Genomic DNA, 576,716 nt, shown 5'->3' on the forward strand with positions numbered 1-576,716 from the left:
GAAGGTTAAGTCCATGTCATAATTTCTGGTCTACAATTCTGTACATTGCCTCTTTTGTATTTAGAAGTAATTGCAGAGTTTAATGTTGACCAGAATAGGTCCATTCCAGTCAATTTTTGCTCTGCTTTTTGTCCATTATTCCACTCTCGCCCTGTTTCAAATCACCACCTATACCAAAATCTTGCTATAATGATGGTATCTTTATACTAATTTTCTCCATTTCTTTCTCATTTGGAATAAATTTTTCTTTCACTGAGTAAGTGCTCCAGAAATGTCTCAGACATTGTGGTCACGTCTTTGCCCAGAAACAGCCATCTGAGTACTGAAGAAGAAAGCTGTTTGCCTGGGGAGGTGAAAGACTTCTTGTCTCAAACTGAAACCGGAAATGCAAGTAGTCAATTCACTTGAAAATCCCAGTTGCAAGTGAGGGCTGTGAGAGTATTATTCAGATAGTTAACACATTGTTGAATTTGTGTAAATGGGAATGATGAGGTGGTCTCACATAAAGTTGCTAATCTCCAAGTGGAGGCTGGAATTCTTCTCATCTCTAGACTACAATGATCAGTTCCCCTGGAGGAAATGGTAACTCTATTGCATTATGCTTCAGCAGAGCTCCCTCCCACCTCAAACTCCCTCCTCTTCCAACTCACCAGGAATTTCCCAAGACAGATTTGTCAATCCATGTCTGCACGGCAGTTATTTATTTGTGAGTGGGGCACACATTCCTTCACACAGGTACATGAAGGTGGTTTGCACTGGATGATTAAAAATGGATATAAGGAATATCCAAAAGAGGAAGCAAAGACTGAAGAATAACTGACTTCTGAACCGACGTAGACCCATAAAAGATCATTTTGCTTTCATTTTTGGTAGCTGCTGGAATAATGTATAAATAAGAAAAATGTTGGTTGAAGCAGATTTTAAATAGGACACCAAATATACAAAAATAATTGTGTTAAAACACTTCCGTGCCTAACAGCTGGGCCCCAGGAAGTTCAGAACTACTGGATCTGGGAAGAAAGGTTCATGGTGTGTGTGTGTGTGTGTGTGTATTTCATTTTAGAAGTAAAATTAAAATGTCATTTTCTCAGAGGCCAACCAATTTAATCATCTATACTGATGTATCTATACCAGATTTTTATCCCACCATTCCTCAAAGGAGCTCATGATAATAGGCATGGTTCTCTACTCCTGCATTTTATCTTCATAACCACACTGTGAGTTAAGTTATACAGAGGGGAAGAAATACTGTCCCAAAGTCACTCAGTGAGGTTCATGGCTAAGTGGAAATTTGAAACCCAACCTACTCAGCCCTAGTCTAACACTGTTAATCTGACTTGAGTCTCAGCGAGAAAAGCAAATGGTAAGTAAATAATGTAAGTAACTGCTTTACCATACTAGCTGTTACACTGATAGATTCCAGTAGGGGTGTGCACCCCCCAAAAATTTGGGTTTCCTGTTTCCTGCTACTTGAGAAATGTGTATTAACTGCATGGAATGATGGTGATTCCGGATGAAAATCTCCAACACAGAGCTCATTAAAGCCAATGCCAGGTCTACAGAGACCACAGAATATGCACCTGTTTTTACTGTTGCAATGAAAAGTACAGCACAGAGTCATTGAGAAATCTTCCAGGAGGGATTCCAAGCTGCATTTTGAATGTTAGATTGGTTACAAGATACAAACCAAATATTTCCTGCAATTGTTTGTAAGGGACTTAACATAGAAATAAATGTGCTTAGCCTAATAGCTCAATAGAAAAGTGCAGAACCCTGGTATGCCCCATAACATATGCCTCAATTCTGAACCTTTGCACATTAAATATATTTGCTATAATTAATTTATTAGTGCATTCATGGTGGCCTTCCTAACAAATGTGCAGACATCAGAGCAGAAAGCAGGAAATAAATAAAAGTGGCACTTGGGCAAACACTCAATATTGTCATTTGTTTTTTCCCACTAGCAGCATTAGAAAGCGAAGGTTGTGTACATTTTTTTTCTTTTTTTTAAACCCTAATCCGTTCAGTCAGCAGTGTCGAGAGTAAAAGCTTCTTCTTCGGCTTGGTGTTGATGCTTGGTTGAATCTTAAAGCTTCATGGTTTTTTGACACTGCATTGAATCTGAAGCTTTGATGTCTGAGGCTGCTGCCTTCACAGAGTAAATCACATTTTAAAGTTTATCAGTATAGTGAGTGCTGTATTCTTTTACACACACACACACACAGAGTATCTTACCTTCCTACTGTTTTTTTATGAGCACCCTTGGCAGTTTTCTCAGTATTAAATGTTTCTTCCACTTGCATATCTGCCACTGAACCCTTGGCATCTCCTACCAGAAAACAGGAAAGTTTAGATGCCTGATTTTTGAGAGAGTACAAAAAAGGAGGAGCAGGCAGGAAGGAGTAGAGAAGGTTCATTGTTAGAAGAAAACAGAGCTCTTGTGTGTCTGCTTCTTCTGGTTCCTACTGGCAGAGATTGATGATTTCTACAATTCCATACATTTTTGCTGAGTATAGCACTGCTGTGGTCAGAATTTCAATATAACCTGTCTTTGGTCACAGACTGCTAGTCATTCAAGCAGCAGTCAGAAGGATCTTCATCAATGAGTGCAATGACCTAGGATGCACTCTGGAAATCTTGTTGTCTGGTGGTCAAAATGTCTTGTGCTTAGAGAATTTCTCCAGGCATTCACTGTTATGAAAATTTGCCTATTCATTCATTTCCCTCAGTGATTGCCAGCTCCTGCTCCCTATTTTATAACTTTCACCCCCCCCAATCTTATTCTCCTTCTATGTTACTTCTACAACTGGCGTAAAGATGCCTACCCTGGAAGCATTTTGGAGAGCATTTTTGTATATTGCCTCAAATCTATTATATTTTTATAGTCAATTGTGGGAGTTCTCTTCTGTAATCCTGTTCAATAACTTCCTAAATTCATGAAGAGCTCAAGGTATCCTTTGAATCCAGAGTGGCATCCCTTCTGATGACAGATCCACTAAAGTGTATTCTGCTTCACTTTTTCAGTGACTCGTGGGATGTCCAGTAGGTTAAGAAATACCAGGCCTCCAATGTTTCTCATTCATTCATTCATTCATTCATTCATTCATTCATTCATTCATTCATTCATTCATTCATTCATTCATTCATTCATTCATTCATTCGACTTCTTTACCTAGGGTTGCCAGGGGTCCCAGGGGCACAAGCAGGGGTGTAGGAGGTTGGGGAACAGGGGACAGTGGGGCACTTACTTGCTGTGCATACATGTGCTCATTCCTGCACTCCCTCTCCACAGGGGAATCCTGGTGCGCGCTGACTGAAAACTGCCCCTTTGAAGGCAGTTTTCATTTTGAGCGTGCACACTCATGCCGCAGCAACTTTTAAAAAATCTGCACAGCCAGTCTGATCCCCAATGGCCAATCAGAAGCACTGCTGGGTAAAATCCCCACCCACTTTCTAAAAACACTTGATGGGAACCAGGAAAGGTGTCAGCGAACATTGAGGACCTCTGTGCTAGGATATTCACAAAGCATCTGTTGCCTTCCATAGGAGGGGGGCTGGATGGATGAATGGAGCGTGATTTGATTGGGCAGTAGCTGTACCCTAGAGGGCACAGTGAACTGCAGTTTTTAGTCAGTGTGCTGAGAGAATGTGTTCATTCTGGTCAAAACAGGAAAACTGCGGAGCCTGAGAGTGTCTGTGTCAGTGTGTTTCTGAGATAAAATATTTATTCTAGTTAAGTTAGGCAAACTGTGTGGACTGAGACAGTTTGTGTCTGTATGTTTCTAAGAGAAAGTTATCCAACCAGGAAATTCCCATTAAGTCCATCTTTGTGAATCTCAGAGAAAGGATTCTGGCTAAAGCATACAAACTGTGTAGAAGCCTGAGAGCCTAATTTTTTCTATGTCAGGCAAAATGTGTGTGATTCTGGGTCAGTCTGTGTATTTCTGAGAGAGTTTATTCTACCTATGTCAGGAAAGCTGTGTGGAAAGGTCTGAGTGAATCTATGGCTGTGTGAATGAGATGAGAGTTTAGCCTGCTAGATGTGTGTGTGGAAAACTGGACTGTGTGACTGTGACTGAATTTGCCTTTAGGAAGAGATAATTATTGTGAAACTACCAAGCTTAAAAACTATTTTAAATCAATACTATTGTGAAAACTCTGCAACCATCTTGCTTATGTACTTATAAATAAATTCTACTCCTATAAATAAATTCTAAGAAAAAAAGATCATTTATTAACCTCACAACCAACCTGATATGCTGCTGGTTCACTACCATCTATAACAAGCCTTCCTAAAATGCCAGTTAAACAGAAGGGATCTAGGGTCAAAGCCTTTGGTGGCAGAAAAAACCTTTTGGGAAGCAGCAATATAATAAGTAACAAACTGGGCAAAATGCCACAAGTGGCATTAGCACTGGAATTCATTCCCAAAGGGAAGGTGTTCTTGGAGTATTAGCTCAGGTAAAGGAGAGAACACCTGAAGCTCTGCATGAGTAGAAATAAAAGGAGTGTTGACTGTAACCAGAGCCCTTCTGAGGTAAAGGTTTCTGGAAATGTGAGAATTAAAGGTCCAAAGGCAAAAATTTAAAAAGATTTTAAAACAAATAAAAACAAGCAGCAAATTATTACGATCAGCAACACAGCAGACATTTTTCTTTGATTCTACTGATTTCCCAGACAGTGGCCCAAGGAAGAAAGCTACCAGCTAGTGCAAGCCAGACGCAGGATGCATCCGAGCTGTGATTTTGGTTTGCTCCTTCTCTCCTTCCTTTGTGTGCAGGGGGCCCTTTTTTGCCTTTGCATGTAGGATGGCTGGGAACACCTTGTTCAGAGACCCATGGAATTGGGCCCCTTGGTCCAATTCTCTTGAAACTTGCAGGTTCTTTAGTAGACAAGCAACCCTAGCTCAGCTCAATTTTTGTGTCATTTGTAGGGTTACCAGGTTCCCTCACCCTCCAGGCGGGAGGCTGGAGGCCTGGAACTCATCTTTTTAAATGTATTCTGCATGTGCACTCCCAAGCAGATTGATAATGTCACTTCCAGGAAGTGAGGTCATCGCACAGGGCTTCATGCTGCCCCTGGGAGCACTCCTGTGCTCTGCAGCCGGCCAATTTCAGGCCATTTGGGGCCAAATTCAGCACATTTGGGGCCAAAATTGGCCCACCGTGAAGTGCAGGAGTAGTCCAGGGCCCTCCCAGCAGTGCTCCTGCACTCTGCATCAGGCCAATCAGGCCCATTTGGGTCTGAAGTCAGCGAGCTGCAGAGTAAGGGAGTGCTTCTGTGGCAGTGCAACGGGTCCTGGAGCGCTCCCGCACTTCACAGAGGGCCAATTTTGGCCCCAAACAGGACCAATTCAGCTGCTGCAGAGCGCAGGAGTGCTGCTGGGAGGACCCCGGAGCACTCCTTAAACACAACGGGCTTTGTTGCTAGTTGAAAATAATGGTCCAGGAACTCCAGAACCTGAAAACTACATCGATGAATCCCAAACTGATAATGTTATACCCCAAAATCAGCAATCATGCTAAAAATTCCCTTCCTGAATCCCAGATATGAAATTATAACAACAATTTTGTGGAAGTTGCACTCCCTTTTCTTGCTGAGGGCCTTTTTGTTCTTGTTACCCTGACAAGACACCAGAGTAATACCAAAAAGCATTGCTCCAATATGGCTTCCTAATGATACCATATGTATGATGCAAATTTATGTTTTCTCCTTATTTATCCCTCCCTCCACTTTCTTCACCTCACTTTGTCTACAGTTTTAAGTTCTAAGCTCCCTAGGGCAGGGACCTTAATTTCCTGTTTTCTATAAGTGTCATGTATGTTGATAACATTGTATAAAATAACATTATGTGCCTTGTTTGGGTTTTAAAAAGCAGAACATGATGCTCATCACAGAGGGAAGCATGATCACAACCAGGACCATATGGACAGGCTCTAGTGCCATTTGGTAAGTGGGTCAAACTCTTTACTCCCATTTGGAAAAAACACACATCACTGTATGAACCTTCATCTTCATGACCTCTGAATAGGATGGCAATTCAGACACTTCATTACTGAGAAATATTTGGAAGGATGGGTTGCAGTCTTCTTCCAACAGTAAGTTTGAGGGATATGCAAATTTGAGCAATTTCACTAGTCATGAAAATGCTATTGATTGCCTCAGAATTCTTCAGAAGCCTGGCTTGTTGAAAAACCTCCACATTTGCTTTAAATATAGTCTTCAGCAAAATCAATTGACAGATTTGAGAGGTTCAAGAAGACTGCCATGAAAAGCGTTGCTAATCTTATGGAATCTACGTTAGCTACAATTGAAAATTTTCAGATGTTTCGCTGGAGCCCCCTTTCCCATTTTGATCAGATTCTTGGGGTCAGTTCATATACTATGTTTACTGTGTGGAGGTTTTCTGAAACACACATTATGACAATGGATCCATGTGGGGAGGCATAATATTTTAAGGAGACATAATATTTGAAGGTTGTGTTGTAAATATTGGAAAGTGCCTCTGATCCCAAACAATTACTAATGCTAATATGGAGATTCTCTTGACAATTGATGTAATCCACATTATGAGCAGCACATTAGTATTACCAACTCTGTATGTACCATCTCAAGAATCATTCAGCTTCTGGACAGTGTCTACAACAGTGGTACTCAGCCCACTAGACAGTAATGACTTTTATGATCCTGCCACCTGCCTTTGTTGTTATAGGACAAATTCCTTACTCATATTCTTTGGGTGGGAAACCAATTATCACCGGCTAAAAGTCAACAGAATTTTATGCCAAGATTCAACCTCCACACTCCTTCAATATGAGCTCAAAATAGGGAATAAAATCTCAGAGCAGCATGCTCTTGAAGTTCTGTATTCAGATTTTTTCCTTTTCCTGTTGTACATTCTGCTAGTGGGTTTAGGTCTACTCTGCACTGAATGCACTGAATGCAATTGCTGGCAAGCTGTGCTGATGGTGATGGCGACAGGGACTGGGGTAAGTGGGATTCATTCATAAAAAACCTGCAAGCTCTAATTCAGTATATGTGGGCAGTGATTATTTAGTCAAGAGGTGAAAGAATGCTTCTTTCCCACCACTGAAGAAGTTTCTATGAATTTCTAGGATGGAATTTACAGACTTGTGGTCTGAGTTCTAATAAGCGTAGGTTCAGATTAAGTCTTGTTTGAACAATAGGTGGACAGGCCATTATAACCCTGGGGAATTTCCTGGTGATCAATGTCCTGCCCCACCTCCCAACATGGGCCAGACCAGCTCAGGGTAAGAGAATTGTGCCAGCATGGAAAAGGAGACTCCAGGCCCAAGAAAGGCAGCTTCCAGCAGATGCAAGTCTTGTCCAGCTCAGGGAAGGTAGCTCCAAGCCTGAATGAGCAGGATGTGGCTTGGGGAAAGTAGCTCCATGCTGGCACTTCTTGTCTGGCCTGGGGAAGGCAGGTCCCAGTTTGGGAGTGCCAGGGCCCATCAGAATTGTGATGTGGTTGGCTTCTTCTCCTCCTTCCTTTCTTCCCTCCTTTTTGGGGACAGGGCTCTTTTCCAGGGCTGTTCCATGTTAGTCTGCCCCTGTTTAGAGCCCATTTTTCATACAAACTTTCAATATCTTCAGTACAGTATCTTTGTGTAGGAGTGCCATAGACAAGTCATCCAAATCTGGGCAATCTAATCTGCATATTATGCAATTAAATACATTAATTGTTGAGTACTAGATATTTTGCATATTCTGTTAACTACCATGAAAAGTAACAGAAAACATATCCTTTGCTCATGCCAATAGTTGTTCTTGTGGGAATACAGTAAACCTTGTCTGAAAGATAGAAAAGGGAAGCAAAGCACTGTGCCCTCTGATCTTTGGATTTGTTGCTCTAGTAATATATGGCTCTTCATTTGTTCAATTAATGTACAAGCAGAAGTTTCTGTTTGTTTTTCTCCCACAATTTGAACTCTTATTCTTACACATGTGTGTGTGCGCGTGCGCACCTATCTTGTAGCATTTAGTCTTAGTAGAAATTGAAAGTTCTCATAGTCAGTTCAAGAAAGATTTGGGCTGCTGTTCTGTGCACACCCTCCTCCTATTGATTTCATAGAGACTTTCATTGATTTCCATGAAACTTACTGTCAAAGTGAAAATAGCACTGTAGCCTTAAAGTCTCAACCTAATTTACTCAGGCATATATCCTATTCATTTAAAAATGGGGAGAGAGCAAGAACACTTCTTCCCAAGAAATGTACATAGAATTACTTCCCTAAATATCTTGAATAGTTCTGACCAATACTGAGCCTAAGAACAAATATTGGAAAGTGCCTAAGAACAAATTAAAAAGATTACAATACTCAAGATGAATATATCAGTTCATAACCTCAGCCAGTTAGCTGAACTGTTACAGATTCCTTGCCAACCACTACAAGTTTGCAGAACCTGGATATGGTTTTATTGACATGCACATTCAAAGCATATACTGAAGAGATCAGTAGATCAGAACACCACCAAGTTATAAGAATACTCTTTCTCCAGAGCATACAACTAAAAGGAAAAGAGTCTGACTGTACAGAAACTTTAGTCTCAATCTCAGACTTCTTGTGAGCATTCAGAGAGGTACAAAATCCTGGCTTTAAAAAGAGAGAGCTGAGTCAAGTCAGTAACTTTTATTCAGGAATGCTGAGGGATGTATCTTGTTTGACAGCCATTATATCTTGTGAGCTGAGCCTCACATCTCACCCCTCCTCCAGCCATGCTCCTGCCAACTGACCAGAATGTCAGGTGCTCAGGATCATCTGTCATACCCCCAGCAGTTGAAACTGATGCTGTTGAGATGGTTCTGTTATTTGAACCTGGGGTGGGAAAATGAGAATGGGAGGTGTTTTTTCCTGTTGTAATCTCTCCTGAGCCTGGGAGTCTGCTTGACCTTGAGCAGTCCAGCGTGTTTTCCTGTCTGCAGTATTAGAGGACTGTTAGGAGAAAGGGCGGGGGGGGGGGAACTCTCTTGAGAGTTGCCTGGCATCCTTACAGATTGCTACGACTGGCCTTTCTTAATCCTCAGACACTAACAGTGCAATCCTAAGAAGAGTTACTCCAGTCTAAGGCCATTGAAATCAATGAGCTTAGACTGGTGTAACTCTGCTTAGGATTGCACTGTAACTCACCATAGACTCCTCTCTAGAGATCGGCACGAACCACAAAAAAACCAAACCATGAGGTTCATGGTTCATGGGTTTTCACAAACCAGGAACCATGAACTGGCATGAACTGGGGCAAGTTTACAAACCAGTTTGTGGTTCGTGGGGTTTAAATGCCCCTTTCCAGCTGCTTAGCAGCAGCAGAGAAAGGGGCATTTGCCTTTTCCTGCCTTTCAAGTGGTAGGGCCCTTTAAACTGCCCAAGTGCAAGTGGCAGTATTCTTAAGAGAATGGGGCCACACCTTCCCTGATGAAGCCAGCAGGGTGAGCTACTTGGGCTTCTGGTTTGGTGGGACAAGCGGCCAAATGGTATATAACTCTCTATACAGCCCAAGCCCTGGAGCTTCAGTGTGTGAGAGTCTTCATGCACACAACGTGGGTGCAGTATGAAGATCCCCTTGATGGGGAGAGAGCAAGAACTAAACTGAAGTGCATGTGGCAGGGGAAGCGCCCGGTGCGCAAGTTTGCAGCCGAGTTCAGAGCGTGTGCTGCCAAAGTTCAAGAATGGACTCAATTGGTGAAGGTGTTTTTCTGTGCCGGCTTGAATCCAGACTTAGTGGCCAAAACCATGGTGCAAGATGACCCACATACCCTGCTGGGGTGGATACAACTGGTGTATGAGATTGAAAACTGAGAGGAGGTTGTAAAGCTACTTTGCTTGTAACACCAAGCCAGCCAACAGTGGGGAGCCACCGAGCGAGGAAGAAGAGACAAACCTTGTATGAGAGGACCAATCCTGTCAGGCAAGATGGAGAGGAGGAATCAAGGTTTGTGCCTAAAGTGTGGTGGGGTGGGTCACTTTGCCGTGTAATGCCAGGGGTTGAGAAGAAGTCCCCCCGAGAGAAAGACAGGCCCCCGGAGCAGCCTGGCCAGGAGGCCAAGGCAGGGAGGAGCAGCAACCCCAGCTCGCCAGAGATGTGGCGGAGCAGTATCCCAAGCATGTGAGAAAGCAGTGGCAGCCAGGATGAGAGAAGCAGTTGAGAGGTATCTCCTTCCAGCAGTGAGGAGGAAGAGCCAGCGGGAAACTGTGCAGACCTGCTGTGACAGGCACCCGCCAACAGGTCAAATTCAAATTTATTATACAGTCAAAGATCAGCTTAGAAAAACATACTACAAAATTACAGAGTTAAAATTATTAGTAAAAATAGCACAAAATTAAAATAGTTAATTAAAACTGTAATATAAAAGGGTGGTATTTACATAAACCCCGATAATGAGAACATTTGATGGATTTTATAAGCTGTTGCACAAAATTTTGCGACTGAGGTTGTAGTTGTCAGATTTCCGTCTTCTAGAAGTAGCCTAGCATATTCCAAGCTCGTTCTTCCAGGTATGCTATTGATCAAAGGAGTAATGAGCTTGATGCGAGCATCTTGATAGAAGGGACAACATAGAAGAACGTGATCTACAATCTCAATTTCTCCTTCATTGCAGGGGCAAAGCCTTTTCTCATAGGGAATTCTGTTAAACTGCCCATCTTAAACACAGTGCAGAGGGGAGTGCAGCACACCTTGCAAGTGTAAAGGCCCTCCTGTGACTATGCACCTCCAAGAGGGACAGATAGGCAGCCGGCTTGACTATATATCAGGTCAAAGAAGAGCAGATGCCAAGCATGGTGAGAAAAAAGGGGACCTTATTGTTCATCCCCATTACAATAATACACCCTAGAAAGGGGACATATATTAGAGTGAGAGCTCTGGTGTACAGCAGTACACCAGAAAAATTCCACCTTCATCAATTCAGTGAAGGGGGTGTTTCTTGTCGTCCTGGAGTTTATAAGCATATTTAGCCTTCTCCAATGTTTGCTTCACTACATCCCACTAAAACACAATAACACAATTTTAGCCCACGAGTCTTTCAAATCACCCCCCTCCTTTACGTCTGGGTTTGTGCCTAGCATTGGCAGAGGCTTTCCTTCAAAACCTTGAGTCACTTGGAAGGGTGTTTTCCCTGTGGAGCTGTGTAGGCTATTATTGAAGCAGTATTCTGCATAAGGCAAGAACGCCACCCAGTCCCCTTGTTGATCATTGATATAACATCTCAGGAAGTGTTCCAGTATCTGATTAGTACATTCCGTTTGTCCATCCATCTCTGGATGATAACTGGAGCTTAACTCCTGCTCGATTTGTTACCTTCATGAGCTTCCACCAAAAGTTGGCAATGAACTGACCCCCCCCCAGGTCAGTTTGGGAAAGAGTGTAAACATACCACATTCTGCATGAATAGGTTGGCTAGGTTTTTTTGCTGTGAGGAGTTTGGAGCAGGGGATGAAATGTGCTTGTTTGGAGAATAAATCAACCACTACTAAAATGACAGTTTTTCCCTTAGCGGGAAGGTACAATTTGCTCTATCGATATCAGCCTCCATCCTCCTCCTTCTCCAGAGAATCTTGCAAACCCTCCTCCCCATCCTTTTCCTGTTCTGTTTTGACTGTCTCCAGCCAGAAGTTCGATGAGGAAGTGAGGAGTTTTTGTGCTTGTTTGTGCATTAGCATTGCTGCTCCCAACTGTGTGGGTGTGAAGATACAATCTCCTCTTTCTGACTTTTGTGTGGTGATGGAGCTAGGGTCTGTAGCCAAATGGTTTAAAGCTGCAGGTCAAAGGCATATCCGGCCCTCAGAAAGGCAGGTCAAAGGTCATCCAGCCCTCAGAAGGTCTCCTCATGAGCAAAGCATCCCTCTGTCCCTTCAGCAATGTCTCCTCATAAGCAAGCAAGCAAGCCTCTCTGCCCCATGCCCCAGTGAAATAGCCCTCCTCCTCCTAGCCAATTTATAGCCACTTTTCTGTAACAAATATGCCTAGGGTGTATTGCACCCTCCCCATTTGCAAAGCAGGTGATCAGCCTATTGGAGGAGGGACAAGGCTTCTGTCCCTTCCAGGCCCTGTCTGTATATCAGTTAGTATACACAAAGTGTTTGCCTCTATACCCCATCACAGGCAAGCTGACTGTCACCAGAAGGAACAAAGCCTCTATTTTCCCTCCCCATCTACGTTTGCTTTTTGTCAGCTTCGTTAGGACAGATGTTCTGCCTATCACCTGGTGATGGCAGGGAAAAAACTGGGTCCCTACCTCTCTCTCCCCCAGTCTGCAACCTGGCCTGCCTGCATGCCTGCCAGAAGGTAAAAGCAGCTATATCTCTAGGAGGTATAGCCCCAAATATAAAAATAGTTCATGCAACAGGAAAAAGTTGAAGAGCCATTTGCCATGCATCATAGGACCAGATGTTCTGGTTACTGAGATACATTTCATTAATTTGGAATCAAAGAAAAAGTAAAATGATTGGCTCAGAAGAACAGCACTACTTGCTTAAATATCACTGAAATGGAAAAGTAACATACCAAGCCAAATGCCTAGAGATAAGAATTAATTATTTTCACGATCAAATTAAAAGGAACATGTCAAAAGCATCCTATGGGAAGAAACACATTTAAAAATGAAATTTTGTTGAGATATTCACTCTTCTAGGAAAATGTTCCACATGGCATTTTTTAAAAACACTGTATTGAAATTCTTTTGGTGCTTCTCCACCCTCACCCCCACCTCCGGCCATATTTTTTTACTCCCGTTTGTTCTTTCTGCTCATTTGGTTTCATCTCTTGTTGTATAAAATGTGGCATGAGTGCATGTCTGAGTGTATAGAAGGTGTATAACAAGATATAATTGTGAAGAAAAAGTTGATAACTAGGAGAAAGGGAAGGTTGGGGAGTTAAATGGGGACAAAATGCATAGAAAATATTTACGTTTTTTGTTGTTTGAAATATGTAGTAAATATAAAAACACAGAATGGTTCATGGGATGTTGTTGTGAGTAATAATTTATATTCATGGGGGGGACGGGGGAGGACTTAACATGGAAGAAACTTGCCTTGAGTGAGGCTGGCAAAGTAATTGATAGGAACTGTTAAAGTGGACCAGAGGTATACCAATCACATAAAATTTCCAAAATCAGTCTATTAAAACTGGCTGGCAATGTACTTTTCTTGCTGAAAACCTAATCTGACCTTCATGGACATGATTTTTCATACAAGTTATGGAAGAAACTATCATCTTCCTTACAGCTTTTATGGGAACAGTCGTCATATAGTTTGAAAAACGATGTGTATCCTCCCTTAAATCATCTTCTCTTTGGTAACATATGTCATTTTAGAGTGACAAAGAAAAAGAGACATTTGAGACTGATGATGGGGCAAGGGGACAACGCAAAGATAATGGATGAGCTACATCTCTTAATTTTTAATGCTTAACTTAGAACTGGTAATGAAGTCTGACTGTTGCACTAATGATGTGTGTTCTTCTGTCGGAATTTAGATCTAATTTAACATGTCTAGAAGTGCACCCCAAAAGCTGGAATTTCAGAATTAAGCTTAATTTAGAAAAGGCACTATTAGCTTATCTGCAAGGCAATAGCTTCTTTGGAACCAACATTAATGTTACACCGTGATTATTTCTTTTAGGTGCTTTGCTTTCCACTTAGCTGCATTTAATTTCATTCACTGTTTTGTTAAACAGTTCTCTTGGATAGCTTTTTCCAGCCAGCTTTAGACTGATTTATTATTTACTGTACTGATAGTCTTTCTCACTGTACCTCAAAGCAAATTACAAAGTTAGAATAAACAGTAGAAGAGAGAAAAGATATGACATAAACAATGCAACAACTAGATAACAAAATTCAAAACTGATGCAGTACACAGGCTAATGCAGCAAGCCGGGCTGGAGTAAATGTTCAGGGTGGTGTTTTCATATAGCGAATAGGTTATGGTTGCTGTATTCATCTGATTATGTACAGCGGGTAGCAGCCCCTTCTGATCATTTTATTTATTTATTTATTTTATTTCAAATTTGTATTCCGCCCTCCCTGTGAGCGGGCTCAGGGTGGATAACAACATATTAAAAATACAATTAAAATACAATTAAAAATTCATGTTAATTAAAAATTATGTATTAACTATACTTTGCTGTGAGAGAAACTTTCCTTTTAAGCGGTCTTGCAGGCAGGGCTGTGTAAGCCTCTTCCATACTGAAGCCACATAAAGAAAACCAACCATTCCTCTCACCTTGTTCTTAATTGATAGTGCAGTCCAAATGTGGAATCCAGACCTTTTCTCACTTCCAACCCATTGTATGTGGACCATAAGGGAAAGTTTAGCCAGTTCCAGCTGTATCATCCCTTGGCAAAGTGGATGTTTGCTTACTGACCCCATATTATAAATTTATCCTGGGGCACTGCAAAAATCCCATAAACTGTATTTTGAGGTGATTGGTTAAAGTCCGTCAAGGTTGAATTCAGTGTGACAGTAGCATATCTGACTATTTCACACCGGGCTACTCTGGGTGGTTCTTGGCACACAACAGGTAAATTTCCCCCCTACAGCTGATGCCCAGTGATGTGGCCATGGGGATAAGCCCTCATTATGCTGCAAGAAGGAATACTGGGGAAATTATTGGGTGCTGTTGTTGCTTTAGCACTGGGATCTTCTCCAAGCAACAGCACAATTCCTAACATTGATTGATCCTCTGTGTTTCAGCTGCTGATGAGATTGCGATAATGAGCATTAGTTCTTAGTATGTTGTCTCCACCATTTCACAGATAATTAATGTATATTGAGAACCACAGTTACCATCCTTCCCACTTCCCCTTTCCTTCATTTCAGTATTGGCCATTTTTGTCTATGTTCTCTTGCTTGCCTTTGGATCATTTGGTGATTATAAGTAAGAGTATTTCCATTTTATGTCATAGCTACATATTTAACTTTAAAAAGAGCATTGGATGATTAACCTTATCCGATAATTCTGATTGTCTATATTTCTAAAGACCTTTGTAAAGCATGGAATTTTGCACACAATACATTACCTACTACTCTGCTGATTAGGAAAGTAACATCTCATCGAGATTTCAGCTTCAGGATTTAACTTACCTCTATGCTTAACTAGTTATTGTGACATCAAAGCCCACAGGCAATAAACTACTTGATCAAATGTATGTAATTGTCTTACAGTGCAATCCTAAACAGAGTTATTCCAGTCTAAGCCTATTGAAATAAATGGGCTTAGACTAAAGTAACTCTGCTTAGGATTGCACTTTAGTTTAGCAATCTTTAGGTGACTGTTGGATAATTTGCACAGATGATTTATTTAACCAGAAATAATGTGTTCAGTGGATCCTTCCATTTTTTATATCGTATCATTTTCTTTTGTGAGAATGGAATGCACAAAATTATTTTTCTACTACATTCCATCCTATGCATCCTTTGATAATCTAATGATTCCACCAAATTTCCAGCAAGTTTCATGGTTTATTTGTTTAAAATAAACTTATTGTTGTGGAAATGAGTGAACAAATAATTATTAAACAAAAATGAAGGATGTAGTAGGCCAAGTGAACTTCATAGTTCTCACAGTATTGCCCACGATTAATAAAATACAACAAAATATTCTAAGAGGATCCATTAAGGCATCCATTGCATGATCTCATATATACTACATGGAAGTTTCAGATAACTATTCAGTAATCTGAACTGTGTATGCCCTTAGAGAAAAAATGTGTTGAGATCTTGAGAGATAAAAGCAAAGAAGTAGGTTAATATCTATTATCTCAAAGTGTGATTGAGTCAGGCCAAAATGACCAGTAATTGATTTTGGTAACCTAATCTCTCTTTCCATTTCCTTTCCTACAGCTAAACTCTTGGGTAATATGAATGTTGCTTAGTCAGGTAGTAATATTACTGTAGATATCTTGCTTCTATTTTATGTTATACAATATTTCCTCATACATTCTACTGATCCGGGTGTTGGCAATGTGTTGGTTTTAGCTTAATGTGGTAGTAGAGCCATGTTTGCTCCACTTCAGTCTTCAGATCATTTGATCCTGGGTTCTTAAATAGTCCTAGTTTTAAAGAATTGCCAGAGTTAGATACAGCAAAACAGCCTCTTTCTTAATAGTGATGAAAATACTAATATGTCACATGAATGGAATTCCTAGCTCAGATTGTACATTTGGAGGATCATGGGATGACCTGTGGGAATCCCTTTAGTGAGCATCAAGACCATAGTCTGGCAAGGATTAAATGGAGGCATCATTTGTAACACCTCCACTGAAATACTGGATATATTACCCAGGTAGTGGCCCTTGTTCTTACCAATGATATTTCAATGTAACTTTGGCCAGGCTGTTGTCAGACAGGCAAGCCAGCCATACCTGCTATACCTGTGAAGGGGGATGGGTAGTAGTGTAGTTGTTTTTTTGCTTCACTGCTACGCTTTGTTTGGGTTGAGAGGTGTTATCAGTGCAGCTGGGGCTGGGAACCAACTGACCTTGAGAAACTCGGCTATGCATCTCTTCTAGGACTTTCACACTTCGCAGCTCCACACCAACTGCAACTGACTGTCGTTTGAACTGGAGGGGGGGGGAGAGACTGGGGGTATAACCTTTCTGGGAAGGCTTTGCTTTGGCATTCCAGGCAATTACTATGTACAGTATACTTCTAGGGAGCAATCTCTAATAAAGACCTTTAACTCATACAGCTGGGAGAGTCTAAGAGAATCCCCTAGCCAGGCCTGACAGCTGTGACCTTGGCTGTTGCATTTGTTCCATTTAGCATCAAATATAGAGTGCTAAACACAAGAACTGTTGTATAAACAGGTGAATTAACATCATTCAAAAAGCACACAATTTAGAATCAGGACAAAACCCAAAGCATGGTTCTTCTCATATGTTCAAAGCATGGTCCTTCTCATATATCCTATATCTAGAAATAGAGATTTTAGGAAAGAGGAGCCACATCATATGAAGGTTGCTTCAGTCCAAATCTTGAGAGTGGTCAGCGATAAAACACCCTGAATATTGCTTCAGGAGTAAAAATAATCAGGCTTTCTACTCACCATATTTCTGGATACTGTGTCATGGTAAGACAGATGAAGTGATCTTCTACCAAGACAGACTGTTGGTCTGTCAAAATCAGTGCTATCACTCAAACTGAAAATAACTCCAAGATCCCAGGTAGAGTCTTTCATATCACCTACTGCCTAATCCTTTTTTTAAAAAATGGAGATGCTGATGGTTGAAATTGGGACCTTGTGCATGCAAAAAAGATGCTCTACCACTAATCCATGATCCTACCCCCAAACAAAAATGAATATGTCATAAGATAACAATTTAGACTTTGGTGTTTTGTTTCCTATAATAAGAAAGATGCCCTAGTTCTTTATTCAAAATCTGTTCTTCATTAGTTCTCTGTCTCTTGTTGCTAGCAAGTTTGATTCTATTGGCTCCCAAAACTCTATTTGCTTAGCAATCTTGTAGACAGTCGTTATGCAAAACTCTTCCTTTCTTTCCTTGTCAGCGCAATTAACCATTTAGATTACCATTATTCTTTAAGGTGTTCTAAAAGTCTTACAGGTTCATGGATAAAACTGCTGAGTGAGGCAACATAGTTGTTAGCGTGAAACTGGAAGTCTTGCACTTTCTTTGTCTTCATCCAGAGAAATGGCAGTAGTATTGATCCTTACTCAGCACCAGGGAGCCCGAGTATGCCTTCCAAGTCCTGATCAAAAGCAGTTCTGTAGCTGAAATTCCAGGATGTTTCATGCATAGGAGTGCATTTTCTTCTCCTGTGATCTAAACGAAAAGCCTATAACATTATGAATGTATGTGTTGTCGAGTCACAACTGAGTTATGACAACCCAGCAAGAAGCTGTCAAGGCAAGTGAGAAGCAGAGGTGGTTTGCCAGTGCCTTCCTCTGCAGAGCATCCTCAGTCTTCCTTGGTGGTTTTCCATCTGACTGGGGCCAACCCTGCTTAACCTTCTGAGGTCTGATGAGATAGTGCTATACCATGCCACCTCCCATCCTCGATAACATTACACAGTCATAAAATAAACACAAGTGGAGGCTTTTTTTCCTGGTAGGAGTGGAACTGAAGATGGAGGCAGCTGTGTACGGTTTAACCCTCCCAAATGATGAATCAATTACAAACCATTTTAGGGGCCAGGACTTTATGAAATGGGGTTATAGAAAAAGGGGTGCAAACATACTCATATAAAATTATCCCATTCAAATACAGCATTATGATATTGATTGCTTTTCTCATTTCACAGCTTTGTCAATTGTTAACACATTGAGGGAAATGTGGTCACAATTATCTTTACAAAAGTCTCCCATGAACAGGAAGATGGACAAATGTACATTTGAACTGTTCTATAGGAACAATCGGAAACCCTTTCTTCGGCAAGGAATGAACCCAGCTGTTCCTCTGATATCTATTTATTTACCATGTTATTCTTTTTGAGTATTCTTTCACATTTGTATGCCTACATTGAAGAGTGATAATTCTTTCATTTGGGGAGGAATCCACAGCAATTAGGATATTTTGCACTATTTTGCAAGAATATTTTTGCAAAAACTTCTCAGGAATTAAATGATATTCTAGGCTACCGAAACCTTTTGCTACTAAGTATAGGGAATTGGCTTTTCAACCTTGAGAAAGTGATTTAGGTTTCTTATTTCTGATGACATGGAAGAAAACCAACAGCGAGTGTCCCTTGTATTTCATACATTTTTTTATAAACCTGATCCCAATTTTCTAAAATCCATGCAATTTTGGTTTTATCCAATCTGAAAAACTTGTACTAACATAGTTTCAGGCTGTGTTGGTCTGCAGTAGAACAGCAGGATATGAGTCTAGTGGCACCTTAGAAGGGAGCTTTTACTCTCAAAAGTTTATGATCTAAATATTTTGTTGGTCCATAAGGAGCAACTGGTCTCAAATTCTGCTATTGTACTAATATGATTCTGAGAAAAACTGCATTTTGCAAGATTTATGAATAGGGGGTCTACTCTAAATTCTCCCACCTTGCAATACTCTTTTCTCAACGAACAGTAGGTGGTTAAGCTTCACACAAGCTCATTTTAACTACCAAATGCTGAGCAATCAGGTCATACTGACTTCATGTTCTCATCTACATATATTGTACATATTTGTAGGATATATTTCTTTTTGAAACTTGTATCTATATTCAGAGATTAAATATAAATAGCCAAGATGATTTTTCACCTCAATCACAATCACATTTTGAATAATTATTTTAAAGTGTTTTTTTCCTTTGATTCTTTCTAACACTACTACCCCAGGCATTTTGACTATGGCATTCAGCCTTCTGTGATTTTGGCACTCAGGTAATCCATGAATAAATCATTAAGATGGTGATTTTCCACCCAAAACACCCATCACTCACCCCACCCCCACCCAGAAAAGTGGTATAAGTTGGTACAAAAGGTTATGTGGTTTAACCATTGTTAAACCTATTTGAGGTTTAACAATAGAAAGGTGAACTATTTGGTTGAAAGGCTTTGTGGAATAGTCCCTAGTTTCATAAATGGAAGATTCAGAAATAAAAAAAGAAGCAGTCCAGCTCTACTTTTCATTCTCAAGCCTCTTTTCCTTCAGGGGCTCTTAAAATTCATGTTCACAGCTGAGCTAAATCTCTTCAACAGATCCTCCCACAGGATTTTCTGTACCGAGTTTTGTCCCTCATTTTTGAAGAGATCTTTGCTTCGGGGTAGTTGTTTTCACACATTAGCGTACCTCAGTATGTTGTCAGATGGTGTTTTCAACATGCACCTAATTACATCTAGCTAGTGAAGCATGGCCCATCAAGTCTACATCTCAGTTTATTGTCAAGCTTAAAAATGTTACAAGTAGAATAAACATAGGTGTGAAATCCTTTCCCCATTATGGGGGAGCCAATCTGATAGTGTGATGAAAGGAGAAATTATTAGAAGCTGGCTGTGCCGTACTCGTTGTGAAAACCTGGTAGCCCAAATATGAAGTAGTAGAACAGAAGGCTAATCAAAACTGAATTCAATTTATTGTATCAAAAGACAAGGTTCAAGAAGCCAAAAAGGTTATACCCACATATCATCTGAGAGAAGAGCTTAATTACAGAGAAGCAGAACAGAGCCAAGTCTTAATCGGTAGATTCCATTTCAATTATGAGAAGCAAGTTTTGTGTAAAGGCTAGAATGTATGGAGCAAATCATGCAGCTAGAGACTAAGTATCAGGATGTGCAATACTGAGTGCTAAGAACTTAAGGGCAAGGCCATAAGGATTTTGCAATAAGGCGTACAAACCCCCCCAAGAAATCTGGTGGGGTGGAGGTTTTATAGTATTCTATTGGTAGTCAGACAACACCCTCTCACAGCTGACCAGAGTTTTGCTTACCAGCCTTAGCCAGGAATGCTGGATGTGAAGAATGAAAGGGTTCCTGGTTTATACTCAGTTCAATTACTCAAATTGTTGTTCAGTTGTGTTAAGGCTATACCATGTGCAAATTATTTATATCAACAATAACTGAATATCAGATAGAATGTATACGCCAGATTAGAAAAGATACCATCAAATCTAAGAAGATGCCATCATGGTTAACAATCAGTCAAGGAAGCGATTCATAGTGAACAGTTCCCTTTCAAAAGTCTTGATCAGATGAGATGAATGAGGAGTAGCATAGGTTTTGGTGGAACAAACATAAATTGACAGTATTGTGAGCAGTAGAATACTTGAATCACAAGTGGCTAAAAACATTTAAGACGACCAACAAAATTCTCTAAATACGTCATAAGTGGGCAACTGGCCAAAGAGGTGTTGGGTCAGATTACAAAGGAGTGAAAGAATTGCTAAAGGAAGATAGGGAAACTGCAGATATGGAATGAATTGTTTTGTTAGTTTTTCCTATTAAAAATGTGTGGTAGTTCCCCATACTGGAACTGTAATTATTCAAGGAAGATGTGGGGTAAAAGTGAAATGGGCAAATTGCTTAGTTACTGGTTAAGTGATGAGAAGCAGAGAGTAAGAGTAAATGGACAGTTGTCACAGTGGATGGAGGTAAGCATAGGTTCAAGGAGCAATCTTGAGCTAGAGCTATTTAATTTGTTCATAAATCTGGAATCTGGACAGGCCAAGTTTGTGAATAATGTCTCTCTCCAAGCTGGGAGAGTAGGAAACTATGTGTCAAATGATTCAAATATAGAGTGATGTACAGAAGGGCTTTTCAAATACAGTGACAAGGTCTGAAGTAGCTACAACCAGGAAAGAGAAATTAGAATAAAGGGAAAGGTCTTGGCCCTCCAGGGGCATTTCTGTCTCTCTTCCAAACATTGTTATTCCACTCTTCCCTTCAATGAGGTCAAAGTAGAGTATATGGTTTTCCTTTCCTTATTTTAGCCTCTAAACCCTGTGAGGTAGGTGAGAGGGAAGTGGCAGGAGGGGGGGGGGAGAAATAGATTGGCCAAAGAGGATGAAGAAAGATTTGTGACATGTGAGGAGTTGAACCCTGATCTCTCCAATCTTATTCTGACACTTTGCCCATTGCACTATACTAGTTCCTTGGTGTGTGAAACAGGATGCTGCTGATCTGATGGTATGTTGGGCTCCTCTTATGATTCTGATCTAAGGTCTAACATCTTGATATGTACAGTAGGCAACCTTGAAAAGAATTTTGATTATGCTTCCATGTGTGCATGCCTCAGAACTGGTTTTAAAGGCAGAAGCAGCTCCTATAATTCCAATATCCGAGGGAGCTCAGGAGTCAGACTAGTCTGCAACTCATTTCTTCACTTTCTTTTGTGGACTGCTTTATGTCTAGGCTGTAAATATAGAACAACTTAGCAGTAACATAAAGGCTTAGTTCAAACATGGTTTAATTAAACCATGATTAGCACAAAAATAGACAGGAGTCTTGAAACATCTTAAATATCAGCTACATTTTATTTTGGTGCATGCTTTGCTTTGTTTGAAGGTGACACAAGACTCCTATTTATTTTATGGCTTCAACCAGGGCCAGGGCTTTTTCTGCCCTGGCCCCGGCCCGGTGGAACGCTCTCCCGCTGGAGATCCGGGCCCTGCGGGACCTGTTACAGTTTCGCAGGGCCTGTAAAATGGAGATGTTCCACCGGGCCTTTGGCTGAGTGCCAGCAGGTGTCCTCCTTCTTCCATCTAACACCACCACTTCTTCTGGGGCTGCCCTCGGCCATTTGCTATGCCCATATACGGACTCCCAATATTTGTTTAAATAGCTTGTTCCTGAACTATTTTAATGACTTTTTAAAAATTATTGATTTTGTTTTTGTGACTTTTAATGTATTTTTTAAATGTTGTTAGCCACCCTGAGCCCATCTGTGGGGAGGGTATAAATCAAATAAATAAATAAAACAGACTAACACAGTTATCCCTTTGGAGATTACCAAATCATCTGAATGCAGAGAACTCTGCCAATTATGATAGGTTAGTGCCTGTCAAACCAGGATATAGTCTGAAGTTGATCTGTTGAGACTTTGATGTACAAACACGAACAGTCCTGGCTTTTCTCCATCCCTGCCTCACAATGCAGATGGGGACATCAGCCAATTCTTGGTTGGGGGGAAAGAACTTGATTTCACAAACTAACCATAGTTATGATAAGCCATGTTTTTGCATTATGTCTGAATGGAACCCATGTCAATCATACAGCACTAGATGATTAACGGCTGGTATGGGACCTGAAATTCTCAATACATTCAAAAGGATCAATACATTCAAAAGAACTTGCTCTAACCATTCTAGTGTGAAAAGCCTCTTTGGTCTCTGATATCCAGCCAAATTTTCTCATTAATGAATTTAAAGAGAAATAGTGGAGCAGAACTGAAATTGACAATGGAAGTATTCAGGATGGAACTAATTCAAGCTGCCTCCTAGTGCCAGTCTTGCAGCCAACTGGGCCATTGACTCTTCTTGAATATTCACATGAAGCAGTTATGAGCACTCTGTTGATGTTCAGTTAAAATTGGTGAATTTTAGATGCAATTAAACTGAAATTACTTCGGTGAGATCCACACTTGTGCTTTTTCAGTTATAATAACTCCCTTGGCGCATATTAGTTTTTCAAAGTAAAAAGTTGTTTCCCTTATGCTTAAACCTCACATCTTTTTAAAGCCGAGATGTGCCAGGACGTTGATGAAATGCCAAATACACAACCTTTCAAGGTCTTCTAAAGACTCTGGAAAATAAAGAATTATGATTATTACTGGTTGCAAATATTAGAAACCAAGACATTGTCAAAATACAAGATATTAATTTTGGCTTAGTCTGCTAATCATTCATATGCTGGTGACATAACATTTAAGTAGTATTTTTACAGGGTTACTAGCTGAAGTTTATTTTGGGTAGACTGCCCATCTTTAAACCGCTGGGTTTGAGTCCAGTGGTACATCCTGCTATTCTACCAACACAGCTACCTACCTGAAACTGTTAAATCACCGTTAATATTCAGCTTTTGTCTGAGACTTATTTGCTGTAAGTTTCCTTTTAAAATGAAACACTTGAAACAAGACCCCGTGAGAATCTCTGGAAGCATAATTTGTAACAAAACATGGGACATACTATTTGTGTGGAGCCAATGGCATTTGTGGTATTCATGAGAACTGGCACATTTAAGTGGGGGCTATGTATAAGCATACATCTTGACTCTTTGCCTGCCTTCTTTTAGTCCTGTTGTTTCTGGATCATAGCCTGCCTTGATTTTGCCTTTTTGTTATTGCTGCTTTACCACTCATCCAAGAGTATTTGTGTTCCCTCTTGTTTGGTGCAGCTAGTATTATTGTAAAGCAGGTTTAAGATGTGTCTTTAAGTAAGCAGGTTTACATTGTGTGAGACCCAATTTAGAAGGTTTTGTGTGTGTTTTAAAATTTTGTGCACATCAAGAACTTACATAGCTAGAAGTTTTTTTGTGTGCAGCATGTTAGCTTTTTGTTGGCACAATGAAGTGGCACAGTGTGCCAACATGCCACCTGTACTTGTACTCTAAGTGGTCCCAACCAGAGACATTACTGTGTGATTCTTTTGGACAGTAGATCTGGCCTACAACTGGATTCAGCAACTATCAGTTACACTGCATTTTTCTTAACTGTAGGAGAGGTTTCTGTTGGAAAGAGTTAATATTGTTTCATACTGAATTCTACCAACATAAGATGGTCTGCAGAATGATAATAAACTTTATAGATTTTTCCAGCTTCTTTCAAGAACTTTTGAATCGCCTATATTGCTGTGATAATGAAGCTACTGGTATTTGGCATTTGCTTTTCCAGGCTCAAAAGAAACACATCTGAAGTCTCACAGCATCCTTCCCAAAAGTAATGCAGGCAGTATACATACAATCCTCAATGCTATGCAATCCCTGTATTACACAAGTACAGGAATATCATGAGAGGTATAAAGAAGCATCAGATATAATTTTTAGGGATTGCTGCTCGTGAAGTATACGATTGTGCATCCCAAAATTCTCAAGCTGAAAATATATATGAAAATTGCTATTTTGAGCTGTTATTATAATTTCCAGAACAGCAAACATAAATCCAGGATTCTTCGGTATTTCAAAATCCCTCTCCTCAAAATATATGTTGTTTTTTCATGTTTGGGTGCTTATTATCATCCTCAAAAGCAGGCATCTTGTTTTTCTTTGATTATCCTGATTTCCCAGGCAACACCATTCTCTTTTCAAAATGGGTGCTTGCAAGGATTCAGGAGCGCTCCCAGCCTATCACCTTTGGCGACAAGCCCCAGAGAAGGCATGTTAAGGCCCTCACTTGCTGCTCTGAGCATGATGACATTTATAGAGGAATGAGAAACCCCACCCCCCAGGAACTCCTTAATAGTAGTAATTAAGTAGTAGTAATTAAGATTCCCCTACAGTGCATGCCTAGCATGAAGACAGGTCTCATAGCAATTGGATGATTGATTCATCACATGCAATCACACACACTTTATTTTTTTGAAAAATTTAAACTATTTTCAAAGATTGCAGTGATGAGGAAGCAGGGGGGTTTTTTTTGCCAAGGAGGCTTCCATATTTGTGAAAGGAGACAATGGATTGCAATAGGAAGGACGGCAAATGCAGAATTTTCAGTGGAAAAGTTAAAATAAAGAACTCAGTCACTGTAAGACTACATAAAGACACCAGACTACAGCAAGGAATTTTTTAAAACACCAGCAGCCAGTATTTATCTTCTGGGCCCCTGCCTTTCCATCCCACCTCCCCAAGGAAACAGTTGAGACAAGTGTATCAAAAGGCAACACCTTTAGAGGAATCTGTAAAATTGAACCCTTCATCCATTCTGCTTGAAAGTCAGGGATTTTTAAGATTAGAGAGAGGACTATGTTCTGTGCAAATTTGGTCCCATTATCAATAAAGAACAGCTGCACTGAACACTCAAAATGGTCATGAAATTCTGGAACCTGAAAAAATCTATGGACTATGCTTCTATTGATACAGCCCAAAACCGCAATTGCCTTTTTAGCTATCATATCACACTGCTGACTCATGTTCACTGTATGGTCTTCTAAGACACCTAGATCCTTTTCGCACATACTACTGCCAAGACAAGTCTCCTCCATCCTATAATTATGCATTTGATTTTTCCTTCTTAAACGCAGAACTTTGCATTTATCTGTTGAAATTCATTTTATTTGTTTTAGCCCAGTTTTCCAGCCTGTCAAGATCACTCTGTATCCTTACTCTGTCTTTGCTACCCCTCCTAATGTAGTATCATCTGCAAATTTAATAAGCATTCCCTCTATCCCTTCATCCAAATCATTTATAAAAATGTTGGAACAGAATAAGTCCCAGGACTGATCCCTGAGGAACTCCACGTGTCACTCTTCTCCAAGATGATGAGGAGCCATTAACTAGCACTCTTTGGGTGTGATCTGTCAACCAGTCAAAAGACATAATTTCAGCAGGTAGGTCAAACATTTTAGGTACATTTTTTTTCTTCTTCCAAATTATCAAAATGCAAATTCTCCAACATGCACAGCCATCTTACTGCCTTCAAATATAGTAGTGAATCCATCTGGACTCAATTATATTCTCTTCCACCATTTGTGCTGTCCAGATCATTTGGCTACTGTGCATCAATAACTGCATGTGCAATGGTGCTAATAAAATGTGGGCTGCTAATCAGACATAGCACCAACATTGGTATAAATATAAATGGGCGTGAAGCTAAAATGGAATGAATTAGGTTTTCTTAATTCACATTGTTAAATATTCCAGTTTAACTCACCAGAATATCAAATTTGTAAATGCTAGTGCTAAATAGATGCAAGCATGGCAGTTGTATGTCAAATAATCAATTAAATGAAGATTCATCTAAGGCAGAGCAATGTTTATGGGGTTCGTTATCTGATGAATATGGAAAAAGAAAACCCAAGAAGAATCCATGCCATAGATGCAGATATTACATTTGGCAATCATTATTACTTTGTTGCTTCTGTATTATTTCTGTGGAGAAAGGCCATGATGCATTTTTAACCAGGTTGTTCTCTTGCAACTGCAACAGAAATAAAGTCTTAGAACAGTTGTAGATTTAAACAGTTGGCTTTGTAACCAGACTTCTTGGAATAATTTCACATGGAACACTGCAAAAAAAATCATAAAATACCAGAGATGCAGTAGATCCAGACATTAAAAAAATAGACCCATGTTTTGTTTTTATTGCCTATAAAAATGGTAGAATTGGATACTTCCATTCTGCACCTGTAACAAGTTAATTATTTTCTGGCTTTATTTAATCAACACTAGGCAAAATTTACATTGAGGAGGAAGCCATCCATACCTTGAGTGTCATAATTACTGTTTAGCAATTTCACACTAACAAAAATTTATTAAAACTTCATGACTCATTAATAGTAAGAGATCATAATCACTTAATAGAAAAGGAAACTGAGTTAATGTTAGAAATTCTGATTAATTATTTTGACCTTAAGACATGAAGTCAAACAAAATTAATAGCTCTGGATGGCTCTGGATAATGTAGACTATGTCTGAATAAAGACAATAGGACACAGATTAGAACTGAGCTGCATAGAAGAACTTTGCATGCCTTCCAGCCAGGCATTTTTTTACATTTTTAGAAATCATTTCATTGATACATTTTGTGTGAGCACAACAATAGTTAATTTATGGAAAATGCTATCCGAAAGGGAAAAGACATAATTTTAGTTAAATAAGCATGTAAGATGGTTTGGAAAAACCATCTCTGATGGAATGCACTTTAAACAAGGTTTCCTAAGAGAGCTGGAAGGGAAGGAGTTAACAATTGCCTGGAATGAGAGCTTGATTGACAGGCTGCTCCCTCTATTCTCTGATTGGCCAGTCATGACCAGTCTTCTGGATGAGAGTTGGTTGCTGACAGGTTTTTGAATAAGAGTGTGCGTGAGAGTCTGACAGGGAAGGTCAGACAGGTTCTCCTCTGGAGTGTGGGAAAAGAAATCTTTCCTCCCAACTGTAACATCATTGTCTTGAGAAGGAATTCTAATTAGGAATTCAAAGTATAAAAGCCAGCATAAGCTGAAACCCGTATACACAGCCATGATAGAACTGGGGCAGGGGGATGTTTTTGGCAAAGAGTGATTGGGTAGTAAAGAGAGACTCTCATTCAAGCCAAGTGAAGAAGGATTAATTCTTCTTAGGAGATTCCTGCCCAGTATCTACAGATGATTTGGCTCTGAGGAGGACCCCAGGTCTGTTGTAAAGGGAAAACAGTTCAGAACAAACATCTGGAAACCTGTGTTGTAAAAAGGGACCTTTGTGAAGAAATGCTGTTGCTGTTATCAGAGTATTAAAAAAACCCTCTCGTTAAGGATTAAGATCATAGAAACTAAGGTTCAAGAAAACTATTTTGCCTGTAACTTAAACAGTATTCTGTTCTACCAACAAATTTTACCTCAGCTCTTTCATTCCTTGAATGCCCTTATTCCATCCCTGCCTGTTCATTAAAGTTGTTGTTTCTTTGGAATGTTATACAGTCTCCAGTACCATTTTCAACACAGAGGAAGAGGACTCCTGCTTTTCCCACATGAAGTTTTTCGGCTGGGCTAAAAAGTCAAAAATATTAGGTGGGACACTAAAGAACATTAAAATCACAAACAGAGACACGCTACTTGGGGCTGCTCAGCCAAAGCAGGCAGACCTGGATTTTGGCAGGAAAATCTGCCTCAGAGTGAGGGAGTGAAGTGGGGGGGGGGGGTGTATCATACCATCAACACCATGTTAGATGTTAGAGAGAAGCACAGTATACGAATCTTTGGAGTGGTGGCACTTGCATTTGGTAGACAGCTATTCCCATCAATCAACAGAATGAGTGCGAGAATGGGCAATACTGTGTTTAGTAGCAGTTCCAAAACTGACAACGGTTCCAATGCCAGAAGTTGGTGTTTGACCAAATATTTTATTTGAACAAGTTATGTTTTGGATCATATAAATGCCCTTGAGAAAGTAAAACTGTGAAATGGTCGGGAGGGTCTGCGTGCCCTTACTTCTGTGACGATCAAACCTAGACAAAGAAAGAACATATAACAGCATTACTGGACTATCATTGAATCCCAGTGGACTCACCTGTTTGATTTCCATCGCTGATTTCTACTTCATTAAGGTTTGCATCCCAGCTTACCTACAAGAAAGATTTTCCCTATGATGGAGCTATTGTCTTGTGGCCATGAACTTTGAGAAAATGAATATATTTATTGTATTTAATGAATGTTGCGTTTAATCATTGTATTTATTGTATTTATTGCTGAGGTATTTATAGATATGTATAGATAGATAGATAGAGAGCACTTTATTCTTGGAATATAGGATTGGGTATTCTTGATTTGCACTTGACACTTTATAACCTTGGTATTGTTTATAAAAATTTCTGTAAAAATTCATATATTTGATACAGTGATTGTTGATAGATTTTGTTTATGAGACATTGGAAGTTTGTATTTTGCTATACTGGTGATTAGGGGTGTGCACCTGAAAAAAGATTTGGGTTTCCCACTTCAGATTTACCCGAAGTGAGAAAACAATTCGGAATAACCCAACAATTTGGAATAACCTCCCTCTCCCATCTGGTGAAGAAAGCGGCAGGGCATTTGAAAGCCACTATTTCCATGCCACTTGCAAGCAGCACAAAAAGGATGGCTTTAAGTTTCAAACTTAAAAGTTTCAAACTTAAAGCTACCCTTTCAAACTTTCCACCCCACCGCTTTTTCCCCCTGATGGGAGGGGGAGGAGGGGGGTGGGAAGTTTGAAAGCAAGCAGCACTTTTCTTGGTGTTTGCAATGCAAACAGCTATAAAAGTGCTGCAGGTGTGGCTGCTACCGCTTTGCCTGAAACTTCCCGAAGTGATACAAATTGCTTCGAAAAGCTTTGCTTTGGGATTCCCAAATCAGCTCAGTGATGTTGGGGCTGATTTGGGAATCCTGAATCTTTCCAAATCGGGCCCAATTCATCTTAAAAACCCAAATTGGAAACCCGAAGCACACATCCCCACTGGTGATACCTTCAGCTGAGGGGTTTCCCCTTACTTACCCGGCTCAGACATACTCGGAAACACCTCTTTAGCTTTATAACATTTAAATAATAGCCAAAAATGTCTTCACCCACTGGCAGAAGACACAATAGAGTGAGACAGACCTAGAATGCCCTTTCTTGGATTGCTAACTGTCCAGCTTCTAATGGTGGGAGCACCCAAAGCAGGGCCACCAAAGATGACTGGACTGAATGAGTAGGCTCAGATGGGAGAAGGTGGTCCTTCAGGTAAGCTGGCCCCAAGGGCTTGAAAGATCAATACCAGCACCTGTCATGATAATAAAGTAAACAATGAGATGAGGCAGCTAGCAGTGACTGATCTGTGTCATCAGTAGTAAGAGAGTGATGATGACAGGTAGCCATCATGTGACACCAGCCAGGTGATGTACTTCTCTGTAAATGTCAAGGACACCTGGGCTGGCACAGTGAGTCAGCACTGTGTGGGGATAGGCTACTAAGTAATATATAAGGATGCAGAGTCTTATATTGTAAAGAGCTCCAGCTCTGTGGGTTGCTGGCGGAGCACTTTGTCAGCCAACGTAATATAACTGTAATGTATCCACCTGTAAATTGTATAATACACCATTTGTACTAAAGCTTGGTTCTTCTCTTGAACCTGCCACTGACGCCTGTGTAGCATAATCAGACCGCGACAGCACCTTGAATTGGGTCCAGAAGCAAATTGGAAGCCAGTGCAGATGGTACAAGACTGGAGTGATATGGTCTCTATGACCAACTCCAGTCAGCATTCTGGCTGCAGTATTCTGTACCAACTGTAGCTTCAGGACAGTCTTCAAAAGCAGCCGTACACAGAATACATTGCAGTAATAATAACTATGCTTATAAACTGCTTTTCTAGACAGATTAGTGCCCCCTTCAGAGAGAACAAAGTCAGTGTATTATTAATTCCACAATACAACTAGGGCTGAGAGGAATGGCTTACCCAAGGCCACCTACTGAGCTCACAGCAGTAGTGGGATGTAAACCAGCAGAGTGCTGATTGGCAGCCCAACCACTTAACCACTGTTACCAGGGCATGCACCACAGTGGCAAAATCATTCCCACCAAGGAAGGGTCATGGCTGGCTCACCAGCCCAAGCTAGTGAAATGTATCCCTGGTCACTGCTGCTGTGTATTGAGAGGACACCTAGGTCCAGCAGCACCCAGAAACTATGAACCTCCCCCTTCTGGGGAACTGTAACCCCATCCAGAACAGAACTGTAACCCCATCCTAATTCCTAGGTCAAACCTCCCCCCACCAGTAGCACCTCTGTTTGATTGGTATTAAGCTTCAGTGATGTGGTGATTTTATATTTATTCCAGCTGTTTACCTAATTTATTAATTACTGTTAAACAGTTTTATGTACCTTTTTATTTGCTGCTCATTTTAATATGGCTAGGTTATTTTTAATACTGATACTGATTTTAATTGTTGTTTTATTATATTGTTATTAAATTATTTCTTTTGTTTGGAATTGTGTGGGATTATTGTTCCTTTCTAAGATGCTTCAGGAATATCTGAGATAAAATATTTTAAATTAATAGATTTGCAAGCATCTTTCTACACTTTCTCAATGAAGTGCGATGTACAATATGATAGAATAAGCAGTTGATAGAATAAAAACTTATTCCTTCCTATTTCTGTATTGTATGAGAGCAGCAAAGAAACTAGGGGCAAATGGCTAGTGCCATTCTGTTCACATAACCATATCCATCTGACATACACCACTTGTTCTGTATGTGAGGGATGTTCTACCCAGTTGTGCTGTGCCAGTTGCTGTGCTTCACTTTAAAGGCCAACCCCATCAATTGCTATATCTTAGGCCATGAGCAGAAATCAGATGCAACACAAAAGGAATTATAAGTTTCTCAATAGCATTATATTTCTAGATAGCTTGCATAGTTTTACTTATCCCAGCAGTAAATCATTAAGAAAAAAACATGAGGCAAAGCCAGATTACTTCTTTATTTTGATTTTAAAAAAGACACGTTTATTTGGTGGGGTTTTCTTCTTTCAGATATGTACATTTTTGTTGTGTGCGAGCATTATGCCAACAGGAAAAGGAAAAACAAACAAACATCACAAGATCACTTCCAAAATCTGGACAGTTCAAAGAACAGTATCCTTAGTTCAAGTCTAAGTCAATGGGAACAGTCGATAGTAGTGTTTGTTTCTTAACAACAACATACTGGCAGAATGACTGAGAAGACCTGACACATCATAAACTGCAGGAGAGGGGAGGGAGAAAAAATACAGAAATCTCTAGGACAACATACTTATCATTTACATAAGTTAGCAACATTACTATTTGAGATAACACCCTCCAAATGGAAATCTAGGTTAGACAAACTGTCTTTTAAAAAATGGAAGGAAGATGTCCTCAAATTATAGAACCCATTCACAGTGTGTAAATATTCTGACTTTCAAACATTATAATTTATTCCCCACCCACATATAATCCCTGTAATGTTTTAATAGAATATAAAATAATTTAATTCAAACTTTGCATTCTATTTCCTGTCTGCTTTAGTTCTTGACAACTTGCATTATACAAAAATAACACAAACTTCAACACTTTTTGTGTAAAAGAAACATTCACACAGTTTTTTCCTAGCGTGAGCAGGATTAATCACAGTTAATATTTTCAATATTACATGAAGAGACATATAGCATTATAGAAATCCCATTAAATAAAGCCAGGGCACCCTTATTTCTCAATAGTATGGCCTCTAGCCATTTTGGCTAAGCTTGTTGCTGATGGCAATGTACTAGATGTGGCAAAGAGGAGACCTTGGAGGCACGGAAATCACTGGAGTAAAATCTCAGTCTAACTAGAGAATAGCACCGATTTGCAATTAAGTCCCTTGCTTTGTAGAAATAGTTTACCAATACGGAATTTTTTAAAAAATGAAGCAGAACAAAATGTTGTGCCACTGAGGAACAAAAACCTGTCAAATTAATAAACAGTCTGAATTCTTACCACCAACAATAGCCTACTCACTTCTGCCCTCTCTTCAAACATAGAAATCAGTAACTTCAGTAGAATACAAGAAATTTTGGTTGAGAAATTAGGACTTCATTATTCTATATAAGCTTGGATGGGTTAAAGGAAATACAAACACACACTGTGCAGTCTGCTTCAGTCTGGAGAGAAAATTTAACACAAACACAACCCCTCCCCCACCCCCTTTCTCTTACTTTGACTTTATTGCCATATTTTGCATCCATTTGACTTATTTGGATTTATGTGTGCAGCCTTTAAATATTTTAATAATCTCTATAGTGAACAGTTTGCTATTGATTGATTGATTAGATTTTTAGCCCGCCCTCCCCGCAAGCAGGCTCAGGGTGGGTTACAATCATAAATAAATTACAATAAATAAAACCAATAAAATACATCTCAGTATCAACATGGATTTCAATATTCCAGATGGTGCACTCTTCCCCCTGTCCCTGCCCACCATACACAAGGGAAGAAAAGGGTGGAGGTGTGGGTTGGTGAAACTCTTAACTCCTCAAGCATGGGGAGGCAGATGGACCATATGCTCCCCCCCCACTGGCAGGTATTGGGCTACATATAGACATAAAGCACATAAAAGTGCAGGCTATTCAAAATAATTCATAAGCCTTCATCTTGGTGCTCATTGCTCACGGCATCTTGTGGTCTGAATTTCATGGGATAATTATTTTATTTATTTATTTATGTCATTTATAGTCCACCTTTCTCACTGAGAGTCAAGGTGGATTACACAGTATGACATTAGTACAATCAGTATCAAGTACATTTCAATACAGTATCAAGGACATTTCATAAACAATACCATAGGGTATTGCTGCTATAGTCATCTAGTCTTGAGAGAAGGTAAATTAGGAAGACTGAGCTTCACGACCTTTGGACTCTATGAATAGGTGGCATAGAAATATTCTACATAAGTACATATGATCCAACCTTTGCTATGCCACAGATCGAGACACGGATCTATTTTATATGAACAATCAGGACTAAATTACTGCTTTATTTGATTCTGGTTCTGAAAATGTGTGTATTAGTCCACAAGCTTTATATATTTAATTTTTAATTAGCTCTAGATGCTCCACTGGAAATTTATTCTCCCTCTCTCATATTCTCTTTTGCATGCACAAACCATGACCAGAATGGCAATCCATGCACAGAAGCCTGTTTCCATATCTTGCCCATTTGGGGCAACTTTTTACTTGCATTTCCTTTCAACACTTCAACTACCAAGTCACAGTGTTTAAAACATACAATAGTTTTGATGATTTGCATGAGAGCTGATTGTTAAAAGGGACTACTTCAGAAAAAAACCTGAGTAACACAGATACACTATACACAGATACTTTGGGATTTTGGCCAGAAGGTATATTTTGATAAGATGTAAAGTCTTGGTTTACTTTAAAATACCATAGAAATACAGAATGCAAAGCTCATCTCATCATAATAGTTCAATTCTAAACTGAACTTCTGACCTCTTGGTGTCAATGGGAGGTACCTGCAATTAAACAGGTTCAAAATTAGTGCTACCTTAGGTTGATATCTAGCATTTTGCAGAAATGGCTCATTTAGTGTCTGTCATCTGTTCAAAATATATTCTCCTTTGTCATATATTCCCATCAAACAAAATAATATGTTTTGTGAACTTACAAAACATGGGATCTCAATGTATAGCTTTCAGAAGGGACTGAAAGAAGAAGGATTCATATAATTATTCCTATGAAGCAATCATTCAGAAGCTTGTTTCTCATTAAAAGCAATAAAGGAATTGGTAAACCATACACAGATTAGGAAGGTAACCAGCACTTTATGTAACACGTTTGATAGATTTAGGGTAGCCAGATCCAAGTTGCAAAATTCCTGGAGGTTTGGGGATGGAACCAGGGGTGGATGGGGTTTGGAAAGGGGAGGGACCTCAGCTGCGTATAATGCCATAGAGTTATCCTCCAAAGCAGCCATTTTCTCTAGAGGAACTGACCTCTGTAGCCTACAGATCCGTTGTAATTCTGGGAGGTCTCCAGCCATCACCTGGAGGCTGGCAACCTTAGATTGATTCCTTTTTTTTTGCAGTATATTTGTAACAAATCATATTTTGACCACAGTATGACACTGGCTGATATAAAGGGAGACAAGTAGACATGGTCATGATCTGAATTATGATTTAAAAAAAAACCCGATTTTGGCGTTTGCGCCATCGTGACTCAGCTAATTGGTTCCGTCCACGGCAACCTATCCAGCAGTTGGGGGTTTGCTTGTTCGGGACTTGATCGGATATATCGGTTTCTGTTCGGAATTGCAGACACTCTTGCGCCAGTAATTTATTCCCGGGACAACGGAGCCAGGGGAATGAGCTGTGTTTGCCCTCCTTCTGTCGCCCTCGAAACACGAATGGAAGCCCAGCTTTCCTTGATTAGCAGGCTTCCTTCCAACCACGGAGCAGCAACCCAGGGGAGGGAGGGGGAAGGGGGTGTTCTGAAGCCATGGGCACAAAGGAAAGGTAGCGTGGGAGGCTGGGAGGCCACCCGCGCCATTCATCTTTCCCCAGGACAAGGGGCGTGTGGGCAAGCCGGCCGCCCCTTGTCCTGGGGAAAGGCAAAAGGCAGTGCGGGGGGCTGGGAGGCTGCCTGCGCCGTTCGTCTTTCCCCAGGACAAGGGGCGCGTGGGCAAGCCAGCTGCCCCTTGTCCTGGGGAAAGGCAAAAGGCAGTGCGGGTGGCTGGGAGGCTGCCCGCGCCGTTCGTCTTTCCCCAGGAAAAGGGGCGTGTGGGCAAGCCGGCTGCCCCTTGTCCTGGGGAAAGGCAAAAGGCAGTGCGGGAGGCTGGGAGGCCTCCTGCGCCGTTCGTCTTTCCCCAGGACAAGGGGCGTGCGGGCAAGCCAGCCGCCCCTTGTCCTGGGGAAAGGCAAAAGGCAGCGCGGGAGGCTGGGAGGCCGCCTGCGCCGTTTGCCTTTCCCCAGGACAAGGAGTGCGCGGGCAAGCCGGCCGCCCCTTGTCTTGCGGGGCAGGTGAACAGCGTGGGCAGCCGCCGAGCCACTCGTGCTGCTGCCAGCTCCGCAATGCACCGAGACAGCTGGCTTGCTGCGTGGGCGGGGGGGGGCGACCCAGGAGCGCGCGCACATGTGCAAGAGCCTGACCACAGTTGCCCTGGGCGCTGGCAACCGTAGATCTGGCCCTGGGAATGTCGGGGGAGGTGGCTCGTTGCCGGGTTAAAAACTCCCCCCCTCTACTCTAAGTGTGTGTGTGTGTGTGTGTGTGTGTGTGTGTGTGTGTGTGTGTGTGTGAATGTCCCCTCCCTCCCTGAAGGGAGGCGGCTCATTGCCACCTCCCCCTGCCTGCTGGGCCTGGCGGCCGCTGCCACCGACCACCGTTCTTATATCGCTGGAAACAGCGGGGTGCCCTCCCGCTTTGGCCTTCCGGATTCTGGATTGGAAATGGGACTTGATCGGTTAGAATCGGTGGCCTGGGTTCGGCAGCGGCCCGGATCCACGAACGGCTTAATTGGTATTTTTGGGGGGATCGTGTCCATCTCTAGAGACAAGACTGTGTAAACGTGCATTTGCTTGCAGCCATTTTCTTTGCAGCTCTCCTTAAAAACTGGGATATAGTATGCCAGCACATTTCTCACAAATCATGTTAACCTACCACATCACCTTCTGTACCTTTAGTTTATTGGATCTTCTCAAGATCAAATACAGCTTGGCCTTGTGAATTAGTGTATTCCCTCTACTATTAGTAACAGCAGTCAGCATATTGCAGACCACTAGCATTTCATAAAGTGATAGGCTCATTGGAAGAAAGGTAGATTGACCTCATACTCTGTTGAGACCAGTTTTAAGAAAACCAATCACATGTTAAATATATGACACTATTTCCTACCAAGCTACAGAAAATTAGGAAACAGCTGTGTGGGGAGATGAAATGCAGGTATTTGGGAAGTTTAAGAACAAGCAAAATTGAATGAGGGAAAAAAATAAAATAAAACCTCATTCTGCCTGGCGTCAGACTTGGCTGCTGTATCTAGTCAGTAATTAACTCCAAGTGGCTGCATGACAAAATTCAGCTATTGGCACCTGGCAGAGCAAAAAGAGACAGAAGTTGCAGCTGCTCGAGTCAAATGGACTGAGAGATCTTTAGGGAGGAAGGATGCGGCCAAACAGGAATCATGACTGGAAAATGATCCCTGATCCTTTTTGCCCCTTTCATTAAAGTTCTTTTGACTTTTAGTTAGCAGTAGTTTAGTCTGAGACAAATACAGAAAGCACACAATAATGACAATCAGATTTTGTTATGCAAGGCTGTAAATTTTGACATATAATAAATCCACAAAGACGATTTCTATTATATACTTGTCCACAAGAGGCAAAGATAAACGAATAATTTAGGATAAATAGGGTATGTTTTAATTTAAGAAGTGAATATTCAAATATTCAGTCACTCTAGGGCTGTTTGTGCCCTGGAGATCCCACAAACTCACTGCTTGAAGCGTCTTCCTAGCACGATCTCCCGGCACGGTCCCCTTTAATGGCCCGATGATGTCAGAAAGAGGGCCATTAAATGGGATTGTGCCAGGAAATCGCACTAGGCAGACGCTTTTATGTCGTGAGTTTCGCACGATCTTCTGGGTGCGTGGCCGTGAAAACGGCCCAGTCTGACAGATACACTGGAAACACAGGCTGCAAATATGTGTGTAAGCATATTAATTCTGTGCTGAATTAATTTATAAGGAATACTATTTCTTACTTAGGAAGCAAACTTGTGTACCCAGTGATCTGTTTGCTCAGTATTCAATTTGTGAGTTTTTTAGTATAAAACACACAGCAAGTAAAGTACTGAGGGTATTCAGTATTAAAGTTATAAGAAATATTTCAGACCTCCAAAAGAGACACTAATCAAGAGCTTTAACCTCTCTTTCTCAAGCAATCATTGTTAAATATCTTGAGAATGTATTTTACAGGTCCTGTAGTTCCATGTGAACAGATCCCCCCCAAACAAAACCAAAATTATGGCAGCCACCCAGAAGATATCTCATTTCTCCAACCTGTCCATTTTGTTTTCAATTGATTTACCATTTGCTGTCCTTTCAATTCATCCTTTTCTGTCTGCCTACTCCTACAGTTAATAAGACACATCATATCTATCCTATAGCTAACTGTTCTTGGCAATACGGAAAACCCAAAGGGTCAATGAAGCATGGTATGGAGGAATCCAAGCCAGACATTTCAAAGATCAGAGAATATTTCAGCAAACCATACGACATTCTGCCTGTTTCCCTCATGTTTTCTTGCTAAAGTCAACCTACTTATGCCCCATATAAAGTGTTAGGGCAGTAAGCAAAAGATGTAGAAGACCTATGAGAACTATGGGAAAAGTAGCATATATTAAATTATCTGGAAGCAGCATGCTGCATTGGACAATCACTTTTCAAAGTACAATCTGAAGTGGATAGAGCCAAGTTCAGACAGTCCTGAAGACCACAATTACTGGAACTCTAGTCCAAGTGTAGTAATAGAGAGATATTCAGCTATCTTGTGTCTCATAATCCCTAACTCTGAGCTTAGGCAATAGCCAATAGAAATACACAGACAAATTGTAAAAGGCTAGGCATCTTGTTTCCAGGACAGTAAAACCGATCATGGGACCTTGGCTTGCAGGGGTTTTGATTAAGATGTTGATTGCTGCTTAAAGAGAAGAAAATACATAGAAGGAAAAATGCCAGTCTTGAGACAGGAAATGTAATAAAGGAGACAAAACTAAAATGACCTTCCAAAGTCAGAATCTGAATGGTCACTAATTGAAATGTCAAAGGAGAAAGTGAACTCGTAAGTGAAAGCAAATATTTAAAGATGAGAAATCCTTCACAGTGAACTGGATTAATTTTCTGCCAAGTTCATCAAAAGCAAATCTATCTAAGGTGATGTTGTAGAAAGTGGAAGGTTAGCATACATTGTCTGGAAACAGAAAAATATATAATGTAAGAGATCATGTAATGACTGCTGATAACCTTAGCCTCTAGGTATTCTAGGTATTTAAGATAGTTTGCCAGTATCTTTTATTCAAAGCTTTTGAATGCAAATAGCTGGATAGAGTGAGAGGAAATAAAAAAGGGAAAATGTATATTTTTAAGTTTTTCAATAATGCTGAACTACTTGCATTCAATCGCAGTTGAAGGAAAATACTAAATGTCAGCTTAATCTCTTTCATGTTATATTTTTACTTACTTAAGATCTGATGGTCCAAGAGCACTGATATACCTACTCATTCAAGGCACTTGAGCTCCCCAAACTATTTCAATGGAGGGAGTCAATCCATATGTGCATTACTCTGCAAACAGGACTTGTCAATTGCTTGCTTAAAATTGTAGTAGCACACATAGCACTCCAGATCAGGACAAAGGGGCAATTTCTAAAGGAGATGTTCAGAATATCAGATGCATTAATAATGCATATTTTATCTCTTTAAAAGGGGAACACAAAACCCATTGCCAAGATGATCCTCAACAAGCTACCTACACTAAACTGTCACTAACAAGGCCCTATACTAACAATCCACAAAAAAAAAAGCTTTCATGACACTAATGGTAGCTAGTCACCAGTGTAATCTTCTTAACTCTCATACAACATCAATGAATTGCCTACAGAAGCAATTGTTTCTTTTTTTTCTTCATTAGCCTCATTTTTTCAAATTTTCATTTTGGACCTCAAGCTTCTCGTCAGAAGCTAAGCAGAGTTAGCCTTGCTTAGTAATTGGATGGAAGCCCTCTAACAAAGACCAGGGTTGCAGAGGCAGGTTAATAGTAAATCACCTCTGTTAGTCTCTTGCCATGAAAACCCAACAGGGGTTGCCATTAAGTCAGATATGACTTGATGGCACTCTCCACCACCTCCAGGTGAGTATTTTTGAACATTTCCCAACTCTCCTGCTCCCACCTCCATCTAAGAACCATTCATTATGAGAGAAGAAAATCACAAATTGCAAAAAAATACAAGATAGAGTGAAATGTTTCAAAATAAGGATGCATTCTCTCCTCTTTTTCTCACAATTTATGAATATTTTTCTATTAATTTCTTCATCACTTCATTAGGAAGAACCCAGTCCACATCTTCAGTGAAACCAGCAGAAATTCACTTTAACAATTCTGGCTGACACAGGCTGGAAACATCTATATTGGGTCGATGCTCACTAGAGATGGTCACGAAACAAACCATGGAACGAATTCTGTATGGAATGGCCAGTTCGTTTGCATCGAAACACGCGTTCACATCAGAATCTCTATTCTGTCTTTCTGGCATAGGACAAAATAAAAGCAATTGATATGTATCATCTGCAGTACTGAGTACCTGTTAATTTTTGGGCCACAACAGTCTTCCATGCCTGTCCTAACCAGGCCCCGGTGAAATCAGGGAGCATGGCGCTTTCAAGTCTGGAAGATACTTTTAAAACCCCTGATACATGAAGTAGTTGGGCTTTGCTTGAGATGGAGACTCAGTGGGCAGACAATTAGGCTGTTAATGATAGGACGTTTTGGAGGTCGTTAAATCATAGGGTCACCATGAGTCAAAAGTGACTTGACATTAGGAAAGGAAGGACAGATAGCTTTCAATGCTTGAATCTCCTTCCTTTTACTTGGCTATTTTCATTCCCAGTTTTACATCACCCACCCTCCTCTATCCTCTGGATTCATGTGCCCTCCACTTTCCCCCATTTGGCAATTATTCTGACCAGCACATATAAAGCACAATTCAACTTACCAGACAACAAAACAGTCCCAAGTCTACTTAGCTCAAAATACCTATGCAAATATTATTTCAAAGGTGAAGAAATATTTGTCTTCCTTCAACTACTTATGGTATCTCACCCAAGTGCCCATCATCCTCTTCTGCTTTCCTCAAGAAATAACACTCCACTTTGACACTGCGAATGGTCCACTGAAACTAACGAATGAACAACAGTGACTAGACTAGATTGACCCAGGGTTATAAATATCAACCCCCATCTCTTTCTGTACCACACTTCTACTAATAAACCACTAATCAAAACAAAGTCAGTTTATGGATATGCCCTTCAACCTAAGACAAACATTTTGGCATGTTTGAATATTTATAATCTTGAAGTATATTCCACAAACTTCTTAAACAGACCTAATTTCAAGTAACTATGCTAATCTGAAATGATGGACAACTGTTTTGTGGCCCATACCAACAATGTCGTTTTATTAGAAGCATGCATTGGCATTGTAGAAAAACAATGCCATGGGTTTGAATGCTATACAGGGGAAGCTTGTCTCGTCTGTGCAATTTTTTCTTGCTTTGCTGTGGGTCTAATTTAAATATTATGCCAGCAGGACAAACTAACCGATGTGATGTAGCATGCTCTCAGCATCTCATTAGTCTGGGCCACTATAATTCAATCCTGCTATGCATGCAACATTAACATGCCAGTGCAATGCCTACTAGGGCTATGGTTTTCTGGTGTGTTAACCTTGTTCAGATAGTGGCTGAGAGCCAGTTTTAAAAAGATGCTGGGTAACTACTTCTAGCTCTCCAGCATTGTGCTTAAATTTGTTGTGTGGCCTCAGGTATAGGCTGAGGGCTGTAAGAATCTAAAATTAGCCTGAGGAATGGTTCCAAAGGACTCCAAGAAAACTGATTATGATCAAAGATTAAGACAATAAATCTACTTCATAAACCAAGCAATGAATTTAAGTGCAATTTACTTAATATTAAAACCAATTTGCATGAGTTTTAATTTTTTCATGTCAGAATCTTATGTTTGATGAAAGAAAATCTTTTGTTGAATAGCTAAGCCAGCCACATGAAAATGAATTGTTTCTCTATGGTCAAATCCACATTACTCATTCTAAGTCGCATGTTCCCCGCATTCCCCACGCAATCCCGAGTGCCGGTCACATTACCTCATTAAACACACGCATTTCATTCGCATTTCTCCCGAATATGTGGTCACAGGTTTTCAACGGGAGTTTCATGGTGGCCGTGAATGGGCCAATGCGCAATTTACGCGTTTTTTTTTAAAACCACCCCCCTTCCTGTCTCTCCGGCTGTTCCGAGAGTTCCTATTGGCTGATTCAACTTGCAAGTGCTCCGTAGTCTGCAAAAGACTGTTTTTGACTTCATAGCATTGGATTTATTGATTATGCTGTTTCTGAATCAAATCTGGTAGTTTGAAAAATCATTTTGGGGTGAATCCATCCTCAGAACGGACTCGCAAAACTACCTTTTTAACTGTTTTTTATTTTTTTAATTTTATATTACTGTAATATCGAAATTACGAAATATTGAAATAATGACACTCCAAGGAAGTGAAACTTCAGTAAAATTCAGGCACTGAACTGTCCTACATAGGAAATGCCCACGAAAGCTTCCCACATGCTTCCAAATTTCCAAAAAAGAAACAGGAGAGAGCCATCAGTGCTGTCAGTGGGGGAAAGAGAGGCATCATTATCTTCAATGATGTTTCTTTATAAGGCAAGATCGAAATAACGGAAAAGTGCACTCAAAAAAATTTTAAAAAATGGGCGGGATAAAAAGGTCCCGCCCAAAAAAGCGGTTTTCGAGCGGCCGTGTGACCGGAGGGACGCGCGAGAAAGACAGATTGGAAGCAGGAATGTGAACGAAGAGGAAAAAATCACGGATTGGAGGCAAACGGAAGATATCCGATAAACATGCGGGTAATGGGTGAATGTGGATTCGACCTATATTTCAGCCAAATCCTGACCATTAATTACAGGGCAAAACTGTGCAAAAGCTCACCTTAAGGCTGAATAGTTATGCCTTGGGAAACTGTGCAGCCTTTGAGCTAGCCGACATGATACATCTCAGAGAAGCTGCTAAACCTGAACTTTGGGCAGCTCAAGCACAGTTCCTTTTTTTCTCAAAGCTTATTACCTTCTCTGGACCCTGTAGACTAATTCAGGGACTGCAGAAAGACCTCAAAAGCCAACTCTGGAAACTTTTTTCACTTGAGTTTCAGGTGGGAAGCCGTGTTGGTCTGTAACAGAAGAGTAAGATTCAGGTTCAGTAACACCTTAGAGACCAACTAGATTTCCAGGTTATGAGCTTTCAAGAGTCAAAGCTCAAAAGCTCACACCCTGGAAATCTAGTTGGTCTCTAAGGTGCTACTGGACTCGAAACTTAACTCTTCTGAAAACTGAGGTACTTTTTGACAATGAAAAAGTAGAAGACTATTTTGGTTGAACTCCCAAACACAGCATCTTCAGATATCTTCTTTTAAACACAATTTATTGGACTAGTTAAAGGACTACACAATTTTCCAGGATTGAGAAAAAGTGGTCTTTGGTACTTGGCACAGCTCTGACTAGGATTAGTTTCCAGAACATAAAACAGAAAAACACTTGTCTGACTGACCCATGAAAGCTCCCTGCCCCCAACTGTGTTAAAGCTTTAATTATTCCATGTAAGCCTATGGAACCACAGGTAAGGCTTGAAGCCAGAAGGTCCTAAAAGAAGAAGATGAGGGTAGGGGTAGGATTACAGATGGAATATGAAAGAATGTTACCTATACTTTAGCATAGTCTGGTCTGGAAGCTTCCCAAAGTTTGGTCAGAGAAACTCAGAGACTACATAGCATCTTACTTCCAAGACTCAATAGTTTCTTTGAGCTCAGTCCTGAGTCTGAGTTCTTTGGAGGCTTAAAAGTTAAACTAGCCTCTGCAGGCTTTCAAACACTTCCTTTTTTGTGTCTTGGGCTTGGACGAAAACCATGAATGGAATTTGACAAGGAAACCTAAAGCACACCAAAAAGCAAGAATGAAAGTTAAAAGGAGACTTAAAAACCTGTCTTTGCTCACCTTTAGTTAGCATTAGATGAAGCAGATACATATCTGGGCCGCAGGCAATGTTCAGAGGTGCCTACAATCTTAAGTGACTCAGCAGAGTGTATTTTATTGCTAACAGACATATACACTGAACGAGTTCACAAAATTAAATGTTATCTTGTTTGCCTGGCACTCAATACATGCAATTAGTGGTTGGAAATTGGTTAAAAAAACAAAATACCCAAAAGACAATTTGCTTATTTTAGCGCTGTAACTAATGACTGTGTTGACAAGGTCACCATGCTAAATTGACATTGTCCATGCCATAGTCTACTCATAAAAAAATCTATCTGCACTTATTCAGAGATGTTGGCAAAAATCAAATTAAATGTCAAGCCCATAATTTTTTGTTCTGGTCTGTTTAATAAGCGATTTGTTTTCAGATTAGGAATTCTGTATGCCTTAATACATATAGGAAGAACAAAGCATTATTTTCCCCCTGGATTTGGCATTCTGGATTATACTGTTCCAGTAACAGTAACTGGTGAAAAAAGTACAGACACATTGGCCAGAGTCAAAGTTCCAGAGAGTACTGGAGATAGGCTGCATACTTGATACAGCATGTAAGGATCTACCACACCAAAGACAGAATTAGCACCTTCATCTCTGACAGAGTTATGATACTCCTACCCCAACAGTTAAAATATACCCAGAGGCAGAAGATCTGGCATTTCTTCCTCACCGGTACTGTTTTTGTGCATGTAGACTCTAGTCCAGAAAGGTGATCCAAGTATACAAACCTCCCTCTGCATGCAGATCACTCTGACTGGATGGGAGGTAGGGTAGATATGTATATATTTCAAAAAATGATTAAGGCCATAGGAATAAAAGGGGTGAATATGTGAAATAATGTAAAGGTTTCATCAAAGAAGAAAAGTTTAGCAATTATAATATGTTTAGATTTGGTTTGCAAATATTTTTGAGGAACATCAGGCTCCTTAATAGACTACATGTTTAATTCTTCTGGTTGTTAAAGGATCTAGTTTTCATCTTCAGATATTCCCCAATTATTTATTAGCTCCTCTAAAAGAAAACCATATGCATTGAACCCATGAGGGACATGACTAGTAATGGCATTCTCTATGGGTCATTTCACACATTACATACCATGAACTCTGAATCTGCAGTATACTCTCAACAAGGAGCCACAACTAATCAGATTCTTGATGAGTGTCTTCAAACCCTTAACTGATATATTTAGGGAAACTCTGCTTTTTGTTTGTGTTCAGTCCTCTGTCACTCAAATTGAATTTGTGAAGTGGTAAATTTTGTTGCCAAAACAAGTTTGAAATGTTTTTGGGAAAGCTTTCCCCCCAGTTTCTTATCACTGAAGGAAAAGTTGTTTAATGTACTGATTATATTGGAACCGGAATTATCTCAGAGCACTTACAAGAAGCAGGCCTGCAAGATAGACATAAAACTATATCTATGGGAAAAATGTATTTTACGTTGCTTGATAAACAGAGAAAACGTGGTGCATTTTAAGAGCGTCTTGCAAGTGAGAACTACCTTATTATTGTCAAAGCAGAAAAACATTCTATGTTATCTCAGAGTTTCACCCATTTGCGTGAAGCAACATGTGTAAGTCAGAATTCTCGCAGTGCAACTAGAATCCCAAGTGACCAATCAATCCACAACGTAACAATATGCTAGCAGAAGGCAAAACTGAATAATCCCAAAGGATATATGGTTCAGAATTGCATTGTAAATAAAAGATCTGAAAGTTCAACTGCCTGAGCATGTTGTGCATTTTTTTAAACGACAAACTAAATTTACAATTAAGAATTCTTGTCTTGTGCATCTGTCTCCTACTTTCAGTAAAATCAAAAGCAGATCACTGTTGATCATGTAGCCTCTACTGCATTACTTTAACTGTCACCAAGTCACCAGAGTTCAATATAAAGACAGTCCGTAGGCCAAGTGCTGCCGATCTGATGACATGTGAAGGTTTAAAACGTCCTTTTTATATAATGGACAAAATCAACAATGATCCCTTGTAGACAGTCAATGTCAATGAGTGAAAATCAAAATGACTTGAATCATGTACAAGGGCACTATAGCAAGTAAAAACCTTTAAACTGTACAAGTCTCTGATCCTTCGAATTCTTCCTTATGGCAGAGCTCCCAGGAGCTCCAAGCTAACTACTAATGAGAGTTTTAAAAATGAAACCTGATAGTTTGCCCTGTAACTGTTAGTGCCATGTAATTTAAAAGAAGATATTCAGTGATAGGTTGTCATGGGTCTACTACTGTAGAAGATCAGATGTAACTCTAAATATGTTGTAGTGACACTGCATAAATCGGCTTTCATTGCCAGATACAGGTTCATTCTGTGCAAGGCTAATGACACACATTTGTCCTGGCTATTGGTTGCTGATTCATTATGAAAACCTAATGCTATATGTCTGCTACATAAAGCTCCACTGAAATAGCTATTCTGTCATGGTGGATAGTCTTTTAAAATGGTTAGTAAGTGAGTCACCCCAATCCCCTCATTATCCCATATTTAACTGTGCTCCTTTTTTTACTTGTTGTGTGGACAGGACATAGCTTTTCACTGTATTTTGTATGTAGAAAGTGGTGGTTGCTTGCTTCTTGCTAGCACAATAGTGCCAATTCATTTGCTCCTCTGTACCTCGATCAGAGGCTCTAACCATGCAGTACTCCATAAACACATTCATGTGGGTGAAATGATGACTGCTAGTACAACTGTACAGATAGGTGTTACTTCTCAGGAATTCCCATGAACATGTCAGGTAAAAAATGATGAGCTTCCGTGTCCTCATGAATTGCAAGTTGGAAAGGAGGCTCAATAGTTTAGTCACTCCTGGTTAGATCCCTATTCTTCCACAAGGCTTCTGCCATAAGTGCATTCCACATGAAGGGTCTGATTCTCTGGACTGTTTCCTAGTGGGATATTTGGGGCAGGAATTGAGAGAGTTTCTAGAAAATTTAAAAACACGTATACTAAATTTGTGTGGTCTCTAGCAGAGTCTCTCAGCATGAGATGACACAAAAATTATTTCAGTCTATTTCAATATCTCTTTTAAGTCTCTAATGGCTCTGTTCAGAGGATGAACCGTTTTCCAAAAGTATATCAAATGTTTGGGAAATGTGCAAAAATCAGCAGATTGGGAATTCCTCCTTCAGTACAGCATGTACACCTCTATATGGAACAACACACACACCTTGACTGGGAACCATGGATGCAGACTAGTACTTCTATGAACACAGCAGCATGTTGCAGACTTTGCTGTGCTTATGAGTTCCCTGTATTGGGGGCAAGAATGAAAAGTACATGAAGCTACACACCATACCCCTTTCAAAGAAGTAAACGTAATCAGATACTGATGTTTCTTTAGAGTAATTAAGATTCAGGTCATTTTTATTCAATGAACAATAAAATAACTAAACTCTATAATTACAATAAAGACCTATAATTGTATAGGCGAAACCCTTCAGCAAAAACAATTTCTGGTGTTTTTTTAAATATATCCTCAGAAAGATAAAAGTTTAGATTACAGAAACTTTCACAATGATAGTTTCTTATTAATATACGATTGTTTTTTAACCTCTTGTCAAGGCTATATGATTATAATCAGAAAAATAAAAGCAGCATTAGAAAGTTTAATATCACTCTCTAGGTCTGCAGAAATTCTGGAGAAAATATGTGTATTACACTGGTATATGATTTATAATGGTTTCTCAGCAAAGAGCTGCAAAACGTCTTACATATATAAATGTGGAAGAGTATGCTAAAACATTGGTAGCCATCTATGAAACATGAAGAAGTTCCATAAAATTCACTCTCCAGGAAGACATTCACCAAGTGACAACACCTTGCTGATTTGTTCCTTCAAAATCTGTTAAATTTGAAAAAAAGAAATATCCCAAAAAACATCCACCAGGAAGTTACCCATGCTAGTCCTGCCCTTGTCTGTTCTGGGGCTTCCAGCATGCCGCAAGAGCGCTGCTCCTGCCGCATGCTGGAGGCCTCCAGAAACAATTGGCAGCAGCACTGAAGTCCAAGAAGATCCAAGGCTCTGCCATATGTACATCTCATGCATTTCTGAAACAGATCCCAAATACATCAGAAAACAGCAGGATCTGCTCTGGAAAGTGTGACTCCAGTCCAGATTCTCGTAGGGGAGGACATCTGTCTCAGTTCTACTCTACAAGAACTTGGGATATAGAAGCAGTATCATTGAACTTGCACAGATTCTACTCACTTCATTGGAGGCTGCACAGGAGAACTTCCTAGTGGACTGAGCCCCAGATGAGAGAAATCAGATCCTAACAAATGTGGCCGCTCTTCTGGGGTAGAATTAAAATACCAGAAGGGAAAAAAATCAAGCTTCTGAGATTTACAAACAAACTGGAATTCCATCTCTTTAAAACAGTGTATCCAACAGTCTTCTGGGTTTGGAAAATAGCACGGCATCATCAAGTGTTTCACAAAGCCCCTAAATATCGTAAGAAGCTTTCTTTAAAAGGAATAAAATCATGACAATAATCCAGATTTTTTTTTTTTTAGCACAGGTTTCCATTTAGCTTCTAGCACTGGAACTTTAGAGAAACAACAGAGAACAGGGAACAGATCATTTTTTTCTTTTTGCTTTGTACAGGTCCTTTTGTTAAAGTAGCTACAAGGTTCCTGCTGAACGTGGGGAGAAGCAGAAGGAGAGTGCAGTTGCCAGCAGCATGAGAAGCGTGCTTGACCTGATGTTGATACAAAGAGCAGATGAATTCTCAGAAGAAATATGACTGGTGGAGCTTCCTGCCATGCTCTCTTTCCCCATTGCATTCTGCAAGACACAATTACTTCTTTTGGTCACCATTAGCACTCTTATTAGCACATCCTAGTATATGCTAGATGCATAAGGTCTCCCTACATTCAGCCACCCCAACAAGCTGCTATCAAACTCAGATTATCATATACTTGTGAAGCATCTTTGCTCCTTCTGCCTTCCTCCTTCTCTTGCACATAGAACTTGATTCAAAATTTCCTGGTTTGAAAAAGCCTTAATTCATTGTCATATCTGTAAGCAGACACTTCAGTAAACTGGCATTTGGTTACTCCCCACTGAAGTTTAACCAAAGTTTAGAATCCTGGCTTGTGGGCAAAAAACAAAATCTGACATGCCATGGCATTTAGATACCATGGTAAATTGGAGCGTGATCAAACAAGGAATTTTTGGAAACAACCTCCATGTATAAAAAAGGGAAAGGAGGTGAGAGGAGCATAATCAAGCAAGACAACATTTTGTTTTTGTGCCTGATCTCAGTTTAATTACAGGTTGCAATGTAGTTACAGTACCTGGACAGAGTGAAGTGCTTAAAATATCTTGGTATTACCATAAAACTTTTTGGGGTAATATACTTTAAGAGACATCATCAAAATAAATAAATAATCATTTTTAAATATTTTTTTTAAAAAAACTCACTATAAACAAGAAAATGTCCTCATTACTCAGTTGAAATAAAGTTTCAAACAAATTATGGTGAAAATTCATTTAAAAATTATGGCAAGACTACTTAGAAAACCAGTCCTGTAGAGCCTAAAAAATTGCTGATACCGATTATGCTTTGTATGGAAACTACTGTTCTTCTACAAACCAAAAGCTTCTGAATTCTGGTATCAGACTTATCAAATGGGCTTCATCAATAAGGTCAGTATGAGAAGTTGGATAGATTTTAGTATGTCAAACAGAGATAGTTTCCACACTACTAGTAGGAGGTACAGAAATGGTATTTTGAATTTTTGTTTGTGTTTAGGAGGATAGCCTAAATGTTGCTGTTGATGTTCTGAATCAATGTCCATCCAGCAATGGGCTGGATGAAGGTGAGCAACCTGAAACTTAATCCTGACAAGACAATGGTTCTCTGGTTTTGTAGAAAAGCAGACCAGGGTCTTGAGATCGCTACCATTTTTGGATGGGGTTACACTCCACTTGAAAAGTCAGGCTCACAGCCTGGGAGTGCTGCTTTACACAATGGTCACCTTAGAAAGTCAGGAGGTTCAGTGGTTCGGAGTGCTTTTGTCCAACTTTGGCTGGTGCATCAGCTGCACCTGTTCCTGGTTCAATCAGATCTAGCCACAATGATCCACACTTTAGTTACATCTTGACTGGACTATTGCAATGCACTCTACTTGGGGTTACCCTTGAAGAGTGTTTGTAAGCTACAGCCAGTGCAAAATGCTCTAGATAGAGTGCTGGTTTGGATCAGCTACTGGGAACCCTGATATTGCAGGAGTTACCTAGCTGTTTTATCCTGTAAAGCCTTATATGGCTTGGGACCAGGGTATCTGAAGGACTGTCTTTTCACATATGTTCCTACCTGACAGTTAAGATCATGGGTGGGGGCTCTCCTGATTGTCCCCTCAACAAAAGAAGGTATACAAGGTAGGTAAGTATACAAGGGAGGGCCTTTTCAATGGCAGCCCCACAATTAGGGAACAACCTCCCCAGGGAGATGTACTTGGCTGCCTCAATTTTAATCTTCAGGGGGCAGCTGAAGAGAGTTTTATTTAGAACTGCATTTTATTAGTTTGCTATTTATTGATAGTTTTAGATTGTTATTTTAGATCGAGGTTGTTAAATTGAGGTTTTATGTCTCGTAAACTGCCTTGGGGAGGGAAAGTGGCATGGTATTGCCCGATCTCAGAAGATAAGCATGGGCAACCACCAAGGAGGACTCTGCAGAAGAAGGCAATGGAGAACCACCTCCGCTTCTAATTTGCTGGTATCTGCATAAGTTGGTTGCAATTTGATGGGGTGCGTGCGTGCACACACACAGACTTAGTCTTGAGTGCCAGAGAGTAGAAAGACAACTAATAACTGTTTTAAATAATAAAAAAGGAAATATTTTTCTGTTACATGTGTGTGTGTATGTTGATAATCTGTCTTCTGTTTCCAGCAAAGATAAAGAGCCAAAGTGGGCAAGTTTTGACGATTTCTACTCTGAGGTAGAGATGGGCACGAACGGCCCAATCTGCTGTTCGTGAACAAGTTGTTCGTGAGGCCTCATTCTAAATGAACAGGCGGTCGTTGCAAGCCGCGTTTGTTGCTGTTCATTGCTGTCTGTCAAGCCAGACAGTCTGGCACCTGCAATCAATTCCCTTGGCAACTTAGGCAGGGATTGTCTGAACTCTGTCTGAACTCCTGTTGTTGCCCTGGAACCCCCAATCTAAGCCCAATTTAGCTTGATAGGCAGGTCTTCCTTTCAAGTGTGGAGCTCCAAATTTGTTACAAGGGAGCAAAGACCAGGGGGGAGGGGGGCTCCCAGCTCTGACTTTGCAGACAGTGGAGAGACAGTTGCTGTTGGCATTTTGATAGAGTGCATTGGAGCTTGAATTTTCTTTGTGCGTGGTGGGATAGGGATCTACCCCTTCAAGTTCCAGGGCTGCTGCCAGGCTCTGTGCCAAGCTATTATTTATTATTGGTACCTTTCCTGCTGCCTGCTCTGGTAAGGTTTCTGGGAGTGGTGAGGTAGGGATCTGCCCCTTCAAGTTCCAGGGCTGCTGCCAAGGCTCTGGGGCCAAGCTGTTATTTATTATTGGTACCTTTCCTGGTGCCCGCCCAGGTCAGGTTTCTGGGAGTAGTGCAGTAGGGATCTTGACTTGGATGATGGCTGAAGGAGAGCCTGCTGGCCCCCACGAACAGCCAACCACGAACATGTTTGTGAACAGGGCCATGTTCGTGGTTGTTTGAGAGTCCCTGTTCATGGATGGCAATGAACAACGAACATCATGTTCATTTTTTTCTGTTCGTGCCCATCTCTACTCTGAGGATGCCTCTTATGTGCCAGCTGAGGTTGCAACTATCTATGCTGATTTTGATAATAAATTCAGCTTTGATACCCTCAGGAACCTGCCTGAGGTAGCTTTCAAAATAAAATAAAACATAAGCTACCTGCCTGAGGTAGCTTTCAAAATAATAAAAACATAAAACATTAAATTTCATTAATTAAAATCCAGCATTAAAATCCAAGCCAGAGCCTCACAACAGATCAGTGAGCAACTTTAAATGACTCTGTTGAAAGACTAAAAAACACTATAAAGATGAAGTTAAAGGATGAACCCCTTAATTAAAAGCTTGGGTAAACAAACATTTAGGACCGGTGCCTAGAAGAGAGTAACGTAGCAGCCAGGTGAAAATCAAGGTAGAGGGTGTTATATGGGAAAGGTGCCATTACTGAAAACTCTATCACTGGTTGCCACCTGCCTCACTTCTGAAGGTGGGAGCATGGAGAGAAAATGACTTAATTTCTACTTAAGGTGATAGCTGTATGAGCAGTACTAGACAGAGAGAGATAGAGAGAACAGGGCTCATGAAGCAGATCTTAACTGCCTAGCTGGACCGTATGGGAGGAGGCAGTCCATCAAATACCATGGCCCCAAGCCATTCACAGCTTTAAAGGTAAGAACTAGCACCTTCTTAAGTTGTGCCCAGAAATAAAACCACCAGCCCATGTAAATCTGTCAGTAGTAGAGTGATACAATTCCTGTATCCTGCCCCTGACAGTAGCTTTGCTGCTCCATTTTGAATCAGTTGAAATTGGACCAATTGTGTACCACCTGCTCAAACACCATAACAAAAATAGGAGTCTCAGCCACCAGCCAGTAGTTATTTAAACTAGGGATGCCTTCTTCAGGAGAGGGTTCACAACCATCTTTTTCAAGGCTGTCAGAACTACACCCTCCTGAAAAGAAGCATTTATTACCTCCTGGACCCACTTGACCAACCCAGCCCAGCTTCATACCACAGCCATGATGGGGAAGGGTCAGGTCTAGAAATGGCGGGCCTCATATTTCTAAGCAGCTCATTCTCTTCATCAGGCCTTATCAACTGAAAGCAGCCCATACAACTAGAACTAGAATGCACTCCAATAGCATCAGGAAATGGAACTACACGAACTGTGGGATCTAAGTCACAGAGAATGAAAGAGATTTTATCTGCAAAATGCATCACAAAAGCATCACAGAGGCTCTGTATGAGGTAAGAGCCCCCTCACAACTCAGAAAAGCTCAATTGGATGGCACTGCAATGGTGGTGATGAAGTAAACTCACTTCACTGTGATCACCACCATAGACCAGGCATGATAAAGCTCTCTCACATGTGTTCACTCACAATTAACTTTGTATTTTCCTCCACTTGGGCTCAAACTCTCTGCCCAACCATTTCATTGTTACTCTAAACTTAGGAGCATTTCAGCTCTACAGGAAAGAATAGAGTGCTTTGGAGTGATTGTGTACTGTCTACATAGTGGCATGCACTATGTAGTATAAGAGACAGAAGCTTTGATCAGTTTTATTCTTAGCATGGTTTAAACATGTCCTTTCATTTATCTCAGATCCAAATATTGTCAGCCATAAAATCTGACCTGCTATGTTTAAGGGTCCTACTGAGAACCATGTGATCACATGTTCTTGCAGATTATCGGCTAATTACATGACATAGGTCATAGGTAATTATCATGTGACCTACAAAATCAACTTTTTGCTACATGGATGAAAGTGAATAAATATTCTTGGTATGGTTTGACACTCTCAGGTCACAATGTACATAGTAATATACAGATAAAACTCTGACTTTAAAGAATATATTTGCATTGGAAGCAATTTTTTTAGGTAGCAGCATTGCTTCAAGCCACAATTTGGAGACTTCTCTTCAGCCTATTTTCATATAAACTTTCAGAAACACAAAGGTGTCCAAATCAGCACTAGGGGTGTGCGCTTCAGGTATGCCTGATTCAGAAAGCTTTGGTATTTCTGAATCAAAGCTTCCTGAAGCATTCGTAATGCTTCAGGAAGCTTCAGGAGGCCCGGGGGTTAAGTTTAAAGAGCCCTATCGCAAGTGGCAGGGCCCTTTAAACTTTTCCATTCCCCACTCTTATCTTCCCACTCCCACTTACCTGGCACTGGCTGGAGGAGGAGTCCCTCCCGCCTCCCTGCTGGCCTCCGGTGGCAGCTGTTCCTCTCTCTGCCAGCCAGCTGGTCCAGCCGTGGCTGTGCAGTGATGGCGGCAGGGAAGGCCCTCTCTGCCAGCCAGCCATGCCGGCAGCAGTTGTGCAGCAGTGGCAGAGGAGGCTTTCTCTGCCGGCCAGTTGGCCAGCGCAGCGTTGGCGGCTGGAGCCTGACCCGGTAAGTAGGGTGGGGTGATGGGGTTAAAGGGTGCGGTGGGAGTGTAAGAGTGGGGGTGGGCCTCCCCCCTCCCCTTCACTTCAGTATGCTTTGAATCTTTACGGAGCATACCGAAGCAACTTAGAAACCCAAATCCGAAGCAGCATGCTACTTCGTATTTCGGGGTTTTTTTCTGAAACTTTTTTTCTGAAACCCGAATATTTTTCAGGTGCACACCCCTAAGCAGCACATAGAAATCTGCACCTCAAGGTGAATCATATATACCACCAGAGCCCATACATACAGATTCAAATACCCTAGCGGTTCAATTCACCCAAATAATTTGCAGTTCACACACATTATTTCCTTATCCACTAGTTTTGTCATATTTTTCATACACTGTAATTACTTCTCCTTATGCCACTCACACCATTCCCCTTGCAGACAAGAGGAATGCTCTACTGTGACTCTGAGGCAGCAGCGACAGTTGCTGTATTGGTCAGAGTACCTGTGCTTCAGCTGGTTCCTCTTAAAGCCAATCCCAGTGAAGCCCACCAAGTCAGAGGAACTTACTGCACCTCAGGACGTCTCCATTTTAACTTTGAGCCTATTTGGGCAGTGTCAGCACTAAGTCTGCAGCCTTGCAAATCTGTACAAGTTTGTATGACAGATGTAGGATTTAATCTCCTTTGCCAGTCCCCAAGGTCTACAGAATCTGGTTAGTCTGAACTGGATAACCAACCTAAGTAAATTTACAGTTAAAAGTTCAAAATAATATATGTCCTATACAGAATTATTGTAAACTCTTACCCCAGACATACAGAGTTCCGGTGCTACAGATTCATTGAAGTTCTGGTTTGGTAACTGTGAAAAGATGAACACATTACTACATACATATATTTTCCCCATAATATTTAAAACAGCATTGTTATATTGATCTTAGAGAACAAGAAACACAATGTATCTTCCAAACACTCACTTGGAATAACTTCAATGATGTATACACTATGCTAGAAAAAATAGGTTTTATTTATTACTGTCTAAACAGACATCTGCTTTAACTTCTTCAGCCTATCCAATAAAATTGTAGGTAGTTTTGTCAAAGACTCCAACTGGCAGTTTCTCTCAGTTATTGAGCTCAGTTAGCATATCGGACAATATTTCATGGTTCTGTACAAACTCATTAGATTTTTGCAGGTTCTAAAACTTCTAACTTAGAAACATTAAATACCAACAAAGATGAGACTCTATGCATGGTGTATCCCTGCTTAAGGATTGTATGAACATTTTGTTTGAACGTGAAATCAGAGGTAGACAGGAAGCTAATACTGATGACCTTTTGGCCCCTTCTGGTCTATCTCTCTAGTCTTAAGGTCTTTTTCATCCTCAGAAAGCAGGACCCATCATGCACCAGCCCACATCTATGCCATGTAACAGCTCTTTTACAGATTAACTTTACCATCAGTACCACATAAAATCAGTATGTGCAGGCTTTAAAAAACCTGTCTTCTAGGCAAAGAAGACTATTTTCAAGACAAGATGCATAGTGGCTTGCTCCAAAGAACACTATGCTACTTACAACACCACCATTTCAAATCACCATCTGGCCTTCTGTCAAGTACATCGCAACCTTGATAAACAGGATCTTCTCTGTCTCCTGCCTTTTCTGGGTCTGCAGTCATACTGAGGTAGTATTCATGCCTTGATTAACTAACACCTTGATTTCCTTCACCAACTTAGTTAAACAACTGCTACTACATTCCTTGTAAGACTAAACATGTTCTGTGCATAGCGAAATAGATACTTCGAGTTGAAAAATAAACTGTACATGGAAAATCCTCTTCAAGTACTTTTTTCAGGCTGAGACACAAAGCACATTGTGATAGTGATCTCAGCAAAAATAGTAAACACAATAACTTCTATAATTATTCAAAGGAAATGAAGATGCATTCTTACTTTTTTACTTCTGTAAAGCAAAAATTTTAGAGAAAAAAATTAGCATCAAGACTGAGCTGTTACATGCCAAGTTTCAAATTGGAAGAGTACATTTTACTGCTGAGTTATAAACCTGTAAAAAGGGGATATAATGGGAAAGCTGGCATAGGCTGATGTACTGCAATATAGCACTATATCACTAAATCACAGTAATGGAAAATACATATATAGAACTCTGTGGAAAAAAGCATGATATCCAGTAATTATATCCTAAGGGACAAATCTCTTTTTGCCCCAGTTACCCAGGGTTCTGGACAGAGAAACTAGTGTAATTCTATGACAAGGAAGAATAAAGCCTCATACAAGTGCTCGTGTACTCACCAAATGCACTAATAGATTCATTAATTGCTTGGTTCAAATGTAACACAATGAATGGATTCAGCTCATTAACGATTATTCAAATTCTGGTTAGCCTTGACAAATGTTGGTTTCGTTGCAGTCATTCTTTCCCCCCTCTCCCTGTCAAAGACCCAGCTGGTAGCCTATCTGGCACTGTAGTGAAATTAGCACTGGGGGTAAACCAAGATTAAGCCAGGATACCTGTCTTTGTGTGTGTTATATGCTGTCAAGTTACCGCCAACCTATCGTGAGTGACCTTATGAATGAAAGCCTTCCAAATGTTTTATCTCCCAAAACAAAATAGTTGAATATTTGGTACTGTCTTAAACTGAGTTAGAATATTCAGTAGTCTTGTTTCTACAACATAGCAATGAATTTCATGGTGGACCTGAATGTGATAACTTTCTCCACAATAAAGTTTGAAGATTAAAATACACATTCAACAACTTCTGTCCAGAATCAAAATTTCAAAACAAAACAACAAGACCTTCTTAGTACAGGGACGTTTTCTAGTATGAAACATATCCTTCTCATGAAGTTTAAAACAAAGGGACCAAATTTTAATTTCTGGTACATGAATGATTAAAAACCCAAAGACTTTGTGAGCTTTTTTTCATAATGGGTTTTATATTAAGAAAGAAAAAAATTACTTCTGAATATAGAACAGTCATGATTTATACATGTCTATGGTGGTTAATGGATAATTAGTTCAGGATGATAAAACAAAATCAAACAATGTATAGTCGAAGGCAAAACCCACAACAACCAAAATCAAACAACTGAATCATAATTCTTTTAAAACCAACCTTACTTATCAATTTGTTATATTATGGAAACAAAGCAGTAGCTTTGCTTATGTAATCTATGCCGTCTATTCTGTCTGTAGCTATTTCCCACAGGACTAAAATACTGTATTCACTGGCAAAAGCTGTGTACAAAGTTTTGGAAAACATAAGAGCAAGAAAAGCAAAACCAAGTAATTCCCAGCTCTGGGTGGGAATCTTAATCCATCAGTTGTGCATGTTAGTCTGTATGTTTATAGTCTTAATTTGGTCAACAGAGTTTCAGATTTCAACACAAACACCAAGAGCCTGGCAAGGAAACATTTTGAACACAGCAGGAACTTAAGGACAGGACGGAGTTCAAGAAAGTTAAGCTGAAACAAGAGTGTTTCTTGCCTCTGCAGGAATCTCCACAGTGAGCCTTCCGTCCCAGTGGACCCAACAGAACAACTTTTTCTTCTCACTTGGTTACCACACATTTTTTTCCTGGCATAGTGGGAAGAGTTCACCTGTTGATTTCTGTCTGACATGCAGGCATTAAAGTCATCAGGTCTCTGTCCATTAAAAACATGGACATCCTTTTTTCTGTGATGTGCTCAACATTTTATTGCTATCTCTCAAGTAGGCTGACTGTGCTGGACCTCTGGCTGTTAATGCTATTTGAATGTCATTGCTCTGTATGTGTCCCATTTCAAGAGAGTGTTTATTTTTTAAAATTTAATTTACTTAGAAAATTTCTGTGCTGCCTCTGGAAGGAACCTGCCCATGGCAGCTTACAAAATGAAACATAATAAAAACATAAAACACCATAAGTAGGGCTGCCAACCCCCAGGTGGGGCCTAGCGTTCTTCTGGAATTACATCTGATCCCCAGACTACAGAGATCAGTTCCCTAGGATAAAATGGCTGCTTTGGAGGGTGGACTCTATGGCACTATATCCCACTGAAGTCCCTCCCCTCCCCAAACCCTGCTGTCCCCAGGTTGCACCCCCAAATCTCCAGGAATTTCCTTATTTAGAGTGGGGAATTAATTTATTAATATTAAAACCCAGCATTAAAAACTTCAGTTGAATATAAAACATAAAGAGGCTTAAAATGAGTTTCATGCAGTTAGGCTAAAAGCAGCCTATACAATAAAACCTGGGTACAAAGTAACGTTTTGGCATACCACCTAAAAGAAAGCAACATAAGTGTCAGGCAGGCCTCAAGGAGAATGGCATTCCACAGGCAAGGTACCACTGCTGAAAAAGCCGTCTCTGGTCACCATCTGCCCCACTTCTGAAGGTTTGGGCATGGAGTACAGGGCTTATAAGGGCCTGGTGAGAGGAGGGGGTCCTTCAAATACCTTGGGCTCAACCATTTAGAACTTTAAAAGCTCTGAATTGTATAAACCCCCTTTCCCAAAGTATAAATAAAAGTAAAATCACAAAGATCAACCAACAACAGCTAACCAATAGGACAAAACAACGAGTCTAAAACTGAGTTCAAAGTTGACCAAATTCAGACAGACTCTGTCTCAATCAAGCTGTCTTGTAGCTGGTCCTGAAAAGAGAGAGTGCTGCTTACTTCAAATGGCAGCCTGTCTCAAGAGTGCTGGAACTGTCATAGGAAATGCCCTCGAATGGGCTGCTGCCCATCTCTCCTCCTTTTATGCAGCTGCTGGGAAGAGCACAAAAGAGGTTGCAGGAAAAGACTCCAGACTTATAGGTACCTGGCTGGAGCCATGCATGACTCCTGGTCTCAGAAGACATGGCAGACAACGGAGCAGAAGATTAAGCCCTGTATCAGGAATGCTCCCATTGTACTAAGTTAACTTTTCTGGAGTAACTTTTCTCAATAGTCCATCTTAGATTATGTTCTTCCCCTCTGTTATTGGATACCCTCCCCTGAATGTTTGGCTCTAGAAAGTCAAAAGCAATCATTCTCTGGCTAGCAAAATCCTTGAAATATTCATAGTTAATAATGCTGCCTATTCCTTTTGTTTGTTTCCAGACTTGATTATAGAGATTTACTATGCAACCAGCCTGTTTTCTTAACAGCAGGACATAAACAATAAACAGCAAAATGCATTTGACTGTAAAAATGCAATCATTTTAACTCTTTTGCTTTTACTAAACACCAGCTGCATCTATCACACTTGTCAATAGTGTTTTCTTATTAACCCAGTGATCCAACAATGTGCTGCAATATAAATTACTTTCAACTGGGAAAACAAGCAAAGTGCATTCAGAAGCAGAGCCTACTAAAATAAGGATTCAATTTGGCATAAAGCAATCATGAATTCTGGACCACTGAAGTCTATGTGCAATGTTATTTAAGCTGCAAAAGAGATAAGCATTGGAACCTTTCACTGCACAGCACCTTGAGTTATTTGCTGAATCAGCTGTTTGGAAAAGCTACAGGAGGAGCATGAAAATGATCTGTTGCCAATTTAAGATTGTAATTCTATGCAGATTTACTTGGGAGTAAATCCCATGGAAATTAGAATTTCTTTACCATAAACATTTACAGAATGGTTTTGTAAATCCTCTATATACTGACACAACAACCCTAAGAATGTTTAATGTTGAATACCTAACAAGTGTTTATACAGAAGTAAGCATAATTTATTTCCGTGGGATCTTCTGTGGGAGAGGGGACCATAGTTCAGTGGCAGAGCATCTCTGATTGAATCCCTGGCATTTTCCAGTAAAACATTCTAAGGTATCAAAGGGTGCTCCATCAACGTTCTCGACTGCAATTTCCCCCCTAAATTGTGATCAGGACCTTGGAGCATTTATGTATGAGCATTTATTGGAGTTGATGTTTCACACAGAAGGCAAAAGCTTTTGCTTGTAAGCAGATTCCTTCTCACATGGCTTAAAACTGAATACTGCAAGTCAGGAAGACCTCTTGTTTTGTCTTTGTACTCAAGGTGGATAAGCACCCTCTCAGGAAGGCACCAGACAAGTCCATGTTTATATTACAGTTTGGCCCACCCAGCCAGCAGTGTAGCTGCTTAAGGCTGGGGGCTGCCTTTTGCCTCCCCGCAGGAAGAAGAGCTGACAGACAACTTCTCAGCCAATCGGGGATTAAGGAGGGGGCAGAGCCAAGAGCCTTATAAGGTACTCCGCTCCTGCTCCCCTCCAGTTGCCTTAAGCGGAGGTCCAGGGTGACCCCAGGGCCTGACCTGTACCGCTAGTTAGGCCCTTGCTGTGTATATATGTTCAATTATATGTTGTTGCCAAATAAATATGACCCATTAGTTCCCAACACTTGTGTCTGTCTCTTCTTTCCATCTGGGGTGGCAATTTACCATCTTATCAATCAGGCCTGTTATGGTGCCATGTCTCCTGAAGAATTTGATTCTGAAGAATTGTTTGTATCAGTGCCTTCTTACACTGATTTCCCCATCTCTATTCTTTATTGATAATCTTTGTAATAAAATATCAATTTAAAAATTGTTTTGTTATGACCTACATCAACATTTGAGAACATGCTAACTACATATGGAGAACACCTTTTTCTGAATATGTATATCATTTTATTGGATGTATAACTTAAACCTTGTAATAGTTTTCTTATAACGTGGCAAAAATATATTGCTAGTGATTTAGATGATAAAGATATATAGTTACATATGAAACCACCTTTAAAATTCCTTTCTTATAGGAAAAAGCTGATAAAAATTATCTGTCCATGGAACCTAACACCTTTTGAGCTAGCAAAGATGTGCGGAACTGGACGCAGAAATCCTGGTTTTATGAGGTAGAGAAGGCAAACTTTTTCCTGATGGGTGCATATGTAAACGGACAGCAGATTATTGGAAACAAGTGGTAGAAATTACATCAGTTGCATTGTGGACAGAATTTCAGGTAGGTAGCTATGCTGGTCTGCAGTAGAACAGCAAGATTAAAGAAGAAGAAGATTTTCAGGGAATAAGCTTTTGAGAGTCAAAGCTCCCTTCGTCAGACTGTTTTTTGTTGCTTTTTGGCAAAAAAATGAAAAGTAAACTTAAAAGATGGTTTTGGCTGAACTCTAGAAGTGTATTGACATACAGAGTTCTTCTGCATATCCATTTTCAACACAGAATAATGTGGGTGTTTTCCTCTTAATTAAAAAAAGAGAATGAGAAAAAATGAGTACTATGAGAAATAGATGAATTGCACAACAAAATATGCACCATACAAACCATTTAATGGGAAATAAACACTGCAATTTTAGAGTTACTCCAGTCTAATTCCATTGATTTCAATGGGCTTAGACTGGAGTAATTCTTCAGAGGATTGCACTGACACTGTCCCAGCTGCCGATTGAACTGGCCATGCCCCATCATCCAGCTGTATATAGAGGTCTTTTAGTTCAATGACTTACAGTGCAATCTTAAGGAGAGTTACTCCAATCTAACCCCATTGAAGTCAATGAGCTTAGACTGGAGAAACTCTCCTTAGGATTGCACTGTTAGACTATGTATCCTGCAGTTTCTAAATACATGCTCAAAGCTACATTTTTAAGAATCCTTGATTACTCAAACAAGAGATATCCACTTTGTTCTGGTTTATCAGTATATAATTGCTTCTCTCTGCCCAGTAGAGAAACATCTTTGTATTCTTACTAATATTTACCTTTATTTAAATATTCTTACCAAAATTTAAAAGTTGATCCTGTGTTTGGTAAATATTACTTGATTACCTTTCATGGAATCTGAAATTAACATTATTTGCTATCTCTTCAGGGGCAGACAAAATAGAAAGAAGGTTCAACTTCTACAAAGAAAGGTTTGTTATGAAGATACTTTAAAAGAAGCCGATGAAATCATGGTACTAATAAAAAAATTCAAAAATTTAATCATATATTGTATTGTGAATTGAATCATGATTAAGCTAACATATTTATTTATTTAGATATTAATTTATAATCCACCTATCTCACTGAGATGCAAGGCAGCATTCACAGTGCAGGTGAAAACAATCAGCAGCTAGGAAAATCAGCAGCTAGGAAAACAATGTATCAGCACCAAAATACAATATGATCAACAGTTAGGGCATTGAATGAAAATAGATATAATTGTGTATGGTAGCAGAAAATTTGAAAACAAGCATAAAGCTGAACACAGAGATGAAACCCTTCTGAAACAAAGTGCAATTAATAAACATGACATCTTTAGCAAAATGGAACTATGGCTGAATCCATAATTACCGGCATAGCGCTAAACAGTCGGAATGACAGTGTCTTCCTGGCGCTTTTTCTGATGTCATCGCGCCATGAGAGCAGCTTCGTGGCACAATGACGTCGTAAAATGCACCAGGAAGATGCTATCATTCCGACTATTTAGCACTATGCTGGTAAGTGTGGATTCAGACTATCTAGCAGAAACATATCTACATTAGCAGACAGTACCCAATAGTATAGTCTATAGTCCCTGTCCCCTACCAAGGTATCTCTTTGACTTATTTCTTATGACACAACCCTATAAGCCCTCCTGATAATTCAGTTTTGCATAGTCTGCAGAAAGCCAAGAGAATGGGGCCATTCAAAAAGGTGTGGGCTACCACAGAGAAAGCACATGTGCAGCTGTTGATTTTGCTAAACTGCAGAAGGTCCTGTTCAGATGTGTGAAGGCGCCATGGTGGGAGACAGGCAGTTGTACAGATATGGAGGACAAGACCATGAAGGGCCTTAACTATCTGTGATAGTCATCATGACCTTGAATTGAGCCCAGTAACCAATGGGTAGCCAATGGAGTGACTGCAGAATAGGAGTAATATGCACAGGGTTTTTTGGGGGGGGAAGAGGTGGTGAAACAATCTATTACCACATGTACGCACGCAAAGCACATGTGCACTCCCAGAAATACGTGATGACATTACTTCTGGAAGTGACATCCCTCCCAAAAGTGATGCTGCTTCCCAGAACCCAGCACAATGCATTACAACAAGATAAATGTTAGTAAGCTTTGAAAATTACACTATTATGAGAAAGGGGTTTTTCCTTTCTATATCCTCTACAAAAAGTGAAATCTTCCATTCCCTTTCTCAAACATTTCATTTCTCTGAAATCGTATTTTAAAATATACCAGAAGGAAGGGGCCTCTAGAAATCCAAAACCCATCTCACAAATCTAAATTCTAACAGATTTCCTCTACCAGCGTAGAAAAAAAAATCCAAAATTCTTTCTCAAAATTCCACAGGGTCTGAAATTCCTAAATACTGAATTTTCAAATTTTCAGGAAGGGTTTTGCTTTACTGGAGCAATTCAAAAGAACTCAATTTTAGCTGCATTAGATTTATCCTTAGTTTAAAATGGCTTTTTTTTGTTGTTGCCTGCCAACTCTATCTTACCAATGGCTAAGCTGTTGTGACATTGTGAAATGCTCATAAATATTTCAGTGTCCCAGACGAACAATATTAAAAAAACTGCCTTAACACCCATATGTCCGCTGCAATTTCAGTGATGTTAATCAGCTGAGGGTGGGGAGAACCATTTGAGTTACAGCTATTAAGACATAAGAACACCTATATGCTGATGAATATATTGATGAAAGCCTTCTGTGACCTGGACACAGCTATCCATTCCTAGTATAAAACTGGAATAACCATAACTGATATTTTAACTAATACAAATAACCATAACTGATATATTTAACTAACACAGAACCAATCTACATTCAAAAGCTGTGGGAACCATAACAATGTCATCTTGAATCAACAAAAGAATGAAAGCAACACACACACACAGCCCCACCACCCCCATGAAAAGAAAGTAGAATGAACTCAAAGCAGCACACACACACACACAGCCCCACCCCCGAAGGAAAATAAAACAGAATGAACTCAAAGCAGCACACACACACACACAGCTCCCACCCCCATGAAAGCAGAATGAACTCAATGCAGCACACACACACACAGCCCCACCTCCCCTGAAAAGAAAGTGGAATGAACTCAAAGCAGTACACATACACACGCAGCCACACCCACCCACCCACTACAATGAAAATAAAACAGAATGAACTCAAAGCAGCACACACATACACAGAAACCTCTGAATGAAATGAAAGCATAATGAACTCAAAGCAGCTAAGCCTCTTCTGCAGAGCCTGCGCCAGGCCCCAGCTCTCTCTCTCTCTCCTTGTCTCTCATTCGCAGGAGTGAAAAGAAAGCAGAATGAACTCAAAGCCGCCTAGCCTCCTCTACAGAGCCCGTACCAGGTCTGAGCTGCGCCTGCTTGCTCTCTCTCTCTCAGAGAGAGAGAGAGAGAGAGAGAGAGAGAGAGAGAGAGAGAGAGAGAGAGAAAGAGAGAGAGAGAGAGAGAGAGAGAGAGGAATGAAAAGAAAGCTGAATGAACTCAAAGCAGCTTAATCTCCTCTGCAGAGCCCATGGGGCCAAAGGAAGAAGGAATCATGTGGGCAGATTCCAAAGCTGCCGGAATGCCGTTCCGGGGTGTTCCCCCTCAAAAAAAGGCCTGAATATGCATGTTCTGTCTTGCTCCTGAGAGTGAGCTGCATAATTCTGCACCAGCTGGAGTCTCTGAGTTGACTTTGAGGGTAGATCTATGTGTAATGCATTATAGTAGTCTAGTTCTGATGTTACTATGGCATGAATTCAAGTGGCCAGATCAGCTGTGTCAAGATAGAGGGCCATTTTCCAGGCTAGTCTGAGTTGGGAGAAGGCCTTTTTTGAAACTGCATTTACTTCATTATCTAGCTGCAGTGCTGGGTCCAGTATAACTGAGTCATCCAGGGTCAACTGTAGCCCATCAAAGGTCAGAAGCACAATGTCCTTCAAGATCTCTGCTTTTCCAACCAGCATCACTTCTGCCTTGTCTAAGTTCAATTTCAATTTGTTTGCTTTCAGCTATTTGATAAGAAGTCTCAAGCAGCTACTCAGTACCTCTACAGCATCACTTGGAGATTTGGATAGCTAGAAAACCTGGATATCATATGCATGCCGATGGCATTCAATTCCATAGCTATGAATTATTTCTCCTAAAGGTCTTACATAGAAGCTGAATAATGCGGGATATATGACTGTGCCTTGTGGAACCTGCAAGATAATTCCCATGCTGAGGATAGTTGGTCTCTAATAATCACTCTCTGAATCTGTTTCACCAATAGCATAAGCAAGTTTGGTACAGAACAACAGAATCTAAATGAACAGATTTCTCTGGTCTACAGATACATACTTCAGAGGAAGTCTCATTGAGTAAATTATTTCTAAGTAAATATGTATAGAATTGGGTTCCTGGCTGTAATCCTAAACACATTTATTTAGAAGTAACCATTATAATTAAGTGGGATCTTCTTTTTTTCAAGCATGATCCATTTATACTATTCCTGTCTACTAGATTATTCTATGCATGTCAACTTTATACACCCTACATATGTTCAGTTATCTGAAGAAAGGAGCTTTGTCTCCTGAAAGCTTATACTCTGAAAATCTTTTTGGTTTTTAAGGCCCCACTGGACTCAAATTCTGCTGTCTACACATTCAGAGAATCTGGTAAGTTTCCAAACATACTATATATGTACATACTTTCTGATCACTGTTCTCTAGACATGGGTATGAACCAGAAAATTCTGAACCATGCAGTTCATGGTTCATTGCGTTTCACAAACAACAAACGTTCATGAACTTGCCTTGGTTTGCAAACTGGTTCGTTTGGTTCGTGAAAATGTCACTTCTGGGTCAGCAGAAGGTCTGCAAAGAGCCCATCTTCCTGTTGCCTAGGAAACTGATTGATCAGTGCCAGGCTGTCTGCAGTGATGAACCAAAATATGAACCAAACAAACCAGGCTAAAATTCATCCCGGTTCGTGAGACTGGAGCTCCCATGAACCAGCCCAGTTCGTATTTCAGTTCATGCCTGCCTCTACTGTTCTCTATTTCCTAGCATCATTGTGAATTTCTATACTTTCTGTCCTGTTGCATAAATTCCTATTGCAATCTTGTTTCTTCCATCAGTTCCTGTTTACTTCTAACCCCAAACCACTATCTGAAATTTTCCACTTACGGTTTCCAATTCTGCATTAATCTTTGCACTGATGTTGCAATTCTCCACTTTAGACTGTCAAGAGGTACATTAACTTATTGTGCAAAGGCAGCTTATGGGTGGCTACAATGTATCAAACAGATTCAAGACGATTCCTCTCCTGTTTCTCTATCTATGTTGGCTCTATGTCCAACACAGTTGGCTGATGCAAAGGGTGAATTCCAAGCCATTCATTTTTTCTTCTAGAGCATGTTGTGGTCAGTGTTCTAAAATACAGAGTGCTCCTTTCCCTCTTGGCAGCTCAGCATTACTGCACAGAAATGGTCAAAGATTGATTTATCCATTTAAAACATGTGAACTGATATAACCCATTACACTCATCAGTTAAGGGTTAGTGTCATTTTTAGCCACTTACTCATTTGATTCAAATGAAGTTATGCCTCCTATTTTTAGTGGATATTATGCCATGCCACAGTATGACCTTTTCTTAAAATGGATTTGCCTCCAGCTAACATTTTTGCATAAAGGAGGACAAAGAAGAAAACAGAACAGTAAATGCAGTTGTGGAATCCCTTTTACAGCTGATTGGGGTTTTTTATTCCAAACAAAACCAAATAGCCACACTGCCATAAATCCAGTTCTTTGGGGCTTTATTATTTCAGCTACCTCCTTCCAAAGGAGCGCGGAGACACTTAGAAGTAACTGCAGGCTTAGATTTGTTTCTGACTACAGACTTACAGCATTTCTGTAGATGTGTTCATTCACAAGTACAGAGATTCAACAGAAATAGACACACAGTAGGAAGACTATAAGAACCCTGGCTGAATCAGACTAGTGGTTCCAGAAGCATTAGCCCTGCACAGCCACCTCTAAAAGGCTCCCCAAGGTTGCTTCAGACTTCTTAGTTCCTGTAGTAGTTCCCACCCTAGGTAATCTGAAGCCCTTTGGAGGAGCACCTCAAAGACAACAAGTTTATGAAGGTTTTCTAGGAATGCTCTAAGAAAAAAGTCCAGGTGGATTTTCAACTCCCAATCTCCTGCCGCTGTTTCATTCTTCTAAACCTCTTCAAATCATCTGCTTCTTCTACTGCTCTTGTCTCTCATATCCTCTTATTTTGCAGCTCTTCTCCTGCATTAATTTACCCTTTTGTTTCCCTTTGGTTCCTTTTGTCCACCACTCTTAAATAGAGGTGGGCATGAAGAGCAATACGAACAAAAAAAAGCCATGAACAGCCTGATCAGCTGTTCATGAGCAAGCTGTTCATGAGGCCCCATTCCCGATGAACATATGTTCGTTCCAAGCCCTGTTCGTGGCGTTCATCAGCCGTTCGTCAAGCCAGACAGTCTGGCGCCTTTCAATCAATTCTCTTGGCAACAGTAGGCATGGACTTTCTGAACTCTGTCTAAACTCCTGTTGCCCTGGAAACCCCAATCTAAGCCCAGGAGCACTTCACCCCCGACTCAGCTGCTTGTCAGGTGTTTCCCTGACAACTTTCAGACCGATTGGACTTTGTTATGGCCCCCCAAAGCAGGTCCCCCTATCCTCCCATAAGAAAGCGATGGAGCAGCATATTGTTAGCATGCAGCTGCTCATCTTCTTCATTATTTCCTATGGGGAAAAAATGAAGAAGCAGGCTTCCTTTGCCAGGGGTGGCATTTTGCATGCAAAATGCCCCCTTACCCTCAGGGGCCCTTCTCCCACACTTCCTCCCACTCCCCACCAAGGCTCAGCCTGCTCCCACTTGGGGGGGGCCATTTCATGGCCTCCCCAAGTAGGTGCTCTGCTCTCATCTCTACCACTGACAGCTGGGGGAGGCTTGTCTTGCCAGGGGTGGCATTTTGCATGCAAAATGCCCCCCAGCCCTCAGGGGCCCTTCTCCCACCCCTCCTCCCACCCCCCACCAAAGCTCAGACTGCTCCCACTTGGGGGGGGCATTTCATGGCCTCCCCAAGTAGGTCCTCTCAGCCCCTAAAGTCCACCCCTTACAGCCCCACACAAACCCAATTCCCCCCCCAGCTGCCACACACAGACCCAAATCCCCACATTAGCCCCTCACAGACCCAAATCCACCCCCACCTGCCCCACACCCATAACCCCAGGAACAGGCTGGCAAAGGCCAGCCCTCTCCCTTTGTTCCCTATGCTGGGAACTTCTAAACTCTCTTTCCCTGGGCAATTCTGCACAGCCCAGGGGTGCCACAATGGTGGGCACACTTCTGAGTGCCAGCTGGTCCCTGTGAAAGAGCACCTGAACCACAGACACCCTCCCTCAAATTCCCCCACCACCTACAGAGATGGCTGGCCAGCCAGCCCCATTGTTCCCTATGATGGGAACCAACTGCACAACAAAGAATAAAACATGAACTACACAAAATAAAGTTTTTTAAAAATTATTTTCTCCCTTTCAAAGTACAAGTAGGCAAAGCATTATGACACATTACACCAGCAGTCCCCCACACAGAAAAATTAACACAACTCACTTAACATCAGAGAATAACAAAACACGATTCCTGTCAAAAACACTTTATTTCTTGAACAGCTTTAGGTTACACAGCAGGGGGGCACACCAAAGGGCATGGAAGCAGTATCTTACACAAAAATAACACAACTCACTTAACATCAGAGAATCACAAAAGCACAATTCCTTTCAAAAACACTTTATTTCTTGAACAGCTTTAGGATACACAGCAGGGGAGCACACCAAAGGGCATGATAGAAGTGTACTACACAAAATAATACAACCCACTTCACCGTTTTTGACAGCAGTTGTGTTTGTGTGATTCTCTGATGTGAAGTGAGTTGTGTTATTTTTATGTAGTACACTGCTTTCATGCCCTGTTGTGCCTTCCTACTGTGTAACCTAAAGCAGTTAAGGAAATAAAGTGCTTTTGACAGCAATATTTTGGGGTGATTCTCTGATGTGAAGTGAGTTGTGTTATTTTTGTGTAAGATACTGCTGCCATGCCCTTTGGTGCGCCCCCCTGCTGTGTATCCTAAAGCTGTTCAAGAAATAAAGTGTTTTTGACAGGAATTGTGCTTTTGTGATTCTCTGATGTTAAGTGAGTTGTGTTATTTTTGTGTAAGATGCTGCTGCCACCCCTGGCAAAGGAAGCTTGCTTCTTCATTTTTTCCCCATAGGAAATAATGAAGAAGATGAGCAGCAGCATGCTAACAATATGCTGCTCCTTCGCTTTCTTATGGGAGGATAGGGGGACCTGCTTTGGGGGGCCATAACATGGCCCCCCAAAGTCCAATCGGTCTGAAACTTGGGGGGTTGTTAGAGAGGGGTTAGAGGAAGGTCCCCACCAATTTTGGGCTGATTCGGTGGGAAAATGCCTCCCCCAGACGTCCGGGAAGACGGAGGCATTTTCCCATTGAAAAAGCCGAAAGCCGAAAGAAAGCCGAAACAAAGCCGAAAGCCGAAACGGCTGGCCGTTTCGGCTTTCGGCTTATTCGAAAGAGATTCTTCTTTCGGCTTTCGGCTTTAGCCGAAATTTTTTGGCTTGCACACCCCTAGTCTGGAGTCCTGTGGAATAGGGCCATTGAGTCGAATGTGGAGTTTGGAGCAGCAGAAAACTTGGAGCTGGTACACAGGGCTGACACCTAATGGACTGGTTGATCCAGCATTACATCTCTCTCAAGCTGTATTTAGGCTGAGGGCTAATCAGGTTCAGCTGCATTTGCCTGCAGCTGTTCGAGCTCAGGAGGCTGTGCTGGGCTATGGCCAGGATCTTGTGAGAAAGGGCTTTGTTCTGAATCTACTTCTGCCATGGCCTTTTGCCTCTGATGTTTTTGTTGGTGGGGAGAGGTTGCTGGGGGGCCATGGGCCTAGGTTTTGTGTCTTGCCTGATGGGGGGCCTTATACCAACCTCTGAGGCAGGTGGCAAGGACTTGCTTCCAGGCTCTGGCAGGGTGGTCTCTAGTGCTGCTGGGGCATGGTCGACCAGTGTCCAAGCTCCCTCCCCGACCCTGCTGGTCCTCCTGGATCCCTGGCCCCTCAGGCTCCTCCTCTGAGCCCTCCAGGTCAGAGTCATTGGGCTGGTCAGAGGGGGCCATGACAGGTATATATTTGGATCAGGTATACCAACCATATTCTAGTTTTTCTGCCTTTGTTATTGGCACAGGGTCTCACGCCTTTACTACAGTGATGATTTACTGAGGTTATGATCTAATACATAAAGTGCAAGGAAAAAATTCCTTGCTATACCAGTTTTCTTTGATGTCTTTAGAAAAACTACATGAAAAATTTAGGACATTTCACAAAAGTTAACTGCATATATAAGCCTTCATTTTAAATCTAAGATATCCAAAGAAATATTGTTTAAGTCTGTGTATCTCGGTAGGATGGTCTATAACCAATTAATTGGAAAGTTTACCTCTCTCAATCCAAATCTACGTTTCTTAACATTTTTGGTTAAGAAATATACCTCCACCTAGACTTGAAAATATAGTGATTTTCCTACTTTAAAAATCAATATAATTTATGATTAATGCCCACCTACTTTCTTGAAAAAGTCTAATATTTCATCCCTAAGCAAAAAATACTGGGCAATTTCCCCAACATTCTATGCCAGAAGAATGATTTTATACCCCAAATGCTCTTCTCCCATTTCTGAGCATCACTTCTCTGAACATACTTTACAGGAAAAGAGGCTGCTCTGTATTCATTTCCATGAGAAGACTTGTGCAATTTTTGTAGATCATACAGTGAGTCTTGAATATTTCAGACTTTTAAAATAAAAATGTTAAAGATTTACTTCCATCAACAGTGTACCTGTGCAAACTCATCACTGCTTGCAGTAAAAAAATGCAACAAAATAAGCAATCTGTGGACAATGGCTTGATTCTGAATGCCTGTTCAGTTTAACCCAACATAAATCGCACAGGGTTTAAGTCCAGTGACACCTTAGAGACTAACAAGAATTTCAGGTCTCTAAAGAAGGGAGCTCTGACTTGCAAAATCTTACACCCTAAAAATCTTGGTCTCTAAGGTGCTACTTAGGGGTGTGCAAGCCAAAAATTTTCGGCTAAAGCCGAAAGCAGAAAGCTGAAAGAGGATTCTCTTTCATATAAGCCGAAAGCCGAAACGGCCAGCCGTTTCGGCTTTTGGCTTTCGGCTTACTTTCGGCTTTTTCAATGGGAAAATGCCTCCGGCGTCTTCCCGGACGTCTGGGGGAGGCATTTTCCCACCAAATCAGCTCAAAATTGGTGGGGACCTTCCTCTAACTCCTCTCTACAAACCCCCCAAGTTTATTTCTTGAACAGCTTTAGGATACACAGCAGGGGAGCACACCAAAGGGCATGACAGAAGTGTACTACACAAAATAATACAACCCACTTCACCGTTTTTGACAGCAGTTGTGTTTGTGTGATTCTCTGATGTTAAGTGAGTTGTGTTATTTTTGTGTAAGATAGTGCTGCCATGCCCTTTGGTGTTCCCCCCTGCTGTGTAACCTAAAGCTGTTCAAGAAATAAAGTGTTTTTGACAGGAATCGTGCTTTGTGATTCTCTGATGTTAAGTGAGTTGTGTTATTTTTCTGTGTGGGGGACTGCTGGTGTAATGTGTCATTATGCTTTGCCTACTTGTACTTTGGAAGGGAGAAAATAATTTTTAAAAAACTTTATTTTGTGTTGTTCTTGTTTTATTCTTTGTTGTGCAGTTGGTTCCCATCATAGGGAACAATGGGGCTGGCTGGCCAGCCATCTCTGTAGGTGGTGGGGGAATTTGAGGGAGGGTGTCTGTGGTTCAGGTGCTCTTTCACAGGGACCAGCTGGCACTCAGAAGTGTGCCCACCATTGTGGCACCCCTGGGCTGTGCAGAATTGCCCAGGGAAAGAGAGTTTAGAAGTTTCCAGCATAGGGAACAAAGGGAGAGGGCTGGCCTTTGCCAGCCTGTTCCTGGGGTTATGGGTGTGGGGCTGCTGGGGGTGGATTTGGGTCTGTGAGGGGCTAATGTAGGGATTTGGGTCTGTGTGTGGCAGCTGGGGGGGAATTGGGTTTGTGTGGGGCTGTAGGGGGTGGACTTTGGGGGCTGAGAGCACCTACTTGGGGAGGCCATGAAATGCCCCCCCAAGTGGGAGCAGTCTGAGCCTTGGTGGGGGTGGGAGGAAGGGTGGGAGAAGGGCCCCAGAGGGCTGGGGGCATTTTGCATGCAAAATGCCACCCCTGGCAAGACAAGCCTCCCCCAGCTGTCAGTGGTAGAGAAAAGAGCACCTACTTGGGGAGGCCATGAAATGGCCCCCCCAAGTGGGAGCAGGCTGAGCCTTGGTGGGGGGTGGGAGGAAGGGTGGGAGAAGGGCCCCTGAGGGTAAGGGGGCATTTTGCATGCAAAATGCCACCCCTGGCAAAGGAAACCTGCTTCTTCATTTTTCCCCATAGGAAATAATGAAGAAGATGAGCAGCAGCATGCTAACAATATGCTGCTCCTTCGCTTTCTTATGGGAGGATAGGGGGACCTGCTTTGGGGGGCCATAACATGGCCCCCCAAAGTCCAATCGGTCTGAAACTTGGGGGGTTTGTAGAGAGGGGTTAGAGGAAGGTCTCCACCAATTTAGGGCTGATTTGGTGGGAAAATGCCTCCCCCAGACGTCCGGGAAGACGCCGGAGGCATTTTCCCATTGAAAAAGCCTAAAGCCGAAACGTTTCGGCTTTTTTTCTTTCGGCTAGCCGAAACGTTTCGGCTTAGCCTGAAACATTTCGGCTAACCTGAAAGAAGCCGAAACACTTTTGTTTTGGCTTTCTTTCGGCTTTCAGAAAGCCGAAATGCACATCCCTAGTGCTACTAGATTCAAATCCTTCTGTTCTACTGCAGACCAACATGGCTATCCATCTAAAACTATAAATCACATAGTTATTTGACAAAATGGAGCTTTTTCACAACATGGATTACATTTCTGCCCCCCACGCCCAAATGCCCAGGATGGACGAAACTACTGACAGAATGGGAAGAGGGGAGAGATACTTCTTCAAAATCCATAATTCATTATATTTTGAGTTTGAAAACACAAGCTGTCTGCTGAGTCCCTCTAGAAGAAATGCACATATTACATGTATACATGACAGTCTAATGCTACCTACTTCACAGGTGATTATGAGAACAAAATGGAGGAATAACAATATATGCCAATATATGCTTCTTAAGATGAAAACAAGTAATAAATATAAAGCGCCCTTCTAATGACCCGGCACATTTAGTCTAGAATAGTACCAATGCATTTTATTTTGATTGGCAGGAGTTTCCCAAGACCTTGCAGCAAAAGTTCAGTTACCAATGATCATTTTGATATGGACATGCTGGGAATGAACTTTATGAATGCAAAGAATATACTCTGCCACTGAGTTACCTCATTTGGAGTCCATTTGAGCATTTAAAATATGCCTATAAGGGAGACAATGAAAATGTTTCTATAACACTTTTAAAGTGCAAGATGTTTTATAATGTTATACTCTACAGTATTTCAAGGGCCTTACATAGAGTGGTGTAAAATGTCTTCCTTGGAAATTAGAATGAATTGAAGACCAGTCTATTTGAAGTCTGTATTGAGGCCCCAGGAGAGTGGGATGGTTTGAAACAATTCACTGATTACTACACTAGATGAAATATATAGGATTTTATTGGTTAAAAGAGAAATAAAATAAACAACACTGCAAGCTCCCATTGATTTTGAAGTCAAGGGACTAAAACGGGTGACAGTTCTTTGTGTTCTAGGAACTAAATAACAGATTGCTGTGTGTGTGTGTGTGTGCGTGTGTGGAGAATAGTCTAAAGGTAAAGCTAAGATCTATTATTCAGGCGAGGCAACTGATTAGAACACACAGGAATAAAAGGTCAGTGGGGGATAAAATAAATGTGATTCATTTCCAGTCTTTGATTGTAAACGTACACTGAATATTACAGGTAAAATAAAAAGACAGGTTAAAAGCAGGATAAAAAACTTATTTATTTTCAGAGCTTTAGTCGTACTAATGCCTTTTATTAAGAACATATGTTAAACACTTTAGTTAAATAGCTATGTTTGACTTACTTTCTTATAAACTAGATTTGACTGCTGTAAAGATTTAGGCATACTGTGGAGGGGAGCAGTAAGATGCTGCTCTTCTACATGAGCTGCCTTCCTAGGTTGTGATGAAGTAATGAATGCCTATGAGTCTTTCATCGCATACTATGGGCAATGTGCGGCTGGGGCCCCGTTGAATGATACTCAGACACAGCATGGTTGGAAGAAACGACCGTAACTTTATTGATTACAATCCTTGGAGCATTGGCAAGGCATATGGGCAGCAGATCCACAGCATTGAAAGGCTCCATGCTGTTTGATGAGTTGATCTCCAGTAAGCCTGCTGGCCACTGTGGGATGGCAAGTGATGTTCCACCACCACCAGCTTTTGGACGGCCCTTGCCACTCTTTTGGCAGGCAGAAGAGCCGTAGCTGTTCTTTCTACACTGCTCACCCTGGTGGATCTGGCCCAGTGCCTCAAAAAACACCACAAGAGGAAGGCCAAAGGCCTGACTCCCGCCACAGCTCCAACAGCTGTAGCTAAGTTGGAGTCCCATTCCCCCCAGGTGGTCCCTGGCTCTGATACCCCAGAGGAAGGCAACCCTCCCCCAGGGACCCTGGTCAATCTGGTTGCTGTAGGGAAAAAATTCCTTCCTGGCCCCCTGTCAGGCGACCGGCCCCCTGGCCACGGGAATCTTGGCCATGACCACCCGGGGGCACTGCAGTCCCCTCCATCGCCCATTGCATCTTGCCAGCTGGAACACCATTGGGGACTGCCATATCTGTAACTAGAATTAAGAAGCATTAGTTCCTTCTTCACTTCACATGTGCCCCAAGTAAGCCTTTGATGCTCACCATCTGATAGACTGGATGTTGGCCGCTAGCCCCCCAGCTTCTGCTGCACTGGTAACTGCCCCCGGTGCCAGAAGAATGGGACCTAAACATTCTCAAGGGCGAGGGGGACTTGGCTACCTCCAAGCTTACCTGGACCCAGCTGTGTCTTGCAATCTGGTGAGGGATGCCCCATCAGCTCACCCTAAATGGGGACCCGGGGACTGAGGGTGGATGGCCATGATGGTTCTATTGCTAGAATTGGGTAAGGGAGCCCCCTGGCCACTCCGTGAAGGCATATCACCGCCCCTTGCTCCCGCTGATCAGTCTAGGTTGCCCGGCCCTTGCCTGGAGGTTGTTCCTGCCCCTCCCTGGACTGACTACCATTGCCAGTGCATGCCCCGATGTGTCCTCTGCCAAGGCCGCCATGCACTCCCCAGAAAGTCCCAGAGATGACAGTGAAAGCTGCCCTGTACAACTCAGCTTCAAACAACCACTGGTGGATACTGTGAAGGCATTCCCGGATGTCCTGCGATCTGTCACCTGTTTTCCTACTGGACTGGCTACATGTGGGGGTCCTACCCACCACCGCTCATCTGGTCAGAAAGTTGTTAGATGGGTCCTGTGACCTCACCCCTTTTTTTAGAAGATGGCTGCCAGGTGGATCGGCATGGTCTCTGCAGCATGCCCCACTGCCCAGCATCCTAGTTCTGCTCCTTCCACCACCTCCATCATCTCATGCCCAGACCTCCCTGCCAGGAAAGCCAGGAAAGCAGAGACTGCCACCGACTGCACTCCCAGGTGGCTGGTGCCAGTAGGTTCAAGACTCCTTTTCCTGGTGTTCACAAGGCTATTCTTACCCTGCTTCATGACATGCTGCCAATCTCAAGTCACTGTGCATCCACCCACTTGGCTCCACCCCGGGCCTCTGCCCTTCTCAGTGCATGAGAACTGCCTGCTCACGACCCAACCACCATGTGGTTGCCCCCCCCCCCACATAGTGCCTCTGGTCTGCAACCTGCCATGCATGAAGCACTGTCGCCACCTGGCAGGAATAACAGCTGCAGGGTCCAGCTGTTAGCCCAGCAGATGCAACCCCAGAGGCATGGCCATCAATCCCCATCTGCCCTGGCACTGAAGGCCCCATGGGCTACCACCATATGCAGCCATGGAACTTCCCCTGCCCCCCAAACAGTAAATTCCCCCAGAAACACCTGGCAACCATCCATCCTGGTGCTTACCAGCCCCCCACGTGGGTGCTCTCATGCTGGATCCTACATGGCAGCATCCGTGTCAAGCTTGGTCTGAGCGTGGTGTTCTGAAAACCTGGACTGGAGCCTTCCTCATGACACCCAGCGGCATCCCCAGACACATTCATGTTCACCTAATGATAGTTGGCGGACAGCCGGCTTCTATGAAGGCTGAGGTGCCACAACATGCCCACCTGGGTCCAGCCACCGCTGCCCCAGAAGGGTGTAGCTCCCCCAGCACCCTCCTTCAAGATCACCTTTCCTGGCAACAAGGCAGGGGGTGCTGCACACTCGACCTGTGCCCCTTCTTGACTGGGAATCCTGTCCCCTGGTACCATAAGGTATCCAACCATCTCTGGTACTGGCATATATGAGCATGGGCTTCGGTGCCCATCTGGGTAATGATGCTCCTTGTTCCTTCCAAACCGGGTAATAGCTGGTTTTGCATCCTGGACATGTGAATCATCCTGCTGTCATTCTGGATTCCAGACGATCCAAGCCAGTGCCAGCTGCTCCTTCTGGTAACCACTCTCCATGTTCACCAGTGGAAGGCTTCCCCGTAACACTTCCCTAGACCTTCATAACTGAAAGTGCCAGAGGTTGAACCAGTGAGCTGCCTTGTTGCCCACCCGTGGTTTCCAACTGCACCTTGGCCCCTTCTTATGAAAACTGTTTGCCCTCTGGGGCATGTTGTACACGACAATTTACAGGCTGTTGCCTGGGCAACCCTGCTGTACTGCCTGGTCATGTTGAGTCATAGGGACTGCCTGACATGTGCGGGATCTGGCAAATAGTGGATTCTAGCACTGCCAGTCTTATGGAGCCCCCAGCCCTGTGAGCATCCTGATGAAGGATGGGTAGAAGTGAAGCATGGGACTCCCTCCGCTTCCCCTGTGTCAAATCGAACCATGTAACCCAGCCCTCTTCCACATGTAGTCACCGCCTCCTTAGTTCAGGATCAGATGAAAGTATGGTCGCATTTTGTGCTGCCGACCTCTCATGCCGCTCCAACCCTGGGAGTCACCCAATGCAAAGCTGGATCTCCCCTGGACCTGGCTCCATTCAGCGATGTAGGTCAATGCCCCGCGTCCACTGGATCAAGAGGAAGTCATGATTTTTAGTGCTGCCAGCTTCATAGTGCCCTATCCCTGAGGGTATCCTGCCGCCAAGCTAGGTTATAGCTGGTCGTTGGGACTGCCTCCTTACCCCAACATCAAGCAGGCCGGCAGGACATCACCCCTCTGTGTCCCTATGAGTAGACATGGGCACAATCTGAATTACGATTTCAAAAAAAACCCGATTTTGGCGTTTGCGCCATCATGACTCAGCTAATCGGTTCCGTCCACGGCAACCGATCCAGCAGTTGGGGTTTGCTTGTTCGGGACTTGATCGGATGTATCGGTTTCTGTTCGGAATTGCAGACACTCTTGCGCCAGTAATTTAACATAGCCAGGGGAATGAGCTGTGTTTGCCCTCCTTCTGTCGCCCTCGAAACACGAATGGAAGCCCAGCTTTCCTTGATTAGCAGGCTTCCCTCCAACCACAGAGCAGCAACCCAGGGGAGGGAGGGGGAAGGGGGTGTTCTGAAGCCATGGGTACAAAGGAAAGGCAAAAGGCAGTGCGGGTGGCTGGGAGGCCGCCCGCGCCGTTCATCTTTCCCCAGGACAAGGGGCGTGCGGGCAAGCCAGCCGCTCCTTGTCCTGGGGAAAGGCAAAAGGCAGTGCGGGTGGCTGGAAGGCTGCCTGCGCCGTTCGTCTTTCCCCAGGACAAGGGGCGTGTGGGCAAGCCGGCCATCCCTTGTCCTGGGGAAAGGCAAAAGGCAGCGCGGGAGGCTGGGAAGCCACCCACGCCGTTCGTCTTTCCCCAGGACAAGGGGTGCATGGGCAAGCCAGCCACCCCTTGTCCTGGGGAAAGGCAAAAGGCAGTGCGGGTGGCTGGGAGGCTGCCCGTGCCGTTTGTCTTTCCCCAGGACAAGGGGCGTGCGGGCAAGCCGGCCCACCCCTTGTCTTGCAGGGCAGGTGAACAGCGCAGGCAGCAGCTGAGCCACTCGCGCTGCCGCCAGCTCCGCAACGCACCGGGACAGCCGGCTTGCTGCGTGGGCGGGGGGGGGGGGCGGCGACCCAGGAGCGCGCGCGCGCAAGAGCCTGACTACGGTTGCCCTGGGCGCTGGCAACCGTAGATCTGGCCCTGGGGATGTCCCCTCCCTGAGGGGAGGCGGCTCATTGCTGGGTTAAAAACTCCCCCCTACTCTTAAGTGTGTGTGTGTGTGTGTGTGTGTGTGTGTGTGTGTGTGTGTGTGTGAATGTCCCCTCCCTCCCTGAAGGGAGGTGGCTCATTGCTGCCTCCCCCTGCCCGCCAGGCCTGGCGGCTGCTGCCACCAACCACCGTTCCTATATCGCTGGAAACAGTGGGGCGCCCTCCCGCTTTGGCCTTCCTAATTCCGGATCGGACATGGGACTTGATCGGTTAGAATTGGCGGCCTGGGTTCGGCAGCGGCCCAGATCCACGAACGGCTTAATCGGTATTTTTTTTTGGGATCGTGCCCATCTCCACCTATGAGTCTTTCATTATTATGCTTTAAACACTCACAGGTTCCTCCACATCTTTATCATTTCTTATAGTGGCAAGGAAACCATGCTCACATTACTATTCTTTTTTTTAATGAAAGACATTTCATTATGAAAGATGTTTTATACTTAATACTTAGGGCTTTGAACCTTTCAAAAATATTTCTGGGGAAAAAATCTAGGATATTGTTATAGTAAAAAATTCACTTTTAAACATGCAGCATGGGACATGTGATAACTAGACAAGGAACAACTATCCATTTTATAGGAGCTGTAAAGAGTCCAATTGGCGTGCTACTCCCATAGAATGCAAGACAAAAATCCTCTAAGGGTGTTTTGTGTATGTATGTGGGGCAAGAATGTCTTCTTTTGGTAGTCATGTATTAATCTTTTGAACTTGTTCGCTGCTACAGCAAATATATTTTGACATAACTGAATGCAGCCTTTTATTCTAGATAATGAAGTCTTGGAAATACAATTATCTATCCTCTGAGTAAGAATGAGAGAACCTTCAAACTTTCAAACTTGACTAGAAAACAAGAAAGGAAGATGCTTTATTGTTCCTAGTCCTGTACCTGTTTGACATTGGGGAGATACATGATATTGTTCTGACTCCTGACATGACATTCATCTTCCCATAGGGGAAGAGGCAAAAGTCCTCATTTTAGATAGTAGAAAATATGAGATTTTTAGTCATGGTACTGGGTCAGCACTGAGGCCCTGGCTGCTATCATCATCACATTCTACTGCCATAATAAAAATTCTCTGCTTGGTAAGCAGGACATTATTTCATTCTGCCTTAAAGGAAGGCAGCCCTCCACTCCTGCTTGTCTCCTTCAGTGCTGCATAAGTGTCAGAATACAGTACATTTACCAATGCTGGAGCAAAGCACCAGATCAGAGTGTTAACAGTGAGCTGAGCCACTAGGTCTACATAAATGCCAGCTTTATCCCCCCTCCCCTGCCAAATCTGACAGCAGTTTTTTAAGGCTGTTAAACAATTCTTCAACTACCACCACGTAAAAACAGCACAGCATCTCTGTGCCTTCTTCACAATCCTGTAAGGGCATAGCGTCTAACTGAAATTTTGAACAAGCAATCAAGTAATCTACAAAGAGCAAGAAATGAAAGACCAAATCAGAATTTTCTTTTCCAACCTTTACAAAGAAGAAGCAATAAAAGAAGAAGAGATGGAGAAATATCTGCAAGAGACACCAATTAAAGTGTTTACAACCAACCACAGAAATATCTTAAACCAACCAATAACAACACAAGAAATTCTGCAATCAAAAAATTGAAGGCCGCAAAGGCACTATACCTGAATGGATTCACGGCAACCTATTATAAATGTTTTGAGGATATATTAGCTATCCCTTTGCAAAAAGTGATGAAGGAAGATAGAAGATATGAAGATTTTACCATGGACATGGCAAGAAGCAAATGTAACTTTGATACATAAAGAGGGAAACGACCCATTAATACCACAATCATACAGACCCATCTCCCTACTGAATGTAGACTATAAGATATTTATGACAATATTGGCTGAAAGACTAAGAAGATGCATTTCAGAAGTTATTCATGAAGACCAAACAGGATTTGTCCCAAAGAGGTATATGAAGGATAATATCAGATATGTCCTCAATACAACTGAATACATAAGAAGGAAAAGTGAAAAAAACTGCATTTATGTTCTTATATGCTGAAAAAGCGTTCGATAATGTGTCCTGGAAGTTACTTATGAAAGCACTCCAAAGAATGAATTGTGGGATGTAATTCCTGAATTGGATTCAAAGTATCTACAGCAACCAACAAGTGGCAATCTTAGTAAATGACTCATTTATGAAAAAAATTGAGATAACAAAAGGAACACATCAGGGATGTCCAATATTCACCACTACTGTTTATCATCGCATTGGAGATCTTGAGAGTGAGAATTAGGCAAGACGAAAGAAGCACTGGAATAAAGGAGGGGAAAGAGACATATAAAATGGAAAGCTATGCAGATGATGTTGTCATATCAATGACAGACCTGTATAATTCCCTGATTTATGTAATGGAATAAATATCAAGATTTGGACAATATTCTGGATACAAGTTGAATAGAAAAAACAAAAAAAGATAATGGTTGTTGTGGGTTTTCCGGGCTGTATTGCCGTGGTCTTGGCATTGTAGTTCCTGACGTTTCTCCACCAGCTGTGGCTGGCATCTTCAGAGGTGTAGCACCAAAAGACAGAGATCTCTCAGTGTCACTGTGACACTGAGAGATCTCTGTCTTTTGGTGTGGCATATGCTAATAAGTTATGCTAATAACTCATTAGCATATGCCACACCCCTTGCCATCACCAGAATTGTGTCATTAGCATAACTGATTTGCATATGCCACACCCCCTGACATCACCTATTCTGGCTGTCTTGGACCCAATCCTAGCCATTCAGGGCTGAAATTGGGCCCCAAATGGCAAAAAGGGGCTGAAAATGGCTGAAAGGGGCCCCCAAATGGTCAGGATTGGGCCACAGCTGAGTGGGAGAGTGATCCACCACCCATCAGAGGCCGATCCAGGCCGTTTCGGCCCCAATCCAGGCTGAAACAGGCCCCAAATGGCTGATAGTCAGGTGGGCGGGGCCACCTGACATGTGACCTCTTTGGGGAACTGCCGGAACTGCTTTCCTGTGCGTTCCCCCTCAAAATGAGCCCCGAGTATAAGTAACCATGGAGAGGGAAGGAAATTTATTACACAACTAAGTTTTATCAGGTTAACTCAATTTTACATGTAGTGCATGTTTAAGTTGCAATTTAACTTCAAAGGTACTACTTGTATAAATTAGTATAAGTCTCAACTGAATTTCAACTACTGCCTATTATGCACTTGCTATTGTCCTATCTTTCCTTTTAAATAAAAAACTTCTTTTAAAATATAAATAAATGAATGAATACAACAGTGAAATTTGAGAAAGAGAGAGAGAGAGAGAGTACACCAAGGAAAAAGGAAAACTAGAGATCAGAAAAGAAACTGATGGTTAAGAAGAGGCAGAGGCAATGTAAGTATTTCTAGAAAGAGAGATTAAGGGACTAAGCAACAACAGATTAAGGGACTAAGAAACCATCTCTTATACAGAGGAAAGTAAAATTCATACATATTATTGTTTCTTGAGTGTGCAATTTTCTCCATGACAAGTGTTGAAGAAAATGAAAGCATAAGAGTTCTTCAGTAGGGAAGTCTTTCTCTACGATATAGAAAAGTAAGAGCTATAAAGGCAGATGACTGTTAGTTGAAAAAATATTTCAGGAGGGCAATCTTCACACAGACTTTCATAATACCCGATACTGTTGAATCTTAGTAGCATGAATGACAGAGTTGCTGTGCTGAATATAGACGTTAGAATGCACTTGTCTGGAAGGATTACAGTCTAAAGCAATTTTTTAAATGCAACCATGTGGTACAGTCCCCTCCCAACTCCAGCCTGGTATTTTTCTTCAGGTGCAAATTTTCTGCATGCAGAAAGACATTTACATCTTCATATGAATTCTAAAGTGACAGTTATACAGAGGGTCTTTCCTCTCCCCCCAGTATTTGGCTCTTGATGTGACTGGCAAGACGAAGGGGATTGGAGAAGACAGGGCTTGTAAAGAAACAAGGATGGCTGGGCAATGTAAAGTAGCAAAAGACAGTGCAGGAATATTCTAGAAAAAATTGTGGTAAGAGTTAGCACAATGTGCTATGAGTGGGAGTCTATTTCATGCAATAAGGGACAAGATTTGAAGGCAGGACTTCAAGATGAAAGACATGAAGCCAACAGAATACAATTCTGAATACAGATGGAAAAGCAGGCTTGGAGTTTATCAATGAAAAGGGTGGTGGCTGAAATTGTAAGTAAGCAACTATTTATCATCTAGAATAATGAATGATAATAAATGAAGGTTCTGACCTGTTGCATATTACTGAAACCTGGATGAGCTGGGAGGATTGCGGGAATGCTGTCAATGAAGTTTATCTGGATTTCAGTAAAGCTTTTAACAAGGTTCCTGATGTTTGGATGGGTAAACTGGAGGACTCCAGGATGTTAGATGGATAGGGAGCTGGCTGGACAACAGCATCCAAAGAGTAGTTCTCAATGCCATCATGTCTGATTGGAGAGTGGTGACCAGTGGAGTGCGACAGGGCTAGGCCCAGTGCTTTTTGATATTTTTATAAAGGATCTGGATAAGGGTGTGAAGAGATTACTCATTAAATCTGCAGATGACACGAAACTATGAGGAGTAGTGAACACCCTTGAGGACAGGGTGGAATTCAACAAGATCTGAACAGACTGGAAAAGTGGTCAGATTTGAATAAGATGCGATTTAACATGGATAGGTACTGGGATCTCCACCTGATTAACACGAATGAAAAGTATGGATACTGGATGAGGGATACACTTCTGGGTAGCAGTATGAGTGAACAAGATCTTGGGATACAGGTGGATGGGACTAAATATGAGCAGTCAGTGTGATGCAGCAGCAAAAAAGGTGTATTTTAATCTTGGGGTATATCAACAAAGGCATAGCATCCAAATCACAGGATGTCATTGTCCTATATATACCATGTTAGTCAGGCTCCACTTGGAATATTGTGTGCACTTCAGGAGGCCTCATTTCAAAAAATACGTGTACAAATTGGAACAGGTGCAGAGAAGAGCAACCAGGATGATTAGGGGCATGGAGACTAATCCCTATGAGCAAAAACGGAGGGACTTGGGAATGTTCAGTTTGAAGAAGAGGAGGTTGAGGGGAAGTGTGTTTTCTCTCTTTAAGTATTTAAAAGGCTGTCACTTAGGGGAGGGAAGGGAGCTGTTCCTGTGGACAACTGAGGACAGGACTTGAAACAATGGGTTTAAACTACAGGAGGGAAGGTGCTAGTTGGACATCAGGAAAAACTTCTTCACATTCAGAGTAATTCAACATTGGAATCAGTTGCCTAGCGATGAGATGGGTTCCCCCTCATTAGCAGAATTTGAGCAACTGGATGAATACTTGTTGAGGATACTTTAGGCTGTTCCTGCAGGGGGTTGGACTAGATGGTCTGTAAGACCCAACTCTATGATTCTATGAACTTCAACCATTCATGCTGAGACAGCATTATAGTAGTCTAACCTGGTGGTGACTAAGGCATGGGTCACCATGACCATATCTCAATTTTCAGTGGAAGACTACAGTTGACAAATCAGCTGAAATTGACAAAAGATATTGTGTACATCGGATGAAAGTTGACTGCGGATCTAAAAGCACCCTGGTTGCTCTTAAAGAGGAATTAAAATACCATCCAGAGCAAGCTTAATCCCAGCTCTTCAATCAGCATTATCAGTACTTCAGTCTTATCTGGATTGAATTTCAGTTTATTTGTTCTCATCCAGTCCGGTACTGCCTTTAGAAACTGGTTAAGAACATCGACTGTCTTATCTGAATAAAAACAAAAGGACAGAGAGAGTTCCATACAGTCTGTGGATTAATGATATTTAAGTCTATAACAATGAGTGAGCTCTCCTAGTGGCTCCATGTAGATAAATGAGCTTCCCTCTCCAACACTGTCCCCATGGCACCAAATGATATGTTTCCTGGTTTCACTTCTTCCCCAAGCATCTCTTCCCCAGTTCAAAGAAGCAGTTCTGACTTTTCTCTGCTCTTTTGTAGCAGGACTTCAGAAGAACCCATGGGGCAGAAACTTCAATTAGTACTGACAACTATTGATTTCAGGCAACAAATTGTGCTATAACTAAAGAATTTCACTGCAGCCTGTGCATTGCCAAGCTCAATTTAAAGTACATATTTAACTTTAAAGACTTAAATGGTTGAAACCAGTCTACCTTAAAGACCACCTGCTCCCTTATAGCTATGCCCAAGATCATCTTTCTCAAGCTCTTATTCTTGTCCCTCTGATTTCAGAAGTGAAGTGGGTGGCCAAGAATTACAGGACTCTCTGATGTGTCTTACTTATGGAGTGTCTTCTTGTTATTCCATTTGGTGCCACATTTTACTTTCCGATGACAGGCTAAAACTTTCTTATTCTCTGAGGCACTTTAAGCTATGATTTAAAAAAAAGACTTCTTAAAAATGCAAACCACACACCATCCACATGAATTTTGGCTTTATTATGCTTCTGTAAAAGTAATGACTGTAACTTTTACACATCTTTTATACAACTTTAAGGTTGACAATGAAGAAATGGAAATTGTTCACAATTTTCTATTCCTTGGCTTAATCATCAACCAAAAGGGAAGACAGCAACTAAGAAATCAGAAGAAGACTGAGACTTAGGCCATTTCCACACAGCCAGTCGTTCCCCCCCCCCTTTGCCCACTTTTTTTTGTTTTGCTGAGTCGCTCCAAAAACTCAGCCTCCACACACACTCCTCAAAAGCACTTACCTTGCGCCTTAAGGTCACAGGACAACCTCCACAGTTCTTAGAAAAAGCCATTTGGGAGGGGAGGTTGGCCACTTTTGTCATCATTGCTGACCTCCCTTTCCCTTTTTTTGCTCTGCACAAGCACAATTGCATGCTGAGAGCTTCAGGGGAGGAGCTGGGCAGTGATCGGACGATTCCTCAGAGAACTTTAATCATTCACATGCCCAAGAACGCAGAAGAAGTGCTTTGTCAGCCCGCAGCAAAAGAAAAGACCAGGGAAAGTGCGCTCCCAGAAAAGGCGCTGAAAAAATGGAAACCAAGCTGCCTGCAAACATTTTGCAAATGGACATGTTTGGAACCCTGCGGAAAAGCCACCAGCATCCTGTGAGTGGGCCATTCCTATAAGGACGTGTGGAAATGGTCTTAGAAGAGCAGCCCTGAAGGAACTAGAAAAGATCCTTAAGTATAAGGATGCGTTACTGGGGACCAAGATCACAATAATACACATACTATAGTATTCCCCATATGGATTGACTTTTAAATGGATATGACTTTCATATGGATATGCAAGTTTGACAGTGAAGAAAGCTGATAGGAAGAAAATCAATTCATATGAAATGAAGTATTGGAGGAAAATTTTATGGATACCATGCATGGTCAAAAAGACAAAGAAGTGGGTTCTACTTCAAATCAAGCCTGAATTTTCTTTAGAAGCTAAAATAACAAAACTGAGGCTATTCTACTTTGGTCACATGATGAGAAGACAAGACTCACTGGAAAAGACAGTAATGCTAGGAAAAGCTGAAGACAGTAGGAAAAGAGGAAGACCCAGCATGAGATGGATTGACTCAATAAAGGAAGCCATGGCCTTCAGATTGGAAGACCTGAGCAAGACTGTCAATGGTAGGATATTTTGGATGGAATCCATTTACAGAGTTGCCATAAGTTAGAAATGACTTGATGGCACATAAAACACAGATCAGGCCTGTTAGCTGGTTGCACCTTCTGATCTGGACATTTTTTACCCTAACCTCAGATTTCCAGGCACTAGTTATACCATATTTTGATGAAGAGAAAAAGCATTTTTACATGCCCAAAGGCAGTAACAATTTGTATTATTTTTTTCCAATAATAATGACTGAAATGTTTCTAACTAGGAATACATCACTATAGTCTTGAAATCATATCTCTGTATGATTTTAAATCAAGCTCCTTGCAAGCCACATGATTTGAAATTCATGGAAACTAATTCCTATGAAATGATATTTATGGAGTCAAAAACATAAAAATACAGGCAATGTTAGGCAAGAACTGGACCCCAAGGTTTTAAAAACACATACATGCATGCACACCCACACAGGAGGGGGGGATGAACTCTCTATTCCTTATATTAAAAGAATAAATCATTCCCAAGATGTCACTTCTTTAAAACTTTTCCATGAAGGACATTTCTGTGCTGGAATCATTGTCACCATATATCTCAAAGACAGACATTTCAACCTGATAATATACTCAGTATCAATTTTAAAGAATTGTCTGTTCCCACAGGGGAACAAAACAATATGGATCGCTAATCAGCTGGTTAAACATGGGCATGAATGTCTGTTACTTTAATTCAGTACAGATTATAAACTTCACAGTACTATTGAAATGAGAGATGTATAAATTATGTTCTCTTCCTCTATTTTTCCTTGAGGTTGCTTTGTCCTGAGTTCCACTCCTGAAGTCAATTCCACTGTAACTAGAAATGCTTCCAAAATTCATTCTAGAATTGGAACTTTCTGTTTCTTTGGTTCATTTTATTTTCTCTCTGCCTTTTCCCACATTACAGATATATGCACACATTCATGAAACAGTGGGTATGGGGAAAGAGCTATCTTCAAGTGCTTCTACATTTGAATGCATCATGATTATTTTCTGAAGGGTATTTTAGTGATGTACACATGCACTCCTGCACATTGGTAAAAACCACAAAAAAGGAATCTTATAAAACTATATATACAGCCACATGAGAATTGGGGGGGGGGGGGTATATAATACAAATACACATTCAGACACCATCCCAAAAGCATATGGACAATATCATCAAACTGATTTTATGAAATGTTTCAATGTGCAACTCTATCTTAGTAATATGTGGGGGGAGAGAGACACTAAAGGAATTGCTGAAGGAATGGCATGCACAGTCCTTGGTACAAAAGCTGGAAATAATAATAGCAAAAACAGTTAATAATAATAGCAACAACAGCAATGGGGCTCTAATCTGGAGAACCAGGTTTGATTCCCCACTCCTCCACTTGAAACCAGCTGACTGACCTTGGGTCAGTCACAGCTTCTAGCTCTCTCAGCCCCACCCACCTCACAGGGTGTTTGTTGTTGTGGGGATAATAATAGCATACTTTGTAAACCACTCTGAATGGGTGTTGTTGTCCTTAAGGGCAGTATATAAATCAAATGTTGTTGTTATTATTATTATAACAACAACAATCAGAAGAATTGAGGATTTCTAATGCATCAGTTCTGTTATAGAAATAAGACCAGTTAATTTAGAATGTCAAAATCCAAGCAGCAGTATAGTTAAGAATAACTGAGGGCATACCTAACTGAAGAGAACCTACTTCAAATAAGGTGTTTTGGATTGGAGAGGTAACTTAAGAGTATAAACTATTCACAACTCCCATTCTGTTTACTTAAGATAATCTCTCTCATAGACATCAGAGCATTATGATTTGCATGTCAGGAGAGATACAGCTTTACACTGTGTAAGAAGTAGGCAACAGTCTAGGGTTGCCAGGACCCTTTAGTCCCCCAGTGGGGGACTGGGAACCTGGCACTCACCCTCTGCAGCAATTGGCATCCCTTCTTGCATGTGCTCCTGACGTGCGTGATGACATCACTTCCGGGAACTGATGTCATCACGAGGATCAAAGAGCTGCCCGGTGTGTGCTCCTGCACTCGCCAAAGGGCTGAATTGCCCCCCAGGCCTGTTGCGAGGCATGGGGGCATGCTGCGGCAGGGCGCAGAGGCGCACTGCACCACCTGGGGGTGTGCTGTGTTGCCCAGGGGCATGCTGTGCTGCCAGGGGGGTGCCCCAGGGGGCACACCCCCTGTTGGCCAGGTAAGTGGGGTCAGGGGGGAGGAGGTGGGAACAGAGGATCCCCCACCCCGGGTGGGAGATTGGTAGCCCTACAACAGTCACCTGTGTGGAAAAGCTTCTTTGCATTTTTTCTTGGCCAGCCGAGTCTTTTAATGTGAACGAATTCAACTGCTTATAAATATCAGACCTGATGTGACAACAGATTAATAAATACTTCAAGACTGGAGAGTATTGACTTCTACATCAGCAGTAATGTAACAAAGCATGATGTTTCAGTGGCATTTATTTGTTTTAGTTGGTTTTAACAGTGCTGTTATAAAGCATAATTTTAATACACTTTTGGCTTGAGCCATTTTCCTGGCTTAAAAAAACCTGTTTGTGAAGGATACTTATTAACTATAAATTATGCTCAGTATTTACATTACTCAAAGTATGCTAGAGAGCTTGCAATTATAAAGAGACAACCCAGTTTTGTTACAAGTATAGTTATGCATGTTCTCAACTGAACGTGTCAGTAGGAATAGCTCTTGATTTATAAGATAAGAATTACCCTCAAAATGGTGCTGTCAATTTTGTAAAAGGTAAAAATGTTCTTACCTGGCAAAGAGTATAACATTTCTACACAAAAATACTTAATCTCCCCCATGCAAAAATAGTGTGTTTGTGGGAGTTTTCCTGTTTCTACTGCCACATGTGCACACAATACCTCCATGTGGAGCAGCTGAAATGGGGAAATGTCTCCCCTCTGCACTATTTTTGCATGGGGAAAAAAGCTTGGGAGAAAAGCAGGAGATCTCTCTCTCCCAGTGGTAGCTTTCCGATCCCATTTGCACTAGAGGTGTGCGCTTCGGATAATTACCCAAATCGGACCCAATCCGTAAAGATTAGGGATATCCAAATCAGGGCCAGCATGCTGGCCCTGATTCGGAAATCCCTAATCAAAGCTTTCCGAAGCATTTGGAAAGCTTCAGGGATGAGTTTAAAGGGCCCCACCGCTGCCCTTTAAACATCATCCCACTCCCACCCCCAGCCCCTCACCGCCATCCCCAGCCCCCCACCCTCACCTACCTTGTCGGCAGCAGCAGTGGCTCCAGCTCCTCTGCTGCCGCACTGCCGCCGCGCCGCTTGAGCCTGCGGGGCGGTGGAGAAGGCCGGAGCTGCTGCTGCCTCCAGCCCTTCCTGCCCCTCAATTGGCCGCGGCGCGCCAGTGGCCATTTGAGGGGCAGGAAGGGCTGGAGGAGTTGGAGAAAGTCCTTCTTGCCCCTCAAATGGCTGCTGCGGTGCCACAGTGCCACAGGCAATTGAGGGGCAGGAAGGGCTGGAGGCGGCGGCAGCGGCTCTGGCCTCCCCCACCACCCCGCAGGCTCAGGCGGCAGTGCAGCGGCAGAGGAGCCAAACCGGCTGGCTCCAGGCCGTCGCAGCCTCGTGCTGGTCACAACCTCGTGCCGCCACCCAGCTGTCAAAGACCCTTCCACCAGGTAACTGGGTGGGGGGCAGAGGGGTTTTCCCTGGGGGAGTGGAGGGGTTGACTCAGGGGGGTGGGGGTGGGGGTGGGGGAGTTTCCTCCCCTCACTTCAGTATGCTCCGAATATTTATGGAGCATACCGAAGCGAGTAAAATACCTTAATTCCGAAGCGGCTTGCCAATTCGGAATTAAGGTATTTCCGGATTTAAGGTATTTCTGAAAGCCAAAGCGACCGGGCCCTGCACACCCCTACTTTGCACTTTCCTTTTTTAATAGAAGCCATTTCTTGTAGCGTTTGCTCCTTGCGTGATTGAAAGGAGCACATGTTGGCTTTGTGGCAAACGCGTAAAAGAAGTAATATGTAGAGTGACTCTGAATTGCACTTGAGTAAAGCCTGCTATATGCAATGAGCCACTTGTAGTGTTCAAACACTGTCAATAGTATTGCCTCCATGCTTCCACTGTCTTGTGCCAATGTGTGTGTATGTGTGTGTGTGTGTGTGTGTGTGTGTGTGTGTGAGAGAGAGAGAGAGAGAGAGAAATCTGTGTGGTAGCAAGACATAATTGCACACGAATGGCTCTCTGTATGGTAGGGCTGTGACATTGCTGCAAATTAAAGCAGCTTTCTTGAGGCAGCTGTTCTGTGTGAAGTAGTATTAGGAGCAAGAAGTGTCAGGACTTATCTTAACCTGATGAAGGACCTTATGCATATGGCATAAATGAACATGTTCCATTGCTCCTGCATAGGCACCGTCATGCACTTAGCTATTCTGACATTATTCCCATGGGAGAAACCTTTGTAGTAAAACAGTGAAGCAAGGCTGTATCAAATGATACTTCTCCTTCTAGTAGGAATAATATGCAAAGTACTTCCTGGGAATAGCAACTATAACAGTAAAATATCTGTGCTCTTTAGAAGCGCTCAGTAGCTTTTGGCAAAATGCTATTTTTATAAGTCATTAAACTGGTTTCTAGGAAGCTCACATTCATTTTCAAATGAACAATTATTAAACTATAAAACAAAACTGCATGATTCTTAAAGGCATAATCTCAGGTTTTACAGTTAACTATAAAATGGTATGCTATTATAATATAAGAAAGATGCTCAGGCTATTAGAATCTCTCTCTTTTTAAAAAAAGAACGGTAAAATCTTTATTATTGATGAAATAATTCTACTTTTTTGCAGCCAGTAACACATGCAGGCAAATTTTATTGGTATGTGTGTGTGTGAGGATGAACAGTACTCTTATAAGATACCCAAATGTAGATGGTGCATGATATATGCAAAAGAGAGAAACTTGTATTTTAACTGTAGTTTTCTAGTACAAAAGAGAGAAACTGGATTTATATTTTAACTGCAGTTTTCTAGTACAATTCTTGTGGGGCTATAATATATAAAATATACATAATGTCTCTGTCAAGAAGAGTGAGATGCGGAGACCACAGACTTACCTGGGGTCCTGTTTGCTGCCGGTGGCTGGGGGAGCACGGGGCCCGGGCCGGCCGCCATGTTCGAGGGCTCGCCCAGCATGCCATGGGTGGGCCCTTGTCCAATCAGTTTAAACCCCGGCCGCCCAATCAGGAGCGGCCCGGGTAGGAGATGGGGGGGCGGGGCCTGGCTGGCCACAGGTTCCCCTCTGGTCTGGCAGTAGGGTATTTAACCCGCTGCCGTCCCCACTCCCCCGCACTTCGGCGCGGCGCGGCTCGCAGACAGAGGGAGGAAGAAGAGCCGAAGGCAGAAGAGGTGTCCAGAGGTGGCCGGCGTTGAGGAGCAGTGGTGCGGAGGGACGCTGATGGCCGAAGAAGCCCGGGTCGAGGCTGCGTGGAGCTGGGCGCTGCAAGGGGCGTGAGCTGAGCCCCTCTTGCATCGGCGTAGCTACCCGGCGGCGCGCCTTCAACGACTCGGCGGAAGACGACGGCTGTGGGCCTGCGAGCATGGGGCTTAGCTGAACCCCGCGCTCCAGAAATAGGAGAGAGAGAGGCCGCATGCCTCCCGGCTGCCAGCGTTGCCTTCCTCTCTGAAGGAAGGGGGGGCTAGCCAATGGCCCCGGGAGCCATGGCCTGATCAAAGTGGGCCGCAGTGGGCGGTGTGGGCTCTTCTGGGAGGGGGAAGGCTCCCGGCAGGGGGGGGCACCAGCGGCTGCCAACAAAGGGGCAGGCAAGGCAACAAGAGGGGCTAAAAAATCTGCGCAGAGTGCTGCGTCCCTCAGCATGCCTCCTTCTCGGCCTTCATCCTCTGGGGTGGGGGGGGCTGGAGGGAGGCGGACACCTGCCCACCGCCAGGGCGGGAGAGCTGGGCTTCTCCAGCTGCCTCATGCCTTGCACACAGCCACAGGCACTAGGAGGAAGGCGCAGAAGCCGACTTCAGCAACAGGCCGGGGGAGGGCAAAGGGAGGCGCCGGGCAAGCTGCAGAGGGCACCAACCCCAGCACTCTGCAAAGCATCACCCGGGCCCTGGAGCTTCTCACAGCCTGAGTGGAGCACCTTGGGAACTCTGGGCCTGGGGCGGTTCAACGTGCCCCGGAGCCCGTCGAGGTCCCTCAGCAGAGAACTCGCAGGTCGTCCAGGGGAGGCAAGGGGGGGCCTTTGTTGTGAATACAACCAGGGGAAATACCAGCGGTCAAAATGTCGGTTCGAGCATAATTGTGATGTTTGCGGGGGCCCGCACTCTCGCCCAGCCTGTCCCTGGGGCGCGGCCACAGTGCAGCCCTTTCGAGGGAGCCAGTCCTCCAATACCAATTCCCGCAGGGACGGGGGATCGGCCCAATCCACCTCCCAAGCATCAAGCAATGGAAATTAGTTTGGCGCAGGGGTTCCTGGGCATGGCGCACACGCCGGTCAGGACCCAGGCCCTCTTGCCCCTCCTGGCACGCTACCCAAACAGGGAGGCTGCCAAGTACTTGTGGGCGGGTTTCACGGCGGGCTTCTGTATCCCGTTCACCGGTCCTCGTCTGGCCACCAGCTTGGGCAACTTAAAATCGGCCAGGGAACTCCCAGGGTGGTGGCGGCAAAAATTGCAAAGGAGATGGCGGCGGGCTGGGTCGCGGGACCGTTCCCCTTCCCCCCCTTCCTAACCTTAGAGTCTCCCCATTGGGGGTCGTTCCCAAGAAGACCCTGGGGGAATACAGGTTGATACACCATCTCTCGTATCCCAAAGGCTCCTTGGTTAACGAGGCAATCCCCCCGGAGTTATGCTCGGTCAAGTATGCCTCCTTCGACCATGCGGTACGCCTAATCCAGTCCTGTGGCCCGGGGGCCCTTATGGCAAAATGCGACAGTCAGCTTTCCGGCTGCTGCCTGTCCACCTGCAGGATCAGTGCCTGCTTGGGTTCAAGTTTCAGGACCAGTGGTATGTCAACAAAGCTATGCCCATGGGGTGCGCAGTAGCTTGTGCGGCTTTTGAAGCCTTCAGCACTTTTCTCGAGTGGGCCGCTAAGGACCGCATGGGATCCCCGTTAATTACGCATTATCTAGATGACTTCCTGATAATGACCCCGCCCGACATGGCTTGCTGCGCGGCCTGCCTTGGCGCCTTTCAAGCGCTGACGGATGAGCTGGGGGTGCCATTGGCACCGGGAAAAACGGAGGGTCCTGCCCCCCGCATCATGTTCCTGGGCATCGAGCTTGATTCTATTGCAGGGTTGTCCCGGCTTCCTGCCGATAAGCTTGCCCGCCTACAGGAGCTCATTTCTGGGGTTCTGTTGCGCGAAAAGTGCACCCTGCAGGAATTACTGTCAATCATTGGTCACCTGAATTTTGTCTGCAGCGTTGTGTCCCCCGGGCGGGCCTTCTGCGCTCGGCTTGCCTGGGCCTGTCGGGGGGTGTCCGCCCCCCATCATCGCATCCGCTTCACCAAGGGCATCAAGGCGGACCTCCGGGTTTGGCTCAGTTTCCTGGGGGGGTTCAATGGGGTCTCCCTTTGGCAGGCCCCTCTGTGTCCAGGGTCTGGCCTGCAGGTTCATTCAGACACCTCGGGCAGTTTGGGTTTCGGGGTGTACTTCAGGGGACGTTGGTGCGCACAGCGCTGGCCCCCCTCTTGGGAGGGGTTGGGGATCCTCAGGGACCTCACATTTCTGGAGATGTTTCCTATCCTGGTGGCGGTCTCCATCTGGGGGGAGCTCTTGCGGGATAAAAGGGTCACCTTTTGGTGCGACAACGAGGCGACCGTGAAGGTAATCAACAGGCAGTCCTCTCGCTCTGAGCGGGTTATGCGGCTCGTCCGGCATTTTGTGCTAAGCTGTCTGGTTTCTAACATCACTTTCTTGGCCCGACATGTAGCAGGTATAGATAACGGCCTGGCAGACGCGTTGTCTCGCTTCCAGATGGAGAGGTTCTTCGCACTGGCGCCAGAGGCTCTTCGCACCCCCGACCCATTCCCGGAGGAACTTTGGCGGATTGGCGTGACTCCATAATGCAGGAGGTATTAGCTCGGTGGCGCCGTCTACGCTCCAAGCCTACACAGCGGCGGTGGCTAGATTCTCAGCCTTCGCACAGGGGTTGGGGGCATGAGCGACTTGGCCGGCCTCGTAGGAATTGGTGCTCCACTATTTGGACCACCTGCGGGGCCTCGGGCGGGCCCCCAGGACCATTAAAGGGGACATGGCTGCCATATCATTTTTTAGCAAGGCCGCTGGCTTTCCGGATCCGTGCGATTGCTTCATCGCCCACCGGGCCGTGGAAGGCTGGGCTCGCTTGGCCCCCTCCTCCCCTGACCGGAGGCGGCCCATCACGTTGGCCATTCTTGGGGGTATCTTGCGGCAGGTTCCTGATCTCTGTTGGTCCTCCTTCGAGGCCCTGCTGTTCCGGACGGCCTTTACTCTGGCCTTCTTTGGGGCTTTCAGGGTCAGTGAGCTGGTGGCCGGTTCCCGCCAGGATCAGTCTGGCCGGGCCCTGGAGATCGGTGACGTCTTCTGGTCCCCCCGCAGGGTTTCCCTCAGGGTGCGCCGCTCCAAGACAGACCAGCGGGGCAGGGGCCACACCATCTCCTTGAATGCATTCGGAGATCAGCTCTTGTGCCCGGTGCGGGCAGTGGGGGCTTACCTGGACATCCGGCCACCCCAGCAGGGGCCGTTCTTGATTCACAGGGATGGCTCCCCCCTTACCCGTTTCCAGCTGGTGGCCGTCCTGCGATCCAGCTTGCAGGCGGCCGGGCTCCCCCCGGCGGAGTTCGGCACGCACACTTTCCACATTGGGGCAGCCACAGTGGCACATGGTGTGGGCCTTCCCAGCCCCGCCATTCAGGCCATCGGCCACTGGCGGTCTCAGGCTTTCCGCTCGTACATCCGGCTGGCTGGCGGGACGTCTCTTTAATCCCAGGTATCTATACGTTTTTTCCTTGCAGGGCCTATAAAGATCATCCGGATCTGCGGGCACAGCGTCATGCACTGGGCCGGAAAATACGCGGAGTCATCGGGCTGGGGGTGACACCTGGGTCTGGAGGATCGCTTGCAGATTCGCTGGCTGGGCGTGCGGGGAATGCTCTGGGAGGCCTTGGTCCCAATGCTTCATCAGCAGGCCCGCTGGGAGAGAACACCAGATGCTATCGTGATCCAGCTGGGGGAGAATGACCTGGGCAAGCGTGAGGGCCCCGATTTGAAGCGCTCCATGTGTGCAGACCTGGACTTCCTGCGGGGACTGTTTCCTCAGACTACATTCCTCTGATCGGACTTGCTTCAGAGGCAGGTTTGGCGGGGGGCCCGTTGCCTCAAGAAAGTCGATGGGATCAGACAGAGACTCGCTCACACCATGGGCCGGCACATCTTGGAGAACCGGGGTGTTTTGATCACGCACTGGGACATTTCCTACCGTCTGGCCCCCCTTTTCCGCGCGGACGGGGTTCACCTTTCAAGTTGGGGGCAGGACATTTGGCTGCAGGGCCTGAGGGACAGCCTGCTGGAATGGCTTCAGCTTTAGGAGTGTTGGCGGAGAGCCTCGGTGGGCTCTTGTGGCGGTTGGCATTGGATCAGATCCTATTTTGGGGGTGTCAGGGCCTAAGGCTCAGGCTCCCCATGGAGGGGATTCCCATAAGGAATCTTGGAAGTGAGGCATGGTGGGGCATGCCCAGCTCAGGGGCTGCCAGGGCTCCTCACTTCCAGGTGGCAGGGGAGTCACCAAAGGGTGTACACCGGGTGGTCTCCCCCTTAATGCCACTCCTCGGTCCCCCCCTCAGCTGGCGGCTGGGGGGGGCTGGGGTCCATCAGCTGACAGGCGGGTCAGCTGATGCTATTTTGGGGGATCTGATCCTCATGCGGCGCCAATACTCCTCAATGATGTTAATAAAGTTGTGGCCTGTTTTCATCCCAATTCCTGGTGTGGTGTCAGTTATTTCCAGGCCCACGGGGCTCTCCCATCTCGGCCATAGGCAGCAAATAGGTGTGCAAGACCCAATGAAATAATTGTAAAAGCCAAGATAAGTTATATATTGAAAGCACAGTAATTACTGGTCTCAGAGAGTCAGATTCACTCTTGGTGTACGTATGGTAACAAGACTACCATGAAAACAGGTGGTTCAAAGATAGTTTATAGCACTATAGCCCCAGTGAATATAATAAGAACATACTGGAGGAGGAGTTCATTGAATTTATTTTAATGTCACAGCTTAATTAACATAGAACAAAGGTGATTGTATGATTTAATATATATTTTTAAAAAGCACTAATTTAATAAGTGATATACAAACCACTGTGGCTTCCCCTTCTTTGAGCAGGAGCAAGTGCAAGGTATCTGGAAACTGTTTCATTTGAAGCAGAGAGAAATAAAAGTCTTTTGTTGTACTGTAATTATGGGTTGGATCCTGCCTAAAATTTCTGCATGTGTGGGGAGAGGTAACACTTCCACTTTTTTAAAGACACCTTTTTGCCATATATGGCTTCATTGACTTGGGTTATCCACACAGTTATGCTCAAACAGGCAGTTATCCATCAGCTAATTAAAAAGCCATCTCTAGGCAAAGCTGATGTGGCCAATTATTGTCCAGTCTAAACTGCCCTTTCTAGGCAAAGTGATTGAGACAGCAGTAGCTGACCAACTCTAGATCTTCTTGGAAAACTCTAGGGCTCTAGACCCTTTCCTGTCTGGATTCAGACCAGGGCATGGGACAGAGACAGCACTAGGAGCATTAGTGGATGAATTCCGTCTAAATATAGACAAAGGCCACGACTCCTTATTGCTCCTCCTGGATCTGTCTGCAGCCTTTGACACAGTAGACCATGCCATCCTGTTGAGGTGTTTAGAAACAGAAGTGGGCATCAAAGGATGTGCCTTGGACTGGTTTAAATTGTTTCTCATGGAATGGACTCAAAGGCTTGCCGTCGGAGATCAGCTATCTCCAGAATGGGAATTATTTTGTGGGGTCCCGCAGGGCACAATCTTATCTCCAATGTTATTCAATCTCTACATAAAACCTTTAGGAGAACTCATTCACAGCTATGGAGTTGGATGTCATCAATATGCAGATGATACCCAACTCTGTATCTTGCTATCCAAGTCACCACAGGATGCAGTAGAAATCTTAGATCGCTGCCTGACAGCTGTAGTAAGATGGCTGAAAAATAACAAATTAAAATTGAACCCAGACAAGACTGAAGTGATGCCTGTCGGGAAGTCAGAGTTCTTGAAAAGCATTGTACTCCCCACCTTCGATGGAGTTCGTTTGACCCTTGTAGACTCGGTTAAGAGCTTACTGGATCCAGCACTACTACTAGAAAAACAAGTTAAGGCAACTGCAAAAAACGTTTACTACAATCTCACTCTAGCCTGGAAAATGGCTTCTTATCTCGACATGGCCGACCTGGCCACCTGGATCCATGCTATGGTAACATCAAAACTTGACTATTGTAATGCATTATACATTGGTCTTCCATCTACGTTAACTAGGAGGCTCCAATTGGTGCAAAATGCTGTGGCTCGAGTATTATCAGGAGCGAGCAGGAGCTTGAACATCACTCCCATCCTACAGCCACTCCATTGGCTACCTATCAGTTACCATGCTCAGTTGAAGTTAATGGTTATTACATACAAAGCCCTTCACGGCCTTGAACCAGCATACCTACGGGACTGCCTCCCTCCCTATGTCCCTCCATGGCAGCTTCACTCATCTGAACAGGGTCTCTTGCAGGTGCCAGCCTGTACATAGGCGAAATCAACAGCAGCCCATACAGCTTTCTCTGTGGTGGCCCCTACCCTATGGAACGGCCTGCCTGAGGAAGTCAGAAGAGCCCCCCCCTTCCTGGCTTTCCGCAAACAATGCAAAACTGAACTATTCAAAAAGGCCTTTTTTTCTCAGCTAAGAGGGTGGTATTGTAGGAAAGGGATCCCAGATGTTTCACTAATGAGTTAGAAACCATAGATTTCACCATTATGTTGCCTTACATATTATCTGTTACTTTAAATATGTACTTCTATATCCTACCTGTGCTTTATGTTGTTCAGTGTAAGTCCTAGAATTGATTATGTTCTGTTTCAGCAATTTCTCAACCCCATTCTGGATCCTTGCTAATACTGTATCTTTGTAAACTCATCTTCTTTTGCCCCATGACATTGTTTATGGAAATGTTCTTGAAACTGTATGGAAATGCCTGCCCTTGTCCTTGCCACTAATTGTACTAATCTCACACTAGGTAATCCGCCTTGAGTCTCAGTGAGAAAGGTGGAATATAGATAACAAAATAAATAACAAAATAAATAAAATAGACTTGGTTGTAGTTTTCCTGACTTGAGGTATGCATTCTACGTATCTGGGCCTCAATTAGTGTAGTTTTAAATAGCTTCCAGGCATCCTGGAGGGATATGACTCGCTTAAATCTCTTTTTAAATTTCTTTCTGACTAGTCCCCCCTTTTTTCAAAGTTCCCTCTTTTGAAATCAAATGTGCTTTTTTAAAAAAAAAACTGAAGGCAACTTTCCATTTACATGCATGCTGAACTTAATAAAACTGTGGTTATTGTTCCCTGCTGCTGCTGCTGCAACATCTACATTTCACACGAGGTCTGAACCAAGTCTCCTCTGTAGCTGGCTACATGACCAGCTGCTCCAACACACAGTCATTTATGATGTCTAGAAATCTTGTTTCTACAGCACATGACTTGAGCACACATTTGCCCAATCAATGTGAGGGTAGTTGAAGCCCCTCAGTATTACAATATTTTCCACTTTAGTCTGTTCCCTTATTTCCCTTTCCATCTGTCCCAATATTTTAATCCCAGGTGATATCTTACCTCCACTTTTAATGAACTCTTAAAAGGACCCCATATGCCCACCCACAGCATCTCTGTGGGGGACTTTATTCTCCTAATGTTTTCTAGCTTATTTGACTCCATGTCCTCTTTGACTTACAGAGTAAGACTGCCTCCAACACAGGCTTCCCTGTCTTGTCAATAAGAGTTTATGGCTGTTTTCACACATTTTACTGGCTCCGGTATGTCGCACAAAGCTCCTGCAAGGACAGCGTCTTCCTAGTGCGATTTCGCGCAAGAACTGGGAAATCGCGCCAGGAAGACGCTGTCCTTGCAGGAGCTTTGCACAATGTACTGGGGCTGGTAAGACGTGTGAAAAAGGCCTATATCTAGGGATGTGTTGTGTTCCCTTGATCTTCCCCATTCCACCAGATTTCTAAAATACCCACTATATTAAATTATTATTTAGCACCAAGTACTCCGTCATGGCTTGGAAGGTCTTGGGAATTGTATAGCAGTGCACTGTAAATCAGGTACTTTGCTCCAGCAGAAGAAGCTTTGCCCTGTTGAAGGAAGATTCCTTATCTGGTAGAAGGGAGACATTGGATTCAAACCACTGAATTTTATGAATCCTAACAGTGCAATCCTAGGCGGAGTTACTTCAGTCTAAGCCCACTGATTTCACTCTAAGTACTTCAACTTGATCAGAGGTTGACCTCCAAGAAATACCCAGAGCGGTCAGCCTGGCTATTACAATATCAGTGCTTAATTGCCAAGAAGGTCAGGGCGTACTAACTGAGATCTTATGGCATACAGGAAGAAGCCAGGTATGAATATCAGGGAATGTAATCTGCCATTCCTGCTCTATGCTTTTATACCATTATCCTCAGCATCTGGCAGTAACTGCAAACATCAAAAATAAGGGAAAGTGTACATTAATGATATTGTACGCAGAAGAAGGCTCTACTGAAGCCCCTCTAGAAATGCTGCCCCAGTAACGAGGACTAGTACTGCTGTCACTGTGATTAGCAGCTGGGAATGAGATTTTGTTTCCCCCAGGAAGTACTTGGGCAGGCTGTCCTTGAAGGCTCTTTGCCACCTGTCTGCTAAAAAATAAATTACATCATTCTATGATTTTTTTTTTTTACTGTGAGGTAACATTCAGAACAAAGAAAGCCTCCCCCCTCCCCCCCAAACCTTCTGTAGGTGAAACAATCATGCGGTTAAGAAAAGTTAAATGATCACTTGCATTTTAAGGGAAAGCAGCAATAAGCATTCTGAGCAACACTAGTGCCAGCCTGCTGCCTGCATTATGTCAGATAATCCTGGAAATTCAGAGGATAAGAGGAAATCTTCTCTAGTTTAAGCATTTAGCCAATTTTCTAAATGTTTTTAATATAATTTATTCTAAAAGAGTAATAGCTGCTTTTCATTCCCAAGACATCTGCTGCAATGAGATGAGTCTTTTCTGAATGATAGCAAAGTCAGGAATAAACCTTGCAAACAAATTTTTTCCTAAGGATTTGGGTCTGTGTTGATCTTCTTTAGGATAGCAGGCAGAAACAAAAGGAGTTTCCAGGAAACTTTGTTACCCTAGCCATGTTGGCGCTGCATTCCCATGTGCATCTCCTGTCACAGCTGAGATGACACTTTAATGGCCCAACTACTGTGGGCCAAGGATTGAGAGCATTAGTGTTTCACATGGAATTGGTCCCCAGTCACTTGGGTGAGTAACATTACATTAAATGGAAGCTGCTCATGGAAGGGTGGCTCATATGGCAAGGGTGGCTTTAGCAGGTTTCCAGGTTAGAACAATAAATGGGGTATCAACTGTACTTGTACATCATGTATAAATTTGGCCACTAGGAAAATATCCTTTTATCAGTCAGGGTGAGACCAGTCAAAGCTGACTGCCAAGGGAGGCCAACAGAGCCATTACCTTGCAACACTCCTCTATGGTTCTCCGTGAGCACGGCCCTTACACCTCCCCGCCCTTCTCACAACCAGCACTGAAATCCACACGCTAAAGCTGACGGGGCCAGTATGTGATTGACTTGTCCTCCCTTGATCATCGCAAATTCAGCAGTACAGATGTATGCCGTTCACGCTGCCTTTTACTTCAAACCATACACAGGATTTGTCCTCTTGTTCCCTCCTCAACAAAACACCCACCACTTTTGCTGCATTTTCTATTTACGCTCACCCACTAACCAATTACAAATCCATGAAACATCATCCCTGCTGCGGCCTGAACCTTGGAATTCGATGCCAAAGCTTTTAAGCTGAACCTCTGACTAAATCCTACACATCACTTATTAATAACAATATTAATAAACACTCTGCTTTAATACAGCTGCTTATGATCTGCAAATGCTGGGCACAGTGCTGAACACCTGCAATTTTCACCAAGGCTCATGACGGGAACCCAGTGCTAAGTGCTCTGCTGCATGCTGTGCACGGTGCTTAAGCCCCTGTCTTCGAGACTAATCCTTCCTCTGCCCTCCATTTTTAGCACGTACTCTTCGGAAGGAAGTAAAGACAATCTGCGCTGATTTGTACTATGCACCGAATGACTATGCCAGGCACTTGATGCCAGAAAGGAACTATGTACAGCTACAATTAATTACACACTTTAATTAATTGCGATAAACACTGAATATTTCCCACCATTATGTCACAGTATACTTGCCATACACATGTAGTTAGATGACTCGTGGTTATGCAAACATTTTCTTCAGATGACTACTGTGCATGCTACATTAGGAAACGGGGAAGTATTCTGTCAGTGAGTTCTGTTCTGGCTCAGGTAGCACAGTTGTAAAACAGAACACACTGAAGGCTCAACCCCTTCCCAGCTCAGCTGTCTCCTGTGTTAAATGGGTGTTGTGGCCGCCAGGATTCTCTCCAGGCAGACCAGACTGAATCCTGCTCTTCTTCTGGCTCATCAGCCATAACAGCTGGGCTCAGGGCTTCACACAGGCAGAGGGGGGTAGCAAGACTTGGAGCCTAGCTGGCTTTTGCAGCTTCCTCTGTTTGTAAAGAGAACAGCCGAGGCTTCATGATGCTCTCACGCAGCTCTCTCAAGCCCCCACCTCGCCCCCCCCCCCAGCGACACCTGCTTATGTAGACATCTGGGCATTTGACCTCCTGAGGAGGTTGGGCAGCTTGGTTTTCACTGCTATTCAGGCACATCTGCTGCTGTTTTCACTGAAGCACAGGCATGCCTACAAGCCAAAGTGCAGCCTGCTAAACCAAGGAAAAGAACTAGCTAAAGGAAAAAAGGATGTTTTCAGTTAGGACTGGAATACTGATGTGATTCTGAGGGATATGAGTTTGGATCCAGCCTGGTCCTCAAGTATGTGTATTCTGGGTACAGAAATGTGGATGAGGAAAGGGGCCTATATCTGCAACATTTGTATTTTTAAATATACGAGATGAGATACATAGTACATTCTGAGAATGAATTCATAAGTTAATATATGCACTTGAGCATGACCACAAACCAAATTCTGTCTTCAAAAAGTAAGCATTAAGACATCTTACATGACAAAGAGTTTGAATTTTCTTTTCAGAACAAAACATGTCAATTCAAACTTCTAAGTTAGTGAAGGCAACCTCTCTCTCCTTTGACAGCAAGATTTGGAACAAACTTGGGTAAATGATTACTTTTGTGCCCATTCCTTGTTTTCAATGATAGATATGGGGCTTAGAGGGCTCATATCCCCACAAATCCTTTCCCTTGCCCGCAAGACCCCTCATGTACCCCCCCTTCCCTTTCTCCAAAAAGTATATGGCAGCCGTAAATCCTTGCAAAGAGGAGCCTCGCTGAGAGGTCGTCATGATGAAACCACTGGCACTGGCACTTGTTCAAGGATCTATGGAAAACTGTATTTCCCACAGATCATTGTGTCCAGGAGACTGCTGTGGCAGAACTGAGGATCTAATACAAGTTCTGCAAGGAGGTCACTCTCTTGCTGCCTTTGCAGCAAAAATAAAGCAAAAAACTCAGTTCAAAATTCCATTCTTTCAAATTCCAGAGAATTATATATAAATTATTTTTTTTAATTGCAAGAACTGTAAGATTGTTCCAGTGTTTATAATTTCCTGGAACGGTCATGTTTCACTTGAAACAGCATAATCATAAGGGGAGGGGCTGAAAGTGCTCAGGGAGCCGAATGGTCCCAACATCAACATATCTGGCACTTATGTAAATCCAAGGTACGCTGGCACCACTCCCCAGCCACCTCTCTGCCAGGCAGTGGAGGATCTAGAGTGTAAACCCCTGCACCAGCTTTGCAGTGGGTAGGCCATATTGTCAGGTGGGAATTACCTGGTGGAAAGTTATGCCAAGAAGGAAAGGTGCCATTGAGTGAGAAAAGTCAACCCCCTTTCCCCCATGCAAGGCCCTGCCCAAATGGTCCAGAGAAGCACAGGATTCCAACTAAAGCCGCGACCAATCCTCTTGTGCCTCAGTGGCCAAGCCCCCTCCCATGAACCCAAATGTCCCCCCACCCTACATAAATCCCAGTCAGGGCACCCATGAACTTGGTAAATAGGGGGTGCATGGCACAAGGTCTGCCTGAGAGCAGACCTTTCCTTGATGTGGGAAATTACAGTGTGAGGCACCTTGGTGGTGGGGAGAGCACAGAGTGGGGACTCTGCGAAATCTGGTGAGCACTTTGCACTCACAGCCTGGGGGGAGAGCTAAGTCTGACAAACATCTCCCATTCTAAAACTCTCACAGGTGTTCTGTCTCCTGAGTCTTGGCTTGAAGAAAAAAAGGAGACAGTGACTGGTATGAAGGACCTGGGGAGCTGCCTCGCTCGTCCACAGCTGGATGAGCCCTCCAGGCACCATGGCCCATGAAGGTGGATGCTCCCAGGGAAGCATATTTCAAAGATCTGCCTCAGACCAGGGTCGGGTGGGAGAGACAGAGGATGCTTGCAGCCTGTAACAGAGCTATGCACAGATTCCCTTGAGTGCCCCCCTGGCAGAGGACAGGGCACAACCGTGGGTCAGGGTGCCTGGGCACTGGATCTCTGTATTCCCCTGACTAACAACCCTTGCATTCATTTCCTTGCAGGATCAGAGCTCCAAAGCAACAGCAGGAGCAAAGCAAACTGACACAGTCAGAGTGCTTCCTGGCTGGATGGGTAAGAGGCATTTGGATGACTGTAGCCTCTGTTTCAATGGGGTCCTATCCTGCTATGGGGCCATGGACCCTCCTGAGGTGCAGCAGATTTGGCCTTGCCATTGTTGCACATCTCTGTTTCCCTTCAAGCAGGTGGCAATCCAACTGGTAGACACAAGACCATGGCTGTTATAGTCACTGGTAATCCTCTGAGACTCCACTTCCAGCCAGCCTCCAGGAACGTTCTCCCTCAGGCAGCCGTTTGTCCTGCGAGTCTGCCTTGCTTGTGAGCAAACAGCACAAGGCATGCTTCAACCTGCCTCTGAAAGGCTCCTGGGAGCTGGGTGCGCAAGCGGAGTTGCCACACCAGATGAAGGGAGTTGGCAACCTGTGTTTCCCTTCGCATCTGGCAGTTCAATAAAGTCTATGTTGTACCACAACTCTCTCCATGTCTGTTTATTTGTGTGTGGATGACAGTAGTTCAAGGCCCCTCCCTGCCCCACCTCCTCCCCTCCATCTGTCACTTCCCTGAGGGGTTGCCCCTTCACACATCCCAGAGGATGGCCTTTGGCTCAGGGCTGGTAATGATGGGGTGGCTTCTAAAGGGTTTCCAGGGGCCACTGGACCTCTGTTTTGTTCTGCTGTACAACAGAGCAGTGGCCCTGTGGCACCTTGGAGGCTGAAGCCACACTTAGCTTCCTACCCTCCCTCTTCCCCCTCAGATATACTGCAGGGAGCAGGGTGGGATTTGGAGGCTTCTCCATGTGTGTCTGTCCTGGGAAAGGGGGCTCTAAGGGGGTCCTACACTCTCCCACCACATTGCTGGCATCTGATGAGCCATGCAGATGATTAACACATGGGGGGAATTTGAGGTCAATGTGAGGATGTCACTGCCATGGACTTGCGGACTCGTGTGTTTGGTAAAACAATGGACCTCTGGGGCTCCTCACTGGCTAGGGTCTTGTGAGCAAAGGGGTAGGCACCCTCTCTGTGTGTTCCCCCCAGGATGAGGAGGGGCCTGCCAAGCAAAGTGCCTCTGTTGGGGTGCTGTTGTTGAGGGGTGTTTGCACCTTGTCCGCTGGCTCTCTGAGGAGGAGAGGAGAAGCACTGAGAGGTGATGGCCATATTTGTGGCCAGAGATTGGCTCCATCTTTGCCTGCCACTCATAGAACTATCAGTGACATCTGTCATGTGATTTGTGGGTGCTGCCAGAGTTTCTACGGAAACTTGAGCGCTTGCTCTGCTGCCTATGCCTGGCTGGGCTTGACAATTGGCGTATCTCCCTCCTGAAAGTCCTTTGGGAGCGAATGAACACTGACAAGGTTACACAGGCATCCTTGCTCCTCCACCACAGTGCTGCTTATTATTGCTTTGTTTCTCATAAGACCACTTTCAGAAAGACTGAAAAATGAATGCATCAACATCAGCTTAGCCTGTATTATTCTTGCTGGTAATATGATGGCCAATTAATTCTGACATGGCAGTTTGGCAGGCTACCTAATGCCCTGTACTTTACTACCTCAGGAGGTTAGTGCTTGGCCATTTCTATGACATTTTATATTAATCAATCAAATTCTTTCTATAGCTTTATTGTACAAGAAAAATATAGTATTTCTTCCAAGCACTGTAGGCCCACTAGATCTCCTCTATACATCTGGGGTTTATATTATAAAGTCCAGGTATTTTAGGGAAAAAATTAAGGCTGCAGGTGCAGAAACACAAATGATACCTGATGCTGCTATTCTGGCAGATGTTCTTCCTCTAATGCAGCACCGAATTCTCTTGTACTATGATGGGGAGAATGCCCCCTATCTGGCATTCTGGGTGGACTCCCTTAAGCGCCATTCAGAATGTATTTGATTAAAACAAGTTATTTTACAAATCTCTGGAAAACAGCTCAATTCACTGCCTCCTCCCAGCACCCCGGGCAACCCAAGAGTCCTGAAACATATCCAGCAATAGTGACCCCAGAGGCCATGTGGGAGGTCTATCAAAAAAGGTCTCCATTCCCTCTTGGTTCCTTTAGCACTGAAAAAGTCCCATTTCATGTGCCGGCAATCCCAGGGCATGCAGTTCTCCAGAGTGGCTGACTGCTCAGCAAGGATGGAAACTACATTTCCATGAGCTCATTGTACACAGGATACTGTACAGTGCAGGCCTAAAACCAGGTTTTCTATGATGGGGAAGGGCCTAACTAAAACTGTTGGCAGGAACATAAGTGAACAAAACCCTAAATTTTAGACCAATATGTGTAAAGTTACTTAATTTAATAAACTGGATTGTGATGTATTCTCAAATACTCACTGAGGCCCTAGATTTAGGGTAACCAGTGAATGATACACAATGGGGGGAGGGGGGATATCTGCCCAGTATAGTATTACACAATGAAACAATCTGCATTAATAATCTTTTTAAAAGACCATAAATAGCACTGTGTTATATCAAAAAGCGCTCCATCATTCATATCCTTATCCAAACTTCTTGTACCTCAATAAAGAGAAAACATGTGTTCCTCCTCCATTATTATAATATTGCAACCTGTTATTGATTGAAGTATTTTAAAATTATGAGTGACTAGCTTAATACAATCTTTGGATGTATCACTTCAACAATATATTGAAAGTAGGATGGAGCATATAAATATAAGCCTGCCTGGCTCATCTGCAAGCACATCAAGCAGGGGCGTTGACAGACAATTCCTTTCCCTTTCTTTGCACTTTTTACAGCTGTCAGACTGCAGTAGCCCCGACACTTCCTTACCTTCAGATTGGCACATGCTGGTAAATCGTTGGTAGGTATTTCATTGTTTGTGTTCTCTGATGCCTGCACTTTAGCTCTGTAAGCTATCGTAGTTACAGCTGTGGTGGTTTGAACAGGTAGTAATGGCTGCCACACATTCACATCTGTACCATTGCCAAAGGCCTGGATTGCATTTCCTACAGGAAAGAATTACAGACCAAATTGTGCATATTAGCCACTAGCACAGACTAGTTGAAAATTAACAAACAGAGGCAAACTCCAGCTCAGCAAGGGAAGAGGAAACCCTACTAGTCTGAGTGTTTGGACCACAGATTCATCTGTATTTACATACACTCTCTGATGTTTTCCCTGGTTATCCAAGGGTTTGAATTCAGAACTTGCGGCTGCATTCTTTCTATGCTAACTTTTAGCCATATAAACTGTATGATTAGGGCCCAAGGGCTGCAGACATTTCAAAAGTCATAATTCTGAGATATATTACCAATGGATTGTCTGATAAGCCTAGTGGTAAGCAACATATTTATGTATTTATCAGTTGTATTTTAAAATAAAATAAGTAAATAGAAGGTAGTTTTTCTTTTAAAAAATTCTTTTCCTTTCCCCTTCTAGTCTTCAAACAAAATCTACATAATTAGGTAGGAGATGCATGCATAAACTAGAAGTTTCGAATGTAAAAGTTGAAAGGCTTAGCACAGTTTTTCATGGGATTAAATACTGTGTTTATGGCAACAGTAAATTGGTTGGCTTTTGAAAAAACAAATGAATAGAAAACCAGTTTTTAATCAGGTCTTGGGGGAACTCAGCATGGATTTAGGGATTTCTTATTTCAAACTCATTGTATAAGAAATCAAGCCATTTCACTGGGGACCTAACCATGGAAGTTATTAATAGATCCTTTCAATTGCATCCACAACGTACTATAAATTATATCACTTTTACTTATCTTGGAAAGATACATTTTAGTGTGATTTTAAAAAAAATTCTGTCAAATGTAGGAAACGATTTATAGACTTCACAAATGGGCAAGCTGATGTGAGAAGTAAAGTAAATCTTTATGGATTTTCATGGCTTGTAGCATGCTATGGGGGGGGGGAAGAGGGCAGAGCTAATAGTCCCCATGAATGAGATAACCTGGCACCCCATTGTTGAGAATACAATTGCACAAATTCTATGAGACAGTGTACAAAGTACAAATAACTCAGCGCATATTTAGAAGAATCACGAAGTACAGCCTTGTTGCAAACAAAGATGTGGAAAAACTTAAGTAAAAAAGGAACAACAAAAGAGCACTTACTGACACATAGAAGACTAGCATGTCAAGGACAATGCTAAGCTACAATCCTATGTTAATGTTCTTTGGCAGGAAGTTTATGGCTTCATTGAGTTGATCATGCAACCCCCTACCTACATTCAGAAGAGGTACTTTTACAGTACCATGATATGCATCTGAATGGACAGCTTGGCTTTTAGCTGCATTGGAATAGGCCAAGACACTTTTAAAATCAATCATATAAAATGGTGCATGACCTGATCCCAAGAGCCACTGTAGTAGCCAAGAAGGGTGAAAGGTTAGATGCAAGAAGTGCTGCACCAATGGAATGCTACCATTTGTTGTTCGGACTCTTCAACAAAAATCCAAATCCCTTCTAAACATATACACACTAATAGCCAAACTCTTATCAGATTGGCAATACATTGCGTGCATTGTAAACCATTAGTATTTTTATTTAAAACAAAGGTTTACAGAAGTCAATCCATTAACAAAAAAGATAATGGAACATTTATCCCTTTTCAGTGAAATGCTATTAAAGCAGGACACCTTTAATTTCTTCATGAAGAAAAGGTCTCTCTGCCAGGGTGAGTATAATTTTTCTTCACAGTGTCCTCTAATGTCATTGCTTTATCTTCATTAACATTTTTACTCCAACAGCAAAAGGGAAGGCAATGAAACTGGGGTGTCTCTTACAACAAAGCATGTAATGGTAATGGCCACATTTTTAAATTAGCACTTTAGCAAATTATTAAAACAATTAAGAATGTAGATAAGCAGCAACTAGTCAAAAGTACTATTAGCCCTCCAGAAAGTCTGCCCTGTTGATTCTTTTTAAGAATCATATTTTAAAGTGAACTCATGTTGAATGTTCATGAAGCACTCTTTACATCTGAAATGTGTGTTGGGATAAGATGAGGGAACCCTGGGTTCAAATCCTCATTGGCCATGAAGTTTACTGGGGGCCTGATTAGCCAAACACAAGCTGATAAAACACAAGCTGGGCTGGGGGGAAACCCAACCCAACTCACATTTAACACGTGATCCAATACTTACCTTTAAAACTGTTGTGTCTGAGGGCTGCAACTCTAGAGCATGTGTGGAGATAGGAGGAGAGTTAACATTCCGCCTGGCACACTCTGACAAGAACAAAAGGCCTGTGAAGGGCAAGCTATTTGTCTTGCTGCCATTTCCAATATGTGAACAAACAGTCCTCCCCTATGGCCATTTTCTGCTTGTGAAAGCACACCAGATGGAACGAGGGAATGATGAGGCTCCTCCTGCCTCTGCGTGCACTCGGGAACCGATCTCCCCCTTCCATTTTAAAGTTTAATGTATTGTCTAATCAGACCCTGAGTGATCTTGGGCCTGCCATACATTCTTAGGTTGGTAAACTTGCTGTTAGGATAAAATGTAAGGGACTTGTCAACCTGAGGGAAGCAACCTGAGGAAAAAAAAACTTTAAAGTTTTTATTTATAGCAAAGTGTCTCTATATAAGCCACACTTTTAAGAGATGTTAATCGATGTAATATTGTACTCACTAAGGCATACATTGTCCTGGAAGAAATTCAGAAATTTCATGCATTCTTCTAAGTCATTGCCACTGTTGTTACAGTTGCACCATGGAGCAACACTGAGACTGTTGGAGTTTATATAATTTGGCGTCATCACTGTGCCTACAAATAAAAGCATAAACACCATTCTTTATCATCATGATTTTTCCAATTACCTACAATTTTCTTGAAAACTCAAAGGAAAAGAGTAAATTTTATCCTGTATGTGAGAGAAACAGAACTGGTTTAAGATGTAAGTAACACACGTCGGCATTTAAGATATTAACACTTTACAGTCATATGATTAGGGGTGGTTATAATTTGGAGGATTGGGGCAGGGGCAGATTTTTACCATGACTGCTGATGAGTTCAGGATTAAAATCTGGGTGATTTTTCAGGTTCTAGAGTTTCAGGACTATTTTTTTTTCAGTGGGGAATGTATTTGAGAGTTTGGGGCAGCATTTCATAAAGATAATGGTACCAAATGTGCACAGAACATAATCCTCCCTCTAATCTATTGACTCTTTTTGAGCAGATTGAACAATGGGGATCAATTTTACAGACCCCCCCCCCAAAAAAACAGGTGCTGCTCACTGCAGGCACGCTTCTATTAATTCCAAGGACAGTGGATGGCCACTGTCTGCATTCATTTCATTTTCTTATTGTTACAATGACTGGCAGACAATGATAATATGTTTTACCTTTCTGCTGAAAACTGATTGCCATTCTCTCTTGTTGTGGACTGTTGTTTGTTTCCTTTCCCAAAGAGATGAAGGAAACCTCCCCATCCCATCCCATCCGGCAGCTCTACCATTATAGGCTATGGGGGACTTTTTCAGGAGGGATGGAGTGGCTGTTTTTCAACCAAATATCACCAAAATTGCAGAGGAGCTAGGGCTGCCTGTCCAATAAGACTCTCCAAGTTTCAAGCAAATTCAACCACACAGTTCATTTTTTTCTGGTTCATGCCCATCTCTATTTGGGACCCTCATACCTAAAGGGCCATCTCTCCTTGTATGAAATTTTGTGGCAGCTGGTTAGCCCAACAAATTCAATCATCTGTCCTGACCAACATATCAGTAAAACCAGCCACACTGTGCTCTCTCTCTCTCTCTCTCTCTCTCTCTCATTCACTCACTCACAATGAAATCCTAAGCAGAGTTACATCAGTTTAAGCCCATTGATTTTACTGGAGTAACTCTGCTTAGGGTTTCACTGTCACTCACTCACTCTCACACACACATTGTGGCATCTTCCACATTCTAGAGCAGCCTCCGTCATGAAAACACCCTCCATTGTAGATTTTTAGAAAATGGTGCAAGGCTGAAATTTTTAAGAAAGACTTTGAAGAAAAATGAATTATTATGGTCCTGACACAGCCCTCTTCTTATGGTACCCTCTCTTAGGAAATCTGCACAGCTGCCTAGTGGTTAAGTGGCTGGGCGATGAATCAGCACTCTGCTCATTCGAATTCCTCTACTGGCATGAGCTCCACAGAGGGCCTTGGGTAAGCTACTCCTCTCAGCCCCAGCTCCCCAGATGTATTGTGGGGATAATAAGAACAGTGACTTATTCATCACTCTGAGTGGGGAATTAACCTGTCTAGAAGGGCAGTATATAAGCACAGTTATTATTATTATACTATTATTATTAACAGCTTAAGTCACACTTTCTCCATGGTAGGTCCAGTACTCTGGAACAGATGATTATAGTGGGTTCAAATGACATCTTCACTGGCTACAGGAAGACCTGAAAGACAGTTCTATTTCAGATAGTGTTTGGAGGAGGGTGTTTTCAATCTCTGTTTTTAATTTGTGCATTGGTCTTATTTTGTTAATGAACATTTATGTTCTGCATCCTTGCAACTTGTTGTTCAGCTGTTAGCTGCCTTGAGTCTAAAGAAATAAGACAAGATATAAATAAATAATGCTCTTTTTATTTTCTTTTTCTTCTCAATATTGTATATTTCAATGTATTTTATTGTCTACGAACCATGAAAACAATTCCATGGTTCGTAGAGAGCCACATTTACAATTAAATGTAAAGGTAGTCCCCTGTGCAAGCACCGAGTCATTACTGACCCATGTGGGGACGGCGCATCACGACATTTTCTTGACAGACTTTTCGTTACGGGGTGGTTTGCCATTGCCTTCCCCAGTCATCTACACTTTACCCCCAGGAAACTGGGTACTCATTTTACCGACCTTGGAAGAATGGAGGGCTGAGTCAACCTTGAGGCAGTTACAGTTATCTTCAACCAAAAGAATCATATAACTACTGCATACCATAATGTGGAGAAGGGGAGAAGTTGTTGGAGAGGATTGACTCTTTACTTCAATCCCCACAATGAGGCCCACAGCTCATGAAAGCTAGCAGCCTACTCATTCTTCAGTCCCTTCAGCAGCATCTATTTCAAGGAGAAAACAATCTGCCTACTGCCAGCCCTGCCAGGCTATGGTCTGGATCAATTTCCTGGGACGTGGGGCAGATGCCACATTGGGGAATGTTGCTCTGATGATCCCCAGATGGCATGTTAAAGAGGCACATGTTGCTCCTGAGCCACTAAGTATCACTGTTTTTCCTTTTAAACTGCTTTGGAGGATGGTGAAAGAGAAATATTTTAAATAACTAAAACAAATAAATTTTGAGAAACTATACATCTATTTTCAGGTTGAAGTTTGCCAGTTCAATAGAAAAATCTAATCAAGAAGTCCATAAATGGAAATCAACAGGGCGATGAATAGGCGTTAATGTGAGTCTTTGCTTAGCAAAAATCCAGAATAAACTAATTGATCTTTTGTCACCTGGAAGTAGTTTATCAGTGGTTTTGGAAAGAGTTTCTGCTATTCCCAAAAATGCAACTGGCTAGAAGAGCATTTGGCTTTCTCTCTTGGTGTATATCCCTGCTACATACTTGGAAAACATTATGGCAAGTAGAAGTTTTCACAATTTTCATTTAAAAGACTTTCTGGTGTGAATCACAGAAGTGAATGTGTATCACCATGGATCTATGCCAGACTTTGAAGATTGCCAAAAATGAAGTCAATGTTTAGTAACAGAAAATGCAGCTATTTATTAATAGATCAGTTCTATGACCAGTATCTGTCTTTATTGCATTAGCAAATAAGACATAGCAGCATTACAATAATTCCTTCAAGATAAAATCAGAAATTTTCCTCATATTTTCATAGAAGAAATTAAAATACATAGTAATTATTTAAAATCTCTTAAAATAAAACTACCTTACAATCTTATGGCTAATGACCTAGAGTAGAGCAATTAGTGTGCAGGTCAACCATGCTTACATTAGCACACCTCATCATCATCTTTATTTTTATGATGGTGTCAACTAATTTTGCCATTTGGAAAGTAATGAATTTGCCTTTAAGAATACTAATTTATCCTGATATGGTCTTCCTGGGAAGTGAGATATTATGGTCCTCAAAAATCAGTTGAACTCAAGAGTCAAATATCAAGACACTGGAATGTGACTTGGGACAAATCCTCAATGTACCTATAGTCACAGCAGCAGTGGTGTGACTCACTGAAGATTTTTTTAATACACATAATTCATTAAATCGCTAAAGTAGGCTGAAGAGTCAGGGGAGAAGGAAGTAACTGCCTGTAAGGGAGAGTTGTTCACAAGGTGCCTATTAATCCAGCATCAGTTTAAGCATGCTGGCCTAACAGTCTTTGTTTTATTAAAAGTTTGGCTATATGGAAGCCAAGGGTCCTTAAGTATTCTTCTGAGAATCCAAAGCTTAAGTATTCTTCTAAGAATCCAAGGCTAGCCACTAATCTCAATACAAAACCACACCATGGGTTAGTCTCTGTCTCTCCATATGTCAGAGTTAAAAGGCCTGGAGATGCACAAAAGATGATTTTCAGCCAATTACAGGCTGCATTATAAACTAAAGTTGATATTGAGGGCAGAGATAGTTCTACTCTGACCATAGTTGATGATGTTGAAGGAGGAGCACCAACAGTAGGTAGCAAATTTGTTTTGAGCAACTTCTAAAGACTAGAGATTTCCAGAGCCCCAAATCGCTGCTCCATATAGAAGCTGGAGCTGTAATTTCATTTTAAAAATTTCCACAGTTGGAGAAATCAGGCAAGAACCTCTCTTCATATAAAATGTAAGGCTACCATGGACAGGGTTTTTTGAGATTATGCTTAGTATGGGCTGTCCAAGATCCCTGGCAGGAGCTTATCAACAATGTTACCCAATGAAACACAGAAGTATTAACAGCAGCTGTAGAAAATAAACAAGGTTAGCTGCAAATGGACAAAATTATCAATTATTAGCTGGAAAGCACACAGAAGATATTTCAAATACTGAGTAACAACTCCTGTGATAATTGCCCAATGTCTGTAGAAGACTGATAAATCTTTAATAAGAGAGTTTTGGATTAATGAAATGCAGGTGGGGAAAATGTAGTCAAATGGCACCTATCTCCAGCTTAACACAGCCCAAAAGGATAAACCGAACTGATGTATTTATGATGGAGTCTTTTTTAAAAAAAATTAAAAAGATTTTGAGTGGAGTATTTAGTGACCTGAGCACCACATGAACAACGCAATCTAGGACAAAGAAAAATGTGCCCCACCCCCCAATTGTTAAAACAAACATAAGCAAACTAGCTAGATGTTTTGATGTTTCAACCATGGAAGATTTGTTTAAGAAATACAAATGGAAATAATACTATTAGAGAAACAAAATACTGAGTTGGTACCTAAAAGGAAATTCTTTATAAGGATTGATGAAACAAAAAGGTATTGGGAGAAAATGGGGCAGTTACTGAAGTAAGAGACTGGCCCTAAGTTACGATTGGAAAGCATAAGATATAGCCATCTTAATGCTGCTAAGCAGGTCTTAGGCTGGTCAGTACTCTGGTAGAAAATCTCCTGGGAACAGTACATAGGCTGCCCTGAGTTCCGTAAGGAAGGAAAGGTGGACGAAGTGAGCAGAATTTAATAAACAATTTTTGTGAACACCCAAAAGGGAAAAGATGGGAGGGATGTCAAAGTGCCAGTTTACATAACCACACAAAGTGGCTGTCCATATCAACTGCAGAGCATATGGCAAACATGATGCATTGAATTGTCCTTTGCAAGCTCAAAAGCAATTTGGCACACATCTGCTCAGCTGACATCAGTAAGGTTTGCACTGATGCATTAAATTGAAGGATGTGCTTGTGATGGACTGTTCAGATAGCTCATGTGCCAGATACACAGCGAAATTCGGGATATAAGAACAAAGTCTCCAGCTGCTTGCTGAATAATTGGTAGGAATAGGACTAGGAGCGCTAAAGAGAGAGAGCATGGGGTGAAAGTAACACTGCACTCATGTGTTTCTTTTGGCAGCAAAACTTTTATTCTAGCTAACATACAAGGAATCCCTTGCTTCAATCATTCCACTCCTCACATTGTCAGAAAATCATCACCAGCCATTCTGATTTCTAAGCTCACCACAAGGAAGAAAGAGACACCAGATGTGAGGAGTTATTCAAAAGGGGAAAGGATTTCTAATTATTTACTTCTCATGAAACAGTAGACAATTAAAATTCAAATTATTTGCTTCCATGCATGCATGTAGTGGCATAATTCATTACAGGTGAAATTCAGATCCTTTAAAATCAATGAAATTTTTGTCACTGACTTCAATAACATGTAGATTATGTCCAAGAGTTATTAAACAGGGGTAGTGGAGTGTACTTTATTCATCTTATATACTTTTTTTGTGGGGAGAGGGGACAGGACGAAAGAGTACGTAGCAATGGGGGAATGTGATTGTGCATAAAAACAGATAAAAGCATTTTATATTTTCTAAACAGCAATGCATCAAAGCTAGGGTATAAATATGGAAAAGCTGTCAAGCATTGGCTAGAATTACTGAGTATGGGGAAGGTAAGATAGAATAGATTTACCAATACAGCATCTCCAAGTACATAACATAAAATGATGAAGAGTTAGGAAAATGTCAACTTGGGGGCACATGTGAAGCCAAGCAGTTTAGATAGAGCCCCTTGACTTTGAATTGTTCTTTTTGCTGGCATCTTGGACCATAGCAACATCTCACACAGAGACATTTCTGAGTTGTCGAGCAACCAGTGTATTTCAAGATGTTTCCTAGAATTTTCTGTACATTTTCTTTCAGTTTTTGTTTGTTTGTGTGTAAATTTGGCATCATTGTAAAATAAAAATTGCCACAAAAATGCAACACAAAATTGACTCAGAATACTATTTTACCAATTATGATTCAGTATCTGACCGTTATTAATACATGCAATGTGAACATGGTATTTGTTTCATACATTTCAAAGGACAATTTCCATTACTGCTCTTAATATGATTTTCCCAGTACTTATCTTGTAAACATATTCTTGTGGTTTCTCCTAAATTTATTTTATAAATTATAAATTTTATAAATTATAAATTTATTTTATATTCTGCCTTTCTGAGATCTATGTCCTCAGCACCCCAGAAAGTTAGCCACACAGGTTGCAGTTAATACCTTTCGTGCAAAAAGAGAGAGAAAAATGTATATGATGATTTTAAAGAAACCTGATCAAGGCTGCTCAAAAATAAAAATACAATGACATCATAAAAAGTAGAAAAACTGGCACTCAAAAGAGAGTAAATTGTCTCATCTATGCAGGCAAAGGCCCAGAGAATTTTAACTGGTGTGGGGGGGGGGGGCTTTGAGGGTGGGAAAGGATCTTCAAGTACTATAGACCTGAGCCATTTAGGGACTTACCAGTAAGAACAAGCACTGTGTTGAGAAATATAAGGGCAGCTAGCATTGCTGTTCTGGCACAGGGATGTACAGTCTCTGCATCTATACCCTGACAATAGCCTGGCTGACATATTTTGGACAAAATGAAGTTGTCAGACAATTTCAAAGGCAACCTGATATAAAGCACATTATAGTCAACTTTGTTTTCTTGGAATGGCCGTGGCTGGAGCATCAGCCAAAGGACATGCCAGGTGGAATATGCCACTGTGAAGACCTGAACATCTAACCATAGAATGCACTAAAGCCATGCTCTTTTAGGGGGAGTCCAATCTACTCCAGGAAAGGCTGACTCCTCAAGCAGTAAATGTTACCTTAAGGTTACTTTACTACATAAAAAGTGGTTATGAGAATCAGTCATCAGACTGACTAAACATCTAGGTTCTATATTCTCAAAGACATCCAAATGTTTTGGCACCTATGCAGAAGCCTGAAGAACATTTCTGCACTGTGACACTACACATATTGGACTTCATGTCTGAAAGTCACTTGTTATGTGCACGTTAGCTCAACTGCATGGAGTCTCCACAACAGTGGTGCTCATTTTTGGTGCCGGCAACACATGCAGACTCCACATACAATTATGGTTGTGGACACAAAGGCCAGTAATTTTGACTGCACATACTGCATGGAGCAGGACCATGAAGTTGTATATTTGGCAGCTTCTACAGAGGGAATGTAATTTTAAATTCACCCCCAATAGCGGCCAGATTACTGATGGCAAAAGAGCATGCGTGGAAGAGAAAGAACCTCCTGTCAGTTTACAATGCAGCTATACAGTGACTATCTGTCCTTATGAATTCTGAGTTTAATCTCAGTTTGACCAAGAGTTTAGTGTTCCAAAAACTGAAAGCCTGATTTTGGAAGACTGCATGAATTTTTTTGGAGTAACTGCAGTAAGCAAGGCATGAACTTATTACACTCGTCAGTTTCCATCCTCTTGTCCGTGTCTTGGGGCTGCTTGCAAAAGAAGAAGAATGTGTATTTTTCCTCCAAAGTCAGATCTCCACTTGATTTTGCTTCCTTAGGGACCCATTCCCTTGATTTTGATGCCAGAGAGTGTTTTTGCAGTCTTTCTTCTAGCATTTGCGCAGTATCTTTGCCCGTGGAAACATAAAAGTACCTCTCTGCAGGAACTGGGTTATCCTTAAGGTTAAATTGCATAATGGCTCCAATAAAATTCTCAGCAAAAGTCACTATGTCTAGCACTACTTGCCCACAGCTGTTATTCTGAGTTATCCATTAGTACCAAAGTTATTTCTTGCCAGCAGCTAGCATCTATATATCATTTGATTGGATCTGATGTCTAAAAGACTCTGTTCTTTGTCCAAGATTCAACTTCTTTTATCTGCAGTTTAGTCCTCCTTTTGCATTTCCCCCCACAAAAAAATTATTCACGGCATTCTTCCAAGTCATCATACTTTCCCACTCATCGTATTTATATGCCATTCTCATGTTAATGGACTTTGCTACAGCCAAACTACACATTATGTTGTCGATCTAAATTGGCAATTACCACTGATTCCCTCTCCTTGCTGCAGACCCCCTCATGTCATTCATCAGGAGCAGTATTTTGGGTAGATCAGTGTGCTGCAGTGTACGTGGGGCAGCAGAAAAGTTCCATTGTGCCATGGTAAAAATTAGTCTCGATCAAACCCTATGTTTCCCTGTTCTCAGCTCAGGAAAACCGTGCGGGCAGAGGCAGGAGCCCCTCCTCCCCCACATCACGGTTCCAAGCCTGATCAGGCCCAGTAATGTGTAGTTAGGGCCTAAGAGATCTTTGATAAGGAGTGTGAAGAAAATGGCTTTTCTTTTTTGCAACTTTGTTCATTCTTGGTTTGAGATAAGAAAGACTTAGTTTCCAGAGTTTATTAGTATGTAGTTACCTTGCAGCTTAAAGATTGCTTGTGGGGGGAGGGTTCATTTAGGGCTTAGTACTAACTAACAGAGCATATTTTTTGCACCTGTGAGAGGGAGGTGGCCCTTAACTGTAGTAAGGTTTCATTTCTTCCCTGCTCAGGTGTTCCCTGTTAGCAACAGTTACATCTTTTTTGGGGAGTCTGATCGGCTGAACAAGCCTGAGCCAATTAAGACTCTTATTTGTAAAGTTAGTTTGCTAGTTATAAGAGAGAGGGGTGTGGTGCTGCAACCTTCTTTGGCAGAAGACTGCCTGGACAGGGGTTGATTTCTTTTGAAAAAGAGAGCCTGGTGCAACTTGAATTTTTGTCTGATTGAATGACCAACTGCCTGGATTATCGGTAACTGAAACTGTTTAGTTAGAACTATTTGCTAAGGATTTGTTGTTTTTCTTCACAGTCTGCTTTTTTCTAATATCTTTTGCACCTAAAAAATAATTATATTTGTTTTATTTTGGTGTGGTCTTTGCCTTCTTGACCTCTGAAGCCTAAACAGTGTCTTGACCAGAGACCACCTACCAGATAATCATTTAGTGAAAACCCTTCTTGCAGGTAGGCTTTTTTGTTAATTCCCTGAGAGCCGGAAGATTGTCCTTTTATTCCTGGGCTGTTGAGATAGATAAAAGGATTGCGGGCAACTACCACAGCTTGTAATTTGTGACTGTTTGTTTGTATCAAGGTGCTGCTAGCCCTGGAATGAGGATGAGAGTGCTTTGATAAGGAGGTGTTGCCATTCATGCCATAGAAATGAAAGGAAAGCATTGCCTCAGGTAATATCATGTAACTGATAATCTTTTGTTGGAAAAGGAATATGAAGCTTTTGAGTTACAAGGCGCTGGATATTAACTTACATAGAGAAAGAGGACACACTAAGCCTATGCATACTAAAACAGTGCACCTCACACTGAAAAATTCTCCATCTAGAAACATCAAACTCAAAAACTACCAGAATCACTCATAAAAAAATCTGCTCTATTAATGTGTATCAACTTAGCACATTTCTAAGCAAGAGTATTCTTTGTTATTGCTTCTTCCAGGTGTATTTCATTGGAAAATATTTGTTTAACAGCTACAGGACTTGAGCTGTGGTTTTCACACTTACCATCAGAAATGTTTCATGACAGGTATAATCTCTACACTTGAAACAAATCTAATATGGTAGCCTTTGAGTTGTTTGTGCGCATGCAAACAGACACACTCCTACTGTCTGGCTGCTGTGTACATAATATTCACGTCCCTAAAATGTGCTCTTCCACTCAGATATATCAGTGTAATACCACAGTATAGTTTCATTCTCTGAAGTATTTGATAGAAAATTAAACAGAGGTAGCAGAGAGAAAAAATGTTAATTATGAAGAGGATCTAAAACAATAAGTTTGCCTTCATCAGTCATGATGGACATCTCAGAAACCATTTAATACGTACATAGTAGAATCATCAGAGACAGGGTGGCTGAAATCAGATTAGGAGATTAATGGATTACCCTTACTTTAATTTATCGAGTATCTAAGTGCTTTCTCTAGAATCAGAAGGAGTTATTTTCATACCACAGTGCAAATTTACCTGAATGAGTTGTGGGATAGGCAAACCCTTTCTGTAAACAGAGGTTCAGATAAACAAATACAACATTTGCAATACATTTTTATCTTCATGAGGGGCAGAGGGAAAGCATGGTGTCAAAAGCTGCCTTCATGTGGTAGAGAATGATACCTGTTCCACTGGCCATATGTTCACCAAATTAATTATTCCCATCACATTAGGAGTTTCTGCACCTGCTGCTGATGCCCACCTGATTATGTACAAAGTTATCTTATAGTTTAACATGATACTGATCCTTATACTGAGTCAACATACTGATCTACCAAATCAGTATTGTCTACTCGGATGGGCAGTAGCTCTCTAGGATCCCAGGGGAGAGGGCTTTCACATCACCACTGGGAGATGCTGAGGGTCAAACCTGGGACTTCTGCATATAAAGCAGATGCTCTACCATCGAGCCATAGACCTACTCCACCCTTACTTTAAAGATTAAATTAGAATTAAAGGTTTAGGATTCCAACTGACTGTAGCTCAAAAGAAAAGGGAAAAAACTTTTGGAGCTGAACAGCATGCTGATTCTCTAGGCATTGTATTTATTTTACTTTATTTATTTATTTTAAACATTTTAATGTCACCTTTCCAGCCAACTTGGGATCCCCAGGGCAGTGAATAATCAATACATTAAAACTACATACAAATACCCATGCACAGAGAGAGCGAATGAATGAATAAATGAATTAAAAACAACAATTATTGAAGCATATAAATAGAAAGGAAAAAATGGCCAGTGAAATTTGACCCACAAATATTCATTTCACATTGTCCATAAAATCTTCTCTTCTTCAGTTTTGTTTGTGTGTGTACTCTTAGGCAGCACTTCAAACACATCAAGAAAAAAAAAAGAAAGAAAAAGATCGCAAGAAAAACCTTACCAATAAGCCCCGAGTAAGCGAGGAGGCAGTCAGCATAGTTTTCCTTCAGACAGCTACTAATAGACCGTGACTCAGGCTGGCAGTTTGTGAAAAAATCTGCAAGGCGAGATCTGTAACGCGGTAAGAAAAAAAAATCGTATTTTTAAAAATCAAACCTTCAGGCAGTTCTACTCTTTTGCGCTCTTCTCCCTTTTTGTCAATATTTAATTCTATTTTACACACATACATTGTACACATTTAAACGGTTAAGAAGGCTTTTTTAAAAAACAAACAAACAAACAAATAGTGATTATCTCTATGCTGCATAGAAAGTGTTATGGTTAAAAAGGCAATTTTTTAAAAAAGAAAAGAAAAAAACATTGCTCTAGAAAATACACATTTTATACATGTCACGCTTAGAATGCTCCCACTAAGGAAAGACAACAGGTATGTTCATCATCAAAGAATTATGTTAGACAGATTCTTTAATCAGAGCTAAGAATTTGCATGAAAGAAACTTCTGTCCAAACAAGTAGGTTAATTGATCATACGGCAAACATCCGACAGCCTCATTGCAAAGTGATTTGCAGTTAATAGCTACACTGGCATCCTATATGTGGCCAGGTAGTGCCACAAATAGGCTAGGTATATATATTGGGAGTAAATGACTTTGAACAGTGTGGGATTTATTGTGTAAAAATATCCTTTAGACCAGTCTGTAAGAATTGCAGCTTTAAATTTATCATTGCAAAGCAAGTTTTAGCCCTCAAAGGCTGTGAAGATAAGAATGATGTGGAATATGATTATCAAGGGATGTGGCGTTCACAGCTCCTTAATCTCCCAATGGTCAGTATACATAGAATTATACAAAGTAAGCAAATATATGCAAACATGCATAATTTACAAAATCTACACTGGGTAAAAACATTCAGCTTCCATAGCAAACAATTGTTATCTCAGTGCTCAGTTTAGAGTGCACAGCATATGCAGCTATAGTTCTGGCAAATCCTATGACATCCTGTGTTCATGGGATTACACAGTTAAGCAAATGGCTGACAGTATGTAAACTAAAGGAGAATGCTGCACTGGGCAGAACAATGGCCATTTCCACATGGCTTACCTTTTGCTGGAACGCAGCGTCTTCCGCCCCCCCACCCCCACGGCATATTGTAGCAATAGAGTGTCTACAAAATTGTGAATCAGGAACCCAGAATTCTGTTAGCAGCTCTCTAGATGAATAGCATTGCAGCTCAGTTAGTGTAGCTGTGAAGTGTTAAGACAAACATCTGCTGAACTTTGCACACCATATCAAGATTTGTAAGTAAAATACATACACATGCACATGCTGGCCAATACCTTGATACTTACTTATACATTTAGAGTTCTGTCATTTCATCAAGTACATGAACCAGTTTGATGTAATTTTAATATGATGATGAATTTATGATTATTGGTGGGAACTGGGAGAGTTCAGAATAAAAATCCCCATATGTCAAATTGAGCTGAACCTCTTAGAATTCAGGTGTACTTAGCAATGGAATCTACCCTTGTCCCTACCGCTACCTAGCATTCCTGACAACTCCCTCTCCTGCCAAGACCACGGCAATACAGCCCGGAAAACCCACAACAACCATCGTTCTCCGGCCGTGAAAGCCTTCGACAATACATCGAACACCTCTATGGGGAGGAAACTTTCCAACAGACCCGGAGATTGGAAACACTTCGGAACAAGAAAGCACATCTACTCTGTTCTTTAACCTTTCTCCTACGCTGCAGGGACACAAGAACCATTCGTGACACTGAGAGATCTCTGTCTTTTGGTGCTACACCTCTGAAGATGCCAGCCACAGCTGCTGGCGAAACGTCAGGAACTACAATGCCAAGACCACGGCAATACAGCCTGGAAAACCCACAACAACCATCGTTCTCCGGCCGTGAAAGCCTTCGACAATACAACTCCCTCTCCTGTTTACAATCAGCGAAATGTATCTTTAATAAAGAGGAGGAGGTCACAAGTGGCAAAGTTAGATACAGGAGAGGCTTTCTTAGACTTTTCCTTAACTGGAAACAATGACATTCATTTCTGTCAAGAAGAATCAATTGATATATCTAAATCTCAACATAGGTTGAATCCACACTTACCGGCATAGCGCTAAACAGTTGGAATGATAGCGTCTTCCTGGTGCGTTTTATGACATCATCACGCCACGATGCCGCTCTCATGGCGCAATGACGTCATAAAATGCGCCAGGAAGACGCTATCATTCCGACTGTTTAGCGCTATACCAGTAAGTTTGGATTCAGCCATAGTTCCATCTGTGGATACCTAAAGCAGTGGATCATGACCATATATAGAGAAAAGAGATTTCTCTACAATTTGGGGGGACCCCCTACGTAGGCATAAAAAATCTAAAAACAGGAGGAATGGGGATAGGGTGGGGAAAATCAGGGAAGTGTTGTCTGTAGAGGTACAGATAACATTAAGGAAACAGCTCTTTGGAAGATGCAGTAGGTAGAGGCAATGGTTGACAAAAGAGGGGAAAAACCTAGATTAGCAGGAAAGCAAGCAGGGCTGGAAGAAAGGAGCTGGATTGCTGGTGTTGCTTCTGCTGCTGCCCGATAGAAATGAAGCTGGATAGCCGAAAAGGCAGCAGCAGTGTCCAGAAGCAGCACAGCTTTCTCCATCCTTCAACAGCAGGGCCGGATCTAGTGTTGCCCACGCCCAGGGCAACCCAAGTCCGGGATTCCCCCGTGCGTATCCATAGCGTGTGTATGCTCCCGGCACTGTGTGATGACGTCACTTCCGTGACATCATCACGCAGGGCCTGAAGGCATGCTGCCTGCGTGGCAAGCTGGCCGCCCCCCAGTGCACCGTGTACCACGGAGCTGGTGGCAGTGGCAGCAGCGCGGGCGGCTGAGCGGGCGGCTGGGAAGCTGCCTGTGCTATTCGTCTGCCCCGCTGACAGGGTGGCCAGCTTGCTGTGTGCTCCCTGTCCGGCACGCGTGGCAAGCCAGCCGCCCCGTTAGTGGGGCAGGCGAATGGTGCAGGCGTCTTCTCAGCTGGCCACTCAGCCACCCGCGCTGCTGCCGCCGCCGCCAGCTCCAGTGCATTCATGGAGGCTGGCAGCTGTGCCCGGCGCTCCCTCTTCGGCAGTGGCGGGGGCAGGCTATCCCCCCTTCCCCCTGTCGATCCGGCACTGTTCAACAGCTATGGATCCTGTCAAGGAGAAAAGGAAAACAAGCAGTGGGGTGTGGGAGGAGATAGCCCTCCTGCTTTTTGCCTGTTTTGCCAGTGCAAGCCCTTGCACAGGATAGAAGAGGAATAAGAAGCAATGGCTGAGAAAACAGGAGTTTCTTCCCTACCTGCTGCCCCAGCTTCTGTCAGAGACAGGAGGTGGGCAAGAGGAGGAAGGAATGAAGAAGAGAAGGAGCAAATGAAGGAGGCAGCCATGATTTTTTTGCAGGCTCTGCTTTATATCTAATTCTCAACATGACCAAAGCTGTGGATACTTAAATCCAGAAACTGGAGTTACAAACATACCAGATAGATCTTTCTATACACTTTGAGCAAAGCCCCAGGTTACCAGAAAAATATGAAATCTTTTAAAAAATACATATGAGAATTAACCCCCCCCCCCCAATGAATATAAGCAGGGCCCGTAGCTTTAAGAAATTAATTAATTAAGAAATTAAGCTTTAAGAAATTAATGCCCTCAGGATCAACCAAAACAGCATTGCCTATTGAACATTTGGTTTCTGTCAGGGAGGGGGTGTGGCCCTTTACAGGGCTGTTTTGGCCTTTCAGGAAGGATTCATTAGAGCCAGGCCTGGCAGTAACCATTGGTGATGATTTAATACCACATGTGTTTCATGACTCATCCAGGAACTGGCTACTTGCTACTATCCAACAGCAGCTGTCACATGAAAGTCAGTGTGGTAGAATGATTAAAGTTTCAGACTAGGATCTGGGAGACCCACGTTTGAATTCCAGTTCTTCCACGGTACTTACTGAGTGGCCAGTCACACATTCTCAGCCAAACTTACCTCACAGGGTTGTTGTGAGGATAAAAGGAATGAGGTAACCTGCTTTGGTTTCCCACTGGGGAGAAAGGTGGGGTATAAATGAATAAATAAATCTGTATATATAAAGACAAGTATCCTGACTTGACTCATCAACGCCCAGTCCAAACTCCTAGACCTAGAAACATGAAATTTGGGGAGAACATTCCTTTTGTGATGTAAATGCCCACTAAGAAGGGATTTTAATAAATCTGCCCCCTAAAGGGGTAAAATGTGTTTTCCCAAAGTGATACAGCTTTCCTGTGTGGCTAGCAGGCTGCTGCCTGCTTGCACCCCCACCGACAGCCTGGCCACTCTTCCCTGATTGGGCCAGCCTTTCGAGGTCATTTGCACATGTGGTCTTATTGGTTCTCACTCCCCACATTCTAAACAGTCTGTAGTTGCTGTTGGGAGTCATTGAATGTGTCCTGAGGTAAAATGCACCTCCCAGTCTTCCCCTCAAAGTTCACTACGGTTGCCAATCTCCCTGTGGGGCCTGGCTTAACTGTGTGGCTGGTAGGCTCCTGTCTGTTTGCACCTCCCTCTCTCTGATTGGCCAGCTGTGGAACTCTGTGTTCTGAGGTAAAAATCAGGTCAAGGAAACTGCAGACAGTTGAAGAAAGGTGGTACAAGATTCCTGAATAGGGATTTTATATAAATGTCAGAATGGTAACTGAGTTTTTAAATGTTCATGGACAGATGGTGCACAAAGCTCAGGTACTATGCTATTATACTACAAAACCAACTTTAAAAAAATTCCACAAACCAAAATATGTTACATGCCCATAAGTATTATAACTGGATTTAAAGTAGTTAAATACTGTAGCGAAGTACCGATATCAAGCTAGTAATAAATATTGATGAAGACAGGGTCAGATAAGGCAGGTTGGCTGGTGAGTGGGAAGAAAAGAAGGAAGCAGGAAAAGGGGAGAGGCTATGGGGACTTGTAGGGAAGAGAAAGGAAATAATGGGAGGTCCCCATGCAAGACTGTGCAGGTTCCGTGTTTGTAGAATTCTATTCCTCTCTTCCCCTCCTAGGCAGGCAAAATTCTTACTTCTCAACAATACACATGTGGACCATTTTAAGTTACAGTGAGGCTCAGCAAGGCTTCTCTTGCATCTGTGCCTACTAGTAATGATCACCTTTGTAAAGTGTTGGTGGTGGTGGTAAGAGAGTGGGGTGGGCACTATTGGAGGGATGCATATACCTATTCTGCTTTATAAAAAGGAACTTCTGTTGCAAACATTTGAAGGCTCGGGCATTGTTGTTTTCTTCTCTGAGTGTTCACAAAACACAAATGTAATTCAAGGAGACTATGATGTAGTCACTGCTGCTGTTGCCGCTGCCAAGGGAGCTTCTTCCATCAAGGGCTGGGCTTTCCATCTGCCCGACCCCACCCCTTGCTGCTCCAGCCTACAAAGGTTGTTGTAGCCAGAGGTCTGCCTGCACTGCTGCTGTTGCCACTGCCAAGGGAGCTTCTTCCATCAAGGGCTGGGCTTTCCATCTGCCCGGCCCCGCCCCTTGCTGCTCCAGCCTACAAAGGTTGTTGTAGCCAGAGGTCTACCTGCACTGCTGCTGTTGCCGCTGCCAAGGGAGCTTCTTCCATCAAGGGCTGGGCTTTCCATCTGCCCGGCCCTGCCCCTTGCTGCTCCAGCCTATAAGGCTGCTGCTAGGGGACTGCTCGCCTTGTTACTGTTTATTGTTTTTATACCATGTGTGTTAGTTATTGTAGTCTATGTTGTTAATTTGGTAGGGTATTGGGGTTTTATGCATGTTTGATAGTTTAGTCTGTGATAGTTGGTGGGTTGTTTGATTTTGCGAGGGTTGTGGGTTAGCACTATGATCAGTGGTGAGGAGGCCAGCTTGGGGTTGGGGATCCCAGTGATCCGGGGACGTGGGAGGTATGGTGGTGGGAGCAGATTATGGAAGGGAAGGGCCTTGAGACATGGTAGGGCTCGGTGCCCTTCCAATCTGCATCCCATCCCAAGATATACTTGTTGTGGGGCTAGGATATTAAACCACTCTCTGACACTAGTGCTGTGCAATGCCAGGTCCATAAATAATAAGACCAAAACGCTGCAAGATTATCTTGCAGCATTGAACGTGGACCTGGCTTGCGTGACCGAGACATGGGTGAGGGAGGGCGAGATGGTCGCTTTGAAAGAACTAGCCCCCCCCCCAGGTTATACGGTCCTCCACCAGTCCCGGGGGGGAGGAGTGGCTTTGCTCATTCAGGAATCTTTCTCCTTCAGACCACTCCCACCCCAAAAATTACTGGCATTGATTGTGTGGGCCTAGCGTTGGACGCCGAGGAGAGGTTGGCAATATACGTGGTGTACCAACCGCCTACTGCACCTGCATCTTCCCTGTCTGGTCTGTTGGAGGTGGTGGCCAGCTGGGCCTTGGAATTCCCGAAACTTTTGGTTCTTGGGGATTTCAACATCCATGCTGACGACGATGCCTCCACACAGGCCATTGACCTGGTGTCCTCCATGGCGGCCCTAGGACTCTCCCAGTTTGTTTCGGCTCCCACGCATCAAGCAGGTCACACGCTGGATTTGATTTTGGGAGCAGGGATGATGGTGGTCCTGGATGCCTATGATGCAGTGCCATGGTCAGATCACTTTGTTCTGAAGGCTCGTCTGAGTATGCCGTTCCTTTCCCGGGTGGGCGGTGAGCAGATTTACACCGCCCGCGGAGACTTATGGATCCAATTGGTTTCCAGGCGGCTCTGCAGGATCCGATGCCCCCTGGCAATACGTTAGATGAGCTGGTGGATGAATGGCATGGCTGACTTTCCGAAGCCATCGATGTTATTGCCCCCTGCCGTCCTCTCCGAGCCCGCAAACGGGTAGCTCCTTGGTTCACTGAGGAGCTTCGCCAGATGAAGCGGTCTCTGAGACGACTACAGCAAGTGTGGAGGCGGGGGTGCGATGAAGAGGCAAGAACATCTTATAGGACGTTTATGAAAGCCTATAAGGTGGCAGTGAAAGCAGCAAAGAGGTATTTCTTTGCTACTTCCATTGCGTCCACTAGCTCACGCCCAGCTCAATTATTTCGAACAGTTCGGTCCTTGGTCTCCCTCTCGCAGGGAGACCTCCAAATTCTTAATTCAACTATTGGCTGCGAGGCTTTTGCGAGCTATTTTGCGGGCAAAATCCTGTCCCTTCGATGTGGCCTGTCGCCCACTGTTGATACAGTAAGGGAACTGGAGACCCCTTGGCCGTCTTCTGGGTCCGTATTAGATCATTTCAGGCTGCTCTCCCGGGACGATGTTGACAGGATCCTGCAGGGGATGAGGCCAACCACCTGTCCTCTGGACCCCTGCCCATCCTGGCTGGTGAAGGCCAGCTCGGAGGGGCTACGGGACCATTTGGAGGCCATTAACATCTCCCTGAGCTCTGGGGTTTTTCCAGGAGCGTTAAAGGAGGCGGTAGTGCGGCCCCTCCTGAAAAAACCATCTTTGGACCCCACCGACCCGTCCAGTTACCGCCCAGTGTCGAACCTCCTGTTCCTGGGCAAGGTGATTGAGTGGGCGGTGGCAGTACAACTGCAGGAATTCCTGAATGATGCTGTAGTCCTGGACCCATTCCAGTTAGGTGTGTGCAAGCCAAACTTTTTCGGCTTTCTTGTTTCGGCTTTACCTGAAACAAGAATCTATTTCGGATAATGCCGAAAGCCGAAACGGCTAGCCGTTTCGGCTTTCGGCTTTGTTTTGGCTTTCGGCTTTTTTCAATGGGAAAATGCCTCAGTCTTCCCGGACACCTGGGGGAGGCATTTTCCCACCGAATCAGCCCATTATTGGTGGGGACCTTCCTCTAACCCCTCTCTAAGAACCCCCCAAGTTTCAGACCGATTGGACTTTGGGGGGCCATGTTATGGCCCCCCAAACCAGTTCCCCTATCCTCGCCTAAGTAAGGGAAAAGTGAGCGTCTTTTTAGCTTGCTGCTGCTAATCTTCTTCATTATTTCCTATGGGAAAAAATGAAGAGGCAGGCTTCCTTTGCCAGGGGTGGCATTTTGCATGCAAAATGCCCCCCAACCCTCTGGGGCCCTTCTCCCACCTCTACTCCCACCCCCCCCCCACCAAGGTTCAGCCTGCTCCCACTTGGGGGGGCCATTTCATGGCCTCCCCAAGTAGGTGCTCTTTTCTCCACCAATTCCACCTGGGGGAGGCTTGTCTTGCCAGGGGTGGCATTTTACATGCAAAATGCCCCCCAACCCTCTGGGGCCCTTCTCCCACCCTTCCTCCCACCCCCCACCAAGGCTCAGCCTGCTCCCACTTGGGGGGCCATTTCATGGCCATTTCATGGCCTCCCTATTTCATGGTCATTTCATGGCCTCCCCAAGTAGGTGCTCTCAGCCCCCAAAGTCCACCCCCTACAGCCCCACACAAACCCAATCCCCCCCCCCAGCTGCCACACACAGGCCCAAATCCCAACATTAGCCCCTCACAGACCCAAATCCACCCCCACCTGCCCTACACCCATAACCCCAGGAACAGGCTGGCAAAGGCCAGCCCTCTCTCTTTGTTCCCTATGCTGGGAACTTCTAAACTCTCTTTCCCTGGGCAATTCTGCACAGCCCAGGGGTGCCACAATGGTGGGCACACTTCTGAGTGCCAGCTGGTCCCTGTGAAAGAGCACCTGAACCACAGACACCCTCCCTCAAATTCCCCCACCACCTACAGAGATGGCTGGCCAGCCAGCCCCATTGTTCCCTATGATGGGAACCAACTGCACAACAAAGAATAAAACACGAACAACACAAAATAAAGTTTTTTAAAAATTATTTTCTCCCTTTCAAAGTACAAGTAGGCAAAGCATTATGACACATTACACCAGCAGTCCCCCACACAGAAAAATAACACAACTCACTTAACATCAGAGAATCACAAAAGCACAATTCCTGTCAAAAACACTTTATTTCTTGAACAGCTTTAGGTTACACAGCAGGGGGGAACACCAAAGGGCATGGCAGCAGTATCTTACACAAAAATAACACAACTCACTTAACATCAGAGAATCACAAAAGCACAATTCCTTTCAAAAACACTTTTATTTCTTGAACAGCTTTAGGTTACACAGTAGGAGGGCACAACAGGGCATGATAGCAATGTACTATACAAAATAATACAACCCACTTCACCGTTTTTGACAGCAATTGTGTTTGGGTGATTCTCTGATGTGAAGTGAGTTGTGTTATTTTTGTGTAGTACACTGCTTTCATGCCCTGTTGTGCCTTCCTACTGTGTAACCTAAAACAGTTAAAGAAATAAAGTGCTTTTGAGAGCAATTTTTTGGGGTGATTCTTTAATGTGAAGTGAGTTGTGTTATTTTTGTGTAAGATACTGCTGCCATGGGGGGTTGTTAGAGAGGGGTTAGAGGAAGGTCCCCACCAATTTTGGGATGATTCAGTGGGAAAATGCCTCCCTCGGGCATCCGGGAAGACGGAGGCATTTTCCCATTGAAAAAAGCCGAAACAACCCGAAAAACCCGAAACGTTTCGGGTTATTTTGTTTCTGATAACCCGAAACGTTTCGGCTTTCCCCGAAACGTTTTGGAGAACCCGAAAAAACCCGAAAGACATTTCTTTCGGCTTTCTTTCGGCATTCAGAAAACCGAAATGCACATCCCTAATTCCAGTCTGGCTTCCATTCTGGCCATGGGACGGAGACGGCCTTGGTTGCCCTCACAGATGACCTTCGCAGGCATCTGGATCGAGGCGGGTCAGTGCTGCTTGTGTTACTCGATCTCACAGCAGCGTTTGACACGGTTGACTATGATTTGTTGGCCAGCCACCTTGCTGACGTGGGGATTAGGGGGACAGCCTTACAGTGGCTGGTCTGCTTTCTCCAGGGTCGGGGACAGGGGGTGGCGCTTGGGGGGAGATCTATCGCCCCATCACCCTTTGGTGTGTAGGGTTCCCCAAGGGGCAATACTCTCCCCGATGTTATTTAACATCTACATGTGCCCCCTCACCCAGTTGGTGTGGAGGTTTGGGCTGGGCTGTCATCAATACGCGGATGACACCCAGCTTTTTCTGTTGATGGACGGCCGGCCAGACATGGCCCCAGACAATCTGGCCAGAGCTCTGGAGGCTGTGACGGCATGGTTGAAACAGAGCAGGCTGAAATTGAACCCAGTGAAGACGGAGGTCCTGCAGCTGGGATGGGGGCTGCCAGATGTTCGGATCCAGCTCCCTGCCCTGGATGGGACACCACTGGCAACTTTGCCAGTGGTGAAGTGTCTGGGCGTGCTCCTGGATGCCTCCCTATTGATAGAAGCCCAGGTCACGGCGGTTGCCAAGCCTGCATTTTTCCATCTTCGTCAGATCAGGCAACTTGCTCCCTACCTGACGCCCCAGGACCTGGTTACAGTGATCCATGCAACCGTCACCTCCAAGCTAGATTACTGTAACTCACTCTACGCTGGGCTACCCCTGGGCCTGATCCGGAAACTACAAGTGGTCCAGAATGCGGCAGCGCGGGTCCTGACTGATATATCTTACCAGTCACATATCACACCTGTCCTGCACCAGCTGCACTGGCTTCCGGTTGAATTCTGAATCAGGTTCAAGGTGTTGGTTCTTACCTTTAAAATCCTGAGTGGGTTGGGACCGGCATATCTTCAGGACCGCCTCTCCCTGTACGTTCCCCGGAGACCACTTCGATCAGCGGATAAATGTTTACTGGTGATCCCCGGCCCTAAGGAAGCCCGCCTCGCTTCAACCAGGGCCAGGGCCTTTTCAGTCCTGGCCCCAGCCTGGTGGAACACTCTGTCAATGGAGACCCGGGCCCAGCGGGACATATTATCGTTCCACTGGCCTGTAAAACAGAGCTGTTCCGCCAGGCGTTTGGTGGTTGAAGGGGGCGGTGCCATGTCGGCCTCCCACCTTTGGGGTGGGGGAGGGTTCTCCCCACCATTGCACTTGGTTAATTTGTTTCATTATTGTTTTGTATATTGATTTTAGTATTGTTGTTTTTTGTTTTTATTGCTTTTAAACTGTTCACCGCCCAGAGCCCCTGGGATGGGCGGTATATAAATTGAAATATAAATAAATAAATAAATGTATGTATGTATGTATGTATGTATGTATGTATGTATGTATGTATGTATGTATGTATGTATGTATGTATGTATGTATGTATGTATGTATGTATGCACGGCACTGTTGGATCAAACAAAGTCAGTCTGACCACTGGCCTATGTAATTCAATACTGTTAACTCTGATTAGCAGAGTCCTTTCAGAGTCTTAAGCAGTCTTAAATATCAACCATCCTGCTACCCGAGATCCATGTCCTAGAGTGACTTTAGTTATGCAAAGCACAAACTCTGCCAGTCAGCTAACAGAAAGTTTCCATAAAATGTGATCTCTCTCAACTCAACTCCCTTAAGCACTTAAGTAAAATAATGAACATGGCACTCCTCATTAATCATTCTCTTTGTATTGTTATTCACCATTATTTTAATTATCAACAACAACAACAACAACAACAACATTCGATTTATATACCACCTTTCAAGACAATTTAATGCCCACTCAGAGCGGTTTACAAAGTATGTTGTTATTATCCACACAACTAAACACCCTGTGAGGTGGGGGGGGGGCTGAGAGAGCTCCAGAGAGCTGTGACTAGCCCAAGGTCACCCAGCTGGCTTCAAGTGGAAGAGTGGGGAATCAAACCCAGCTCTCCAGATTAGAGTCCCGCGCTCTTAACCACTACACCAAACTGGCTCCAAATTATATAGATCTCTGAGTATGGGACCATGGTTATTTTCTCTCCATACCAATATGCACCATAGTTTAACTTCTGAACGTAAATTTACCTTACATGAAATACATGAAATAAGATTAACATTATAACCTTTTGTATAGACTTCCTTTTTTTTTTTTAATAAATTTTTTATTTTTCATAGCTACAAAACACTACACAAAACTATCACAAGGAAAGGGGAGAGGGAAGGGACAAAGGGGGGGTGGAAAAAGAAAAGGGGGGGAATGAACTACAAACACTAAACACTACACTTCAATGTTTCCCTTCATACTGTCATAATACAAAAATAGCTCCATAAAATAATGATGGAGTGGTTAATCATACAGAGAATAAACATTTCAAATTCTGGTTAAACTTTCCTCCCCCTTCTAGGTCCCGGACGCAATTCTCTCTGTGCAACTGCTGTTGCGATGCTCTCCTCCCCCCCCCCTCCGGCTCCTCCTTTTCTTCGTTCTTGGTGCAGCAGAGTTCTGGGTTTTTATTCTCAAAATCCTTTAGTTGATCTTCTGATAATATCTTATAGGCCTGATCTTTATATCTGAACCATATTCCTTCCGGGAATAACCATTTGTACTTTATTCCATGGTCCCTCAGAAGTGCTACAAACTTTTTATATTTAAAACGCCGTTTCCGGACTAGAAATGGAACGTCCTTCAAAATCTTGACTTTCAAACCCATAAAGTCCAAATCCGCATTGTATGAGTTATATAGGATGGTGTCCCGAATCTTTTTAGATGAAAAGTCAATAATGATCTCACGAGGCAACTGTCGCTTTGTTGCATATTTTGAAGAAGCCTGACGGACCTCCAAAATGGCGCTTTTAACCTCTTCTTTAGTCGTCCTCGCGGGTGTCGCCAGTAGTTCCGAGACCAAATCCCACAGATCCTCATTTTCCTCCTCTTTCACGTTTTGGAGACGCAAAATTGTCTGCGTTCGTTCCACCTGTAGCCCGATCAGCTGGTTCTCCACCAACTTCAGGTCCTTTTTTGTAGCCTTCACAAGTGACGCACTTTCCAGAGCAGACTTTTCTGCCCCCCCCCCCCGCTGCTGCCTTAATGGTTTTCACCTCGCTTTCAATTAAGCCCACCCTTTGATCAGTTTCGTTCAGCTTGTCAACAAAGGGTTTTATAGCTTCCACCACCGCCCTGCGTACCAACTCTTCGAGCGACTCCCCCTTCTGCAAGGTAGCCGAGATTGACTTACCGAGAGCGGGACTTTGCCTCTTTGCTGCCATTGGGGGGGGGGCGCCAACAAAATTCTGGAACTCAACGAAGGGGAAGAGCGAGTCTTCTTCAGATCAACCTCTCCTTCACAAACGCTTGTAGAACAGAAGGGATTCGCTTGTTTATAGGCTTCCGCCTGTTTCTTTTACTTGCCGTTTCTCGTTGCCCGGCGGCACTCGAGGCGCCGCGCACATCTGCCGGCCTCCATAGGGACAAACGGGCAATTCCCCCCCCCCGCATTGATTTCGGGGAGTTCTTCCCGCCGCGTCCCGGACCCTGGCTCCCTCCCTGGGAGTCCTGGGGGCTAATCCTTGCGGGTCAGCCGCCCGGTCAGGGTGCCCGGTCGTTTCCTCCCGGACCAGCCGAGAGGAGCGTCCGGCATGGCTGAGAAAACGAAACCGAATCCACCTTTTGTATAGACTTCCCAAAACATAGTAGGAAGTATAGGTTCACAACCCAGTACAAAATATATAACTACTGTAGAGTTCCATTTCTTTAACTGGACTGAGTAAGAAAATTCATTCATGAACTGTGCCCTTTTCGTGGGCTATTGTGAAGAATTCTGATCCCTTCTTTCAACTACCACTTTAATGTAGTTTTCCTGTTGATATATTTTACTATTAAAAATAAAAAAAGGAATCTGTAGATTCTTGCAACTTTTTAAAAAGGTAAAACCTCTGGAGACTAATTTTATTTGTTGTTATAATTTTATCTATCCTTGCAGAGAAAATTAATGTTCTTTATTGAGTGGATTGGAAGTAGAAATGGATAAGCAAGTCTGCAAAAGTTCAAAGCCTTAGCTTATCATAATGCATACACAGTTCTATTATCCTTCCTGGAAGGGAAAACTGTTCAACAAGAAGTCTCCATAGCAAGGTCATCCACCTAAGCCAACCAATGTAGACTGATTAATTTATATAATTAATTTTTTCTCTTGGGACTGTATGAAACCAAATATTAAAAAGTGAACTGGTACAACATAAATCAAGGCAGAGATGGAAAGATACATGGAAATTATGATTTCTATTCTGATGCTCCTATGGTGATCCTCTGGAAGGGTAAACAAGGATGGCTTAAAAGAATCTCACCATCTGAATTTCTCTTGATTCTGCGTTTCCAAATCATATGGTTTTCTTTGTAGAATAACATCAATTAAATACTCATACAATTAATTAATTCAAAACATTGTTTTATCTTTTCTCTACCTTTGTTAGGATGTTAGAGCTTTGGTCAGGCATGCTATAATATAAACAATATAGTATATGGCATGTATTGTACAAATTTAAACCGCTGAGAAATGCCTCATGTCCTAAAACACGTTTCGTTTACATGTATTTTATGATATAAATAACATACCTGGTCAATTGAAAGATGTCTGTAAATGTGTGACATCCCTATGTGTGTAAATATAACTTAAAAAAATACTAGGTCAAGGTACTTTGGTATGTAATCTAAGTGAATTGATTTTTAATGCAGTTTTTAATATTTGGAACTTGATTAGAGATTTTGTAATTTAATATATTTTTAGCTTTTTTGATATTGATATTGATTATTTCACATCAAAACTCATGAAGCTGTTCTGGAAATCATTTTATAACTTTTCCATGTTCAATTGAAAGCAAAGCAGAATAGAACATGGGACAGAGCAAAACAACTGAAAATTAAAGGAAATGCACAGAGTAATAGGAAAACAGATTTTAACTATACATAGTACTTCAAGCTTTTCTCCTTGCCTCTAGGGTATGAGGGATCACTACAGAGATAAAATATTGGATAATAGGATCTACAGTCTGTAGGGATATTTTAATGAGGTTAAAGGTAAAGGTAGTTCCCTGTGCAAGCACCGAGTCATTACTGACCCATAGGGGGATGTTGCATCACGACGTTTTCTTGGCAGACTTTTGTTATGGGGTGGTTTGCCATTACCTTCCCCAGTCATCTACATTTTACCCCCAGGAAACTGGGCACTCATTTTACTGACTTTGGAAGGATGGAATGCTGAGTCAATCTTAACAAATTTCTACCCAAATTTTGGAGGCACTAGTTCCATTAGGTTGCCAGGTCCCCTTAGCCTGGCACCTTGAGAGGGGAGCTTGCAGATACCATGGGTGACCTCATGAACGTTCAAAGCACAAGCATGCCCCTGGCGGGTGCCAGGACATCACTTCTGGAAGTGACATCATTGCGCCTGGCAGAGAGCATGCTCTCATGCTTCACAGAGGCCAATCTGAGCCCCTGTGAAGCGCAGGAGCATGCCCACCACTGGGTGCGATGTCACATCCAGAAGTGACATTGTTATGCCTGTCAGGAGCTTGCCCGCTACATGCTGGCCCAGGAGGTTTTTTGCCTGCAGGGGGCAGAGGCTGGGAGTGGAGGATCCCCTGCCCCCTCTGAGGAAATGGCAACCCTAAATTCCATGACCATGTTTCCAGGGCAGTAGATGCCCTGGAAATCCTCTAGTGTTCCATTTTTTTAAAAAAAACAGCAATACTCATACACAATTTGCTACAGCTTTTCCTCAGTCTTCTAACTTCCCTATGAACAATAAACAGGACCTGGTCTATACTGTACTAAAAATACTGTACAAAATGGCCACTGCTTATAAACAATGTTGCTTATACATGGGAACCATTAAGTTGGATCCAGTGATCTGTCAGAGAATGCTGCCATGGTCCATTCTCCTTTCCCTTGCAGTCCCATCTGACTTAGGGAAAGTTATTTCCTTGGGTTATGGGATCCAGACAGAGTAACAGCCATGCCGGTCAGGTGCTGAAGTGTGAAAAGAGAAGGAGATGAGGGGGAAGGGATGAAATTGCCATTCCCTCAGTGGTGCTGCTGAGCCCACAGATGCACTAAATCCAACCCAGCTTATTTTCTGATCAAAATATCTTAGCACATCTTTTTTTTTTTTGAAAATTTTTTTATTGGGTTAGAATCCATTATTTTTACATTACATTCAATTTTCCCCAAATTTTTCATTCCTAACCCCCTCCCTTTCCCCCCCTTTTGTTGACTTCCAACAGCTTTCCCACCCTTTGTCCCTTTTCCCTTACTTCTGTTAAATTCCTCTATCTAAAACAGATATACACTCTCTATTATATTAAGCAGTACATCCTTAACTACCTTTCTCGTTATATACCCAAACTGTAAGTCTTTGTTTCCATCTTAGATAAACAATTTATCCCATTTTCCAGTTTCAAATATTTCTATATATCATGAACCATAAAAATCTTACATTCAAATCAAACAATTTGACTTATTCTCTATATATTCCTCATTCTATCTTTTTATGGTAGTTCTATATAGCACATCACATAGTCAATCAATTTGACTCTTCTGTACGTTCAGTTTGGTGCATATAAATCTTATCAAAGAAAGAAAATATTTTTAGTTATTCACTCCTTATATTTAAACCTTATCATTAATTATTTTCTATCAATATTCTCTCTATTAACCTATATATATCTATTTATATATCAATCTGTTAACTGCTTATTAATTCACATTTATCTCTTCCTCCCTCGGTAAAGTCACCCCCCTCTATTATACTTTTGTTATACTTCAGTAGTTCTCAAACTGCCACAGTTTTCCTCCCACCTCCCATTTCTTCTCCAGATATTGTTTCAGCTTCTCCCAGTCTGTGTTAAACTGCCCTGAGTCCAGATTTCTCAGTTTTCTTGTCATCTTATCCATTTCTGCCATGTACAGCAATTTGTAGATCCAATCTTCAATAGTTGGCACTTCTTGTACTTTCCATTTTTGCGCATACAAAAGTCTGGCTGCTGCTGTCATATAAAATATCAACGTCCTGTATTGGGCTGGAATTCCCAAGTTCAGTAGCAGGAGTTCTGGGTTCTTATTAATTTGAAATTGTAAAATTTCACTCATTTCTCTTATTATTTCCCCCCAGTACTGCCTAGCTACCTCACACGACCACCACATGTGATAGAGGGAGCCCTCATGCTTCTTACATTTCCAGCATTTATTAGAAGTATTCAAATTCCCTAGCGCAATCTTCTTTGGTGTCATGTACCAACGGTAAATCATTTTGTAAATGTTCTCTTTAATATTAGTACATGTCGTTATCTTCATTGTAGTTTTCCACAAGTATTCCCATGCCTCCATTGTTATTTCTTTATTAAAGTTTATAGCCCATTTCACCATTTGTGTTTTAACTATCTCATCCTCGGTATACCATTTCAACAGTACTTGGTATACCTTGGATATTCTTTTCTTGTCCTCTTTAAGAAGGGTCTGCTCTAGTTCCGAATTCTCTATTCGTATACCTCCCTTTACAGAGTCCGAGTTATACAAGTCTCTAATCTGTCTGTACTGGAACCAGTTGTAGTTAGGTGATAGTTCCTCTTGCGTCTTTATTCTAAGTTTAGATGCTTCAGTTTTAGTTATTTCTTTGTATGTTAAACATTGTTGTTCATTATCAACAGCTCTCGGGTCTATCACCTCATACGGAACCACCCACAATGGAGTTCCTTCTTGTAGATAAATTCTGTACTTCTTCCAGATTGTATATAAACTTCTCCGTACAAAATGATGCAGGAACATCGAGTTGACCTTTACTTTGTCATGCCATAGATATGCGTGCCATCCAAATATTTTTTTATATCCCTCTAGGGCTAGTAGTTTCTTGTTCTTTAATGTCATCCATTCTTTCAACCAAACTAGGCAGATTGCATCATGATAAAGTCTCAGATTGGGCAGTTGCATTCCGCCTCTTTCCTTTGCATCTTGTAAAACTTTCACTTTCACTCGAGGCTTCTTGCCTGCCCAAACAAAATCTGATATTTTCCTCTGCCATTTTTCAAATTGTTTAGAGTCTCTGATGATTGGTATTGTCTGTAGCAAAAACATTACTCTTGGTAACACATTCATCTTAACTGCTGCAATCCTACCCAACCATGACAAATTCAATCTGTTCCATTTAATCAAGTCTCTCTCTATCTGAGTCCATAGTTTTTCATAATTGTTTTTGAACAAATCTATATTCTTTGCAGTTAATTCGACTCCCAAATATTTCACTTTGCTTGTTACTTCACAGTCCGTTGTTTCCATTAATAGTTGTTGTTTCTGCTTGGTCATGTTTTTGCATAGTATCTTCGACTTCTTTTTGTTAATATAAAAACCTGCCAAGTCTCCAAACTCCTTAATCTTATCTATCACTCTTGGCATATTCTCCAGTGGGTCCTCTACAATTAACATTATGTCGTCCGCAAATGCTCTGACCTTATATGAATAGTCCTTTATTTTAATTCCCCGAATTTCCTCATCTTGACGTATTTGTATCATCAGAACCTCCAACACTAAAATGAACAACAATGGAGATAACGGGCAACCTTGTCTTGTTCCTTTGCTTATCGTCAATTTCTTAGTCAATTCATCATTCACCACAATTGCTGCAGTCTGGTCTCTGTAGATTTCCTTAATTGCTCTGATGAATCTTTCTCCCAGTTGTAGCTTTTCCATAGTGGCAAACATAAAGTCCCAGTTTAAATTGTCAAACGCTTTTTCAGCATCTACAAAGAAGAAGCCAACCTCTTTGTCACAACGCTTATCGTAGTATTCAATAGCATTGATCACTGTCCTTAGATTGTCTCTTATTTGTCTGTCTGGCAAGAAGCCTGCTTGTTCCTCCTCTATAACTTCCGAGAGCCACCCCTTCAATCTCTCCGCCAATATCTTCGCAAAAATTTTATAGTCATTGTTAAGTAGCGATATGGGTCTGTAATTTTTCACGTTAGTCAGGTCTTGACCCTCTTTTGGGATCAATGATATGTTCACTTCACTCCAAGTAGCTGGAATCCTTTGATCCCTTAAAATTCCATTTATCACCTCTTTTAGGAATGGTGCCAGTTCATTAGCCATTACCTTATAAAATTTAGCCGTAAGTCCATCTGGCCCTGGCGCCTTTCCTAGATTTGCAGATTGTATTGCCTTACTTATTTCCTCGTCAGTTACTTCACTGTTCAGCTTGTTTCTCCAAGCTTCCGAAATTTCTGGAAGTTTGATCTTCTCCAAATATGACGCTATTGATTCTTTATTCACTTCTTTCTTATTATACAACTTAGCGTAAAATTTATAAAAGGCTCTACTAATGGTAGTCTGCTCCAAATACGTTTTGTTATCTTCACAAATTTTATTTATTATTTTCTTTTCCCTTTTCTTCTTCAATTGCCATGCCAGGTACTTCCCAGGTTTATTAGCGCCCTCAAACGCTTTTTGATTCAGTCTTTTAAGATTCCATTCCAATTCTTTATTACTCATTGCTGTTAGCTGTTCTTGAAGTATTTTAATTTCCTGGTATATTTTCTTTTTCCCTGGTCTCTTTTTTAGCTGTGTTTCTTTGGCTTTTATTTTCTCCTCAATCTCTTGTCTTTTCTCCTCTTTCTTCTTTCTTGCTCTACCATTTAAATCCATTAGTATGCCCCTTACAACCGCCTTGTAAGCATCCCAAACTTTATTGGTTGGTACTTCTTTATTCACGTTGTATTGTATAAAAAACTTTGTCTCTCTTCTCAATATTTCCATATTCTCATTTTCCTGTAACAAGTCCTCATTTATTCTCCATGCTTTCCTTTTTCTCCTTTTTCCTAGTTTCCACATAATTGGATTATGATCTGAGCCTACCATCGGCATTATTTCCACCTCTTTAGTCCATAACGCTAAGTCTTTTGAGGCCCAGATCATATCAATTCTTGATAATGTAGAATGCCTTGCAGAATAAAAAGTAAACTGTCTGCTTTTAGGATATTCTCTCCTCCATACATCTTCAAGAGTCTCTTGTTGAATCAACTCAAAAAAAAGCTTTGGTAAAAGTACTTTTTTCTTTTGTGCCGTTGTAGTTTTTTTATCTAGTTCCAAGTCTGTCACTCCATTGAAGTCTCCAGCAAGAATTATCTGGTCATATACAAAATCATCTAAATGCTTCCTCAAATCCTCAAAGAAGCTTTCTTTTGCACCATTAGGTGCATAGAGTCCGACTACCAACACTTTCTTTAAATTCCAAATACATTCCACTGCTACAAATCTAGCTTCCACATCTCTCATAACAAATTTTGGCTGTAGCTCCTCTTTTAGGTACAGCACCACTCCTCTTTTTTTCTTATTAGAGGCCGCTACAAATTCTTTGCCCAGTTTTCCAGATTTTAAATATTTTACATCCTGTTTTCTAATATGGGTCTCTTGCAAACACACAATGTCACATTTTTGTTTTAGTAGCCAGTGAAAAATGTTTTTCCTCTTATTCGGTGAGTTTAGTCCATTTACATTCCAAGATAATACTTTACACTCCATACTCATGGTCTTGTTGGTAAGTCTTTTTCATTGTCCTTAATAAATCGCTCCATCTCTCGTTCAGATCTGATGCGTTTTTTGGCCCCTCCAAACTCAAAGGACACTCCTTCCGGTAACTCCCATCTGTACCTGATTTTCATGTCCTTCAAAATCTGAATTAGCACTTTATATTTTTTCCGGTCTAATAACACTGATCTGGGCAATTCCTTCATTATGATAATCGTCTTGCCATCAATCTCCAATGGATCTTGAAACTGTTTTGTCACAATCATCTCTTTCATATTTCGTGTTGTAAACTGCACAATCACATCTCTTGGTAATTTCCTCTGGGTTGCAATTCTCGAGTTCACACGGTATGCCACATCTAGGATAGCCACAATTTCCTCCTCCTCCTTCCCCAGGTATTCAGCCAACACCTCAGTCATCTGTTCTTGCGCTGACTTTCCATCCACTTCTGGCAAACCACGAAAACGTAGCTGCTTCTCCATATGTTTAGTTTCTGCAACTGACATTCTCCCTTTCACCAATCTCATCTCTGTTTGTTGCGTGTCTATTAAATTCTCCATCGCGTCTTCTACTGTTTTAACTCTCTGCTGCGTTCCTTGTAATTCACTTCGTATCGTTTCCATGCCTTTTTTCAGTTATCGAAGGCCCATACTGCATTGGAATTGGATGGTCTAGCTGTTTGGCTTCTACAAACTAACAGGGCAAACTCCTTTGAAGCCAACTGATACACACACTAAAAGGAGATGTTTACATATACTAGCAAAGGAATGTTTTGATTGCTCCCTCCCCCTTCCTCCCCCTAATTGCCTCTTCTCTCTCCTCCTCTTCTGTATTTGACCAGTCTCTGTATCAGGCATCTGACGAAGATAACTTGATTCTCGAAAGCTTATGTTACAATAAAATTGGTTAGTCTTAAAGGTGCTACTGGACTCTTTTTGATTAAAATCATAGGATGGCTTATAGGAATTTCTTCTCATTTGTTCTGCCCTATCCAAAAACACTGAAGATATAAAGAGAGATTCTCAGAGATTTGCAAATTTCTTGGGGAGCTACATGGCAACCTCATCTCTCATCATGTTTTTGTTTTTATTTCAGGATTGCCAGATCTCCTGTGATGGCAGGAGACTTCCCACCAGCAACCCTCCCTTCCCACTGCCACTACTATGGGAGGCGGGCAAAAAAGATAAAAATTGCCAGCATCTTGTGCAGTTTGACATCACTTCCAGGGAAACCCCAGAAGTGGCACCACATTAGTTTATCAATTAATTAATTAATTAACCACCTTTCCTCCAAAGGTGCTCAAGGTGGCTTATTTTGTAAAATACCAAAAAACAGCAGTTAAAAAGTGTCAAAACACAGTTAAAGGGGGGGGGCGTGGTGAGGGCACCTTCGGGGCCAGATGCGTGCTGAGAGAGCTCTGTTCTTCCCGACTCCTAAACCTTCATTAACAGCATACAGCGAAATAAGATCTACAAAAAAATATGCATAAGCATCACAAAAGAAGAGGAAAAACAACTCCAAAGTGGCAAGGAACCTACAGACGTTTTTTTTCGACGGTTAAAGAGACGGTGCTAGCAGATGGCAGCGGGGAGAAACATCCAAAATGGCGGACGATCTTTTTAACGACGCCACAGAAAAGGTAAATCAAGACGAAATAGCTTTAAACCCGCAGCTAGCAAAACTGAGTCAGGACATTATTTTGCATATGACTAATTTAATCAATCCGCTGTCTAAACAGCTTGCCGAAATAAAGCTTGACTTGCAAACTGTTAACCTAAAAGCCGAGAAAGCTTTAGACTCTAGTTTGCAGTCTCAGAAGGAGGTAATTGTTATGCAAAAAGCAACTGAAATTCAACAGGACAGGATTCTTAGGCTCGAGGTCGCAGCCAAGAAAAACTGCCTTAAGCTAAGGGGACTTAATATATCAAGTACCCATAATGAAGATCTCACAATGCTCCTTTCCAAGTGGCTTGCAAAATATTTTAAGTTGGAAAATGAAACAGCCCCGCTCATAACTAATGCTTACCAAGTCGGCAGAGTATTACAAGCTAAAAATAAAATGACTCCAAAAGACGTCATTATTGAAATACCAAATCAAAGCATAAGAAGGAAAATATTGGAAGAAGCAAGATTAAAAGTATCAATTCCATATGAAGGCATGCCAATCTACGTATTTGAGGATCTCCCAAAAGAAGCTCTTGCTAAAAGAAAAGAATTAAAGCCTATAACTGAAGTGCTACGAAAGACCAATACTCCCTATAAATGGCTAAACTACACTAAGCTTCTGGTGATATATCATGGAAAACGTTACGTTGCTACAGACACAGACACAGGAATGAACCTTTTAAATTCTATTGAGCTGGAAATTCCTATGGAAAGAGAAATGAATAAATCCAATCAGAAAAGGAAACCAGTTGACCTGCTTTCACCACAGAAAGGAAGCAAGATTCCTATCAGACATTTGATGTTCCCCTTTATGTTTGCAAGAATTTTAGGAAGAAATTTAAGCATGCTTTTATATATATATGCAGTTCGTTGTAATACCCATTGAATGGAGGACTTCCGGTTTGGGATCCATGGAGGTCTGAAGCAGCTCCATTTGCGGAGCTGACCGGACTGCCGTTTTAAGCGGCCGGCGGGGTGAAAATAGCCCGCGGCCGACTGCTCTCAGGCGGAGAGCAGGCAAAGAACGCTCGAGACCCTAGGGTGAGTTAGATCTCGGACGAGGGGGGGCTCTACACAACGGGTCCCCTCCCGATCCTTGAGGTCCCACCCTGCGACGGGTCGGCTACAATCTCTGCGGCAGTTCTGGGGCCAATTCGGCTGGCATAAGACCTACATACCCAAGCTTCGATTGGGGGAAGAAGTGGAGAGGAGAAGTTAAAATCGAAACAGCGATTACAACCCGAGAAAAGTGAAGGAGAAGGTAAAGATCACTATCTTCTGATACGGGACAGATTGATAAAAGCAGAGAGGAAAAAAAGTAGATTTTTAAACTGCAACAGACTAGTGAAAAGGAGGGGAAGATTCGGCAAGAGTTGTATTTGAAAAGAGACTAAGTTTAAAGAAGTTATTAAAGAAATCGGACTATTGTTTTGAATACTTGCGGTTATGGAGCTGTGAGAAAAAGACACCATCGCGAGATCTGCTGTGGGAAGTTGGGAGACAGGAAGTGCGTAACAACAATAGAGTGGCTGGAGAGAAGCGGCCCTTGCTGGAGGGCAGGAAGAAGGGAATTGCCATCTTTGAAAGGGGAAGGGTCGCGGCTTCAGCGGAAAAGGAAGTAGGCCATCTTGGATTACAAAATCATAGAGAGACCATAGAGAAAAGACGCCCGACATTTTGGACTCTTTAAAAACTATTTTATGCAAGAAGACCGGGACATTTGAAATAAAAAAGGTATTAAATTTAACGCCACGGAGTTAAGGAAGAGAGCGGACTCGTGGGAGCGAGCTAAAGCAAGCCCCACGATGTCGAAAAAAGAGTGGCAATCGGCAATAGAAAACCTGGATAAAAAACTTTTAGAGGTGATTAAAGAATTCAAAGATATGAAATTGGAGCTGATTAAAGAGGTTAAACAGACAGTAAAATCGGAGCTGTCAGAAGTAAAATCGGAGCTGTCAGAAGTGAAGAAAGGTATGGAAACAATACAAAATGAATTACAAGGAATGCAGCAGAGAGTTAAAACAGTAGAAGGAGCGATGGAGAATTTAGCAGACACGCAACAAACAGAGATGAGACTGATGAGGGGAAGAATGGCGGTTGCGGAAAGTAGACACATGGAGAAGCAGCTAAGATTTCGCGGTCTGCCGGAGATGGAAGGAAAGACAGCGCAAGAACAGATGACGGAGGGGTTAGCTGAATACCTGGGGAAGGAGGAGGAGGAAGTTGTGGCTATCCTTGATGTGGCATATCGCGTAAACTCGAGAATTGCAACCCAGAGAAAAGTACCAAGAGATGTGATTGTGCAATTTACAACACGAAACATGAAAGAGAAGATTGTGACTAAACAGTTTCAAGACCCATTGGAGATCGATGGCAAGACAATTATCATAATGAAGGAATTACCCAGATCAGTGTTACTAGATCGGAAAAAATATAAAGCGCTAATCCAGATGTTGAAGGACATGAAAATCAGGTACAGATGGGAGCTTCCTGAAGGTTTGTCCTTTGAATTTGGAGGTGCCAAAAAGCGCATTAGATCTGAGCGGGAGATGGAGCGATTTATAAGGGACAATGAAAAAGACTTACCAACAAGACTATGAGTATGGAGTGTAAAGTTATATCTTGGAATGTAAATGGACTAAATTCACCGAACAAGAGAAAAAATATCTTCCACTGGCTATTAAAACAAAAATGTGATATTGTTTGTTTGCAAGAGACCCATATTCGAAAGCAGGATGTAAAATATTTAAAATTGGGAAAATTGGGCAAGGAATTTGTAGCGGCCTCAAGTAAGAAAAAAAGAGGAGTGGTGGTGTATATAAAAGAGGAGCTACAGCCAAAATTTGTAATGAAAGATGTGGAAGCCAGATTTATAGCAGTGGAATGTACTTGGAACTTAAAGAGAGTGTTGGTAGTCGGAGTTTATGCACCTAACGGTGCAAAAGAAAGCTTCTTTGAGGATTTGAGGAAGCAATTAGACGATCTTTCATATGACCAGATAATTCTTGCTGGAGACTTCAATGGAGTGACGGACTTGGAATTAGATAAAAAGACAATAACGGCACAAAAGAAAAGAGGACTATTACCAAAGCTCTTTTTTGAGTTGACTCAACAGGAGACTCTTGAAGATGTATGGAGAAGAGAATATCCCAAAACCAGACAGTTTACTTTTTATTCTGCAAGGCACTCTACATTATCAAGAATTGATATGATCTGGGCCTCAAAAGACTTAGCGTTATGGACTAAGGAGGTAGAAATAATGCCGATGGTAGGCTCAGATCACAACCCAATTATGTGGAAATTAGGGAAAAGGAGAAAAAGGAAAGCATGGAGAATAAATGAGGACTTGCTACAGGAAGGAGAGAATATGGAGATACTGAGAAGAGAGACAAAGTTCTTCATACAATACAACGTGAATAAAGAAGTACCAACTGGTAAAGTTTGGGATGCTTATAAGGCGGTTATAAGGGGCATACTAATGGACTTAAATGGTAGAGCAAGAAAGAAGAAAGAGGAGAAAAGACAAGAGATTGAGGAGAAAATAAAAGCCAAAGAAACACAGTTAAAAAAGAGACCAGGGAAAAAGAAATTATATCAGGAAATTAAAATACTTCAAGAACAGCTAACAGCAATGAGTAACAAAGAATTGGAGTGGAACCTTAAAAGATTGAACCAGAAAGCGTTTGAAGGTGCAAATAAACCTGGGAAGTACCTGGCATGGCAATTGAAGAAGAGAAGGGAAAAGAAAATAATAAATAAAATTTGTGAAGACAACAAAACGTATTTGGAACAGACCACCATCAGTAGAGCCTTTTTTAAATTCTACGCTAAGCTGTACAATAAGAAAGAAGTAAATAAAGAATCAATAGCGTTATATTTGGAGAAAACGAAACTTCCAGAAATCTCGGAAGTTTGGAGAAATAAATTGAACAGTGATGTAACGGACGAGAAAATAAGTAAAGCAATACAATCTGCAAATTTAGGAAAGGCGCCAGGGCCAGATGGACTTACGGCTAAATTTTATAAGACAATGGCCAACGAACTGGCACCATTCCTAAAAGAGGTGATCAATGGAGTTCTAAGGGATCAAAGGATTCCAGATACTTGGAGTGAAGCGAATATATCATTGATCCCAAAAGAGGGCCAAGACTTGACTAATGTGAAAAATTACAGACCTATATCGTTACTTAACAATGACTATAAAATTTTTGCGAAGATATTGGCGGAAAGACTGAAGGGGTGGCTCTCGGAAGTTATAGAGGAGGAACAAGCAGGCTTTTTGCCAGACAGACAAATAAGAGACAATCTAAGGACAGTGATTAATGCTATTGAATATTATGACAAGCGTTGTGACAAAGAGGTTGGTTTCTTCTTTGTTGACGCTGAAAAGGCGTTTGACAATTTAAACTGGGACTTTATGTTTGCCACTATGGAAAAGCTACAATTGGGAGAAAGATTCATCAGAGCAATTAAGGAAATTTACAGAGACCAGACTGCAGCAATTGTGGTGAACGATGAAGCGACCAAGAAATTGACTATAAGTAAAGGAACAAGACAAGGTTGCCCGTTGTCTCCACTGTTGTTCATTTTAGTATTGGAGATCCTGATGATACAAATACGACAAGACGAAGAAATTCGAGGAATAAAAATAAAGGACTATTCATACAAGGTCAGAGCATTTGCAGATGATATAATGTTAATTGTAGAGGACCCATTGGAGAACATGCCAAAAGTGATAGATAAGATTAAGGAGTTCGGAGACCTGGCAGGTTTTTATATTAATAAAAAGAAGTCAAAGATATTATGCAAAAATATGACTAAGCAGAAACAACAATTGTTAACGGAAATAACGGACTGTGAAGTAACAAGTAAGGTGAAATATTTGGGAATTGAACTGACTGCAAAGAATATAGACTTATTTAAAAATAATTATGAAAAACTATGGATTCAGATAGAGAGAGACTTGATTAAATGGAATAGGTTGAATCTGTCATGGTTGGGTAGGATTGCAGCAGTTAAGATGAATGTGTTACCAAGAGTAATGTTTTTGCTACAGACAATACCAATCATCAGAGACTCTAAACAATTCGAAAAATGGCAGAGGAAGATATCAGATTTTGTATGGGCAGGCAAGAAGCCTCGAGTGAAAATGAAAGTTCTACAAGACGCAAAAGAAAGAGGCGGAATGCAACTGCCCAATCTGAGACTTTACCATGATGCAATCTGCCTAGTGTGGTTGAAAGAGTGGATGACGTTAAAGAACAAGAAATTACTAGCCCTAGAGGGATACAAAAAAATATTTGGATGGCATGCATACCTATGGCATGATAAAGTAAAGGTGAACTCGATGTTCCTGCATCATTATATACGGAGAAGTTTATATACAATCTGGAAGAAGTACAGAACTTATCTACAAGAAGGAACCCCTTTGTGGGTAGTTCCATATGAGGTGATAGATCCGAGAGCTGTTGATAATGAGCAACAATGTTTAACTTACAAAGAAATTACTAGAACTGAAGCATCTAAACTCAGAATAAAGACGCAGGAGGAACTATCACCTTACTATGACTGGTTCCAGTACAGACAGATTAGAGATTTATACAACTCGGACTCTGTAAAGGGAGGTATACGAATAGAGAATTCGGAACTAGAGCAGACCCTTCTTGAAGAGGACAAGAAAAGAATATCTAAGGTATACCAAGTACTGTTGAAATGGTATACTGAGGATGAGATAGTTAAAACACAAATGGTGAAATGGGCTATAAATTTTAATAAAGAAATAACAATGGAGGCATGGGAATACTTGTGGAAGACTACAATGAAGACAACGACATGTACGAGCATTAAAGAGAACATTTACAAAATGATTTATCATTGGTACATGACACCAAAGAAGATTGCGCTAGGGAATTTGAACACTTCTAATAAATGCTGGAAATGCAGGAAGCATGAGGGCTCTCTCTATCATATGTGGTGGTCGTGTGAGGTAGCTAGGCAGTACTGGGGGGAAATAATAAGAGAAATTCTGCGCGCCTATTAAGGCCAGGAAGGCAGGGCCAGCGCGCCTATTAAGGCCAGGAAGGCGGTGGCCGCAGGCGCGGGGTGCCGGAGGGAGCGCCAGAGGAGTGGGAGCAGGTGGGAGCGCGCGCCACAAAGCACCAGCCTCCTATCTCTCCCACCCCGTGCTGCTGCTGCCACCAGCACAAGCCCCCGGCCAGGCGCAGCCACCACGGGCAGGCATCTGCGACGGCGCAGGCAACCAAGCGGGAGAGCTCGGAGGCTGCCCGCCGCAGAAATCAGGCCGGTGGCGGCACGCGCACTCCCATGATGACGTCACGCGTGACGTCATCACGCAGGCCGGTGCGCGCGCACGTGCTCGTGCGCGCGCGGGGGGCGCCCAGCTGGCTGGCTGCGAGTGTGGCAGACCCTTGCGCCACCCCTGCCAACAGTCTAACCACAGCATTCTGCACTAGCTGCAGCTTCTGAACCATCTTCAAGGGTAGCTCCAAACTGATAGTGTTGCAATAGTCCAGTCAAGTCCATGGATCACTGTGGCTAGAACCAGGAATGAATGCAGCTGATACACCAGCCATAGCTGGGAAAATGCACTCAGAGCCACCATAGCCACCTGGTTTTCTATGGTGTCAAGCTGTAGTCCTAAGCTGCAAGCCTGACTTTTCAGAGAGAGTGAAACCCCATCCAAGACAGGGGAGATCTCACATCACTGGCCAGATTTTCTATTAACCTAGAGAACCTCTGTCTTGTCAGGATTACATTCCACCTTGTCCAGCCCATTACTGACTCCAATCACCAGTTAAGAACATCAACAGGATCCTTGGAATTAGATGGAAAAGGGGCAGAAAATACATGGTTAAGCCTGTATTTGTACTGTTGCAAAAGAATTAATGAGTCACCAGCTTGCTCCCACGGCTAAATGTAGTCATTCATGTGATCCACTGTAGATGCATTACCTTTCTCAGGTACCATCAGTTAAGACTTGCATACTGATCAAAGAGTGTTTTTAAACATAACAAAGATTTGTATCTATGCTACATACTGAACTAGCTAGATTTGCATGTGTGCAAAGATTCCTTGAGTTAATTCCAGCTTACTAAGTAATGGAGCTTAAAAGTGTTTGATTGAAAGAAGAGCAGTGATGAGGATAATATCTGACTAGCATAACAGTAAAAAGGCAATTTCCAGTAAGAAAAGCAAAGCAACAGTCATAAATGTTCTTCTTTTAATTTATGAGAGATGCTTGCAAATGCTGCCAAGATTACCCATTTCTGATTCCCTTGACAAGGATGTCAAGGGTGTGAAGTCAAGCCACTGGGGCGTCTGCGATAATTAGTCAAATATGCTCCAGTGTCTAGACATCATTTTACAGGGACAGCACATTTGTATATGAGGAATGTTGCATCAAAACTGTAAAGAAAGAACAGCAGACGTTTGAGGATAGAAGATTTACATGTGTACAGTCATTCAATCGCAAAATTTTGAAAAGCCAAGAAAAAAAATATTTGAGAGAACATAAAACCATAGTATAACCTGTAAAAAAAACCTGACTAGTATAGCCAAGAGTATTCATGGAAGATATTCCAGACTACAACATTTCTCCTAGAATCAGCCAAACCAGTCACACTGCACTGCGCCACAAGCAGAATGAAGATGGAAGAAGGATCGCAGATTTTGATGCCTTCTCTAAATCAAGAAAAATAATACATTGTGTTATATTCTACAGAATCTCCCCTGCTTTAATATATGAATAGATGGGGCTTCAAGGCTGTTATATCTCATACTCAGCTTCTATATAGTACAGGATTACTTCTAGGTACTTTTTCAGCATTTTTGCATATGACTCAAAATATATTTTGTGATGCAGCAAGGAGAAAAAAGCACTTTGAGTTGTATTGGCAAAGTTCCTGAATCTCCCATTGAACTGGTGGTGAACAGGATGACTTAGATGAAGATATCAATTAATTGAAATAAGGTTTATATATCAAAAAGCCAAGATTTGGCTAATGGGAATCCCAAACAGGAGGTTCCAACCAAAGACAATTGATATTGACCATGGATTTGCCTCGTGGACAGAAGGCTAACATGGGGAAATAAGCTGGCAAGAGATCTCGGTAGATGGAAATAGTTGAACAATGGTCAAAATTATGTAGAGCCTTCTAGATAGTCCAGAGAATGGAGCTGATGGTTCATTTCAACTCAGATGGACTGGACAAACCTTTATCAATACATAATTTGGGAAGTAACCCCCTGGGGAAAGTTTATTTAATTGCCTCATCCTAGGAAGGCTTTAAGCCGAACTACAAGTGACAGTAGCCATGGGTGTATCCTGCAGCTACCAAGTGTTTGTAGCTCTTTTAAATTTGCTGTAAGGCACCGATTCAGAGAGTGTGCACTGTGTGGTGGCCTCAGGAACTCATTTCTTTCCCTCCATACCTTTTCAAGGTGCCAAAACAGCAATAGGGGGCTGTTTTGGCATCTGAATAAGTATGGGGGGGGGAAGACAAGAGTTTCTTCGGCTGCTGATCCATGTGCTCTGGTTCAGGACTTATGGCCCGTCACTTGTAGTTTGGCCTAGAGACTTTTGCCTCTCCTTTCTACCTTTTATTGACCAGTTCTATTTTCTATCTGTCCTGCTGCTTTTAACCCCCCCCCCCCTTTTTGAAGAAGTGTGAAGAGTAATCACTAAACCTTCCCAGGCTGAATGTTCCAAACAAAGGGAAAACAGGACAACTAATATACTTATCTGTTACTTTTTTTGCTGGAAATTGATGACGTTATTAACTGTAACTTTTTGTTGAGCAGGGCTAGCATTTTAGCAGAGGATTATTGAATTTTAAGAAATTTTGTTATGTTGAAGGGTTCAGCAGCAGAGAAATTACTAAATTAGCCATTGTGTTGCAAATATTCATTCATGTGTGACACAGAATCTATTAACCATATCACGTATCTTAATATAGTAATAGCTGAGAACATGGGTCTTTCCAAGTGAGTATTTCCAAGTGTGTTTCACTGCAATGGTTAAATGATCCACTGAAATTTATCCATGTTTTAGAGTCTTAGAAAAGAAGTATCGAAATGGATAATAAGGATTTGTTGACATCTGGATTTATGGATTAAAAAACATGAACACTAGAAAAAAGAGGGGGTTTGTGACTAACTTAGAATAAGTGGGACTCTAGAAATGATATATACTTGTTGCGGAGAAAATCGGAACTCAACTTGTAGTGTAATTTAGGGTTTTTTTTCCTTTTCCGCTTGATTTTATAGATATATGTATTGTTAGTGTGTTATGTTTAGAATGGTGCTTTTTCTTATTCTCTGTGTTTATTGTTTATTATGTTATGGTGTATAGTTTAAATAAAGAAAATTCAAACTAAAAAACTATCAACAACTGTATAAAGTACCACTATTTATGTGAAAAAAGTGGTTTTTCCAGGGTTGGAAAGCCCCTCTCCATGTTCTTACCTCCTTCCCTGCGAGCAGCCCAGGCAGAAGGACAGACAGTGGAAGCAGCCACTGAAGAGGCCCCTGGAGATTCTCCAGCAGCACAGACCACCACAGCACCACAGGAAGAGCAGCCCAGCGAGGACAGATTGGCAGGAGGCAGGCAGACAGCTCTGTGCCACAGTGCACCTAGAACTCCACAGTGCCAGGAAAGGAGCAGCCCGATGAGGGGAGACGGGCAGGAAGCAGGCAGTCAGTGGCAGATGGCTCCATGCTGCAATGTGCCCAAACCAGGAGAATTGTAGCCTGATGAAGGGAGATGGGCAAGAGGCAGGCAGCTGGTGACAAAAACAGATGGTCCCACAGTGTGGCAGGATTGGCAGTGGCCCTGATGAGCTTCTGAGAGGCCAGCTCCACGTGTGTGCGTGTGTGTGTGGGGGGGGGGGAGCCAGCCACACCACTGGACGGCTGGAAGGGGCAATGGTACCTCTGACTGGGAAGGTGAGGCAGGACGCACACCTGTGGCTGCCGCATGGGCTGGTGCAGGGCCTGGAAGGGACTGACTAGGCCTGCCCTGCATCAGGGTTTTAACAGATCAGAAAGGGGAGGAGTCAGGGAGAAAGTCCCAGAGCCCAGGGATAGCCCCCCCCCCATAGGATCAGTCGACCAGGGGTATTGATGGAGGTGGGTAAGGGCAGAACCATTCCAAGGGTGTATCCTTTAAATTGAGGCTCCCACAGGAACCCAGGGAGGAGACAGACAGCCCTGGCTCCATGTTGCAAGGAGCAGGGCTTGAGCAAGGGAGAGGGTGCTGTAACCCAGCCTACCCCATACTCTGACCCCTTTGAGCCAAATCCTCACAGGTTTGTGATAGGGTAACTGTGAAAGATGAAGAAACCTCCTCTCAATCCAGGCTTGCTTAGCATCAGTTTAGTGTCCCAGATTAGGAGTGTGCACAGGAAAAAAAATTGGTTGATTCAGTTCAGTAATATCAAACTGGGAAAAAAATTGAATTTGGGGGATCCTGAATTCATTCTCCTGTTCAGTTCGGTAATACAAAACAAATTTGGTAAAATTCAGCCATTGTTTACTATGGGAAACTCAATTCGGAAATTTCTGGTGGCCTGCAGAGGTCATTTTTTGACCAAACCACCAAATTTGCAGTAGACTTACTCCTAACTGTCCTCTAATGACCCTCTAACTGTCCTCTAATGACCCTCCAGGTTTCATGAAGATTGGACCACAGGTGGCCATTTTATGCCCCCCCAAAGAAGGTGCCCCCAATCACCTCCAATCTCCATTATCCCCTACAACTACCCTATCTTAAAAACACTTTTCCACAACTCTCTCAGGATACTCAAAAAGTACACCAAAATACCACTAGGTTAAGTTAACAAACTGAACCAAGTAACCCAACAAACACCCCCCACCAGAAAAAGAACAACCAACAACAATTGAACACCAGACCAAATCAAAATTCTATGCCAACAGAACAAAAACACCAGCAAAAAACACCAACCAAACTTGTGTAAAGAAAACTCAACAATAGGGGAAAACAGCCCCCCCCCCAAAGAACAAGTGAATTTAATAAAATTAACAGCAATTATACAACTCCAAACAAATTACTCCGCCCCCCGAAGAACAAGCAGCAAAATGATCAGCCCCTTTCTACACAAAAGCACAACTAAAGCCCCCACACTCACAGCAAAAAAGCAGTTTTTAAAATGCAAACTAAAAAACCCTTCCCCTCCCAGGTAAAATTTGATAATTTTTACTGAATACAGAACTCGACTTGCACATTCCTACTCCAGACTGAGGCCCTCATTTGGAGGGATCAGGTTTATGGCATCTTCAAGTACAGGTGATGTACTTTGAAAGGGATGTATCTTGCTCCTGCGTGGCTGGCCATGCATAATATAAAAGGAGTATTTTACTAATGAGTAGAAAATTTGAGGAGCAATGCCAATCCATCAAAAAAGAAGGAAGGCATTTTTTATCATTTTAAGATCGTTTTATAAAACCACTTCATCTGCTTCAATACCCTACAATTATGGCTACTTCTGATACATCAGCTTAACTAAAATCTTAGGAAAATATTTTCTACTTGCCTATTCTGCAGAGTGGAGTGTCTCTATTTTGAATGTGATTAATTTCTATATAAGTCTGAATATTAGAAAGAGAGAATTCCAGAAGGTATATTCAAAGATTGACTTTATTACCCCCTTGCCCTGTTGGTGCGGAGCTTTGGACTGGGATGTCATCAATATGTAGAAGGCACCCAGTTACATCTGATGATGGACAGCCGGCCCGACTCAGCCCCATTTGTCCTGGAGAGTGCTTTTGAAGCCGTGACTGGATGGTTGAAGTGGACCTCAATGGGGCGCCACTTGTGCCAGTTCTGAGGGTTAAGAGCTTGGGAGTGATTCCGGCCCGACTCAGCCCCAGATGTCCTGGGAGCGGACCCTCAATGGGGTGCCACTTGCACCAGTTCCGAGGGTTAAGAGCTTGGGAGTGATTCTGGATGCCTCCCTGAAAATGGAGGCGCAGGTCGCAGCGGTTGCCAGGTCATCTTGTTTCCATCTACGGCAGACCAGGCAACTTGTCTCTTACCTTTCGACCTGCAACTTAACTGCAGTGATCCAGGCAATGGTCATCTCTAGACTGGATTACTGTAATTCACTGTATGTGGGGCTGTCTTTGAGCCTGACCCGGAGATTATAGCTGGTCCAAAATGCAGCTGTACGTGTTATTGCAAGAGTGCCAAGTGGGACTCATATAACACCTGTACTATGTCAGCTGCATTGGTTTCCAATGAAGTACTGGATCAGATTCAAGGTTCTGGTGTTAACCTTCAAAGCTCTATGCAGACTAGGTTCAGAATATCTGTGGGACCACCTCTCCCTATATATTCCCTGGATGATGCTCTGATCAGGAGAGAAACAGCTGTTGGTGGTCCCTGGTCCCACCTAGCCTCAACCAGAGCCAGGGCTTTCTCCGTCTTGGCTCTGACCTGGTGGAACTCTCTGTCTATGGAGACCAGGGCCTGGCCAGATTTGTTATCCTTTTACTGGGCCTGTAAGACAGAGATGTTCTGCCAGGTGTATGGTTGAGGCTGGGCCAGGCCTTCGCTGGTCTGGTAGGGAAGGAAGAGAATGATCTGAGCCCTCCCAATTAGGTCGTCCATCATCCTGTTACCAAATTGTTTGAATTTAAATGTTTTAAATTGTTTTTATGGAAATGTAATACTTATTGTGCCTTTTAAATGATGTGATCTCCCCTGAGCCCACTTGCGAGGAGGGCGGAAAAAAAATCTAAAAGAATAAATAAAATAAATAAATTTATTCAGCATTGTTTTCAGGCTGCTTTCCAAGAAAGAAGTTTAATTGCATTCTCTCTTCACCACATCAGATCCATCATAAGGTTGTATATTTGGCACAGTGAGACAAAAGAACTTTTCAAGTATGTAATCCAATGACTGTGAAGCATTAGCATCCTAAGTACTACAAGACCAGGTATTAGTCTACAAAGTCAGCAATGAACCCAAAGAAAAACTAGCAACCTCAACCTCAAAAGTAAGTTTAAATTAACATAATTTACAGCCGGCAGCATAAAAAATCTTTTCAAAGCACTGACCTTTATGTGAAACAAAACAATTTTCAAAAATATTGTGCAAATAATGACAGTATAATTTAATAAAGCACGAGAATGGTGATTTTCTGGTGCTATGACAAAACCCAGATTGTCCCTTTCTACTTTAAAAAAAAATTACCTCAGACCATATTTTCTAGAAGGTGGCGTGTGAAAACATCTGGAAAGCATTCCACAGGAAATAACCTTATATTAAATATGTTTTGTGGGAATCTGCTTCCTTATCTTGACTTTAAATGTGTATAATATAATTCTGGTTTTCCAGATGAAAACATGGATCTGAGAAGCCTCTAATTTGATCGTTGTCTTATTTTAATCATTTAATGTAACTGTTCTGAGAGCTCTGCTCTAAAATAATCTAGATATTTTCTCTCTCTCTCTCTCTCTCTCTCTCACTCACTCACACACACACACATGCAGATGACTTGGTGTTGTGAGTCAGAAAGAACATACTCCTTCCACTGTCTCACTCAAGGATTAGCAAATTCCTTTTTAGAAAAATGTTTAAGACAGACTAGAAGTCATGAACTCTTGGAAGAAACCCAGTAACTTAATACTAGATGTCTCCAATATGCTTACAGGTGCAGACTAATGGGGGGAAATGCTTTGCACATGCTCAGAAACATATTTTTTCGTTAATTTTTTAAAAAATGGATTATCCGTAAAGAAAAATCTGGATTCTGGAGATATATAGCTCAGTGATGCCTCACCAAGTTAACCATTTGTTCTAACTTGCCCAGAAAGGTTCTCTTACATTCCAATGCAATGTTCTTATATGTGAATTATTACTAGTCTTGCTAGTAAATGATTCCTAAATCTGTTGACACTGTACTGTTATTATCAATGTATCTAATTCTCACAGCCAAACTTGACGAGACGCCAGACACGAAAATGGCATGTGTCAGTTTCCTGCAAGTTTTGATGGTTTGACTTCCTGCAAGTTTTGTAGAGGCATCATGTCTGACTGCCACTGCTGGCCCTGGCACGCCATGCAGGTCTTGGTGGGGTGGAGAATGGAGCAGTGGGTCAGCCCACCAGACAGCAGTTGCGGAAGGCTGGCTCCTCCTCAGCAGCGACAACCAAATTCCACTCCCCATCACTGGAGAAGAAGCCCAGAAGGAACAGCCATGGCTCCCCCCTTTCCCACCCACCCACCTCGCTCACTCATCCAGCACCCAGATTGCTGCTTCTAGCAACAGAGTGGACAAGTGAAGATGGTGGCAGGCAGAGTGCATGGGAGGGAGCCAGACAGCCAGTCCACATGTTGCTCCGTAGCTGGGGAGCTCCTTGGTGTAGGTGAGGCAAGGCCCTGAAGCCCTCACCCCTCTGCTTGAAGGAAGGCAGAAGACGGCAGGCACAGGCATGTTTTTGCAGAGAGGTCCCCTGAAGATACCTTTAGTACCTCGATAGAGCTCGTGCCGTGCCTGCCTCACCCACCCCATGCTCACATTGTCCAGCTCTAGTGCCCTCCCAGAAGGGCGCTCTCCCAGCCCAAACTAGGAGGGGGACCATGCAGAGCTGCTGCATCTTCCTGGATGTGGGGATTTGGTGTGGCTCTGGGTGCCCTTCTTCCGCTGGGGCCAGCAGTGGCAGTAAGACGAGATGCCTGACTACGCTTCCATCAAAACTTGCATGAAACTGACATGTATCATTTTTGTGTCTGGCGTCTTGTCTAGTTTGGCAGTCAATCTGGCCCATATGTGGATACTTAAATCCAGAGACTGGAGCCAGATCATTCTATCAATGTGAGACAAGTCTTAGCTTTGCCTAAAAATCTGATATTGAAATAAAACCTGAGTGTTTTCTGCATGCATGCTTACACAGGCTTTCTGGATATTCATTCCACGTGGATTGGATCCACTTTGAGCCTCTCTAATTCCGCATTTGAGAAGGTCGAACAAAATTGGTGACTATTTTTTCTGTCTAGAAAAATGCCCTGTTTCTGCTGTGGGCTTTCTGGAGAACATGTCAGTTTCATCAGTTGATTGGCTGAGGAAACTTACAAGTTTTTTTTGTTTTTCTTAAGGCACCAACTTTACAATGTTGCTGTTTTTTAAAAAAATTAAAAATGCCAAAAAAGAATGGACTAAAAAGTACAGGAAGCACAGACGGAAACTTTAAAATATCAAGAGGGACTCAGGGCTCTCTTTTATGTTAGACATATTGCAGCCCTTTCCCCATCAGTTGGAAGGTTTGGTTTTTTAGACACCAATGTCGCAACATTGCTGTTTTAATTTTTTTTGCTTAAAAATGAAAAAAACTATGTTGGTTGCTGTTCAATCATTAGGGTGCAGGGAGACAAAGGAAAGGGTGAAAGGCAGGGCCAGGCCACACACCAAAGAAAGCATTCTTCACTTAAAAAAAAAAAAGTAGTTTCACTTGCTGAGGAAAGAACATAGGGATGTGTGTGCAGGGAGAAAAGCCACAGGAAAGCTGGGGAGGTGGGGTGGGGGGGAGAGCGATTCCACAGCAGATGAGCCTTTGTCCGTGCAGAACACAAAAAAGTCTAGGAATGCAAAAAAAATGGTTGTTGGGGGTTTTCCGGGCTGTATTGCCGTGGTCTTGGCATTGTAGTTCCTGACGTTTCGCCAGCAGCTGTGGCTGGCATCTTCAGAGGTGTAGCACCAAAAGACAGAGATCTCTCAGTGTCTGTCTTTTGGTGCTACACCTCTGAAGATGCCAGCCACAGCTGCTGGCGAAACGTCAGGAACTACAATGCCAAGACCACGGCAATACAGCCCGGAAAACCCCCAACAACCATCGTTCTCCGGCCGTGAAAGCCTTCGACAATACATCAATGCAAAAAAAGTCTTGGAGACTCAACTGGGGTATTTTGACTGGGTGTGCAGAACTCTGGAGAGAAATTAAGGCAGTATCGGGCCAGAACCAATGAGAAAGCCATACATAGAAAAGACCAAGATCAAGGGGTTAAACCCAGCAAAATAATAGAAGCAGTGCCTGTACTTTTTAGAAAGATCTTAGCAGCCATTGGGGAGGTTGGTAGGCAATCACAACAATATTGCCAGCCTTCTGACCTTGGTTTCTGTCTGTAAAAGGCATGAGGCAGGGCCCTTTCCAGAGTTATGTTGGCCTTCCAGTCCCCCTCCCCCCCTTCTCCTCTCCCTCCTGCCCTGGAAGGAGAACATATCAAGGCCAGGCCCAACAGCAACCTGCTACCATAAAATTTGTGCAACTCACCCAGGAGACTACTAGACATTTTGGTACCACACAACTTGCTTGAGCACAGTGGCAGCCTTCATACAACTTGCATTACTTTGCTGGTCCTGGCAGTGGCCACCATACAACTCACCTGAGCAACTTGCTCCTGCATGACTTTTGCAACTTGGCCAGATTTTTCCCAAGGAGAGACTATCAGGGAGACAGAAGGAGGGAAAGTTGAGAGCCAGTGTACTGTAGTGGATAGACTGTCAGACTATGATTTGGGAGAGCCAGTTTCATACCCCATGGAATCTTGGTGCGTGACCATGGGCCAGTCATTCTCTCTAAACCTAATCTACCCAACAAGGTTGCTGTGAGGATAAAATGGATGAGGAGAGGATGATGTAAGCCATTTTGGGTCCCCTTTGGGAGAAAGGTGGGGTATAAATAAAGTAAAAAAATAATAAAACTGATGACTAGGGAACAGATAAAAGAAAGATTGGTTGGTGAGTGAAAAGGACAGAGGGAATCAAGGAAAGGGGAGAGGATATGAGTGCTACTGGGTGGAGAGAAAGAGGAAATAGTGTGAGGAGGGGGATACAGGAGGAAATGAGGTTTCCCCCACATGTCACTGAAGGTTCTCCATTTGTTATATCTAATTTGCAAAATGGCTCTATCTGCAGATCCTTAAATCCACAGAACAGACATGTACAGAGAAAACATATTTCTACCAACTTGGGGGACACCTCCCTCCCCGCCCCCAGGTTTGCAGAAAAGTCCAAAAAGTTAAAAATAATGAAGAGGAGGTTTAAATACTCTCCTAACAGAGAAATGTGTCTGCATTTGTGCAGACAGTGAGCCTCCACCAATCATTCTCATTCACTCTTGTGGTGGGCCTATGTGGAAGATGCAGGGGGCGGGACAGCTGTCGCCACTGAGCCATGAGCTATGCAGGCAGAGGTGGTGGCCCTACATGTTGGTGGGCGATGGGAAGAGGAGAGTGGGAGCAATCACAACTGCCCCCATTACATGAACCAGGCAGGTGGAGGAAGCAGCATCGCAGACGGGAGGGATTAGCCTGTAACTGGATGACCCAGTGGTGAGGAAAGGGGAAGCAGGAACAGACTAGAGGATATGGAGGCTATCAGGGGGAAGGAAAGTGTGGAGAGGATATGGAGAAATGAGGCATTCCATTTATTTGCATTCATATTAATACGGCTTTCAAATTTTCTGTATAGAACCACTAATAAGATACTGGGTTAGATCCAATTAGCTTTTTCACTTGATCTTGTCTTGCCCAATTCTTCTCCATAGTTCATCCTTTATCCTGCATGACTGTTGTTCGTTTATGTCCCATGATCTGCAGCACAGCCTCTCCGGGTCCCATGATCTGCAGCACAGCCTCTCCGGGGTTCAAAGGGGACCCCGTCTTCCCTTTTTCATCTGTGGAAAAGCTGGTTGGATCTAGCACTTAGATTTTTACATTTTCATCATCACCTCAGACATTAAATTTAGAAGCAAAATAGTAAAGAGTCCAGTAGCACCTTCAAGACTAAATTTATTGTAGCATATGCTTTTTAGAACCACACACCTCTGACAAAGAGGACTGTGGTTCTCGAAAGCTTATGCTACAATAAAGTTGGTTAGTGCTACTGGACTCTCTACTATTTTGCGACTACAGACTAACATGGCTAACTCCTCCAAATTTAGATGGACGCTAAAGTTCCCTTTACCAATGGCTGTGCTGCTTTTGCTGTTTCAGTTCACAAAAGAACTTGCCAGGAAGTGTTTTGAATGTAGATGCTCATTCAAAACTTTTTCCTGTGAAAATTCTTTTGGACATTATAGGAGCAGTATAACAACCAGAAGTGTGACTCACCTGTGCATCCAGGTGGCTTTGGGTGCTTTCATATCAGAAGCTGCTCTCAGGCTTTGTGCTCTGTACATTGCCAACACTGTCCACTGGAGGCACTCGTCTTAAAACCCATGTATGGGTTAGCAATCATTGGTCACTGGACAACTATTTACTGAGGATGAAACCCTGGTTATGTTGATATGAGTGACAAGGATCTCATTGACTGCAAGTAGTTCAACGTAATATTTCAGCTGAGAGTTTGCAACTGGCTTTGCTGCATATTAAAACAACATTAGTAGCAGCCGTCCCAAGCACCAATGTGGGATCTGTTTCAAAATATATAGCAAAAAGAGAGTGTTGATATAATGTTGTGAGAGGCTTGTCATATTTTTTATTTATGTTAAAACATGATAACTGCTTCTAAAGTACCTTCATTTTCAGAGGGCCATCTGTGAAAAACATTGTACCATCTTCAGACTTATGAAGGAAACTTGGCAAGGCAGGGGCCTGGCAACCACAGAAATGTTACTGTCATAAATGTGGTGTGCCTTGTGGTCTGAACTGAAAATGGAGGCTGACATTTCATTATGACTGATTAAAAATGGTAGGATGATGAATGGGATGGCTTCAAACTTAGCCAGCTTTTAAATTTGAAGAAAAGTAGACATGGGTAATAGCTGGCCAATGTAATAAGAGACAAGGTGTAATTCATGCATGTTTTATACAAATATATGCATCTGAAGGGTTCGCAGTCTGCAGCCTGAACAAGCATATGCTGAGCTGATATATAAGAACATAAGGTGACTTCTTGATGGTCAGACTCAAATTCAGGAAATCTATACTAAACATGCACCTTGAAACTTTCTTCATGTCACTTATTTTAAAGCCTTGGTGAATCAAAGAGAATCTGCATGGCAAAGCTACTTCCCACACACTGAGAGCGATCCTAAGCAGGTCTGCTCAAAATCCTACTCAAGTCTGCTCAATGGTGCTTACTCCCAGGATTGCACTGTATTTTAACCTAAGAACAGGATTGTTCTTAGGGCTGAACTGTAATTGACCTTCCACTTCAAAAATCTGGAAAAATGATGATGATAACAACAACATTTGATTTATATACCACCCTTCAGGACAACACCCACTCAGAGTGGTTTACAAAGTATGTTATTATTATCCCTACAACAACAATCACCCTGTGAGGTGGGTGGGGTTGAGAGAGCTCTGGAAGAGCTGTGACTGATCCACGGTTACACAGCTGACTTCAAGTGGAGGAGTGGGGAATCAAATCTGGTTCTCCAGATGAGAGTGCCACTGTTCTTAACCACTACATCAAACTGAATTAGCTTTTTTATAGTGGGCACGGATATATAGTTGAATTTACAACCAAATGCAAATTAATATTGAGATACTTAACATCCCCGCTTATAGACACATGCATCTCATTCTTTTGCTAAGAAGCATAACATCATATTCTATTTTTACTTCCACTGCCTGGATTTTCACTGAGCTGTTATGATATATAAACTGCCAAAAGAAATATTCTCATATGGTGCTCTAATGCAGACTGATATAAATAACCTTTAGAAAACTCAGCACAGTGTAATGGAGGAATTAGCTGACATTCTTTCCTTAACATTGCCTGCAGAAGGGCAACACAATAAACAGGAAGCCAAATCCACCATGGTATCAGTTTATGAAAGTTAGCAATGCCAGTGGGGGTTACATCAGAGATTAATTTGACAGCACACTTGCATTCATGTTAACATTCAGAACCGGAGAACTTGGTTCTGTCTAGAGACGTCTAAACCCCAATTATTTCCATGAATGTTGTCACCTTGTTGAAAATTGATTGCACGTTCGAAACACTTATCCACTGTGTGCAGAAATATTTTTTTACTTTGGGGTTTAGGAGAGAGGAAGTCAATTGCTCCCAAGCATCACTTAGGTATTAACTTTCAAAGCTTTGGGAATGCTGATGGACATTCTGGCCATGGAAAATTAAATGGCCAGCTTACACAGCTGAATCAAAAAGAGTCCAGTAGCACCTTTAAGACTAACCAATTTTATTGCAGCATAAGCTTTCGAGAATCAAGTTCTCTTCGTCAGATGCATGATACAGAGACTGGTCAAATACAGCTGGAATCTGACACCTAGAAGTTGATACAGACGCTTGGGGGTGTGAAGAGGCTAGATTGTATCATTCTGGAGATTTCAGGAAAAGTTTGTTGGACCAACAAGGGAGAGAAAAACAGAGATCCCTTATGGAGGGACTAAGGTCCTTTTTTGCAAGTCCATTTTGGGTGATTCCACGTGGAGGTTCTCACACTTGAGCTCCATCTTGATGTCCACCATTTCCATGTAGAGGAGACAAATGGCTGGCTGCCTGGATAAATATTCCAAGGTAAAGGGAAGCTTCTAGCAGGGTATAAATAAAAGACTCAGCCTTAGAACAAGATCATCTAGTGCATATACGAGTGAGGTAAAGGGGAATGAAGTGTCTATACCATTTATTTAATTATTTACACCTACCTACCTACCTACCTACATATATACTTGCCTTTGTCTCCAATGGGGACTGAAAGCAGCTTACGTCTTTCTCCCCTTCTCCATTTTATCCTCACAACAACCCTGTGAGATAGGTTTGGCTGAGAGTGTGTGACTAGTCCAGGGTCACCCACCAAGCATCCATGGCAGAATGAGGATTCAAATGCAGGTATCCCAGACCCTAGTCCATCACTCTGACCACTATACCACATTATCTGTCATCTTTTGTATTCCTTGCTCAATCTATTGCTGTGCAGAGAATATATGTGTGGACTTTTTACTTATAGTCAATTCTTCACTATTTCAAATACTGGTTGTTGTTCTCTGTACCACCTAGACCTCCACTGTTCGAACATGTTATTCAAAATGGGCTCCAGGGGAAGGGAGATGGTCAGTTGCTAAATTACTTTCCCTGGGAATGCACAAGTGCAGTGAGCCGTCCCTGCAGTAACCAGATCTTGAGTAGCCCAGACACCTCAAATAAATAAACATATAGAGAAGTAGAAAGTTCCCTGAAATAATTAAACAGTGTCTGTGTGTAGGAGGGGCAGCAGTAGAACTTACAAGGACAAACTCTGATGCTTCCTGGTGCTTTGAGGGAAAATGGCAAGCTCTTGCTTATATGCTGTTGCAGAAGTAACTGACCTTATACAGTCTTATTTATTTAATTTATACATCACCTTTCTACCCAATAAGGACCCCAAAGCACTTTCATCATTCTCCTCTTCTGAATTTTTCCCTGACAACCATCCTGTGAAGTAAATTACACTGAGAGTTTGTGACTGGCCCATGGTCACCCAGCAAGTTTCCATGGCTGAGTGGGGATATGAACCTTGGTCTCCCAAATCCTAGTCTGACTCTTTACCCACTATACCACACTGGCTCCCCCTTTCCCCACCATATTTCACCCCTTTTTAATTTTTTAATTTCAATTAATAAACTCAAACACATAAGACACAAGCTACAGTCATACAATCATCTAAATCATACCTCCACAATCATCCACTACTACAGTCATCAATAATTATCTAGATCACAAATAAAACCTAAACTCATAATCTAAATCATATAAGAACCCCATATGAATAAACTACTATCATTTATTTCATATTGTCATCAATTAAATCATATATCTATATAGAAGTTGTTTATATATGTTCTTAATTTTTCACTTCTATTTAAATATCTTTCTGTCTTCACATCAAATTATTCTTAATTTTCAGTTACATAATCAAAAATAATTTCCATTTTTCTTGAAACTTTGAAATTGTCCTATTGTGTATATAAGATGTTAGTTTTGCCATTGACACATATTTATATAGCATACTCTTCCATTCCATCAGATCTAGACATCTTTCTGCCTTCCATTTTGCTGCAAATACTACTCGTGCTGCTGTCATCATGTGCTTAAATAGTTCACTATGCATTTTGTAATATTATTTGGTAAAATATTTAATAACATATTTTGGGATTCATCACAAACTTTTGCATTTCTTCATGTACTTCTATCCCATATTTTCTTGCTTTCTTGCATGTCCACCACATGTGATAAAATGTTGCATCGGTGTTCTGATATTTTCACCACTTTCCAATATAGCTTTTGCAATGTTTTTGGGAGTAATATACCATCTGTAGAACTCCCTTAAGATTTGACTTTCTGTAAATTTAATTTCTTTGGTCCATGGATTTTCCCAATAGCTCATGCATATATTTTCTCCAGACTTTTGTATCTGATTCTGTATCGTATTGCAATAATATTTTATATATTTTTCCTAATAACTGTTTTGAATCTCCAATTATTAATTGTTCAAAACCTGTTTTTCTCTTACTCAGCCTCCTTCTTTGACTATTTGTTCTTTGAATTTAGGCACCATTTGATAATACAACCACGGAATGTTTTTCTTTCATCTTGTATTTCTTTACTGTTTTTATTTTCCCTTGTTTATCCATCATATATTCATAATTTATATAATCAATTTTATTTCTTATACTAATGTCACAATAGGCAGCAATTGGAGATATCAATTTTGAAATTAGCAGGCTTATTCTATTTCTGCACTGAAACCACATTCTTAATAGTCCATCCCTCAAATATGAGTGCCATCTTGTTTTTGAATAGTTTTTAATGATTTCTTAATCCATAAATAGTTATGGATTCCTTTTTTAATATCAATTGTCTGCAATCTGATGTTTCTTCTATTTGGATTTATGATCCAATCTGATATCTAAGCTACTGCAGCTACTTGGTGATACAGTTGGATATTTGGTACGGTTAAAACTCTTTTTTTCCATTTTGTAATATTTTAAACCTTATTCTTTATTTCTTCTCGTTCCATACAAAATTATCATTTTCTGCCATTTTTAGGTCTTTTTATCTATAGGGATTGGTAACATTTGAAACAGAAAGTTCAACTTTGGTAATATATTCGTTTTGACAGCAGAGATTCTTCCTAATCACAAAATTTTCAATCTTTCTCATCTTTGCAAATCTTCAATAATACTTGTCCAAACTTATTGGTAGTTATCTTTATATAAATTATCATTTTGCCCAGTTACATAAATACCCAAATATGTTAGTTTTTTAAAATGATAGTGCGTTCTGTTATTTTTCCTATCTCTTCTTGTTCTGTTTTGGTTGCCATTAACAACATTATCATAGTCTTCATTTTATTCAGTTTGTATCTGGAATAAATTCCAAATCTAATTATTTGTTCGATTATATATTTCAAAGAAATGATTCATTTTATTCCAGATATAACACCATCCATGTAGCTTTCATCTTATACTCTTCATTGTCTTCTTTTGTTCAAGCAGGTGTCTAATTTTTATAGCCAATATTTCTACTGACAAAATAAATAATAGTGGTGTTACAGGACAACCCTGTTGAGTTTCTTTTACTATTTCAATTTTCTTCATTAGGGACCCATTTACTAAAATTCTAGCTTACTGGTCTTTATAGATACTTTGCATCCAATTTAAAAAAATTGGTTCCACAGTTCATATTTTGTAATACTTTCATTAAAAATTATCAAGACACATTATCAAAAGCTTTCTCTACATCCAAAAACATAAATACCGTCTTTTCTTCTTGAATACTCAATTGCATTCAGCAGATATCTGATATTATCTCTCATATATCTCTTTGGAACAAATTCTGTTTGATCTTCATGAATTAAGTCTGGAATACATTTTCTTAATCTCTCAGTCATTATTGCTTTAAAAAAATTTACAATTCATATTTAATAATGAGATTGGTCTATATGATTGTAGTAATAATGGATCATTCCCTTCCTTATATATTAAAGTTATATTCGCTTCTTGCCAAGTTAGTGGCATATGCTTTCTCTCTTGTATTTCATTTATTGCTCTCTGTAAGGGTATTGCTAATATATTTTCATATTTCACCCCTTGATACGCCTTAGGCTCTAAGTAACATGCATAAGTAACATGGAAGCTGTAAGAACTGATCCTATTCACATTTATTTGTGAGTAAATCTTGTTGAAATCAATGAGTGCTACTGCTGAATAAACATGCACTGGATCAGGAGAAAAAGCTGCTATCATATGCATGATTAACTGGATTTAAGTCCTACTGAGCCCTGACCTGGATAGCCCAGGCAGACCCAATCTCGTTGGATCTCAAAGCTAAACAGGGTTGGCCTTGGTTAATTGGATGGGAAACCTTCAAAGAAGATCACGGTTGCAGTGGCAGACAATGGCAAATCGCCATCAAGGTTGCCATAAGTCAGTTATAACTTGACTGCACTCTCCATCACCCCCAAGTCCTATTAAACATCATCTATATGATGAAATTGAGAGATCAGGCAGGTTTTCTTCTCTCTTTGCAAATCTGTTCTTCCTCTTTCATGGGCAGCAACTGCACCAGAAGGCCTCCCACCTGGGCTGCAGTGATGGTCCCCCTGCCAGAAGAGGCCCTTAGCCAATGAAGTTAAGGAAGATAAAACGGATATGCGTAATAGACCTGAGAGGTACCTTGTCACTCTTATTCTGCTCAAATTCAAGCTAATTGAATCTGTAAAATCTGTTAAACTGATGAAAGTGGAGGCTGTGCAAGAATAAAGAAGGGGCCAGTATTTTACAAGCAAAGGCTTGTACCTCTATTCATCTGGTTTCTTCATTCACTTCGCCTCCACCACTCCTCTCCATAGGCTCACAAATATTAAAGGAGGAGGCATTGTGACACCCTTGCACACAGTTGTTCTTCAGCTGCACAGCCAATACGGTAGCAGCTAGCTTTAGAAGAAAAAAGGCAGTGGAACAGCTCCAACAGTGGAGAGAAAAATAAGCAATGATTGCTGGGAAGGGATGATTCACTGCAAAGGAAAGCATTAAAGATACATGGATCCTATAGCAATACATTCACCAGCCAGAACCTGGTATCTAGTTTTATGAAAATGGTGCATACAAAATACATGAGAAGTGAACACCAGCCTTCTAGGACACCATCTGCAGCAAATAAATCTTGAACAAGGATTTATGAATAGCATTACTATCCTCACGAATCACACGAGGAAGAGAGTCAAATTTCCATGCAGCCTCTCCTCCAAAAATTCTCTGTGATGTATTTGAATAGAGAACCACTTGCCTCTAGACTTTAGTGATGTGATGACTGGGACTCAGCCATGTTTTACACCATAACGCTTGGCCTACTCTATGGCTAGAGACTACAAATGACAGACTCTCCCTGAAATTAGAGCAGTCATGCTTGAAGTGTTTAAGCAGCAGCCACATAGGAAATGATGATCAGATTCTATACTTGTTTACACAGGTATGGGAACCCAACCATGATAAGAAATACACAGTTACTCAGAATCCCGTATTACTCCTGGGTTATAACCTTAAGACTACAGGCTATTGAGTATTTGCAGCAATGAATGCTGAACTCCATTCTGCTCTGCATCACAAAGATAATGATCAGAGTTCTATTCTCAATGAAAAGGTAGCATGTAATTAACCAGCATCTCTATTTTGCTTTCAGCTTGTTTCTGCAACGTCTGTTTAATCACTTCATGTAAATAAATTAGAGATTGCAATGAGCTAAATTGTTGATCTCAAGATAAACCCAGAGGTCGCTTTTGCTTTCAAAGATACTATTTCTTGATTGCCATGTGTTTCTCAGAAAGGGTAAAACTTTAGTGAGCCAATAATGTCACTAAAGAATAACTTTGTACCAATGTTTCTTCTGAAGAAGAAGCCACTGGACAGCAAGTTGCCCAAAGTGGGGTTCAAAATTACCCTACTACCCTGTGATTTTAGCAAGACTTTACTGAGACCAAGGAAAACGAGCTGGGTATAAGATAACAATGACAAAAGTTATATGATAAAAATCAGAACCTAAGTGAACAAAGACTCATGATAGCGTTTTTTTAAAAAAATTATTTGTTTACAAACCAGTGTTGCCTAAGCGGTCACCGTATATTCTGGCCTTTAAGAAACTTCTTGAATGTGAAAAATGCTGCTCTGAAATTTTCAGAACGATTTGATAAAGGCCCTATTGTCTGAGTCCTAAAGCATGAAGCTGAGCTAAGCAAGGAAATGTTAAAAGGAAAGAGCAATAGGAAAGTATGGATGGTTACATTTTATTTTATTTTATTGTCCTTCTTGCTTGATGCTTCCCTCTATTTAGAAAGAGCTCCATCACACCACACTGCCAAGCTTTTCATCTTCATGACCTTCTCTAACAGAATACTAGCAAAGTTAAGCAACTGAACCATCAGTGAAGGACTTTTTCAAATGTTGATATATAAATTCCAAAGCTTTAGACTTTTCCTTTCTAAAGACATTTCAGGGAAGAATCTTCCCTGTATTTGTCAATATACAGGCATGCACATAATAACAAAACTCCTAAATATTGTTTTGTTAAAACATTTGATTATTACAAATGATAACACAATGGCTTTTTTTTCATTAAAATGTGTTTTTCCTAGAAAATGTGGAGTTTGTTAGTAAAGGTTGCTCTTCAGTGATTTTGCAAAGCAAAGATAGGTGTGCATTAATGCAGTAATTGTCAATTCAAATTGCCCGTGCACTTTTAAGCCATTAACATATTTTCTTTATCCTAATTGTTCTTCTCTTTACCATCAACTACAAAAGTAGACATCTTTGTATCCTGCTACACGTCCAGAAAATGGTGCGTTCTGTGCTGCAGGGACCATCCCTACATGATCCAGCAGGGGGTGGAAAATGGATAGTAAAGTGTGTGGCAAAAGAAAATACTGGTTAAAATGGGCAAAGTGTGCTCTGAGAAGGTGGGGTTAAGGGCTCCAATAGCATGACATAGTTGGTTCAGTTCTCTGGCACACTACTTGGACTTTAAGAAGCATCCTTGAATACTACTAGAAAGCCCACATGGTGCAGTGGTTAGACTAGGAAGATCTGCGTCTCACCCAGCCACGAAACTCAAGAAGTAACTATGCATCAGTCACACTCTCTCAGTGTAACCCACCTTGGAATGTTGCTGTGAACATAATACAGAGGAAGGAAAACAAGGTACTTGGACCCAACTCCTTGGAGTAAGGGATAACGATATAATTGACTTACAGACTACTTTTCCTTGGGATATAGCTGCACCATGTGGTTTACACAGCTCACATCCATGTTATAAGGATATCTGGCTATGGACACCATACGACTTATCCTCTACATTAGAATCATTACATTACACTACATTAGAAACATCTGTGCAAGCCTTACTTATAAATAGGAGCTTGCCACCTACTTGAATAACTCTGGCATTACTGGAAGAATGTTCTGTGCCTCGCTAAACTTGTCAAACTGATTAACTGTACCCTATAGGTATTTTTTCCCACAAGTCAACGTGCTAGATTCCACCGCTATTTCAGTAGTGGAATAAGAGAAACACTCTGAACATCTGCCCTCATGTGCTACACATTAAAACCAGAGAACTTAGCAAATCACTAAGATCAAACGTTGGTACATGAAAGAAAATATCCTTTTGCCCTGATCCTGCATTTTTGCACACTATAAATGCTCCAATATCTTGAAATTGTGATGATCTGAAATATAGGTAATGAAAGAGCTGCACACATGAAAGCTCACATTTTCAATAAGGAACCAACAGTACACATTTGTAGATTTATTCATAAACTGTGGCATAAAATATAATGGGCTCTGTATTGAATAAATAATATATATTTTTAAAAAGTTTCAAAATATACATGAACATTATAGCTGGCATAAGCCATAGCATGCTTCAACAATTTCCTCTCTGATATAAACTATTAATCATTTATATTGCACTTATAACGTTCAAACGCCTTTAAAGTCTCGGTACTGTTTGTCCTTGCATGTTATGTGGTAGGTTACTCTCATCTGCAATTTGATTACAGGGAACTCTTTAGGATTAGGTTGATGAGTCCTTTCAGGACTTGAACTCAGGATTAAAACTAACACTCAACCTACTAGGTTACATTAGATAAATATGTTATTTTAAATATTCCTTTGCTTTGTTTGTCCATGTGCATTCTACATAATAGGCTATCTGCATAAATCACAGACAAGGCCAGCCCTGGGCTTTTGGTGTCACAGGCCACCCAGCCTGCTGTAGACCTGCTGGCCAGCTCAGGTGCACTCCAAGCCACCAGCCAACACATTGACCTCACTGCTGGCCAACCTGGCCCCCCCCCCCCGGCTGGCCAGCCTGGAATTGCCCTTGTCCCACCAGCCAGCCTGGGTGCACATGGTCCAAGCTCAGAGAAGGAGAGAGTGAAGCCCAGTAATGATGGAGCTGGTGGCCTCCTGCTCTTCCTCCCTCCTTCATGAGGGTGGAGCAGGGGAAGGCAAGTGAGGCCAGCTGCTGTGCCCACCATGAAGCTGGACAGAGTAGCAGAGCCCAGCACTGTAGAGCTGGTGGCTGCCTGCTCTTCCTCCCTCTCTTCTTCACAGGGGCAGGGTGCAGAAAGACAAGCAAAGACCTGCAAAGTGACTTGGGTGGCAACACTGGGGTTGAAGATATGGCTTGGGACTGCTACTTGCCACTGGCAAGCTTCTGTGAGTATCTCTGGCCTCTGGTGCCCTACAATTGCATAGGTCTGCACACATCCCTAGGCAGCAGATTCCACTGCTCAATTACTCTCAATGTGAAGAAGGTTTCCTAACGGTTTTCCCCTGATCATCCTGGTTGCTCTCCTCTGCACCTGTTCCAATTTGTCCACATCTTTTTTGAAGTAAGGCCTCCAGAACTGCACACAATCTGTTAATGCTGCCATGGCAACATGGTAATCCTGCTTCAACAAATTTGAAATGTCTGGGTTCAGATAAAATCCAAACTGAAATTTTCCAGAATTGTCAAATACACAGGAGATCTGTGAAGCCCATCTAACTTGTAGTAGAATTGTAGAGAACATCTAAAGGACCCTACAAAATTAGAGGGATTAAAGAACAAAGACTTTTTCATGTTAACAAGTATCTGAAGGCCCCCAGATTAAACTGGGGTGTTGAGTGTGGAAAAGGACATGATAAAGAACTAAATCACCTGGGCTAAGTTATTTGTGGGGCTGTTGGGGGATGAGTGAATTGCTGTTGTTTGCTGCTGGTTGCTGTTGCTTTTGGTTACAAGCCCCGCCCCCTACTGTCCTGGGGCTCTGCTGGGCCAGGCAGGAAGTGACCTTTTGAAACAAAAGGCTCTTCCTCACCAGAGGCAGAGTTAAATCACCTGGGCTGAAGCAAGAGCACATGGTGGTGAGCTGCTGCTAGAAGATAAGGGTTTTTTGTCTTTCTGCCTTTTGCCTTTCCTAGCTACTGTGTGAGAAGCTGAGGGTGAGTGGGCTCTGTGTAGCTTGCTAGAGAGTGGTTCTGGTTAGGTTCTGTGTGGGGCTGTTGGGGCTGAGTGAATTGCTGTTGTTTGTTGCTGGTTGCTGTTGCTCTTGGTTACAAGCCCCACCCCCTACTGTCCTGGGGCTCTGCTGGGCTAGGCAGGAAGTGACCTTTTGAAAGGCTTTTGGCCTGTGGCTCTTAGCCTGGGGATCTGCCTAAGGTACCCGAAACTCTGCTGAGAGTACTCTGGGTATATATTTGGAAGGCAATCATGTCTACTGAAGCCCCCTTCACAGTTACCTGCATGGAGTGTGCCTGTTTGTTTTCCTCCCAGAAGAGAAGACGGAGTTCACTTGCCAGAAGTGTAAGCTGGTCAGACTTTTGGAAGAAAAGATTCAGAGCCTGGAGGAGCGGATTACCACCCTTCAGGAAATCAAGGAAGGGAAGGATTTTGTTGACAAGAACCTGGGAGCTCTGCACAGCCAAGAAAAGGAAAGTCAAGGAGAAGAAGAAAGAGTCAATCTCCCTTGTGAGCCTCCTCTCAGATCTACGGTACAAACCCAAAGACGTCAACGGAGAAGACTGTCATGGCCCAGTCTGAGAATGAGGTCTCCTCTGGAGGAGAGGAGCCTCGTGTAGCCAGCCAGGACTCCTCAGGAGAAGAGGAGCCCTGTGTAGCCAGCCCTAGCCGTGATTCAGCAGAAGCCAGCGATCAGGAGCAACAGCTGCTGGCTGATCAGAGCTTGCAGCCAGCAGCTGAAACACCAGCACCCTCTAGCTCCAATACCACAGGGGAAGCTCAGCCAGGGACTTCTACAGGTGCAGCACAGCCAAGAGCCTCCACCCCCCCAGGTTCACCCACGTCCAAGGAACGCCGCAGGCAGCGCCAGAAACTGGAACTGCAGGAGAGACAGTGCAGTGCTCGCCTCTTGAGCCAACGCCAGCTGCTGGAGAGTGACAATGAGTAGTGTCAGGATGGAGCCCCAGCAGCTGGCTGAAAACCACGCCTGGCTATAAGAGCCAGTCTGGAGGAACTGCCGGGCGTGGAAGCAACGTGTCTATTGCCTGCAACCACTCTGTGTTCTGTGAACCTTGCCTGTGCCTGCTTTTGGGCCTGACGCTATTGGTGACTGACCTCGGACTGTGCCTGACCTCGCTCTTGGAGTCTGGACTCACTCCTGGCTTTATCTCATGCTCTGACCACTGGTTTGACTTGGCTTTCCCTCTTGGAACTCCCCTTTGACATTGGCCTTAAGGTTTGGACTTGAACCACCCTGCTTGGGCTAGCCCAGCCCATGACAGATTGCTTCCACCAAAACTCCCTGGCATGGACGTGGCAACACCCACCCCAGGGAGCCTGGCAATGCTGCAGGACCAGGTACTGCAATTAACCCATGCACTGATGACTTTGCAGCAGCAGATTGCTACTCTCCTTGCCGTCCCTGCTGCACCTCTGCCTGCAAAATGCTCAGTGAAGCCTCCTGACAGTTTTGAGGGCAATGTGGAGGAATTCCCAGCATTTCTTGCTCAGTGCCAGCTACATATTGCACTCCGGGCCAGAGACTTTTCCACGGATAAAGTGAAAGTTGGCTTCATCCTCAGCCTGTTAAAGGGGCAGGCAGCAAGATGGGCCGCACCCTTGTTACTGGCCAAAGTCCCTCTGCTGGGGGATTTTCCAAGCTTTGTGGCTCACATTACCGCCGCCTTTGCAAACCCCCTGAAAGCTGTCAAAGCAAACCAGGGAATTCGCACCCTCACTCAGGGAGACGGGACTGTGGCCCAATATACCACTGAATTCCAGCTACTGGCTCAGGACTTGGACTGGAATGAAGCAGCCTTAGTTGACCAGTACCTGGAAGGACTATCTGATGCAGTATTGGATGGCCTGATCCGAATGACCAGGAGGACTGCAAGCGCTCATTCTCATATGCCTCTGAATCGATGGATGACTGGAGAGCCGGCGGCAAGCACGTGGGCTAAGCCAGCCACCCTCGCCCCAGACCTCGCCTGAGAGGACAGCTGAACCCGCACCGTTGAATGTGCCTTCTACCCGCCTGCCTCCAGAGGAAAAGGCGAGGCGTCACGCCCACAACCTCTGCTGGTACTGTGGTGGGGTGCGCCATTTTGCTGATGGTTGCCCTGCCAAAAGAAGGACCCGAGCTATAGGGCAGGAGCAGACTCCCACTAAACAACTTGTGGGTACGGCCACTGCTTCTGGTGTTCCTCCTGAACCCTTCCTGGTGCCAGTAAAGCTGTGCCTGCCTGATAGTCAATGGCTATTTGTGTACACCATGATAGACTTAGGGGCATCCCGCTGCTTCATGGACGCCAAGTTTGCCGCACAGCACCGAATTCCCTTGCGGGCAAAGAAGACCCCCACCGTAGTTGAGGCCATTGATGGGCAGCCGCTGCGTTCTGAGCCAGTGGTCGAGGAGACCCAGGACCTCCTCTTGCAGATTCAGCGTCACCGTGAGCGGCTCTACTTTGACGTAGTAGGCATCCCTCAATTCCCACTGGTCTTGGGACTTTCCTGGCTTTGCCACCATGACCCGGTTATTCGGAGGGGCCGGTTGGACCTCCGCTTCCGGGACCCGTGCCCACATGAAAATCAATGCCTGGATCCCATTGCAGCCGCTGCACAGGAGGCCTCTGTGCTGCCGGAGGAATACGCAGATTTTGGAGATGTGTTTGAGGAAAAAGGAGCAGACCAACTCCCCCCTCATCAACCGTACGATTGCGCCATTGACTTGATTCTTGGAGCCCCTCTGCCAGTGGGATGCCTGTACTCGTTATCAAAGCCCGAGTTGGCTGCACTCTCACCACCAATCTGAGGCGAGGGTTCATCCGGCCCTCTACCTCGCCCACCTCTGCCCCAGTCCTCTTCGTTAAAAAGAAAAATGGGGAACTCCGGCTGTGTAATGATTACCGGGCCCTGAACAAAATCTCCATCCGAGACCGGTATCCGCTGCCCCTGATCTCTGACCTCTTGGAGCAAGTCAAGGGAGCCCAGATCTACACCAAGCTGGATCTTCGGGGAGCCTACAACCTAGTGCGCATCTGGGAAGGCGATGAATGGAAAACCGTCTTCAGTACCAGATACGGGCAATACGAGTATCTGGTAATCCCCTTTGGCCTGACTAATGCACCAGCTGTTTTCCAGAGACTGATGAATGACATCTTTCGAGATATCCTGGATCAGTTTGTCATTGTTTATCTGGATGACATATTCATTTATTCACGTGACGCGTCGCAACATACTCGGCACGTGCGCACAGTGCTGCAAAGACTCCGGCAGCATGGCCTGTTCGCCAAACTGGAAAAGTGTGTGTTCCACCGGCCTACCGTGGAATTCCTTGGCCATGTGCTATCACCCCACGGAATCCAAATGGACCCAGCTAAAGTAGAGGCTGTACAGACTTGGCAAGCCCCTCGTTCTCGGAAGGATGTGCAGCGATTTCTGGGGTTTGCCAATTACTACCGGCAATTCATCCCCCAGTTTGCGTCCATAGCCGTCCCTCTCTCTCGACTTCTCCGGCCTCGAGAACCTTTCCTTTGGACACCGGAAGCCAGCGAGGCATTCCTGACCCTGAAGACACGCTTCGTCACGCAACCAGTCCTACAATACCCAGATCCCCAGCTACCCTTCCTAGTCGAAGCAGATGCCTCCAGCACCGCCATCGGAGCGGTGCTCTCACAACGTGCAAAGCCCTCCAGCACTCCACAGCCTTGTGCCTACTACTCTCGCCAGCTGACCCCCGCAGAAAGGAACTACACCATCTGGGAGCGGTAGCTGCTGGCAATAAAGGCAGCCTTCGAGGTTCGGCGGCATCATCTGGAGGGGACTCGGTACCCAGTCCAAGTGCTCACCGACCACCGGAACCTCGAACATCTCCAAACTGCCCGCCGTCTCAACCAGAGACAGATTTGCTGGTCATTGTTCTTCTCCCGTTTTGATTTCAGGATCACCTATGTTCCCAGCTCCTAGAATAAGAAGGTCAATGCTCTGTCCCGGAAGCCAGAGTACAACTCATCCCCCAACCTGGAACAACCTCCAATGACCATCCTGGCTCCAGAAACTTTCGCTGCCACGCAACTCCCTCTGGGGCTGGTGGAGGAGATACAGACTCAACAGTTACTGGACCCAGTTGCCCAGAAATACCTTCAGAACATCCATGGGTCTTCCCAGCTGAAGGCAAATGGATTTGCAGAGGAAGAGGGACTACTGACCCACCGAGGCCGGATTTATGTACCCCCAGGCTCACTACGAACAAAAGTACTGCAGCTGGTCCATGATTCCAGACCCGCCGGGCACTTCGGCCGCCACAAGACAACCCATCTCTTGACCCATGACTTCTGGTGGCCCTGGGTGCAATCGGATGTGGCCCGGTATGTGGCAGCCTGTGAAACGTGTAGACGGGCCAAAGACTTCCCTGGCAAACCTTCTGGTCTCCTGCATCCACTCCCCACACCCACTGGGCCATGGAGGACTATTTCCATGGATTTCATTACAGACCTGCCCTGCTCCAAAGGCCACACCTGCATCCTAGTGGTGGTGGACTTGTTCACAAAGATGGCCTACTTCATTCCCTGTTCTGGACCCCCCACCGCTCAGGAAACTGCACACCTCTACCTTCAGCACGTCTTTTGACTCAACGGGCATCGGGATCATATAATTTCTGATCGGGGAGTTCAATTCACCTCTCGGTTCTGGCAGGCCCTGCGCTCCCTTCTTGGCACCCAAGTTCACTTATCCTCAGCACACCACCCCCAATCTGACGGCCAGACAGAGCGCACCAATGCGACCCTGGAGCAGTATCTGAGATGCTATACAAACCATCAACAGGATGACTGGCTAGCCCTACTGCCTTTGGCCGAGTTCACATATAATAATGCAGTGCACTCCTCCACCAGCAGACCCCCTTCATGGCAAACTATGGCCACCACCCTCATTTCTTCCCTAGCACGGCACCCTTGTTGGGAATCCCAGCCGCTGAAGATTGCCTCCAGGAACTCCAATCCATGCATGAGCTGGGAAACTACAGGCTGGTCAGTCTGACTTCTGTTGCTGAGAAGATATTCAAGTAGATGTTTTTTTAAAAAAGTTTTTTATTTTTTTTTAATTACTAACAATACAAGGGAAAGGAGGGGGGCAGAGGGAAGGAAAGAAAAAAAAACACGTAACAACACTACAGATAATGCTTTCCCTTCATACTGCCATTGTTTAAAATTAAAACTTTATAAAATACTGTTAGATTGGTAGACCTTGCAAAATATAGATTATAATCAAAATTAAGTCTTCCTCCCCCCCCCCTGGGCCTCGGACGCAGTTCTCTCTGAACAGCTGCAGTCGTCGCGCTCGTTCCTTCCTCCCCTCCCCCTTCAGACTTGGAACCCTTCTCTTCTTGCTGCAAATCCTGCTGGAACTCTGGATGCTGACCCTCAAAGTCCCTTAGTTGATCTTCTGATGTTATCTTGTAAGCGTAATCTTTGTAATTAAACCAGATACCTTCCGGAAATAACCATTTGAACTTTATTTCACGTTTCCTCAAAAGAGCCACAAACCCTTTGTATTTAAATCTTCTTTTCCGAGCTAAAAATGGAACATCCTTCTTATTTTTTTAAAAAAGTTTTTTATTTTTGATATTCAAGTAGATGTTAAAGGGATCAGTCTGTAAGCATCTGAAGGACCGCTCAGTGATCCAGGGAAGTCAGCATGGTTTTGTTCCTAACAGATCTTGCCAGACCAACCTGGTTTCTTTCTTTGATCGAGTGACCATCTTACTGGATTGGGTGAACTCTGTTGACGTGATTTATCTGGATTTCAGTAAAGCTTTTGATAAGGTCCCCCATGACATTCTGATGGGCAAACTGGAAGACTGTGGACTGGACTATAGCACAGTTCGGTGGATAGGGAACTGGTTAGAGGACCACACCCAAACAGTGGTGGTCAACAGAGTTTCATCAGATTGGAGGGAGATGTCCAGTGGGGTGCCACAGGGCTCAGTTTTGGGGCCAGTACTTTTCAATATTTTTATCAATGATCTGGATGAAGGACTGAAAGGGCTGCTCATTAAATTTGCTGATGATACCAAATTGGGAGGAGTAGCAAACACCCAAGAAGATAAAATTAAAATTCAACAAGATCTGAATACTCTGGAGAAGTGGGCAGCTGTGAATAGGATACAATTCAACAAAGACAAGTGCACAGTATTACATCTGGGCCACAAAAATGGGAAGCACAAATACTGGAAGGGGGATACACTTCTGGGCAGTAGTATATGTGAAAGGGATCTTGGGGTAAGAGTGGACTGTAAACTAAATATGAGCAGTCAGTGTGATGCAGTGGCAAAAAAGGCCAATTCAATCCTGGGTTGTATCAAAGGGGCCATAGTGTCGAAATCGCAGGAGGTCATAGCCCCTCTCTATACTGCCTTGATTAGGCCACACCTGGAGTATTGTGTGCAGTTCTGGAGGCCTCACTTCAAAAAGGATGTGGACAAAATCAAGAGGGTGCAGAGGAGAGCGATGAGGATGATCAGGGGTCTGGAGACTGAGCCCTACGAGAAAAGGCTGAGGGGCTTGGGAATGTTTAGTTTGGAGGAGATTGAGGGGGGACATGATTGCTCTCTTTAAGTATTTGAAAGGCTGTCATTTGGAGGAGGGCAGGGAGCTGTTCCAGTTGGCAGCAGAGGGTAGGACCTGAAACAATGGGCTTAAATTACATGCACAGAGGTACCGACTGGATATTAGGAAAAACTTTTTCACGGTCAGAGTAGTTCAAAAGTGGAATCAGCTGCCTGGGGAGGTGGTGAGCTCCCCTTCGCTGACAGTTTTCAAGAAGAGGCTGGATGAATATATGCTTTAGTTTGATCCTGCACTGGGCAGGGGTTGGACTAGATGGTCTGTATGGCTCCTTCCAACTCTATGATTCTATGATGATGATTATGATAATAATAACAACAACATTCAATTTGTATACCACCCTTCAGGCTAACTTAATGTCCACTAAGAACGGTTTTCAAAGTATGCCATTATTATCCCCACAACAAAACACCCTGTGAGGTGAATGGGGCTGAGAGAGTTTCAGAGAGCCGTGACTAGCCCAAGGTCACCCAGCTGACTTCAAGTGGAGGTGTGGGGAATCAAACCCAGCTCTCCAGATTAGAGTCCTGTGCTGTTAACCACTATACCAAACTGAGCAAACCTTGTTGATGCAAGCAAACCTGAGAGGCAAGGAAGCCAGGCAGGCTACAAACATCATCATCTTGAGGAGCAAAGTCAAGCAATATCAGAAGATACAGAGGGCAATGTTTGGAGTACCACCAGGAATGTTGTGAGAACATGAACTTTTGTTCCTTTGGAAAAAAGATCTGGTGCTCATACTCCTGTCCACAATAGGGTAAGCAGGCAATCCCTAGGAGTTGTCAGAAGGTGGAATCTGTGATGAGGAAGCATTGCTGAAGCTGTGACATCACTTTCACACACACACACACGCTGCCTTTTTTCTCTTGCTGCTCAATGTATCAAGCAGGGGCAATAGAAGGCAAGGGCCAGAGTTCACCCATCACAAGCAGGCACCTGGCAACCCTAGGCCATACCCCTAGTCAAGATAAAAGGCAGAGATTAGATGGGTTTGCAGTGCAATCCTATGCTGAGTTACTCCAGTCCAAGTCAAATGAAGTCATTTGGCGTAGACTGGAGTAATGCTGCATAGAATTGTACTGTTAGTCGAGTTGGTAAGTTACTAGGGATGAAGACCTTCTGGGGTCATCCTGAACTCCATGTCTATAATCCCTCTTTATCATTTCTTTTAGTCTGCTACCTTTTCTTTTTCATTATATCTGATAAAGAGTTTATTTTGTTTCTGTTACAACTATGGAGTCTGTGCTCCCCTACTGGTCCAGTGCTTGCCTAGTGAGGTGATATAAGGATTTTCAAAGTCCATACATGTTTTCTAAATCGCAGCAGTACTTAATGTGCAAAGGAGCTATGGTGTGTATAACTGTTCCCGCAAAGTAAAGATGAATCCAAGGATAACATTCTCTTGGCAACGTAATCAGTGGAAAAACTCACTTGCATAGACGTTTTGTGAGCAAATCACTGCATCTGCAGAGCTCTCTACTAGAAGACAGAATGTGTTCCACAGCTAGCTAATACATCTTAAAGCCAGACCTCTACATTTATAGATAATAGTGTGAGGTTTGCAACCAGTTGTCTTTAGGAAAATGTATGCATTTTCAGACATGAAGGTATTCCAATCAATATTTACATTTTTATATGTACCTACATATCTGAGTAAACTGTCTACAGTACACTCTGGATATAGTTGTCTTCTGTGGTTTCCATGGCAGGTTTTCAAATGCACACAGTGCACCTGCTTGCACTTTGCGTTTGAGGGGGACTCACACGAATGAAATCTAGAAAGAAAATTTGCATAAGATCCTTGAAATAGCTCTACAAAACACAGTACACATTTTTAAAAAACACTAAAAGTTGCTTCATTTTTTTTTAATTGGAGCGGGCGAGTGAGTTGCAGGAGAAAATGAGCCAACACAATGTCCTTACCGATAGCACTTGCCGAGTCTCATCTTTAAGAATTATGTTTTATTTATTTAAGTACAAAAAAACATCTGGATTCTGAAACAAGCCAAGAAAAAAAGTCTTTTTTGGCTACTTCAAAGTAAAAAGCAGCCAAGTTGTTTCCTTTGACCGTTATGTGCACAGCAGCTGCAGAGGACAATACGTGAATATGCTTTAATTACATTTTTATTTTAAGAGAGTCATTTTGTTCTACTGCATTCCCCATTCTCCTCAAATCTTTATTAGACTGCATAAATGGATTAATATTGAGCTCTTAGCGGCTTCTGGTTTTTTTTAATAATTAGGTGCACACACAGTTTTCTTCAACCTCATTAATAATTTGTGAGTGTGTGAATGTAAGGCAAATATAAAGAAATGAAATAATCATGTAATAAAGCATGAGGAATCAAGCCTTGAGAAATCAAGGACTGTATCTGGAGTTTCCCTCCAACTTAAAGATATAACATAAAATCAGATTGTACCAAGGGGCTCCCAGCAAGAATGGGTGAGATGAGCCCCTAAAGTTCTGTAAAATAATCTAGCCCCAGAAACCCCAAGGCTGGGTTTTAGAGTAATTTGTGAAGAATCTCCAGTTTTGCAAGCACAAAAGACACCAGGTGACAAAAAATCAGAAGAATGTTTAACAAGTTAAGCAAATTAAGCAACTATGCAGGCAACAACAGGGCCAGGAGGGAGGACAATAAAGTTTTCCTCTCTCCTCCATAGTAAACTTACAACAAAATCTCATCACCAGCCTTTCTAATTTATTTAATAAAAAGACCCTTAGCTTTAAACACAAAACCAGTTATAAGGGAAGAAAGGCTGCAAGACTCCACTGCTTTGCACTGAGCGCCACATGTATTACTGTTATTCAGCTAGGCAGATAATGCATGTGTATGTTCAGTAGAATGAGCTCCTGGCTCTTGGGGAACAAGTTATTTCTAGTAAGACTAATGCTTTGGAGCTAGGGGCAGTCAACTCCTGGGTGGGAAATTCTTGGAGATTTGGGAGTAGAGTATGGGGCAGGCAGAGTCTGAAGAGACCTCTGTGTGGTATAGTGCCATAGAGTCCACCCTCCAAAGCAATCATTTTATCCAGGGGAACTGAGGTCTGTAGTCTGGAGATCAGCTGTAATTCCAGGAGATATCAGGCCCCATCTGGTGGCTGGCAACCCTATTTAGAGTGGCAGAGAAGTACATGGATAAGATCTTCTGGAAGCAACTCAGAAATCCCACGTCCAGGCTGACAGTTCAACTAATATGAGAGAAAGAGGCTTTGGGGCAGGAAGGACACATATCAAGGAAGAAGGAAATAACTCATTAGAAAGGGCCTGTTTCTTGAATGAGGAACTCATAGCCTCTCATGCTAAGAATACGCCTCCTGGTTTTGGAGTGGAAGGGTTCGGTTAATGGACTTAGAGAGAGCTGTGACTGGCATATTCATAACACAGCAAGTTATATATCTGGAGCAGACTGCAGATATTGCATGATAGGCTGTGTATAGTGCAGGAAAGAATCAGTGGAAATCTGAAAATGTAGCGGTGAGATCTTGGAGCAAAAAATCAGCTAGCAAAGTAGAATATTCCTAATTCTACATGTAGGGCAAGTTTGACAAGGAGAAGTACAAAATCTCAATTTGTGGGTTTTATGGTGGTGCCAAAAGGAAGTCTTGAAATTTGGCACTAATGTTTGGCAAAAGACAAGTTTCTATTTGAACTGCAAAGAAGTCATACAACATGTCAAAAAGAATGCAGAAAAGCTTTTAAGCTGATTTCTGGGGGAAAGCTGACAGGAAATGGGGAACAGATTAAGGATAGCTCCTGCTTTGGGAATGATGATTTAAACGTTTTCGATAATGGAAGTGGAAATAGGGTACATTAAACTACAGAGATTATGCTGGGGAATGGCAGCTATTTAAAGACACCAAAGGGTCGGACTACAGATTGCTAGTAAAGGACATTTGGAGAGTGACAAAATAAACAGGTGAAGCCGCCAAGCTAAGACGAGACAATGGAATGTTTGATACTAAAAATTAACATATGTATAGTGAATGCACGAGAATCTTGGCTCCTCCCAAGTAGTACACTGAGGTCCCTACAGCTTGATCCTTCTCCATCCACCTCATTTTCAGTGGCATAAATTGTGGTTCAAAGAACCATGGCTAAACTACTGGGTCTGGCACCTAGGTAATGAGACAGCAATCTTTTCCCCATGCTTGTTGGGCAGTCTCTTAAACCTTCAGGATCAATGCAAAAGATGGCCAGTACAGGATTTCATCAGCGTCTATGGATCCTGTGGATCCAAGGGCTCATAGGATGAAATATAAGTGGGCTTGATAAGACATCCAGTCTCCTTTTTATTGTTCTTAAATGACAGCTACAGGGTGTTTAATTTCAGATCAGGGCAGTAAAGTGGAGTGAGGGAGGTTAACTTTTATTTTATTTACTGAGAAAATGTACATACTGCCTCATCAAATCCCTGCTCAAATTTTCCACTCCGTTGTTATTTTTTCAGCCTCAAATGGCCCCTTGGAGTGTTATCTGCTCTGTTGAAGGAAATATAAAAACAACATAGATTGCCTGTATATTTCCCTTAATGAGGGCAAGTAGCAGCTGGGCAGGTGGGGTGTGTGTGAGAGATCCATCATCTCCAGTGCAGTGGCCCTAACATGAACCAGGGCCTTCAATTATCACTGTTTAGCAACGGTAGAACATATTTGATCTTGGATCTTCTAGTATTTTGTCTTCTCCGACACCGAGTTATTTCTATGTCTCTTTTGAAAACACTCGTAATGGAATATGCATTTAAAAAGAAGGTGTTAATGGGTAGTTAGAGGAGGATATGCAAGTGGATGTCAACATGCGCAAGTCCACTCTCTTAATGGATCCTGGAAGTACACAGAGAGACTGGGAAAGAACTGTAAGTCCTTAGAAACAAACTTTTATATATCCCAAGTGCAAATGCTCTATTTATTGTATTAATATATGCAGCATGTAATCAGATAATGGCCATCCCAAAAGACAGGGGGGTCACAGTAGTTACCAAACATGTTCTTAAGTGTTGTTCTACTGATTTATTTCTTCCAATTTAAAACAAAATTAAACAAAACTCTCAGCGTCCAAAAGAAGTGTCTAGAGGCCACTGTATATAATCATTTTCATTTTGCATCTGCAAATACTAAAGAGACTTGGCATTTTTAGATCAGAGCATGGGGCACTGGAAGCTTCCTTTCAGATTTCTTGTGGGGGAAGAAAACTGCAACAAAAGGATTTTGTAAGGTCGGATGCAACTATGAGAATCAGCTTGAGGGCATGTGGTAAATGGCTAAGGAGGGAAGTTCAAAAGGCAAATGGACACTTCTTTAAAATTATATTCCTGCTGGCAGAGAAGCTAAAGGAGGAATAACATATTTTAAAAAAACGGTATGAGGAGCGAGTCAGAGCTTTGCCATGGGACCTGGATACACTGTTTGTGATAAATAAACATTTCCTTCACTAAGCCTTTTATAATTTTATATGCTGCTGCATGAGGGCAGAATCTCATCGGACTGGGAGATAAGGTCTCATTAGGCATGAAATCCTATTAGATCAAATCTAGTGATTGATGAGATTGAAAACTGATCCATAGGACCTCTAAAGGACTTCTAGGGGACTTCTGACTTAGATTGCTATACCCCCCTCCCTTTTTGACTTAAACATCTTAAATGGCACTAGAGGCATTTTTAAATTAAAAAATAACAATGTATTTTACTTAACGTAGATGGGAAAGATCAGGTGAAATCAGGGTTGAAAATTTCTGAGGTAACTCAAAGGTGATATGTTTTAATATTTTTCATTCCAGCTATATGGCTGGAGTGAATCCATAGGAATAGAAAGAAAGCAAATTCCAAAAGGGATACAATTGATAGAATCTGTCAGGTTCTGTCTTGGGTGTCACCCTGTGAGGTGCCGGCCTGCCTGACCTTGATACAGGGATGCCGTCAGGGAATATGCAGGTTCCTGCTCTGTGGACGGAGGAGGGGTGTCTACATCACCCTCGCTCCCTTTCATTCCCCTCGCAGGCCTGCTCCACCTGACAGAGTCCTGGCTGCCTTCCCTTCCTCTTCGCCTTCTGCAGCCCCCAGACTCCTGTCCCTTCCTCTCCTTCATCTTCTGTCCTCTTCCTCCTCTCAGCTTCTCTTGCTCGCTCGCTCTCCTCAACTCCACCATCCTCCTACACAACCCACCATGCCCTGTGGGTGGATTCTCCTTATATTCTTGCCCCTATTCCCAGCTCAACCTGTCAGCCATGCCCCCTCCTGCAATCTAGCTACAGTATTCGATGTCTCAGGCAGCCACACCTGGGTTTTCACTACTGGCTGCCCTGATCAGCCACAGCTGTGCTTTTCTGCCTGGCTGCCAAGCTTTCCCTGCTGAGTGCCTCAGGTCGCCACAGCTGGGATGGCTTTGTTCCCAGCTTTTCCCAGTCCTGGCTAATCCCCTCTAGCTTGCCTGGAGGCTGGGGCATGGTCCTGAACTGTCTTTGCTGCTGCTTTTCCTCCCCTGCCGGTAAGGTTGCTGGCTGGCTGGCTGCCCTTGCTTTCTGAGCCTTCTCCCTTGGGGCTGTTCCCTCCCTGGTGATCCTCACTCTCCTGGCCTGTCCCTTGAGCCTTCCACTGGAGGGTGGGGCTATATGGCTTCCACCTGCCCCACCTGACTCTCTGGGGCTTGGGTGCTGCTCTGCCCTCCTGAGACTGGGGCATCTCTCTTTCTCCTTCTGTTGTCAGCCTGGTCTGGTCCTGAGTGTCCATTGAGGTATCTGGGTAGCTGCCTCCCATCCCCTTCTTCTGGCAAATCTGGGGGCTGGGCCCCAGACTCCAGACAGAATCAACTCATTGTTTATCTCAGAATTAAAAAGTGAACAATAAATATGCACCACCAGCACATAGACTGGAATTGACATTGCTTAGGGATGCTGCAAATTTGGTCATGAATGAGTTTACCAGGTGAATTTACCATAACTTAAGGTAGTGAATCTAATGAGCCAATCTCTGGATTACTTTGTTAGTACAGAAAACAGCCCAATTTCCTTGCAAACTTGCTGCCAGCAAGCAGCACTTGCAAGTGAAGACAACTGATTGCTCTGTATCTGATGAAGAAAGCTTTGACGCTTGAAAAATCATACCCTGGAAATCTAGTGCTACTGGACTCGAATCCTGCTCTTTTACTACAGATGAAGAATGCAGAGTCCTTTCTAAAGGACTGCATTCTGTTCATATAAAATAAAATAGCTCTCCTTACATCTAATGTGTGTAACGTGTTCTTGTGGAGATGAAGGGTTGGGGAAGAACACTGGGAGGGTTATGCTCTGAGAAACATGAAATTTTGAAACTACGTCTGGCAGGAGTGCACATCACCACCCTATCCTAGTACACCCACCCTAATACACATCACCACCCTATCCATGTATAACTGTAGGAAAAGAGGGTAAATTTGCATCACTTGGTGCTCACTAATCCTCCTGGCCAACGTAGCAGCCAGTAGAAAGGCAACTTAAGCAGAGAGGAGAGGCAAAGAACATGTTGATAGTGATACAAAAGCCTTTAGCATCAGTCTAGCAAAGACCAAGGAAAGACACCATTGCAGTACCACAGAGGCCCATGGAGGGGTACAAGTTAAACAACCTTTTAAAGAATAATTTAGAGAGGTCATGTGAAAATATTGTCTTCTCATCTACTCCAGAATGGAAGGCTGAAATAGCTGCTAAATGGATTTTAACAGACAAAGAGCCAATCCACAGGTCTATAAAGATACCAAATAAACAAAGACACTAGACTAGGGGTCCCCAACCTGCGGTCTGTGGGCCACATGCGGCCCCAAAGCTCTTTCTGTGCGGCCCTCCAACCTGCTTGTTTGCTGCTATCACCCTCAAGGCATTTTACCCTCAGACCCACATTATTCTTCCTGCTTCAAGAGGCACCACCTATTGCTGTTCTTCCTATCCCGTGCTTGCCAAAAACACAACAGCAACATTGTTTCTTCTGGTCTCCATGGTTCCTTCTGCCAGCCCCCTCTTGGTCTTATCCTCCATACCAGCATTTTGGCCATTTGGGGTGCTTTGCTGGCTACCCATCCTGCTAAGCCTGAACTCCCCCTCTCCATGCCTTAGCATGTTGAAGGCTATATATGTGTATAAAGCAGCTGTGTGAAAGGGTACAGAAGATGTCTTTTGCAAAAAAAACAAAAACAAAAAAAACAAAGGCAGGAAAAGGATAGTAAAAGGGCTGGCATTTTTGCAAAAAAAGGATATAAAATGTTTTTCATACTGAACATTTTTAGAGGCTCCACCCATCAAGGCTCCTCCAAGTGGCTTCCAAGGTTACTGGTGAAGTCGTTGCTGCAGGCAAAAGATTCTTCCTTCTTCAACAAGAGCTGATAGCTCTGACTTTTTCCTTGCTTGCTTCTGCCTCTCCTCCCCCATCCACTCCAGCTAGGAGTCTTCTCATGCATCTGTGATTGCAGGAACCAGTGAGTGGCCCCTTGGGTTGAGTGGGAAGGAGTACTCCCTGAGCAGGGAAGCTTCTAGGATCCCCCTTCCCACATCTTCCTCCAGCCAAGTTCCCTTCCACCCAGCTGTCATTTTGCTTATTATGATTGAGGCTTGGCTGGCAGGCAGTGATGTGTATGTGCACCCCATATATCATTTGAAGACGATTTAATGGATTATCTTCTGCTCCAGGTGGGAGGCTGCCCTTTCATTCTCTCTCTCTCTCTCTCTCTCTCTGCCCTTTTTTGTACTTAGGATTGCAACTCTGCCATCTGGTAGGTCAGATTCATAATACATTTTTTAAAAATTCTTCCTGGCCTGTGCATATAGCCCAATGCTCCTGAGAACTGTAGAGGCATGGGTCTCTTCTCTTCTTTACCATGGTCGAAATGAAAATCTCCAGCTAATAGCAGCTAAAGTGGGGTGAGTTTGATGGGAAAGGGAAGAGTTAGACCTCCAAAACTATACTTTTCATATTTTTATTTATTCAAGGATAATATTGAAACTCTGCAACTGCTGCTCTGCTAAAAGTCCTGTAAGAAGACGTCTGCAAAAGAAAGTGCTGTTTCAAAGAAACGAAAGATTGCAGATGGACACTGTGTCTTTAACGACAAATGGACTACTGAATATGTCGTTGTTTTAAACAAAGATAAAGCCGTTTGCCTGATATGTCTTGAAACTTTCTCAGTATTGACTTCCGGAATGAAGCAATGAGGGCATGGCAGCTGAGTTATAAGCTCTCTGTTGTGATCTTCCTGGCTCCTTGGGACTCGAGAATTTGGGCCCCCAAGACCCCCCCCCCATGGAGAGGGGAGGCAGCCTAGAGCAAGGTGGAGGAGCTCAAGGGGACTGGCAACACTCTGTGAAGCCCCCACACCAGTTCAGATGGCAAGGACCAAGGGAGAAGCCAAAATGGCTACGAAGCTGCAGAATCCGAAAGTCTGACAAGCAAAAATAAAGCAGATTCCTGGCAAGAAAAAGCAAAGACATCTGAAAGGCTGAACAAAAGCAAACCTACTAGACTTCCCATCAAGTAAGAAGATTGTTTTATGACTTTACGAGGGCTAACCAGCTTGATAAGGAGGGGATTTATTAACCTCCGGCGAGTCAGCTGCTTTTACGAATGCTGGGAGTTGGGAACTAGGCATGGAAGAGTAATTAAAAGACTCTCCCAGCAGGGAGCTGGAAAGCAATAAATTTCTGGAACTATAAACAATAACAGCGGAGCTTTCTACCACTTTGACGAGAGTCTTGACAGAACATCTACAAGTAACTTTAAAATGGCTTTTCTAGAAGAAATATTTCCTAAGTTGCAAAAAATTGCCAAGTTGATGGGCGAGTTATTAAGTAAAGCAGATGAGATACTTGGATTGGAAATGGACAAAGACACCGTGAAAGATACTAAATCAGAAGAAAATTTCAAAGGGACAGACTTATCTGAAAGAAAATTAGAGCAGATTGATGAAAAGCTCAGTCTACAAAATGGAGTATACCAGTCCTTCTTTGTGAAAATACAAGCGACAAAGAAGAAAGGGGAAGAGCAACAAAGCAGAGCTGTGGGGGAGAAACCCAGCGTACTGCTTCTGAATGAAGAAAAAAGTATGCAATGTATATTTAAAAAGAAAATAAAACAGAGAGACCACCGCATGTTTACTGACCCCTTCCAGAATTGGCTAGAAGATAAGAAAGGTCACCTTTGGCTGAGCACTGGAAAGGAGGACTTGTTTTATCATGTTTGAGGAATTAAGAAGAAGAAAACAAGAATGAAACTCAGATTATGATCCAAAAGTACAAGCTTAATGTCCTATGTGTATTTTTCTTTCTATCTTGTTATACTGTTTATATGCTCTGAAGGGATTAGAGAGTGGGGGATTGAAAGGTTTTAGAGCCTTCTGTCTTTACTATTATTTCTTGAAAGAGAGAAAGAAGGAGAAAGGAGAAATATAATGAAATTCAGATTATGACCCAGGGCTTGTTGCCTCTTTATGTTAATGATGTTTAACATAGACTTATTGGAAGTTTAGATGTTTTATAACATGTTAGATATTGTATATTCACTGTTAAAGGACTAGAGATAATGTGACAACTGGGTCTTTGGAGTCTTCTTCAATTATTCCTATTTTTTAGTTACTCTCCCTAGAGCATAAAATAGTGTTAGACTGGTACAAAAATGTCTTTTTATACTAATATATAGTAATGGTCATTTATCTCTCCGCTCATATCCTCTGTCCTTTTCTTATATTCGGTTCCTGGAATGATTAAGGGATTAACACCCTTGGGTAAAATCCAAGGGATTGGAAATATTTCTTAAACTGAAATATACATAACATATATAAAAGAAAAAAAAATGTAAGAAATGAGATAAGAAATAGAGTAAGAGGATAAAAAAGCAAAGAAATTAAATAATTGGAGAGATTAAAAGGGAAGGTTGAAGGTATAAGGGGCGATAGCTGGGTTATGCAGTGGCTTTCTTAATGTATGGATTGATGGTTATACTGGGGGGGGGATTCTCTTTTTTTGGAAGCATTGATTACATAATGGTCTTGTACACAAATCTGTTACTGAAATTTTTTTCTTTTTGTAATCCCCTTCCCCATTATAAAAACCTAATAAAAATAATTTACAAAAAAAAGAAAGAAACGTTCTCAATATTAAAGGAGTACACCGTTAGAAGGCACTTTGAATCCGGTCACAAGAGCTATATAATAATATATACTCAATATATTAAGAAGAGGTGTGAGTGAACAAGATAAATTCTCTTTAAAAATCAACGCTTTTGCAGCAAAATAGTTTTAGAAAACACAGTGAGGAGAACCTATCTACTGTGAGGGCCAGCTTCCATGTTGCTAAATGTACTGCGGAGAGTGGTAGGCCATTCACTGGTGGTGAATTTGTTAAAAAGTGCATGGTTAAAGTCATGGAGGAAATGTGCCCTGATAAAGTATCTTGTGTTAGTTGTGTCAGTTTATTGGCATCTACAATCACCAGGCATGTTGAAGAACTAAGAAAAGAGCTGCATATGTCACTGATTGCCAAGGCAAACAGTTTTGGGTTTTTTTTCTTTGGCATTAGATGAGAGCAATGACACTGCTCAACTACTAATATTTATCAGGGGGATAGATTCCAGATTCAGAATTACTGCAGAGTTTGAAAGGCACTACAACTGCAGAAAATATATTCTTGAAGGTGTGCAAATCAGTAGAAAATCATGGTCTGAGTTGGGATAAATTGAAAAGTATCACAAGTGATGGTGCAAGAAATACGGTGGGAAGTAAAACTGGTATAGATGCAAGAATCAGTGAAGAGGTATTGAAATTAAACAGTATACTTCCCATACAATTTCACTGCATGATCCATCAGCAAGCCTTGTATAGTAAGATTCTTCTGTGGTAAAGCATGACACATATTGTTGTATCTAGCATTAATTACATCAGGCCTTACCCATCATCAGTTTCAAAATTTTCTCTCAGAGATAGATGCAGAATACGGAGACATATTGTACCATGCAGAAGTCAGGTGCCTTAGAAGAGGCAAAGTCCTCAAACTTTTGTCGGTCTTCGCCATGAAGTTGATGTCTTTCTCAAAGAGAAAGCAGGTCAACAAGTACTTTCTGACCCTGGATGCATTTTTGATTTGGCTTTCTTATCTGAGATCACAGAGTATCTGAACATATTGAATCTAAGGTTGCAGGGGAAAGGAAAGCTTGTGTGTGATATGTATCCCTGAACTGAAAGTTTTTGAAGCAAAACTAAACATTTTTGTAACACAAGTTAGTGAAAGTAACTTTTCAAACTTCTCATGCTGCAATGAACTAAAATTTGAGAAAGACGTGGATTTACAATTCCATGTTGAAGGACATGTCAAAGCACTGAACCTATTGTAGGTAGAATTCCAATTCACAGATTACCATAAGCACAGAAAGGAAATAAGCATGTTTCAAAATGCATTTGAAGTAGCACCAGAAGATGCAAGTAACTTTTTTCAAATGGAACTAATTGATTTGCCAGCCAGTGATAATCTCAGAGACAATTACAAAGAATATAGTCTGTTCAATTTCCTGCCTACTCCCCTTCTTGAACAGAAGCATGGGTCTTTTGCACTGTCTTGGGTGACAAAGAGGTCAACCTCTGGGAAACCTCGCTGAAAAAAAATCTACTGCAGATACTCATCTGCAATGACCCACTCATGGGGGGAACTACCTGACCTGCTGAGTCAATCTGCTCTGGAATTGTGGGACCCTGCAATATGCTGGGCATGCAGTGCAACACCATGTGCTATGGCCCACTTCCATAGATGGACAGCCTCTGCACACAGTGTCTTAGAAGTCTTGCCACCTTATTCACTTATATAAAAAACAGCTATTGTCTTGTCTGTTAAGACCTGAACGCGTATGCAAGACATCATATCTGCAGGAGTTAAGTATACAATAAACAGCTCATAATTCCAGTAGATTGATATGACCTGACTTCTCATCCCCAGACCAAATACCATTGGCCGAAACACTGTCACAATGGGCACCCCCCCCCCCATCCAGCAAAGCATATGTAGTAAAAGTTATGTTGTGGTGCAGGATACCAAAGGAAATTAATAGGCTCTAATAATCAAATAAGGGACCATAATACACTTCTTGGAATAAAAAACTTGGTCTGGGAGGAATGACCGTCAGGATCAAATCACCTGACAAACCAGAGTTGTAATGGTCTCATCTTAAGTTGAGCAAAGGGGACAACTGCTGTGGTAGAAGCCATAAGATCTAAAAGAATCTTAATAAACTGCGTAGATTGGAACCTACTGGCCAAGAAGTGTTGCATCAAGGTTATAAATCTGACTATCCTATCATCAGGTAAGAAAACTTTATTGACCTCTGAGTCTAGAAGTGCCCCAATAAACTGAATGATATGAGTAGAAACCAGACTAGACTTCTTTGCATTCGCTACTAACTTCCAAGGCTTCACATATGGCCAGTATAAGGGAGGTATGTTCCCTGAGAATCTCAGGAGACTGAGCAGTAATTAGCCAGTAATCCAGATAAGGGTAAATAAAACATCCATAAATGTCATAGGTGCGCCACCACTACAGCAATGAAATTTTTAAAAACTCGTGGTGTCATAGCCAACCCAAAGGGCAAGGCAGTATACTGGTTTATGAAAAATAAACCAAGGATACCTTCTGTGATCTGGATGTATTGAAAAATGGAAATATGCATTCTGTAAATCAAGGACCGAAAACCAAGACTCGTGGGAAACTGCTTCTATGACCCAAAGAAGTGTAACCATTATAATTTTTTCCACTATCAAATAACTGTTAAGCACTCTCAAGTCCAAAATTGTTTTTTTTTTCTCTTCATCCTTTATATTGACCAGAAAAAAGCAGGAATAAAACCCAAATGGACTGTCTGTCTCTATGACCCTTTGAAGAGATTTTTTTCCAATAAAGATAGGATTTCTCCTGTAACGCGGGAGGATATTCTTAGGGGCCTAAGAAGGCAAGGAGGCAATGTGTGAAATCCTAGCCTATAATCAACTTTAATTATGGAAAGAACCCAACTATTGGTAGAAATACATTGCCAAGCAGCCACAAACTGGGCTAATATGTTTTCAAACAATACAGAAGTAGGTGGTATATGGGGGCCTAGTCAGAAGTGGCCCTTCTAACTTTGAGCAAAGTTCTTCAAGGGCAGATTCTGAAGCAGCTTAGGCCTTCCTGTAGACTTTCTTCTCAACTGTGATTGAGCTGAGTAGCGAGCACGGTAAGATGGATACTGTGCCCAGTATGGTTGATATCTGTAGGATCTATAATCATGCTTGGGTTGATATTCTCATCTTGCTGTCTGTCTGTAGACAGGAGCATGTGGAGACTGTAGTAGAATGCCATATGACTCGGCTGTCTGTCTAGCTTTCTTCATTTTGGAGATAATCATCTGGTTTTTTCCCCTGAAAACAGGGAGGAGCCTTCAAAGGGCATACCCTCTATCTTATTTCTGGTTTCCCATGGAAGAGCAGTGGAGTGAAGCCATATATATCTGCATAGAACCACTGATGTGTTCAGACTTCTGGTGGAGGCATCTAAGACATGCCTACTAGCACTAATTTGCTGCTTAGATAGGATGATAGTCTTATCCACTTATCTGTTTGGCTAAAAAGATACAGGATGAGGATAGAGGCTTTTTGTCCTCAGACAATAGAGGAAAATTTCTGCCAAAAAAAATCTGGTACCCACTCATAATAGCTAGGAAGTTAGCCATTTTGATGTTAAGGGCAGAGATGGCATACAATTTTATTGCCCACAACATCCAGCTTCTTTCCTCCATCAGCAGGGGAGGAAAGACTGCCCTGACAATGCTTGGCTTGTAGTTTCTCTGCAATGAGTGATGAGACAGGTGGGTGATTGAAAAAAAAGGACATTGATACTGCTTAATCTTATAAAGAGCCTCTACCTTCTTGATGGTAGCTGATATAGAGGCAGGTTTTTGACATAAGTTCCACAAATCCCTCAGTCATGGGAAAGGCCACTGAGCTAGGGGTGTCTGAATAGATGTGCTAGAGAATACTATTTTTTGGTTTCTGTTCAGAAGTAGAGACATATTCAAAGACTTAACCATTCACAACATGCTCAGTGTATAGCTTGTGATCAATCTTCAGTGAGCTGCGCTCAGATTTGCCCACAGCTTCCTCAGGCAATGGTTCCAAAGTGAGACTTGCACTGCGATCAGAACTTACCAATTCCACCTCTGACTCCAAATTGGATCCATGCCCAGAAGTATTAGGTCTGGATGGAGGCACCCAACCCAGATCCATAGACTGGTGTTTCTTCCTCAGATCCTAATGGGCTGGAGCCAGAGTCAACCAGTGGAATGGTGGATAAATGTCCCTCCAACCAGGAACGTAGGATGGAGGTGGATAATGGGAATACCATGGAATCAAATATCAGTGTTGCGATAACCCCGAACAGCATGTCTTGAACCCAGGTAGTCTCAGATTGCATCTTATTGCCTGACTCAGAAGATGCAGAGTGTGATCGTCTGAGGCAGGATGGACAGACACTACCTCAACCAGATCCGAAGAAAGAACTGGTTCTGGGTGAGCTGCCGAACACCTACTCTTGGGTCTGGGTTTCGAATTATCCTTATGCTTGCGTAGAGGAGGTTCAGCCAAACTCTCCCTAGAAGCACTTGGAACTGGTGATCTGGAATTTCTGTTCCTGGATCTGGGAACAGCATCCTTAATAACAATCATGTTGGAAGCTGACCATATTGACACAGGGGTCTCAAGAAACTGAGAGCGTGGTTTGGGCTGGCTGCTATAGGAAGGTGTTGGATCTAAAGCAAGAGCAGTTCCAAAGAGGGGTCATTCATCAAAGCGCTCTGCTGGGGCAGATTTCTTTGCTGCCAGGCTTGTGGAGCTAGACATGGCTTTCTCCCAAAGCATAGCTTTCAGTTGGGAAGCCCGGTCTCCTCTTGTTTTAGGTGTAAACGCTTGACAGTGTTTGCACTGTTCAACAACATGGCCCTTGGCCAAACATATGAGGCATAAGGAATGGCCTTCCATCTTCACCATTTTAGTTCCACATTCCTCATACTTCTTAAACAAGGACTTGTCTGCCATGATATAAGTTGAAAAGGAGAGAACAAACACACGACTCAGCATCGCAGTGTTAAATTGATGACACGACGTCCAAAGAAACTGAGCTCGAATTAAAACTTAAAAATTCTAATCCTAATGCCTAAGAACTAACTACAGTTCTTAAATAAAACTTTAAACCGACACTATAAAGAGCAAACTAACAAGGTCTGTTGTTTGAGGCAGCAAGTAAACTGAGGGAAAGGGGGCAACTCCTCCGAGTCATGTGACTGTTTCAGTGGGAAAAATCACTCTGGAGCAGTTGGGTGGGGGGGAGGAATCGCCCCCTCAGGAGTCTAAAAGCTAGGAAAATCCTGTTCTGAGTGGTAGGCTTGCACAGGTGCAGTCCCAATGTAGGACAGTCCTGAAGAACATAGATGAACATACGTCTGAAAGGTAAGTGCAGGCATTGATGTGCAGCCCCCCTCCCTTCAGCAAACTCTGGCAAATAGAATGTCAAGCTGATCAACTGACAAATCAGTGACATATTTACACCTGGTGATTACATGACAACCGAACCTTCAAGAGTTTGAGCATCCCTAGCATTGCCGCATTGGTGACTGCTCCTTGTACATTTCAACTATAGAGATACACTGTCTAGGGGTGTGCACAAAAAAAGGGGGGGAAATCCAGATCTGGGTTTCAAGGGTTGGGGGTTGGGGTGGGGATCTGGGTTCCTGTTAGTGAATTTTGTGGTAGCCCCCTTATTTCCAATTAAAATCACTGATCTAGTCTGCTCAAAGTCTGTGAGAAAATCCTTCTTATACCCTATGTTTTGCATTTCTGTTACCGCAATTATTATTATAACATTGTAACATGGAGGCCGTGAGAAAAGCACAGTGAGTTTTCTTCCACTATACACTGAAGATTAAGAATTGTTTATATCTGCAGATATTCAGCCTCTGCCTTGGACATTCTCTCCCAGTTATGTTATGAAATCAATGGCGCCATCCAGGAATGTTTTTTTTACTGTATTCCTTTTAAATGCTAGCTATGACCTGTCAATCCACCATGTTTAGAAGATCACGTAGCTTGACTTGACTGTTTTTAAGAACTGGCTGTTTGTTTACAGAACTGTATGAGAACTTATGAACTGTATACATGTTTTTCTGTGTCAATTGAAAGGTATAAAATACAGGTGCTGATGTTTTCCTGTATGCATTCAGTTACCTAATTAACTACAATCAGGCTTATTGCTAAATAAACCTTTTAATTCTATAATTACCAAGTTTAAATGCCTTGAGATGTTTCTCAAACTAGTAGTGAAGTGGGGATATCTACAACTAGTTAAGGGTGTTGGTTTACTTTCCTCAATAGTTCCCTGAAATCTGGGTAAAATTCTCCAATCTGGTTTGGCAAGATTAGGGAAACCCAAATTTATTCAGTGATTATTTTCTATGGGGAAACCTATTTGTAGGCTACCTAGGGCGCTGACGCGGGGTCACTTTTCAAATAAACTTCACCAAATTTGCAGAGAACTATCTCCTGCCTGTCCTCTAAGAACCTTCAAGTTTCAGGAAGACTGGACTCCATAGTCCATTTCTATGGGCCCCTGAACAAGGTGCCCCAGGCCACTCTCCACTGTTTCTATGGAAAGAAAAGTCAAAGCTGACTCCCACTGCAGAAACACATTGGGGTAGGGCTGCTATGGCCCAAATGTAAGCACAGCATACAGAAAGCCCAATGGAACCAAAATGATACCCCTTCGACCCAAGTGCCCCCTGAGCAAGCTGTCCAGCTGCTCTCCATTATTTCCTATGGCAGGAAAGTTTCCAAACTGGCTCCCAGGCAGATACACACAGGAGCAAGGCTACCACTGGCCAGAGGCACACTCCCAAATACAAGCTCAGCCTAGAGAAAGCCTACAGAACCAAACTGAAGCAAGGGAATGGAATCTCCCTAGAATCACAGCATGTCCAACATCAAACCAGATAACTGTGTCAAAACAGAATTTCACACAAACCAAACTGAAGCAAGGGAACGGAATCCACACCAGAACAAAAGTGAAGCAAGGAGACCAATGCCCAACATCAAACCAGAGAATTATTTCAAGGCAGCAAATTCCACTCAAACCAAACTGAAGGTAGGGACACTGCCACAACTTAGCCCAACTGAACCAGTGTCACTCTCAGAAGCCAGGCAGACAAAAGAGCTTCTGCACAGATTGGCTACTCACTCCCCTCTCCCTGCCTCACTCACCCTTCCTTCTGCCTCTATCTCACTACCCCCTCCCTCGTCCCTCCCCTGTTGGTAAAAAAAAACACACACACCATAGAAGCCCAGTAAGGAGGCAGCCTGAGGCTGAAGCAACATTTCCCAGATATATTTGGATTAACCCAGATTTATTTGGAAGTCTGGATCTGGTTTCCCAGATCAGATCAGGGATTCTCTGATTTGATTGGAGACAGCTGAATTTAGCCAGATAGACAAAAATCTGCTTCCCCCCCCTCCACACACACCCAATCCCAGACCTCTAGCACTGTTGATTCCCAAGCCATTAATGAGCTATACCATTGGGTTTTCAGGCATCTATGCCAGACATTACTTGCAGTACAGCTAAGGGGGTGGGAGGAACCAGGAACTTGCCAACATTGTCAGATACTCTGGTAAAGTTTACTTTAGCACTGGCAAGTAATTAATAAAATTGGCTTAATCTGATTAGAACCAGAAATGACACAGAAATTTTCTATTTTGTAAACACAGTAAAAATAAAATCTATTAGTGACTGAGGTAATAATCATGAAAGCCACATAAATATCTGGATTTGCAGCTATCATTTGCCCCAGAGCAAGAAGAGGAATTGTTCTCCCGCATTGTGGAGAACAAAAGAGAAGCAAATGCTATTCTTCTAAAAATGTTCCCAAGGATCAACTGGAGACATCCTATCTAACAATCAGTAAAACAGGATATCCAAGACTGATTCATACATGCATGTCCAAAGATCCAGAGGAGTTAGCCGTGTTAGTCTGTAGTAGCAAAATCAAAAAGAGTCCAGTAGCACCTTTAAGACTAACCAATTTTATTGTAGCATAAGCTTTCGAGAATCAAGTTCTCTTCGTCAGATGCATGGTACATCTGACGAAGAGAACTTGATTCTCGAAAGCTTATGCTACAATAAAATTGGTTAGTCTTAAAGGTGCTACTGGACTCTTTTTGATTATACATGCATGTAAATCACTTGATTCTTCACTATTCCTTAATCAACACTTGATGACCTGCAGCTGCATATATGAACTATCAATGAACAGTGCTGCATTTCAAGCAATATAAAACAATATTAAAATTCCTTCTGGGGTGTTTAATCTGGAATGACTTTTTCACACATGGAAGCAGTCACTTGATGTTACAGTAATCAGATGATCAGCACTAAGATACGAACCACTAAGATATGAACCACCTTCAGACTAGGGTTGCCAGGTTCCCCTACCCTCCCAGCAGGAGGTGGGAGACCTGGTACTCACAGTCATTTGTCCCCTTGCTTGCGGCAAAGCACAGGGCTGCTTTCCACGCTCAGCAGGGGGATGAATCGGGCCCAATTCGACCCAAATCCGGCCCAGTTCAGGCTGGTTTGGGCTGGATTAGGCTGCTGCAGTGCGTGGGAGTGCTACTGCACTCCGCAGCAAATTCAGGCCCAATTCGCAGTGGGCCGATTCGGGTTGGATTGGGCCACTGTGAAGTGTGGGAGCACTGCCGCACTCCACAGTGGCCTGATTCAGCCCGAATCCACTCCTATTCGGACCAGATTGGGCCACTGCAGAGCGCAGGAGCTGTAGTGCAGTTTGAATAGAAAAAAGAACTGGAATTGGTAATTTGTGAAGAAATCCATTTTCATGTTCCTGTCACTTTCAAAAAGAGCAATAAAATTTTGAACCCAAAAGCTGGATTGTACACTGATGGATAACAAAAGCCATTAAGTCAGGGGAGATGGAGGGGAAAAACAGAATTAAGTAACATGAATACTGAAATGAATGAAGACAGACCAAGAAGGATTGGTACTGAAAGGCACTAGCTTATGCTGCAGATTTAAATAATGTCCATTAACTAGTTCCTTTTCTACTTCCTGTGAGTAAGAAATGCACTAGAATACTAGTAGATAATCTGGTGAAAATGCTACTATTGAGACAGTAAAATGCACGCACCAGAAGTAGACAAGGAGAGGTTATCTTTTCTTCCAGAACTGTTTGAATTAGGAAAATGATATTTTGTCCAAGGCAGCTCTTGCAAGTAATCATATTTAGTGAGGGGAACACTAACTGCATTTGGATAAACAGGTCACTAACTGCAGCTAGCAACCAAGGACAGTACAGACTCTGGAAGCAGTTGTCGGGCGAGGGGAATACAGGCACACATCCCTAACAGTTGTGTTTCGTGAAAAATGTATGAACATTAATTTCATGGAGATTTGGGCCCTAGTATCTGCAATAATCTGTTCCATCACTGGTTTTACCATTTTATCACTACAGAGGAAAGCCTTCATCTCAGAATTGTAGCACAGATATTTTCATATTGCCAGTGGGACTTTTTTTTTCTTTGCACAACCATGAGAAGCTGAACATACAATAAGCATTTCTTGTAACAAGGATAGGCAGTGCTCTCTCTCTCTGCTATAATCCCACTAGCAGAACTATAAATTTTAAATTTATAAAACAATAATTAATCCATAATCAGTCTATGATAAGTGATCTTGATTATATATTCCTGTTTAAGAACATAAGGAGAGTATTTATTGATCAAGCCAATATCCACCTAATCTAGCATTCTCTGCAAGTTTCTTAGCAAGGAGCAAGCACTGAGGGTCTCACCACACAGTGACGCCTGGCACGTGCTGTTTAAGTGTCGGGTTTTGCAATTCTACTTGGGAACTGTAGTTTTAAAAGAGCCGCTGGATTGGATCGCTGTGGAGAGAGAAGGATCCATTCTTTTTGTAAAACAAAGAGTTGGGAGGGAGGGGTAGGGGGAAAAAAGAAGCTTTTGGCTAGCTCCTTTGCTGCTGAACTATACAGTCTCTCCCCCGCTTCCACATATTTCACCCAAAGGGGGTGGGGAGGGAGAGACTGTGTAGTTCAGCACATACTCTGGTGGAATCTGCCAGATCTTAAAATAAAGAGGGTGGGGGAGATTGTGTAACTCAGCAACTGAGGAGTCAAGGGCACTAGCCAAAAGCTTCCTTTCTTTTTCATCCCCCCACCTTAACTCTTTGTTTTACAAAAAGAGTGAATCTTCTCTATCCTGCAAGAGATGGAGTCCAAGGGAGCAAGTGGAGCGCGCTTCCTCTTGCTGCTGCCAGTGGGCTCCCCTTGCTCCCCTAAATGCCGTTGGGAGCTGAGCACTCTGGCAGTGGAGAGAGGGAGCCAAGCAGGCTAGATGAGACGCTTAGAGAAAGATTCTCTCTCTTCTCCCTGACAGACGTTCTTTCTCACTACATTTCCCATCGAACCTTGCAGAAACTGCTGAGTGTCCTCCATGCATCAGACGTCTCGTCTGTTTTGACTCTGAGGCTCAAATTTGACATTACAAATTTTAACAAGTCCAGTCCAGTTCCCCAGATCCTACCGTAGAACATTGATCATTCAGAAGCCTATCAAATTAATTTGTAGGGATTTCCACTTTTGTGGGGCATCCTCAGCCTTAGACAGGCACATAAGCAAGCCAGAACCAGTGGGATGGGCTTGATGGCTACCCCACTGCACATATAGTACTATACCACTCTGACTTGGCTGAGAGAATGGGTAAAATTGTCTAATCATAAACTATTGGCTCTAGAGGGACATAACAAGTTGTTTGGATGGCATGCATATTTGTGGTATGATAAATACAAAATGGATTCTATGTTTCTTCATCATTACGTTAGAAAAAATCTCTTTGTGATATGGCAAAAATATAAGATGTTTTTAGGTGAAGAAAGACCATTGTGGATAGTACCAGCTGAAGTTGTGAACTCAAGTCTGGAATATAAAGGAGAAGAATGGATAACCTACAAAGAACTGTTGAACTGGGATAAAAACAAACCTAGGATTAAAGACAATATAGAGCTACCATTTCAACATAATCAAAAAGAGTCCAGTAGCACCTTTAAGACTAACCAATTTTATTGTAGCATAAGCTTTCGAGAATCACAGTTCTCTTCGTCAGATGCATGGAGTGTAAGAAGAAACGGGTCAGATATAGAGGAGGAGAGGGGAGGGCGGAGTAGATGCAAACAGCTCCTTCTGATATGGAGATGCAAACATCTTCTGATATGGAGATCAGTTTGCTTCTGTTAAGGAAATCATTTCAATATAGATGGTTACAATTTAGGCAAATTAAAGATCTATTTGAAACTGATAAAAGAAAGCAAGGTTTTAGGCAGGAGCATGGGGACCTAGAAGAACTTTTGTTAGGTGATGGCCTAAAAATTATCTCTAAGATATATAAACTTTTGTTGAAACGGTACACGGAGGATGAAACAGTCAAAGTTCAAATGGTAAAATGGGCAGTGAATTTTAATAGAAAAATTACAATGGACACTTGGGAATATCTTTGGTGAAACACAATGAAAATATCGACAGCTACTAGTCTAAAAGAGAATGGCTATAAAATGATGTACAGATGGTATTTAACACCAAAAAAACTAGCAAATGCCAACAATCAAATGTCAAACAAATGCTGGAAATGTAAAAAACATGAAGGTTCAATGTATCATATGTGGTGGACTTGCGAAAAAGGTAAGCTATTTTGGTCTAAGATTTTTGCTGAAATGTCATCATTTTTGAAAAGTAATATAGCAAAAAGCCCAGAACTGTTATTATTGTGGTTAAATATGGAAAATGTTAATGTTAGGGATAGAGTTCTGGTTTATTACATGACGGTGGCTGCAAGACTACTGTATGCTCAACACTGGAGACAGCTACCAGAAATTCAAGACTGGATTCAGAAATTGTTACACATGGCGGAAATGGACAAATTAACAAGGAAATTGAGAGAACGAGATCCAAGGGAATTTGTGGAGGATTGGGGTAAACTTTAAAGATATTTAGAAAAGAAATGGGACGTGAAAGATCAGTTGTGGTCTCTTGATAACTACTGAGAGATTTAGAAATATAAGATAAAACTTTGCCTTAAACAATAGGGGAAAAGCAACTTAGACTAGAGATAGTTACTAGGGGAAAAGGGGTCAGAGTGCTGTTGGGAGTCAACAAGGGAAAAGGGGGTGGGTGGGAAAACATATATTAAGAAAAGGGGTATATTTGTTGTAAAATGTTTGTGAAATGTATGTGAACCCATCCAATAAAAATTTTATATATAAAAAAAATACTATACCACTCTGCACTATCTGTTGCTGTAAGTATGTTCCTATTCGGTAGTTTCTGTGTGGAATAATATGTCAGGTTTCATTGCTTATACTCTGTTTTAGCACTGTTTCAGCTCTGTATTGGATTTTCTGCTTGTTTTCAAATATCTGCAGAGTTTGTTTTTGCATACCCTATTGCATTGTTTCTTGAATGTCCCAGCTGTTCATCATATTGACTTACACTGTGTAATCTCTCGAGTCTCAGTGAGAAAGGAGGACTATAAATAATGTAAATAAATAAATACTGCCTGGTAGGTGAAGAAAAATAAGTATAGTTCAGAGACTTCAATAAGAAAAGTTTGGTAACAAGAGAAATGCTATATTTGGCAGGCTTTCTTGCAGAAATTCACTTTCAATAGCAAGATTTCTTAGTCATAAAGAGTATTTGAGTGATGTTTAGTGCGACTCTTCTTAATGATTCTATTAGAAAGCTTACCTGTGTGCCTTGCCCAAGGCTGAGGATTCCCTCTACAAATTCCGTACAAATTAATCAGAAATCCCTACCAATTAATCTGGTAGGTTTTTAATTGATCCATGTTCCACGGTAATATTGTGATTGATGTTTACAGTTTTGCATCTGTTAAATCTAGGGATGTGAATGAGGGTCCAAACTAAGTTGCTAATCTCAAGGTATTTGGCAGTGTTCAGAAAACTACTTACAATTATGCCAATCACAAATGGGATAATTTTAAACATTTTTATCATAATTGAATTTTTATCTTTTGACTAGAAGAAAAGTTTACCTTGTGAATGCTTCTGGAAATGTTTCATCGCTTTTACATATATAATATCCTAGGTTTTCCAAAGGGAAGAGACATTTTAACATGATGCAGGTTTAACGAGATGTTTTTATTATTCTGTTAAAGATGTCAGATTTTCTTTCCCAAATGTCCTGTTCCTAGGCGAAAATGCTACTTTCCAGCCTTGGTAATTTCAGCAGCTCCAAAGGTTCCCTCTGCTACCTCATTAATCACCCCACTGCCATGTGCTATCTTACCTGCAGATGTAATTCGTCTTGCAAGTATCTTGTAAATTCAGGCAGTTCGGTTTCTCCTTGTCCTCATATGAACACACAGGAACAATAGTCTGGCGTCTCCTTTCTGTACATGCAATGTTTTGGCAGGAGCAGAACAGCATCCCATAACTGTGCTTCGGGGGAACTTTGTCGAAAAATTGCCTTAGGGCCTTATGACACTTCCGCTTATTGCAGATTTCATTAGACACACTGCTGGTACAGGGGGTTATGTAAGCCGATCGGAGTTTCTTGCAGGTATCGTTTAGGTTGCAGGCTTTTGCTGCATCCAAACAGTTGTTCCCCTTTGAAATCGTAAACTCCACTGTGTATAAAAGGAACAAAGAAATAGGATTATTATTATACTGGAATATTCATGTCCACTTTATTCTTATTTAGATAACTGAAAATATGAGTTCAAGAAATTCTTGATGGCAAAAACTGACTATAACAACACAAAGTAAAAGACAGGAAGTTGCACTTGAGAGTAAGATTCACGTTTACAGCTGCGATCCTCAAGGCACTAATGGGCCCAAGATGTAGGTTAGACATAGTTGGAGGGCTGAAGCTATTCTTAAGCTCACATGTCGTCCCTAATGTGTGTCTATAATCCCACTCCCTTAATATTAGAACTTGGGGGCAACAGACGTAAAGTGAATAGGTCCATCAATGGCTACTAGTTATGACGACAAAAGGAAGTCTTCATGTTCAGAGGCACTAAACCTCTGAATACCTGTCCTAAGAGGCATCATTAAGGGAAGACCTTGGTCTTAATGTCCTGTTGAATGGGCCTCCCGGCCAACAGGTTAACCAAGGGTTACCAGGTCCCCTTAGCCTCCCAAAGAGAGGTGGAGGACCTGGCACTTATGTTCTGCTGGGCCCATGATGCTCCTCGTATGCACTATGCATGTGTGTGCTCCTGCGCTGGTGCGACAATGTCACTCCCAAAAGTGACATCATCACACCGGCACGGGGGGTGGGGGGAGTGTGCACTTTGCAGTGGGCCAATTTTGGCCTCAAACAGGCCCATTTGGGTCCAAAATTGCCCCCTGCAAAGTGCAGGAGCTCTCTCGGGCTGGCACAATGACATCACTCCCAGGAATGATATCATTGCGCCATCCTGGGATCATGCCCTTGTGTCTGTTCCTGTGTCTTTCTCCCCGCCAGCCAGCTAAGTGGAAGAAGAGGGTAAAAGTGGGGGATGACTCGCCCCCACTGGGGGAATGGGATCCCTAGGTTGACCCCTGTGTGAAACAGGATGCTGGACTACATGGGACCACTGGTCTGATCCAGGAGGGCTCTTCTTACATTATGTACACACTTAAATTTCTACATGACTCCACTCCATTCGTGCAATCCATGCATTTCCAAATGCATGTGTAGACTGCATAAAGAAGACACACGTAGCTAAGCAATTTTCCATATATGTTTTAGTTCACATTAAAAGTTAAATATGCAGATGAAAGTGTGCAAAGCTCATACATAAGCCCCAAGGACCATTTTACACAGACAGGTCATATGTAGAACTGCCCCTCATTGCTTCAATAAATGTCCATACTGCTATGGGACTGTTCCAGTATAAGTGCTTTGAGGATCACAGCCTGGTATGTCAAACCATACATACACAAAAAATGCCAAGAGATAGCTCTAACATTCTACAGAATTTTTAGTATTACTGAAGTTATAATTATGTATTAAATTCCAGGTTTATTTTGTATAAAACACAGTGTTCAAAATTGCATGCTAAATCCAAATATAATTTCCATGTAATTTGCAGGGCATATAATTATGCAATATAAGCATAGTAGACACTAATTACTATGTGATTACGGAATAATTACATGCCTATTTGTTTCTGGAAGGCAAATGTTACGCAGAGTAGCTTAAACTAAGCTGCCTTCAATAAGCAGTTACTGCAAATTTCCAGAATGGGTTCTGTGCTGTCACATGTCAAAACAGACCTATATCTTCCTACTGTTCTAAAGTGTCCAGAAGCCTAAGGCCACCACAAAAACAATCATTTTGACACTTTGCCTTCTCTCTTAGCAATGATGACAACTGTGCCTCTCAAGGAGTAAAACTTGGCAGACGGGCTACAGGCTAGGTCAAGGTTGATGTCATTATCCATCATGCCGGTCTCTTATGTCCTCCAAAAAGTTTCAAGCAGGCTTGATTTTGTTCTGCCTTCCTTTCTGAATCAAGATTTGGTCAGACTAAACAATCAGTATGTAAAATTCGTTCTCCTTTCTAACAGTTTTGGGACCTCATGTCTTTGAAAAAAGTTAAAGTCAAAATCTTGAGAAAGCTCCAATATTTGTATGGGTTGCTGATCAAATTTCCTTAATCAGTAACTTCTAACCTTAATAACTTCTCACCTATTTGTTTATTTAATCCAATTTATATTCTGCTCTCCCTGCAAGTAGGCTAAGAGCGGATCACCCACAGTAATAAATACAATAAAAACAGATAGCATAAATTAGATTAAAACATATCAATGCAGTAAAGTCTAAAACAGTCATACCCATATTACACATCATCAAGTATTAAGACACATCCTTGGGGCAAGGTGGTCAGCTACCAGATGACAACAATCTGGGGGTGAGGAACTCTCCCCCGGTAGGAAGCTGGTTTTTTGGTCCACCCCTCTCAACCCCCATATGCCTGGCGGGAAGATAATAAATCTGGCTGGGCCTGGGTTTCCACAGACATAGAATTCCATGTTGGGGTCAGGACCCAGAAAGCTCTGGCCCTGGTTGAAGCAAAGCAAACCTCCCTAGAGCTAGAAACCACCAGTAGATGTTTATCTGCTGAATGGAGCAATCTCCAGGGAACATATGGTGACAGGCGGTCGCACAGGTATGCTCGGTCCCAGTTGAAGCATAATTCAACTGCATTTCTAGTTTGAACCAAAGATTTTTTTGTTATGACAAATCTGAGAAAAATCACTACACCTTTGAAGATAAATATTTTGATATGAAAATCAACTATCTAAAATACTGTGTAGCCACTGTATTTTTTTCATAATGTAAGTTGCTCATCTGTCATGAAAACTTGAGTTAGTGTCTTTCCATTACAAGCTAACAAACCATTGTTACTAAATAAATATTATATACAATTATTACTAAACATTTTTATAGTTTTTGACATATAAAGTGCTATGCAGTTCTCTTTTTTAAAATTAAGAATCTCATACAACTCAAGGCATTATACATAATTCGCTACTCCTCTATTTTATCCTCACAACAACCTTGTGAGGGAGGTATGCATGAAAGAGAAAGACAAGTCCAAAGTCACCCAGTAAATTTTGTGAAGAGCAGGAATATGAGCTGGATCTTCCCAGGCCTCATCCAGCACTCTAACCTCTACACCACACTGGCTGTTAACTATTTATAAATTATATATATTTCCATGTCAGGGATGCAAGTAGAATTAACTCATTTTTGCAATTAATACTGTTCATAACGCCGGCTATTTCTGTGGCAGCCACTGCTTTAATAAACCATTCCTTAACTTTTGAGATGACTGTTGATTTCTAATGCTGAGTATATAAAATCTTGGTAGTCGTGAAAAAGTTCCAGATAGGCAAACAAATTGATAGAGGACAATTATCCTGCGTTTGGTTCAATAACCTCAATGGACTTAGAAGGGCATAACTTTGCTTAAGGAGATTCTAGAAAGCTACTAATGGCTCCTAATTTATGCTAAAATTAGTAATCACTGGAAGAATCACTGGGACTCATAGTTTTGAATATGGTCACATGTTCAATGTTTTCAAAAGAAATCTGTGTGATCCAATGGGCATTTCCAACATATGTCTGTGTTGAAATATTTATTTAATCAAGCTGGAGACAGATGCTAAAGAAAGTATACCTTAGATTGATCTTCTTAAATAAGTAAGTAGACTGAAGATGTTTGCATCCAATAAAGAATTTTGAACTAGACTGCTGGATTACCAGAAATGACAAGCCTAAATTCTATCCCCAATCTATTTTATAAGCACTTTTCCAAACACGATACTGATATACATGCTTATTCACGATAATTCTCTGAGTGACTCCACTTTGTGGAATGGACTGCCTGAGGAAGTTAGGAAGGCTCCTACTCACTTGATTTTCTGCAAACCATGTAAAATTGAATTATTCAGGAGGGATTTTTTTTACTCAGGTAATAGAACTGTACTGTAAGAAACAGCTCATAGAGATGTTTTGGAAGAGGGTCAGGGATTGTAGAATATACTATTGGTGCACATATGCTCCTACTGGAAGTTTCCCTGTATTTCAATATTTCTTGTCAATTTACTTTATATTTTGTTTCTGCTATGTTTAATTTCATATTGGACTTAGTCTTGCTTTTAAATTCCTGTGTAATCCACCTTGAGTCTCAGTGTGAAAGTTGGGATAGAAATAAAAAAAATATAATGGAAGTTATACAAAGATAGTGCATTCAGTGTGGTTGCTCTTGTGTATTGGGTCTTTTTTAGGCTTCTATTTTTGACTTATTTTGAAGATAGCATTGGATAATGCCGCCCCCCAACGAAATAATGGAGAGTAACTACAGTAGCATAGTTTGCTCGATCCCACCAGAAATATTCCCTCATAGGAAATGGAGCTGAATTTATTCAGAATTCTGAATAAAACTTTAATCCAAATACTATACTTGTATTTTTGCATCCAAATATTGAGAATACCGCGCGCGCGAGCATGCATGTGCGTGTGTGTCCTAATGTGAAAAATACCATTTTTTAGTTCACACTTTTAATCTCCTAAATCTGTATATGGTTGGATCCAACCTCCCTAGAGGTTGGATCCAACCAGCTTTTCCACTGGTGAGAAAGAGGGTACGAGGTCCAAAAATGCAATGCTGACCTGTGTGGACAAAAGACATGTATGATGGGGGCAGCATTAAGTGAAAAAGATGGCTGGATTCAACTAGTTTTAAAAACAAATTTCAAACCATAGTGTTTATTAGCTTAATATTGTTCTGTGCTTGATATTACTACTGAATAATCCGGATTTTTCTTTATTAATTTTATAAACTGAAAAAAATAACTGTATGTTTGTATTAAGAAACAGATGCACTAAATAATGTAAAGGCTGATCAAGTGAAACATTGCATTGTCAGAATAAAGTGTGGTTTTTAATCCCTACAACCTGAACACTCCTGATCTGAGAATTAGAACTAATGCTAACGTTAAAACAAATAAAGCAAACAGCAGGAGAGAAAGGGCAAACCCTGCCTTGTTTTCCACCTCTGAGTTCAGTGGAACAATGTTCATATGGAATAGTGTAAAAGTTGTGTATGCTTGCTGAATTGGGCTCACATTGCCTGCTCCAGTGCCATGATGTACTCCTGACTAGAACATCAGACTAGCTGTGTCTCTGTTTCCTTCCCTGCAAAGACGCATTCCCACAACGAATTGTAGTCCAACCCAACTGCATCTTATCAGTAGTAGCTAGGCATGGTGGATTTATCCTGGCAGATCCTGGTATCACCAGCCAGACCAATATTCCACCTGGACCAGGGCCCAAGACAGGCAATGAAGAACTAGACTGGGCTGCAGGAGGCCTACAGCTGCCTATCAAAAAAAGGAAGCCCGACTTCCGGTTTGGGCTTCATGGAGGTCTGACGCAGCTCCATTTGCGGAGCTGACCGGACTGCCGTTTTAAGTGGCCGGCGGGGGAATAATAGCCCGCGGCCGACTGCTCTCAGGCGGAGAGCAGGCAAAGAATGCTCAAGACCCTAGGGTGTGTTAGATCTTGGACGAGGGGGGGCTCTACACAACGGGTCCCCTCCCGATCCTTGAGGTCCCACCCTGCGACGGGTTGGCTACAATCTCTGCGGCAGTTCTGGGGCCAATTCGGCTGGCATAAGACCTACATACCCAAGCTTCGATTGGGGGAAGAAACGGAGAGGAGAAGCTAAAATCGAAACAGCGATTACAACCCAGAAAAGTGAATGAGAAGGTAAAGATCACTATCTTCTGTTACGGGACAGATTGATTAAAACAGAGAGGAATAAAAGCAGATTTTCAAACTGCAACAGGCTAAAGATAAAGAGGGGAAGACTCGGCAAGAGTTGTATTTGAAAAGAGACTCAGTTTAAAGAAGTTATTAAAGGAATTGGACTATTGTTTTGAATACTTGCGGTTATGGAGCTGTGAGAAAAAGACACCATCGCGAGACCTACTGTGGGAAGTTGGGAGACAGGAAGTGCGTAACAACAATAGAGTTGCTGGAGAGAAGCGGCCCTTGCTGGAGGGCAGGAAGAAGGGAATCACCATCTTTGAAAGGGGAAGGGTCGCGGCCTCAGCGGAAAAGGAAGTAGGCCATCTTGGATTGCAAAATCATAGAGAAACCATAGAGAAAAGACGCCCGACATTTTGGACTCTTTAAAATTTAATTTCTGTAAGAAGACCGGGACATTTGAAATAAAAGGACATTAAATTTTACGCCACGGAGTTAAGGAAGAGAGCGGACTCGTGGGAGCGAGCCAAAGCAAGCCCCACGATGTCAAAAAAAGAGTGGCAATCGGCAATAGAAAACCTGGATAAAAAACTTTTAGATGTGATTAAAGAACTTAAGGACACGAAATTGGAGCTGATTAAAGAGGTTAAGGAGGTTACACAGACAGTAAAATCGGAGCTGTCAGAAGTGAAAAAAGGTATGGAAACAATACAAAGTGAATTACAAGGAACGCAGCAGAGAGTTAAAACAGTAGAAGACGCGATGGAGAACTTAGCAGACACGCAACAAACAGAGATGAGACTGATGAGGGGGAGAATGTCAGTTGCAGAAACTAAACACATGGAGAAGCAGTTACGTTTTCGTGGCTTGCCAGAAGTGGAAGGAAAATCAGCGCAAGAACAGATGACTGAGGTGTTAGCTGAATACCTGGGGAAGGAGGAGGAGGAAGTTGTGGCTATCCTAGATGTGGCATATCGTGTGAATTCGAGAATTGCAACCCAGAGGAAATTACCAAGAGACGTGATTGTGCAGTTTACGACACGAAATATGAAAGAGAAGATTGTGACAAAACAGTTTCAAGATCCATTGGAGATTGATGGCAAGACGATTATCATAATGAAGGAATTACCCAGGTCAGTGTTATCAGATCGGAAAAAATACAAAGTGCTAATTCAGATCTTGAAGGACATGAAAATCAGGTACAGATGGGAGTTACCAGAAGGTGTGTCCTTTGAGTTTGGAGGGGCCAAAAAGCGCATCAGATCTGAGCGAGAGATGGAGCGATTTATAAGGGACAATGAAAAAGACTTACCAACAAGACTATGAGTATGGAGTGTAAAGTTTTATCTTGGAATGTAAATGGACTAAACTCACCGAATAAGAGGAAAAATATTTTCTACTGGCTATTAAAACAAAAATGTGACATTGTTTGTTTGCAAGAGACCCATATCAGAAAGCAGGATGTAAAATATTTAAAATCAGGAAAATTGGGCAAAGAATTTGTAGCGGCCTCTAACAAGAAAAAAAGAGGAGTGGTGTTGTACATAAAAGAGGAGCTACAGCCAAAATTTGTAATGAAAGATGTGGAAGCCAGATTTATTGCAGTGGAATGTACTTGGGACTTAAAGAGAGTGTTGGTAGTCGGAGTTTATGCACCTAACGGTGCAAAGGAAAGCTTCTTTGAGGATTTGAGGAAGCAACTAGATGATCTTTCATACGACCAGATAATTCTTGCCGGAGACTTCAATGGAGTGACGAACTTGGAATTAGATAAAAAGACAACAACTGCACAAAAGAAAAGAGGACTATTACCAAAGCTCTTTTTTGACTTGATACAACAGGAGACTTTAGAAGATGTATGGAGAAGAGAATATCCTAAAAGTAGACAATTTACTTTTTATTCTGCAAGGCACTGTACACTATCAAGAATTGATATGATCTGGGCCTCAAAAGACTTAGCGTTATGGACTAAGGAGGTAGAAATAATGCCGATGGTAGGCTCAGATCATAATCCAATTATGTGGAAATTAGGGAAAAGGAGAAAAAGGAAAGCATGGAGAATAAATGAGGACTTGCTACAGGAAGGAGAGAATATGGAGATGTTGAGAAGAGAGACAAAGTTCTTCATACAATACAACGTAAATAAAGAAGTACCAACTGACAAAGTTTGGGACGCTTATAAGGCGGTTATAAGGGGCATACTAATGGACTTAAATGGTAGAGCAAGAAAAAAGAAAGAGGAGAAAAGACAAGAGATTGAGGAGAAAATAAAAGCCAAAGAAATACAGTTAAAAAAGAGACCAGGGAAAAAGAAATTATATCAGGAAATTAAAATACTTCAAGAACAGTTAACAGCAATGAATAATAAGGAATTGGAGTGGAATCTTAAAAGATTGAATCAGAAAGCGTTTGAAGGTGCAAATAAACCTGGGAAGTATTTGGCATGGCAACTAAAGAAGAGAAGGGAAAAGAAAATAATAAATAGAATTTGCGAAGACAATAAAACGTATTTGGAACAGACTACCATTAGTAGAGCCTTTTACAAATTCGACGCTAAGTTGTATAATAAGAAAGAGGTAAATAAAGAGTCAATAGCGTTATATTTGGAGAAAATGAAACTTCCAGTAATTTCGGAAGCTTGGAGAAATAAACTGAACAGTGAAGTAACAGATGAGGAACTAAACAAGGCAATACAATCTGCAAATCTAGGAAAGGCGCCAGGGCCAGATGGATTTACAGCGAAATTTTATAAGGTAATGGCCAATGAACTGGCACCATTCTTAAAAGAGGTGATCAATGGAGTTTTAAAGGACCAGCGGATTCCAGATACCTGGAATGAAGCGAATATATCATTGATCCCCAAAGAGGGCCAAGATTTGACTAATGTGAAAAACTACAGACCTATATCGCTACTTAACAATGATTATAAAATCTTTGCGAAGATACTGGCGGAGAGACTGAAGGGGTGGCTTACGGAAGTCATTGAGGAGGAACAAGCTGGCTTTTTGCCAGACAGACAAATCAGAGACAATTTAAGGACGGTGATTAATGCTATTGAATATTATGACAAGCGTTGTGACAAAGAGGTTGGTTTCTTCTTTGTTGATGCTGAAAAGGCGTTTGACAATTTAAACTGGGACTTTATGTTTGCCACTATGGAAAAGCTACAACTGGGAGAAAGATTCATTAGAGCAATTAAGGAAATTTACAGAGACCAGACTGCAGCAATTGTGGTGAATGATGAAGTGACTAAGAAATTGATTATAAGTAAAGGAACAAGACAAGGTTGCCCGTTGTCTCCACTGCTGTTCATTTTGGTATTGGAGATCCTGATGATACAAATACGACAAGATGAAAAAATTCGAGGAATTAAAATAAAGGACTATTCATATAAGGTCAGAGCATTTGCGGATGACATAATGTTAATTGTAGAAGACCCATTGGAGAACATGCCCAAAGTGATAGATAAGATTAAGGAGTTTGGAGACTTGGCAGGTTTTTATATTAATAAAAAGAAGTCAAAGATACTATGCAAAAATATGACTAAGCAGAAACAACAATTGTTAATGGAAATAACGGATTGTGAAGTAACAAGTAAGGTGAAATATTTGGGAATCGAACTGACTGCTAAGAAGATAGATTTATTTAAAAACAACTATGAAAAACTATGGACTCAGATAGAGAGAGATTTGATTAAATGGAACAGACTAAATTTGTCATGGTTGGGAAGGATTGCAGCAGTTAAGATGAATGTGTTACCAAGAGTAATGTTTTTGCTACAGACAATACCAATCATCAGTGACTCTAAGCAATTTGAGAAATGGCAGAGGAAAATATCAGACTTTGTATGGGCAGGCAAGAAACCTCGAGTGAAAATGAAAGTATTACAAGATGCAAAGGAAAGAGGCGGAATGCAACTGCCCAATCTAAGACTTTACCATGACGCAATTTGCTTGGTGTGGTTGAAGGAGTGGATGACGCTAAAGAATAAGAAATTACTAGCCCTAGAGGGATATAAAAAAATATTTGGATGGCACGCATACTTATGGCATGACAAAGTAAAGGAGAACTCGATGTTCCTGCATCACTATATACGGAGAAGTTTATATATAATCTGGAAGAAGTATAGAATCTATTTGGAAGAAGGAACCCCTTTGTGGGTAGTTCCATATGAGGTGATAGATCCGAGAGCTGTTGATAATGAGCAACAATGTCTAACTTATAAAGAAATAACTAGAACTGAAGAATCTAAACTCAGAATAAAGACTCAGGAGGAACTATCACCTTACTATGATTGGTTCCAGTATAGACAGATTAGAGATTTATATAACTCGGACTCTGTAAAGGGAGGTATACGAACAGAAAACTCGGAACTAGAGCAGACCCTTCTCAAAGAGGACAAGAAAAGAATATCTAAGGTATACCAAGCACTGCTGAAATGGTATACTGAGGATGAAATAGTTAAAGGACAAATGGTGAAATGGGCCATAAATTTCAACAAAGAAATAACAATGGAGGCATGGGAATACTTGTGGAAGACTACAATGAAAACAACGACATGCACTAGTATTAAAGAGAACATTTACAAAATGATTTACCGTTGGTACATGACACCAAAGAAGATTGCGCTAGGGAATTTGAACACTTCTAATAAATGCTGGAAATGCAGGAAGCATGAGGGCTCCCTCTACCACATGTGGTGGACGTGTGAGGTAGCTAGGCAGTACTGGGGGGAAATAATAAGAGAAATGAGTGAGATTTTACAATTTCAAATTAATAAGAACCCAGAACTCCTGCTACTAAACTTGGGAATGGAGGGAATTCCAGCCCATCATAGGACGTTGATATTTTACATGACGGCAGCAGGTAGACTTTTGTATGCGCAAAAATGGAAAACACAAGAAGTGCCAACCATTGAAGATTGGATCCACAAATTGCTGTATATGGCAGAAATGGACAAAATGACAAGAAAATTGAGAAACCTGGACTCAGGACAGTTTAACACAGACTGGGAGAAGCTGAAACAATATTTGGAGAAGAAATGGGAGGTGGGAGGAGAACTGTGGCAGTTTTAGAACTACTGAAGTACAATAAAATGTAGAGGGGGGTGACTTTACCGGGGAGGAGAAGAGGTAAAAGAAAATTTCTAAGCAGTTATGATATTAGATTGATATATATAGAATAATAAATAGAATATTGATAGAAAATAATTAATCATAAGGGTTAACTATAAGGATTGATTAACTAATAATATTTTCTTTTTGATTTCGTACAGTGTACCAAACTGAATATGTTTATTTGAAGTTGTATATGAGTCAAATTGATTGATATCATATATAGACTTATGACTGAAGGGGAATAGAAATATTAATGTAAACAAATATAACTAAAATAGAAAGAAGAAGATAGAATGAATAACATATAGAGTATAAGTTAAACTGGTTGATTTATATGAATGTATGGTTTACATAGTTTATGATATATAGAAATAATTGAAAGTGAAATAATGAAAAATGGGATAAATTGTTTATCCATTATGGAAAAAGGGACTCATAGTCAGGGTACAGAGTATTAAAAATAGTTAAAGAAGTATTGCTTAGAATAAAGGGAGAATATATATTTGTTAGATAGAGGAATATATAAAGAGTAAGGGAAAAGGGATAAAGGGTTGGAAAACTGTTGGAAGTCAACAAAATGGGGGGGAAAGGGAGGGGGTTAGAAATTGGGAAATGGGAATATTGATTGTAATGTGTAAACATTTGACCCTAACCCAATAAAAATCTTTTCAAAAAAAAAAAAAAAAGGAAGCCCGATTGCCTTTGCAACAGATTGAATTGTATGATTATCCTCTGCTGAGAACCTGGAATTATTTATATCATTCAGTTGGGGATATTTAGAATTATAAAGCTGAATATAGTAATTAAAATATTTGCTACTTATCTCTATGGGGGATTCAGTCAGATTCCTATCTGCTGCTTTCTTTGGCAGCTGCCAGAAAAATAACTTGTCCGGATTTATTCCTTTCTCAAAGATTTTGGTGCTAACTGTGCCAAGAGTTTCCCTATTAATTTACTGAAGAGAATTATAAGCTGTATTTGTGTCATTAAAATAGCCTTCAAGGCAGAGTTACAATGTAACTCTAAAAATATAATTATTACAATACAAGAAAGATCTAAAAATCCAGCAGCTAGTATTACTGGTACATATTATAATACAAATCTCATACGATCTTCGCGACAGGCTCCAGTAAGAACCCTTACATCTGCATTTTAGATCAATGATTCTGAACAGGCCTCTGAGATAAGAAAACTGAAGGAAAATATGTTTACAGAGAACATTCAGGGAACTTCATGGCTAATCAGAGATACGAACCAGGGTTCACAGTATCTAAACCCAACATGATATTCAATTAGGGTTACCAACTTTGGTTTGGGAAATTCCTGAAGATTTGTGGGGGGTGGAGCTTTAAGAGGGTGGGGTTTGGGAAGGGGAGAGACCTCAGAGGGGTAGAATGCCATAGAATCTCCTCTCTAAAGCAGTCATTTTCTCCAGGGGAAATGATTTCTGCAGTCTAGAGTTTATAGGAATTCTGAGAGATCACCAGACCCCACATGGAGGTTGGCAGCCCTATACTCAATGTGTCATTCTACAAGTGGTATTACACTATCTCACTCCGACTGTGTTGCTCTAGAACATTATCTCACAATGATTTGCATTAAAGCATATGAATTCTATAGGCTCAGAGATAACATCTAAATGTTACAACAAAGTACGCCTAATTTCCATATGAAGAAATCCTAATCTGTGAGAATATTCTATTCAAACTAACAGAATAATGAAAAATTCTCAGGCTGGAATTCTATGTTATTTTTTAAACTGCAACTGATGATTTGGGTTTGTTTTTGCTGAAGAAGCACCAAAGCAGTGGGGAAAAGAGGAAATATGCACGCAGCACAATTGTAAGACCATAAAGGCTATGTTTTTAATAGATGTCAAGATATGACTTATTTTATGATGATGATAATACATCTGTATTCTGTACATATTAATTTATATATGTGCAAGGAAAAAGCTAAGGTCATACATTTAATCACATTCTCAGAAGTCACCTTAGTATACATTTGGAACCTGAGCCAAATTCAGCCATGAAAAACTGCTGTGTTGTCAGCATCAGCTGTGCATTACATAGTGTTTTGGCACAGCTACCTATAGATTCATAGTAGTCTGGAAATCTACAATGTCCCTGAGCCAAGACATTCATTTTCTGATGACTGCAACAACTGGATTTTCAGTTTTTATTAATTAGTTAAAGATTTCTTGCCCTTCTGTGTGAAGTACTGGGTCCACATATCCTAAGACAAAATAGCAGAGATATTTAAAATAATCCAGTGAAGGAAATGGATATATTCACATGAACATCTCTGTATTGTGGAAAGACAGGAAATCCTGCAAGTGGGGATAGTGGGCAGATGTGGAGCTAGGCTACAGATAGTAAGTTGTAACTAGCTGTCTTGGGTTCTAGAAACAAGCAGGAGAGTGAAACTTGTGGAATCCTGAGCTTCTTGGACAACTGAGCCTACACTGATTCTACTAAAAGAATAAATGCTGCATTGTACCCAATCTGCAATCAAACAGATTTTCAAAGTCACACCCCAAGTGTTCAAGCAGAAGGCTTTTCTGAAAAATGGAATAAGCATTCCTGAATCCACTCAACCACAAGGTTACTGTGCCAATCCTCATGCTGATTGCTGTGGTTCCAAAGGTGGCACAAGTGCAGGTGGTACAAGAAATACCGCACCCCTGCCAAAACAAAACCCTATCTTGTTCCATCAGGCACTCTCTCACTTCCTGTTTGGTTCTAAGATGCTGGAAAAAACCATTAACCTACCTAAACATGCACATGGAATGGCAGCTTTTCTTCACCGCTTAAATCATACCACCTTAATGTTAAGGGTTCTAGTGAAACCATCTTTATGTTTCGAGCTTTGCAAAAAAGTATCTTGGAATAATTGCTTGCACCAACAGTATGCACAAAAATTATTGTCCAGATTGCAGTCACTTTATTGAGTTTTGTTTTGTAACATTAAATTTATGACAGCAGCAACTGGAATCTCAGAAAACATGCAAGTATTTAATGTTCAAAACAGTCACATCATTTAATTCTGAGTGTTTCACAGATGCAAGACCTATTAACATGAGCACGGAACAAATCTTCAGAATTCTTTGAGGACCTGGCTGACACTTATTAGATGATTTATATCCTATTTTCTTTGTAAATGGGATGTATTTTTCACTGAAGCAGATGCTCAGATTCAAAGTTTATGAAAATCTATGCTCCTAGTTACACCTGTTATAATCTATCTGTAAATGTAACCTTGAGGATTCATAGATCACCTCTGTAAACAGATAAAGGAGTCATCACATTTAGAAGTACTACAAAACAGCTCCTGTTCTAATAATGAAATAATACAAGGATACATAATGGGTTGGATCCTGTGTCTTGTTCTGCTTGCACAAGTGGCATTTCTGCTTGCATGAGATTTCCACTGATTTCTCTCTCATAACAGACTTCTTAGTGGCCGATATTAACAAGGGGCCACTATGGAGTCTGTTGTGGGAGAGAATTATTTACAAGGAGCCACTAACATCCACAAATGGGAATTCATGGAGCACAGTCTGAACTTGATTTCGGTCTGTGAAGAGTGAACAGAATTACTACAGCTAAACAACCCATCCTATATGCAACTTGGCTTGCTGGAGTGCTGGCCTGTACTCCAAGGTAAACAACATTTTAAAATCTGACCATTCCATTTACAATTTTCTAGTTATTACCACTGGCTCTGTTTGTCACGGCATATGCAGACATAGGAGGGGGGAGATCAAGCTCACTGACCCCCACACACACACTTCAAACTCGTGAAGGTCTATGGCACCTGGGACACCGTAAAACATCACAACTGTGCCAATACTCCAGTAAGTGTACTATTTCTGAGTTTATTTGAGTAAAACTTCTGGGCACATCTCTACCGTTGAGAAGATAAAATGAACTTTAAAATCCTGGTGGGAAGAATTAGCCCTACAGCCCAGTAAAAAGCTAATGAGCAGGAGTTGCTTTTCCTGCTATGTTGCCACAGGGAAGGGATGAAGAACTGATGCTCACTTTAGAGGGAATGGACTCCTTAGAAGTGCAATGGTCTCCTAGGAGAGACAATAATTCAAAGTTGCAATAATCTGCTTAACCAAAGCACACCCAGAGAACCAATTCAGAGTTGGACAGTTCTTTTTAATCGTATCAGTGACCACAATGCTGGCTAAAAGGATATTTGGATGTTATAAGGTCTTCGCAATGTCAAAATGCTATGCTAGAATTATGAATGAATTGTGTATTGTAGGAACGTTTTATGCAACCAATCCATCCTGCCGAGAGATCTAATGCCACTCCATATAATGCAATTCATAAACTCTGCAGAGTCAGAGAGCAGTTTGGTGATTTGGATGCTATTAGCACTGCAAGGTTTTAGCTGAACATTAATTAATTTCACTTAGAAAATACAATATGGCCACATGTTCCAGCATATGTCTCCCATTTATACCATTTACTGAATATTCAGTCTAGCCAAGAATTAAAGTTGAAATTCTAAAGACATTTATGTGGAAATAAGTTACTCTATCATCATCATGATTAAAGCGTGATTTACACAGTGTATGCAGGAAGAATACCCATGTACGTATTCCACTTAGAGTTTGCCATTTTTAAATATATTTATAAGGTGCATTTCAATTTGCAAGCCCTGAGCAAAGCTGTTAATGATAGGTGGTTTTGGAGGTCATTAATTCATAGGGTCAGTATAAGACAGAAACAACTTGATGGCACTTAAGACATAAGGTACATGGGCTTGGTACAATGTTATCAGTCGCTGGAAGACTGAACACATTATACATTAACAGGTCAAATATGTGGTAACTGGATTTAAAGTTGACAGTGTTAATCTAGTACATGTTTGGTTCTGGACTGGCCCAGTTACAGCTCTTATAAAAATACGTATTTCAGATCCTGAGTCTGTGTAGTTTGCCATCAGAAACTATGCTGACACTGCAACTATACAGTACCAGCTGATTGTTTTGCATTCCATCAGGAACATCTAACCATAAGTAGTTGTAAAAACTGGAAAAGCACCACTTAATATTGAGAGAAAACTTTCATTCAGGGTAGGGGGGGGGGGGAGAGAGCTTGTATAGTGCTTGTCCGAATTGAATTTTTTTTACAGCAGAAGACTCTTCCTATATTTGATCCAACATGATATTATGGGGTGAGGAAAAGCATAGATCTGCTGGATTTTTCTATCACATTTTCTGTGATTGTTCCAGTGTCTTTGGGAGAATCTGTGGATTCAGCTGAAGGAGCCCTGAAACTGATGTGTCGACTTTGCCAAATGAGTTAAGATAAGCAGCTTTTGAGATGCCATTTAGAAGCCTGTTGGTTCCAAAAGGCAATCACGCTGCACAGGACTGGGTTCCACACATTAGGAGGACACCGCCTGACTGTTTGCACACACGATCAGGCAATTTATTTTTATTTATTTACATTATTTATAGTCTGCCTTTCTCACTGAGACTCAAGGCGAATTACACAGTGTGAGTCAGTAGAGTTATTTCAAAGGCATTTCAATAAACAATGTAACTGGGTATATAAATGCAAATTTGCAAAGGTTTAAAACCAGCAAAAATCTAATACAGAGATAAAGAAATGCTAAGCAAAGCATAAATAATTGCCCCTCTCCCCCCAGGCAGGAATAAAGAAATGGACACAAGGCTTTGGGTATTAAAGGGTCACTTTTATCTAGCCAATAACATACTGTCCATACAGCAAGGGATCTAACTGCGGTACAGGACAAGCCTCGGTGTCTGCGCCACTACTGCCGCCTTGATCTGTCTGGGCGAGCCCCGCTGCCCCGAGTGCAAGCCATCCATGTGCATGGCTGCAACCCATGACCAGGCAAATGGTTCCCCCCTTAAAACTTCAACCACTCCACCAAGAAGCCCGAGGGAAGGACTTGTATAGGGGGCACGAGAAGCAGACTGCCGGACTCAAGAGGTGGAACAGCCCTCTAAGGCTCGGTTCCGCCCCTAAGAGCCTGTATGTAGTGAAGGAAAGAGCGGCGCTGCTTTCTCCCTCCACAGGGACAAAAAACAGCCCCCGACCCTAGCTGCCTTTGCCTGCTGGCTGGGAGGGCCAAATTCTAAGCCTGACATATTAAACAACATATAAACTATCTCGTAGGATCATACTTACAGCAACAGACAGTACATAGAAGTAACATCTCTATCCCTTTATGCATCTCTTTGCGACTACCTACCTACAGAACAGTCATCTTATCTGTCTAAAAAGCCCTCCTGAATAATTGTTTTGCATTGTTTGTGGAAAGCCCGGAGAGTGAGACCTCCTGACCTCTTCAGGTAGGCTGTTCCATAAGGTGGGGGCCATGACAGAGTATGCACATGTACAAGCAGCTGTTGATTTTGCTCATATGCAAGGTGGCACCTGCAGAAGAGTAAAGCTGCTGTGTTCAGATGAGTAAAGCTGCTGTGGTCCCATAGATATGCCAGACCAAGGCCATGGAGAGCTTTATATGTGATAGTTAAATACCTTGAATTGAGACCGCTAACTGATAGGTAGCCAGTGGAGTGACTGCAGAATGGGAGTAATATTCATGATCCTCCTGGATCCTGATTAAAAAATGAGCTGCAGCATTCTACACCAAATGGAGTTTCTGAAAGGGGAGACCTATGTATACAAGAGTACTTTTCCAAAGTAAATGAATAAAAAAGCAATTACGCCAACACCTCTGTCTCCACCTCTGAGGAGCGGGGTGCCACTCCTCACTCTTTCCTCCCCTCCCCCTAACTGTCAGGAGTCTGAGGGTTGAGAGGTGCACAAGACTGTGAGGGTCCTCTCTCTTCAACCTTCCCGGATCTTTGGATAGGTAGCTATGAAACCACATCAGCTTTCTTTATAGAATCTGAGTTTTAACTAGAAGGGCAGGAGGGTGATAGGGTAGCAATTAATGATTTAACATTTATTTGCAAACATATATTAGGCTTACTCTTATGTTTGCAACTTTTTGTTTCAATTATATTCACAATGTCTAGTAGTTTATAGGTCATCTCTCCATTATCTAGTGTGTCCTCTACTGGGGACTGGTATGGAACTATACTGTAGACTCACATTTTATTTGCTCATGCTTATGCATCGCCTGTTTATTATCTGCTGTAGCCACATACATCTTTCTGATAGTTTTGTATCCATGCCTTTTCATATGTATTATGTATCTGATTCAGTTTGCAATTTGTTTTTGTAGTGTATTATACAATATCACGTTCCAATAAACTGCTTAATTAGCACCAGTAATGTTACTGTCTCTTCGGTCACATATCCACCAGGGTGATAAGAACCAAAAAAAATAGAGGTTTCCTGTTTAAAGGGATGGAATTAACAGCCAGGGCATGTGTGGACCATTCATATAGGTAAATGCTTTACCCATAGTGCATTTTTTTGCACATCCTGTATAAATCTGATCTTCTTTCCAAATAAGTATGGTTAGGATGAGTATTAAAGTGAGCAGAGACAAAACAGTACAAGGATACACAATTATTTAGGAGAAAAAAGTGTGAAACTATCAAGATCTATAGATTCTGTCCTGTCTTGTTCTTGCACGTACAGAGTACAGACTGTGACAGTACTTGTTGTGAATTCACGTTCCCATTGGTTTTCCTGTATAAATGGGCATGAAGATCCCTGTCTGAATGGTGCAATGTAGAAGAGGGCTTGATTTTAGGGTGCTCTTCTGCACCTGACCTTTGAGTGTAGTTCCTGATCCAGTAAGGGTTTCCATATGCATAATCAGCCTCTGCATGCAACTTTCCCTTGCTGGATTGGGATGTCAGTATGAAAGGTGATTTAGTGCCCAGAAAATTCAAAAGGCACAGTGAGGGACTGTTTACCAACTCCTTGCCAATTTACAGAGTATCTTTCAGCATTCCTTTTTATTACTGCAGAAGTCAATTCGCAACTTGTTTCCTCTTTCCTTCCAACTTGATTAATTACCATGTTAACATAACTACTGTTCTCTTCCTTATAAATGGCCTCTCTCTAAAGTGCTGCTCCTGCAAAATAAAACAGGAAAAGACTCCCAGCTTCTTGCTTTAGTATTATAATCCTGCTTAATTTTGCTATTTTTCAAATTTATGTTCCATTCCAATAAAGCTTGTGCGAATATTACAGCAAATCAGATAATATGAAAGGGTCTTGTAACTGATCCTTCTGCCCCCCCCCTTTGGTTTCTCCCCATTGTCTGGGCAAATGTTACATTTAAATGTACTTGTTGACATTTGAGAACTCAATTTGTTGATCATGTACACTGTTTCAAAGAGATTGCATTACTTAGTGATTAATTTCTACTCCCTGGATACCTCCCCCTCCCATCTCCAAAACCACATTAAGCAATAATCTGTAAGGAAGCCTCCCCCGAAGCAATGTTTTATGAGCGTAATAGCCAAGTGGAAAATTCTGTATTCTTTACTTAAACCTGTCACTCATTTCAATGAGAATTTTGCTGAATGAAGGATTATGTGGACAGTGCTGGGCAGCGGGTTAAAATCTTATTAAAGATCTATTCTATTACAGTATATACATTTAAAAGTGCAGATATTATAATATAATATCCACCTTGCTCACTGAGACTCAAAGCAGTCAATATGACCAACAGCTAATAGCGTAGGAGAGGAGAAATTTGAAAACAAACAGAAATCCAAATACAGAGATGAAACATTGCTGAAATAAAGTCTATGTAATTAAACATGACATGCAGAAACTACCCAGTAGAAGCATATATACATCAACAAACAGCACCCAGTACTATCATCAGCAGTCCTTGTCCCTTTACCAAAGGATTTCTCTGAACCTATTACTTGAGGGGAAAAGCCATCCTGAATAATTCAGTTTTGCATAGTTTGCAGAAAATCAAGAGAAGGACTTTCCTGAATTCTTCAGGCAAGCCATTTTATAAGGTGGGGGCCATCTCAGGGCACGTGCATGTACAGGCAGTTACCAATTTAGCCCAACTGCAGGGTGGTAGCTGCAGAAGGCCATGTTCAGCTGAGCGAAATTGCTGTGGCGGAGCATAGGGAGAGAGGTGTTCTCATAAATATGAGGAGCTAAGACCATGAAGGGCTTTGTATGTGACAGGCAAAAGCTTAAGTGTGCTCCAACTAGCTCTTGATATTAAATGAGATGCACTGTTCTGAACCAACTGGAGTCTCCAAGTTGACTTTGACGGGGAGAGTTATGTAGAAGTGCATTACAGCAGTCTAGTCTTGATGTTACTGTGGCATAGATCCAGGTGGCCAGATCAGCTGTATCAAGGTAGAGGGCCATCTTACAGGCTAGACTGAATCAGAAGAAAGCATTTTTTAGGTGTTTGGCTGCATTTACTTGCTTCTCTAGCAGCAATGTTGGATCCAGTATGATCCCTAGGCTGTTAACTAAGGCCGTTTCCACACGCTGTTAAAGAGACAGTCCACTCACTGAACTCTGGCTTTTTTTTCACTCACTCCATACGTCTCCGATTTTAAAGCAGAAGCAAACAGTTTGGCTTTCATTTTTTCAGCATCTTTTAGCTGGCACAGGAAAGCGTGGGCCATTCCATTCTCAGAAAAGACACCAAAGAAATGGAAGCCAAACTGCCTGTTTCTGCTTTGAAATCGGAGATGTATGGAGTGAATTAAAAAAACCGCCAGAGTTGAGTGAGTGGGCCGTTTCTTTAACAGCGTGTGGAAACGACCTATGTCTGCAAGGATTAACTGAACCCCACTGAAAGTGCAGAACACAATGTCCTTCGAGATCTGCACCTTCCCAACCAGCATCACTTCCATCTTGTAGACAGAGAGATAGAGTCCTGTGTGACTGAGAATGCACCATGAATAGTGGCATATAGATTACACCACTGAGTCTGATGAATACACAAAGGTACCATTTCAGACAATGTTTGGAGGCAACAGAATGCATGGAGACAGGAGAAATGGATGTTGCATGATCTCTCCATCATCCACACAACTGATTTATAAAAATAAGATGAACAAGCTATTTACTGTGATGTGTTGCAGATCTAGCTCTTGAAAGTAGAAGGGAAAGGTTGGCATGGAAAAAGTTTCACATGGCATATCACAGAGGCAGAACTGTATTGTGTGCACTGTGATGTGGGTGCCTCATATGGTATCTTTCTATGGTATCTTTCTACAGCAATTCAGCATTTCTTTCAGGAGGAGTCATACTGCTGTGAAAAGTCATAGTGTGAGTAATAGGTCATATGGTGAGGAACTACACAGAACTGTTTACACCCTACCCCTTTGTCTACCAGCCATTCCCACTTCAGTGACACCCTGTTATACTCCCATGAGCCAAACGAGCACTTCAGGTGACATCCTTCTTGCAGTGTCCTTCTTTAGGTTAGTTTGTAAAGTGACTCCCAGAACTTTATTGTAGAGCCAGAACTGTTAAATGGTTTGCCCAACAGGGTTGCCAACAAGCCTGGAGAAAAATGTCCTGTCTCATAAATAGAAGTTTAATGCACAGAAATGCTTTTCATGGCATGGAGGTTCTAACATCACCAGGTAAATAACATCCCATTAAGTCTCAGAAGACCAGAGTTAGAGGCAGGCAATAGCAAACTACCTCGGTTAGTCTCTTGCCATTAAAACCCCAGCTACAATAAGTGATTGAGACTACGTTCTCTCTGTGAGAGCCCCACAGAAAACAAGGCAGCATCTGGTAGGAAGACTGAATTGCTCTCAGTCCACCAGAAGCAAGACAACAAACTTCTAACCCTCACCAAAAAGAGGTTGCTTGCTTAGAGCATTTGCACTGAAATGCAGGCATGGCTACTAGGGGTATGGGGAAAAAATTGTATTTCCCACTTCAGAATTTCCAAAGTGGGGGAAAAAATCAGAAGCCACTTCGGAAATTACTTATTGACCAGCTTCGGTATGCTCCATAAAGATTCAGAGCACACTAGAAAGCTTTTAAACTTCCAGCCCAGCTGCCACTTACTTCACTCGATGGGGGGGAGGAGGGCTGACTAGCTGGAGGGAGGGGGTGTTAAAGTGTAAAGTGCTCCTCATGCTGTTTGCACACTGGCAACCTGGGCAGCGGCTTGGAAAGGGGCATTTCACCCCCACAGGCTTAGTCACTTGTCGAGGAAACCCCCTTGATTCAGAGGTTTAAATGCCCCTTTCTGAGCCACTGCGCAGAAGCACAGAAAGGGGGCATTTAAACTCCTTGGCCCAAAGCTTCCCAAAGCTATACAAATCACTTCGGGGTTTCCAAAATGGCCCCAGCACTTCAGAAATCCTGAATCTTTGCTAATTGGGTCTGATTCGGGTATTTTCTCGAATCGGAAACCTGAATCGCATGCCCCTAATGGCAACCATGACTCCAAGTTGTCTGAGACAGTAACTGAATATTCTTCCAAATGTAGGAGGGAAGAGTGTTTTTGTGGGGCAAGAGATTAGTTTGTTAGCAAGTTTCAAGGCTGAAACCAGGCTATAAAAACTGGGATGGGTTAATCTCACTTACTGGTGGTTGAAATCACTGTCATCTTGGAGCCCTTCACAATCCTACAAGGCATTCCCACCTTGTTTCCTACACTCTTCTGAGTCCCAGCTACCACATTAACATATGCCTTTTGTTCTTTTTGTTTCTAAGAAAATTAAAAACTTGTATAAGGAAATGCAGTGGATTCTGCAGTGTATTCAGCTCCAAGGTTTTTGAAACACATTTTGGCTTAGATCCTGTGAACCAGAAGGATAGGGGATGCCACATTCCTACACAATCTAGCAGATGGTGCAAAATGCTGGAAGTGATCAGTAGATCAATGGCTCGCTCGTTAGCAGCATCTGTGCCGTGGTTTGTGTGATTGATATAATTTATTCTACTCATGCTGAACTGGTAGAAATTAGCCTTACTTCTTGCAAAACTCTGGGTTCTTTTTACCTTGAACTGAATACAGAGAACCTTACACTATTAGAAATGAAATGCCTGAGTGTAATCAATGGTTTGCAAGTCATATGATCACTGATGTAAAGTGATTAATAGTGCAGTCTCAGCAAACGCAATCATTACATTTTTAATTAACCTCTTCAACCTTCTGCACCTTCTACTTTTGTTATACATTAGCTCTTTGCAATTTTGCAGTTGTTTGCATTTGATTAGGTTAAAACAATCAAATGAAAAATTATCTCTCCAATTTGTAAAATAACCCTTGGTACTTACAAATTAGAAGGTATTGTACATGTTTCTGTATGGACGACTGTTATAAATCAGATCTAGGCTGGGTATTTTGAACTCTGTGGCTTTCTTCCCACCTAATTTTTGTTTTGGCAGCTTACTGTTAGCTAATGGCTCTGGCTACCAGGAAGCTGGCTTTTCAAAATTTCTTTTTCAACCTAATTATAATTACACTGTATAAATCATACAATGATCAATTATACAAATCTTAGGTTCATGCATTATTTAACTTAGCATTTGAATCCACCCGGCAGGGGCGCAGGAAATTCCAAAGCCTCTCTCTTTATATGCTAACAAGTGCTTTATGGACACAGAAGTGCCAAGTTTGAAAATGTAGGTGGCCAAATTTGCTTTGAATGAAAACAGAATAAAACTGAAATGATTCCATGAAAATTGAAGATGGTCCAGAACACTTCATAACAATTCATAGATTTTAATTTCATACCATAATTATTCCGTGATACTTGATAGACATTCACTTGTCAATTTCAAAAGAACATATACATAACTGAACAGAGATTTGGCTGTGCTCTTTTAAATATTCTGCAACCTATGCATTTGAACATAATTCTAAACCATTTAACCCCAACGGGAGAAGAGTGTAGAAAAGACTCAAGCTCCTAAATTAGGTTGACATTGGATTTGACATTGATTGGGATTTGGAACTGGGGATGAGCAGCATAACAGATAAGTCTACAGATGATACCAAGTTATTCAGGATAGTAAAAACCAAAGCAGATTATGAAGAGCTACAGGGGGATCTCTCTAAATTGGGTGAGTGGGTAACAATGTGGCAATTGAAGTTCAGTGTTGGTAAGTGAATGGTGACACACTGGAACAACAAAAAAATCCTAACTTTAAACTGGCTGAGACTGAGATTGAAAGGGGTCTTTGGTGTTGTAATGGAAAGCTTGATGAAAACATCAACACAGTGCATGACAGTAGTGAAAAGGGCAAAATCTATGCTAGGAATTATTAGGAAAAGAATTGAAAATAAAACAGCCAATATTGTAATGCCCTGATATAGAGCTATGGTGTGTCCTCCTTTGGAATACTGTACAGTTCTGGTTGTCCTGCCTCAAAGAAGATATTGCAAAGTTGGAAAGATCACAGAAGAGGGCAGCTAAGATGATTAAGGGGTTAGAGCACCTTTCCTATGAGGAGAAGTTGGAGATTCTGAGACTTTTCAATGTAGAAGAATGATGGCTAATATGGGATATGATAGTAGTTTATAAATTATACAAAGTAGAGAAAATGGATAAAGAGAGCTTTTTCTCCCTCTCTCATAATACTATAATTTGGGGGTACCCAATGCAGTTGTTGGAAAATACATTCAGGGGCCGTTTTCACACACCTGTTAATACCTTCGGAAAATTGCGCAAAACTCGTGGCATGACGGCGTTTTCATAGCGCGATTTCCCATTTAATGGCATGATGACATCAGAATGGCGCATGTTGTGCTCCCGCAGCTGGCACGACGATGTCACTTACGAAGTGACATTGCCGCGCCAGGTGAGAGTGCACAGCGCACAGCGCACACTCCAGAGGTGCTTGCCGGTGGTGGGCAAGCTCTGGGATCTTGACCCCTCCCACCAATCACCCAATGATCAGCGGACACGGGAGCAAATCCCCAGGAGTTTTCCCACCACCGGCAGGCACCTGGTAACCCTATTTGAAAAGCAGCAGCCATTTTGTAGTTGGCCCCACCTTCTGAAGCAGCCCTTTTTTATTTGCTGTGTCAGAATTCCAAAGGTGCTTACAGGATTGAAAAAGTTGGAGATTATGGCTAGGGTTCCCAGGTGCTCGCTGGTGGCAGGAAAATTCCCGGTGGTTTGCCTCCTTGCCTGTCAATCCACCAGTGGTCATTGGGAGGTGGCAAGCTCCTGGAGATTGCCTGCCACTGGCAGGCATGTCAGGAACGCGTGCACATGCTCCCAATGGCCACAGGAGCATTCCTGTGCCCCATCTGGGGTCTATTTGGGCCCCAAATGGCCGAATCAGCCCCACATGGAATGTGTGAGCGCTCCCATAGCCAGCGCAATGCCCTCACTTCCAGAAGAAGACCTCGCCACTGGCACGAGGGGAGCACTCCCATGACCAGCGCAATGCTGTCACTTCCAGAAGAAGACTTTGCCACTGGCACAAGGTAAGACCTTGCCAGGAGGGTCTAGGGACCTGGCAACACTAACTATGGCAGACCCAGCTTTTCACACATCCTGTCACCCACCCTAAAACTCTGTTTACAGATTTGGGGCTTGCCAGGCAGATAAGGGCCGCTCACCCTATGCCACCTGTCTACTTTCCAATTTAGCAGTCAGAGAGCCCTGACCCAAATCCTCACAGGGTCCTCTCTCTCTTCTTCCAGAGGCTCCACCAAACAGGCATCCCTTTCCCTGTATCCACCTCCCCTCACCCAGCCACTGCCCAGGGCTATTCAGGAAAGGGGCTATTTTCCCTATATACACTGCCACCATTTACTTCACTAGGTGTGTGATGTTTTCCCTTAGCCAATGACTTCAAGCCAGCTGGGGTTAAACAAAACAAAAATAAACTTTATTTACAGGATGGAATATAGAAGTGAATAGTTTTAAACTTATAAATAAATTGTAGTTAAACAAGGAAGGGTGCAACGTATCAGAACAAATTTACAGCCAGCTATCTTTCTGTCTCAAACCCTTTTCTCCCAGCATCTCACTCATTCCAACAGACTCTAATTCTCATTGGCCCAGCATTCCACCCGCTCTCATTGGTTATTTCTCAGGAGAGTTGGGGCAGGAGCCAGTCCTGTTTGTCACAAAGACTCTGGTTTAGGATGTTTTGACACAGTAGTCCTGAGAGTTTGCTTTCAGGTTCCAGCTTCAGCCCTGAGGACAACTTATGAATCAATGGCTTTATGTCTACAATAAATCAAGAACAAATGGAACAAAGATTACAGTAATTGTTCTGTAGAATGCTCAGAAGTTTCTAACATCACAGCTTTAGAGAAAACAAATTTTATGGTTTAAGAAAGCCATGTGAGGCTCTTTGCCTATATAAAACACCTACACCCTAAAACCCCTGAATCTCTCAAATTTGGGTTGCGATGAGAGTATTGTATCTTTTCTGAAAAAGTTTTGTAAGAATTTTAGAAACTGTACTTTATCTTTAAATGGAAGGTAGGTAGGTAGAAGGGATGGCATTTATGCTTCTTTATTTATAATATTGTGTACATATGCTGGTGTTTTCTGTATAATTGTTATTCTAGTTTATTTAATCTATTCAAGAGTTAGTAGAGAGACTTTAAATAAATAATTATTTACTATTATTATTTATTTATAGTTCACCTTTCTCATGAGATCCAAAGCTGATTACACACTGCAAGTGAATACAATATAATTAGTAGCTAGAATATTTGCAGAACAAAAATAAAATATTATCAATACTTAGAACATTCAGTGAAAACAGATACAATAGGGTATGGTAGTAGTGAATTTGAAAATTTGCATAAAGCTGAACTCAGAGATAAAACCTTTCTGATTTAAAGCATAAGTAATTAACATGATATCTTTAGCTACATCGAACTACCCAGCAGGAACATATCTACATCAGCAGACAGTACTCAATAACCTTGTCTATAGTCCCTGTCCCTTACTAAGGTGTCTCTTTGAGATATTTTTTTATGTCAGTCCTATAATCTGAGTAGAAAGCCCTCCTGAATAATTCAGTCTTGCCTAATTTTCAGAAAGCCAGGAGAGAGGGAGCTTTCCTGACATCCTTAGGCAGGCCATTCCACAAGGTGCCGCCTACCACAAAGGAAGCATGAGTGCAGGACTAGATGAACCACTGGTCTGATGCAGCTGGCTCTACTTACGTTCTTATGACATGTCAGCTCTGTGTGCTGTGCTGCAAAAGGACTTTGCCAACTTGAATTGGGGCCACAGTGGCCACCGGCTTTGGAAGAAATTCTCTACAGAGATCATGAAGAAATTTCCTCATAGATGAGTCTTGCTGATGACCTGGAGGACTGAGCTGGGTTAGCAGCAGGAGTTTGTTGTACTTGCTAGAGCTACCTAGATTGTTTCACTGGCATTATGTAGGGAACTCTAGCAGAAAGCTAATGGTTTGCTCCTGGTATCGATCTATGGTATACTAGAGTGGGTGATGGGATTCACCAGGATGCAAGTGAAGAAATGGAATTGGTACATTTTGAAAAGTCTGAAATGGTTTTGAAATTCCATTCAGTCCTATGGTTCTGTCAAATTCCATCAAATCAAAAGACAGCGATAATGATGTGGTATCTGGTTAGCTGTAAAAAGTTGACATTTATGGAATAAGAATGGACAGGTATTCATAAGCTTGACTGCTAATGTAATGCATTTTATTCAATACTCAAGCATCACTCTCTCATTTTAAAAAGGCCAGTGCACAGAGCGCTTAGCAGAATGCTCAGACTTGCCTGCTGAGTGATCCTTGTAGGAAGAAACTCCCGCCCTCTTGGCTTGTAATTGCACCAATCCTTCCTTTTGAGACAACAGTTGCCCTTCCTTCCTCACCAATTTCTAGCCAGTTCATGTTTCAGCTACAGCCAGATGGAGAGGGCAGCATAAGGAAGGGGTTGGTAAACATACTACCAAAGAGCTTCTATGAATAAGCATAAAAAGGGTAAGTCACTGAATGGAAGCTGTGATTCTAGCACTTCCTACATGTTGAAAACATCCTACATCATATAGTACATAATACATGGGAATACCAACCCTGGACAAATAATTACTCTCTCAGATAATTACATCTGCAGACAGCGGTATACAAAAACAAATGATTAATGCACCTATGCAGCAGGAAAATATCACAAACAGACAAGATTTTTAACCAGTATGTCTCAAACAACATTAACATAGATGTGTCAGACACTGCAGTCACGGCAGGAACCACAGAAGTAAGGTACTGCCTAACATGAGTACTGCTGTGAGAGCAAAAAAAAAAAAGGCAAGAAAAGAAATAGAAGCAGGGACTGCATCAGCTGGTGAAGGCATCGTATTTCCTTTTTAACTTTTCCTAACTGAATGGAATAGGGACAACGGATCATCAATTTGGTCTCGTAAAAACCAGTCTTCCACTTGTACTTATTGTTGGCACACTTGTACCAGTTTGCGTTAATCAGTTATGTCTTAGTAAAAAGTACAATATTGAAATATATACAAATACAAGCACAGAAAGTGGAAATATTTTTCACACACACAGTCTTCCTTTGTAATTGGCTATCTGACTACTTGCAGCTCAAAAGAAATTAATATGGTCAGGAAGTCTTCAGTTCAAATCTCATCTCAGCCATCAGCTCACTGAGTGGCAAACAAGCTGCACTCCCTCAGGACTCTTTCATACTGCCTATGTAAACCATTTTGGCTGCCGGTTGCTATGGAGTTTTTTAAGCATTTCAGACAACTATTTGTGTCTCATTTGTATTATAGGGTTGAGACACTTTTTATGAAAATCCTTTTCTTCTGTTGTTTATGTCTGCTGCACATCTGAATCACTGCAGAATGTCTCAGATTTTTGCTGCACTTTGACCTTCCCACCCATTCTCCTCCCCCATAGTTTTTGCCTTTTATTTTTTAAAATAGTTTTTGATATAGTGCTCATCATATATCATCATATTGTTATAGCACAAAAGTTGGAACCATCTTTAAAAAAATGTTTAATGCTGGGAAAATGGCATGGTTTAAACCACAAACAGTAGTTTGCATATGATGCACAAATGGATGTAAATGCAGTTTAAAGCCTCAATCCCCAGATTGTTTTACACATACTTGGTGCAGTAACAAGAAAAAAAGGGTTAAATGAAAATGTGAAAGTGCTCAACACCTAGAATACTGAAGTGCTTTGAAAATACTATATAATATTATTTATTAGTACTATTGCAAACATTTACAAATTTTAGGATTTCCTTTCTCCCCACGAAACAAAAGAAATGCAGTTCTCTAGAGAATATGATGAAGACTGGCACAACCAAGGTAGCACCAGTAATTCTGTTTCCATGACACTAAAGATTGCCTCTCCCAGCTTGTCTCATAACTAGACATGGGCACGAACCCAAAAAATTTAACAAACCAGTGGTTCGTGGTTCGGTGCTGACAACGATCCTGTGGTCGTGAACCACAACAAACATTTTTCGTTGCCGAACTGGTTCGCAGGGCATGGAACGGCCCCCATGGCACTTAGAGAGCCCATATTCCCGGCAAGTGTTTTGCAAGCTCTCCTACAGCCATCACCCAAGTTTGGACAAGATTGCAAAAGGGATCTTGGAGTTATACCCTCTCCAATCCAAGGCCCCCAGGAAACTCCGACAAAAATCCAAGCTCAATTATACTCTCAGTCTCTCTCCCCAAAGGCTAGCAAGTGGCAAGCAAGAGCTCTGTCCCACCCTACTGCTCGCTGAAAGTGAAACCCAGCCTGGGAGCCCATGGCTATTTATAAGCACAGGTCCCATTGAGCAACGCAGGAGGTCTGTGTTTGGCCGTCAGAGCTGCCTATCAGGGTTTGCAGGGATGAGATTAGAGTGCCCATGGCTACTGAACACCCCCTTCCCCCTCCCTCCCCTGGGTGTCTTCTCCCAACTTGTAACCACTTTGGAGCTCCGTGGTTGGAAGGAAGACCTGCTGATCAAGGTAAGCTGGGCTTCCATTCGGGTTTCCAGGGCGACGAAGGAGCGCAGACAGAGTTCATTGCCAGGGGAATTGATTGCTGGCGCCTGACTGTCTGGCTTGCCGAACCACGGCCGAACACACCAAACCAGGCCTCTCCCGACCACTGGTTCGTTGGCCATGGACAATCACGAACCGCTGGATCGTGATCACGCGATCGCCAATTTCGCAGGTTTTTGAAGTTCGTAATGTGGTTCGTGCCCATCTCTACTCATCATACTGAATATCAAGGTAGTTTTGTAAAGTCCTAAAAGTTTAGCCAGCAGCTTAAATCTATAAATATTAGTGCTTGAGGATGACAGTAGAAAACTCTGCATTCAGAGAAGTCCACTCAACATACATATATCCAACTCTCTGGACTGGAGCGATTGTCTAAGGTACAATTTAAGATTTCATTAAACCACAGCTCTCCCACGTCTTGCACATTAAACCAAACAAATGATGAAAGATAATCATAATTTCAATAAAAAGTTAATAACAAAGATACATATATGAGGAACAAAGGGAGAAAAAACGAGGAATTTCTGCAGGCTTATTTTGCTGCTCAGTACCTGACTTGATGTTTTATCCCTTCCTTCACATTTGATTCATAAATGTCCATTTAGAACCTGGCCTGAATCCTATTAAAGAACAGCAGAGATTCTGATTCACTTCAGCGAAACTGCATAAATCTCTATAGCCCCAATTCAACAAAGGGCTTAAACAGGCTCTCAAGTCTTACTGAAAGCATATATTGGATCAAAGCTCTGTTCTATAGCTTTTCCATTCCTCATTCTTATCCATAAAAAATAACAAGCTTCTGGATACTGCTGGACTGGTGCTGATTACTTCTCTACCAGAACTTCCTAAAATAATAACTTGTACTCTTACAAAACACAAATACTAAAGAACAAATTATTTCAAATTATAGCCATGAAGACTGCAATTGTTTTAAAACAGGATAATCACATCTCTGTGGCTTGGGCCTAAGTCACAGGAGTGCAGAATTCCTGACCCCTTCCCATTTGGCAGACTGCCAAACCTCCTAAAATTCTGAGGGGGGTGGGGAGAGACCTCCAGGAATAACATTGGGAGAGGCAATGTGGAGCCTGCAGTGGGATGCGGAAACGGCTGTGAATCCCTACCCTTCTTCTGCAGGTGGATGTAATTTCTGCAAATGGAAAAGGAAGCTGTGATCTAGTAGAGCAACTCTAAGGAGTTCTGCTCAGAATTCTACTTAACTTAGGTAGATTCTGAACGTGTTCCTGGGATTGCGCTGTAAGCCACTGATTTTTAGCCACCCGGTTTACATTCTATTACATTTAGTCTTTCTTGAAACTGGTTATAGCTAACCACTGACAACAGCAGAATCACAACTGCCCAATTATGAGTATCACGTTTTCGCTTAAACATACAAGGTTACGTATCAATATATCATTTTCTGTCAAATTTATGACACTCAGTGAGTTTTTGCAGCACAACGTGTCATTATTTAGAAATCAAGAGTATTTCCAAAACTCATCCGTTAATGGCCTGGGAAAGAAAGCCAGTATTATCCAAGCCTGCTTCAACAAGAACCATGCATCTAGGGTTTTTTTCTTTCCATCCATTCATCACTCTGGAAACATTTTAATAAGCAAGATTAATACTATGGAAGAGTGACACATCATTGACCTAGGGCCTACAGGATATGGGGGAAAGAGTAGTTACTTCCTTCCTTGTGTCCTGCTATGCTTTCTTTTTGTTATTCTTAGCTGCAAGATTAATAGCATCTGAGATGTTATGTTTTTCTATTAATAGAATGCTTTTGACAGTAAAAGGCCATCATTAAAATGATGCTTTCCAAATGCATCATGTCACAGTCTTCATGCATTGCCCTTTGAACATTTACTGCCTTAAATATAAAGTGTGTCTAGAACTGCAATAGCGGATTGGAATTGAGATTACATTTGTAACTGGGAAAGAAAGAGTGTGAAAATACCTTTTTACAGGAGACTTCTATTAGGCTACTATATGAGTTGCTATCTAAGAACTTTCCAAGAGGTATTTCCATTTTACATTGAAGTATTAGTCCTGAAATATGGAACATGTTTCTAGAAACAACAAGAAAATCTCAAGGTTGTGCATACTTTACAGACACGGACGGCGTGTCAATGGAGGCAAGTCCGGCAATTGTCTCCAGCGCAGAAGCGCTGGAGGGGGCACGGGGGCACGCGTCGTAGAGCAACTGAGCAGGAAGGCTGTTTCCTGACTGTCGCCTCACAAACTGGAAAGGAGCGGAGGAAAAGTGATGTTTGTTTTGGGGGACTGAGGGTGGGGATGGGATGGAATAATGACAGAAGAAAGCAAAGGGGGAGGGAAAGGAGAAAGCGGGAAGGACCTAGAGAAACAGCTGCGCCTCAGGATGTGCGCTTTGAATGAGCTGCTGAAGACGCAAATCCTTCTTCCAGGCACAAGCCTGCTGGACGTGAGGGCACCCAAAGACCATTCCAGGGTGGGCTGCTGCTGATCTCTCCCAGGATGCCCTTGCGTCGGGGGTAGGGAGGGGGGCTTGTGCTTGGAAGAAGGATTTGCGTCTTCAGCAGCTCATTCAAAGCGCACACCCTGAGGTGCAGTTGTTTCTCTAGGTCCTTCCCGCTTTCTCCTTCCCCTTTGCTTTCTTCTGTCATTATTCCGTTCCATCCCTCCAAGAAAACTTGCATGACCCTCGTCTCGTTTGGTCCAGCTCTAAGTTGCCCCATGCTGCTGCTGCCACCGCTAGCACACAGCTGCAGGCCAGGCATGGCAGGTGGCCAGAGCGGTGCAGGGCAACTGAGAAGTCTGGGAGTGCGCGTGCATGCGCACAGGGACAGCAACAGCCCTGAAGCTGCCCCCGGCCGCAGGCGTCAGAAACTCTGGCACCGGCCCTGTTTACAGATTGTAACAGCCCCACAGTTCCCCCCTCCAGATTTGATGTATAAGTCGGTGGGTTCCAGTAACCTGTAGTCCATTTGGGCAAAGGTCCACAAAGGAATGGTATGATTAAGAATACTATTAAATATGGCAGAGATTTTAAGCAATATGAATAATGATTACCTACCTAAGTAAAACACTGCAGACAGCAAAGGTATTCAGAGTAGATTAGTGGGTCAGTAAATATATAAAGTGCATAAGTCCCACATATTTGACATTTGAAGAACAAAACTATCCATCAATGTCCTGAGCTCAGATCGATCAAACAGAACACTGCTACTGAAAACCTGATAGTATGATAGTAATAATGTAGCCATAAAGCCTCCAGTCTATAATTGACTGCTTCCACTTCAAGCTAGATTGTCTAAAACAGTGACTAATGTTCACCTAAAGATTTCGCTTGCACTAGATGACAATCAGTTACACCTCGCACTATTCTTTCAGCAGACTGCTCATGTACAATAATGGACTGTGAGGGGAAGACAAAGTGTGGAAAAAATCTATTTAAACATAGACATCCATACAGTGCACAGTACAGAAGTCGAAAATGTATTGTGTATTCTTTTGAGCAAAACAAAAGACATGGTATCCAGCTGCAACAGAAAACAAAATAGGAGGCCTCAGTCAGTAGATATCCTAAGCAGTGTTTTATTGTTAACACTTCTACAATGGTCTCAGAAGCATAAACAAAAGAAAGGAAAACCCAAATCAAGCTTTTCAAGGACAAACTTGCCAATAAAAACATAAACTGATGGAGTTTGAAAGCAGTGATGGCGAGGGGTCATTTGTTTACAGCACAGAATTATCATTTACACTACTACTAAGGCGATGTGCTTGGTGAATAAACAGACCTAAGGAGCGGGTTCTGGGGCAGGGGTGGGTCCTGTATACACAAGGCATGAAGGAAAATCTTCATTTTATTATTATTTATTTTTAAAATCTCTACAAATCAAAGAACCTAGTGAAATCTGAAATCGGGGGGGGGGCTGTGCATGTGCAGCCTACTTGCTTCCCATCAGTCTTGAACCCAAAAGAGGAGCAATGCCTGGCTTTGGAAAACACTACCACAACGCTCGGAAGACAAATCCCCCCCCCCCGTATAATTCCTCCAAGTACTGTGAAATGACTTCATTTTTATACGTTAAGAAGTGAAGGGGAGTTTAGCATCGGCCAACATGATTTCTTTGTCCATTGGCTTCAAGGAGTAGCAAGCAGGGACATGCTCTAGTATAGTAGGACTCACTCCACAACTCACAAAGAGCTATATTCACAATTGCCACCAACCAAAAGAGCCATGTGAAATGTGCCCTGCATACCACCCCAAAACAACACACACATAAAATAATACAACTATTGATATTAAATATACAATTATGGCCCTAGCCAGCATTTACGTATCTGGAGAGAGGGAAAGGACTTCCCACTCTGCCTTACCACTCTCTCTTCAGCATAAGACTCAGAAAGTTGGAGTAAAACCATCACCACCTGACTGTAGCCAGCTTCCTCTTTTCCTGGGTGGCTGCTGTGGTGGTGGTTTTACTTTCTTCTCTGTGGCCAGCTTGCTCTCCTCCTGACAGCTTCCCAGGTACTCGGACGAGAGTGTAAAGGCTGTGCAGAGAAGGGTAGGGGGTTGTTGGAAAGGATGGGCCCCTTATTTCCATCCTTGGCACAATGTCTGCAGCTCAGGAAAGTTCACAGCTTATCTGTCTTCCTGTGGAGGCTGTTTCAGGGTGCAAACCACCTGACAGCAACAAGCTCTAATGGTCAATGGCCTTCTTCACTTTACTGGAACATGGAGTGGTGTCACATTTGGGAACAAAGTTCCAAAGAACCACATGTGGCTCCCAAGCCTCTGAGTATCATTTCACATATACTTTATTTTAAATGCTGTTTTAATGTTGAAATACTTTAATGTTTTACCCAGAAGCATTATGAAAGAGGAAAGAGCTTTCCTGCGTTCTGAGTGTCTCCAAGGCTCAACATGGCACCAGAGATAGTATGCATTTATTTCCAGGCTCTGGAAAGGGGCTGAATTTTCACCGGACTGAATAATGTGGTTGCCAGTGGCAAGTTGGTAAATTCAATTGTAGACCAACCCAAGAAAGATAACACAGAACTAGAAATGGCACAGAAAAGGGCAATCAGAATGAGGATGGAATTGCACCGTGTTCCACACGGGGAAAGCTAAAGAGCTTGAGGTTTTTCAATTTAGACAAAAAGATTAAGGGAGTGGAAGTTTATAAAATTATGCAGGATTTGTAGACCTTCACACTCAGAGATGTCAAAGTCACAGTGAGTCTTCAGCAGGCTCTCCTCCAGCCACACTCCAAGTTTGGCCAAGACTGCATTTCAGAAGTCCGAGTTACAGACCCCCAAAGCGCCCGCCCCCAGAAACTTCCATTTGCTGTCAGATTCTTCCTCGCAATAGGAACAATTGGAGTGGAAGGGGGCGCCTTCTTTGAGGTGCTCTAAATGCCCTCCCCGAAGTCCCACATCAACCAAATTCACAGAGAAGCTACTCCTAACTGTCCTCTAATGACCCCCCAAGTTTCAGGGAGATTTGACCCTGGGAATGGCAGGATCTATGTGTTTATCCAGTCCCTGTCAGATTCTTCCTCACAACAGGAACAAATGGGGTGGAGACAGGCAGCTAGATCAGGTTGCTGTCTTCCTCCTGCATCTTCCTCGGGCGAGCTGGCCAGTTAGCAAGCACACTAAACTAGGGCTGCCCCATTATGTGCCAGTTCTGGAGGGGGCCTCGCAGCTCTGTGTTAAAAAACTGCAGATCAGTTAAAAATGGAGCCAGCCAACACAGGTTTAGCTCCAGAAACTCAGAGCCCTAACCCACTACCCCAAAAGCAAATAAGAATAGAAAGGGGGGGGGGAATAAAAGAGAAGAGTGAGCCCTCAGCTGAAGAAACTCAATAACTTACAATAAGCTTGATCCCAAAGCGTTGCTGCAGCACAATCCCCAAGCCTCCCTCTTGCTACATGCAATGCAAGCAAAAAAAAATCCCTCAACAAGCAGTCCCTCACTCTGTAACTGCGGGCTGGAAAGTGAAACCGCAGCTCTGCCCTAAACGCTCACACAGAGAATAATGAGAGCTCTCTGGTTGGCAGCCTATTAAGGTTTTCAGGGCTGTGTGTTCCAAAGGCAGCAAAAGGTCTGCAGGGGGCTCCTATGTTGCCTAGGGAATTGATTGCTCGGCCCTGGGATGTCTGCGTTCATTGAGCAATGGACCAACAGACCAGCGTGGCTCTGTGAAAAACACACCTCCCATGGGCTGCCTGTTCGCAAATGCTGAACAGGGCAAGTTCGTGTCAAATTTAGGTCTGTTTTCCAGTCTGTGCCCACCTCTAGTCTTCAGTAAAGACATGGAGAATGTATAGATTAATATTTGAAGTGGGGCGCTAGATTAATCTTAGAAAAATTGGCAGACACTAAAGAAAATGCAATGCTTGAAAAACATAGTTTAGAACTTTATACTGGATCCCTTTTAATAAATATTGGCACATGTAGGAAAGGTGTTCTTACTTGGCCTAGCTAGAGCATGAAACATTCCCATACTATAAGTTGGACAGACTCCAAAAAGGATACGCTATATCCAAACTCATGCACAAATCCAGAAACCAAGGCAGAAACAGGTTCCGCATAGTCTTGATGCATCAACAGCCCAACCTGAATAGCAGCAGACAGCGGGGGAGCTCCTCCCTGTCATCCAGAGGGCAGCCAGACCCCCCAACACCTGAGGCAACATCCTTTTAATACAGGATCCAATGTTCACCCAGTCCAAGATACCTAAGGAAGGTTAAGAAACCATAGCATGCTAAGAGAGTTCTGTGTTCCAGGTCAGAGTGAGGTTGCTCTACGGACGACCTCATAAACAGTAAGCTGTTGGTTTATGCAGGCTGATATCCACCTGCCTTTCCTGTGTGACTCCAGCCTTTCCTCCATACACCTTAAGCCATTCCCTTAAGCTTCAAGCAGTTAAGACAAGGCCCCTAAAGGAATTGATACGAACATGGATTTGCAGCAAAGGCTTTCGCTCAAATATCTCTTGTTCCTCTGCTTATTTTTCAAGCCCTAACATTGTAAAATCAATTTAAAATCCAAGTAACTAAAACTGCTACATTTCTACCAATATGGGGAGTTGCAGTACTAGAACAGGATGAAAGTTGTCTGTTCCATAATAATGGATTTGCCACATCATCCTGTATAAAATTCTCTATACAGGGTTAACTTAGGTTTTACTTTACACTTCTGAGTCCAGTAATTATAATTTCTTCTGAACTCTGATTCTTTCTGAGCTTACCACAATATCATACATGACCTCCCCCATAACAATATGAAACTTAAAAGCTGCAATCTGCAAACCGCTTGCTCTAGTGTAAGCCATTAAAGTGAACTTGATTGCTTTAAAATAAGTGGTTTACCGATAGCAGCCAAATACCTGTCAGAATTAAAGCAGCCTTTTGTAAATCCAAGATGGGCCATATTCCACCTTCTTGCCACAGCACTGTGAATATAGAATAACTCTTCTGAAACTGCTGGGAGTCAATTATAGGACTATGAAAGCACAGCTTCTCTGTAAGCTTCAGTGGAGCTATTCTAGCTTTATTGCCTGGGTCTGGCCCTTCATCTCTCTAATCTAAATTTGTATGTCCTCGATTCAGGAAAATGAGACAGGGTTGATCATGTGGCTAAATGCTTTTCAGAATTGGGTCTTGTGTCTGAGAGGCAACCAGGCTTGCGAATTCCTGATGCCAAACGAAGGAATTTTAAATTGCTTTGTTAGGTTCATTGCAGCTTTTTAAAAAAATTATAATTAAAATGCCTGATATTCTCTAATGGACCATGAGTGTACATCAAATTGCTCTGTGGCCTTTGATATGTACTTAAAGGCAATTGGCTAGTCTTACTGATGTATTTTTAAAGAGCTACTTATTGATTAATAATGTTTCTGTATTAATATAACCACTTTGTGGGGAACTGAGAAACATCAATAGCAGAAACCCATATTTATCCACAAATTAACTGTGTATAGATCTGCTGCTTTAAGCCAAATGGGGTGCATCCATTCATTACTTTACAAGAGAAACTCGACAACTAATAGTGAAGTAGATGAAAGCAAAACCTTGGTCTTATTTGTCAATTGCATAAAATGACTGCATCCAATTCATGTCTTCTCGCCTTAGTGGAGCCAAAGAACGGATGACATAAAGCACACACTTTGCTTTGCTTATATTTTTGACACACTAATAACTGTAATGCTTTACCTGATGACAGCATTTCATCTTTTTTAAAACTATAGAGTCTGCCGATGCTGATAAAAATGAGAGGAAATTTCTCTTCAATGCAGGACAGGAGTGTTGGGTTCTCAGCCATTGATGAATACTGGAAACCAGAACTTTTTGCACAAAGCTCTGCTTGGCAAGTACAATTTTCCTCACCTAACTGAATGGTCCAAACCCAGAGGCTTGATTCTGTGAGCCATTCCCATACCGCTGAGACACAAAGGCAGAGGCAAAAAGCAGACAGCAAAAAATTACAAAATATTTCTTACTGGTCATGTCTGAAATATGTTGTAAACAATTTACATACATCGATTATCATTTGACTATTGGATTAAACATGGGACCAGGGCCTGCTCTAGGAGTCCACAGCCCACTCTACTGCCAGGGCCTATGCATTCAGAAGTACAGGGCAGCTTGGATCAAACCAGAGAATTGTGATACAAAATAAGTACATTAAAGCACCACCTGATGGAACATTCCTCATCAAGAGCTCTATGGGATCCCCCACACACAGATCAAAATGAACAACCCATGCTTGTGGGGCAATATCTTGACATTCCTCTCCCCCCAAAGTATTGTCCCCTAAAATGCAGAACTATCCAATGAACTAATCAGTTCCTTAATGAACAGACAATTCCTCTCCTGCACCAGCAGCATCTCTCCTCAGAGAGACTCAAGTTCTAAGAAAACTGCCGCCATGTGCTTTTTATACCTTAGATCACCAATGTGATATAAGGTATAAGAAGCACATGGGCACATACAGCTGCCTTATACTGAGTCCTTTTTATCTGGAGATTCCGGGGCTTGAACTTGGAGGCTTCTGTATGACAAGCAGATACTCTGGTGCTAAACTATAGATCCTTCATTGTCACAACCACTGCTTTAGGCTCCATTAGGCTCCATGCCCCCCCCCATAACCACTGGAACTCAGAGGTTCAGATACCCCCCCTCCCCAACTGCTCCTCCACTGTACCTCTTGGCAACGCCCCCTTTCCAGGATCAGGCAATATACAAAACTTCGCTCTTATCCTCCTGATCCCTCTTCTTCTCTGTAAAGGGCATAAAGAGATCTATTTGCCAGCAGAAAGTAGTTGTTTAGTCTTGCACTGGTGAAGTATAGCTATCAAATGGACTGGATTAATTGGGCTATTAAATTAGGTTTTATTTTGAAAATGCTAATTCACATGGCAGCTGGAGCAGTGGGCTTAATCTGGTTCAGGCTTTCAGGGATACAAACCTAGCTGGGTCTTAATTCTGCATCTGTTGACCTATTTGGCTCTTATATCCTTGAAATGGAGCTCAACTCACAGTAACAGCAAGTCCTGTAAAAATTGATTAAAAGGTTCCACTTTGTTGACAAAATAATACAATAATGCTATTGTTGTGACACAATGACATCTGTCTGTAAGAAGCAGCCTCCACTTTGCCTCAGGAATATTCAGGGCATTTGTTTTGATGACTGACACCCTTCCCTGTGCCACTTCTCCCAACAGGACAGGGACAAGCAACATATAGCTGGAGGGCTCCATGTAGACCCAGCGGCGTTTTTACAGCACGCAAAAGCTTGTCATAATCCTGGAAACATCAGCCTTCATTAAGAGAAAGGGGTGGGGGGGAGCTTAAAATCTTCAAAGCATGGTGAAAGGTTGTTCTGAAGGCTTAGTAAATTGCATTATATTTTCATATCTCAGCCTACATATGCAGCTCCACATTTTAAAAAGCAGAACGCTAAATTTACGGTGCAATCATATGCAGTGTTACTTCAGTCTCTAAGGCCATCGCTGATTGCAACACTGGTTTCAACACTGTTAGATTTAACAAATGTCAGCAGTTGTGGCCACCCCTGCTGGTTAAGAGCACTACTGTGTGGAGACAGGGCTTCAGCCATTGTCATGCAAGTACATTGTGAAGAAAATGAAATAAATAACATAGCACTGAATCTAGGGTCAGAGACTTGTATTATTTATTATTATTAGATCCGGGTCCAATAACAGATCAGCACAGCTACCCACCTGAAACTACTGTATTACTACTGCTCCTGCTCCTGCTGCTACATCTTTCTCACTGAAATCCAACAGCTAGGACATTCACTGAGCTAAATACAGTATATTCAACAGCTAGGATGTTCAATGATAAACAGATACAAAAGGGTATGGTAGCAGTAAATTTGAAAACAAGCATAAAGTTGAACACAGATTAAACCTTTTTGACACAAAGCATAATTAATTAAGATGGCATCTTTAGTAACAGCAAACTACTCAGTAGGAGCATATTTATATCAACAGACAGTACCCAATAACAATCTATAGTCCCTATCTTGCAGCCTTGGAGCAGACAGTGTATTCCAAACACAACAATCATGATACAGTTCAAAGTATCTGCAGTGATGTCATGCAACATATACAGGCTGATGAACAAGGACTTATCCTCCATGTGCCACAGTAAGATTTCTGCAACCACTGCTTTTCTGCCTTTTTTATGCTCTTCATTTCACTTTTAACTAGCTTCCAATTTATTTCTCATACTTTTATTCTTAGTTTTTCCACAAATAGAACTATTTCCTCAGCATTTTAATCACAGGTATGTAATTAAAATATGTATGTACAGGAAGATTGAAGTGAATGAAATAATTTAAATTTAAATTTTAATCAGGAAATAAACCAGAGCCAGGAAATATATAAAATAAAGCAGTAAGGCAGAAAGTGGAAAAATGATACCTCCCCATCTGAAGAGTAATGGATCAAACTTGTTCTCTGGTCTGAACGACTAAAATACCCAATTTTGCTGTACTGTACATGGAATAACTTTGCCTCGCCTCACAAAAGCCAGATATGACAACCACTTGTTATGCAGTTTTAATTTAACCCTCAGTGCTGAATATGCTACCATATGTTCCTGTACTGGAACATGAGTACCAACAGAGACTCAAACAACTTCAGGACGGAGAATGTCCGATATCAATTGAAAGAGGAAAGTCTTTAATCAGAGGCTTAGTTTATGAGTATGTTTCTGAACCATCAGCTGTTATTCAGAATTGAACCAGAAGCCTATAGGGTCCTGGAACTGAAGTCAGCTGAAGTTCAACAAAGCAGCCACAAATGCAAATACAATATAGATTTCGGTTTTAATTGCATTTCCCTGATTCCATTTACTCCATGAGAGAGAGAGAGAGACAAAGTAGGTATAAGGATGTGTTTATTGGATTATCTTCTGTTCAAAAGGTATCCCCTTACCCTACTTTTTCTCTCACTCTCTAGGACCAAGACAGCAATTATACTACAAGTGTAGACAGCAGTCTCCTCTTTTGTGTGAAAAAGCCCTGAAGATGTTAGAAATACAGTTCTTGTGTAAAGTATTTTGACAAAGCATCAGCTCTCATTAAAAGCTTTAAAGAAAGATCTCCTTGGAAGAGGAACCTCACTACAGAGTGGAATAAACTTGTGAGTTCATCGAAAGAATTCTAAAAAGAAAAAAAATCAAAATCTTAGGCAATCAAACTTTGGTTTACTACACATTTTCCCTAACTTCCCAAGAGCTGTAATTCTGTGCTATAAAAAACTAAGTCAGTATGATCCACCTAAATCCTCAACAGTTAAGTGCATCCACAAAATAAATAAATAAATAAAAAATTATTGGAAAAGATAAGAAGAAGAGGTATTAAGTACGCAAAGAAAGCTTTTACTGACCAGAGAAATAGGTAGAATTACAGCAGTCATGTTGAGTAATACAAGAATGTCATGAGCAGCTTAATGGCCTTAACTACATCAGTATATTTAAAAAGCTCCATCTCCCATTGATTCTCCAGACAGAGAGAGAGTGGGCTCCATCTAAAAGCTGGGCAAAGTCAAAACTTTTGCACATCATTTTCATTCCTCACAGCTTTCTTAAATTTTTGGGAAAGCACATGCACACAAATGTACACCCTCACATCAAATATGTGTGTGTGAAAGAGAATTTTGCAAAGTGGTAATGAGAAAAAACCAGCATTATATATATTACATTAAATCTAATTTTTTTCATTATCAATTTGCAAAATTTCAGCAAACTAATAAAGATTCCTACTTATGGCTAGAAGTAGCTGTCGTATAACAATGAGGTTCATTACTCTTTTAATATCCACGCATTCTATGAATGCTAGAAGTAGAAGCATAATAAAAACCTTTCATAACAGTTGATTAGTAAATACAGCCTACAGAAAGTCTAGCTCTCATTACACTTTGCACATTAAAAATCCAAATGCACTGGGAGAGCTGGGATTTTAACCCCCCATAGCTTTAACACAAAGAAACACATTAATAAGATACAATTTAGATTTGCATTTTTTAATAAGCAAGGGGATCAAAGAACTGGAATGCTGAAGGGGTGCAATACTGTATTGCAAATTCAAACTTCACAGTATAGCAGGAATTAAGATACTATTGTACTAAAATAAGACTGACATTATTTGAAAGCATGCTAAGGCTCCAATTACAAACTCTAATCACACAGAAAGTGTGTGTGGGGGGGGGAGTAGGGATTTAAAGAGAAATAGGGTAGTATGAGTGTACAGCTACATCCTACACATTTATCATGCTAGCTCTTTTCTCTAGCTCTTTCCTTTCAGCCATGCTAGATTTCAGCAAGAAGAATATCAGTTTAAAGGTCCACAGAACAATAACTGCTCAGCTCATCACCCCAAGACACGAAAGAGCCATGAGGAAAAGAGAGAAACCTTTCTAGGTCAGACCAATGGTCCATCTAGTCCAGCATTTTATTTCATATAGTGGCCATAGGGTTGCCAGGCCCCCTTACCCTCTCAGCAGGAAGGGGGGACCTGACACTCACCTTTTTCAATGACATGATGACATCACTTCTGTGAAGTGACATCATTACGCAGAGGCTGGGAGTACTCCTATGCATTGCAGCGAGCCAATTTGGGTCCCAAACGGACCTGATTCGGCCTGTTTGGGGCCCGAATCAGCCTGCTGCAAAGTGCAGGATTGCTTCCAAGGTGGCTTGACAATGTCACTCCTGGGAGTAATGTCATTATGCTGCTCCGGGAGCGTGCCCAGGAGGCCTGTTCCCCCGCCTTTCCTCCTCCCTCCTTGCAAAGTGAATGGTGGCAGAGGACGGGAGTAGAGGATTCCCCACCTCCAATGGGGGACCTGGAATTCCTAAGTGGCCAATCATATGCCCATGAAAGGTTTACAGCAGGGCACGGAGGCAAAGACCTCCCCTGCCCCCTCTCCACTAGTATTCAAAGGTTTACTGTCTCTGAATATAAAGGTTCCTTTCAATTATCTTGGTTAAAAGCCACTGATTGACCTATCCATCACAAATCTTTTAAAGCCACACAAATTAGCAGCCATTTGTTTATTTACATTGTTTGTAGTCCACGTTTCTCACTGAGACTCAAGGCACTTTACAGACTGTAACTCTACACAATCAATCAGATGAGACATCTTATTAGCAATGTAATAGGATGTAATGGGATTACAAAAATTTGAAACAAAAATTTGAAACCATCCGTAAGTATTAGACATCATATTTAAAACAATGTAGTAAATGGGATTACACAAGTACAAAACAATGCAATGAGAACAAGGTAACACATACAGCAAACAGATAACACATACTGTATGCAATATAGTCCATAGACCTTTATTAAAGCACCCTCTGGAACCATTCCATTATAATGTAGCGCTATTGCCTTTACCCCTCATGTAGCAGTGAATTTCCACTAATTAATTTCTCATAGAATCAACTTTTATAGGCAAGAACATGTATTCATTTGAATACTTCTTTACAGGGGTCATTTCGTAGAAAAAGAGCTGGAGGAACTCATTAGCACAACTCATTAGCATAGCTCATTAGCATATGCCGCACCCCCTGACATCACCTATCCTGGCTGTTTTGGACCCAATCCTGGACATTCAGGGCTGAAATTGGGCTCAAAATGGAAAAAAGGGGCTGAAAATGGCCAAAAGGGGCCCAAAATGGCCAGGATCGGGCCGCTGCTGAGTGGAAGAGTGATCCACCACCCGTCAGAGGTCCGATCTGGGCCATTTCGGCCCCAATCCAGGGTGAAACAAGCCCAAAATGGCCGAGAGTCAGGTGGGCAGGGTCATCTGACATGTGACCTCTTTGGGGAACTGTCGGAACTGCATTCCGGCGTGTTCCCCCTCGAAATGAGCCCTGCTTCTTTACAATATTCCATCTGCAACTACAAGTCATTGTACAGTACTGCTTCACACTCACGTTGCAAAATAAACATCCCTAGCTATCATAAACAGAACTTGGCTTGAGGGTAAGAGGGACAGGAGGTAATCTTTTCAAATTTATTCTCCATTAATCTTGGGAACTGCATCATGAACTACTGTAATGATCAATTCTGACACCTCACCAAATCATAATTAAGGAACTGCAACTATTTCTTAAAAGATTTATACCTTGCATAAATCTTATCTAGTGACTTCCAAGGCAGCTCATGTACAACGTAAAGCCAATGGCTAACATTACAAGAAAGAATCACCAATTGAAAGAGACAATAGTCAACATCACGATCAATATCCATAAGGTATAAAAACCAATAACCATGACTGCTCAGAGAGAAGGAAGAGAAAAAAATCAACAGAAGCAACAGTCAACAAAATCTACAGAAAGCCAAAGTGAACAGTAAAGTCCTCTACTGGTGTCTAACACTGGAAACGGAGGCACTAAATGAACAACTGTAGAGAAGGAATTCCAAAATGCAGGGATCAGTTAGAAAAGGCCCTCTCCCTGGTGTCTCTCCCTTTCCTGCATCTCTGAGAGCAGGGCAGATAGTGAAGACTCAGAGTATGTGCAGAGGATCTGAACCCATGGGCAAAGTCATATAGGAGCACGTTGTCCTTTAGCTACAATTTGGTGTGATGTCCATGCGGATTTGCAGAATATGCTGAAGTGGATCTGCAAACCATGGGCTTGCTAAAGACTTTGAGATGCGAGGAGTTCCTTTTAAAAACCATGTATTGGGGAAGGGGATCCTACTAAAACTGCAGTGTGGTAAGGGGTTAATTAAGTGTCTCTTGCACCCACCTTTTAATATATCTGAAATGGCTCCAGGGATACATAATCTGCACCACAAGATTACCCCAAATAGCAAGAAAACAGAAATGGATTCCCATGACCGCTGGGGGTGGGACTGAGGTTCAATGGTAGAGCAACTGCTTTACAGTCAGAAAATCACAGATTCAGTTCCCAGAATCCGTGTAAAAGGATCAGATGATGTGAAAGGCCTTGAAACCTGGGGGGCCATTGCTAGTCCAAGTAGACTTTGATTTGGCCAATGTTCTGATTCAGTAGAAGGCAGCTTCGTGTCTCCAATTCAAATCTGGAAAACAGCATGCCTTAACCCTCCTATCCTCTTTTCTGCAGTCCGAATCAGAATGGGGACCCCCCCCCCCCCACCACACACATATATGGAAAAAAACCTGCTGGGAGTTTTGTTCATAGAGCTCCATTCATACAGCTCTGCCCTATGGTTTTATGTGATGTCTGAGCTGACAAATCACAGTTACGTGCCTTGCTACATCTGTGGAGGCCACTGTCCTAGTTTATATGGCCTCCTCTAAGCAGTGAGACAATGCAATGTTTGGCAGAAACGCAGTGCACAGAAAACTTTCAGCATAATCATCTCCAATCAGATGAGTTAAATGAGGAATATAATTCTGTGCAAATATTTTTAAACTATTGTAAGGAACTGGGCTCAGAAGCTAATTCTACCTCCAGGCATAACCAGCACTTACTCATCAGAACACTTCAGGCCTCACTGACCTTGGCAGACTTAAAGGATCTTATTTTCACACAGATGAGCTGTTCGTGAATGATTTTCCCAAATAAGCTATCTATCAACATCATCATGCTTGTCTTGTCACCCCACGTATTTTTCTTGATTAAATATATTTACTGTAGATATTAAACAGAAAAACCAAATTACCACTGATGTGTGAACTATTTTTATCTTATCTATCTAAGGTCCAATGGAAGAAAGGTTTTTTTTAAGGAGCTCCACTGTGCAAGCACACCTCAAGGATAGAAAATGAACAATTATGATTCTTTTCAAAGAGAGAGAAGGATGTATATAGATACCACATATTGTATATTCTGACTGCCAAAAGCTCTCCAAGGCCTGATGCACAGATATGTCCTAGACTTCCTACTTAGTGTTGCCAATATCCAGGTGGGGTCTGGAGAACTCCTGGAATTACAACCGATCCAGACAACAGAGATCAGTTGCCCAGGATAAAATGTCTCTATAGCATTATACTCTGCTTAATTCCCTCCCCTCCCCAAAACTCAGAGTCCCTCGGTTCCACCCCCAAATCTCCAGGAATTCCCCAACCCAGAGTTGGCAATGGTACTGCTACCAGAGATGGTTTAACTGGAGATGCCATAGACTGAATGTGCCACTGGCTCTGCTTATAGTTAGACTTAGGATGGAACTACAAGTTACATGTATGTAATAAAGATACTTTAAGAGGATCAACTTTGAGTTGAAAAATGGGAGGTGGATCACTCCTTTCCCTGCCTCCAAATAATTCTTTCTGAATTGTTTTCCTCCCTGTGGGATTCCAAATACATATTTGGGGGAGATAAAAAGATTATTAGAGGCAGAAAAGCAGCAGGAAAGGGTTAAGCATCATCTCTTCTGCTCAGATTTATCCTTTTATGATGCCACTTTCCTCTAAGTGTCTCTAAGGGTTAAGTGTCATCATATCCGATCAGAATTTTCTTTTTATGATGCTGATTTCCTCTAGGAAAGGGTTAAGCATCATCTTTATGGGATAATTCTCAGAATTATCCTGATGGGATTTTATAACACATGCAACATGCAGTTTCACCTTTCATGTTTGACCAAAGAGCCTTTTAATGTAAGCACGTGAAATATATTTATGAAAAGAATGACTGCAACCGAGTAAACAAAATTAACATGGCTGTTTTAATGCATCCATCAAGGCAGAACTGGGGAAAAGATGGGAAAACAGAGGAGAAGCAAAGAGACAGGGAGCAGCAAGATGTCATTGCCAGTGGAAGGTGGCTGTGGCAGGCGCAATGAATAGCAAGAATGAGAGAATCACCAAAGAGGATGTCATATTTGCATTCTGTCTTAAACACTTAGGACCATAGGATCCAAGGAAGGCAGGAAGTATGTGTCCTTCCACCATTAGATCTGCTTATTACAACTCATTTCATTTTCTTATTACAAGCTAGCAGAGTGATTTTGAACCATTGTGTTGAGTTATCAGAAACATCTGGAGGAGCCATAATTGAACCACTGTGTGTTCCATGGTCAATGTTAACTACCTATCTGAGAAACACTCCAAGAGAGTGAATATGAATACAGATAAGCTAACACCCATCAGAAGTTTGCACTCGCTTGCTTGGGCAGAAGAGGACCCATATTTCTATTTTTACAATGCTAGGAATTTGATTTCCAAATAATACATCAACAATTTATCTATGGAAACATGGAGGAAAAATAGACAGAGAGTAGAGCTGTTATCCTGAGATGTCAACCCTTGTCTATACAATGGAGTTCTATGGCATTATAGTCATATCTGATTGAACCCCACTTAAACCTGAGATTAAAGAGTGAATAAACAGAGTCACTTAGGTTCTTCAACAATCCAATTCACTTCAGTATATGAACCATTCCATGAATGTTGATTAAGTTCAAGAATTCTTAATCTCAGCATAACTGAACTTATATATAAAGCTATATTTTTGGCAGCTGTACTTTTCTCATTCTCCCAAATCATGCATGAAATGCTCCAAAAGATACACACTGGCCATTCCATTCAATAAGAGCCCCCAAAGAACATATAAATTGCTGCTGAAACGGAAAATTATCCTTCCCCAGCAATTACAAGAGTGTCAAATATTCTACCTACTGTGGAGAACATAACCCAAACCCTAGTAGCAGCAACAAAACACACACACACACACACAAACAATGCAATCCACATACTTCCTGAGGGTCACCCAACCCTCAGTAGCAGGTATTTTTGTAGTGCAGGAGCTACAGAAGATGAGAAGTGGCAGAAAGGATCCATAATACAGGCAGAATTTTGCCTACAATTCTTTGGAGCAAACCTTTGCATCTTTCTTTGCACAATACGTTGCAAACTTTTCATAAATAAACCTGAAAAAAATTTTTTGCCTCATGTCTGTTCTCCACAGAGGAACAAATAGGCTCCCATATTAAGTATTCTGAAATATTTAGATAAAATGTCCAGTGGCAAGCAAGCATTTGAGGTTGGCAGGAACTCCAGGGGCCAAAGCGGGGGTGCAGGAGACTGGGGGGGGGCAGTGGGGTATTTACCTCCCATGCTCCTGTGCCACATCAGAAAATGACAATTTTCCAGTGCAACAGAAAAGCCACAGGGGCATTGAAGCCCACTTCAGAAAAAATCATGCCAAATATGATTTTTACCGCAGCCCCCCATCACACTGGTAAATGACATTATTTTCTAGCATGATGGAGGAGCTGCAGGGTGTGCCAAAGCCCAGTTCAGCAAGAATCACCTCCAACAGGACATTTTTACTGAACTGGTGCGACAGGGGAGCATGGAAGAGAGTGCATGTGCTTCTTCCCTGCCCCCCGCCCCCCCCATACCTCCCTCCCTTGCCAGCCAAATGAGTAGGGCTGGAGGATGGCAGGTGGAGGCCGGAACCCTCTGCCTAAGCAGAAGGATGGCAAGCTTACAAGCATTTGATGAAGCGACCTCTGATTTGGTCCTTTACCATTTGTGGCCAAAATTGGCCCCAGCAAAGTGCGGGAGCATGCCCATGGCCGATGCAATGAGGTCACTTCAGGAAGTGATGTCATCATGCCCCACAGGGAGTGCATCTGGGGTGTGCTTTGCCAGGTTGCCTACTGGTGTGCCACGTCTCCTTACCCTCCCGGTGGGAGAGGGGACTCAACACTTACCTGCAGTTTCTTCTCACGAGCACGCTCCCAGCATGGCACGATGACATCAATTATGAGAGTGACGTCATCACACAGGCCCCAGAAGTGCCAGGCCTATTAGGCCCACAAACGGGCTAAACTGGCCCAGCCAAAATCCCAGGAGCACTATGGGGCCTGCATGATGACTTCACTCCCAAGAGTGAGATGTTGAGTCACACTGGGAGAGCCTCCAGAAGGCTTGTTCACGTGCCTTCCCCCACCCCCGCCCCACCAGCCAAGTGAGTGGTGGTAGAGAAAGGAGGCTGAGAGCCAGGGGAATGGCAACCCTACAGTGGCACGTGATCACTGGGGAGGTTGCCAACTTCCCGCCAATCACCAGCAATCAGCCAGCAATGGAGCAAACCCCCATGAGATGGTCTGCCACTGGCTGACAACTGGTAACCCTACCTCTGACTCATGAAAGCTTTTGCAGGAATAAATTGTGTAAACCACTGGATCGTGGCTCTATTTTGCTGCAAAAGACTAGCAGGGTACTCTTAATACCATAATAGTACTAGAATACTACTCAAAAGAAATCCAAGCTCCAAACAAAATGCTTGACTATTTTTTTTAATTTCAACAATATTCTTCCAAATGCCTTGTGAACTATTTAAAACTTGGTTGCCTGATAAAATGCCACTGTTAACATGCAATGACATAATAAGCATGCTCGAAACATACTTCAACTGCAATCTGTGCCAGGTCAATCAAGTTTTATTGACTTGGTAAAACAAATGGTCTGCAAGCTTGGCTTTAGTTTATGAACCCGGCCCACAGAAAGAAGAGAACCAATTGCTTTCCTGATGTCTTCCTGCTTCACAGCTAAAAACCACCATCATTAAATAGATCAAAGGGATCCTCCCTCCATTCCCTCTAAAGACTAAAAGAGGACTTATTAGGTTACAGTTTATCTTTTTCATGAGTACATTCCATCTGGCTGTTCACAAACCACAGTTACCTAGCAGGGCCAAATTCTATTAAGAACATCATTCGTAGCTTGACCCAACTAAAATATGTTGCATTTATGGCGTCTTCACTGGTAAGGATTGTTTTGATATGGAAATGCTAAATGAGAGTAATATATCCTGGCAATGTCAATTTGATTAATGTAATAGGTGCACATTTGAGGGGGGGGGGAGGAAATCGCAGGTCATTAAGAGTAAATTTAAATTATGTTATGGGTTTGAATGATTTTCTCCATTTGCTAAAGAACTGCTTGTTTTGTTTCCTACGTACACTAATCTTTTATTTTGCAATTCAAAGCATTCTTCTTGTTTCAAAGTTGAATAATATTTTAGCTGACATAAATGAGGCATGCACTGTCAGTCTTTAAACATCGGATAAGAAAGAAAATGTGAACCTGTACAAAAGCTGTTATAATTACTACTGCTTTCATTGTTTAAAAATCAATATTGTTATTCAAAAGCTATCATCTAGCTCTTCAAGTTTGCTCAACATTTGGAACAGTGTTTCAATCTTCAAATAAATCATTACACAAAAACCAAACATATTGCAGGTCAACATAATTCAAACTAGGAAAGCCAAAAGGATTATTCAAAAGACAAAGGAAGGAACGTTTCCTAGAAAAATTGGGTTTTAAGGGAAAGCCGGAAGGAGAAGAGAGAGGGCATCTGGCAGTTGAAGAAAGGAGGCCAGTCCAGATGAAAAAAGGCACACAGGAAGAGTGGTAAAATAAGCAACAGGATAAAATATCTGGGAAGAACAAAGGAAATGAGGACTGATGCAGAAGGATTTTTTTAAAGTGGATACCTGGCAAATTTATGAAACGTGCTGTAGAATGACTACAAAGAGAAACCATTTCTAATACATTTTTCCTCCCATTTGTAGTTTGAAAATGCAGGAGAGGTGGGAGGCAGCACAAAACAGCAATATATTCATAATTTGTCAATAGTAAAAGCCCTTTTGGGGTTATTTTGGTTTTTATTATCAATCAGGTATCGAGACATAGCAAGTAGCACGAGATCCTCAGTATGTGGGGTCACTCACCAATGTGAATGAACAGGGCAATGTATGTATTTCAACACACACATTTCAACATGTGAATTGCTACCCTTATAAATCTGGGGCTTCCAATCGTGTATATCAAAGCAGGAAAATATGCACTTTGCTTTGTTCACACATGGCAACTTTATATCCTGGGAGGATCGTGCAACATATAAGCTCCGCTTCCAATATGGTTGACTGAACTGACTGAATAGGATTCAAGTGCAAGAATAATTTGTGTGAATGACAAAAAGAAGCCTCTCTGCCCACCATAACTAGAGAAACTTTGATCTGTGTTTACATTTCATGCCATCTTGTATATTGAAACGTCAACATTGCTTCCATGTAGGGATCCCAGGTCCCCTGGGCAGGAGATCCTCCACTCCCACCCTCTGCCCCCTGCTACCACTCACCTGACAGGCAGGGGGGAATGGCGAGGGGCCTCCTGGGCGCATTTGGGTCCCAAATCAGCCCGGTGCAAAGCACACACATGCTCTCACGGCTGTGCAATGATGTCACTTCCTGTGACTTCCCACAGGCCTGGGAGAGCATGTACACTTTGTGTGCGCACAAATAGCAAAAAAAAAAAAAGTGAATGCCAAGTTCCCCCCTGCCCTGCTGTGGAGGGTAAAGAGACCCGGCAACCCTACTTCCATATCAGAAATAGTGTCCACTGCTATTAGAAAAGGCATTCTGTACAGCTAGTGATAACAAATGGAGGGCAACTTGAATGTATCTATCTAGAAGGATACGACATACATCCTCAGGATAATTCACATTACATAACTGCTTCAGTAATGAATTTCCAAACCAGTTTAAAATGACTGCATTTTAACCAGTATCACAAGTTGAAAACGAGGCTTTCTTTAGCGCCACGTATGAAATCACCCTCTTCTCATTTCCTTGGCACTTTCCTACAATACTACTATAAAAACATAACACTTTACAGAGTTCAAAGCACTCTTAGCAATCATGACAACAATATGGTAAAGCAAGACAGTTATATCATCTCCGCGGTACTACAGAAGGGGGCTGACACTGAGAAAAAGTGTCTTAAGGCTACAAAATGACTTCATAGCACAGGTGAAACTCAACTCAGGGACTTCCTGAATCATGGTTCAGCCTCTTAGCCATTATGTTATACTTGTCTACACTTCTGTATCCACCTATTCAGAAAATGAATAAGGAAATAAGGGAAGATCACAGGCACGACTCTGTATCATGGTAAGCAAGCAAAAATGAAGAAAATGCTGATAATTCTAATACAGAGAAAAGATCACATGTTTGACCATAAAGTGAAATGTCAGAATAGGTGTTAATATAGGGATACTATGTTCCCAGGTCCCCTGGGGCTAATACCGAGAGATGGAGGGGGGCACCAGGATTACTTACTTCTCAGATCACTTCCATCACTCCCAACATGGAGTGAAGCTTCTTGCCCCGTTCCTGCGCCTTTCCCCCTGGCAGTCAAGTGAGCGGTGAGGAGTAGAGGCTGAGTGTGGGGGATCTCCCGTCACTACCAGGGGAATTGTATCCCTAGTGTGATATGGTCTCAATGGATGGATCTTAATAGCAAACGGCCCACTGCATTTTGCACTGGCTGAAGTTTCTGAATTGTCTAACAGCCCCATTATAGTAGTCCAGCCTTCAAGTTACCACAGAATGGATCAGTACTGCTAAATTAGGGTTCTGTAAAAACACAGTCAACCTCCAAGCTAAATGCAGCTGGGGGAAAAGTATTTCTTCCTATCATATTTACTTGTTTCTCCAATAGTAAGCTTGAGTCTAATACGACTCTTAAGATCTTATGGAATCATTCAAAGAAAGTTGCACTCCATCAATAGTGGGAGCAATAACACCCTTCAATGTACACACACCCTCTCAACCAGCATCACCTCTATGTTATCTGGACTCAGTTTATTCTCCCTCAGCCACCTGGCCATCTCATTCAGGCACTCACTCAGTTTTTGCAGACCTACTTAAGGTGATACATAACTGGGTGTGCATATTGGTGACACCAGTTCCAAAACTATTTAATATCTTATTTAGGAGTCTTGGAGTGTGGGCCAAAAAGTAGAGATGGGCACGATCCACATTACGATAGAAAAAAACCCACGATAAAGGCGATCGCGAACTGGCGGATCGTGATCGTCCACGGCCAATGATCCAGCAATCGGGAGGGGCCTGGATCGGGGCGTCCTGGCTCGGATCGGGGATCCAGACACTCAGGCGCCAGCAATCTATTCCCCTCGCAACGGAGCCAGGGGAATGCTCCTTCTGTCACCTTGGAAACCCAAATGGAAGCTCAGCTTTCCTTGATCAGCAGGGCTTCCTTCCAACCACGGAGCAGCAAAGCAGTCACCAGTTGGGAGAAGACACCCAGGGGAGGGAGGGGGAAGGGGGTGTTCTGTAGCCATGGGCACTCCAATCTCATCCCTGCAAACCCTGATAGGCAGCTCAGACGGCCAAACACAAACACAGATGCCGCCGGCATCACCCACTGTTCCTGTATCGCTGGGATCAGTGGGGCGCCCCTCCGCTTTTGCCTCCATGATCCACGATCCACAGATCGGGAATGGGAGATGCTCGGTGTGGATCATTAATTCGGGGCTATAGAGATTTATACAGTTTCGCTGAAGTGAATCAGAATCTCTGCTGTTCTTTAATAGGATTCAGGCCAGGTTCTAAATGGACATTTATGAATCAAATGTGAAGGAAGGGATAAAACATCAAGTCAGGTACTGAGCAGCAAAATAAGCCTGCACAAATTCCTTGTTTTTTCTCCCTTTGTTCCTCATATATGTATCTTTGTTATTAACTTTTTATTGAAATTATTATTATCTTTCATCATTTGTTTGATTTAACGTGCAATATGTGGGAGAGCTGTGGTTTAATGAAATCTTAAATTGTACCTTAGACAATTACTCCAATCCAGAGAGTTGGATATATGTATGTTGAGTGGACTTCTCTGAATGCAGAGTTTTCTACTGTCATCCTCAAGCACTAATATTTATAGATCTAAGCTGCTGCCTAAACTTTTAGGACTTTACAAAACTACCTTGAGATTCAGTATGATGGACTCCTGTTAAGGAATTGAGATAAACAGCACATTTATGGATGTGGATCTCTTTCTCCTACAAGCCTGGATCAAGGATGTAGTTATGAGTAGAGATGGGCACGAACCGCATTACGAACTTTAAAAACCCACGAAATTGGCGATCGTGTGATCGCGATCTGGTGGTTTGTGATTGTCCACGGCCAACGAACCAGAGTTCGGGAGAGGTCTGGTTTGGTGCGTTTGGCCGTGGTTCAGGAAGCCAGACAGTCAGGCGCCAGCAACCAATTCCTCTGGCAACGAAGCCGGGGGGAATGCCTGAACTCTGTCTGCGCTCCTTCTGTCACCCTGGAAACCCGGATGGAAGCCCAGCTTACCTTGATCGGCAGGTCTTCTTTCCAACCATGGAGCTGCAAAGTGGTTACAAGTTGGGAGAAGACACCCAGGGGAGGGAGGGGGAATGGGGTGTTCTGTAGCCATGGACACTCCGATCTCATCCCTGCAAACCCTGATAGGCAGCTCTGACGGCCAAACACAGATGGCCAAACACAAACACAGATGCCGCTGGCATCACCCACCGTTCCTGTATCGCTGGGAACAGTGGGGCGCCCCTCCGCTTTTGCCTCCACGATCCACGATCCACGGATCGGGAATGGGAGATGCTCGGTGTGGATTGTTAATTCGGGATCGTCACTGGCGCCGATCCACGATCAGCTGGATCATTAATTTTTTTGGGATCGTGCCCATCTCTACCAAAAAGTCAAAGGAACAATGACCAGATGGTGCAGACAGCTTGTAAAGTATAGTGTCCAAGAGACCAAAAGCAGCTCCTAATTCAAATAATACCTCAATCACAAACTGATTAACAATAATATTATAATAACATTTGATTTATATACCGCTCTTCAGGACAACTTAATGCCCATTCAGAGCGGTTTACAAAGTATGTTATTATTATCCCCACAACAAAACACCCTGTGAGGTGGGTGGGGCTGAGAGAGCTCCAGAGAACTGCGACTAGCCCAAGGTCACCCAGCTGGCTTCAAGTGAAGGAGTGGGGAATCAAACCCAGCACTCCAGATTAGAGTCCCACGCTCTTAACCACTACACCAAACTGGCCTTAAGCAAACCATTATTTTCTGTACTATTGGGATGCCAACATTGGCCTACTTTACAGGGCAGTTGAAAGAATTACTCATATAATTTATGATACATAAATGCTAAGAGGCTGGAGGTATATGTGTGGCCAAAGCTCTAAATCTCACTTCTGCCAGCAGAATTCTAGTATTTTAGCAAATTCTCAGGAGGAGGATGCAACTCTTACATAAAAGATACTTACAATCTTTTATTTCATGAATTTGTAGTGGGTTTAAAAAAAAAAACTACACAAGCTGTGGCCCAACAGTACATCCTTGTTTGTTTTAACATTGTTAAAACTTTTCATTGTTAAGACTTTTTCACACAGTACACAGAGGAATACCTAACCTTGTCACCAAAGTATATTCTGAACAGGAAGCTGCAGCCATACCGGGTTTCCTGCTGTACATATAGCAATCATGTTTTAGAGGCATTTTCCATTTTTAGGTGAATACCTAAAGAAAATAATGTGTACCTTCTCGTTCTCAGTACCCTAGGCCAAGACCAAGACTAGTAAGGACTGACATCCTTTGCATTTGTTTCATATGTTTCACAATCACAACGGTTAAAAAATCTACTTTTTAAACCTGTTGGGAAAACAGGTTTAAACATACGGTTGGGAAAACCATACTTAATTCACAGTTTTATATATCTGTAATCTAGAAACGATTTGTACATAAACTCCAATCCAATGTCTCCTGCTTGAGTGAAGTTTTGTTATGTGTGGGCAATGAATGAATGAATGAATGAATGAATGAATGAATGAATGAATGAATGAATGAATGAATGAATGAATGAATGAATGGTTTATTTGTGGTCAAAGACCATTACCATAAAAATACATCCTTAATAGGTAATAAAATTGCTAGTTCCAGAATAAGGCGTAGAAAGACATTTAAAAGTACATTTAACAATATATTTAAAACACTTTAAAATATATATACTTCCATGGAAACAAAAGTGATCCTAATAGCTAATATATTAATATTAAGATAATAAAAAATTGTAAAAGGAGCAGAACAAATTATGTATGACCATGCTTCTTCTTATGAAATTTAACCAAATGGAGAGAGAATTTGGCTATTTGCCTGGAGATAGTCAGATTTTCATCTATTAGGAGTTTCTCCAAGCAGGCCTTGTCTGCCTCTGCAGTTGGTCTGTCTAAGAGTGGGGAAATAAACTTATCCCTATAAACTTGATTGAAAGGACAACGGAAGAACATATGAACGAGCAATTCCACTTCACCAGTGGAACAAAGGCAACGCCTGTCCTCGTACCATTAAGGGAATAACTACACAATGGGTAAAGGTGAAAGCTCTTCTGTAAGATGGAGCATCAAAGTAAGTAAGATATTTGGCCATACCCATAACTTATCTGGATTCCTTAGGGGCCAGGAAGTAAGGAGATTGTGTTAAATCTCTTTGGCACTCTGTGTCTTTCACCCTTTGTTTGATTATGACTTTCTGGCACTGCCCTGAGCCAGAAAGTCATTAGGCGAGAGTCCCATCCTTTCTAAATTGATCTTAACCATCCAGATCCACCTAGGCTGGTAAGGATCTTTATTTATTAAAGGGAGAAGGCCTTTTTGATTGGTACGGAGCTTGAGCCATTGATAAGCAGAGGATAGCAATATTCTGGATTCGATTCTCATTTGGCCTGTTTTGAGCCGTAAAAGGGCATTTGGCACACCTGGGGGTACCTGCAAAATGGCACGAATAAATTTAGCAAATTATCATCAGAGATGCCCAGGTAAATACCATAGAGGAGCTGCACTAAGGCTTAAGCTTGATACAGCTTCTGTGCTGCCAGGGCATATAGGCCCTCCCTTGGATCGAAAAAATATCAAAATAGCATGCACCACCCTTTCAGCTCTCTCCACCATCAGATTACAGTGTGTTGTGTTAACCCCAGAATCATGTATAACCACTAGAGTTGCCAGGTCCTTTCACTCCCTCGGAGGGAGATTGGGACACTGGCTCTTACCTCCCCTCCTTCTCCTTGTGCACGCTCCTGGCTGGCGTGATGACTTCACTTCCAGGAAGTGACATCATCATGCGGGTCAAAGGGCGGCCCAGGAGCACTCCCACACTCACCAAAGGGCTGAATTGCTCTCCAGCAGGGCCCAATTCATCCCGAAATGTGCCCTTTGCGGAGCAGTGCACTGCGCTGCCTGGGGGGCACCCCAGGGGTTGCGCCCCCCTGCTGACCTGGTAAGTGTGGACGGAGGGTGGGAGGTGGGAGCAGGGAATCCCCCACTCCCATCGAGAGAATGGCAATACTAATAACCACCCCCAGGTAGATGAATATGTTTACTTGCTGAATTTTATTCCCTTTCATCATCCAGGATCGCTTCTTGGGGTGTCTACCAAATGCAGTGACTATCCTTGAATTTCCCCCCAGCAATTGTATACAAACTTACTTGTGAGCAAGCCCCATTGATTTTAGAAGGTTTTACTTCAGAGTAAACACACATTAGATTTCAGGACTGCAGCCTGCAGAATGCTCCTATTCATATTGCTTCTTTGAGAAGTGAACATGCCTCTGTTGCAGCTGCTAGAAATGAACAGACTGCAACATGGATGAGTAAATGGGAAATTCAAGATCTGCTGTAATAAAGTGTCCGGGGCAAATGAAACCACTAGCAAGTCCCATGGGAAGAGTATGCGTAACTGTCACATCTGGAAGTCATGTTCAAATATCATTAAGTGGGTTTGTTTTCAAAGAGAGGATATAAACTGAAGTGCTCTGAAATCAGAAAAAGATTGTTTACACAGCAGAGAGGTAGGAGAGGTTTTTATCTTTGAGAGAAAATCTGGTATGCAGATAAACTGCATATTGGATGGCTTCAAGGATCCCTTGCCTCAGACAGAAGGGATGTTCACAAGAACAAAGCCGCCTTACATCAGGCAAAGAGAATGAAAGATCCAGCCCCCAGTTCCAGAGCTGTCAGTAAAACAATTGCCAAAGAGTTGCTTGTTAACATTTCAAAGTCTTCCTTTCACAGACTTCTTCGATTGCTAACCATGCTCTGCTCTAGTGGTGAATGGTTAATCCTGTCCCTGGAATGCATCATCACCAAAGGGATGGAATGAGAAGGAATACTATGATGAGTTGAAAACATTTAAGCCAGCAAAAGGCCACCTTTGAGTATAAATTATTTACTGCAATGGAAGCCAAATACTTAAGCATTTTACACAACATAGGGAAGAGCCTTCTCCAGTGGCTACAAAAATGTATACATATGCATTTACACAAAGAATGGTATTTAAAGAAAACAATACATGTAAATGGCTTCAGGTCCATTCCTGTGCAACTCCAGAGTTTACATAAGCTCCTCATTTTCACTCTGTAAGAAGTACAAGAAACACTCCGAGCCTCCCTGGAAAAATGAATGAAAAAGTGATAGCTATGGCTAATCTTTCCCAATTTCAATTTCACTTGATATGGTTTAGGCCATGTTAAATTTTTTAAATTCTCTATTTATCTATAGTAGCAGAATTGTCCTGCTTTAAACACATGGCTGAACTATTCAAGTGAAGCAAAGATTGAAATGCTAATTGAATTTATGCTCAAGAAAGGCATAGCTCAGATCTTTTGACAATGACAAAAACACTGGTTAGGGGAAATAAATGCAAAGGTTCTGTTCTTGCCTGCTAGAGGGGGTTAATTAAAAATATGAAAAGGATTTTTTTTTCTTGTGGGCAAAGGAAAACAGGTTCCTGTGTTATATTTGAACAGAGGGACAAAAGTGACAACCAAAGGAATAGGGGAGCAATATGTAACATGAAAGAGGTGAAATGTAACGGGAATCTTACTTTTGAAAGAAAACTACAACAGCTAGAGCAGGATTCTGCAAGACGAGTCTGATTCTCTGTGACTCAGGGCCCACAGGACAAAGGTTTTGCACAGAAGCAGCAGATCACAAATTATGGCTCTGCTTACTAAGTGACCATTCTAAGTAGTCCCCACCACCCCTCACTTCCCTTGAGGACCCTGGCAAGACAGAGGAACTGGGTCTTGTTTCATTTCACAAGAGGGTTTTTGGAGGAGGAGTGTACAAGAATGGGTGCGGCTCAGGCTCTCAGCAAGGAGGCATTGGGTAGGACACCTGCCTGCAAAGCAGAGGAGTGATACTGCCACTACAACAGCACCTCACTTCCTTTTCCAGCCTCTGTACAAAGGTGAGCAAGTGAGCAAAAAAGATAATGGGGTGAGGATGTAGAGGGAGGAAGAACGGGAGAGACCTACTACCAGGGTTTCCATGTGCCTGGTATTTACCCGGAGAGCCCAGTATTTTGGGGGGGGGGACCGTCTTGGGAAAACGTTCCCCAAATACCAGACACCTGGTCCCTCCCCCCTGCTCCATCACTCGGCCACCCAGGCTTCAGGAGCAGTGCAGCACTGCTGCCGCCAGCCCAGAGACGTGGCTAGCTAGCCCAGGCACCTGGCTTCCTGCACAACGCCAGCAGCAATTGTCAGCCAGCCCACCCAGCTGGCCTCTTCTGACTGAGCAGCACCGGGGGAGTGGTCAGACAGCCTTGGCACTCAGCTGGCCTCCTCGGCTGCGTAGCACCAGCACAAGTGGCTAGCCAACCCAGACACCAAATTGGTCTCCTGCGGCTGCATGGTACTGGCAGGAGTAGCAAGCCAGCCCAGGGTCCAAAGTAAGAGAGAGAGAGAGCGCATGCTCAGTACACAATTGTTAAACAAAAAGAGGTTTGTGTCACTCCCCTTCCCAGGGACTGGTATCATTCCAGATGCCATCTGGCAACCCTACCCACTGCCACCACAGGAATAGCACAGTGGTTAAAGGTTGGTTCCACTGCTGCTGGTGTCCAGAAGGAGAGAGGCAGGAGAGAGAGCAGCAGAAATTCCTCCTAGTCGTCATTGCCACTCAGTCACTCACATAGCAGGGTGCTTGAGCAAATGGCCTAAGAGAAGTTGCTGCCACCTCTCCTCACCTGTCCTCTGCTGATGTCTTGGGGACAGTGGTTTGGTGTTGTTCATAGCTGCAACAAGCAGGACGGGCAGCAACTCAGTGGTACAGCATCTGCTCTGCATGCAGACAGCATCAGGTTCTATCTCCAACATCCCCAGTTACTAGAATTAGGTAGCAAATTATGTGAAATACCTCTGCCCGAGACCCTGGAGAGCCTCTGCCAGCCAGAGTAAACAATACTGATCATGATATACCAATGGTCTGACTTAATACCCCTGTTTAAAGTTACAAGGAATGCATGTACAATCCATGTACAGTGCACCCTTGATTGTTTTTAATACATGGGTTAAGTAATTATCATGTTGCATTCAATATATGTATAGCTAAACATGTGGTACAAACCACACACTGATTCAGGTGCTGGTCCCTGGTTTCAACTGCAAAGTGAACATGCACTGGTTCTTTCTTACAAACAGACGTGTGCATGTACATGCAGGATGTATATGTGCTCCCTGTAACATTTGAACAGGGCGGGCATAAGGCAGCTTCATATGTTCATGTGCCTGTGCAGGTAGGCAAACGGCAGCAAGGAGCCCCCACCTGCTCTCTGCTCTTAGGCACAGAAACAGAGACAGGAAGACTTTACTTATTTATTTAAAACATTTTAATGCTGTCTTTCTACCCAAATGGGATTTTTAAGGCAGCAAACATTTGGAAATTAAAACAACTTTTTAAAATAATAAAATAATTCAATAAAAACCTATGAAGACATCAACACACAACACCAGAACCATGCAGGTGGGCCAATAACAGTTATTGGGACTATGCCAAACAAAACGAAACAAAAATCTTCACCCTACTGGCAGAAGGAAACAATAGAGGCAGATGATAAACCAAGAATGAAAAGGCCAGGAATACAAGTGGGTCAGTTTAGTTACTGATGCTGCTGCCCAGAAACAGAGGGAAATGAATAATGCTTCACAACGGCGAGCCGGATATTCATAGTGGACACTTATCAGATGCCCAGCAATACTACCTCCCAACAACAGCCATTAAGAGAGATCCACACTGCTCCTGCCTTCTGCAAAAGTCCGTTGCAAAATTAAAACAGAACCACCTCTTCTCGAAGTTCTCTGGTATGCAAAGATTACTTGGAGGAGGAGTAAGATCTTGGTTATGTTCCAGATGTGCTTTAAGGAAGGCAAGGTATGAGTTCCCTTCTCTATTCCGTAAAGTCTATGCAAGCTTTGGAGAAGAGTGAATTCTGCCTATTATTGCCTTCTGTGAAGTCTTGCAGGACTTCATAAAAGGTCATAATCTGAGGATGGCACTGAGAGGCTCAATTTCACTTCCAACAGGACTTTTGCACAATGCGTAAGCAGCAAAAATCACTCACGCTTGGTTTGCCTCATGCAAAGCTAGCACAAATAGAAATGATCATCTCCTTCCCCATATTTTCTGGAATTCTTGGGAAATGTGGAGGTGGAATGCTCCTTCTGGCAAGCTGATTTGTAGAGCATGCACAAAATGCTCTATATAGGAACTAAAATAAGAAAGACCAATGTAAATTGTAACATATGACAATGGCATTTATTTTCTAGGAAGCCAATACTGATTACAGCTTCCCATCCATATGCCTGTCACAAACAACTGGATCATTGCATGCTGACATTTATACAAGGCTCCAGGTTCATTCCTTCTCTGTAATAATTTTAGAAGGTATAGAGTAGCTTTGAGAAGGCTGCAAGTAAATGTAAAAAGCATTCTGAATGAACAACACAGCCTTTGAAATGCATACAACAGCAGAAAACCGCTGGCTGCTGCTGCTGCTTTTTCTAATCCACTCTCCCCATGAACAGGCTCAAAGCAGAATACAACATATATAAAATATATAAACATGTTAATTTAAAACCAGATAAAAACATCACTAAATATATAATACGATTTCTAAACGACAGTAGCACACATATTGCACAACCAAAACAGCAATCCATGGGCCCGGATGGCCAACTATTAGATGTTAACAGAACAGGGGGCAAGCTATTTGGCTCATGTGCCAAAACAACAACAAAACATGTCTACCATTAAATCTTGGGATGCTGACAAACAAAAGGGGAGGGAAACTGAACTTCATTGGTACTTCCAGAGGCAAGGGATTTGCATTGGACCTGACTAGCTGCTGCATGGGTCCGGGAGATGATAGCAGGTCTAAACCATATCTATTCCTTTTTCCAACACTGCTGGCTCCAGAGGCCTCATCTCATTTGCTTGAGAAGAGAACTAGCCCTGTATTCTAATCAAAATAGTCTGATGTGCTGCTATCCAGCTTGGTGCTGGGGGATGCCTCTCTCTGGTAAATAGAAATTGACTCCAAAAGTATGTTTGGATCAGGGTATGGTGGCACAACATAGCAAGGCACTGACAAAGCAGTCTGAATTTAACTTACACAGCCATGGTTACAAAATAATTATCAAAAAGAAGAAATCGAACAGATTGAAGAACATTTTTTTTCATTTATGTGTGATTAGCCAGCACAGCACAGAGGTTAGAGTATCAGACCTGTGTCATTTTCACACGTCTCAGCAAAGCGCTAAACTCACAGAATAAAGGAGTCTTCATGGCACAATTTCTGACGTCATCGTGCCACTGTTCTGTTTTTGTAATGCAATGATGTCAGAAATCATGCCATGAAGACTCCTTCATTCCATGAGTTTAGCGCTATGCCAAGACGAGTGAAAACGACCTTGGAACTGGGAGACCCGGCAGCCCCGCTCAACCATGGAAACTTAGTGGGTGAATTTCAGCCAGTCACTCTCTCTCTCTCTCTCTCTCTCTCTCAGCCTAACCAACCTCATGTGGTTCTTGTTGTGAGGATAGAAAGGAGGAGGTAAAGTAATGCTGTGAGCTGCTTTGGGACCCAATGGGAAGAAAAGTGGGGTATCAGTACTCAAATATATTAAAAATAAATATATGTGAATTTAATTGCTCCTGAAGAGTTTGCCAGGCTTTAAGAATACAGCATTCTGTCAGATAAATTTAAATCCATTCTCCACTGCCCCCCCCCACCTCCTCGGAGCTTAAGCTACAGTAAAAATGAAAGTGTGTACTTTTTGTGCCAAAGAAGACCTTACTTTTCAAGTGTAAATTGTATGTGACTTTAACAGCATGAATTCTGTCAAGTGGCCCTTAGTATAAATTTGCACACAGTTCAACACAACATGAGCACATTAAATAGGAGTTGGCATTAAAAGGCCCAATGCTGAATGGGAATCGAAAATAAATGCCCACATTCTCCCCAGAAGACTATTCACCCTGCGGCCCTAAGCATTAATTTAACTGAATGAGGAAGCCACTAGGGCAGCTGTCGGGAGCTTATTTGATTTGTGAATAAACAATAGTCCCATTTTCAAGGCTATTCACTTTTTCTCCATTCCAATGTATAATCAAAACCCACAAAAGCAGATAATAGTTTAAATCATGAACCCAAACACATGCTTCTTTAAAATAGTTTTTCTAAAATAAAAGCTTTTTTTAAAAATCCATATTTGGGGGGGGGGCGGCAACAATCAAAAACAACAACTTGCATTCACACGATTAGTATTTAACTGTTGCTAACGGTAAGCAGTCCTGAGGCAACAATTTATACTTAACTGATACTGTGAATTTGGTCGTACATTAATGAGGAGTTAGGGTATCATAAGTCATTCCAATAAAATCTTTGTACTTGTCAACTTGAATTATGTATCTTTACACATTATAGAAAACAGTGACAATATGATAATTATGGTCATTGATACATGTTGTTGCAGTTTGTTGGAATAAGCAGGTACATCATGTCCAAAGTGAGATGCCAATCTAGCACAACACTAATGATCCATCAAACAGCACAGTAATCATGACTCAGTTTCCAATCAACAGGAAGGGCGATTAAACCGCACTATGAATTTTCGTGTGCAATCACACCCACATCTCCCTGAGGAGGAGCTGTGCTATTGGCTTTTCATGGTTTATGTCAATATAGTAGTAATAGACCATTCTAGTTTTCCAGGCCACCGTATTACTGCATGGTAAAAAAGAAAAGAAAAAGAAAACGACAAGGTTTGTATCCCCAAAGCCCAGTTTCAGCGTACTGAAAAAAAAGCACGTCATACAGACACTGATATGTTCATCACCTTCCTAGCATATTTCACGTACGGAATTCCTGGGAGGAACTGGAGAACATCTTAAAATATGAGACTGGTATCTGTAAAATTGCAATATATGCGAGCAGTCCTGCTGGAAGCATATATTATACAGGTGCAAGTGCCAGGAAGGTGGGATGATCTGAGTGCCCTGCAGGCATGTTCCTGAGGTGGCAAACATATCTGCCACCATTTAAAATAACAAATTGAAACAGGATAAAACTGAGACACAAATACTACTATATAGAAAGCACTTTTGTAAATTCAGTATGGTTTTGACAGCCCGTACATTTTAGAATTGCCGCCACCCTCTTGATCAACCAAATTTATACAGCAAAAATTCAGTATAATTGTAAATAGTTAGACATAATCTACATGAACATGCTCTCTCTCTCTCTCTCTCAGGCAAACACATTTTAAAGCACCCATGATTTGGGCAATATACCCTTAGAAAAGAATGGCACGCTGCCCTCTATCTGTAAAAAGGGGAGGCTGCATAACTGTGGTTTCAAAGTACTCTGAGTTTCAGAAAGCTCTATAACTGTCATACCATTTTTAATAAGCCTCTGAAAATTAACCTTTTAATTGATGTCTCTCTGTGTCAAGCAAAGTAAGAAGTATGGGTGCTCAGTCAAGCAAAATGAGCAGACAAAAACTACTTCAAACATATTCAGCTCTTTTTTTTAAGCAGTCTAACAAGTGCAATCCTAGGCAGAACTACATCCTTCTAAATTCATTGAATTCAATGGACCTAGAAGGAGAGAGAGAGAGAGAGAGAGAGAGAGAGAGAGAGAGAGAGAGAGAGAGAGCGCTTAGGATTTCATGGAGAGAGAGAGGAACTTAATTTCTCCTGCCAGTTTCAGAAGGAATTAATAATGGAGAAGTTTGGGGAAATTCATTAGTAGGAAAGATTGGCCCTAGACTACATTAGCAGTGACAGGATTGGATGGCCCAGGGTGCCAGTTTGTCCAGTTGTGTGGGATACCATTCAGCTTGTCCAGTCGGAGGATGTGGACAGGATTCTCAAGAGACCTACCACTACTTTCATCCCTGGCTGCTTAAATCGGGAGAGGGGGGGGGCAGCCTGGGTCTGGGAGACAGTAAATTCGTCCCTGAGAAAGGAGGTGGTCACTCTTGCCTTGATGCAGGCAATGCTGGACCTAGGAGAGCTGAATAATTACCATCTATGTCCACTTACGGTGAACAAGTGGCAGCTGGACAACTTCAGGGATACCTGAATGAAGCAGATTGTTTCAGATCCTTTCCAATCCAGTTTCAGGCCTGTTCATGGGACTGAAACAGCCTTGGTTGCCCTGGTAGATGACCTGAGCCCAGAAGATGGCTGGGGGAGTATGACCCTGTTAATTCTTCTGGACCTCTCAGTAGCTTTTGATACCATTGATCATGGTATCCTTCCAGACCATCTTTCACGGTAGGGACTGGGAGTCACTGTTTTGTAGTGGTTTCAGTCTTGCTTTGAAGGCAGGTTTCACAGGTGCTGGGGAACTGCAGTTCTTCCCCTTAGCCTCTTGCCTATAGGGTTCCACAAGGTTCTATTCGGTCTCCCATGCTTTTCAATATCTATGGAAAGCCACTGGAGAGGCATCCAGAGGCATCCAAAAGATTTGGGTTGAATTGCCATGAATATGCACATGACATTTGCACTGCCAGCAGATCCCAGGGAGGCTGTGTAAACCATGAACAGGTATCTAGAGCAGATGGCTCACAACCTGAAACTTAATCCCAACAAAAAGAGGTGCTATTGCTAGGGGAAAGGTTTGAACCAGGAATGGGGATCTCTCATGTTCTGGATGGGGTTGCATTCACCCTAAAGGAGCAGGTTCTTAGCTTGGGGGAGAGGGCACTGCTGGACTAAGGCTTCCTGTTGGATAGACATGTGACAGCAGTGGCAAGGGGCACCTTTCACTAGCTCTGCCCAGTGAACCAGCTATGGCCCTTACTGGGCAGAAAAGATCTTGCAACTGTGGTGCTTGTCCTGGTAACATCTAGATTAGATTATTGCAATGCACTGCCCTTTACGACTGTCTGGAAGCTGCAATTGGTACAGAATTCTGCAGCCAGAGTGTTGAGTGGAGTGGGTTGTAGGGACCATATCACTCCAGTCTTGTTCCATCTGCACTGGCTCCTAATTTTCTTCCAGGCTCAATTCAAGGTGTTGGTATTGACCTTTAAAGCCTTATATGGCTTGGATCCAGCATGCCTTTTCCGCTATGAACCTACCCATCAAATCAGATAATCTTCACAGGGCTTGCTTTGAATTACCCCACCATCCAAGGCTGGGTAGGTGGCAACTTGGTAAAGGGCCTTGTCAGTCATGGTGCTGAAACTCTGGAGGTCCCTTCCCAGGGAGATTTGCCTGTCTTTCTCTGTCATTGTCTCCTGCCAGAGGGTGAAGACTTTTTTGTTTCATTTGGCATAACCCCAGTAAACTCTTACTGGCTTCCTCCCTTGTTAGGGGTGTGTGTTTGTTTATATATCTATCTGTTTTTATTGTGTGTGTGTGTGTGTGTGTGTATTTAAAATGTTATTTTAATGTTTTAAATTTTCCAATATCTGTTGCTCGCAGCCTATTTGAGTGAAAAGGTGGCATACATTTTAAATACTTTTAAATAAAAAATAAAGGTGGCATATACACATGCATGCATACACGCAAGATAATATTTGCAGCTTGAAAATGAATGGGCAGTGGCTCCCCAAGGCCCCTTTCACATTTCCGTTTCAACCCAGTTGTCATCCTTTGCTGCCCTAACTTCAGGTAAAGTGATGGGACGGCAGTGATTTCAAACAGCATTTATACCCATTTATGGACTGTATGTGAATTACTGTCGCCATTTCAAACAGAGCCATTTGTTATGGCACCAGAAATGGCTATACACCAACCCACCCCCTCCACCGGGCTTTTCCAATTTTTTTTTTAAATCAGAGCAAAAAAATTGCCATCATGCTATAGCATTTTAATGATAGGTGTAGCGGGTTCTCTCAATTCCCAGCTTTCATTTTTTTAAAAGTAAGTTTCTAGCCCCTTCCCCTGTAGCAAAATAAAGAAGGCATATCTCTGCAAGGGAAGCAGCTAGAGATTTACTTTTTTAAATGAAAGCTGGGAATTCAGGGAATCTGTTACACCTACCATTAAAATGCTATAGTGCTAATCACTATCAGATCCAAAAAATACACCACACTGGAAATGGGTGGGAAAATTAAAACAGTTCATAATGGAAAGAAAACGTGTGTGTGTGTGTGTGTGTGTGTTTGTTTGTTTTTTAATGGCTCAACCTGGCATTGCAAATGGGACACAAGCAGCTTTGTCTGAAAAGGTTAAAAAAAAAACCTGTTAGTAACAGATTGTCTCTGAAACGGCAGGAAAAACCCACTAGTGACCAGCCTCCATAATGGTTTACAAAGGCTGTGTAAAAAAGGGCCTAAGAGCCTTTTGTAACTAGTGCCTGGTCTGTTAGTGACCATATTACTATGAGGAAAGATTTCTTAAAGAGGACTGAGTAGATACTACATTCCGGATCTCTGAAGTTTTGCTGCTGCTGATGTTCTTATTTCTAAGAGATCTGCACAGGAACAAGCCCATAACAACATACAGGTGCAAATACTCTTGCACAGGATCAGTGAACACTTTGTATTGTTCAGAAAACCAGTGTAATCTGTACAATCCATCTCCCGTCTATCCATTTTTTTATCATCCTCTTGTTGCACCAATATAGATAAAAGCACATGATAATAATCAATACTAAGCAATACTATGCCATGTACTTGTATTCTAGATGAACGTTCAAACTTTGCATGAACCGTCTGTGTGTTTTTTTCTATGTGTTAGGTGATTCTAACAGGTGTGCTTTAATCTTTTGACAGTTAATTAAAATAGTGGACTCTATCGAGATTAATGTTCTTCTATTAGATATTCAACCAATAGTGATCTCTCAACTTAACTTTTTCTGACATTTCTCAGAGATTTATAGTTTTGTTTTGCAAGTTTGAGTATAACGTCCTTTTTTACTAATTGGAAGGTTATACAATAGAAACTATGAATATTCAATGAAGCATCAGACCAATTATCGTTTGTTTGTGCCATCACGTGAAAAGCTCTTAGATATTTGCATATGACTTATAAAAATGCAAATTCAGATAGAACGTCAGAACTCTGATGGAAGAAATCTCTTGAGAGAATTTAAGTGAGAATTTATCCTTACCTATGCATTTCATAGAAACTTTGATTATGTTGAACTTAGAATTTATTAGGAAATGTTAGCAAACTTATTTCTTATTGCCTTTCTGTGTTCTGTTTTTATAGGATTTATATTAATAACCATTTATATTTTAATTACTTGCTTCATTAAAAAACTAGGGGGTATTTTCAATAAAGTGAAATAAACTCTAGACAGGTGTCTGTGTGTTTGATAAGGAGTTGCAAAGCAATATTGAATCCTATATAAAATAAATGTACTGATAAACAGGTGGTTCAAAGAACTTAGCTGTTTGACAGGTCTGAAAACTAATTGTTGAAATCTTTCCAAGAGAAAAAGATACATCTTTCTTTTGGTTAAGCATTAGCTTAGTTTCAGACACGGGCAAAAGCTTGTTACATTCTCAAGAAAAAAAATTGTTGGGGATGGAATTGGTGATGTCTTTGAAGTTTACGGTGCTACTCATACTATCTGCCAACTTTGTGGACTCTAATGTCTGGAATAAAGTCAGATGGCACACTTAGTCTACCCCTGAAATGTAATGGAGTGGTCTGTGAGAAAAGGCTTTACCTCAACAGCTACCCACTACTGGAGTGATAAGGTATACAGGACTGCTGCCAATATCCCCCTTTCCGAGATGGATTTATCACTGTTCAAGGGAGCAGCCCTGAATCTTCAGCCCTTTCTTCCCACCAATCTGTTCCTATCGCAGCTTTCTCTTTGCACTCCTAGATGCTATTGCTTCTGCATCACTTCCAACCTGGCTTTCCTTACTTCCAATTTGGCTGATTTATTTCATTTCTATCTTTTAAGGACCTCTCATAATTCTCCTCTCTCCATTTTATTCTCATAACAACCTTCTGAAGGAGATTATGCTAAGAGGGAGTGATTGGCTGCAGATCAGTGACACTCATGGATGAATATGGATCTGAACCTAGGCCTTCTTGGCCCTAGGTCAGCACTCAGTACCTTAACTACCATGCTGCACTGGCTTTAAGGATAGGCCAAAGAACTGCTGAGGAGGGTGGGAGTGGTTGCCGGCGGACAGACCAATCAGCTCCCAGGAAAAAGAAGAGGGGGTAGAAGAGAAGCAGAAGGGGAGTACAGAGTTCTCACTGACTTTAATCACGCCAGCTGTGACTCGGCAGCAGGTTCAAAATAAAATTGTGGTATGTCTGGAGATACTGAGGACAAAAATCGGTTCTGCATCCCACGACTACCTTGTATGTGTGGAACTCCTGCAAACATAGGAAGCAGGACAGATACTGAAAAGCTTTAAAGTGACAGTGCAGAAAGCACCACTGAATGTTGCATCCAGGTACTTCCGTAGATTTCAAATTTGTATTTTTATTCTGTTAAAAAAAAGGGAAGGATAAAGGAGGGAGTTAAGAATGGACAAATAAAGGAAGTTGTTTCTGTAACTGTTGTACCATCCGCGACAGAAACAGGATACAATTCTTCACTAGCAGGTCCCTCTCATATGTCACTAAGATGGATTTCTTCATATTGCCATATATAACCTTTGACCCATTATCCAAATGGAACCAAGAACAGAGAGGAGAGTCAGCACTTTTTTAGTATATCAAAGTGTGATACAGCCATTGCATGAGCTTCATTATAAGAAAGCATAAAATATACTTTTTGTTTAAAAATATTTTTTTAAAAAAAAATTTGTCTTAAAATAACATGTTTTTTAAAAAAATTAATCAGACATCTTAAAGTCTGTATAATCTATTAAAACTGAGATCTAGCTCTCTACTGCACATATTGAGTGAAAGGCTGCTTTTTATGTAAAACTGATTAGCAGGGAAGCATCTTGTATCTGTTATTATATTGAGCGTTATAAATATCACAGTGCATAAATCATTTATTACTGTGTGTTTCCTACTGGATCCGTGGGAACAGGATCCAGCAGAATTCATCCTGTATCTCACCAGGAACATCCAGTGAGCCAATATGCATTATCTGCATTAATTCCATTTTATGTCCTTCAACTACTTTAACTCTGCATGTGTTCTCAAATTACGAAAATTTATTAGTATATTTACTGAGCAAACAACATGGATCTTTACTTTCTACCTTATGAAGCAACCAATATGAAGTAGCGATGAATATGAGGTAGACCAATTTGGTCATTTTTAATCACAACAGTATTTCCCAATACTTGCAGGTTGTTATACTGATGGCAACAAGATGACCTGTGCAATGTGAAGTAAAAACGAGTCTTGTGGAACAAGGCTATCATTAGTAAATAAGTAACCATTCTTTAATTATAGGAAATAAAATACTGGGAATGCTGGTTCCGCTTAGCTGAACAAGTGTGTTTTGCTAAAAACCTAGAGAAAACCTTTAATACAGTCTTGAACAGAACAAGATGGGTAGCTGTGTTAGTCTTTCTGCAGCAGTGGAAAAGAGCAAAAGTTCAGTAGCACCTATAAGACTAACAAAATTAGTGGTAGGGTATGAGCTTTCATGAGCCTCAGCCTCCAAAGTGATTTACGCCATCAAGTGTCAGCAATGCCCCTCCACTCTCTAAAAAGGGAAATTAGAAAGGGAGACTGCTGAACTGCAACTGATAATGAAGCTCAAGACAATGCATCCACTTGGACTGAATAGAGACAAAGGCTTCCTGTCTCATTACCGATGCTAATTTTTCCACACCCACTACCCCTATGCATAACCCACCCTATTCAATCATGCTTGCCTATAGCTATAATTATAATTATAAATTATAATTCGGCTACTGTAATCACTCCACTCGCCAAGATATAAGGACAGATGGACTCACATTCTAGCTGTATCTGAGGAAGTGAGCTGAGGCTCATGAAAATTCATGTCCTACAACTAATTTTGTTAGTCATATAGGTGCTACAGGGGGGCCCAAAACAAGCCTGATCTGGGCCAAAACGGGTGTGGTTTTGGCTGCTGTGGAAGGCAGGAGCGCTTCTGCATGCCGCAGCATCCCCAATCTGGGCCCTGTGGAGCATGGGCATACTCCCAGGGGCAGCGTGATTAACATCACTTCCCAGAAGTGACATCATCACACTTGTGGAGTACACACATGCTCGTGGGAGCGCGTGCGTGCTTTGCACCCACGCACCCACCCCACCCCACAGGTAAGTGCCGGGCCCCAATCCCCCGCCAGGATGTTGAGGGGGCCTGCTACTAGACTCCTGAACAGAATAGAAGATGAGGTCGAGACCGATTGGCTGGCAAATTCTTGGGACAACAGCAACCACCTGGTACTCTCTGCAGGTATTATCCGGGGTCTAAGGCACAGCCCTCAGACTTGCCGGGAGGAAGCGACGGTGGGCAGCTGGGAGACAACTGTCCAGCTACCCCAGCCAGCATCCAGGGCCAGAACCTGCCTCCACCAGGGGGAAGAGACGAAGCTCCCAAGCCTCAAAGAGCTAGAAGGGGCAGGGGGAGGCCAGCTAGTTCCACCCTCCAGTGGGAAGACAGAGGGCTAAGCAGAGCAGAGGGGGATGGCAAAGGCAGGGGGAATAGAGACCCAGCAGCTGCCCAAGCAGAGCCCTTACCAGACAAGGAGGAGAAGCAGCCACAGCAGCTCACAGCCACGTCCCAGCCTATACACCAGCTAGAAGGCAATAACCTGGCTCAGGAGATGCCAGGAACCAAGCAACTCCAGGTGCAGCTGCCGCAGGCATTCTGTCGGAGAAACTGGGCAGCCAGACAAGGGGCCACAGCTGGGCCTGCCGTCAGCAATCAGCTTAGCCAGAGAAGCTTGACAGCCAGCCAGCAAGACACAGCTGTTGCTGACCAACACAGCCAAATCAGCTACCCTAGCTGCAGCTGCTTGAGGCAGCCCAGGACAATCCTGGAAGGCAAAGGAGGGGTGTGGCCTGACAGATGGAGCTTGGAAGGAGAGCAGGGCAGGGAGAGAAAGCCCTATAAATGATGGCTCAGAAGAGTACTGGGGTGGTGGGTTGAGTAGGAGTGATGGAGCGGAGTTGGAGCGAAGCAGAGCGAGAGCAGAGGCAAGGAGATGAAGGAGGAGAGGGCAGGGATCAAAGAGAGTGAGTGGTGCAGGTTGAGCAGGCCAGCGAGTGGATTGAGAGGGAGTCTGGGTGAGGTATACCGCCCCTCCTTCCACACAGCATGGTCCTGCAGCATCCCTGGCACCCCTTTGACATCAGGATCAGACATGCCGGCGCCCTGCCCAACGGCAGCCACTGCAAGCCCTGACAGGTATAATATAAACAATTTCATGGAAAATTGTGAGGAAAATATAGTCTCAGGATCAATTCAAATGTTCAGTTACTAAAGTTCTCTCCCATGATCTATGGTTTCATATACGTGTATGTGTGCACTTGTTTGGAAGTGTCTCTACTCAAGCTTAATGGATTGTAAACTTTACACAAATGGCATAACTTTGCCATGGAAGAACAGATAATCGACCCTACAAATGAAATCAAACTGTGTATAGTCATTTGAGACTGGCCAAGCCCTTCACATGACATTTTCAGTTTCAGATAGGATCCTAATTTGAGACTCAATGTTAAAATAAATTAAAGTGTCAGACTAAGAATGAAACTTGACAGATGACCTTGAGTCAGTCAGCTCACTCTCACAGTCTACCTCACACTGTTGTTGTGAGGAAAAATTGAGGAAGTTGAGAACTATGTGCACCAGCCCATGATCCCTTGAGAAAATGTGTGTGTGTTATGTACTGTCAAGTCGCTTCCAACTTATGGTGAGCTTATGAATGAAAGACCTCCCAAACATCCTATCATTAACAAACTTGCTCAGATCTTGCAAACTGGAGGATGTGGCTTCCTTTATAGAATTAAGTCATCTGATTTTGGGTCTTCCTCTTTTCCTACTGCCTTCAACTTTTCCTAGCATTATTGACTTTTCCAGAGCATCTCGTCTTCTCGAGTAGGATAAAAATGTACCATACAGACAGACCAATCAAAGTCAAATCCCTGCTGTACCCATCCCATTGAAGTACACGTTGTCTGAATTTACTCCAGCTACTGCCACTTCTGAGCAGCCCTTCTTTCTTCAGGACTCTGAAGATGATGACCAAATTTTATTATATCACACTAACTGGTTTTAAAAGACCTCATGCTTTCAAATCTGTAGCTACACTTTTATTTCCCTTTCGAGCGCTTAAGAGTCACTGAAATTGAAACAGACTCCAAATAAAACCCTTAAGAGGTCAGATTGTTTCCAGAAACTTCTGAAACAGCAGGGAATTATTGTAAGGTGAAAAAGAAAATAAAAGACTAACTATGTTGACAAAATAGAAGAGAGTCTAGTAGCACCTTTAAGACTAATCAACTTTATTGGTTAGTCTGACGAAGAGAGCTGTGACTCTTGAAAGCTTATGCTACAATAAAGTTGATTAGTCTTAAAGGTGCTACTAGACTCTTTGCTAGTTTGCTATTGCAAACTAACACGGCTAACTCCTCTGAATCTATGCTGACAAAGATATCTACCATCACTGATACCAATTATTTGAGGGGTGTGTGTGACTTTTAATACATAATACTTTTAGGGGGTTATAACTGTGTGCTTATTTTCAATATGTCACAACGTCTAATAGATACTCTGATAGATATTCACACTAGAGGAGTATATGTCACAATGTATTATCAGTCAGGAAGCCAAAAGCTAAATCACTTAGGTAACATGCGACGAGATTCAAATTTTTCTAATCATCAAATTGCTTAATATTTAATTTCTCCATGCTTAATGAATAAATTGAGCTGCTTAATCTCTCACCAATTCCCCAAATCTTGTATTATGCATAATAAGCATTTTCCTGTTGCTTTGATTATGTTGGGAAACCACCACAACATCCCACAAGCAAAAGCACATTTGACTGGTAGAGTATGATTACGTACTTGTTATTAGAAATTAAAATTTTTCCCATGTAACATAAAATAGTTATTACTTAATTATTAGCAAGATATACAAGGATCACTTGGGGGGAATTAAAATGACCCAACTTAGGTCTGTGATCATAAATGTTTGTTGACAGTGTGCCACTGAAGATGAATGTGGATCCTCTGGCAAGATTGCTTTTAGAATCACAGACAACATTTGTGTTTTTAGCTCATAGGTTTTTAACATAACCTATATACCCTTATGTATTTTGCATTAATGATCAGTTATTCTGAGCTCAGGGTCCTTCTGAACCTTCTCTGAAGCATCATGAATATAAAATGCTGCGGAGCCAGCCTATTGTCCGGAGTAGGTTATTATTATTACCCATTGCATGGATAAGTTTTGTTTCAAGCAAAGACGGGCTTGCAAAGAGGGCTGCCTGATGGCAGGGAACTAACTATGAGCCAGGCCAAAACTTCAAAGAAAGTTTAAGACTCAGCTTGTAACAGTGTGGCACACTATTATCCCACACACAAAACACTACTTTGTATGGATGATGAGCGGGTATAGAATGAATGGGATCTAGATGATATCTCCTAACATTATTTTTCCTAACTCCCTTTTTTAAAAAGTACAAATGGAAACAGCTACGTGCTTTCCAACAATGCTCATCCTAAACAGAGTTGCACCCTTTTAAGCCCACTGGCTTCAATGCAAGTGAAGTCCATTGCACAATGAAGTGCTTAGGATGATACTGTAATATATGTATGAGATAGACTAGGTTAGGGGGCTGTAACATCTTACTATTCACACGTTAAAAGAATAAGGATCTGGAGCCATTTGCCAGCCCATTTCCCACATTTTAAAAATGTGAACAGGGATACATAGCTCATCAGACAGCCCTTTGACAATATCAAAATAAGCCATATAAGTTAATTGACGAAACATGAGCAGAGGAATGAAAAACAGCAGGCCTGAGCATTGCATTAAATCATTTCAGTAAGAGGTTGGGGGCCGGGGGTAATTTAAGCCATTAACCAATTTATCACTGTGTTCATGCATCACATTCTCTCAGATGCCTTGTAATGATCAAATGTGTTGCCATTGACATTACTCTGTATGAAGAAATTTGATAATCGGTGGACCAGTTTCAAGTATGTAAATGCTTACTGAGTTAAAATCCAGTTCAACCACTCACAGCATTTAACTTCCAAAATCAGAAGCATCAGGGCCTCACTGTACCTGGAACTAGACTAGAAACCCACTTCCCCTGGATTCATAGCTATTCTCACAACAGTTGAGTCTGCTCAGTGGTAAAAGAGAGGCAACTTTCTTTTTATTATACCTATACCTTTGCAACTTCCAGTGCAACAAAAATAGGTTACAAGGCCAAACTTTGATGAATCCTAACTCAAATTAGACACTGGGTATCCTTCCTGGCCACAGTTTGTCAGCTCTCTTGGGCTGGAGTCTTTATGCTTAAGAATGGTCAGGAACAGAAATAAGGGGACCCGCCACTTATTCTGTGTTCTCTGCCTCTGTTCCGTCCTACTTGCTCCACGGGGGGCTCCCCTGCATGCCCTGCTACACCCCTGGTATGATAATTATGGCTACTTATCAATAGAACTAGACAGGAGACTTCCTTCTTCTCTTGCCCAGATGACAGACTTAGGCCTAGTCATTACAAACAACAGATGAGGGAGTAACAGGGTTGCCAGCCTCCTTCTGAGGGTGGGGAATCTCTGCAGGGCCCTTTCAGAGGGGCCAGATTTGCCTCATATTCTAGGTGCCCCAGCAGTATGGCCCAGTCCACCATATCCAAGACTGCCAATAGATCTAATAACAACAACATAGATGTGTTCCCTTTATCCATCTTAAAATGGATATTATCTACCAGCACTGCTAAAGCTGTCCCAAATCCAACCCTGAAGCCAATTTGAAAAGGATCAAAGGCAGAGAGAAGGGTTCGCAGTCATTTGGCTTGGTCCTCTTTAGCATTCATCAGAGTGAAGTGAATGTCTTCAGCATGCAAAGACAAACTTTTGTTCAAGAAGCTATATATGCAAGTTAGAAAAGAAATAGTTGCAATGCCCTTGTAAAAACGGACACATATCCATGCCGGGCGCCATCCATAGACCTTTCTAATTATCTTCCAAATACTGACAAGTCACAAATAATATAGTAAAATTTCATCCAAAAATCTTGGTGTTCTCTCCAGGGAAGAGCACATTTTATCTTGTTCCCTCAAGGATCCCAAAGCCATCTTTTCTACAATATTTATATTCTAATCTTTCTATGTTCACTTGTAAAAGCTGATAATTAGGAAAGCCTCTTTGATGGTCAGAAGCTGTGCACTCTTTCTGTATGCATGGTAACCAGATGAATCACTGCCAGCACTAATCCTGCCAGAGTGTTAAAGGTCCCCTGAGACAGTTACAGTGAATACTAAACCTGCCCTGTATTATGCTCTCGCCTTTAATCCTAAGAAAATGAATGTTAATTTCTCATGAAAAGGGGTTAATTATACACTTACTTCTGATTCAGGCATATTAGCCTACTTTTGCAAAACAACACTGAATATATTTCTTCAAAGAAAGTGTTAAGATTCCACATTAATCATCTGATCAAACAATACTTACTAAGAAATAACAGCTATAGAAGGGAAACAGCATAACGGCAAGTAACATTGAGCAACTATAAGTCTCTTAACATCTTCTGCTCTGGTTATGGGGGGAAGCCTTAGAGAGACCGCAGCCTCCTCATGGCCTGACCGGAAACGCTTGCCAAGTGAAAGATGGAGAGCAGCTAAGTGTGGTCTGGCTGCCCCCCCACAACGTGACGCAACCTGCCTTATATGGGGCTACTGAGCCCCTGGGGGGGGGGCGCTCAAAGACTTTGCATGCATGTTGCTGTTATTATGTCCTTATTTTTTTAAAATTATTTTTTATTATATTTTTATAATGGGGAAAGGGATTACAAACAAGAACAAAGATTTCAATAGCAGATTCGTGCACAAGGTATATATCCATCAATCCATAAATACAGAAAGCCACTACATAACCAGTTAACACCCCTTATACCTTCAAGCTTCCCTTTTAATCTCTCCAATCATTATTTAATTTCGATGCTTTTTTATCCACTTTATTTCTTATTTCCTTTCTAATAATTCTTTCTTTTGTATATATTATGCATAAGTCCCATTTCCAATCCCCTGCATTTTAGCCAAAATTGTTAATCCATTAATCATTCCAGGAGAAGAAGATAGAAATAGATAGGTAGAAGATATGAGCAGTAAGATATGTGAATATTTATGAAACTTGGAGGGTTGTAAGAGGACAGTTAGGAGTAGGTTCCCTGCAAATTTGGTAAAATTTGGCCAAAAAATGACCCTCCCCCAGGGAACCAGACATACCCGAACTGATTTTCACATATAGAACAAAGGCCAAATTTTGCCAAATTTCTTTTGTATTACCAAACCAAACTGAAGAATGATTTTGGTATTTAGGGAATGCCAATTTTTTTTTCTAGTTCAGTATTATCAAACCCAAATTTACTGATTTTTTCCTGTGTGCACCTCTACCTTGAAGTAACATCTACTTTGTCTTCTATAATGCCCAAGAACAATAGCTTCACTAATTGTGCAGCTGCCAACCCTGATCCAAGATATTGGTTTTCCTTGGTAGCTTATTATTAAAGTAATCTTTCACAATAAAACTTTGTTCTCTTGTTAAATACATTACAGTAATTAAATAAAATGATCTTGCTGACTTTAAAGAAAAAGGCATGCTCATAATTTGAATGATTTATGAACAGTGACAGGCTTCAAATCTTAAGTATTAGGATTTGTTTCATTTTATTCAGCATCATGAATTGCTTTGTATTCTGAAAACGATTTGCAGAATCCTTACTGCAAATTTAGAAATATCAGGAGCCTGACAGAAAACTAACAGTCTGATCTTAAACAGTTCAGCTGCAGCAAGCAGCCTGCTGAACTTAGCAAGTGGACAGAGTCCCAGTTTATTGCACAGTCATGCGCTCATTTTAACATGCTCCCTGCAGTCACATGGCAGCAGGTAACTGCTTCTAAAAAAAAGGGGGGGGGGAGAACCCAAATGGGTTCAGAAGGGCACAGGAGGGAAAGGAAAGGGTCCTGCTCTTCCCCCAAATGCAGTTTTTTCATGTGAACACCATGCAAGGAGGGAGTTATTTCATCAATTTTGCAGCTGCAAAAACAGGAAAATAACTCCCAGCCTGTGCGGTTTTCATACGAGAAAACTGTAGGGGAGGACAGAAGCTTTTCCTTCCCTGAGGGATTGCTCCAAAACTGTTTGGGCTCTCTATCTCTTTTAGAAGCCGTTCCCAGCAGCTGCTATGTGGCTGCAGGAAGCATGTTAAAATGACCACATTGTTGTGCTCATTTCACCTACTGCATACATAAGCAACTCAGTTCCGAAGTGCACAGCCATATAAGTCCTGATCCAAAAGATGTAAGCAGCTGGGTTCAAACCAGCTTAAGCTATCAGCTACAGAGATTTTCTGTGTGGGGTATAAGCAAAGCCATGTTGGATCAGGCCAGTGGCCCATCCAGTCCAACATTCTGTCACACACAGTGGCTAGAAATCCAGTGCCATCTAAAGGACTGTCAGTGAGGCCAGGACACCAGAAGCCCTCCCACTGCCTTCCTTCCAGCACCAAGACAACAGAGCACCACCTGAAGAAACAAGGCAGGCTCTGCGTGGCAGACCTGTTAGCTCTGATGGGGCTAACAGGTATGTTAGCCCCATCATCCTGCATCCTGTCCTCCTATCCTTCCCTGACTCTGCACTGCACAGTGTCAGGCTCTGCTGCAAGGTGGTCAATGCCTGGGATGTGATCACTCTCCAGGGTTCCTCCTTTCCTCCATAGGTGCTTCCTGGTAGCCTCAGAAATAGGGAGGGAGGGAACCCTCTGCCCTCATTCCCTTTGCTCAAGCCCTGCTCCTGGCAGCATATTGTTGAGGGCTAGCTGTCTCCTCCCTGGCTTGCTCCTACCCTCCCGCCAGGCACCACCAATGTCTAGAGAAAACTCCTCCTCCCCAGTCAATTGACCTTGTATAGGGACTATCCTCCTGCACTGGAGCTTCCTCCCTGACTCCTCCCCCCTTCTGACCTGTTAAAGCCCTGCTGCGGGGTGGGGCTGGCTCTCCTTCTGCAGGCCCTGCAGCTCAGCCTGTGCACCGGCCATAGGTGTGCATCCTGCTCCACCTTTCCAATCAGAGGCACCACAGCCTCCTCCAGCCACCCAAAGGCCTAGCTCACCTTCCTCCCTCCATAGCTGGAGTTGGTGTTCCAAGGGGCTGTCAGGGCCATGGCTGCTCCTGCCATGCCAAGCAGTGCAGAGCCATCTGCCATCATCATCTGCCTGCCCTCTTCCTGGCCCTTCTTGCTATGCGGTTCTTCCCTGGTGCTGTGGCTGTCTGAACGTGCAGTGGTACAGAGCTAGCTGTTTGTCACCACTGTCAGCTGCCTGTCCTCTATCTGGCTCTCCTCACCAGGCAGTTCTTCCCCCAAAACTGCTGTGGTTTGTGCTACTGTCAGGGAAGCCTCTAGAGCTTTGGAGGAGACTACTCCTGCCATCTGTCCTGCCTGGGCTGCTTGCAGGGGGAGAGGCAAGGACAGGGATGGAGGGCTCTCTAACTCTGGAAAACATATGCTTTTAAAAATGGCTTCAATAGTGTTTCCAGCAATGGTAACTGAAAACACCAAGTGTTTCTGGGGCACAACTGAAAGTGTCTTACCTTTGAAATGTCCTCCTCGAGGCTCACTCGGCACCTACTTAACTGTCTTTTAGACAGTGGGCCAAAACATGGATCTTTTCCAAAGCTTTTACCTGAATGGTTCCATCTTACTTTTTTCATGGCTTGCTTATACTTTGAGGACTTTTATAAATACTATTGTAAGCTGCTGAATATTATTTTAGGCCGTTTATATTCCTCTGGGAGGCTTTTGGAGGTTTGGAGTGGGTTGGCTTGTTTTAATATTGTTAACTTTTTTTGTACTTTTTAAAAATGATTTTATTGTTACGTAGATTTTTAAGCTGCCCTGAGCAGATCTCTGGAGAGGTGACGCACACATTTTCTAAACAAGTAAATAAATAATTTTCTAAGACTGCTCATCAACACAATACCATGCCATTTTGCTCAGTCCTGATTAGACATGGGCACGATCCAAAAAAAAATACCAATCAAGCTGTTCGTGGATCCATGCTGGTGACTAGTCCAGATCACCGATTCACTCCGATCAAGTCCCATTTCCGATCTGGGATCTGGGATCGGAGGGGCGCCCCTCCCCCACACACACACTTGAGCTGATGGGGGGGAAAGTGTTTAACCCGGCGACGAGCCGCCTCCCCTCAGTGAGGGGACGTTTTCTCACACACACACATGCATGCACTTAGAGCAGGGGGGGGGACGTTTTTAACCCTGCAACGAGCCGCCTCCCCTCAGGGAGGGGACGTTTTCTCTCTCACACACACACGCACGCACTTAGAGCAGAGGGGGGGGAGTTTTTAACCCGTCCCTGCCTCTAAATAGAGAGAGAGAGAGACACCCCGTCAACAAGTTTCAGCCAGCTTTTAAAAAAATGCGTACTCACTTTCCCAACTTACATATTAAAGTGCAAGTGCTAATTAATTTATCAGTACATGAAACATCAATAATGTAGAGTTCATAATAATCATTTCACAATATCTCCTATACAGTGATAGCAGCAGTCCAATAAAGCTCAAGGAGCAGAATACAACTTATACACATCCTATATACATCCGGGTATAATAAAGAATCCTATCTATTCAATCTTAATGGTAATGGTTCCTTTCCTTTAAGTCGTACTTCCTTGGTCCCCTCGAAGTGTGGATGAGCTGTAGAAACGAGGCTGATGGAAAAACCTCCTCCCGCTCAATCTGGGGCCGGCTATAGTCCACAGATTTCATTGTTCCTTCTTCAGGAGCTCTTCAGAGGCAGCTCTTCTCCCACCAGATGTTTGTCCTTGTGCTGGCGCTGCAGCTGGGCATCTGTCTCTTCTTCCTCTTTGCCAGCTTGGATGGCCTCTATGCCCGTGGCATTGTTTTCGATGAGAAAACCTTCTCCCGGCTTTCCGGAAGTCTGGGGGGGCATTTTCTGTCCAAATCACACCAAACTTGGTGGAGACCTTCTACTAACTCTCCTCTAACTACCCCCAATTTTCAGAAATATTGGACTTTGAGGGGCCAAGTTATGCCCCCCAAATAAGGTGCCCCCATCCTCCTGAAACTTGGTTCTCTATGGTTCTCTCTCCATGGTTCTCTATCGGGAAAAACAAGACATTTTCTAGGTGGCTTGGGGTGGTATTTTGCAAGCAAAATGCAACCAACTTTCAGGGGACTTGCTCCCACCTGTCCTCCCAACCTCCACCAAGTTTCAGGCAGATTCCACTTTGGGGGGCCATTTTACGGCCTCTCAAAGAAGGTGCCCCAATCCACCTCCACTCCACTATTCCCTATGGGGGAAATAAGAGAGGCTTGTCTGGCTAGGGGTGGCATTTTGCATGCAAAATGCCCCCAAACTTCAGAGGACCTCCACCTACCTGTCCTCCCTCCCTCCACCAAGGCTCAAGCAGATCTCACTTTGGGGGGCCATTTTATGGCCTCCCAAAGATGCTGCTCTTAGCCCCCCCCCTTTCTCCATTATTTCCTATGGGGGAAATAAGAGAGGCTTGTATGGCTAGGGGTGGCATTTTGCATGCAAAATGCCCACAACCTTCAGGGCCCCATCTCCTACCTGTCCTCCCACCCTCCACCAAGGCCCAAGCTGATCCCACTTTGGGGGGACATTTTATGCCCCCCCAAAGGTGGTTCTCCTGCCACACCACTTTGTCTTTCTACTGTGGGGAAGACTTCCACACCGTAGAAACACATGGGATTGGGGCTGCCCATGGCCACAGCCACAGTCCACCTGCACCCAAACTGCCAAATACCACACACACCCTCCCCAAAACCTAACCTCCCCTGTCCTGTGGCCAGCCACTTTCTATTGATTCCTGTTATGGGAAAATCTCCCACAGCAGGAACCTACGGAATGTGGCATCTATGGCCACAGGAACAGTCCCCCTTTTAAATCCACCCCCCACAGCCCCACACTGACCCAAAGACACCCTCCCCAACTCTCCCACACTGGCCACTACCCCAGGAGCAGGCTGGCCAGCCGTCCCCCATTGTTCCCTGTGATGGGAACTTTTAAACTCTCTTTCCCAGGGCAATTATGCACAGCCCAGGGGTGCCACAATGGTGGGCACACTCCTGAGTGCGAGCTTGTCCCTGTGAAAGAGTACCTGAACCACAGACGCCCTTCCCCAAATTCCCCCACCACCTACAGAGATGGCTGGCCAGCCAGCCCCATTGTTCCCTATGATGGAAACCAACTGCACAACAAAGAATAAAACACAAGCACACACTGAATAAAGTTTTTTAAAAATATTTTCTCACTTTCAAAGTACAAGTAGGCAAAGCATTGTGACACATTACACCAGCAGTCCCCCACACAGAAAAATAACACAACTCACTTAACATCAGAGATTCACAAAAACACAATTCCTGTCAAAAACACTTTATTTCTTGAACAGCTTTAGGTAACACAGCAGGGGGGCACACCAAAGGGCATGCCAGCAGTATCTTACACAAAAATAACACAACTCACTTCACATTAAAGAATCACAAAAACACAATTGCTGTCAAAAACAATTTATTTCTTTAACTGCTTTATGTTACACAGTAGGAGGGCAAAACAGGGCATGAAAGCAGTCTACTACACAAAATAACACAACTCACATCACCGTTTTTGACAGCAATTGTGTTTGGGTGATTCTCTGATGTGAAGTGAGTTGTGTTATTTTTGTGTAAGATACTGTTGGCATGCCCTTTGGTGTGCCCCCCTGCTGTGTTACCTAAAGCTGTTTTCCCCCATAGAGAACCATGGAGAGTGTAGGAGGATGGGGGCACCTTATTTGGGGGGGGCATAACTTGGGCTCGTTCAGTCCAATCTTTCTGAAACTTGGGGGATAGTTAGAGGAGAGTTAAGAGAAGGTGTCCACCAAGTTTGGTGTGATTTGGACAGAAATGCCGCCCCCAGACTCCCGGAAAGCCAGGAGAAGGTTTTCTCATTGAAAACAATGGCCGAATCAAGCCGAAACGTGAATACCGAATCGGCTTGCTGTTTCGGTATTCCCTGAATACCGAAACGGTTTCCTGATTCAGTTAAAACTGAATCAGGTTTAACGAAACAGACAGGCCTTGCACACCCCTGGTCCCGACTGCTGGATCGTTTGCCGTGGAAGACAACGATCCACCAGGTCACAATTGAGAGATTGCCATTATCGTGGGGTTTTTTTTAATCATAATCCAGATCGTGCCCATCTCTAGTCCTGATCATCTATCTATCTACTCAACAAACTGTTGAATTAAGCTTTTGGATTGCAAACTGTTTCAAACAATGACAGGCCTTTTCATTTGCTCTTTAAAAGGTCATATACATCAAAGATGCAGCATACTTGAAATTCTGGAATAGCAGAATAAGAATTAATGGTAGTGGTAGATATCAAGCCACTTGCTTGTGATAGCTTATAAAGATCACAAATCAATTTGTGTCAGTGCAATGAATGAAATTAATGATATTTGAAAGAACATTGCTTTAGGAACATTTAGAAAGACTAGCTGATAATATTTTATTTTATTATGTCAATCTCTGTAAGGTTTGGCATAGGATGTTATTGCCATCTCAGCCTAAGAGTAAGGGGATAATCACAGTAAGGTAATGCCATCAATAAGACTAGCACTGGCAGAGGGCATTGCACTTTGTTTTGGATTACACTCTTCCCCCAGATTCAAAAATGTGTGTGCCAAGATTACTGTCAGGGCCTCTATTTAACAACAGCTGGCAAGCCTAACTGGCATATGACTTCAAATGTTTGCTTTACTTCACATAGGACACTGCTGGTTCTTCCCCCAAGACACACTCACATTTAATAAGATAAAAACAGTTTTTTGCAACAGTGTTAGTTCCTATGCTTTTTCTGAGAACCAGTGAAATACCAAACTTACTAAATGCCACAAGCTAATTAACTTCCTATATCATCTACCCAACCTTTTCAAATCACTCTGCAGCTTTATATACTGATAATCTTATTTTTTAAAGAAACATTCTTTGGTGTCTTATTTTTGAGTCTGCGATACACTGTGCATTATTTAGTTCTTTTATAAGACTCCAAAATTAGCTGAAACAGATTTAGTTTTAACATTCTAAAATCAGACTAATAGGTTTTAATTTAAGGGAATGTCTGTGGCTGAGGACAGGCAAACAAATGGAATAGATTTTTACCTCCCAGTTCTATTACTTGGACCATAAGCGTTAATCTTTCAGTAGAATGCCAACATAATATACCACATTAGATTATCAAAAGTGACTACTCAGAGCTGTAAATTATTCATTTGAAAGGTTATGCACCAGCGAAAATATAAATTATAGTTGAAAATATTCGTGTAACATTTTAATAAGCTTTTAAAAATGATTTATCTTTCAAATGTTTAAAACTAAAAATAATATTGTTAGGAACTAGGAAGAGAGTTATGGATTTTGCTCACATCTTCAAAATCTTATATTAAGTTTATATCAGAACATGGAAAAATCCTAATTCAAGATTTAATTATTCTGTCAATCATATAAAAGTGATCCACATGCAAATGTCTTGATATCATAACCACAGACACCACGCCAGCCATCATTCCTACATATTTAATAACTCTTTATATTTTGGGGGGCAACCTATTAGAATGTGATGTGGTTTGCTGCTTCAGCTGCTTTGATAGGTACCATTAAACTTGGTCTGTTGTTCATGACCACCCATCTATTTCTCTTTCATCATAGAATGTGTCCATACTAGAGATGGGCACAAACAAGAAAAAAAACCCAAACATGATGTTCATTGTTCACTGCCATCCACAAACAGGGAATCACGAACATGATCCTGTTCACGAATATGTTCGTGGTTGGCTGTTCGTGGGAGGGAGGGGGGCGACTTGGAAGGGAAGAAAGTTCCCTGCGCTGTTTGCAAATGGCTTGGGGAACCTCCTTCCCTTCAAAGTCTCCCTCCTTCCAGCTGGCTAGAGGGAGGTGGGGGGAGACTCTGAAAGGAAGAAGATTCCCCATGCCATTTGCAAATGGTGTGGGGAACCTCCTTCCCTTCAAAGTCTCCCTCCTTCCAGCCGGCTAGAGGGAGGGGGGGAGACTTCAAAGGGAAGAAAGTTCCCTGCGCTGATTGCAAACGGCGTGGGGAACCTCCTTCCCTTCAACGTCTCCCTCCTTCCAGTTGGCTGGAGGGAGGGGGGAGACTTTGTTAGGAAACCCCTGACAAGCAGCTGAGTCGGGGGTGAAGTGCCCCCTCCCTGCTGCTGTGCAGCAGCAGGGAGAAGGGCATTTCACCCCAGCAGGCTGCACTCAGCAGCTTGTCAGGGGTTTCCTGACAAGAGTTGAGTGGGGGATTTAAATGTCCCTCTTCCTGCGCTGCACAGCAGCAGGGAGAGGAAAATTTAAACTCTGGCAGGCTGCAATCAGCCCTTGTCAGGGTTTTCCCTGACAAGCGGCTGAGTCGGGGGTGAAGTGCCCCTGGGCTTAGGTTGGGGTTTCTAGGGCAACAAGAGTTCAGACAGAGTTCAGAAAGTGGAGCCTACTGTTGCCAAGGGAATTGATTGAAAGGTGCCAGTCTGTCTGGCTTGACGAACGGCTGATGAGCACCATGAACAGGGCTTGGAATGAAGACATGTTCGTCGAGAACGGGGCCTCATGAACAGCTTGCTCGTGAACAGCTGATCGGGCTGTTCGTGGCTTTTTTTTGTTCATATTGCTGTTCGTGCCTACCGCTAGTCCAAACCAACACCTGTACTATCACATTTAATTTAATTTGAATAGAGGTGTACGATTCGAGTTTCCGATTCGGAATAAATACTCGAATCAGACCCGATTCGTAAAGATTTTGGATTTCCGAATCGGGCCCAGCATGTTGGTCTCAATTAGTAAATGCTGAATCAAAGCTTCCCAAAATGATTCTGGTCACTTCGGGAAGTTTCACGGAGCTTACAAACCCCACAGTTGGCTCCAGCTGGCTGGCAGAGAAGGATCCCCCCCGCAGGCCAGCTGAAGTTTAAGGGGCCCTTTCCCTGTCACTTGCAAGCAGCAGGGAAAGGGCTCTTTCCACGCTTCAAGGGCCCTTTCCTCACTTGTGAAGTTAGAAAACCAAATCTTTTTGTCCCTGCATGCCCCTAAATTTAAGCCTTTACAGTCCCAGTATTAATCTTTGCTCAAGTATTATTATACCTTTATGAAGCTCCCAATACAGTACACTTTTTAAAAAAATTCTTGTCTGCAAGTGTTAAAGTATAATCAAAGACCAATGGAAAGGAGAGTTCAGACAGAAGGAGAGTTCATTGCCTAAGTGCACACAGTTCTTCCTCCTGGAATTTGAGGGTAGAGTTTTATTTTATTTTATTCTTAAATAATGAAATGCACCCATGTATGGATATATTTCATGCCAATGATGTGGGCTTTCTGGGGAAATATGAATCAGAACGTTTTCTGACTATAGATGTTAGCAACATCTAAATAATGTTAGTGAAAGGAGGCAAAATATACTATCTACAGCCTGACCCATATACAAGCACTGGAGTACGTCCATGCTCCATACCCCACATTTAGCCTATCTAACATGATTGATTTACAACACAACCACGCTGACAATATAGATAAACAGACTACATATGTGGGGCAGAAAATTTTCCATTCCATATCACTGATTCATGTATGAGGAAAGGAGGGATATACAGAACTATTTTCTGCTAGTATGCACAAGTACAGCGTACTGGCACCTATTTTGGCCAGATCTTGGGCCATCGTTCTGGTGCCAGACTGAGCCAATTGAGAAGCCCAATTGAAACTGGTCGCCCTCACAGACAATCTTCATAGACACCTGGATCAGGGTTAGTCTCCATAGCTGGTGTTGTTAAATCATACAACAGTGTTTAACATGGTCAACTACAACCTGTTGGCCCACCGCCTCACCAATATGGGGATATGAGGGACTGCCTTACAGTGGATTGTCTCTTTTCTCCACAGTCGGGAACAGAGGGTGGCGCTGACAGAGAAGCTGTCAACCTGCCACCCGCTGGTATGCAGCATCTCACAGGAGGTGATACTCTCCTCAATGTTATTTAACATTAATATGCGTCCCCTAGCCCAGCTGGTACAAAGTTTCAGACTGAGGTGTCATCAATATGCAGATGACACCCAGTTGTAACTGTTGATGGGCAGCAAGCCCAACTCCGCCCCAGATGCCTTGGCTAGAGCCTCTGAGGCCGGGACTGGATGGTTAAAATAGAGTTGATCGAAACTGAACCCCACAAAGACGGAGATCCTGTACTTGGGTCGTGGGTTGTCAGGTTTGTGAATTCAGCTCCCAATCCTCAATGGGGTGTCACTTGAGCCCATTCCAACAGCTAGGAGTGATCCTGGATGCCTCCTTGTCAATAGAGGCCCAAGTCACAGCGGTGGCCAGGTCTGCCTTTTTCCAGCTGCATCAGGCCAGGCACGTTCAACCCATGATGTAATGACAGTGATTCAGGCAATGGTCACCTCCAGATTAGATTACTGTAACTCACTCTACGCAGGGCTTCCCTTCGGCCTGGTCCAGAAACTACAACTGGTCCAGAATGCAGCTGCACGTGTCCTTATGAGGACACCATATAGGGTACATATAACACCAGTCTTGTGTGAGCTGCACTGGCTCCCAGTGGAATTCCAGCTCAGGTTCAAGGTCTGGGTGTTAACCCATAAAAGCCCTTAGCAGACTGGGACCAGCATATCTGTGGGACTGCCTCTCACCATAGGTTCACTGGAGAACACTTCATTCAGCTGAGAAACAGCTGCTGGTGGTCCCAAAGATGCTCACCTGGCCTTGGCCAGGGCCAGGGCCTGTTTGTCCTGGCATCAAACTGGTGAAACTCTCTGTCCACTGAACTTAGGGCCCTGAGTGATTTGATATCCTTCCACCGGACCTGTAAGTCAGAGATGTTCCGCCAGGTATATGATTGAGGTCAAGGAATGGGTGGGCTCCTTTGCTGGTCTCCTGTTGAGGGGGGAATTGAATCACCCCTCACCCCAGTCTTCCACTGACTTGTTTAATATCATCTACCAGTTCCCATTGTGTGGGATAATTCGAGTGAGGTTAAGCAATATGTTTTTATGTTTTATGCTTTAATGTATTTTTATGTTTTATGTTTTAATATAAATAATAATAATAATAATAATAATAATAATAATAATAATAATAATAATAATGACTCGCTAGGCTTGCCATTCCTCCACCACCACCTGCCACCTCCCAGCCCCACTCACCTGGCTGGCAGGGGCGGGGAGGCACAGGGAGAGGGAGAGCCGTGTGCCTGGCAAAGCCTCCAAACAGGAGACTTTTACTTCAGTGTTTCCTGCAGCTCTTCCTTCATGCTGGAAAGTGACATCATTTTCCATGGAGGAAAGCTGGGTGCACTGAAGCCAGTTCAGTGGGATGGGGACGTGTGGGACTGTGCATGAAGGAGGTAAGTACCCTACTGCCCCCAGCACCCCTAGTCTGGTCTCTGAGGCTCTTGGCAATCGTATTACTTGCCAAGACACAAGGATGCTGTCATTTATTTACTTAAATCCCTCCACCAGTGAGGGATCTATGTAGCCAGGGTTCTGCTGGATTACACAGGCCGCAGGGGCATGAGGTAGAAACAACTGTGCATCTTTTATTAATAACAAGCTTATAAATAGCTCACCTTTTCAGAAATTTCCAGTGCAATCCTAAACAGAAATACAGCTTTCTAAGCCTACTGATTTCAATGGACTTAAAGGGATGTAACTCTGCTCAGGATTGCAATGTGTGTGTGAGTTACTACACCATATGTGTGTTACTGAGTTCTGTGAATGGTGAATACCATGCTGGACTCATGAGGCAAGAGGGCTGCAGCATCCAGGCAGCAGAGGTGGGAAAGATGAATTCCTGTGTATGGTGGTAAGCAAGGCAGGTAAGAGCAAAAGTAATGCAGTGAGAGTTGAAGTCAATATAACTAACAAGATTTCTAATTGAGGGCCATCAGCAAATTAGTAACTCTAGAAGGGGTATACTTTCATATATTCTTAAGAAACGCTTTTACTTACTTCTAATCATACCCCCCGAGTCTCCACATCTAACTATCAACCTTGGTATGTTTGATCTACTAATATGACATCCCCCAACTCCCCTTAGCATTACCTTCTCTCTCATTCTGCCTATATGTCTTACTTGATCAAACTGTTAACCTACTGTAAGGTTAATAATAGGTTTTCCAACTGACATTCCAGATTGATATCATGTCTATGTTTAAATAATGTCTTGAAATGACTCTAGTGTTGTTGTCAGAACTTTATCTTCCAGCCACCACCAGTTATTCTCACAACTGTTTGCATCAAAGGCCAGAGCCACAAACTGCATGCTCTACCCTCATGAAAAACTCCCGGCAAATTTTTAAAAAGCACATTAGGGAGAAAGGTTCTAGCCTATCCTTCAGCATGCTGTATTAGTGTTCTCTTTACAGGGAATTATATTGTAGGGGAACCTTGAAAAACATAATCCCTCACCAGTAGTTCAAAATGGTACTGCCTGTTCGCTATTCTGTTGGATATGTTGACCAGATCTAGTGCTTGAGGAAAAAATTGGTAGCAGAAATCAAACAACAACGATGGAGAAGTCCCTCCCCTGCCAATCTCTTCGTGTGATACAATCTTAGTCTCTCATAAACCATTAGCTGCCATAATGCAACATTCAGAGCTTCCTTTTGTTGGATAGGAGGCAATGCATGCTCATTTATTGTAATCCATTTTATCGAACTCAGTAATTCTTTCTGATCAAACATCTAATCTATTCAGGCAGTAACATCTTGACCCAAAGCTTTTACTGCTGTAGGAAGGGTGTGAGCATTCAGAAAAAGCGACCAGGTTTTCTAAAGAAAATTCTTACAGTTCAATTTACTTCTCTTGTAATCAGACGCATTTCATCATAAATTTGGTGCAGACAGCAGGGAACCTATTTGTGCAAAAAAAAAAAAAAAAGGCAAAGAAACAAATAATGCCTCAACATTTCTATTGCCCTTCTAGTAGGCATTCAAGTTTTCCTCTCTTTACTGTTTTTTTTTAAATAAAACTTTAAAAGTTCCAGTATTAGAAATGTTTTGCTCCAAAGATCTTTGTTACAAGTCAAGAGCCCTTCACTACTCAAACAAAATAACCACCTTTGTTAAACAATAAGGTAACAAAAAGGAAGACTGTACTAGTTATGCACCAAGTCCTTCAGCAGCAGCAGCAGCATCCAGTCATTCCACAGGGATGGCAGATTCAAACAAAGATCATTATGCTGCTTCAGTGTATATTTAGAAACAGAAGGCATATAATCAGGGAATGGAGTTCCAGAACCTCTTGAAAATGGTCACATGGTTGGTGGCCCCGCCCCCTGATCGCCAGACAGAGGAGAGTTTAGATTGCCCTCCGCGCCACTGAGTGAGCCCACTGAGTTCCACCTCTTTTCCCAGAAAAAAAGCCCTGCATATAATGTCCCAAATCTACCAGTTTCAAACTGTTACAGGCAGGGCTTTTAGTTGAACAGTTTATGGTAAGGCATGCTATAATATTGGTTAAATAGCCAGATACTGCATGAAGCCACATTTTTAAAAACAACATTTTATTTATTTAAAATATTTATATACCCACCTTTCTTTCAAGCATCCCAGGACAATTTAATAAAACAAAAGCTTAGAAACAACACAATAAAAATTAAAACAACGTACGCCCCAAACAGCAGGGTATTTCCCCTTTATCCAGGCTTGAGCTGCCCCAGAAGCCTTCCAGAAAAGCTCTGTTTTGCGTAGTTTGCCACAAAGCCAGTAAGACTATGAAACTCTCTGGCTCTTCCAGGAGGCTGTTCCAGAGGCATGGGCAGCCATTGAAAAAGGCCATGTCCAGACTGTGGCAGAACATGCCTTAGACAACAGAGGGAATAACACTAGATCTTGCTAGGAAGATTGGAACTACCACATGGGAACGTGCAGGGAGAGGTAACCCTTTCTGCCTACCAAAGTATGTGGGCCCAAGTTTATGAAAGGCTTTAAAGGTGAGTACCAACACTTTGATCTGTACCCAGAAACTAACTAGCAGACAGCTAAGAGACCTCAGGATGTCAGTAACATGGTCCTATCAGCTGGCTCCAGATAACAGACAAATTGCCACATTTTGTCCAGATGTAGCCTCTCAATCGTCTTTAAAGGCAGACCCATTAAAAGCATGTTTCAGTAACCTAGCCTTCATGTTACTATAGCATGAATCAATGTGACCCGATCAGACCTCTGCAAATAGGGAGCCAGCTTCCCAACTAGATGTAGTTAAGGGGAAAATCCTTTTTCCCTGTCAAGTAAACTTGTTTTTCCAACAGGAGACCAGGATCCAGTAAGACTCCCAAGCTCTTAACAGAATCTTTCAAGGAACGCTGCACACCATCAATGGTAAGAAGAACTATTTAAAGCACTGGCCCTTCCAGTCAGCATCATCTTTTTCTTATCTGGAACCAACTTCAGATTGTTCTTCCTCAGCCAGGAGATTGACAGCAGCAACAGTTGGTGACTTAATAAGGATAATATACAGCAGAATGTCATCAGCATACTGATGACAACCTGTTCCAAAACTGCAAACAATCTCATTAGCGGCCTTACATAGATACTAAACAATATGAGACATAACACAAGTGTCTTGTGGCACCCACATCAGCTCCCAAAGGGATGATTCAGCATCTCCCACAGCAAACTTGTTGTGGGCCAATCAGGGCACAGCAGCATTGAGAACTCCTCAGGAGAAGGGTAGTAGTAGCCCTGGGTGGTGGTGGTGGTGGTGGTGGTAGTAGTAGTAGTAACTGAGCTTATATACCTCTCTTCTAGACAGATTAGTGTCTCACCCAGAGCGGTGAACAAGTTAAGTGTTATTATTATCCCCACAATACAGCTGGGGCTGAGAGGAGTAGCTTACCCAAGGCCACCTACTGAGCTCATGGCAGTAGTGGGATTCGAACCAGTAGAGTGCCGAACCACTTAACCACTGTGCTACAACAACTCTAGGTAGCCAACCCTGAACCAGGAACCGGCAAGCAGACTGACAAGCGGCAAGCTCATCAGGACCAACATCCAGCAGCTGAGGCAGAGCCACCGACGCCCTCCAGCCCAGAAGCAACAACAGGTGAAACAATCATTCCCAGCCCTCCAGCATCATCTACATCCTTGGAGCACCACAGACAGAGGCTAAGGACAAACCTGAAGGAGAGATGGGAAAGTGCACACCTCCTGGCCCGATGCCAGCTGCTTGTGGATAGTGATGAGGAGTAGCCACAGGATAACTCCTAAGCAGCTAGCTTTAAAATCCAGTCAAGGAAGACCATGAGGCATGGAAGCACTACGTCGCCACCCCTCTGACTCTTGCATTGGATCTTGCCTTGTTTCCTGTGACTCCTTGGATCGGCCCTGACTCTGCCTTTGCCTAGCCCTGAAACTTGCCTACGGATGACTCTCAGAACCCTTGACCTGGCATTTTGGATTGCCCCTTGGACCAGGCTACCACTGGCTTTTTGGACTCTGTGCTTCTGACCTAGACTATGGACCTTGACTGTGCTGCTGGGCCTAGCCCCTTGCCTCAGCCCTCCATACTCTTGGAACGCGGCCTGCACTGCCCCGGCCTGGCACCCCAAAAAAACTTTTCTGAGTGGTCTGATAGAAAAATTCATTCTGCTATATTATAGTATATGACTAGGAATTTCAGTTGTTGCCATTCCACTTGATGAAACCTCAAATAGGACAAGATTTCACCTAAAGGCCCAACTATCTGATCTTTCTTTACACACACACACATCATTGAATTACCAGTCAGAGATTCTGCAATTTTATCAACTGGCTTCCATTACTCTCCTCAAGGCCATTATTTAAAACTGTGAATAGAATGCAACAAAAACACTTCATGTTACAACTCCATCAGTTCCCCCTCTCTCCAACCTGCCTTTTCCTTTTAGTAGAAGCTTTGCATCATTTTGGCTTTAAACCATTTGTGGCTATCTCCTGTGCTACATTGGCATTCCTCATCCACAGCAGCAACAACATGTTCTTTTAATTCTTGGTAATCAGAGCATGCATGATAATTTACATAATAAAAACACACAATACTTTAGTGTTCATTTCTAGATGGCTGTAAAGTGCATGGACTCCAAGTATTTCACTGAAGGTATGACGACGAGCACTAATACTCCAGGTAGAAACTAAATTTCCATAGTAGCAGGACAGCAACATTCTGAGTGGCACAAATCTGAGGAAGAGACATAATGTACTCATGTAATCCTTGGAGAATTGATATAATATACTCCCTAAAGCTAATTCCAACAAACAGGCTGGCTGCTGCACTCTGGTCCTACTACCTACAGCTTCAAAGCACCATTTAAGTACCACCAGATGTAAAAATGGACTGCGATAATGCAGCCACATTGGTATGAACAATCCGCATCAAAAGAAAATTGTTCTGACCATGTTATCAGAGAAAATGAAAGAAACAAGAGCTTTGGGCAACTGTTGCCTTTTAAAAATCCATACACAATCATGATTCTTAAAAGCCTCCTTCAATTGTCTGCATCTCTCCCAATCATTGTGAAGGATTTTGATCCATTCCTACACACTTTGTAACATCTCTCAGAGAGGAGCAATCACCTCTGTCTACTATATCAATAATGTATTTAGCATTCATGCTCTGATGTTGTCCAGACAAGCAAAGAGAACATACCATCTGATTCTGATGATATATACTAGTGTATTATGACACCGGAATAATGATAATGTACAGCAAATGGCTCACTCAGGGGCATGTAATCCCAAACCATCACTCTCATCTCAGTGTTCATATGCTCAGTGGCTTAGCGCAGAAAGAATATTATCCTTCTCTTTCTAGTCCCCCCCTTTCCTTTTTTTGTTAATCATGGTCCGGTAGAAGAACAAGATTTGAGTCCAGTAGCACCATAAAGACCAATGAAATTTTTCCGGGTATAAACTTTTTCAAGAGTCAAGATCCCTTCATCAGATATAAGTAGGAATGGAGATGCCTGCGCCTTTTTATTTCATTGGTCTTTTAGAGGCCACTGAACTTGAATCTTGCTCTTCTGTTGCAGACTAACATGGCTACTCATATGAAACTAACCATGGTACAGTGTTACTTCTAAACTGAGGCAAAAGGTAATCTGGGTTCCTTTTAATCAGGGCTTGTAAAGAAAAATGTTCAAATTGGTAAAATTAATAGTGCAGAACTGCAGATGTAACACTACATAATATTTATTTCTAGCAAGAAAAGAGAGGGGGTACCTATGTGAGACAGTGCCCATGAGCCTGCAACCTATTCACAATGTCTTAACCATTGTGCTGGGTCCTGATGAGCTACACAAGGCAGTGTTAAAATTCTCTCAGCCTCCTTCCTCACACACAAATGTAGATGAGTCTTAGTGCTGGGCTTAGCTTTATCCATCTAAGTGAGGGGAAACATGTTTTGACAGAGGTGTCGTCTTCTTGGTCGTTTCATACTGAAGGAGGATGACAGATACTGGATTTCTCCAGTCTGAAGTCAGATCATGATGAATGGTTGAACAAATGCATCCTTAACAGCAGCTGCACCATAAGGATGTCCTTATCCAATATAGAGTTTGGAATAGAGATGGGCACGAACCAGAAAAAAAACCCGAACTGTGCGGTTCGTGGTTTGTCGCATTTCATGAACCATGAACTTTCACAAACCTGCCCTGATTCACAAACCAGTTCATTTGGTTTGTGAAAACGTCACATCCAGGACAGCAAATCGTCACTTCCGGGCCAGCAGAAAGCCACTTCCAGGTCAGCAGAAGGTCTGCATGAAGTCCATCCTCTGTTGCCTAGGAAACTGATTGATCAGCACCAGGCTGTCTGCAGTGATGAACCAAAGAACGAACCAAATGAACCAGCCTAAAGTTTGTGGCAGTTTGTCGTAAACCACGAACTGGCCTGGTTCGTCATGAACTATGGTTCATATTTCAGTTCGTGCCCATCTCTAGTTTGGGAAGCTTTTTGTTGATACAGACTCTTAAAGAAGACACCACTGTCATCCATAGGGTGACTTGGTTTGTTGATCAGTGAAAAAAAATCAGTGTTTGTTGTAGTATGATGTCTTCTGGATCTTGATCAGAAGGAACTGGCCCCATATTAGAAAGGGCAGCTGGTTTCCAAAGTCACCCATCTAATGGGAACAGATAGTGTTGCAAGAGACAAGGGCAAGCCAAAAACTTGTATGGTATTGTTGGTTAACAGTCAGCAGTTTCTAAATAGCAGGGGATTAAGTGGCAACAAATTTAGGCTCAGTGGTATAATAATGGGATATGCTTTTTTAAAATGATCTCTCCCAGGACAGGAAAATAATGGTGTAGCAACCATATCAAGATGGTGTTTGCTGGATTTCAAAATTTCAGCAACCCAAAATTTCAAGTGTGCGTGAAAATATCACAACAAAGGTTCTGGATGAACTGATAATTAGTATGCAAACTGTCAACTAAACCCATGACTGGATCTACTTGCACACATGACATAGTGGAAATTCCTGAAAAGCTGTAAATTTCAAAATGGCTGGATGCTGCATTTTTGCTGACCATAACACACTAGACTCTATATTTTGAAACAGATTTTGAGGCTCCAAATAAGGCCTTAAAAGCTGTTGTAGTCAAACATACATTAGTTCTTTGTTTCATGACAACTATAACCCTGAACAAACTTTTGAAAGGTGCAGACTTGAAGGCAGAAGCTGCAGAGATAGACTGGGGTGGGGGCTTTGATTCCAGCACATAAATAATTCTGTGAATTTTATACAAAATCCATGACTATGATGTATTCCTCATGCACCAAAAGCTGATTTGCAGAGAATGATTGTAACATTTTGTGTTTTAATTTTAAACCTTCCCTTTAGGTTTGAATCCCACTGCTAACCCCATCTGTAGTGTTTCACTGTTTGTGTGAGCTATATATTTTTGCTTCCTATACGTTTTTGCTGCTGTCGAAGGTTTTCACCTTAGATCTCTTTTGTTTAACTGGCATTATAGGAAGACTTATTATAGAAGGTAGTATGACATAATGGTCAGCATGTGGGAGTGGCTGTGAGGGAGAAAGGGATCCTTTCTTGCTGCTTAATCAGAAGTAGACTTTATTTTTAAGAACATAAGCATATTGGTTTCAGAATAGTTCATAAGCTTGATGCTTTCATAGTTATATATTCTAAAACTCAGTCATAAAGACTAATTTTCCACACAGATCTTCACTAACAGAATAAACTCCCATCCACACAGGCATAGATTCACTCAGGCCTTTCCACACAGCTTGTCTGACCTAGATAGAACGAGACCCTTTCAGGCTTCCACACTTTGCCTGATTTAGCCAGAATAACTTTTCTCTGACAGCCTCTTCCCATTATCAAGTACCTAGGGACGCTCAAGTGAACTTCATTTCACATGTCCCGTCTCCAAATTCCCATACACTTGCTTGCACAGTCACACTTAATTTGCTCCACATGAGTACAGTCACAGATTCTGTATCAGGTCCTCCTCAACTGCTAAAAGTAACGTCGGCCACCAGACTCACCTGGGGGCCAGATTGCTCTCGTTGGACATGGAAGAGGTTGGAGCACAGCGGCCACCATCTTGTGGGCTTGCCCAGGTGCCTGTCATGTAGCAGATGTGGATAATGGCACTGCAGACACCTTTTCTCAATTCCAGATGGAGTGATTCTCTGTCCTGGCTCCAGCAGCTCATCGCACCCCCACCCCACTCCCAGAGGACCTGTGGCAGATTGGCGTCAATCCACAATACAGGGAGTGCTCTGCTCAGTAGCCCTGTCATCCCTCAGGGCTTACTCCACAGCAACATCATGCTTCTTAGCCTTCGTGGCGGAGGCCAGGCCTCCTGGGCTACCTCGTAAAGCATGCTATTGAAGTATTTGGTCCATCTACGGAGGCTGGATTTTGCGCCTAAGACCATGTGGAGGAACCTGGTGGCCATTTCCTTCTTCTATAAAGCTCAGGGTTTGCCTGACCTGTGTGACTGCTTTGCCGCCCACAGGGCTGTAGAGGGGTGAGGATGGCTTCCCCCCCCCATGCCTGATCATTGTTGATTCATCACCCTACCCATCCTGTGCCACATTCTGCAGTCGGTCCCCAGCATCTGCCATTCCTTCTTCAAAGCCCAGCTTTTCTATACCATTTTTGTGCTGCCCTTTTTTGGAGCCCTCCACGTCAGAGAAGTGGTGGTGGGCTCTTGCATGGACACCTCCGAACAGGCCCTGGGATTCAGATATGTGGCTCTGGTACCATGCAATGTTGCAATTACGATTCAACGTTCCAAGACAGATTAGCAGGGATGGGGGGGCACCATCCATTTACGGGCCTCGGCCAACTGCGCCATTTGCCCAGTCTATGCAGTCAGGGCATACTTGGCCATTCACCCTTGCCACACGGGTTTTTTCTCCTGCACAAGGATCTGTCTCCAGTCACCCACTACCAGTTCTCGGCCCTTTTGTGGGCCATCTTACAGGCAGCCAGGCTACCTCCTCGTGAATCTGGCATGCACTCCTTCTGGATTGGGGCTGCTACGGTTGCTGCAGGCCTTGATGTGCCTCCTCCTGAGATTCAGGCCATTGACCGGTGGAGATCCGGGGCATTTCGATCATACATACGGTCAGCAAATGAGGGGTCATACTAATGAACGTTGTGTCTCTATTTTAACTCTTCAGATCAGAGGAAGGTTGTCTGCGTGCCCTGGCTCCTCAGTAAGGGGATTCCCATAAGGAATCTTGGGGTGAGTTATGGTTGTGCATGCCCAGCTTGTGGGCTGCCAGGGCATACTCACTCCCAGGTGGCAGGAGAATCACGCAGGTCGGCCACGTGATCTCCCCCTTAATGTCACTCCTTGGTTCCCCCGCTCAGCGGAGGTCTGGGGGGTGGTTATCGGCTGGCAGGTGGGTCATCGCCAGTGTTTGGGATCCGACCCACTTGCATCGTCAATTCTCCTTTTCATGCTGTATTCAATAAAGTTGTGGCCAGTTTTAATCCCATCTCATGTGTGGGTCTGAGTTTGTTGCCGTGCTCTCTCCCCATCTCCTCGCCCTCAGCCTAGTTTCCTCCGCCTCCCACATCCATTCATTGAAATGCAAATCTTGAGAGTTTCTCACATCTTCAAGAAATGTAAATTGGCAAGTCAAAGGAGCCTACAGCAGAGCTGGATTCACTTGAAGAAAGAATCACACAAAGGGAGCTCCTGTGAAAGCGGCATGCAGGTGCACCAAGCAAGAACAGCCTGCATGTGAATTGAGGACCACACATAAAATCCTGCACTTGAGTTTCCCCAGGAAATTTACAACGTGTAATCATCATCATCATCAATTTATGTACCGCCCTTCAGGATGACTTAACACCCACTCAGAGCGGTTTACAAAGTATGTCATTATTATCCCCACAACAAAACACCCTGTGAGGTGGGTGGGGCTGAGAGAGCTCCAGAGAGCTGTGACTAGCCCAAGGTCATCCAGCTGGCTTCAAGTGGAGGAGTGAAGAATCAAACCTGGCTCTCCAGATTAGAGTCTGGTGCTCTTAACCACTACACCAAACTGGTTCTCAGAGAGACTGTGGGTCAAACCACACGAGACAAAATACACTTGAATTACACTCAAATTACACTCATATTGACTCAAGGCCAAGCTACAAGTGACGAATGACACTTGAACAGCAAGTGTGTTTCTCCCTGTTCACTTGCCCTCCACTCAATCCACTTGCCGTTCAAGTGTCATTTGTCACTTGTAGCTTGGCCCTCAAATTACAAAATACACTAAAATTACCCATGTAATTCGAGTGTATCTTGTCTCGTGTGGTGAGAGCCTGTGAGATACAAACAGGCAGACTGAAAACATTATTCTCTGACTAAAAACTCAGAGACTTTCATTTAAACCTGCAGAAACCTACATTAGCCAGCAAAAATAAAAGATCAATATTTACTTACATGCAAAACATTACAATGACTAATACCTCAGCACCATCATTATTAAAAACAGTTTACCTGACTGAAGGTACAACATGGACAAAGTCTTTTTGATTCATTTGCAGCTGATTTGTTGGAATATACATTCATACACACTAGGGTTGCCAGCCTCCAGGTGGTGGCTGGAGATCTCCCGGAATTATAACTGATCTCCAGGTGACAGAGATCAGTTCCCATGGAGAAAATGGCTGCTTTGGAAGGTGGACTCTATGGCATTATACCATTCTGAGGCCTCCCCTCCCCAAACCCTGCCCTCTCCAGGCTCCACTACCAAAATCGACAGGAATTTCCCTACCTGGACCTGGCAACCCTAATACACACACACACACACACACACACACACACACACACACACAATTAAAACACATTTTAAAAATATTTATCAACATGTATGAAACATGGTTTAATGGGATCTTTTGCACTTATGCTGATTTTAAAAAAATTATTCACATCCTATATACATATTAAACAGCATAAAATCACCTTTAATTTGATGTTAGAAGAGTTGCTATATAGCCATTCATAACGGACTTGTTATCATTTTGATCCCCTATCAAGCATTTGTAGATCTGGCACCTTGTGAATTCCAATTCTTGGGAGAAAGAACTTCCAGAAAAACCACACTGTACTATCATACCACAAATTTTTCACAAAAAAACATTTGCCCCTCCACTAAAAATAGTATTTCAGATGCCTGGTAGCACTTTTAGATATTATTCTTGTTCCTGGATGGAATCTGATTCTTGTTTTAGAATTTTTTTTTTTTTACAAAATACTCGTTTTCTATCTATTGCTATAGTAAAAGGTTGAATGGCTTGGGAAATGGTGAGAGCGCCTATGTACTAAGTGCCTTCAAAACATACAAAGCAAACAAACTGGATAAAGCATAGAAATTGTTTTGCCTCAGATCACTTTCAATTATAGTTATCTCGGGTGTTACAAGTAGCATTAGTAACACATTTTCAAGCTGAAGTGTGATCTTTCCAGCTGATGGTGTCACTTGAAAACTGCTCACTTTTTGGCTCAGATTAAATGAGTTACATTGGGAATAAAACCTACAAACAATAAAGAATGATGTGTATGGTTTTTAAAAATTACAAGAACTTCAAATAGAGTTTGGAGAATGTTTTCAAAAGACAACAAGCTAGAACTAACATCTAGAGTCCCAATATGGCAACAAATACATTAATGTGATTTAATATTCCTATGATCACTTAGTCACCATTCTGGTTCAAAAATCTTATATCTTTAAATTTCTATAATATAGAGAGTATATATTATACAGTAAATTGTACCATTGTAGAGAACTAACTTTTATTTATTTTATAACATTTAGATCCTGCCTTTGCATAAAACTTATAATCTTCAAAAATTAAAAAGTAAAATAACAAATGTTATAGTAACAGTCATTATGCCATCACAAAACCAATTTTAGTAAATATCAAAATGACCTATTAAATCATATGAACATATGAAACTGTCTTATACCAAGTCAAGCCATCTATTCTAACAGGCAATGGATGTCAGGGACCTGCTGCCTTCTGACTGAAAATGCCAGTCTTCAGTTAACAGGACCAGTGAGAGAAACTGTTCCAGTTTCAACTTCAAACATGAAGGGCTTTAAAGGTAGGAATCAGCACCTTGAAGCCTGGAAGTATATTGGCAATGAGTGTAGTTGTTTCAGAAACAATATTATATGTTCCTAAAACAAAAGCAATTGCAACTTATTGCAGTAAGAATACAGGCAGCTGCATTTTACACTATGTGAAATCTCCAAGTTGCCTTCAGGGAGCACATGACAAATAATAAGAATTAGAATTAAGAAAGCGTTATGTTGTCAATTTCCTTAATCTTAGAGAGCCAATTTGGTGTAGTGGTTAAGAGCACAGGACTCTTATCTGGAGAGCCCGGTTTGATTCCCCACTCCTCCACTTGAAGCCAGCTGGGTGACCTTGGGCTAGTCACAGTTCTCTGGAGCTCTCTCAGCCCCCACCCACCTCACAGGGTGTTTTGTTGTGGGGATAATAATAGCATACTTTGTAAACCACTCTGAGTGGGCATTAAGTTGTCCTGAAGGGCAGTATATAAATTGAATGTTATTATTATTATCTTGTACAATAACAACAACAATTAAAAACAAAAATGGCTAAATATCCTGAAGTCTTATAGTATCAGAGTTGATTTCCTTGTCTTTTTATCAGTTGGAAGCCAGGGGGTTCTACAGTGCAATCCTAAACAGTTTAGGGCTGCACTGTTAAGAAGCCAAGACAGAACTGATCAGCTGAAAAGCAACAAGATGGACCACAACTTGGACAGCAGCAGCAACTGGCATGGGTGGTGGGTAGTTGTGCCCTTAACCATCATCTTGCATGCCACAATAGAGAAGCAGCATGCAAAGAAGGGTCAAGCACATGATTCTTCTGGCTGCCATTTTTCTCCTCCAAATTGCATCTAGATGTTTGAAATTCTCTTGTGAGATTAATTGAAGAATACCTGTTGTCTGGGGTCTGAGGTTCAGCCCCCAGACTTGCCTAGAGGAACAGGCAGGGGACAGCCAGGAGGCAGCTATTCTGCTGCCCCGACAGACCAGGTCCCAAACTTGCCAGCAACAGAGGGAAGTAAAGAAGCACCCAAGCCTCAGAAGGCTAGATGGGCCACGTGGAAGCCAGCTAGCTCCACCCTCTGCTGGGAGGCTGGGAAACCAGACAGGGAGAGTGAGGACAACCAGAAGGGGATCAGACCAGAGGGAGAAAGCCCAGGAAGCAGGGACAGCCAGCCAGAAACAAGACAATCAGCAGCCTTACCTGCAGTAGAGGAAAGGCAGTACAGGGCCACGCCCTAGCCTGCAGGCAGGCTAGAAGGAATCAGCCAGAACCAGGTAGGGCTGAGAGCAAAGCAGCCACAGGTGGGGCTGCCTGAGCTCCTTAACAGAGAAAGCCAATGCAGCCAGCAAAGCAACCACAGGTGTGGCTGCCTAGGACAGCCAAGGGTGTGGCTAGGGTGCTGGAGGCATGGCTGGCAGGTGGAGACCGGAATGGGTGAAGGGATCTAAGGGAAGTCCACCCATAGGGTGGGGTGGGTTGTGTAGGAGTGAGAGAGGATGGAAGGAGGAAGAGCTAGAGTGATGAAGAAGAGAAGGAGGAGGCAAGGAGGGTGGAAGCCACGGAAAGCTGGAAGTAGGAGGAGGATTCTGGGACCCTGACAGGTTGAGCAGGTGCGCGAGGGATAGAGAGGGAGCCAGGGTGATGTATACCTCCCCTCCTTCCACAGAGCAGAGTCCTGGGCAGTCCCTGTCCGCAGCCAAGAACCGCAGTTCAGGCACACTGACGCTCTGGGCAGCTATGCCCCGGCCAAAGCCTGACTGACACCTGTCAATTAGGCTGACTTGCTGAAAACAAAGGCATTCATAACTCTTCTAACAAAGAAGTATAGATATTATGTTGATTATAATGAATTTATGAGACTTCTACAATGTACAGTTCCATCTGTGTGTATTTTAATTACATATCACAAACAGTAAAATATTGTGGCACATATTCACTTGCAGCAACACAAGAAATTAAGAACAGCCTTTCCTATTTTTGTGTGCTACATAAAAATCAAGATTTTATTAAAGAAAAGTCAAAAAATACCACATAGATTTAAAAAATGGTCTCTAGGTTTCTTGATGTGTGGAGATATGTTTGTACTCTAATATAGATGAACTATGATGCACAAGTTTTATTAGTAAGGAAAAAACAGCAAAGGGTGGGGGAAGTGTTATTTCATATATAGACTATGACAGTTTCTAATTATTGATGCATCACTAAGCAAAGCTTTGCTAACAGCCAAATGAGTTATTGCACTTACAAAATGAGGGCATGTGGCATATCTGATTAGTTTTACTTGTATGTTATGACAGTATATAATTCTTGAAGACCATTGTCTCTCTATCTTTTGGGGGAGGCATGTGCCACTTCAAAAAAAACCCTACTATATTGTTTCCTATCCAATTATCTTTTGAATTTTCTATGCAAATGAAAAGATGCTGAATGCTCATTTTAAGATGCCATCTATCATCATAATAATCAATTGTAAGCAAACTTCCACTAACACTTTCGTGGCATACCAAGTATGAAGAAAACAGGATACTTTGGGCTAATATACGTACAATACTATAAAATATATGCCTCAAACAAACTACATGAAATAGAATTGCATTATAAGTATCTACTGACCTCAGTCACGTAGTTAGGGTTGCCAGCCTCCAGGTAGTGGCTGGAGAGCTCCCGGAATTACAACTAGTCTCCAGCTGGAGATCAGTTCACCTGGAGAAAATGGCTACTTTGGGGGGTGGATTCTATGGAAGTATGCTGTGCCATGGTCCTTTCCCTCCCCAAATCCCACGTTTTCCAGGTTTCTCCCTCAAGATCTCCAGGAATTTCCCAACTTGGAGCTGGTAACCCTACATGTAGTAGATGCTAACCTGTCTCTGCTTAAACTGCTCAGTTTCAGACTAATGTTCCAACAATAACAACAACAATTTCATCAGCACGTACAGTAAGATTGCATGTAGAGACTATAAAAACCACCATAATAAAGTAGTTGCAATGCTGCACTAGAATTTATGTAAAATGTACAAGCTACTGTCTGTGAAATATTGGTGGGAACATAAGCCCAAGAAAGTTGTTGAAAATGAGAAACTTGGATTTCAAAATCCAAACATGTAAGAAGTTAAAACATACTGGATATTACTATGGTTGAAAGTAAGAAGGTCAAAGTGATCGTTGTAGCAATCTCAGGAGACAGTTAAATTGAAGAAAAAGAGATTGAAAAGATAACAAAATATCAAGATCTAAGATCTGAAGTTCAGCATCGCTGGCAGAAACATACAACTGTTATTCTAGTAGTGACTGCACTATGTACAATTCCAAAAGGACTAACTAAATATCTAGACAATATTGGCGTGGACAGGATAACAATTGAACAGTTGCAAACAAAAGCACTGTTTGGAACGTGCCACATGATAAGGTGATACCTCATTGACTCCTGGATCCTTGAATAAAATCCAAGTTAGTGAAAGACCAAAAAATTCCAAATGTGGCAGGGCTAGAGTCTGCATCATAGCAGCATGCCCAGATTTCCTAGTCCTCATGTCTTTCACACAGCCTATATTAGGGTTGCCAACCTTCAGGTGATGGCTGGAGATCACCCAGAATTACAACTGGTCCTCACCAGGAGGGTATAGGGACCTGGCAACCATAACCAGAAATCACTGCTCTTATATAGGTGAGGACAGTGTACAATATAATCATAGTCTCATTAGAAACAGTAGCTAAACTCCAAACACACACACACACACACTTCCTGCAGCTCATTCACACGTATCAGAATGGAAAGTTTTCCTGCGCAGGAGGGCCTTCACCTAGGGTTGCCAGCCTCCAGGTAGTGGCTGGAGATCTCCCGGAATTGGTCTCCAGGCCACAGAGATCAGTTCACCTGGAGAAAATGGCTACTTTGGGGCATGGATTCTAAGGAACTATGACATGCCAAGTGGAGAAACCCCACTTTCTCCTGGTTTCTCCAGGTTTCAACCCCCAGATCTCCAGGAATTTCCCAACTTGGAGCTGGCAAACCTACCCCCCAGCAAATTTTAATATGGGAGATGGTCATGTAAGTCTCTCCTGAGTGCAAGTTCCAGAAGGCCTGCGCCAAGACTGAAAAGACCCTGCTTCCTGCAGCTGTTATCCAAGTGAATGAGGGCTCAGAGCGCAAGGCCTCTTCAGCAGATCTCAATAGGGAGGAACACATAGGACAAGGCATTCTCTCAGACAGCTGAAAATTGTTAAGCTGAATTTCTCAGACAATAGTTTAATATATTCTTTTATTAAGTTGAATTTTTGTACTTTAATACAAAAAACCTCTCCTTGTGCACAGGAATGCCTGTATGACAGAAATAAGGCTGAGTGAACGCCTTTTCTGTGACAACCTAGACTTTCATGTCCAGTGAGGTTTTTTCTTCAAGACTGAACATATGCAGTTCCCCTATCAGGGGCCTGGACTGGCACAATCCAGGAAGTGCTGTTTAGAACACCTGAATAACTCAACCATTGCTTGGACGCAAAGTGAAATAGTAAAATACTTCCAAATACTTGTGGGGGGGGGATTTCATTTCCACCTCCCCCACTAGTTCCTCTTTCCCTTCCCTGAAAGCCCACATAACTCCCTCCCCTGCTTCTGCTTTCTCCTCTCTTTCTCACCCATCAGCCAAACTATCTTTATCTGCCCCCTCTCTTCAGCTTTCCCTCGTTTCCTCCCACAGCAGCCCCTCTCCAGAAAAACTACGGCGAAGTTATAGGTGCTGGCTGAACTGGACCCAGTTGCGTGGTGGGGAACCTGCTTGGGATACCCTGTATCCCCTTTCCACACTTCTTCCTCTTTCTCTTCTCTTGATGACCCTCATAGCCTCACATTTCCCTTTCTTCTCTTCTTCCCACCCATCAACCAACCTATTTTTTAAATCACTGATTATTCTCCTGTAACAAGCAACCAATGCTGGGGGAGTCATGCCAGTCACATGGCAGCAAGTTGTTTAATGGCCGCTGCCAACCCTGGACCAATGAGTCCTGCTTCAAAGGCAAAAACGACCCAGGAAAGGGCCCTGAGCCCTCCCCCATGCCTTTTACTGATATAAACCAAGATTTTAAGGCTAGAAATATTATTGCGGCTGTCTAGCAACAGCTACTGAGGGCACCTGCTTCTTAAAGTTACAGGCACCCCTTTTATGATGGGAGGAGAGGTGTGTGTGTGTGTGTGTGTGTGTGTGTGAGAGAGAGAGAGAGAGAGAGAGAGCAAGGGTAATTAGATTTCAGATTTATCTATAAACCTGAAGCTTTGTAAAAAAATCTGTCTGGTCTGTTCACATCTCCAATATCTGGGTTTAAATATCCACAGATTTGGCCACATTGACAGTTAAATATATTGATGATTGTTTCCATGCCCTGTGCATGGTGTCCACACCCTTCCCACATGATCTCATTCATTCTATCATCATCAGAGATGGAGCACAGAGGGAGAGCAGCACTTTGTGTGCACATTTAATATGTTTCCCTAAATTACTATTGTAAGATATTCACAAATTATGCTTTTAAATATGTGATAAGTTATTTGAAGATCCTTACACCAGCATAATAGTTTTTAGTACAAAGAAAATAATGTTGTAAAAGACTCGCCTGCAGAAGATTGGAGCCACCTCTAGGGGAGCAAGGGCATCTTAACATAACAGACTACATGGCACCACATGACTTTGGCCTCCCCCCAAGTTTTAACTAGGCTCACTATTACCTCAGTTATAGGTTATGGACTCATCCACTGGTGAGGAGCACAAGACCTTTCAATATAATACAGGCTGAGTGTACACATTATGCGGGGAATCTGTAATCGTCTTCAGCATTGTGCTTTGTGTGTTCTTTTTAGCAATAGGAGGTCTACATGTTCCTCTGAACAGCAGTGTTGGGGAGATTATTTATATAAACTGAAACACTCCCAGGGGAGGTATGTTAGGGGAACCGACATGTTCCCTGGATAATTAAGGGTTTCCCCAATAGCAACACCCTGGTGCCGTGGGCTAGGAAAGAGGCACAGGGTAAAAGTCTGAAACCCCTCCTCCAAGTGTAACATGGTTCCAATCCTAATCAGGAGACACATACTCAGGATTTCAGAGAACCCACAACACACAAGTGACTGTGCTACACTGAACACAGAACAGGTACACAGATTCAACCTTTATACTCCACAATGTGTGAAAAGGCAGTTGATCTGCAGGTGATTCTAATTAGCTATCCAAAGTCTCTAGAGAATTATTCTATGTAGAGAATCAGTGACCACAGGGAACTAACCACTTCCTCTTCCTCATATACTTCCAGGCCATCCCACTGCTCTTCAGTCTGAGCCAGTTTCACCAAGGGTGACTTCTGATAGAGATGTTTATTTCATTATTAGACAATTATCCTGAATCTTCTTTCTAGACAGTTCCGTCTGAAGAGAGGGAATCAGAAGCTGAAAGCACCTGCTCTTGTACAAGAGCTGGACAGAAGAGGAACAACAGCGGCTAATAAGCATCAGAACGCACACTGGATGTCTATCAGCACCACGTGAACATCAAAGAGATGTATATTTACATGACCAATGAGCAATACAATTTTTGAGCTCGTACTGGTCTGTGCATGTGCTTTCAAACCCAAGTTTGCTCGTTTTTCTTTCTCAAACTGTGCATGTACTAATCCATTAAGGCAAGGCAGTAAAATGAACTGCAACAGTGGCATTAACAAGCAACGTTTCACATCCATTTGGGTACATAAAACGTTAATACTTGTCTGCACACTACAATATGCATAGGGGAGGGGGCTGTGACACAATGCCAGAGCATATGCCTTGCATGCATAATGTCCTGGGTTCAATTCTGGTAGCCAATGGAAAGACCAAGCCTCTAGAAACTTACTGACAATCAAAGTAGACAGTACAGGACCAGATGACTAGTGGTTTGACTTATAATGCAGCTTCATATATTCATGAACTACTGCCTTCCCATGGAACAAAACTAACAACCTCACATGCAGTTGTTCGAAGAGCAAAGGGCATCTGAAATATTCTGCACACTCTCTGTGGACAACTGAGAATTTGGGGAGACAAAAGTGAAAAGAAACAGTGTCTGCATAATCCTAGAACAACACTTTACTGTTTCTCAGTACCTGTCAGACTATGCTTCATCACATGCTGGCTTCTGTGCCTACCTACCTGCCTTGCCATACTTTGCCTCCTCCCCATAGACTGAGAGCACTGTTTTGTATCTCCCCTGACCATGGCCTTCGAAACAGTCTGCCCCCAGAGTGCTTGACAAAAAAAAATTCAACTGTGTCACATTAACAGAAGTTTTGGGCAGTCCTCAGTGACCGAAAATGGCACAGGTAGTTGTGACCAGTAAAAGCTCAGCAGCAGCTCAACTAACTTTAAAAAAATGGAACTGAGTAATAAACTTCCAATTCTGACAGCCTACTTATTCATGAGCTGAACTGTTCTTCCCGCAAGTGCAAAGAGGGTTGGGAGCATTTGGCTTCATGAGACTCCAATAAATATATTAATGGAATCTGCCTGACATCTTTATACTGTAGATTATGTCTGGCTGGTGGACAAGAATCCCAGAGCATGGAAGAAAAGAGAGCAAAGCATATTCTCACACTGACACACACACACACACACTTTCTCACACACTCTTTTTCTGTGGGAATCCTGAAAGTTGCATTATGACCAGCCACCCCATTCAGTTATATTCAACAGGGCTGGTGGATGGAAAAACATCAATCTATCAACTCTTGCAGTGAATAACTACTTCACTTTTGCTCCATGCTTTTCATCTCTCCACCTAAAAATATTCCGAGTGTTATTGTGTGAGGCCGCATACTGAGGAACTCCTGGAGAGGCCAGGAGAGAAAGCATCTTGGAATAGAGGCAAGCTGCACTGAGGAGGCAGAATAGCAGGCTGCTCCCCCTACCCCACCCAAGGGAAAGAGGAAGGCAATTGCTGAGGAAGCAGGCAGGCAGAAACGGAGATGCATCCAAACGCAGGAAGAAATAAAGGACTGGAGGCCAGAGAGAGGAAGGTTATTTTTATTTTATACATCTCCTACATTTCTCTACTAAGTCCAAGGTAGTTTACATAAGCATGCTACAAGCATATGTAAGACAATAACAATAAAGCCATATATCCATATTAGCCCTTACTTCATAACAATAGATCAACAATCTACTCACCAAAAAAAAAAAAGCAGAAACAAGTCTTCTAAAGCAACACTTTCAAGCATGATTTCTAAAGGAGGACAAAGAGGGAATGTGGTGGTCTAATTTCTTTCCTTTGAAAATTTGAAGATAGTATGGGTGATTCTGTTTCTAAAAGAAAAGAACTGTAAATTCATATTTCATATGTTTCATTGTATATAATCAATGTAATAATATTTTTTTAAAAAAGAATGAATGTTCCTTCTGTCCACTGGCATCCCTTTCTAAAGAGTAGGACAATAGCTGAAAATAGCCAGACTCATGCAAGTCAAGCTTCCCTATGGGATGGCAACAAGAACAAAAGCATACACCAACTCATATAAGGTATGAAGTTCCTTCAGATAAGTGGATCCAGGCTGTGAAGGGCTTTAAAGGTTAGCTTAACTAAACTGAGCCTGGAAACAAAATGGGCAGTCTTTCCAAGATAGGTATAACATGGGCAGTCTTTCCATGATAGGTATAATATGACTGTAATGATTTATTCATTTTTTAAAAAAAATAGTTGCTGCATTTTGAATTAAGTCTCAGAATTATCTAACCACAGGTTACAGTAGTATAGACTATCTTAACCAGATCAGCTGAGTCTACTAAGGGAGAATTTACAAGCCAAGTGAAACTGGAAAAAAGGCAAGCTTAGGAATTGCACTGATTTGCCTTTCTATCAGTGGAGCTGCATTCAAAAACACCCTAAAGAAACCACCCCCATCCCAAACACCTAAAATCATATAATCTGTTTAAAATAGACCTTTGGATACTTACTGAGAAGGGCCCTTCTCCTCTGAGGGCAGGAGGACATCTTGGGTTGTTTCATTTCACCCGATCAGGGAGGCAGGAAGTCAAATCTTTTCCTCCTCTTGGAGCTAGGAGCCCCCCCTTTTGCCTCAGTTCTGGTGACTCCACAAGTCTTTCATCATTCAAAGCGCTCCCGAACGACCGTGTACTTCAATGTTTTACTCTCGTGACCTGTAACCGAAAGGTTAGTAAAGAGATGGTAGTGGACTAGGGACAGGAGAGAGAAAAGAAGAGCGAGAGGCAGAGACAGTGTATACTGTAAGAAAAGAAGATGGATAAGGAAACTTGGGAGGGGCAAGATGTCCTCCTGCCCTTAGAGGAGAAGGACTTTTCTTGGTAAGTATCCAAAAGTCTGTTCTCCCTCTGAGGGTGCTCCCAAAGCAGTTATTCCTTGAAGGGGGGGAGAAGTTCCTCGTCTTGCACTACATGCTGAAGAACTCTCCTGTGTTTGAGGAATTAAAGATGTTCAACTTATAGTGTCTTAAAAACGTGGAGAGTGAGGACCAGGTGGCCGCCTTGCAGACCTCTTCCATGGAAGCGTTATTAAAGAAGGCCGCGTTTGCTGACGCACTTCTCACCGAATGGGCCATAATCCCCTGCGGAACTTCTCTGTTACATGCTCTGTATGCTTCCAAGATGTAAGATCTAATGTTTTTCCCAATTGTTGCTGATGACATTTTCTTCCCTTGATTAGGAGGAGCAACATTTATGAAGAGTGAATCCGTTCATCTCATCAATTCTGTCCTGGTGAGATGCATCTTGAGGACCTTTCTCATGTCAAGATTGTGCCAATCCCTTTCCTTGGAGTGTGAGGGATTGGGACGGAAGGGCAGAAGATTGATTTCCTGCATTCTATGGAATCTAGAGTTGGATTTGGGAAGAAAGGTAGGGTCCGTTCAGAGAACCACCTTATCTCGATGTAAAATGCAGAGATTGGGCTTGATCGACTGTGCTCCCAGCTCTGAAATTCGTCTGGCCGATGTGATGGCCACCAAGAATATAGTTTTGAGTTTCAGCCACTTCAAGGAGATGGTTCTGAGTGGTTCAAAGGGAGGTTTAGTTAAGGCTGACAGTACGACGTGAAGTCTCCAAGAAGGGAAATGATGGATCACAGGAGGGCTCAATAAGGCAGCGCCTCACAGAAAGTGTTGAACGTGCAGATGTCTAGAAATCTTGAAGCCCTCCACCACAGGAAGGACTGAAGTGCGAGCCACCACTTGCTTACGGAGTATAGCTGGTTTGAGACCAGCATCCAGACCTTGTTGGAGACAGTCTAAGATCGAAGCGCTCAAAGGGCGCAGGAAATTGACCTTCTTTCTTCTGGCCCAACAGGTGAAGGCCTTCCACGAAGTATTATATAATCTTACTGTTGATTTTTTTCCTGGAAGCTAAAAGGGTGTGGATCACCTGGGGAGGATAATTCAAGTTGACTAGGTACCACCTCTCAATTTCCATGCGGTCAGACACATCCAGTCCAGATGGAGATGCCACACTGGACCCTGCTGGAGGAGATCTGGTACTGTCGGAAGGCGCATGGGGGAAGATTCAACATTGACTGGATCATGGACAACCATGGTCTCCTTGGCCACCACGGTGCTACTAGGATCACTTCTGTCCTTTGCTACATTATTCTCCTCAGAAGCTTGGGAAGGACCAGAATAGGAGGGAAGGTGTATAACAGACCCCTGGGCCATGGAGGGGAGAGAGCATCGGTCCCCTCTGCTTTAAGGTGCAGGAACCTGGAGAAAAACCTTGAGACTTGACAATTTGCATGTGTCGCGAATAAGTTCAGGATCGGGGTCCCGAAGTAGTTCCTGATAAGCAGAAAAATCTCCCGCTTGAGGGCCCACTCTCCTGGGTGAATGGTTTGCCTGCTTAACCAATCGGCCTGTGTGTTGGCTGTGCCCTTGACATGTTCCACTTGCAGGAAGGCAAGATTGGACTTGGCCCAGTACAAGCTTTACATTGCCTCTTTGTGGAGCCCGGGGGACCGTGTACCCCACTGGTGATTGATATACGCTTTGGTGGAAATATTGTCGGTGCGTATTAGCATGTCCTTGTCAGCTATGTCCTGGGCGAAATAGGAGAGGGCGAGACAAATAGCCCTTATTTCCAAGAGACTGATGGGCAGGTGTTCCTCCTCTTGGGACCTGGTGCCCTGCGCCAGTCAGTCTTCCAGAATTGCCTCCCAGCCGGCTAGGCTGGCATTGGTAAACAACTGTAGTCTTGGTGGGTTGAGAAAAGACTTCCCCTGGTGTAGATTGGAGGGCAGGGTCCACCACCTAAGGCTTGTTTTGACCCTCTGGGGGATCGTGAGCCATTGATTGACCTTGGTCACGATCAGAGACTGGAAAGGTCTGAGGAACAAGGTGAGTTCTCAAGTATGTCAACGACCCCAGTCCAAGGCCTAGCAGTTTGCTACCAGAGTCCCCATTAGCTTGGACAGAGTAAGGAGCGAAGTGGAACTGCTCCAGATCACTAGGATAGCCATCTCCTTGGTCTTCTGGATCTTTTACGGTGGGAGAAATAGGCATCCTTCCTTGGAATCGATTATCAGTCCCAGATGAAGCAACCTCTGAGAGGGTTGCATGGAGCATTTTGACAGGTTGATCAGGAAGCCATGTGCTTGCAGGAAGAGGATGGTGGTCTGGATGTCAGACACAGCCTCCTCCCAGGAGTCCGCCCTGAGAAGTAGATCATCTAAGTAGGGATGGATGTGGATCCCCCTTTCTCGGAGTCGGACAATGGGGTTGATGAGAACCTTGGAGAAGACCCTGAGGGCCACGGCTAGGCCGAATGGAAGTGCCTTGAATTGAAAATGGTGGCTGTCTACATAGAACCTCAGGAACCTCCAATGAGCTGGATGAATTGGGATGTGTAGATATGCCTCTATAAGGTCTGTTGAGGTGAGGAATTCCCCTGAGCACAGTTCTTCTGAAACTGACATTAGAGTTTCCATGCAAAACTGTTTCAGCTTTATGAATCAATTTACATATTTTTTAAGTCCAAGATGGCTCTCCAATCGCCGTTCCTTTTTGGTACTGTGAAAAAGAGAGAATAAACTCTGGAGCCCTGTTCTTGATGAGGAACGGGTTCTATTGCCTTGAAGTTCAGTAGGTGTTGAACAGCTTTTAGAGTGATGGTTTTTCTTTGATGACCTTTGCATAGGGGGATGTCAGGAAACGATCTAGTGGGTAGGATTTGAACTCTATCGAATACCCTTTTGAGACTACTTCCAGAGTCCAAGCACCCGCCTTCGACTCCTCCCAGGCTTGTTGAAAGAACTGTAGTCTCCCTCCCACTGGATCTCAAAGCGAGTCAGGATTTCTGATTCTTGGTGTCATACTCTTGCCTGTGCACCCCCCCCCCCAGCTGCTGATGCTGTCTGGAGGATCTGAAGCCAAAGTTAGTTCTTTTGAAGTTCTGCTTGTTAGTGTTCCAGGAGGTGTGCTTATTGTCCTGGCATAGTCTTGCCAAGGAGTGATGCGTACGAAAGGGCTGGTTGTTGAAAGACCACCTGTCCAGTTGTCTGATCAACTTAGGTAAGGCTCTCTTCTTGTCTTTAGTCTCCTCAAGCACCTTCTCCAGGGCATCCTCAAACAACTTGTCCCCTTGGAAAGGGTATGCCATCAGAATAAATTTGGATTGGAGATCAGCCAGCCATGCTCATAACCACAAGAGTCTTCTAGCAACCGCTGCTGAGGCTATGGCCCTAGAACAGAATGTGAGAGTGTCTAGGGTGGCGTCTGCTGTGAAGGCAGTGGCCATAATTCTGTTTGCTCCTTCCAGGAGGCGCTTCTGGTTGTCTGGTAGCAGTTGAATCAGCTTACATAACCACACCACTGATGCTCTGGATACGATGGATGCGGCTGAAGAGTCCCTAATCACCATGGCTGCTGCTTCGTGGGCTCTCCTAAGAGCAGCTTCAGTTTTTCCATCCATGTTGTCTCTGACCGGGCCTTGTCCGTCTTCGGACAGAAGACTCAAGGATTGAAGAGCAGCTACTAGAGCATCAATCCTTGGAACCTGCAAAAGCTCATTTGCATAAGATGGTAAGGCATATAATTTTTTAATGGAGCTTGAACATTGCTTACTAGATGCAGGAGGAGACCATTCTGCTTTGAATTGCCTTTCGAAGTATTCAGGAAAGGAGACCTTCTTTGAGGTATCTACCCTGGAGAAGAACTCCTTGCACTTTTTGGGCCTAGAGGTGGTCTTACCCGCCCCAGCCTGGTCTTCCTCCCCTTTTTGCTTCTCCCGGAGGTCCAGGGCTGCCAAAGCCTTGGTCAGTAGGTATTGGTAATCCTCAGCCCTAAATAGCCTATCAGGTTGATCAGGCATAACAGTCTCCTCTTCCTCCTCCTCCTCTGAGCAGAATTTCCCTTCTTCTCCCCCTTCACTATCAGATGAAGTTCTTCCCCCCCCCCCCCAACACAGGCTCTGTCACTGGGAGTATTTGGGGCAGACTTCTGAGCAGCCTTGGTGGGCTATTGCCGCTGAGTGCAGCGTACCTTACTGGAGGGGAGGGGGATGGAGGTGGACTCACTCGCTGCATCTAGAGAAGGCTGGCAGAAATTAAGAATCTCCTCTATCATGGTCTGGCGCAGAAAGGACAGGAATTCGCCTTGTAGTAGGGAACCAAGATTGCTGCCTACATTACATGTTCCTTGGGTGCTGCAATTGGCCATTTGCAGGGACCAATCTGTAGCAGAAGGGCCTGCGGAACATTCCCCTGGGAGACTGGTGACCACGGTGTTTGGAGACGCGCAGGATTTGGTGCAAATGGCATTGTTGTTTCCCGCAATTTCCACGGCTGCTATAACAGGGCTGCTGCCAACTCCAGAGCTACTCAGCTCTGCCAATCCTGACTCATGCTGCTTGCAGAGAGGTCTCTTTGTATAAGTATGCGGCTTGTCAGCCGGAAAGGTGCTGGGATGCCATTCACTAGCTGGGATGCTAGTCGGCAAGATGGTACCATGGGGATTGGCCGCTTCCACCACTAATACGGCCGCTGATGGGCTTTCCTCTCCGCCTTCCATGAAGCTAGCTGAGTCCCGAGACTCCATATCCTCTCAGGCCTGGTGAAGATTGAGAATGGGCAACAAGGGGAAAGGAAAGCAGGAGAAAGATTTTAAAAGGCAAAGAGAAAGGAGAGGGCTGTTCAGAATGGTAGAAAGAAGAGAACGATATAAGAAGAGGAGGAAGCAGAGAAATGAAAGAGATAAGGTGCAGATTGAAGAAACGTAGGCTGGCAGAGAATCTGTAGCAATGACTGCTCTCCCTGGGGGCAGGAAAGAACTGAGGCAAAAGGGGGCTTTCCTAGGCTCCAAGAGGAAGAGGAGGAAAAGATTTTTTCTGCCTCCCTGAAAGGAAACACCCCAAGATGTCCTCCACCTCAGAGGGAGAACAGAGATACACCATCCAGATTTATCACCACCCTTATTCCAAGACATTACACCAGCATCATGTCCATCTTGTCTAGATTTGTATAGACAAATTTCAATTTACTTCAGTTTGTTCCCTTTTAAGCACTTGACCACAGCATACAGGCATCACGTAAGACTGATTGGTCTCACAGGATCAGCAGCACAGCCTGAAAGCTGAAGCAAAGTAGGGCTTTCCAAGAAGAGGTGCTAACTCTGAAGCTAATAAAAGTACAAGGAAGTGGACCAGTGCCCCTCTCAATCTTGTATGAGGCTAAAAAGAAGTAAACTCTGGAAAAATGTAGAAGCTTTTCTAAGACTGAAAGCTTCTAGGGTTGCCAGCCTCCAGGTGGTAGCTGGAGATCTCCTGGAATTACAACTGATCTCCAGGCCACAAAGATCAATTCCCCTGGAGAAAATGGCTGCTTTGGAGGGTGGACTCTATGGAATTATACCATGCTGAGGTCCTTTCCCTCCCCAAACCCTGCCTTCTCCAGGATTCACCCCCCCCCCCAAATATCCAGGAATTTTCAAGGTTGGAGCTGGCAACCCTAAAAGCTTCACATGTTGACATGGCCCTCTTAGGAGTGGGAAACACTCCACAAAATGTTTACAGTCAAGTTTTTCAAAGTGAAGATGCTACTTAAGGTTCAAGCTTCCATAGAAGTCTGTAAAAGGCTACCCCTCAGCAGTGTTTTTCCTAAGGTCATCATGCAGTATAGTGCCAGCACTGGAAAAGAAACGAAACTTCCTGAAACCCAATTTCCTGGATTCATAAACTGACTTAGAAATAGGACTACAGATACTTGTTGATCGTTTGCCCTATATCAGTTTAAATTCATAAACTGGATCCAAAGCTTTTCTCTTTGCATCATTTCAGCGTAACAGCTTTAGAAATTTCATACCCTCCAGTGATATAATGCTTTAATGAATATTAAGTGAATGCATTCATAAACATATAGTAACAAATAAAAAGTACAGAAGCCACTGCGGCACTATTACCCACACTACAATTTTAGCCACGGCTTTTAAACCAATTAAATCAATTACAATGAACAACATTCAAGCTGAATATTATCAAGCAGAGTTTATTCTTTGTTAGCAAAATTCTAACTGATTATGTAATTAAATTCTTATGAGCCACCCTCTTTCTTTAACAAGAAAAAAACCTCCTAGAAAGGGCATTTTCTCTCTTACAGCCCAGGAAGCAAAAGAGATTGAAAGATGTTCTCATCATATAAACACAAGAGGTGCAGGGAGAGAGAAACTTAAAAATTCATTTGTTCCTATAAGGCCCCAAAGGGCAGAAGGCTGGTTCAAAGCACGTTGGTATCAATGTAATAATTTCTGGAGAGCTGCCAGTGCGAAGGTTAAAAAGCAATATTACAAGGCTTCTGTGATGACAGCCTACTGGGAGACATTTGTTGAAAACTGCTTTGCCTATCATTTAGTCAGCATAAAAGCACACAGTACTAGTTATGTTCGAACTGTGTTGAGTGTGCATCTATAAATGATTCAGATCATAAGCTTCTAAAGCCCCCATACAGGTGCAATCACCATAAAAGCCTCATTTTCTTATTCTTATTCTTTAACTCTGATAAGCTTTATACATTTTCACCATATGCTACTCAAATGAGTACATATAATTATAAAGGAAGTACGCGTCTAAGATTTAAATTCTAGTTTCAAAAAATTAAATTAGAATGACATTTGTTGACAACAGGTAATAAAGTTTTCAGTGGTTACAATGTGAATGGGGAGAGGCCTTATAGCCAGCAACATCAAATAAACTAACGTATTTCTAACTATGCCCTTTTACGCCGCAGGAAATGGCAACATGTATTACAAGGGCTAAATTGTAGTGTTTTAACTGCATTATATATGTCTGTCCCCTAATACCAGGAAACATTTTAAAGTAATTGGTAAGAAATAAAAAGAATAAAGGGCTCGCCAGCAAATTTTTCAATGTTGTCTTTATCAATGTTACCTTGTGGCACTCATTCAAATTATTGAAGGTCACTTACTCAATTTTCTGTAAATGGCTTCGGAGGCTGTAAGAATGTTGATTGGTCTTCATATCTTAGCAGACAAAATTCATTTATAAATATTCCAAACATTCCAACATTATACTTTTCTGTTAAACTTTTAAAATTATGGCCACAAGCGGAGACCCTCACAAAATGGATTAACAGTCTCTCCAAAGCAAGTAGCTTTAGGATTTCTGGGCTTCCAAGGGTGTGTGACATGGTTCAGAGGCCTCTTTCCCTATTCATATCACACATATTGTCTAGTTGATCCCTCAAAGACAACTGGTTGTAGGTTTGCCGGTCTCCCTACAACCTCCCGGGGCATGCTCCCAGTGTGGCATGAGAACATCACTCCCAGGAGTGATGTCATTGCACAGCCCCCAGGAACACTCCCAGGTTTCACACAGGGCTGATTCAGCCCATTTCGGGCCCAAATTGGCCTGGCACAAAGCCCAGGAACACTCCCAGAGCCTGTGCGATGACGTCACTCCCCAAAATGATATTATCACGCTGCGCCGAGAGCACATGCAGTTTGTGCATGTGCAAAGACATCCTAGAAGTAAGTGCCTGGTATATCCCACCCACCCCCGGTCAGGAAGGTAAGGGGACCTGACAACCCTAACTGGTTGGTGTTCTGAAATTGGAAAGTTTCCATATTCCTCTTTTCTTCAGAACACCACAGTCATTTCTGCTATTAACATCCTCCTTTTAGTCAGCATGTGATCTTGCAAAACTGAAAACATTCATATAAAGACTTCATCCAAGTGACTTCTACCAACTAAAATAGAATATTGGATGGATTTGTGTTTGCTTTCCTTAAGACAGCATTTCTGACTTTAATTCCAGCAAAATTAACCTTGCTAACTCTTCAGATAGACAACATTCCCCAAGCTGTCTCTCATTTTGAGAAAGTCACAGGGTGAAGTGTGGTCATGGCTGAATGCATGCTTGTATGAAGTCAATAATGGTACTCTGGTAGTAACAGAGGCTTAAAATTCTAGCAATTTTATTTTTCTTTGCAACAATGAGATAAAAGTCTAGTACAAACTCCTATTAAAGTGCAAGCAGGGCAACCAAACATTCATATGAAAGATGCACTGTTCCTCAAATTCTTAAAATGTCAAAATTATCCATCACTCTCCTAACTGAACCTGCATAGTTCTCTTCTAGAGGGGTGCAGACAATAAAAAAATGTATACAGGGATAGGAATCACGGGTACTTGCACATGCTGGTCCCACAACTACAAAATTTGGCATAATGCTTGCCATTGTTTTTGTGTTTGCAAACAGTATACACATAAGCTCTGCCCATGTCAATGGAAAGCTGAAAGGCAGTGTTACCTATCATGTACACAAACTTTCACCTGCATAGACAATAATAAACATGCTGAATGTATACAAGTAGCAGGGGTCAGAATGTTCCACCCCAGTTCCCCTGTCCTGCACTCAGTGGGCACAATCTTTTTTAATTTCCTCTGGAGCTTTCGGTAGCTTAATGAGAAAGTAAACATATCCAAGTAAATAGTTAGTTACTGCATACATCAGAACTTGTGCTTCTTCTTATCAACATTCATACATAACTCTATGAACAGTTGAAATGGAAACTGCCTTACACTATTTTTTCCTTCATCCTAGAACATGGTCCTCCAAATATTAATATATGAAAATATTCCAAATACAAACAGGAATAGAGTAAAAGAGGAACAGACCAATTCTTAGTGTTAGGATCAAAGCTTATATGATCCTGAGGTAAATGACCCTGATAGGAAACGACAAAGAATGCACAGTAAGTTTCACAGTCTCATTCTCTAACAAGCCTACTTATTTTATGGCTAATGTAGAGCCATTTTATACGGATGGACACTCTGCCACTCCAGAAATACCTGTATAAAAAGAATCACTGATCAGGTAACTGATGTGCTTATTTCCAACACCAGTGTTTTGACTTCTTTGTGGGAAAGGTGGAATATAAGCATGGCGCTGAATCGACATAATTGCTTTCTATAGAAATGGTTGGAATAGTGTGGGATCCAGTCTTATAGAAATGAGTTCCTGGCAACCTGTGAATTATCTGTAGATTACATAAGATTGCTAGAATAATTCAAGCAGCTCTCTGATAATGTAAGAATTGGTCTTTACTAATTATCTGGGTTTTCTGGAAATATATATGTGTCAGAAACGTTTTACAGAAGATTATCCAATGCCATGAACAGAGTGAGATCTGATTTAGCAAATACATTTGTATTGAAAACAAAGTTTTTGAAGTACCACATGTTAATTTATGTCCCAACAGCAATAAATACTTGAACTGAAATTTTTAATTAGGAGAAAAAATTATCAAATATGGTTTAAGATGTTACATTCAAACAAATTCAAAGCTTTGTGCAAAAATTATTTTTATTCAAATAGCACTTGCAATACAGCATGTATTTCCTTCACACTGTTTGACAAAAAAGCTCCCCAAAGGCAATGAAAATTTTTCATACACTACTTTACACAACCAAAGAACTGTGCATTATATGCCACAGACATAATTGTCCACTCATCTATTTCAACAGAATTTACTTCTTCCACAGAGGTTACTGGGGTTGGGATTTTCTTACAGTGGGGTTCTTTGGTTTGGCATTGGAATTCTCTGGTTGGACATTGGTTCCCCTCTTTCACTTTTGTTCTGCTGGATTTTGTTAGTTCAGCTTGCATGGGAGTGGGACTTGCATTGGGGCTGGTTTTTGGCCAGGGGTTGCCTTTGCTTAAGGCTTCTTGTTCAGGGGCTCATAAAATTAGACCTGGGGGGGGGGTCCACTCTTCCTGAAATTTGGAGGGTCTTTAGTGGACAGGAAGGAGTAGATTCCTTATGAATGTGGTGGAGTTTGCTTGAAAAATGACCCCTCCCAACCCCCCAGATAGTTTCCCCCATTATGGGGAATAATGGCCGGATAAATTTGGGATTCTCTAACTGGATTAGAGAATCTGACCATATCTCAGGGACATTGAAATTTTTTTGGTATCCATGAAACCAGCCGGATCACCAGATTTTTTTGGGTGCGCACCCCTAGTGGTAAGTTTGAATGCAGGCAGGCAGGGGCTAAGGACAACTGTGCATGGCAAGACCAGTGCCTCATTTTCCTTAATGGGCCAGCATGTGTATCTCATTCCATCATATGGAAAAAACCAATAGGGATGGTACACATTTGAAACAACCTTTACATTCCCTGTCACACCAAGTATGATTATCAATAAAAGCTGTATGTACAGCTCTCCTTTCTATTGGTTTGGAGTAAATACTGGTTCTTGCTTGATTTATGGTTAAAGGATACAAGCTTAGCTATAACAGATAGATAGCAAACATTTGTATTTCAATAACTGCAACCTGACCCACACATGTAGCAGAATGAGATTACAGAAATCTGAGTTAGCAAAATGGGCTCTACCACTTCAGAATGGCGGTAAGGGAAATGCTGAAAAATCTGCAGCTAAAGTGCTACATTCCATACTACCACTTCAGCACTCTGTCAGATAATTCTACTTCATGCATAGGCTGGGATTCAGACTTCAGAATTTTTTTCCTAGAAATGCTGACCATGAGTTCAAATGAAAAGTCAAAAAATCACTACTTTTCAGTGCACATTTAAGCCCTCATAAATCACATTACAGAGATTCCTTTCAGGAACTTTTGTAAGTATGAAAGAAAGAGAAATGGACAGTGAAGCTAAGAACAATGAAGTAACGCCATTAGGAAAAGAGCAAAGCACATGAGAACAGCAACCAATCCCAGTGTTGGGAAACCATTTTCTAGCATCTGTACATTTTCTAGCATCTGCAAAGCAATGAAAAAGTTCTAAAGTTATTGAAATCCAAGCTTCAAGGCACAGGATTACACTGTGAAAATCCTACCAGTATCTGATAATAACACAATCAGACCAATGTTCAATCTGAAATTATGTGAGATAAATTTCAACTTTCAGTCCAATGGATAGCAGAGGACCATTTTCAGAGGATTTCTGTAAACATGGCTACAGCGTCCAAATCTCTATGTGCACCTGAGTACTGCTCATCATTTTCTCAATGTGGCTCCCTCATCTAAATTGTCCACTTGCTAAGCTACTGATTAAACTGATGGGAGTAAGTTAAAATATTATATTGTGTGGTCACTCACACAAGCAAGCTACAGTGAAAAAGTACACAAATACCTTGAGTACATGTGCAGATGTTTTGTGCCACAGACCAGCTTCACATGAACCATGAAGAGGATGGAGGTCACTTAAATTTCCATCTACATAGCAAACTATTCAAGGGCAGTAGCTCAGCAATATGCAAGGCTGTTTTTGTCTATGCAGCTACAGAATATTTCCTGTGAGAGCAGAGCACCATGCGTTGACCTGTACTGCTAGTTTCCCTTGCCATATTTAATGGTTGATGTTATGCTTAATAAAGTGGCCATTTTGTTCCAAGCCTTGTGTCTGTCTCTTCACTCTGAATGAGGGCCAAACTACAAGTGACGAACGACACAGGTTGGACACTTGTCAGCTTCGCTCAAGTTTTGATGGGAAATGTAGGCAGCTTGGCGGAATGTTGGACAAGTGACAGTTGAAAAGCCCATTGGACAGCAGTCAGAGAGCCAAGCTGCGAGACCAGGATGCCTACATTTCCCACCAAAACTTGAGGGAAGCTGACAAGTGTCCAACCTGTCATTCGTCCCTTGTAGTTTGGCCCTGAGGGAGCAATAAAAGCTTTTCTGGTTACAAGGACCAGAGTGGCTATTTCCAGATACAGTCCATCAAAGGATAGCTTGGCTTGTCTAAACGAACAGGTTCTGATTCTCAGAACAGAAGGCCTGTGGCACAGTGGGACAATGCATCTTGCCGCCGCCACCCCCAATGTGCCTTTTCAAGAAAAGAAGCAGACATGCAGGGGCTGTTTTAGCACTTGAAAAGTCATGTATAGAGGAAACAAGATTGCCTGGTCCCAACATGCCCAATCAGGACGGAAGTAATAATTTAGCCTATTCAGACTGGCATCACTGGTTAATCAAACACATGGCCAGTTGTGCTAGCTGAGGCCCCACTCGAGTCCTGCTTTGTTTCTTCTCACCAAGTCAAGAGTCTTCAGCTTGAGAGAACTGCCTTCCCATTGTAATTGTCCACAATAATGTCTTGGAAACTCATAAGGGTATGGCTGAGCCCAAATATTTCTTCAGAACATGATAAAATGTAAACGCCATAACATCCCTGGCCAACCTGATCTTGCCAATGAGCAACAGCCACTTGCAATCTCCGCCTGCGGAGATGGGAGTCATGGTTACTTTGTTTCAAGCATTTTCCAAGGAGAACACCCTGATGAGAAAATCGTTTGTGTAGTTGTATATATGTAAACATCATTATGTGAGATAAACCACCACCAGAAACAATGCAGTGGTGAATATTCTGAGTGAAGCTGGAGATAGCAGGTAACAAATGGTCACAATCGTGCTGACTGACAAAGTTGATGTCCACTCAAAAGAAGGGGTTAAAAAGCAAAAGTAAGCATCTACCACAAACAGATTTTCTTTTTCTGCTGAGGCAGAAGATGACTGGCGAACTGCAAAGCACATGATTGTCTGACCTAAACCAGGAGCATAGATCATACAATCTGGGATGACATAACAGAGGCCCTGGAGAGCAACCAGAGCAGAGAAATCTGTGGCGCCATCTCCCCTACATAAAAGCTAACACTAAGGTAGAAAACCCCACGAAATTGCAGATTTCTGCAAGTTCTACAAAAAAATTCAAAATATAATTTCTCGGTGTAGTGCTTTTTTTGAAGAAATGCAACATTACTGTTTAGCATTAAAACCATTCCTGATGTATCGCCATTACATTTGGCCCAAGCGGAAGTTCTTGAACTTACTGCTGAACACCAAAGATTAGACAGAGGAGTTTGAGCCAATGTGTAGCAGGTGGTATGTGCCTGGTAGCCGGGGAACACAAACAACAATGCCAAACATCTCTGTGTGTGCGCCCTATCTCTTGGCTGAGTAACTGACAGATATTACTAGCAGCAACAGAAGCTGCACATTACACACACTGGCCAGGGGGTGAATTTTGTGTTGGCAAAAGCAGCTGGGAAAGGGTAGTATATAAGAAATAAAAAGCACATAGGAGGGCTTTCACCAGCCAGAACAGATAAACAAGCTCACATATAATATAATATCTAGAATAATCACTGCAGAATAATCTGTCACAAACAGCATTTGCACTTTCCTACAGTTTTTTGTCTCGTCCCAAAAGCCAATTATCTAGTCACAGTTACCAGAAGCTCTTATGCAAATTGTACTTAAGAGGCAAACCAGGCCAATGCAAGGAGGTAGAGACACAGACATAAAATATCATTCATTTTCTGCACTGGAATACTAGAGGCCATATTGGTTCCAAAGCAACTTTTTGAACTATTCCTTCAACCTGCATATAAGATAGATCCACACAGTACATTTAATTTTCTCCTTAAAAGTCCCTTCCAGATGGGCACTTAAGAATCATGAGGACAGTTACCTAAGAAATTAGTCTCAATTAGAGATGGGCATGAAACAAACCATGGAACAAAATTCCATACGGAATGGCTGGTTCATTTGCACCAAAACACGCATTCTGTGGGAATGTATGTTTACGGAACAAATGGATTTTTCCAGCCATTCTGTGGCCGGGTTTGGAGTTTCACAGACCCCACGCTACTTTTAGCCCATCGGCTGAACCCAGCACGGGGTCTATGAAACTGACAGCCCCTGCGCAGGAGAAAGGGGCTGTCAGGTTCATAGACCCTGCGCTGGGTTCAGCTGATGGGCTGAAACTGGCAAGGGGTCTATGAAACTGACAGCCTATTTCTCCTGCTGCCCGGGCTGTTAGTTTGTCAGTTTCACAGACCCCGCGCTGGAACAGTGCATCTGTAAAACTGATAGCCTGTAAAACTGACAATCCAGCAGCAGGAGAAATGGGGTATCCGTTTCACAGACCGCGCGTCGGTTCCAGTGCGAGGTCTGTGAATGGACAGCCCGTTTCTCCTGCTGCCCAGGCTGTCCATTTCACAAACCCCGCACCGGTTCCAGCGCAGGGTCTGTGAAACGAACAGGTCATTTCTCCTGCTGCCCGGGCTGTCTGTTTCACAGACCCCATATCAGTTCTAGCATGGGGTCTGTGAAACTGACAGCCCCGGCAGCAAGACTCCGCGCCTGAACCCAGAGCACAGAAAGAGGCTGTCAGTTTCACAGACCCCACACTGGGTTCAGCCCATTGGCTGAAACCGACGCAATGTCTGTGAAACAGCAGCAGAAGAAAGGGGCTGTCTGTTTCAAACGCCCCACACCAGCTTCAGCAGCCGGTGCAGGGCAGTTGAAATGCCACGGAACAACAGACCACAAACTAGGAAAAGGTCAGAAGTTCGTGGTTCAAGATTTTGTGGAATGCTACAAACCATGAATCATGTCGTTCGTTTTTGGAGGGGGGAGTTCATGCCCATCTCTAGTCTCAATATTTGTTTATTTCCCTCACCCTTTATTGTGTTTGCTAAGCATTAACTTTTGGCCCCTTAGAAGTAATGGTCAAAGCATTATCCATCCGTGGCTATGTAGCGTCTACTAGGAGGCAGGTGCTCTAGAAACAGGCTGTTCTGTAAATTAAGAAAAAAACGAGGCGAAAGCCAAACAGACCGTTGAATCCAAAAAAAAAAATTCTTTACTCAGTATAGACGTTGCTTCTTTGTTCTGTAAATTAACCTACTTTCATAAGATAGTGTTGGAAAGTAACTAAGCACTTTGCATTCCTTCAGTGTTCCGTGATGTCAGTTCATTCAGTTCTAAGATTAAACTGATCTATAACAAAACAACCACCTTGCAAAACTGTAGATAGGCACACGGTTAAAATTCTTGCTTTCTATACATTCTGAACTCTGGATTCCAGGGTTTTGGGGTCTCTCAAGTTCTTGTTTCCTTAAACGTCTGAGTCTCACGTTCTCCCTCTTGTACAGCAGTCACAACCTCTTACCGTGTTGGAATCAATCATCTCTACTCTTAACTTGGTACCCTTTCTGAATTTGGGGTAACCCTAAGCCCTCACTCATCGTTCTTCTAGATCTTATAAATACCATCTCAGATGGTAACAGTCTCCCTCAGGCCCTTGAGAAGGGCCTTATTTGGGTCCAGAAAGGGCTACTCTAGAATAATTGACCAGATTAGTTACTTAATATTGGAGGTCCTTCCAGTGCAACAACGTAACATACGGAGGGGCTAGGTTTTGGAATGGATGAAATTAACCACGCAGTGCTAGAACAAATTTTGTCCTGACTCACTGAGATAATGTAGGTGGCATATTCAGATCAACGTATTACCCCTGGGCAGAAAGATCTGTATTGGCTACCCTTCTGTTTCTTGGCACAATTCGGAGCACTAGTTCTTTCCTTTTAGGACCTAAGTGGCTTGAGTTCCTGAAGGATCACTTGCTCCCATACTGTCCAGCCCACCAATTAAGATCTGCCTTCCAAGCAGTGATCTCTGTTCCCCTGCCTTCAGAGGTGAGGCAGATAGCAAGTAGAGATGGAGAATTTTCAATGATGGTACCTCACCTTTGGAATGCCCTCCCCTTTAAGGCTCACCCAGTGCCTACCTTACTTTCGTTTATGCACCAGGGCAAAAAGTAACTATAAATAAAGCAAATAAATAAATAAAATAGTTTTTCATTAAATAGGCTTTAAACTATGCCCCCCGACCAAGCTGTTTTATGGTCTGTTCCAAGCCTGAGGACTGTTTTAGCAATATTATTTTAGATTGATCTGTTTTATGCTGCTTTTATGCCCTGGCATGGTTTTATTGATTTGTTTTACTGCTTTGCCATTTTAATTGAGTTGTTTCATTCGTTTGTTTTGTTTTGTTGGTTTTATTGGTTTGTTTTTGTTTTATTGTTTTAGTTGTCAGCCACCTTAAGCAGGTTCTGAAGACATGGCATACTATTCTCTAAGTAAATAACACTGAGTGATAAGCTAAAGGGACTCTTTACATATTTTGTAAATTAGCATGGACTCCAGATAAATGGATTAAGCATGAAGAAAGAGATGCTATGGTACTGTGGAAGGAGACTTCTAAGCTTAGCTTCTTTTACATTGCTTCCAGTAAATGTTTCCTTTAGCTGTAGCTTCTTAGCTACCCGACTATAGGATTGCTTCTTCAATGGCGTCTCAGAAAGAAAGTGCTTCTGTAAAAGGCTGACAACTGAGTATACAGTTCTCTCGGATGAGCGTTTATACCTTGGGAAATGCCACATTCCTGGTTCTGAAAATAAATACTATTCTTTCTTCCACTGAAAGGGGAGAATGAACAGAGATGAACAATCTTCTCACATCAAAAGCAAAACAAATGATTGTGCAGCTTTTAATTTTTAAGAGGAAGCATAAATGACGGGCCTAATCCAAAAGTTAATCCCTTAAAGAATCCCACAGTTCAACGGAAGAGACTTAAACATGTGTTTATCTATCTCAATGGAACAAAACAAACTAGGGTGACATTTCTTGTATTCCTACTGGTCACTGTGGGGCAACCACCAACTGCTCTGTGGTACTTCATCTGTAGAAGCTGATGCATATGGTGCCACAAGAAAACAAGAGTTTGCAAACATAAAATGGAAAAATTTATTTGCTGTATTAACATATTGCCAGTTTTACAAGGCATATGATTAGATTTAATTTTCACCCAAAGCCTGCCAGAAATATTTAATGGATGCAAAAAAAAAACACTTTTGTCATTTAGCAAAGGTTATGCTGCACTGCTTTAAAACAGTGCTATGAGGTCACAGTTCTGAAATGAATTAAGTATCATAGTAACAATACTTCAAGACATGTTAACTAATATGGTAAAATGTACTTTAAAATGAGCTACAACCGGGATCATGATAGATTGTGTAATTTTGTTTTGAGATCAAAAATTACTTTCTAGTTCTTTTGTTCAAAGTGGGGTAGAAATTATTCAGACTCCTTGTCTAATGCACAATGTGTTTTATATAATTTCAACAAAATATTGTCTAGGGACATATATTTCAGTTTGGTGTTTCATGAGAAAGAACAGTCATCCCAATCCTATTGACACAGGCAAATGGCATTTTGCTGACAATGGCTGTCAATCAGTGAGGTGTCTCATATGCTTGGAAATGGCTTAGCTTCCTTGAAGAGATTCAGCAATATTACAGAATGTGGCACTGAGGTTTAGTGACAAGTTTAAATGACTTTTGTCCTTTCCACAGCATCACTGGAGAGTCACAGAAAACAAAGCTGCTGTATGATAAGTGACTGAGATGTCAGGCAAATATGGTAGCTTTCCATTTATCACATGTTGTGCTCTATTCTTCAATGCTCAGTGTTCTTAATATGATTTTGTGCCCCAAGGCACTTGCCAACTCACTTGTTTAATCTGAAAATTCTCTGTTTCTTTCTTTTAAAAAAAAATAATTTTATTGCATGAGTCAACATACAAATTAGTTAATATACATTCTATTTCCCCACCTATTCCTGTTTCCCCCACCCACTCCCTCCCCCCTTTTCTTGTTAGACTTCCAACAGCTTTCCAACCCATTATCTAATTGTATCTATTATTCTAACTAATACATTATCTAAAAAAAGAATATTATTTTTACACTATTAACTTATTTTTACTTTCCAAATATTATTTCCATCGGTAAAGACCCCTATCTCCCCCTTCAATAATTGTCCAATGACCACACTTTCCCCCTTACGTCCCATTTCTTTTCCAAATATCTTTTAAATTTCCCCCAGTCAATAAGAAATTCTTCTGAATCTTGTTCTCTTATTTTCCTTGTCAATTTGTCCATCTCTGCCATGTACAGCAATTTCTGTATCCAATCTTCTATTGTCGTTATCTCTTGTGTCTTCCATAATTGTGCATATAACATCCTTGCTGCAGTTATCATATAAAACATTAGCGTTCTATCTTGGGTCGCAAAATCTTCTAAACCTATACATAGCAATAACAACTCTGGGTTTTTACTCACTTTTTTCTGTACTATATCTGACATAACATCAACAATATTCCCCCAAAATTGTTTAGCTTTTTCACAAGACCACCACATACGATAAAATGACCCTTCATGTTTTTTACATTTCCAACATTTATCTGACATTTGGCTATTCCCAAAAGCTAATTTCTTTGGTGTTAAATACCATCTATACATCATTTTGTAAACATTCTCCCTTATATTAGTACATTTTTTTAAAAAAAATTATTATTCATTTCAACAATAACAGCACAACAATATTAATTATATTAGTACATGTTCATATCTTTAATGTATTTCTCCACGAATGTTCCCATGCTTCCATTGTAATACCTTTGTAACAATTTATTGCCCACTTTACCATTTGCACTTTTACTACTTCGTCTTCCGTAAACCATTTTAACAAAATCTTATATATCTTAGATATCGTTTTTTCCCCTTCTTGTAATAAACATTCTTCCAATTCTGAATTTTTTAATCTGAATCCTATTTTCCTACGATCTGAATCATACAAATCTTTAATTTGTCTGTACTGGAACCACCCATATTGAAATGGTAGTTCTTCATTTGCTTTAATTGTAACTGTTTTTTGTTCCATTCTCAAAATTTCTTTGTATGTCATCCACTCTTCGCCATTATATTCCATTTTAGGATTTACAACTTCCGCCGGTACAATCCACAATGGGGTTTCTTCATCTAAATATCTCTTATATTTTTGCCAAACCATAAATAAACTCCGTCTCACATAATGATGTAAAAACATAGCATCTGCTTTGACCTTATCATACTATAGATATGCATGCCATCCAAATATTTTATTGTGTCCTTCCAAGGCTTATGATTCTTTATGATTCTTTATGATTCTTTAATAACATCCAATCTTTCAGCCACACTAAACAAATTGCTTCGTGGTAAAGTCGCAAGTTAGGTAATTGTAGTCCTCCTCATTCCTTGGCATCACACAGCACTTTCATTTTCACTCTAGGTTTCTTTCCTGCCCACACAAAATTTAGTATCTTTTTTTTGCCATTTTTCAAATTGCTTTTTCTCTTTTACTATTGGTATTGTTTGTAGTAGAAACATCATCCTTGGAACTACATTCATTTTAATTACTGCAATGCGGCCTAACCATGACAAATTTAGATTATTCCATTTCATCATATCCCTATCTATTTGTTGCTACAGTTTGTCATAGTTATTCTTAAATAAGTCAATATTCCTAGCAGTGAGATCAATCCCTAAATATTTTACTTTATGTACCACCTCGCAATTTGTTATCTCCATTAGTTCTTGCTGTTTTTGCTTGGCCATATTTTTACATAACAGCCTGGATTTGCTTCTGTTGATATAGAACCCGGCAAGGTCACTAAATTCTTTTATTTTATTTAACAGCTTTGGCATGTTTTGAGAAAATTCTCTGTTTCTTTATGATAAAAACCATGAAGTGATAACAGTGGTCATTTCCTCCCTCAATTCCAATTATCACAGACCACATTAAGGCTAGTGATTTTCAGGTGCGGTCCTCCCTCTTATTTTCAGAGATGATCTCTGTGGATAAATCTTTTTCTCCCTTCCGTAAGTTTATTATTGTCATTCTTTTCTTCTTTCTGTGAGCCCAAATGTTTCTAGTTATCATGATTGCTCGGTTAAAGCTTGAAAATAGTCACTACAGGCATAGAATCCAAAAGGAATGCTGAGTTCGGCTTAAACCGGAAAACGATATTCGGTATACTACAACAAACACTTGAAAATCTCTGTACCCCTGAAAATCTGACCCCTCTCCTCTCTCTCTCTCAGGCATACATATGAAATCAACGAATCACGGTATTCAATGCAATTATTCAAAATTCCTTTATTCGGCTACCTAATAAATCCACCATTTTGCTTGTAGATATGTGGAAATTCTCAGTGGAAAGTGATAGTATCAGAAATAAGAGAAATGCATATTGCAAGTTAGAGCTGAGCCAGAGCTACTGACAAATGTATAAGGAAGTTCTACTCCCACAGTTGACCTAATGGGTTCACCACTCAAATTGTTTTATCAAGTGCTCCACTTACTGTCATTTCTGCCCTTCCTACAGCTCTACATGTCAACCAGCAACCTTCTTTTCTTATCCAGCTGCTCCATGGCAAGATCCTTCTTTCCAAACTGGCCCCCCAAAAAGCAAATTCTGAACAGATACAGAACCTGACGTGGTGGGATTCACAGTATTAACTCTTAAGAAACTATCAGATCATTTAAAAACAAAGTAAAATGCTTGCATCTTATTAATGCAATTGTAGTAATCTTTCAATCCTAAATGAAGACTTCAGTGGAATTAGAAAGGTATAACTCTGCCAAAGGCTGCACTGTTAATAACTTATAAGAGTTTCAGAGTTATGCTGAAACTCTTTTAACATAAATAAGATTTTGCATGTGCATTTAAATTAGTTAAATCCAGTTCACACCAGAAGTGACGTCACTGGCAGGGAATGCACTTATGCATCCAGTAAGTATCCCTCAGCTTCCCACCTCCTACTGGCTGCCAGGAGGGACATGGCAACCCTACATCTAGATGATGTGACAAATTGTCAGTAGAAAATTCTTGGTCACAATTTCTCTTTGTGAAAACTTCAGATTACAGTATAAATGTTGCCAAAAATTTAAAAGTACTTTAGAATTTGTAAACTTTATTATCTTATAAATACCCATCTCCAGGGCTTTTTTTCAGGGGGGACATGGGGGAACGGAGTTCCGGAAACTCTTGAAAATGATCGCATGGCTGGTGGACCCGCCCCCTGATCTCCAGACAGAGGGGAGTTCAGATTGACCTCTGCGCTGCTGAGCGGCGCAGAGGGCAATCTAAACTCCTCTCTGTCTGGAGATCAGGGGCCGGGGCCACCAGCCATGTGATCATTTTCTCTGAGGGCAACCCACTGAGTTCCACCACCTCTTTTCCCAGAAAAAAAGCCCTGCCCATCTCCCTACAATATGTATGCAAACACAAGTGTTAACTATTTCAGTTTCAAAATATGCAGTTTATTATGCCTAGACATTGTCAGAGTCAACCTAATTCAGGACTTCATTTCTCCTGACTGAAAGCCCTGTGAACAAAATGGTGGCTGCAGGGACTGAGGCGAGGAAAACGGTGGTGATGAGAGCTGGAACTGTAAAAATGCACCTTCCCAGCCACATAGCATCCAATGGCACTTTGACTGTGATTTTACCAAAATGATCATACTAAACACAGTTTGTGAAAGATTGTGACAAAGAGGTGGAAAATACGGAAATAGGACAAGAAGTGGATGACATGTGGATGCTCCTGAAAACAGTGCTGCCATAAGGAAGGCAGGGCAGAACAAAACATGTGTGCAGAAATGGCTAATATTCAAAAGCACCATAACTACATTGCCTCTTTGAGGCTCTCACAACCAAAAAATCTCTCCACTGTGGCTTGGTTCTGACACAACATCAACTGGCTATAAAGAACAAACTATCAAAGAAGGTGGCAGATTAAGAGAGAAAACAGTTTGCACAACTAATAAATGAAGCATCTATTAGGAAAAATCTACAAAATTCTACTGCAATATCATACAGAAACGGAACAAGTTAAAAACTGTATGTTAAAATGAATGAAACATTTTGGAGAAACTATTTTCATGAATCAATAGGAAAAATCCATGGACTAAGGAAAGCAAATTTACAGACTGTCAACTGAAGAGAGAATTGGTATAAAATGTTCTTCAGATGGTATACCACACCTCAAGACATTGCAAGAATCAATAAGGTCTACAGTGGAAAGTTTTGGAAAGTGTCAGTACATGGATGCAACATTTTATCATATGTGGTGGACATGCAAGAAGGCACAAAGATATTGGATAAAAATACATGAAGAGATGCAGAAGATTTTCAAGCTTTGGTTTGAGTGAAATCATAAAAAAATCCTATTAAATATTCTACTACTATATGCAGCAAAATGGAAGGCAGAATCTTGCCCTGATATGTTTGAGTGGATAGATAAAGTGCAGGAATATACATCAATGGATGAATTAACTTCTTATGTGCATAACAGACCAATATCGGAATTCCAGGAAAAGTGGAAAGATTTCTTTGATTACATAGCTCAAAACTAAGAAAAATTAAGAGTAGTTAATATGGAAACAGATTAATTATAAAAATTATAATTATAATTTTTGGAGGTAGCAACCTATAGTTTCAGACAGCTATTTTAACCCACTCAACCCATTTTTGGCTTTATTGGTTTATTAAAATGTTTATGCCTTGAGTTCCTGTGTGGCTCAAGGCTGCTTATAAATTCAAATTTAAAACATACAAAATACAATAAAGAGCCAAATAACACATACATACACCTTGTTTTTAATGTAAATTGCCCAAGTCAAGAGTATGAGAAGCTGGTGCCTGGACATACCCTAAGCATAGCAAAAGATAATAAAATATAACTCGTTTTCTGTAGTATATTTATTTATTTATTTATTTATTTATTCAATTTATATACCGCCCATCCCAGGGGCTCTGGGCGGTGAACAGTTAAAATTGATAAAAACAAAAACTAAAATCAATATACAAATAATAAAACAAATTAACAAGGTGCAGTGGTGGGGAGAACCTTCCCCACCCCAAAGGTGGGAGGCCGACATGGCACCGCCCCCTTCAATCACCAAACGCCTGGCGGAACAGCTCTGTCTTACAGGCCCGGCGGAACGATAATATGTCCCGCTGGGCCCGGGTTTCCATTGACAGAGCGTTCCACCAGGCTGGGGCCAGGACTGAAAAAGCCCTGGCCCTGGTTGAAGCGAGGCGGGCTTCCTTAGGGCCGGGGACCACAAGTAAATATTTATTCGCTGATCGGAGCGATCTCCGGGGAACGTACAGGGAGAGGCGGTCCCGAAGATATGCCGGTCCCAACCCACTCCGGGCTTTAAAGGTAAGAACCAACACTTTGAACCTGATTCGGAATTCAACTGGAAGCCAGTGCAGCTGGCGCAGGACAGGTGTGATGTGTGACTGGTAAGGTATACCAGTCAGGACCCGTGCCGCCGCATTCTGGACCAGTTGTAGTTTCCGGATCAGGCCCAGGGGTAGCCCAGCGTAGAGTGAGTTACAGTAATCTAGCCTGGAGGTGACCGTTGCATGGATCACTGTAGCCAGGTCCTGGGGCGTCAGGTAGGGGGCAAGTTGCCTGATCTGACGAAGATGGAAAAATGCAGACTTGGCAACCGCCGTGACCTGTGCCTCCATCGATAGGGAGGCATCCAGGAACACACCCAGACTCTTTACCACTGGCAAAGTTGCCAGTGGTGTCCCATCCAGGGCAGGGAGCAAAAGGTTTCCTGCACAAATACTTTTTGGGGGATTGATTTTAATTCTATACATAAGTTCATGGGACCTGAGTATTCCATTATACGGATAATTACTGTTAATGTCCCATCCTTATTTCTTCTTTATTTCTTCGGAGAGGACTAGTCTATTCACATCGCAATCCTGGGAGAAAGAGCTCAGGGAGCCACCAGTGCTCTGAAGCATCTCCACACCCTTATCCCTTCTAGAAAGACTGTGGAGGCGAAGTCAGTCATCCTCCAGACTTTGCGCATCAGGGATTCCCTGGGACAACAGGGCATGGCCAACATATTGTAGTGGGCAGACTCTACATCCTGGGATGGGGGTGAGTTGGGGACAGCAGGGGAGACTGGTGAAGTGCTACTGCGTGCTGGGCTAGCCCCAGATGCTGCAGCCAGTGAGGTGCCTGATGGAGTTGTGGACTCAGAGCAGCTGCATAGCCTCTGCATGTGGGGCCCACAGACTGCAGAACACATCATCCTCTCATCCTACTGACAGGGAGCAACTGGAGACTAGGGGCGAGTGGAGGAATGCCATGTCTCAGGGTCAGCGGTGCTTGGACAGCCGTGCAGTGGTTTACAAGACAACTACTGGCCGCCCTGAGTGGCAGTGGCTGTTGCTGGGGACATGGAGAGGCTGCAAGTGCACATTGAGGCACTGCTCACAAACATGTCAGCAGTGTTCTGTGGGCTCATTCTGGCCCCCAGCCATGTGGCCATCCTCCCAGTCCACCAACAGCAGCTGAAATCCCCAGGGGCAGACACTGGGGCCAGCATCACCATGCTGCTGTAACCACAATATGCTGTGGGTGCAATGGCTCTGTTGCTGGGGATGTTGCCGTGGCTGTGGCCTGGGCAGCAGCACTGCAGGGCCATTTGCCTGGTCTCTCATATGTGGAAAAGGACCAGTAGTGCTACTGGTAGTGCCTTTGTTGCACTACCTCTGCCACAGTGGCCTTCAGGACTGTGTTACACAAGTCTTTAAAATCGTCCTGACGGCTAAACTGCAGCAATAAAGTCCATTTTACCTTCTAGAACAGTATCAACTATACTTGATGGAAACTTACTAAAATTGTAGTAAAAATGCATGCTAAAGGGCAAGATATACTTTTAAAATAAAATCTTTCTGAAGTCTGTTGTTAATCAGCTATATGAAATTTCTGTGGCAACCATTACAGTTAGCTAGCCTGGTTAATGGAAGTGCCTAAAACTAATTCAAGAAAGAACTTTACTGAAAACGTGCTGATGAAGAGCAACTGATTCCGACAGAAAAAAGAGACTGCTAAATTCCCATGTGGTATCTCTAAAAACTGCACCTAGAAGCAATGATGGATTTTTTTTATGCCTTTGAATCACAGCCTCTGTTTTGTTGACTACAAAATTTCAGTGAGGTGTTGGGAAGGAAAAGGGAGTTTAAGAACATCCTATGAAGGCTACGTAAGAACAGAATGTACCCTGCTCCTATCAGCTGGCAAGCATATACTAGTAGTTCCTGGCCCCAGGGAGGCTAGACTGGCCTCTATCAGAGCCAGGGCCTTTTTGGTCCTGGCTCCAACCTGGTGGAACTCTCTATTGGTAGACACAAAGACCCGCCAAGATCTTTTATCATTTCAGTGGGCCTGCAAGACTGAGTTGTTCTGCCAGGAATATGGTTGAGGCCAGTCCTGTATCGGAGCCTCCCTGCCGGTCTCTTACCAGGGAGGCGGTACAGTTATTTTGGCCTCTCACACAAGTGGGAGTGGGAGTGGAAAGGACGGCTCCCTCCTTTCCCCACCCTCTGAACTGCTAGCAGTGGTAGGCTGCACTAATCACTGTTTTGGAACTATATTTTTATTAAAACTGATGTTGCTGTTGTGTTTAATATGATTTTAAAAGTGTATTGAAATTGGTTGTAACCTGCCCTGAGCCTGCTTGCAGGGAGGATGGGCTAGAAGTTTAACAAATGAAATGAAAAAGCGACACACAGAGGAATAGGACTTGACTTTCAAGTTTGTGATCCAGACCTATATTGTTATTTGTATCATCACAGTATTTGCAATGTTCCATGTTTTTAAAGAACAACAAAAAAGGTTAAGACCGTCTTCTGTAACTTGGTAACACTGAAAACCATGGACAGAATCCTCCAGTCTGCAGGCCTTATGGAGACCAGTCATTGCTCTTCTTTTCTGGGTCTGAATTATGTTTTGAAACAGTCTTTGAATTGTAGAAGTAGAAAAGAGCAAGAGTCCAGTAGCACCTATAAGACTAAAAAAAATGTGGAAGGGTATGAGCTTTCGTGAGCCACAGCTCACTTCTTCAAGTACAGCTGGAATGTGAGTCCATCTCTCCTTATATCTTGGAGAGTGGAGAGACTGCAGAAGCCGAATGATAATAGCTGGTGAATGACAATGGCAGGCATGATTGAATACAGTGGGGTATGCAGAGGGGTAGTGGGTGTTGAGAAATCAGCACTGGTAATGAGATAGGAAGATTATGTCAGTCTTTGAACTGTTTTGCTACTCCTTTAGCTGTTGGTCTCTTTTCACTCATTAGGAACAAGTCCTTACTTGCCATCTTATTCAGTATTCTGCTTTAAGAAGGATGTACAATTTCAGGTGCTTTCCAATAATCAAATCTGCTACTGTTCAGAATCATTTTATTGCTACTTTCCTATCAATGATTCATTTCAAAACATCAGTCCTGATCATCATTTTCAGAATGATGTAAAATGTAGGAGAAAATCTAGCATAATGATTTCTTCCTTCAGGTGCTTTTTAAAATGCAATGTTCCTCTGACAGCTGAGGTTATTAGTCCTCCCATTAAAGGAATGTTGGTAAAATAGTTGACACAAATGAACATAACAGAAAACATAAAATTAAATGATGCAAATCTGTTATGAAGGAATGCCTACTTTTTTTCCTCCTGTCTTTTGCCAAGACAGATTAAGATATCCCATATACAATCTGTCCAATTAATAATTGACTACAAAAGACACAAAGCCCAATCCATAAATTCGGATTTATGTCCATGGAGCATAAACAGGACTCAACTGGCTTAAACCCCAGCACTCTGGCTCAGTAGCAGGCGGATTTGGCAGACAGTTCATTGCACTGCTACCACATGTATTTAATGTGGACTTTCTTATATGATGCTAAGCTTACGCTTACTTTAGAAGAAATGAGTTATGGATTACAGCCTGACATGCTACTGCTGCAACTACCTTTAGCTGCAGCAAAAGAATCCCTCCCATATCTACTTCCCAGGAAACCTCTGTCTTCACCAACTATCTTACACGTGGGTGATCTGGCATCTTTTTTTCAAGATTGGCTCCCACATTTCCTGAATAATGTCTGAAGCTGCCCATGGTTTGGATAGCTTAAATAACATGACATGGAAGGAGGCTGCATATGAAAAGGCACAGCTGACCAAAGTGATAAATGTAGAATGGAAGCTCAGGTTCAGGCAGTGCCAATGCAATGTGGGAGCCTTACACAGCAAATATATCACAAAGGTAGTGTTTGCACTGGACACAAATTATAGCTAAAACAACTTTGTGCTATAGCATAGTGGTCAGGTGGCTGGCTGCAAATCAGTACTCTGCTGGTTCGAGTCCTTCTACTGCCATGAACTCAGAAGGTGGCCTTCAGTAAGCCTCTCCTCCTAACCCCAGCTGTACAATGGGGATAATAATAACACTGAGAGCCAAGCTACAAGTGACACCTTACACAGGTTGGACACTTGTCAGCTTCCATCAAGTTTTGATGGGAAATGTAGGCGTCCTGGTTTTACAGCTTGGCTCTCCATTACAGCTGCAAGACCAGGATGCCTACATTTTCCATCAAAACTTGAGGGAAGCTGACAAGTGTCCAACCTGTGTTAGGCGTCACTTGTAGCTTGGCTCTGACTTTGTTCACTGCTCTAAGTGGGGCACTAATCTGTCCAGGAGAGCAATATATAAGCATATTGTTATTACCATTATTAACTCTGTATGTCCTATTAGGCCATTTGCTCTGATTTTAACCCTTCCCCATCCCAAACGCCAAGCTATCAGTGTCCAAGCGGTGCTATGGCCCTTGTTGATCTAGTGTTAAATCTTAACTACTTTTAAATTTCTAATTGGTGTATTTTAATTTATGAATTAATTCTGTTAGTTGAACTATTATAATTTATGTCTTGCAATCCAGCTGCAGTAGTGGCCACCACCTTGAGCCTGAGAAGATAAGATGGGATAGAAATATTTTAAATAGATTAATTACATAATTAATTAATAATTAATAATTGTAATTAATTCTATGCAATCCTATGCTGATTTACTCCAGTCTAAACTCATCAATTTCAATGGGCATAGGCTGGAGTAACTCTGTATTGGCACTGTAAGACCACTGTATCAGACCTAATGAGCTGTTGCCTCACTGCAGAGGCTTACAGAACTAGAAAGCCAGCCCGGTGCAGTCATTAAAGATTTGGAGTGGGATCCTGGAAGCCCATATTTGAAGTCCCAATCCTCCATGAAACTTGCAGGTGATCCTTGGCCAGTCACAGACTCAGCCTAACCTACCTCACAGGGTTGTTGTCAGGGTAATGTGGAGGAGAGCCTGATACATGCTACTGTGGGCTCCTTGGAAGAAAGGCAGGATAAGAATGGATGCATAAATAAAAATGGCATGTCAGCCATTTAAAAACACTGCAACCACACTTATGACAACCTAAGAATATTTTGCTTATTCAGTGGAATTGTCTTTTCATTTTTTTTAACTTACAGTTAAAGAGGGGCACCATTATCCATTCGAAACTTTTAATCAGAAGTTTCTGAAAGTGTTTTCCCCTCTTAATATCAGCAGATGTGTCTCAAACTGCTTTTAAAGTCAAGTCTCCTACTTTACAAATCAATATTTTCAGACTTCTAGATAAATGCTCTTTGATCCGTATTTATGAGTCCACTGGCTAATTTAATCATAAACATATATATTCCCAATGGAAAGCTCATGAGGGATATGACAGATCTTATTGAATGCTAACAGCTAGTAAAACCAAATGCAAACATCTACTGAGCCTGACCATACAGCATATCTAACTCTCTGGTTAGGCTTTTATTTCGACAAATACTTTTAAAATAATATATAAAAGGATGTCAATAGCCATTACCGAGAGGCTGGTGCAAAAGCAGTGTCTAGCCAGAGAGCCTCTGCCTGCCTGCAGTAATTAAAGCTCTTGCCCTCAGACAGGGTTCTTAAGATCCTTATTGCTGACTACATTGATTCCTATTCCTACCCTATTCTTCTGGGCATTCTTCTCTTCTCAACTGTCTCAAAAACTAGGATATAAAAAGGAACAACTTAGGAATACATCTTCATCCTGCTCTTTATAATATGCCTAGTGTCCAAAGTCCTTTAACAAAAACTTATCTTCTCTTTCATTATCCTGTTATTTTCCATCCATGAATGCACAAAGTTCCCTTATACTGAACTGGATCATTGCTACATCAGGCTCAGTCCTCCTGACTGGCAGGAACAATCCTGGATCTCGAGCAAAGAAAAGTCTTTCCCCACACCTACTACAAGAGAGCCATTGAGTGGCAATGCCAAAGGTTGAAATTGGAACACTTCCCACTTAGCCACACACCTCTCTCCTTAATCTGAACATAAGCATGGATCCATTTCTACATTCATACTAATATCCAGCAGTTAAGACTTTAATCACTTTTGATGCAAACCATATCAAAAGGTGGAAGGAGTACATCAGTGTATACAGCGACACAACAGAACACATTTCAGAAATGAAAGTGATCCTTTGAGGCATGGGATTAAACAGTCAGCACTGGCCTTTTGCCAGAACACTGGGATTAGTTGCCTGGGGAAATATGCCAACTTTGTTTTTGAATTGTTTCCCAAATTAACATGAAGGGTTTAAGAAATCTGCTGTCCTCCCCCAAAGTGGGACCAAACAAATACTTTGAGGGAGAACAAGCTCCCTTGATGCAGAATTTCCATTCTCATATTCCTTGAGTATGTTTTTGTTATTCTATTCTTTTAAAAAATCCACTGCTGAATTCTCAGCTGAAATTTTAATACAAGAGAGCCATAAGAACACAAGAATGGGGCTTACAGATTCACCATTAGATTTCATTGCAGCCAGGAGGCAAGGCTGACGGGGAGGGCAAGCGCCACGTCGGGGGGGGGGTTTGCTGGAAGAAGTGTAAGGGGAACAGAGGTGGGATGTGGCTCCTGCCCAACAGATCCTCATAATCTGCAGTCCATTCCTTTGATGGACAGCAGAGGACTTCTGAACTTGGGAATGATTCATCATGCAGGAAGTATTGAATTCCATGTCCCCAACCATCAGGTGGATTTACATCTCAGCTGTCAGCTCTTTTCCATCTTTTTCTTTTGGCTCCAAGGGGTACAGGGTTTCACTGGTCTCATAGGTCATAGTGCTGCAATACCTGGCCTCAATGCATAGGGTTGCCAGGTCCCTATACCCTCCCGGCAGGAAGAGGGACCCAGTACTTACTGGGAGGATGATCCCTGCAATGCCACAGCCATTGGAACTGTCTTCCCACCTCTTTTGATGGTTTTTGAGGCTTTGGGCTGCAGCCACTGGGGCTCACCCCTCCTCTTTTCAGAGTCCCCTTAAGGGATCTGGAGGAAGCCAAAGGGTATATGCCTGGGCTGGCCGTGCAGTCTTCACATCCCTTACTATCCCACGATACACAGCAAGTGTGCTAGGGAGTGTCCATCAGATGGGAAAAGGGCCATCTGATGCCGTGGATCCACTGTCCTATGCCTTGTGAATGTTCCAATGGCTGTAATCAATAAAGTTGTGGCCCATTTCATCCAAAATTGGTGTGGTATGTTGTATGAGTTGAAGGGTAGACTCTTATGACATTATACCCCACTGAGATCCCTCCCTGCTTCAAACCTCACCCTCTCCAGGTTCCACCTCCCAAATCTCCAGGAATTTCCCAACCCAAAGCTGGTAATCCTATGGAGACCAGTATATATTTACTAGAGTCATCACCTCAGGGGCCATAGTTCTAGAATTGCCATCTTTGCCACTGTCAAATTATATTTCATAGCGTGACCTAAACATTAAGATGAACATTTCATGGGGAAAATATGATTGTTCTAAAATTAGAGCAGCATATTTAAAGGGTGTAACTCTGCTTAGGATGGCACTGCATGAACACAGCAGTCTCTAAAGATGAGATTTGTTTCTCATGACAAATCATGGTTTGTGACAGATGAACTGATCAATCAGAACCAGAAACTGGACCAGGTACTATGCGAATTGGAAAGCCACATTTAGTTATTTAAAACATTTATATCTTTCACCCAGAAAATTGAGATCCAAGTCAGATAACAATATATCATAAAAACATCAGTAACTATTAAAACAGTGAAGAATAACAAATATAAACTACAGTACAATCAATTGCCCTTCAAAGCCAGAATATTAGGTGAGACAAAAGCCCTCCTTTGGGTGGGGTCTGACATCCCCACCAAAACATCAGAAAGGATGTGGGTCTTCTACAGTGCCAGCCGAAGCAGAGTTACACCGTCCTAAACCCACTGACTTCAATAGCCTTGTCATGGCATAACTCTGCTTAGAACTGGATTGTTAATGTCCTCTTGCAGAATTGGCGCCAAAAAAGCCCACAAATAAGTATTTTTGTACTCTCATCAGTGTGGGAACCCATGGGAAGAATTGCTATGCCTAGTAGAGCTTCCACTCAAACAGCAATAGACAGTTACAGCCATCACTCTGCTTCTAAATGAATTATACCACAAAGATAGTAGACTTACGAACCCAAATGCTGAATGGATAGAAAACAAAACATCTAAATCATGGTTTGCCTATTGTATGGTTGGAAGTTCAAAATCATAATATGGGTTGTGCCGTGGTTACAACAATCCATAGTTTGGTGAGCTGTCTGCACTCTGGACTGTGGCAATTGCCTAATGCTGTGAAACTTTTGACTGTGTATTTTGAATGGGTCTATCACTATGAACAATCAGTGGGAGCAAGGGCCATGACTATGTTCCCCAATGGGAATGAATTGCTGGAAGATGGTTCCCATCTGTTCAAGTACCCATACAAACTCCAGCTGGGTTTGGGGAGGGGCCAGTGTTTGCGGAAATAATTTATATTTTGAAACAGAGTGCTGTGAATTGGCTGAAGCACTGTGAGGGGTAGGAGCTCTCCCTCTCTTTCTCTGAAGTGGGGTAGCAGTTCTGCTGCCTTGTAGGAGTGCCTCTTTGCTTCCACCTGTACTCTTTTGTAAATGAAGTAAATATTAAAAGACATTCCAAGACTCCAGCACTCTCTCTTCCAAAGGAAACCAATCCAAGTAGTTATTCTGAGTGCATAATAATAATGTTGCTATCAGCCTTGCTGCAACCCAATTCATCATCAGTAAAAATATTAACGATGGTTGTTGTGGGTTTTCCGGGCTGTAGTGCCGTAGTCTTGGCATTGTAGTTCCTGACGTCAGGAACTACAACGTCAGGAACTACAATGCCAAGACCACGGCAATACAGCCGGGAAAACCCACAACAACCATCGTTCTCCGGCCGTGAAAGCCTTCGACAATACAAAAATATTAACATTGTTACATGAAGCTATGTGAAGCCAAGACAAACACAGACTGGCTGCAGCAGGGTAGCCAGACAAGTATTCTCTCTGTGTGATGTTAATCTGAGTCTTATCTGCCTCAATGGGCCATATAATAAACAAGTGACAAGAAGAAATTAATCTACTCAATGCTACCTATACTCTACAATCACATTTTCAGCCCATCCTTCATCCAAAGAGCTCACGGAAACTTACTTAAGGTCCTCCTCTCCTCCATTTTACTTATTTGGTACAATTTATTTCATTTTATTCCACTTTTTCATCTCCTACAGCTCAAGACAGCATGCATAAGATTCCAAAGAAGTCTTGCATCCAAACACTGACCAGACCCATACCTGTTTAACTTTACCAAAGTTGCCTTTCAGCTGTACCTGGGATCACATATCAATTCTATGAGGCAGGTTAGTGTGACAGCTAAGCAAATGACCCAAGGTTTTTCCAGTGAGTGTTATAGCTGAGCTGGGACTTGAACCTGGGTCTGGCCAGCCAAAGTCCAACACTGCATCACTACACTCATTTGTGCAATTCCATTCAAAGAGGTTGTTGCTAAATATTAGCTCCCTGGCAATGAACCATTATCAGCAGCTCCAGGATTGCCATAATGTCTTTAGGATGCAACAAAGGTAAATAATCTCTTTTCTACCAAGCAAATCTTGTTCAATTTAACCATCTAGATTAAAGTTTTCCACAATTTGTGACTCAAATAGAGGTACTAAGCAAAATTTTAGTTCTATGTTGCTAGTTGACAAAATAGAATGCAGCCAACCACTAAAATCTCTTTCACTTCCTTTCTTTCCTGGAGAATTATCTTATTTAGACTTTAAATGTTAATTAACTCAGAAGTACACTCAGCAGTTATAAAACTCATGCAGTTCTGCATGAAGAGGTTCAAAAGGTCCCTTGTTCGCAGTACTGTGCTTATTAATTCCTATGGTTAAAGATGCTGATTCTCTGCAGGTGTCTTCCCAGATACATACGCCCTTTAAATACCGGCACATAGATGTGCAGAATACATACTTTTTTCTAGATAACCTTAGTTTACGAAGCCTATTGAATTATATACATTAAGACAAATATTTGAAAATCATAAAAGCTTTATAACCACCATTTTAAAACAACAGTTAAAAAGTTAGTCTTTAAAAGATTAAAACCAAGAAGAGTAAAATACTTAATTGGAACATTTAACAACAAATTATAGTTAATGGTTCTGAATGAAAGTAATGCTGCTTAATAAGTATGTTCATTTTTCTACACATATGTCAAAGGCAGTTTTCTATACCTGAGAGCAAAGGCGGACATACTTATCAAATGTTGAGGAAGTATTCAACCTACATTCTCTGCCCCCAAAACACATGCCTCAGAAAGAAGCTAATGTGTGTCAAAACCACACCCATCTCACTTTAGAATGTTTTCCTGGTTTTGCTTTTTTATTCACTTAAAACCATTTTATCCATTAATTCTGTTAAAAAAACTGCACGGGTTTACATACATACACAAGGGCTGTCAAGCTGCAAACGACTTATGGCAACTTCAGGAAGGGGCTATCAGGACAAGTGAGAAGCAGAGGTGATTTGCCACTGCCTCTCTCTGCAGAATCTTCCTTGGTGGTCCCTCATCCATGAACCAACCCTGATTAGCTTCTGAGATGTAACAAGATCATGCTATACCACACCTTCCTTCCACAAGGTAGCTTATATCTATTAAAAGAGAATAAAGATTAAAATATGAAAAAGTAAAGCTCCAACAGTTAGAATGGGAAGTAGTAGCAGCAGCAAAAACAAAGATTTACTAGCACTGCTAACCTATGCAAAGTTAGTCCAGTCTAGTACCATTGATTTCAACGGGCTTAGACTGGAGTGACTATGCAAAGGATTGTACTGTAAATGTGAAGACTTATTAAAATATCTTAATGTGGTGCCTGAATGGGATGACCCTACAGAGAAGACTCAGTCTCCAGTAGCAACTACCTCTGAAAACAAGGCCAAAGAAGCTGATTCTAAGGGATAACCTGGTTCAGAAGGGAAAAGGGAAAATCTGTAAGCAACCATATTGATCTACACAAAATCCAGAACAAAGGAGGTGGTAGATCAGGTGAAGAACAGAAATAGAACAGTGTGATCAAAATACCAATCATGCTTATTTCTAATCTCCAGATGACCTCTCCCAGCATTTTCATGCTAATGTCAAATAGAATAGAAAAGAGCCATGCAATACTTTAGAGGTAAAAGGAAATGAGATTTGTGCATTTCTTTCAGGTATAGTATTATGAAAATGAGGAAGTATATCCTATTGGTTCTGTGGTAGGTTGCACATCTCTCAGCACTTTGTTCACATCTTCAGGCTACAACAACTGAGATTCATCAAAGCTGAAGCACAGGTTCCCAGCAGCAACTTCGTATTGCATTCAAAATTTCACATCTAACAAAATACCATCCAATGAATAAATAGCAATTGTATATCCTTAAGAAGTATTTGCAAACCCAAATGATTTTTTTAGAATCTACTATGACTCAGGAATGGCTGGACAAACCTTACAGAGAAAGAATCAATCTCAACTAAACGAGAGGGAATGTCAGCGTCTTTTCATCTGGTTCTTTCATACATTTATTCATTCAGTCAAGGTATTTCTATACCACCTTTTTATGTTTTGACACAGTATTCAAGGCAGCTTGCCAAACCTACATCAGTGCAAAATAATAAAATTAGTAAAAATCAAAAACTATATATAAAAGCAAATTACAGAAACGGGAAAAATACTAGTTTTTTCCGCACAAATGCTTACATCAGGTTTTCTGGGTATTCAATCCACAAGGATCAGATCTACTATGGGCCTTTTTAATTCTGCACGATGGAGTTGAATCAAAATGCTGTCTATTTTTTCTGCACTAGAAAAATGCCGTTTCTTTTGCGAACTTTCTGGAGAAAGCACATCAGTTTCACCAGTTGATAAGTTGAGGAAACTTGCAATGTTGTTTTTAAAAAAAACCAAAAATGCAACATTGGTTTAAAAAAAATAAGGCAAAAAAGAACAGACTGACAAGTACAGGAAACAGACAGAATCCTGAACAGAATGTTATTCTACATACCTTATGTTGGTCAGAAGACAATTTACTTCTTACTGCTGAAGTTAGCATACACACACAACACAACAAATAGTAATGACATTTCTCTGTGTTGACTGGTTGAAGTGTTCTGAAGGGAAACTCTGAAATTCTAGGGAGTCTGGGCTCTCTGCAGAGTTTATCTGTTAGCCGTACTGCAGCATTTTTAAATAATGTTCCGACGTTTAAAAAAAATTACTTAAGAAAAAAACTGGATTGGTTGCTGTTCAGCCAATCAGAACACAGACAGATAAAAAGGAGGGTGAAAGACAGGGCTAGGACCAGGCCTCAAACTGGAAAAAAAAATTTCTACACTAGGGATGTGCAATACGGGTTCTTTAAAAATATAGAATTTTACCTAATTCAGTAAAATTCAGTATTACCGAACTCAAAATGGAACACTGAATCGGACTCGGTATTCCTGAAAAACAGTATTGCACTTACCTATAACTATTGTTCATTAAGGTATTCAGTGCAGGCACACATGGGACTGTGTACAGGTAGGCCTGCTGATCAGAGATTCTTTAGCTATATATTTTAAACCACTAGAGGGCACCCTCGCCTCCAGGCGCTTGCACTGCTGTTTTTCCCACCAAAAACAGCTCCCTAAGGAGGCAGGGCACCCCTGGTACCGTCATACTCTCAGCTAAGTAACAAGAGCCTTAGCAGGGAAAGAGGGAGGGTATGTGTGCTTGCATAGAAGACCTCAATGAGCAACAGTTACGGGTAAGTGCAACACTGTTTTTCATCTTCGGTCTTCTTGTGCAGTCCCAGATGGGAACTGAACAAGCTATTTACCTGGGTGGTGGATCTTGCCTTCTTACAGGAAGAGAGACTGGAGTACTGCTGTACTCACTGCTGCTTCCTTCCTGTCAAGGATGTTAAGAGTGTAGTGCCTGGCGAAGGTGTTCGCAGACAGCCACGTTGTAGCTCTTCAGATGTCCTAGTTCGGTACTCCCTTCAACAGTGCTGCAGAAGATGCTTGCGATCTTGTAGAATGTGCATGCATCTCCAAGGAACAGGATATGTCCGCATTCTTGTAACACTGTTGTATTGCTTGTACCACCCACCATGCTATGGTTTATGCACTTGCTCTTTTCCCTTTGTTAGGTCCCAAAAACACACACACAAAGGTGGGAGTACACCCTAAACGATTTTGTACAGTCTGCAATGCTCTTTCTGCCTCCCCTGATTGTCCTTGGGAAAAGGTGGGTAGCATTATCTCTTGCGCCATATGGAATTTAGATGCCACCTTAGGTAGAAATTCCAGTTTGGTTCTTAACACCACCTTCTCAGGGTGAAGCTTTAAGAAGGGGGGATCTACACTTAATGCTGTCAATTCGCTTACTCATCTCGCTGACATAATAGCAACTAAGAATGTTACTTTGAAAGATAATGTTCTCAGATGGCAATTTACCATAGGTTCAAGGGGTTTCTTTTATCAGTCTGGCAAGAACCAACTGTAATGACCATTCTGGTATAGATTTTTTGAAGGATGGAAACATATTGTTTAAGCCCTTCAGAAACATCTTTGAGGTATAGTGCGAAAATACTTTTTTATTGTCAACAGGCGAATGAAATGCTGAAATGGCTGCCAGGTAAATTTTAACTGAAGAGTTTGAGAATCCCTGTCTTTTAAAAGTTCCGACAAAAACTCTAAAAGTCTATCCAATGTACATTCAATTGCACTAATGTGGCTTTCCTTTGCCCATGTAGTGAGCCTTCTTCACTTCAGCCCATACGACTGCCTCGTGGTTAGGCTTCCAGCATTCAACAGTACCTGAGCAACGTCTGTGGGAAAACTACCTATGGTGTTACCAATCAAGATGTCAACTGGAGTTTCTCCACGTTGTGATGTAGCATCCCTTTCCAGGACAAGAGGTCCAGCATTTTGGGTAAGTGGAGAATCTTGTTGTTCGACAGCCTCATTAGGCTGTGAAACCATGGCTGTCTAGGCCAATATGGGGTTATCAGTATTGCTCTGGTGTCCACCGACTGCATTTTGCTGACTACTCTGGCTAACAGTAGAATAGGTGGGAAAGTGTAATACAGATGCTCTGACCAGTGTAGCTGGAATGCATCTCCCAACAACTGTTCTCCCTGGCCCCCTCTTGAGCAAATCAACTCTGCCTTATGGTTTTCTAGTATTGCAAATAAGGCTATTTCTGGGAACCCCCATTTTTGAAAAACAGGGTTTATATATTTGCCCTGAATAGTCCATTTGTATGGATTCACATCTAACCTGCTGAGTCTGTCTGCAATAGTACTGTCTGTTCCCGGTATGTGAACTGCACCGATGTCTACATTCTGAGCTATGGCCCAATTCCATAGTGACATCGCCTCTTTGCAGAGGGTCCTGCAAAGACATAGCAGTGGAATTGTCTGTGAGTATCAAGACATTCCTTCCTTTCGCCACATTTGTAAATGAAATTGAGACATAATAAATTGCCCTTAACTCCAATAAATTAAGGTGAAAAGACCTTATATTGGGATTGCAGTCTGAATTTCCATCTCTAACTCTGCTGCATTGGCAGAAGGATGCCATAGGAACGTGCTGTCTGACAATCTTGTCTTTTTTGGGACAGGTAATCATCAGTCCTTTCCAAAACGAGTGTCTTCCCTTAAAAGGGAAGGTCCTCCATTTTAGCACGTGCCTCGGTGGGGAGTGCCATTGCACGTAACCAAGCGTGTCTCCTCAGCACTAAGGCAGAAGCCAAGGATCTCACTGAGGTGTCAGCAGCATTATGGCCAGCGTTGATCTGGCGTCTAGCCAGCCTCAAAGCTTCTTCTCAAATGACTCTCACCAGGGACTTCTGCTCTTCTGGCAGGTTGTCATGAAAAGCAGCAGCTTTGCTCCAAAGGAAGATTTAATATGCCCCCATCATTGTGTTGTAATTTGCAATCTTTATGTTCAAAGCGGCTGAAGAATAAAGTTTTCTTCCTATGGCGTCAAGCTTCTTTCCCTCTTTATCATAAAGGGTAGAATGTGGGCCCTGTCTTTGGCGAGTCTGCATTTCCTCAGTTGCAAGCAAAGGGGGAGGGGTGATATGTTGCCAAATAACTACAAGAGTCATCCTTAGTTTTATAAAGGCTCTCAGCATTCTTGTTGGTAGCAGGGGCTGAAGCCAGTTTTTCCAGGAGAGTATTCATCATCTCTGCCAGCCCCTCAGAGATGAGGAAAGGCACGTTTGAAGTGGAGCCTGAATAAAGGTGTTTAAGGATCTTATCCTTTGGTTTGGGTTCAGTTGAGGAAATATCTATTTCCAAGGATCTTGCCATCCTCATGAGTTGTTTCGTATATGCCCAGAAATCATTTGTAGGCGACGTATCTCCTGTGTCCCCCACTGTGTCGTCGGGGGATGGCTCTGAGGGGTTGCTGGGGCTGTCTCCAACTAGGTACAGGTCCAGACCAGCTTCTGGTTCAGAAAGCTGAAAGGCCATCCTGGAGCTGGAAATAGAATGCTGTCTCCTCCATGGTCTGGGTGAAGGTTCCAGTGTCCACCTCATGGTATGAGCCCTCAGCATGCTGTCTGGAATAGTCCTTTCTGATCAAGGGGGAATGGGAGGAATGGTATCCTCCATGCAAGATTTCCCCATCTTTCTGTGATGGACACTGTAAAGGTGTCCTTGAGCGCATTGAAGATGCTCTGGAGCACATAGAAGGAGTAGGAGGTGGTTCTATAAGTAAGACCTCCTGATCCATCCAATCACTCCTCGGAGATATCATCTCTTTAGGAAGAAGGTGTTTGCTCTTTTTTGTCCTCTTCCTCAGAGGCTCTTCCTCTGAAGCTCCTTCTTTCCCGGATTGCTCCGATTCATCCTGTGCTGTGCTGGTGGAATCTTTCAACTTCAAGCATCAGAGACATCAGATGCGCTTGTGTAGCATGGACTCGGATCAATTCCATCAGGCTGGCTGTTTTGAGTGGTTTTGGTTCCATTTGAGCTGGTCGGGTCTAAGTCGATTCCAGTGCACTAGACATCTCATGTAATATGGAGTGGGAGAGACTCCAAGGAGTTCTCAACCCCAAAGAGTCAGGTCGTAGAGTCAATGGGGGCTTTGGATCTGAAGGCACGGCACCATCAGATTGTGCTGACTTACCCATTTTCGGAGATGGACCCATGGCAGCTAAGGCTTTCTTCCATAATGATGCCTTCAAACGGTCAACCTTCTCAGCTCTTGCTTTGGGTGTAAAGCTTTGGCAATGCTTGCAGGATTGGGTGTTATAGCCTTCTCCCAAACAGATCAGACATAAGAAATGCCCATCCGCCTTAGTCATCTTAGTGTTTGAATAAGGCTTTATCAGCCATCATACTCGCTCCCAAAATTGTCAAGAAGAATGCTGGTGAACGCAACTCAGCTTTGACAAAGTCTCAGCCAAGAACCTCTCGAACCAGTGGCAAAAGAGGAACAAAAGAGTATGAGGGGTGCCTCGCCTCCTTAAGGAGCTGTTTCCGGTGGGAAAAACAGCCGTGCAAGAGCCTGGAGGCACGGGCACCCTCTAGTGGATTAAAATATATAGCTAAAGAATCTCTGATCAGCAGGCCTGCATGTGCACAGTCCCATGCGGGACTGCACTAGAAGACTGAAAATGAACTTAAGAATTAATTTGGGTTAATTCAGTAAACTTCTGTAATTGCAGTTGGGCTGTTCCTTTACTAAGGAACAGCAAAGAAACACTGTTTCCTGCCTTTTTTCACAGATGAAAAGGGAAAGAAGGGAGGAGGGAGTGAGGCAGAGGCAGAAGGGAGGGGGAAGGAGGAAGAGAGGGGGAGTGAGTGGCCAATCTTTGCAGGAGCTCTCCTCTGGCCAAGGGATTCTCTAAAAGGAGAATGCTTTTTTAAAAACTGCCCTACAATGAGTTAAATAGGCAGGCTTGTCACAGAGCAGCCTCCATTTTCTGTGCTGTGTGCGCTCTGCTTGCCGGGAGAGATCTGAGACCCTGCCTTCTGCTGGCCATGGACTCTCTCACTGTGGTCTGACCTGCTTTGGACACAACGTGGACCATCCGCAACTGGATCCTGTTGCCCAGAGGATTCCTGCTGTTGCCTGCTGAGACTTATTGCTGCTGCACCAAGAGGACTTCTGCACCTAAAGGACTTCTGCTGCCTGGTTTAAGAGTTGTAGACTCTCTGGGTTTTTTTCTGTGTTTGTGGGGAGGGATTGAGAATGGTGTCTAGGGGGTATAGGGATGGGGGGAGGGAAAAGATTTTTTTTTTACTTTGCATTTTAAAAATTGCTTTTTTGCTGTGTAGAGGGTGCTTTGGTTAGGCTTTTGTGGGGGGAGTAGCTTTGGTTTTGTTGTTGGTTATATTTACTATTCATTTTGCTGCTTGTTCTTCGGGAGGGGGTCTTTTTTGTTTTATCCTGTTGTGGGTGATTTGTTTTTGGGAGTTTCACAGTTCCAGTTAATTTTACTAAATTCACTTGTTTTTGCTGGTTGTTCTTTGTTGGGGCTGTTTTCCCCCGTTGTTATGTCTTGGTGTGCTCTTTCTTTATAGTATTTTTGCTTGTTTTTTTTTTTTAAACTGGGTTCTGTTTCCTGTTGCCATAGAAACTTGGTTTGACTTTGGTGTTCAATTGTTGTTGGCTAAGGGTTGTTGTTCTTCTAGGGGGGCTGTTTGCTGAGGTGCTTGTTTTAAGCTTAAATTACCTAGTGGTGTTTGGGTGTACTTTGGGTATTCTGATAGGGCTGTGAACTTTTAAAAGATGTTTTTAAGATAGGCTAGTTGTAGGTCTTGTAAAGCAGAACTTAAGTGGCAGCTTTTACTGATCAAACAGATTTTCCCTTTTAATAGGCTTGTGTAGGAATTAAGAAGATCTCAGGTTCTAATCAAATTATATAGGTAAATAACACACCCTTGTAACATTTAACTAGGCTCTCCTTGCTCACCTCTGGCTTCCTTGGAACCAGGTCAGGCCAGGCAACAATGTTGGAGATTCAGCCTGAACCATGGTCAGACCATTATCTACTGAAGGCAAAAGTGAATATAGCCCCAACACCTCACAAAATGGGAAGTCTAGTTAAAATGATGCCCCCGCAGGCTCATGGACCCTTCTAGATTCCAAAATGCCTTGGGGGATTTTAGAATTTCAGGCGCACATCCCATGGTAGCTGCTGTGGGAGCATGAAACAAAAGGCCCTTGAAGCTATTGACACCATTGCTCCTTGTCAACTGCTCCGGATTTTGGGATGGACGTCAGCCCCATGGTTTACCATGGAGCTGGCTGACTTAAAGAGGGTTGGAAGAGTCTAGAAAAACACTGGTGAAAAACTCGCACGGAAGCAGATAGAGCATGCTATAGAACCCACTGGAGGAAATGAAAGCGGTAAAGAAATGTTATTTCTCAGCAACCATTGAGTCAGCTAGTTCACAACCCTCCCAATTGTTTAAGATATCCAGACACCTCCTAACCCCTACACCTGAACCTTTACAGTCCCAACAGGCAATTAGCTGCAAGGCTTTTGCTAAGTTTTTTGCTGATAAAATAGCACAAATACACTCTGATCTAGATGCTAGCTGCAATGCAAATGAGATAGAAGAAATGTTTAATACATCATCTAGCTTACATTTGGACTGTCTTGAACCAATTACAATGTCAGATCTTAACAGGATCTTGATGTCTATGAAAGCCACTACTTGTATGCTCAATCCTTGCCCATTCTGGCTGCTAACATCAGGTAAGGACCACATAAGTGAACCACTGAGATCTATTGCTAACTCAGGGCAGCCTTCCCCAGCAGCTCAAAAAGGCAGTTATCTGTCCGCTACTTTAAAAAACCATCCCTAGACAAAAATGATGTGGCCAATTATTACCCAGTATCTAATCTGCCCTTTCTGGGCAAAGTGGTTGAGAGAGCAGTAGCTGACCAACTCCAGATCTTCTTGGGTAACTCTAGCACTCTGGACCCTTTCCAGTCAGGATTCAGACCAGGGTATGGGACAGAGACAGCACTATTATTTATTTATTTATTATTTATGTATTTTATTTGATTTATACCCCACTCTCCCCACAAGTGGGCTCAGGGCGGCTCACAACATCCAATACAATACAAATACAAAGGTTAATCATAAAAACTATAAAATCAGTAATAATTTAAAACAATCACTAACACAGTCGAAGCACCTTCTATATATGGCTACTTAGATAGACAGTCGGGCATAACGCATACCCCTGGGCAGTCACAGAAAATGTGGTGGTCTTAGATGGAAAAGGAAAGGACACCTGCTGGTCTTCAGCCAAAGGCTGGAGGAACATCTCTGTTTTACAGGCCCTGTGGAACTGTAACAGGTCCCGCAAGGCCTGGATCTCCAGTGGGAGAGCGTGCCACCAGGCCGGGGCCAGGGCAGAAAAAGCCCTGGCCCTAGTCAAGGTCAGAGAGATGTTCTTCAGGCCAGGGACCACCAGGAGTTGCTTGTCTGCAGAGCACAACACCCTGCAGGGTACATAATTGGAGAAGTGGTCCCGCAGGTATGCTGGCCCCAGTCCATGAAGCACTTTAAACACCAAGGTTAACACCTTGAACCGGATCCAGAACTCTACTGGGAGCCAGTGCAGCTGGCACAGCACAGGATGGATGTGTGCCTGGATTGGTGTTCCCCTGAAAAAACCATGCTGTCACAGCCTCAAGACCCTTGGCCAAGGAATCTGGAGCAAGATCAGACTGACTGTCCATCAACAGACAGAGCTGTGTGTCATCTACATACTGGTGACAACTAGACATGGGCACGAATGGGGAAAAAAATGAACAAGTTGTTCGTTGTTCATTGCCATCCGCGAACAACAAACAGTAACAAACATGACCTGTTCACAAACATGTTTGTGGCCCCTTAAAGATCCCTTTCCTGCCACGTGCAAGGGGCAGGGCCCTTTAAACACCCCACAAACTGACCTTCCCAATGTCCAATACCCACCAAATTTGTAGGGGACATAGTCCTCACTGTCCTTCGAAGATCCCCCAAGTTTCAGAGAGATTGCACCCCTGGAAAGGCATGATCCATAGGTCCTTCCCTTTATTGTCATTTTCTCTTCACAGTGGCAAAAACGGGACTCTCTGCTGGAAGTATTTTGAAGGGTTAAAGCCAGAAGGAAAGCCAGAAGGAGTTCAGACAGAGTTCAGTCCCTGCCGTTGCCAGAGGAATTGATTGAAAGGCCCCAGACTGTCTGGCTTGACGAACAGCTGACGAAGGCAACGAATGAGGTTTGCAACGACCACTTGTTCATTTAGAATGGAGCCTCACAAACGGCTTGTTCGCGAACAGATGAACAGGCTGTTCATGGGTTTTTTTCCGTTCGTAATGCTGTTTGTGCCCATGTCTAGTGACAACCCAGCCCAAAATAGCAGGTTACCTGGGCGAGGGGGTGCATATATATATTAAATAGCATCAGGGGGGAAATCACCCCCTTAGGGATGCTGCTTACCAAAGAATAGTGAGTAGACATCTGTTCCCCAAGTGCCACCTTCTGTCCCTGATAACAGAGAAAGGAGCTCAGCCATTGCAGAGCTGTCCCACAAATCTCCACATTGGCAAAGCAGTGGGTCAGGAGATGATGATTGCCCGAGTCGAACGCTGCCCCGATCCAGGTGTTGCTGCAGGTCATCTGTGAGAGCGACCAGAGCCATCTCCATACCATGGCAGAGCCAGAAGCCAGACTGGAATGGGTGCAGGATAGAGGCATCATCTAGGTATACCTGCAGTTGTTCTGCTACTGCCCTCTCAATTACCTTATCCAGGAATGGAAGATTCAAAACTGGACAGTAATTGGCTGGATCAACAGGATCCAGCGATGGTTTCTTTAATATGGGCCACACCACTGCTTCCTTCAATGTGTCTAGGAAAATCCCAGAACTCAAAGAAAGATTAATGATGTCAGCTAATGGAACCCAAATCCCAGCATCGCCAGTTTTCACCAGCCATGATGAGCATGGGTTCAGTGGGCATGTGGTTTCACAGCATGCAGGACCCTGTCTATCTCCTCCTGGGAGAGTGGCCAGAATTGATCTAATATCAATCCTGAGTATGACCAAGGAGCCTCCAGTTCACGTACTGCATCAACCGTGGTGGACAGGTCCCAATGGAGTGACAATATCTTATCCGCAAAATAGTCTCCAAAAGCCTCACAGCTTATTGCCGAATTTACTATTTTATTTGTCCCATGTAGGAGGGACATTAGAAACCAAATCGCTCTGGAAAGTTGTGCTGGGCGAGAACTAGCGGATGCAATGGAAGCTGCATAGTAATCTCTCTTTGCAGCTTTCATGGCCCTAAGATGTTTTTGTCACTTTATCATGGAGTCGCCGTCACACTCAGCTCCCATCTCAGCTCCCATTTCATCTGTTATAGCTCCTTGGTATACCAAGGACCTACTGTAGTTTGGGGGCAAAGAGGGCGACAGAGAATGATCTTATCGATGGCTTCAGAGAGAAGGACATTCCAATAGCATTAGTGGATTAGTGGATGATCTCCATCTGAATACAGACAAAGTCCCTGCCTCCTTATTGCTTCTCCTGGATCTATCTGCAGCCTTTGATACAGTAGACCATGCCATCCTGCTGAGATGTTTAAAAACAGGTGTGGGCATCGAAGTATGTGCCCTGGACTGGTTTAAATCATTTCTCATGGAGTGGACTCCAAGGGTTGCCGTTGGACATCAGCTATTTCCAGAATGGGAACTATCTTATGGGGTTCCACAGGGCATAATCTTATCTCCCGTGTTATTCAACTTCTACAGTTGCAGCTATGGATTTGGATGTCATCAATATGCAGGTGACACCCAACTCTATACCTCACTATCCAGGTCCCTACAGGATGTAGTAAAAATCTTAGATTGCTGTCTGACAGCCATGGTGAAATGGTTGAATAACAAAAAATTGAAATTGAACCCAGATAAGATGGAAGTGATGCTTCTTGGGAAGCCAGAGATCTTGAAGGATATTATACTCCCCATTTACGATGGAGTTCATCTAACCCTTGCAGATTCAGTTAAGAGCCTAAGAGTTAAACTGGATCCAGTGCTATTACTAGAAATATAAGTTAAGGCAGCCGCAAAAAATGCTTTTTACAACCTCACTCTAGCATGGAAGATGGCTTCTTATCTCAACACGGCCAACCTGGCCACTTGGATCCATGCTATGGTAACATCAAGGCTTGACTACTGTAATGCTCTATATATAGGTCTCCCATCTAAATTAACTAGGAGGCTCCAATTAGTGCAAAATGCTGCAGCTCGACTGTTATCAGGAGCGAGCAGGAGCATGAACATCACTCCCATCCTACAGTCACTCCATTGGCTACCTATCAGTTGCCGTGCTCAGTTCAAGGTATTAGTTATTACACTCTTCAGGCTTTCAGCAAACAATGCAAAACCGAATTATTCAAAAAGGCTTTTTACTCAAATGTGAGGGCTATATTGTAGGGATGGGGTCTCAAATGCTTCGCTAATGAATTAAGGACCGTAGACTTCATCACTATATTGCCTTACATATTATCTGTTGCTTTAAATATGTACTCCTATGTACCACCTGTGCTCCATGCTGTCTAATGTCTGTCCTAGAATTGATTATGTTCTGTTTCAGTATTTTTTCTGCTCTATATTGGTTTCTTGCTAATGCTATGTCTTTTAAACTTGTATCTATTTACCCTATGGCATTGTTTATGGAAATGTCCTTGATACTGTATTGAAATATATTTGATACGGATTGTACTAATCTCATACTATGTAATCCGCCTTGAGTCTCAGTGAGAAAGATGGACTATAAATGACATAAACAAACAAATAAATGAGTATTATGTGTATTGACTTTTAGGTCTTGATAGTGTATTTAGCTTTAAATGGCATGTAAAGAACAGACACAACTGCAAGCTATTATGCAGATATAGGGATTAAAGGTGGGGATAAGATTTAGTGAGTTAACTCTAATTACATACAGTATGGAGACCTGCAGTCTATGGGAAGATATGATTTCTTAGCTGCATAAGGCGCGGTAAGCATAGTAAAATCTTAAGGGTAGTTCAGAGATCTTAGTTTGTGTACATATGTTTTTGGCTTGCTACTGAGTTTTTCTGTTTTGTATTGGAAGGTAAAAAAACTGCTAAGTGAAGGTTTCATTTGAGATGACTTTGCTGTGACTTTTGAGTAATTTGTTGTTGTGAGTATGGTAATACCTTAATTAATACTGGTAGTGTATATCTGGAATGTTTTTTGTTTGGCTATTACGGTTTTTCATCGTTGTGTATTATTCGGCTGAAATTGTTGTGATTACTTTTGGGATTACTGGGTTGAACATCAAATTTTACGACTTCTGATGAAAGCAACCAGAAACGGGTCTTACCAGAGCGCTCATTACTTAAATATATTATTAACAACAAAGACAATAATTAACAAGTTACATTGAATGGGTCATCTCCACTTTGATGTGAAAACATGCTGCCCAATCATTGTTTAACAGCAGCAAAGTTATTCTTTTGTATTATTCTTATGGAAGTCTTGTTTTAAGATTTGTAAGAGTGTGCATTCGTATATATTCATTCCGTCTAGTGTATTACAGTGACTGTTTATATTGTATTTGCTCATTGTAGTGATTGGAACATACTACTTATGCTTCATGTGGGTTATTTGAGGATAACTATTTTATATTGTTCTTGTCAATTGCATTTCTGTAGAAATTACATCATACACTTTGCATATTTATAGAATATTTATACACTACTAACATTCAATGTATATTTTTGGTGTACATGGTGGTTTAGTTTGATGTGTGTATGGCTTCTGGTGACAGATCATTATATGAAGCTTACAATGAACCATTAGGAGTTCAAGATGTACAATGTATTGTCGAAGGCTTTCACAGCCGGAGAATGATGGTTGTTGTGGATTTTCCGGGCTATATAGCCGTGGTCTTGGCGTTGTAGTTCCTGACATTTCGCCAGCAGCTGTGACTGGCATCTTCAGAGGTATAGCACCAAAAGACAGAGATCTCTCAGTGTCACAGTGCGGAAAAGAAGTTGGCAGGTAATTTATATCTACTCAGGAAGGTAGGGTTGGGCTGAGTCATCCTGTAAGAGTTTCCCAGGGTGTGGAATGCTAATGGAGGGAGGCTTCACTGTATCCTGAGGAGGTTCTTTTGCATATGGATTGGTGCTTGATATGTTAATCTTCTCTGCAGGGCTATTGTCGGGTATAGAGTATTTTGTTAGCCTGGTGTTTTTCAGGACTGGAAACCATGCTCTATTCATTCTTAAGGTCTCTTCTTTCCCGTTGAAATTGTGCTTATGCTTATGAATTCCAATGGCTTCCCTGTGCAATCTGATGAAGAAGTTGCAAGTGTTGTCCAGTATTTTAGTGTCCTGGAATAGGATATTGTGTCCTGTTTGAGTTAGGCTATGTTCAGCCACTGCTGATTTTTCCGGATGGCCAAGTCTGCAATGTCTTTCATGTTCTTTTATTCTTGTCTGGATGCTACACTGTGTGGTCTGGGGAAGTAAAGATGTACACTTTACTTCCCCAGATAAAAAGATTTTAGTCAACCTAAATTCCATAACTTCTTACAATACAGTACATACATAATATAAAAGAAATGCACAAACACTAATTCCTTCAATGTATTGTCGAAGGCTTCCACGGCCGGAGAACGATGGTTGTTGTGTGTTTTCCGGGCTGTATTGCCGTGGTCTTGGCATTGTAGTTCCTGAAGTTTTGCCAGCAGCTGTGGCTGGCATCTTCAGAGGTGTAGCACCAAAAGACAAAGATCTCTCAGTGTCACAGTGTGGAAAAGATGTTGGCAGGTCATTTATATCTACTCAGGAGGGGTGGGGTTGAGCTGAGTCATCCTGTAAGAGTTTCCCAGGGTGTGGAATGCTAATGGAGGGAGGCTTCACTGTATCCTGAGGAGGTTCTTTTGCATATGGATTGGTGCTTGATGTGCTAATCTTCTCTGCAGGGCTTTTGTCATGTATAGAGTGTTTTGTTAGCCTGGTGTTTTTCAGAACTGGAAACCATGCTCTATTCATTCTTAATTCCTTCAACTCCTAAAGATCTCACCAATGCAGCAGCACATTTAAATCTAACAATTATAATTAGATTTGGTCTAAATAAACTGTTGGTATATTTTATACAGTTTGAAAAGTGCCATTAACACTTCATATAAGGATATCACTATACCTCGAATTGGTTTCTATATTTTTTCCACTGGTTAGTAATTAGACGAAAGGAAATGTGGCTGCACGCAAAAAGTGTAATGACCACTCATGTTAGGTCCAGATCCAAACACAGTATAGTCTCCTTACAGAGGAGAAATATTACCCACCACAAGCTCCAGTATTAAACGCCATGGCTAGTTTTTTACATAAGTGGAGAGTGAAACTTTTTCCAACGTTTGCCTTTTTTTATTTATGTAAACTACAAAATGTCACCTTCTTCTATTCTATCAACTCACCTATCCAAACCATAAAACTGACATCTTTCATATTTATTTGAATTGATCTTTACATTTTCTAATCTTCAGTCAAGGAAAAAATGCTGAAAATACGCTTGTTTAAATTTTAACTATGGTATAAAATGCAATGAAGCATGACAGACATTCTAGGATAGATTTTAGAACTGCAACAAGAGATAGTACTGTTTGAACAAAATGTCTTAGAAAATTTAAGTAAAGGTTGCTGACAGAGATAATTTTGCCTCATCGAATGCAATGATTTTGCTGAGCTATACCATTCGGAAAAATTGATAATTAGGGATAGGCTACAGTAGTCTATATTGCTTCTAGCATTTTCAGGGTGATACATGAACTGATTTTGTAGTACTCTCTAGAATTGCTGGCATTGTAAGCAATGAAAAAGCAATGTTCTCTGCTTCAAAGGCATATCTACTTTTTATACACATTTCATAATCCCAGTGCCGGATCTAGGCATGTGGACGCCCGGTGAAAAACTTGCCCGGGCGCTCTGTGTGCGCATGCAGCGTGTGCGCGCTCCCGGTGCTGCGTGATGATGTCACTTTCGTGACATCATCACGCAGGGTGAGAGGCATGCCCGCCTGCGCCGCAAGCCAGCCGCCCCAGCGCCCAGTGAGCCGTGGAGCTGGCGGCGGCGGCGCGGGTGTGCACTGGGGTGGTCAGCTGGCTTGCCGCGCACAGGACTTCCCAGATCTGTGCTCAGCCACCCGCGCAGCAAGCCAGCTGCCCCAGCGCATGCCCTCGCTGCCACCAGCTCCATGGCTCAACGTGTGCTGAGGAGGGCAGCTTGCCGCGCAGCCAGCTGAGTGCAAGGCTAGGAGGCCTTCCGCGCGGTTCGCATGCCCTGCTGCCCTGTGTCGCCTGCGCAGTGTGCTGGCCAGCCCAGTGCATGGTGAGCCGCAGAGCTGGCGGCAGCGGCGAGGGCGTGCGCTGGGGCAGCTGGCTTGCCGCGCTGGTAGCTGAGCGCAGGGCTGTGAGGTCCTGCGTCCACAGCAAGCCAGCCGCCCCATCGGCGGGGCTGGCGAGGGTCTCCCAACCCTGCGCTCAGTCTCCCACGCAGCAAGCCACGGCGCGCTCCCAGGCGGTTAGCAGCCACACCTGGCACCCCCTCTTTGGCGGTGCCGGGGGCAGGCTACCCCCCTGCCCCCCCCTCAATCCAGCCCTGCATAATCCAGGCACACACCTGAAAGGCACACATGAGCCAGTGAGGTGTAGTGGTTAGAGTGTCAGTCTAGCATCTGGGAGAACCAGGTTCAAATCTCCACTCTGCCATGAAAGCTCACTGGGTTACTTTGTGACAGTGACACTCAGCCTAACCTACCTCACAGGGGATAAAATGTAGGGGGGATAAAATGTAGGGGAAGAAAATCACATAAAAATTACATAGCATGGCATATGCTAATGAGTTATGCTAATGAATTGTACTAATGAGTTCCTCCAGCTCTTTTTCTATGAAATGACCCCTGGTTACAACTAAGCACCTCACCATTAGCTCATCCATAGCAAAGATTCCTGAAAGCAGACCTCTATCCCTCTATCACTTCAACCAACATTTTGGAAATGAGACTACAGATAAAATTATTTATTCTCAATGTCCACCAGCATGAAGACTAAAGTTTCGGGGGAACAGAACAACTCCCAATAAGAGTCTTTTCCATAGCCATGGGAACTTCTAGCATTACCACAAATCAGAGACAGAGAAACACTGGAAGCATTTTCAGGAACTATGAGGCATTTGGGGCATTTCACATGAAACATGGGTCAAGTACAACTGTTAATTTATAACCCTAACCTTGCCAGCCCCATCTCTAATATAGCACAGTTTAGGGATGGTATCTACCTATACATTATATCAAATTATGATACCGTGGGGTGAATTGTTTCAAAAGAGTACAATAAATATAGAAGTCAGAAATATCCAACAAAACCTTCCCTGGCAGTTTTCTACAAATCCTGGTAAGCCAGAAGCTGCCTCTTGTTCTTGCTATTTGAACTTCTGCTCCCAGCAATGTGTGCAGCTTGTCTAGTAACTTGTTCCAGCTGAATTTGCAACTACTTGGTACTTGACAAGCTAGCCTTTGCTAGAAAGAAGCTATACACAATCAAATAAATGAGAAGAGTTGCATGTTCCTGGATAAATGCTGGGTGACTGTGACCGTTTTTCTTCAAATACTACTATCCTGGAGATATCTCCTCAATAGAAGTCAATGGGGAAAACAAGTTCACCACAGTGGAGCTGCGGGACTCTGGGTCAGAACTACTGTTTCCCTGGACCCACATAATTATTCTTCCTGTATTCTTCAATTACCAAAGGCGTCTGATATGTTTGAATGTTTAAGAACATGGGCTGGGCTTTCCATCTGCCCGGCCCCGCCCCTTGTTGTTCCAGCCTATAAGACTGCTGCTAGGGGACTGCTCGCCTTGTTACTGTTTATTGTTTTTATACTATGTGTGTTAGTTATTGTAGTCTATGTTGTTAATTTGGTAGGGTATTGGGGTTTTGGGTATGTTTGATAGCTTAGTCTGTGATAGTTGGTGGGCTGTTAATTTTGTGAGGGTGGTGGGTTAGCACTATGATCATTGGTGAGGAGGCCGGCTTGGGGTCGGGGATCCCAGTGATCCGGGGATGCGGGAGGTATGGTGGTGGGCGCAGATTATGGAAGGGAAGGGCATTGAGACATGGTAGGGCTCGGTGCCCTTCCAATCTGCGTCCCATCCCAAGATATACCTGTTGTGGGGCTAGGATATTAAACCACTCTCCGACACTGGCGCTGTGCAATGCCAGGTCCATAAATAATAAGACCAAAACGCTGCAAGATTATCTTGCAGCATTGAATGTGGACCTGGCTTGCGTGACCGAGACATGGGTGAGGGAGGGCGAGACGGTCGCTTTGAAAGAACTAGCCCCCCAGGTTATACGGTCCTCCACCAGTCCCGGACAAGTGGTCGGGGAGGAGGCGTGGCTTTGCTCATTCGGGAGTCTTTCTCCTTCAGACCACTCCCCACCCCAAAAATTACTGGCATTGATTGTGTGGGCCTAGCGTTGGACGCCGAGGAGAGGTTGGCAATATGCGTGGTGTACCGACCGCCTACTGCACCTGCATCTTCCCTGTCTGGTCTCTTGGAGGCGGTGGCCAGCTGGGCCTTGGAATTCCCGAAACTTTTGGTTCTCGGGGATTTCAACATCCATGCTGACGACGATGCCTCCATGCAGGCCATTGACCTGGTGTCCTCCATGGCGGCCCTAGGACTCTCCCAGTTTGTTTCGGCTCCCACGCATCAAGCAGGTCACACGTTGGATTTGATTTTTGGGGCAGGGATGATGGTGGTCCTGGATGCCTATGATGCAGTGCCATAGTCAGATCACTTTGTTCTGAAGGCTCGTCTGAGCATGCCGTTCCTTTCCCGGGTGGGCGGTGAGCGGATTTACGCTCGCCCGCAGAGGCTTATGGATCCAATTGGTTTCCAGGCGGCTCTGCGGGATCCGATGCCCCCTGGCAGTACGTTAGATGAGCTGGTGGATGATTGGCATGGCCGTCTTTCCGAAGCCATTGACGCTATTGCCCCCTGCCATCCTCTCCGAGCCCGCAAACGGGTAGCTCCTTGGTTTACCGAGGAGCTTCGCCAGATGAAGCGGTCTCTGAGACGACTAGAGCGAGTGTGGAGGCGGGGGTGCGACGAAGAGGCAAGAACATCTTATAGGACGTTTATGAAAGCCTATGAGGTGGCAGTGAAAGCAGCAAAGAGGGATTTCTTTGCTGCTTCCATTGCATCCGCTAGCTCATGCCCGGCTCAATTATTTCAAACAGTTCGGTCCTTGGTCTCCCTCTCTGGGAGACCACCAAATTCTTAATTCAACTATTGGCTGCGAGGCTTTTGCGAGCTATTTTGCGGGTAAAATCTTGTCCTTCGCCATGGCCTGCCACCCACTGTTGATACAGTAAGGGAAGTGGAGACCCCTTGGCCGTCTTCTGGGTCCGTATTAGACCATTTCAGGCTGCTCTCTCAGGACGATATTGACAGGATCCTGCAGGGGATGAGGCCAACCACCTGTCCTCTGGCCCCTGCCCATCCTGGGTGGTGAAGGCCAGCTCGGAGGGGCTACGGGACCATCTGGAGGCCATTGTTAACATCTCCCTGAGCTCTGGGGTTTTTCCAGGAGTGTTAAAGGAGGCGGTAGTGCGGCCCCTCCTGAAAAAACCATCTTTGGACCCCACCGACCCGTCCAGTTACCGCCCAGTGTCGAACCTCCCGTTCCTGGGCAGGGTGATTGAGCAGGCGGTGGCGGTACAACTGCAGGAATTCCTGAATGATGCTCTAGTCCTGGACCCATTCCAGTCTGGCTTCCGTCCTGGCCATGGGACGGAGACAGCCTTGGTTGCCCTCACAGACGACCTTCGCAGGCATCTGGATCGAGGCGGGTCAGCGCTGCTTGTGTTACTTGATCTCACAGCAGCGTTTGACACGGTTGACTATGATTTGTTGGCCAGCTGCCTTGCTGACGTGGGGATTAGGGGGACAGTCTTACAGTGGCTGGTCTCCTTTCTCCAGGGTCGGGGACAGAGGGTGGCGCTCGGGGGAGATCTATCGGCCCGTCACCCTTTGGTGTGCGGGGTTCCCCAAGGGGCGATACTCTCCCCGATGTTATTTAACATCTATATGCGCCCCCTCGCCCGGTTGGTGCGGAGGTTTGGGCTGGGTTGTCATCAATACGCGGATGACACCCAACTTTTTCTGTTAATGGACGGCCGGCCAGACACGGCCCCAGACAATCTGGCCAGAGCTTTGGAGACTGTGACGGCATGGTTGAAACAGAGCAGGCTGAAATTGAACCCAGTGAAGACAGAGGTCCTGCAGCTGGGACGGGGGCTGCCAGATGTTGGGATCCAGCTCCCTGCCCTGGATGGGACACCACTGGCAACTTTGCCAGTGGTGAAGAGTCTGAGTGTGTTCCTGGATGCCTCCCTATCGATGGAGGCACAGGTCACGGCGGTTGCCAAGTCTGCATTTTTCCATCTTCGTCAGATCAGGCAACTTGCCCCCTACCTGACGCCCCAGGACCTGGCTACAGTGATCCATGCAACGGTCACCTCCAGGCTAGATTACTGTAACTCACTCTACGCTGGGCTACCCCTGGGCCTGATCCGGAAACTACAACGGGTCCAGAATGCGGCGGCACGGGTCCTGACTGGTATACCTTACCAGTCACACGTCACACCTGTCCTGCACCAGCTGCACTGGCTTCCAGTTGAATTCCGAATCAGGTTCAAAGTGTTGGTTCTTACCTTTAAAGCCCTGAGTGTTTTGGGACCGGCATATCTTCGGGACCCGCCTCTCCCTGTACGTTCCCCGGAGATCGCTCCGATCAGCGAATAAATATTTACTTGTGGTCCCCGGCCCTAAGGAAGCCCGCCTTGCTTCAACCAGGGCCAGGGCCTTTTCAGTCCTGGCCCCAGCCTGGTGGGACGCTCTGTCAATGGAAACCCGGGCCCAGCGGGACATATTATCGTTCCGCCGGGCCTGTAAGACAGAGCTGTTCCGCCAGGCGTTTGGTGATTGAAGGGGGCGATGCCATGTCGGCCTCCCACCTTTGGGGTGGGGAAGGTTCTCCCCACCACTGCACCTTGTTAATTTGTTTTATTATTTGTATATTGATTTTAGTTTTGTTTTTATCGATTTTAACTGTTCACCGCCCAGAGCCCCTGGGGATGGGCGGTATATAAATTGAATAAATAAATAAAATAAATAAAAACATAAAAGGAGACCTTGCCAGGTCAGACTAATAGTCCATCTAGTCCACCAGCCATTTGCCAACAATGGCCAGTCAGATGCCACTGGAAATCCCATAAGCACGGCCTGCAGAAAATGTCCTCAACTGTGGACCAATTCCCAGCACTTTGCCTCTGAACCTAGAAGCCCCACTCAGCTACCATAATAGTCAGTAACAGACCCACTGAGAAAAGCAACAAATGAATAAATAAGCTCCATAAATCTACCCAATCCCATTTCAAATGCATCCAAGCTAGCGGCTATCTCTTCTCAAGGCAATGACATCCACAAGACAAATACTCATTTTGTGTAGCAGGTTTGGCCAAGGGAGAAGACGTGATCAGTAACAAATGGAAGGAGGATACACAACTAGAATCTACACCCCATACACTACAGAGCATTCCTGTAATCAGCATCCAACTGGACACAAAGGAAGAAGTCATAGTATGGCTCCTTTTGCATCCTCCATTCACCCTGGGATCAAAACCAGCCAGATTTTTCAGAGCATAAAATACTTCAAAGACAGCAGAGACTGCATAGTGCTGTAGAACTGCACAGGCTTAGCATGTATGAGTACCCAGTTCGAGCCTTTAATGGGGCTAATTGGAAGGAATCCCAGACAAAGCTGAGATATTTCATCACAAGACCCAGCTAGTAGGGTGGGTCACTCATGCTGTCAGCTCCAAATGCCAATCATTTTGCTTAACATCATCCTATTTTGCTTAACACCACCCCTCCACTGCTTTCATGAGATTCATTACCATGATCATGCACTGTTCTTCTGGGTGGCCACTGCTCCGTCTACCAAACCCTATTAAAACAGGCACACAGCTGTGAAAAAATCCAAGCATTTACCAAAGAGCACCAGAAATGGACCTCTGAGAGCAAGTCAGATAAATGTGGTTGTCCTTTTCTTGGTGGAGCCAGGCTCCTATGCTTCCAAAAACTGCATTAACAAAGAGCAAAATCACAGGTGCAGCTGTCCCTAGAATGTCATGCTCATAAGAGGACAACCAGGGCTTCTGAAAGATTTTAGGCACCCTAATCTAGAGCAGCAATGTTGTCCCTCCACCTTCCTGTCTTTTAAATAGTTCGCAATGTTTCAGGCAGGCAAAAACAAAAGAGTTGGCAGTCAGACAACAGAGCAGTTAGGTACACAGTTGTAATGTTCAGTAGTCTGTTATGTTAGTTCTGTTTATATTAGTTCCAGGATACTCTCTACATATTCCTGAATGACTGCAGAATCTTGCAAAACTGATCACTGCAGCTGTCGGTTCTGCTGTAGGCCCAGCTCTTAAGTGGCACTGTTCTGAGAATGGGGTCCATGCTGGATTTTACCCCTTGGGGAGGGCAATCTGGAAAGAACCCAAAGAGGCACAAGGATTTTAAGTAACAGCTCATGGGCTCAAGCAATTCTGCACATATTTTGGATCTGTTTGGGCGGCTGACCCGGGGAGGCAAACGATTTCATAAGGGTTTGGACAGAGGTAGCAAAGGCTGGGGTAGCTGCCTGTCACCAAGAAATGCAATTATGCAGTTTGGTGTAGTGGTTAAGAGTGCAGGACTCTAATCTGGAGAACCGGGTTTGATTCTCCACTCCTCCTCTTGAAGCCAGCTGGGTGACCTTGGGCTAGTCACAGCTTCTAGGTGCTCTCTCAGCCCCACCCACCTCACAGGGTGTTTTGTTGTGGGGATAATAATAGCATACTTTGTAAACCACGCTGAGTGGGCATTAAGTTATCCTGAAGGATGGTATATAAATTGAATGTTATTATTATCATTTGACTCATCTGAACATGGGGTTATACCAACATGACATCGCAGTGACATTCTGCTGGCATATGCCAGAAGGTGGGCTTTCTGCACTGTGGACATTTACTGAGAGATACTGCATGTAATGCTTGAGGAAGAGAGGATGAACCAATATACAGTTAAATTAGGGTTGCTAAGCCTGGCAACCGGCAGGAGGACTGGGGACAAGGACAAGGGGTATGCGTGTGATGTCACCAATGTCATTACATCACTTCCAAGCAAAACCATAGAGTTTCCAGTGATTCCTAGAGTTACTCGATGTCACTTCTGGGTTTTATCCAGAAATTACATAGCAAGTCAGCATCATCACTGTTTTTTATTTTATTTTTCTCATACCATCACTTGGAGTGGTGGCAGGCAACAGGGCTTGCCATTAGGCCACAGCAGAAGGCTTGGCAAGCCTACATGAAATATATGTTGCTGGGGGGTGGGGTTGTTAAAATCTAAATCATAGCTGCCCCCTACCTTGTTTACCTTGCATCCCCAGGTAGGGGGCTGTGTCCTGAGGAAGAGTCCCTACAAGTTCTGTGCACGGCCTGTCATACAAGTGCTTACATGATGTCTGTTCTCCTCACTGGCTATCTGCGCAAAGTACTCTTTCTTCAAAATTCCCAAAGACCCCATACGTGTTCTAAATGTACCCAACATACCCTGTGCTATATATCCTATCATGTGATGTTCTGGTCTATTTCTTGTGCTTAGGAGGAAAACTGATTGGGAGCAGGCTCAGCCAGTATCCTAAGCTATGCCCTAGTGATATAGGTGTAGTGGGAGGCTGGGCGGTGGAGTGTTTCATTCCCACTGGGTGCAATGAGAGCCTTTACACTGTTTTTACCTGTATAACATTATACTGGTACCAGAGGTGGGACACAGACTGAGATCTACAGATACTGCTTATGGGCTGTTCCTCCTCTAGTGTTTCCCGTTTCAGTTGCTGCATTGTCACAGCATCAGCAGGTTATCCTAAGTTATACCAAGTTGTTGGTATCCAAAGCTGGCCTTAAGATTATACCTTTTGTTAAATATGAATTTTAATAACTTTATATGTACAAATAACCTAGCAAATGGCATCAACTGAATACCAGCAATGTACTTTTTAAAATACATTTTTCTTGGAATGCTTGCTGGACCTTCCCAATTTTGTATGTAAATGGTCCACCAAATGATGGCAGTTTCCACAATTTAAATGATTTGTCTAATTTTAAATACTACATCCTATAACCAAAGGGGTTAGGAAAAACTAAACGCCTTTATCTTGCCAAGATTTGGGTGAACAAATGTTTTTGCTTTTTAAAAACAGCTTTGCAAATACGCAAAATTTTGGCCGCTTAAAAAAGGGTTTCAGTGCCACCCCAAGCAGTCTTACACTCTTCTAAATCCACTGACGAGTATAAATCTGCTTAGGATGGCCCTTTTAATACTCTACATTTACTTACATTACAGCTCAATATTCTGAATTTTACCCAGAATCAAGTCCTACTGAGTTCATCAAGTAAATCCCAAGTAAATAAGCACAGAAGTGCAATTGTATTCATTTATAACACACTGACAGCTTTAAAGATATGATTGTTTTCCAATTTAGAAAAGGTTCCTTGCCTGATTGTCTGAAGAAAATTCCTACTCACCAAAGACTTGCCAGGCAGGTCCATATTTACAAGCAAGCTTGGATAAGTGTGAAAATTGTCCAAGCAGAAAGTTAGCTGATCATGCAATCCTAAACATACCTGTTTCTGGAACTGCCCTATTGGGAAGCAGCTTTAATGCTTATATGCCTGAAAAGCAATAAAACAGCATAATTATGCAGAACAGTAGAAAAAAAACAAAGTAAAACCACTTAATTTGGTTTGGGATGCTTTGTGATTTATATATTTTTATATGGGGTCAATGTTGTCATATGCATATTCAGTAAGACCACATTCAAGTACTAGGCAGGAGGGCAGGTTCATAAATTTTCTTTTGCTAACTACCTGCTCCTTATCTTACCATCAATTTACCAAATTTGCATTTTGAAAATAAGCCTCTGGTCTTTCTGTTTCAAGTATTGTAAGAAGAGGAGGCTCCATTGGTTTTATTCAAATTTGCATTTCTGCCCAGTGCCTAAAAAGCGGGGGTTGGCTCTGACGAGGACCCTGGGTCTAGTGTAAAGGGAAAGGACTGCTGTATTGAAGTTAGAACACCTAAGCTGTAAAGTGAGATCTGGCCCTTTTCACGCTTACAGTTTAAACCGTCATGAGCATTTGCCGCAATTGCAATAGCTTCACCATGGCACCCCCATGTTCCACACTGTCCAAGGCAGTTCGATTTGGCGTCTTGTTTTTCATTTTAGATGGGCTTTTAAGCCTCAGTGCAGGTTTGGGCTTTCGGCCTTTGCAATTCATGTCACACTTTTCAAAAAAAGTTTGAGCATGCATTGTAATGCTGCAGTGTTGGAACTCATCCCCCCCCCCACCCCATGTTTGCTGATTGGGCTGTCCCATGCCCACTGGAGAGGCAATTGGTGGCAGAGTTCTGGGGGGAACCATGTACTTTTTCTGCTTGTTCCACACTCATTTATTTTTTTTAAAGCCAAGCCAGGAAAGGGTTAAAATGCTGCTGCCCCTCCTGGCAGCTTCTCTGTCGCTTTACTTTGCAAAGGGCTGTGCAAAATGCTTAGGGGGGGGGGTTGTCATTAGCAGAAGACACTGGGAGGGAGGGGAAAGCAACCATTTAACCCTTTCTTGGCTTTTAAAGCCAGGAGATATGAGCAGTAACATTACAACCAGCATTGTTACAACTCATTCCTGGCTTTGAGGGGAAAAAGAGAGAGAGCATAACCTCGAGGGAGGAAGGGGAAAGCCCTTTTCCCTTTTCTGGCATTTTCTGGAAGGGGAAAGCCCTTAACCTTTTTCTGGCATTTAAAGCCAGCAGGGATTAAACAGCAACCTTAGAAATCATTCCTGGCTTTGAAAAAAAAATAGAGTGCATGCATAGCCGTGAAGAAGGAAGCCAATGGAGAAGCAGCCTTATAACCCTTACCTCACTTTACTGATAAAAATGGCAGGAAAGGAGTTCAGAGACCTAAGGAGGGTGAGAGTGGTTAATTCTACACAGACCGATCAGCTCCCAGGGAAAAGGAGAGGAGGGAAAAGAGAAGCAGAAGAGGAGTATAGAGTTCACACTGACATTAATGGGGCCTGATGCAACTTGGCAGCAGCTTCAAAATAAAATCGTGGTATGTCCACAGGGGGAAAAATCAGGGATACCGCAGACAAACATGGGTACTGCATCCCATGACTACCTTGCAAGTGTGAAACTCTTGCAAAGATGGAAAGCAGAACAGATACTGAAATGCTTTCAAGTCCCAGTGCGAAAAGGACCTCTATGAAGGAAACTTGTTAAAGTAATCTGAAACCACCAAACTCTTACTTTTAAGATCTGTAGCTACTGAAACTAAGTTTTAAGAAGATTATTGTGCCTAGTGCTTTTGAAGTATTCTGTTCTACAATCAAAATTTACCTCAGCTTTTCTTTCCCTGCCTAACTATTTATCAACTCTGCCCGATTAATAAACTTGCGGTTTCCTTTTGAACTTTACTCAGCCTCTACTGCCTTGCCATTTAAAGAAGATGTGGGCTCCTGCTTCTCCCATCTGCCTCAAAATGGGGGAGAGAGTAGGGATTACATCGTAACAGTCCTTCAGGTATCCTGGCTCCAAGCTGTTTCAGACTTTAAAAGGTAAGAACCAGTGCTTTGAATTGTGTCTGGAAACAAATGGGTAACCAATGCAGATCTTTCAGCATAGAGGTGAGATGATTCCTGTAACCAACCCCTGACAATACCCTGGCCACTGCATTCTGGAACAACTGAAGCTTCTACATAGAGTGCATTACAGTAACCTTATATTTCCCAATCTAAGTGTCACACAACAGCTCTGCTATACTAGGAAGAGCCATTCACGCCAGATGTAATATAGCATCACTGAAGGCAGGCAGGCAGGCAGGCAGGCAGGCAGGCAGGCAGGCAGGCAGGCAGGCAGGCAGGCAGGCAGGCAGGCAGGCAGGCAGGCAAGAAAGAAAGAAAGAAAGAAAGAAAGAAAGAAAGAAAGAAAGAAAGAAAGAAAGAAAGAAAGAAAGAAAGAAAGAAAGAAAGAAAGAAAGAAAGAAAGAAAGAAAATGGCTGGAAGAGGGGTTTGGGGGCCAAGGCTATATCATCTCCAACTATCATAAATCCATAAAAGCCACTACTCTGAGCCTTGCTATAGTTAAGCAAATTTCCTGGTGTCACTGATTTCAGCATCTATCGAGTACCTAGAAGCACTTTACCTCAATACCAATTCCCACAACGAAACCCAAGCTATTAAATTAGTGCACTTTACTGTTTGAAGGAGAGAAAAAAACTGTCCTTTTTGGTCTGCAGAAAATAACTTTAGCAACTTGTAAATCACAGCCTTTTAAAAAAAAATGACAGCATCTTAATTTCCTTCTGTTTACAGTACTTTGGCCAAGACACTGATTACTGCCTACATTACAGTCTTTTGCAATTGTTTTCTAAAAATCCCACTGAGTTTAGCGTTAGAGAAAAGATTGCTATTTACTAAATCAATTTCTTTTGCCTCAAGTCACTGTCCTGGGTATAGTTACTTATTGATTAGCTTTTTGATATGCTTTGGCTTTGTTTGCTTCTGTCTGGGGTTACGTGTACACATTTTAATCTCTCGTTCATTTAAAACATTGAATAGTGAACTATACTTTGTGTCTGTGAGCTACACATTTAAAGCCTGATCCTAAGAATGTTTACACAGAAGGTCCATCAGTTCCAGTGGGACTTGCTTCCTAATAAATATGCTTGGGATTGCAGCCTGAATTTAGAAACAAGGCAAAAGGGAACAATAGTTTATTTCCGTTCTGTTGGCTTCAAAGAGGGATTGATTTATAAAAGATGTTCCACAGCCCATTACTTTTAGGGTTTCCTATAAATGAAATAAAAAGCAATCCACTCTTCTGTTGATAACATGAAGAATTTACAAGCTTAAGCTCCATTAGCATTAATGAAAGATAACTACATATTGCAAAGGTGCAACTAAGCCACTAGAGGACTTAACCCAAAGTTAGCCAGCCACTTGTGGCTGTTCCTTGCCTTTTACAAATTAACTATAATATGTCTAACTTTTTAAAAAGCTCTTTGAAGGGACCACACACAATTACCAATGCAACTTAAATAGAAGGAGTTTCAGGGCACCTAAAAGACGAATAGCTTTACTGAGGCACAAGCTTTTGTGGTCTGCACACTGCTTCATCAGATGTATTGCATGCACATACATAGGCAGACACACGTAAATTGTAAACAGGGAAGACAAAGGCCGTGAAATGTAAATGGAGTGGCCGTGGCCTGTTTTGCAGGCAGAAGGTCCAAGGTTCAATTTCCGGCCTCTCCAGTTAAAAATATCAAGTAGTCAGCGATGTGATAGCCCTCTGTTTGAGACACCACCAACCAAGGCAGACAATACTGCTCTTGATGGGTCAGTGGGCTGATTCTATGTAAGGCAGATTCATGAGCTTAAGTGTCTGTGACGTTTCCATCAAACATACACAAGGCAAGCACAGTGACCATTCACAATAGCAGTTACTCACAACAACACAGTCTTACTACCTGTGCCATGCTAGTTTAATATCTGCAACACGAGAAATAATAATAAATCAATTACTCTTCACGATGCACAGACTAACATGGCTAGGCCTGTGGAATCTGTAACTTAATTGCTGGAACACCAAAAACAGTGAAATCCAAAATTTTGCTAGTGTAAGGATACTAAAACTTTGTATCAGTTAGTTCTGAGAATTGCTACCACTGAAACAGAAATAAGGCTAGCAATCTGGGGAAAAATGGTTATGCTTTTCCGTCAATGGCTTTGTATGTGTGCAGGAGCCTTCCTAAAAGCCATCGTATTTGTTGAGCTTTATGGGCACGCTCTAAAATAAATATTTACACAGGGCGGGGGGGGGGGGGCAGAAACAGTGCTGGCCCTGATCTTCAGGCCATTTTCTCTTTTAAAGAGAAAAACAAAGGAATATAGCAAACCACCATAACAAATCCTTGCCTCCAGTGTATAAACCTCTGAGGTGGTTCCATTACCTTGGTGGGATGATCACAGGAAAAATTATACCAGCCAGTCCCAAATATTACTCTGAAAATCTTTAATGAATATTAAAAATTGTCCGAAAGTAGTTTGGTAGTACAGAACAGAATGATGTATTTTACAGATGGTAAGCAATCTACAGAGATAGCAAACTGCACTCCTATGCCCCATTAATCGTGGGAAGATTTCCTTACTATGTAGGCATCCATTACACTGATCGCACTGCTTGCCTATCCCAGAAAATAGGTCACATTTCTTCACCCTTCCCCTGAAGATTTCATGCATACACATGATGTAGAGAAACGTAAAAAATAGGAGGTGTCATCATGTAAAATGTTTTCGTTCCACTGAAAATTCATGAGCAACAACAGAATTGCTTTAAAAAGGGCTGAATACACAGTCAGTGCAAACTTATGAAGTGAACATTAGAGAGTTCCTCACATCCATGGAGGGGGATTTCCTTAAAACTGGCGTACAGAAACCAAAAGTTTCTTTGTTTCAAAGCAATACATTAACCACTAGCCCACAACACAGCATGAAGAATGACCAGTCTCTCAAATGATCATTCAGTATAGGTACCAGTCCTCTGACTGGAAAGTGGTCAGAAGTTTATTTATTCCACATCCTGGTTAAACTCCTGTATCCCAGCTAATAATCACTCAATATTGTCTTTTAAGAACTTTATTTTAAAACATTCTAGCTGCTCTTGATTAGATTAAATAAACCAGAATTGCAATTAAACAGAAAACACTAGCATATGTAAATAAGATTATAAATTTTAAAACATACATATCATCCCTTTCTCCTTCCTAACCTGCATTCAAAGATAAAATGTAATTGTTAATATTCTTACCAAGCCTTATCAGAAAAGATAAAATAGTCTTACAGTAACCCTGATTTGAGAGATTCAGAAGTTTAGGGTACAGCTGTCTTATATAGATACAATTATGTTAGCCTCATATGGCTTTCTTAAACCATCTAATTCATTTCTCTAAAGGTGTAATATTAGACACCTCTAAGCATTCCAAAGAATAATTGATGTAAAATCTATTCCATTTGTTCTAAGATTTATTCTGGCCATAATGTCACTGATTCATATGTTATTTTTCTCAAAACTGAAAACCGTAAGTTAGTGAGAACTGAAAAAATGCAGATTTACAGGGAGCAGTTGAGCCTTGGGCCTTCCTGGATGAAACTTTTGCGCTTGACTAGCTTCAGGCCTGGGTTTAGAACGAGACAGAATTTGTAGCCTTTGGCTATAGTGTTGCTAGTCCTCTGGTTGGAGCAGGAGATCCCCCGCTCCCAGCCTCCGCCCCCCGGCCACCACTCACCTGGCTGGCAGGGGAAAAGGCACGTGAACAGGCTTCCCAGGGCTCACTCATGGCACGATGATGTCACTCCCAGGAGTGATGTCATCACGCAGGCCCTAGAAATGCTCTTGGGCTTTGCACCAGGCATTTAGGGCCCAAATCAGCCTGGTGTGAAGCCTGGGAGCACTTCAGGGGCCTGCACAATGATGTCACTCCCAGAAGCAACATTATTGTGCCGGGAGTGTGCGCACACTTTGCATGCATACAAGGAGCTCCTACAGGTGAGTGCCAGGTCAGCCCCCCACCAGAAGGGTAAAGGGACCTGACAACCCTAACCAGCTGAGGACCTCTACCTTCAATTAGATAAAGGCAGTTTGGCATTGCTGATACTGTTAGATCTGTCAGCAACCTTTAACACAGTTGATCATTTGGTCCTGGTCAACAAACTGGCCTCATTGGAGTTTTAAGTACTATCTTAGCATGCCTTACTCCTCAATCCTTCCGGGATGCTCTCAGAGGGTTTCCATTGGAGACAAAAGGTCCTCCAAGCAGTCACTGGCATGTGATCTTGTCCCCAGTGACACATGGCAGCCACCATCTGTTTCAGAGCTTGGTGCTCCCAACAGCCTCCTGTGGGGCAGCGCACACTGCCTCTGATTCAAATTCCCAGTCAGCCAGTCAGAAGAACTTGCTGGCTGGGCTGCTGAATGGGCAGGAGGAACGGTTTCCCTTCAGGTCAACTGCCTGGGCAATTATTGGGAGCTGGCTGGGATCCACATCACACAGTTTGAGGCCAGTTTGTGGAGCAGAGTAGTTCTAAGGTGGGGCTGTGAGCTGGGAACAGGGAGTGCAAGCGGCCTGGGCAGCAGCAGCTTCTCCTCACTTTGTTTTTCCAACGAGAGCAGCATTTTCCAGCAGCAGGACCTGGTGGCAATGTGGGTAGCAGAGCCTCCTCCTGTCCCGGCAGCGGCACTAGCAGCAGCAGCACCTTCCTTCCTCATGAGCACAAAAGCAGCACATAAAACCTGTTGGCTGCTTTTAAGAGGGACATCCCAAGATGCACAGTGATCAAGCATGTGTGAACAGCAGCTACTCAGCCAGCCAGCTGGCCAAATCCTGCCTCTGCTTGCAATACTGTTTATTTTGAATCATAAATACTCATAAGGAAGGTAGGTTACCTTTTGGATTACGGGTTGCCCAGATGTTTGGGGCCCTTTCCTGATGATTTGGCTCCCGCATGGAAAACTTGTGTTGACAGATATAACCATCTTGCCCCCTCTTGCTCTCTCTCCTTAGCTCCTGCCTCCCATTCTTGAGAGAGAGAGACTGCACCGAGCATGCAGGTGCTCAGATAAATTGCATGTTACCAGCAATGTTCTAGTACCTCTTGCTACTTCTGCATGCCTCATGATTTGTAACGGCCTGAAAGCATTATTATTAAACAGTAAAGCTCTCTCTGATATCCCACATTCCAGATCTCAATGCTTTTTTTTTCCAAACCTGTTTGAGAGCCTTGACACTTTGTCAAACAATCCCAGTTACGTGTATAACAGGGTATAAAAACTAAGCCAGTAGCCTTTGTTAGCAAAGGAATGAGAGGCAGCAGAAGCAAGGTTTCTTCAGGGGCAGACTGAAATCACTGAGAGATCCCTTTATGAGTCATAGAAAAGGAGAAGAAAGAGAGACAATGTGCACAGAAAAAGCAAAGAACAGGGAAGGATTCTGGAGCAGGAATGCAGATCTATAGAGGATCATTCAGATGTATGGACAAGGACTACAGGAAAACAAGGTCTCTCAGGAGGCGCCCAAAATTGTTGAAGCATAGCAGCATATCATGTGTCCATGAAGCACAAGAAAAGAAAGCAGGATAGTAAGAAATCCCGCTGAGAGTTTCAGAACTGGCAGCTATGGACAGCTAGCAAACAGCCTAGAAGGAAAACAAGAGACTACTTCTTAATCTGATCTAACAATCCTTGCTTGAACTGAAATAAAATGATAGCAGAGCCACATATTTTCTGGAAGAAGGTGCAAAAAGAAAAAGTATTATGTTCAAGGGTGCAGCACTTCTTAGGAGGCAACTGAGAACGAAAGACAGAGATGTGTCTACCAGTGAAAGAAGCACTCCAATTCTTGCTGGTAATTTTTTGCTCAGAGCCCTTGTTGCCCTTTCTTGCACAGTGTTTATTTGAGAGATACCAGCCCTGCACATGTGACACATTCACAAACAGGGCAACATGAGTCCTGCCCCATCCTCTGCATGTTCACAACATGTGGGGCAGGGCCTGCATGCATAGGCTTTCTCCCCATGATCAGAATACTGGTTTCCACTATTGTCTATGTGCAAGAAGTTTGTACTCCTGAGAGGTACACACATACTCAGGCATGATCATGAATGGGCAGGACCGGTGTACTTGCTCTCACTCATCCTCTGTGTGAATCAGCCCTGCTTACCAATGCAATGTGTGTACAGGCCTGCCAAGCTGAAGCCTACTTGGAATCACAGCTTCTGATTCAAGAGCCTTTCTTCCGTGAGTTCTAAGGGATTGTGAGGAAGTGGTGGCAAAGTGGCAAACTTGCTTTCTGCCCTTTACAGCAACCCAGCTCCCAGGATCACTGTTTAGGCATCATTAGTAACTGTGTGCTTCGACTGATTCATTTTTTACTTTTTTTTTTAATTACTACAATACGACGGTATATTACAATATTTCAGCAGACAGGGTTCAATTCCATAACCCAGTTTTTCATACCAGAGCTCAATCCCCGCAGACCTCATCTCAACCTACTATACATTCCTTTCATCTTACCCCCTCCTTATCTCTGGTTGCCACGTCCCCATCATCACTAAACAAGAAACAAACAAACGTGTGTGTTTAGATTTTGCATCCCTGGTTATATTATTGTCAACAATATGAAATATGCTGTTTGCCGTTCTAAAAAGAAAATCATTCAGGTTTTCATCTTTTCTTCGCTCTATGTTGGAATGGAACTGTATTAGGCTCTGCTTTCACTGGGAAATGGACCTACAGCTGCACGACATTTCAAGTAACTACAAAAGGGTCTGCTCAGGTACAGGGAACATTTTAAAATCATGGGGCTTTTTTTTTCTTCTGTAAAGCGTAACTGGAAATCAACTGAAGCCTGCCCTCCCTTAACAGTGGACACTACAAAGCTGTCAAATCTAGCCTGTTCTTCCAAATGCACCCAAACTGCCAGCAATTTCAGCACCAAAATTACAGAGAAGATGAAATCCATAGTCATCTTCTTCACAAAATCCTCTTTAATTTTCTTTTCTGAAGGTGTGGCATTAACAACAGGAAGAGACACCTTGTGCATCACCTGCCTTGGGGGACGCTTGCTGAGAAACACATACCATATGACCTCTCAATGCGTCAAAGCAGTTTACTTTACCAGCTATCTGAACATTTAAGGTTCTGTAGTCACTATTTTACTTTTAAGAAAACTAAAATTAAGTGAAATGACTGGCAGCCCAAAAGGCCTCATTTTTTCAGTCTACATGAATTCATGTAAGAACATACATAATTTTCCTAACGCTTTATAAGCAAAAATACTTTTTCTTCTCCTTAAAGTTTATTCATTTGTAGTGGAAATATTACTCCATTTTTGTTTTAACTATGAACAACATGTCTTTTGGTGACAGCACTTTTCTGTAATTAATGCTAGAATCTATTTAAAATATGTGTTTATTTTTTATTTCATTTTCCTCAAAGCAGTTTACATCGTTCTCCTCTCTTCCCTTTTATCTTCAAAACAATCCTGTGATGTTGGTAAGGCTGAAAGTGTATGACTGGCCCAAGCTCACCCAGCAAGCTTCTCTGACAGAACCTGGGTCTTCCAGGTCCTAGTCCAATACTAGCCATTACAATACATTGGCTGTAATTAATTGTTAATAAGTGCTCTGTCAAATTTTCAATTTAAAAAGTGGATTATAGAGAGATGAAAAAATAACCTTCCCAAACCTATCTTTGTGGTCTTTTGCATTTTTTTCATCTCAGTTCATATTCCAGCTGTGGTGTTGCGTCAATGCCACTGCAGGACGTCTTCATTTTGTGACCTTAGTGTACAAATCAGAAATCACATAACAAATATGACGGTGCTCATTACTTGATTCACACATAACCAATCAGATTTGGATACATGATGTCTTCACGGAGGGAGAAAAAAACAACTCTCCCATTCCCTTCGCACTGAAAACATTTCAATAACTGGTCAACTCTCCCATTCATGCAGTAGAGTGCTGGTGGCTTAACTGCCTGCCAGCACAATCCGGCAGGACTTCTGCCTTGATACAGGTGCACATAATTACTTGGGGAAGAATGTGAGTGAAGAGGCACATTGGCATCTACTGCTTGTTGCAGATGATATCAATGTGCACTGTGTTTCATTTAGATTCCATTAGTCAATTAATCATGAGTAGACAGTGGAGTGAGCATTAGTTTGGCTGTCTCAGCAACAGAGATACATTTTTTCTTCTCTCCATCACCTGCCCCTTGAAAACGATTTTGTACCATTACACAAAGAAAGGTGAATAATTGCCAAAAGTGCACTTTCTTTCTTAAAATATTTATATCCTGCCTTTCCTAGTGGCTTAATGCAGCTTACAAATCATAATTAAAAACCTCACAGCTTTAAACCAACAAAATAAAACTCCAACTAACTGCCCTCCCTACAAAAATATACCTGTGGTGTATGCCCCATTAAAAGCCCTGGCAACTCACACATCCTCACACCTCTTAAAAGTTTCTCAATATAGTGCCCCGCCCCACCCTCAGGGAGCCCATTCTACAAAGTGAGAGCCACAATGGAATGGGCACAGGCTGTGGTTTTTGCCAGATAGGCCACTTTCACTGAGGAAACAGCCAGCAGGTGACAACCAGAGGATGACGGTGCATGGGGACCTATGGGAAATTATGTAAGTCCTAAGCCATGAAGAGCTTTAAAGGTTGTAACCAATAACTTGAATTGAACTCCAAAACAAACTGGCAGCCAGTGTATCAGTTTTAAGATGGGCAAGATATGTTCCCATTAGTTAGCCCCCTAATCAGCATTCTGAAACAGCTGCAGTTTCTGGTTGTCTTCAAGAGCAGCCTTGCCCTTTATGTTACGCTCACAAACTATAGAAGACCCACCTCACCGGGGGGGGGGGACTCATAAATAACCAGTAAATACCATCTCATACAGAATATGCTATAATGTAAAGTGTAGAACAAGAGCAATAATAATAAATTGCTACAGTGCTATTCATAAAAAATAAATATATATCAAAGTATTCCACTAGTAAGAACCTTACTATCTGTCTCCAAAACTCTCCAAATAGGTACAAGTACAATAATTACAAAAGTTACAATAGATATAAATGTAAACAATGTAAAAGATAGACGACATTCACATATGATGAGACTGTATAATATCTCAATTGCACATCTTTAAAGCCGACTCTACAGTCTTCTGCTCCATAAAGTTAAGTGCAGCCTGTATTCAGGTACAATGTGAGTTCAAACTCATCTTATATGTCTTCACAGGTTAAGTATGCGCAATCCGCCTACCCCGTTCCAGTATCTTGAAGGTAAGCGCAACCTGTATGCCAATGCAAATAATATTTTTTATTTCTTCACAGGTATATAAAGTCCTTGGGGCAAGGAACACAGTTCGGCTGTCCCACCAGCCCATGTGGTCAGCCAAAAATTCGCTTGTTTTGGTCCGCTTTCTCAAGGGCAAGGAAACATAATAGAATCATGTGGGCATACATATGCCACCTATATCCACTATTTTGTATGTGAAATGAAAGCCAATAAAATATCCATTACTTACTGCATCAATACCTGTTGATGGCCATCTACCATAGCCATTAGCAATGTCAATTACCATTTAAAAACCGTGACAATTAGCCACTCTTATAGACCTTAAAGACACAGTGCATTACCGGGCACAAACTGCCCTGGGATCACCCAAACCTCAAAGGTAACTTGATAGAGCTAACTCATTGTTCAATCCCCTAGGCACTAAGGAGCCCAATTTAAAAATCCAAAAGGCTTCACGTTGTAGTAATTCTTTCTGTACATTCTTCTTACCACATACAAGACTGAAAAATGGAATTCCCTTTCACTTTTGTGTTTCTCTGAAAAGTGAACCGCTAAAGGAGTTTCAAAGTTTTTTACTTCTAATCCTAGAGAAATTCTCTTGCATACATGCCCTGATAGGGCATGTTGTGCTACCAACATATAGGAGGGGGCATGTGCATTCCAGAACATAAACCACTCCTGACATACTACAGGTGAAAAAGGCTTTAAGGTCAATCTGGATACTACTGCCAGTGCTCCTGAATACATTTCCTCCTGACACCAAGGGGCACACATTACAATGCCCACATGGATGATGGCTAATCGGTCTCCCTTCTGTTGTTTCTGTTACCTTAAAGTCTGAATGAACTAGTAAGTCCTGAAGGCTACACGTGTGTTTATATCCAATGGATGGTATAGCATTGCCCCCAGCAATGCCTTCCAACAGGTGCCAATGCCTACGCATGATCTTACTAATGTTGTTAGCTAAAGGTGCATAATCTATGGCCCATCTTACCCGGGCATCCTGTACTTTCTCCTTCTGGCAAAATTACGATCTCCATTCTATACATGCTGTCCTAGTTCTAGCTGATGTCAGGACTCACTCAGGGTACCCCGTTACAAAACTCACAGGTTAAAACATTACTCTCCCTCCTGTAATCAGCTTGCATAGATTAATTTTTCTTTAGGTGTAAAAATTGCCCGTAAGGGATATTCTTTAAGTGGATAAGATGGTATGAAGTGTAATCTAAGTAAGAATTTATATCCATGGATTTCCTCACTCCAATTTTTTCTTCACTATTCTTAATAGACTGAAATGTCCCAAAAATTACTATAGGCCTGGTCTTCCTGCCATGTATAGCGTAATTCAGATGAACTGAATTAATTCATGTTGCAAAGTCGTGCATAGAACTGGGCCCTTTAAAAATTAAAAAGATCATCAATAGACCATCTCAGCAAGATTATGTTATCATAATAGGAGTTATAATCTTTATTAAGAATGTATTGCCGCTCCAATTGTGCCATAAATAAATTGGTTATGCTAGGGGCAGCGACGCACCCCATAGCCACTCCTTTAACTTGATAGTAAAATTGTCCTTGAAAACAGAAGTACTTCTTTTTCAATACTATATCCAACGAGCTGAACAGAAGCAGGGGAGGTGGCAAACTATCTTCCCTAGAGTCAAGAGCGGTTTCAACAACACTCCTAGCTTCCTCATGCAGAAGTGATGTGTATAAAGAGGTGACATCCATTGTCATAAATACTGCACCTTTAGGGACATGCATCCCCTCAACCAAGGTAATAAATGGCCTAGTATCTTTAATGTATGTTGGGGTTACAGTAAGAGCAGACTGAAAGAACCTATCCAAGAAGCATTTACTTACCTGTCACTGTAACTTTCATCAGTTATCAGAACAGTCACCAGTGGGATGCCCTTGCTTTTAGGGGTAGCCTCCACACAATATCATCTTCAGTACAAGCATGACTTGTAGAGATCCCGGGGTTTTCTTCTTTAAGATGGAGCAAAGGAAAAACCTTGTTTGCTCCAACTTAAAGGGGAAATGGCCGGGTGGCTGTGGGCAGAGCCTCCATGTAGAAGCTCTGCCTGCAGTCAATTGGGAAGGGGCTAAAGCCAATTTCCACTTTTCTCTACTTCCCCTTTTAGCCCTTTAACTGGGGGGGAGGGGGGGCTGGTTCACAAATGAGCCACAGAGACCCTTTACGCACAGTTTAACAGTGAAGGGAGAAAGGGAGTTGTCCAGCAGGGGGCACATATGATTGCTATCATCTTGGTGCTTCTGCACCAGCACAACAAGTCATAGTGGAGGCACAGGGGTTGGGGCAGCAGGAAGCAGTGCAGGACAGGGTCACATGGGGACCATCACCACCCACCTCAGTACCACTTGCTACTGCTTCCATGGCAGGGGTGTTGCTTCATACCTCCATGTGGAGGATCCCAGGATCAAGCTAAGAAAGCAAAGAGATTATTTTTTCACCAGTTGGAGAGATACAGCTGGAGAGTACACAGAACAGGGAATAAGTTATCAGAACATACAGCATTATTTACAGCTGGCATACACAAGTCATTTTCTTTTACTTTTGAGCAGTCCCAACTAAACCAGGATATGCAGTTGCATAGATAATGTAATCTAATCAGGAAATCACAGACACACCTAGCAGCAATTCCTTCCAGTTACCCATAACTTCCCAGTTCACAAGATGGTTTGGATCCTGAGAACCACCAATGGAAGAAGCTGACAGTCTGGGATCTTCTCTCATCTCCCCCACCCCCCACCCCCCACCCCCTTTTCTACTCTCAGGAAACTTGCATATAGTAATAGCTGTGCTGACTGGACGGCTACAGTGTAGAGGAGAAAGGGAACAAGTTTGCTCTTTCTGCCTTGTGCATATGCAGGGCTCCGCTCACAGAAAGAGAAAGGAACTGTTCTGTCTTGTGTTTCCCAACACAGCTGCCTGACCTGCATGGCTATCGGTGCACACAAGTCCCTCCACCCCAGCAATAAACCTTTCTGGAGGAAGAACAGGCTCCAGGGAACTAGGGAAAGGTGGGTAAGATCCATGTCCCCCCACAATGTGGTATCCAACACACTAAATCTATTCACTCTTGTCATGACTATCAAAATCACTAACAGTCATCAATTTGGGGTAAATTCAAAAGAACTGATTTTGCTCGGTCTGGAATCAAAGGAGTAACAAATAAATTGGTGGTGGAAAGTGCCTTCAAATCATAGTTGAAGTATGGCACACACACAAAAACCCCACCACCTTACTGGCATTTTCAAGGCAAGAGACTAACAGAGGTGGTTTGCCATTGCCTGCATCTGCATAGCAACCCTTGTCTTACTCAGAATATCTTCTGTTTCTATCCAATTACTAACCAGGGCCAGCCCTGCTTATCTTCCAATGTCTGATGAGACTTGGCTTCCCTGGGCTATCCAGGTAAGGGCAACAAATAAATTATAGAAGGAAAAATAATTTTAAAAATAACGAGATAAACTGAAGTATTGATCATGAATGATGGCTGAAAAAAAGAACACTTGACTGGAAAACAGAGAACCTAAATTTCAGCATTATGTATTTCCTACAGATATTTTTAAAAGATGAGAATATCTTCTGAGGTTCATCTGTTCTATGTCAAAACTTTAATGGAAAAATGTTATTTTGGGGCATCAAGTAGTAATAAGATTCATGTAGATTGGGAGGACAAAGATTCATCTCTACTACCCAAATTGTCCAATATCATCAGCTCTCTTAAAAACCTGTCAATTCTGCACATTTCCAAGCCCCAAATGGGCTATTTTTCTGCCATTACCTATTTCATATTGCATCTCTCTCATGTTACATTTGTAGCAGGAGAGCAGTCTACATAGGACAATAACTTGACATTTGCCAAAATTGCCTCTCATTCACTCGACTCTGACATTAAAGTGCTTCTGAGCAAGTAAATAACGGAAATTGTGTTAATGACTTATTTCAATAGCAATGATTTCAAGTAATTGCGTGAGTTTTAGCTACAGAAAACTGCCACATTGCTTATTTTAAAATGTTAGCAAAATGCTAATGTAAAAAAAAATTGCCGAGTTTACTTTGGAAAATTGCTCCAATAGTGCACCAAAACACTATCTATCAGATCATGTTGGTAAAATGTATATTCTATCACAGCATCCCTTCTAAACCTTAAGTGAGATTTCACATAGTCAATCTCCTCTCCATTTATATCATCCCTTGGATCATGAGAGTTCTGATTTGTTTTTATTAAAAATACAAACAATTTGTGCCTAATATTTCTAATATACATTCAACAGCTGATGAATGGTATAGATTCTGTCAATGATGCTGAAGGAATTCAGACAAAAAGATAAAAAGTATTATAAAATATAGAAAAATTAAATGTTAATCATTGACCACACAAAACTTATATACAGAAATAATGCAGTACTGGGATTCTCAAACACTGCAACAGAGATGCGGTCTTTGTTCTGGACTTCACTGCTGATTCTAATGATAGTGCCATGCTGCACCCGTGGCCAATTGCCATTGTTCTTTTCTGTTGCACAAAAGTGGTGAAGCAACCCATCCAAACCTCTTCCTCAGCTCATAATTTATAGATAATTGAAGTAAAATACTTAGGATTCATAAGCCAATGATAGGATTGCCTCCCTCCCCTCATGGAGAGAATGAATGGTGGGACTGAAGAGCTCACACAAGCATTTCTTGAGAAGATGAAGGGCTGGAGTTGTCACAAAGCAGTCTTTTTAAAAAAGGTCAAAAGGCCCAAGATCTCGTGATATCAAATCAGATTAGAACCAGGAAGGATCATGTAAATTCAGAACATGCAAAGCAGTCACTAAATAGATTTCCTTCTGTACAGGGTTCATCCTGATTACAAACAAACAGAAGTGGGCATCAGCAACCAGTGTCTATGTATAATGCTGATAATTACTGCCTGCCTGGAAGCCAATTTGGCTGCTTCTGCAGCAAACTTACAGACAAAAAATGTCAGTGAGCACAAACATTTGTACATATTTATTAAATCAGATATAAAAGTATGTGAAAACAGATGGCAAATTTGAATGACCAAAAGGTGCTGCTAAAGTCAAACACATAACTGTTGTTATTATTTTATTATTGTAAGATATACAAATACAAACAGTATTGAGCACACACCACTACCAATATTTATTTATTTTATTTATACCTCACATTTTCCCCTCTTATGGAGCCCCAAGGCAGCTCACATAGTTCTCCTCTCCTCCATTTTATACTCACAACAACCTTGTGAGGCATGTTAGGTTTAGAGTGTATGACTGGCCCAAGGTCACCCAGCGAGCTTCCATGACAGAGTGGGGGAATTAAACCTGGGCCTCAGAGATCCGAGACTGACACTACACTAAGCTCTACACTGGGTCTCAGTATGCTACATTCAGACTGCAATCCTTAAAAGCTCCCTGGAGTAAACCCCACTGAATAAAATGAGCAGACCTGCTGTGGAGTGCACTGTCAGACTGCTGTATGATCTAGCATTAATAATCACACAATAACCACAGACGATGGCACTGCACTTGTGAGCTGCCAGTGTTTAGACCTTTAGCACCAAAATTATTTTCTATGCAAAAGTCTGAACGCCATTAAAGACGCGCGCACACCAATTACATCTGGACTGGTCTCATATACTGCTGCTTTCCTCAGCCATTTCCTCCCCCGCTTCTTTTGAGGGCAGCTTTGAAAACTTTTTAAAAATTGCACTATTGCCCCAGTTCACCATACAGGTGTGCATTCTTCCCTCATGCTCCTTTTAATTACACACTCTGTTTTCTCATGTTTTCACTGTGCTACAATTGTGGTTAGAGCACAAGCAAAGATCGCAATGATCTCTATCAGTCTACAAACCCTAATTATGCTTGTGCACAGCTTTAATTCCAGTCAGGCCACACAAGGAGGGGAGATAGGATTTAACCCTTTAGCCCCCCCCCTCATTGCAGTTTTGCTTATTGGAACTGGGTTCCCCTGCTGCTGTTTGCAGTTTAAAGGGGAAAGATGGGTTTTTTTAAATGATCTGTTTCCTCTTAGCATAATTTTGATCAGCAAATCCAAGCAAAGGTTGAAGAATGAAATCCTCTCACCCCTCCCTGCAGAGTCTCAATTTGCATTGGGGCAGAATCCAGGCACAATTTGCATTTTACAAACAGATGGAGATACCTGATCTTTGTTATATCTGTTTGAGCCCTCAGAGCAACTATGAGAACTCAGGAGAGCAAGGTTATCATCATAGAGTGTTCCCTTCTTACACAGTGACCTCCTCTAAGAATCTCTCAACATGAGACATCTTACACAAGAATGCTCAAGTGTAGGGAGACACAATGTTAGCTGGGAAGCATGGTTTAAAAAGACAGAGCAGGCAGAGATCGCTCCTCCTCCAAGGCTCTGTCTATTTCATCTCTGTCAGGTGAAACTGACAGTCTTGGTGCTATCTTTTTAAACTACCTTGCTATCATTGTGTCTCCCTACACTTAAGCATTCTCTTGTAAGATGTCTCGTGTAGAGAGCGTCTAAGTCTCCCCTTCACTAGGTACACCATAGGATACTGCTCACTGATGCAGCAGCACTTACCAAGTAAACAAAGATGCAGCACCAGGGCCTGCAGGCTTTGCTACCCACCATCCCAATCTTGTAATCCAGAGGAGTGCCTGAAATTATCTATACCAGCCTTTCCTCCTCCTCGATGGCCAATTCATACAAATCCATTTATGAAATGTGGCTTCCACCACAGAACAATGCCATCTTTGGGGTATAAACCCCACTGGGTTTTGCACATCCACACCTTGAGAGGACCTCTGGACCTCTAATATTCACAATTCCATCAGGTGTATTTTTCCCTTCTCATAGTGGTACGATGGTGGGGAAAGCAGATCTGACAGAACTTTCCCTTTTATGAAAAGTTAACGTTCCTGGTAAATCTACACTCCTTTCTTCAGTTCCATGAGCCCAGCACTAACTGTTTCCTCAGATCCTTGCTTTTTCAGTCTCTCTTGCCTTGTCTGACTCTGCCCTTTAACTCTCAAGCAACCTCCCAGGCTTCTCATTCCTCCTGTCTCTCCCTCTCCCTGCTTATCAACATACAACCTTTCCAACCTTAGCACCATTAAATTTTATTCCACAGCTATCTCCTTTCTGTTAGCCCTCTTTGCTTCAGCTCCCTACACTCTTCCCTCAGGGCTCACTCTCCGTTGTCTTCACTTCTAGACACAAGCTGCATCTATGAGACTTTGCATTTTATATACTGACTTTCTGGATGCTGCTAAGAGTATTACAAATTTACAATGCCTTCAAGAGTGGAAGGAAATCACAACTGATTGCTCCTGCCTTCCTTTCAGCATACTCCCCTCCCCACTTGTCCTGCTTCCTGTAGGCTGGCCAGGCTTGGGCTCCTCTAGAGTAGGGCCACCAGCTTGGCTAGCTGGACTTGGGAGCACAGACTGCAGTATGGTGCTGTAGGGAGTTCGGAGCACAACGCTTTCACCAAGTAGACTGGTTATTTCAGGGACGCAGCCTTCTCAAGCCTCAGCCTAAACCAGCTGGGTGTTAATCAGGCTCAACTGCACTTGCTGGCAGGTGCTGAAGCTCTTGAGGCTGTGTTGTGCTCTGGCCAAGAGCCTGTGAGGAAGTACCACTCTCAGCATTCTGCTCTGGATCTACAAGGAGGCTGTGTGCAGCCAGTCTGGCACTTTATCTCCTTCATGCCACCTGGGCCTTCCGTCACCACCATTCCTATGGAATGGTAGAAGGTCCTTGGGGCTGTGGTCCTAGGTTCGTTTCCTGCTTGGCAGAGACCTAGCAGTTATCTCAGAGGCCGGTGGCAAAGGTTCACCTGCAGGATCTGGCAGGGTGACCCCCGATGCTGCTGGAGCATGGTCAGCAGGTGCCTCTGCAGCATTGGGCCCTCCCTGATCCTGCTGTTCCTCCGGGTTCCTTGGCCTTGGCTCCCCAGTCTCTTTCTCTGAGTCCTCCGAGTCAGAGTCACTGGGCTGGTCAGAGGAGGCTATGACACCCCTGACTTAACATAATAAAAAGGGAATATGTCAGTGGCTCATGATTAACTCTTACAAGCCATTGTGTCAATATAGGATTCACAAAGTTGGATAGCCAGGTCCAAGCATCTTTGCAAGGTGATGACCTGTTCCCATGCATAAGCATCAGAACCTGACTCCTGGCTCAGTGGGTTTTGGAAAACAGCATCAGTATTTATTTTCATTCATACCCTTCTAAGCCTTTCTTGATGTAGCAGCCATCAGTATTACAGACTACCAGCAGCCTCTTCCCTGGGATCCCAAGGAACTTTTCTGGATCCCCATACCTATTTGTACAGGACCACAAATAGTTTAAGAGTGGCCAACAGCTCTGCCCCATTGCCTATCATATGATACTTCGTAAGAAATTAAAACTGATGGTTAGGCATCTAAACAGTATCAAGACACTATATGAGTGGTAAATGTGCCCAACATAAATTCACTCAATGGTACACAAATCCAATTTAACTGTCAATTCCAGCACAATTTAATGATCTGTTGCTTCTTAAAATATTAATAAATTAGGGTTGAATAAATATTGGTTATAGAAAACCTGTTTGTTAGTAAGCTGTCATGATTTTTTTTTGTAACCTCTATTATCAGGTATTGAGCCTTGGCCCAAAAATACTTAGGATCTCCTCTCTCGGAGGCTTCACTAGATAGGGAGCCTGTTCCCTCTGTTTGGTGTTTATTTGCTACTCGGTCAAAATGCAAATCAAAGATATAAACTTTATATGCTTTGTTGCTGAAAGGACCATGTGATTTTTATGCTTCAATAAAGATTCTTATGTTCTATATCTCTTGAATTGATTTTATTTTTAGAAGCACATATAAAGGCACAGTAATGCTACTATTAAAATCTGTGTTCTGTCTATGCACCAGTTTAACAGTATTGTCTTAGAAGAATGAGTTCGCAACCACTTCAAACCTCTGTAAGAAATTTTTGACTAACATAAGTACATCTTACCCCCACCCTCAGGCCTTCACAAACAGCAGCTATCACATAATAACCTAGTTCAATTGCAGCAACGCTTTACAAAAAAATATAAAATATATGTCTCTTTATGTATATTTTATTCACCTTTTACTTGATCTAGAATACAATAGGTTCTGTGAAGGACTACTTCATTTCACTAGTCCCACCACATGTGGATCTACCGGACACTGGCTCCAATTCAGAGATTTGTGCAGAATGGCAAGCCTGTACACTGGGCCTTTTAAGCCTCATGTTTCTGATACACAAGACGCTCTTGGCCACATGCACAGAAAACCCCTTCTGAAGAACAAGAAACAAAGAATTTCTGTTATTCAACACTCATTAAAATAACCCTAACAATCTAGAAAAATCATCATCAATTTGTATATTATTTCTAACAGTCATCATTCTCAGAAATACACCCTGCGCTGCTGGAGTGAGCAAGTCAACCATTAAAAGATTTCCAGTTAGGATGGTCGCAAGAGAATTTAAAAAAAAAAAACCAACATTGGCTACATCACAATATCACTTTCAGGTAAAACCTGGAACTGACATAGGATAGCTCTTGGAACTGCAGGAAACTCTGATTACCCAGAAGTGATGTTGTAACGTACTCAATGTTGCTCGCCCCTCTCCCATTCCCCCATCTCCAACCTTCCACTGGTTGCCAGGCTTAGCCTATTTCCACTCCAATACTAAACAGAGTTACACCCTTCTAAGTTCACTGAAGTAAATGACTTAGACTGGTGTAATTGTGCTTAAGTTAGCACTGTTGGTTCAGTTAAGTAGTAACTCAAGCATAGCTATAGGATCATACAATCTGCATCTCTGCCTATGCTTATAGTAATTAAGTAAAGTTGGCCAAGATAACATCCAGTAGCATCAGAACTTAAGCACGGGAGTCGTTTCAGCTGATTGGGCTCTCCAGCATGTTTAGCAGCTTTTTTCCCACCTCGCCATATGGAAACTTACCTGAAAACTTCTTATTGACATTGCTTACTTGAATAATTGATTTTCATTTATGGAAACCTTGTAAGCAGTTAGCTGGACTATTGGCAGTGAAAAAAACCAAACCTAATGTATCCAATTGGACTGGAAGAGTGGGTAAATTCAAAGGCCCCTGCATTCACACATATGCAGCTGTATGACCGTACCACAGCCGGGAAGTGTGAGAGAAGCAGCCAAGCGAGCAGGCAAATTATTACCCCACTTTTGTCATATGACAGTCAGTTGGGAACATGCCACAGCATTAATGAGATCCACATGTTTGCCTTAGTCACACACAATGCCTAGCTGCATGGGCGCATACTGGAGAGGTACAGCATCTATGCTACTTCAAATGGCTGAACAGGACCAAAGAGAAAATTCCATACATGGAATAAGGTATTTTATTTATTTATTTAAAATATTTATATCCTGCATTTCCTATTTAGCGCAAAGTGGCTTACATGACCACAAGGCTGAGAGAGACAATTAAAAACATGATTTAAAAAACTATCATATAGAACCGCAGGCTCCAAACAATCAGTTAAACCCCAAAGGTACTATTTCAGCAGGTATTATATCCAATTCAAAGTATGCTTAAAAGGAAATCTCTTCATCAACATACATTCTGCTGTTGTACCAGAAGGTAAGAATTACAAAATCTGCATGGTTTGGAAAACAAGTATATGGTGTCACAGGCTTTTTACAAGACAGGCCTCGTCTTTGTAGTTAAATAGATCTGACTACAGGAGATAATTTTACTGAATATAGGGGAGAAACAGGTTCAGGGTTGCTAATGTAAATAAAATGCAACCATTTGTTTATCTCAGCTGTGTTGATATCAATTATATCTTTCGGCTTTCTTCTTCAATGTAAGGCATTCATTCAAATGCTAAAATATTCTGTATTTGCAAGTTTCAATTAACATCAGTAATGAATATGAATAGGACTTGGCATTAAACTTTCTCAAAATTGCTTAAATGTGTTTATCCTCTGCTTAAATTTATTTATGCCTAGTTGTCTCTTCAATGAGATTCAGTCTGGCTTACAACATCATCCTCCCCTCCTCCAGTTTATCCTTACAACAAACCTGTGAAGTAGGTTAGGCTGAGAGGTCATCCAGTGAGCTTCCACCCTAACCACCACACCATGCTGCACCTAGTTAAAAGATGCAAAAGGATGTGGCCCTGTCATGATAGCAGAGCCATGGCAATTTGCACTACTCTACTGTGCTGGGCACTCACTTAAACTCTCTTCCCTCCATAGTTTAGATGCTGATGGGCTTCTTGCATGCACAACAACCAAAAGGCCTTTGGAATGATTCTGCCTTCCTTGCTCTCATCACTATATCCACAAAACAGAGTAGCAGAGCATGTTTGAAAGCAGAGCTTGCATGACTGAACCCCACGTGCCCTGCATAAGATTCCTTTTTAACTGCAGCATTATAAACTTGTGTCACTGCAGATAAAGCTACAGAGCAGCCTTATTCTGTAAATATTTTAATTAAAATTGCATATACACAAGTGTGAGAGGACTGTTGAGTTCATCTAATAGATGGAAGTAGAAAATCAAGCGCCTACACTTGATCAATAAACATGCTAAATAAGAGGAATGACCCATTCACTTTCATCAGTCTACTGTTCTTTCAATAATTATCCTTAAAGACAGTTATGGAGATTTCCCAAATTGCCTCTACTAAATTATTAATGACCTTTCTCTTATCACAGTAAGGAAAAACTACACAGAAGGCACACAAACCCAGAGTCTTACAAGACTCATTCAATCCCCATAAGTGTGTAATACAAGGCAAAATTAACACTGACCAGGTTTGGCAGAAAAGCAGTTATAAACCTTGCCTTAAGCAAGTTTTCCTAATCAGATCAGCAAAAATCAAAATCTGAGACTACAGTATATATTCACTGCCTACTTATATAGGCAGTGAACTGGAAAGAGTGAAGTGTGCAGGGCTTGAAGGAATTAATACAGCTATGCAGTAAAAGGATCATTAAGAGCTATCTATTATTGTAGACTTCAACAGCTTCAAAATATTAGCAGTATCCACAGTAAAGTCTAAGCCAGTGAAACATCTACATTATATCCTTCACTCTCAAACTAATCCTGCAGATCCAAACCCTCCACTTAAATGAATGGAAATACCAGGTGGAATAATATGGAACAGATCCAATGTGAATGAACAGATCATTCTTATCAGCTCCAGAATAATTACAGCGGTTAGAATTGTATGTCATTATGTAATTGCTGCTGCAGACAGCCATGGAATCTAACAAAAATATTTTTTTAAAAATAGATCAGACTGAGGCAGAAAATGCACTTGCATTCATATTATATTAATTTTTTAAAAGACAGATCAACATTTGATCTTAAACAGACTAAAAAGGTTACTATGAGCTCAGTATGCAAGGTTTGCATTGATTTATCCAGATAAAACTGACATGTATTGTTTATTTGGATAGCCTTCAAGAAACCATTTCCTCTCTATACCATTTATTCTCGCACTTTGTTGTTCTGGTATTATAGACCTTTTCTTTTGTACAGTCTGGCCAAAAAAACTGCTATCTTCACCAGAACTGAACAGCATGCAAGGGTGACATGGCTTTTTATACCTGGGAACAATATCATTTATTTACAAGACAAATATATTTTATACAGGCAATGAATTCCAGTGTTGAATATTGATGATAGACTGCAAGATTCCAGTGATGCTTAAAATACATAGTGTCAACAAACATTTCTGATCCAAAAGAAATGCAATTTAAGTCTGGAAGCACAAGTGGCATACTCCAGTCCGTTCTGCATAAGAACAGCAAAACTTACTCTGGGTAATATTAATCACACAAAAGAGACTTTCTGAAAACAGAACAAGTAAAAGAACTCTGAACTAATAGTTCAAACAAAAGGACAAAGTCTTAATTCGATATCTATCATTTTTAAAGTGAATAAGGCACTCATTTTTGCCTCTCTTAAAACTGATAACAGAATGATCGTATTTGCCTGTGTGTCAAATCTGCATAGACCACATTCACACACAGGTGTTGCATTTTAAATTCTGAAGGCAGAGAATGAGATTGCCACCTACAGGTGTATTCAGCTGTTCTTTTCTTTTTCCATTCCAGGAACTGAATGAACAAGGGGTAGGAGGTGGGAAGGAATTACAGGATTTATTCAGAATTAGAAGTACAATGCACTCTTTTTTTATTCCTCATGTACAGAGTACAAGAACAAGTAGCTCTAAAAACATATACTGGACAAAAATGAATTATCATTTCCCATAAAGACAATGACACAGTGGCTTATTCACACATACATGTACCTCACTGGATGTCTCAGCAGCAGCACCTCATGACTCACAAAATAAGTGTATGAATCGCTTCTGTAGAAAAGCACGGCATTTGCAATGATGTCAGCTGATAAGAATGCTCCCTCTGTGGAGCTGGGCCTGTGATTCTGTTTTGCACATGCTGACACTGCAATCACCAAATGATGAAGAGGCAGTGCGGTCTCACCCACAGTCTGTGGCTTACAGAATCATACAATTATTAAAGACCAAATGAGTTCACGCCAATAGAATTCTCAGAACAGACAGTACTTCCTTTGCAACACTGCTATAGCTTACATTTTCTAAGTCCAAAACCAGCTGGGCTGATTTTAACAGAAGAAAATATATTACTCCACATCCTAAGAAAGCCCTCATAAGCCATTCAGAAAGGATTAACTAATAGCCCACACTGCAGTACAACAATCACAAAATGTTTACCTGACAGAACTGGTGCTAGCCTCGTTATGTCCGATAGTCTGCTGTTAACTGGTTCATAAGGTGACTCTTCAAGCAAGTCATTTCCTAAAGATAATAAAAAGGAGGTTCTTCCTTTAGCACTTTATTATTTTTTGAAACCTTAACACATCTAGAAGCTCCAGCCCTCTACCGTCCACGTACACACCCCACCAGTCAACTTCTGATTCTTCTCCCAGTTTTACAACAACCCCCTTTCTCCAGGATGTGGACCAGTTCTCATCTACTTGGACTTCATTTCTATGGGGCTCTACCCTCCATATGCCCCTCTATCAGCCTTGGGGAAGAAAGAAAGTGCCACACTTCAAATGCTCAACAGCTTGGTCACTTCAGAATTATTACTCAGCAGAGTATCTTTATTAGACTTTTTATACTTGTGCTACACCAGATGATGTTAAAATCTGACTTTATTCCAAATCACAACAGTTGCTGTTCTCAAAGTTCACTTTTTGAAAATACTTGGGAGCCTTTTTGGGAGCTGCTTCTTGTCAGTAACTCTTCTTCTTAGCCATCCCCTAACATGAAATCAAACACTGTGGTAGGGTATCAGCTTTCATGAGCCACAGTTCACTTCTTCAGAAAGCTCATTACCACAAATGTTGTTAATGAAATCAAACAGAAAATGTGAACAGATTTACCTGTGGCAGTCTGGCCTTCATGAGCAATTACAGTGGAGGAGAGAGAGTTGGGGGGGGGGGGAGATCTCCCACATACAATTACAATTTACTTTACATTTAGGTATAACAATTTTTTTTAACTTGAACATAGAATAGCTAACAAAAGCTAAACACTTTGAAAGTAACTATTATGATTCTACTGTAAAGAATGAGAGGAAACTATATATAGTCAAAAGTATTCAGTAATAAATAAGCATAATTTAGTGTGAAAGCTACAGCAAATAAATCCAGTCATTAAATTATTCAGTGTTGTCACTGACTAAAATATTGATTTCAATTATGCTATGGAAGCATCAAAGTAGATATTATAAGGCACATTAAGATCACAATGACATCAGAACAGGGCCTTTAATATCTAATCAACCAAGGGCCAGAGTCCAAAATTGTATTAGCAGTTCTGTTGAAGCAGGAATCAACAGATGTTTTCGTAAGTTCAATGCTCTAATACTGAACTATTAGTATGCCATCCTCACATTGCCCCGAACGTTACCTAAAGTACAAAATAACTACTTCCTCCAGGATTATGTAGATATTTGCACACATGAAAAGGAACTATTTTTAAACACAGACCCTGGATAACTCTGCAATGTCTGGATAACTTTGCAGGACAGTGAGGAAACAAATGGAGAAGTTAGATTTCATTGACAAATGTTTAAGACCCTTCTCAGGACAAGGGGATGGGAAAGCAGAGTACCTAGCGGACGGTCTTGTAGAGTTTGCACTGGTTAATACTTAATCTTTCGACTTCAGTTTACAAAGGTCAACTGAGTCCCCCTGGAGGAAATCTTTTATCCTGCATTTCCCAACAACAGGCGGATGCAGCAGCAACAGCTGCTCTTGCTGGGTGACATGAAATGGTCCTTCGTTTGCAGCTGAAGAACATAACGGGGAATTATGAAGTCACCTGAGGGGAGAAATGTGGGCCAGGGAGAAAACCCCTTCTCATGGGAGGGAAATGGGGACCATTTTGCAACGTACCCTGTAAGCTTTGGTACATGCTCCAGTAAATACGTAGGCAATTTTTCTCCTTCTTCATGCCCCTCTTGCAGCGGCAATTGTACAGCGATTTCTGCTTGAGAGCCTCCATGGCACTTTTGCACTCGTCCTTGGCCTCCAGGCCTGTCGCCCGGCTGAAGTTGCTCTCTTTGCCGGCTACGCATTGCCTCAGTGTCCTGTATTTAGTGCTGCAGCTCTGCTCCCTGAGACACTGGTCACTGGCTCTCACACAGTCGAGACGGTCTCCACCAAGCAGCCCATTCACTTCAGCGGACAAGAGCACTTCTACAATAAAAGGGAACAAAAGACATCAGGAAAAGTGCTTTTGAGGCTCTGAGGATAGAGGCACCCATCCAGGGAGACTTCGAAAGAACAAGAATTGTGGTAGCAAGAAAGGAATTCCAGAGGCAAAGAAAGAGTATAAGATCTATTCTAGCCCTTTTTCTAACGGACTCCAGAAACACTGAGCATCCTTCAAGCAGCTGAAAAACCATGTGCTCCAAGCAGTCTTTCTAACAAATGAATGTCCCAGGAGTGAATGATAAAGCCAACTCCCCCCACCCAGTCCCGCTTCCCACTGCACAAGCCAAAGAGTTTGAGAGGAGAACTGAACTTTTTACCCCCAGGATCTTCTTCCTTAAGAGTTCACAGAAAAGTATCTATTTTTAGCTCAAGAGAAGCCTGCTAGGCTGATTTGAGGCTAGAAAAATACCACAGAGGTTAACTTGCACAGTGAAAGATTTATTCCCTTCTTCCCTCAATTAAGTTCACTTCCCTTCATCCACTTAAAACAGCAACAGTGGGCTCAATATCTGCCCCCCCTTTCCACAGCAGCTTTGCTGTGATTTTAATTTACATTCAGAAACATCCAGTTGGGGATGGTCTCCCCACAGACCTCTTCCTATGGAACTATTCACACTCCACCAGCCTCCTTTGAAAGGCTGTGTGTACAACATCTTCCACTGGAAGGGTAAAAATTGACACTCTTTTTGTTCCTGCCTTTCTCTCCAACCACCAAGAAGGTAGAAGGCAAAGGAAATGAGAGTCAATGTGGTTGCCATGCTTCATTTCCTGACAAGAACATGCAGGCATGTGTATATACTGCATACACACACACCCCATGTCTATTGTCAAAATGGGCCAGATCCAAGCTTCCCCAGTCCCTTTTCGAGTCACAGTTCATCAAAGAAACAATTGTTTCTCTTACAATCCTTTGTGGGAAGATCTCCACTTCTCTCCTGTTAAGCTGCCAACGATGAGCAATTACCAGAAAGTTTCCGTTTGAACTTGCTAAAATCCAGTTTAAGGTAGCAAACAGTATCTTTGTGAGCTTTACCTGGGCTCAGTGCATGCAGAAAGATGGGGTGCAAACGGAGGGTTTAAAAACTACAGAAAACTTCATTGTGGCAATACGGAAGTAACAGGGTGCACCAAGCCAGCACTGGGCTTTGGGGAGCTATGCACGGAGAGCACCCACACACTTACCCATTAGGGGCAAAACCAAGTAGAAAGTAGCCAGAGACATCTTGCTGTTCTGCAGATCGTTCCCCCAAGTGAGCTTCCGTGTGCCACTTCAAAAGATGGTCAGCATATAGATATTCCAAGCCACCGAGATTCCAAAGCCCCCAAGTTCATATCCATTGAATTCCCAAGAAAATGCCCACCCCACCCTCCTCACTCTTCAGTCCACAGGGAGTACCCAGAGCCACTGCTCTGCCCAAAAACAAAAATAAAGAGCAGGCGAAGATTTCTCACTTAGATCTCACATCCCAGCATCCTGAAAACACAAGCGCGGATTTCTCGGAGCGGGGAGAGAGGCTCACGCTGGGAGCGCGAGTGCGACGCGCAGCAGAAGCTTCGCCTGCCCCTTTGGTGGGCAGCACTTTTTTCCCGGGGAGGGACTCCCAAGAAAGAGCCGGCGGGGGGGGGGGGCAGAAATCCAGGCGCTTGTCCCACGTCCCGCTGACACACAAAACGACTCCGGAAAAGCCGCTTTCTTCCCCTTTAAAGGCGCCTCCGAGTCATCGCGGTGCCTGCGAGGCTCCGGGCTAGCCCTCCCGTCCTTTTCCTATGCCCAAGTCTGCAGGCTCGGCGGATTTCTTCCCAGGGAGCTCTGCCTTGCCTCGTTCATCGGGGCGGGGTGGGGGGGCTGAGGCGGGTTAACCCTCCCAGCTGCTGCGTGCGGCTGCCGGGCTCTCTGGCGAGCTCGCCTTGCCCCCTCTGTCGGAGAAGCGGCGCACGCAGCGAGCAGACAGAGCTGTTGAGCCCCAGGATGGGCAGGCGCCGGCAGGTGCCGCTTCCTCGGAGGCCCCCCTTCCGCGAGCGAGAGGCGAAAAAGCCCCTGCCCGCCGCGGGCTCCCTTCCCACTCGGCTCCCACGAATCGGCAAACCGCAAGCCACGCTCTCTGCAGCTACGGAAGAAACTGAGGAGGGCAGAGATTTTGAGGCCGACCCAGCCGAACAGACAGGTGGCCCGGGAACGCGCGGCAGGACCGATTTCCTCCCCCAGCCCCGGGGGCCAGCCGAGACGAATGTCCACTCCGCGACGTGGGTTCGCCTCGATTGCGTGTCCGACAGAGCTGGAAAGCGCGCCGGCGAGGGACCTCTCCCCGGGAAGCCCCCTTGCCCACGCCCGGCACTGGAGAGAAACTTTCTGGCGCCCCGCCCCTCGAGGGCCCGCGCCTCCGCAAGAGTAGCGCGAGCCCCCTCTCGCCGGACGACGCGGAGAATCGGGGCGCAAACGAAGCTCCTTCTGGCCCTTTGCAGACCAGAAGGAATCAAAGCGTTGCGGGGCTTCCGCACAGCCCGAGGCCTTTAGGAAATGACCTGGGCTTCGCCGAAGAAATGCATCAGTGGACGCTTGGCAGTTGGACTCTTCGCTCGTTTTGAGGGTGATTTACTGCTACTAGTAAATAGCAGTAAATTCATCATTTTGTCTTTTTTGCGTCACTTGATTATAGTGCCACTTAATTCTTTTTCATCTTTAGGAAAGAGTGACGCTACAAGGGATCAGGGAAAGCAACATTCAGAGAGGTGTAGTAAAAGACAATTGTTACTGACCAACACTTGCTCTATAGGGGAGGAGAGCATTTAGATTCCACTTTAGTCTGTAAAAGAAGACTTCCAGAGAAGCCCAATGAACCATACTGCAAAAAAATCTGTTTATTGTGTGCTGGCCTTGAATGCATGTAAAATGTGCAGAATTTTCTTTGAGCAGCAGATCTGTAAATATCATGAGGCCTAGAGACATGCAGTGCTGATACATGTTCACATACTCCATAGTTTCAGCTAAATACTAGTTCAGAGTATCAATTTACACTTGGCTCTTGAATAAACAAAGCAAACATATGTCACATCTTCATGACAGATGGTTCAAGCAGAGTTGTTAGTTGTTTTCACACATTCACTACTTATATAGAGACACCCCCCCTCAGTCTCTCAAAAATATGCAAATTGGACATCAATTCCAGATTTTATCCCATATACACATGCGGCAAAACCTTATCTCCTCAATACTTACAGATGTTGGAATTCACTAGAGAGCAGAAGGGAAGAGCAAATCCACAAAATTGTTTTGGGCAAGAGAGAGAGAAAAACACTATTTCTCATTCACCTAAATATTTTTTTCTCTTTACCTTGAAAACAATGTTGGTTTATTTCACAGACATCAAGAAGACTACCAGTGTAATAATAAAACTTTTTCTGGGAGAAACCCCCATAGAATAGACCTAAATAGAATTGTAAGTAAACCTATTTAAGATTGTGGTAACTTAAGTAGTGGTAATGTGTCCGGGGGGGGGGGGGGTGCGCCCTGGTGATGCTAATCATGGAAAATTCAGACAGTTATTTCAAACTATATTTTTGACTAGGACATGCTTGCATAAAGTATAAAATGACTGACAACCACCGTACCTTTTCATCAAATTAATTCTCATTGGTGGAATGCCTACAAAAAGGTATGAGTACTTAGGATTGCAGCTAAAGTGTATGATTCACAATATCATTGTGCTATTTTGACGCACCCCCCTACAGGACTGATGCAGGCATGCGAGCCTCATCAAATACCATACACATTGTGGGTCCTCGTACCACAATGCTCACAGTCCGTTTGCATCTATCTGAATACTGCTTGCTGATCAGAGCTATTTTATTTATGTCATTCAGAGTCCGCCTTTCTCACTGAGACTCAAGGCGGATTACACAGTGTGAAAGTAGTACAGTCAGTATCAAGGACAATTTCATAAACAATGCCATAGGGTAAATAAACATGAGTTTTCAAAGACATAACATTAGCAAGAATTCAATACAGAGTTGAAGAAATGCTGAAACAGAACATAAGCAATTCTAGGGCTGACATAGGAGCACATATTTAAAGCAACATAATACGTAAGGCAACATAATGGTGAAGTCTGTGGATGAAGTCTATGGCCCCTAAATCACTAGTAGAGCCTCTGAGACCCCTCCCTACAATACAAAAAGCCTTTGAATAATTTGGTTTTGCATTGTTTGTGGAGTTAGGAGAGTGAGGGTTCTCCTGACCCCCTCAGGCAGGCTATTCCACAGGGTAGGGGCCACCACAGAGAAAACCCGTGTATGGGCTGCTGTTGATTTTGCCCTTGTGCAGGGTGCAAAAGAATGGGAAAGTAAATTCCTGGCTTGGAGCTTTGCTCTACCAGTCCTATCAACATCTGAGGCTGTTGTGCAAGTGCTAGGCCATGTGGAGTATCTAGATTCTAGAGATGAAACAATATGGTTGAGGGGTTAGTGTATAGTGTATAGCTGGAAGTTCAAATCCCCAGCCATTGGATTAGATCCCATTTGCCATTTCTGCAGTGTGATGGTGCAGCGTCCAACTTTTATTGGCCCTACTCCCTGGCTGTGTGCGTGACTCTGTTCATATGTTTAGGTGTTTTTATTGTATTTATACATGCATATGAAATGCTATTTTAATGTGTTAATTATCTGTTATTTGCTGCCATGAGGACCCTATTTTGGGTGGAAAGGCAGCTTATAAATGTTTTTTAAAAAATTTTAAATTATACAATGCTAAGGCATTGCTTTAAATATAATAACTTGGAATACGCCTTTTACCACAGGGAAGCTGATACTCCAAAGGCAACCCTACCTCTTACCAACATGAGGTCTCTCTCCCCCCAGCTTTATGGGCATGGCAATTATAATTGCTGTTTGGCATAATTACTCAAATCGCATTTAAGTCACTTCAGTAGCAGGGCTGGATCAACGGGGGGGCAGGGGGGGTAGTCTGCCCCTGGCGCCGCCAAAGAGGGGGAGCCAGGTGCAGTTGCCAGCGCCTGGGGAAAGGCAAACGGCACGGGCGGCCTCCCAGCCACCCATGCTGCCTTTTGCCTTTCCCACAGGACAAGGGGCGGCCGGCTTGCGGGAAAGGCAAAAGGCAGCGCAGGTGGCTGGGAGGCCGCCCGCGCCATTCGCCTTTCCCCAGGACAAGGGGCACGTGGCAAGCCGGCCACCCTTTGTCCTGCGGGGCAGGTGAACAGCGCGGGCAACCTCTGAGCCACTCGCGCTGCCGCCAGCTCTGCGACGCGCCAGGACAGCTGGCTTGCGGGGGTGGGGGGCGCCCCAGCGTGATGACATCATGGGAGTGACGTCATCATGCAGCGCCAGGAGCACACGCGCGCTATGTGCGCACGCGTAGAGCCTGACTACGGTTGCCCTGGGCGCTGCCAACCGTAGATCCGGCCCTGTTCAGTAGGATGGGCTCCCATGCAAACAATCAAATAGACCAGTACATCTCCAAGTTTGATATGAATCATTCCTTGTAGCTTCTACCAATGTACTATATTGCTCTGATTTATTCTGTACATCAGAGCTGCAAAGGGACAGTGAATTGCTACCAGGTTACAGACTTCCTTCCCTTAGAACCTCTTCAGGATATCTTATCCAATCATATGTTTAGCAGAGTCCAGTTGCTAGCAATCAAGGGTCTACCTTAAAGGAATCTGCTGACCTTTCCCCTAAATATCCAAACTTCTGTCTCCTCTCAACTCTGATACTTAATCCATCACCCATCCCTTGTTTTTCCACTGCATCCTCAAGGACCCATAATTCTAATCGTACCCCAAATTAGTCCTGCATCCTCAAGGACCCATACTTCTAATCATACCCCAAATTAGTCCATACTGCTGTATCTGAATGAAGATGCATAACATGTATCCATTTTAATGAGCTTCATTTACATCCTGTATAAGTGCCCTATAATATAAAGGTAGCACCCCAACAGGTGCTGCTCGGTCATTCTCCATGTCACTTGTTTGTTCACCATTTTTATGTAGTGTTAATAGGCTCCTTCAGTGCACTTTGTGTGCCCTTATATTAGGTACTTTTTCAACATGTGAGTGTTGTCAAAGGCAATCTCTTAAGACTATTTTTTGGAGTTACCCTTGGAAGTTTTCCTCCTCATATCCTCCGCACTTCAGGGCAAGTTGCATGGTACAGATCACTGGCAATCGGGCAGGCTGAGCCCGGCACTACAGCCATTTCCCCCACATCACTCACACTGGGTTTGAGCGGGCTGGGTACAGCTTCCCTTGCATAGCATGGGGCTCAGGTGAATTAGGCTCAGTCCTTCTGTCAGAGCTGGCCCAGCCCAGGCTGGCCCTCTGAGAGGTGTCCCAGTTCAATTACTGGCCAATCTGCCCTGTCTGTGAGATGAATTAGGTTGAGAGTGTATGATTGGCCCACAGTCACCCATGAGTTTCTATGGCAGAATAGGGATTCAAGGTCCTAGGGATTCAAAATGCTAGCCTGAACCTCAGAGCTCTCTGCAAACTGAAGGCATTTTTCAGGTTTATAGAAAGATGCCTTTTCCGTTCACTGCTCCAATCTCCAGATTTATGTATCCTCAGATTTGGTCAAGTTAAGAATTAGATATATTGACGGGGAGGAGAATGATATATCTTGCCCTGACCTCTATGGAGGAAGGATGGGATTAAAATGGATGGAGAGAGAAAGAGATGTCTGGGAGAACTCATGGTGTGCCATGGCTGCAGTGCACAGCAGCTCTAAAAATCACTTCCACAATTTCTACAAGTAGTTTATCACATCTTGTTAAGTCTAGGAACTTTACAGTATTCAAAGAAACCACACTTTAGATCAGGCAGGGTAATTAGGCATTGAGGAAAGTTTTGAAAGTGCCCTGAAGTAATTGTTGCTTTACCACATGCCCAGCTGGTCAGCCCACGATGAATCAGCCCAAAGGAAAAGATAACAAATCATGCATTTGTAAGGAAAATATAGAGTCTAATACCATTAAACGATGCGGGGTTATTAAAACCTGTGTACAACTCAGCAATAAAATGCATGGAAGAACAAAACTACAGGGCTGTAGGAGTTACATACTTTATTAGCTAAAATTAACTGATGAGGATTCTACTGTTTGATGAAATTATACGGAGAATATGATCATTACAGTCACTTGCTGTATTCCCAGAGTATATACTTGGTGCATTTGTATCCCCCCTTTCTCCAAGGAGCAGCATAATTATTTTCCTTTCCTCTATTTATCCTCACAGCTACCCCGCAAAGTAGCTGAGTCTAAGAGAGAGTAACAGGCCCAAGGCCACCCTGCAAGCCTCATGGCAGAACAGGGAGTTCAACCTGGGTCTCCAAGATCCTGGCTCAGCACCGTCCACTACACTACACTGGCCAGAATACATAAAGGATACAGAATACTAGAATATATATAAAGAGTACATGGCAGTTCATTTATCACTTAGGCAAGAGTCACACATTTTGTCATTACAAGAATGAGCTTTCTTCTGTCTTTTTGTGCAGCTTTACAGTTATATGCTTACACATAAAACCAGTTCTATTGTCATAATCACAAACTATGGGCTGGATCCAAATTACCACTAGCTCTAGGAGTTGCAGTAGCAAAGGGGGCAAAATCACTCTTTCCTCTCTCAGTATCAGTGGAGCTGCGCTCATGGAAGAAGCAGAAAGGGGTGTTTCTATCCTTCCCCACTGCAGTTCCTTGAGCTGCATCATTATTATTTATGACAGTCCCACAATATATGGAATCTAGTTTCCAAGGGCTGGAAGTAGGATGCCAGGTCTCCCACAACAGGGGGCCTCCTAGCATCCAAGCTCATTGCCCACCAGCACTTCACACTACGGAGGATGGAAATAGGGAGGAATGTACACTGGCATGCTGGTACCACTTATAGTAAAAGCTGGAAGTGACACAGCAGGCATTCTAGCATTATACAAAAACTCTATGGTAAAACCATAGAGTTTTTGTAAATACTAGAGCATCTAAAGATGCTCTAGTCACTTCCAATTCTCACCTGGAGTGATGTCAGCAAACAAGTGTGACACCAGTGCCCCAGGCCTCATACCCCAATGCCTCGCAGTACCTGCCAGCTGCAGCTTGGCAACCCTAGCTGGAAGGGACTGTTGTGGGAAAGGGAATACAGTAAAGATCTGTGCTTTCTTCTGCCACCAATTAGATTAGCACCTTATGGTTTGTCCTCTGCCCTCTATTGCCTGACTGGGGGAAGTGGGGACATGGGGGTCAGTGAGGTATCACATCTGGGGAAAACCCAAACATGACATAAGCCCTCTCTATGAATTGGTTAAAACTCTATGGTAAAACCAGTTTCTGCTAATTCTTAGGGAGGCATAACATCACTTCTGTAGTTTCCCCATAGGTGAAATCATGCCATTGCACCAACAGCCTTTTTTTAAAAAAAATCTCCCCTGCCTGGGAACTTCCAACCCTAGGTCCTTCCTTTTGTTTATAGATTATTGTTCTCACTCAGTTTTCTGCTCTTAGGTTCATACAGCAGAGAGGTGTGTACCTAAAACAACATCCATTTCTTAACAAGAAGATACAGGGACAAAAGCAACTGGTTTCAGAACAAGGGATCTCATGCAAGTCATACTATTTTTACAGTGGACACTTTTACCATGTGTTGTGATCGTTTGCTTTATGCTGTTGTTGTGTATATTGCAAGTTGTTTTCATTTGTGGGTGCCATGTTACGTCTTCTGGGGGAAAGGAGGGTCAGACATTTATTTAATTTCACTAATTTAAAATGTAAGTGTAACCCCTATGAATTAATTGGTTGAGCCCAGTAGTATGGAGTCGGTAGCTAGAGCCAGGCAGCTGAGGAGGAAGCTGGTTGCTGGGGAGCTTGATAACAATGAATGTGCTCTTATCACCTTGATTAAAGTAATTTTGTATATGAACAATATGTCTAAAAGTGGTGTATGTGTATTGTATTTGGTTGGTGTTATTACTGGGATTGTATTGTTCTTGCAGGGCTGTAATTCCCCAAGAGAAGGACAGAAGACGGGTTCCACTTGCTTCAAATTGGATTGTGGCAAAGGACTCCAACAAGTTAAAGATATTGTTGGCTGAAAGTTTCGGTATGGTTACACTTATGAGTTTCATTAAAGAAAAGAAAAATAGTTGTATTGTACTAATTTTATTGATTTGATTTGATTTGATTTGATTTGATTTGATTTGATTTGATTTGATTTGATTTGATTTGATTTGATTTGATTTGATTTGATTTGATTTGATTTGATTTGTACCCCACCCTCCCCACAGATGAGCTCAGGACGGCTAACAACATTCAAAAATTGATAAAAGAGTTAGAGGGGAAATGTGGTTTCCCCCCCTTAACTTACATGTGTGTGAAAGTTTGCTTCCTAAATTAGCCCCGTTTATGTATGTATGTATGTCATTTATAGTCCTCCTTTCTCACTGAGACCCAAGGTGGATTGCACAGTATGAGATTAGTACAATCAGTATCAAGTACGTTTCAATACAGTATCAAGGACGTTTCATAAACAATACCACAGGGCAAATAGATACCATAGAGCCCATACAAAAGAGATTACATAAGCTCTCTGGACTGAGCTCATTGGCAGCAGTAAATCTAAGAACACTATCCTCAGTCAGAGAGACTTGCCCCCCAGTCTTAAATATATGATATATAAACATCCTAAAGATACTCATGTAACTTTCATTCATGTAATATCAGTTCAAGGAGGCGGGACTGCAGTTATTTAAAACTGTCTTCATAGCAGATAAGTGTGTTCATTAGAATCATGACTTCTGAAATACTACTTAAGTGTAGTGCCAAATTGACCTTGCAAATGTGTTCAAGTAGAATCTGGATGATTTGAATTTTGATGTGATTATTATTTTTTGAAGATCCAAATATAATATCTTTACCTCCATATGCTTAATAGGTTTCAAACAAACAGTATAAATATCATTTCCTCTTGCAACTATAAATCCATCAGAAGTCTACTGAGGTATACCAGCCATGTATGAAAAATGACCATTTGCCCAAAGTAAAATTACAAAAATGTTAAGTAACCTGGTATTATAAAATATATGACGCAGGGCAGATGAAAACTAATGCTTGACAAAGGAAAAATAAATGATTAATATATAAATCCTGCAACAGCCCTAACAAGGCAATTGTGTGTTTTACTTTTTAAGAAACTGAGCTAAAGGATGGGTGAGGAATTAAATGCAAACTTCATTATATCTATAATTAACCTTTTAGATTCTCAGCACACAACACTATATTCTCTGTGAACTGCAGAAGAATTATGTTAATTTTGTCAAATATGTTTATATTTAAAAGTTCAAACAACTAAAACATCACAAAAACAAAAGGTTAAAAAAGATGTAGGGAAATGCTTTAGAAGTGAATTCCAGAGTGTCTTTTGAGTCATATGTAATGAGATCCCCCCCATCCCAAATAGACTTACTTCTCTCTTCACTGCAATGCAGTTCAAAATTGCTGTTTCCCCCTCCTGTTGTTCCATTTTGTCCACTATTGTACCATTTCTTTGGTCACGGCTCTTGTTCTTTGGAAAGGGCTACAAGAGAAGGTAAGGAGAGCATCCTCCATGCTGACCGTTAGATGCTACAAGACGGTATCATTTCCTAGGAGTGTTGCCTCTTTGAGTACAAATGGAAGTGGGGAGGGATCTTAACAGCTCATGACTGTTCACCACCATGATGAATTCTTGTGCATAAAACCAAGCAGAGCTTTTAATGAAGTGGAGGATCTTGAGAACAAGGTTCACAGGCAATCAGCCAAAGGAACATGAGACAGATGAGGCCATTGGGGTGGAGAAGGATGGACAAAAGGAAAGGCACTCTGATGAGTTTCGTGTTACTATGCTGCATCAGGTGTGTGTGTGTGTGACCCATTCCAGTTCTTTCCCTTATTTATTTAGTTGGAATATGTACTATCTCACCAGAGATCTCTTTGAGGTGTCTCACAAAAGAAAAATAAAAAGTAAAATTATTGAAAACAACAACCCAAGAATTTTCAATTTGAACTTTTAGAGCAATGGAATTGGTGAGCCTGTGTTGCAAATTGGTTGCAAACTGGGCCTCAGACTGTATACAGGAATTAATTACTCTCACTGCAAAATTTGAACCTCCTCCTGGATAGGCCATATGTTCTTGATGCACACCTCCTACCTTTTTTGCTATGGGAGAAGCAAACATTGCAGTTGGAATAGCACTCTGATGAGTTTCGTGTTACTATGCTGCATCAGGTGTGTGTGTGTGTGACCCATTCCAGTTCTTTCCCTTATTTATTTAGTTGGAATATGTACTATCTCACCAGAGATCTCTTTGAGGTGTCTCACAAAATAAAAATAAAAAGTAAAATTATTGAAAACAACAACCCAAGAATTTTCAATTTGAACTTTTAGAGCAATGGAATTGGTGAGCCTGTGTTGCAAATTGGTTGCAAACTGGGCCTCAGACTGTATACAGGAATTAATTACTCTCACTGCAAAATTTGAACCTTCTCCTGGATAGGCCATATGTTCTTGATGCACACCTCCTACCTTTTTTGCTATGGGAGAAGCAAACATTGCAGTTGGAATAGCGTTCTTTACTTCCATGTCTGGACCTGGATGTTTGAAGACTTTCTGTGTTAGTGTTGCCAGGAAATTTGAACTTGTCTGCCAGAAACTCTGGGTTTTATATCTATATATATATATTAGCTGCAGAGCTTCACTTGATGTTCCATGGCAGTCTCTGTTAAGGAAGGAGCATGGTCATATTCTGACTGCCTGTTCTGCAGTCATCATAGGATCATTCACCTGTAACCTTGCAAAGACTAACACCATTTGTGCATGACGATCAGTGGGAAGGCATTCTTGGCAAGCAGCCTGATGATTGATGGATGGCCAAAGAGTGACTAGGCCTCATGTGAGTTTATGCCTATGTTGTCTTTATTTCTGCAGGACCACAGTTGGATTTCTGAATGTAGCTGCATAGGATCATGATTATGGCTGCTTTCACACATGCCTGATAATCCACTTCCAATACACTTTGGCAATTGTTTGCAAGTGGAATTTCCACAGGAAAATCCAGTTGCAAATGATTGCTAAAGTGCATTAAAAGTGCATTATCCAACGTGTGTGAAAGCAGCCTATGTTAATGCCAATAACCCTAGAGTAATAGTCAGCAGTGAAGGGGCTACCAGCATTACAAGACTGATGGATTAGCCAGCAGGACATTTCTTAGATAGTATTAAGGTACAAGGGTGTATTTGTAGAAAATGGTTATATTCATTTTACAGTCCTTTGCTTGCTGGCCACATGCCACAAAATTCACTCAAGGTATGGAGACTTCCTGTAATAAAGTATCTGTCATTCCTTTTTAGTATTGCTTCAATATACTCCATAATAAGTTATGTTATTCAATTTTTATTAAATATAGAGCAGGTTTAAAATAAGCATGGAAAGAATGGCTATCTATACAATATGCCTGATCACCGGTGAGTTGCCAGTGCACTGACATGGAATGGACATTGCTAAAGTCTGTTGAATACATAGGCCACAATTTGGACAATACCTCAGATACAAAATTTAGTGTGAGAATTTAAACTTCTAGTAATTTGACAATTAGATGGCTTCAACATTCTGTTGAGATTATCAGGATGAATTGTAATTAAAAGCAAGAGCTCTAAGTATTAGCAGCAGTCACAGACTGCACTGAAAATGTTGCTGAATCCAAAAATGAATGATTAAAAGATTACCTCTCTAGCCCTCATAGTTGTAAAGAACCAATTGTGAACTTTTGATCAGTTTTTGCTAATGGCATTGAACAAAGGCCATTCACAAAACCCTCCAGTGTTGATGGTGTCAGCTGGAAAGAATTCTACTTTGTTCATGAGCCTTTCCCTACTCCAGTCATATATTACACTGTCCCCATTCCCAAAATATTAATTTCCTAGTTTCCAAAGCAAATGGGAATAATTTCTCATTTGGGTCCCAAACCAAACAAAACAAAGCATGGCAATTATAAGCACCTTTGTATAAGTACCTTATTTTTATAATCAATCACCGTTCTAAAAGTTGATTTCAGAATCTGATTGCAGAATACAAAATTTCCAGGGCCCCATGATTGCATTTGAGAACCGCCGGTTACAACGTCTTCATAGGAATCATGACAAAATGTGAAACATATTGAAGAACTTGGATGTGCTTCTGGGTTACTGAAAGATAATCCCAGTACTCTCAATTCATATTTACAGGATGCTCATCCTCCTTCCTGTGTTGCTTCCTCTGACAGATGAACAGGATCAGAATGGGCACATCAATGCTACCAGCCGAAGCAACTACAGGACCTCCAAAGACCTTCAACAGGAAGTTATTTGTCTATATACTTCCAGTTGCACTTCCAGGTTTTCCCAACAGCTAGATCTTCTGTCCATTGTGGTCAGTTAAATAAACATAAGAAGCCTTAGTGAGGGCCATCAGAGATCTACCCAAAGCCAGCCCTACCGAATATCTGCTACCTGAGCAGACATTTGTGTTTCAACAGCAAGCCTATCCATGTGCATGATTGTAGGCAATACCTTTATAGACCTCTTTTAGACATTTGGGTTGGATTCAGGTAAAACTAAACATTTGTGGAACTCCAGGTATATAATTTAGCCCTAACAAGCAGTGGTGAAGAGGGAAATGGGTCAGGTTCATAGGTCCATTTCCCCAGTCAAAAAGAGCCACGTCACCTGGGTGGTTTCGTATATCAATATTGTGTCAACATTGTGCTTATTTTCTGCTTTTTCCTACATGGGACTTAAAGCAGCACAAGGAGGGAGACATTTTCAGTCAGAGAAATGGTGCAGGGAAAAACTTGCTCTCCTCTTACCGAGCACCATGACCCCAATTCATACCACGCCTGTAATTCCAGCCACAGAACTCCACTGCCAGTTGTGGTCTGACCCTTAGAAGAAACATGCAGAATAGTCATTTTGGTACGAACTCTAAATCACAGCTTCGAAAGCAGGGAACTTGATAAGAACATTCATGCTGAAATGCTCTGGGAGGTTTGGGTCCATTTAAGAATTCTCAAGACCCTCTTCTTCTGCTCCTAGCTCTGCAACAATGCTATATATTTTAGACTTGAGCAACCCAGAGAGAGAGGAGCAATGCAGAAAGACTTTTCTTAATTGCTTTTCTACCTGTTGCCAAGAATTGGTACAGGAATCATTATCAGTACATCTGTCTCATCATTCTAAATAACAAAAGAAGGAAATTGCTTATTTTTACCTCCTTTAAATGGGTACCTACTTAAATTAGGTGCAGTTTAAGTGGAATGTACTGCAGTAATAGCAGCTATTGATTTGCCCAAAGTGGCACCTATGATTGATTCTTCAAATTACCTGTAGATCCTCAAATGGGCCACTGGTCTGAAGTACTGCCACTTGTCCAGACAGCCCTCTTTGTGAAGAGGTGGTGTTGGTTAGTGAGGAAGCAGTGGCAGCCACTGTACATATACTGGCACTCCCTATTTGTGAAGATGAAGTCAGGGCTACAAGGAAGGTGGTGCAGGCTCAGGCTCAGCAGCTGCCATGTTAGGGTGAAGAGGACTGGAGGCAGTGGCTGCACTTGTGGCTAGTCTACCATCTTTGTGAGAAAGAGGCAACAGACTCACAAAATTTCCCCCCTCTATTTCTATCCCTCTGGCAGGGTTTAGGACAAGCATCTTCTATTTTTGCTTAACTTCAAGCCTGATGTACACGTCTGGTTAATTCAAAAGCTTGTTTAACTCATTGAAGGTCTGCCTGTTTCCACATAAATCTCCTCTGTTGATGCTGATTAGCTATGATGTCATAATAGGCCTCTGCTGTTAAGGCTGCTGTTACTGCTCTGCTGTCACAGAGGGGCTGCCACATCCGTGCCAGCCCAGACCCACTGTGATATTAGAAAAGATCAGCCAATAGTATAAAGGAATTTGAATTCAACAAGCACAACAACTTTATGCTAAATGAAACCATGTGCTTTATGCTTACATGCAATGGACTTTGAAATTATACTTTGTTGCTATGAACTGGTTAAATGGTTTAATTTATGAGCCATAGATTGATAACTCTTATTCGGTATAAAGTACATTAGCCACCTTAGGTTATTTGGCTGGGAAGCAGGGTATAAATCCCAGAAGTAAAACCAAACACATGGATAGTGAAAAGGATATTTTGTGTGTTCACCTATAGTGTGCTTTGCAGGCTACCTGTAGGCACAGAAGTAACTCTTAAGGAGACTTTCACTGCTGGATACTGTGAAAAACAATATAACATTATACTGGCAAGAAAGCCAAATTATCACAGTGACTGGACTACATCCAGAAAGCAAGATACATATTTGCCATATCTTCTAGATATTCCCTTCACTAATTTAACCTCAGTGAAAACATTGAGAAGACAAAGTTTTTCTTTGTGGGACCCAAAACCGTAAAAAATGTATTGAGGACAGAGGGCAAAAGTTAAACAAAAGAGGGAGGAACTGGGAACGCTTGAGCCAGCTGAGTAACAACTGTGATGAACATCTGCCCGCTCCCCTTGTCCCAAGCATTTAGGCCTTCTGCTTGCCGTAGGCACAAAGATGGGAAGAAGAGGAATCACCTAAGGAACAATCATGCTGAGAATCTCCCCCCTCCTTTCTCCAGGTATTTAAGTCTTGTGTCCACCAAATAGGCTGCAAAAACCAAAGGCCTGTGACCTTCCTGGAGCTGCACTAGCAAAGAGACCTTTGCCCTATAGCCTGCAAGATTTCAGCTCTGTTGATTTCACTTCTGCCTGGATTGTAGCTTTTCGTGGTTATGTATTTTGGGAGGATCAGTGTAATGATTTCAAGTAAATGTGTGCATGTGTCTTTAAATGCTTGGTTTGAGCTAGGTGAAGAGTGGGGGGTGAGAGAGGGAAGAGTGAGTGATATGATTGGTTGATGACTGAGTGTGTGGGCGGAGTGAATGCAGTTTAGACTGAAGGTGGAGAGAGAAAAGTATCAGTCAGGAAGAAAGCAGGCTAGTTGTGTGCTGCCTGAGGAGTTTAAAGCATTTCTGTGAGAGAAATATCGAGTTGGAGAAAGAGGCTGTGTGTGAAGCCTTAGAAGAGATCTGTGTGAATGAGTTTAAATGAAGTAACTTTAAGAACTAAGAACTACTTCTATGAAACCAATACGCTTCTTGAAAAATAAACATTTATTTTGTTTTGTTATATCCCAGAGTAGCTGTCATTGTTATATCCCATTCCTATCCTCAGGGCCACATAGAACCACGAAGGAGCCTGACACTTAGGAACGTTACCAAAGGGAAAACTTAAATAAAAAATATTGGAATACAATATTCCTGGTGGCCGCAAACTACCCAGAGGGTGTCAAGGGAAAGATTAAAGGAAAAATCTACCCTAGTGAAGGTAATGGTCGTAACAATCAGGAATGGGTTTGGGAGGGCTTGAGCAGAGTAAGATATGGTCAACAGAATAGAGAGAGAAGAGCAAGCCAGTTTAGGAGAATTCAAGTTAGACAATTGGCATACATTATGCTTTCCAGCTCTTTTCCCTTTCTTGCACCATGCTGTTAACCATATGGTGTCACCATCATATTTTTAAAGTACCAGTATTAAATGCCAGGTCAATTACTGCCAAAACATCTCTCATCCAGCATCTAATTCTAGTTAAAAAGCTGGTATGGTATGTATCACTGAGACCTGGCTGCAGAAGAGAGGGAACATCAGATTATCGCAGCTTTGTCTGCCAGGTTACTCAGTTTTATGCCAGCCTAGACCTGATGATTGGGGAGGTGGAACTGCTGTGGTCTTTCAGGAAGTTCTTCCTATCTCCAGGTACTCTCTGAATCAAGCCCAAAGTTTGAGTCTGTGTTTCTGAGATAACTTCTCACTTCCTGTAGAACTTGCCTGGGGAGCTTAGGGTAATGAGACAGGAGATAATTAGAGCACAGGTGGAAACATTCTTGAGATATGTCCAAACACAGAAATAAAAGCATATTATAGTAGCTAGGGACGTGTCCTTAACTACGTATTATCACACCTACTTTGTGGAGATGTTGACAGCCACCATTGCATTCAGGGAGCAGTTTCACATCAGGTGGTGGTCAGTTAGACCCAGATTTACACATGGAGTCACACAAATCCCCACCGTAGTGTGTAGCATCTTTTTCTAGCTTTGGTGTTTCCAGCTGTTTCTCTTCCTCAAGAAGTAATCCCTATGCTAATCACCTCCAGATTAAACGAATACAACACGCTGCACATGGGGCTGCATTTGAAACAGTTTGGAAAGATCCAGTTTTGAAAGCTGCACGCTGCTTACTAGTCTATTTCCAGGCCTGATTATAAGTGCTGGTTTTGACTTATAAAGCCCTATATAGTCAAGGATAATCAATGGCCACTACCTCCCACTCTGTTGCTCTGCCCAGACGCTGAGATCATTACTGCAGGTTCTGAGTGAAGTGAGGAGAGTTGCCATGAGAGAGTGGCTTTTTCTCTGCAGAATGCCTTCCCATTGGAAGTCTGCATGTCTCTCTCCTAGGCCTCCTTTCGGCAACAGCTAAAGATGTACCTATATGGGCAAGGATTCAGCTGAGTGTCTCGATTTCTTTTCGGTTTTGCATGTCCCACGGTGGCTTTTTCCAAGGACTGACTATGGGTTCATTGATGGTGTTTTACTGATTGGTTTTATGTAAACTGCCTCAAACATTGTGCAGAGACAGGATAACAATGTTTTATATAATAGGTGAGTTGAGGCCGGATCAGGTCTGATTAAGCACAAAAAGGGGGTCCAGGCAGAAGCCCGACATGAAGCTGCACACACAGACTTTGAGAGACTTCCTCTTGGCAGATGCTGGCAGAGCATGAGAGATTGTCCTCTAGTGAAAGATACAAACACAAATGGCATTATTGTCCCAATTTCTATTTTTTCCAGGACTCCACTCAGGCACAAATTAAATCCCAGGCTAAACTAGTGATGTAGAAACAGCCAACAACTATGGGAAAAGATGCTTGTAAGACTTTCTTCCTGTTAGTGACAAAGGAGAAATACTAAATCACGAAGAACCAATGCCTCTTTGCCAGTGCTTTTTTTCCCTAAAAAAAATAGATGCCAGTACTCATTATGTTCTCACCCCTCTCAGCCCAAGTTCCAAATGCCTGAGAGATGCCAGAACTTCATAAAGAGGTGCTGATTTCCATAAAGAGGTGCCAGTACTCTGTACCAGTGCTTGCCCCCCCCCCAAATACTACAAAGTCCTAAACAGACTGGGACCAGCATACCTGAGGGACCGCCTCTTCTCATATGCACCCCGGAGGGTGCTGAGATCAGGTAAACATCCACTGGTGGTCCCTGGCCACAAGGAGGCTCGACTGGTCTCGACCAGGGCCAGGGCGTTTTCAGTCCTGGCCCCAACCTGGTGGAACTCTCTGTTGGAGGACACTCAGGCCTGCCAAGATCTTGCATCTTTTCGGCAGGCCTGCAAGACAGAGATGTTCTGCCAGGCATATGGTTGAGGACAACATTAAATCCACCAAATGAGTCTCCCTGTGGGTCTCCTACTTGCGGAGGGGGGGGGGCTACATGACCATCTGCCCCCCACATGTGAGCAGTCACAGGATACCAATCCGCACCTCCACTCTCCTTCATATATGGTGAGCAGGTGAATTGCTGAAATGTTGTGTTTGTGAGATTCCTGATTTTATCGTTCACTCTTGTATATTTTACCTCTTATTGTAACCCGCCCTGAGCTGGCTTGCGGGGAGGGCAGGCTATAAATTAATTACATACATACATACATACATACATACATACATACATACATACATACATACATACATACATACATACATAATGTCAGTGTAATTGCAGTTACTGAAATCCTCAAAGCCTCATTCATTCACTCCCTCCCAAACAAATTGCAATTAGAAGTTGTAAACAAGTCCACATGTTCATATGGCTCTAAGGATGAAGGGTTAAAGGAACCTGTCCTCTCCCTTTTCCACTCAAAAAGTTGTTGAAATGCTGTTAGCAAAAGTTAAAAAGTACAAGGATTGAGTAAAGACATACATGAAAAAGAGGCTCACAGAGCTGTAGATGTACTTTGGCTTCTACTTTTAATGTGCAATTGTCCAATATCAGCAAACTGAATGCAGTTGTACGCTACAGCCACATGCCTGAGTTGTCCTCTTCACTGTCATTTTGCTGAGGAATAAATTGCCCCATAGCCAGTTGCCTAAGACAGGCCATTTAAAATACAGAAACTTGGCTATGTGGCACTTAGTTAGAGTAGTGAGGGGGAAAGCAAATCAGTAGAGCAGCTGCTGTTTAGAAAGAAACCAACCTATGACCAAGTAGTGGCCTATCTCAGGCAGTTGGCAGTGGGACTTTTCATTCTCCAACAGGAAGAATGAGAGTAGTAGACAGTGATGGATTAGCCAGCAAGCAGCTGTGTAGTATATCACAGTATTTGATTTGCTGATATGTTACTACTATCAGCACATCTGAAAGAGAGTTCAAAGCACATTTTCAGTGCTGTGGGCCACTCTTTGGGGCACATGTATTTTCTCCCTTAATGAGCCTGTCACTTAGGCTGGCATCAGACAACAGCTGACAGTTTAACTTGGTTTGATCGAGGCTCTTTTACCCTTGATGTGCTTGCACATTCCACCGTATAGAAATATGCAGGTCCCCTATGAAAAGCCTCTGTTAACAAATGCTAATTGGATGGATCATATGGAAATTAGAGGGAAAAAACTTTTTTCCTAAATTTTTCTAACCACTAAATAGCGTATTATTAGAAAACTGATTCTCCCATTGGTAAGTAGGTATACTGGTATGGTTTAGTTTCTATGATCCTCCAAAGAGTTACACTTTTATTGCTGATTAAATATCAGTAATGATGAAAGAATTCCTAAATCTTTGTTTAAACCAATGGATATGCAGAAATTAAAGATGTATAGATATACCTGCCTAGTTATAAAAATAATGAAATTGACATAAATGAAATATTCATCGCCTAGGATATCAACCCAATATTGTTGCTTAAGACTTCACTATTCCTATCTTTTTGTCCTTACAAACTCAAATATGGACAGACAGAGCCCTCTAGCTGTTGCTCAAATAATCTCATACTCCTCTAAAGAAAAATTCAAGGGAAGACTACAAGTGGAAGTAAATGGCAATGCTCTAGCCAAGTGGCTTTCAAAGTCTTCCACAAAATGTTGGAGTTCCTCTAAGAAGTTACTTGGGATTCCTCAGTGAGAAGTCTGGGAACAGTGCACAAGCTTCTCTAAAAGTCATCTTGTCCACTACTGACAATCTTCCCTTGTACTGACCCTTGCTGACAGTCAAGACTAACAGTGTAATCCTAAACAGAGTTACTCAAGACTATCCCATTGATTTCAATGGTCTTAGACTGGAACAACTCTGCTTAGGCTTGTACTGTAAGGGTTATACTGGATCCAACATTACTGCTGAAGAAGCAAGTAAATACAGCTGCAAAAAATACTTTTTTCCAACTCTATCTAGCCCTACTTTGACATGGCAAATCTGGCCATCTGGATCCACACCACAGTAACATCGAGACTAGACTACTGAAATTCAGTATACATAGATCCAGAGGAGTTAGCCATATCAGTCTGTAGTAGCAAAATACTAAAGAGTTCAGTAGCACCTTTAAGACTAACCAACTTTATTGTAACAAGCTTTTGAGAGCCACAGCTCTCTTCGGCAGATGCATGGAGGGTATGAAGAAACTGGCCAGAGATATATAGGTGGGGAGAGGAGGGGGGAGTGAGGGTCATGTAAATGTAAATAAGATACAAGAAGTCATGAAAGAGGTTGAAGGTACAATACAGGCTGGGTGTGACCCCTCCCCTCTATGGCAGAATCTGAATAGAATGACTGAAGGCAGTTACTTTTGGTAATGACATAACCATTCATAGTCTCTATTCAATCCAAGTCTGACTGAGTCAAATTTACATATGAATTCCAATTCAGCAGCTTCCCCTAGGATTTTGTTTTTGAAATGTTTCTGTTGAACTATGGTGACGTTTAAGTCCTTGATGGAATATCCTGGTAGATTGAAGTATTCTCCCACTGTTCTCCCACTGGCAACATCCAGAAACCAGTCTCAGTCCAAATGGCAGAGTCTTGAGTCTCAGTCCAAATGGCAGACTATAAATGATGTAAATTAAAAACAACAACAACATTAAAATATATTGAAAAGGGCATGTTTAGAATGCCCTCTCATCTGAAGCAACAATGGGCTCCAAAGGCTTGTAGCAGTTTGTATGAACTCTGTATGCTCTTGGGAACTGTACCAAAATCATCTGCAGTTGAGGATTTTCCTCAACTATGAGGTCAAATGTAAAAATAATTTTCTATGAGAAAGAAGCTTAAAATCTACAGATAAAAATAAACAGGCAAAGAGGAGAGCATCAAAATGTCAAGGAAACAGAGAAGCAAACTTCACTCTGGTGCTGAACAGATGATTCAGTTCAGTTTGCTGAACTGGATAAAAATGACCAGTGTACTTTGACAATGTGTCAGCTATAAATCAGCTATAAATTTCAATAGATACATCATTATTGCCAAAACTGTAACATCTCCATTAAAATAATTGCCTCAAAAATAAAATCAGAGTTGAAAGGCAATGAAACAAAGTACAAATAAAATAAAACACAATGTTTATATAAAAGCATTAAAATATGAATAGGAAAAGAAGCAGGGAGAATTTTTCACTGAGGAATGAATGTTTTTAGAATACATGTGTTTAGATATGGGGTTAAAATTATCTTCATATTGTCATTGGCCATATACTTGATGTTGTTTTAGCTTATCTCTCCAATAGGCTTTATTCAGAGTACGTATTTTCATTTCTGTATAAACATATCCCTTACAGCTACAGAGGGTTTCAATAACTGAAGGGTTTGCAGTGTGGACAAAACCAGCCTGACAAGTGGCTATCCTGCCATGTAATTTTCAGCACAGCCCTAGCTACAGAAGGGAGAACCATTTTAATTTTCACATCCACCCCAGCAGCCTGATGATCAGGCAGTCCCATAACCCATCCATCAAAGCCCTTTTTATTACAGCGCTATTTTTATTCTTCATCTGGACATTCTGTGAAATTACACTGGAGGAAATCTTACATAAGGCATAAGATGCAAGTTCCAGCAACTCTTTCATTGTATTAAACTGAAAGGGAAAGGAGGAGTCAGCAGGAAAGATGATGTGTCTGGGGAAAGTGGTGTTTATTCACAGTTTAAGTGGTTGAGCCAGAATTGTACTTGGAATGACAGAATATGGGGGAGGGCAGAAAGACCAATCATAGTCATAAGCCTGTCTTTGAAAGAAACATAATCTTTGCTATTGCTTTGACAAAGATTAATTCCCTGTGGGTTTAATTTTATTTTTGACATAACATGCTCATGTCTTGTGTCATTTATTTTAGTGATTACAATATCTCAGTGGAAGATGACAAATTCTATTTCTAAAGATTTCAAGGGAGTAGTAGTGGCAGTCACCAGTCTAGAAAAAACGTTTATACATTTGGGTAGAGCATGTGCACATACACACATATGTATACACAGAATATTACTGGGTGTGGTTGGAAGACCTAGATGATTATTAGAGTGGATGTGGCCCACTTTCCTGTGTGAGCCCAAATTCCCATTAAATAGCTTGAATGCAAGTATGATGGACCCTCTTTCCCTTCACTCCCCCACAGTGAGACAGATATTCCCACTACAATTCAGTTTGCCTGCTTTGGCTGAGCAACCCCAAGTAGCGTGTTAATCTTTGTGGTTTGAAAGTCAATTTTTTCCACCTTGACAGCTGGATATAATTTTTTCTTTTTTAGTCCAGCCCAGGAACTCGATGGGGAGAACCAGGAGCCCTCTTCCGTCTTGTTGGAAATGGCACTGGAGACTGTATAATGTTCATTTAACAGGCAGGAATTGAATAAGAATAGTCAAGGAATGGAAGTGCTGAGGTAAAAATTTGTTAGTAGTACAGAATACACTTTGAGATACATGCAAAATAGTTTCCTTAAAGCTTAGTTTCTTATATTCTTGGTTCCTAACAAGGAGTGGTGTTTTACTTAATACTTTAGTTACAACAACAGTGTTTCTTCACAGAGTTTCCTATGACAGCTCAGGTTTCCTGGAGTTAGTTTAAAAACTGTTTTCCCTTCACAACAGACCCAAGGTCCTCCTCAGAGCCAAACTCCCTTTATAAACGGGGCAGGAATTAATCTGCTTCTCCTAAGAAGATACAACGCTTACTCTTTTGGCTTGAAAGGGAGTCTCTAGCCACTACCCAATCACTCTTGCCAAAACACACTCCCAGTTCTATGGTGTCTGTGTCAAGCAGTCCTCAGCTTATGCTGACACTCATATTCAGGATTCTTAAATTGAATTATTCTTCAGGACAGTGATGTTACAGTTAAGGCAAAAATTTCCTATTCACTCACTCCAGAGGAGAACCTGTCTGACCTTCCCTGTAAGACTCACTTACAAACTCTCCCAAATCCTGTCAAAAACCCACTGTCAGCCTGAAGGCTGGCTCTAACTGACCAATCAGAGAGGAGGGAGCAGCCTGTCCCTCCAAGCAAGAGTTCCATCCCAGATTGCTGCACTTAGGAAGCCGACTTTCAAGTGCAGCCCATCATACCGAAGAAGAAAATCCTCCTTCCATTGCCTCTTGCTCTTATGCTAAAGAATCTAATAGCTTAAGTTTGTCTCCTCATTATGGACTGTGAACCACACAAACAGCTGTAATGGATCTGATGACAAAGAGTTGAAGGGCACTACAAGCTTTAAAGAAACATCGAGAATCTGGTCCAAGTGAAATCAGAAATAAAGTTTACTGAGGAGAATAAGAAAAGCATCTGAACTAGAAAATTATCAATGTCAACCAGCCAAAATAATACTGAACGTTCACAATAATAACACCCAGTCCTGGAAGCTGTTTGGTCACTCCAAGCATCTAAATTGTGTGCAGGTTACTTCACTCAAGAGAGCAAGGCAAGAGGTAAAGAAAGAAAAAGAGAGACAGTGACAGAGACAGAGCTGACTATATCTACTTACCCGTGCATATCCAACTGAAAGTTCCAGTTCTCAGTCCTCCTGAAGTCCAAGCAACTGGACAGCAAGTATCACACAGTGGAGGAAAAGCAGGGACATCTTTCATGTTTCAGTGGGTACCTCTGCTGCTGCTGCACAAGTATAGCTGGTTTGAAACTGGCATAAAGTCGTGCTGTCAAGATCCAAGACAATGAACACAAGTAGCAATCCAGAAGGGGAAGAAACGTGAGGACAGGTGATGTAAGTCAATGGGAAGCTTCTGAAGTAGTACCTGGGGAAGAAAGGGAGAGGCCCACAAAATTGCACACTTTGGTGTAGATTCTGTCTCTTGTTCTGGAATGGACAGTGAGACCCCCAAAATAAAACATTCATATGCTTCTAAAACTGGCAAGAAGAGAGAGGTGAAAATGAATGTCTAGGTATGCCACATGACTGATCAAATAGGAGAAGTGGGCAGTTCAGGGTCTTGGGAATACTTCCAAATGAGGGGAAAGAGAGGAGGTGACCAAGAAGAAGAGCAGCAGATTTGAAGACAGACTTGGCCTAAGCAGATGAGTCTAGCTTTGATGGGCAATTCCAAGTAGTATAAATTAGATCAATATGATGCAAGAGGAACTTTCTTTGAGAAATGCTAACACAACAGATTCTTTGTGGCTAAAGGCAGGCACACAGATCAATCACTGAGAGGCCTTGATAATGATCTAATGGTCAGAGACTGGATGCAGGAGGCTTCTCCCCAAGGCAGCTTATTCAGCACGTTAGCAAAATGGGGTTAGGGTACAGCCCCATTCACTCCTTGTCTATTAAAACAGCGAGATTTGAGTTCACTGGCACCTTAGAAACCAACAAGGTTTTCAGGGTGTGAGCTTTCGAGAGATGGAGGTCCCTTTTTCAGACACTTAAAACTATCCTGTCTATTCTCATGGAAGTAGCCAGAAAATCTGTTTACTGGTCCTATGTGAGCTGAATTGGATCCAGCATCAAGATGGTGAACTACAAACCAAAATGGAGAGGTAGCTTGGCAACAGGGCATGCACACACAGCTCAGATATACAGCTCAAGAAGTGTTTGATCACATTCAATATCACTTAAGCGGACTGAAGAGAACAACTGGCCCACGGGATTCTGCATCTATCGAATAAGCCAAAATTTTCAGACAGAACATGGCAATGGTGGTTTAATATGATACTACTTTTAGTATCATGTTTCTGACTAAACTCATTTCCAAATATGCAGTGCAGTAAACTGGGAAGTTGAATAAGGTATTATTCTCAAGTTGCTATGGGTCAAACCATATATTGTTTATTTACAAAACTTGTACTCAGTTCCAATCAGAGTGGTTCTCAGTGCAATTTATAATAATAAAATCTTTCCATGACACTGGAATTGGAGCACTGTGAGTCTCGCATTGATGAGATGCATCAGGAGACAGTCATGGCGTCACAGGTGCCTGTGCACTCCTAACAGATGCTACTGCAGCACTCTTCTGGCACTAATTTTTTTTCTGTTATTTGAGCTGCAATGAAGTCACTCCTTCCTACTGGCCCCAACCTACTTTCTGCCATTTTAGGAATATTTACTCAGATTTCTAACTATATTAACTTTTTTATTCCCACTCAACAAAGTCAGTGTTCATCTAACCCCAGCTGTTTCCACATGAGGATTTTCATCAGGTGGCACACAGTATGTCCCCATTTTATTTGAAAGCTTCCAACATGATGCTGTCCTCTCTCCGAGAACAGTTCCTGGGTGTCCCGGGGCTTCCCCTTTTAAGCTAGCACAAAGGAAAACGTCCTTTGCTGCAACCTAAAGGGGAAATAGCACACCAGCTGCAGGCAGAGCCTCCATGTGAAAGCATTGCCTACTGCCAATCTGGAAAGGGCAGAGCCACCTTCAAAATGGTGATGGCTCAGCTTCAGCATTCCTCCCTTTTAGCCCTTTAAAAAGACTTTTTTTCTTTAACAACAGCTGCACTGTGGGAAGTATTCAGCTTTTGGCAAAGTTGCTACACTGTGGGGAGTATTCTTCTCCAGTCAGCTCTTCCATACAAGGGCCAGAGTGTGGGAGACCTCCTGCCTTGCAGCTCCAGTCTTCTCCTGCTGCCACTTGATAGAGGAAGAGGACAGAGTGGAGGGGGGAATGGAGAGGGGCTGCAATCATTCCAGTGGTGCAGCATCGCTTCTAGCATGAACCCAGAAGTGACGTCAATGTGCTGGGCCAATGCTCTAGGATTCCATTGAAATTCCTATGGCTGTGGAATCCTAGAGCATCATCCCAATGCTTCGTAGCAGAAGTGTCATTGTACCAACAGAGTGACAGTGATTTACATGTCTCCCCTCCACTCCGTCTTCTGCTGGTTGACATTGAGTGAATCTACCACATCCATTATATTACTGACAACAGCCATAGGTTTTACGCCCTTAAAGGCAACATCTATAAGGATTTAAGTCCCTAAGACATCTGAATGTGTAAGTCTGGGATTGCTTCACATCTACCAATATATTTTATTTGTTTATTTATTTCATTTATACCCCACCTTTCTCCCTCATGGTGACACAAAGCAGTTTACAGTGTTCTGCTCTCCTCCACTTTATCCTCACAACAATCATATGAGGTAGGTTAGGCTGAGAGTGTATGATTGGCCCAAAGGTCACCCAGCAAACTTCCATAGCAGAGTGGGTATTCTTTTTTTTTTTTTTAAATATTTTTATTAGTATTAAGCAAATTAACATTAACAATAGTATTATAGCCATAACAACAAGAGAAAATGTTCCACATTACATCTGAAGGTAGATTTAACAAATAGATAAATGGAATATTAAAAGAAAATATTCCTTTTTTTTTTTTTGCAGTTTAGTTTCAGTTTATTCAAATTTAACAGCCCATAGGCCATACACTATCACTATAAGTGAAATACTACATGCAACATGTCACAAAGTTGGGTGAATTCTCCTCTTCCTCCTCAGGTTTTCTCTTTCCTTGCAGCCAGCCAGCCAGATAAAAGCATGCTCTTTCCATCTTGCTGAGTAGCATGCCAGTCATTGGCACTGAATTTTTTCCACTCTGGATGGAGGATCCCTTTACCCATGTTTGCTATAAAGTAATTAAAAAAAACAATTTTGAATTACAGATCTAAATGAAGCAGTTCTTCTAAAACAGAAGTCACTTAAAATATTCAGCCATTTCCTAACAGTGAAGAACTTCACCTGATATCATTTACTCTTTTTGTTAAAGTCCCATACAATGAAATGATAGTCACTTTTATTAGCACAAACCAAATATCACAAAATTGTGAGTAAGCTTTTGAGTCCTCTAGAAATCTTCACTAGGCTGTATGTTCAGTGCAAAATACAACAAAAAAAAGAGGTGGATATTCTAGCACCTCCTTTTGTTAGGTTTTTTTCTTTTTTTTATTTTTTTCCTTTTCTTTTTCTTTTTTTTTTTTATTCCCATACCCTTATCCCTCCCGCCCTCCCTTTAGCTACTCATCCTTTCTAGCCAGGGGCACAAGCTTAGGAGCTTCCACCGAACGTCCCGTTGTTGACCCTCCATGACCCATTTTAAATATAAATGCCATTTTTCCTTAATCTTTCCTATTCTTAATTCCCATGACTCATCCTGATTAATTATGGCTATAATGTCTGATTGAATGTATTCAAATAAATAATCCTGCCAGTTTAGTTCCGTCCACTTAGTTTTGTCTTTCCAACCAAATGCTATTACTGCTTTACCGGCTAGCACCATTGCTTTAAATAAGTCCTGTCCTTCTTTTCTGATATCTTTATGACCTAAAGTACTACCTAACATCAATTCTGGGTCTATCTTTGGTCTTATTGCGAAGAACTTATAAAGTTGCTCTGTTACCTTCTCCCAAAAAGCTTTAACTTCTGCACACTCCCACCACATATGGGAGTACCATCCTTTCCCGTTTCTGCAGTGCCAACAGTTTGAACTTAGTCTTGAGAACATATTAGCTAATATAGCCGGGGTTCTATACCACTTCGTGTAGAATTTCAATTCCAGCTCTCTGAATTTATGCACTTTTATCTCCTGTATACCTTTTATAATTCTGTCAACCCTTCTATCCGCTAGACTAATTTCTACGCTCCACTTCCCCTGAAGGAGGGTTCTTGTCCGATCTTTATCAGACATCATCCTTCTATATATCTTGCCTGCTAATCCTCTTTTTGTGTTTATCATCACCTTTAATAACTCCTCCATTGGTTCCCCCACCGTCAGAGTCCTATTTTCGATTATCTTTTTAAGTCTATTATGTAAACCTATTAGCTTCAACCAATATTGCCTTCCTATTTCATCATGTAATGTTTGTAATGGTTTAAGTGACTGCCCACATAGTATATCTTGCAATCTAGTGTACCCTTTCTGTTTAAGTAATCTCCACCACTTCTCATCTTCCTCCTCCTCATCCAATGCCTCTAATAATACTTGTTTAGATACTCCCTTTAACCATTTCGGTTGCCATTTCCTCCAAATCATTAATGCTGTTTTTCTCGGTCCCGGTTCTAACATACTGTATTTAAACTTTCCTCCTGTAAATACTCCAAATCTTCCAACCCCTTTATTTGCCTCATTCTCGATTCTAACCCATTTTTGTTCACTTCTCTCCCCTATTTCCATTAATGTTTTTATTTGAAATGCTTCATAATAATTTCCCAGTTCTGGGACACCCCATCCCATGTCAGATCTATGAGCATATATGAAATATCTAGAAACCCTACTTTTTTTACTGCCAAAGACCCATTCTTTTATTCTCGCATTCCAACTGTTAATTTTTTGTCTATTGATTTCTAAAGGTATCGTTTGAAATAAATATAATAACTTTGGGGTCCAGAACATTTTCACTATATTAATCCTAGCTGTTATGCTTAATGTCTTCTTGCCCCACCTCCTCATTTCTTTCAATATTGTGTTCCACGTCCGATTATAATTCCTCTCTACCATCTTATTAACATTTTTAACTATATCTATCCCTAAATATCTGAATTTCTTGACCCCTAAACCTATTCCTGTCCATTTATGTATCGCTTTCCTTTCTTCCATCCTCACATTAATATACATTATCTCTGATTTTGCCATATTAACTTTTAATCCTGAGTTTAACTCAAAGTCTTCTAATATAATTTTTGTCTCTTTGACTCCTTCTTTCGGATTAGATATAACTATGATCAGGTCATCTGCAAATAAGTTTAATTTAATTTCTTCCTTACCTATTTGACATCCCTCTATCCTCCCAGAGTTCCTAATGCGTTGAGCTAGTTGTTCTATAGCCATTATGAAGAGGAACGGGGAAAGCGGACATCCTTGCCTAACTCCTCTCTGAATTGAGAATTGTGAGGTATGTTCCCCATTGAGTCTAACTACCGCTGTGCCTTCTCTATATATTTCCTGGAATACTTGTATAATTGATTGACTAATTCCATATTTGGCCATAACTGTCCATAAAAATTGATATGACAGTGTATCAAAAGCTTTATAAACATCTAATTTTAATAAAGCCAGTTTCCTAGATTTACTATGACACAAGACATTGATTAAATTTCTTATTGGGTGTGCAATGTTTCTACCCTCCATAAAACCGTATTGATCCTCTTTTATCACTTTCCGAATAATATTCTTAAGTCTATTTGCCAATATTTTGGCAAAGAGTTTATAATCCTGATTCAGCAGGCTAATCGGTCTATATGAACCCACTTCTTGGGGGTCTCTCTTAGGTTTCAAAATCACCGTTATTTCTGCTTTCCTCCAGGTATCCGGGGCCTTTCCTCCTTTTAGTATATTATTAAATACTTCTTGTAATTCAGGGATCAATACCTCTTTCATTTCCCTATAAAATTCAGCTGAAAAACCATCTAACCCTGGAGATCTACCTGTCTTTAAGCTACCTATCGCCTGCTCGATCTCTTGACACTTTACATCCTCCTCAAGCCTCCTTCGTTCAGTTTCCGTTAACACTGTCCCTATCTCTTCCTCAAATTCCTTCACCTCTTTTTCCTCATATAAACTTTTATAAAATTTCTCAAATGCTCCTTTTATCTCCTCTGGATTCTGTGTCACCTTTTTATTTATCTTAATACTCCTCACCCTTTGTCTCTCCTTTTCCCTTCTCAGGTAATTTGCTAATCTCTTGGCTGAATTAAGTGTATTTCTCTGGTATTCGTTTTTTACCATAACCTGCTTTTTCCATAATGCCATGGAGTCAAGAACATCCAGTTTTTTCCGCAGTTCCCTAATTAATTTATGTCTATTGGGGCAAAATTTCTTTATTTGGTCCTCTTGCAACTTACTTAATTCCTGTAGTTTCCCTTCCCTATCGGCATGCCATTTTTTCCTTATCTCCTTTTCTTTCATAATACATTGCCCTCTAATTACCGCCTTAGCCGCATCCCATAGTGTATTTGTCTCCACTGTTCCTCTGTTCTCTTTGAAGTATAGCTTTATTTGATCCGTAATATATCGCTTGTCCTCCTCCCTAGCCATAATCATGTTGTTGTATCTCCATGGTCTTTTAACTTGTTTATGCATTAGTATTATTTCTACACTTACCGGGGCGTGGTCTGAAATCCATGTTGGATGGGTGGTTACTCTTTTTACCTCCCAGGTACTCATTCTATTTATAAGTACATAGTCTAAACATGAGGTGGTTTTATGTCTACTTGAAAAATATGTGGGTTTGGGCACTAGGTTAAGAACTTTGTGTACTTCAGTCAGATCCCATTGTTTCCAATTAATTATGTTATCTTTATTAAAATCCTTATTTAAATCTCCTGCCAAAATTACCTCTCCTTCAGAGAAGCTACGCACTTTTTTTAATACCTTTAATAAAAAGGATTTCTGTCCCATATTTGGAGCATATATGTTTATCAATGTTGTTAATCTATTTTCAACCAGGCATTTAACCATTATGAACCTCCCTTCAGCATCTCTTATCACTTCTATTACTCTTATATCATTCCTCTTGTGAGCCAGAATTGCCACACCTCTTGATTTTGATGATCCACGTGCCTCTGCCAAGATCCCCCAATTAGGGTCTCTGAATAAAGGTCTTTTATCTTTCTTTGATTTATGTGTTTCCTGGAGCCATGCTATATCTATATTCTGTTGTTTAAGAAATCTAAGAAGTTTATACCTTTTTAAATCCGAACTCAGACCATTGACGTTCAGTGTCAGCACCTGTAGCGTTTTATCCATTTTCAAACTCAGATTTACCTTCCCTTTGTTCCCCTGGCCCGATATTTAGTTTGATATTCCCCTTTGTATACCCAACTTCCCTTCCCTTCCCCCTCCCTCCCCCTCCCCTTCCCTTGTGTAGAGCCATGAGCTGGGGATGAGTACTCATCCCTTCTCTACACATCTGGGGTAAGCGCACCCTCCACTCCCCGAGTTATATTAATAACCATTTTAATACTATTATAATTTTGTTTGTATACTTCCCTTAATATGTCTCAGTCTCGAGACAGTCTTGGCCTCTTGTCCTGACGGTTAGATGGACCTTCCTCAGAGTCCGGTTGCTGTGGCCGAGGTTGATGCGTTTCATCCATCGGGATTGACTCAGTATTCCTCACATTTACTCCCAAAGTTTCTAATAGGTCCCGTGCCTCTTCAGGGTTCCTCGCACAAAGCCTCCTCCCCTCTTGGTAAATAACCAGGGATGCTGGGTACGCCCAGCTGAATTTAATGTTGCTTTGGTTAAGTTTCTGTGCAAAAGGTTTCATTTGAGTCCTTTGATAAAGCGTTTCTTTGCAAAAATCTTCCTTCACATAAACCCTTCTGCCTTTAAATGTCAGCTCTTTATTTTTCTTGAGTGTTTTGAATATCCTCTGCTGTAACTTCTCCCTCACAAGCTTCATTATCACCGGGCGCGGTTCCCCCCCCATTCTTCTTGTTTGGAGTCTGTGGGCACGTTCAATATCTTCTTCTTCTATTTCCAGCTCCTGTTGTGATAACCATCCCACCAGGGTCCGCTCTAAATCACATGCTTTAATTTCTTCAGAAATACCAAAGAAAATAATGTTCCCCCTCCTATTACGGTCGGATAAGTCTACGTATTGTTTTTTCAATGAATCAATCTCCACTTTGTTCTGTTGCGCAAGAGCCTTGGCTTCCGATGCAATGCCTGCCACCAATTTAACCTCTGAGCCCAAATTTCTCATTTCTGCTGTTAGCTCAGTTAAAGAAGTTTGTATTTTGGTCTGGGAGTCAAGCATTAGTGCTTGAAATTGTGCCAGTTGTTCTGATAAGCCTTTCACAGTAGCCGCCATGTTATCTGTCTCGGCTCGTCCTCCCTTCCCTTTTAAAACTAAACAAGTTCTGTTATCCTCTCACCTATTCTTTTCACCAAGCTTCTTCTTGTTGTGCCAGACGTCTCATAAATCAGTTTCAGCAGTTTCAATCAGCAGTTTACATTCTTTTAAAGCTGTTAACTTGGATGTCCTCGGGAGAGTGGAGACAAGGCGTCCAAACGCTAGCGCGTGCGCATTGCCCTCCAGCAGAGTGGGTATTCAAACTGAGGCCTCCTAGTTTCTAGTCGGATACTCTAACCACTATAGCACACTTTCAAAAGGTTGTCCTGATCCAGCAACTGCTATCAAAACTGACAGAACCAATACTTTTGTTAGTGCCAAAGACTCACACACATCATCAGGCATGCAGCTCTTTGCTACGCACAACAATCTGTGCTGAAACCTTGAAGTCTGACATGGAAGCGATAGAGAGGGCATAATACAATAAGGGTGAATTTATTTTACAGTGTGTTTTCTTATTTTCTACAATGTATCTTAGTCCTGATTTTAAAACATTTTGTCATTCCATGTCCACCTTGTTAGGTGTGGAAAAGACAATTTTAATTTATTATCTCTACATTTTACTTTTCACTTAAAAATATTTAACAAACAGACAATATGTTTCTATTGTGATTATTCACCATCGTTGCACGCAGCTACCAGAATAATGTCACCTTCTCTGGTATTTTGAATCAATTTACAATATGTGCAAAAGTTTAATCAATAAGTACAATTAATATTGCAAATAAATGTCAAAATGATATACTTACCGCTGGATAAATGAGCACCATTTCATGAGTAAATGTTCTTTGTGGCATCAGTTCAACCCCCACTTTCATCTACGGTAAGCAGATTAAATGAAATAAAAAATGATGTGCCAGTTCTTAAGGATACAAATGGCACAAATTTCAAATTATTGATTGCTGACTATGCTTACAGACATCAAACAGTGCTTTTTCAGGCAGCTGTAATAGCTCACTTCAATGTGGACATAATCTGTTAAAGAAAAACTGAAAATGTGGTGATTCTCTGACAATTCAGTGGCCTTTTAAAATCCCTGTTTTTGAAATGGTTATGATTAGGAACCATACCAACCCTACCTAAAATTCCATAATGCGGAAAAGGCAGGATATAGCTGTAATTAAAGAAAAAGGAAGTAAAAATCTAATATAAGTTTAAGTTGTTCTGTTCAGGCTGGAATCCTGAGCAGTTATACGGCTCAAGACAAGTCATTTGTGATTTCAAAGAGCAATCCAAGCACATTTACTCAAAAGTAAACTCAATTTTATTAAATGGGACTCAATCACAGGGTAATGTTATAATAATAACAATAATAATAACCAATTTATATACTGCCCTTCAGGATGACTTAACACCCACTCAGAGCAGTTTACAAAATTTGCCATTATTATCCCCACAACAGAACACCCTGTGAGGTGGGTGAGGCTGAGAGAGCTCCTAGAAGCTGTGACTGACCCAAGGTCACCCAGCTGGCTTCAAGTGGAGGAGTGAGGAATCAAACCTGGTTCTCCAGGTTAGAGTCCCGAGCTCTTAACCACTACACCAAACTGGCTCTTAGAATGCTTAACAGTGCAGTCCTCAGCAGAGTTACACCCTTCTAAGTCTACTGAAGTCAACTGGCGTAGAAGAGTGTTAACTCCGTTTAGGATTGCACTGTAAGCAACCTAACTATGTTGAGAACTGCAACCATATTCCCATCATTTTTTGTGTGTGAGGATAATTAAAAATCCTATTGCATCATAACTGAAAATATCATTCATTTTCTACTGTATGAGGCAATTTGAAAAACCACATCATTTCTCTCTAGAATTGACCTGAATGTCAGTGTCATACTGAATCATAATTATTTTTTTGCAAATTTTATGTAGTTTTTGATCAGTTTAAAGCATAGTAGCTTATGTTATGAAATCGTGGTGTTTTATATATTTCTGTATCAATACAAATAGTTAGAAGTGAAGAGTTCAATTAAAAGTTATTTTATAACACTGTGGAGACAGACTAGTGCAGGAATTTCATTGGCCATGAAATAAGCCACTATATATCTATGCTGTCCTATGCGGTACACCTTATATCTCAGTTGATACCCCTTTCCTCAGGGAATCTCAGCATTTCCTGAATGCCATTTCCCACAAGCATAATGAGAACAAAGAACAAGGGCTAGCTTGCAGCTAGCTGTCTCCCTACTTTTTTCTGTAATAGAATGTGTTGTGTAATTTGCACAGCATATAGAAAAAACACATTCCAGAATGTGCCTAATGATAACAAATGGAAGGGACTAAAATTGAGGAAAGCTGGAGCTGATCTTGTGAATTTTGCTAAGGAGGCCCTCTTCCCTGGAGTAGATTTTGTGAATTTCATTAAGGGGCCTCCCCCACATAACTCAAACACTGCTCTAAATTGCCTCTACTACCTCCCTCCCAGTCACTGAGATCCAAAGACATTTTTACTTTGGCAATTGATAAATGCAAGATAAGGAGGAACAAATGAGCGGACAAATGGGAAAGAGATAAACATCCACTTTTGATGTTTTGTTTTGTTTTGAAGAAAGGTCCGTGAGATCATGTTACGGGCATCATGTGTAATATTGGCTTTTCGCAAACAATGCAAAACCGAATTATTCGAAAAGGCTTTTTACTCAGATAAGATGGATGTATTGTATAGAGCGGGGGGGGGGCGTGGTCTCAGATGATCTGCTAATGAGTTAGGAACCATAGACCTCCCTACTATGTTGTATTGCATTCCTACTAAAGCTATGTCTTTGTGGACTTGTATCTATTTACCCTATGGCATTGTTTATGAAAATATTCCTGATATTGACTGTACTACTAATCTCACACTGTGTAATCCACCTTGAGTCTCAGAGAGAAAGGCAGACTATAACAACAACAACAACAACCAATTTATATACTGCCCTTCAGGACAACTTAATGTCCACTCAGAGCACTTTATAAAGTATGTTATTATTATCCCCACAACAAAACACCCTGTGAGGTGGGTGGGGCTGAGAAAGCTCTTAGAAGTTGTGACTGACCTATGGTCACCCAGCTTGCTTCAAGTGGAGGAGTGGGGAATAACATAAAAATAAATAAATAAATAAATATTTAGATGGCTCTTGAGGGTGGTGTTTGAGGGTTTGAAGCTAAGTCCTTTTCTCACAACAAGACTGAATGCACTTTGAAGGGATGGTGGCATCGTGGTTGCAAGTTCTGTGCCCAGGTAAAACACATTTGTGTAGTAGGCAATGCAGCATACCTGGACATTAGGGGGTGCCACATGTCTCTCCATGTGCATGTTTTATTTTCCTGATTAGCAAGGTGCCTCCCTTTGGCCAAGGTGGGAATGCCTCCCTGACTCCTCCTCCTCTTCTTGTGTCCATTGTGAGAGTTTCTCTCTTGCCTCATGTTCTCCCTTGGAGGAGGATGCTCCTTTCCAGAGCTCCTGCTGTACTGTAACCACAGCTTAGAAAGCCTCAGTATCTGTGTAGTCAGAACTATGTACTGTCCCTTTAACAATTGGTACTCATGGGAATTGTAGTCCCCCCTTCAATATAGAAGTTTATTGTAGGCTTCCTGTGAAGGTGTTAAAAACTTGATTGTCCTCTTCCTCCCTTTGTTTGGGACGCTGCTCCTCAAGCAAGGATGCGACAGTTATAACGAATTTATCGCTTGTCTACAACAAATCTGGACCAATAAAGATGTATCTTGCTTATGTTTGAACCATGCTGCATTCACTGGCTAAAACTGTGAGTAAGGATCCCTTTTACGATCTGGGTTGAGAAAGGCAGCGCGTTGAACTATCTGGAAGCCAGCATCTTTCCCAGCTGCTTCCAGAATAGTAAATTCGTTAAAAGACTCGTCTTGATCCTTCACAAAGTAATTTCAGTAAGAAGCATGTTCTGCTCCTTCATAACTACAGCATGTTTGCTCTTGCAAAGATAAAAAATAACATGTGTGCATGTGCATGAAGACGGGAAACAAAACAAAATCAGCTCCCTCTTCTCCTGGCTGCAAAGGTTCCCTTTGTCCTGTAAATGCTGATACTGGCGCCTTTCAGTTGCTAATTGACTGATCAGCCTGGGAGCCCACCTTCACTAGCCGGAGAAGGAGACCAGCAACTTAAAAATAAGAATGTTTCAGCTGCCTGCATGCTTTATTCTCAAGCAGAGGAAATGTCTCATGCCTTCAACCTGTTGCTTGTGATTTGAATGCTTCTTAACTCAAAGTGGAGGAGAGCTCCAGTACGGATCACCTCTCTCACACCGCTTTGAATATACCTCATGCCCTTGAATCGTAAAACAGCAATATTGCTCAGGGCTATGCTTCACGCCAGCCTGCTCTTGTAATCCAGAACGCTTTCGCCACAACCCCAGATGCTGAGCACACAAAGGAATTCATACTCTGAGGAGCACACGCGTTTGAAAGCATCTCCAGAATCCAGCACTAAGCTGGGAAAAGTTGCTGAGCGCAAACAACTCCTCAACACAGAATTTTGATCCGCACAGCTAACAAGGGGAACCTGAAAAGCATTTAGCATAAGAAGAGTAGGCACAGCTAAGGAGCACACCCACACCCCTAGTGGTCACTTAGAGCAACTACAACTGAATCCTTATAAAGCTCACTCACTGCGCCCCCGGTGGCCAACCTAGGAAGTGCAGCCAACAATTCTGTTCAAGCCATACAGAAGTCACGTGCTTGCGCTACCACAACAGTGCCACCGCAACAGCGCTACCCTAGTGGGCTGAAGTAGTACTGCCGCTTTATCACTGCATCCCAGTGGCCAACCTAGGAAGTGCAGCCAACAATTCTGTTCAAGGTATACAGAAGTCACGTGCTTGCGCTACCACAACAGTGCCACCGCAACAGCGCCACCCTAGTGGTCTGAAGTAGTACTGCAGCTTCAAAAAAAATTTTTTTTTAAATTTTTTTTGCCAAAATGGAAACTCCTGTGGGACATCTGGCAGGTGAAGAGGATATCATAGATCCTGCCAACACACCCACTACTCCCTCCAATGGCAATGATGAAGCTGAGTCCAAACGTCCACCATGGAAAAGAACACTGACTCGCAAGATGCGAGATTTGTTATCTGCCAAGAAAGCAGAGAGGCTCAAGGAGTCTGAAAAGCACTGGCTACGGATACAAAAGTGTCTGGGAAAACTGGATAAAGCAGCTGATGTAGACGATCTGCACGATCTGAGAACACTTCTGACTAGCGAGTTTGTGCACTGGACGGCTCATATGGAACGCGTGCGTGACATCTTGGATCAGCTGGACACAGAGGAAGCATTGGCTGAACAGCGACACCTTCAAGAGGTGCACGACACACAGGAAAAGCTCGTTGATGACGCCATGCGTAATTTGGATAGACGCATCAAGGAGGAGACTGACAAACTTCTTGATTCTGCCAGTGGTGAACCACGTTCTAAAGCCGGTTCTTCATGCAAGTCCAGACATCCGTCCTCCACTTCTTCATCGTCCAAGCACAGTAAGTCATCCTCAAAACGCAGTAGCTGTTCTCATCGATCTAATACCTCCTTGTTTGCCTTGGAGGTGGCCAAAGCAAAGGCAGAAGCTGCTGCGGCAACCAAGAGGGCTGAATTTGCCAAGAAGGAAGAAGAACTGATGAAGGAAGCTGCCAACAGGGAAGCTCAGCTACGGAAGGAAGCTACCGACAGGGATGTTCAGCTACGGACACTCCAAAAGGAAGCAGAAGCAGCGGAGTTACGTGCCAAGGCGAAGGCCCTAGAGGACGGCTTCCAGGATTCGGATTCAGATCACAACCTGCCACAGCTGGAGGAGCTGAATCCAACTCTACGGGTACTGACCTATGTAGAAGAACAAAGTGCCTTCACAAAAGGCCTCGCCGCACTAGCGCTTGACCCCGCTGCTCCGGAATTCAAACCAGTGGAGCCTACCCAGCCTGTACCTTCCATGCCAGTCCAGACCTCGCTCAGGCTTGTGGAGCCTCTGGACACCCTGGATCCAGACGTTTTGCCCCGGGCTCCAACTGCTATTGCTGCACCCATGTTGCCTCAACCATCTGCTCCTGGCGGCCCAGCCTCAAAGCTCACCGCTCCTGTTCTTATGCCTGTGTATGCACATCGGTGGACAAAGCGGGACCTTGCTGAAAGAGGCATGCAGAAGTTTTCAGATCACCCAGAGGACTACTTGCTCTGGAAATCAAAGTTCCGCAATGCTACTAAAGATATGGGATTACAGGCAAATGAAGAACTCACACTTCTAGCTGCATGGCTGGGACCTGAGTCTGCAGCCCAGGTGGACCGCATTCATGCAGCTAATGTTGAGGAACCCGAAACAGCCTTGCCGCTAGCATGGGACCGGCTCGACAAACGTTATGGCGACTCATCGGAGCTTGAGGTCTCACTCATGAGGCGCCTGAACAAGTTCCCCAGAATACCCTACAATGAACCACGTAAACTTTGGGACTTGGCTGATCTTCTTACTGAGTTGCAGGCTGCTAAGAAGAATCCAGCACTACCAGGGTTAGCTTGCCTCGATCAGTACTACACACAGAGGAGCATCATAGAGAAACTGCCACGCCCGCTTCAAGATAAGTGGGGTGACACGGTGAGCTCCTACAAAAAAGTACATCGTGGAGCATACCCTCCTTTCTCAAACCTCGTGAGTTTCATCGCCTCACTGGCGGAGACACGTAATGATTCCCAATGCGGATATTATGCGCACCCCAATGAGCCTCGTGATGAGAAGACTCATTCTCGGGACATCAGGACTGTGCCTTCACGGGATACCAGGCACAAGCCTCTACGGGACTCCAGAGCCAAGACAACTGCTTCGGTGCTAAAAACAGGGGTCTCCACGACGCCTGGCGAAGCCACCGTAAGTAAACCTTCAACATCGAAGTCGCCAGCGCAGCCATCAGCACAGAAGTCGGCGGCACGGCCTACGTATTTCTGTCCACTCCACATGGAGGGACACTCTGCGAACAGGTGCTCAACTTTCAGGAAACTGCCACTGACAGTGAGGAAGCTCACGATTTCAGAGCTCAAGATGTGCTCCCGTTGTTGCCAGTCTCGAGAACATGCCTCAACTGATTGCAAGACTTATATAAAATGCTACGAGTGCGGCAGCGACACACATGCAACTGCCATGCACACAGATGCCACACCAACACAGACAGTTGTGTCGGACAACCCTGCCTCCCAAGGAGAGAAGCCTGTTTCGGCCCACTGCACTCAAGTGTGCGGCGTTGGAAGCAACAACCGGTCCTGCCATCAGATATGTCTCGCCAAAGTCTTTCCTGCTGGCCAACCTGAACAGGCCATCAAGATGTACGTCATCCTAGATAGCCACAGTACCCGGTCCCTGGTCGACCCAATATTCTTTGAGCTCTTCAACATATCAGGGGATGAACTGCCATACACCCTCAGAACGTGTGCTGGGGTCCAGCGCACGGCGGGGAGGAGAGCCGCCGGGTTCCAAATTGAATCTCTCGACGGCAGTATCCAGTTCTCTCTACCTCCACTGTTGGAATGCGATGCCATACCAGATGATCGCGACCAGATTCCGACACCAGACGTAGCGCTCCATCATCCGCACCTACAATCAATAGCAGATCACCTTCCTGCCCTGGATCCAGATGCACAGATCTTGCTTCTGCTAGGGATAGATGCTACCGATCTGCTAGTTTGCCACGAGGTGATTGTTGGACCTCCTGGCACCCCACATGCACAGAGGTATGACCTAGGATGGGTCATAGTGGGGAACGTTTGTGTAGATCGCTTACAGATACCAAACCAGATGAGCGTCTTCGCCACAACCATTATGGATAATGGACGAGCCTCACACTTGAAGCCATGTCCAGAACACTTCACACTAACGGAAGAGGACTATGGCCTTGGAACTACAGTGTTCCGAACAACCAAAGATGATAACATGCTCGCCCCATCCATGGAAGACAAGCAATTCCTACAACTAATGGAAAAGGAACTTCAGCAAGATGACTCTGGAAGTTGGATTGCTCCACTCCCTTTCCGCACACCTAGGCAGCGATTGCCCAACAACCGTGAACAAGCCCTATCTCGACTCAACACCTTGCGCAGAACCCTGGCAAGGAAACCTGAGATGAAGGCCCACTTTGTGGAATTTATGGACAAGATGCTGCAGAACAAGCATGCAGAACTTGCACCTCCACTGCGAGAAGGAGAAGAATGCTGGTACCTGCCACTCTTCGGGGTATACCACCCCCAAAAGCCCGGCCAGATCAGGGTGGTCTTCGATTTCAGTGCCCAGTTTCAAGGATTCTCGTTGAACAAGGCCCTCCTAACTGGACCGGACCTAACCAACAGCCTACTTGGTGTACTCATCCGCTTTAGAAAGGAAGCCGTAGCCGTCATGGCGGACATCCAGCAGATGTTCTATTCCTTCCTCGTCAGAGATGATCACCGCAACTATCTACGCTTCTTATGGTTCAGTGATGAACTGCATAGCCAGAAGATTACCGAGTATCGCATGCGAGTCCACGTGTTCGGCAATGGACCGTCCCCAGCAATTGCCAACTATGGGTTGCATCAAACTGCACGCGTAGGAGAAGGGAAGTACGGCCTGGACGCAAGGCAATTCGTGGAACGGGACTTCTATGTGGACGATGGACTGAAGTCCTTACCCACTCCAGAAGAAGCCGTGGACCTGCTAAAGAGAACACAACAAATGCTGGTTGCAGCCAATCTTAGGCTGCACAAAATTGCATCCAACAGCACGAAGGTGTTGGAAGCATTTGCTCCAGAAGACCATGCCAAAGGACTTCAGGACCTAGACTTGGGTGGCGACACTCCCCTCCTCCAACGCAGCCTTGGACTGAGTTGGGACCTGAAGAAGGACACCTTCATCTTCCGAGCACCAGCCCAAGAGAAACAGTTCACACGACGAGGAGTCCTGTCAGCAGTGAACAGCTTGTTTGATCCCTTGGGGTTTGCTGCACCTGTGACCATCCAAGGAAAACACCTCCTACGCACTCTCTCCTTGGGCACCCAAGACTGGGATGAGCCTCTTCCCCCCGACCAAAGACAGGAATGGGAGGCCTGGAGAGGTTCGCTCAACTGCCTGCAAGCCGTCCAGATCCCACGCACCTACGTACCAGTCTCACCTGCCGCCGCCTCCCGCAGGGAGCTACACGTCTTCTCAGACGCATCCACGAAAGCGATTGCAGCCGTAGCATATCTGCAGGTCGTTGGCGGGGAGAACCAAGTCCACGCGGGCTTCATCCTGGGGAAAACTAAGTTAGCCCCGCTACAGGGACACACCATCCCGCGTCTGGAACTATGCGGTGCTGTGCTTGCTGTGGAGCTTGCAGAGATAATAGAGAGAGAGATGGACCTTACCTTTGATGCCACCACCTTTTACACAGACAGCAAAGTAGTCCTCGGATACATACACAATCAAAGTCGTCGGTTCTATGTGTATGTCAGCAACCGAGTAGAGCGTATTCGACGATCCACATGCCCTAGCCAGTGGCGACATGTTCCTACGGATCAGAATCCAGCAGACCACGCAACACGGTCTATCCCTGCCTCAGAGCTGGCTGAGTCCTCCTGGCTGAAAGGACCTGACTTCCTCCTGCGCTCGGTCAATCCAGTACAGCACGAGGAGGAACACTACGAGCTCCTAGACCCAGACCAGGACAAGGAAGTTCGGCCTCAAGTCACCTGCATGAAAGTGGGAGTCGAGGCCGACCGCCATCTAGAAGCAAAGAGATTTGAACGATTCTCCAAATGGAAGCCACTTGTTCTAGGGATGGCACGCCTCATCCACTTTGCTCGCCACCAGAATACAGAGCCAACCTCGTCAGAAGTACGACGCAGGGCAGAGCTCCTGATTTTCCAGAGTGTACAACACGAGTTCTATGTAGAAGAACTTGAAAACTCCAAGAAAGGGTTGCCTACACCCAAGAACAGTCCGCTACTTAAGCTGAACCCCTACCTCGATGATGATGGCTTACTTCGGGTAGGAGGGCGTCTGAAGGCAGCTGATGTAGGCTCAACAGTAGCAAACCCTATCATCCTTCCAGCTCAACATCATGTGACTGTCCTCTTGGTGCGCCACCACCACGAGGGGGTTCATCATCAAGGACGTCACTTCACAGAAGGAGCCATCAGAGCAGCGGGCCTATGGATTGTGGGAGCGAAAAGATGCATCACTGCAGTTCTACAGACCTGCATACAATGCCGGAAGCTCAAAGGTCCCCATCAGCAGCAGAAGATGGCCGACCTGCCACCGGATCAACTCAGCACTGAGCCCCCTTTCACTAACGTTGGACTTGACGTATTTGGCCCCTGGAATGTAGTGACACGCAAGACCAGGGGAGGACAAGCCAACAGCAAGAGATGGGCAGTGCTATTCACATGCCTGAGCATCCGAGCCGTACATATCGAAGTGATTGAGTCCATGGATGCTTCCAGCTTCATAAATGCCCTCAGAAGATTCCTTGCCATACGGGGACCTGTCAAGCTACTGAGGTCTGACCGTGGCACGAACTTCGTTGGTGCCTGCAAGGAGCTAGGAATCAATGGAAGCACAGATCTGGACCCAACCCTCAGCAGCTACCTGAGCGAGCAGAATTGTAAATGGATCTTCAACCCTCCCCATGCCTCTCATATGGGAGGAGTGTGGGAACGCATGATTGGCATTGCACGCAGAATATTAGACTCTATGCTAGCAGGAAAACCTTCTCTCACTCATGAGACCTTGGCTACCCTCCTGGCAGAGGTGTCTGCTATCATTAATGCCAGACCTTTAGTTCCAGTATCATCTGATCCTGAGAACCCTACCATCTTAACACCAGCCACCTTGCTGACACAGAAGACGGGTGCCTGGCCTGCACCTCAGGGAGACTTCATCTCTAAGGATATGTTCAAGCAGCAATGGAGGCAAGTTCAACTCCTCGCTAACACCTTTTGGAAGCGATGGAAACAAGAGTACCTCCCAACTCTGCAATGCCGATGCAAGTGGGAGAAGTCTGAGCCCAACCTACGAGAAGGTGATGTCGTCCTCCTGAAAGACAAGGACGCTCCTAGGAACTCGTGGCCCATGGGACTTATAGATCGAGTTCTACCCAGCGCGGACGGGTTGGTCCGCAAGATTGACATTCGTGTAGCCAGACACGACGGCCCGAAGATTTTCACCAGACCAGTCACCGAAGTGATCCTGCTTGTTCGGAAGACTGATCTTGAAGACTGAAGCTCGAGCTTTGCATGCCATTTGTTGCTTATATGCTATATTTAGCCTTTATTGCCTAGTTATGAGAATAGTGTAGCATGACATATATGCTTAGACTTGTTAGGTTACTCCACTAGCTTGCATGTTAGAGTGGAATCCATAGGATCCCAGGCGGGGAGTGTACTGTAACCACAGCTTAGAAAGCCTCAGTATCTGTGTAGTCAGAACTATGTACTGTCCCTTTAACAATTGGTACTCATGGGAATTGTAGTCCCCCCTTCAATATAGAAGTTTATTGTAGGCTTCCTGTGAAGGTGTTAAAAACTTGATTGTCCTCTTCCTCCCTTTGTTTGGGACGCTGCTCCTCAAGCAAGGATGCGACAGTTATAACGAATTTATCGCTTGTCTACAACAAATCTGGACCAATAAAGATGTATCTTGCTTATGTTTGAACCATGCTGCATTCACTGGCTAAAACTGTGAGTAAGGATCCCTTTTACGATCTGGGTTGAGAAAGGCAGCGCGTTGAACTATCTGGAAGCCAGCATCTTTCCCAGCTGCTTCCAGAATACCTGCCATGGAGGCCTAATCTACATACCTGCAAACAACCATGATACTGGGAAAGCTGGCCATGCCCAGTAAGGAAAGTTCATTTTAGACTAGGGCTCTTTCTTCTGTCTTCTATAAGAATATGCTGTGAATGGAATCTACCTTAATAAAATGTAAGTTTTATCTTTTCTAAAATGTTTGTCTAAGAGCCTAATTACTGCACATTAGTAAAATTCTTCTGACTAGGTGGCTATGCTAGCAAACAAAATATAGATAACATTTATCCAATAGACTTCAAGGTATGTAATATCTTACATGTGTACAAAAGTATGCAAATCTTCATATAACTGGAAATTCTGAAAAAAACAGGATTCCTGATTACCAAGAAAGCGCCTTATTTGGATGTTTCTATGTCTGTATGATTACCAACCATCAAGTAAAAATGCATCAATCAGGGCAGGGTCGGCTGCCACAAGGCCCCTTTCCCATATGAGCGTTCTGGCTCCCCTGGTACGTTGCATGAAAAGGGCTCTTTTCTGGTTTTGCCTCTTCTGCTACTAAGGCAACATTACTGGTCTATTCCAAAGATCTCTTATAAGATACATTTTGTAAGAAGTATAGCACTTCTGTTTAATGGGCTACCCACTAACAATGAATAATCACACTTGGCCTAACTTCTGTCGCCTTGCCAAATACAAGACATCTACTGATCTCCATTTTTTCTCCTTGTCAGTTACTCTGTTTGCAACTGGGGATGCAGTTGTTCTCTGTTCAGTTTTCCTTCTGTCATACTCTCTGGTCCTTTGATTTCATATTCCTCTTTGGAGAATGGGAGTCCTTTTTGTTCAAGCCAATTATAAAAGTGAAATTAAAGAGTCTGTATTTGTCAGTTGTTCAAGTCAAACAGTGAGTGTTCTACTGTAAAGGAAATAGAAATGTTTCCTATTGGATTTGAAACTTACCATCTGCTTTTTTCATTTTAAACTTTATTGTTGCAGAATCTTGCTTTGCCAGCAATTAGAATAATGTGCATTCAATACTTTGCTCATAAGCAACAAAGCAGAGATCTGGAGCCATTACCTGTTCTCCTACTTTGGTCATGCAATATTGAATGAATTGTTTGCAACAGTGAATGAATACTTTGGTCATTCAAAAGCAAATATTTCATTTTCTGACAGTTTGATCACCAAACTTTGCATTGTAGTTGTTAAAAGATTCTTGTGGTTTTCATAATAGAAGCATGTATACACGACAAATTGAATTTTTATTATTGAAATATTTTTATTTGTTTCCAGAGCCCAGACAGTTAACAAAGAGTGAAACTTTTTCACACTGTAAAAGTTGGGATGATGTCAGTGTACATGCAGGCAGTGGAAATTTGTTTTCTAATACTTTATCAAATTATTATTAGCTATTTTTCTTTCTCCGTAGTATAATGTTGATTTATGATTATTGTTACAATCCAGTTATTTGAGCAAGAAAGTGCTCATATTACTATAAACTTCTGCCTTAAAGCTTACTGTTTTCAAGGGTTTCATCTTGTTCTATGTTGGTTCCAATCCTCTAGCCACCCCCTAATTCCATTACAACCATTTCAGGAATGTGTTCATTGCTTTCATTCCCCATTTGGGATCTCCACAAAGCAATATGGCTTGCCCTGGAAGAAAGGCTTAGGCTTAGCTAAAGATCTGCCCCCTCCTCCACATCAAAAAGCCAGATACGTCCTCATTTGTGTGGGTTGCTCACGGTCATTTAAGTTGGATCCCTCCCCAACCCTTCCCTTTTCAGTGTCCTGCTGGAGTTCAAGAATGTACGCTGCTCACCTTGGTGCTCAGCTTGCTATGAGGCCTTATGTCAATCTCAACCAACAAGAGAGAACACAGAGCCTTGCAGCACCCCCCATATCAGCTCCCATGGGGATGATTTGGCACCTCTCACTGCAACCTTTAGTGAGCAGTCTGACAGAAAAGACTGCTCTGCCCCGACCCAGTACATACAGTGGACTATCAGGTAGCTGGGACTCTTGGGGTACGTCAACAGGCTCTGATGGACAAGGGAGACTATCTAATTGCGCTAAGTCATAAGGGGAAAGGAGCAGGCACACAGCTAGCTGGCTAAAGAGAGATCCTACCTAGGGTTCTAATAACACGGAGAGATCTGGATTCAGTCAACAAAGCAATATAGAGCTGGAAACCAGAATAATCTCCTCAGCTATACCCTTAATCACAGACAGGCATGTTAAAGAGATCCAGGCTAGGGAGTGGGGCTGAAACAGAGGTAAGCGAGGAAGACCCTTTGATGCATCTAAAACAGCAGTTAAATGACAGGTCACAGGTAGGGGAGCATAGCACTCATTTGTAATCTGTGCACTGACAGAGATCAAGTAACACAGGATTAAGCCCATCCCCCTCTCCCCAGTCAACCACTGTTTCCCAAAGGGACATTTGAATTTCAAAAAGGGCTATCAGAGTGATGTTACATGCATCAGTTTGGGGGCTTTGGCTCAGGGAGTTCTAATTGCCAAATAAGCCAGTATACAAACGCCTGAAAAGTAACCTGCCCTTTCCTCTGGAAACTAGTCTCAGAATAAAAAATCCATTTCAAGGTTCATTTAAGACAATGTTTTCCAGATGTATAGATATTAGTAGCAATGGTACTTCCCACTGGGAATTGGATCTGCAATGAACGTGAATCAGGGAAATGATAAAAAGTTGACTGAAATCCGATCCTAACAGCTGTCTCCTTACGCCTAGATGGCTCAAGAGAAAAAAGAAACAGTTGATCCTACACATTTTCAATATAAGAATTCTCAAACGTGTTTTCATATTTTTAAAATCTATTGCTGTTTTCATCTTTGTGTTTGCAAAGTTCACCTGCTCTTAACTCCCTCACCATTTTCAATACATGAAAAGCAGGCACAGCGAAATCTGGGATGACTCACAGCAATTGACACTTTAAAGGATAACTAGAAAGACTGATGTGGGAGGAACCCAGTTTTTTTCCCCTTCTTGGAAGCTCCAGCACAGCAGCAGCCAGTTTCACCCTGCAGATTTATGGCTTTAGATGTTTCTCACCATAACCAGCACTTCCTGAGTCCCCATACTCACATCTTTTTCTTAACTCTTTTACTTTCTACTAGGCCTACTTTACTTGAAACCTCACAACAGGAGCTACCATATAAATTCCCATCCAATTGTAATTCATTGTTTTACCAAAGTGTAAATTGTTCAGTCCCTGTCACAGCAGAGTGTCTCCTACACACCAAAAATCCAAAACCCAAGGTCCAGGGTAAAAGGAGACCTTTGAGAGCCTCTCTAAACAAGACGAATTACACAAGGATGCTCAAGTGAAGCAAGGCACAATGTTAGCCAGGACGCAGAGTTCTTAAAAAGACAGATCAGAAGGCTTTGTCAATTTCCCTCTCTACAGAGCCTGCAAATATTGTTCCTCAAGGGGTTTGTTTATTTCCTTTTTGGCTCCTGGAAGGGTAGGTGAAATGACCCTTATGGTAGAAGGGGGCATCTGATTAAGTATACCTTAGATAAATGTCATGGAGTTTGATTGATTTAGACAGGGTGGCATTCTTAACAGATAGTAGTAGATGGGCAAATGGTCCTTCCTGGTTTTATGGTTGCAACATCCAGGAATTGTATTTCTGAAGGAAATTTCAAGAGCTTTATTTATTATCCTAGAAACCTGAGCTGTCATTTATGGCAAAAAAGTGTGAGGAGTTCTGAAGGATCAAATAAAGGATCTGTTTTTATGGCATATTCAGGCAGTTGGTTATTTTCCATTTGGAAAAGACTGTGCTTTAATATCAAACTCGGCATATTTTCCTAAGATGTCTGAAGGCCAAAGTATCTTGGAGTGCAATGGACAAGGGTCTCAGAAGGAGAGTGCCGTGGAACAGCACCCCTCATCACCACAGTCTGGAAGTTAGACTATAGTTACCATTCAAACACAACTGTTTAGATGGATTGTTTTCATCATTATTTATTATTATTTCTTTAAAACATCCCTATGCTGCCTTTCCACCCAATTTAGGAACCCCAAGGCGTTGAACATTAAAATATTTCAAACATTAAAAAGCGTTTAAACTACAAATATATATTAAACATTTAAAACAAAACATAAGGAAGGGTTACATTACCACTTAGTTTCGTGGCCCCTTTTTACATGCCCAGGGCAAGGCCAATCACCACGGGGTCAGGTAGCAATTTTTCCCAGGCCAGTTTGACTAGGGATCTTGATGATATTTTGCCATCTTCTGGGCATGGAGTAAGTGTCACTGGGGCTGTTTCCACACGTCTTACCTGGCGCTGGAACATCTTGCGAAACACCCAGAAGACAGCGTCTTCTCATGCAAAATCGCACCAGGAAGACACTGTCATCTGGGAGTTTTGCACGAAGTCTTCCTGGTGCGATTTCACGTGAGAAGACACTGTCTTCTGGGTGTTTTGTGCGATGTTCCGGTGGTAGGTAAGACGTGTGGAAACAGCCTGGGTGTGTGCATGTGGGGGGGGGAGGTATTTGTGAATTTCCTACATTGTGCAGGGGGTTGGACTAGCTGACCCTAGAGGTCTCTTCCAACCCTACAATTTTATGATTCTATAATATAAACACACACAACAATTATGGGGCTGCCCCTATGAAACAATATGCCCCTTTTCTTTGTTTATTGAAGGACCGGAGGGGGGGGCAGCACACAACAGCACAGTTGATCACCATAATGTAGAAGCCAGAATCTAGTTGCCATTCAAACACACCTGTTTAGATGGAGTGCTTTCATCAGGCAACAAGTTATGCTTTTTTGGCTTATCTAACACAATGTTTTTTATTAGAAGAGGAGAAGAAGGGGAAGTAGCAAAACTCTACCGTTTTTTCTTCTAGTTCCCAGATACTAGATAACTTTGAAGAAATCCAGTAGCGTTACAAAGCTAGGCTATCCATACTTTAATTAAAAATATATATTCAAACTAATGAGTTTTTGGTCTGGAATTGATTTCTTGCAAGGGATTAACACACAAATTAATTTGAAAGGGGAAAGCATGCCAAAACTTTGGAAGACAAATCAGTCTGCTGAATGCTAAACAGATATTGTGTGCCTGATATGTGTGTGTGTATACATATACATACACACACACACATATATAATCATTAAAATGCTTATATTCTTGACATGGATAGGCAAATTCATTATTGATGTAATTTCAGCGGCTGATGTTTCACCAGCAATGAATGCGTGGCCAAGCTAAGAAAATCCAGCATACTTTACATGAAAAAAGCTGTATAATTATTAAATGAGGATAAAAGTACTTTACTCAAAGAGTAATTCATTTGTGAAAGTCATTGCTGAGCCTCGTGGTGAAGGCTACTGGATTAGTGGAGCTTTAAAATTCTTGGGGGACAGGTCCATCAATGGCTTTTAGCCACTGTGGCTAAATGGAAGCTTTGTGTGCAGAGGCAGTAAGCCTCTGAATACTGGTGCCGGGGGTGGGGGGACAGGTGGGGAGAATTTGGCCTCTATGCCCTACTTGTGGGCTTTGGGGGGCATCTAGCTGATCACTATGTGAATCAGGATGCTGTACCAGATGGGCATTGGTCTGATCCACCATGGTTGCTCTTACATTCTTATGATATGGCTTAAGTTAATTTTTTTATGACATAGTATTACGAAGACCCTTTCTTTCTCTTGCGTAGATTTTGCCTTTAATCTTTCTCTTACACCCTCTGGGTAGATTGCTGCCACCAGAAATATTATATTCCAAAATATTTTATTTAAATTTCCCCTTTAGTAACATGCCCAAGTGCCAGGCTTTTCGTGGTACTATGTGGCCCTGAAGATAGGAATGGGATATAGGAATGACAGATATTCTGGGATATTAAAAAAACAAAGTAAACTTTTATTTTTATAAGAAGCGTATTGGTTTCATCTTATTTCTTAATTGAGTTCTCAATTCTTAAAGTTACTTTACTTAAATCCAGTCACACAGATCTTCTCTCAGGCTTCACACACAAATTGTCTGCTTTTGATATTATTTTTTCTCTCAATTACAAGTAAGACCTTTTCTCAGGCACACATACAGTTTGCCTGCTTTCTCCTGACTGAATGTTCTTTCACAAACACACAGTTCAAGTTTCCACATTGGTTGTATTTCTCTCAGACAACATAAACAAGCTCAAGCTGCACACAGCTTGCCTCTCTTGCCCTGACTGAATCTTTTTTCTCCACTCTCAGTCTAAAACACGAAGCTGAAGTTGGTTCCCAGTTCCCAGTTCCTAATTCGCACTTCCTTATTCGTTATTCGCAAAGCCAAAGAAAAATATTGTGGGAAAACTGAAAAGCTGTAAATCCAAAATGAAGTTTGCAGGGGCACATATTATACACCTCCATATTCAGAAGACTCAGCACTCTAAGTGGACCTATAATGGGTCATCCAACAAAACCCAGATCTGGAGTAAACAGCTTCAAAATAGGATGCCCCCAGAACAATTCAATAAGAAGAAAGGGGCGGCAGCTGCAGCAGAAAAATACTTTGGATCACCCCAAATCACACAGATCAGAACTCCAGAGATTGTCCCCTACAAGACGACATGTGCTGGTGCTGATCCAGTCTCTGGTTCTGGACCTAAGGCCTCGAATGTGGCCTGCTTCCAAGCACCCAGTATTAGACATGGCTTTGAATACGGAAGTGGTGAAAATATAAGCCCCCCTGCACCCCAAAATAATCTCTGGATCACCCCAAATCACACACCCCTGAACTCCAGAGACTGTCCCCTACAAGATGACATGTGCTGGTGCTGATCCAGTCTCTGGTTCTGGACCTAAGGCCTCGAATGTGGCCTTCTTCCAAGCAACCTGTATTAGACATGGCTTTGAATAAGGAAGTGGTGAAAATATAAGCCCTCTGAAACACAAAACAATCTTTGGATCACCCCAAATCACACACCCCTGAACTCCAGAGACTGTCCCCTACAAGAGGACATGTGCTGGTGCTGATCCATTCTCTGGTTCTGGACCTAAGGCCTCGAATGTGGCCAGCTTCCAATCACCCTGTATTAGACATGGCTTTGAATAAGGAAGTGGTGAAAATATAAGCCCTCTGAAACACAAAACAATCTTTGGATCACCCCAAATCACACACCCCTGAACTCCAGAGACTGTCCCCTACAAGAGGACATGTGCTGGTGCTGATCCAGTCTTTGGTTCTGGACCTAAGGCCTCCTATGTGGCCTGCCTGGAAAAAACTTGTATTAGACATTGCTGTGAATAAGGAAGTGGGGAACTATAAGCCCTCTGAAACCCAAAACAATCTTTGGATCACCCCAAATCACACACCCCTGCAATCCAGAGACTGTCCCCTACAAAAGGACATGTGCTGGTATTACAGTATATCTGAATGGGAATAATAGGAAAGGGCAGAAAAATCAACACTCTAGTCCAGGCTCCAAATCTGAGCATACCCGAGACCAGGGCTGTTTTGAGAGAGAAACTTTTCCGAATACAAGCTTCTTGGAGGCAGCTGAAAAGGGAGCTCACAGCACCAGAACCACTTTGGGGGGCAGAGCGCTTATATTTCCCCCACTTTCTTATTCAAAGCAATATCTAATACAAGTTTTTTTCCAGGCAGGCCACATAGGATGCCTTAGGACCAGAACCGGAGACTGGATCAGAACGAGCACATGTCTTCTTGTAGGGGACAGTCTCTGGAGTTCAAGTCTGTGAGATTTGGAGTGATCCAAAGATTATTTGGGGATGCAGAGGGCTTTTATGTTTCTCGCTTCCTTATTGACAGCAATGTCTAATGTAAGGTTCACGGAGAAAGGTGAAATAGTAGGCCTCAGCTCCAGAAGTAGAGACTGGATCAGAACCAGCACATGTTTTCTTGCAGAGGGCACTCCCTGCAGTTCAGGTCTGTGTGAGAAGGGGTGATCCAAAGATTGTTTTGATGCATAGAGGGCTTTCATTTTCCCCAGTTCCTTATTTATAGCAATGTCTGATAGAAGGTTCTGGGAGGCAGGCCAAATAGGAGGCCTCAGCTCTGGAAGCAGAGACTGGATCAGCACCAGTACATGTCCTCTTGTAGGGGACAGTCTCTGGCGTTCAGGGGTGTGTGATTTGGAGTGATCCAAAGATTGTTTTGGGTTTCAGAGGGCTTATCGTTCCCCACTTCCTTATTCACAGCAATGTCTAATACAAGTTTTTTTTCAGGCAGGCCACATAGGAGGCCTTAGGACCAGAACCAGAGAGTGGATCAGAACCAGCACATGTCCTTTTGTAGGGGACAGTCTCTGGAGTTCAGGGGTGTGTGATTTGGGGTGATCCAAAGATTATTTTGGGGTGCAGGGGGGCTTATATTTTCACCACTTCCGTATTCAAAGCCATGTCTAATACTGGGTGCTTGGAAGCAGGCCACATTTGAGGCCTTAGGTCCAGAACCAGAGACTGGATCAGCACCAGCACATGTCCTCTTGTAGGGGACAATCTATGGAGTTCAGGGGTGTGTGATTTGGGGTGATCCAAAGATTGTTTTGTGTTTCAGAGGGCTTATATTTTCACCAGTTCCTTATTCAAAGCCTTGTCTAGTACTGGGTGCTTGGAGACAGGCCACATTCGAAGCCTTAGGTCCAGAACCAGAGACTGGATCAGCACCAGCACATGTCCTCTTGTAGGGGACAGTCTCTGGAATTCAGATCTGTGTGATTTGGAGTGATCCAAAGATTGTTTTGTGTTTCAGAGGGCTTATAGTTCCCCACTTCCTTATTCACAGCAATGCCTAATACAAGTTTTTTCCAGGCACGCCACATAGGAGGCATTAGGTCCAGAACCAGAGACTGGATCAGCACCAGAACATGTCCTCTTGTAGGGGACCATCTCTGGAGTTCAGATCTGTGTGATTTGGGGTGATCCAAAGTATTTTTCTGCTGCACCTGCCACCCCTTTCTTCTTATTGAATTGTTCTGGGGGCATCCTATTTTGAAGCTGTTTACTCAAGATCTGGGTTTTGTAGGATGACCCAGTATAGGTCCACTTAGAATGCTGAGTCTTCAGCTTCTAGGTTAACGATAAGTTTAAGGATTGGGACAAGTTAATTTTTTCCTGGGCTGAAAAAATACTGCTAGTCAAATCCATGATTTTACCTCTTTTCTTATTTAACTTTCGTATGCTGCCTATTCATCTCATGGATCAAGATATCCAGCCATGGCAAAGTCTCATAAATAAATTTATCTGGGCTAACAAACGCCCTATAATCAACTTCTCAACCATGAAACGTGCCTCCAATAGAGGTGGATTGGCTATACCTGATTTAAAACATTATTACATGGCTGCTCAATTAGCTAATATAGTGCTTTTGTTAAATCCTACAGAAAATTTAGACTGGAGCTATGCTGAAACGACACACATTTCCCCACTTGACATAAAAGATATAATCTGGACAGATCATAAAAGCAGACCAGTTCAAACATTTACCAATCCTTTTCTGAAATCTACTCTAATAACTTGGGACAGGGTAACGCAGTATCTAGCCCCCACTCCTTCTCCATTATCATCCTTCCTGGACCAATCTTGGTTTCCACCTGGAAAGGATTTAATCTCATTCCAGAAATGGAAGATACTTAAGAAAAGTAGAATTATGGATATAACCAAACAAGGGGCCATCCTAAGTAAAGGGCAAATTGAAAAAGATGCAGCTGATACCTTGCCATGGTACCAATACTTACAACTTCCACACCTTATAATAAGCCAACCAATTGCAAATGCTTTGAAACGTGAGCTAACAGACTTTGAGTTCCTGCTAAAACAAATATCATCTCAACATAAGGGACTTATAGCAAGAATTTATTCCATTTTAAACCTAAAAAAATGAACATCCACCCTTAAAATACCAAATGAAATGGAATAGGGATTGCAAGGACATACTAACGGACAACCAATGGGCCCTGATTTGGTCAGGCAGACACCTAAAAACTAAAGCAATCAATATTAAAATGTCATCTTTTAAAATAATGTCGAGATGGTACGTGACACCTAGTTCCCTCCATCACCTTAATCCTACTATAGCCCCGCTTTGTTGGAAGCAATGCAGCCAAATTGGAGATTATATTAATGTCTGGTGGACGTGCCCTAAAATCCAGTCATTCTGGGACTTAATCTTGAGGTATGTTACAGAAATCACAGGCTATGATGTACCTAAAAATCCTGAGACAATCCTGCTAGGTCTCTGGGAAGACCCAACAGTACCAATGATCAGGAGAAACTGAATACTCTTGTTATTAGCTGCAGCGAAAATGCTTCTTGTGTTATACTGGAAACAAGACAGACTTCCAAAATTGCAGCAGTGGTACCAGAAAGTGTGGGATATCTTCACCATGGAGAAAATAGCGGATTATCTTCACTCTACTGATAATCCACAACATCATTCAACGTTCTTTACACAATGGATACCTTTTTTGAAACATCTTCATGCTACCAATAAACTGCTGAATGCAGATATGAACACTTTCAGCTTTTTGGCAGTCTTATGAGTCTTCTCTAGTATTGTACCTTCTCTAACAATAATGTACTATTCAGTGATAGCTGATCTCTTATTGACTGTTCCAAGGTTCACTGTTTATGTTTTTTGCATGTTATGTGTAAAATTTTTGTTTAAATTGTTATGTATTCCAGAAAATCAGAAAATAAAAAGTTCAAAAAAAAAAAAAGAACAGCAGACAGCAGGGTTTTCTGCAGTGGCTCGGGGCTTTATGTGCACCCAGATCAGGTTTTCAAACCCCCTCCCCATTGTCTGGAGTTAGCCTGGGGCTTAAAATATGGCTTCAAGCCAATACCGGTTGCCTGGCTGGAGGCTCCAAGAAACAATCAAAAAGAGATGTCCTATCTATCTATCTATCTATCTATCTATCTATCTATCTATCTATCTATCTATCTATCTATCTATCTATCTATCTATCTATCTATCTATCTATCTATCTATCTATCTATCTATCTATCTATCTATCTATCTATCTATCTATCTATCTATCTATCTATCTAAAGACAAGTGTCCTGACTGACTCATCAATGCCCAGCCCAAACCCCTGAACCTAAAAGCATGAAATTTGGGGAGAACATTCCTTTTGTGGTGTAGAGGCTCACTAAGAAGGGATTTTAAGAAATTTGGCCCCTAAGGAGGTAAAAAGGGGTAAAATGTGTTTTCCCATAGGGATACAGCTTCCCTGTGTGGCTGGGAGGCTGCTCATCCCACTCCCCCTGCCAACTGCCAACTCAGCCGCTGTGCCCTGAGGTCATTTGCATATGTGGCCCTGATTGGTCATCATCCCAACATTCTAAACAGTACTCAGGACACATTCAATGACTCCCTGTGGAGTTCCTCAACATGCTCAACCCTCCTGACTTCCAAGCCCACAAGCTTCTCCTCAAAGTGGGGGCTCCAAAGTGGGAGAAAACCACTCATGAGGTTTATACAGAGGTCCTTCAGTAGAAAAATAAGGTTGTACGTATTTCTTGCACTACAATCTTTTCCTTTTAAAAATCTCTTCAATAAATGTTACGTTTCGAAATTCACTTCATCAGTTTTAGGCATCAACACCCTTCGCTTTATTCAAACACTTTTGTGAAGCTCAGGTACTATGCTATTATACTACAAAACCAACTCAACCCCCCCCCCCAAACCAAAAACGTTACTTACCCATAAATATTATAACTGGATTTTAAGTAGTTAAATACCATAGCGAAGCACGGGCATCAAGCTAGTTAATATATATAATCAACCAAACAAAGGAAACTGCTTCCCCCTAGATCAATTCAGTCAGTGGGTCAAAATGAAGGTGAATGCAACAATAATGGAAAGGGGCTGTGTGTGAACATTGAACAGTGGATGAATGTGAACAAAACTTGGCGACATGTCGGTCAGAAAGCTGCACAAAGTGTGGGTATTTGGAGAGGGATTTGACTAAAGCGTCAGTAAGTGCATGGAGAGATGATTCAAGCATATAGAGGAGAACAGCAGAGCTGATTTGAAGAGCGGGTTACTGGATAAGATTGCCAACCTCCAGATGGGGCCTAGAGTTCTCCTTGAATTACAGCTGATCTTGGGGTTCAGATGGAACGTAAGTTAAATATGAGCAGCCAGTGTGATGCAGTGACAAAAAAATTTATATTGGAACAGATATTAAACACGTCTGTATGCAAGCATTTGATGGACAACATAGTGATATGCGGAAGTCAGCATGGATTTGTCCTCAATGGGTCCTGCTAGACCAACCTCATCTCCTTCTATGATCAAGTGACAGGCTTACTGGATCGTGAGAATTGATGTAGTTTATCTGGATTTCAGTAAAGCTTTTGGCAAGGTTCCTCATGATGTTCTGATGGCTAAACTAGAGGACTGTGGACTGGACTCTAGGATAGTTAGGTGGATAGGGAACTGGTTGGAGAACCGCACTCAAAGAGTAGATGTCAATGTATTTCATCTGAACGGAGGAAGGTGCCCAGTGGGGTGCCACAGGGCTCGGTCCTGGACCTGGTACTTTTCAATATTTTTATAAATGATCTGGATGAGGGTGTGGAGGGGCTATGCATTAAATTTGCAGATGGCATCGAATTGGGAGAAGCAGCAAACAAAATCAGTAGATAGGGATAGAATTCAACGAGATCGGAACGCATTGGAAAAGTGGGTGGATCTGAACAAGATGCAATTTAACAAGGATAAGTGCCAAGTTCTACATCTGGGTAGCAAAAATGAGGAACACACATACTGGATGGGGGATACACTTCTGGTTAGCAGTGTGTGTGAACAAGATCTTGGGGTTCAGATGGAACGTAAGTTAAATATGAGCAGCCAGTGTGATGAAGTGACAAAAAAGGTGAGTGCGATCTTGGGGTCTATCAACAGAGGCATAACATCCAAATTGCATGATGTCATAGGGGGACATGATTGCTCTCTTTAAGTATTTGAAGGGCTGTCACTTAGAGGAGGGCAGGGAGCTGTTCCTGTTGGCAGCAGAGGATAGGGTTTAAATTATGGGCCAGATGATACCAGCTGGATATTAGGAAGCACAGTAAGATGGGCTTCGGAGGGGTATAATGCCACAGGCACTGATCTCCAATGACACCATTGTCTCCAAGAGAGATAACGTCACCATATGGAGTTCAGTTGTAACGGAAACAGATCTCCAGGTGGGTTGGCAACTACTGTAAAGAGGTGCTTCAGACACCCCAGTTGTCAATACCCAATACCACCATTGTCTCCAATTTAGGTAAAATAGGACATATGGAGTTCAGCTGAAATGGAAGGAGATCTCCAGGTACGGCAATCATAATATGGAGGGTCCTCAGTGGGGTATAATTCCACAGAAGCCACACTCCAAAGCCACCATTCTGTTTGAGATAATTAAAACTTGTCATTTGAAAGTCATTTGTAACTCTCGGAGTTCTCTAGGTGGGTAGGCATCAATTGTCAAGGTAGTACCTATGTGGGGTATAATTCCACATAGGCCAGCCTAAGAAGCCTCCATGTCTCGGAGAATGTTAAAATCTGTCATTTGGAGATAAGTTGTAATTTGTGGGGATCTCCAGCAGGGTTGGCAACCACAGTGTCATCAAGCCAGGCGGCCTTAGCATGGACCTGCCTGCTGCCAGACCTGCCACTGTCTCCCAAAGAACTCCAGGAGCAGCGAAGGCTGAGGGTAAGGGCAGAGGCATGGACCAAGCACAGGAGCGCATGCCTGGCAGCCCACAGCCTTCCCCCTGCTGAGGAAATGTCAGGAGAGCAAGTACAGGATCTGATCTACTCCTCCTGAGTAGCAGAGATGAGCCAGCTTGGAGAAAGAAGCTTAATGAACCCAGCCTCACCTGTAGGAGAAACTCCCTTTATAAAGCCACAGCTAGCATGGGATTAGCTAGTCACAATTGTGGTATTCTGGACTTGGCTGTTGGTGAGCTCTTAGGTTCTGGCTGCCTGAGCCTTGGTGGGTCACAGTCTTTGATTTTGGAATCTGTTACTTGACCATGGAGTTTGACCTGAGAATCTTTGTTGTTGGCCCTGTTGTCATCAGAACTTGCCTCCAACCTAGTGAGCAGGATACTTTTAATCCTTCTGTTTCTATTTGTTGCTCTCCATTATACTCTTAGATTATGTTGCTGCTGTTTCTGTGGGTTTGTCATGAAAATATGGTTTAGAGCACATTATACTAAGTGATACATGTGTATTCTAATGAACTTTGTTTTAGAATTTCATTAGGTTGTCTTGGTTTGGGGCATAAATTGAGCCAAATGTGTAAGTTTGGTTTTCTATAGTGCCTTTAATAAATATGAATCTGCCTTTTGGATCTCTTAGTGTATCTTTATGTTGGAAGGGTAAATATTTTTACTTTACCCTTCCAACATAAATTTTAAATTTCAGGCATGGGAGAGACGGAGCTCTTTCAATGTGCTATCATTCTCTTCAACACCGACACCACACCCTCCACTTTTCTCCATTTCTCAGCTTCTTCTGGTGGTAGCTAGGATAATTCATCCCATGAAGTAGGTTCAGGTATTTCTGCTATTCTTAGTGCAGAGGTAGTCAAGTCACGTTTATTATTATAGTCTGCAACCAGTACATATAAAACCATTTGCAAATCAGTTTAAAAACAGTTGAGATTGGATACAGGGGAAGAACGATGAATAAATATAAGAGTAAAAAAATAAGATCATCATAAATTAGTTGTTTAAAAGGTTAAAATACATTCAGTCTGCCTTATGCGATTTATGTTGCTTGTAGACCTGGCCACAGAATCTTGCTACTTGATGTGTTGTCTGGTGATTCCGATCAGACAAAAGATAATCAAGTTTGATTTTATTTGAACTTCCAGGGAATCTTTCTACTAATGGACTGATGGTTTCCGCTCTAATTTTACTGTGACTTGGGCAGGTAAAGAGGATGTGCTCCATTGAGTCAGTTTCTCTTAGGGGATAGGAGCAAAGCCTAAGAGAGTAAGGGACAGCTTTAAACTTTCCTTCCAGAACGGCAGAGGGTGGAGTTGAACTCCAGTCCTAACTAAAGTAAATGCCCTTCTGGAGTTACTGGATTCAAGAAAGTAAAAATAGGCTGCAGGAGCGGCAATATATTTAGTAGTATCTGAAGAAATAAAACCTGGTGCTCTAAGTAAATCTGTTTGTCTTTCAATGTCTGTCACTCTCTGCTTAATGAGTGATTTTGCTCGGTCTAACCCCATGACTAGCAAACTTTGAGGGGAAAGACCCAATTTTCCCAGGGATTTCAGAGTCACCTTTTGCCAATTAGATTGAAATTTGTCTTGGAATAACAGAAGGAGCAGACCTTGCGGGTTTAGACGTCCTGACAGCCATTTGAAAATGGAAAGGATGGTGATTCTGGCCTCTACCCTTAACATTCCTGTTTCCAGTCTAACCCATGAGTTAGGCATGCATTTGGGCACTTGTAATAGGGCTCTAAGGAATTTGGACTGCACTCTCTCAAGTTGAGAGAAAGAGGAGGATGGCAGCCCCAAGAATGATCCGTATACTAATTGGGCCAATGGTTTGGCTTTAAACAATCTGAGTGCAGCCGGTACATACTGCCCCCCTTGTGATCGATAGAATTTCAGTATACCGTGTGCTGTTTTTTCTCCCACATCAGCAATGAAGCTGCTATGTGTTGTTTTGGTACCTGAGGCTTGCAAAACTACACCCAAATATTTGAAGCTGGTAACTTGTTCTAACTGATGCCCCTGAAGCTCCCATCGTCTGATCTTTGGATTTTTACCAAAAGCCAGGATCTTAGTTTTTTGGTAATTAGTTAGAAGGTGTTCAGTATCACAGAATTGGGAGAATTTTTTTAGGGCTCGTTTCAGCCCTATAGGGGTCCTAGAAAGTAATACAGCATCATCTGCATAGAGCAGTACATGAATGTGCTTATTTGCTAATTTGGGAGGGTGCAATCCAGGGTCATTCAAAAGGTTTACCAAATTGTTGATGTAGAAGATAAACAGAAGATAAACAGAAGGCACACCTATGTCATGGACCAACCTGGCCCAGTGGAGCAGAGAGACTCAGAGGACTCCTCTGAGGAAGAGGCAGCTGGTGAACCTGACCCAGATCCACAGCCAGTGGCAGAGGCACTGCAGGAGGAGGCAGGCTCTGAAGGCTCAGATACTGATCCACAGCCAGGTCCCAGCACATCGGTTCCTCAGCTTCCCAGCCCTGGGCTGGCAACAGAAAGCCAGGTGCAGGCCAGCTCTCCCCCTTCATCGCCAGAGCCTCGGGAGCGCTGCCAGAGGAGGGCTAGAAGAGCCCTCCAAGTCAGAAGGCGCAGTGCCAGGCTAGCAGCACAGCACCGGCCCAGCATCATTAGTGATGATGAGTGCTCGCAGGAGCAGGACTGAGATAGCTGGCAGGTGCTGAGCACTGTGAGGCTTAAAAGCAGCCGAAGAGGGAGTGGCTGCGTGGAAGCAACGAGTCCGCTCACTACTGACCTTGCTGCCGTGTTTGGAATTGATTCTCTTGTCCCTGACCTTGGCCTGTTCCTGTGGATGTGTTTTTGGAATCCCCCTTTGGACCTGAAGCCGTGAGTGTGCCCAGTTGGTGCCTGAACCGTGGAACTGGGTGCTGCCCTGCTCGGACAACTTGGGAGTTTTCCCTCGCATGCTGCCAGTGTGAGTCTGTATCGGGACAGTTTGCTTCCACCTCACACCAATTCACATTCCTCCAGCTGGGGGATGGAGGAGGCTGCCGGCCCCGTTGCTATGGCTACACAAAGCCAGGTGTTACAGGCTCAGATAACGCAGCTCACCCAAGCTTTGGCTGCAATTCAACAGCAACTAACAGCCCGCTCCACGCCCCCACGGGGAAAATGCCCTGTGAGTGTGCCAGAAAAGTTTGCTGGAGACATAGAAGAATTTCCTGCTTTCCTTGCTCAATGTAAATTGTATATAGAACTTCGTGATCATGACTTTCCCAATGAGAGAACGAAGGTGTGCTTCATTTTGAGCCTCTTAAAGGGGCAGGCAGCCAGATGGGCTACTCCACTGCTGATTGCTGACTCACCCCTGTTAAATAACTTTGCTGACTTTGTGACTCACCTGAGCATGATATTTGACAACCCTTTGAAGGCTGAGAAGGCTAACCGGCGTATTAGGAACCTCAAGCAGGGGAAGGGAACAGTGGCCACCTATACAACAGAGTTTCAGCTGATAGCTCTGGACCTGGGCTGGAATGAAGCTGCCCTAATAGACCAGTACCTTGAGGGGTTGTCTGAAGAGGTACTAGATGAGGTGGCCAGGGTGGAGCGGCCTGTGACTCTCCAGGCATTAATCTTACTGTGCCTGAGGATTGATGGACGGTTGGAGAGTCGGAAACAGGCACAGGAAGCGGCCTGGCCACGGCAGAAAACATGCTGGTCTCTCCCTGCTCCCGTGGGGGATGGGGCTCCTGGTAGGCAAGAGAGGGAAGCAGGGTCCCCAAGAATGAGGACTACTCATCCTCACTTGTCTGAAGAAGAGAAAATCAGACGCCATGCTCTGAATCTCTGCCTGTACTGTGGAGGTGTGGGGCATTATGCCAGTTGCTGTCCAGAGAAGGAAAACCGTCCTACCACCAGCAACCAACCCCAAGCCTCATCCCAAAACAGGTCATCAGAGGGGTGGCATGTTGCCGGAACCGAAGACCTACCCAGCGGTCCTCGACACCTTCTGATGCCAGTAAGGCTGCAGTTGCCAGATGCACGTTGGCTCTTGGTGTACGCAATGATAGATTCTGGTGCATCCCAGTGTTATATGGACGCCCAGTTCGCTACCCAGCATCAAATCCCCTTGAAACCTAAAAGGACACCCAGCTTAGTGGAGACCATTGATGGCCGACTACTGCGTTCGGGGCCCATCACACGGGAAACTGAACCGCTGCTCCTACAGTTGCAACGTCACCAGGAACGCCTTTGTTTTGATATAGCTACAATGCCTCATTTTCCCATTGTGTTGGGGATGTCTTGGTTGGAACTCCACAATCCAATCATCAATTGGACTAAACAGGAATTACAGTTTGAAGACCCATGCCCACATAAGCTTCACCCAGCTGCCCTGGGGGCAGCTACCTACCCAGCATTGCCAGGCCTCCCAGAAAAATACACAGATCTCCGGGATGTATTTGAGGAAAAGGGAGCTGATCAGTTACCACCCCATCGACCATATGATTGTGCCATCAATCTGATGCCTGGAGCCCCTTTACCAGCAGGTCGGCTATATCCCCTATCGGAGCCGGAACTTGTGGCCCTCCGGGATTTCCTGACTAAAAATCTACAGAGGGGATTCATTCGTCCTTCTACCTCACCCACTTCTGCTCCTGTCCTGTTTGTAAAAAAGAAAAGCGGGGAGTTGCGGCTATGTAATGATTATCGGGCACTCAACAAGATCACCATCAGGGACCGTTACCCCCTTCCCCTTATTCCAGAGCTGCTAGAGCGTCTGAGGGGAGCCAAGGTGTATACAAAGCTGGATCTCCGTGGTGCCTACAACCTGGTGCGCATACGTCCGGGCGATGAGTGGAAAACCGCTTTTGCCACCAGATACGGCCAGTTTGAGTACCTGGTAATGCCCTTTGGTTTGTGTAATGCGCCCGCTGTCTTCCAGCGTTTAATGAATGATATATTCCGAGATCTCCTTGATAAGTTCTTCATAATTTATTTAGATGACATCCTAATCTATTCTCAGGATGCAGCAAGCCATACTAAGCATGTGCGTATGGTTCTGCATCGGCTCCGACAACATGGCCTTTATGCCAAACTTGAAAAATGTGCCTTTGACCTCACATCTGTAGAATTTCTGGGACACCAGATTTCCCCTCAAGGGATTGCTATGGACCCCCAGAAAGTCCAAGCCGTGCTATCCTGGCAAGCACCGCGCAATCGTAAAGATGTTCAACGTTTCCTTGGATTTGCAAACTACTACAGACAATTTATTCCTGAGTTTGCCTCCCTAGCAGTACCTCTGACAAGGCTGTTACGCCCCCGAGAGCCGTTTCGCTGGACACCAGAAGCTCAACAGGCCTTTCAAAATTTGAAGACCCACTTTGCCACTGAACCACTCCTGAGGTACCCAGATCCTAGCCTGCCCTTTGTAGTTGAGACAGATGCCTCCAGCGCAGCTATTGGAGCAGTGTTATTGCAGCAAGGGATGACTACCAAGACCGTGCAACCATGTGCCTTCTACTCCAGGCAGCTCACACCAGCCGAGCAAAATTACACCATCTGGGAGCGGGAGCTATTGGCTATTAAAGTTGCATTTGAAGTGTGGCGTCATCACCTGGAGGGCGCTCGTCACCCTGTTCAGGTTCGTACAGATCACCGCAATCTGGAGCACCTACAGACAGCGCGGCGGCTGAATCAAAGACAGATTCGATGGTCTCTGTTTTTTTCCAGATTTAATTTCACTGTTTCTTATATTCCGAGCTCGCAAAATAAGCGAGCAGACGCCCTCTCCAGGAAGCCTGAGTACGCTGCCCCACTGACAGGGGAACGACCACTAGCTACTATCTTGCCACCTGATAGCTTTGCAGCGGTGCAACCCATGCCACCTCTCAGAGAGAGGATAAAGACACAGCAACAACGAGATCCCTTTGCAATGAAACAACTTCAGGCACTCCAGGACTCCCTGGGAACAGTACGTACTGACTTTGCGGAGCAGATGGGGCTGCTCACCCACCATGGCAGGGTCTATGTACCATTAGGACCTTTACGGTCGGAAATTCTACATCTGATGCATGATGCCAAACCAGCTGGACACTTTGGGCGGCACAAGACCCTACACCTATTGACTCGAGAGTTTTGGTGGCCTCGGGTCCAAGTCGATGTCTCTCGATATGTGGCTTCATGTGAGACCTGCCGACGGGCCAAAGACCAGCCTGGAAAACCTCCTGGCCTGCTACAACCATTGCCAACTCCTGCAGGACCTTGGCAAGCTCTGTCTATGGATTTCATCACTGATCTCCCCAGATCTAATGGCCACACAAGCATCCTGGTGGCAGTGGATCTACTCACAAAGATGGCACATTTTATTCCCTGTACAGGCCTTCCCTCTGCTCATGAAACGGCCCAGCTGTATTTGCATAACATTTTCCGACTCCATGGACTGCCTGCTCACCTGATTTCGGATAGAGGAGTCCAGTTTACCTCGCGGTTTTGGCGTGCCCTACACTCCCTCCTAGGGACTCAAGTACACCTCTCCTCAGCATACCACCCACAGTCGGATGGCCAAACCGAACGTACGAATGCCACGCTCGAACAGTACTTACGGTGTTATGTCAACCATCAACAGGATAACTGGGGGGCATTGTTGCCCTTGGCAGAATTTGCTTACAATAACGCAGTACACTCCTCCACCCACCAAACACCGTTCATGGCCAACTACGGCTACGACCCCCGGTTCTTCCCTCCAGTCGCACCCGATTCAATGGTCCCATCGGCTAATGATCTCGTCCAGGAGCTTCAAGCCCTCCATCAAGTCCTCCAGGAACAGTTACAGCAGGCCAAACAAGCATATAAAGCGGCTGCTGACCGGAAACGGCGACCGGGGAAGACCCTGAAGGTTGGGGATCAGGTCTGGCTCTCGACCCGGCATTTAAAGAGCCTGCGACCATCCCGAAAACTGGACGCCAGGTTCATAGGCCCATTCCCCATCATAGACCAAATCAATCCAGTGGCCTACCGGTTACAACTTCCACCGGCACTTCGGATCCACCCTGTCTTTCATCGTTCCCTGCTAGTCCCAGTTTCCCCTCCAGATCCTGCACGCCCCTCTGCAGCCCCGCCACCACCGGTCATGGTACAGGGACATGAGGAATATGAGGTCGCACAGATTCTGGACTCCCGATGGCGACGGGGACGCCTCCAATACCTAGTTGACTGGAAAGGGTATGGACCTGAGGAACAGTCATGGGAACCCGCCTGTAATATCCATGCCCCAGCCCTGCTCCGTCGGTTTCATCAGGCATATCCGCAAAAGCCGGGTCCTCGCTCAGATGGGGAGGGGACCCATGGGGAGGGGGATGATGTCATGGACCAACCTGGCCCAGTGGAGCAGAGAGACTCAGAGGACTCCTCTGAGGAAGAGGCAGCTGGTGAACCTGACCCAGATCCACAGCCAGTGGCAGAGGCACTGCAGGAGGAGGCAGGCTCTGAAGGCTCAGATACTGATCCACAGCCAGGTCCCAGCACATCGGTTCCTCAGCTTCCCAGCCCTGGGCTGGCAACAGAAAGCCAGGTGCAGGCCAGCTCTCCCCCTTCATCGCCAGAGCCTCGGGAGCGCTGCCAGAGGAGGGCTAGAAGAGCCCTCCAAGTCAGAAGGCGCAGTGCCAGGCTAGCAGCACAGCACCGGCCCAGCATCATTAGTGATGATGAGTGCTCGCAGGAGCAGGACTGAGATAGCTGGCAGGTGCTGAGCACTGTGAGGCTTAAAAGCAGCCGAAGAGGGAGTGGCTGCGTGGAAGCAACGAGTCCGCTCACTACTGACCTTGCTGCCGTGTTTGGAATTGATTCTCTTGTCCCTGACCTTGGCCTGTTCCTGTGGATGTGTTTTTGGAATCCCCCTTTGGACCTGAAGCCGTGAGTGTGCCCAGTTGGTGCCTGAACCGTGGAACTGGGTGCTGCCCTGCTCGGAAAACTTGGGAGTTTTCCCTCGCATGCTGCCAGTGTGAGTCTGTATCGGGACAACCTACCTGTAAGTTTGAATGGTGTCAGTCAAATGCCCAATTCGGCTGCACCTTACTCAGGGCAGTTTGGTTGTGCATAGCCCCCAAAAGGAACAGCAGTCGCCTATCAATAGAGGAGGCCTGCAGTTTCCTCCAAAGTCTATTTCTAGAGACTGTGTCAAAAGCTGCTTTTAAATCAACAAATGCCCGGTAAAGTGATGCTTGGTCTCCTGTAGCGTATTTCTCTACAAGGTGTTGCATTACTAGGCAGTGATCTATTGTTGACCTGCCAGCTCTAAACCCAGCTTGCTCATCAGCAATTATATCCGCCTGTTCTAGCCAGTCTAAAAATTTCTCCAGCAGATGTTTTGTAGACAACTTGCTTACAATGCTTAGTAAGCTGATTGGTCTATAATTGGATGGACCCTCCTTCTTTCCCTTCTTATGGAAGGGGACTACTATAGCCATTCCCCAATCATTGGGGATGTAGCCGGTTTCATCAATATAAGTAAATAGGGAGGCTAGGAAAGTTGCCCACCAGTCCTTATTTGTTTTTAGTAATTCTGGAGATATTCCATCAAGCCTAGGGGCTTTTGCATTCTTTCGCTGGCTAATATAAGCTTTTACCTCTTCAGTATGAACTGGGGGGCATTTGGCCAGATTTTCTATTGTTAGGGAAGGAGGGGGTTGAATAGGATCATCATACATTTTTTGGGGAAAAGAAGTCCATTTATCTGGGGGGATACAGGAAGCCAAGAGGGAGGCGGCTGTGGAGGTGCGGTTTGACACTAGTTTCCAGAACACCACCGAGTTTTTGCTCGTAGCTGCTTCAATTATATTGGCCCATAGTTTTCTGGTATGTTCTTTCTTACAGCGGGCAACCAGTGATTTATCTTTCTTTTTTAAAAATGAAAGAGAACGATATGCATCCTGTCTGGTCTTTTCATCAGCTCTCAGTGCTAGTTTATAGGCATAGATTAAAGCATTTTTAGCACAAATACAACTTTGATCAAACTAAGGTTTAGATGACAAATTGGTCTTGACCAGTTTTCCCTCTCGAGCACCTACCAAAAGTGGCCTTAAGGATTGGACGAGGTCATCATAACTCTTTAAAGGATTTTCAGATTTTGAGGAAACCTTAAAAGCTTGACTATATAGTTGTAGGTTCTAGTGCAGAGGTATTTTTCCCTGCACTTGTTCCTCTGCAGCAAGTATGCTCTGTGCATTGCTACAGTAGAATTTCCCTACTTTCCTCCCTTTTATTGCAGCCATGAAGCTGACTTTGTGCCCATTTCTTTCCAGACACAGCAGAATAGCTGTGAAGATTTTAGTGTTTTCCACTCTGCCTCTTCTCTTGGTGTTGCTGGGATACAGTTTGCTCTATGAAGTGGGTTTTTTTTCTTAGCTCTGGAGGCAGTTTCCCACCTTTTCCCTTTTGTTTTCCTTCTCGATTCTTGCTTGGCTTCCTCAAGTTGCTGAAAAGTTTCTTTTTGTAGCATTGGAAGCTATTTCCCCACCTTTTTCCTGGCTGGCACAACAGAGTGTCTTCTACTCCCACCCCCTTCTCATGTTTGCATTCCAACACATTTATGGTACAGGTTTCTCATACTTGTTTTACATATTGGTAAATGTCTTGTTGGGGTAGTGGTGCTAATTCGAGAGTCTTTCTCCATCAGGCTGCTCCCCTTGCCAAAGATTGCTGGCATTGATTGTGTGGGCCTGGTGTGGGATGCCGAGGAGAGTATAGCCATCTGTCTGGTGTACTGATTGCCCAGCGCACCAGCAGATGCTGTGCCTGGCCTGTTAGAGGCAGTGGCTGGCTGGGCCTTGGAGTACCCCAGGCTTCTGGTCTTAGGGGACATCAATGTCCATGCTGATGATGCTACCTCCTCACAGGCCATGGACATGATAGCCTCCATGGCAGCATTAGGACTCTCCCAGTTTGTATCAATGCCCACACATCGAGCAGGACACACACTGGATTTGATCTTTAAGTTCGGGATACAGGTGGATCTGGATGAAGCTATAGCTGTGCCATGGTCAGACCATCTCATCCTGAGGGCTTGTCTGGGCACCATGACCCCCTCCTGCTTGGGCGACAAGCTGATTTATGCTCGCCCGTGGAGTCAAATGGATCCAATTGAATTGCAGAACGCTCTGCAGGATCCGATGCCCCCTGGTGGCTCATTGGATGAGCTGATAGAGGACTGGAATGCCCGTTTCTCTGAAGCTATTGATGAGATCACTCCCTGTCGCTCTCTCCGCCCCCGAACTAGAGTCGCTCCTTGGTATACTGATGAGCTATGACAAATCAAATGGGAGCTGAGACAGCTAGAGTGGGTGTGGTGGCGACTCCATGATGAAGTGACAAGAACATCTTATAGGATGTTTATGAAGGCCTATGAGATGGCACTGAAAGCTGCAAAGAGAGACTACTATGCAGCTTCCACTGTGTCCACTAGTTCTTGCCCAGCACAACTTTCTTTCATTTCTTTTTTTTATTAACAACATTAACTAACAATACAAAGGGAAGAAAGGGAACAAGGGGAGGAAGGAAAAAAAAGCACAACAACTACAACATGTAACAACTATGCTACACAAAATGTTTTCCCTTCATACTGCCATTATTCAAAAGTTAAAGCTTTATGTTATATTGATGGAGTGGTTGACCTTACTAAATGCCAATTACAATTTAAATTCAAATTAAATTTTCCTTCCCCTCCTGGGTCCCGGACGCAATTCTCTCTGAGCAACTGCAGCCGCAGTGCTCGTTTCCCCCCCCCCCCAGACTTCTCCTTTTCGTCTTGCTTGGTGCACTGAAATTCCGGATTTTTATCCTCAAAATCCCTTAGTTGATCTTCTGATAATATCTTGAAAGCTTGATCTTTGTGACTGAACCAGATTCCTTCCGGAAATAACCATTTGTACTTTATTCCACGTTCTCTCAGAAGAGCTGCGAACTTTTTATACTTAAAACGTCTTTTCCGAACTAGAAATGGGACGTCTTTCAATATCTTAACTTTATTACCCAAAAAGTCCAAATCTGCATTGTATGAATTATATAGGATAGTGTCCCGGATCCTCTTAGATGAAAAATCAATGATGATCTCGCAAGGCAGCTGACGCTTCATTGCATATTTTGAAGTAGCCCGACGGACTTCCAAAATGGCGCTTTTTACTTCTTCTTTAGTTGCCCTCGCGGGTGTCGCCAGTAGTTCCGAGACCAGACCCCGTAAATCCTCATTTTCCTCCTCTTTCACATTCTGGAGGCGCAAAATTGTCTGTGTTCGTTCCACTTGTAGCCTGATCAGCTGGTTCTCCACCAGCTTAAGCTCTTTATTCGTAGCCTTCACGAGTGACGCACTTTCCCGAGCAGACTTCTCTGCCCCCCCCCCCCGCTGCTTCCTTAATGGTTTTCACTTCGCTCTCAATTAAGCCCACCCTTTGATCTGTTTCGTTCAGCTTGTCAACAAAGGGTTTTATGGCTTCACCCACCGCCCTCCGCACTACTTCCTCCAACGACTCTCCCTTCAGGGCAGCCGAAACTGACTTGCCCAGAGCGGGACTTTGTTTTATTGTTGCCATTTTAGGGGGGGGGGGGAACCGCCAACCAGATTCTGAAACTCAGCGAAGGGGAAGAACAAGCCTTCTTAGCTTCAGATCCCACCACTCCTTCGCGTGCGCTTGTAGTAACAGAAGGGATTCACTTACTTGCAGGCTTTCGCCTAATTCTGCTCTTTGCCGTTTTCCATGGCCCGGCAGCACTCGAGGCGCTGCGCACGTCTGCCGGCCTCCATAGGGACAAACGGGCAATTAACCCCCCGCATTGATTCCGGGGGGCTCTTCCCGCAGCGTCCCGGACCCAGCCTCCCTCACTGGGAGTTTTGGGGGCTAATCTTCGCAGATCAGCCGCCCGGACAGGGTGCTCGGGCGCTTCCTCTCGGACCTGCGAAGAGGAGCGTCCGACATGGCTGAGAAAATGAAACCGAATCCGCCCAGCACAACTTTCCAGAGTGATTTGGTCTTTAACGTCCCTCACACATGGGACAAATAAAAAGGTAAATTCGGTAATAAGCTGTAAGGCTTTTGGAGACTATTTTGCGGATCAGATCTTGTCACTCCGCCAGGATCTGTCCACCACAGTTGATGCAGTATGTGTACTGGAGGCCCCTTGGTTGTCCTCAGGGTTGATATTAGATCAATTCAGGCCACTCTCCCAGGAGGAGGTGGGCAGGGTCCTGCATGCTGTGAAACCTACCACGTGCCCACTGGACCCATGCCCATCATGGCTGGTGAAAAGTGGTGGTGATGGGATTTGGGCACCATTAGCTGACATCATTAATCTTTCTCTGAGTTCTGTTTTTTTTTTTTCCAGACTCACTGAAAGAGGCAGTGGTGCGGTCCTTATTAAAGAAACCATCACTGGATCCTGCTGATCCAGCCAATTATCGCCCAGTTTCGAATATTCCGTTCCTGGGTAAGGTAATTGAGAGGGCGGTAGCGGAACAGCTGCAGGTGTACCTGGGTGATGCCTCTATCCTGGATCCATTCCAGTCCAGCTTCAGGCCTGGCCATGGTACAGAGACGGCTCTGGTTGCCCTCACAGATGATCTGCGGCGACAACTGGACCGGAGTGGGTCGGCACTGCTGATACTTTTAGATCTTACAGCAGCATTTGACATGGTCAATCATAATCTTCTGACCCGCTGCCTTGCCGATGTGGGGATTCGTGGAACAGCCCTGCAATGGCTGAACTCCTTCCTTCACAATCTAGGACAGAGGGTGGCACTCGGGGAACAGATGTCTGCTTACCATTCTTTGGTATGTGGCATCCCTCAGGGGGCGATTCTTTCCCTGATGCTATTTAACATCTATATGTGCCCCCTTGCCTGGTTAGCCTGCAGCTTTGGGCTAGGTTGTCACCGGTATGCGGATGACACTCAGCTCTATCTGCTGATGGATGGTGTTATGACCTTTACTTTCTCTAGGGTAGATTTTTCTTTTAATCTATCCCTTAACCCTCTGGGTAGTCTGCTGCCACCAGGAATATTTTATTCCAAGATGTTTTATTTAAATTTTCCCTTTGGTAACATTCCTAAGCGTCAGGCTCCTTTGTGGTTCTATGTGGCCCTGAAGATAGGAATGGGATATAGCAATGACAGCTACACTGGGATATAACAAAACAAAAATAAACTTTTATTTAGTCAAGAAGCGTATCGGTTTCATAAACGTAGTTCTCGGTTCTTAAAGTTACTTCATTTACTCTCATTCACACAGCTTGCCTCTCTCCCCTGACTGAGTGTCCTTTCACAAACATGCTCAGTTCAGGTTCCACACAGGTTATATTTCTCTCATAAACACTTCAACATATTCAGGCAGCACACAGCTAGCCTGCTTTCTTCTGACTAAAAATTTTCTCTCTACTCTCAGTCTCAAACTGCATTCACTCCGCCCACCCTCTCAGTCCTCAACCAATCATATCACTCACTCATCCATCTCCTTCACCCCCCATTCTTCACCTATCTCATCAAGCATTTAAAGATACATGCACACATTTACTTGGAATCATTACAGATGGCCAGTCCGATCTTGCTTTGGATTCCTTGGTCAAGGGTCTTCAGGCTGTGACGGTATGGTTACATCAGAGTTGCCAGAAATTGAATCCCCTGAAGACAGAGGTTCTGTGTCTAGATCATGGGGCAATCAAGCTGGGAACCGGCTCCCAGCCCTCGATGGGGTACAATTGAAACCTTCACTGATGGTGAGGAGTCTGGGTGTGACCTTGGATGCCACACTTTCAATGGAGGCCCAGGTCATGACTGTTGCCAGGTCTGCCTTTTTTCATCTTTGACAGGGCAGGCAACTGGCACCCTATCTTTCACCCCAGGACCTGGCCACAGTAATCCATGCAACAGTCACCTCCAGGCTAGACTACTGCAACTCACTCTATCCTGGACTGCCCTTGGGCCTGACCCAGAAGTTACAGCTGATCCAGAATGCAGCAGCACGTGTCCTTACCGGAATGCCCATCCAAGCGCACATTCATCATGTGCTGTGCCAGCTGCACTGGCTTCCAGTGGAGTTCCAGATCCGGTTCAAGGTGTTAACCTTGGTATTTAAAGCCCTTCATGGACTGGGACCTCCATACCTGTGGGATCGCCTCTTCCATTATGTCCCCTGCAGGGTGTTGTGCTCTGCAGACAAGCAACTCCTGGTGGTCCCTGGCCCAAAGGACATCCATCTGGCCTCAACCAGGGCGAGGGCTTTTTCTGCCCTGGCTCTGGCCGGGTGGAATGCTCTCCCCACTGGAGATCTGAGCCCTGTGGGACCTGTTACAGTTTTGCAGGGCTTGTAAAACGGAGATGTTCTGCTGGGCCTTTGACTGAGTGCCAGTGAGTGTCCTTCTTCTTCCATCTAAGACCACCATTTCTTCTGGAGCTGCCCTCAGCCATCTGCCATGCCTGTATACGGACTCCCAATATTTGTTTAAATAGCCTGCTCCTGGAGTATTTTAATCGTTTTTTAAAAAATATTATTGATTGTATGTTTCTGTGATTTTAATGTATTTTTTAATGTTGTTAGCCACCCTTAGCCCATCTGTGGGGAGGGCAGGGTATAAATCAAATAAATAAATAAATGTTACGGTGAGCTTTTGAGCTGCTTGATGTCTGTGGACAGGACCATTTAGGGGGTGCTCAATAGGTTTTCTTAGTTGCATTTTTTCCAAGAAAGTAATCTGTACAAAACTATGCCCCTCTTGAGGTCTGTGCCCAAGGCGGCTGCCTAGTTGGTCTAATGGTAGCACTGGCCCTGTCTATAGTTATGGCAAACAGAAATGGGGAAAGGGGACAGCCTTGTCTAGTTCCCCTTGCTATATGGATATCTATCGAATGTACATTGTTAGTCCTAACTGTAGCTTTTGGAGAAAGATAAAGAGCATTAATGGCATTTTAGAATTGGTCACCAAAACCCATTTTTTGAAGTAAAAGTTTTAGATATGGTATTTCCACTTAATCAAATGCCTTCTCTATATCGAAGGCCAGAAGTAATGCAGGGGTTTTGTATGCTTCACAGAAATTAATTATAGTTAAAGTGTTACATGTATTGTCAAAAAGATTCCTTACTGGCATAAACCCAGTCTGGTCAAGGTGAATGTAGTTGGTTATTTAAATTTAGAAAATCTTTTGGCAAATATGCTTGTAAAGATCTTTTGGTCTTGATTCAGTAAGGGTATTGGTTGAGAAGATTTAGTATTTGTAATATCGTTGTCCTTTTTTGGAGTAACTACTATTTCTTGGTCAGATAGAGGGATGCATCCCTCTATCTTGGTCAGATAGAGAGATGCTACCAAGATAGAGGGATGCTACCTCCTATCATAACAGAGTTGCATGTGGCAAAAATATTATTGATTGTATGTTTCTGTGATTTTAATGTATTTTTTAATGTTGTTAGCCACCCTTAGCCCATCTGTGGGGAGGGCAGGGTATAATAACAGAGTTGCATGTGGCAGTTAGTGGAGTTGAAAGTAGGTGAATGTATTTTTTTGTAAAAATTTGGCAGGGAATCCATCCCTGTCTGAAGCTTTATTATTTTTTTCAAGGATTTGATAGTGACTGTAACATCTTCTGTTGTGATTGGTTGGTCCAGATATTGTTTATGTTCTTGTGATTTTTTTTCCAAATAATTTCCTGTGATGATAAATAATTTAAAATATGATTAGTGTCAGGATTGTCTGATGTACAAATGGTTTGGTAGTATTCAGCAAATACATCGGCTAATTTTACAGAATTAGTTTGAGTTTTTCCTGGGTGCCTTTAATAGCTTGTATAGAATGTGAGGAGGTTTTTTCCTTTAATTTTCAAGCAAGTAAGTTTATAGATTGGGTGGCCTTTTTTGTGTTCATCTTCTAGTTTTCTTATTCTAGATATCATTTCATTTCTAATGTTTTCTTTTTGCTCTTCATGACAGGAGGCAATGGAGATTAATTTCCCTCTAAGTACCACTTCCATAGCATCCTACACGTGGATTTGAGGAATGCCACATAGTTTATTTGTTTCTATTGTTTAATTTCTAAAGAGACTTCAGAAGAAATTTATTTGTTAAATAAAAGTGATTTATTTAGTTTCCAATTTGTTTGATGTCATTTATTCTCAGTGTACATTCTGTCCAAGCATAGTCTGTCCACAACTTGTCACCAATCCTTGATGTAAAGAGTTTGACTAATTAATTTAGGAGATAAGAATATGTCATTTAAATATGTAATTTAGAAGATAAGAATATGTAATCAATCCTTGTGTATATATTGTGGATAGAGAGAAGTATGTATAGTCTGTTACCAGTGGGTTTTGAAGATGTCACTAGATCAATAGATAAAGCCTAAGAGCCATTAATTGATCTTAGCAGCTTAGTAACTGTATTGTTAATTTTAATTGCTTTGACACAATAGGCAGTAAAATTTAAAAGGTCATTCAGAGAGGAGTGATACAAATGTTTACTGCTGACACATTGATTACCCATGCTGAACGAAAGCAGAATTGAAAGCCAAGAGAATCAAGTGCACTCTGCATGAAGACAGCTCGCCAGGTTGTTTTGATCTACAAGCAGCTCTCCACACTGAAAGCAGTGAAAGCAGCTTTCTCAGTAATCATGCTTTGCGGTATTATCCAATACAATTTTTAAAGTTTGTATATGTACACTAACACATTATGCAATGCATTTATATTTTGTATCACTTTCATATTTACCAAAATACTTAATTTCACAGGTCAAGGGATGGTGTCATGGAATTATAAATAATAATAATAACTGTGCTTATATACCGCTCTTCTACACATATTAGTGACTCACCCAGAGCAGTGAACAAGTTAGTGTTATTCTTATCCCCACAATGGAGCTGGGGCTGAGAGGAGTGGCTGACCCAAGGCCACCTACTGAGCTCATGTCAGTAGTGGGATTCAAACCAGTAGACTGCTGATTATGGTTTAGAACACATACTTAGTGAAACATATGCATTCTAAATAACGCTGTATGAACTTCACTGTAGTTCTTTTTCTAGTATGGTGTATAACTGGTGCTTCTTTATGTTTGACAGCCAATTAAAAATAGTGAACAGTATCAGATAAATGTTCTGTAATTGTTAGCAGAGACCAAGGATGATCTGGTCATGTAACTTTTCCTGTCATTTTTACTATCCATCTCTCTTATCTTGCAGCTGGGCATAGTGGTACTTTTGGCTAGGTAGAATGTCACATGATTGGAAATAGTAAAAAAGAATTAAATTATGATTGGTTTGATATTTATCTATATTATCATATGAAAAGATCTTAGATTTCTGCATAAGATAATATATAAAAACGGTAATCCAAATAGCAGATCAGGGTTTTAGCCAAAAGAAATCTCATAAGATCGAGGCAGGAAAGTTACCCTTGTAATATGTGCTACGGTAACTTGAATGCATTTCATCGTTAATCTGACTGAGTTAGATTTCATTAAGAAATGTTAGGAAACTTAATTCTTGTTGTGTTCGTCTGTTCTATTTTTCTATGTTTTATTTAAATAAACATTTATATTTTGATACCTCACTTAATGAAAAAGACTAGCGTTTGTTAATGAAAGAAGCCATTAAACTCTTAGGAGGAGTCTGTCTCCTGGTTGGGAGAGTGCAACAAAAACATCCATTCCATTTATTTTGTACTGACAAACAGTTTCTCTAAAACAGAGAAACGTGTTTTCAGTTCTCACTTGAAGGTTTCAAGCTGCTCAGGATTTAAGATAAAACCTTCAACCCATCTCTACTTTTTACTTTTTACTCAATGTTTAAAAGTTATGTTTAATATTTATGCCTAATATGATTATAGAAGCTATACTGTTTGAATTATCTATATACTTATTTGAGTTGGATTGTTAGTAAAATTACAATTTTATGACATTTGTACCATTTTATAACATTACAACTTTGTACCACAAAAGTTTTAAGTTTTGCATGTAGAAAAGGTTGCCAAAAATAAATTTCCCCATCCTCATCCCCATCCCCAGACAGAGACAGAGACAGAGACAGAGACAGAGACAGAGACAGAGACAGAGACAGAGACACCTGGCCCGCCGCGTGGTGGGCCAGGGGGCCCCGGGGGTCATGGCTGTGCCGCTCCCCCCGCCACCCCCCGGCCCGCCGGGGGCCCCGGGGGTTGCAGCTGCGCGGCGGGCCGAGTGTCGTTGTCTCTTGTGGGGAACAGTCTCTTGAGTTCAGGGCTGTGTGATTTGGGGTGATCCAAAGATTATTTGGGGGTGCAGAAGTCTTATATTTTCTCCACTTCCTTATTCAAAGCAATGTCTAATACAAGGTTCAGAACCAGTCTCTTGTGGGGAACAGTCTCTTGAGTTCAGGGCTGCGTGATTTGGGGTGATCCAAAGATTATTTGGATGTGCAGAAGTCTTATATTTTCTCCACTTCCTTATTCAAAGCAATGTCTAATACAAGGTTTTGGGAGAAAGGTGAAATAGTAGGTCTCAGCTCCAGAAGTGGATCAGCACCAGCACATGTCCTCTTGTGCGGGACAGCCTCTGGAGTTCAGATCTGTGTGATTTGGGGTGATCCAAAGTTTTTTTCTGCTTCAGCTGCCGCCCCTTTCTTCTTATTGAATTGTTCTGGGGGCACCCTCTTTTGAAGCTGTTGACTCAAGATCTGGGTTTTGTAGTGTGACCCAGTATCGGTCCACTCAGAGGGCTGAGTCTGCTGAATATGGAGGTGTATAATATGTGCCCCTGCAAACTTCATTTTGAGGTTCAGAGCTTTTCAGTTTCCCCACAATATTTTTCTTTGGCTTTGCGAATAAGGAACTAGGAACTGCGAATAAGGAACTGGGAACTAGGAACCAACTTCAGCTTCGTGTCTAAAACTGCATTCACTCCACCCACACTCTCAGTCATCAACAAATCATATCGCTCACTTATCCCTCTCTTTCACCTCCACTCTTCATCCATACCACACCAATCATTTAAAGTCACATACACACATTAAATCATTACACATGGGTTAAGTGAATTTTCTCTCACGCTCTAGGAATATGTTTGGTGTAGTGGTTAAGAGCGTGGGACTCTAATCTGGAGAGCCCCATTTGATTCCCCACTCCTCCTCTTGAAGCCAGCTGGGTGACCTTGGGCTAGTCACAGCTCTCTGGAGCTCTCTCAGCCCCACTAACCCCACAGGGTGTTTGTTGTGGGGATAATGGTAGCATACTTTATAAACCGCTCTGAGTGGGCATTAAGTTGTCCTGAAGGGTGGTATATAAATAGAATGTTGTGGTGGTGGTGGTGGTGGTGGTGGTGGTGGTGGTGGTGATCATCATCATCATCATCATCATATTAGTAGGTCAAATTGAACTGTAGCAACATTTGTGTCTACTGTGAAAATGGGTACTAGTGACAAGAATGAGAGCCCTTCTTCAGCTACATGTATAAAGGTAACCATCAAGTATTTTGACTCCCCCCCCCCGCAGTCCAGAATGGACTAGTCCAGTAGCAATAATATCGCATCACACCTCAAGGACATGTAATTTACAGGATGGCCAGTGACCTCAGCAAACTCTGTTCCCTCGCCTGGTGTCTATGATGCTGCCACTGCAGATGGGCCCTACTGAGATTCTTTTCCCAATACTACTCCATAGGGGTGTGCACTGAAAAAAATTCTGTTTCAGTTTTGGGGGTTCTGAAATCTGTTCCATTACTAGTTTTTTCCTGGTGGGCTAATGTCTGTTCGGATCTGCTCTGTTTAGGGTATTTTTGTAATTATGAGTTTTGTCCTGTTGCGCACATACAAGGTCGGCATAGGCTGCACATGCTCAGATGCATGCTGTTCTTTTGCGGTGTGTGTGTGTGGTGGGAATAAGGCTCTGGGGCAGCTGTTTTTACCTGTAACACCAACAAAATTGCACAGAACACAATCCTCCCTCTAAACCATCGACCCACAGAGTTTGAGAGCTTGCAACAATGGGGTTCTGTATTTATTGACCCCAAAGAATGCATCAAGACAAGTGGTGGGTGGTTGTGCCTGTATGCACACAATGTTCTTTTGGGGGGAGAGCTGGGGGGAAAGGCTCTATTTGTGCTTAGCATCATTCTAAAATCTATCAATCCAGTGAGTTTCTCCTCAAGCACATGAAAAGATATACAACAGTGGACCTCAAAGAAGGCGAGTGTCAACAGATGCACACAACAGCAGGAATCTTACCAGCACATCGCACAAACAGGAGAGCACTCCATTGTCAGCCGGCACAGTGCATCAAAATTAAAAAAAAACTTCTGCTTTAGCGACAAAGCCAATCAATTACTACCTTTGAATCCTGTTGTTATGCTGTGTTTCCCTGTGTCTTGATTTTTTTTTTCATGATGAGGGTTAAAGCCTCCTCACCCTAATCTGCTTTGCAGAAGCCCAGGACTCCATGTTTAAATCTTTGAAGATGCTGCTAGCCACTGGCCTATTTATGCATTGTGTGTAAAGGCACACAGAAAGGGAGGGGTTGATGTTGGTTTCTCCTTTATGGGAAGGGAAGTAGAGGGAAGATGGACCTCCCCCCCCCAATTTTTTACTAGTGGAAGTGGGAGATTGGAGGTTGCTGGCTCTCCCTTTCCAACTAAAACTGTTGACCTTGAGTTGAATAAAAATGAAGAAGAAACAATGATGGGAAGAGATAAATGAGAGAGTCCTGTTGGTGTGCCTGACAGTAAGAAATCTGATCAGTTCGGTCCTTCCACATGGAATGATCTGGAAAGATTTTGGTGTGAGTGCATGTATGAGTGTGCAATGCACACACCTGCTACCTCCACATCATTAAATGCTGAATTAATAGTTTTAATGAAAAAGCCCCAAAAGACAGAATGATTTCTGTGTAAGATGAAATTCCTCCTGGTGCTCTTCAACCCTCTATCTTTGGAGAAATTCTTTAGTCACAGTGACTAAAGTGACTGGCACCATGGTATGTAAGGACAACAGCAGCAGAAGGCCACTGAATAGGCATCAACCAGTCCTACATGCCTGGTACTTCCTCAGTGCAGATTTCCTTTAATAATTGTTTTTTCTTTCCAATTTTCATCCTAATCTGCATAACCTGAGCCTTTGCACCAGCCAGAGCTCAGAGGCTGAAGGAGACCCCTTCCCTTCTCAAACCCACATGTGCATGCCTGCATGGATGTTGCTGGACTTTCCCTGCATTGTGCATTAGAATGCATGAAAAGGGATAGTGATGGCAACACTGACACTAATGGCACCATGCCATTTGCTACTCCTCTCCCCAGCACAAAGCAAACATTTTGCACTTCGATCCCTACAAGCCACTCAAAGCCAATTCCATTGCCCAGGAAGCGCTGAAGAAAAAAAATGCATTGTGCACCATGCACATCCCCTTCCTGCCAACACTAAGAACTCAGTCTCTCCCCTTCAGATCCAATTGGTTGCATGATGAGTGCGGATAAACTTGCCATTAAGGAAAACAAGATGCTGCCAGTCAGCCCACTACTGCATAGCCTGCCTGTGTGGCTGCTGTGCAGGTAAGAACTTTTTGGCTGGGGTGGGGGAGGTAGTTATACCCTCATTTCCTGAATTTGTTCCACCATTCTGGAAGCCACTTTAACAAGCTGAAACAGTGATTTCTGTGTGGCTCTTTTTTTGTTTGTTTGTTATGCACACTCTTACTACCCCACCATTTTGCCTCACTAATATCTGAATTTAAACTAGGGTCAAGGAAAAATTAGCTGTTTCTCGATATCTTTTTGGAGACTATATACAGAGCCAACTTCCAGTATGAGCTGAGGGAAATAAGCCCACAACTGCTCACCCATCTTTCATCTCTGGTGCAATTGTGATGAAAGAAGCTGCAGTTTTATTGTAGTAAAAAAGTCACTCATGTACGTTATAATAGGCAGGGATCTAGGTGTGATTGTTTCAGCAGCTCAAATGCCATGGGAATTCAGAGATAGCAAAATGTCTCTAAGAAAAGGCAAATATGACCCTCTTGCCATCATCTTGGGGAACAGCTTTCATTCTTTATAGTTGTGCAATACTAACAGCCAAATCCAATAGGAGTGAAAGGCAAGATAGTTAGGAAGTTCAAACGAGTCTTGCATCCAGATTTCTTGGAAGAGGATGATCTTAAACTGTGAAACATAGTTGACAAAGTCTTTGTCCGATGTTTTAGAATGCCATCCAGCAATATTCCAAGACAGAAGGAAAGGTGATAGTCAATCCGCCTTGTCAATAGTGTCCAAGGTCTTCTCAGTATCCAGGAAAATACATCCATTCAGTGGTGAGGTCTTTGATACCGAAGTAAGGGGAGCAGCAATATTTTCAGCATATACTTCACTTGGGCAAGGCAGGGATGTAGGCTCAATCGTCATCGGGGAGGTTTCATACCCCATTTTCAGGGCTGAGTTAGAGGGGGAGACTGACTTATTTATATCAGGTTGGCCTTCTGAATTGCGGAGACGAAGTATTAATTCCTCCAATCTATCCATAATCTCTGTTTGTTCAGATTTTGGGAGATGAGTAAAGGATGAAAGTAGTTCTTGCTCTACGGAGTTCTCCAGATAGGTGGCCTTCATCAATGGGAGAGGAGGGGCATCAGTCCAGCTAATCAGGTCCGGGACCAAAGAAGCTGAAGTCGTATTAGTTGTGTTAGTCGAAGGGATTAGGCTTCGGTCCTCAGGCTTGACTGCTTTCTTTTTATGTGTATGAGTAGGTAGGAGAGGGCAGATCTTAGTATTAGTAAAGACTCTTGTGGGGAAAATTCCAAATGATCTCAAAGTACATCTTTGAGACATTATAAGTGTAGGGATCTTCTTAGACTGAAAAGAAAGTAATACCCTCTGAGTTTGTGGCATGCTGTTAAGATATTCAATACACTTCAAATCAATGGAGTAAGGGTTTTCCCTCAAAAGTCTGGACAGGTGCCTCCTTGCACAATTCTTAGAGGACCAGTTAATCACCTGGCCTCTAAAGGGGCAAACAGTTAGACAGACTTTAGTATCTTGCAAAGAAAGATTATAAAAAGATATGGAGTGCAACTCTCCCTTATTTTGTTCCTTTTCATATTGGGGGCCTGTCTTTATATTTTAAAGATACAGACGGGAGAATCTTCTCTAAAAGTTCTTGAATATCCCTTAGGGATTTAAAGATATAGTCAACTGTTTTGGCAATTATGTCTAACATAGCAGAGTGTTCAAATAAAATATCTGAGTAGCAACCTTCTCCTTCTCTAGCACTATCTTTCAGCTGAGCACAAGTAGTTGAATCCTTATTGAGCCTCTTTGAGTTAAGAGTATTACTGTTTGAGGAGTTAGAAGGCTGTTTATCATTGGTTTCCTTCAGCGTGGATTCGACATCAGCCATCTCTGCCAGCGGGGAGAGAGGATTTGACACCGGTATGGAAAACATATCTTTTGTTTTCTTAGGGAAAAATTCCCTAATTTTCGTTTGCTTGGTAAGAGGGAGACACACCACTTCCTCATCTTCAGATTCTTCAGATTCTCTGGGGCGTTTCCCAACCCCTCTCCCCTTGCCAGCAAAGCTGTCTGATTGCTGAGTCATCCCTCTCTTCACATAACAGCCTCAAAGCTCCAAGGTCAGAGAGTATCTCCAAAAACAGCAAAAGTTATCTATCTAGTTAGTAGAGCACTTGTTTCAAGGAAAGTAGAGTGTTAATGAGTTACTGGCGTGCTTTTATATTTCCAATCCGTCTGCGAAGAGCCGTATCAATGAAACACCTTTGAGATAGCCCGGTTCATCTTTATAGTTTCTAAAAAGCAGTTGCAGACTAAAAATTAAGAGCTGAGTACTCTAAATCACTCTGTGAGGATCTTAAAGCTTCAGCAGGAGTTTTTTTAAAAAAAATTCTACGTTCATTAAAACAGTCTTTAAAAGGTAAAATCAGAGAGCTCACGCTGACCGTGTGTGCCGTTCCCCTCCTCAGCCATCAGTTATCCCTTTTATGCCTTTTTCCTGTACTGATAATATTGATTTATTGCTTGTAATCGTATTGTTTTATATTGCTGGCTTTTGCTGTAATAAATTGGATTTGGATTTGGATAGTTGTGCAATAATTCCAGGCCCACAACCTCCTCCCTGCAATAGAGTCTTCCTCTGCTAAGGTTCCCCTATCATGCTATTCCATTTATGCCTGAGTCTCTTTCTGTTACCACAGCATCAATTTGTTCAAGCTAGCCATCAAAGTAAAGGCAACCCAAAGTGTTCTGTCAATCTGAGTTTCAGTCCTCCAGCTATATATTGTTTCGAACATACACCTGGAAGCTGCACTGTACTGAGTGTTTCATATCACTTACTACCTGATCATTTAGCTAGAGATGCCAAGGATTGGACCTGGGAACTTCTACACACTAAGCACATGCTCTGTCGATGAATCACAGATAGAGATGGGCACGAACAGCAATACGAACCAAAAAAAGCTACGAACAGCCCAATTTGCTGTTCGCGAACCAGCTGTTCATGAGGCCCCATTCTAAACGAACAGGTAGTCGTTGCAAGCCTCGTTTGTTGCTGTTCGTCAAGCCAGACAGTCTGGCACCTGCAATCAATTCCCTTGGCAACTTAGGCAGGGATTGTCTGATCTCTGTCTGAACTCCTGCTGTTGCCCTGGAAACCCCAATCTAAGCCCAATTTAGCTTGATAGGCAGGTCTTCCTTTCAAGTGTGGAGCTCCAAATTTGTTACAACAAGGGAGCAAAGACCGGGGGGGGAGGGCTCCCAGCTCTGACTTTGCAGACAGTGGAGAGGGAGAGAGACAGTTGCTATTGGCATTTTGATAGAGTGCATTGGAGCTTGAATTTTCTTTGTGTGTGGTGGGATAGGGATCTACCCCTTCAGGTTCCAGGGCTGCTGCCAGGCTCTGAGCCAAGCTATTATTTATTATTGGTACATTTCCTGGTGCCTGCTCAGGTCAGGTTTCTGGGAGTGGTGCAGTAGAGATCTTGACTTGGATGATGGCTGGAGGAGAGCCTGCTGGCCCCCACAAACAGCCAACCATGAACAAGTTCATGAACGGGGCCATGTTTGTGGTTGTTCATAAGTCCCTGTTCATGGATGGCAATGAACAACGAACATCATGTTCGGGTTTTTTTCTGTTCGTGCCCATCTCTGATCACAGCACCTCCTTTTTTTTCTTTCAAAAACTGCATTATCTTGGTAAAATTCATGCTGCTTCTATGGGATCCCCTAAAGATCTTAATTAATTAATTAATTAATTAATTGAAAATGTATACTGCATGCTGGAGGTGCGCACTGAGAAAATTTCCATTTCACTTTCAGATCCGGGTCTTCAGCATGAACCCTGTTCCATTATTGTTTGTTCTGGGCGAGCCAGTGCCAGTTTAAATATAATCCATTCTTTTTTTTCCATTTTCATGAATTTTGACCTGTTGCACATGTGCAAGGAGGGTGTTGGTTAAGCATACACACATGCACGCTGTTCTTTTCAGGGGGGGCGGTTGTGGAAATGAGCCTCTGGTGCAACTATTTTTGCACTTAATGGTACCAAACTGACTTGAAACACAGTCCTCCCTCCAAATCATCAACTCTCTGAGTTTGAGCACATACACTAATGGGGGTTGGTGTTTACAGGCCCCCAAAAATGCTTGGGGAAAGATGAGTGTTGGTCAGCTGCTCATGCACACACTGTTCTTTTTTGGGGGGGGGGGAATCAAGGCTTTATTCATGCTTAACTAAAACCACAATTTTTAACCAGTTATTAGTCCTCCCTCCTACTTCAAAAACCCATCTATCCAACAAGTTCCTCCGCAAGCACAAAACACCCACAATGGACCCCGAAGAAGGTGAGTGTCAGCAGGCACACACAAAGGTGGGAAACTGTCAAAGCAGCGGCAGCAGGCCCGCACCTAAGCAGGAGAGCACTGCATTGCCAACCAGTGTAGTGTAGTAAAATATTTTAAAAACCTTTCCTGCTTTATGATAGTGCCAATCAATTGCCTTTTCATTCTACTGTTGCCTGTTGATGGCACGTTTCCCTGCCCATTATAGTTTCGTTCACACAATGAGGGCAAATCCTTTCTTTTGACACTGAGGAGGAGCTGCCCGCCAGAGTCGATATGAGTGGATCTGATAGAGTTCCATCGTCAGCTCTGATCTTTGAACTATGGAACAAAAAAGCCCAGAAAGAGCATTATATAGTTCTTTCCAGGTTTCAAAATAAAAGAGAAGTGTTCCCAATATAGGCCTTCATCTCAGCATCAGATTTCCTGTCACTATGGACCTGTTGTTACAGTGGAGAGACTTGCTGAAACAGTGACTGTCACTTAACTTTATGCCCTCTGCCTCTGAGTGCCTGTTGTTCTTCTAAAGTTACTGTTTTTTTCACCAGACCATGCATAACACATTACCATGATCCATTGCGTTTGGCCCTCAGTCTGTCTTGACAGGGCTATAATGTTGTTTCATGCCATACCTAAAACGTGATAGAACACAGGCAGAGGAACATTGGAGGGAAGTGCTGCCATGCAGTCAATATGGCAGTCAGTGTTCTGTTTCACTCATAGCCTCCTACACCAGTGATTTCTCTCCTTCCTAAAACAGTCCACCAGAGTGAGATTGGGGACGAGGGGTGGGTTGTTATTTGCTTTTGTTAATGTAACAAGATAACCCTCTATTTTTTTTACCTGTAAAGACTGGTTACTCATTCTAAAACCAGTAAGCCAGAGTTGAAGGACAAGAAGTTAAACTGAAGCCAAAGCCACAATTTCAATGAAGAATTTGAAGGCAGCCTAGTCTTAATAGACCCATGATTCCACATGGAATACTGATCTGGAGAGACTTGGGTGTGCATGTGCAACTGTGCCTGCTACTTTCATGTCATTTAATGCTGGATTAACAGTTTTAAGCTTAAGATCCCGGAAAAGACAGATGTCTTTCCGCACATGGTCAACTGCCTCCTGTTCTTATTTGACCTGTAATCTTCAGAGGACTTCTTTAGTCACAGTGGTGGCACCTAAGCAAAGGCCTCTGAATAGGCAGCAACCTGGTCCACATGCCTGGGTCCTCCTCAGTATGACTGTACTGTAATAATTATTTATTATTTTCAATTTTCACTCTAACCTACATAACATAAGCTGTCGTGGCAGCCAGGAACTCAAAGCCCTCTCCCTCTTTACACCGATGTGGAGATGCCTGCCTCTCATAGTGGTTGCTGCTGGTGTTTCCTTATATTGTGCATAAAAGCGCACAGAAAGGGAAGGATGGAGATTTGGTTTCCCTCACAGGAAAGGAAGTAGAGGGGTGGCCCTCTCTTTTCTATATATTTTACTAGTAAAACCAGGAGGCTGGATAAGCCACCCAGTCTGCTTTTCCAACTAAAACCGTTAACCCACAGTTGGAGGAAGGGGGCAACAACAACTGCTGCCAAACTACTAAGTAAGGAAACAAATAAGGGTCTGAGTGTGAAACTGTGCGCAGTACTACTATTCTTCATGTGATTTAATGCTTGGTTAACAGTTTTAATCAAAAGAGGAAAGAACTGATGGGGGAAAGAACTGCAACATCGGGTTTCTGGATACTTGGAAATACAAAGGACATTTTCATGTTTATGTGCTGAGACTATTTATTTATGTGCTGACTGGGAGGACACTGAAGCTTGCTTAATCTTCCCTAGAAGGAAAAGAGAGAATTAGAAAAATTATTCACTGTGATACTGAGAGATCTCTGTTTTTTGGTGCTACACTTCTGAAGATGCCAGCCACAGCTGCTGGCGAAACGTCAGGAACTACAATGCCAAGACCACAGCAATACACTGAAGCTTGCTTAATCTTCCCTTAGAAGGAAAAGAGAGAATTAGAAAAATTATTCACTGTGATACTGAGAGATCTCTGTCTTTTGGTGCTACACTTCTGAAGATGCCAGCCACAGCTGCTGGTGAAACGTCAGGAACTACAATGCCAAGACCACAGCAATACAGCCCGGAAAACCCACAACAACCATCGTTCTCTGGCCATGAAAGCCTTCGACAATACAAAAATTATTCAGTTCAGAACTTTATAATCAGCTGTTTATGCGACTGGTAGGACTCTGAATTCAGTTTACGTACTGTATCTTGGATGTCTTGGTTCTTGTATGGAATGATTGATATATTTAGCCTGTATTTTTAGGTAGGTTATTTATTGTAATCATTGTATATTAGCACTGTTGCACTTTCTCTATGTATCTATTGGAATATATGATTTATAGCGTTGATTGTGCCTGTGATTGAACGCCACAGGAGGGTCACACCCTTCTTGATGGCAGCTTGATGCATCGGTCCTCCTTGGTGCAGCTCTCCTTTAATAATTGTTTATTATTTCCAATTTTCACCATAATCTACATAACATGAGCCTTTGTGGCAGCCAGGGTCTCAGTCATTAAAGACATCTGACGAATATCAGATAGAATAAAAACACATAATCACTTAATAACTAAAGCCCTGTGGAATTCGTCAGTTCTGCACGTGATTCAATAAGCTAGTAAAGAAGACCATTCCATAAAATGGAATATTTTGGCAGGGGAGGAACTGGGAGGTGAAGGGAAGAACTTGCTAGTTAGCTGCAGCTAAATGACATCTCTGAGTTTGCTCTCCTCTCTGTACACAGGTATTTAAGGCCAGGGCATGCTTTGTGAGTTGAAGGCCTGCTAGCCCCCAATAACGTGCATGCCCAAAGATACGTTGGCTTACATAGAGGCACGGGACAAAGCACCCTCAAAGTCTTTTGACCTAAAGGTCATGCACAAACCCTCCATTTTTCAAGCTGGTTTTACTCTTGGACCTGCTGCCAATGCTGAAATTACAATTCCCTCCCCCTTCCTCCACAACCTCTGAATGCTAAAATCACTGGACCTTCCTCAATACAGGTGGAGTATGTTTTTCTGCTTCCCTTCCTGAAGTTCACCCGCCTGAAGGAAAAGTATTTAGTTTAAAGTAACACAACTGAACATTAAAATTGTGCAAAGTTTTTATTGAGTTGCCACATGTAAATTGCTGCTGTATTGTAGCCATTGAAGAGTTCAATTTAACTGTCTAGCATTCTTGTTCTGTCCTCTTCTTGTTATTCTGTATCTTGGTTAGGTCAGTAAAATTACTTTCTGCCTAAGTATCTGTCTACTTTCCATCTTTGCCTCAACAGGAGGTCTCTTTTGGTAGACTGGAACCAGTGTTGCCAGCTCTGGGTTGGAAATTCCGGGGTGTAGCCTGGGGAGGGTGAGGTTTGGGGAGAGGAGGAACCTCAATGAGGCATAATGCCATAGAGCTCACTTTCCAAAACAGCCATTTTTTCCAGGGCTGAATCTACACATCCCAGCATAGCACTAAACTGTTGGAATGATAGCATCTTCTTGGTGTGATTTTTGACATCATTATGCCACAATTCTGCTCTCGTTGAGCAATGATGTCAGAAATCATGCCAGGAAGACACTATCATTCTGATAGTTTAGCGCTATGCTGGGATGTGTGGATTCAGCCAGTGCTGGATCTAGGGTTGCCTGCGTCCGGGGCAACCCTAGGCTGGTGACCTTGCGTGCGCGCTCCCCATGCTGTGTAATGACGTCACTCAGGTGACGTCGTCACGCAAGGCATAACAGAGGCAGTGTGCGGGGCTGGGAACCCACCCGCGCCATTCGCCTCCCGGCGAATGGTGCGGGCGGCTTCTCAGCCCTCCGTGCTGCTTTCACCTGTCCCACAGGACAGGGGGCGGCCGGTTTGCTGCGCACCCCCTGCCCTGCAGGGCAGGCAAAAGCAGCGTGGGGGGCTGTGAGGCCGCCCGCGCCATTCGCCTGCCCCGTGGGACAGGAGGTGGCCAGCTTGCCGCGCACCCCCTTCCCTGCAGGGCAGGCAAAAGGCAGCGCAGCGTGGGCAGCCCCGCAGCCCCCCGTGCTGCCTTTTGCCTGCTCTGCAGGACAGGGGGTGCGTGGCAAGCCGGCCACCCCCTGTCCTGCAGGGCAGGCGAAAGGCAGCGCAGGGGGGCTGCGAGGCTGCCTGTGCCCTCTGGCAGCTGGCAGCTGCTCCCGGTGCCCCCTCCCTGGGGGCGCCGGGGGCAGACTACCCCCCCTGCCGCCCTCGATCCAGCCCTGGATTCAGCCCACAAGAACTGATCTCTGTCACCTAGAGATCAGTTGTAATTCTAGGAGCTATCCAGCCACCACCTGGAGACTGGCAAACCCAATTGGAACTATGTGTACACCAGGTTTCAACAGTCCTGTGAACGCCTAGACTCATGATTTGGGTTTTCACGTGTAGGGGTTTCATGTTTAAGGGGTGCTGTTCATATGACAGGCCTACATGGGGATTGACTTGGGTAACAGAGCTCTTGTTCTTCAGCTCTTGGCTTGAAGGTAAGAGCATAGAATGGAACAGATCTGCAAGCAAAGGCGCAGTTGACAATAGGAAACTTCCCCTCCCTTTCTTGTTTTTTTTAAAAAAAATCTTTGTGTTGTTGGCTGCTTTGGGTCCCCCCCGCTGGGGAGAAAAGAGGAATACAAACAAACAAACAAACACTAAAGCAAGCAAACAGAGGCCATAAAAAAGTGGGCATGAACCCTGATCACTGTCTCTTGAACTAGCTAGCTTGTGAGTACCATCAACAGAGCCTGTCGAGAGGATCCCCCTCACGAACACTGCCGCTGCTTTCTTACCAACTGATAGTAGATGGAGCTTAAAATCCAACAGAATTAAAATTGTCAAGATTTAGGTTTTTTTGTCACCTGTATCTTACAAAAATATTTTTACCGATAGATCTTAACATTCTTCAGCAAGTACACTGCTAGCTGATTAGGATCCATGTAAAGCCTTTCATGGCTTTTATATACAGTGCTACTGCTTATCAGGTGGTTCTATTCCATCACGGGCCGAGTTCTTCCACTTGCTTAGCCCAATCCCCTGGCTGCTACTCAGCTTTTATTGTTGGATTCTGCTTCTGTTTTTGTTTTTAAATTTCTGTAAGACACTTTGAGGCCTGCTTTGCAGGAGAAAAATATTTAAATGTATAAATGTAAATAAATATAATTATGCTGCTTATATTTAATGAAGTGCTAAGCCCTTTCAGGCTGACATAGCTATAACATCCATAAAATGTAAAGTCTGCTAGCAAGTTACTCCAATTCTTTCCCTCTGATGAGCCACAAATTTGTTATTTATAAGAAGTAGAGATGCATATACTCACATTCATATGCACTAACTAAATTTCAACAATTGTTTAAAATCATTTTATAGTGCTAGAAAAGCTTTAAAAGTGCAATATTTCACAGAATCATAGAATCACAGGGTTGGTATCTCCAGGGTCATCTAGTCCAACCTCCTGCACAATGCAGGAAATTCACAACTAAGGGTGACCCCTGCTCCATGCCCAGAAGATGGCAAAACACCATCAGGCTCCCTAGCCAAACTGGCCTGGGAAAATTTATAACATTCTTAGTTTTAATCCCATTGTCTTGCTCTGTATTTCTATTTCTATTTCAGGACTGTTAGACAGAAGATATCTCTTGTATGAGTGATAGCCTTCTTCCCTTCACTCCAGTAACATTCATCGTGATGTATTAAGACCATGCTAAAAGAAATCAGCTAAGACTAGATATGACATGATTTCTGAATCTACCATTCAATTTTTCTGAGTGCAAAAACCTACAGGCTGGTTTAATTCTATAGGAGAATTCAGTATTATGCCATGTAAAGCATTCTGCACCTCCTACTGGTGATTTGACACAGCAGGAAGCGAGAGGACAGACCGCAAGGTAGCTCATAGTAATCTGCACTTTAGGAAGGATGCAGGATTTCAGCTTCCAGAACTGCTGGATGTAAAGCATGTTACTGATTAGATGTATTCAGGACTATTAGTACCTGCCAGGGACTAGGAGCAGGCGACAGAGTATCTGGCCATGAGAGTGTTTGTTGGAATATTTAAACAATGCAAATAAGTTGAAGGAAAGAAAAATTGCCACAGCAACAGGTCTTGCCAGCATGCTTTCCATGTGAGTTTCCCAGGGCTTGTAGAATGCAGAAACCCACCAAAGCAATAATTGGATGCTAGAGTTCATATAGCATCATCTAACTACATACTTCATGCTAATGCATGTGCCCCAGTTTCTTTTTAAAAGAAATGAATCCAGGTTGGGAGGACTGGTCAGAATGGAGGAAACACCGAACCTTTTCCTCGCCTGTTGTATTTGTGCTCCAGACTGACTGCAAGTGATTTTTTTTTATTCCTTGCTAACCATATTTAAATTAGTAGGGAAGAGGAAAGGGGGAGGCGCTTTGGTATGTAACCGATGAGAGGGAGGGCAGAGAGAGAGAGGGCTAAGCACTCCCTCCCTCCACCCACTACTTCCCCAAACTAAATACTCCATTCCCAAAGCAGCATGACTTTAAAAATGTTATACATATTTGTTTATGATTACTTAACCAACTCCTATTATGGATGGAAGTATGGGATACTTTGACAAAGTGGAATGGGTGAGGAAGATAACCAAATCCCAATTTTAACATACACAGGCTGATACCAACTTGCCGATGGCTTCTCACTCAATTTATTGTTACCACTTTATGTTACCTATCTGGAGAAAAATGTGGTAAAGCCCAGGCTAACTTTGAAAGAAACTGTACTGGTGAGAAGCCAAAGCATTACCATGTCATTTAACACATTGGGGGGCTCTCCACAGTTTAAAACCAAGCAGTTTAAGGTTTATGTATGTTTCATTCAGAGATTTTGAATAGCCCAAGGCAATATCAATAAAATATTTTATAAGAGAATATATAAAAGAACATATGAATGGATATATAAAGAAAAAACATAGTTTATTACCACAAATACTAGCATATAATTTAACCTTGGCTTATCTAGAGATAGAAAACACATGCCAAACAATATTACAATGAATGCAAAGAAGTGACTACCAATCTGTTTTCAAGCAGGGAAATCTCAATAAGCAGAAGTTCTACTTTGCACTTGCTCCATTAGGGAAACCCTAATACACTATAGAAGAAATCTATTCTTAAACACAGTGTGAAAAAAATCCAGTTTCCCTACCTTTCAATTCACTGAAATAAATTGAGGGCTGTGCAAGAGCAGACAATGGTGAAGGATACATATTAAATGCCATGATATGAGAGGATGGATGCATAGGCTTGCATGCTGTGCAGGCTTCTGAAACACTCTTTGCCCTCTGACAATTCATCACAACACTCCAAAATCCAGGGAATTATCCAAGAGCTGCTATAAGGTGACAGCACAATCCTAAACAGAGTTGTACCCTAATAAGTCTATAATGGGCTTAGTTTAATATTGCACTGCAAGGCCATAAAACAGTGCATATTTACCTGGGTGTAAATCCTATTGAACTTACTTAAACCTGAATATACCTTCTTAGGATTACATTGTAAAGGCACTTCCACAACTTGTCAGGTTACATACTGTTTCAAAAAGAACAACGAAAGAAGAAGGTTGTGGATGTTGTGTGCAAGTCTCTCTTTAAAAAGGGACAGGATTCCTTCAGTGGTTTGTATTATGCTGGAGAACTGAGAAATATCAATGAAAAATAACATTAAACTCAGTTTTAAATACCCAATTTATTGACAAGTCTAAGGAATTGCCTTCTTTTTTCAAGGAGAAAAGAATGAAAGAGAAATTTAATTAGATGGATAATATAGATATTACCTGATAAATAAAAAAATAATTCATACAACTTATAAAACCCCATTATAAATATCTAAATTTTAAATTTTTGCCATACATTACCATAGAGAAAAATCATACAACAGTAATTTTTAAACACAAGTGTCTGAATGGTTATGATTGGACAATAAAATAATGTTCATTATAATTTTCTTTTTGCTGTTTCTTTCAAAATGCTTTAAAGAGATCAGAAAAGATTTATTTCTATACATTTCCCACAAGCAAACAGAGAAAAGACATTCTAAAGCTCTTCAAGTAACACTTGTACACAATGGGGGCGATTGTTTTGTTTGCACAGAATTGCTGGAATACCTGCTTGCTTTTTGCAGAACTAATGCTTTGCCTGTGCACTGAGCAGCATGCTAAAATATGCACCTAGCCACTTGAATCCACAAGAAATCTCTGAAACTCAAACATGAAACTAGTAATGTACATGAGTGATAAAAAACTCAGACTGCAGTTAAAACACAGAACAAAGTTCAGCAGCCCAGTGAGCCTTCTCTGTGTTCAGCCACTGAGAGCAGAACCACAAGTGACAAAAGGCACAGATTGGACACTTGTCAGCTTCCCTCAAGTTTTGATGGGAAATGTAGGCAGCTTGGTGGAATGTTGGACAAGTGACAGTTGAAAAGTCCATTGGACAGCAGTCAGAGAGCCAAGCTGCGAGCCCAGGATGCCTACATTTCCCATCAAAACTTGAGGGAAGTTGACAAGTGTCCAATCTGTGCCTTTTGTCACTTGTAGTTCCGCTCTCAGTTTCCCCCCATATGTGTACAAACATGCATTTCCATTTCATACCTGTAGCATTTGCATGTCCAAAGATTGGTAGCAAAACATCCTTGCCCTATGAAATGTAAATTGGCCCTCATACAGAATCAACAGGAAAAGCTTGCGAAGTCCATTCTTCCTCTGGAAAGCTAACGGAACTTTAGCTTAGGAAACATATAGTTTAAGCATGCACTTGACACATTTCTGTGTTTGGAGTATCATACAGAAGTAAATAAAAAGGGGCTGGCATGGAGCCTGCAATTCACAAGCCAGAGTTCATCAACGGCACTAACTCAAATTTGTGCCGTGGCTCTGCCCTCTTTTCCTCTTGATTCCCCCTCCTGTAACATGCAAAATTTAAACAATATATGAATTAGGTAGGTGCAACAGATAGTTTCAAGTTCTGCCCTCCTGGAGCCTCAGGACCAAACTAGACATGATAGAGGCCACAGGTCCTGTTGCCAACATAATTTTAAAGAGAAATTTAACCATTTAAAAATGCCACAAGAGCCTGATCCTAATTGGGCCCATGGCATATTGTGAACAGGGGATGTTGTTTCTTGCCCACTTTCTGCTGCACTGCATGAGGGGCCCTCACAATATTTTTAAATGGCTGAATTTGCCTCTAAAATGGCGTTGGCAGCAACAATAGCATCTAGTTTGGCCCTCAGCTTTCAAATGCTGGATTGAAATGCTTAAAGGGGGGTGGAGTTTGGCAGCTAACAGAGTTGAGAGTTGATGGATTTTGGTGGAATAAGGGTTAGGAGGTGTACTAGTCAGGCAGGGAGTCCTTTAGGGGCTTTGGATATTTTGAAGATAGGTAGGGTTTGGGTGCTGCCCTCTCTGTCAACAAGTGACATGTGGGCTCCAGGATGGTGCTTTACCCGAATCTCTTTGGTGGCCAAAGAAGGCGGTGGTGGATGAGTGGACAATGTTAGCCATGAGCCTAATTTTATCTTGTAGACCTACTCAATCTTCTTTGATATTACAGGGAGGATAGCAGGTTTTTCCCAAATATCATTTATGATCTCCCCTAAGCCCTCTAGTATTCAGAAGGCCAGAAGGAGTATCAGCAGAGACTTACATCAAAAGCTTATTCTTTGTTTTTGGATCTGACATGGAGACATCAACATCAAGAGCTTGTGCCATTTGTTCAGCTATCAGATGGAGATCTTCGTAGGGAGAACCTAAATGTGGACGACTAACAGTATCATTATGTGAGGAATCCAGTGTGGTCAGAGCGCAACACAACAGTCTCTTTCTTAGCCTTAGATTCCAGGTAGCCTTCATACACGAGTTGAGATTGATGAAGCAATAGGTGGTAAAATCGTTCCATCATTGTCAAAGGAGTCGGATCCAGCAATGAGCCCTCTGTGCCTTGCTTCCAGCAACAGCAGCAAAAACAAAGAGAATTACAAAATGTAAGCACAACACAGAAAATTTTGTTTTGTTTAAACTACTGCATTGAATGTTCTTCATCTTAATGTGACTGATTGTTATAGTTAGTCAGTTACGAGGGGTTTTCCATGTCTTTGCCTTGCTTCCAGGCCAATGACAATGACAGGATGGAGGCAAATACTGGGCACACTGATGGACGTGAACCTCTTGCCATGGGGCTGTGTACTGGAAGGTCCTTGGATCTAAAGGAGGCATCAGAATCGGAGCTCTAGGAACTGAAGAAACTGAAATTGCAATAGATAACATACATTTGAGAATATTCAAATAAAACTTTATATATTAAGTGTGATAAAGGAATGTATGATCTTAAAAGTTTTAAAACCTTCATTTTACAACAAATTAATTCTGAAAACACTGAAACACATATTTTGAGACATAAGATTATGTACAGTTCAGTGGCTCACAAACAGCGTATCTTTGTGGTGATATGTATTTCAATTTGCTTATATTTTGGATTTTAAACACATTCACTGGTTTGGTAACAGCCTACTTTGCATTTGAAATAGAATTTGCTTTTGCAAAAGCAGTTTAGGATTAAGGCTTCAGATGAATAATCTGGCTCGAATCAAGATGAGTTTTTTAGAACCAGTTAAAGAGATTTGAGAATTACAGTTAGATTCCCCCAAACCTGTAAACGTAGGATAATCCCAGTAGGATAATCCCAGTAGCCCAAGAACTGCTCCTTATCTACTCTGCTTTGGGTTAATTTGCCTCTTCTCCTTGATATGTAGTTCTGTAGCATCAAAAACATCATTTACCTATGGACAACAGCATACAGATTCCTCTTAGCCCTCCCGGTTTAGATTTCCCTTTTCTCAGTTTTATGACTTCTTTACCTTTCTTATTCTTATATCTGTTTTTTGTTGTTGTTGCTGTTCACTTTCTATCAGAAACACAACTGCCAGAACCTGAGGAAATAATGCTTCTGAACACATGTGGAGTGTCTTTTGGTTGTGTTTTCAGTCACTCACAATGCAATCCTAAACATGTCCATCCTTCTAAATCCATTTAAATCCATGTATTTACAAGGAGTGTAACTCTGTTTAGGACTGAATTGTTAATCTGGCAAAATATTAGCTACAGAAGAGAGAGGAGAAGAGAATATATCAGGGCACAGTAGAACAAACCTTTTGAAGGAACAAACCACAAAACTACAAAATGGTGATATCATCTCTCTTCCTTCATTTTTAGACCTAAGGAAACACCTCCAAGCATGTATGGAGTGCCCATTGGCTGTGACAGTGTTCATTTAAATAAAAGTTTTTCACTCACCATGGCCATGTACAACGTCTCCACAAGTACTGTCTGCTTCATTTTGCTTGGCATCCCTCCAGTAACTGTTATTGGCCCTTCTTCCTGCTTTGGTGCTATGTATGTTTATATACTTCTATGGAATTATTTTAAGTAAATGCGTGTATGTAACTTTAAATGTTTGGTGTGGTATAGATGAAGAGTGGGGGTGAAAGACAGGGATGAGTGAGTGATAAGTTTGGTTGATGATGACTGAGAGCGTGGGCGGAGTGAATGCAGTTTTAGATTGAGAGTAGAGGGGGGGAAAGATTCAGATGGAGCAAGAGAGGCAAGCTGTGTGCAGCCTGAGTATTTTTAAGCAGTTCTGAGAGAAATATTTAAGTCAGGAGAAAGCAGACAAGCTATGTGCAGCCTGAGCTTGTGTATGTTGTCTGAAAAAAAATATAACCTGTGTGGAAGCCTGAACTGTGTGTTTGTGAAAGAACATTCAGTCAGGGAAAAGCAGGCAAACTGTGTGTGCTCCTGAGAAAAGGTCTTACTTGTAACTGAGAGAGAAAGGGGCCGTAACAGCCCTCCTTCCTGCTTTTGGTGCTATGTATGTTTATATACTTCTATTGAATTATTTTCTATATACTTGATGTTAAATGTTTTAAAGTTGAAATGTTTTATTAATGTTTTGATGTTCTTCACCTTGGGGATCCTATTTGAGTGGAAAAGCAGGACAGAAATTTTTAAATAAACAAGCAAATAGAATAATATGCATTTTGTAATTCATTCTTCCAATGATAGCTCTTTGTTCACATGATGCCAGCCTTGCACAGGGATTTTCCTGATATTCCATAACTACTGCAAATTATTTTCTGTTGACACTGACTCAGTCTGCCAGACGAATAATTTGTTGTTGTCCATAAACTACTTTGGGTTATGTGAATGATCTAATGCTAAATTCCAATTTTTCATTTGTGTTTTCAACGTATTAAATTTCTAGCTGCATTACAAAATGTTATCAGTGGATGGAGAAAATCTTAAATTATGGTGTAGTTTTTCTTTGTACAGAGGAATGCAAGATTTATCTACTTGAAGCATATTCTAAGGATAAGTTCATTTATGCCAGATTCCCCATCAGTTGCACTCCCAAACTATTTTTCTATGCCGATTACATTTTTTTGATGAACAGGCTATTTTTGTTACACAGAAATGCACAGTTGCCAGGAATCAAGAAAACAATGTCTCTAAACTCATGTAGAATGTCTTTTGGTTCTGACCTCATCTGGCTGGATATTAACTACAAAAATGGGCATAGAAAAGGGTGTTTTAAATATGGTAGAGTACATCCTTTTTTAACAGGACAGGCTACAATATCACAGTGATTTTACCTCTCTTACTGTATTTTTAAACCTAATGAAACTGTGCTTTTGAGTACGTGCAGAATACCTTTGGGCTGTAACTGTTTGCTTAAGGGAAAAAAATGGCCAAGTTTGAGGTGTCCACAAATTTTATTTTATTTCATTTTTATTTATTTAACATATATACTGCCTCTCCACCATATTTAGTGCTCAAGGCGGCTTACCTTGGCAGCTCAAGTAGGAAGAATGGTAGGCATGTTGCCTTTAGTGATTTGGATCCAATACAGTATTTCTGTGGTGGAAGAATTTCTGCCTATAGAATGCGACTTTCTTTCCTCCCCTCTTCTTATGCAGCCTGAAATGCCCCTCAAAACACTGCTCTATTTCAGGCATTTCAACATACAGTAAGAGGGAGGAAGTCAAAAAAGTAATGCTTCATAGGGGGAAATCCATCCACAGAAATGCTGCACTGGATACAAGTCAATTCTTACAATCTTTGTCTAGGTTGCATTGGCTAATGTCTTGCATGGGGGTTCGCCCGATCTCCCATATCCTACTGCAAATTTTGTCCTGTTGTCACACAGTCTGCAAGACAAGTGATTTGTAGTTTCAATAAACTCCTAGAGTCCAAACCTAGACCTAGAATCCAAACATAAATTTTAAATTTCTATTTGCATTTTCAAAACACTAGGTTTCCAGTTGCATTTACAAATTGATCTACACAAAAGTTACTGTAGGTGGACAATAATTTGAATTATTTATTTATATAATTATACTCCACTTTCTTCCTCAATGGGGATCCAAAGTGGTCTACAACTAGAGTTGCCAGGCCTAGCTTGGGAACCAGTAGGAGAATTGGGGGATGGGGACGTGGGTGTGTATGGAATGACACTAATGTCAGTTCTGGGTGCAACCTGGAAGTGACAATGGAAGCTCTTGGAGTCACTGCAACTCTATGGCAAAATTCTATAGTTTTATAGAGCGACCACTGTCACTTCCAAGTACAGTCTGGTGCTTTGTAACTTAGGGGGGATGGTACTTTCTGTGTTCTTCTCCTTCTTTAAAAATCGGTCTGTTTGGTTCCATAATTGTGTGAAGTGTGGGAGCACTCCCGTGGGCAGTGTGATGACATCACTTCCAGGCATGATGTCATCATGGCCAGTTGGGAGTGTATGCATCACACATTTGCGTGGGTTGCCTGCCAGTTGTGGACAATTGCTGGGCTGCTTGCCACTTCCCACTGATCACCAGTGATCGGCGGGCAGGATGGCAGGAGTTTGCCTGCTACCGGTGGATACCTGGGAAACCTATAGTGACTAGATCAAAGCCTTTTTTGTTTATTTTTCTCCCGCGCCGTTGGGCAACAGATCAAATCTCTGGGAGCTTGCCTGCCATAAGTTGGCAGATGGTAAACCTACCTAATGATATTGTTCTTCCCTTCTTCATTTTATTCTCACAACAGCTCTGCTAGGTAAGTCAGACTGAGGGTCAGTAATTATGTTAGTGGTCTCAGAACTGTGGAGGTACTTATGAATAGGCCTGTATCATAAGTCCCTCTTTGCATGTGTTTTAAACACAGAAACACTGCCTAAGCCAGGCAGGAAAAATGTAAGCCAGATCCTGGCCGGTAGATGGAAAATTACTAGCATGTGAGATGCCAGCTGAAGGCAGTTTTCTACCACCATCCCTGGAGATGGGCAGAACTGTAGAACAAAAAGGTCTTCAGAAGCTTAAGTTAATCTCGTCATCTACCCTACTGATCTTTCCTGATCCTATTTCCCCACCCAAGTCACTCAAGGACTGATAAGCCTCACCCATCCAGCCATCAGGAGTCATCAATCATCTTTTTGCACCCTTGGTTCTTCTCAGGAAAGCACAATCAAGCTTTCTCGGTTCTATTGTCTTACCCCCAGAGAAAGCCATCAAGACATTGTTTTAGGACAGAGACTCTCAGTCTTTCTTCAGGGCAGGTTTCACAGTATATCTGACCATCTTGCTATGTGTTCAGTGTGTGTTCTGGAGTCTTCCCCCATGCACCCTCAGACTATGTCTGAGTAGACATGGGCACGAACAGCTTTATGAACGGAAAAAAAACATGAACAGCCCGTTCTTCTGTTCGCGAACGGGCAGTTCGTGAGGTGCTATTCCAGATGAACAGGTGGTCGTTGCAAACCTCGTTCATTGCGTTCATCCGCTGTAAGGGAAGCCAGACAGGCGCCTTCAATCTGTTGCCTTGGCAACGGAGGGAGGGACTGCCTGAACTCTGCCTGCACTCCCTCTGTCTCCCTAGACACCCCAAACAAAGCCCAACTTAGCTTGATGGGCAGGTCTTCCTTCCAAGTGTGGAGCTGCAAATTGGTTACAATTGGTAACATGGGAGCAGACACCAGGGGGGAGGGAGGGAGGAGGAGGGGTGTTCTGTGGCTGTGGGAACTCCAGTCTCATCCCTACAAACCCTGTTAGGCAGTTCTGACTGCCAACCACAGACCTCCCGCTTTTCTCAATGAGACCTCTGCTTATAAAAGGGCACTGAGCTCCCAGTTCTGGCAAGTTCCCAGTTCTGAGCTCCCAGTTTCAGCAAGCAGTGGAGTGGGACAGAGATGTTGATAGCCTTTTGGGAGAGAGACAAGGAGAGTACATTGGAGCTGGGCTTTTTTCTGTGTGCGGTAGGTGGAATAGAGATCTATCCCCTCTGGTTTCAAGGCTGCTGGTGCCAAGCTCAGTGGGCACCTCGGCTGAGGGCTCACATTATTATCAGTGCCTGATCTGATCAGGCTTCTGGGAGTGCTGGGCTAGGGCTTTAGCCCCAGCCTCTGGTTCCAGGGCTGCTGCCAGACCCTGGGGCCAAGCACTATGAACACCTTGGCTGAGGGCTCACATTATTATCAGTGCCTGATCTGATCAGGTATCTGGGAGTGCTGGGCTAGGGCTCTACCCCTCCCCCTGGTTCCAGGGCTGCTGCCAGGCCCTGGGGCCAAGCTCAGTGGGCACCTTGCCTGAGGGCTCACCCCGATTATTACTGCCTGATCTGGTCAGGTATCTGGGAGTGCTGTGCTAGGGCTCTACCCCTTCCCTCTGGTTCCAGGGCTGCTGCCAGGCCCTGGGGCCAAGCTCAGTGGGTGCCTCAGCTGAGAGCTCACAGTGTTCTCTCCTTTTCTTTCCTCCTTAATTCTTGTTTGCTGGCACAATGAGACTTTGGGCAGGGGCCAAGGGTGGTTGTGGGGGGAAGTGCAAAGATTGTCCCGGTTGCCCCGTGGGAAGCAGTACTGGGCAGGGCTCTGCGGCAGCAGAGACTCCTGCTCCCCAAAAATCACTTGTGGGGGCTGTGGAGGAAGCTAAAGAGCTCTTTCCACTGGGGTAAGAGGAACTCTTTAAAATGTTTCAGTAGGAGGAGGCTGAGGGATCCATGGAGGAATGGTTTGGGTTCGATGAAACATCCATCCCGTCCCCATCCCAACTCCTTGTGTTGTCCCTGCCTGCAGTCCACCCCTCACTCCGTCTTCCATAGCCAGCTCCGGAACCGCTCCAACTCCTCCCAACCACCTCTCCTGTCCTGTCCATCCTGTCCTTTCCGGGAAAGTAGGAGGGTGGGTGATGGCTGCTTCAGCCGCTGACAAGATCATTGGTTTTCAAAGAGGAAGGCTCACATGGGATTGGGTGTTTCCTGGTCCTTCTCTGCAAGGTGGCCAGGAACTGGTCACCCTCTGTCGTTCTCTCCCTGACAAGTTCTCCATGCCTCTTTGAATCTCGCCATCTCTGGAACTGCTCCGACCCTTCCTGCCCATCCCATCCACGAAGGCAGGAAGGTGGATCATATCAGTTGCTGCCACCTTCAGGCATGGGGGACTACCACGCCACGGCCACTGTCTTTGGGCCTTCCCGGTCCCGCTCTGCGTTGCAGCTGTGACAAGTAACCCATTGTCCTCCTCTCCCCGTCAAGGTCTTGAACGTTCCCTCTTTTGACCTCTTCCTCTCTGGAACCACTCTGACCCCTCTCAACTGCTCATCTCCTGCCTACTCCATCCTTTCCGTGAAGGCAGGAAGGTGGGTCATGTCAACTGCCACCGCCATTAGTCATGGGGGACTACCATGCCACGGCCACCGTTCTTGGGCCTTTCCAGTCCTGCTCTGCAATGCGGCTGTGACAAGCAACCCGTTGTCCTCCTTTCCCCATCAAGGTCCTGGACGTTCCCTCTTTCAACCTCTCTCTCTCTGGAACCGCTCTGACCCCTCCGAATGACCTCTCCTCTCCTGCCCACCCCATCCTTTCCGCGAAGGCAGGAAGGTGGGTCATGTCAGCTGCCACCGGCACCCCACAACTCAGTGGATTTCTCGGCTCACGGCTCTCCAACAAAGGGGTATTCCCAGTCCTGCACCGTGATGTAGCTGGCAGCAACCCGTTGTCCTCCTCTCCCAGTCAAGGTCCTGGATGTTCCCTCTGTCGACTGCTCCCTCTCTGGAACCACTCTGACCCATCCCAATGACCTCTCCTCTCTTGCCCACCCCATCCTTTCCGCAAAGGCAGGAAGGTGGGTCATGTCAACTGCTGCCACCACCCCACAACTCAGTGGGTTTCTTGGCTCTTGGCTCTCCAACAAAGGGGTATTCCCAGTCCTGCACCATGATGTAGCTGGCAGCAACCCGTTGTCCTCCTCTCCCGGTCAAGGTCCTGGACGTTCCCTCTGTTGACCGCTCCCTCTCTGGAACTACTCAGACCCCTCCCAACGACCTCTCCTCTCCTGCCCACCCCATACTTTCTGCGAAGGCAGGAAGCTGGGTGATGCCGGCAACAGCCTCCACTGCAACACAGAAGGGGTGGACAAGCCTATGCCGGAGCAGTCTGCGCAATCCGACACGGTGGATGTTGGGGTCCTCTTCATCCTCCTCTCCCCGTCAAGCTCCCCCTCCCTCTATGAAACCGACCCTCTCTGGAAGCACTACTAGCCTCCCCAACGACCTCTCCTGTCCTACCCATCTCATCCTTTCTGCGAAGGCAGAAAGGTGGGTGATGTGAGCTGCCACCACTGAGCACATCAGTGGATTGCTCAGAGGAGGCCTCGCAACTGTCAGGATCTTCCCAGTTCCCGGTCCCTCTTTTGACCTATCCGTCTCTGGAACCAGTCCAACCCTTCCCAATGACCTCTCTTGTCCTGTCCCTCCCGTCCTTTCCATGAAAGCAGGAAGGTGGGTGATGCTGGTGGGAGCCTACACCACTTATTTGAAGTCCCTGTCCTGCCTGCACAGGACAGATGTCTCTGAGTGGTGTGGACTGCTCTATCACCACTCAGTTCTTGGGGCTGCTGGTCCCTATTTAAACTTCTCCCTGTCCAGAACCACTCTGACCCTTCCCAACCTCTCCTGTCCTGCACATCCAGCCCTTTCCATCAAGGCAGGAAGGTGGGTGCTGCCTGGTGCTGCTGGTTTTGGCCACGAGGGGCTGCTCTGAAGCAGTTGCTGTCTGTTCTGAGCAGGGGGGAACTGGTCCTGCAACTCCTGTCCTTTCCGCGAAGGCAGGAAGGTGAGTGATGTGGGGGGCAGCCTACAGCTGCACATGTGGGCACTTACCTGTCTGCCCACAATCCCCTTTCCTAGGGGAAATGATGCCTCCACCACAAGGGGGGAGGGCATCCTCCACCGCCTCGACAGCCAGCATGTGAGCCTCTGCTTCTACACTTTACGGGTGGGTCCCACCTCCCACCCTTGGTTCTTTCCTTCCAACTTTCCAATGACAGGATAACACAGCTAGTAATGCGATCCACCTGTCTCCCCAATATCCCTGAACACGGTATCTGTCTCTCCTGTCAATCCAATACAGGTATTCCATGTATCCACGCATTCCTCTATCCTATATACCTATCCCATACAGCTATGCACCTGTCTATTGAGAAACCTATCTATCCCATGCACCTAAACGTCCAGTGTTCCATGTCCAGCTGGTGCATTTGTGCGGTGACAGCCTCTGCACTACGCTCGGCGTAGACAACAGCATTGGTTCCAATGCCATAATGTCCCCATCTGGTGGACGTGTGTTGGTGTCTCTGACCCACAAGGGTGTGTGTTTGTGTGTGCAAGGCACACCATCACACCATCATGTCTTGCTGGAGGGTTTTCTTTGCAGACTGTTGCTGGGTCATTTGGTTATGCGGTGGCTGCAGGCATGACTCACATTACTGCCTTGGCGGAAAGTAGCCTCTGGGAGGCCTGGCGTGCAGGTACATGGGGGGGGCAGCGGCCAGACCCCTCACCCCCTACAGGGGAGGCGGCCCGTCTTCAGGTCCACCGCACAGGGCCAAAGTGGACTGGGGAGGGTGGATCTATTTGTATTGAATGGGAGTTTCCTGGGAGCGTCGAATTTGGTAATATATAACTCTGAGATCCATACTGCAATCTTGACCAAACTTGGGTGATGGCTGGAGGAGAGCCTGCTGCACATTCCCTGTGAATATGGGCTCTCTAAGTGCTAAGGGGGCCACTCTGGCACTGACGAACAACAAACACGAAACACGTTCGTTAACGGGACATGTTTGCTTCTGTTCGTTCAGAACAGCATGTTCGTGTTTTTTCCCCCGTTCGTGCCCATGTCTATGTCTGAGTCCCCTCTCTCCACTTTCATGAGACACTGGCTGTCCATGCTGCTCCTCCACGGAAACTTCTTCACTCTCCAAGCTCTCCTGGAACTGTTAAATATTACCCAACCCTTGAACTTCTATTTACACTTTTCTCACAGCTCTGTGTATGTGCTTTGTGTATTTTATGCCATTGCTCTTTATTATGTTATAAATAAAAAAGCCCTTTTGGTTGAACATCTTGTTTATTAAAGAGTTCTCTAGAAGAAGGGACCCTTGTATACATAGGTGGAGATCTAGCTAAGTTACCTGCCTCTCGCTGCCTCTCCTTGCATGCTAATTCCCCCAACTCATAAGGAGACCTCTTCATTGGGTAACAATTAGCCAATGTTACTCAGAAAGCTTTATGGTGAGTACGGTTGCCATGTCTGGGTTGGAAAATTCCTGGAGATTTTGGGGGTGAAGCCTGAGGGACATGTGGTTTGGGGAGGGGAGGGACCTCAGTATAATGCCATATAGTCCACCCTGCAAAGCAGCCATTTTCTCCAGCAGAACTGACCTCTATGGCCTGGATATTAGTTGTAATTTCAGAAGATCTCCAGCCACCACTCGGAGGTTTGATTGCTACCCTTTGGTTGAATGAGGGGTTGAACTTTGGTCTTCAAATCCTAGTCTGACACTCTAATCCTTATTCATCCTGACATATGGTTCTGCCTTTAGAACTCAGGAACTCAAGATCAGTCTACTGGAAGTATAATCTAACAGCAAGATAATTTCTGTTTGACTCCCCATCAAAAACAGGCTTCTGATTAACTCTCATACCAGTCAAGGGCAACAAAGGGGTAAAAGGCTTTGGTTTTTGCTCTTAAGCAAGATCTGTACACACAGGACCTCATATGCATGGAGGTCAGGGTGGAGGCCAGCTGAAACTACTCTTCCCCCTCTGCTCCATCTATACATACTTCAGATATCTGCATTGAATTGTTATATGAAATATGAAAGAGGTCAATATCTAGTAAGATACATGATTAATTTAAGCAGCAGGACACCTGCAAAATGTAGTGGAGTAGCTTTCTTTTTCTCTCATACACACGCTCCAGTTATTTCAGTCCTAAAAATCACACACTGAGAGCCTTTATAGCTTTCTCATATAAGCACCCTTTCTCATATAAGCACCCTAGGGATGTCACATTTTTAAACACAATTACCAAACAACAAATAAAACAGGTGTTTGAACTATTATGAACAAAACACAATAGAGGGTTGAAGTCTTTTTTTTAAAACATACTTTTCATTTTTATAACAACAACACACAGAGAAGAGATCCAAAGACTGTTTTCCAGATGGAATTATATAAAATTTTGGATGCAAGACAGAAAATGGAGGTATCACAATACAAAATCCTGCATTCCTTTATAAAGAACATCTGCTGATAAATGGTTTACTTCCTAGCAAAATCCTAAGGGCTCTAACTCATTCTCAAGCAAAACTAAAATGGAATATGTGCTTCATAGTGCTTTTCCACAATGATAGTCAAGTCCTTCAAGTACTAAATGTTTTGAAGCCAATATAGATTTTTAAATGCTAAAAATAGCACTTTGCTACTTAATGATGTCATTCAATTTCCCTTAAGCTTGAAACACTGAACAGTTTCTTAATATTATGAAAAAGCACAATGAGACAAGTTCTTCACTGACATTTCACATCAATCACTAGGATTGCACTGGACATAAATCTTCACATAATCTGACAATTATTTCTCCTCTTTGGCCATCTTGTGAAATATTCACTTGTACCCATAGATTATTTTGTTTCTTGTTTGGCTGTGCCATTTACCTAGAACACTTGGAAGTAGCTGCCACCAATTTTACTGATGATTAACTTCCAAAAAAAGCAATGATTTTAAGAACATCTATGAATGCCATGACAAGTAACAAACGTAGAGGCCTGACAGCCCTGTTGAGGGAAAAAAGATCTTAGAGGGAGTCAGAGAGAAAAACTGGAGTGTGAGGAAAGGAGTAAAAATTCCCCTCATGCTTATTGTGATTTCATATATTGCTCTTCTTTGCCAATGAAAAGTGGTTGGTAACCTTAAGAACAAATCAGACAAATGGTCCATCTAATTTAACATTTTCCACACAGTGATCAGCCAGATGCCCTCAGAAGGTCTGCAAGCAGGAAATGGAGACCAAAGCCTGCCCCTTCTGTTGCCCCTCTCCTGCACTGGATTTCAGAAGGTTACTGTTTCTGAACATGTAAGTTCCATTTGGATAACAAGCTATTGATAGGCCTATCCTCAAAGAATCTGTCTAATTTCCTTTTAAAGCCAACTCAACTAGTGGCCATCACTTTCTTGAGATTGAGTTCCACAAGCCAATTAGTCCTTGATTTAACAGGTACTTCCTTTTATCTGTCCTGAATATAATGTTCTTTGATTTCATTGAGTGCCTGTGAGTCCTACTGTTAAGTGAGAATTTTAAGAGTGAAAAAGTATTACTTTTTGGACATACATAATGTCAACAAGTGTGTCATCACAAAAATCATGGCAATTCTTAAATGATTTGTGGGAAGCAGCTTAAGACTTAAAAGGATTTTATAAACTGGGTTTATTTCAGTCAGGAAATACTAATTGTCCTGGCTCAGTCTTTCCCTTGATTCCAGGAAAAGCAGGATTTTGCTGTGTGGGGGATTAAAGCAGCTATAGAACTGCACATAACGAAACCAGATACATCTATACAGACAGTTACACAAATGTTTACTCAAATCCAGAAATCACTTGTGACAACTACTACCTCTTCTTCTGCATTTGTCCAGATTTTGGTTCTTCTGTATTTTCCTAAAAGATATTCACATGTGCCAAAAGTTTAGGGTTTATGATTGTAATATATATCATTTAAATATAACAGCTCCCAACACATACAAATTCTTTCCCTGAAATATGTCATGAAGCAGAGTTCTGTTTAGGAGTTCTTCTGAATACAAACTACAATCTTTCCTCAGTGTCTAACGAAAGGAGTTAGATTCCTATGCCTAAACAGGTAAAAGGCAGTATTGAAGATAATTTTAGGTAAGTAGCCATGTTGGTCTACTGGAGAAAAGCAGGATATGAGTCCAGATCTGAAGAAGGGAGCTTTGACTCTCAAAAGTTCATACCCTGGAAATCTAGTTGGTCTTTATGGTGCTACTGGACCTGGATCTTCCCCTTAAGATACTCTGATCAAAGGTACGATCTAAGCAAAACATTTTGGTTGCTGCTGCAAGAATAGCTAGAATAATCTTTCTTTGATAAGCAATGGATTGTATCCTACCAGCTTTTTCACAGGATAAAAAAGGATGAAGAATGAAGGTGGCTATTATGTAGTGGGTACGACGGTTCAAGTGATTTCAAATAACTCTTTTATTAACAGGAACATCACTACTGAAAAGCACAAAACATCAAAACGGCAGTTATAGAACACTCAACTCCTCACCAAAACATGCCCACAATTTAACTCAACCAATAGCAAACACCTGGTATCCAGAAAACCTATTCACTAGTTCATTAGTCTGCAGAGGAATCCTGATTGGCCGGCTCAACAACCCGGCCAATTGGAATGCAGCTGTAAGGAGCCTTGCTACTAAGGCCTTTTGCCTGAAGCTCCCAGTACACTACAGCGGCGTCCCAGATTATTCGTTCACACAGATCTTCCTTTTCCCCTCACCTGCACCCCCACAGGCGCTGGCCCTCACGGTTGACGCTCATGGAGGGTGGTGCAGCCCCTGTCCGCGAGCCAGCATGGCCTCTGCCTGCCACAGAGGAAGTCATTCGGGGAGCCACGTTCAATACAGTTGTTTTGGTGGGGGATCTGTTTAGACTCCAAGTGGTCTACCCCCTCGGGCAGAGGAGAGACAGCAACTGCGGGTCAAGGTAACTGGGTGCTTGCTCTCATAACCCACATGTGATGACTGGTGCACAACCCTGTGACTGTCATGAGAACTCAAGCTGCAATGGGAACAGCCTGATGCGGAAGAGAAGTGCATTCCCACCAGAGGGGCATCCTTTGTCTGGTTGCTGGCAGCACATCTGATGATGGAGCTGCTGCTGCCCCCGGCAGTGGATACCCTGTCAGGACATGGCAGACCCAGCCATGGCCTGCGTGACACCAGGCCCCTCACCACATGTGTCTCTGTTTTCCTTTCAAGCTAGTAGTATGTCTCTGTTTTCCTTTCAAGCTAGTATTATGTCTCTGTTTTCCTTTCAAGCTGGCCACAACCCATCAGGACAGGAGCATGGTTGTTCCAGCCCCCAGTAATCCTTCTCAATTGCCATTCAAGCCAGCCCCAGGAGCAATTCCCCAAACTGCCCACCAAACAACCCCACTCCTAGAATGCCTCACCCAGCCCCAACTGCAGCACTAACAGGCACAGCTCCCTTCCTGGGTGTGGGAAATTGGCAACATGTATCTAGACATCCTCTTCACTTTTGACTGTTCAATAAAGTCTGTGGTGAACCACTCCCTCTGTCTGTTTGCTTGCCTGTGTATGACAGTGGCCCCCCTACTTCCCCGTAGGGCTGTCCTTTCACACATCCCAGAGAACTGGCTCTGGCTCTGGGCTGGTATAGATGTGTTGGCTCCAAAGAGGATCCAAGTGCCTCCATGCCTTGACATTGCTCTGCTGCCAAAAGGAGCAGGTATCCAGTGGTACCTTGGAGGTTCTGACCCTGCCCAGATTCCCTTGCTCCTTCCCCCTCTCAATTTCACTGCAGGCAGTGGGTGGGACAGAGTGTTGTCCATGTCTGTCTGGCAGGGGGGTGTCAAGGAGGACTCTCATTCTCTCATGCTGCTGACATCTGATAAGCCAGGCAGAACACCACTGAATGTGGGGAGAGAGATTGATGCTGGGAGGGGTGTATAGGGAGCAATGTCATGGGATCCCTGGGGTTCTCCTGCATGAGGCCAGACCATAAAAACAACAACATTCAATTTACATACCACCCTTCAGGAAGACTTAACACCCACTCAGAGTGGTTTACAAAGTATGTCATTATTATCCCCACAACAATAATCACCCTGTGAGGTAGGTGGGGGTGAGAGAGCTCTGAAAGAGCTGTGACTGGCCCAAGGTCACTCAGCTGGCTTCAAGTGGAAAAGATTAGAGTCCCATGCTCTTAACCACTACACCAAATTGTCTCTCCACCCTCCCCCTTTTGCTGTTTTTGGAGGCAGGGACGGACTTTGGAAAGCTGGTGTAGGAGATGGAATAGGCCCCTGAAGCAGTTTCTCTAGCCCCACAGGACATCATTCCACTCGGGGGGGGGCATCATCCTGGGACCAGAGCATGGATCTTGAGGGCCATCTTGCATTATCTTCACATCTTTGCAATGCAGTGATGTGTTTCAATAGTACCATTGCAAGTCAATGGCCTCACATCACATCCAATGCATCTTCCAGCCTTTCCTGTGGTTTCCAATGGACATTCCTGTCATTCATTTTGGAACCCGCCTCCTCTCTCACCTCTAAGGAGCTGCCTCTCTGAGACTTGGGGGCTGATCCTGAGTACAGGGGGCTGCAGGTACAACCCTCACTGGATCCTACCACCTTTCTGGTCTTACTTTTCAAGGAGGTGTTATGTTTCTCAGAGCAGTGGTGGTAGGGGGGAGTTTGCAAGAGAGTGGTGCTTCAGCCACCAGCCTGGCCCTGGTTGGAAATGACAGTTGGGCGAGCGGATGGGCAGGCGCCCTGTCTGCACCTTCAAAGCCCACCCCCTCTTCTCTCAGGGCTGTGCTCTCAGGGTAGGTGCCTCTGTTGGAATGCGGCAAGCCCAATCATGGGGGTCTTCCTGCCCTGTGTACCCACTCTTTGTGTGGCAGGGGCGTGGCACTGGCAGCTGGCAATGAGAAACGTGGCCTGGCCCACAAACTGGCTACACCTTTCCCTGCCATTCATGATGCTGTCAACTGCAGTTGCCCTGCAATTGGTGGATTCTGCTGGTGCTGCCCAGGGAACTATGGAGTATTCTCTCCTGGCCATGATTTGCCAGGCTTGGCCTGTTGGTGCAGTTCTCCCACGAAAGTCTTTAGGGAGTGAACCGGCGCTTCTGCAGTTACATGGGTGCACAGGTGCTCAGTGGGCCTCAGAATTGTGCTATTAATAATTATTACAAAAATGTTTTTCATCTTCAGCTTCTCTTCTAGGAATATTTTTCATAAGGACCTCAATAACTAATTGATTAATAGCCATATCTAATACCCATAACATTTGCAACTTAGTGTTATACAATAAACATAAGTAAATATAGATGAGGGAAAACAGAAAAGGATGCATTTATTTCAGAGGAGATAGGCATAATCTTCCATTAGTGTTTCAAAACATATTTAGATAACATTAAGCATTCGAGGCTTGTTTGGATTTGCATTGTGGGTCTCAAAAATTGCTCTTGAAATAATCTATGGCTATCTGTGCTATAATCTATACACTGATAAATGTTTTAGGGTTTATCTGCAATTAGATGAAATCAAGCCTTAAACCTAAAGCACCTGACTAAGCGCTCTAGCAAGATATGACTTGATTACAGTGCTTTTGTTAAGATACAGATGATTGATACATGTAGATGGTTCTGTGACCTACAAGGGAAAACCAAACTATCCTTCAGACAAGCTTAAACTTTATAAAAAGCATTATTGTCAGTGATTTTAATTGCCTAAGAATGTTATTAATAACCCAAGCTCTGCTCTTGTCCGGACTATTTAGCCACAGTTTTGCAACCAATTATTCAAACATTTCAAATAACATACAGGACAGTAATTCTGTCGAAGTCTAACAAAACTATAGGGAATGTAAAGTACATAAATACCTATGGACTGATTTTATCTCAAGAAGTCTCAAGTTTGAATCTTGCTTATCATGAACTCACTAGCAATGCAATTGTAAGAACGTTTTTCTGGACGTAAACCCCATTGAGCTCCCTTACTGTTTGTTGTGAGGATTACATGATGTATTCAAATCACTTTGAAAGTGCTAATATTATATAACATACTAAATATGATAACAGTATTTGCAAGATAAGGGTAGAACCGTGATGATTACCAATGCTCATGGTTTCCAGTCCTGGTTTCCAGTCCTGAAAAACACCAGGCTAACAAAATATTCTACATCCTACAATAGCTCTGCAGATAAGATTAGCATATCAAGCACCAATCCATACGCAAAAGGACCTCCTCAGGATACAGTGAAGCATTAGCATTCCATTAGCATTCCACACCCTGGGAAACTCTTACAGAATGACACAACCGAAACCCACCTTCCTGAGTAGATATGAATTACCTGCTAACATCTTCTCCACAGTTTGACACTGAGAGATCTCTGTCTTTCGATGCTACACCTCTGAAGATGCCAGTCACAGCTGCTGGCGAAATGTCAGGAACTACAATGCCAAGACCACGGCAATACAGCCCGGAAAATCCACAACAACCATACTGTGATATTCTTTCTAATTTCATATGATTCTTTATCGAGTATATCAAGGCTCCCTAAAATTCATTTTTATCTATATTCTTTACTTTCCCGTTAATCTTTAGGGGAAGGGGGGGGGGGAAATTCATAGCTAAAACAATTCCCCCAAATTCACCTTCTCAGACTTTCCCCTTACTTTGCCTGTTTTACTTTGGGTTTTAAAATCTCACTTTCAAATAAGAAAAATAGACAGACAATGCTGTTGGCAAGAAGGTAAAGAAAGTGGAAGGACTCTTCTGTATGCTTATTTCTTTTCTACAGTAAACTCAAAAGCTGTAAAATAAGGTGGCAAACTGAGGTGACAGAATTCTGGATAGTAACACATCAAACTCTGTGTGGGGGAGGGTCGTAGTTTTTAATATTTCTCTTCACAAAAACCTCTCTGCATCTACTAAACTAACACATCAAGAAGAAATACTGGGCTAAACCTCTGGCTAATTTACTCCATGGAGGGACGGATTGTCGTTGTTTAATGAGTGAGATCAAAAGTATAACCCACTCCCCATCTGAAATCTGCAGTAGTACTGTCCAGATTTCTGCCATCTCCTGTATAACCTGTAGAGGCAGCATAAAAGGGAAGAACTGAGACGCTCACACAGAGAGAGAAAGAGATTGTTGAGCTACCAGAGAACTACCATTTTCTTTCTATCAAGCAAGCAAGCCCTGATACATTTCTGCAGCTCTCTAACTGCAAGACATAACCGTGACTCACTTTCTGTTTTCCTTTATTGACTCCTGAGGAGTCACAGCAGAGATGAGCCTAGACTCTCTGTTTCAGCACATTTTCCTGGCAGAGCAGAAATCAGAGGAGAAGAGGCGCCTCATGCACCAAGGTTGGTAGCCATTGTGTTATTTGAGGCAAGAAGTGTGATTATATACATTTTAGGCTTGCCACCTGGTTAGATTAAAATTAACCTAAAGTTAATCACACCCAGCTGATGCGGCTGAATTTATTTTATGTGTTTATGTGGAATATTTCTATGCTACCTCTTCAGTGTTCTGCTTGAGGCAGTTTACAAGTAAAATCTCCACAATATAAAAAACATCCAGTAAAAACAAGCCATTTGACATAAAGGTAAAGGTAACGGTAGTCCCCTGTGCAAGCACATAACCATCTTAAAACTATCCATAAAACAGAAGCAGGCTATTAAAAAGCTGGTAAGATAAAAACTCCTGATTAAAAGCCTGGTTAAAAAGATGTGTTTTGGCTTGGCACCTAAAAGTAGTAAAGTAGGCACCAGATGAGCCTCAAGAAAGAGGATGTACCAGAGGAGAGGTGCCATCACAGAAAATGCCCTGTTTCTAGTCTCCGCTCTGTAGGATTGGGAGATGAGGGCAGGGACATAGGGGAGGAATGTCATGTGCAATGTCACCTCTGCAGTTCAAGATTTTAGCGGAGTTATAAGAGACATGATAGTCATGAAAAGTACTTTTTATTATTAAGCTATTCTCTAGACCTGCTTGCAGAAGGAAAAACTTGAAAATGTGACTGAGCTCCTCAAAGGCAGGAAAATCAACTGCTCCAGTTTATTAATCTGAAAAATCCTGTGAATGAAAAAAATGTCACAATTCTTTCAGTTCAAGATTTTTAGACACTTGGGATTTGGAGTAAAGAAAAAAAGATCTATTTTCTTTTAGAAGCATTAAATGGCATTTATGCTTAAGATTTCTATATGCAATGACTGGAGCTTAAGTTATTGTCAGATGTAATTTGTATCTTTATCTATTCCAGAGCAAGTTTTCTTTTACCCAAATACCTTCTGAATCTAAATGTAAACCACTAGACTGGAATCATCCCAGCTGTCAGTTCCCCACCTGCTTCTGCCACTACTTTACCATTAGAAATATCTTTTAGGGCTAACAAATAACTTCAGCTGTACCCCAGGACGCTATACAAATATAGGCCATTTCCACACACGTTGAATAATACACTTTCAATGTACTTTAGTTATCCTTTAGAAGTGGATTTTGTGTTTCACACACGAAAACCCAGCTCCAAATGATCACTAAAGAGCATTGAAAGTGCATTATCCAACATGTGTGGAAGCAGCAATAGTAAAATTCTCAGGGACAGCACTATGCAGCTGAAGAATCCTCCCTGCTAGATTTCAGATAGGAGAAAGCAGCTTTCCCTTGTATTAGAGACAATTAAAACCATCATTTGAAGAATGGGCAGAGAATGGTGGTTGCTGCTGAACCTGGCCTTGATGAATAACCTCCGAAAGACCAAAACAGTGCCTGAAAGGGCCTTTCCCCCTCCCTCTACTTTTTACTGACAGAAATCAAGCCTGGAACCGAGGGCACCCATTTCTTAAAACTACAGGCACCTACAGGATATTTAACCTCCCAATATTTTGTGGGCTCTGTTTAGATTACAAATTTTTCTGCAAACATGGGGTATTTTTCAAATGTATAGAAAGATCCATCCTGTGTGTTCATGGTTCCAGTCTCTGGATTTAAGAACTACAGATTTGGCCAGGTTGAAAATTAGATATATTGACAAGTGAGGACCCGCAAGGACTTGCAGGGGATATCTCATTGTCCACCTCCCCCACCGTGTCCTCTTTCAAGCCACCTCCCCTTTTTCTGCTTCTTTCTTTCCTTCCCATCCATCTTTGTCTGTTTTTACCTTTCCCTCTTCCTCATGATCCAGTTCTCTACTGATGGCTCAGTAGAGAACTGGTGGCGCGTGGTGCATGGTGGAAAGACTTGCAGAAGGCACTTCATTTTCCTCTATATCTCCTTCACAACACTATTTCCTCTTTCTTCTCCTGGTAGCCTCCATATATTCACCTTTCCCTGTGTCCTTCTCTCCTTCAAACACACTAAAGAACTTACCTTGTATCTGCCCCCCATCTTCACCTATATTTCTGAATTTATTTCATTTAAAAAATGTCTTTCTCCACAATGGGGACTCAAAGCATCATTATCCTTGTCTCCATATTGTCCTCACCACAGCCCTGAGAGGTAGGGTAGGCTGACTGGATCAAAGCCATCCAGTGAGCTTCCAGAGCCGAGTGGTGATTCAAACCTGGGTCTCTCAGATCCTATACTACACAGGCTTTTGGGAGGGGGCTGTTGTTAAACAGTAGCAAGCGGTTGGGCCTGGGTGAATCATGCAAGTCGTGTGGTATGAAGTCAGTTTTTTCTCCCATATGTCTAAAAGTTAGGTTGGTTTTTGTTGCAGTTAAACAGGAAATAACTGTAAGTCATGAAAAAGTGAAACAAGCCACAGAACAACTGGATGAAGCAAGAAGAAAATTAGAAGCTAAGGTAACATAGTAATCATTACATTGTGTTAATTGATTAAGGTAATTAAGCTGTACGTTTCACAATCAAGAACATACACTAGTGCACTGCAGAGCTTCCGCTGTTTGTGTGAGCTGTCACAGTATTTTATCAGCACAAATTTCTGTCATGTTTCTTGTCATTGTAGAGCCTCTCAGAGTCACTTCATTGTGGTGAACAGCATTTTGAGGGCTATTGATATCCTTGTTAACACCCAGTTGCCATTTGTTTTCTAAGGCTATCACGGGATCTCATTTTGTGAATTGCTGCAACTCCTAAAAAACACAGTGCAGCAGGCTTCTCATTGTCCCGTTTTGGAAAATTCTGTTTGAAAATGTTCCCTTAGAAGAGATCTTGTGTAGAAATACAGAATCTGCAGGGTTGTTAAAAAGTATGTTTAGGTTCAATTTTCACATGGTGGATTTTTCATGACCTCGATTTAGGAATAAACCCAGGTCACAGAACAGAAACCCCATTGTCCTTTAGCAGCCTGATTATACAATGTCACTCATTGTGTTGCTGCTTGTAAAACTGATTTATAATAATCATAATTATATTTGTATACCTCTAATTTGCTATTGACTCATTCTGATTTACAGTCATGGTTTCCATGGTAAATACAGAGGGGACTTTAAAGTAGAGCCACAGTTACTATGCATTACTAATGAGGAAAGCTAGAAAAGCATTCCTAAACCAATTAAACCCATTGAATTAATTACATGAAGGTCAATGCCTATTAACTTGCATGCTTTGTTAGTATCAGTTTATTTTTCAAGAGAAAATGAAGCTCCCAAGCATAACAAAAACCAGTATGTATTGCCACAAATAAATAAGTTTTACTTGACATTTCTACTTTTTTTACTCCATATGTTCATAAACTTATACAGTCTTGCATGCATAAAGAGAGAGGAGTGGGGAGAGAGAAAAGCTTGATTAGCTGAACCTTAGAGTTCAAAGATGTTTCGACATCTATTTCACGGATATTGCCTGTGGTCAAGGAAATGGTCCCAGGAAATATAAAATTTCAGTGTGTACTGAAAAACTAGGTAGCATGTAATTAGAACTTGAATTATAGCATTTGCCTTTCAAGGTTCAATGCATCTTTTTCAAAAATTCTGTTCCAAAGAATATATTGTGTAAGTACTTTAGTGTGACTTCTGCTTGCAGTCAGGCATTTCAGTAACAACTCAGTAGGAGAGACCAGAAGAACTCAAAGCCAACTTCCAGCCCTGAGACCCCCTCACCTGAGCCAAACTTGATAACCCAGTGGCCTTTTTAAAAAAGAATAGAAATTCATTCTTACTTGTCACTGTTTCAGAAGAATGACAATAACAAACCATAAATTCTATGTGATGATGATTCAATCAAGTTTAGGTGGCAGCAAAGACATTAGACCCACAAACCTGGCATCAATCAGGCCCTACGAGGCTGCAGACACTACATTTAAAGAGCCACATACCAGCCAGCTGGTCCATGATGGCTGGCCATGTAACAACCCACCATCTGACAATCAGCTGTCTAATGGCTCCACCCAAGGGATGGTAAGGAGAAGCAACAGGGGATATGGGTTCCTCACAGGCTTGTAAAAACACACCAGTCTCCCGCTAATAGTTAATTTCTTATTTTAAACCTAATAATGTGCAAAAGTGAAAGTGCTGAACAGCAACTATATTCAATAAATAAAATAAATAAGCATTAGGAATAGTAAATACAAGCATAAATAGAAGCAATAAATAACATCCTGATAATACAACAATACTTTCCTCAGTATAATCCGTGAAACAGGTTTTTTTCTCATGTATTTACAGTGGCTTCCACAGAAAATAATTGGTTCAGGGTTCAAAGCTCCTTCAAATAATTTAAATGCATATTCACAGTCTCTGATTCTTTTTGTATTCTCAGGCTCATGGAATGTCACTGAGGAAGGCTCCGCCCAACAGGTCTGCCCAACAAACCGCTAGCAGTGTTTGTTTTGCTCCTTAGAGCTCTCTCAAGGGCTGCAATCTATAATGCCAAAATAAAGATGGACCTGATAATACCTTACTGATTCAAACAAATCCTTCAGACTATTGCTGTTGTTACTTACGTATTTCTTTGGCTCATTCACACATTGGATGTACTCATTTCACCATTCAATGACGGATGACATTTCTCTGAAGTGTGGAAACTGTTCCATAGCTTATATCCTAGACCATACAGACTACTTAATTACTGAAACAAAGCAATTTAAAGGGCCATACCTAAATGACTTACTTGCAAACCATTCATAAATAACAATTCACAAATAATCATTCATAAATAACTAGATAAGTCCCAATCCTGGTTTAAACCAATGGGTGACTTGGACTTCAAATTAAAAATCCAAAAAGACTTCTGTTGGAGTAATAATTGTGAGATTTTGCCTTCTCTATCACAAGTTTTACTTCTAACATACAAACAGTGCAATCCTAAGCAGAGTTACTCCAGTCTAAGCCCATTGTTTTTAATGGACTTAGAATGGAGTAACTCTTTTTAGGATGACACTATAAATCTCAATTCCCTTGCATGATGATTACTATTTCACAAATTGCACTGAGGAAAATATTGTTGTATTATTAGGATGTTATTTATTGCTTCTATTTACGCTTGTATTTACTATTCCTAATGCTTTTTTATTCTATTTATTGAATATAATTGTTGTTCAGCACTTACACTTTTGCACAATATTAGGTTTGAAATAAGAGATTAACTATTAGCGGGAGACTGGTGTGTTTTTGCTTTGTACTATTTTCTCCCAGAGGAGCCTCCTAGTTGGAGCCCTCAGAGGCTTAGCCATACCTCTTGGTAGAGGGAGGTCACTAGACATGCCCCAGGCATGACTAAGGCCCTTAAAAGACCAGAGGGAGGAGGCAGAGTAGGACATACCATTTTGTGCTCCCATCTCAGAAGGCAGTAGAGCTAGAGAACAGGATGTAGAATAGGGTGGTGCTCAACCCTACCCCTTTTTTGCTTGATGCTAAGGAAAGGCACTTCATCCAGATTAGATCCTGGCAGATGATGGCTATGATCCAAGACTTGACATTCATGCTGGCTAGCCTGAGATTGAGTCCAAGCAACACTTCATTTTGGAGAAATAGCAATGCTGACATGTCTGTTTTTTAATGTTGATTCCTTTGATCTTTGTTCTGTAATATGTGCTTTCCATCCATTGCTAATCCCTGTTAAGTGTCCTGAATTGCTCTAAGGATTTACCCATGTTTATGTGAAAGGGATCAAATAGAAAATGTTATCCTTCTTTGTCTAGTTAATGCATAAACATTTAGATTCAAATTTCCCTTCTTTGCCATGAGGAATGGAGGCTTCTTATTAGCATATGCTTGCTTCCCAATTAGCTTTTCACAAGCCCTTATTCTTGCCGTCATGTAAAATATTGTTCAGTTCATGCCTTGGGAGCAGACTGGACACCATTTAAAAGTCACAGAGCCAAGAAATTTCTTCTTTGATTCATTGTGTCAAAAAGCTTCCTTCTGAAGGTGCAAATCTTAAAAAATTAAAGATTGTACAGCGAAGCATTATTTTGGACAGGATGGCAGTAATTCATATTGTGGCTGCAAGTCTCAGCCAAGAGTGTGATCACAACATGATAGGAAGAAGGTTATTATTTCCCCCCGCTAATAGATGCCAGGCTGTTGTTGTTGCCTGGCATCTATTAGGGACAAATTTTCTATATCCCTGTAGCAGTACCTATAGCAGCAGAAGACAGGACTTCCTTCCTCATTCTCAAGTTTGTCTGAATGGATTGTGGGCACTGCTGCAGTAGGAATGGGAGGGATTTTTTTCCCTCCCATCTACCATAGGATGGTAGATGGGAGGGAATAAATAGAGGAAGGGGAATACTTTAAATTACATTTTGTATAGTTTAAAGAAGAAATCCCATTTTTCGGCTGGCCTTTCTAGCTCTACATTCCTGTTTATGTAGAGTTAATTAAAACACACGTATAATCTTAGCCTAGGGCTCTGAGTCTCATTTAGATAAAAATTAAGAATTTCATGCTAGACAAAAGACATAGACAACTTGCTGGATCCACATAAAGTCTGGGATATAGTGCAGGATATTTGTTTATTTGTTTGCAGTCTGCCTTTCTCGCTGGGACTCAATGCAGATTACATATTACAAAAGAAGATCCTTCCAAATCTACATTGAGCCTTTTATATACAAGACTTCAGTATACATCTACCCATATTTAAATACCAGCTACGCTCACTTTTTATAACTAATATTCTTTAAAATTGTTTTGTAGGTTCAATTATTGTCTGAAAAGATTGTTGATTTGGAACTCTTGAAAAAATTGGAAGAGAGCTTAGAAAAACAGAAAGCTGAACTTCTAAATCAGAACTGTATTCTGCGTGAAACCTTGGTTTGTTTCCAGTGAAATTATTATAGGTCATGGATTCCTATACAGTGATAGTACAGTTATACTAACTCTCCTGGAGTTGCTGAGTTACTGTTTATATATTGCAAGTGTGGAGCTGGTCCTAGTACGAGGGAGCAAAGCCTAAACTCTTTTTAATAGGGGAGGAAGCAAGTTGATACTTCATGTCTAACGTTGTACTAAAGATACTGGACTGGGAGTATATATATATTAAATCCATTTGAAAGATATACTATGTTCATGGTAGGTCTGAACCTGGGAGTTTGTAAGCCTCTTGAGCTCTGACCAAAGGAGTTCACTGCAAAATCTGCTTGCTTGCTGAACACCAGTGTGTCATAACAATTTATATGACAGGCTTGACCCCCTAAAGTTTCCAGGTGAGGCCTGATACTTCTTTGGGTAAACAAGCGAAAGGGCTTCACATGCTCCTGCTTCCTACCATAGTCTTAGTTCATCTAGAATTTCCCTGTGCGTTGCTCCTTGAACTTTGCCGTCTCAGATAGCTTTGACTGACATGGTGGGAGCTCCAATCCCAAATGCAGGAGCAGTTCATTCAAGAGTGGTAAAGATTTGCAGACATAGTATCTCTGTTATATTTATAAAATATGGTATATTTGACTCAGGAAAAGCCACAGGCAGGACTATGGTGCTGAAATGTTCACACGAGAAAGGTGACTAATGGGGACTAGGAAATGCTTAACGAAGTCTTATTTAAGTCATTTGGACCTGTGGTAAAAAAGGTTAAATTCAGACGTGAAACTGATGAATTTTTTTTTATGTTCTTTATCACATTTTAGAGGTACAACAGAAAGTGCTTGATATGTTTCATAAAAAGTTTTAAAGGTAGTCATAACAAGCCATTGTTTTTAAGGAAGAAACCTAACTGATTCCATCACCAACTTCTGTTTATGATTAATGGTATGTTATATGATGGTGGAAGGAACATTTACAATTTGTGATATGCAGATGACACCACGTTATTGGCAGAAAATAGTGAAGACTTGAAACTACTACTGGTGAAGGTTAAACTGTTCTGAGGCTAGCCACTATTACCTTGCAATCATAAGTTAAAATATTTATCTGAAACAAACTTTCCTTACTTCTGACTAAACATGGTTAGGCTCATGCAGTAAGAGGTTTGTCACACATGTATAGTTGAACAGAAATTTGAACCTGGGTCTGAATTGAATTTTTTTTACCACAGCTCCCCATTAGTCAAATATCATCACTAGAATCTTTTTATTATTCAGAAATGTAAATTACACCTGCTAAAATCAATATGCTATGGTTAGCATATAGCAGAACGTAGCTAGCCTTCACAGATCTTAAAACAGAAATGCATTTTGTATTGATAACGTTTTAAAAAACCTTTCCATTTTATTTCAACAAAGTTTTTTCTCTCTTATACACAATCATTTTAATTTTATCACTTCATTAGATGGATTCAAAGAGAAAAATGGCCATAGAGGAGGACAAATTTTTGAAGGAAATTACAGACTTCAACAATGAATATGGCCTAACATCCACTCGGGAGCTTTTAATTAAAAAACGAGTCAAAGCTGAAATATGTGACTTAGAAGAGAGAGAAAATGTTTTGAGAAATGGTATGTCTTGAATTTAATTATTTTATCGTGGATTATCTGAGAATATAAATGACTATGGTGCAGCTTTATGGCATTACAATTTTACAATTTTTTTTCCATGCTGAAAATTGTAAAGTAATGATTTGCTCTGAATGAAGAACAGCATGCTATTCTGGAGCACAAAGCAGTTGTTGCAGACAGTGTTAACTGCAAGCTGCAGTGCCTGCCATGATAGGGTGTCAGAGATAAGATTCTTATTGATCCTTCCCCCATTCACTATTTTGTCCATCTGTCTGTGCTAGGGACTGGAGAGACTGTGGTGCAGTGCTGTTTTCCTATACCTATAAACCTGGCTCATGGTCAGCAGCTAGGGTAACTAACCTCAGGGAGGAGCCTGGAGTTCTTCTGCAATTACAACTGATCTCTAGCTCACAGTTCCCTGGAAGATATGGCAACTTTGATATACCATAGAATCTAGGAGAAATTCCTAGAGTGGCATTACATCTGCTGTCCCACCACCCTCAAAGCTCCAGAAATTTTCCAAGCCAGAGTCTGCAAACCTATCAATAGCCAACGAAAGTCTGGTTTTACTCCTAATACCAAGAATGCACATAAACTTTTAATACATCACTGTATTATCATCATGGATGTTCCATATTAATCAGGACACAAACTAATTCCCAGAAGCGTTCCCCTCAGCATATATGTAATTACATGAAATATTGTTCTTATTAAGTCACAGATCAAATGCAGAAATCTTAATGGTCAGTACACTTATCAGGTTCATCATTGCTCAGGGCAAACACACACATAATTTCTCGTTGCTTCAATCGAATATTCTGCTTTTCTCTGGTGATACTTAGGACCAACTGAACAATCATACACTAAAATGTGAATTGCTCCCCTGTATTGTCCTATAAGGAAAGCATCCTTTTCCATTATTTTATGGATTTTTCCTTCCTGGATTGTTCCAGTGTAGAACAATATGCTGGGACTTGTCAGCTGCAGAGAGAAACTGCTTTCTATGCACATAACAAATTGAAGCCTATGCTGAGGGCAAGGAAGAAGGAGGATGCAAGGCAACAAACTCAGACCCACACGCTTAGCTGGAGTAAAGATTTGGCCACAACTTTATTAAATACAGCATGAAGGAGCATTGGCGATACATACGGATCAGATCCAAACATAGACTGACCCGCCTGCCAGTCAATGATGCCATGCCCCTTCAGGTCACAATTGAGGGGGGAACCAAGGAGTGATATTGAAGGGGAGAACACCTGGGTGTACACCCCTGTGTGATTCCCCTGCCACCTGGGAGTGGCCCTGGCAGCCCCCGAGCTGGGCATGCACCTCCATCACTCACTCCTAAGATTCCTTATGGGAATACCCTTAAAGAGGATCCTGGGCACACAGGCCCTACCTCCCCCAATAAGAGATCCAATCGAATGACAAATCACCTGATAAAGTTGTGACAGAAGAAAACAACCACTGATAAAAGGGAGAGGTGGGTGGGTCTTTGCTGCTCAAGAGCAGAGTGCGGAGGAGTGGGGCAGGCAGCGTTTTAAATACTGAACTGCCAGATCAGAGGGAGAACTGCCTCCCTGAAGCCCAGAGCTAAGCCCCGCCCCCCACAGCACGTCCCTGGTTGTCCCTGATAGGAACAGCCAAGGAATTCAAATTGATTGGCTGCTGGCTCGCCTGTGGGATGCTTGGTGAGCTGAAAACATGGCGGCTGCCATGCCCCATCCTTTCTCCCCGCCCGGAGGTTGCAAACCGGGCCCCAGGTGAGTCCAGTGGCCATCACTTCTTAGGATTGTACTAATTTGTTCATCTTGATTTTATCTTTACTTTGCAGTACAAGGTACTCAGTAGTTCAAGGAACTTTTGAGTCTGAACAAGAAAAAGCAGTAGCATTCAAAAGCAGTGCTTAAAGATTGCACAAAGTTCATAAACTCTAAAACATATACTTCCAGAAAAACCTCAATGATATCTGTAATGCAAAATTACTATCAAAATGATACTGGCTGATTATGCCTGCATGTTATTGCTTTTGTAGACTGTACTTTAAAAATTCTTTTTAAAAAAAATCTAAGATCCCATAGTCCGTTATATACTTTTAATTCTTAGGACCACATTTCTGGGCAATATTCAAAACATGCATATGTCAGTTACTGAGAAGTACTTCTCTATGATTATTGAATACAACATACTGTGTGTACTGTATATGTTTCTCCCTTGCCAAGTATCTAGAGAGGGCTTACAATACTTAAAGTTTATTAAGGTTATCTTATAAATCTTTAATTAACACTTAACTTTAAATTAAAATTACCTTTCTAGAAATTAAGTCAATGGAACATGAATACGTTCAGTTAAAAATGTTTCAGCTGCAAAAAAATGAATTAAAACAGGATTTCTCTACTCTCCAGAAGAAAAACCGAGGTATTTTATTTACCTTATTTAACATTTTTATATGAAGTTGGAAAATTACAGTTGATAAAACATCTCGATAAGAAAACATTTTAGGGCAGATTCGAATGCATTGTACACTTAGGAATTTTTAAAATGACTAACAATCAGGAGATGAACAAAATAATTAAAACCATGTAGACTTTACACATTTTCTACCTTTCTTGACAGCTAGCAATTCCCACTGCAAAATAAACAAGCCACTTTTAAATCATCTTGTATCTTCTGTAGTTGGAATGGCAGCTCCAAAAATTAAGCTTTGGCTTTTCACCCAGTTCTCCCCAGCAATCACAGCTCTTTCTTTGGATTCAGGCTTTAGTATTGACCAATGATCATTCCGCAGTCTGGTCACAATACAAGTGAAATACAATTGGAAACTACTTAATGTCTTAAATTATAATCCAACATTTCCCCCAATAAAGGTGATCACATTCATAGTGTTTACTAATAAGATAAGAAATGATAAAAGCACAATAAAAAGGGTGTTATTTCTTTGTTTAGATTTAGAAGAAGAAATAAGAGAAGCTAAAATCATCACAAAATGTTTAGAAGCAGAAAAAATCAAAATCAGTGAAAAACCTCAAACTGATGCTGAATATGTAAGGTAAATACAATTGATTTTAATACAGCAATCCTAAAAATTAAGTTTGTTTTAATTTGGAGCTGTCCCTAGTGTTAAGCCCAGTATTTCCTGTCGTTTGTATGGTTTCAATACATGCAGAGTAAAGGAGCTCCAGTTCATATAGGAGAAGCCATAGTAGAGTGAAGATCTGCCGAGTGAATCTGTTTTCCTCTCTTCACATGGTTCTGAAGTGTAAACAAAATCCTCTAAATGAAATGTACTTTGCTGCAGAATTTGTGTACAGAAGCAAAACTGTATGGATGACACATACATCAAATGGGGTCTCTAAATGATAATGCCAATTGCAGGTCTGTAAACTGATGTGCTACAGCAACTACCATTTGCTTTTGCATTATTTATTCTATTATAGTACATTAGCTTTTCTGATGTATGAGGTTGTCATCTTCCTTCTAAATAATACACTTCTCCTGAAGTATCTTACTATTGCACTGTCATTTAACATTCAATACAGCATAATTAGGAAAGTGGTGTTTACTTTAAGGATAAAAGTGCTGAGGAGGATCATGGATAGTTACTATCCGTGGGCTTGCAACTGACTTATTGTGATCTGAATCAGCGGACATAAGAAATTAAGAGTCATTTGAACAGAAACAAAATACAATAAAGGTTAGTTGTTTGAAAAAAATGCTTTGAGATATTTGTATAAAAAATTGTAGAAGAATGAGAACCAGTGTGATATTGTGTTGGACTGGAGTGGGAGGGTGAGGATCTGAGTTCAAGTGCCTAACGGGCCATGAAACTCCCTGAGTGTACCTAAACTACTTACTTCCAATTTGTCTAGCCTGCCTCACAGTATCACTGAGAGGGGAAAATGAAATCAGCTCAGCCAGATCCAACTCGAGTTCCCTGCAGCTACACAGCAGCTTTGGGAAATGGTTGTTAAAAATAAAGGAGAGCCCAAATGGCCGCAGAATGCCTCCATGGGGGAAAGAGGAGCTCCTCCCTCTCCTGCTCAAGCCGTTTCCCCATATCAAAATAGCAGGGGTGGGAGGTTTTTTCTGCTCTATGTAGAGTATTCTTTGTATATGGAGCAGTAAAAGCGGGGGCTGGGGGGGGAGAATGGGTTGAGGGAGGAGCTGCTCCTTCTCCCACGGAAGCATTCTGAGGCCTTTCGGATTCTCCTTTATATTTTAACAGCCATTTACTTTTTAATTGCTGTATGGTGGCAGAAACCTGAGTTGGGTCTGGGGAAACCTGTATGTTTAGAGAGACCCTGAGTTCTTTGGAGGGAGAACAGGATATACATGTCAGGACTGAATGAATGCTATGAAGTCATTCCAATGACTGATTATTACACAAATTAATGTCATATAATTGGTAAGATTTGCTGAGTAATGGAAGTAGCACTTTAGTGTATCAGATGATAATTGGTAGAGAGTGCCCTCAAGTCATAGCTGACATATGGCGACCCCTGGCAGGGTTTTCATGACAAGAGACTAACAGAGGTGGTTTGCCATTGCCTGCCTCTGCAACCCTGGTCTTTGTTGGTCTCCCATCCAATTACTAACCAAGGCTGACCCTGCTTAGCTTCTGAGATCTGATGAGATCAGACTCACCAGGGCTATGCAGATCAGAGCAGATGATAGTTAATTGTTAGAAAATAAAGTGCCATAGCTATGTCAAAAACTTTCAGGACTATATATGCATGTTATGTTTTCCTAATCTAAACCTGAAGCGTCAGTATGCACCTCTTTGCCCAAGACCTTCAAAGGTCTATGTAGGTGTTCAATTTAAGCCCTATTGATTTCCACTGAAAATGCTATGGCACAGAAGCAGAGTTAAGAAAGAAGGCAACTGTTTGCATGATTGGTACACTCACTTAGCAAAGTTCTTTGCTAAGCCTACTGTTGTTTGAACTGATTGCAGTGGGGTCAGGAAAAAAAGGATGACAGAATTAACTGTAAATTTGAAAGTTGCATGTCATTCAAATTTATTGTTTTTGGGACTCCTATAATCTATATTGATGGCAATGTTTCCCTAAATATTGATACCTGGGTTCAGGGTGGTGGAGGTTGTTTTGGACAGACATTTGATTTATAACTGTGTCCAGTTAGAATAGCCTCCCAACGTTCTGTCCTTTCCTATTCTCAGTCAGTCAGGAATGAATCATTTTGCTGGGCAATAATAATGAGAAACCATGGGAGGCCACATGAGGGCAATGCACTCTTCTCCTCCAGTATGGCATGCCTTGCCACTGAATTCCCAGGTTTTATTTTATTTTTTATTCTTAATTATTTTTTATTTTTTAAAACAGATCAAGGGGTACAGAAAAGAAAAGGGAAAAAGGAACAAAAGTTTAAAAAGAAAAAATTAAAGATTATGCATTACAAGGACTGTCAAAATACAATAACCATATAATATTTAAAATACAGTTTTAGAGTATACAACACAAACAAAATTCAGGCATATTTCCTCTCTATTATTTTTTTAAGTCATTAGTCCATTCCTTTGCAGAGATATAAGGGGAAATGTGCAAAGAGTTTTGTACAGATTGCCTGAGAAAGAATGAAGGTGGCATAGCTGCAGGACAGCTGGATCTGAGTCAGTAAACCTTTTTCTGACTAAAGTCATTCTCTTATGCTCTGTTCCATCACCAATTGTACCTGAACCCTTTGTTTCTTTCTTGTTTGTGTTTCTTCTCTTTAGTATGACATTTGGCAGAAAACAGGAATGAGATTTATACTGGGGGGAGGGGGTCATCTCCTAGGAAATTTGCCTTGGAAGTTAAGTGCATGAGTGTGATATCTTGCTAAAGTTAAAGATGATATTATTGTGTACCTGCATAGACAGATCTTTAGAACATGTTAATATATATATTAACTTGTAATGCATATATGAACAATTAATATATAGCAAATAAAGAATCATTAATTTGCCTTTTCCATCTACTGTTAATTGGTTGTCAAAAGATAAAAGAAACATCTGTATTTTTATACAATTTTGCCAACAAGCTACATTAAAAGATATACAAAGTATTAAAGGTTGTACAAAGTTCTCCAGAATACCCATGTATAACTAGAGTATATGTGATTAAAATCATATCTTTACTACATGGAGGTGGCAGGAGCAGAAAAATAAATGCCCAGTTTCACTCAGCCTGGTATATGGTTTTAATCAATAATTGTAAATTATCTTGCTGTAATTTGCCTGTGTGAAAGAATATATGCCTCTAGGTACATGCTGAATGACTTTGACTCGCCCATGTATAACTATTGTTAAACTTATCACCTCCTCTGGAATCTGGGATTAGGGCTAAAGGACTGAAGTGGCATAATGCTCGGGCAGATTTAAACTCCAAAACCTCTCACTATATAAAAAGTACTTTACGGCAGAAGGCCAGTGGGCTGAAGGGCAGAATTGTCTGAAGCCCTAGCATTTCTTACCACAAAAAAATAAAGTTTTGGGGAGAAACTAAATAAACATATGTGAAGAATAATCCCTTCTCTGAATGTCAACTCTGCAATACTCTACACATATACAGAGTACTTTCCCCTCATTACACAATAACCACATCTAATTTCTAGATGTGGAAGTAATTTGCAGACTGGTTTGATTTAGGAATCTCTCATTTTAGTATTTAAGGCTATGATAAATTGTTATTTTCCCCCTGCCTTTAGAATCCTGAACACAGTTTTGAATCTTTTTTAGGGTTTAACCCCCACTTTTCTCCTCAGAATGACCAAGGTGGATTACAACATTTTACCCTTCTCCATTTTATCCTCACAACAGTCCTGTGATGTAGGTTGTTCTGAAAGTGTGTCATCTAGCAGGATGGGGAATGTTAACCTGGGTCTTCCAGATTCTGGTCTGATACTCTAAACACTACACCACACTAGCTGTCCCCCACAGTCTTATGCCTTGCAACATCTCTTGAAAGAAGAATGTAGGTATACAAATTAAATCAACAGACGATTCATAGTGTGGTCATCAGCAAACCACTTTTCTTTGTATAGATGATAGTATGTCATATTGCAGATATATGGCTTTTTTATGACTTCTGCACGGGCTTGCTTCTGATAACCACTGCACACGTACAATGAGATGGAAGCAATAACTGGCAGTAAAAGCTATTTAATTCCAAGTTACTTTTTTAGTCTGGTAAACAGTCTGCCATCTCTTCAAAGCCACATAATTGTGACTAAACACAGATACCAAGTAGTATTGTGCTATGTGGGTACTACTGTTAAATAAGTATTTAATGTGATATAACCAGGCCCCACCCTGTGACCGTTATACATGACATCATAAGGCACTACCCAGTGAAGGTTTAGGAAGATGGGCATTGGCAATCCTAGCCCGTCCCCTCATTTCACTCATGTCCCCTCACCATAACATTTGTGGCTATCGGCTTGTTTTAGAGGTTGCATACAGATGTACCTGCAAATTTGGGCAAAGGCAGGAGGGTGTTTTTTTGGCTTCCCTCTCTACTATACAAAGGACATATATAAAGCCTACAAACGGAAAGAATGCCACTTCCTTTTCACTCTTTCCCCCCCTGTGCTTCAAGCAGCTGTCTCTTAGTGGGTTCACACCTAAAAAGAAATACATCTGGATGCATCCAAACTTTCCCTAAGCTGCATCACAGAATCCCAGTAACCCCCCCCCCCTTACTAATAATGATGTCCTTTCCTGTATAATAATGTAGAGGGGTACTGCATGGGTCTGTCCTGCTCTAAGAGAGACAGAGCTCTGGCTTCATTTAGCATAATGGCTTAATTTTTCAAGCCCCATTTCAGTCATTTTTATAACACACTAGTACGCCCCAGCATATAGTTTGGGAACCAGTGTTGCACAGGTAAGTTAAAAAGGGGAAATTCATCTTAAAACAGAGTACCTCCCAGTATGTGCCAAGTGTCAGTAATGCTTAACTTAGTTTTGAATAGTTACTTTCTGCTTTGTAGCTCTAATTTCCACAAGGAATAGGGTTTTGGCGGATCTTTCAAAGCAATTAGCTATTTTGCATTATATACCTCCTAACACTGAATGAAAGAGGCATAATGTCAATAGTTCTTTCAAGAAGACAGCTCAGAAGGAAAAGAACATGGTTCCATATGAGTTGGTTGTCTTTTTGATTTTATTATTATTTATTTTAGAGGGGCAATACATTGGATCAACTCTTGGTACACTGTAATCTGCCTTGAGTCTCAGTGAGAAAGGCAGACTATAAACAAACACACACAAATTATTTCTTAAACGCTAAGAAAGAACTTTCTAAATATGGAATTACTTAATTTAATTACTAGATGAAACTTCCACACTAATATGAACTGTGTAGCATATATACATATGTTGAATGTTATGTAGTCTAGATCAAGTTCCATCGCAGCCTCCATTGCATCAGCTAGCTCACACCCAGCAAAATTGTTCAATGTGGTTTGGTCACTAGTCTTCCTCCCAGGGGGAGACTGCCAAATTTAGAATTCGGACATCAGCTGTGAGGCTTTTCGGAGCTTTTTTGCTGAAATTTTTTTTTGTCTCTCTGCCGTGACCTGCCAGCCACAGTTGATACAGTGAAGGAACTAGAGACCCCTTGGCCATCTTTAGGGTCAATATTTGATCAGTTCAGTCCACTCTCCGGGGAAGAGATTGACAGGACCCTGCAATCTGTTAGGCCCACCACGTGCCTCCTGGACCCATGCCCATCGTGGCTGGTAAAGGCCAGTGCCGATGGTCTGAGGTCCTCATTGGAGGCCATTGTTAACACATCCTTGGGCACGGGGGTTTTCCCCGGGCCACTAAAGGAAGCTGTGGTGAGACCGCTCCTGAAAAGACCATCACTGGACCCCACTGACCTGGTCAATTATCACCCAGTTTCGAACCTCCCGTTTCTGGAAAAGGTGATTGAGCAGGCGGCAGTGGGACAGATACAGGGTTTTCTGAATGTCTTGGCCCTAGATCCCTTTCAGTCCGGGTTCCGGCCAGGACATGGGACGGAGACGCTGTTGGTCACCCTCACGGACAACCTTCGCAGACATCTGGATCGAGGTGGTTCAGCGCTGCTGATATTACTGGATTTGTCAGCAGTGTTTGACACAGTCGATTACAATCTTCTGACTCACCGCCTCGCCGATGTGGGGATACAAGGGACTGCCTTACAGTGGCTTGTCTCTTTTCTCCACAGTCGGGGACAGAGGGTGGCGCTTGGGGAGAAATTGTCACCCCGTCACCCATTGGTGTGTGGGGTCCCACAGGGGGCAATACTCTCCCCTTTACTGTTTAACATCTATATGCGCCCCCTTGCCCAGCTGGTGTGAAGTTTTGGGCTTGGGTGCCATCAATATGCAGATGACACCCAACTGTATCTGATGATGGACGGCCGGCCCGGCTCAGCCCCAGATGTCCTGGAACATGCATTTGCAGTCGTGACTGATTAGTTGAAACAGAGTCGACTGAAACTGAACCCAACAAAGACGGAGGTCCTATACTTGAGCCATGGGGGACTGGATTTGGGACTTTGGCTCCTGACCCTCGATGGGGCACAGCTTGTGCCTGTTCCAAGGGTTAAGAGCCTGGGGGTGATCCTAGATGCCTCCCTGAAAATGGAGGCACAGGTCACAGCGGTTGTCAGGTCTTCTTTTTTCCACCTGCAGCAGACCAGACAACTTGTCCCTTACCTGTCTACCTGTGACTTAACTACAGTGATCCAGGCAATGGTCATCTCTAGGTAGGATTACTGTAACGCGCTCTACGCGGGCCTACCCTTGTGCCTGACCTGAAGATTACAGCTGGTGCAAAATGCAGCGGCACGCATCATTATGAAAGCACCAAATAGGGTGCATATTATTGTGCGAGCTGCATTGGTTGCCAGTGGAGTATCGGATCAGGTTCAAGGTTTTGGTATTGACCTATAAGGCCCTGTGCGGACTGGGGCCAGCGTATCTGAGGGACTGTCTCTCTCCATATATTCCCCAGAGGACCCTCCGATCAGGAGAAAAGAAATTACTATCAGTCCCTGGCTCCAAGGAGGCCCGCCTGGCCTCGACTAGAGCAAGAGCTTTCTCAGTCTTGGCTCCTACCTGGTGGAACACTCTGTCTACCGAGACCAGGGCCCGGCAGGATATACTATCTTTCCGCCGGGCCTGTAAGACAGAGTTGTTCCACCAGGCTTATGGCTGAGGCTGGGCCTCCACTGGCTGGAGGATATAACATCTACTCCCCTCCCTATGAGAGCTGCCCACCACTGTTCTGAAGCTTCTGCCATGTTCAATTGCACTGCTGCACTTTCTGAAATCGCCACTAAAAAAAAAAAGTGCTGCTATTTTAAATATCTTTATACAATGCTTTTAATGTTTTATGATAATGTTTAATGAAATGTTTTAAATGCTGTTATCCGCCCTGAGCCTGCTTGCGGGGAGGGCGGAATATAAATATGATACAATAAATAAATAAATAAGTTGCATCCTGAAAGACTTTGCAATTGGAAAAGCAATTGGTAAAGCACCTCAGTGTCTGCCCTGCTTTGCAGATGGGAGGCAGAGACTGAGAGATAGTAACTTGTGCATGGCCGCTGAAGTCATTACTTAGATGACATTGGGTCCGGCAATTTCCAGGGTTACCATTTATACCAGCTCACAATTAATGGAATTAATACAGATTCTGCCATCTAATCTTCTTAGCACTTTAAACTAACCAGTAGCATGAGTAACAGAGGCTTTGCTACTTAGCAGGTGGAGTCCACAGATAACAGTAGCTGGCTCCCTGGTCTCCCCTGATAGGATGGTCAGCAGCACATAGATTCATACTAGGGTAATGTATATCAGAATTATTCTTTCATCTCCATTTTACTTGGAGGAAGAACTTTAAAAATGTCTGTGACATAGTTTGACTCAACAGATTTCCTTGTAAACACTGAAGTTCACATAGCTTTTTTAACCACATTATGTATAATACTTCTCATATTTTCATATATTAACAGACTTCCATAAGAATCCCTTTTCTTCCCACAAAATAACTACAAACAGCCCCCACATATATGAGATTAGGGAGAAAGGATTTTTCCTGTGAACGTCATGGTTTACGAATAGATCATCTCATTTTAGAAATTAAGAACTGGTTTTAGTTTATAGAAAAACAAAGCAGCAACTTTGACGCAATCCAGGGTGTGAGGCTCAATTGACATGTAACATGGTAAGTTTGAATGACCATAGCAGTCACATTTAAGTTCTCAGTATCTCTCTCCACTGACCAGCACCGTTTATAGGCTGTGAATGTCCTAATTGTAATCAATAAAAGAAAGAAAAAAAGAGGTCAGAGACTGCCAGATAATACTACTAGCCATCTTGTCAGTAAAAGCATTCAGGGAAGGGACGTCAAATCAGGTCAAGAGTTGACTAGGGCAGAGATAATACCAGAATTGAACTGGGCTATCATAAATGCAATGTATATGAATTAGAGGCCCTCCTTAACTTATTTTGTAGCAGAATGAAAAGAAAGTAGGAAAAGATCTTGAACATTTAAAGAGTCTTTAAATTCACAGTGACTCAGCTCACTTTGGTATTGTCTTCTAGAGTCAGTCCAAGATCTCACTATGCAGACTGTTTCACATTCCAGCCATTTTCTCTATAATGTAGATGCAAGCTGTACCTTGAAATAGACTTACTCATTAAAACTAGATGGTGGTGTATGTGCGAAAAACGCTGGTCATTTTCATAGAAACATGTCAGCAGTATTATTATGTGTAAGCTCCATTAACATCGTTAGGTTGGTTCCTATGCACTGAATTAACACCATCCCCTCCCTACTGCAGCCTGTTATGCTCCTGAAAATCCTGGTCATTGGTGGATCCTCAGGAATAACATAGGGGGCTTCTGGGGTGGCAGTGGTGGGGGTGGGGAGAGAGTGGAATGCTTGTGTGTGCAACAGTGCTACTTGAGACTTAGAGTGTGACTACAAGTGACTTTCTTCACGTGGAGAACACTTGGTTTTTCTTGCAAGTGGGAAGAGAAGTCTGAGTGGTCCTTCCCCTCTCTGTTAGAATCGCTGCCTGAAGAGCCACAAGAGGGCTTCATTTGCAGGTGGGCAGCTGCTACTTTCTCCCAGGGCATCCTGCAGGTTGCCTGCTCCCAGGGAGCTGCTCTGGAGAAAGCGGCCACATCAGTAAAGCTTCAGCTGCAGCGACAGTGGAAGGATCTGAAGCTTCGCTGACGCGGCCGTTTCCAGAGCAGCTCCCTGGGAGCAGGCAGCCCGCAGGATGCCCTGGGAGAAAGTAGCAGCTGCCTGCCCCCAAACGAAGACCTCTTGTGGCTCTTCAGGCAGCGATTCTAACAGAGAGGGGAAGGACCACTCGGACTTCACTTCCCAGATAAACTTGCGAGAAAAATCAAGTGTTCTCCACGTGAAGAAAGTCACTTGTAGCTTCGCTCTTAAGATCCAAGTCAGCATGGCTTACAGGTTCCTAACTAGAGGCAATTAGCCCTAATTTCTGAAGGTTAATTTTCCTAAGGTTAAATTTGTATTTATTCTGACTTTTTCCTATCAGTATTAAACGGCACAGGAAAAGGTTTGTTAGGGATAAAAGTGAAAGGATGCTTTAAGAACTTTGCAGAGAAGACCTGGATAAGATAAAAGGAGTAAAAGAGTAGCAGAAATTTAACAAAAATACTTTAAGTTTCACATCAGTTTGGCAGGTTAGATGTCATATGGAGGATTCAGAGGCTTTGAAGTGTCCGACCAGTCTGAAAGCAATATTGTAGCTACAAAATGCAGTCCACTGACAGCAAAGATACACTAAGTCTTAAAACTAGAATGCTGCATTCTTTGAAGAGGCACCATTATCCTACTGGATTATATGATGATATGCCAGGACAAAATACTGCCTTATTTCCTGGCCAGAAAATCAATTGTAGAATCTCACTGTAGTCCCACTATGGCAGCCACCAGCTTCAAAACAGCTTTAACAACACACACAGCTTCAAGGAGTTAAATAAAAGTCAAAGAAAAACATTCCATAAAGCACAAGGGTTTTTTCCCCTAAGGAAAGTTTATTTGTTAGATATGAAAAGGTTTAGCATGAAGAGAACTACTTTGATAATTCATTCTCGTTACCAGCTATTTGCGTTTTTAGGACCATTGATATATCAACTAACTCAAGAGAGTAAACTTTATCCCAGAATGAACTAATCTATTCTAGATGTTTGCCATATGCCAATGAGGATTTGAGACACCTATATTGTGATATAGCTTGTCTGTCCTCTAATGGGCCTATAATGTTGTCTGTATTGACAATACTCTAGTCCCATGTATTTAAAAATGCCCCATGCACATGAACACTCAAAGCAATAATGGGGGTAACTGCAGATGAGCTGTCTGCTTGCAATCTTTATACCAGTAAATTTAGGATTCTGGGGGAAGCAAGCACTCCCTTGCTCCCCCTGTGGGCACTCATGCAACATGGACCAATTGCTGCAGCTACATGGAGAACTTGAAGATACCCACATCAACACCTAATCCTTTGGCAGCTCCACTTTGCCAAGAAAGAGGGAGGATAATTTGTATATGTAGAACTTTCGCACATCACACATACACGCGTGCACACACATGCTCGCACACACACAGGATTTCCCCAGAAATAGGGGAAAACTTTATTGATTTAATATACATATAGACTCATGCTTTCTATTAGATCACAGGGGCTTACAATTTAAACTGCCTATAAAAATAAAAATAGAAGTAATAACACCTAACCAGTAAAAAACATACCCCAGGACTACAGTCCACAAAAACATTTATAACCAGTAGCAGCATAACTATTTTTAAACATTTCATGATTCTTCCCAAATATATAGTAATAGTAGTAATTATAATAATACTGGCTTGATATCTGTGCTTTGCTACGGTATTTAACTACTTTAAATCCGGTTATAACATTTATGGGGATATAACATTTTTTGGTTGGTGGGGGGATTTTTTTGAATTGGTTATGTAGTATAATAGCATAGTACCCGAGCTTCACAAAGGTGTTTGAATAAAGTGAAGTGTGTTGATGCCGAAAACTGGTGAAGTGAATTTTGAAATCTAACATTTATTGAAGAAATTTTTAAAAGGAAAAGATTGTAGCGCAATAAATAAAGTGAAAAATATGTACAACTGTTTTTTTTTTTCTACTGAAGGACCTCATTGTAGACCACATTGGTGGTTTTCCCTTCAGGTGTGTGGATCACCAGGGTGCTGGATGAGCTCACTCTGGAGCAGGCCACGTAGAACTGCCCGTGTGAGCAGCAGTCCTCCCTCAAGTCAATTCTTGCCACCTTCAGTTGTTGATCGTCATAGCAAAGCAGACCTTGAGGGGGAACTGCAGTCTCTTGAACTTGAAGAGGTTATCTGATGGTGTGAGTGGTATGCGTGGTATGGACACCGAACCCCCCCAAACACTGCCGGTGAACAATGTGGCCTTGATGACGTTCCTGTGGAGGGCTTTCACTCACAGTCTGGTGCCATTGCAGAGTTTGAGTGGGTTGAGGTTCCAGAGCAGCATCACTGGAGCCTCCACTTTGAGGAGAAGCTTGTGGGCTGGGAAGCCAGGAGGGTTGAGCATGTTGAGGAACTTCACAGGGTAGCATTAGCAAGAATCCAATACAGAGTTGAAGAAATGCTGAAACACAGCATAAGCAATTCTAGGACTGACATTAGATAACATATAAGTTCCCAGTAGGATCATACTTGAAGCACAGGTAGCACATAGGAGCACATACTTAAAGCAACAGATAGTATATAAGGCAGCATAGTCTGTGGTCCCTAACTCATTAGCGAAGCATCCGAGACCCCCTCCCTACAATACAGCCCTCTTATCTGAGTAAAAATGCTTTTTTGAATAATGTGGTTTTGCATCATTTGTGGAAGGCCAGGAGGATGGGGGATCTCCTGATTGCCTCAGGCAGGCAGTTCCACAGGGTAGGGGCCATCATAGAGAATGCCCGTGTATGGGCTGCTGTTGATTTCACCCATGTGCAGGGTGACACCTGCAGGAGACAATGTTCAGATGAGCAAAGTTGCCATGGAGGAACATAGAGAGGGAGGCAGACCCGTAGGTATGCTGGACCCAGGCTGTGAAGAGCTTTGTATGTGATAACCCATACCTTGAACTGAGCACAATAACTGATAAGTAGCCAATGGAGTGACTGTAGGATGGGAGAGATGTTCATGCTTCTGCTCACTCTTGATATCAGTCGAGCTCTACTTTGCTTAAAAGACCTGATAAGATCAGACTAGCATGGGCCATCCAGGTCAGGGCATAACTTCTATACCAGTGGTTCTTACAAAGCAATTGTAAGCAGGTCTAATCAGAATCTAATCAAGTGTATTCCATGGTGCTTACTCCCAGGAAAGAGGGGCAGTCTTGTGTAGTGGTTAAGAGTGGTGGAACTCTAATCTGGAGAACGGGGTTTGATTCCCCACTTCCCCGCTTGAAGCCAGCTGGGTGACCTTGGGTCAGTCTCAGCTCATCCAGAGCTCTCTCAGCCCCACCCACCTCACAGGGTGACTGTTGTAGGGATAATAACAACATACTTGGTAAATCGCTCTGAGTGGGTGTTGTCCTGAAGGGTGGTGTATAAATCAAATATTATTATTATTATATTATTAGATTGGTACCTTGGCCTGTGTGGAAGAAATGTCTTTATCATCAATATACAATCTATTTTAGAAACTTGAAAATATTTATTAATAATCGCAACTCAAGCAGAATATGAAAAAGAGCAATAGTCCAGTAGCACCTATAAGACTAACAAAATTAGTGCTAGGGTATGAGCTTTCACTTTGAAGTGAGCTGTGGCTCATGAAAGCTCATACCCTACCTCTAATTTTGTTAGTCTTATAGGTGCTGCTGGACTATTGCTCTTTCCCACTGCTACAGACAAGCTAACATGGCTACCCATCCTGATCTATCAGAATAGGGAAAGAAAAACCAGGAGAAATCAGGCTATGCAAAAGTAACTACTGGACACAATATATTTGCAAAAGTTGAGAGTGACACTTGCTAAAAAGTGAACCTGATATTTTACTTTGCTTTATGTGAAAGGAAAGCATTTGTTCCCTTGTGCTGTCACTTTATGACTTGGGACCAGGATATCGAAAGATCTGCTTGTTCCTGTATCACCAAAGGTCCTTCTCCAGTTAGCCCCATCTTTCAGGGTTAGGACGGCGCCCACTAAAGATAGGCCTTTAGTTTGGTGGTAGTTAGATTGTGGAATGCATTTACCTAAACTATTAATCAATGTTAATCTTTCTTGGCTTTTTTTTTTTACTGATACTCGGTATTGTTTTATAGATGTCTGAATGTATTTGTATATGGTGCTGACTGCCTGGAATAAAATTTTGAAGTTTGGAGCTGTATTATTCATAGAAAGATCTGATGTGACTATACTTATTTTCAGTTTGTAAAAATGGTGGAATTCTTAACCTCCACCCCATTTTGTTTCCACCAGTTCATTACAGAAGGAAATTTTATGAAGGAAATTTTCTTTAATCATGAACTTCTGCATGGTATTTTCAGAAACCTAGAAATAGTGTTTAAATGATATAATGCTGGTTTCTGTTATTTAATATTTGAAGATTTTGTTTATTTGACTAATCTGCAACAACTAGAATAGGTTCATATATTTTTTTCTTAGAGCAAAAGAAAGCTCATTATTGAAACTATGAAAGAGCAAATCACAATGCATTCACACAAATCTTCCAGAAAATATGTCCAGTAGAGCTGAACAAATCCTTTATATTAACAATGGATTGCCTAAGGCCATGATTCTGTTGGTTTTGAACAAATATTTTCAATTTAATTTTATATGTTAAATGCTATAAGCAGGAAAAATCCATCTCTGGAGTAATCTATAGGATGCTGAATGAGTTTTTGTAATGACAATCTGCTCATTGATTTCCTAAATTTCTCATATCAATGCCCATAGGGGCTATTATAGTTAGAACTGTGTCATGGTTTCTATTATGAGCCCCAATTTCAAAGTTTATAATCCACCAATAAATACTTGCTCTGGGGCAAAGATTGACATTGGAAATTTGCTTGGGAATAATATTCCTTACACAAATGCAAACACCAGAAAGTTGGTTTGGCAGAACTATTGGGCCATCCATCATTTTCTTTATGTTTTAGCAGGTATAAACACAAGTGATATTAGTCTCCAGATACTAACCTATTTCAGGCTTTAAAGTCTAATGCATCCATCTTTAATCACACTCTTAAAGTTCTCTTCCTTACAAAAACATGTCAATTAACAGTATTTGAAAGCTTCCACATAGTGAAACTGGATTTTTGTTACTGTATTACAGTTCAATAAAACTGTTCCTTACAGAGATTAAACCAACTAGGTACTGGACTGGTTCTCAAAATACTATTTATATAAATGTATTTATTTATTTTACGCATTTTATATTCCACTTTTCTTCCCAATGAGGACCCAAATGGCTTACAATACAAACATATAATGTAAAGAAACAAGAGAAGTGGGAGGGAAAGGTTTACAAGTACACAGCAGCTCCCCACCCCTACCCCCCCCCCACACACACACACTTGAAAGCAGCCACACTTATTTTTTAGAATTTCTCACAATCATAACATTTGGGATATTGTTTCAGCCATTTAGATGTTGCACTATGGAACACATGTTTACAGTAGATTGTGTTGGCACTTGATTCTTGGGTAATGGTTCAAACTATTGAAAAGAGTAATTGGGAGGGGGAAAATTGGTTGGAGGATCAACTCAGACCAATTAGTCCTCCTGTTACGGTTGCCACAGCATGAATAGCCACTTCAATAGCTTTGGAGAAGGGAGCTCAGCTGCCCAGTAAAATGTGAATTACTCTCTTTGTACTCCTAAATATTGCCTCCTTCAGGCAAAGAACAAAAACAAAATAGATTTTGTTGAATGTCAAAACTGACATCTGAGTAACAGATTGATGCAAAAGCAAGAAGAGGTGAAAAAGACAAGTAAAATAAAAATCTTTTCAGTATCTGTACCTATAAAAGGCAAGTTATGTTCCAAACAACTCACCTCTTTTCCCAGAGCACAGGAGAGATGGCACACTCCTAGCAAGAAAAGAGGTGAGTCCTCAGCAACAGGGCTTGCTGAAGAGGCTGCTGCTCCTCCCCCTACCCCCCATGCTTATCTGACCGCGCTCCTGCATGCTGCCACCTGATTTGGCCCCACTGAGGCCAAACTCTGTTGCTGTCTGGTGCAAAAGCACCGGTGGGAGGTGGTGGACCTGGTACTCACCTTCCTGTGCCCCCATGCATGTGCAAAGTGGGCATGCTCCCACCCTGCATGATGATGTCACTTCCTCTGCCCCCTCAGCACTCCCTGCCTCTGCTTACAGGGCTCAGGAGGCGGGCCTTTGCATCTTGACAGAGACAATTGCCCTCCATGCCGTCGCTGCGCACTCTTGTACGTCGAGTCCGATATCTCAAATGAGAGCTGGCATGTTTGGGTCAGGTTTAGCCAGGCCCACTCCCACTGCTAACAGGCTTCTGAGGCCTTGATAGGCCTTCCTGGCACAGCCAGATCATCATGACACCTCCTTTCTGCGAAGGCAGGAAATGGGTGATGCTGGCGGCAGCCTCCTTTGGGCACTTGAGCAACAGCTCAGGACCTGTTGCACATGTAGTTGAGCCGCACGGTGCCCCTATCCATTGCAAACGCTATGCCCTCTGAGTTTGTTTTAGTGGTTGAGAGTGGCAGTACTCTAATCTGGAGAGCCAGGTTTGATTCCCCACTCCTCTGCTTGAAGCTAGATGGGTGACCTTGGGTTTCATAGCTGTTTCAGAGTGCTCTCAGCTCCACTCACCTCACAGGGTGATTGTTGTGGGGATAATAACAACATACTTTGTAAACCACTCTGAGTGAGTGTTAAGTTGTCCTGAAGGGTGGTATATAAATCGAATGTTGTTATTATTATTAAAATAATGAAGATAATCTTGTTAAATCATTCATGTTTTCTTTTCCTGCTGAACAGTTTTCCTTGAGGTTTAAGCACTCTCTACAAGCTTCTTGCTTCAGCCTGGGCTGTTTCTTCATCAAGCCATGCACGCTGCTGCTTGGAGCAACATAAGAAAGGAGTGCCAGGGAGGGAGTGCTAAACTGTGACAAAGGATCAGAAATTTTTCCCCTGGGTAGGGCAGAAAATCATAGAGCAATCCAGACAGGGTGTGAATCTGATCTGCAGGAGGAGGAGTTAAACACAGCCTCACTGCACCTGGAGAAGAGGAAGTCTTTGGAGGAAGCAGCAAGAATGACTAGTGTTTCATGGTAAGAAGACAGGAAGCCTAAGTAAGATTTGGGGTGCATTGATGGTCCCAGAACAGGCATGGCTGGGAAGCCCAGTTATAGGGCAAAACTGATGTCTTTGCCCCAAACAACTGCTTAATGGCTGTCTCTGGAAATGTTGCACAACAAAGCGGCTACCTGGGGAGAACACGCTCAACAGCTATTAAAGAATTTTCCCACATTAAATGAATTCAGTAAGTAAACATCAATATCATCAAAACATCAAACATCAAATGAATTCAGTAGTAAACATCAATATTCTAATATTCAAAGTGCAAAGAGTCTGACATTCACAGGAACTGAGTACATCCGGTCTGTAGCAGATCCAAGTAGAAACATTCATAGATACCAGCCCTTGAAAAAGCACAGTGAGCGAAACAGGCAGGGCTAGGAGTCTGTCGGGTGGAGTCACCACCAGCAGTATCCCACAGGATGCTAAGCTATCTGCAAAACAAAAAGATTTAGTGTTTTTAAGTATCAAAGGACCAGGGCTTTTTTCTGGGAAAAGAGGTGGTGGAACTCAGAGGTGTGGCGTGGGTTGCCAGCACCTGGGGCAACTCTTGGCAGGAGATGACACCCCCAGCACCACATGTGCATGCACACCCTCACACTTCTGGGAAGTGATGTTATCGCACAGCACCCCCCGCCCCGGAGCACTCCCATGATTCAGGCCTGCTCGCCTTAGTCACAATGTTCCCTCTAAGCGGTGCGGTGTTGTGAGCCAGAAATCTACTTTGTGCACAGCAACTTGCAAGTTTTGAGCGCGCTTTTTCCAAAACCAGAATCCATTTGATTAAAAGACTTTTGAATTAGATTGTCTGAGGCATTGGTATTGGGTGCCATCAAATATTGATGCCATTGTTATTGGTATTGGGTGCCATCAAAATATTGATGATACCCACTTATGCATGTGGTTCTCGAAAGCTTATTCCTCAATAAAGTTGGTTAGTTTTAAAGGTGCTACTGGACTTTTTAGTATTTTGCAACTACAGACTAACACAGCTAACTCCTCAGAATATTAAGGAGTGTATCTGTAATATATGGAATTCACTGCCACATGATGTAGCAACTGCTATAGCATATTAGGGGATTTAAAAATGATTAGAGAAATGTGTGGATGAAAGGGCTATTCACAGTTATTTTAGCATAAGAGTTAACTGGATGCTCCATGCATGGGGGCAGTATTCCACCTGAGCCCAGACTAGGACAACCAAGGCTATCCTGATCTTAGATCTCGGAAGCTAAGTAGGTAATCCCTCCAGGGTTGTTTCGCAGAGACAGGCAATGGCAAACTACCTCTGCACATCTCTTACCTTAAAAACCTTGCAGGGTTGCTATTTATTTTATTTGCATATTTATAGTCGGGAGGGGATCTGACTGCTAACACTGTGGAGGCCTTGAGCATGCACTGCATAAACTGTACGTTACTTTCAATGAACTACATTGTGCTATTCACAAACAGGAAAGGATATCAAATTGTACCATTCTTGTGTGTGTTAAGTGCCTTCAGGTCACAGCTGATTTATGGTAATCCCCCCACAGGGTTTTCAAGGCAAAAGACATTCAGAGCTGGTTTGCCATTGCCTGCCTTTGAGTAGCATAGTAAGCCTGGACATCTTGGTGGTCTCCCATACAATTACTAGCCAGAGCCAAACCTGCTTAGCTTCATGAGAAAATTGGGCTAGCCTGCTCCATCCAGGTCAGGGGAACCATTTTTAGGTTGACATAATGCCCTGAAACATCTCTGGATCCAGCAGTATAACTCTATGAAATACTCAAGTTTAAAGTATATTCTAATAAGATACTGTTTTTGCCCCCTTTAAAATAAGGTGAATATCATTATTTTTGACTAATTTCATACTAATTTCACTAATTGACGAATAGCTGAAACTTGTGTGCTAATAGGTCTGTATTTCACAATCGTGCTTGGAGATGCATCTTGTTCTGATTATGCAAGTTACTCATTATAAAGTATGCACAAAGAGTTGCATGCTGCCTTCTTTTCCAATGGAGCGGGAGGAAGGGGTGATCTTGCCCTGTTCTCCTGTTCCTGTTCTCACAGCAGCCCCATCCCACATGGTTTTTTCATGGAAGGAGATCTCACAATACCTAGCATAGCCTTTGCAGGTTCAAAGGGAAGCCGTCTTCCCTCTTGTGTCAGTAGAAAGCTAATTGATGGTCAAATATCTCTGCTCAAAAATCTTATTATTACTGAGCTGTTACAGTTATATTGGATTACAGGCTAAGCATAATTTTAAATATTTAAATATCTAAATGATAAATATCTAAATGATAAACTTTCATAATTTATTCAGTAATTTAGGCAGTCCCACAACGATAGTGTAATCTGAACCTAACATTCCCCATTTTGGGCATATAATATGTCTGGCAAATATAGTAATTACTTAGCTTTTAAATTAAAAAAGAATAATTGACTAACTAAATCAATCAGCCAAATGGGATTGTCTCTTACTGTCTTCCTAAAACCCCTGTGAAATAAGCAAATGTTCCTAAATTTCCCAATATATAGCTGGCAAATCCAACCCATTCTAATTCAAACTAGTGACTTTTTCAATTCAAGGCTTCAAGCAAACATTTTGATCAACATAACTTTTTGCACAGGAGAGAAATCATTCCCAGATAACATTCAAGCAGTAAAACGTTGCTTTTATACAAACTAAACATGTGAATCCTCTTAATGTCATATCAGATCTCAGCCCATATCTAGGGCTATGATAGATTTACTGTCACCAGAATAAAACCTTTTTCTTATATGGGCTCACTTAGCAGTCCCAAAATATCCATGGTGACCCTAGAAATTGCACTTCTATTATCATGAATGGATTTAACATAACTTTACACTTATCTTCCATTTTACTATCTCCCGGCAAGTATGACAAGGATTGCAATATAATTTTATCACTGCATATACCTTGGGCCATTAAAGGATCTGAAATAGCTTTTCCTTGGTCCAGCAGATATCCACTTAAGCAAATATAATGGGTGGTATCCAGTGTGAGGGCTCCTACTTTTCAAAGATCTTTTATTTCCTAGTGGAACACATTCCATATAAAGAAGCTGCTACTCCCGTATCAGTCACCATTTCTGCTCCTCTTTAGCTATTTCCTGCCTAGACTTTTTAATGAACTGTCTGACTGCTGTTCGATCCTGAACTCTGAGACAGATTCATAGGCTGTACTGAAGAAGGCCGAAGAAATTAGCACAGTCCCCAAACTTTAGTACACTTCCCTTTGGCATGTTATCACTAAAATGCAGCCTATTAATTGGGAAATGCTATGTTAACTCTTTCTTTTCTCACTGCTGCTGAAATAACCACCACTACACACCTGGCTCTTAGAACACTTTATCCATGTATCAAATAATATATCCACAATATCCCTATGTGGAACTTGTTGTGCCATTTTTAATCTCCTTTCTTTCCATTTAGTGAAAATATCTGTACTTTCCCCCCTACTCTGCAGCTTGTGGAGGAGCAAATTGAATCTGTAAAATAACATGAGGAAAAAACACCCATCCCTCAGTATCATCATGATTCCAATCCAGTCCAGAGCTTCCCTGTAGCAGCTTTTAGAAAAATATCATGAGAGCCAATCATAGACCTCCCCCACACTGTCCAAAACTTTCTCCCATGTAGCCTTTACTGTTAATCTACAGGACATTTTATAGCGGTCAAGAAAGGAATGAGTAGGGAATCCTCTTCCTGGGTTCCTCTTCCTGTTCTGTGTAATCTTTCATGAAAAAGCCTTAATTAAACAAGTTTCATTTTCTAAACTTTTCATTTACAGTTTCATCTACAGTTTTAAAGGAATGAACACCATTGTTCACATGTTTGAACACAACAGTGTTCTCAAATGGTGTTACAGGGAACCCAAGGTTCCTGAAGAGCTTAGTAAGAGTTCAGCAGTGGCAGGCAGGCTTCTATGAAATTCCACCCATCTTCCCTTGTAATCCTGCAGCTGTAGCAGGATGTTGGTCGTGTTCTTGGTCACACTCTGTGTTCAAGCATGACATGAATGAGACTTAACAGTGTGCCTCACATGAACTGAAAGTGTATACCAATAACATGTCTCAGAATTCTCTGCAGTGTTTTGATGTTCCAAAAAAAAATGTACATGAGTAGCAACTTGAAACCCACTGTAATATAAGTGTTGGCTCATACATACCCTGTCCATCTATCCACTGTGATATTTCTGAGTCTTTCTTTTATAACATTTTCTTCCAACAACCCAGCTAAATAATAAAGATTGACGAATATTGGCCAATTAATCTTCATATTCTTCACATCCTTCCCTTTTCCTGATGTGTGTCAACAGTGGGACATAACCTCTACTTGTATTGCCATGCTAATGTACTTGAGGGATCTTTCAACAGCTGACTTGCATTTTCTATGTCAAGAGGCAATCTATAATACTTTACTGTATCTTTCTAGGAGGTTGTGTAAAGGAACACAAAAGCATAGTAAGTTATGAGAAGCTGTACTATTTGACAGCATCCAAATTCAGATGTTACATTGGAGATGAGTAACACAGTGCTGGGTAGTGGGCACTCATATAATATATCAGACTTCATAAGATAATTTTGTCTATAGTCCCTAAAGTGAATGGGAGAGGAGATGTATCACAAATAGTTCATCACTTAAAATGTGTGCCACAAACTGATCTGTTGGCATTTGAAAAGAGAAGATGGAAACACTCAGAGAAACAATGCAAACAACAACTTGGGAAGCAAGAATTATGAGGGCCTGCAAAAGGCATGGATCAAAGGTTCAAATCTGTACAGTTTAAAAAAAGGAAATTTTGGAAGAATTGTAGTATAATTCTTTCCAAGATTATAACATGCATACAGTGCATGGGGGAAAATATAGCCTTATAACTCAAGCTTTTCTGACAGCATATTGTAAAGAGATATATTCTTTCTCACTGGAAATTGCTTGATTTTTTTCTATCACTAACCAATTACTGGTGCTATACAGTGATTTTATGTAGTCTCAGGTAATGTAATGCATAGTTCAACTGGCAATCTAGAAAACATTGGTTCTGATTTGTAAGTGGACCTTGACATACGTTCCATACATTACTGAGAGTTCAGTGGACTGAAGATATTCTGTAGAGACTACCAATGTTAATAAAAACTGGAGCCAATGTTAAAAATGGAGCTGCTCTAAAGAAAAAGAGAATGCAATCAACAATCTCACCATAGCAAGTTCTTGGTTTGTTTGGGATTTTTTAATATTGGCACAGGCTTAAAAAGGAATTGGAGAGTTACCGAGAAGACAAAATGGAAAATGTCTGTGAAGCTCTTCAAACAGAAATTGAATTTCTGCAGATGGTATGCCCTTTTATCTTAACATTTATAATGTTTGATCATTTTATTTGGCAAGATTCTATTATTGTGCACCCAGAACCCTTCTACATAAACAATATGTTAGCAGTTGTACAGGGGAAACAATTTCAGCATTTAACAGTGGACTAACACTAAGAACATTAATCCCCATTTGGCTCCATGACTTCTATGCCATCCACAGCTTGGGGAGAACTACTACTGGACGAGGAGGCAAGTCTTCTTTAACTCTGAAGCTAAGGGCAGATCCAAAGCTGGAAACCAAACCGGACCAAAGAAAGTTCAAAAAGAAGCAAGGGCAGAATGAGAAACTGAGATAATAATAATAATAACATTCGATTTATATACCGCCCTTCAGGACAACTTAATGCCCACTCAGAGCGGTTTACAAAGTGTTATTATTACCCCACAACAATCACCCTGTGAGGTGGGTGGGGCTAAGAGAGCTCAAGAGAACTGTGACTCGCCCAAGGTCACCCAGCTGGCTTTGTGGAGGAGTGGGGAATCAAACCCGGCTCTCCAGATTAGAGTCCCGTGCTCTTAACCACTACACCAAACTGGCTCTCACATCCACAATAGGCAATCTGAAGCCAGAAATAGTAGCCATTCTCAGGGTTGCCTGGTGCCCCTACCTTGAAACTGGGAGGGGGGGTGCCAGGTGAGGGAGCAGTTCTCCTTGCTCCACGGGGCTTCTGATGACATCACTTCTGGTTCAAACTGGAAGTGTTGGGGTCTCAGCAGAGCCAGTTCTTAGGGATTGGCCCCAAAGATAGCATTTTTGCAATGTTTGAGGTGCCCCAACCCTGTCACTTTCAATTTGAACTAGAAGTGATGTCATCAGAAGCCCCGTGGAGCACTGCGGGCCTTTTTGCCACAGGCTCCAGACAGCTTCGTCACATCACCACCACCCCGCTGGCTAGGTGAACAGTGTGGCGGGTGGCTGCTGGGGGTTGGGGATCCTTCATCCCTAGCAGGGGGCTGGCAACCCTAGCCATTCTGGTTCAAAGCTAAAGGGCAAAGTTAAACTGCAAGGGAGGTTAGGTTTGAGGCTCAGGATTTCAGATTGTCTATTGGGAATCCTGCAAGTTCTTTTAAACTTTGCAAGGCAATAGGAAAGCATGCAGTGACAGCAACAGATCCTCCTGTTGTTCCACTAGCCCTGGGTCCATATTCTGTAACTTAAGATGTGCATGTTTGGATGTACATATTTCATAGATACTATTAAACAAAAAATCCTCCAGTCTCCCCAACCATATGCATCTTCCTTCCCAAGTTTAATTGCCCCCATACACCTAACTCCCTGCTGCAAAACATGTCCTTTGCCACTCAGTAGTATCCCACTATACAAAACACTTGGCAGCTGCTGCAGATATGCATTTAAATGAGGAAAGCATTCTACCATATTTAAAAGTGCTCCCTATCCTCTCTTCCTTAACATTCCTTTTTAAAGATCACCACCTCTTTATCTCAGGGATTCTACATATTACCCTTGTCACACTGAGCCTGCCTGAAACGGCCTCTGCATGCTGACTGCTCCATGTATGGTATAACATAAAGAATAGCTTTTAAGTGCAAGCCTTTGATAGTAAGCTAGGACACTGAGAACTGTAGGCTATATCGTAGTAAATTGTCTAAACTACACATGGGGGAAAACTGGTTGGTTTATTATAGCATTCCTGTTGCATCTTGCATCATTAGATCAAAATGCACACAGTGCATCTTGCATCACTAGATCAATATGCATACATTCCACAACTGGTCCAGAAGGCAAACAACACTTGGGCTATCCATTCTCCCTTCCAAAACAAAACCTCTCTCTCTCTCCTAGATCTGCCTTGGAGGCGAAGGGAGGGGGTTGGATGGCCAGCTTTTCCTCTTAGAAGAGACCTTAGGTGGGGAGGGAATGTTTGGCTCAGAGACCGTTCACCCTTTGGCATTCTGTCTTAGAGACTCAGTTCTTCCTGCCCTCCCAGTCCAAATCCCTCTAAGTCCAATGACTACTTCAGCAATGAAGGGAGGACTCAAAATTACTGCAAGTGATAAGGATATGGGAATTGCAGGGGAGAGACAAAATACTCTATCTTTCCCTCCCTCAGAAAAAATACTCTGTTTCTCCCTCCCTTTTCCATCACTGGGGGAAAAGGAAACAAGAGAATAAAAAGGGTCCTTTGTAACACGTACCCCAGGCAATTCATTCTGCCTGCTATCTACCCACACTGAATTTTGCAGGGGTCCATTCTTGTGTTAGCAAATTCCAAACAAAATATGTTTTTAATCTTTGTAGTTATTTATAAAGACCACAGCACACTAATAATCAGCTATTCTCTTCCTGCCTCTTTTTTTTTTTGCAGAAACTGTTACAAAAAAATCTTCAGTCAAATAAATAACATATGGTGGATTGATTCAAATGTCACAGAAACAAGTATTCGCAGTATTTGGAGAAATGCAGTAGCATTTGTAAGCCTTTGTTGTTAAATTTATCATCCTCAAGATTTCCTGCTAGTAAAACAAAAAGTCTGTTTTTCACAACACATATTGTATCTTTTCTTTTGGCTGTTCATTAGCATGGGTGTCTAGCAACTGTAAACAAGTAATTTTCCTTTTGTGAAGAGATTTTTTGGCAGCGTTCCCATTCCCATATTTGACAGTAAAAGCCTGCCTACATTCTTCCTTCACCAGTTATGACAGAGGCAAACAGTTTCATATAACACAGAATTCTTGCCTTTATTATTAACAATCTAAGCATGTTTTCCCCTCATGCTGAAAAGTTTTCTCATGTAACTCTTTATTTTTAAAAAAACCGGTGAAGGTCAATAATAAAATCCCTTCAGAGGCAAATCCCAGTGCAACCTGCAAGAGGATTTCCCCACAGATACCTAGACACATTTGTTTTTGTAGTTTGTAGTGTTTAATGTGGGGATGTGACTGTGAGCCTACCACTGTTAATAAGTCCCAGACAAGGGCTGGCAATGTATTTCCTTCAGGCACCTCATTTATTGTTTTGCTCAGGTAAAACTCGCGCAGGCTTTCTTAAGATCTTCATTTTTCATAGAGCATGTAAATATTCATTTTACTACTGTATGTACTATTCACCTTACTAAGGATGTATTATTAAAATGGCTTGCTTTGCTTGAGTGCCAATCATTCTATTATATGATTATTCTTTTCATGCAAATGCTGCACCAAAGCATGTGGTCAGTACCTCAACTTTCCTCATCATCTTCCAATTTTCATGCTCCAAATGTGTTTTCTTGGAATTAGAATGTTGAAGATACCTTAGGTGAGTAGCTGTGTTGGTCTGCATTCAAAAAGCAAGATCCTGGTCTGGTAGCACCTTATAGGAAATGTAGTTGGTCTTTAAGGCGCTATTGGACCCCAGAGCTTGCTCTACAATGATGAAAGTGTTGATGAGAAGGAATTTGCTACAGGTAACTGAGCACTAGGTAATGGAGAGCTCAGATGATCTTGGGAATTTTTGACTAAACAGTTACAGTTGGAATTGACCAAATTCAGTTTGGATTTCATGGCACACCAATTATCTTTACTATCCACTATTAGAGAAGATTAGGCTAGGAGTAGAATAAAAACTAAGGAATAATAATGAAAAAACTAAGGAACAAGCTTTTGCTTTTCTGTAGTTTGTAGAGCAATGCTATTTCTGAAGAAGTACAATCACAGCATACAGATAAAATTGACAGATACAGACATGGCCAAGAATTTAAATTTCTTTATAGTTCCCTAGTTGGGAAGAGAACGTAGTACAGAGGCACAGCAAGATTCAAGTGCAGCAGCACCATAAAAACTAACAAGATTTTTGGGGCATAAGCTTTTGAGATTCAACGCTCCCTTTGTTGAATACAAAGGAACTTTGTCTCACATAAGTGTATACCATGAAAATCTTGTTACTCCTTAAGGTGCCATTGCACTTGAATCTTGCTGTTGTACTGCAGAAAGGCACAGATGCCCACCTGAAACCAGTACAATTGAAAGCAAGCTGGGGCCCCAGGCCCAGTTCTAATATCAATATGCTGATTGCAAACTTTTGATGGGGCATAAGAAGTAATAATAATAACAATATTTGATTTATATACTGCCCTTCAGGACAACTTAACACCCACTCAGAGCAGTTTACAAAGTATATTGTTATTATCCCCACAACAATCACCCTGTGAGGTGGGTGGGGCTGAGAGAGCTCACCCAGCTGGCTTCAAGCAGAGGAGCGGGGAATCAAACCCAGTTCTCCAGATTAGAGTTCCGCTGCTCTTAACCACTGTACTAAACTGGCTGTCATGAGATGTACTATGAGATGTTGAACAGAACACATTTTCCTTAGCTCTTGGTAACCGTACCCTTTGTTAACTTGGTGCTGACTCACATTATAGAGTAAAATACTGCTTAGATAGACTGAGCTGCATAGCCAAGAGAGGAAAGTTAGACATTGCAAAGTATGGATTTTTGAAGGAGACAAAATAGAATGCAGATATATGACGTCTTGACAGGATCCAAGTAATGAGTTCCATACATTAAAGTTCCTGGTACTTCTAGGGAAAAAAATCTGAGCAAGTTGCACATACATAATTGTAGAGATACTAAATGGAATCATGGTTGCAAGGGATGAGGAAGTTTAATTCTCCCACCTGTGCACAATTTCATCTATCAAAACTCTCCTTGTTCACAGACTGTTATTATGGCCCTTCCACACACTCAACTTATTCCCAATTTTCTTAGCAGCCAATCCACAAGCATTGGAACCAGTTTGGGTACAGTTCTTCCACATGCTTACCCTCCCTCTGTATTTTTACAGTTGTGAAGTTTGCAAATTTTTTAAATTGTAATTTTCATATTGCTATTGTAATAACAGATGCAGCAAGTTCTCTGAATTCCCAGTTTTCATTTTTTTTTAAAAAAAGTAAGTCTCTAGCCCCTTCCCTTGCAGAGATATAAGGAAAAAGGCATATCTCTGGACTGGAATGGGCTGTCAGGGCTTGTTGCTGCCACTGCTGGGCAGGGCACCAGCTGGGCTGGCCCTGACATCAGAGGGGTGCCAGGGATGCTGCAGGACCCTGCTCTGTGGAAGGAGGAGCGGTATACATCACCCAGACTCCCTCTCAGTCCACTCACTAGCCTGCTCACCCCCTGCATCTTCCATCATCTCCTCCTCCCAGAACTCACCTCCACTCTGCTCTCCACACCATCCCTCCTTACTCACACCCACCACCTCAGAGCTCTTCCTAGCCACCCTTTATAGGGTTTCCTTTCTCTGCCCCGCCCTCCTTCCAGGCTTGTTCCTTCTCCTGACTTGGCCCAGCTGTGCCTTCCCTCAGGTGTTTCCCTCCCATCACTAATCCCTTCTAGGCTTCCTTGCCTTGCTGGCAGGGTGCGGTTGAATGCGAGCCATCCCCAGCTGAGGTCTTCTTGGCCTTGCTCATGAGGAGCTGCCCCAGTAGGCCTTTGAGCTGCTGAGCTTGCCTGGCCTTGCTTGCGAGGAGCTGCCCCAGCCGGCTTCTGTGCTGCTGAGCTTCCCTGGCCTTGCTCGTGAGGAATTGCCCTGGCCAGCTTCTGGGCTGCCTGCTCCTTGATGCTGGGTGGGGCTACCCACCTCCTCCCCCAGAATGCCTGTGGCAGCTCCACCTGGAGGGGCTTGGCTCCTAGCAACTCCTGAGCCAGGCTACTGTCTTCTAGCTGGGGTGTGGCTCTGGGCTGTAGTGGCTGCTTCTCCTCCTTGGTTGGTAAGGGCTCTGTTTGGGCTGCTGCTGGGTCCCTATTCCCCCTGCCTTGGCCCTTTTCCTCTGGCCTGCTTAGCCCCCTCTCTTCCCCCTGGAGGGTGGGACTAGCTGGTCTCTCCCTGCTCCCTCTAGCCCTCTGAGGCTTTGGCCTTTCGCCCCTTCCCCCTGGAGTAGGCAGGTTCTGGAACTGGTTGCTGGCTGGGGTGGCAGGGCCACTGCCTCCCGGTTGCCTCCTACTGTTCCCTCCTGGCAAGTCTGGGGGCTGGGACTTAGAGCGGAACTACAAGTGACAAAAGGCACAGATTGGACACTTGTCAGCTTCCCTCAAGTTTTGATGGGAAATGTAGGCATCCTAGTCTTGCAGCTTGGCTCTCCGACTGCTGTCCAATGGACTTTTCAACTGTCACTTGTCCAACATTCCGCCAAGCTGCCTACATTTCCCATCAAAACTTGAGGGAAGCTGACAAGTGTCCAATCTGTGCCTTTTGTCACTTGTAGTTCCGCTCTCAGACCCTGGACATGGCCAGAGAGTTTTTTTAAAGTGAAAGCTGGGAATTCAAGAATCTGCTGCATCTGTTATTACAATGGTAGGTAGATATAGCAATATGAAACTGATGATTAAAAAATATATAAAACAAAACCAGGAGGGGGGAAAAAAGGAAGGGAGGAGCAGTTTGACATTGACAAACATCCAATCATCAGAGAGTGGATTGGAGGAGGGTGGGACTGGGCTCAACAAACAAAACCAAAAGAAACATTACACTTGAGGAAAAGAATTGACTCAAAATTGACTTCCAGAAAATGACTGGGGTAAAAGTAATCTCAAAAGAAGTGGGAAACAAACAAAAAATAACCTGAAGCTAAAACTAAAGGCAAAAAAATATGTTCCTAAATTAGTGGATACACTGAAGCAGTATGGGGCTAGAACAGATTGGAAAAAATGATGTGGAAAACCCCATAGCCTTCAAAAGCAAAAAGGTAGGCAAAAGACAGATGCCCATATTATTCCCATCCAGGTTTAACTGCAGCACAAAGGCTTTGCTTTGATAGGTATGTAGAGCTAGAAGCATTAAAACAGTCTCCTTTACTTGAGCCACATGGGGACCGTGCACAGCTGCAATTTAGTTTTATAAATGGTGCAAAATCCAGTCATCTGACCCTCAACTTTATTTCGATTATCTATGTATTACCAACTAAATTTGCCTTGGATTGATAGCTCTTATACTAAAGTACCAAAATGGTAATTATTTTATTGTACCCTGTTTAAAAAATAGATCTGACCTATCCAGGGCTTTTTTCTGGGAAAAGAGGTGGCGGAACTCAGTGGGTTGCCCTCAGAGAAAATGATCACATGGCTGGTGCTCCCCCCCCCCCCGCTATCCAGACAGAGGGGAATTTAGATTGGCAATCTAAACTCCCCTCTGTCTGGAGATCAGGGGGCGGGGCCACCTGCCATGTGATCATTTTCAAGAGGTTCCGGAACTCTGTTCCCCCACGTTCCCTCTGAAAAAAATCCCTGGACCAATCTACAATGAATACTACTGTCATAAATGATTAGAAACTTCAGTTGTGATTGTTTGCATACCTTGTTGCTAACTGAAACTCATCTCTTCTAAGCTCTCTGAGGAAGCATGCTACATAATGAGGAAGCATTGCAAGAAAATGTACATTTCTGGCTGAAAGATGAAAGACTCATACATTTTCAAGAACAGCCCGCTGGCTCAGACCAAGGGTCCATTTAGCTGAGTTTCCTTTTTCCAGTAGTTACCAGCCAGATACCCCTGAGAAGTTCACAAGTGGGACATGAAGGCACAAGTTCCCACATGGTTATAGCCTTTAATCAGAAATACTCCACTTCTGAACATTTCTTGGTCCCCCCAACTTCTTGTTCATGTGATTAGCTATTTGGGTGAAGTACATCCACATGGCTCGGTGGATTTTATACCATGGCAGGTAAGGAAAGATGAAATTCTATTACTGAGGCCAACAAAATTGACAGAACAATTACAAACTCTTTTTGGATGGTTTCTATTTGTTTTCCTGCAGCATTAGTCTGAAGTAGGCCAGAGTGTTGGAAAAGGGCACCCAGTTCAATAATGCATGCCTTTGACAATGTGGTTCTATTAGCATCCTGACAGCAGATTGCCCCATTTCTCCTGGTAAACACTATCATCTCAAAACACATTTATTTCCATAAACTTTACAGCTTATTTATTTTGCACATAATACAGTATAAGACAACAAGTGTGAGGTCCTGCAAAGTAACTCTCAAAAACTTCACTGCATGAGTCCAGGAACTGCATGAGTTAAAGCATTTTATTTAATAAGCTACTAGTGCATTCACTACTACATTCTTTCCTAGGAATGGTGTTCCTCTACAAGCCCATAAAGTATATAGGAGTCTAAGCCCAGCCTCAGCCCCAGCCCTCTTCTGAGAACAGTTAGCTAAGTTTAATAGATGAACAGCAGAACACAGCAAAGATGAGATGCGAGAAAATCCAAGGACTTCCCAGGTGAAATAGAAACCACAGGCTGAGAAAGACACAAGAGCAGGCAGTCACATTCCAGCAAACAGTTTCTAGCATTGCAGTCACACAGAATCAAAACAGGCCTTGCAGAGTATGACAGGAGACATCCTGCCCCCCCAAAGCTTAACCCTCCCCTCGGTTGGCTTTAAAGTTAATGCTGACAAATTAGCTTTAACCAATTTGTTAGCATTAACATCAGTGGATTTAACCCATTCAGCTTGGCTTTTGGCAAAATGCTTCCATTGAATCAAAACAACATGCCCTTCCTTCATTTAGAGCCCAGTATTTGCACAACTTCATGGTGCACCTGGCCCTTGACTATGATAAGGAGGCAGAGCCACCTGCTTTGGATGCCACTTGTCTGGCCCAGGGTCTTTTTTGAGTAAGCTAAAATGGAAAACAGGAGGTACATGTTTCAGGTTCTTAGGCAGATCAAGTTCAACTGTAACATCATTAATCAAACGAATTAATTTAAAATATTTATTAATCAACTGTAACATCATTAATCAAACGAATTAATTTAAAATATTTCCAGCCCAGTTTTTTACTTGGTTGCTCCCCCGTGAGGTTTTCATTCGAGACGTAGACCCCATCTCCAGGTTTCAGGTACCAGGGAAGGGAGCGTTTTTTGTCTGCTTGGTTCTTATAATCCATCTTAGCCTGCTCCAGAGTCTGTTTCACTAAGTCCTATTGAGTTATCTTTTCCCACCATTCTGTTAAGACCCCCCTGTACCTGGGCGTTCTCACCCAATAGGGGCATTGGTTTGCCTTCAAACCTGTGTCACTTGGAATGGATACTGTGTCACTTGGAACTGTGGATACTATTATTATTACAATATTCAGCATATGGCAGGAAGTCAACCCAATCATCTTGTTGGTGATGGAAGTAACATGTCAGAAACTGCTCCAAAATCTGATTAGTATATTAGTTTGCCCGTCAGTCTCAGGTTGATGGGCTGAACCGAGTCTTTGTTTGATTCCTGTTACTTTTATAAGTACCCACCAAAATTTGGCAATGAATTGGCTCCCATGATCTGAGACCACTTTCTCAGGGAAAGAATGTAAACGCACCACATTCTGCATGAAAAGGGTGGCCAACTTTTTTGCTGTGGGCAACTTAGAACATGGTATGAAGTGAGCTTGCTTGGAAAACATATCAACTATCACCAGGATTACAGTTTTCCCTTTGCTAAGGGGAAGATCAGTGATAAAGTCCATAGAAATCGAAGTCCAGGGTCTGGACGGGTTGCAAGAGTCCTGGGGGCTCCTCCTGTTTCTTCCCCATCAAACATATCTGGTCAGAGGCCACATATTGGGAGATGACTTTTCTCATACCTGGCCACCAAAATTGCCTCAGAGCCAAATGCAGTTTTTTTACAAACCCGAAATGGCCAGCCAGTTTGTCATTGTGACATTTTTAGCACCTCCTTCCAGAGGCTTTCTGGCACGTATAGCTTGCCGTTTCTATACCAATATCCATCATCCCCCTTCACCAGAGGATCTTGCAGTCTCTCCTCTCTCTTTTTTTCCAGCTCTGCCTGGATTTTCTCTACCCAAGGGTGAGGCGGGGTTATCTGGAGCTTGTGCGCTTGCTATCGCGTCATCACTGCCCCTCCCAGCTGGGTCGGTGTAAACATAGTGTCAATAATCTCCTCCCACTGACTTTCATGTTGTGGTAAGCGGGACAAGGCATCTGCTAAGAAATTCAAAGACCCGGGGAAGTGTTTGAGGGTGAATTGAAACTTTGAAAAGAACTCCGCCCACCAGAGTTGTTTCGCGTCCAATCTGCGAGGCGATCGGACAGCCTCTAGATTTTTGTGGTCTGTCCACACTTCAAAAGGTACCTTTGCTCCCTCTAGCCAATGTCTCCAGGTTGAGAGGGCTAGTTTAACAGCTGCTGCTTCTTTGTCCCACATGGACCAGTTTTTTTCAGTCTCAGAAAACTTGTGAGAGACAAACACAGGTATAACTGTCCATCCTCCCCTCCTGCAAAATCACCCCTCCCATGGCTTTATCGTTTGTATCTACCTGCACAATGAACTTTTGTTTTCATCTGGATGGCACAAGATGGATTCGGAGGTAAATAGAGCCTTTAATTTATCAAAAGCCTGCTGGCATTCATCAGACCAGGTCAGTTTGGCACTTGGCTTTGTTCCGTCCGAGCCCGTCCCTTTGATTTTCAGCAGGTCGGTCAACGGTAGTGCAGTTTGGGCAAACTTCTTTATGCATGACCGATAAAAGTTTGCAAAGTGCAGGAACTATTATAGTTGCCTTCTGGTTCTTGGGTCTTCCCACTCCAACACTTCTTGGAACTTGGCAGGGTCCAACCCCAACTGGTTTTGGGAGATCTGATAGTCCCCAGAAAATCCAATTCCTCTCGGTGAAATTCACATTTGGACAACTTGGCATACAGAGTGTTCCGCACTTCTCTTACCAACTTCACATGCTCCTTGTAGTTGTCAGAATAAATTAAAACATCATCAATATAAACAACCACTCCCTTGTACAGGTACTTATGTAACACTTCATTAATCAGGTTCATGAAGACTTCCGGAGCTCCATGGAGCCCGAATGGCATAACCAGATACTCAAATTGCCCCGGGGGGTATTAAAGGCTGTCTTCCATTTGTCCCCCTTTTTAATGCACACTTGGAAGTAAGCATCTTTTAAATCCAACGTAGTGAAGATTTTCCCCTTAGCCACCACCCCAAGCAAGTCTACCCAAGGGGGTGGACACTGCATTAGTTACTCTATAATCCATACATAGCTGCAAGACCCCATCCTTCTTATTTCGAAACAACACGGGAACTGCATGGGAGGAACTTGCGGGCCAAATGAAACCTCTTGCCAGGTTCTTGTCAATGAATTTGCACAGCTCCTCTTGCTCTGCCGGGTTCATAGAGTACAGCTTCCGTTTGGGAAGGGCTTGCCCTGGGATCAGTTCAATACTGCAACTGCTAGCCCAGTGAGGGGGAAGCTCATTAGCCTCCTCTTCCTCAAACACCCAACTCAAGTCGTGGTGCTCAGAGGGGATCTCTTTAACTTCCTCCTTTGTAAGGCGCACAGTCTCACGCATCGAAGGGGGGCTGCCCTCCACTTTGGATCCCACACATGTTTCTGACAATCCTCAGCTGGTAAACGCAACTGACCCATTCTCCACTGAATGTATGGGTCATGATCACAGAGCCATCAGACTCCCAGCACCTCAGGGAACTTTGCAGTAGGGTTTACTACAAAGGCTCTTTCTTCCCAGTGACTCCCCATCCCCACTGGTATTAGCTCAGTCTCATAAGTGGAAGGGGTCCCCTTCATGAGGGTTCCACCCATCATCTCAAGCCTGATGGATTTGGGTAGCTTCACCAGGTCGAGTACCAACCCTGCTACTAAAGCAGGGGCTATTAGATCCCAACTATACCAAGAGTCAATCAAGACCCTTATATGAGTCCCTCTCTTTAGGTTCACTAAGGTGATAGGGATGAAAAATAAAGTTCCCACTGGCATCACCATTTGTGGCACCAGCTCCTCGGGGACCTGCCAGCTGGTGCTTTTCACAGCAGGTCTCCCTTGTTTCCCACTGGCAATGCCTCTTCCCCTTCACTGCTACTTGGAGTGCTGTTCCTGGAGCTATTGGTCCCTCCGTCCTCTCCAGCCACTGCAACTTCATCGTTGGGTCATGCTGTCACTCCTCTCTGTTTGGAATGCCTGGACAAGACCCGCTTAGACCCCTTTTCACTCTCCTTAGGGGCCTTCTTTGTTCCAGGGCACTCTGCTGCAAAGTGGCCAGTGGCCCAAGCACAGTCCTTGCTTCATCCTCCTCTCCTTCTTGGCCAGGGCTGTCAGCTCTCCAGAATGCGGCTCCTCTTTCTTTTGGTACTCCACTGTCCCTCGCTGTTGGCCCACCTGATGCTGGAGATGAAGCAGTTTCATCACTTGTTCTCTATTCTCTATCTCACATGCCAATTGAATCCATCCAAACAGGGTACATGGGTCATCTTGGATCATGGCCTTGGCCACTAAATCTGGGTTCAAGCTGTCTCTGAAGAACTCCACCTTCACCAACTCATTCCAATCTCGCACCTTGGCAGCATACTCTCTGTATTCCACTGCAAACTCCCGCATGGACCAATTCCTTTGTCTCATGTGCTTCAGCTTGGTTCTTGCCCTTTCTTCCTTGAGAGGGTCTTCATACTGCACCTTGAGGGCACGCAGGAAGGCTCTCACACTCCGCAATTCTAGTGCTCTGGCCGTGTAGAGTGTGACATACCATTTTGCTGCCACTCCCCCCAACTGGGAACTCAGGTAACTCACCCGATTGGCTTCATTGGAGAAAGTGTGGCCCCATTCTCTCAGGCACTCTTTCACTTGTACTAGAAAATACCCCAACTCCTCAGAGTCCCCTTCAAAGACAGCTTCAGGCTTGCGTAGTCCCAACGGCTGTTGGGATTAAGGTCCCGGTACTCCTCCCAGTGGCAGTAATGGGATTCCTCCAGGCTGCCTGGAAGTACAGGTAGAACCGGTGGTTGCACTGGCACTTGGGCTCCTCACCCATCTGGAGGTATGTGGACTTGCCCATCTGGAAGCACTGGGGGCCCTTCTCCATCAGAGGGTGATTTTCCCCCAGGTTGGGTGGCTGTTTTGTTGGGCTGGCTGGAGGGTCACAAATGGGAAATCTTGGACTTTCTGCAAAAAACTCATACATGCCACACTTCATCTCCAAGCTCTTGTATTGCTCATCCGGAGGTTGCTCCCAGCAACTTCCTTGTGTCTGGTTCCTTGTCCAGATCCTCTTGTTCCTCAAGGAGGTCCTCTCCCAGGAAGAGATAAGAGCAGGAAGTCATATTCCAGAAAACAGCTTCTAGCATCAGAGTCACACAGAATCAAAACAGGCCTTGCAGAGTATGACAGGAGACATCCTGACAGCAAGTGACGTAATACGCATCAAAATGAATAGAACTTCAGAATTAGAATGGAATAAAGCCTTCTCAAAAAAACTGAAACAGTAATCAATGTAAATTATATAGTAGCATGAACAAATCACTCAACAGCACTGAAATAAAATACAATGTTAGTTAAAGCAAACATATATGAAAGATCAGCTTAGTTTACATTGACTTTCTCTAGATGAAAATGTTCAAATTAGTCACCATCATCTTAGCTGTGATACAGTCAGGGTCTGATTTAATTTCTTATGTGTTTGCTTCCTAAACTAAAGATGAGTAACTGTTGAAATAATGAGGGAAAAATAGATGGATCTTGTGTCATTTTTAATTAGACTGATAGAGAACAGAACTTTGCCAAATTGTTATGAAAACATGGGATTGTTAGAAATACACCAGAAATTCAGAGCAAACTAAAAATGTTTATAAGTAAAACCCAGTAGATTTGATTTCAAGAAAGATTAACATCCATCATCTAAAGAGATCTTTGCAAATGAGGAAAATGTTGAAAAGTTTACTTTGTCAAGCAAAGAGGAAAAGGAAGGATATTGTTTCTAGCAATTGTGAAATAAAAAAATAATGTCTTGTTTGAGTGTGTTTTACTACCTTTGGTCATAAATTTCTCTTCCTTTGTTTTCAATAAACTCTACTGCATAATAAAAATATCTTGCTGTTTGAGCTTGGGTTGACAGAACACTGTAAGAGATGAGACCAGGTGATCTTCAGAGGCTTTGTAAGGATGCATTATTCCATTCTGCATCAGTTGTAGTTTCAATGGGTTTAAAAGGATGTTGCTCCATTAGGATTGAACTGAAAATGACACACATTTTATATTATTTTACTTCATTTATACTTCACCTTTTTCCCCAGTGGGTTCACAAGCAGCTTACACTAATCTCCTCTCCTCTATTTTTCCTTCACAATAAATCAGGTGAAGTAGTTTAGGCTGAGAGTACATCCTGGACCAAAGTCACCCAACAAGGTTCCTTGACAGAGCAGGGAATCAAGCCTGGGTCACCCAGACCCTAATCTGTCACTGTATCTGCTACAACCCATGAAGCTGCCTTATACTGAGTCAGACCATTAGTCTATCGGAGCTTGTATTGCCTGCTGTGATCTGCAATGGTTCACAGGTAGATGTATTTCAACATCTCCTTTTTGCCTGACCCTTTTAACTGAAGACAACAACCCAGGAGGACCCTTTGGCATACAAAGCACTTGTTCTTCCACTGAGCCTTGTCCCCTCCCCAAATATTTAGATTTAAGCAAACTTGCTCTCCAACTAACCGTTTTTCTGGGCCAGCATCAAATGTACTAACATAACACACTTTGAATTCTAACTAGTGAAGCATGAAGGTCATGTTTGCAATGCATGTCGTAATATGTGATGCATTGCAGACAGAATTCAGGCAAACTTGGCATGCCACCTGGTCACACATTGCAGTGTATGCATGAGGAAAGATGCATGATTTAATGCCATTCCACATATATAGAGGGCAAACCAGTCCTGAGATCCTTTTTCAGTTCAGTATCAGTTTAGGTAATACAGGGGACCGTATTGCTGTATAACAGACTAGTATTAACATAACCTCTGAGTTTGTCACATTTTTGGCTGATAGATTGGATCCACATACCATTATATATTGCAATATTGCTATGGCAATATTGTTCAGACAGGAAAATCAAAGAATGAACTATTACAACTGTGCAATATTCAGCAAGAAGTAGCTTATTATATTCTTATCAAGGATTAATCTTAGTCATCAGCAATTGTATGCCTCAACTTTATTATATCCTTTTTGTATTATAGTCTCACATGGTATTGCTTTAAAACAATATTGCACTCTCCAGTTCTCCTCTGTTACATTGCTGCAGGGAATAGCCAAAGTGAAAATAGAACGGGGAGATAACCTATGCCTGTGCTGGAGAACATCGTTTTCAAAGAACGAATTAAATGCAAAAGAGGCATCAAGGTGAGGGTAGAAGGTAGCCTTGCTGCAATTCACCGCCTTTTAAAAAGGCCAGATTTGTGCTGAGTTGGGACCTCAGAATTTAAAACATTTTAAAAAATAAAACAACAAAATGTGACAAATGATGCAAGCTTTGTGGCGAGAGGAGCTATGTCACCTTTGACATCACAGACAATATTCAATAGGTGCTTGTGACAGTCATGGAAGCATGTTCCAGGTAAGATAGCAATCATAGCCATAATGGCTACACTATTTGGACAAGAATTGTATTTTTCCAAGTACGAAATACAAAAATATCTAATGCTGAGAAAATGTGGTGGGCCCACAACAGAAACACAACCTTGAGGGACACTTTTGAGACAGCATGTAACAAATGGGTACCAACTGTGCATTTATCGAGCAAAGAACTGAATGTCTATATGAGTTTAGAAATGTTTCAAGAAGTCTCTCAAAGAGAAAGGAGTGCTTCGGCACCATCTAGTGGCTTGTACTGAAAGCACAAAATTTCAGATATGCTCCATCCAGTGCATGAAAATCAAGAGCAGAAAAGATCAGCAGAGCCACTAATCAAACTAATCACCAAACCCTTCCCCTGCCATCAGTGTAAAATGCCCATCCCCACTATTAACAAAAAAATTTATTCGGTAGAAATAATCAGAGCTTCTTTATTTAATCAAGAGTCAAATGTTAACTAATGGCTATTACCAGGGCTTTTTTTCTGGGAAAAGAGGTAGTGGAACTCAGTGGGTTGCCCTTGGAGAAAATGGTCACATGGCTGGTGGCCCTGCCCCCTGATCTCCAGACAGAGGGTAGTTTAGATTGCCCTCTGCGTCGCTCAGTGGCGCGGAGGACAATCTAAACTCCCCTCTGTCTGGAAATCAGGGGGCAGGGCCACCAGCCATGTGACCATTTTCAAGAGGTTCCGGAACTCCACTCCCCCACGTTCCAGCTGAAAAAAAGCCCTGGCTATTACCCTGGCAAAGATCTCTACATATACAGACAACGAATTCCAGCCATGACCTATGGCTGACCATCTTTATTCACAGGTCAGTTTGATTCCCTATGAACTTTACACATCAAATATAACAATATTGCAATTGCTTCTTTGATCTGACTGAAAGAACACAGACTCAGTCTTGTTCTCTGTTTATTGCTATTCATCACTTGGACATGTAAACAAATTAGTAAATGAAGGGCACTCAAGAGCTGTTACCCTGGTATAATGGATTGTGCACCTAGACTCTAAGATGGCACAACCATCTTGCTCTGAAGGAGACTGTGATAAATCTCTGTGGTTACTGACTGGGTTATGTTTCTGAACCTCTTTGTTGTAACTAAATTTTATGTCACATTTATTCTATTTTTAAATTGAGTTTTATTCATAAACTTTTATTCAAGGGCACTGCTAAGAAAGAAAAATGTCAGCATGGCATAGTGGTTTGAATGTTGGACTAGGGTTTGTGAGACTTTGGTTTAAACTCCTGCAGTGGAATCTTGCTGGGTGCACTTGGGTCAGTCATGCTTTCTCAGCCAAACCTACCTCACAAGATGGTTGCTGTGGGGATAAGTTGGAGGAGGAGAGAACAATTTTAAGCCACTTTGTATCTCCTCTGGGGAGAAAAGCAGCATATAAATAAATATCTCTAAAACAAAATCACTATCTGCTGGGGGGAGGGTGCTGCTTCTCAACCCCTAATAAGGCACCCCAGGTATATTAAAGAAAGTTAACTTGCACTGTCCCTTACATAATATCCTCTCTATGCCTTTATCCAAACTCTAGTCACACTATAGGAGATTAGGGAAACATTAGGGAATGGGGAAATTTCCTTTCTGACCACTGGAAGTGGAGCAACTAATTGCATTACAGCAGGGCCGGTGCCACCATTGAGGGGGTGAGGCAGCTGCCGTGGGTGCTGGGGTGCCGGAGGGGGCGCTGGAGGGGCTGCCGGGGGTGGAGGCACCATGGAGCTGGCATGCCTGCCCTGCAGCTGCTTCAAGCCAGCCAACCCCACGCCGCCGCCGCCACCACACGCCCCCGTCTGGGTGCTGCAGCCGTGGGCCAAGCACGGCAGGTGGCCGGGGCGGCGTGTGGAACGCGGGCAGCCTCCACACCCTGCCCAGTCACCCGCCAGCCAATGGGCCCGGCTTTGCCATGTGATGATGTCATAAGGTGATGATGTCATCATGCATGCCAGGGCGCGCGCGTGCACACAGTGCGCGCATGCGTGGACCTGGCCGCAGGCGCCAGAAACCCTGGTGCCAGCGGTGCATTACAGGCAGTTTCTATCTTAACTCCTCTTCAGCAGATACCAGAGCTCTATTCTCTTCCTTATATTGGAATACAAAGACAACAAAAGATCAACATTCAATTACACTTGCGGTAGTTTCTTCATCTATTGCAGTCTACTGAAGAAAAGATTGCTAACATAGCTTATAAATGGCTTTGGTTTCAGAGATGCTTCAACTTCCACAGACTTTAAAGATCAGCTTAAAAGTAGGCCAACAGTAGTTCTGAGACTAAATTGTAGAACAAACTATCCCTGAAGAGATGGAACTAAGCCAAAAGCCTCATTTTTTATACCCCCCCTTCAAGAATCCACTTATGCATGAAAGCTTATTGCTGTAGCCATTGCATATAATTAACCATACAGTTTTGAAGAGTTAATGGCACGAGACTTCAGCAGAGAAGCCGCGATTTCTGTCCTCCCGCCACAGATCCTCCCTTCACCTACAGTGTGTTTCTGAAGGCCTTTAGGAACAAAATTTTGGAGGGCTCATTGGACAGCTACGGGAAGATTGTATTTTTTAGTTTGTCCCAATGACCTTACTGTGCCTCACTCTGCGCATAGCACATTAAAAGCAATGTTTCTCAAACTGAACTAGGAGTACAAGATAGAGAATCCCAGAGATAACATTTTACTGTCAGCTTGCAGAATGTTACCATCTTAAAGTGTCATCAATGTACTGTCCATGTAATCAGTCAAGATAGATGTCACATATTTCAAGATAAGCTGCAACACAATGCTGTTAGTGTAATCTCCAGCTAAAAGGATATAAATTTATCATAGCATTCATGATATTGAGTGAACCTCAGCTCTGGCACTCTCTGCATCCCAAATGAAATGCCTCACTTCCCCTAATGGCAGATAGCATTAAGAATAAATATATGTAGGTGTACTGCCTAAGGTCTTTGATGGAAATTGACAAGGACCTTGACTGTGCTATTAAGACTGAAATGGATGTTCTCTGACAGAAGGATTGACTGTGCTGTAGCTGTCCTGCTTGTGCTTCTTATTAGTCAAACCCATTCAGTAACCTTCAGTCAGTGCTTTCTTTGAAACAAGGGTTGTCCAAACTCTTGCTCAGGAAATAATTCTTGCATTGGGACAAGGCATCCAACTTCATGACTATTATTTAGGAATGGTGAAGTTGTAAATCTCACCAATAAACCCTACCAATGACTATTCTAAAAAAGAGAAAGTACCTCTGATGCTTTCATTCTTTGGCCTTGATCATGACCAGCTTGATCCAGTTTCAAAGGGAATTGATAAGTCTTCCATGACATCATCTAGTCTGAGGTGACTTCCTATTTCATGGTTCAGTACAGTTTTGAGATAATATCCAATGCTGCTTAAACTGCTTTGATTTATCCAATTAATTTATTTAAGAGATTTACATCCCACCGTTTCTAAATATCTTTATCCCATCCTCAAGGCATTATATAACAATCTACAATCGTCATCAATATATCTAATTTTCAATATGGCCCCATCTATCGATACTTAAATATTGATATCAGGGCCCCAAATAGAACAGATGTCTTTCTACAAACCTGAAAAAGCCCCAAGTTTGCAGGAAAATCTGAAATCCCTCCTCAAGCACATATCAAATAAAAGCAGTGCCTGTAACTTTAAGAAACAAATATCTCATTGACCTTTGCTAGGCAACCACAGCAGTATTACCAGCATTTAAGCCTTAGTTTCTGTCAATAAAAGGAGGAGAGGGCCCTTTCAGGGGCTGTTTTAACCTTTGAGGTAGGACTCATTGGGGCTAGGCCTGGCAGCAATCACTAGCAATTTGCTTCCATGTGATATCCATAACTTATCCAAGCCTGGCTGCTCACTACTGTTTAACAGCAGCCATCACACAAGTGTGATGTAATGGTTAGTTTCAGAGTAGGAAACAGTCTATAGGAGGGGGGGCTCAAAGAAGGGAAGAGGACATTGTGGAGGAGGGGAAATGTGATGCCCCCAGCAAGTTCTTATGAATCTCCCACTTGTCTAATAACATGGCACCATCTAAATCCAGATACTGGAGCCATAAACAGACAAGACAGCTCTTTCTTCAAATCTTAGAAAACCCCCAAATTTGAAGAAAAATCTGAAATCTTAAAAAAAAAATACACTGGGAGGTTTAAAATTCCCCAAATAAAAGAAGCTGCACCTGTACCTTGGACTCTCTTGGTTAAAGGTAGGAGGAGGGAACTTTTCAGATTTATTTTGGCATATAATAAATATGCTTCTTCCTTCCTTTGCTGGAGGGAGGTTTCAGTGGGGCCAGGCCCAAAAGCAACTAGCAAGCAACTTACTATCATGCAGTTTGCATGACTCATCCGGGTGTGGTGGTAGCCAAAAGTGATGTAATGCCACATAACTCAGCAGCAGCCGCCACACAACTTATGTGATTTAAATAGACCTGGAAGTGGCCACAACACAATTCACCTGAGCTACTTGCTACGGCATGGTTTTTCCAATTTGGCCAAACTTTTCCCTGGGAAAGGCTGCCAGGGGGAGGGAAGGAGAGAAAACCAGTGTGGTGTAGTGGTTAGAGTGTCAGACTAGAATCTGGAAGACCCAGGATAAAATCCCCACTCTGCCATGGAAGCTTGCTTGGTGGCATTGGACCAGTCACTCACTCTCAGCCTAATGAACTTCACAGGATTGTTGTGAGGATAAAATGGATAAGAGGAAAATGAGGTAAAAGCTGCTTTGAGTCCCCCCAAATGAAGAAAGGTAGTATAAACACTGCTGGCGGCAGGGTTTCTGGCGCCTGTGGCCACCCTCCCATGCTCGTGCGCACAGCACACGTGCATGGCCCTGGACTGCATGATGACATCATCACATGATGACATCATCACACAGCGAAGCCAGGGCCATTGGCCGGCGGGTGGCTGGGGCGGTGCGAGGAGGCTGCCCGCGCTTTGCACGCTGCCCTGGCCGCCTGCCGTGCCTGGCCTGTGGCTGCTGTGCCTGGCCGGGGACGTGTGGCGGCGGCGGCGGCACAGGGCTCGCTGGAAGTGGCAGTGCGGGCCAGGAATGCCAGCTCCATGGCGCGCACCTCCGCCCCCAGCACCCCCTCTGGTGCCCCCTGCAGCCCCGTGGCGCCCGTGGCGCCTGCCTCACCGCCTCAATGGTGGTGCCAGCCCTGGATATAAATCATGCAAATAAGTAATAACTAGAGCTGAAGACGAGGGGGGGGAGAGTAAAAGAAAGATTAGTTGGTGAATAGGAAGGAGAAGAGAAAGCAGGGAAAGGGGAGGGGATGAGGAAAAGAGAGAGGATATAATATAGGGAAGGGTATACAAGAGAAGTTGAAGTAACCCCTGCAAGTCCTGGCAGGTTCCCCACTTGTACCATCTAAAGCCCAACAACAATAAAATCACATCATTTGACACTGGCCCTGCTGTAAAGATTCAGTTTCTTTAACAGCTACATGAAACAGTGAGAGAGGTCATTTGGGGATTTTCAGTAAGACACCTTCCTTATTCCAACGATATCCTGCTCTATTTCTTCCTAGTACTAGAAACAGGTGGGTCTGTGGGTGTCTCAAATGTGTTTCTAGAAGCATTAATAGGCTGGATGAGGATCAATAAACTGAAACTCAGTCATGACAATGCTGAAGTGCTGCTAGCCAATGTTAAAGAGATTAAGAAGTGAATCTGTTGTAGACAAGGTTACATTCTTCTAAAAGGAACAAGGTGCTATTAGGTCTATGTCTGCAGACAGAGGCTCAAGCAGTCTTTGTGACGCACCGTTACCTTTACTAACTTCAGCAGCTGGGCCAGCTGTGGATTTTATGGAATAAAAAAGATTTTAGTCATGGTTATCCATGTTCTGATGATATTCAGGTTATATTACTATTTACCCAGGACTGATAGTGTGGAAACCTGAAGTTGTATGGAACACTGCATTCAAAGTTACTGGAGAGCATGAGAGAGAGCGAGAAAGAGAGTGAGAGAGAGAGTAAACTTCTGGATACTAGTGCTGGGGGGAAACATTAGGGGAACTTTGGCTTCTGTGCCTTGCTTGCTGGCCCTCCAGAGCAACTCACTGGCTGTGTGTGAATCAGGTAGCTGGATTAGATGGACCACTCATCTAATTCAACAGGGCTTTTGTCATGTTCTCAGAAAATGTGTCACACCATTTTTTTAAAAATTAATAATTTAATGTAATTGATTTGATTTTACCTGCTCTCCCAAGCAGGTTCAGGGTTGGGTACAACAATATAATACTAATAAAACAGTTTAAAAAACAATACATAGAAATAAAAAAATCACATTATCAAGTTAAAGCCAGGTCACCCAAAACAGAAGGGTAGAGGGGAGCTATAAAGTGATCAGAGCTGATACAGTCAGGCACAAATCCAGAGACCAAGGGAAAGAACTGGAGAGAAAATACACACTGATACACAAATAAGGCAAAATAAAAGATGAGCAGCAGAGAAGCTGTGAAAGAGGGTTGAGAGGAAAGGAAGGAGAGCTTTCAACTCAGAAATCAAACCTCCAAGTAGTCTTTTCAAGGATGTGAGCTGATTCAATTTGTTCTAGTACATTTACAATTTCAAGCTTTTGTGTGATGCTAAAACATACAGAATAATTATGCTCAGCAAGTGTTGAATAACCTGTGAAATATCATTTGAAACTTTTATCATGGACATTTAACATTTTATACACAACTCTTTGATATGCCTTGCTTCTCCAAAGCTGTCTCTTTAATCACAGTTGTAACGTACTTAGAATTGCTACTGCCAGACTTGGGCAGACTACTTGCTGTTTACTTAGATGAGAATATTTTTATTGCTGTGATAGTCACATTAACAAGCATTAAAAGGCTCACAATTTCTGTATATTTTATAGTTTTGTGTAACATATTACTGGTATTTTAAACCAGTTTACACCAAACCATCTATTGTAATGCTAAGTAATCTCACATTTTCTGTGCCTGACCTAGGGGGGAAATATGCATACAAAAGAGCTTTATAGCTACAAAACCTTTGATGCAGTTATGATCTGAAATATGTGTGAGCAGGACTCAGTATTTATGAAACTGCAAGAGACTTAAAATATTTTGGGACTTAAATTAAAATGAATAATAGGTAAAACATTGGCAGATTGGAAGCATAATCAGAACTGGCTAAAAATTTGATCTGCTGACAGATTTTCCATACAAATCCACTGCTTGGGGACAGGAAATCACGACTAGAAATGGAATTCCTCCTGCAAGTTTTATACATAATGAATGTGATATTTTACAGTCAAAATCTAAATGGCACCCTTTAATTAGGTTCATAATTATACTGGATCAAACCCACAGGAGACTGCCAATTTTCATTTGTCTGGCAGACACACAAGCTTATTGAGCGAGGAGTATTGTTTTCAAATGATTTAAAGCCAGGGGCATAGTGGGGAATACTCCTGCCACATAAATCACAGCAGGTAAATATATGTAGCCATTTACTCTTCCACAGAAATTAAACTTTAAGCACCAAAGAGATGAGTTTTGGATTTAGATAAATAAATTCCATTTTCCAACATTTCCAACTGGCTATGAGAAGCATCTTTCAGCCAAATCTTCTTTTTTAAAATGGTTCACAATAAACCAAGTAACAGAGAAAAACAGGTTGCTTACATATAACTGTTGTTCTTTGAGTGGTCACCTATGTATTCACACTGACAGGCTTTAATCCTGCACAGAACAAACTCGGAAAATTCTAGAGCTACAATTTCAAGGCCAAAGCCCCTCCCCCCTGAGATGTGGGCTTGGACTGCACATGTTCAAGAGGAGAAGTCACACCTTTATCACCAAGTAAAACATCTGAATTCATTTTTATGGTAACGTCTTAAAACCAATGGCAGGTCAAATATATGGTTTGCATCTTTCCATTGGTCGTGTGGAGAGAAATGTTTGTTCCATAAATATAGTTTTATTTACAAGCTTCATCTCAAGAAAATTAAAATTTTCCACCCAGACCTTCGCTAGAGGACTAAAGTTTCATCTCATCCACACAGACATAGATTCACTCAGACTTTTCCACACAGCTTGCCTGACCTAAATAGAATAATCTCTCTCTCAGATATATACAGGTTGACCCAGGTGCGCACACAGTTTGCCTGACAGAATTAGGCTCTCAGGCTTCCACACAGATTTCGTGATTTAACCACAACCCTTTCTCTGAGGGCCAAGCTACAAGTGACAAATGACACTTGAACGGCAAGTGGATTGAGTGGAGCGCAAGTGAACAGGGAGGAATACACTTGCCGTTCAAGTGTCATTTGTCACTTGTAGCTTTGCCCTGAGACACCCAAAGACAGACTTAGGCTCACACATAGCCTTTCTCAGGGCCAAGCTACACATGACGAATGACACTTGAACGGCAAGTGGATTGAGTGGAGGGCAAGTGAAAAGGGAGAAATACACTTGCCGTTCAAGTGTCATTCGTCATGTGTAGCTTGGCCCTCAGAGATACACACAGACTAACTCTCTTGGGCTGATTTGGCTGGAATTTCTCAGAACTCCACACAGATTCACTGAGCTTGGCAGAATGAATACTTTCTCTCAGATATATACAAAAGCTGGCTTAACCAGAATCTCCTGGCTCTAAAATATAACATTTCTCTAAGGGCCAAGCTACAAGTGACAAATGACACTTGAACGGCAAGTGTATTTCTCCCTGTTCACTTGCCCTCCACTCAATCCACTTGCTGTTCAAGTGTCATTTGTCACTTGTAGCTTGGCCCTAAGATATACAAAGGATGACAGAAAAACTTTTCCTCAGCACTGACAAAAATCTGCAGTTCACTCCACCCCTAAGGTCCTGCCCAGCCATCACACTCCATCTATCCAGCCTACCTCCTCCTTTCCTGCATTTAAACTAACAGTAACAATAATTTAAAACCTTACATTAGCAAGCAGAAATAAAATCCAAACTGTTACATAATGTATTTTGTTGCTATCTCAAAGTATGCATTTCAGAGAGGTGTGTATATGAGAATGGATAATATATTAAAATACACTGTTTAACCTAACAAATCAGCCCAATAAATATTTAAGTATAATTTGTTTTTGTTTCATTTCCTGAGACCATAACTGTAACTAGTTATTATCTTGATATACCTGTTCAGAGGGAAAATTTAAAGTGGCATGATCTAGGGAGAAGTATACTTCACTGAATAAAATGGGTCAATTCCTCAACAGCACACATAGGTTCAGAATACAGGGCTGGTACTACCTAAGGGCTAGCATGCAACATTTTCTCCACAAGTATTTATATTTGTGTGGAAAAATAGGGTCGGTTGCCAGAAACAGTACTAGCATAAATACTGGAGAACTTTGTATTTAGATTTTCATACCCTGCTTTTCACTCCAATGGGAGACACAAAGCAACTTACAACATTATTCTCCATTTTTCCCACACAACAACCCTGTGAGGCAGGTCAGATTGAGTGTGTGTGACTGGCCCAAGGTCACCCAGCAAGCTTCCATGGCAGAGTGGGGATTCAAACCTGGATCTCCCAGATCCTTGTCTGACACTATAACCATGACATCACATTGGTAACTTTAGTAACAGTAACAAAAGTATTGCCAGTATCCACATTGCTCACTTGTAAAAGGAACAAAAATCTTAACTTTTATAATAAAATTAAAGAGAAGCCTGGCCAGACACCAAAAGGCCTATGGCTCACCCCTTCCTGGCGTCTAGTACTCTGATCTTTCAGGCAGAAATCAGGAAGATTTAATTTTGGCTGCTGCTAAGATTGGAGCCCAGCAAAACTGGACAGCAGGCTCACCCTCATTGTGATCTTTGTCTCCCAGATACTGGAGCTTTGTGAAATGGAGCACAGCAGCAAGTTGCTAGGCCCCAGGTATGAGGATTGCTGGGGCTGCGAGGCCCGAAGAAAACTAATGTTATGGTTCAGACCCTGAGGATCAATCATCTGCACAGCTAGGCTGCTAGCATTTCTCCAGAACAGGAAGATATGTCTACTTTTCAAGAGCTCCAAGCATTCCCGGAAGATATTCTCAAACTAGGAAAGGATTGACCAATGCTCCTGCATTCCTCCATCTTGCCAGTGATGGATGAATCTCAGCACACCCTGAGTTGGAGCTGAATAAAAACGGCTGCTTTGGTGGCAGTTTTCACTCAGCTCTGCTTCAGAACTCACAGCAATTCCTCCATCACACTAATTTTCCAACACAACTGAGGAATCCTGGTGCTTGCTGAAGTGGAGCTGAGTGAAAACTGCCTCCAAAGGGGCAGTTTTCACTCAACAATGCTTCAGCACACATTGGGGTTCCTCCATTGCACTGGGAAATGATATAATTTTCTGGCACGATGGAAAAGTATGCATGGCCTATAAGCATGCACAGGAGGCAAATACCCAGCTGTCCCCCAGTACCCTGAACCTCCGCTTTAGCCCTTGGGGCTCCTGGCAGTCCTAAGGGCTGGTATTAGGGCTGCCAGACCCCCGGTGGGGGTGGAGGATTCCCCGCCCCCACCCTGCCACCCCCGCCCCTCCCTACCTGGCCGGCGGGGGGTGCACACCTTCCATGCGCGCCCCCCTGCAGTGCTGTGAGCCCCCCCCGCTCACAGCAACCGCCAGGATCAGGCCTGTTTTGGCCTGGATCGGGGCCCCTGTAGAGTTTGGGACCGTTCCTGTGCTCTGCAGGGGCCCACAACGGGCCCGATCCGTGCCCAAACGGGCCCGATCCACGCCCATTTTGGCGTGGATCGGGTCCATTTTGGCACAGACCAGACCCATTTTGGAGCGGATTGGGCCCATTGTGGGCCCCTGCGGAGCGCAGGAATGCTCCCGCGCTCCACAGGGGCCTAAAATCGGCCCGATCCGCACCGAAACGGACCCGATCTGTGCCAAAATGGGCACAGATAGGGCCCCTTGTGGGCCCCTGTGGAGCGCAGGAATGCTCCTGTGCTCCACAGGGGCCCACAACGGGCCCGATCCGTGCCCAAACAGGCTGCATGGTGACGTCAGTGATGTCATCACGCTTGCAGGAGCGCGCGCACATGCACCCCCCCTCCAGGTAAGAGCCAGGCCCCAATCTCCCACTGGGAGATCGAGGGGGCCTGGCAACCCTAGCCGGTATCAATGATATCAGTCTTCTCTAGGAATTGGTGGTAATTCTATGGTAAAACCATAGAGTTCCATTGATTCCTAGAGATGTCATTTCTAGGTTTCCCCCAGAAGAGAGGTCACTCCATCAGGTGAATGGCCATTTTTGTGTTTATTTTTCTCCTGCTGGCATTCTGAGCAGCAGTGGGAACCAGGAGCTAGGGATGATCCCCATCCTCATGGGGGGCTTGTCAGCTCTAGGAGAGAAAGAGCCTTTCTAAGGTGGATGGCTCTATCCTCATTAAGCACTTTCTAAAAAATGTGTAACACCAGTACTACACAGTGTACAGTTTTCAATGGATGTTTGTTGTTGTGGGGATAATATTGACATACTTTGTAAACCACTCTGAGTGGATGTTAAGTCATCCTGAAGGGCAGTATATAAATCGAATGTTGTTGTTGTTAAAATGTGTTTTTTAATCTGTAAAAGGCTCAAAGGCCTATGCAATCATGAAGCATTGCCCCAATTTAACACCATTTCAAGTTTCAATAGGCAGAAAGAGATTTTCTGTGTGGAGGAGAAAGGCCTCCTTCAAAGGCCTCCTTTTGCATGAATTCAAGACAAAATTACAAAACAGCAGTGTATACCTACTTGGCTTAAAAGCTCATGACGTGATCTGCAGATAGACAGTCCTAAAGTTCAGTCATTGGCACCTCCAGGCTAGAAGGATCTTGGTAGCTACTGCAGAGAAACCTCTGTCTGAAACTCAGGAGAGTCACTCACTACCAGTCAGCTTAATACTTGGATAGGAAGGCTGTACTGTAACGAAATGGTCTCAAAGAGATTTATCAGTAAAGGAACAGGGAGAGAGCACAGACTTTGTGATGTTGCTATAAGTATGATCCTACTGGGGAGTTCCTATCTTGTTTAATATGTCAGTCTTAGAATTGCCTATTCTGTTTCAGCATTTCTTTTGCTCTTTATTGGATTTCTGCTGGTTTAAAATCTTTGCAAATTTCCTAGCATATACTTTATTACATTTTTATTGAAATATCTTTGAAATTAACTGTACTGACTCACAATATGTAATCTGCCTTGAGTATTTGAGAAAGGTGAACTATAAATAATGTAAACAGTAAATAAGATACTATATGTGAAGCAAACTGAATATATGAAAGCACATAAGTATTGTTTAGACTTGCAGTTTTGAAGTGCTTCAGTAAAAAATATTATATATTTCCAATTAGAAAAAGCTTTCATAGGCCAAACCTATGGAAGTGCTCCTCCCCTATTCTATATAAAATGGTAATATGATAATATTATGGTAACATTAAAATGATAACATTAAAATGTTGGCAAATTAAGAGAAACAGATTTGCCAGTTAGTAATTTTAGGCTGCAATTTACCCGAAGACCCACTAGGTGGCAATATCAACATATTTCTAGATATCTTATTTTTTAAAATTGAAATTACAAACTGTAAGTGCTTTGCCAAATTCTAAATGGACAAACGGTCTGACTATGAGAGGATCTAATTGATAAGTGATTCAACAGTTGTTTAGCCCTTCACATTTTGAGCACACTCCCATTTTCCTAGATCTGGATGTTTGTGGGGGGCTCATTCCCTTTTCATTGGCTTTGTGGAAATGTCATCACAGAGCAGAACTACAAGTGACAAAAGGCACAGGTTGGACACTTGTCAGCTTCCCTTAAGTTTTGATGGGAAATGTAGGCAGCTTGGTGGAATGTTGGACAAGTGACAGTTGAAAAGTCCATTGGACAGCAGTCGGAGAGCCAAGCTGCAAGACTAGGATGCCTACATTTCCCATCAAAACTTGAGGGAAGCTGAAAAGTGTCCAACCTGTACCTTTTGTCACTTGTAGTTCCACTCACAGACAAATGAAGGTAATGAAAACAAAGATTACAGATGCTTTCTGAATTAGCTCAGGTTGTCCTCAGTGACATCATTTTATAATCAAATCTCATTGGCTACATGAGGATTTCACTGTTCCTAGAAAAAACAAATTTGAGGGGAAAATATGGTACCACTAGACTAGAGCAGCAAATCAGGGCTGTGAAGAGGCTTTTCCTGGGAGTGCTGCCATCTGCGGGGGTGTGAGTACTGCAGTCACCAGTGCATAATGATACTGGAGAGAGGCTGATGTTGGAAATGATACTGTCAAACAGTACATAAATGTCTGCATATATTAGAGGGTGCAAATACTCTTACTCCCTTTCAGGCCCTCCCAAATAATTGACAGTTAAGGGGAGAGTAAACGTCACAGGAAACAAAGTTGTTCATGAGACATGCCCCCCCCCATTCTGCACTGTCACAATGCTTATTGCATATTTCCCATGTCCACCTGTAAAAAACAGTGCTTTGCCTAGATTTATGTTCTTGGTCTTTCATCCACCATTGCATCCATATAAACTATGTGTGAGGCTGGTGCCCCTGGGCAAGGAATATACAACACACCATTGTTGGATGAAAATAGTACTTTATTGATTACAGTCATTGGAGCACTGGTATGGCATAAGGGCAACAGATCCTCTGCACTGAATGGCCTCCCACCCCTTGATGGCATGTATTCCCCAGCCATCCTGCTGCGCACCACGGGATGACATGAGGTATAGCACCCATCCAGATATGACCCTGGTAGTCCTTGCCACCTAGGGTGAAGCCTGCAATGGCCAGCCCAAATGTGTACTCTTCAGCTTCCCCCAGATCCCTTAAGAGGACCCTGATTTAAAAGGGGGGGGGGAAACTGCCCTGCCTGCACGTCTCATCCCAGTGGATCCAGCCCTATGCTCTGAAACCGCCTTACTAGGTTGTGACAAGGATTCCCAGCAGCAGCCATCACCTAGTGAAGGAGGGGAAAAGTTGGTCCTCCTCTGCCACCATCCAGGAATGATGGTGACAACTAAGAGAAGCAGATGGCGCGATGCCAAGCCCCTCCTACAGCCTCTCCTTTCCATCACTATGGCAATGCCTGACTTCTGCCACTACCAGGTGGCCTGCTCTTTGCCCCAGCCTCGCCTCCTGGCTGCAATGTAGCCCACAAGCCTCCTTATGAGCACCAAGCACAGCTGTACACTGTTCAGACCGTATGTATATGTGTGTGGGTTGTGGTGGGGAATATTCTCTCCAATTCATGATAGGGGTTGATCTGAACAGCAGGAGAGGCCTCACTGGTGAATAAGAGGTTAGGAAGCGAGCTGCAGTGTGTGGGGATGCAACTAAGATTCACAGAAATGTTTTGAGTTGCCTGTAAAAACACTCATCCTGTAGACTCCTTGGCATAATGATTAATTCAGCCCTTCCTCATATGGGCTGGGAGACAGAAGGTAATGGGCAGTTTCACAATATGTTCAATAAAGTTACACACAGCAGGCCATCATTAAATGACACTAAAAAGCAAAGAACTGTTTGGTTCATGCTTTGATGCAGCTTTGTTTCCAGAAATTATGCTTCACAATGAAGTTCAAGAAGAACTACAGACCTTGTGTGACCCAATAAGAAGGCCGTGTATTTCAGCATGAAGAGAATATTTGTAGAAGATTAAAAAAAGATATTGTAAGGGACTGCAAGACCCAAAGACAGGTTTTAGAGAATATTTAGGCAGAGAAGGGGAATCAGGGAATATTGGGTAGTGTTTACCCCTCTCACTGGTCCTGATCTCAGGCTGAACTGTTTTTCTTATAAGCTGTAAGAGAGATGTAACAAAGTGCAGGAAATGAGTTGAGTAAGCCAGGCAAGCACTGAGGTGACATATATATGAAGGTAGTAAAGAGTCCACTAGCACCTTTAAGACTAACCAACTAGTAAAGAGATGCATCTGACGAAGAGAACTGTGGTTCTCGAAAGCTTATGCTACAGTAAAGTTGGTTAGACTTAAAGGTGCTACTGGACTCTTTACTATTTTGCTACTACAGACTAACACAGCTAACTCTTCTGGATATATGAAGGTGTAAGAGATGCAGCTGTGTGCTGCTATGAAGAATTCAGCGGAACTGCCGGAAAGGCTATAATGTGGAGAGCTGTGTACTATCACGGACATTATATATGTAATCACATGGAGTCACAGAATACATGGATCTGAGCAAATGTTTACTCAGAGAAAAAGTTAAGCCTTTTCTTTAATCCATTACAAACATATGGAGATTTTAAAAGTTGATCAGCTACTATGGCAATACACACATGGCTTGCCAAACCATGGAAAGAGGTACAGTGAGGTAAAGGCAAAACAAGTAGTCAAACAGAAGGAAAAAAAGGGTGGCATAGAGGTTAGAATGTTGGACTAGGTTCTGAGACACCAGGTTCAAATCCACGCTCTTCCATGGAACCTCACTGGTAACTTAGAGCCGGTTCCTCCATCTCAGCTTACCCTACCTCACAGGGTTCTTGTTGTGAGGATAAAATAGAGGAGAGAGGATGATGGTGTGAATTGCTTTGGGTTTCATTTGGGTGAAAAATGGGATATAAATGTGTGTGTGTGTGTGTGTGCGTGCATGGGTGCACACATGGATATGCATATATATACACACACATACATACACTGCTTATTTCCCCATTCTCCCTCGAGTCCAAAACATTGCAGAGTTATATTTTGCTTCAGACAGCATAATGTTGCCGCACATAATTTAAAACACCCCCTTAAACTTTAGCCCCCAGCACAGGAAGATTTTGGATAGGCTCATGCATTCCATATAAGCAGTGTTTGTAACAGTTTTTCTGCGCTATTTTTCCATGTCTCATATAAATAAGAAATAGACTTTATTGTTTGTGATTTCATAAAATACCAAGAGAATGATATGAAGTGTGACCTTGTATATGTGTTCTCAAACTGGAAAGTAAGGCCCACTGAATAAAATGGGACCTGCTTAAGATTGCTCCAAGTGTTGGATGAAACTTGGAGACTGGCTGAATTAGGGTTGCCAGCCTCCAGGTGGTAGCTGGAGATCTCTCGGAATTACAACTGATCTCCAGGTGACAGAGATCAGTTCACCTGGAGAAAATGGTTGCTTTGGAGGGTTGACTCTATGGTATTATACCATTCTGAGGCCTCTCCCAACCCCACCCTTTCCAGGCTCCACCCCCAAAATCTCCAGGAATTTCCCAGCCTGGACCTGGCAACCCTAGGCTGAATAGTTAGGTTAAATAGCACATCATAAACCTCCAACTAACAACCTGGGGAAATCTGCTCAGTTTTTCTTGGGAAGGTTGATCTCTGTCCTGTGAGCACAAAACAAATATGCACACACAAGGACTGAAGCACAAACTGTGGAGCTGTCTGTTCAGCCTACATCACATCCACCTTCTAACACAAGCTGCTTAATATTAGTGGAGGCCCCCACTAAATCTAGGGTTGCCGCACCCTTACCTTGTAAGTGGGGGCCATGTTGGTGGATGATTTTTCTTCCTCTTTGCTTAGGAATTTTGCTATGTTTGGGGGCTGATTTGGCACCATTGAGCCCCTGTTGCTTGTATTAAAAACCGGAAATAGCAGAGACTTCTGCAGCGAATGTGACATTTTGCATGTGCTCCAGGGTCTCCAGCCAGCCTCCCAACAATTCCTTCCAACACCAGCCAGCTAAGTGGGGTGGCTGAGGGCGGCCTGGGGGGAATTCCCCACCGCAAGCAGGGGGGTTGGCCTTCTTAAGTCTCATTTACATGGCCCACTTTGGCCTTTTTGCTTCCCAGATTCAAATGAAAGGAAGGTGTTACCTAGATGTTGATTTTACAAAGCTTCATAATTGTAATTAATAATTGTGTCATTATTACAATGTCTTCAGAAACAGCTGTGCCAGGATTGCTGCAACTGCAAGCAAATGTATATGCCTGTACTTCCAGTTTACACACTTAATTATCTATGCAAACATAGCTATGCCTGAGGACACCCACAAACAAGCTATTTTGCTTTGTGTTCCCTACTTCTCCCAAACTGTGAGAAGCTGTGGGCACCATTAGTAGGACTGATTCTCTTTGAAGGAGAGAGTACTGGAGACTTATGGCATTACAGTTATATTTGCTTTATTTACAAATACACAGAGAGAGTTTTGCCATAACAGGAAGCCTCCTGCCAGTAACTTGTTCTTTGCTGTGCTGCTCCTTTGGGCAACATTGGGGGGGGGGAATCAATAACCAGTATAATGCACAGTGTGACATCATTTTCAGAGAAAACCCAGCAGTGATGTCATATTGCTCTAGGAATCACTGGAAATTCTGGATTTAGAGTTTCTGGTGGTTCCTAGAGCAACGTATCATCACTTCCAGTTTTCCCTGGAAATGACATCACACCACGCATGGCATTGGCACCCCCCTGATCTCCACCCTATCATCTCCTGCCAGATACCAGGCATTGGCTAGCAACCCTACAAACAGAACCCAGAACCTGACAGAGATCCTGCATTCAAGGTCCTTCAGCCAATTTAGAAAGGGTGGCCTTCTTCAAGCTCTAATGGATACTTAACAAAGCTATCAAGGGACGCTTTTTAAAAAATCAATGTCAATTGAGGAAACCTCCACAACCTCCCTGGAACAGGGCTAATTCTCGGTGTTGGGGGGCCCTGAGCAGAGAGTGCCCAAACGGCACTCTGCCAGTTCCCAAGTCTCCCACTTGCACCCCTTTCCACCTCTACCTAAGTGCCCCTCACTTCCCTGTGTGTCCTCCCATAAGCCTTCCTACTGCATGATCACAGCTGCTCACACTGCTTGCATGACCTTTGCCAGATGGCACTGAGCAGAGTGTGCAGCTGAAGCTGCTGTCACAATGGCTACCAGAAGCACTGCTGAGGTGCACCGCTGGCGTGCTCTTCTGTGATGGTGCTGGGCAGCATGTTTAGCTGGGAGGTTGGATAGTGCAGTGCTTGTGAGCAGGTGGGAGGAGGGCGGGCAGCACATGGATGGGAGGGGTGGTGGCAGTGGGCAGCTGCCCCACCTCAGGGGATGCCAATGCCAGCCCGGAAGGGGAAAACATGTTTTAGTCATATAAGTCCTGGCTCCGGCCCCTTTAGGCCAAATGATTTCCAGTAATTAGACAGCTGTCTATCAACAGTACTTATCAGCACTCCCACATGAGTGCAATAACTTACATTGTGTGAATCAGCCCTAACCCTCCAGGGAAG

At 42.7% G+C, this 576,716-nt stretch overlaps 2 protein-coding genes across 2 annotated transcripts; one reads left to right on the forward strand and one right to left on the reverse strand.

Moving 5' to 3' along the window:
• Positions 1–46,769: 46,769 nt before the first annotated feature.
• Positions 46,770–400,015, reverse strand: GFRA1 (GDNF family receptor alpha 1). Its single transcript, XM_054984264.1, has 9 exons — positions 399,818–400,015; positions 398,315–398,617; positions 396,624–396,707; positions 202,817–203,156; positions 120,285–120,394; positions 109,093–109,227; positions 106,281–106,456; positions 54,356–54,409; positions 46,770–48,226 (listed from the first exon to the last, which is right to left on the reverse strand). The coding sequence occupies exons 1-9, from the start codon at positions 399,855–399,857 to the stop codon at positions 48,065–48,067; spliced, it is 1,404 nt and encodes a 467-aa protein (XP_054840239.1). The 5' UTR covers positions 399,858–400,015; the 3' UTR covers positions 46,770–48,064.
• Positions 400,016–509,815: 109,800 nt separating this feature from the next.
• On the forward strand, positions 509,816–545,469 carry CCDC172 (coiled-coil domain containing 172). The gene is made up of 8 exons (XM_054982394.1): positions 509,816–509,894; positions 512,249–512,334; positions 516,630–516,746; positions 518,200–518,365; positions 520,682–520,783; positions 521,312–521,414; positions 542,983–543,070; positions 545,434–545,469. Exons 1-8 carry the CDS (start codon positions 509,816–509,818, stop codon positions 545,467–545,469), a joined length of 777 nt encoding a protein of 258 aa, XP_054838369.1.
• The last annotated feature ends 31,247 nt before the right edge of the window (positions 545,470–576,716 follow it).

The sequence above is a fragment of the Eublepharis macularius genome, chromosome 6, assembly GCF_028583425.1.
Source record: "Eublepharis macularius isolate TG4126 chromosome 6, MPM_Emac_v1.0, whole genome shotgun sequence".
NCBI lineage: Eukaryota > Metazoa > Chordata > Lepidosauria > Squamata > Eublepharidae > Eublepharis > Eublepharis macularius.

Coding starts and splice junctions, on each gene's coding strand:
- CCDC172 (XM_054982394.1), top strand. CDS start 509,816: ATGAGCCTAGACTCTCTGTTTCAGCACATTTTCCTGGCAGAGCAGAAA. Junction 509,895..512,248: donor GAGGCGCCTCATGCACCAAG/GTTGGTAGCCAT, acceptor TTTTTGTTGCAG/TTAAACAGGAAATAACTGTA. Junction 521,415..542,982: donor ACTGATGCTGAATATGTAAG/GTAAATACAATT, acceptor ATATTGGCACAG/GCTTAAAAAGGAATTGGAGA.
- GFRA1 (XM_054984264.1), bottom strand. CDS start 399,857: ATGTCTCTGGCTACTTTCTACTTGGTTTTGCCCCTAATGG. Junction 398,618..399,817: donor CTTGGTTTTGCCCCTAATGG/GTAAGTGTGTGG, acceptor CTTTTATTGTAG/AAGTGCTCTTGTCCGCTGAA. Junction 54,410..106,280: donor CAGCATGTGCCAATCTGAAG/GTAAGGAAGTGT, acceptor ATCTTTTCACAG/TTACCAAACCAGAACTTCAA.